The sequence below is a fragment of the Budorcas taxicolor genome, chromosome 2, assembly GCF_023091745.1.
Source record: "Budorcas taxicolor isolate Tak-1 chromosome 2, Takin1.1, whole genome shotgun sequence".
In the NCBI taxonomy this organism is placed as follows: Eukaryota; Metazoa; Chordata; class Mammalia; order Artiodactyla; family Bovidae; genus Budorcas; species Budorcas taxicolor.
In genome coordinates, this window is record NC_068911.1 from 164,223,219 (window position 1) to 164,767,756 (window position 544,538).

Consider the following 544,538-nt stretch of genomic DNA (forward strand, 5'->3'; position numbering starts at 1 on the left):
TATTTTTTTTGGAATTTAAAAAATCTTTGTATTTTTATTTTTACAATGAAAAACTATTAAGTATTTTTTTTTAACTGCTGTATCACACACATGCATAGAAAAAATACACAGAATCAGCATCAGGATTAACAAAAGACAAAGGTCAGTAGGTCAAGACAAGAATGAGAAGACATTAGATTCATGGATCAATAAGAAAAAATAGTCAAATAGGAAAAAAAAATGAGAAAAAGCAATTCACTGAAGATGAAATGCAAATGACAGTGAACATATAAAAAGCTGCCCAACCTAATAATTGGAAAAATGCAAAGTAAAACAAAATAAGATTGTATTTTCAAGCATAGGACTAGCAGAAATTAAAAAGATTTATGATATCCAGAGCTGGCAGTGATAAGTACAAATAAGCACTCTCATACACTGTTGGTGGGAATATAAATTAATAAGCCTATTTTGAAGAGCATTTGGCAGTATCACAAAATTTCAATTTGTAACTTTTAGCCAACTAGCACTCTTTTCCACAGAAATACTTTCACATGAGAACAAACTTATGCACAGGATATTGAAAGCACCATTATTTATGATAGAGAAAATAGAATGCAAATGAAGTATCCTCCAATTCAGTAATATTGAATCAATAATTACACATTTGTACAATAAAATATTATACAGATATTAAAAAAAGTGAAGCTGAATTTCATGGATTGACTTGGAAAGATCTATAAAACATAGTGTTAAGGGAAAAAATTAAAAGCATATTGGGGATATAAATTTTTAAGACTAAATTTAAAGTGAGATGAGAACAGCATCAGACTATAAACAGATTCCAAGTTGGAAATAGTGGTCTGGACAATCTAGCTGCTGCAGTCTGGGAGGCTAAGAACAATTGATATGGTGATGGTGATATATTCTGCTTACTCACAGCCCTCTAAGCCCACCATACTCTGCCTGCACAGGTATGGACTTTATAATGCATCCCACAGGTGATCTGGGCTTGATCAGCTAGTGGTAAAGAACCTGTCTTCCAAGGCAGGTAGACGTAAAAGACGCTGGTTCGATCCCTGGGTTGGGAAGATCCCCTGGAGGAGGGCATGGCAACCCAGTTCAGTATTCTTGCCTGGAGAATCCCATGGACAGAGGAGCCTGGCAGGCTGCAGTCCACAGGGTCTCAAAGAGTCAGACATGACTGAAGTGACTTAGCATGCATACATGCACGCTGAGCTAAGACCTTCCAAAGTCACACTCCCAAGCCAGCAAGCACTCTTTTACTTTGGTTTTTGGAATGTGTTCTTTTTTCTTAAAAAAAGTATTTATTTATCTGGCTGTGCCAGGCCTCAGTTGCATCATGTGGGATCTTCGATCTTCACTGTGGCACGCGGGATCTTTAGTTTTTGCATGCAAACTCTTAGTCGTAGCATGTGGGATCTAATTCCTTGAGCAGGGATCAAACCCAGGTCCCCTGCATTGTGGAGTGTGGAGTCTTAGCCACTGGATTACCAGGGAAGTCCTGGAATATATTCAATTCTACCTTAGATTTTTCTTTAACCTATTTGGTAGTCCTTTCACTATCTTTTAACTTCCTTCTAGGTAAAATTAGCAGGTGAAAGGCATTCAAAATGTGTTGTTGAATGAACTTATTCCATCCTATCTCCTTGAAGTTTTTGTGCTGTTTGGTCAGTACGTTGTTCACACACACACACACGCGCGCGCACACACACACACAGCTTTAGCACCTTGCGTCATCTTTGAGGTTGTAACCCCTTCTTACTGAACCCGAGTTGCTTGGCTATTTGCTCCTTTCACCACTACTGGTGGCAGTGGAATTGGGTGGGGGAAATGACACAGTCTATAGGGCTTGTTCTTGGACTCGGTTATTAGGGTGAGAGTTGGTGATGAGGGAAAGTGAAGTCAACAGTGACTCCTGGGTGTCTGGCTTTGAGACAAGGTGTATGTTGGTAAAGGAGAAACCCAAGTTGGGGATGCTGGTGGTTAGGAATCAGGATTGGCACAGAAACTCTGGGGCAACCAAAACTTAGACTTCATAACAGACACAGTTCCTCCTAGGGCCAAAATGGAATTCTCCTGGAGGCAGCAGATGGCTCACTTCATGTAAGAACCAGGCATGGTAACTCTGATCCTTCACTCATATGTTGGGTCTTGGGGGGCATTCCTCTAAGCCATTAACTGGCATCCATCATCCAGAGACCAGACAGACAAAGAACATCACCTGGAAACTTCCATGCCCATACCACTCTGAAAATACAGAGTTCACTCACAATTCCCTGCAGTTCTCTAAGAATATGCCCTTCATAGCAACGATAAATTTCTACCTCTTGAGGCATCATTGAGATGTCCCAGAAGCCTAGCCAAGTTGAGCCTAATGAATCACCTTGGCCCTTCAATAGAACACAGTTCTTTAGAATAGATGCTATATTCAAGGTTGCCAGGAGAATGTGGGGTGGGCTTTATCTTATAGTTTATGTATTTGGATTTCCTTTTTCTAGGTCACAAGTTGACTCTGTCCCTTCTTTTCACAAAGAAATTAATTGATTTAACTTTCTTTTACTGAGTTGTAACAATTTTCTGGGCTTCCCTGTTGACTCAGATGGTAAAGATTCCACCTGCAACGCAGGAGCCCCGGGTTCAATCCCTGGGTTGAGAAGATCCCCTGGAGAAGGGAATGGTCACTCACTCCAGTATTCTTGCTCGGAGAATTCCATGGAAAGAGGAGTCTAGCAAGCTATAGTTCATATGGTTGAAATTTCCATGGGGTTGATGTTGCTTCTAAGCCCTCTTGGCCGATATGTTGGGTGTTCTAAACTCTTCAGCTACACATTTAGAATTTCATGGTTTCTTTCCATGGATGCCTGGTCACATCCATTGTGGACAGAGTTATCAGTCTCTCAGAGAAGAATAACATTTCTCTCTTGGGCATACGCATGCACACACACACTGTAATATTTGTGATAATGGAAATCGATTGGACTTATGGACTGGGATATATGTTTGTGGGGCAAGCCTCTCATTTCAACTCATTCCAGAGTGTCTTGTGGTTACCCTTAGGCCTAAATGCAGAAGCCCAGGGTGCACTTCATGTAGACGACTTGGGGATATGTCTACCTAGCCCTGCAGCCTTCACCCTGGCTGACACCACACTTTCTGCCTGCAGTCCAATCTCAGTGAGCTATCTCTGTTAAACTTATGTGCAAAAATTGTCCTTCTCTCCTATTCCTGTTTCTAATTACTTTTGGCTTCACTTCCCATTTCTGGCCCTGAAAGCCCAGCTTCTATGTTTTCAATCCTTTATCTTTCTTCTGGATCTTCCCACCTCTGGCTCCACTGGGCTCTGTCCCATCTACTGAGTCTCTGGGCCTCCATCACATTCTGCTTCCTACCCGTTGAGTTTCTTCCACCCTCTACAGTTTGAATAGACAAGTTCTGCCCACAACACACCTTTGCTGAGGGTTTGGAAGGGACTTGTGTGAACATTAAAAATCAGAGGCCCAGGGGTTCTTTTATTCTTTAAACAAACATCGATTGAGGCCTTTGCATGTGGCAGGCACTGTAGATGCAAGGTTAAATAATATTTTCCACCTTCAAGGAGATCGGTTATTAGTGGAAGAATTCTGAAATTTGCAAATACGGTGACAGTGCTTTTAGGTACATTAGGCATTCAGGAACAATTTTATGTTATCCCTTTCCCTTGTTTCAACTAGGAGCATATGGTGGTGGACTCAATCACTACACAGATTCAAGTCATTGTCAACTTTGACAACCCAGTCCTGAATTTTGATTTTTCTATGGTCACCACTGGGCTCTGGATCCACACAGCATTTGACACTGGTGATCACCTCCTTACCGAAATTCTTCTGCTGTCTTTTCAATAGTCTTTCAAACGAACACGCTGCCTGCTCTTTGGGTGTTCTTTTTCCTTTGTTCACACCTGTGATATTGTTTTCTAGGTTCCAGCCTTAACCATACTCTCTTCTCTACACAGTTTCCAGGGCAGGCCCGTACATACCTTTCTTTCAGTGGGTTTCTCAACGGGGAGCCTACTCTCCTCCCTGGATCACTCTTCCCTACCCTTTTAACTTGGCCGAAGTCTCCACCCCTGGCTTTTCCCCACCTGAGTCTGGGTAGGCCCCCCTCGGGCTGGCTCCCCTACCTTTCTTCACTCTGAGCATCTCAGTCTGCAGGATACTGCCCGCCTGCCTGCCCTCCCACCCGCCTGTCTGTTCAGCTGGCAGGAACCACGCCTGGGTGGTCCACCTCTGTATCCCAGGGCCAGCCCTGCACCTAGCTAGCTCTGAGCAGGTGTAACCGAAAGTGGAGTAAGTCAAGGGATGAGTTTTTAAAAAAACTTGTCACAGGAAAGGACCGGCGGGGCTACACCCGGGAGCTAGAAGCTGCGGGCTGGCGGCGTCGGGGGCGAGGATAGCGGGGGGTGGGGGGCTATAGGGGGATGGGGGAATAGGGGAGTGGGCGGTTGTGAGAGGCAGTTCAGCAGGGCACGGTACCGAAGACTGGGGCTGGGCGCGATCAGGAGCAGGGGCGGGAGGTCGCCCGCCAGCCGCTGGCCCGGGAGCAGGGGGCCAGCATCTAGAGCCACTGGCTACAGCTGGCCCCCGGGAGAGCCCTCCGCTAGGGCTCTGCTTCCGCCGCCGCCGCAACAGAACTACCGCGGAGACCACCGCCGCGGCCGCGCGCGCTCACCCTCGCGCTTCGCTTTTGGCCCCTCCCGGCCACCGTTGCTCTTTACAACTCGGCGCCCGTGACCCGGAAGAGCATTCTCCTTAGCAACTGCGGGAAGGCGGCGGCGCTGGCTTCCCGGGAGCCACGGTGAGGCCTCCCAGCCCCCGGCCCCCCTGCGCCCGCGCGCCCACCTTGACCCCTCCTCAAAATCGACCCCGGGGCTGGCCTTCAAGGCCACCGCGACCCTTCGGGGAGGTAGGGGCACCTGCGCCGGCGGCCAGACGCAAGTGCTCTCTGTCTCTGGCATCGATTCCCCGGCCCTGGCGTCGCCCCTGCCCACCCCACGCCCCCCGCTCAGGGCCCACCTGGTCTCCCAGGCCCGGCTCCTCACGCCTGAGCCCCGCCGGCCCTCCCTTGTACCCAGTATGATGCCCCGGGAGGAAAAGCAGAGTTAAACAGCCTGTTGCTTACTGTTTAACTCGGGACCCTTCCCGAGGTTCGGGTTACCTGTGGACGCATTCGGTTGGGTCCTGATAGATGTTTGGGATTGACAGGGGAGGGGCGCCTTAGGATTCCTGACCACCAGCCACTTTGCTGTAATACTTGATGTTTGCCTGTTGCTCTGCGCCTTCCAGAGTGGTATACTTTTATCTGCTTCGTTGATCCTGGAGACTCATCTAGTTCAACATTTCGAACTGGTCCTTTAGCTCGGAATTAGCTTTCTGGTTTTTAGTTTATTTGTGCTGTGCTGAGTCTCGTCGGAGTCTTTGCGACCCTATGGACTGGTAGCCCGCCAGGCTGCCCTGTCCACGGGGATGCTCCAGGCGAGAGTATTGGAGTGGGTTGCCATGCCCTCCTCCAAGGGATCTTCCCAACCCAGAGATGGAACCCAGGCCTCCCGCATTGCAGGCGGAATCTTTTACTGTCTGAGCTACCAGGGAATCCCAAGAATACTGGAGTGGGTAGCCTGTTGCTTCTGCAGGGGAACTTCCTAACCCAGAAATTGAACCGGGGTCTCCTGCATTGCCGGCAAATTCTTTACCAGCTGAGCTACCTGGGAATTTTAGTTTATTTAGTATTCTGTGAGTTAGATTTTGTGTCTTAATAGTTTTCTACAGAAGGAACTCTCCTTGGGACTGAGTAGATTTTGGGAAAAAAGACTCGAGTGACATTTACCACGTTAAAAAAGTAGGGACAGGTGTTGTTAATATCTCTGATTTACATTTGAAAACAGTTTCAACACAATAGTAAAATCCCAGCTGGCCTGTTTCCAACCCCCCGACCCCCTCCCCCCCCACCATCCCCGGCTCCACCCCAGAAATTGACAAAGTAAAATTTATATTAAAATACAAAGGACTGAAAACCTCCCTTAACTGAGTTTGAAGCGGTGCGACTAAGGATGCTCTAAGCCAGCAAGTCCTAATCTTTTTGGCACCAGGGACTGGTTTCCTGAAGGTAATTTTTCTGGGGTTGCATGGATGGCGTGGGTTGATTCAAGTACATTACATTTATTGTGGATTTCATTTCTAGTATTACATTATGATGTATAATGAAATGGGGCTTCCCAGGTGGCACTAGTGGTAAAGAACCCGCCTGCCAATGTAGGAGATGTAAGCTAAGACATGACGGATGGATTCCTGGGTGGGAAAGAACCCCCGGAAGAGTGCATGGCAACCCGCTCCAGTACTCAGGCCTGGAGAATCCCATGAACAGAGAAGCCTGGAGGGCTATAGTCCATAGGGTCACAAAGAGTCGGAAGCGACTTAGCATGAACGCTCATAAAATGGAATAGTTTTACATATAATGGAATAGTCGTACAACTCACCATAGTGCAGAATCAGTGGGAGCTCTGAGCTTGTTTTCCTGCAACTGGATGGTCCCATCCAGGGGTGCTGGGGGACAATGACACCTGAAGTGTGTTGCTTACGGTAGTCTACTCCACAGTCTTGTTTTGGTTCGAGCTCCTGTGAGAATCGAATGTGGCTGCTAATCTGGCAGGAGGTGGAGCTCAGGCTGTAATGGGAGCGATGGGAAGCGGCTATAAATACACAGGAAGCTTCGCTTGCTTTCCGGCGATTCACTTCCTGCTGTGCTGCCCAGCTCCTAACAGGCCACGACCCCTACCATGGGCTTTGGGGACCCCCTGCGCTAAGCCTTATTTGAACGTTATTGGATAACGACATTATAATTAATCCAGTGGTAATGGAGATAAAACTGAGGCATATGAACAATTTTTGGAAATATTATTTGGGACTAAAATGCAGGAGTTTAAATATAAAAATCCATTATTCAAAAGAGTATAATTTCATTTCAGTTAAGTATTTATTAAGTGCTTAGAATGCCCAGTATTTGCTTAGAGACAGAAGGGCCAGGGAAATTTATACAGGCATTTGAGTTGACTTTTTTGTTTTTTTAAAGAATTGAGTAGGGACTTTAGGCTCAGTTGCTTTGGGCGTTCTCCAAGATTGATTTGTGAAGATGCACAAACTCCTAAGGAAACATTCTGTGATATTTTATTATTTTCTTATAGATTTGGTGCCCATTCACTTATTCAACAGGTATTTGAGTGCTTAGTTGGTACTAGGTGCTGAGTTTAGCATTGGAAATGGGGGAATGTGAATGCATACAAGATAGTCGTGATCAGCAGATTCCAGCAGATTAACCACACGAATGTAAAACTGCAACAGTGACAAGTATTTGAGTTAGGGAAATCCTAGAAGTGACATTTGAACTGAGATCTGAAGGATACACAGGAAAGAAAGAATGTTCCAGTCAGAACAAATGCAAGGGTAAAAAGACTCTGTGATGGCAGGGTTCATGGAGATAACTGGGGACTTAAGGTACAGGCCTGTGTATGGATCAGGAAGCATATAGAAGAACCTGGGGGGAGAGGGGGCTGGTGAAGTGGGCCAGAAGGTGCTGGGCCTTGCAAGCAGGTAGAAGAGTTTTTCTTTATTCTTGGTATAAAGAGAAGCTTCCATACAGTTTTTTAAAAATTAAATTAAATTTTAATTTATTTGGTCGTGCCAGGTGTTAGTTGTGGCACGCAGGATCTGTGATCTTTGTTGTGGCATGTGGGATCTAGTTCCCTGACCAGGGATTGAACCTGGGTCCCTGCATTGGGAGCACAGAGTCTTAGCCATTGGACCACCAGGGAAGTCCCTGTACAGTTTTCCTTGGAGCCCTAGACTAGATTGTGGGTGGGGATGACACAATTAGATTGTGTTTGACTAGCCTGCTTTGTATTTTCTACCATCACTTAGTGTTTGTATTGTCTTCTTTTGGTTTTCTCGCTCCTTAAGTTTTATTGTAGTTAAGGAAACCTGCTTGTACCGTTAGCAACGTGCGTCTACTATTTTTTTCCAATTTAGGGAAAAAAGGAATTGTAGAGATTAGGACTGAACACTGAAGTTAGTCAATTTGAAATATTTTTGCATTAGTATGACTGCCAGGGCACTAATTTCTGTGACTCTTTTTTTCTAATTGTAGTTTAAAAAAGTGCATAGTCTAAAATTTACCCTCTTGACCATTTTTAAGTGTACAGTTAACTGTATTTACACTGTTGTGTAACATTGCTCACCCTGTTTCATCTTAAAAAAACCAATCTCGGTACCCATTGAACAATTCCCTATTTCTCCTTCCCGCCAGCTCCTGGCAGTCACCCTTCTACTTTCTGTTATCATGATTTCGACTACTCCAGATACTTCAGAGAAGTGAAATTATACAAGCTGTGTCCCCTGTACCTTCCTTCATATTCCTCCTCTGCACGTGTCCTTCCTTCTCCCATCAGTCAGTTCAAATCCTGCCTGTCCTTTTCCCTCTCGTTATGGCACGTATTCGCCCATGGCAATACCTGAGTTCCCCTGCACAGTTTGATGAAAAAGCCGTCAGAAAAGAAAAAGAACACGTTAAACTTTTTAGCTTGACTGATTTATTTTGAGACAAAGATTTGTGCTTATTTGTGAGTTTTATTACTGCTCAGTGGTTTTGAAAGAATCGTATTTATACCACATTTTATAGTGTTCACCTCACAACGCTTACAGACCAGTTGATTTTAGGTATTGGATTGGAAATGATTTTGAGGTGGCTCAGTATTTTAAGTACAAAAATGGTATAGCAAATGATTTTCTTGTGTGGGGAATATTTGTAAACTTTTGTTTTCAGTTTCCACATTTATCCCAAACTTTGGTTTTCTGTAATGTTGACCAGCCTTAGAGGATCAACCTCATAGGATCCAAGTTGCAGAGTGTCCTTTTATTTTAACCTTCAGAAGTATTTTGTTTTCTCTGGGGAGTTTCTGTAGGAAATGAAGCTCGTTTTCATTCAAATACTGTCAAGCACATGTGCAAACCCCGCTATGGGCCTGGAATGGTTCTGTGACTCCCTCTGCGGTCTGGCCATCTGTGCCATTGTTGGTAATGTGAAGGAAGCACAGGCAGAATTCTTGTTATCTCTGTTAGACTGAGGGCGGTGGGAGCTACACAGGATGCTCCTCTGTGTTGTGTCACAAGAGGTAGAGGATTTGACAAGAGCTTTTCAGAGAGCATTTAATTTGGAACCGTAGCAAGAACTGGATGCCCCAGAGCTGCAATTAGGTGATTAACTCATAGATTTAGTCAAGTGCAATCAACCACTAGTCCAAAAACACCCCCCCCCGTTTTAAAAAATTGTGATAAAATACACAAAATCCAAAATTTGCCATCTTATCCATTTTCCGTGTGCTGTTCAGTGGTATTAAATATATTCATAATGTCTTGCAGTCATCATCATTCATCTCCAGAACTATTCATCCTGTAAAACTGAAACTCTTTACCCATTAAACCATGACTTATATTCTTCCCAGCCTCTGGCAACTATTCATCTACTTTCTGTCTCTGATCTTGAGTACAGTAAGTACCTCATATCAGTGCAGCACACAGTATTTGTCTTTTTGTGCACGTGTTCTCAGGGTTCGGGCTTCCCTAGTGCCTGCAGTGCGGCAGACCCAGGTTCGATCCCTGGGTCAGGAAGATCCCCTGGAGAAGGGCATGGCACTCCAGTATTCTTGCCTGGAGCGTTCCATGGACAGAGGAGCCTGGCAGGCTATGGTCCATACGGTTGCAAAGAGTCGGACACGACTGAAATGACTTGGCATGCACTCACACATGAACCCATGTCTGATTTCAAAGTCCATGATCCTTCCACAACTCTGCATTGTGCATGCTAAGTCGCTTCAGACTCTCTGCGACACTGTGGACCATAGCCCATCAGTCTCCTCTGTCCATGAAATTTTCCAGGCAAGAATACTGGAGTGGGTTGCCATACTCTCCTCCAGGGGATCTTCCCAATCCAGGGATTGAACCCTCATCTCTTAAGTCTCCTGCATTGGCAGGTGGGTTCTTCACCACTTGGAAAAGGGAATGGCAACCCACTTCAATATTCTTGCCTGGAGAATTCCATGGACAGAGGAGACTGGCGGCCTGTAGTCCATGGGGTTGCAAAGAGCTGGACATGACTGAGCAACTAATACTTTTTTTTTTACCACTACCACCACCTGGGAATCCCACCCTGAATCATCCTACTTCTCTGAGTCAGGTGCTGATTTCAGCATGAATGCTAGATGTATCAGCATCAACCTAAGATCGAAAGGAGCCCCAGGGAAAAGGGCAAGTAATGAAGTAGGTGGATACAGTAGGAAGTCACCTGTTCCCTGTGGTTTGAAGAATCCTTCAAATGAAGGACAGTAATTGTTGGCGTATTTAAGGGACTTGAGAGCTTGGGTGCCCAAACCAGGAGGAGGCAGGAAGTTATATAATGCTAACTGAGGAACTTTGCTGTCTCCCATTAGGCTTTGATGAGGAAGAGGTTTCTAGTGATTGTCTAGGTGCTGAGGGATTTGCAGAGAATCTCCAAACATTTCTGTGTAGCTTCATGTCTTTTAGAGAGCGTTTCTCTGCGTGGGAATAGTTGCTGCTTTCTCTCTTTGCCATGGTCTGCTTTAGTCAGTTTTAGAGTGTTGAATATGAAACTGTAGTAGCAGTTGTAGTACCAGGAAGGAGATAACAACACATGGTATTTTTGTTTAATCCAATTTAAGATCCATAATTTACATGGTGGTTATTCTTTTTAGTTATCTTACATTTAAAAAATGAAAATATATTTGCATTGTTCTTGTATCTTTTGCTGCATTAAGACATTTGTTACCATGATTTACTGAATTTTGTCAGTTCAAATCAGTCTTGCTTAGTATTTTGCAAGTAAAGATGCTCTGTGAATTTTATAACTATACATTATTCGGGCTTCCCAGGTAGCTCATACGGTAAAGAATCTGCCTGCAATGCGGGAGACCTGGGTTTGATCCCTGGATTGGGAAGATCCCCTGGAGAAGGGCATGACAACCCACTCCAATATTCTTGCCTGGAGAATTCCATGGACAGAGAAACCTGGTGGGCTATAGTCCATGGGATTTCAAAAGTTCAGACACGACTGAGTGACTAACACATACATTATTAGCAGGAAATACTTCTAATAATTGGACCATGAAGCATTATTAATTATTGGTTAAGACCATGTTTTTACAAAGCTGGTTCACTGAGATATAGTCAACATATATAAACAGTACTTATTAAAAATTTGTAATCTATAAAATTTTGATAGATATATGTACTTATGAGACTGTCATCACAGACAGGATAGTAAACATATCCATCACCCCCAAAACTTTCATTACATCCTTGGCTCCTTGACCCCCATCCAAGACAACTACTGATCATTCTGTAATTATATATTAATCTTGTTTGGTAGAATTTCCTAAAATGTTATATAAATGGAATCATATAGTTGGTGGTTATGCTTCTTTCACTCAGCATGATTATTTTGATATTCATTCTTTAGTATGTCAGTAGTTGATTCCTCTTTAATGCTGAATACAATTCCTTTGAAGGGATATACTGCAGTTTATTGATACATTCACGTATTGTTGGACATATTGGTCATTTCCAATTTTTAGTTGGTAACAAATGAGGTTGTTATGAAAATTTGTGTACCAGTCTTTCTGTATGGATATGTACTTTTATTTCTCTTGGTTAAGCACATAGAAGTAAAACGGCTAGATCATGTGGTAGGAACATACTTTTAAAGAAACTGTCAAAATTTTCTAAAGTGGCTGTACTCATTTGCTTTACCACCAGCAGTGTATAAGAGGTCCAGTTCTTCCACATCCTTGCCAACACTTGGCATGGTCAGTCTTTTCAATTTTCGTCTTTCTTATAGATGTGGAATGGTATCTCATGGTGATTTTAAATTGTATTTCTCTAAGGACTAAGACGTTGTGTGTCTTTTCATGAGCTTATTTCCTTTCCATATAACTTCTTTGGTGAAATGGACAAAAAATGGTTTGTCCATTTTTAATTGAGTGTGTTTTCTTATCACTGATTTTTAGAACTTCTTTATATATTCTGGATGTATATCCTTTTTCAGACACAGGATTTGCAAATGTTTTCTCCAGTTCAGTCCAGTCTCTCAGCTGTGTCTGACTCTGTGAACCAATGGACTGCAGCACGCCAGGCTTCCCTGTCTATCACTAACTCCCGGACCTTACTCACACTCATGTCCATCAAGTCAGTGATGCCATCCAACCATCTCATCCTCTGTTGTCCACTTCTCCTCCTGCCTTTAATCCCTCCCAGCATCAAGGTCTTTTCCAGTGAGTCAGTTCTTCCCATCAAGTGGCCAAAGTATTGGAACTTCAGCTTCAGCATCAGTCCTTCTAATGAATATTCAGGACCGATTTCCTTTAGGATTGACTGGTTTGATCTCCTTGCAGTCCAAGGGACTCTAAAGAGTCTTTTCCAACACCACAGTTCAAAAGCGTCAATTCTGTGGCACTCAGCTTTCTTTATGGTCCAACTCTCACATGCATACATGATTACTGGAAAAACCATAGTTTTGATTAGACAGACTTTTGTTGGCAAACTGAAGTCTCTGCTTTTTAATATGCTGTCTAGGTTGGTCATAGCTTTTCGTCCAAGGAGCAAGCTTCTGTTAATATCATGGCTACAGTCACCATCTGCAGTGATTTTGGAGCCCAAGAAAATAAGTCCATCACTGTTTCCATTGTTTCCCCATCTATTTGCCATGAAGAGATGGGGGCAGATGCCATGATCTTAGTATTTTGAATGTTGAGTTTTAAGCCAGCTTTTTCACTCTTCTCTTTAACTTTTATTAAGAGACTCTTTAATTTCTCTTCACTTTCTGCCATAAGGGTGGTGTCATCTGCATATCTAAGGTTATTGATATTTCTCCTGGCAATCTTGATTCCAGCTTGTGCTTCCACCAGCCCGGCATTTTGCATGATGTACTCTGCATTTAAGTTAAATAAGCAGGGTGACAATATACAGCCTTGACGTACTCCTTTCCCAATTTGGAACCAGTCAGTTGTTTCATGTCTGGTTCTAACTTGCTTCTTGACTTGCATACAGATTTCTCAGGAGGCAGGTAAGGTGGTCTAGTATTCCCATCTCTTGAAGAATTTTCCATAGTTTGTTGTAATCCACAGTCAGAGGCTTTGACATATTTAATAAAGCAGAAGTAGATATTTTTCTGGAACTCTCTTGCTTTTTCGCTGATCCAATGGATATTGGCAATTTGATCTCTACTTCCCTGGCGGCTCAGACGGTAAAGCATCTGTCTACAATGTGAGAGACCTGGGTGTGATCCCTGGGTTGGGAAGATTCCCTGGAGAAGGAAATGGCAACCCACTACAGTACTCTTGCCTTGAAAATCCCATGGATGGAGGAGCTTGGTGTAGGCTACTGTCCATGGGGTCCCAAAGAGTCGGGCACGACTTAGCGACTTCACTTTCTTTCACTTTCCTCTGCCTTTTCTAAATCCAGCTTAAATATCTGGAATTTCACTGTCACATACTGTTGAAGCCTAGTTTGGAGAATTTTGAGCATTACTTTGCTAAACGTGTGAGATGAGTGCAATTGTGCAGTAGTTTGAGCATTCTTTGGCATTGCCTTTCTTTGGGATTGGAATGAAAACTGACCTTTTCCAGTCCTGTGGCCACTGCTGAGTTTTCCAAATTTGCTGGCATATTGAGTGAAACACTTTTACAGCATCATCTTTTAGGATTTGAAATAGCTCAACTGAAATTCCATCACCTTCACTAGCTTTGTTTGTAGTGATGCTTCCTAAGGCCCACTTGACTTCGCATTCTAGGATGTCTGGCTCTAGGTGAGTGATCACACTATTGTGATTATCTGGGTCATGAAGATCTTTTTTGTATAGTTCTTCTGTGTATTCTTTCCACCTCTTCTTAATATCTTCTTCTTCTGTTAGGCCTATATGGTTTCTGTCCTTTATCGTGCCTATGTTTGCATGAAATTTTCTGGACAGGATCTCTAGTCTTTCCCATTCTGTTGTCTTCCTCTATTTCTTTGCGTTGATCACTGAAGAAGGCTTTCTTATCCCTCCTTGCTATTCTTTGGAACTCTGCATTCAAATGGGTATATCTTTCCTTTTCTCCTTTGCCTTTTGCATCTCTTCTTTTCTCAGCTATTTTTAAGACCTCCTCAGACAACCATTTTGCCTTTTTGCATTTCTTTTTCTTGGGGATGGTCTTGATCACTGCCCTGTGCACAGTGTCTTAAACCTGTGTCCCTAGTTCTTCAGGCAGGCACTCTATCAGATCTAATCCCTTGAATCTGTTTGTCACTTCCGAACAGAGTTCATGATGTGAGCCACAATCAGCTCCTGGTCTTATTTTTGCTGACTGTATAGAGCTTCTCCATCTTTGGCTGCAAAGAATGTAATCAATCTGATTTTGGTATTGGCCATCTGGTGATGTCCATGTGTAGAGTCGTCTCTTGTGTCATTGGAAGAGGGTGTTTCCTATGACTAGTGTGTTCTCTTGGCAAAACTGTTAGCTTTTGCCCTGCTTCATTTTGTATTCCAAGGCCAAACTTGTTTGTTAGTCCAGGTATCTCTTGACTTCCTACTTTTGTATTCCAGCCCCCTATGATGAAAGGACATCTTTTTTTGGTGTTAGTTCTAGAATGTCTTGTAGGTCTTCATAGAACCTTTCAGCTTCTTCAGCATCAGTGCTTGGGGCACAGCCTTGGGTTACTGAAATATTGAATGGTTTGCCTTGAAAATGAACAGAGATCATTCTTGCACCCAAGTACTGCATTTCGGACTCTTTGGTTGACTATGAGGGCTACTCCATTTCTTCTAAGGGATTCTTGCCCACAAGAATTTAATTTAATTTAATTCATCTGAATTAAATTCACCCATTCTGGTCCATTTTAGTTCACTGATTCCTAAAATGTTGTTGATGGGCTTCCCTGGTGGCTCAGAGGTTAAAGCGTCTGCCTCCAGCGTGGGAGACCTGGGTTCGATCCCTGGGTCGGGAAGATCCCCTGGAGAAGGAAATGGCAATCCACTCCAGTATTCTTGCCTGGAGAATCCCAGGGACGGAGAAGCCTAGTAGGTTACAGTCCACGGGGTTGCAAAGAGTCGAACACGACTGAGCGACTTCACCTTCGCCTTCACCTTAAAATATTGATGTTCACTCTTGCTATCTCCTGTTTGACCACTTCTAATTTACCTTGATTCATGGACCTAACATTCCAGGTTCCTATGCAATATTGCTCTTTACAGCATCGGACTTTACTTCTATCACCAGTCACATCCACAACTGGGTGTTGTTTCGCTTTGACTCTGTCTCTTCATTCTCTCTGGAGCTATTTCTCCTCTCTTCTCCAGTACCATATTGGGCACCTACTGACCTGGGGAGTTCATCTTTCAGTGTCACATCTCTTTGCCTTTTCATACTGTTCATGGGGTTCTCAAGGCAAGAATACTGAAGTGGTTTGACATTCCTTTCTCCAGTGGACCACGTTTTGTCAGAACTTTCCACCATGTTTTCTCCTGATTTCTTTTTATTCTCTTAAATGATGACTTTTGAAGAGCAGTTCTTAATTTTAATGAAATCCAACTTAACAATTTTTTCTTTTATGGATTCTGCTTTTCTTGCTTAAAAACTTTCTTTGCCTATTTTCACAATAATATGTTTGTAATATGTTCTAGAAGCTTTAGTTTTAGATTTTACTTTTAGACCTATATCCCTGGTGGCTCAGATGGTAAAGAATCTGCCTGCAATGCAGGAGATCTGGGTTTGACCTGGGTCAGGAGTATCCCCTGGAGAAGGGAATGGCAACCCACTCCAGTATTCTTGCCTGAAGAATTCCATGGACAGAGAAACCTGGCGGGCTACAGTCCATGGGTTTGCAAAGAGTCTGACAGGACTGAGTGACTAATACTTTCACTTTACTGTAGACGTGTGATCTACTTTCAGTTAATTTTTATACATAGTGCAAGGTATGGATCAGAGTTCATTTTTAAGTATATGGAATCTGGTTGTTCTAGAACTGTTTGTTGAAAAGACTATATTTTCACTAAATTCCCTTGTACCTAGGTTATACCACAGTTGAAAATTTGTATATGTTTTGGTTCCATTTCTGGACTTTCTTTTGTTTTCATTCATCTGTTGATCTGTGTTGATGCCAGTACTATGCTGATTTGATTACTAGAGCTTTGTAAAATAGACTTGAAGTCAGACAGTGTAAGTCCTTCAGCTTTGCTGTTCTTTCTGCAGACTTTGGCTTTTTGAGGTCCTTTTCATTTCATATTAATTTTACAGTCAGCTTGTCAGCTTTTCATAAAACTCTGCTTGAGAATTTGATTCAGGTTGTATTGTATCTATCAATAATTTGGGGAGAGTTGCCATCTTAATGTAATCTCTGTGGTTGTGGCATACAGGCTCAGTAGTTGCAGTGCATGGGTTTTAGTTGCTCTGCAGCATGTGGGATCTTAGTTCTCAGACCAGGGATTGAACCTGTGTCCCATCCCCTGCATTGCAAGGCAGATTCTTAACCCCTGGACCAGCAAGGAAGTCCCCAACACAGCTTTTTCATGTATGTCAACTGCTGCATGCTTCTGATTCAGAGATGTAGACTTTAAAATTTCCCTTCATTCCTTAGTACAGTCTTGCACATAATTCATCTCTAGGTTTATTGATTGATTAATAACATCTTCTTGCATAGCACTCTTCAGTTCAGTCGCTCAGTTGTGTCAGACTCTTTTAAGACCCTATGGACAGAAGCACACCAGGCTTCCCTGTCCATCACCAACTCCCAGAGCTTGCTCAAACTCATGTCCATCGAGTCAGTGATGCCATCGAACCATCTCATCCTCTGTCGTCCCCTTCTCCTCCTGCCTTTAATCCTTCCCAGCATCAGGGTCTTTTCCAATGAGTCAGTTCTTTGCATCATGTGGCCAAAGTATTGGAATTTCAGCTTTAGCATCAGTCCTTCCAATGAATATTCAGGACTGATTTCCTTTAAGATTGACTGGTTTGATCTCCTTGCAGTTCAGGGGACTCTCAAGAGTCTTCTCCAGCACCACCTTTAGTTCATAGCACCCTTCTGTTCAGTTCAGTTGCTCAGTTGTGTCTGACTCTTTGCAACCCTATGGACTGCAGCATGCCAGGCCTCCCTGTCCATCACAAACGCCAAGAGTTTACTCATACTCATGCCCATTGAGTCAGTGATGCCATCCAACCTTTATTAGTATTTGTGATTGCATTGCTTATTGTATAAGAAGTCTTAAATCTTGTGTTCATAAAATTCCTTCAGAAGAAGTCAGCATACTTTACGCTAATTCATTTATTGATTGTGTCAGCAGTCAGCTTACCATACCCTTAGAGTATCCCACTTTCTCAGGCATCTAGAATCCTGCTTCAACTTAAGGGTCATTGTATAATCTTGTATTGTTCTAATGAAAGGAATGCTCAGATGACAGTGTTGTGGGCAGAGCCCAAGCCTGTTTCTTTGGGACTTTTTTACTTCTGGCTGCTAGTAGGAAGGAGTACATGTGATACTGTCTTTGCACTCACAACTGCCCACCACATGCAGAATTGGTCCTGACACTTCAAGTGCTCAACTGGACTCACTCTGATCTTTATATATCAGAGGAATTGAGAGCTGAGGTTTCATCCAGGATTTCATTATGTTTCAGTTGGTTAAAAAATAATTAATGGAAAAATGTCTTATTGTTCAAGTCACATCATTCTTCTTGCAGGGCTTTTAATTATCTTCAGCAAACCTTTTTACTATTTGGTTCCGACAACTGCCCTTCTTTCTGGAGCCCCCTGAAGTGATCACTGGTGGTTCTCAGTGAGTTTCGTCAAAGAGCACACACATGTCTTTTGCTGTAAACCCTCTCTACCCCTATGAATTCCTTGCTGATGCAACTTCAGAAGAAAAGATGAAAATCAAGGCTTTCTAACTCCCTACCAGGTGACTGGGCTTCCCTGGTGGGCTCAGCGGCAGAGAATCTGCCTGCAGTGCAAGCAGACACTGGTTTGATCCCTGGGTCGGGAAGATCCCCTGGAGAAGAAATGGCAGCCACTCCAGTATTCCTGCCTGGGAAGTCCCATGGACAGAGGAGTCCGCAGGGCTACAGTCCATGGGGTCGCAAAGAGTCAGAGGCAACTGAGTGATTAAAACCGCCACCAACGGGTGTCTAGGAGTTATTTTCTAGATTTGAGTATGAATGGAGCCTCATTGTTTTTGATTTGTATTTTTTAATGACTAATAATGTTGGACATCTTTCATGAACTTCTTGGCTATTAATATATCTTTTCTGAAAGAATGTATATGCACATTCTTTGCCCATTTTTTCTTCCATTTGATTTTTGAGATCAGCTTCTTAGTTTCTGTAAAAAAGTTGTGACTGGAATTCAGTTGTGCTTAGGTTGGGTTTTTTGACTGTATCTGACCTGTGCCCCATGCATTGGAAGCACAGAGTCTTAACTACTGCACCTCCATGGAAGTCTCAATTCCTCAACATTTTGTGATTTTGATTGTTACTTAGAATTGATCTTTTATCCTCTCATATTTTAAAATTAATTATTGTGGGTATATAGGAATTTTATTGATAATTTTTTGTTGTTGAATCTGCCTTTTCTGTCATTCTTGCTGAAATCATTAGTCTTAATAATTTGTGAGTTTATCCTTTGAGATTTTTCAAGATGGGCAGTCATATTATCTATAAATATTGAAAACCTCTTAAATTACTGAACCAACTTGATTTATGAGAAAGCATAATTATTTTTAGTCAACAAATCTAGACTGTTTTTATTATGAGTGAATAGAGTTAAAAAATAAATGTATATATAATGTTTGACAAAAGTAGTTCACGCTCTTATAAGAAAGAAAAAACCAAACATTACTAAAATGTATGCATTAAAGTGAGAATCCTTAGTAATCCTACTTTCTGAAGAGAATGATCATTATGAATGTGCTGTGTCTGAGTGGGAGTTTCCTTTCTTACACTTTGGGAAGCAAAGGCAGTTAAAGAGATGGTTCATTGCTAGACTGCTGGCATTTTTAGGATGGTGTAGGCCAGTGCCATATTTTGTTTGAGAATTTAATCCCCTGCTGTTTTTGGAATGAAAATGTTACAAGAGAGTTGAATTTATATTAAAATAAGATGAAGGAAATTCTTCCTTTTCTTAAAATTCTATGCCATTCTTTCCTTCTCTAATAGGCTCCATTCTCTTCAAGAACTATGAAAATAATTTATTTCCTTCTATCCTTTTTGCTTCTTAACTGAGGATGTTTCTTGTTATCCTGGGAGACCTCGAACATAGCAGGAACGTAGAAGGACTCTGTGTAAGGACCGAGACATGGTCTTGGCTTTTGCCTAGGATGCACCACACAACAGATCCACCTGGAGGAAATGGATTGGGCTGATGGTCGTTTAGCAGCAGCTCGAATTTGAAATGGGGGCTCATGTGAGAGGCCCTGACTAGAAATGGATGGATTAAACGTGATTCTACTCTAGAATGAGCTTCACTGACTGTGAAATTGGAATTCATAGGAGAGAGAAACCTCTTGAAAATGTTCCTGAGGTCTGCAGAAGGATGCACTCTTAGAGTCTCTTAGAGCTGATTGAAGGGATTCTAGCTCCTGGCAAGATGGAGATTCAGAGCTGGAAGAAACCTTAGATCTTCATCTTTATATCTGGCTTAGGCTTGTTCCAAGTACTTGAAGCTTTGGGGAATTGGAAAATAGGTTAGAATCTGCTTTCTAGAATCTTTGGGTTCTCAAGTGAAGTGCGGACTGGATACTGAGGAAGAGCAAATCAGAGAAAAATAAACACAATACTTAATGGGGGAGAACTGGGAATACATTGTTTTGGAGAAGCTTATTAGAGGTACGTAGTCATTATATTCCTGGGGAAAAAAATTAAGTATTAAAAAACAATTGCAAATGTCTTATGTAAACAATTTAAAAGTATATATAAATAGAACAAAATTCTTTTTTACAAAATTTTCTAATTGATTATTCAGTTCAGTTCAGTTGCTCACTCAGGTCCGACTCTTTGTGACCCCATGGAAATTTATTATTAGTGGAATATAATAAAAAGACTGTTGACTTTTATATACAGATCTTACTTATGATGGGATCCTTGTTCAGTCACTAAGTCACATCCGACTCTTTGAGATCCCATGGACTGCAGCACACCAGGCTCCTCTGTCCTCCACTATCTCCTGGAGTTTGCTCAAATTCATGTCCATTGAGTTGGTGATGCTCTAACCATCTGATCCTCTGGCGTCCCCTTCTCCTGCCTTCTGTCTTTCCCAGCATCAGGGTCTTTTCCAATGAGCTGGCTGTTCACATCAGGTGGCCAAAGTATTGGAGTTTCAGCTTCAGTCCTTCCAATGAATATTCAGAGTTGATTTCCTTTAAAATTTAGTGGTCTGATCTCCTTGCAGTCCAGGGGACTCTCAGGAGTCTTTTCCAGCACCGCAATTCAAAAGCATCAGTTCTTTGGCACTCAGCCTCTTTATGGTCCAATCCTCACATCCATACATGACTATTGGAAAAATCATAGCTTTGACTAGATGGACCTTTGTTGGCAAAGTGATGTCTCTGCTTTTTAAATACCCTGTCAAGGTTTGTCATAGCTTTTCCTTCAAGGGGCAAGTGTCTTTTAATTTTATGGCTGCAGTCACTATCTGCAATGCTTTTGGAGCCCAAGAAAATAAACTTTGTCACTGCTTCCACTTTTTACCCTTCTGTTTGCCATGAAGTGATGAGACTAAATGCCCTCATCTTAGTTTTTTGAATGTTCAATTTCAAGCCAACTTTTTAACTCTTCTCTTTCACCCTCATCAAGAGGCTCTTCACTTCTTCACTTTCTGCCATTAGAGTGGTATCATCTGGGATTACTTCTCAAATCAGTGAACCAGCGAACTTGCTTAGTCGTGACCGACCCTTTGCATCCATGGACTGTAGCCTACCAGGCTCCTCCATCCATGGAATTTTCCAGGCAAGAGTACTGGAGTGGGTTGCCATTTCCTTCTCCATTATTACACCTAACCTACCTAACTGGGCTTTCCTTGTGGCTCAGTTGGTAAACAATCCTACTCCAGTTTGGCTCCTGGGTCGGGAAGATGCCCTGGAGAAGGGAAAGGCTACCCACTCAAGTATTCTGGCCTGGAGAATTCCATGGACTGTATAGTCTATGGGGTCGAAAAGACTTTCACTTAACTTCACTTAACCTACCTACCTAACATCATAGCATAGCCTTGCCACCTTAAACGCGTTCAGAACACTTATATTAGCCTTCAGTGGTGCAGAATCATCTAACACAAAGTCTGTTTTATAATAAAATGTTGACTAGCTCATGAAATTTATTGAATGCTGTACTGAAAGTGAAGAACAGAAGGGTTGTCTGGGTCCAGAATGATTGTATATGTATCAGTTGGTCACCCTTGTAAGAGTGTGGATGACTGCTTGCTGCAGCTCATTGCTACTATTCAGCATCACAGTAGATCATCTCCCATATATTACTAGCCTAGGAAAAGACCAAAATTCAAAGTAGAGTTTCTACAGAAACTCTGTGTGTCACTTTCACACTGTTGTAAAGTTGAAAAACCCTCAGTTAGTCAGTTCCAGATAACAACCATCTGTGTTGTATTTGGACACTACTGAACTCATATTGTAATACTTTATCACTTGATTATGTTGGATTTTCTAGGTAGACGACGATTTCATTTATAATTGATCATTTTGTCTCTTTCCTAATATTTGTATTATGCTTTTCGTCATATGCAACGACTAGCTTCTTTAGAACAATGCTGAATAACAGTAGTATAGCTGGCAGCCTTTTCCTGTTCTCAGAATGCCTCTAGTTAGTGCTTTACCGTTATCCGTGAATTATTTTCTGGCTGTTTGTTGTTTTTAACTTTTATCCTTTTTAAACTTTACTTTTAAATTAGGCTCTTTGTTTTGAGATACTTGTGGAGTCACATGCAGTTGTAAGAGAGAATACAGAGAGATCCTGTGTGCATTTCACCCAGTTTCCTCTTGCTGAGCTATAGTATATCACAACTTGGAAACTAATTATCAATACAACTCACCCATCTTATTGCAGTTTTACCAGTTTTACTTGTGTGTGTATTTCATTCTGTCACATCTATAGATTGGTATGATTACCACCACAGTCAAGACAGAGAAGAATCCTTGACTCGAGGGATCTCTTGTCTTGCACTTTCATAGCCGTAGTCATTTCCCTTGCTCTCTGCCTCCCTGAACCCTGGCAGCCACTAAACTCTCTGTCTGTAATTTGTTGTTTCAAGAATGCTTTGTACATGGGACGAGATACGTAGTACATAACCTCTGAGACGGACTTTTTTCACTCAAAGTGGTTCTTTTGTGATTTCTCCAGCTTGTTGCATGTAGCAGTAGTTTGTTCCTTTTTACTGCTGAGCGGTATTCCGTGGCATGGATGTACCGTCACTTATTTAATCATTCATCTGTTGAAGGGCAGCTGGGTTGTGTTCAGTGTTTGGCTGTCATGAATAAAGTTGCTGTAAACATGCATAAGCAGGTTTTTGTGTGAACCTAAGTTTTCAGTTCTCTGGGATAAATGGCCAAGAGTGCATATATCCTTTTTGTGCTTACTCACCGCCCCCCCCCCCCCCCCCCCCCCCCCCCCCCCCCGCCGCCCCGCCGTCTCATCCTCTGCACACAGGCACACACACATATATAAAATAAAAGTTTTCTTGAGATTATTGTGCATGATTGCATACGATTACCTCTAAATACTTCGGTCAGTATTTTCCAAGAGTAGGGATATTTTTTACACACCTAAAGAAAAGTTATCAACTTAGTTCATTTAACACTGATACAACTTTGATCATCAGTTCAGTCTCTCAGTAGTGTCCGACTCTTCGCAACCCCATGGACTGCCGCACGCCAGGCCTCCCTGTCTGTCACCAGCTCCTGGAGTTTACTCATAGGCCCTCTCTTACAAGTTGTCAGCTGGTCCAGTAAAGTCTCTTTCAGCATCTTCCCCCTCGAGGATAGGCTCTGTTGAGGGGTCACACGTGGCATTTGCTTGCCATGTTTCTCTTGTCTCCTTTAATCTCGAACAGTTCTGTAGTCTTTTTTGTCTTTTACGACATGATAGGTTTTGAAGAAGACAGCCTTTTTTCTTTTTAAATATGCTGTTCCTCATCTGGTTTGTCTGGTGTTTCCTCATGGTTAGATTCAAATTGTGCATTATTTTGGTCTGAGTGCTGCCGGGGTTCAGCCCCGGTGGATCCAGGGAATTCGAAGGTGGGGACGGCGTCGGCGTCCTTGGAAAAATACATATTTAATTACAGATATATAGAGAGATTAGAAACGGATAGTGTAGTAGGAAGATTAGTGGAGAAAAAGAGGCTGAATAACTTGGATTACGTGGAATAGCATCCATGCTCCAGATGGGAATTCAGCCAGAAAAACAGGGAGCAAGAAAGAAACGACATGGGGGAATCAGTCTTTCCGGAAACTGATCCGATTTCTTTATTTTTGGGTTTGCTTATATACCTTTTGTTACATATAGGGATGAATACAGAGTCACGCGGGGGTCAGCAGTCCTGACCTTTATCAAAATCAGGTGCTTCACATAAAAAGGTCTTAGGGATTTTATGATCCTTTCTTTCTGATAACCAAAAAACTTATTTTTTCCAAGGGTGTTTTTTCTTAAACCAGGCAACACCCTCCAAATAAAGTTACATTCCTATAGGGTAAGGGTGTAGTGAGTTACAATCAAGAAAGGAATTTGTTTAACCCAAGGTTAACATGATTAATCTTAAAGGTTAATACTTATTTCTCCTATATGCTTAAAGGTTAATACTTACTTCTCCTATATGTTAGTTATATTCGTTATAAGGGCAGGGAATATGGAGATTTAGCAGCAAACATCAGCCCAACAAATGAAAGTCCTTTCACCAATGTTCCCCTTAAGATCTATTAAAGATAGTGATAAAGTTACATTTTTACATAGCAAGGACACAGTGATTTATAACAAAGTACAGTGATCTATTACAAAAGAGAAAATCCATTAACTCAAAAAGTCTAGTATTGCTAACCTTAAAAACTACTATATTTCCTTTTCTATATTCCAAATACGTTGATTAATATATTCCCAGGTGCCTAAGGATATGGAGGCCTGGTGGCAATCATTGACTCAACAATGAGAAAAGCCCTATGCTAATTAAGACTCTCAAAATACTCCAAAACTCTCTGTGCTGTTTATGGTTGAGAGGTAGTAAACAATCATGTGCATAGTGGCAGGAGTATGGATAATCCTGTCACACAAGCTAGTCTGTCAGCAGAGAGGTTTGACCTGAGACATCCTTGTCCCACCCAGAGCAGGGAATTAGCAGCAATTATTGACACAAATGAAAAACCCTTCACCAATATAATTCCTAACCAACCCACTATACTAATAATTTCTAACTCCCCCAAAGAATTTGCCTTTAGTAAGTCTAAAACATCTCATGCCTCTCAGGTTGGGAGGCTGTAAACAATCACATGTGGCCGGACAAACCTACACAGGTGGGCTAGATAACCTTCAGAGGAGTCCGTGAGCTGAAACACTCTTGTTACGCCCAGTAATTTTTATTGCCTTGGAGCTGCACGTTTACTCCTTCTCCGAGAGAAACGGTTATGGGGGAGAGCCCCCTGTAAAGTCAGAGGTGTAGGTGAGAGCATAAAACAGACTCTGGTTTTGGGGTAGATGCTCGGGAACAGGGGGTTTCCTGAGGCTTGATCACGCCTTTGCGTACGCCAAGCCTCCTTCCTCATGACCTTTGCCATGGGCGGAGTTCCTCACACTGGCCCCCGGCAGAGTGCTACAGAAGAGGTGTTGCTTCCTTGGCATAGATCTTATCATATCAGAAGAAAATTTCTATTTAGTCCTAGTTACTAAGAAGTCTTAATTAAGAATGGGAGTTGGGTGCACATCGTTAGAGCTTGGAGTTGAGGCTGTTGGCTGGCCAATGAATTCACAGATGTAGGTCGTGTACTGTGTGAGCGGCAAGAGTGACTGGCCCAGAGAGTGGAGTTTGATAGTAATCCTTGCTCCAACTAGAAAGAAAATGAAATGGATGTTGGACTTGATCAGTGCCTTTTGTCTTTTAGCTTGATGATAGCTTGATTCCATTGCATTAATTTACTGTATAGTGAATATGTTCTTAATGTTAGAATAAACATTCTGTACCATGCATGCATGGAATATAATTTTTAACGTTTAAATGCTGGATAGATTTTTTATTTTATTTTGAGTTTTGCATTTATGTTTGTAACAAAGATTCTTCTGTAATTCTGTATGTGAAAGAGTGTGTGTTCTTTCTTTGTCACATTTGGTATCAAGTTTATTATTTATCCTTAGAGCATAAATCCAAAAGTTTTTTTAAACCCCTCTCTCCCCCCAGCAGTTTAAATGACACTGAAATTACCTGTCTCTGAAACGATCTGAACCCGATGCATTTCGGGGAGGGCTTGTGGGTCTTTGGCAGCATTTTCTAGTTTCTGTTCTGGTTAAAGATCTATATAGGTTTTTACCTCTTCTTGGGCTTCCCTAATGGCTCAGTGGTAAAGAATCCGCCTGCAATGCACTAGACGCAAAAGTTAATGCGGGTTCCATCTCTGGGTTGGGAAGATCCCCTGGAGGAGAAAATGGCAACCCACTCCAGTATTCCTTCCTGGAAAAGTCCATGGACAGAGGAGCCTGGTGGTCTACAGTCCATGGGGTTGGAAAGAATTGGACATGACTGAGCAGAGCCTGCCTGAGAGGACTTCTTCATCTACAGAACTGGTCAATTCTGCTCGGTGCAGCTGCCCTGCCCTTTGCTCTTTTGTGACTATAGTTACAGCCTACTGAAGCTATTTTTGCTTATGTCTTTTTCTATTATATTCTGTGTCTTTTAAGGGCAGACTCTGTCATCTTTGCATATAGTGTTAGCACACTGCTTGGCTCCGTAGATTCTCAGATGCTTGTTGAATGAGTACAAGGTGTATTTAGAGGACTGTGAGAAAATTAGTTGAAACAGAAGGTTCTTACAGGAGTATGCAGGATGTTGAGCCAGGATGGGCCAGCAGAGATGATGGAGCAATTTGAGTGTTTGGCTGAGGAGTTCGGATTTTGTCTTTAGTTACGAGACAGATAGAGAACAGAGGCAAGAGGAGAGAAGGTCGTTTATTATTGTTGTGCTAAAGAGACTGGTTAAAGTTTCATTATAGTATTAAAATTATTTTCAGTTTTTTAAAATCTTTTTGTGTGGATGCTGGTTTATCAAACAAAGATTGCTGCCAAGGTGAAATAAATAGCTTTATATTAATAATGTGTGCTTAGTTGCTCAGTCATATCTGACTCTCTGCAACCTCATAGACTGTAGTCCACCAGGATCCTTTGTCCATAGGGATTCTCCAGGCAAAAATATTGGAGTGGGTTGCCATGCCCTCCTCCAGAGGATCTTCCCAACCCGGGGATCGAACCCAAGTCTCCCACATTGCAGGCAGATTCTTTACTGTCTGAGCCACCAGGGAAGCCCGTGAATGCTGGAGTGGGTAGTCTATCCCTTCTCCAGGGGAACTTTCTGACCCAGGAGTCAAACCAGAGTCTCCTGCATTGTGGGTGGATTCTCTACTAGCTGAGCTACCAGGGAATGCTTATTGAGTGCTTACTGTCTGCCAGTTACTGCTCTGAGAACTTTGCATATATTACCTCATTTAATACTCAAGACAGTTCCACATGCTAGCTTTTATTACTGCCTGTTTTAGATGGTGAAACAGGCACAGAGACATCAAGTGACTTGCCGAAAGCCACAGCTTTTAAGTGGTAGAACAGGATTCAAACCTGGGCTTTTTGGCTTCAGAAGTCTTTTAACCACTAAATTCTACTTTCTTCCATTAGCCTTTTAGCTTATTCTAGTAGTACTCAGCCCTCTGGAATCTGGCATTTTAACCTTAAATTAAGAACCAGGGAACCATTCTCCATGTTAACTGACATAAGCAAGTATTATTTGACTTGTTTTACAATAGATGATCTATTTAGTAATAACTTAAATGTTTCATCTGTTGCTTCAAGTGAGAACTGAAATTGAGCCTATTCTGCATCTGATTAGCATTTAAGTTACTTTTTGAAAGTATTAAATATTTGAAATGAAGTTCTAAATATCTAACAGCTGGTTGTCTTAGCAAGTTAGAAGTGAGTGTTCAGAGGAAACCCCGTTAAGTTGTCTGGCCCTTGTCCTTCAGGCCAGGTAAGAATTATTCCAACATAATGTTCTTCAGTGCTTGGTCTAGTCTTTGTTAATTGTCTCAAAGAAGGAGCTCCACTCTCTCTGAAGGAAGGTAATTTTCTGATCTCCGATCTGTCTGGGAGTTTTTCTTTGTAATTAGTTGTGGAGATCAAAATGTGCTTTGTTCTTTTTAAGGTCACTACCATCTGAAGTAGTACAAAATACATGTGTGTGGGTTTGCCAAGATTACAGTTGCCGTGGGAATCGTAACTTTGGAATTCCTCACATCTGGATTAATGCCGTGTACACAGAGGCTCTGTGTGAATATAAGTTTTCTGTTTTATGTGGATAGGGCAGTAGCAAGGTCTTAATAGTGGAGCTTCCCCTAAGTGACAAGTTGAACTCTCGTAGCTGAAGTTTTAAAGTGACCCCAAGACCCTGAGCTTTGCTGTGGAGCTGTTGTCCAATGTTTTGCTCATCTGCTGGGAAGGCTTATGTCAGTGCTGGGAAACTCAAGCTCTGGAGTGGAAGTGGAGGCCCAGCTGATTTCCTGGTACCTGTAGACTTTAAGTTTGTTTTGTCTCCCTGAGAAGCAAGGGTTCCAGTGCTGCTCTTCTGAGTTCTGTTTTTGAAGCAGTGAGAAGGAAGGCCGCAGGTGTGTCTTTGTTGCATTTCAGTATTGTTGGAATTGTTTCAGTTATTTGTTTTCTTGGATTGTCCTGTTTCTCTGCTATCTACCTGAAGTTCAGTTCAGTTCAGTTCAGCCGCTCAGTCATGTCCGACTCTGCGACCCCATGAATTGCAGCACGCCAGGCCTCCCTGTCCATCACCAACTCCCTGAGTTCACTCAGACTCATGTCCATCGAGTCAGTGATGCCATCCAGCCATCTCATCCTCTGTCGTCCCCTTCTCCTCCTGCCTCCAATCCCTCCCAGCATCAGAGTCTTTTCCAATGAGTCAACTCTTCCCATGAGTGGCCAAAGTACTGGAATTTCAGCTTTAGCATCACTCCTTCCAAAGAAATCCCAGAGCTGATCTCCTTCAGAATGGATTGCTTGGATCTCCAAGGGACTCTCAAGAGTCTTCTCTAATGCCACAGTTCAAAAGCATCAATTCTTGTGCTCAGCCTTCTTCACAGTCCAATTCTCACATCAATACATGACCACAGGAAAAACCATAGCCTTGACTAGACAGACCTTAGTCGGCAAAGTAATGTCTCTGCTTTTGAATACGCTATCTAGGTTGGTCATAACTTTTCTTCCAAGGAGTAAGCGTCTTTTAATTTCATGGCTGCAGTCACCATATGCAGTGATTTTGGAGCCCCCCAAAAATAAAGTCTGACACTGTTTCCACTGTTTCCCCATCTATTTCCCATGAAGTGATGGGACCAGATGCCATGATCTTCATTTTCTGAATGTTGAGCTTTAAGCCAACTTTTTTACTCTCCACTTTCACTTTCATCAAGAGGCTTTTGAGTTCCTCTTCACTTTCTGCCATAAGGGTGGTGTCATCTGCATATCTGAGGTTATTGATATTTCTCCCAGCAATCTTGATTCCAGCTTGTACTTCTTTCAGTCCAGTGTTTCTCATGATATACTCTGCATAGAAGTTAAATAAGTAGGGTGACAGTATACAGCCTTGACGTACTCCTTTTCCTATTTGGAACCAGTCTGTTGTTCCATGTCCAGTTCTAACTGTTGCTTCCTGACCTGCATACAGATTTCTCAAGAGGCAGGTCAGGTGGTCTGGTATTCCCATCTCTCTGAGAATTTTCCACAGTTGATTGTGATCCACACAGTCAAAGGCTTTGGCATAGTCAATAAAGCAGAAATAGATGTTTGTCTGGAACTCTCTTGCTTTTTCCATGATCCAGCGGATGTTGGCAATTTGATCTCTGGTTCCTCTGCCTTTTCTAAAACCAGCTTGAACATCAGGAAGTTCACGATTCACGTATTGCTGAAGCCTGGCTTGGAGAATTTTGAGCATTACTTTACTAGCATGTGAGATGCGTGCAATTGTGCGGTAGTTTGAGCATTCTTTGGCATTGCCTTTCTTAGGGATTGGAATGAAAACTGACCGTTTCCAGTCCTGTGGCCCTGCTGAGTTTTCCAAATTTGCTGGCATATTGAGTGTAGCACTTTCACAGCATCATCTTTCAGGATTTGAAATAGCTCAACTGGAATTCCATCACCTCCACTAGCTTTGTTCGTAGTGATGCTTTCTAAGGCCCACTTGACTTCACATTCCAGGATGTCTGGCTCTAGATGAGTGATCACACCATCGTGATTATCTGGGTCATGAAGATCTTTTTTGTACAGTTCTTCTGTGTATTCTTGCCACCTCTTCTTAATATCTTCTGCTTCTGTTAGGTCCATACCATTTCTGTCCTTTATTGAGCCCATCTTTGCATGACATGTTCCCTTGGTATCTCTAATTTTCTTGAAGAGATCTCTAGTCTTTCCCATTCTGTTGTTTTCTTCTGTTTCTTTGCATTGATCTCTGAAGAAGGCTTTCTTATCTCTTCTTGCTATTCTTTGGAACTCTGCATTCAGATGCTTATATCTTTCCTTTTCTCCTTTGCTTTTCGCCTCTCTTCTTTTCACAGCTATTTATAAGGCCTCCCCAGAGAGCTGTTTTGCTTTTTTGCATTTGTTTTCCATGGGGATGGTCTTGATCCCTGTCTCCTGTAGAATGTCACTAACCTCATTCCATAGTTCATCAGGCACTCTATCTGTCAGGTCTAGGCCCTTAAATCTATTTCTCACTTCCACTGTATAATCATAAGGGATTTGATTTAGGTCATAAGTGAATGGTCTGGCTGTTTTCCCTATTTTCTTCAATTTGAGTCTGAATTTGGTAATAAGGAGTTCATGATCTGAGCCACAGTCAGCTCCTGGTCTTTTTTTTGTTGACTGTATAGAGCTTCTCCATCTTTGGCTGCAAAGAATATAATCAATCTGATTTCGGTGTTGGCCATCTGGTGATGTCCATGTGTAGAGTCTTCTCTTGTGTTGTTGGAGAAGTTATTGATTATTAAGTCCATGGTGATGGTCTCATGAGTGGTAGAGGTTTTTATCTTGGAAACAGAGTTTTGAAAACCCTGCAAACCCTAGAGTCACCATCTTTCAAACATACATTAAATGGTGTGAACATGGAACATAGTTTCTCTACAAAAAGGAGGACTGGCAGCAGTTTGTCTTCGTAAGGCCTCTTTCAGGTCTTCCGGTACTGGGTGCTTACCTGACAGACCAGATCCAAAGTCCGCAGATTGCCTGAGTGTCATAAAGTGCCCTTGTCTTTCTATCTGTGGTCTGCATTTTGTCTTAGTCTTTTTGCTGTTTAGAATTTTAGGTCTGGCATTCTTCCAGGTGCCTTGAATGATATTAGAATTCTTCTCTGTGACTTTGAGGGGACAGTGCAACTGCTTCTGAGTTTGCATGTCTTCTGGAATGTCCTGCGAGATGCCATGGCGACCTTGTGTTGGAGGCAGGAGCACGGTCCTTAGTGAGACCTTATGTTGCTTGGGGCTGAATCTGTAGGTTCAGTTCAGTTCAGTCGCTCAGTTGTGTCTGACTCTTTGTGATCCCATGGTCTGCAGCACATCAGGCTTCCCTGTCCATCACTAACTCGTGGAACTTCCTCAGAGTTATGTCCATCCAGCCGGTGATGCCATCCAACCATGTCTGTAGGTAGAAAGTTCCAGATGTTTGTGGCTGCAGCCCTGAGAGCAGGCATTGGTGTAGCAACACCTTCCTGAGAAGAAAGTCAGATAGAACTGACATTAAAAAAGAGTAAAGAAAAAAAAAAAAGTAAAAGAGAGTAAAGAAGTAATAGAAGCCAGGTTAATGTTAATCTCTTGTTTAAAGTTTAAGAAAAAGTAGTTTTCATGGAATCTCCATTTGAAATAATATGAACCTAGGGATGTCAGAGTTAGACTGTGAAGAAAGCTGAGCACTGGAGAATTGATGCTTTTGAACTGTGGTGTTGGAGAAGACTCTTGAGAGTCCCTTGGACTGCAAAGAGATCCAACCAGTCCATTCTGAAGGAGATCAGCCCTGGGGTTTCTTTGGAAGGACTGATGCTAAAGCTGAAACTCCAGTACTTTGGCCACCTCATGCGAAGAATTGACTCATTGGAAAAGACTGATGCTGGGAGGGATTGAGGGCAGGAGGAGAAGGGGACGACAGAGGATGAGATGGCTGGATGGCATCACGGACTCGATGGACGTGAGTCTGAGTGAACTCAGGGAGTTGGTGATGCACAGGGAGGCCTGGCGTGCTGTGATTCATGGGGGTCACGAAGAGTCGGACATGACTGAGCGACTGAACTGAACTGAACAAAACTGAGGGAAGACTGTTTTAAATTATTGTATATTTTAGTCATTTTGCCCAGTTGATTATAGATTTCTGAAAGTCACATATTTTTCCAAACTGCCGTGGTAAAATTGGACATATGAATAAGCTTTGTAGCTTTTTCCTTTGTCTTATTAATTTTGAGATTAATGTATGTGGCTCGATGATGGCTTTTATTATCATTCACATTTTGCACATAGCTGGTGGATGAGTTATTTTTCAGCTCAATGATTAAATTAGTTGCTTCTGTACCACAGCATGAAATTCGGACTAAACCTGTTAGGATAACCTTGCTCCATAAAATGTGTGCTTTATGTAAGTAAAGGCCTTAAGTGATAATATTAGTTTTTATTGAATTGTTTGCTGAGTAGAATATTTTACCATTTATGACTTGTAATTTAGAGTTTTTAAAAGGGAAGTTAAAAGTCTTCTCACATGCTTCAGCATGATTTAGTATATGTACGTGTGTATGGGGGAGGTGAAGTGCTCTGTGTGTATAGGGGTAGATGAAATAACTTTGAGTATTGGTAATTACATGAGCATACATTCATTACATCTTTCTACTTTGTGATTGTTTTAAAATTTCCAAAATGAAAAATAAAAAAGTCTTCCCCAAAGTAATGAAAATTTTAGGCAGACTTTTTGTTTGATAACAGGGGTTAGGAGTTCATGAAATACATGTCACAATTTTCAGTACCTTCTGAGTAGCTTTTTCAGTGCTGCTAAAGTACTGTCCTGAGTTACTTCAGGCAAGAGAATATTGTTTTATCCTATTATTGCCCGAGTTTACTGATCATGGAGAAGATATTCCAGTGTGACCACTCTCTCATATTATGAAAATAAAACCTTTTTTTTTTTTTAATGAGACACTTTCTTTTGCTATTTGGAACTGAGCATGAATTCTGATACCAGTGGATGCTTGCTTGTGTTGGTTTAGATTCTGATTTCTGTTTTAAAAAAAACGAAGCTTTTCCTGAGTCCCTGCCCCTTTAGATTTCACAAGTTTCTCTATCTGTTCCCTCCCACACAGGATGAGAAGAGATTTTCCCTCGTTTCCTAAAGGTGCTTTTGTTTAGCCTGAGCCTTTTGCTACTTTGGCTAGAATTTGTCTTCAACGTCTGTACATTTATCCCCAAAAGAGAAGATAGAATAAATTTCAGGGATTTGAAAGTACCAACTGGTATGAAAGTCTTTAAAGCATAAGAAGTAATCTTGTTCCAATTTAGAAATTCTGTAGGTGACTTTAATTGTAATAATATAATATGGAAGAGAAATATAAGATTGAATTTATAATATAATTCTGTACAAAGAACACATGAGAAATGAAGCTGTTTGTTGAAAAATGGGGCAACTTCCACCTCATAACATTTTGGAGCCTTATTTGGTAGCAAAGTTTATATTTGAGAAGATCCTGGATGATCTTTTTCAATTTTGGTTTTGTATGCTGCTGCCTCATAGAAAATCTTACACTTATGGTTGTATAATTTATGATCTGAACTCTGGTACTTCAGTGACATTAAGATGATTCTCTCTTTATCCTTAATGTCCTTCCTGCCTTTATTGATGTACTACTGTGTATTATCAAGATGTAAAAATATTAAACTTAAGAATTCAGATAATATTACAATAAGCACTATGGTTCTAGAGTATTATATGAATTTAGAAGAGAATTTCATAAGCAGGGGAAAGGTAGTTCACTTGCTTTAAGAATTTTCTTAAATTCTGGAATATGGGGAAATGTTTTAGTATTTTGAAGCTAACTATTATTATTGCCTTTTAAAATATTAGTTGGGAAACATTACACAGACTTTTCTTTCTTTTTTAGCAGTGTCAAAGTTTATTGCCAGATTGTCTTTTTAATTGCTACTGTGACATTAGGCTATGATCACTTATCATCATGTTATCAACAACATTTATTTAGTGTCTACTTTGTAGGGTACTGTGTAGAAACAGGCATAAGACATGGTTCCTGCTCTACAATAATTTATAGTTGTTGAAGAGTAACAGGACAGCTTTTTTTTTTTTTTTAGATATAGTTGATATACAGTAGTATGTATAGAAAGTTTCAGGAATACAACATAGTGATTCACAATTTTTAAAGGTTATTCATCACTTATACTCATTATAAAATATTGGCTAAGGGCATCTGTTTTAATTACTTCATTCTGGGTGCCCTTTATGTGCCAGCCCTACTAAGCCCTGGGATATAGTGGTAAACCAAATGGACAAGGCCTCACTCTCACAGAGCTTGCATTCTAGATCTGAGAAAAGCTCCAATATTCAACATGTTGAGTAAAAATTTTAAAAATTACCATTCAGCTATGTCAATGACCAGGTCCTAGAAATGAAAAAAGAATACTAGTTAGTTTTTTTCTTTATGGATGATGTCTTTATGGATGATCTAAGACTTAATTTGGAGTTTTTTTATTTTAGAAGTTGTGGGGGTTGGGCCAAGGTTTATTTTTTTGTCTGTTGATGTTCATTTACTCCAGCGCCATTTGCTGAAAAGGCTGTTTTTCCTCCCTTCCCTTGCCTTGCACCTCTGTCAAAAATCAGTTGGCTGTATTTGCGTGGGTCTGTTTCTATGTTCTCTGTTGTTCCATTGGTCTGTGGATCTGTCTCTTATCATACTGTCTTGATTCCTGTAGCTTTAGAGCTTAAAATTGGGCACTTTATTCTCTTTTTCTCCGCTCATTATTTTGGTTATTCTAGTTCCTTTGCATTTCCATATAAACTTGAAAATAAGCTTGTCTATATCTTCAGGAAATCGTGGGATTCTGATAGGAATTGTGTTGAATTTATTTATTTTTTTAAATCTTTTATTAAGGAAAAAACCCTCCCATGTCCCTCCCCATCCCATCCCACTGGGTCATCCCAGTGTACCAGCCCTGAGCACCCTGTCTCATGCATCGAACCTGGACTGGCGACCTGTTTCACATATGAAAATATACATGTTTCAATGCTATTCTCTCAAATCATCCCACCCTCGCCCTCTCCCACAGTGTCCTAAAGACTGTTGAATTTAAAAATCAGTTTGAGGGAGTTTCCTGGTGGTCCAGTGATTGGGACTTGGTGGTTTCGCTTCCATAGGTCTGGGTTCAATTCCTGGTCAGGGAACTAAGATAAGCTTGGCAAAAAAAAAAAAGAAAAAGTCACTTTGGGTAGAATTGACCTCTGTACTTTGTCTTAATCTGTTAGTGTTGATATCTTACAACTTCTGTTAAAATGTGGGAAACTTACCACCATTTAGGCCCCTTTATCTTCCCTACTTTCTAATTAGTTGTCTTAAATATCTTCTTTACATACATTGAGGATCACATCAGACAATATACTTTTGCTTTTAACTAAATTTGGAAAACTCAGCAGTAGCCACAGGACTGGAAAAGGTCAGTTTTCATTCTAATCCCTAAGAAAGGCAATGCCAAAGAATGCTCAAACTACCTCACAATTGCACTCATCTCACATACTAGTAAAGTAATGCTCAAAATTCTCCAAGCCAGGCTTCAGCAATACGTGAATCGTGAACTTCCAGATGTTCAAGCTGGTTTTAGCAAAGGCAGAGGAACCAGAGATCAAATTGCCAACATCCGCTGGATCATGGAAAAAGCAAGAGAGTTCCAGACAAACATCTATTTCTGCTTTATTGACTATGCCAAAGCCTTTGACTGTGTGGATCACAATCAACTGTGGAAAATTCTCAGAGAGATGGGAATACCAGACCACCTGACCTGCCTCTTGAGAAATCTGTATGCAGGTCAGGAAGCAACAGTTCGAACTGGACATGGAACAACAGACTGGTTCCAAATAGGAAAAGGAGTACGTCAAGGCTGTATACTGTCACCCTACTTATTTAACTTCGATGCAGAGTACATAATGAGAAACGTTGGGCTGAAAGAAGTACAAGCTGGAATCAAGATTGCTGGGAGAAATATCAATAACCTCAGATATGCAGATGACACCACCCTTATGGCAGAAAGTGAAGAGCAACTCAAAAGCCTCTTGATGAAAGTGAAAGAGGAGAGTGAAAAAGTTGGCTTAAAGCTCAACATTCAGAAAATGAAGATCATGGCATCTGGTCCCATCACTTCATGGGAAATAGATGGGGAAACAGTGGAAAGAGTGTCAGACTTTTTTTTTCTGGGCTCCAAAATCACTGCAGATAGTGATTGGAGCCATGAAATTAAAAGGCGCTTACTCCTTGGAAGGAAAGTTATGATCAACCTAGATAGCATATTCAAGAGCAGAGACATTACTTTGCCAACAAAGGTCTGTCTAGTCAAGGGTATGGTTTTTCCAGTGGTTATGTATGGATGTGAGAGTTGGACTGTGCAGAAAGCTGAGGGCCAAAGAATTGATGCTTTTGAACTGTGGTGTTAGAGAAGACTCTTGAGAGTCCCTTGGACTGCAAGGAGATCCAACCAGTCCATTCTAAAGGAGATCAGTCCTGGCTGTTCTTTGGAAGGACTGATGCTGAAGCTTAAACTCCAGTACTTTGGCCACCTCATGCGAAGAGTTGACTCATTGGAAATGACTCTGATTCTGGGAGGGATTGGGGGCAGGAGGAGAAGGGGACGACCGAGGATGAGATGGCTGGATGGCATCACTGACTCGATGGACATGAGTTTGGGTGAACTCCTGGAGTTGGTGATGGACAGGGAGGCCTGGCCTGCTGCAGTTCACAGGGTCGCAAAGAGTCGGACACGACTGAGCGACCGAACCGAACATGTTAAACTATCTAATGTTAAAAACTCAAGAGGAAAAGCAGTATAGTTTCATTTACCTATGAAATTAATCACTATTAGTTACTTTTTACTTCTAAAAGTTTTGTTTAATTCTTTTAAAATGTGTCTTTTGTAAGGGTCTTTCAGTTGTTTGTATTTTTTCTTTTATTTCTTTATGCACAGTATAGTTTTAAAATATTATGTACTTGTAATCTTTATGACCCCACATTCCTTTGCACCACATTTTTCTGTTTTTGATTTCCGGTTATGGTGGCGCTCTTCCTCATGTGTTTTCTAAGTACTTTTCAGGCTTTTGACTGTGGGAATATTCTGAAGCGAATAGTTGTGATGATGTTTTTGGTTCAGCCAGCACCCTGGTAGGCTGCAGTCCATGGAATCGCTGAGAGTCGGACACAACTGAGCAACTTCACTTTCACTTTTCACTTTCATGCATTGGAGAAGGACATGGCAACCCACTCCAGTACTCTTGCCTGGAGAATCCCAGGGATGGGGGAGCCTGGTGGGCTGCCGTCTTATGGGGTCGCACAGAGTCGGACGCGACTGAAGCGACTTAGCAGCAGCAGCACCCTGGGACACTACCAGCATGGGGTCACTTTAAGTTAGTGCCTGTGTTTGGGGTTAGCATGGCTACAGTGCATGAATGCAGGCCTATGGTTGTGAATCTTCTGGGGCAACTCTCTTTTGCTCCCATTTGGAGCCCAGGTCGATACAGGCACATCTCTTGATTTTTTTTTTTTTTTATCAGTAGGTGTATTTTTTTTCTGGCCTACTTTTTCACTGATTGGCTGCCCCTCCGTGGTCTTGAGTTTTACGCTGGGGCTGACCTCTGCTCGGCTGTGTTTCATACGGCCAGGGCTTTGTCTCCTTCCCCCTTGTAGCTTTATAGGCCTTTTGGTTCTTGGTTCTGATGCCAGGACATGCTCCCACGATCTCTGTAGTCTCAGTTTCTACATATTCTGGTTTCTACCTCTCATTTGATTTTTAGCTCTAGGGGATTTTCTTTTCTCTCTCGAGAGCTCAGCTGTGCTCTCAAGTTCGTAGTATTTTGTTCAGCGGTTGTAGTAATTTGGTATCAGAAGGTTTTTCAGAGAATATTGACTCCAGTGTGTTACCAGAAATAGACTGCTTCTGACACATCATTTGATAGATCATAGATTGTTGGGATCGGGACCTATTCCTGGTTCTTTTAGAACTGGTTCCCTGGGACAAAGGTTGTCATCTCTCAGGCGGGGCTATGGATGTGACCCTTGCTCTTCGAAGGAAGAACTGTGGGCGTCTGCAGCCGTACTGTCTTGTCTGCCAAGGAGGTAGAGTCTCAAGAAGAGGTGGAATTTTCGTCTGTGTGTCAAGTGTTAACACCAAGGTCAAGTGAGATCAAGTCCGAAAACTGACAGGATTTCACAATCTGGAGATCTTTGCCAGAACATTCTCCAAGGAATGGAGGGGAAGAAGCCTACTGTGTTTTTTTAATCTCTGGGAGGATTTTCCTTAGTCCAGGCAATTCCTGTTTTTCTCAGAGAGAATGACTTCTTGTTTATCAGTATGTGGCTGTTTATTTTATAGTCTCTCATTTGGATGCTCTCTGGGTTCCAAACCTGCCTTAGATAGTTTATTTCTGTTTGTTATAAAAACTGGACTCAGCCATAGAGTGTCAGACCTGTCTAGTGTGTACTTGTTCTGAAAACTTTTCTTTATATCTCTTCAAATGAGATAATCAGGATACAAAACTGACGAGGTAAGAGCTGAGCTGAAATATTAAAGTAAGAGAGAGAAAATATGAGGTATTGCCATTTTTTGCATGAAGTTTCTGTTATGTGGAGTTTTCTAAAATAATTACAAAAAATTTCGAACATACAAAATATAGAAAGTAGTTCATCACCTTCATTTTTTACCAAATTCAAGAGTTTTTTCACTTTTGCCTTATTCATTCATATTTTATATCTCTTTCCTTTAATGAAATATTTTCAAGAAATCTCTGGTGTCATTTATTTTCTATACACATACATATACCTATGCAATATGTAAATTGTCATACAGAGTCACAAAGCCATTGTCACACCTGATACAGACTTGACAATTCTGTGGTGTCATCTACTGTATTGAGAATATTAATGAGGTCCCTTTTTAAAAGTTCTTTGAACATTCTGAGATTGCTTCTCCGTTGTTGTCTTTGCGCTTGTCATTCCCTCTGCCCAGAAGGCCATATGCTGAGACCTTCACATGGATTCTGTGTCATTCAGATCTTTGCTTGGGATTAACTTTTCACTCGAGGCTTTTCTAATTGCTAGGGGTATAGTTGTGTCCTCTTTTCCCATCTCACTTGTTACTACCTCATCATTCTGTTTCACTGCCTTGTTGTCTGTTCACTTGTTTTTTGTCTTCTCCATCCCCTAGATTATCAGTACTATGAGAGGAGAGACCTTGTCAGTCATGCATTTATTGCTCTGTGCTTAGGGCCTGACGAGGTCCCTAGGATATATTAGGTTGGTGCAAACATAATTGGGGTTTCAGACTGTGACTTTTAAATCATTGTAGCTAGGCTCAAAAACATCTTTAATAATTAAAATAAGAACTGTTGTAATCAACACATTTTTGCCAAAAAGAAATAAGTGTGTTCATTCCTGTAGTATAAAAATCTGTGCTTTGGGATTTAACAAACTATTGGAAAGCATTTTCTGTCTCCTGCTGGTTGTGGAAGTGGTTTCCCTGCAAAAAGTTGTCGAGATGCTGGAAGAAGTGGTTGGCAAGAGGTCAGGTGAATATGGCCGACAAGGCAAAACTTCATAGGCCAATTTGCTCAACTTTTGAAGCATTGGTTGTGCGACGTGTGGTTGGGCATTGTTGTGGAGAATTGGGCCCTTCCTGTTGACCAATGCTGCCGGCAGACATTGCAGTTTTTGGTGCATCTCATCACTTTGCTGAGCATACATCTCAGATGTAATGGTTTTGCTGGGATTCAGAAAACTGCAGTGGATCAGACTGGCAGCAGACCACCAAACAGTGGCCATGAACCTTTTTTTGGTGCAAGTTTGGCTTTTGGGAGGTGCTTTGGAACTTCTTCTCGATCCAGCCACTGAGCTGGTCATCACTGGTTGTCGTATAAAATCCACTTTTCATTGCACATCACAATCTGATCGAGAAGTGATTCATTGTTGTTGCATAGAATAAGAGAAGATGACACTTCAAAACAACGATTTTTTTGATTTTTGGTCAGCTCATGAGGTACCCACTTACAGAGCTTTTTCACCTTCCAATTTGTTTCAAATGCTGAATAACTGAAGAAATGGTCAACGTTGAGTTCTTCATCAACTTGTCCTCTAGTTCTAAGAGGAACAGCTTCGATGATCTTCTCAATTGGGTTGTCAACCTCCAGTGGCTGGCCACTGTGCTCCTCATCTTCAAGGCTCTTGTCTCCTGTGCAGGACTTCTTGAACCGACCACCACTGCACTGTAGGTTCATTAGCAGTTCCTGGGCCAAATGTGTTGTTGTTGAGAGTTGTCTCCGCTGCTTTACGACCCATTTTGAACTCAAATAAGAAAATCACTTGAATTTGCTTTTTGTCTAACATTTCCCTGAAAAAGTGAAAGTGAAAGTCATTCAGTTGGGTCCAGCTCTTTGCAACCCCATGGACTATACATCCATGGAATTCTCCAAACCAGAATACTGGAGTGGGTAGCTGTTCTCTTCTCCAGGGGATCTTCCCAACCCAGGGATCAAACCCAGGTCTCCTACATTGCAGGTGGATTCTTTACCAGCTGAGCCACAAGGGAAGCCCTAGTCTAAAATAAATATAAAATAAACATCAAATAATAAATTATTAGCAAAAAAAATCAAGTGAGAAATGCACATGAAAATGATACAGAACAAAATCACATTTATTTAAGGATGTATTTCAGTATCAAATGGCAAAGTTCAACAATGCAAAATCGCAGTTACTTTTGCACCAACCTAATAGTAATAAAGTACATATTTAGCAACAGGTCAGCTATTAAGGAGATTCCAAAATTTTCTTAGTATTTTATAACGATTATCTCTTCCTACAACTGATTCTCATTCCAGAGCTTTTCTTTTCTCAAGAGCTTTAACCAACAGCTGTGTTTGTAAAAAGTGCTGGTTTGTTGTCCCCTTCAGGACATTCAATCTTTTAAATCCTCCAAATATTTTGTAAAATGTGAGTGAGTAAAGTCACTTCTGACCTGTTGAGAGGCAGTGTTTTTATTGACATAACTCTCATTTGAGATCACTTTATTAGAGCCTGCAGCTAATAAATCTCTTGGCCCACGTGAAACAGGATGGAATGATTTTCTAGAACACGTATCCTTTAACTGATTATTTGAGCTTCTTTTATTTAGTATATCATTTGTATGATGTTAGGGAGTGTTTTTCAATTGATATATTGTTAGCTGTTGGCAATGTTCTTTAGCATGATAAAATTATAACTCAATAAACAAATATGGTTTTATAATTAAAAACTTGTATTATTTTTGAAGATGTGTAAGTTTAGACCAACAGAAAAGATGTGAGAATAGTACAAAATATTACTCTCTACCTTTTACCAGATTCCTCAGCATTAATATCTTACCACATTTAGTTTAATAGCCCTTCCCACTTGCCCTTTGTTTGGAGCTATTTGAGAGTAACTTGCAGATAGTCAGAACATAGCCTTTCTCTTTTGTGACCATTATGCAAGGATCAAAATCAGGAAATTAACATTGATATAATGCCATTAGCTAATTTATAGATCTTATTCACACGTCTTCAAGTTTCCCAATCCTGGATCACAAGTTGCAAAGAATTGTCCTGTGTCTTTAGTTTCCTTTAACTTGGGAATTTTTCCTTTAATGAATTTAACATTTTTGAAGATTATAGACCAGTTATTTTGTAGCAGGTCTCTTAGTTTGGGTTTGATTGATGTTTCACAAGTGACATGTTTTTCTTAATGTGTCCTATCAGGAGGCATATGATATTGATTTGTCCCGTTACAAGTGTTTACTTTGATCACTTGGTTAAAAGTGGTCTTTCAGATTTCTCTACCATCAACATATGCTTTTCCTCTTTGTTTTCAATAAGTATCTTTGAGACTATTTTCAGACTATTTAATGTTCTATTATTCCTGAAATTTTCACCCACTAGTTTTAACATCCATTGATGAATATTAATTAATTATGATTATTACCAATGGTAATTTTCCAATTCTATCATTTTTTTCTACATTTACTATTTGGGGTTCTTAGGTAAGGAAAGCTTCCCCCATTTTATTCATTTACGTATTTGTCTTTTTCAGTATGAACTCATGGATTCTCATTTTATTTAATGGGTTATATATAATCTGTTATCATGTAAAATTTTTGATACTTAAAAGTTGTCATAATTTTGGCCAGTAGGAGACTTTTTAACTGCCTCCTGTGAACTTTTGATATGTCCCCCTCATTTTTTGAGTCTTTTCTTTCTTTCTGGAACAACAAGACATTCTCGGCCAGGGCTTGGCAAACTTTTTCTGTAAGTGGCCAGATAGTAAATATTTTTGGCTTAGTGAGCCGTATGGTCTCTGTTGAAACTACTTGACTCCACCCTCACAGCAGGAAAGCAGCCATAGACAGTTTATAAATGAATGAGCATGGCTGTGTTCCAATAAAACTTTATTTACAAAGACAGGTGGCTGATTGGATTTGGCCTGTGGGCTGTAGTTTGCCAACTCCTTTTCTAGGCTAACTTTGTACTTTCCCTTCTGCAGTCTCAGAGTTGGCCCTTTTTCTAAGGAGCCTTGATTCCTTTCAACAGTGAGACATGGACCCCAGATATGCTCATTGCTACTGGAATATCACTGATTCCTGGCCCTCTTAGAAGACAGTTAGGTAATATATAAATATATACATACATACTTGTATTACATTTGTGTGTGTGTATGCAATACAGACATATATATTTGCATATTATTAACCACTGAATTACAGTGATAGCTCCAATTACATTTCTGTACTGTGGGGTTTGTTCTAGCCTTTCTACTTTCTATGTTTCTTTCTTCAACATTGAAACACCTTGCTCTTATTATCTGCAATAGTACCAATAAGTAAACAAATATTTACTTATTTCTTCAAGCCTAGACTATACAGAAAGAGTTGCTAACTCATATCTCTGTGAAAAACTAATCTATGATTAGAATTTAATTCTCATTTACCCTTCTTTTTTGTCTTTAGCATTAGGGTTTAGTTAAATAATATGCTTAAAAGTTACTTGGGTTAGTTTTGTCCCTCCATTCCTTTATTATGTTGTATTTTTTCATTTTAAATATAGTAAGGATCACTTGTTTTTATTTGTACTGCATTTTAGCTATTTCCCCCATTCTTATTTTATTTTATGTTGCCTTTTTTTTGAGTATGTGAAACATGAGTATGATTTCAAAAGTTAGAATATACAAGAAGGCATATGCAGTAAAGTGTTACATCGATTTCTTTTAGTGAGAAAAATTCCAGTTCCTAGTTTTCTCCTTTTTACCCTGTTCTCACCTACCCCCTGTAGTTATCTAGTCTCATTAGTTCTAATTTATTATTTTGTGTGTCTTTTTGCACAAACGAGCATATGTTTGTGTGTAATTTTTGTTTTTCCTTTTTTATATATATATAAAAGGAAGTGTACCGTGCTTATGATCTGTCCTGTAATTAATTCACAGGCTCATAAGCTGATGAAATTAGAACACTTGTGTGTGGTGAAATGAGTGACTTCAGCTGAATCAAGGTACTGCAGGAGTGAGTGGGGACTTCATCTGGTTATGGTCAAGTTGACCCAAGAACAGGAAGCAGACTGGACTCACTCAGACTTTCCGCTTTAGGTTGAAAAGACAGTCATGATTTTGGCAGCAGCGGTCTTCATATCGTTCTCTCTCTCTCGGGACTATTCTAACCTACTCTCGTGCCCTCCAGTCTAGCAGCTGCCCTCTATGCCCAGTGCATTTGTGATCCTGGAGCCTCCTTTCTCTGTCATCTTGGGCTTTGTACTTCTTTTGTGCTGTGTTTCTTCCTCATTGTACCCCATGGCATCCTTTTTCTTAGTTTACTTTGTCATTTTGTGGAGCATATCCTTTTTTTAGCTTCATAAGAAAATAATATGTGAATTTTTTTAGATCTATACTTCTGAATGTCTTTTATTCTACTCCCCCGTATTTGATTTTTAGTTTGACTGCATATAGAATTCTAGGTTAGAAATAATCTTCCTTAAATTTTTTTTTAGTATTTTATTGAGATCTAATTTATGTACATTAAATATTTCTAATACTGAACAGTTTTTTCTGAGGATCCAGTTTTTGCTCTGGTATCCCTTACCTTCAGTCTGAAGAATTTCCTTTGGTGTTTCTTGTACTACAGTTATGCTGGTGATGGATTTCCTTGGTTCCTCTTTATCTGAAAATTGTTTTTATTTTGTGTTCATTCTGAAGAATATTTTTAATGGATGTAGAATTCAGGTTTGATAGTTTTTTCTTTCAGCTCTTTAAAAATGTTGTCCTGTTGTCTTCTGGCTATCATGAAAGAAGATGATGTGTGCTATGTCACTTCAGTTGTGTCCGACTCTGTGCGACCATATGGACTGTAGCCTGCCAGGTTCCTCTGTCCATGGGATTGCCCAGGCAAGAAATACTGGAGTGGGTTGCCATTTCCTTCACTAGGGGATTTTCCCAACCCGGGGATTGAACCCAAGTCTCTTAGGTCTCCTGCATTGGCAGGCGGATTCTTTAGCTGTAGTGTCACCTGGGAAGCCCCTAGGAGATGATAAGAAGATGTTTTAGAAGTGCTGACAGTGTTCCACTGTCTTCTGGATGGCTTGAAAGAAGACAATAAGAAAGGATAAGAGGAAATTCCCTGGTGGTCCAGTGGTTGGGACAACAAGCACTCACTGTTGAGGGCCTGGGTTCAATCCCTGGTCTCAGAAATAGGATCCCACAAACTACGTGTCATGGCCAAAAGAAAAAAAGAAAGAAGATAAGAAATCTGCTGCCATTTGAGTGTATTCCCTTCTGTGTAGTGTACCATTTTCCTTTGGTTGTTTTAGATTTTGTCTGTATCTTTGGCTTTTAGCAGTTTGGTTATGATGAGTCTATATGTAGTTTTCTTTGAAGTTTTCCTTTTGAAGCTTCTTTTCATTGAGCTTCTGAAAGAGATGGGAATACCAGACTACCTGATCTGCCTCTTGAGAAATCTGTATGCAGGTCAGGAAGCAACAGTTCGAACTGGACATGGAACAACAGGCTGGTTCCAAATAGGGAAAGGAGTATGTCAAGGCTGTATATTGTCACCCTGCTTATTAAACTTATATGCAGAGTACATCATGAGAGATGCTGGACTGGGTGAAGCACAAGCTGCAATCAAGATTGCTGGGAGAAATATCAATAACCTCAGATATGCAGATAACACCACCCTTATGGCAGAAAGTGAAGAAGAACGAAAGAGCCTCTTGATGCAAGTGAAAGAGGAGAGTGAAAAAGTTGGCTTAAAGCTCAACATTCAGAAAATGAAGATCATGGCATCTGGTCCCATCACTTCATGGCAAATAGATGGGGAGATAGTGGAAACAGTGTCAGACTTTATTTTTCTGGGCTCCAAAGTCACTGCAGATGGTGACTGCAGCCATGAAATTAAAAGACGCTTACTCCTTGGAAGAAAAGTTATGACCAACCTAGATAGCATACTAAAAAGCAGAGATATTACTTTGCCAACAAAGGTTCGTCTAGTCAAGGCTGTGGTTTTTCCAGTAGTCATATATGGATGTGAGAGTTGGACTATAAAGAAAGCTGAGCACGGAAGAATTGATGCTTTTGAACTGTGGTGTTGGAGAAGACTCTTGAGAGTCCCTTGGACTGCAAGGAGATCCAACCAGTCCATCCTAAAGGAGATCAGTCCTGGGTGTTCATTGGAAGGACTGATGTTGAAGCTGAAACTCCAATACTTTGGCCACCTGATGCGAAGAGCTGACTCATTTGAAAAGACCCTGATGCTGGGAAAGATTGAGGGGAGGAGGAGAAGGGGACGACAGAGGATGAGATGGTTGGATGGTATCACCGACTTGATGGGCATGAGTTTGGGTGGACTCTGGGAGCTGGTGATGGACAGGGAGGCCTGGCGTGCTGTGGTCCATGGGGTTGCAGAGAGTCAGACATGACTGAGTGACTGAACTGAACTGAACTGAGCTTCTTGAATCTATATATTTAGGTCTTTTACACCAAATCTGGGATGTTTTGGTCAACATTTGTTTTACATTTTTGGACTCATTCTCTATCTTTTGAAACTCCAAGTACCTATATGTTTGGTCTTTTGACATTATCCCTTAAGTCCATAAGCCTCTGTTCATCTCTTTGTTCAATTTTTTCCCTCTGTTTTTCAGATTGTATAATATGTATTAGTAAATTTAAGCTCATTGATTTTTAAATTTTTATCTCTGTTTTGCTATTAAGATTATCCCCTGAATTTTTAGTTTCAGCTATTGTGTTTTTCAGTTTTAAAATTTCCATTTTTAAAGTAAATTTTATTTTTCTGTTGAGATTTTCTGTCATTTTATTCATTCGCATGTCTTTTCCTTTACCTCAGAGAGCACAGGATTCATGGCTGGCTTAAAGTCCTTGTCTTTAATTCTAACCTCTGTGTCATTTGGAGATTGGCATGTATTAATCTTTTTCACTTTAGAATAGGTCAGATTTTCTGGACTCCTTATATGCTTTTTGATGTGGTTACCATGGGCTTCATCTATGATGACCTATAACTGTACCTACTTGTTTTAAACTGAATGTCATATTAGTTCAGACACATTCTAAAAGATCTACTGTTTTTACTCCTCTCCCCCATATTTCATGTTTTTAGTGTCTTATTTTACATTTTCATGTTTATCCTTTGCTGTTTATTATAGTTATGCATGCGTGCTAAGTTGCTTCAGTGATATCTAACACTTTGCAACCCTATGGACTGTAGCCCTCCAGGCTCATCTGTCCATGGGATTCTCCAGGCAAGAATACTGGAGTGGGTTGCCATGTCTTCCTCCAGGGGATCTTCCCGACCCAGGGATTGAACCCATGACTCTTACACCTCCTCCATTGGCAGGTGAGTTCTTTACCACTAGCACCATCTGGGAAGCACTATTGTAGTTAATAGTTGCTTTAAAATATTTTTGTCTTTTAATCTTCATAACACTTTATTTAAGTGCTTGATATCAGCTCTTACAATTAGTTTGCCTTTCCTAGTGGGATTTTCTTTTTCCTGTAAATGGTTACTTCTTGTTATAGCCTTTTCTTTTTTACTTAGAAAAGACCCTTTAATATTTATTTTAGGATAGGTTTAGTATTGGTGAACTCTTTTAGTTTTTGATTGTCTTGAAGTTCTTTATCTCTCCTTCAGTTTTAAATGATAATTTTGCTGGTTAGAGTATCCTAGGTTCCAGGTTTTTCCCTTTCAGCACTTTGAATGTATCAGGTCATTCCGTTTTGGCTTGCAAAATTTCTGCAGAAAAATCAGCAGATAGCCTTATAGGGATTCCCTTGTACATGACTCTTTTTCTCTTGCTGCCTTTAGGATTCTCTCTTTATCTTAAGTCTTGCTGTTTTAATTATGACACAGCTTGGTATGAGTCTACTTAGGTTCATCTTGTTTGGGTCATTCTATGCTTTCTGTACCTTCTTCAGGTTGGGAAAGTTTTCAGCTGTAATTTCATCAAGTACGTGTTTGACCCTGTTCTCTCTCTTTTCTCTTTCTGGAACCTCTTTAATGTGAATATTGGTATGCTTGATGTTATTTCAGAGATCTCTTAAATTGTTCTCATTTCTTAAAGGTTTTTTTTCTTTGCTGGTCTTATTGGGTGATTTCCATTATTCTGTCTTCCAGATCACCTATATATTCTTCTGTTTCACTGAGTCTGCTACTCATTCCTTATAGTGTTTTTTTCCTTTCAGTTATTGTATTCTTTATTTCTCACTAGTTCTTTTTTATATTTTCTAGTTCCTTTAAAAAAAGTCACTGTTTTTCTATTCTTTTGCCTAATTCAGCTAATTTTCTTATTTACTAATGCTTTGAATTCTTTATCTGGTAAACTGTTTATTTCTGTTTCATTATTTATTTATTTATTTTTAGGTGTGTTCACTTGCTCTTTTAGTTGAGAACATTTCCTCTGTATTTTTATTTTGCTTAACTTTTTCTGTCTCTATGCATTTAGGTTTAAATGGCTACCTATTGAGATTTTAAAATGTGACAGTGTTCCTGTACGGTCTCTGTTTACTAAGTGCCTTCAGTGGGGGAGCTGGATTTGTTGTTAACAGGAGTCAACACCTTTCTGTGGGGTGTGCTGTCACCTTGGTAGGAGGTAGGGTTGGAGATGGAGGGGCTGGGTGGAGCCAGCTGTAAGGCAGGGCTTTTGCCTCTGCTCAGTGACCATTACTTCCTTATTGGGGGTGGAGTTGGATCTCAAGTTGATGGAGCAGAAGTCCTGGAGGTTCTGATCCAAGTGGCTCTGCTCCCTTTGAGTGTGTATCTCCCCTCTCCCAGCACTGGTTCCCTTGCCCCAGAGGGGGTCATTGCTGGAGCAAGAGGGGCCTGGGTAGACGCTAAACTCATGACAGGGTTTAGGCTGTGGTGAGCTGGCTGCCATCACAGATTGGAACTATCCCCGTGTGCTGCCCATGTAAATGCCAGCGATGGCTGCCTTTGCCATGCTGAGAGACACCACCCTGGTGTCACAGAGTCACCTCTGTGTCACACAGCCAAACTCTCTTCCCACTTGTGGTAGCCCTTGCTCCGGTGTAGAGCTGCAAGGTGAATACCTGTGCCTGTGGTATTCACTTAGCTCAGGCCTGGGCACGTGCCAGTGCAGTTGTGGGAAACTTGGCAGCCACTGGAGCAGTCTTCAGTCTGCCTTCTCCACCCTGCTTAGGATGCAAGCCAGCACTTGTGCACCCCTTGTGAGTGGAATCCAGGTGTCCTGCAGCTTTCCTGTTAGTCCGAATAGCTGTCTAACCAGCCAAGGGACCTTGTCTTCCCTGGCTTGGACCCCAGGACTGGGGCACCCAATACGTGGCTCGAAACATTCACTCCCCAGGGTGAATCTCTGCCTGTGTATTCTCCCTTTTCCTCTGAATCCTCTCCCAGTGGCACAAGTCCTGACCTGATTGCTTCTCTTCCCTTCCTACTCAAATCTGTGTGGATCTTTGTTATAGCCTCAGTTGTACAGGAGTCTTTCTGCCAGTTTCCAGTTAGTTTTCTGTGAGAATTGTTCCTCATGTAGATGTATTTTTGATGTGTTTGTCAGGGGGAGGTGAGTTCATATCTTCCTTATTGCCATCTTGACTGATTCCCTCCCCACTCCCCCCAATTTGGTTTTAAGCTTTTCCAGCTTTGATGCCAAGCATGGGCTCTTCTGACTTATTTTCATCAGGGATTCACATGGTGTGATAAAAAATCTTTAGTAAGGGATTGTTTTGCCAAAAGTTTAACTTTCATTTTAGATTCAAAGGATTTGTTAACAAAAGAAACCATTTGTTGTACAAAAACATTTTCAATTTGTTTAGAAGATTATTGACTTAATTTCAATATACGGGCATTAAAAGAAAAGAAATAGAAGCAATAGAGAGAAGTAATAGTGTGTACATCACCAAATTGGGACAGCAACCTACATCTAGACTTGAACAGTGCTGGGAATTCCCATGTTAACAGCAACCTGGAGTTTCAGTTGGGAAGGGGTCCTAGGAGGTGTGTCCACTCCATGAGCGAGACTTCAGATTGCAGCTTTGAGGGCTGTTGCTTATAATTCCAGGCCACAGACTGGTATCATCATCAGTTTGCACTGCACATAAAAATACAGCTCTGCTTTTCTTTAACTTTTATAAAGCTATTTGTTTCACCTTGTGAGTCAGAAGATTTTGTTAGACCCCAGGGGGTTAGCCAGGCCCCCAGGGGCTTAAGAAATTCCAAGACCCACTCCCTTTCTTATCCTGAACTTGCTCCTTCCTGGACTTGCTGGTAACAGTTGATGTGTTCGCAAGTAGGCACATAGTCCAGGCAAGGTCCAGACAAGCTCAGAAGCTGGTCAGAGGCCTGCTGTCCTACTTCTGAAGTCTGAACAAGACTACCTCTATTTTAGTTTTCCTAACAAAGATGAGACCTGGACGATAGATGCATTAGGGTTTTAAAGAAACAAAACTGCTAGGACATGGATATTGGAGGATATTTATTATGAGGATTGGCTCATGCAGTTATGAAGGCTGAGAAGGCCCATGTTCTGCTCTCTGCAAGCTAGAGACCTAGGAAAGCAGGTGGGGTAATTCAGCCTGAGATGAAGGACTGAGAACCAGTGGGGCTGAGGGCAAGAGAAAACCAGGATCCCAGCTCAAGTAATCAGACTGGAAGGGTCAAATTCTTCCTCTCTGCGTTTTCATTTCACTCAGGCAGTCAACTTATTGTATGATCCCTCCCCCTCGTTAGGGAGGGTGAACTGCTTTACTGAGTCCGCCAATTCGAACGCTAATTTCATCCAGAAACACTTTCACAGATGGACTCGGAAATAATGTTTAGCCAAATTTCTGGGCACCCTAGGATCCAGTGAAGTTGACAGATAAAATTAATCATTACAGTAGGTTAGATTAAAGAGTTGCATTGAAGAACCCTGAAGAGTTTTGCAAATGCTGTGCATTCAATATATTCTGTGTTTTTAGGTGAAACATGGATTTAAAAAAAAGAGATTAGTGGTTGAGAGACCAGTTAAACTGTTTTCATTTTAGGCTTAGGCTACAACCTGAATTCACACAGTGCTAATCAAGTTGAAAAGGAAGGAATCTGTTTAGGATACATTTTGAAGATGGAATAGACAAAATTTGGTAATAGAATATTCTTAATGGAGAAAAAGAAATTAGATGACTACTGTTTGCTGCCTAGAGATGATAATGATGTCATTAATCTGGATGCAGTAGAAGGCTGAAAGTCTGGTTTGAAGACAATAGTAACTTGAATTAGAAACATGTTGCATTCAAAGTGCTTGCCAGTATTCCGCAGGAAGTTGGAAAGTTCAAGAACTGCAGAGAGAGGGGTTGGAGATGTAGATTTAAAACTTTTTAACAGAGAAGTGAGATGAGACTTGATAGAATGTTGCAAATGGTAGAAACTGAAGAGGTACAAGGAAGAAGAGGCCTCAACAAGGAAATCTGAGAACTGCAGAGAGAGTTAGAAGAGCCAAGAGAGTGCTGTGTCCTGGATGTCAGTGGAGAAGAATGTGTAGTTCAAGGGGCTGATCAGTGGCATCTCCGTTCTAGGCAGGGCCTGGAAGAGGACTGAGACTGTACCATTGTTTTAGTGATGAGGATTTTCCTCCCTCAGAATACTGAAAGCCTTATTTCATTTGTAGAGGTGAGGACAGAAGTCATATTCCAAGGGGGATTACAGAGTATGTCATGGGGAAATGGAGCTTATGAGTCTTGACCATATTTTCAAATTTGGCAGAGATGAGAGTGAGAGAAATGGAATGGTAGCTGGTAGCTTGAAGTGTGCAGAATGAGAGCAGGGCCAGTCCCTTAATTCGAATGTATTCTGTTGGGGGGCTACTGTGAGAGAAAAATGAGTATGACAGAGTTCTAGAGTAGATAAAAATTGGGTGAAGAACACACATTAAGGAGGATGGGTTTTAAACCTGTAGGGATATTTCTTCCTCTCATACAGGATGAAATCATAAGACAGCTTTTGTCAGCGAGAATGAAGAGTGAGTCCGTATAGGTGCGAATTGGGAATTGAAGGTATTGACTGTGAATGAGAGAGTTAAGTGTTAGGTTGGTACTTCCACTTGCAGTTACAGCATAGAAAATAATTTGAAACCGATCTTTCTTCTGAGAACTAGAAAAGGTCACTACCACCCTTTTTTCCTCAGCAAAGGAAAAAAACCACTGAAAGGTATTTGAAAGGTCATAAATGAATATCTAGGAGAGAATCAAAGCTTCTGTTTTGGATTGTTCGCCTCCTACAGATGTTTACTAATTTTTTTGGAGGGATCAACTGAAGGACTTAGAAGCTGAGCATCTGAGTAGTGCGTGTGATAGTCCCTTAGGGCCAGAGTGAGAAGGGTTAGAATTTAGGCCCTGCTCACGTGGGAAGTGTCTGTCTACAATGCGGGATACCTGGGTTCAATCCCTGGGTCAGGAAGATCCCCTGGAGAAGGAAATGGCAATCCACTCCAGTACTACTGCCTCGAAAATCCCATGGACAGAGGAGCCTGGTTGGCTCCGCTAAGAGTCGGACATGACTGAGCCACTTCACTTTCATTTTCTTTCACATGGGAATCTGCCTGCAACGCAGGGAGACCCAGGTTCAGTCCCTGAGTTGGGACGATCCCCTGGAGAAGGGAATGGCAACCCACTCCAGTATTCTTGCCTGGAGAATCCCATGGACAGGGGAGCCTGGAAGGCTACAGTCTATGGGGTTGCAAAGAGTCAGACGTGACTGAAGTGACTTAGTACAACAGAAGATTAGATAGAGCTGGAGAGAGAATTAATGAATTGGAGAATTACTGAAATGATTGAGGGAGACATCAAGACGTTGAGAAGGTCAGAAGTGTGTGATTGGAGTCCCAGATAAGGGGTTGAGAGAGAATGGGACAGAAATGATACCGAAGGAGATTTATTTGCTGGAAGCTTTCTATTGGGTTGACTGAAAAGTTCGTTTGGGTTTTCCCATAACTTCAGCCATCCCTGCATAACTGTTGAAACTTACCAAACAGTAGATTCTCAAAACCTTACTAACACCAAGCAGAATAAAAGTAAGTTCATACCTTGGTTTATTGTAGTAAACCAAACTATAGATAACTAAAAAAAAAAATTCAAAAGGCACCAGAGATGAGGAGAAGTAATAGAGTATATTTTCAAAGAACCAACAAGAAGACTAATGGCTAACTTCTCAACAGACACAGTGGAAGCCAGAAGGCAATGGAATGACTGACAATCTAGAATTTTAAAACCTGCAATAATGTCCTATAAAAATAAAGATGAAATACAGATAATTTAGAATTTAGTTTTTCAGTTGCACTAGCCACTCTTCAAAATGCTCGGAAGATATGTGTGGCTAGAGGCTACTATATTGGGCAGCACAAAAAATGAAAATTTCCATCATTTCAGGAAGAATAGCAGACTGCTACTAGTACTAAAAAGATCATGAGGATATTTTAACATCCATCACCACAACCACCCACCCCCCACAGAAAAAAGGAACCTTTAAGTGAAATTGACAAATGCCTAAAAAATGCAAATTAACAAAGAATACTGAAATGAAAATTTCACTTGAAGAACTCAAGAGCAGATTTGAGCTAACGGAAGAAATAATAGGTAGACATAGAAAAACAGATCAATCAAGATTATTCAATCTGAAGAAAAAACAAAAATGAAAAAAAACAATTAACAATTCTAAACAATTAAACAATAACAAAAACCAAAAAATGAAAAAGAAACAATTAACAATTCTAAACAAATAAACAATTAACAATTAAAATTAACAATTTCTAAGAAGAAATTTAAAAATTGAAACTATTTAAATGTTAAATTTTGGGGATGTATTTGTCTGCTTGTAGTATCAGGGGAAACACTGTCTCCATAAAATTAATTGGGGGAATATTTCCCTTATTTTTTAGAAGAATTGGAAAAGGATTGGTATTATTTTTTCTTTCACTGCGAAGGTTCCTAGACTTTTTAAATTGGAAGATTTAAAATCACCAGTTTAATTTCTTTATTTTTTATATGTCTATTTAAAATTTCTGTTTCTTAAGTCAGCTTCAGTAATTTGTGTTTTTCTAGGAATATATGCATTTCACCTAAGCTGTCTCATTGGCATAAATTTGCTCATTGAGTCCCTTATAATTGTTTTCATTTCTATAAAGTTAGTAGACCTGTCCCTTCTTTCATTCCTGTTTTATGGTCACCCTGTGGAGGTGGAACAGACCCCTTCCCAATTAGTAGCGTGCCTGTATTGATTGCACTCCATACATCAAGAGTTTGAGAGAAAATTTACTACTTACCCAGGAGACTCCTGGGCAAAGCAGGTTGGGTATAAGCATGTCTGGCCTGGCTTGAGCCAGGTGGACGGAGTGATTTATGCCTTTATAGTGGTTAGGGAACTGGAGATTCAAAGGTCCATGTGCAGGCTGGGCATTTATGAAATTTGAATTTCCCCCTTGTGCCAAAAAAGGTGAGGATGCAATAGATTTTCTTACCAACCTGTCCAGGATGGGTCAAAGGGGAAGACGGAGATGAGGCTCAAGATGAGTTAGTGGTCATGCATGAAAAAAATGGAGCCTTATTCTTTATTACAAATCCTGAATTTGAGTTAGTTTTTTTTTTCATTTTTGTTTTTTCTTCAGATTGAATAATCTTAATTGATCTGTTTTTCTATGTCTACCTATTATTTCTTCCGTTAGCTCAAATCTGCTCTTGAGTTCTTCAAGTGAAATTTTCATTCCAGTATTCTTTCAACTTGAAATTTACATTTAGTTCTTTTTAAAAAATAATTTGTATCTCTTTATGGATATTTTTATTTGATGAATCATTGTCATCATGCTTTCCTTTAAAGACAGCTTCTTTTAGTTCTTTGAGCATATTTATAATAGCTTCTTTGAAGTCTTTGTTGACTGAATCTAAAAATCTAGACTCAATTAGAGATAATTTTTATTGAAACTATCCCCTGCCCCAGTGTATGGCTCACACTTTCCTATTTTTTTCCTTTTTTGCATATCTTATAATTTTTTGTTGAAATCTGGACATTTTTGATAATATATTCTGCATTCTGATTCCTTTTCCTTCAGAGTTGGAGGTGGTTGCTCTTTTTGTTTAGTGGCTTGCATGGGCTAATTCTGTAGAGTCTGCGTTCTCCTGTAGTATGTAGCCACGCATGTGTCTGTTCAGTTCTTTCTTTCTTGTTTTTTTTAAGCATGACTGTCTGGTAGTTGCCTCTGAGTCTGCATGTCTTAGCAGTCAGTTTATGATTAGTTAGAAGTTATGTTTTAACTCATTGCAACAATGAGGCCCCCATCCTGTATCAGTGGTCCTGGCGAGACTTGGGAAATGTATTCAAAATTGAGGCATTATGTGGCTCTGCCCTGGCTTTTGCTTTGTGTATTTGCAAGGCTCACATTCATCCAGGGATGAGCTCTCTAGGGCCCACTCATTTCCCTCCTGTATGTTTACAGTCTTTCCTGCACACGGGAGGAAAAAGTAGATTCTTAACAAGGAACCCGTTGGTTGTCTTACTGCCTGATTCTCCCTGTTAAATTTCTGGTTAGTTTACTGGTCTGGTACTTGCCCTAACTAGTACTGCAATCTCAGACTAGCTGTGATATTGGCCTTGGCCTTCCCTGTTGTTTTGCACCTTGAGTCACTATTGTTTTTGAAAATGCCCATGGACATGGAATTCTTCTTATTCTGCTCTAAACAAATTTAGTTCCCTGTGGCCGTGGGCTTGCTTGCTGCTTTAGTAGGACTTCCACATCAAGGAACTGGGAGTAGGTGTAGGATGGTGGGAGCTCCAGCCTAAACCACCACACATTCTCCCTGTTGTTACTGAGATTCAGTAGATTTTCTTGAATAAACACTTCTCAATTTGTTGTAGCCTTTGGTTAGCATCTAGACCCTTAAAATGGTTGGTTTTGATGATTTTGTCCATATTTATTGTTAGGGGTATATAATATTTGTCAGACTCTTCATTCAGCCATCCTGGGAGATTCTTCTTCCTGCCTTCTCTTTGTTTCTCTGACTCATTTTTAAACATTTATATTTTATTTAAATCTTAGTTCAGAATATGTTGTGAAGTAGGGATTTATTGGCTATTAAAAAAATAATATTAAGTAGTGTTTTAGCACTACTTAACTATTTTAGTGAAAGTGAAAGTCTCTCAGTTGTGTCTGACTCTTTGTGAGTCACATGGACTATTGTGAGTCACATGGACTATATAGTCCATGGAATTCTCCAGGCCAGAATACTGGAGTGGGTAGCCTTTTCTTCTCCAGGGGATCTTCCCAACCCAGGGATCAAACCCAGGTCTCCCGCATTGCAGGCAGATTCTTTACCAGCTGAGCCACCAGGGAAGCCCAAGAGTACTGGAGTGGGTAACCTATCCCTTCTCCAGCAGATCTTCCTGACCCAGGAATTGAACTGAGGTCTCCTGCATTGCAGGCGGATTCTTTACCAGCTAAGCTACCAGGGAATGCCTTAATTATTTTATGTGTTTCCTAATTATTTGTAATGTTAATTTTCTATTTTTTAAATGTGATACTTATTATAATCTTATCTATTTTTTTTATTCCTTCAATTATATCCTTTTCATGTGTTTTTATGATCTCTCGCTTTCCATTGGCTCCATCTTAGCTTCTGAATAGGCTCAACCTTTTCTTTCTTTAAACCTCTCATGACTTTATCTCCTTGAGTTTCTTTCCTTCACTACCCAGATTCATGAATTTCTCCCGTTCTTGCTACTCATAAGGCTGACTGAGACACAGGGCTAAGGCAGGTGAGATACCTAGGGCACAAACATTTAAGGAGGCACTTACTCTTGGACTCCTGCAAGCATGAAGTTGGCACTTGTGTGACTTTGCCTTTATAAATATTTTGTGCTACATACCTTGCTTGCCTGTCCCTAATCCTGGTCCTGCTACTCATATTTCTCTCTAGTATATATTCATTTTAACCTGTTTTTTGTCCCAGATAGTCTTCATTTATTCAGAATTTCGAGCACTTACTCTGTACTGAACATGGGGTCTCAAGCCATCACTTCTTTCGCCCAGATGCTTTCTTCGTTCTCACTTCCTCGAGTCTAGTGCTTTTGCTTCCTCATGCCTGCTTTCTTGTACCACGCAGCACTCTGGCCCACTACTGCGTGTTCATCCTCATCCCAGCCCAGCTTTTCAGAATGTGTAGCTATTTCCGTGGCAAACACCCTGTCTAGGAGCTGGTGGGCTTGGGCGGTGTAGTGGTGGCACGCATTCTGGTGAAGATTAGAGGGTAGCCTGTGCTTTGAGTGTGCTTGTGCTTTCAGGATAGGAGCATGTGGGTCTTCTCCAGGGGTAATGGGCTTCACAGTCTTCACTGGGAAGGGAAGAGTGCTTGTTTGTCCACCTGCTGCTTAGCGTCTTATATTCTCGGAATCTTTCCGTCTCCTTTCAGTACTTTGAAACCCAAAAGCAGACTTTGACTCTCTGCTCTGCTCAGCTGGCCTGGCTTATTCTTGCCAACAGGGTTTCCTGGTTTTTCCCATTCTTTGCTGACTTGTTTTTCGCATGGTTTCCCTGAATGACCCTGCTTTGCTTGGTGTTCTCACTGCTTGTTCATGAAAACAAAACTCATCTAGTCATTTAAGGAATGATTATTGGGCACCTATTCTATCCTAGATACTATGGGAGCCAGTGGGGTTTACAGTAATGAACCCAACCAAACATTTCATATCTTCCTGAGCTAGAGAGGAAAGTTAGGTGCATATCACACCAACGAGATATTTGCTGTGGAAAAAAAGTTTTACAAAGGCAGCTTGCCTGTGGACTTTTGAGTTGAGATCTCTGTACCTCCGTCTCACTGGACTGGCAGTACCTCCCTTGAATTTTGAACTCTTGCCTGCATCTAGACTTGATATGAAGTACCCCATTTTCAATTCTAGCTCTTGTTTTTGAATTGTCTTTCTTCTGCTTGCAGCTAGCTCCAACCCCTCGCCCCACCCTAAGGCTCCCATTATTTGTTTTCATACCCAGTAGTTGGTGCAAACCCTGAACCTGTCTTCCTTTGAAACCGTGAACCTGTCTTCCTTTGAAAGTTATTTTTCTCATCAGACTATATTGGTTTTTTCCCCACTATATCTTTGCTAGCTTCTTTGTTATGTTTTCTACTTCTTCTCTTTGCATTTCTTAAAAGTTGCCCTAACCCAGATTTTGTCCTAGGCCCTCTTCTGTATCAGCTTACCCATTTTTGGCAGTCTCTTCCATTCTAGAAAACTTTGGCATACTGTCTTTGTGCAAATGGCTGGCTAATTTATCTAAGTGATGGTTCAGTTTTCAAGTTTTTGAGGTAGAAGTGTGTAGTTCCATGTGTAGAGTATAAATAGAGGTATGTATTGCCACGTAGAGGGATGTAATACTTCACGTCGTTTTTATCTCCCAGCCTCCTTACTTGAAATCTCACCCAACTGCCACCTCCTTGCTCTCTTTCAGATATGCCTGGTTGCCGAGTGGTGCCAAGTTGGCCTGTGTAAGGTCATGTTCACAGTCTCTTTGTTTCCGTGTCTGCAGCTGCAGCTCTAGTTCAGGCCTTCCTTTCCTCTTACCAGTCTGTTCTGGTTCTTTCCGAAGGTGCAGCTGCTGCCAGTCTCTCTCGACTCCAGATGACTCTCAGTGCTCTGCCAGGTTAACTTTTCCTGAAACACAACTTTGATCTGTTGTTCTTCTCTTCCGCTCATTCACGCTTCAGAAATTTCCCTACTGCCTTTGAAAATGGGGCTGGTTTTCTAGACCTTCCAACTTGTTTTGTTTTCCTTGCCACTGCCTCCCTTCATATAGGCTGGACTCTGTCCAAATGGAATTAACGTTGCAAGAACCGCCCTGTGTTTTTCTGTTTGCGTGTCTGTATTTCCCTCCCCCCACCCCCGCTTTTGCAGCAGCATGCATTTCTCACATTCTCAGCTCTTCCTTAAAATCTTTCCTGAAGCTCTCTCAGATTTCTGGACCTCAAGGTACTCTTCTTCCATCATACAGACATGTACCCATACTTAAAAAAAGTAAAGTGCTTATTACTCCCCACCTGTATTACTTGTTATTTTGATATGATTTTTAAGTCTCCTTAACTTTTGTATCCCTCCTTGTGCCTAGCATAGTGCCTTGTGGAAACAGTTGTTGGATGAAGGAGTAGGCGAGTACATTTCTGAATAAAGCCAGTGGGACAGTCTGGACTCTGGAAGGTGCCATCCCTCTGCCTTGGTACATGTCTCAGACCATCTGTTTCTCTCCCTTCTTGGAACTTTTCGACTTTATCTCTGACTCTCGTCATGTATCACTGAGTGGTTTGTTACTCTTGGTCTCTGTTGCTTCTTTCCTGAGTTAGCATTAATTTTGACTTAAAGAAGAATGACATCATTTTGGTGAAGGTTGTGTGTGGGAAATTTAGCGGAAATGGAAGCTAGTGTTCAGAATGACATCTTGATCCATTTTATTGGAAAGCAGGCTGCCCACCCGGATTTTGGAAATTTGCAAGTATAGGCTTGAAGCCTGGGCTGGTGGCCAGCAGAGAGTAGACGGAGATGTCGTGATGACATGTTCAGTATCCAGGTGGAAGGCTGGGGTTTGGGGGACTGGCTGCAGGGCCCCACATTCCAGTCTGCTGAGCCAGGCAGCTGCTTGTATTCCTTAGGAGCAGCTGCCTGAGCTTCTGGTCACAGGACTGTTCTGAAGTGATGGCAGGTAAGAGAAGGGAAGTAGATGTCTAACTACATGATGGCAGGTAAGAGAAGGGAAGTAGATGTCTAACTACAATACTGCATTTTTTTTTGAAAGCTAGTGAATCATTGGGGGTTCCACGCATAGTTTTGGACATCTGGTTGTGGCAGTAAGTTAGGTTATGTTGCTGAACTCTGAGAAATTGATTTATTTGATTTCACAGAAGAACATCATTTGTCTAAGGTTAAATTTAGTAAATATGCATCTCTTGAGCCCTAGTTTAGTACTTATTTCATGATAGCCTTTAGATTCTAGATCTGTATATACCATCTTCAAAACCATATTCTCTCCTGCTCTTGTGCATTTCACTAGCTGAACAGAACCTCAGAATTCCTTAATTTTCACCCCGTTGCTCTATTTGTGGAGGTTTTTAGTAGAAGTGACTGGGCCAAGCAAGCAGGCTGTGATACCCATGAGGTTGAACGCTTTGAAAAGCAGCTCAGGACAGATGGTGTGCTTGACTAACTGCCGACCAGAAACTGACGCCGGGATCCGGGGGGGACACTGCATTGCCTGTACCATCCAAGTCCTGAATCTCCTAGGGCACAGAGGAGGCTTCAGGTTAACTGTCCTTCAGTCACCTGTCTCTTTTTGGTTTCAGCTAGTGACACCTGAGCTGCTCAAGGCGGGAAGAATTCAGAGCAGTGGAGGCCCTGCGGGATCTGGAGAGAGGAGGTGACCTTGGAACCAGTAATGAGCCATCCTGACTACCGGCTGAACCTCCGGCCCCTGGGGACCCCCAGAGGTAGCAAACGGAAAATGGAGTTTACTCTAGCAACTGGAAATAAAACTGGAATGCAGGCACAGGGCAGGTCTTAGGACTAAAGAGGGACTATAATCCTTTTGGTGACCTCTTAAATATTCTCCTGTAGGTTATTTACTTTAGAATTGTGTGGTTTCTTATTATCTTAATATATTGTTATAATGAGTACAGCTGTTTAATTTCCTCTAGAAAAGTGATGATCTTTTAGTAATTCATGTTTTTAAAAGTTTGTGTCTATAAACAGCAAAGCATACTGAGCCCATCACTTGTGTTCTGTTCCATGTATATTGTGGTGCTGATTTAAAATTCAGGTCTCATATGTGTACATTTTATTTATGTTTTCCCACCCAGTTTTCCTTTTTATAACTATCTGAAATCATTATCAGGGGATTTTATTCTTTTTTTGGTCTTTAATTTTTTTTTTTAAAAAAGGTAAAATATCCCCAATTTTAAAAATACAGAGATGTTTGAGGAAAAAGTTGATTGCTGCCTCATGTTTCTAGGTGTGTCCTCTTTGCTTGGCCCACATGGTGTTGGTGCTTCGCCAGGTGACAAAAAGTCAAAGAGCAAGACCACACGAGGGAAGAAAAAGAGCATATTTGAAACCTACATGTCCAAGGAGGATGTTTCAGAAGGCCTGAAGAGAGGAACACTTATCCAGGTGCTTAAAATATACTAGAAGGCTCTTCCTTGAATATATGGAATCAGAAGTAGTCAATTATTCATGAAACTATTTTTCTGTGCTGTGTGCATGAAAGAAACGATGCCATTACAGGCTCAGGGCTTTCCACTTCTTGGACCTCCAGAGCAACTAGAGGTGAGAAGTGTCACAAGACCATCACAGAATGGTCTGAGACTTGAGAGGAGGGAGTCATGACTTCCTGTAAGGGTTGTCTGCTGCTGCTGCTGCTAAGTCGCTTCAGTCATGTCCGACTCTGTGAGACCCCAAAGATGGCAGCCCATTAGGCTCCTCTGTCCCTGGGATTCTCCAGGCAAGAACACTGGAGTGGGTTGCTGTTTCCTTCTCCAGTGCATGAAAGTGAAAAGTGAAAGTGAAGTCGCTCAGTCATGCCCGACTCTAGGAGTGCTTTATTGGAAGGGGTATATTAGAGCCAGGCCATGGATTGGTGCAGTTAAGTGAAGAGAAGGAGCTTCTCTTGGGGACCAGTGTGAGCTCCTAAGAGAGAAGTAGGATATAGGGTCTGGCTGTAAGACACATTGTAGGTCAGTTAGCCTGGAGCACGTGGACGCTGACCACAGAGAGTAAGGTCGAAAAGGAAACAGTAAACAGCAGCAGACAGTATTTGTTGAGAGCTTTATAGTTTGCTAGATATTTTTACAAGCTAGTTCAGCAGTTTGGCTCCGCAAAGGTTGGAGTATCCACTGTGAGCCAGGGGCCATTGTATAGGAGCATCCCACATAGGTGCTCCCGAGATGAAGGTGGGTGAGGCTGCCTTTCCGTACGTTGAGCCTGTGGCCCCATTGTGCGGCAGACATTTTTGTGGAGAGATGATTTGAAGATAAAGGGTAAGTGCTCAGATAACAGTGTGACCAGGGTGTATGGGAGAATGTTTGGGGAAACCGGGAAACTGTAGGAGGTGACCCCTGCGGTGAATAGTGAAGGATGACTGTGGTAAATGAGTGATGTGTGTGTGGGAGGGAGATAAGGAGAGGGCGTGGCACTAATGAAGACAGGACCTGTGAAACAGTATGGAGCAGGACAGCTCGGGTCTTTTCAAGTGTGAAATCTGAGGCAGGTAGTCGGTAATGAGATGAACAGGGAGGCAAGGCCACATATCCTTTGAATTAAGTCTGTTTTATGTAATTCTTAGGTTAGTATACAAACATTGCCATGTGTTATTTGGCTCACTTGAAGATGTTGACTGTGTTCCATTTTCTCTCATTCTGAGTGTCTGGCTTCTCTATTTGTATTTGGGGCTGGAGATCCAGCCAATTAACAGATACTCTCATCTTCTTGTCCTTTTTTTTTTTTTAATCACTTTTTGTATTTACCTGTGGGTCCAGTACATATGCTTAATATAGACTTTGAATGAAAAATTATTTTTAACAAATTAGTTGCTCTTTATGATTTCAGAGGTACCATTGGTGGGTTTTTTTTTTTTTAAAGCATCCCTTGGTTTCCTTGATAAGGCCTCTCAGGAAAGTTAAAGCTTTAGCTGGACATTTGTTCATTCATTAATCCGTTTATTTGCTGTTTATTGTTCAGCGCACACACTGCACTCCGTTCCTCTGCAGGTGTCTTGGCCCTCGTCTTGTTCCATGTATGAGGACCTGTTGTGCTTTTCCCAGTCTTATCTCCTGCCCTTCTCTTCCAGGTACGCTCTGCTCCATTCACTCTGATCTTCGAAACGTCCCCAATAAAAACTCTGCTCTTTGATTCCTCTGTGACTCTGTACACGCTGTTCCTGATGCTGGGAATGCTCTCTCCCACTATCTTAAGATAATCATGCTTGACCTTACCTGAATGTTACCTCTTTGTGAAGCTTCACTTAATTCTCCAACCAGAATTGGTCATTATCACTTTTCCTGAAGCCAACCTTTTTGTTTACCCTTTATTCTAAACTTATTATCATTTCTTGGCATTTGAGTTTCCTCAAACAGATTGTTCACTTCCCTATGGTCAGGGTCATGTCTTATTCCCACAGATTGGGCCAATGACTGGCATTTGATCGATGCTTAATACATTTATATCGAATGAATATTTATTTACTGACTGAATAAAGGATCAAGGTACTGTCTTGGAAGAAGAGTGAGTGGACCCTTAGTCGTTATGACATGGAGGAAAAATCGTTTATAAAATCCATAGAGATAGGCTGAGGGAAATATTCTGCAATGGTACTATTTTTGCTCCCTCTTATTAGTTTTTGCTTTTGAAACAACTCTTTGCTAATATTAAAACAAAAAGCTGATCAATATAACAACTCTGGTTCCCAGGAGTTTGTAAGTGATTCCTCCTGGCGTGTGACATCATGGGACTCTGCAGCCAGAGTATCCCCCCCCACAGATGAGAGCAGTTGTTCTCTGCAGATGGGAAAGGAATGGGTTCCAGATATGAGGTCACCTTGTGAAATATACAACACTGTAAATAAGGGTTTCATAGGCAGAGAAACAGTCCATCTGTGCAGGCCCTGATTGGTAAGGTAAGGAGCTAGTCAAGGAAAGATATTTGAATGCTGTGGCATTCAAATCTTAATGCTACATCTTAATTAGATGTAGCATTCGTTAACTTTTGTATGCAGACTTAAGTATATTGTGACGTCCTTTATCTTTTCCCCTTCTAAAGAAAATTTTATTGAAAGAGATATTTTTTAATAGGAGTGGAATAATTATTTTATTTTCAGTGCTTTTGGTGTTTTGTCATGTGTGGCGAAGAGAAGTCCACAGTGACCAAAGAAATCTCTTTCCTGTGTTTGAACTGACTGGCAACAGCACATGGTCATGTACATGCAGTTTTGAAATTTTTTTTGGAGAATGAGCTTTCGTGTTGGAAAACATATGTCCTTTTTCTCTCCATAGGTACAGTATTGGGAAGTTATTATGGGAGGTATTGGGGAAAATGAGAGTCTGGGATAGAGTGGCCTGGAAGGAGTTCAGGTTTGGGGTGATGACCAAGGTGACATGGGTATAAAGATGGTAAAATTGGTTTGTTTCATAGTCCTAGGTGGTTCTTTGGCAAAAGATGGTTCAGGCTGAGCCCCAAGAGCTGCCTTAGGCATGAAATCAAGTTTCTCCTAGGCTAAAATGTTGGTGTAAAGTTGTTATTGGACCCTGAAGGAAATCCTTGCCCAGGAAGACAGGACAGGCTGTCCTGTCTCTAGGACATTTACCATTTATTAAGAGGGAAAATCAGCTAGAGAACATTTAGATATGAGTTAAAGAGAAGAATAGTGGGTTATAGTGGACTGCCCAGTCATTTAGAAGGAACAGATGATATTCATGACATAAATACTGGTGGGGTGGGAGAACTTCAACTCTGCAGACATGAATTAATACGCTTTAACAAGTGTCTCTTGACCACCTGCTAAGTGCCAAGCATATACCAGTGAGCAAGACAGGCATTTCTCTGGGGGAGACAGGCAAAAACAACTGAAGAAATAAAGAGAAAATTACAGTCTGTGTTGTGTGCTTATAAGAAAGCAAGAATGATGAGCGAGAATAACTATGGGGTGCCACTCTACATAGCGAGATTAGGCCTCTTTGAGGAGGTGACTTGAGTTGAGATCTGAAGGGTGAGATTGCACCAGATATTTGGAGAACTAGGAAAAGAACATTATTGGCAGTGAGATAAGTTAGTAGAAGAATGCAAGTGGTGATTGTGAAAACTGATAAACATCTTTTACTACTGTGATTATGTAACTCACTTAATACCATTGCATCATGATTGGTCAACAGAAAAAATAATAGAACTCTATATCACCAAAACTGCCATTTAAGAGAAAAACCTGTAATCATTTTAAAAAATCCAGATGCATATCAGAATTATCTTGGAAGTTTTTGAAAAATACAGATGTGCAGATATTGCTTTCTTTTCACTAGAGCTCCAGATATGTTTCTTATGAGCAGCCATGTTAAAAACAAGTGAACTATATGATGACCTTTTACTTTTATCAGTTTGTTTCACGTTTTCTATTTCATATTCAGTGCTCCTATTTCATTTAGTTTATGTTTTCCAATTTCTCTATCTCTTCATTTTTTTTTTTGATCTTCTTTCTCAAGACTTTATCAGGTTTAATACAAAAGCTTTTGTATAGCATATACATATAAATATGTATACTATATATATTTTAGAAAACTTAATCAGTTTTTGCCTAACCAAAAAAATTATGACATTTCGATTGTTTGACTTAGTATGAATAGAATGCTAGATTTCTAATTAAAACAAAAAGATATGCAACAAGCAACAAAGGGTTACTGTATAGCATAGGGAATGATAGTCAATATCTTGTAATAACCTATAAAGGAAAATAATTTCAAAAATAATATATGTGCATATGTATAACTGAATCACCTTGCTGTGCACTTGAAACATTATAAGTCAACTATACATCATTAAAATATATATATTAAATTAAAAAATGAACCTATACAAGGGAACAGATTGGAAAGTGGAAACAAACCTAATCTTGAGCTGTCATTTTATACCTCACTTGAAGCCACATAACCTTGGATTTTTTAAACACATAAATCAATAAATGCCTCTATTCTATTTTTTTAAAAAGAATGGCAAGTGGAAAAAGGCCTAGTATTTTTGAGGACTTAGAAGAAGCCCTGTTGAATATACTGAGCAAAGGGGATTATGTTGGGAATGAATGGGAGAGTTAGGTAGCTGCCAGTCTGTGTAGGTTCTCTAGGCTGTGTTGGAGGGTTGGATTTTCTTCAAAGAACTGATGGGGAGTCATGGAAGAGTAATAAGCAGGGGAAGGACATGGTCTATCTTATGCTTTTAAAACAGCTCTCTGGCAATTGTGAGATGAATAGAGTAGAAGCTGGGAGACCACGTAAAAGGCTATCACTCTAAACCAAGCAAGAAAATATGGCGATGGCAACATGGGTGGTGGCAGTGAAGTCAGAGAGAAGTGGGTGGACGTGGAGCTAGTGCTGGCATGACCTGCTGACGAGTGAATTGTGGAGGGTGAGGCAAAGGGAGTCATAATGGATGGCTCTGCAGTGTTTGAGCTGAGCTGCTGGATGGATGATGATGCTATTCACCAAAATAGGGCAGACTGAGGTTTGGAACTGGTACTGGTTTTTTGGGAAAAGGAACAGATGGCACAAACGAGTGAAGAGGGGTCTGGTGGTGGCTGTGGCAAATGGAGAGGAAGTCTGCAGTAGTTAAGACCAAGGACTCTAGAACCAGACTGCTTGGGCTTGAATGTGGTGTGCAAGTGGGCACCTCTCAGTTCAGTTCAGTCACTCAGTCATGTCCCACTCTTTGCAACCCCATGAATTGCAGCACACCAGGCTTCCCTGTCCTTCACCAGCTCCCAGAGCTTGCTCAAACTCATGTCTATCAAGTCGGTGATGCCATCCTACCATCTCATCCTTTGTCATCCCCTTCTCCTCCTGCCTTCAATCTTTTCCAGCATCAGGGTCTTTTTCAATGAGTCAGTTCTTAACATCAGGTGGCCAAAGTATTGGAGCTTCAGCATCAGTCCTTCCAATGTATATTCAGAGTTGATTTCCATTGGGATTGACTGGTTTGATCTCCTTGCAGTCCAAGGGACTCTCAAGAGTCTTCTCCAACACCACAGTTCAAAAGCATTAATTCTTCAGCACTCACCTTTCTTTATGGCCCAACTCTCACATCCATACATGACTATAGGAAAAAGCCATAGCTTTGACTAGATGGACCTTTGTTGGCAAAGTAATGTCTCTGCTTTTCAATATGCTGTCTAGGTTGGTCATAGCTTTTCTTTCAAGGAGTAAACACCTTTTAATTTCATGGCTGCAGTGATTTAGGAGCCCTCCCCACCTCCCCGCAAAAATAAAGTCTCTCACTGTTTCAGTTGTTTCCCCATCTATTTGCCATGAAGTGATGGGACCAGATGCCAGGATCTTAGTTTTCTGAGGCACGTCTCAGTGCCTCCATTTTCTCATTTTATAAAAAGAGGGTAATGGTACCTACCTCATAGGGTTGTTTTGAAGGTTAAATTAGTTGATAGACAAAGCCCTTAAAACTGTGTGACATGTAATAAGCCGGTATAAGTGTTATTTGCGATTGTTTTCATTGCTGTAAGAGAAGCATCTCTTATTCAACTCAGGTGGTTGCTGCCATGTGGCTGATTTTTCATGAAAATCTGGAAATACATATTTATGTGTGAAATTCCTCAGTTTTAAGCATTTTCAAACATCCTGTAAGCCAAATAAAACATGTTTGTGATTGCCAAGTTAGACTCATTAGCCCAGCTATATGGTATTTTTCTACAATAATGTTTAGCTGCTTGGGTGTAGGCATGGACACTCAGGCAGGTAGTTGGAGTCAACCAAGAGTGAGGTTTCATTAGTAGTTGACTATAAGAGGAGGAGGACCCTTGGCTCAGGGTTTGCAGGGGTGATAGATAATGACAAGCCATGGCAACTCTGTAGCTGAGGAAGGAAATAAACATGGTGAGGGGAAGAGAGTGAGCTAAGAGGCAGAGTATTAGTAAATCAGGGATCTCACCAGAAGGTTTGAAGATGACAGCACCAAGGAGCTGGAGCAGGAGCCAATGAATGAACTGCTAAGGATTCTGGGGATCTGGAGAGAGACTGGGCAAAAAATGGATACTCTTAAAGTTGCAGTGGGGAAGCCAGGGGGGAGAGTTTTTCTTCTCTGGTCCTTGAGCTGTATGGGATAGGAGAGAAAAGCGGCTCCCTCTGAGAGGACTTGAAGGGAAGTGTTCCATGGTTTCCATGGAGGCGAGGAGGCACCAGAGCCTTAAGCAAAGAGATGGAGGTTGTAGGAGCCACATGTCCCAGGCCTAGGAGAGGGTATAGGGGGAAATGAGGGGTGAGGGTTTGGGGCAGATTAGGCGATGGTTATAAAGAGGTGAAAATGGAAGTCCTAGACTTACATAGGCAGTGAGTAAGACAAGGCATCTGCTAGACATCTCTTTCAGTTACAAGGCCATTTCTTGACATGCTTTGCTGACAGCGTCTTCTGTCAGGCTGTGGGGATGACTGAGGCCCTCTCTGGACTCTGCTAGAGATTCTTCTTTCTTAGTGTGGTCACTCACATGGCATTATGTTCCTGAGGTGCAGTTGGTAAAGTCTGCTGCGGTCAAATTGCAAATGCTTTTCTTGAAACAGGCTTCTCTCCCTCCTTGTACACTTTTATGTATCAGGAAGTTTGGGACAGACAATCAAGAATAGAATCTTGGGACTTCCCTGGTGGTCCAGTGACTAGGATTTCGAGGTCCCAGTGCAGAGGGGCCTGGGTTCGGTCCCTGGTTGGAAACTGGATCCCATATGCCACAACTAAAGATCCTGTGTGCCACAACTAAGACCCAGCACAACCGAATAAACAAACACTTTAAACAAAGAATAGAATCTTTTAGGTCCTTATAATATTTGTTCTTTTAAATAGAGTTGAGATATTTTATAATAACTGTTAATGGAGTATATAACCTTTAAAAATTGTAAATCACTATGTTGTATACCTGTAACTTATACAATGTTGCACATCAACTATATCTCAGTAAAAAAATCACACACACACAAAATCAGGCCAAGATACAGCCCTGAGCAAACCTGTTTCTTTCGCCTGAACCCAGTCATGGCATCTCTGAGTGCTCTATACTTAAAGGAACTTTCAAAGCAGAAGGTATTCTTAGCTCTATGCTTCTTCATGTACTAACCATTCACTGGGAAGAAAAAGAAACTTGGGTCAGAAAATGAATTTTAAAAAATCAATGAGTTTACTTTTATTTATTTGGAGTGTTTATTTCCCCTCACTAGACTGTAAGCTCTGAGGGGAGAGACTCTCTTTCCATTGTGTCCTCATCACCTAGCAAAGTGCCTGGGATACTAGCTGTCAGGAAATAAGGATATATTTGTTGAGTGAGTGGATAAATGTAATAAGCTTTTTCCTCCCTCCCCCAACAAGAAACAGCTGTCCTAAAAGTGAAGTTGTAATGACATTTGTAAGAAGGGACAGGCCTCTGGGGTCTTTCCCTGCCTCACTTCCCAGTCCCGTGTCTCTTACCCTGATATAGCATGGTGGTAGAAAAGTATTTGTTCTGTTAATCACTCTTTTTAAAAATACATATATTAAAAATTTTTTTCATTGATTTATTTTTGGCTGCACTGGATCTTTGCTGCTGTGTGCGGGCTTTCTTTAGTTGTAGTGCGTGGACTTCGCGTGGTTGTGGCTTCAGCACAGACTCTACAGCGCTCAGTCTTCAGTAGTTGCAGCGCAGGCTCAGTAGTTGCAGCTCTTGGGCTCTAGAGCACTGGCTCAGTACTTGCGGCGCGCAGGCTTAGTTGCCCCTGGCATGTGGGATCCTCCCGAACCCGTGCTCCCTGCCTTGGCAGCAGGGACTCCTGGCCACTGGGCCACCAGAGAAGTCCCCTCTTAATCAGTCTTGCCTGCATTTCTCTTCTGACTTATCTTCAAAGTTTGCTCCTCCATCAAGGACCAAATCGGACACCATCTCTGGAGCCTTGCTTAGTATCCCCAACTGAAAGTAAGCTGTCCCCTCACTTGCAGCTTTCTTCATGTTTTACTCTATAAATAAGGACTGAGCTTGGTTCTCATTCTCTCTTCTACATTGTTTGTCTGAGGATCTTGCATGTAATCAGAATTCAGTAAATAGTTATTGAATTAAGGACTGAATGAGGGTTTGTAGTAGTCTATTTGGGATTTAATAGTAGTATAAACTGTTACATGGAAATTTGTAATTTAAACATGGAATACCAGTGAAAGAAAGAATTACTTTCTGCTTTATTTTATGCCCTCACCTATTTTTTAATTGTGTATCTTTGAGTCTTTCAATATTTTAGGGGAGAAATGTTATTTAAAACACTTTTTCAAGACTCCCTTTGAGTCTAACTCTTAGGAAAATAACTGCCTCCATCCATGTGTTCTAGTGGCCTTCCAGTGCAGCTGTAAGTGGGGAGGGTTACAGCTTCCTGCAAGGGCCTAAAATACTGAACTGCTATTGAAGACAGCCCCCACCTGCACCTCTGAGCATAAACAGAAGCAGACCCTGATTTGGTGCTGGAATAACATGAAGTTGAAGGCAGACTGGGTGGCCTGGCTGTTGGAGCCAGGATTCCCATTTACATTAAGAGCTGGTTCTGGACCAATTTGAATTATTGACTCATTCAGCTCTGCAGAGGGGCCCAGAGTAAAAAATATACATCGAGTATCTTGAGACTCACTATTCAACTTAGAAGTCAACCTGTATCATTTTGAAAATTGTCACAGAAACAAGCCGTTGTGGGAAGGTCCTGTAGAATTAAAAAAAGGGCGTTGTATAGTGATGCCTAATCCCCAGGTAACCTTGTTCTTTACACTTGAAGACTAGCGTATAGGGGCACAGAAAACCCCAATAGCTGCCACTTTCCCATTCCACACCAAGCTCTGTTGCTTCTCACCTCTACCTGTTCACTGCAAGGTGCCAGTATGAGCTTTCAGTGTTTGATGGAACTCTGTAGTATAGACATCAATATAAATCATTTTATGCATTTAATGAATAGTTCTCATACATCTAACTTGTTTCCTAGATCGAACTGTTTAATTAATTTTAACTTTTTTATTGAATAATAACATATGTATGGAAAAATCTTAAGCGTATAACTAGTTAAATTTTCACAGATTTTATTTTTTTTTTATTTTAAAGGGTGTTTTGAGAATTAATCCAAAGAAGTTTCATGAAGCCTTCATTCCTTCCCCGGTAAGTTCAATAACTTTATAATAAACCTAATGTCATGTTTAATTTTTTAGATGTGCTATGAAACTGAAATCATATATTCTAACTAAAAAAAACAGAGTAGTGAAACAGAACTGAAGATGGGCAAGGATTTGTTTCAAATTTAAATAAACAAATTTTCCTTGGGTTGACAGCCCCTTCTGCCAGTCTTAAAAATCACACTTCAAATGAAAAGGATGGCATTTGTTACTGGCTGCAAGGCTCAGCTGAACCCTCACAGACAGCCACCACTTCTTAAAGGATTTATGGGTGTTTCCACTGGTTTAAGTTTAATCTTTCTTAAACAAATGTGCTATCTACTTTCAATCTACTGCATGAGCTAATCTTCAGATATGTCCAAAAATAATGTGTAATGCTTTTTTTTTTTTGGTTAGAGTTTCTCACTTCACTTTTCCACAGGTGATAGGACTTGGTACAAGGCTCTTTACTGCTGAGTCTTTATATGCTTTCTTAGTTCATGACTCATTTGAACACACTCTCTCTGATTAAGGGAAGTTCACTCTGACATCTAATTAGCAGCAGGTCTCTGGATAAGGCTTGATTGTGCAAAGCTGGAAGAGCAGTATTCTTAAATTCTTGGCCTGTCTTTTCCAGGATGCCATAAATAGTGTGCCCATAGAAGTAGATTTTTCACAGTGGAAGAGATTATAGGAGGAAACTTTGGCTTCTACTTGAAGAAATGGAATACATATATTTCGGTTACTGCATTTCATTATGAGAAACGATACGTTTAACGAGCATACAAGTTCAGTGGTGTACTCCATAGGTATTATTGTTGTTGTTGTTTTCAGTAACCGAAGACCTATTCCAAAGCTCAGTTTAGGCCTTTTTTCCCTTGCCCGTGTCCAGAAGCTAAGGATTCATGTTTATATCTGAAGTTTAGGTCTTACCACTGGGTTAGATAAGCAGTATCCCATGTCACCTTATGCTCTCATAGTCATCTTCTGTTCCCGTGACAGAACATGGTATGTATGTACTGACCGTGGTACTTAGATGAGAGAATTGAGTGTCAGCTTTGAGTTAGTAGCTTAGCTGTGGGAGCTGTTCCATCATGCAGTGGAAGCAGAGTTACATGGGTGTTAGATTTCAGAGTTTGCTCATAAGGTAAATTCACAGTCAAGAATGATAAAAATTACCCATGAAAACTTCTTAGGAATATGCAGTGTTGGAGATGGATTAACCGTCTTTCAGAAATCTAGCATAACCAGCATTTTCTCTATATTTGAAAGAAGGATTGTTTCTTTATTGGCACACCAGTTGGAGGAGCTCAGTTGTATGAGGGGCCCCAGTGTGTGAAAAATACGGATTTTTTAAGCATGAGAATCACACCTGTGCAGTAAGGAGTTGGCCCTGAGACGTACCTGGTTTCAAATCACCCATCTCCCTGCATACTGACATTTGCTCTCATTGATTTGAATGATAAGTGAAACTACATACAGTATTTTGAAAACTTCACTGCCTGCTTTCTCTCTCTCCTGAGTACACAGTATTGAATTTCTGTAAGTTAGTCCCCCGTGAGGCCGGTTCCTGATGAATGTATGGCCTAGGACCAAAGTACAAGTGGAGGCATGAATACCTTATATTAAATACTTAAAAGTTATACACCAGACAAACTGTTAAGTGAAATATGTTCCTTGTCAAATATACCTCCGTGTTCTTGAACTTGGTTTCAAACGTAGAGTTCTCAGACTACTTGGAGCTCCATGCTGAAAGGTGGCTACACGGAGAGGGTCCACCTTCTGGCCTGCCTCTCTTCCATTCCCAGTCCTGGCTCCGTATCCCCTCTTTGCTGCCTTCCTGCCTCCTCCCCCCATTCAGTGAGAGCCCTTGCCCTCTAGGTGAGCATCTCATCCCACATCTCCAAGCTCTCCCCATACCCCTTAGAGATGCCCACCTGTTAGCCACCTGTGGTGTGTGTTTGGGAAGACAGGCCTGGGGAAGATGCTCATATATGCCCTGGAAGTGGGCTTGGGTCTGATTAAAATTCATCTGGCCTTGAGAACTCCTTACCTGATGAGGAGGGATGCAGTCAGAAGAGGGCCAGGGCAGGGGTTCTCTGAAGTGTGGGCCTACTTAGGGTCCCTTAAGTTAAATTCATGTGATTTAAATTTGCAAGTGATGTGCTGCCACTGTTTAATCTGGTTTGTTAAAGAAAGTTAAGAAGCAAAAGTCATTGATGTTTCAAGAGCTCAAGTTGTTCTACTTGAAATTGTGTTCCTGGCATGCCCTACTTAGAATTTTTTACAAAGTTGTGATATTAAGATTGGCTTATTTCTATACCTCTTTTATTCTCTTATCTGGCTATTGATGGAATAATAAAATTATTATTATTTTCCTCCTTCTCAGAGGGAGGGAAAAAGTGCTGAATGACTCACCTCTAAGTAATTAAGAACCTAGCATAGGGAGCTTAGCTTGGTGCTCTGGGATGACCTGGGGTGGGGGGGTGGGGGTTGGGAAAGAGTGGCCCACGAGGGAGGGGATATATGTATACCTATGGCTGGAGAAGGCAATGGCACCCCACTCCAGTACTGGAAAATCCCATGGACGGAGGAGCCTGGTGGGCTGCAGTCCGTGGGGTCGCTGAGAGTTGGACACGACTGAGCGACTTCACTTTCACTTTTCACTTTCATGCATTGATTGGAGAAGGAAATGGCAACCCACTCCAGTGTTCTTGCCTGGAGAATCCCAGGGACGGCGGAGCCTGGTGGGCTGCCGTCTATGGGGTCGCACAGAGTCAGACACGACTGAAGCGACTTAGCAGCAGTTAGCAGCACGGGTGATTCACTTTGTTGTACAGCAGAAACTAACACAACATTGTAAAGCAGTTATACTTAAAAAAAAAAAAAGCCCAGTTGTAACTGATTGTAGATAGTCTGGTTTTGGACACTGGAACAATCCTGCATTCCAGTTTTGTGGGTTTTCTGGTCAGTTTCAGGTTTTAGAAGCATTATAGAAAGCAGTTGAAGGAAGAGATAATAGAGGCAATGAATTACATGCCTCTGTAAATCCCATCACTGGTCTAGATTTCTGAGTGTGTGTAGCTCATGTCCGTGTCAACTGTGAACTTGTATGAACTGGAAACATGCTCACAGGTAGGCTGGGAGGTGGGCTGTGAGATCAGGGCCTGAATATTACCTGCCCCCTGCTTTACCAGGGAGAATAGAGATAGGAATTGATAGGAGATGTGGCTTCTGCTCTGACAGTAAGAAACAGAAAGTTTGCTTAATTGTAAAATAAAGGGGTAGACTAAATATTGTCTAATGTTCCTCATAACTTTAAAATTCTGAAACTTTTTGAGAAACAAAGTTAGACTAGATTTGATGAAATTTACTCTTGTTGACTCTGAAAACAGCTGAGAACTTACACAGTGTCACTTTCTGTGTTAAAATTGCTACATATGTCAACAGGAACAGTGAATTGACCGTCAGGTATAAAAAAAGTACTTTGTTTTGGGAGAATATGTTTTAGGTTTCTTATAATTTCTACTGATGGAAAGTCGATACTCATTTTCTTATGACAAACTCAAGATACATACAGAAGTCATGTCTATGTGTGCCTGCTGGTGTCCTGTTGTTCTCAGTGAAAGTAAGATACAGAATTAGAATAAAACCATGCGTCTTTTTTGCAAAAGACTAAGATAAACTGATGTTATTGAGATGCTTTTTTATCTTCTTTGCGGATAAGATAAAGAGAAGAAATAGACCAGATGTCAAAACCTGGTTTTTTATTAAAAAAAAGCAAAGTTTCAGCTCAGAACTATATTGCAAAAAGTTCTATACAGCTTTTTTGTGCATCTTATCACCAAGAGGCACTCTTTGTGTATCTGTAGAATTTATGTTTGGCCCAAAGGAAGCTGTTCTATCGATGGAGGATGTTCTGACCATTATGGCATACTTGGGTTGCTTCCCAACTCCAGCCTCCTAAATACTTAGTTAGAATACCCCCAGATCCCTTTGTATTTCCAACAGATTGATCATTAACCACTTCCTCCCCGCCCATTCTTTCTGATGGGTAGAGCAAGTCTTATGGCGTTCAAATAAAGGACTGAACTCTTCGGCTTTAAAAGGTAGTTAGAAGAGGTTGACTCAAACTTTAAATTTTGAGCTGCCTGTGAGTATCTTTAAGAGATTCTGTAATAGATGCAAACTTCTGAATGAATCAAGTGTGAGCTGAGTTGTGATGCAATCTACTCATAGCTCTGGATTGTTTGAGATTCAGCTCAGCTCTTCAAATTGCTGTAGATAAAATAGGTAAGCAACAAGGATTTACTATATAGCACAGGGAATTATTGGAGAAGGAAATGGCAACCCACTCCAGTATTCTTGCCTAGAGAATTCCATGGACAGAGGAGCCTGGCAGGCTACAGTCCATGGGGTCGCAAAGAGTCAGACACAACTGAGTGACTAACATTACGCTACATTACAGGGAATTATTATATAACCAATATCTTATAATAACCTCTAATGGAATATAATCTGAAAAAATTAATCACTATGCTGGATACCTGAAGCTAACACTACAACTCTACTTCAGTTAAAAAACAAACAAACCATGATTTGCTTTCTCTGCTGCCTTCCTGGGGGGTGGGGGTGGGGGGTGGGCAGGGAATATGCCGGCTTCCTTGTAGAGAGCCCAAATCCTGGAGCTGGTCATTTCCCCTGCCGGTGGTTGGTTTACTTAGGGTATTATATGTTGATTTTCTTCTATCTTCTTTCAAACTGTCTGCTTTTTACCTTTCCTTTTGCTTAAAAAAATTCAGTATAGAAGGGGTACCATCTGCTTTATTTTATTCAAAACAGAAAAGGATAACTTACTCCTTTCGCATTTTGGTTATGAAAGCATGCAATCCTAGTTTTTTGCTTTATATATTTTTGTTTTTGACCTGCCTATAGTAGATCTGCTCTTATTTGGTGATTTTTTTTTTAGAATCATGTTAACCTGCTCTTATGTGTTTATCACCAATTCTATTTGTTCTAAAGAGACTGAATTTCCTCTAGGTCTGTTTGTGGCTAAATGGCAATACCAGTGTTCCTGTTAAGTCAATGGGCAGATTGTAGAGTCTACAGTTTGTAAGCCAAGGGAGTTATTTTTGATTCCAAGCCTTGGTAAGCTGACTCTTACATTCCTTTCTCCAACCTAGGATGGTGATCGAGACATTTTTATTGATGGCGTTGTTGCTCGTAATAGAGCCTTGAATGGGGATCTGGTGGTCGTGAAGCTGCTTCCAGAGGAGCAGTGGAAGGTGAGTTAAGTTTTCCTCTTAACACTAGAGACTTCTCAGGGCCTTTTGCATTCCATAGTGCATCAGTGAGACAGCATAAACTGATGCAGTCCCAGACCCCTTAGGCCCTCGTTGCCTCAGAAGCAGGCCACAGAACTCTTGGGACATAGATTCATTGGATGGGCATACACCTAATGATTTGAGTTCTCCTTGTTCCCTCCCCTGTGATCTGTCTTCCCTCTCACATGCTTTGCCTTGATTTCTGGTAATTTTTCAGGTAGAAGAAAAGCTTGCAGGGGATATTCAAACCTGATAACGTGTTATCCAACATGTAATGCTGGGAAAACTGGAAAGACAAAGCCACAGGGATGGTGGCAGTCTTCACACGTTCCTGCTGCCTTTCCTGTAAACCCAGGCAGTGCATGTCTAGTTCTGTGATGTCCAGTTTGGTGGTTGGGCTTCCCTTGGCAGGCAAAAATAGACTGTGTATTTTTATAAAACAGAGATTTGATAGCAGATGAAAATGTTTTTAATATGAGAATATTCTGGGTTTTAGTTTCTGTCTACGTCTGTCAGTTGAAAAGGAAGATTTGCTTTTGTTTTGACTATTGTTTTAAATAAGGATCAGGCACTAGAATAATTCATAGCAGTTTCTTTTTAATTGTATAAAACTGGTAACATATATCTAAATATTAATTTTTCTTCCTAGTATGCTTTATATCACATCATTTATTTTATTTGGCTCAATTTATTGCCACTTGAGATTTTGGTGTCTTCTTCAGGGAGAGGTATTAAAGCAGAGTGATTAATAGAGTGGGCTTTTAGGCGAGGCTACTTGGGTTTGCAGCTCATCTTTGCCACTTGCCTGTATAACCTTGGGTGAGTTATATAACCTCTCTGTGCTTCAAATGCCTCATCTATAGATTGGGAATAATCATAGTACCTACTTCATACCTACTTCCTAGGTTTGTCATAGGATTAAATGTGAATATATGTAAACATCTTAGAATAATTCTTGACCCATGGTAGCAGCTCAAGTTTTTATTATTAATTTTTCCAGAAATGTGGGAAGTACTACCTTTTCTCAGAGCTTTGTTGAGGCATAAATTAAATTCTTTTTTGTTATCTGATAGGGCTATAGTAATTGAGTAAGACCTATGTGTCAGGGATTTGTAGGGTGCATGGACATTAGTAATGATCAAGATGGACATAGTTGTTGCTCTTATAGAGTTTTTAGTCTGGTGGGGATGGCAGCTAGAAAGAGACAGATACTACTCACACTTACATGAATTTAAGGATACTTGATTGACTGAAGTTAAGTGCAGAGGGTGAATTATGCTAGTCCAGATCTACCCCTCCACCCTGCCCCAGCTCTCATCCCTCTGCTGTGATGTGCTTAGTCGCTCAGTTGTGTCCGACGCTTTGCGACCCCCTGGACTGTAGCCCGCCAGGCTCCTCTGTCCATGGGGGTTCTGCAGACGAGGATACTGGAGTGGGTTGCTGTGCCCTTCTCCAGGGGAACTCCCATCCCTAGTTGCTGCCAGTTGTGCAGTCTCCTTCCTTGATTCCTTGAAAGCGCCAGCTAAGGGTTGGCTCCAGGTCCTAGGAATATAGATTGATTTAGGTCATTTCCTCTTTTCTTGAAAGCATCATCTAGCAGTATTGACCAGGTTTGAGATGACAGGAAGAGTACATTACAGTCTGGTCCAACCAGAGGAAGTATTTCTAGAGGTCATTAGAGAGCTCTGTAGGCAGCTTTATAGCAAACAGGCAGCTGTATAGTAAAGGTAAACCAGAGAAGGAACAAGAAAGATGAAGTCTCCCAGCTGTTCCATTCCTGGATGTTTACCTTAGAGGAATAAAGGTATTTGTTCATATAAAGATTTATATATGAAAGTTCATAGCAGCTTTTTTAGTGATAGCCCCAGACAGATTGGAAACCACCCAAATGTCCATAAGCACATCAACCAATTTTGTTATATCCATTCAATGGAATACAACTTAGCTGGTAAAAAAAATAATAATAATATGGTATTGATTGCTGTATGTAATACTTAACATGGGTGAATCTCAAAATAGTTGTGATAGGTGAAAGAAGCTAGACAGTACCTGCTATATGATTCCTTTATATGACTAGAAAATGCAGACTGATTTATAGTGACAAAAGGCAAATCATTGGTTGCCTGAAGTGGGAGCAGGAGAGATGGATTACCTTGGGGCCCCAAAGAGACTTTTGGGGGCTCTAGGCATGTTCATTTTCGTGATGGGATAGTTTCATAATTGTGTATGTTAAGACCAATCCATTTGTGTACTTTCAATATATGTAGTTTATTGAATGACCTGTAAAAAATCCTGAAAATGAAGAAACCAATGAATGAAATAAGATATTTGGATAAATGAGTCTGGAGCTTCAAGACCAGCTTGAAGCTTGAGATGTCCGTTTGGGAATCATCAGCCATATAGTGAATGAGGTCACCTAGAGAGTGTAGCCAGAGAAGGCAGCTGAATACTGCGTTTTGGGGAAAGCCATCATTTAGAGGTCAGCAGGAGGATCTTTAGAGGTCCTGGAGAGAGGACTCTGTTCCTGATAAAGTAGAGTGTGAACCATGATGGTTAAATTCCACCTCTGCCTGGTTTAGAGAAAAGGCTGCTGCATTCTGAGGGTGCAAGGGGCAGAGGTCTAAGTGAAATGCTATCCACACACTCAGGTGCTCATAGTCCATATAACCTGCTTGAATCTGGGGAGGCATTTTTTGATCTACCTTGCTTGATGACTTTTTCAGCCCTCTTGCTGGCAAGAGGAAGCTTCATGGAAGAAGTCAATATACCTTTAGCCCTTAAGCATGGAGGAGGAAGATGTTTAGTGAAATCTGTTCTCAGGATTAAGCATAGGAAGCCAAGTCCGAAGAGGGGCAGAGTCAGGATCTTTTGAAGTCCTTTTAGCTGTCATTTGTAATGTTCCTTCTTTTGTTTTCCACAGTATAAAAATTGCTTTTCAGTTAGCAGTTGCTGTTGTTTAGTTGCTAAACACGTCGACTCTTTTGGGACTCCACGGATTGTAGCCCACCAGGCTCCTCTGTCCATGGGATTCTTCAGGCAAAAATACTGGAGTGGGTTGCCATTTCCTCTCCAGGGGAATCTTCCTGACCCAGGGATCGAACCTGCATCTCCTGCCTTGCAGGCAGACTCTTTACCACTGAGCCACCAGGGAAGCATGTACTTCTTCAAATGCTAGTGCTCCTTGTTTATCCTTTATGTTGTCCACTCTTAATCTCTTTAATAGCAGTCTTGTAATGAGAAATATTGCAGAGACTAGAGTGGACCATGGCATCTTTCAAGTCAAAAGGCTTGAGTCCCTAAATCTTTAGGGACTTTAGGCTGAGTCCCTAAATCTTGGGTGCTAGGTATTGGTTGAGACCCCAGAAATTGTACTAGAGCTTAATTGTAGAAAAGCCTCTGATGATTTTCTTACCAGTGCCTAAGACTTGTGAATCAGCACAGAAAGAGGAACTTTGGAGCTCTCTTGGCCCTGGAGGCTGCCTTCAGAGTTACTGGAAGTTAGGCCAGGCAGCTCATCAAGAATTACGGCAGTCACTGCCCCGTGTGGGAATGCTTTCTAGGCAGATGGGTAGAGGGGAGTCTGGAGAGGAGTGGTATTCATGAAGGAGGTTTTCAGAGCAAAGCTAAGAGTAGCTGTTTGAGAAAGATGAATGAAGACTATCTCATTAGAATTGAGGCCAATCCTATAGGCCAGTTGTCTCTAAGCTGCAAATGATTCAGCCCAGGGATTTTGTTAAAGTGCAGATTCTAATTCAGTAGATCTGAAGTGGTGCCCCAAATTGTGCAAGGCTCCAGTCAACATTGGTGCTACTGGTTCTGGAACCACACTGAGTAACACGGCTATACTATGTGACTCGAGAGGGAAAAAGAAAGAAGAAGTTAGGGAGCTGGGGCTGAACTCTCTGGACCTAGGATCTGAGACTTGATTGGCAGAAAGATAGCTGAGGGAAGAAATGTGAACCTTAACACCTTGTGGCTGGGCCATGACCTCCCCCTGGCACGCTGGATCCTTTATTAATGATATCCTTTTGAGCAGAGATTGGCATGGATACAGATAAAGGTCTAGACTGGCGAGGGGGCCCCTACCCTTGGAGTTGCTGCTTGAAGTAGAGTCGGGGCAATGACAGGGGCTCTGTCAGCCTGGGTATGTGTGTAGGCCCTCTTGGGCTTTCAGAAGATTTGAAGTGTAGAGGATGGCTCAGGGTTCCTTATTTGTTCCATTTCTTTGGAGTTCCTAAGGGTCTTCACAGCTGCTGCTTGACAACTGCTTTTTATATTAAAGTCAGCCCTGTCTGCCTACCACTGTAGGAGACGCAAGAGACGCAGGTTTGACTCCTGGGTTAGGAAGATCCCCTGGAGTAGGAAACGGCAATCTGCTCCAGTATTCTTGCTTGGAAAATTCCAGGGACAGAAGCCTGGCTCCAGTCCTTGGGGTTGCAAAAGGGTCAGACACAGCTGAACGACTGAGCACACACACACTAAGCGCAAGTATTTTACAACTTCCCCTCCTGAAGAGGGGAGCTCTGTTGGCCGTAGCCCACCTGCGACAGTTGTTGGTGACAGGGTCAAACGAGAGAGAAGAGAATATTCAGACTGTCATCAAGAACCCCTGACATGTAGAATATAAACATCTCACAGCATACTGGCCAATTGTATTACAGGTTTGTTAGTACAAAAGCATATTGTTATCAAAGGAATCTGTAGTCAATGGTGTGAGCAAATGCGAATTAATTGGATTATTCATCTTTGCTTCTTTATGCTTGTGTGCAAACCCCTCTTGGGTATGTAAACAACAGTTCTTTTCGCTGTAGTAGTAAATAGTCAATTTATTTCACAGCATGTTTTTTGGCAAAATAGATAGCTGTGAAAGTATCAAGCTGTGGAGCAGTAATAAGAAATAATTTGCTCTTATATAACAATTTTAATTTCAGAATTCCTCTATGCTTTTGGTATGTATCTGCATTTTTTATTACAGAAATCTGATGAAGGATGGTTGAGGCAAATGATAGTTTCTTCACTTTGTCAGCTGGGAAGTTTAGTGACTTGTTTGAGAACTTGGAGTTTTGGGAACCAAAGGTAGACTGTATCTCTCTTGACGTAGCTTATTGCTTGTTGCTTTCCTTATGCTTGCTTTTTTTTTTAAAGTGCAAGTGTGTGTGTCGATTTTTATAGGCTGAGGGTCTGTAGCTTTCCTCAGGTTTTTAAGGTGGATGGTCATATCCCCAAATGGGTAGAACCATTGATCTTGATGATTCTGCCTGGAACAGTGGAGGGTACCTGAAGGCTTCTCACCCTCCACCCATCCTGCCCTGTGCTAGACGCTGGAGGTACATGCTCGAACAGGTCACATGCTTTGCTCTTAAGATGCTCATAGGCTGGTTGGAAAAGGGATGGGAACACCTGTAGTATAGTTTGTACGATGGAGAAATACATGTTGTGGGAGCACTACGCTCTTGAGATAAATGGGGACGATTTCATAGAGGAGGTTTCATTTGGACTATGGTTTGAAAAATGGGAATGGAGAAGGAGAGAGGGTTGGCTTTTTTCTCTGGGGGAGGGGCCGTGGAATGAGAATGACTTGGGCTGAGAATTAATTTGGTCGCAGAGGGCTGTGAAAATTTCCACTTCCAGGGAGGAACACATGAAGTAAGGCTCTGTCTTCCTGCCATGCAGTTGGCTAAGTGCTGCAGCCCCTCAACCAGCGCTCTTAGACACTGGGAAGAGGAGGGAATTCCTAACTGTTATCAAGATTTCCCCCCTCCAGGAAGACTAATGTCCTTAACCCCTCATTTACTGAAGCTCCCAGAATCTTGCTCTTTGCTCTGTAAACTCTTCTGATTGCCATTTATTTGATCCTTGCCTGTTCCATTTCCTTTCCTTTCCCCATCAAGTTCATCTTCCATAATCATAAACAACCTTGCCCTTTTTAAACTCTAATAAATTAATCCTCTTATTTTACTTCTCTTAATAATCTAATACAGTGCATTGCAAATAAGTTTATATAAACTCTGTGGCTGCTGCTGCTTGCTAACGTTTTAGTATTGACTGTGTACCAGAAATGTGTTTAGTGCCTCACACCATTCTTGGGTCTGCCCATTTGTCTATCTCAGTTTTGTAAATGGGAAACCTGAGGTTTAGCTTAAACATCTTACTAATTTAGGTAATGTATAACCAGGGAGTGATGAAGTTGGAATTGAGTCACATCTCTTCAATTCATGATTCCATTGTTTTTTGTTATTCTGTAGATACAAAGGAGAGAGTTATTTGATCTGTAGATATGACGGTGTCATAAAAATCAACATAAATCCAGAAAACAGTAATACATACTTTAGCATAAGGCAATATCCTGAGTTACCATCATGGGTAAAGAATTGACTTTATCATTTGAGATGCCCAAAGGCCTAGTATTATTCTTATACAATAAAGAATTTAGAAACAGTTAATTAGAATTTGAGTGAGTTGAGTGTTTGTATCCTGAAACTAGAGAGATATGATAGCTGCCCAGGGCATTATGGAGGCAGGTGTTAGGAACGTATCTTACCAGACATCTGCCCTACATAGTAGATAAGAAACTGAGCGCGCTCACCCAATTATAAAGTCAAACCAAGAGATACAACCCGCTGGACAAGAATAGAATCAAAGAGGTTACAGACACCGATGCCATTCTGGCTGTTGGCACCAAGTCTCAAATTCATGGGGCATGTGACACAGGTATTCCGAAGGCAGGTAGGCATTTGTCATGTAGGGAGTATGTCCTCCTGGGACTTTGGGACAGGGCTCTAATTCTAAAGATGCGGGGCCATCTTATTACAAGAAGACTCGTAGATGCAGCCACTAGGCTGGGAGTCAAGGATAGTGTATAACCCCTAAGCTAGGACAGTTGGTTAGAGCAATACTGGGGACGAGAGCCAACGCAAAAGGCCTTGAAAACCAGAATTCTGGGTCTTTTTTGACTGTACCAAAGGAGATTTGGGAGCCCAGAACTCAACTGTGGTATCTTGGATCTGGGAGTTGGGTTCAAGCTAAGTCCTCTATATAGGAGGAGCCAGGGTTGTTTAAATATTAACTTCTTTGCTTGATTGGGAACTAGGGTGAGTAGATTAGTTGATGTAGCCATAGTGAGTGGCCCAGAGAAAATCAGAGTAAAGGAGGCTGATAAGAGCATATTACAATTAAATCAGATGAAACTGAAACAGAAGTTGACTGGCTAATGAGTCAGGGGTGGATTTCAAGTGAAATTTCTTCTTATTGGAACTTAGCCTCTTTATTCTTTTGTCTGACTATTTAAAATATAGTAAGATAGACTGGAATAGATTTGGTATATTGATGCCCCCTGGAAAACTATAATGTTACTCATTTATCACCTAGGTATTTGTTGAATACCTGTATTGTACTGAGAAGGTAGAGTGAGAATAAATCAACCAAGCGCTTTGTTCAGTTCAGTTCAGTTCAGTCACTCAGTCGTGTCCGACTCTTTGCGACCCCATGAATCGCATCACACCAGGCCTCCCTGTCCATCACCAACTCCCGAAGTTCACTCAGACTCACGTCCATTGAGTCCGTGATGCCATCCAGCCATCTCATCCTCGGTCGTCCCCTTCTCCTGCCCCCAGTCCCTCCCAGCATCAGAGTCTTTTCCAATGAGTCAACGCTTCGCATGAGGTGGCCACAGGACTGGAGCTTCAGCTTTAGCATCATTCCTTCCAAAGAAATCCCAGGGCTGATCTCCTTCCGAATGGACTGGTTGGATCTCCTTGCAGTCCAAGGGACTCTCAAGAGTCTTCTCCAACACTACAGTTCAAAAGCATCAATTCTTTGGCGCTCAGCCTTCTTCACAGTCCAACTCTCACATCCATACATGACTACTGGAAAAACCATAGCCTTGACTAGACAGACCTTAGTCAGCAAAGTAATGTCTCTGGTTTTGAATATGCTATCTAGGTTGCTCATGACTTTTCTTCCAAGGAGTAAGCGCACTTTGTTAGCCAAGTCTAAATTTCTCTTGGGACAGGATTATTTCATTTAGTTTACAACAGAGCAAAGTTAATACATGAATTAAGAAGGATGGAAAAACAGGGACAATTATTTGATGTTTTCTAACATGTCTTTTGTACAGTTGAAATAAGAAAGAAAACTTATTTTTATTCAGAATGCTCATACTTCAACAAGGAAATAATAGAAGTATAGATGGGTATTTTGGAAAAGATTGGCACAGAAGGAACTTGAGCTTGAAAGAATAAAGGAAGTGCTGATAGGAATAACTACTCTTGTTCTACATTAAACAAACAAAAAAAAAATCAAAGTGCACATTTAATCCCTAATTTTCAATGGCTGTTCCAAATCTTCTTATGGTCACATGAAATTGGTCTAGTACAGTAAATTGTTTCATTTGACAACTAACTTTTCCTTCAAGTGATTGTTTTAAAGTTTTGTCTTCCAAGTTCTTCTTTAAATATGCACCCATCATACTAGATTATATTTAATCCAATCTCTTATATAACCACTATCATTTTGGATTGTTCTCAATTCCAGTGGAATTAGGATTTCTTAGAACTGTTTGGTTTCTTGGCTGGTGTGGCAGGCCCAAAAAAGACTTGGAAGGTACTTCATCTTGAAGGGCAAGATCTCCGGAGCCTCCACCCGTAACAGTATGGTAGGTAAGGTATATCTACTACCATGATCAGATTTTCCCCAAATTGTTATATACACAAACCTATTTTTAACAATCTTCTTCTCTTCTTCTTTATTGCCAGCTTTCGGATCAAATACTTCAGGTTCTTGCCTGCTTTAAACATGCCTTCGCATCTCTATAATTCAAATTGAAATGTCTAAAATAAGAAATGTATCATTGAAGGGTAGAGTCGCTTATTTGTGCTGGGAAACTCCCAATTAATATTTTAGGATTATTTGCTAGAAAACTAATTCACTCCTCCTTAGATCCATAGAGATGGTTTGGTGAATTCACATTCATTGTAAGGAATGAGTTAACATAGATGAAGTACTTAAAGCAATATTGGCACATTATAAATACACAAGAAATGTCAGATATTATTCTTCTTCTTTGAAACGAGGACTGAGGGTTATAGTTTGGCCAAGATCATGTAATGACTCAAGTTTACTATTCCTAGCTCTTGAATTTACCAGTGATAACATTTACTTATAGCAGACATAAAATGCTCCTACAAAGTGTTGACATAAAATGTTAGGATTTCAGTATACATTCCTTTGAGGAAATTGCTGGATAATTGGATGGTAGGCAAGATTATGCAATGACGTGGTTTATTTCTTACTCATGCTCTTTGCCCGTCACTGTCATCTAGGGTTGTGTTTTGCCTGATCATCACTCCAGAGTCCAGGCTGAATGAAACAACTGCCATCAGGAGGAGTCCTCTAAAGTGGCAGAAGGAAACAGAGCCTCGGAGGGGCCATATTTAAAATGCCTTTGTCCTGAAGCAGCTTGTCAGTTCTGTTCGCATCTCATTGGCCAGAATGAGTCACCTGACCCTGCTCAACCACAGGAGGGCCAAAAAGTACAGTTCTCCAAAATGTTTGCAGTTTGGGGTGGCAGGATATATCTGGTGAACTGCACTGATAACTGTCATGCTGGATTAATTAGATTCATTATATGTGGCATTCCTGGCTAACCATCTGAAAAACGTATGCCACTGGTCATTAGGGAAATCAGGCAAAAATTTCTACATCACTTACTATAAATTCATCCCCACTAATGAAAAAAGAATTCAGAAATACCTGAAAATGATCTAGATGGGCTTTAAGATCACCCTTAATTATGTAATTCTTGCCTTGAAGTACAATGTGTAGTACAAAGTAAATTTATTAATCTTTGAGTTAAGCTAATGATATAATTTTTATAATGAACGGCAAGGAAATTTTAAGGCATTTATTTGGTAATATTTATAAACCATAAAGGGCTTCCTGGTGGCTCGGACAGTAAAGAATCTGCCCACAGTATGGGAGACCCTGGTTCAATCCCTGGGTTGGGAAGATCTCCAGGAGAAGGGAATGGCAACCCACTCCAGAATTCTTGCCTGGAGAATTCCGTGGACAGAGGAGCCTGGTGGACTACAGTTCATGGGATCGCAAAGAGTTGGACACGACTGAGTGACTGACACACATACACACACACACACAAAGAATTTATTGTTACTATTAGTAGTATTTTGATATTATTGCTTGCTACTGCTACTGTTAAAAATTTACATTTTTCATTTAAATTTTGTTAAAATTTTCATTTTTAAACAATTTTTCAATAGGCATATATTACTCTACCTTTTATAGAAACTAGTCATGATTTAGGACATAGACATAATTGTTTTATGAATTTAGGCAACTAGGGAGAGGAATGTGGTAGATTTGGAAACACCTACTATTTTAGTATTTTAGAGCTTAAAATGCAAGATAGAGATATAAAGTGGCAGGAGATGAGGCTGGGCTGGTAAACGGCAGGTCAGGAGAGCCACATCATGAAATGTCTACATACTGTGTAAAAGAGTTCTGCTCTTACCCTGTAGGTATTGGGGAGCCATTCAAGGATTTTGAGGAGAAGTGATGTAGTCAGATTTGAATAGTAGAATATCATTTTGGTGGTAGGGTGGAGGATTTAAAGGAAAGGAGTAAAATTGGTGGGAGATTGATAACAAAGCTATTAATATTTAAGAGTCTCAGTGAGAGATGGTAAGAGTCAGTGGCCATGAGGGTTGTAAGGAGATGAATTTAAGCCTATTTAGTAAGATAGAACAGGGCAGTTGGATGTAGTAGGCAAGAGAGAAGGAAGAAGCTAGGATGACTCCTACTTTTCAGGCTTGGGTAATTCAGAGGATGATGGTACCATGTGCCAAGTTAGGAAGGGGAGCAGGGACAGATGATGGGTTTGTTTGGATATGGTGAGTTTGTGAGGCCTGGGGATGTATAGGTATGTAGAGCTAGGAGACAGTTGGATATTAGGATTTGGAGTTCACAGGTGAGACCTTGGCTAGAGGTAGAGATTTGGGTAACCTCAATGACACTTGAATAAATTTCCTGGGGCTGATTTATGGAGAGATACGGCCACTGGGAATGGAGTCTGAGGAACACCAACACTTCATGGCCGTGGAGAGGAAGAAAGATGTCGGAGACTGAGAAATGGTGTCCAGAGAGGAAGGAGGAAAACCAGGAGAGAATGATAGGCTGGGAGCCTAAACAAGGGACATTTGAATGAGGAGAAGTAGTCCACAGTGCCCTGTTGCTGATAGACCCAGTGAGAAATTTTAATGAGAAGTTAGATTTTGCTAATATGGAGCCATCTGTGGCACAGATCAGAGCAGTTTCAGTAGGGAAGAAAAGAAAAGGCAGAAACCAAATCACAAAGAGCAAAGGACAGCACAAAGAAGGCTGAGAAAAGGTAGTAGTTCAAGGAAAGAGACACAGAGATGATGGTTACCTTTGTTTTCATATGAGAAAGAAAAACTTGACTTAAATGTAGTATCTTAAGTCAGATTTCCTAGAGGCAGAGCTTGAGATAGAAAATCTTGCCCACGTTGTCTATTTTTAATGAAAGATTTCTGAAATATACCAAACTACTTAAAATTTAATCAGTCAAATCATGACAGATTAAAAGTTCAGATTTGAGAACAGTGTACAGAGTATGAACTAGATTTAATGCTAAAAGAAGTTGGGACTGGCTGGTAAGAGAATGAACTGATAATGCAGAGCACAGAACCAAGGGTAGGACAGGGACATGCTCTGAAGAAAACCAGATCAGATTTAGAAGCAAATGGCCTGTGAACAGTTGATGTCCCTATGGTAGCTTGGGGGACACAGGCACCTTTTAGGGTAGGAATTGGCAAACTTCTAAAAAAGACAAGATAGTAAAATGTTTGAGGCATTGTGGGCCACATGGTTCTGCTACAACTTCTCAACTCTGCCATTGTAGTGCAAAAGCAGCTATGTTCCAGAAAAACTTCATTTTCAAAGCAGCTGGATGTGGCCGGTCAGCGGTGGTTTGCTGATCCTCGTTCTAGGGGTGCATTAGACTTCATGAAGTACCTTACTCCTGCCCAACTGACCAAGAAACTGTAGGAGCCTTCACAGACTCCTGCTGCTCCTCTTAAATAGCATGACAGCTATGCTGGGAAGAGTTTTCCCGTTTTGACTCCATCTCAGTATTTCAAGCTTTTAGTTCTTGAATCTTTTGATTTTGAATCGGAAAATGTTAGAGTCTCTAGGGAAGAATGGATTTGTGTGTGTCTATATATATATATATATATATATATATGTATATGGCTGAGTCCCTTCACTGTTCATCTGAAACTATCACAATATTGTTAATTGGCTGTACCCCAATAAAAAATAAAAAAGTTTTTTTAAAAAGAAAATGTTAAGAGTCTCTATCTCTGTGAGTTCTTGGAGATTAGCTTGCTTGGATTCTGTGTTTTGTTTTGATTTGTTTTCCTTATAGTTTTCTCTTGAACAATAGATGTGAACATTATAGTGGCAAAATTAACCTTAACTTTGTTTCCTTACTGCTGCTTATTCCAGCTTCATTCAATTTCTCATCCAGTGTCCCTGGGCTCTACCCTTACGCTTCAGGCCTTTTTGCCATTTACTTGAGCAATAGGTAGTATGCATCTGTGCTTGAAGTGATCAGAGAGAAGATAAGCAATTTTCCACTCAGTCCGTGTAAAGTACCAAATGAGGCCTATTTGTGTTGCAGGAAAAATTGTCAGTGGCACGGTTAGAGGAGGCCTGTAGTAGATCAGCTGAAGGTCAGTGCTTGAAGCACTTGACAAAGATCAGTTAAGGGATGAGTATAAGTCTTCAAATGGGAAGTGAGCTCATGGTCAGGAGCCAAAATTTCTAGCAGGTTGGAATATAGAATGAATGGTAGAGATAAATAGTTTAAAATATAGACTGTCAGCATGGGCAGGGTAGGGCTTGTCCACTAATGCAACTCCTCTATTACCTCTTTGCTGCGTACTTACTGTGAGTCAGGCATCACGCTATGCCTTAGAAATGCAATATAGAATGAGATCGGTGCGATCTGGTTCTGCATCTAAACCACAGACCGTGGAAAATGACTTGAATTTTCTCAGTTCTCTCAAAGATGATATACTTAAATAGTGCCATTCTAAATTCAAAGTAGAGAAGGTAACTCATTATATGTAACAGATGCCTCAGTGTATATGGGCTTAATTTTCTTGAGAAACCTGGGTTGAGAAGGTCAGTCTAGTAGAGCAGCATTGAGTGCTGAGGGCAGTATATAGTAAATCCTGGAGTGCAGTGGGCCTGTACAATAGGGGTATTCTGTTAGGCTGCAGAGGGTCTAGGAATGCTTTCTGGGGGACATGAGGTCTGAATGGAAAGTAAGCTTTAACTCCATGAAGAATAAGGAAGAGAGATTGGATGGAGAGGAGAGCCTGCTGCTGCTGCTAAGTCTCTTCAGTCGTGTCCAACCCTGTGTGACCCCATAGACGGCAGCCCACCAGGCTCCCCCGTCCCTGGGATTCTCCAGGCAAGAGTACTGGAGTGGGTTGCCATTTCCTTCTCCAATGCATGAAAGTGAAAAGTGAAAGTGAAGTTGCTCAGTCGTGCCGACTCTTAGCAACCCCATGGACTGCAGCCTACCAGACTCCTCCGTCCACGGGATTTTCCAGGCAAGAGTGGGTTGCCATTGCCTTCTCCGAAAGGAGAGCCTAGCCTGCTCTAAATCCTAAAAGTTGTTTGTTAGCTGGAATGGAGGCTGGGAGGAGGAAAGCAGTGCCTGGAGATAACTCCTTGTCACCCGTGTTGTGGGCTCCTCCCCACTGGCACTTGGCCAAGGCTGGTTGTAGGCTCTAAGACCCTGATCTGTGAGTGTTAAGATGAGCTGGGCACTGTGGCAATTCTTGGTGCATGGTTATTTCTTTTCCTGGAACTGCTGGTAGAATGAGTTTTATAATACACTATGATGGAATTGTCAGCCCATAAACCTTGTAGTCTCAGATACTTTGAGATAAGGTTGGGTTGTCTTTTGACAGTAAAGAGTTTGGTTCTTGGCAGCCTGGGTGCATTGTTTTGGGGCCTTCTGTCTCTCCTCTTCAATATACACTCAGTGTTGGGTGTGGTATTCCTTTCGGGGTGATCTGGATCTTTGCAACTCAGAGTAAGGGATGTGTACCAGGAACATTACAGACTCGCGGGCTCTACCCCAAGACCCTCTTGGGAAAAGATTCCCAAGTGATTTGTGTGAACATTTAATTTTGTGAAGCACTGATGTGGATGATTAAAAAATTAACTCTTCGGTTTTTGTTTTTAAATTACTTTGGCACTATAGAGGAGGGAGGAAGAGATATATGACACTATTATAGGAGAGTCACAAATTCAGTGTAACTTGTTGGGGCTTCAGAAATTTGAAGTAATGTTTGCCATGTTTTAGCAGAATTAGACTTTGGACTTCCCCTTACTCCCTGCTGTTTCCTCAGTTAGCTCTGGCAAATGAAGGATAGAGAGATTATTCTTGTAGCTGTAGTTAGAAAAAGTCTACTAATTAGTTTATTGAAACAAAGATTTCAGTCTATATCTTGAGTTGCTTTTATGCCAGTGAGTTTTCTGTTGCGCCCTTTCTCCCTCATTTTTGGAGTTTAGAGGAGAGGAGGGGACAGTTTTGCCTAAGGAAATTGGTTAAAATTTCTTAGAACAAATGACATTTGAATTTTAGTTTAAAAGGAGAGTTTGCCGAAAGAAAATTCAGGCAAGAAGAGAGTCTTTTAGGCAAAGGAACTATGTGTTTGAATGAATATAAGCATATAATTCCTCCCGGGTCTAATCTGGTAGGAGCAAGCATTGTGTCCTATTTATGTTTATATTCATGGCATCTTGGGAAGAACATGAGCTTTTTGAGTTAGACTGGGACCTGCATTCTAGTGCATATGTGCTCAGCTGTGTCTGACTCTTTGCGACCCCATGGATTGTAGCCTGCCAAGCTCCTCTGTCCGTGGGATTTTCTAGGCAAGAATACTGGAGTGGGTTGCCATTGCTTCCTCCAGGGGAATCGAGCCCTAGTCTCCTTTGTCTCCTGCATTGCAGGCAGATTCTTCACCCCTGAGCCACCCGGGAATACTAGAGTGGGTTGCTATTTCCTCCTCCAGGGAATCTTCTGACCCAGGGATTGAACCCGAGTCTCCTGCGTCTTCTGCATTGGCAGGTGGATCTTTACCACTGTGCCACCTGGGAAGCCCCTGCATTCTAGGCCCTTTGCTTATTGACCCTGAGGTTCGGAGACCTCATTTATAAATATGATTTTTACTTAAGTTTTTTGGTAAGGATTAATGAGCTACGGTTACCTAAAGTAGTGTCTGGGAAGTAAGTGCTTTAAAAAGTTCTTTCATTTCTTTCCCTTGTATCTAGTTTCCCAGTAACAGACGTACAGTAGGTACGGGATAAATACTTGAATGATTTTAGTGTTTCCAAACAACATGAGAAAAATGACTGATTTTGTTTCTTTTGATGTAAAATTTTGTAACTAAAAAGCACAGGGTGAATTCACTAAATTTAGTAGTCTTACAAAGCAAAAATCCGTTTTCTTAAGAATGAAGTTTAATTGTAGGAGAAAACAGCACTGGATCAAGTCAGGTTTGCTGGGTGTTTGAATATGGGAGCTGGATGTGATTTATACCCTCTGAATATCCAAGATGGACTGTGTTGATTGTAAATGTTTTCTAGAATGTTTCTTCACTATGGATGATTTTTTATTTATTTTCATCTTACCGTCCTTTGGTTTGAAGAGTTAAATAAGTATGGTTGTAGAATAAATTGTTCCAGGATAGTCTTTTTCTCCCCAAGGCCCAGATGCTGTAGCTCACCTACTTCTCAGTTAGTATTAGCTCAGACTGGAGTCATCCAGCCCTTTGTTCCAATTACGTTCTTACTCCTTTGAGTGACATGAAAGCCGTTCATGACCTGCCCTCTGCCCTCTTGGGCAGCCTTAAGTGTACCCTTAGACTTTAGACATGGTAGATTGGAGGTCTTTAAATAAGTACCATGCAGCTGCATGCCTGCATTTTCTTTTCACACATATTGTTTGCTTTGCTTGCAGTTCTCTGCCTGTATCTCTCCCTCTCTCCCCAACTCATCTTTCAAGACTGGGTTCACAGGTTTTTGCTGCTGGGAATGTTTCCTTTCCACAGTTGTTACCCAAGGTTGCTGTTTTATTGAATTGAAAAATCTTCAGTTTTTTTAATCCTTATTATGGAGCCTTTGTATTATTTTAGTTCACATTCCAATGGTATTTGATGTTTTCTTTTGGTTTTTATTTATTTTGCTTATTATGAATGATTCCAATTATATGGTGATGTTAAAATTCGCAGCTACCATTTATTGAGTCCTATTCTGTAACAAGCACTCCAATAGGGCCTTTGTAAACATTGTATATTGCAAATATAAATTACTTTGTAAGGTGGGCTGAACTGTAGTATTTATTTTTCATTATTCATGTACTCATTTCTAAACAGGCCAAAGCATATTGATTAAATTCATGAGAGGGCAATGTGTGGCAACAGATGAAAAGTCAGTCCCTAAATCAGAAGATTCTTGAATTTAGGTTTTTGTTCATACTTCCATCTTCAAGGTATTTCTGTTAAGGCTGAAAAAACTTAGAAAATAGGTTGGTATCAGTTTTATTATTAAATTATTTTAAAAGTAGTTTAAAGATGTGTTTTTTTATAATAAGCAGGCAGATACTTATATATGTATTAGTGTCTCCTTTATCATTGGTATGATGATTCATTGAGCAAATATTCTTCTGGGTGTCTGCGGTGCACCAGATAAAGGAATAGATGTGTCATTGAATATAACAGACAATGTGCTGCCCTCATGGAACATGCAGAAAGTTTTTATCATCTAGCAGGCATGAATGGATCCAGGGAAGCTTTTTTTCCAAACCTCTTTTTGTTTCTTTGTTTATGAACCCTAAGGAGATTTAACTGGATTTCCTAACATTTGGAAACTACTTTAACTAATGCAAAAATGAGAAGTGCTTTTTAACTGTTTCCAATTCAAAGGAAAATTCTGTTCTTTCATCAGAAAAATAAGTTCTCTTTAGCTGAGTTCATTTGGGGAAAGAAAAACCAGTACTGGTATTATATAGTTATGGTATGATTTTTGTCTTAGAATTAATAAATGACTTTGCTAAACTCATTCATTTTAGGGTTATTTGGCACATTTTATGAGGTGTAAAACTGATTAAAAATGAATCACCTTTCATTTTATTTTTCTTTCTTCCATTTTGCCTTGCAGCCTTCCACTGATAGCTTTTGTTTCTGAGAAGCTGCATTGGGAAAAGGAATAGCTCCCTCCCTCCTTCCTTGTTCTTTAGGCCATCATCTTGAATCCCTAATGTGAGTTGAGAAACAGAATGTGCACTTATGTCTGTATGCATTTGTTTTGCCCGAAGTTTTACTTTTAAGGATTTGTTAACAAAAGAAACCACTCCTTACATACAAATAAACAGTTTCAATTTTTATAGATTATTTGACTTAATTGCAATATACAGTCATTAAGAGAAAAGAAGTAGAAATAATAGGGAGATGTAAAAGCATATATATCACCAAATTGGGGTGACAACTATATCTAGACTTGAACAGTGCTGGGAAGTCTCATGTTAACAGCAGTCTGGAGTCCCAATTGGGAAAGGGTCCTGGGCAGTGCATCCACCCCACTGGTGAGACTTCACATTACAGTTTTGGGGGCTTCCACTTAGAATCCCAGGCTGCAAACTGATATCATCATCATCAGTTTGTGTGCAGAAATACATCTCTGGTTTTACTTTAACTTTTACAATGCTGTTTGTTTCACCTTGTGAGTCATTAGACTTCTTAGACCCTGGGGGCTTAGCCAGACCTCCAGGGGCTCTAGAAATTCTAAGACCCACTCCTTGTCTCATCTGAAGTACTGTTTGCTTGCGGGTAACAATTGGTGTGCTCACAGGCAGGCACATAATCCAGGCAGTGCTAGGCAGGTCAGAGGCCTGCTCTCCTGTTTCTGAAGCCTGAACAGAAGGAAAGGAGAGAGAGAATGAGACTCAAACGGTATATTAAGGAATAATGGCCAAGAATTTCCCAAAACTTATAAAAGACATCAGGCCCAGATTTGAAAGACTTGAAAAAGCCCAAACAGGATTTAATACAAAGCGAATCATATGTAGGCACACTATAAGAAAACTTACCAAAGCCAAAGGGAAAATTCTTGAAAGGAGATAGGAAAATAAGATACCTTCAAAGGAACAACAGGGGAAATAAACACGGACTTTTCAAATGAAACTGATGAAAACCAGAGGATGATAGGATGGTATCTTTTAAAGTACAGAAAGGACATAATTGTGAACCTAGATATCTGTACTCAGGAAGAGTATTTTTCAAAGTAAAAGAAATATTTTGATGTAATAGATTTCTTGAAATGTCCAACAAAATGTTCAGAAGAAAAATAGAAAATCTGAATAATTTTATATCTAGCAAAAAATTGAATCTTTAATTCATTTTTTTAACAAGGTAAATTCCAGGGTCGAATAGCTTTACTGATGAATGCTTCCAAATATTAAAGGATGAAAAATAGCATCTATCTTAAAAAAATTTTCAGGGGAATAGAAAAATGTTTTATGAGGCCAACATATCCTTGATATTAAAAAATGACAAAGACGGTCCAATGTAAGAAAATTATAGGAAAATCTGTCATTAACAGAGATAGAAATATTAAAACAACAGGAAATTGAATCCATAGGTATATAAAAAGAATAACATATTAGGACCAAGTGGGGTTTATTCCAGGAATGGAAGGTTGGTTTACTATTCAGAACTCAATTAATAGGGGAGGGGATGGTCCAAGAGTACAGAGTTATAGTTTTGCAAGATAAATTTTGGAGATTTGCCCTGTAGCTTAAAATTTGCTAAGAGGGTTGATCTTAAGTATTTTTACCACAAAAATAAAATTAAAGTGAGTGGGAAAAAACTTGGGAGGTGATAGATACATCTATGGTCTTCATAATGGTAGTCATCGTTTCAGTGGATGTAAACTTATCCCCAAACTTACTGACTTAATATGCTAAATATGTAGAGCTTTCTGTACGTCATTCATCATCTCAATAAAGTGGTTAAAAATAGGGGGAGAAACTCAATAAAATTAACCACATTAATAGAAGAAAAGGAAAAATCATATGATTTACCTCAGTTTTTGCAGAAAAATGGTAAAATTCAGTACCCCCCCCCAACCCCTTTTTGGGGGCTATCAGTCAGTTGAGTCGCTCAGTCGTGTCCAACTCTTTGCGACCCCATGAATCACAGCACGCCAGGCCTCCCTGTCCATCACCAAATCCCAGAGTTTACTTAAACTCACGTCCATCGAGTTGGTGATCCCATCCAGCCATCTCATCCTCTGTCGTCTCCTTCTCCTCCTGCCCGCAATCCCTCCCAGCATCAGAGTCTTTTCCAATGAGTCAACTCTTTGCATGACGTGGCCACAGTATTGGAGTTTCAGCTTTAGCGTCAGTCCTTCCAATGCACACCCAGGACTGATCTCCTTTAGGATGGACTGGTTGGATCTCCTTGCAGTCCAAGGGACTCTCAAGGGTCTTCTCCAACACCACAGTTCAAAAGCATCAATTCTTTGGCTCTACTATGGCAAGAAAAATCTTGTGAGATCTTAGTTCTTGAGATCTTGTGGGATCTCAGTTCCCCAGCCAGGGACTGAACCTGGGCCATGGCACTGAAAGCCCAGAATCCTAACCACCAGGGAACTCCCAGTACTCATTTTTTTATAGAAGTTCATAGCAAACTAGTAATAGAAGAAACTCCTTTAATGTGATAAATACTTTTAACCAAAAACCGCTATAAAACATCGTAATTAATAATGAAACTCTGAAAGGTTTCCTTCTGATAGTTGAGGGTATAAAACAAAAATGCTCCTTATCACAACTTCTGTTCCACATTGTACCAGAAGTCATAGTCAAAGCTATAAAGCATAGTGAACAAGGCATAAGGATTGGGAAAGGAAACCAGTGGTTGTTATTTTTTGACTGCTTGATTTTATACATGAAAAAATCCAAAACAGTTAAGGCTGCTACATGCAAAGTCAGCCTGCCAAAATTATTTGTATCCCTGAATACCTATAACAAACCAATAATCATTAAAAAAATGATACCCTTTATATTAGAATATAAAAAGGAATGCCTTAGGGTAGATATAATGAAAGATTTATAAGACTGACTTCAACATGAAAAATGACATGATGTTATCAAGAGAAGTTAAAGATGCCTTAGCTAAACGTTGATGAACTGAAAGGTTTGATGTAGTAAAAATATTCTTTCCAAACTGATGTATAGATTCCATATGATCCCAGCAAGCTCCCTGTATACTCACTCTGTTGAGATTTGTCTTCTTCTTTTTTCTAATAATAAATGTATGTTGAATTTTGTCAAATGCTTTTTTCTCCATCTATTGAGATGGTCAAATGATTTTTTATTTTCATTTTGTTAGTGTAACTTCATTATTTTAAAGGTGAGGAAGCTAGGATATGTTTCCAGTTAGAAGTAATGTGACATGCTTCAAGTTAAGCAAATCTAGGACCTTAGCTCTTGAGGGCTCTACTTCTGTGACTATTTCTTTAATATCACAGACGTTCTGGAATCCAGAAGGTATCAGTGCACGCTGTTTGGTTGCCATGTCATGCTTCAGTTTGGGTCAGGATGGAGGATGCTGAGAGTGGGTAGATTTCTCCGGTTCTAGTTAGAAATATAAGCTGATATTGAAGATTGTAGGGAGGTGCAGCCGAGAAATTCATTTAGCCATAAATGTGTACTATGCCTGTGTTTATGCTATGCCCTGGGATGTCCTTGTCATTGATTTTCATTGTTTTGGGTACTCACTTCCCAGAAATTGCTTCCTGCTGTTCCAGGTTTTTAAGACTCATGCTGGTTTATAGCCTTCCTTTTCCTTGAATCAGGATGAAATTAGATAATACCCTTACTTTTCTTAAGTGTGGAAAACAGGAACTGGACTGTATATAGTTGAATGAGTAGAAAGACAGGGTGAAGTCAGTCACTGCTTACAAAGGATCTTTGGGGTAAAATGCCCACAGATTGAAATACTGCCTAAATGGTTGAAGAAAGCTCTTGAAAATTAATGTAACAGGTGTTGCAGGTAAATGCATGTAAACATGTTTGATCCATAAAACATTTTTATTTGTGCCTGTTTTTAAAAAGATAGCTTTATAACTTAGGGTTTTTTCTTTTTTACATCTCTGATCCTAAGTTCGTAGTACTGTATTTTGGAAAAGCTAGAGATATTAAATAGTGCTTTGAGGGTAAAGCATCTCTCAGTATTTCCATTATAAAATGCAATTTTAAAGGGTTTAGAAGTCAACTATAAAAATTTGTTCTTGGCTGATACTTTGTATACAAAAATCGCTGCCCAGGGTAATTTTCAGAAGAATTTTGCAGTGGCATAAACTGTGAGGTTATATGGCAGTACCAGCTTACATTGAATTCATTTTTTATGCTTCTATCAAAGTGGAGGAAAAATGACAGCTTTTAAAGCGATTCAAATAAAACAATATGAAAATTATATTTCTAGCTCTGTGCCTTTAGAAAGTTTTGGTTAAAAAATGTTATTCTACCAACAGAAGACTCACTATTGGCATAAGTATCCAAATAATAGCACCACCAAACCCAACGTAAGCTACCAATCAAGATGATTTTAGAGTAATTCTTCTAAAACCAGATCTTAACAGCTGATTTTGAAAGTAGCATTTGGGCCATCAGTGACTGTGTAACCCCAAGGAGATCCTTTTGGGCCCCGCTTGTTAAAAAACAGACACAAACCATAGGGCTTCCTTGGTGGCTCAGATGGTAACAGAAGATGCCTGCAATGCAGGAGACACGGTTTTGATCCCTGGGTTGGGAAGATCCCCTGGAGAAGGAAATGGCTACCCACTCCAGCATTCTTCCCTGGAGAATGCTATGGACAGAGGAGCCTGGCAGGCTACCATCATGGAGTGGTAGAGTCGGGCACAACTGAGCAACAAACACCTCACCTCACTGTTGAAAAATGGCTGTTTGTTTGGTACCTGAGCTTACCTGTCTGCAAATTAAGGAAAAAAAGTACTAGTGGGAAAGCAAAAATATGTTTCTTACATGATTGGAGACTTACCCAGTGAAGCTGGAAAGCCTCTTGTTCTTGTGACGTTCTCAAAGCTTTGGACAGGTCTTAGCTTGAAAAGGTCGGCCACAGTGTAGATAAGCTCCTGGCTCTTATGTTATTGTGAATACATGTGCACTTTACAGCCTGTGGCCAGGTTTCCTTTTTGTTTTTTTCCTACTTCTTCTTCAAAGTTGAATCACATAAGCAGATTTCCTCAAGGGATAATTCTATATGTGGTGGCCAGACTGGTTCCAGAGCTCATAATAACTTTCTCTGGTATGTCGACTTGTGAATGTTGGAAATACAGTTCTTGTGCATAGAGCCCATAGGGAACATTAGAGGTCTTGTCAGTTTGAAATGAAACATGACTTTGTGTGAAATATGAATAAAAAATTATATTGGGTTATATATAATTGTTCAGAAATGTAGTCTGCATGGTAGAGAAGGGATTACCTCGTTAGTGAAAGTCTTCCCTACTCTACTGTCTAAAGTAATGATGCTATACCATACTTTGGTCCAAGCAAGATAAAAACAACAACAGGACCAAAAGCAAAACCTTTTAGTTTTTGCTCTGAAAGCAAACAACTTTCTTAAACAAAAATATTTATCAACATTTATTCAAAGATCTTGGGAAGTTTGCTTTAGATTTATAAGGTCCTCTTGTGTACCTGCTGGGGCTTATAGGTCTGGGTGTGCCGAGGTAGAAGAAAGCGTGCCTTGGCTTCATATTGCTTTCCTTACATAGAGTAAAATTTAGCCTTTTTAACATTCAGTTCTATGAATTTTAAAGCATGTGTAGATTTGTGTAACCTCTACCACAGTCAAGATAGAAAACAGTTTCATCCTACCCACAAATTCCCTCTTGTCTCTTTACTCAACACTTCCCCTTACCCCACAGCCCCTGCCAGCCATTAATCTGTTTTGTGTCCCTGTGGATTTGCCTTTTGCAGAATGTCATATAAATGGAATTGTTTTGAGTCTGGCCTTTTCCTATTAGCATAATGCATTTGAGATTCATCCATGTTGTTTAGAGTTGCTGAATAGTATTCCATTGTATTGATGTTCCAGAGTTTGTTTACCCATACACCAGTTGAAGAACATTTGAATTATTTTCAGCTTTTGACCATTAAGAAGAAAACTGCTGTGAATGTTGCTGTATATGTCTCTGTATGAACATATGTTGTTGTTTTTTTTTTTCCCTCTTGGTCAAATGCCTAGAAGTGGAATTGCTGGGTCATATGGTAAGCGTGTTTGCCTTTATAAAAAACCATGCAGCTGTGTTCCAAAGTAGTTGTACCACTTTTCACTCCCATTAAAAATATGTGAGAGGTTCTGTTTTTCCACATCCTCACCAGGATATAGTAGTAGTATTTTAGCTGTTCTCATGGGTGGATAGTGATATTTATTTTTCGTTGTTGTAGTTGTTGATTCTCTTTTGTTTTTGTGTTTTCCTGATGAAAGAATGATACTAAACAATTCGTGGGTGTGCTCACTGGCCATTCGTATAAATTTAGTTTTTTCTGGGATGTCTGTGCAAGTTTTTTATGCATTTTGCAGTTGGTTTGTTTTTGTGTTAATGAACTGTAAGACTTTGTGTCCTATGAATAAAGACTTCTGAGAGGTGTGTATGTGTATATACATTTATTTATTTCAGGTCTTCTGTTACTGTTTTTTTTTTCTTTGTCTAGTTGTTTTATGACTTGATAAATATCTGTGATTGAGGATCTTTTTTATGAGGTACATGTAATTTACAATCATTATAACTTGGTAATGCATTGACTCTTTAAAAATTAAAAAAAATTTATTATCTTTAAGATTTATTTGGCTGTGCCAGGTCTTAGTTGCAGTGCATGCGACCTCTTAGTTGTGGCATGTAGAATCTATGTCCCCGACCTGGGATCAAACGCAGGCCCCCTGCATTGGGAGCGTGGAGTCTTAGCCCCGGACATCGGGGAAGTCCCTGCATTGGCTCTTTCATTAACATGAAATGTAATGCCTTTTTTTCCTTGACTTCCACTCTGTGTGATTATTTAGCTACTTCAGTTTTATAAGAATGTTTTCCCAGGTGGGAAATAATAGAGAACATCTGACATGACATAAGAAAGGTTAATCATGGAGGAGGAGGGGGCAGTGACATAGTAGGGGAGAAGGTCCTACCCAGTGAGCAAGCACTCAAGGGAAGAAAATAGGATTCCAAGCTGGATCACTCTGTCTGTGGTTTGAGGTGGGAGGAAGGAAAGGATGGTTGCAGATACAAGTAGATTTTTTGGAGTTGGCCATACCTTAAATCTATTTTAAAAATCTAGCAGTAAGCACACAGCTTATAGTGTGCCAGTAACCACTAATCAAACGTGGTTTCAGTTTTTATTATCAGTACATGAGTGTGGTAGTTAAGTGTTGGCTGACTTTTCAGATAATTGTGGTTAATCTGTTAGTAGTAAATTGGCTATATGGAACATCTTAGGTTCTGGGATTGTGGTCCTGTTTATATTAATGTCCTGAATATCCCTTGCTCTGAAACTTTTTTTATTGTATACTGCCTGGTGTTTTGAAATGGTGTCTACGAATTGAGCTTATTTTTCAGTGAGGGCCAGCATAGTGAAGTATGTCTCAAGGATGTGAAATTCATTTTGCTACAGATGGTGTGAAGTGAAGGAATCTGAGGGCAGGCACCGCAGCTACGTCTCTGTACATGTAAAAACTTCAAATACAGATAATCTTTATTTGACATGTGCTCTACATCCATGAGAATGTTGTGTAACATTTTTTAGGTTTTTTTCTTTCCTGAATGATGTTAGGTTCTTGCTTTGATTCCATATCAAAAATGATCATGATTCTAAAAGGGAATGATCTTTGGTTCACGGAAACAGTTGAAAATTATTATTACTAGTAGGCTTCTACTGTGAATACAAATGCAAAGAAATTACCTTTAAAAGAACCCCACTTTGATCATTTCTGAGGAGAACTTCAACTTTGTTCTTTACTAGGATTGAAAACTGGCCACAGTCCTCAGACACAGGAGGGTATCAGTCCAGTCTACCTCCTTGCTGCAGGATTGGGCATGTGATTGATTCAGGAATGGACATGTGACCCGAATCAGTCCCAGCATTGTAGTCCTGAGACTTTTGTGCAGAGCACCTGGGCACGAATTTCTCTCTCTCTTTTTTTCCCCCACTCTTGTCTCTAAAAGAATGGGATATATTCTAGAGCTATTGGAGTCCTTCTTGACACATGAAGAGAGAGGCTGCCCTGGTTTTGAAACTGATATTGAGGAAATCTGAAATCTCTCTCTCTCTACCTCTCTTCCCCACCCTCCCCCACTTCCATTCCCCCACTTCCATTCCCCCGCCTCTGCAAATATCAGATGAGCCTCTCAGTCTGATCAGAATGACTCAATTATGTAAGCTAATCAGTTACTTTAAAAAAGCCAATTCAAGTTTTTCTGTCTCTTGCAGCTAAAACAGTCATTATTAATACACTGAGTATATTTTAGAGACTTAAGTCAACATACAATAAAGAGTAAGGTTAAGAGAAAAGAAAGCACTGTGTACAGAGTTACCAGTAAATGTGTGTATTCCGTCACTAAATCTCAATAATTGTCTATTCCTTTCATGAACTCTGCTCTTGGAAGTTCTTCTATCCAGTTCTTCTCTCTCTTAGAAACTCTTCCCTAGGGTTTGCTTTCCCGCTTTTGCTTCTATCTACCTTCTTGCCCGACTGTATTTGTTCCTGAGTTTCAGAACTTGGTGTGATATTCTGCCAAATTCTCTTTCCTACCTGTGTACTCTTTCCCGGCATCAAAATATTTGATACCTTGCTATGGAGAGTATTCTCGGTGGAAATCTGCTGAGTTCTGTGAATTATCCTCATTCTAAGGGGAAGTGTGCCTGCTTCCTACTCTCCTTGGTGACTAGGCACAGAGGTTTGGTTGCATCAGGGTGAGGTTGTGGGTACTTAGTTTCTTGTGGTGGCCATGAAGAAAAGAGGGCATGTATTATGAGACATCCAGAATTCTGTTTCAAGCCCTGTGATCTCTTAGGAACCATGTGCAGAACCCTAAAGCCAGCCTCATCAGACCTCTGCGCTCTGAGAGTGATTCTTCTCCTGAGCCCAGGCCTGCTGCTGTGTAGGCTCCTTGATGAATACAGATCGTTTCTCCAAGAGCCCTTTTTCCTTAAAATATTAAAAAAAAACAAAAGCTGAACAATTTAAAAAGGGAGTTAATAGTTCTCCTAACTGTGCTTACAGAGAAATAGGAAGGAGGAATGGATCCTACTGTTCTGAGTTGTTAGAAACCTGTGTTTGAGTTGGTGTGATCTAAGCCAGGAAGCAGTTTGAAGTCTGAGTGGTGTCTAATGGAATGAATTGATAGATAAGATTAAAATAGTTAAAAAATGTCAGTGGATACTGAGAAGGTAAGGTCTTTGAATGCTAAGTCAAAGAACAGAGAATTAGTTTCTTTAGGGAAGAAAAAACCATGAAAAATTTTGAGTAAGAAGGTAATTTAATCAGATTTTTTTTTTTTTTAATTCTGGAAATCTGTAAGATGGTGGCACTGAGAATACCAGGGAATTTGTGGAAATATAAGAGCTCTCATAAAAAAGACAAGTGAAGGACTTGGCAAAGCAGTATGCTTGGCAGTAGAAAGAGTCAAATTTGGTTGTGAGGTTTTGAGTTTGAAAGGCCTGGAAGAAAATGCTTGTGGTATTAATAAAAAAAAGAGAAGAGGAAGGGGAAATGCTTTGAGGGAAGGACTAGAGTGGCTTTTGATGGTCTGAGTTTAGGTGATAGTAGCGCATTAGGGTGGCATTGTGTTGGAGACATTGTGCTAGGTACTATATTAAGTGCTGGGAATACAACATTGAACACACGGGTGTGAAATAGTCCCTGCTCTCATGGAGCTTGCATTTCACTAGGAAAGACATAATAATGTACATACAATGCCATGTTCAATAATGATAAGGACTGAAGAGGAAAAATAAAATAAGGAAGAGAGATGTGAATTTGGGGGTGGGGTTGAGATTTTAAATAGGGTGACCAAAGAAGGCTTCATAGAGAAAGTGAGGATGAGTAAGCACTGAAGGACGTGAGGGTCCTTGTGAGGATCTTGGGGAATAGTGAATACATACTTAACTTGCTCAAGGAGTAGCAGAGATGCTGAGGAGGGGAGTGGTTGAAGTTGAAGTCCGAAGGATCACCTGGTAGGGGTAGAGCTCGGGTACAGCCTCTGCATCACTCAGGATCTGCCGTTTAGCTCTGAGGGAGTCAGAAAGCCTTGCAGGATGTAGAGCAGAGAATTGACCTGATTTGACCACCTTCCATGGGCTCACTCTGACTGCTGTGTTGGGAGAAGGCGAAAAGAGGACAAGAGTAGGAGCAGCCCCCTTACGAGACTCTTGCCTGTATCCAGGTGAGAGATGATGGACCTGAAACAGGATGGAGGCCGTGGTGGCCACGAAGCTAGGGCTGATAGGATAAGCTGATGGCTGTGATGAGGGTGGGGGCAGAAGAGGAAGGAATTGCTTCATTGATAAGGCTAACAAGAGTTTTGGCCTGAGTAACTGGAAGAAATGGGAATAGTTTTTTCTACTTTTGTTAACTGAATAAAAGGTACTTTTGGATTAACTACTATAGGCAAACAGAATTCCCAATTAACATATATACCTTTAAGAACATCTGTAATATGTCTTTAAATTGATAGGATCCATGGTCCTGTTTTAAAATGAAAGAAGCATATTGGCAAGCCTTGTCAAGAGCTCCCTGTGGAAATATCAATTGCTTTTCTTGGCTCCAAGGTATTTCCTGAACAGTGTATTATACTTTGTCCCAAGTGTGCCATTAAGGGATTTGAAAGTTTGTTAAAACATGTGTGGCAAGTGAGTGCCGTCACTTAGGCCCAGCCAGAGAAGCCAGGAAACAAAAAGGAGCTCCTACGTGGACTTTGTGACATGCATTACCTGTGAATCAGAGGCTCAGGTGGTGGGTTAGGGAGGGCACTATCTCCAGCGCACAAAGCCAGCAGACTCTGTTGTAAACAGCCCTTTCAGTAGAAAGTGCCCGAGGACATCGGCATATATAAATCTTCTCGGAGAAGCTCCATCCTACCAAGTTGATAACAACTCCTTGCCCCCCCGGGAATGTCATAGAATTTATTTGCTTGGAACAGAATTTTCCAGTGCTAATATAGACTTGCTCTTTTATGCGATTTAAAATAGTACTCTTCAGTGATGGCTTTTGTGTTCAGGGAAGGGTATTTCTATATCAGTACACAGGGAGGCTTCATGCGTGGAGCTTGGGTAAGCCATCAAGATGAAATGTTACTTGGCATTTTTCTTTAGGATTCTATTTAAATTGGTTACAGGTACTCTGTCTATTGCTCCCCAGTTTAAAATACATTATATTAATTATAAGAAGATGGGGAAGAAAAAAACTAATATGAGTTTTGAAGTCACAGGTTTCTTGATTCTGGGAAATTTGAGTTGCTCTCTGCAGTTGATCACGTGTACCACTCAGTGCAGACATCACCCACCCCTCTTCTAAAAAACAGAGACATCACTTTGCTGACAAAGGTCTATCTAGTCAAAGATGTGGTTTTTCCAGTAGTCACGTATGGATGTGAGAGTTGGACCATAAAGAAAGCTGAGCACCAAAGAATTGATGCTTTTGAACTGTGGTGTTGGAGAGGACTCTAGAGAGTCCCTTGGACTGCAAGGAGATCCAGCCAGTCCATCCTAAAGGAAATCTGTCCTGAATATTCATTGAAAAGACTGATGCTGAAGCTGAAACTCCAATACTTTTGCCACCTGATGTGAAGAACTGACTCATGGGAAAAGACCCTGATGCTGGAAAAGGTTGAAGGCAGGAGGAAAAGGGGACCACAGAGGATGGTTGGATGGCCTCACTGACTTGATAGACATGAGTTTGAGCAAGCTGTGGGAGTTGGTGATGGACAGGGAAGCCTGGCGTGCTGCAGTCGATGGGGTCACAAAGAGTCAGACACGACTGAGCAACTGAACTGACTGACCCCCCCTTCTAAGGGATGGATTGGTACTTCACACTGCAGGAAGTGGTGCTTGCATCTTGGCTTTCTCTTCATCCAGGCACTCGTGATTTTTCTAGCTAAAACTGTTGTTTTCAAATTGGTGACAGTGTACTTTATGGTTACATTTGGGTTTATATTGAAATTGGAGTTATAATTTAGATATGAAGGTTTAGAATTATTTTAGAAAAATGCATTTATGTAGACATCCTCCGGTTTTATTCATTTGCATGTATACTTATGTTTGTGTCTTGTGATAAGTTTCATCTCTGGTGAAATAGCCAGGTTTCCAAATAGGGCAGTCATGGAGGGCAGTGCGGTATGGTGTAGACAAGCATACTCGCTTTTCCGGAAGGACAACCTGCATTTTCTTGTCTCCCTCTTTTGCATGTGTGCCCTTCCCCAGCTTAGTCCCCTTTTCGTGTTCATCTGTCCAAATCTTGAGGGAGGTGGGGCGTGCAGTGAATAAGCCAGGTTGGGAGTTGAGTGAATCTGTTTTTTGCTTTCCCTCCTCTGTTTCACAAAGGACTGGACCAGTTTACATTCATTTTGCTGTACATTTTGGCTGATATTTGGTGTTACCAGAATATTTAGTTTTTGCCCATCTGTGGGTCTGTAGGGATATCTCATGGTGATTTTAATTTGTATTTCTGTGATGACTTAATGAGGCTGAGCTTCTTTCCATCTTTATTGGCTGTTTGGCAATAAAGATTCACTATTTTGTTAAGTGCCTTTAAGCCTTTTCCCCATTTGTCTATTGGATTGTCTTTCACTGATCTATAGGCGTTCTCTATGTATTCTGGATATGAGCACTACCATGGCTTATCTTTTTAAGTTTCTTTTACATTACTGTAGGATAAAAGGAAGATTTAATGGAGTTGAATTTATTATTATTTTGTTTCATGGCAGTGCTTTTTGGTTATGTTTGAAATGTATTTCCCTATATATTTTCTCAAATATTATTTTCTAAAATTCTGCCAGCCTTTTAGATTAGCATCTTCCTTAGCCATTTTCCAATCACATGGTTGCACAGGGTCTCTGATTTAGCAAGTGTTCTTCTTTTCAAATTAGGGATGCTCCTTAAGGCCTTTTGCCATCCCATTGTTAACACAGGGCTTGTGTTCCCCTTAAATTACAGAAGTCATGCTGTACTCACTGTCCTTTTCCAAAACATGTATCTTTTCTTCTCTGTGTCTCTAGTCTCAAGATTCTGGGCTTAGGCCTATTCCTTTCAGAGGTAAGCTTCTTGTAACCTCCTCTCAATTTCATCCCTGACGGGTTCTCAGGGTCCCAGCCAGGTCCTACTGAAGAGGCCACATTAATGCTCTCCAGCTTCCAGAGACTGCAGCCTGTTGGAAAAAGGGGATCACCTTTTCCTTTCATTACACTGCCATACTACCCTGTCTCCAAAAGGAGACAATAGGGAGATTAGAGATGTATCCATGGTAAAACTAACTGCAGGGTTTATTTCTCGAACATTTCTCTGTGTGTGCATGTGTGTCCTTTTGTGTTTCTACTGCTCACTTTAATTGGCAGAGTTTTGTCATCTCATCCTGCCCCGTTTATGGAATGAGACTGAGAGTGAAAAAGTTTTATGTGACCCAGTGATTTGGTTCCTGCAGAAACCTGTTTCTGTCCTGTCCTCCAGAGACTAGACTAAACCTCCAAGGGGGAAATAGCCCCAGTTGCAGTGTGCACTCTCAGAATAGTAAGTGCAGGCAGCTGCCTTGTTCCCTCAGGTCTGTGGAGGAAACCTGAGGAAGTTTTAAAGTCCTCAGTTAACCAGGTCAATAATGTATCCATTTTCCTAAGGCCTCCCTCCTTTCACCCTGAGCTCAGAGCTTTCCAAAATACCGATCAATCTAAACTAGTAGCCTCCAGCACTAGATATTTCGTATTGTACAAATATAAATTGTATTGTACATCCACACAGAGCATTTACTGTCTACTTGTAGCTGTGCGTTTTTCTGTGGAGGAAGCGTTTATAGCTTTCATGTGATTATCAGAGGGAATGAAAATTATCAGAGGGAATTCTCAGTATGTCATCTCTGTGAAACTTCAAAATTGAGAACCACTGAACTAGACTTTCTAACTTTTTCAAGATCAGTCCCACAGAAGAAGGCCTGTAACTTTACAGATCCAGGAAAAATTGGGCTACTACTTTCTAACACTCGTACTCTTGTGTCTGGAAACTGTTCTGAAAACTCTCTTGCATCCTGATAGTCTTTTATATACCTTTTTTTCAATTTTCTACCCTTTTATCCATCTGTTTATTCCTCAGATATTGAGCACCTAGATTGATTATGCAAGTTGCTATAGAATAATCAGATATATAATTGGCGAACATATAATCTTTAACAGATGAGGAAAATCACATGCATAGATAATACTTGTGCTTGTGCTCAGTCACTAAGTTGTGTCCACTCTGTGTGACCCCAGAGACTGTAGCCTGCCAGGCTCCTCTGTCCATGGGATTTCCCAGGCAAGAATCTTAGAATGGGTTGCCATTTCCTTCTCCAGGGAATCTTCCTGACTCAGGGATTGAACCCTCATCTCCTGCATTGGCAGGCAGATTCTTTATCACTGAGCCACCTGGGAAGTCCATAGATAAAGGGAAGTCCAATAGAGGAGGTATGTAGAAATTGCTTTGGGACTTTAGAAAAGGATACCTGCCTCTGTTCTGGGGCAAGCAGCAAGGCGTGAGGAGGAAGTGAAAGACTATGTGGTGGATTCTAGGGTTATAGAATCCAAATGATTTGGGTCTTTAGAGATGGGTGGATTTTAGATATGTGTAGATGTTAAAGAAACCTGAGCAGTGAAGAATTGATGCTTTTGAACTGTGGTGTTGGAGAAGACTCTTGAGAGTCCCTTGGACAGCAAGGCTATCAAACCAGTCAATCCCAAAGGAAATGAGTCCTGAATATTCATTGAAAGGACTGATGCTGAAGCTGAAGCACCAATACTTTGGCAACCTGATGTGAAGAACTGACTCACTGGGAAAGACCTTGATGCTGGGAAAGATTGAAGGCAGGAGGAGAAGGGGGTGACAGGGAATGAGATGGTTGGATGGCATCACCGACACGATGGACATGAGTTTGAGCAAGCTTGGGGAGTTGGTGATGGACAGGGAAGCCTGGCGTGCTGCTGCAGTTCATGGGGTTGCAAAGAGTCAGACACGACTGAGCGACTGAACTGAAATGAGATGTCAAATGCAGTCATCTCTGGTTCTTTATTCATTCAAATGCGACTTGAGTATATATGTGACCTAGCCTTGGTCACTTTATGGAGTTTATATTTATCAGGGCAGGTGGATTCTGAACAGGTCATTTTCTAATTAATTGCTATTTATTCATTCATTCAACAAATATTTGAGTGGCTACTAAATGTTATACCCAACTCTTAGGATATAGCAGTAAAGAAAATAACCTCTATGCTCATGAAACCCACAGCTTAGTTGAGAGACAGAAAGTAGGTAAGTATATAATAAATTGCCAGGTAGTAATAAGTGCAGTGATGATGTGGGGCTGTTTCAGTTAATGTGATCAAGGGAGGCCTCTCTGAGAGGAGGATATTTGAGCAGAGACTTAAATAGAACGAAGATAGCAATTCCTGTGAATAGCTGGACAGTTTCCTGATAGAGGGAATAGCAAATGTTAAAATCTCATGATGAAGATTTTAATGTTCTAGGAATAGCAAGGAGATCTCTGGGATTGGAGTGTAATTTGTAAAGGAAGAAACTGTAGAAGATGAGAGTGGAAAAATAGGTATGCGCCAGATTGGACAAGACACCATGGCCTGGTGATGGATGGATGTTGGGAAGCTATTGGGAGAATGGCATGGTGTGATTTGTTTTAAAAAGACAGCTCTATCTCCTTTGGTCCAGAATAGAAGTTGGGAGACCGGTTATCATAGTAGTTCCACAAGGATATAAAGGTTGCTTGGATTTGTACAGTGACAGTCAAAACATCACAAAGCTATATTTTCAGGGAAGGGCCAGTGGGCTGTCTTGATGGATTGGATGTGGGTGTGTGAGGGAGACAGTCAAGAGTGATGTCCCAGTTTGGTGCTGTGGGCTGAGAGAGGCAGCGCTGGGAGAGCGGTAGGATCTGGTGGGGACCAAGGGTTCTGCTGTTTGAGCTGCCAGCTGACATTCAGATGAGGTCAAGTAGGCAAATGGATATGAATCTGGAATTCAGGGAATGGTTGAGGCTAGCGTTTTAATTTTTTGGAGTTAATAGCATATAGAGAGGTTTAAAGCCACGAGACTGGATGAAATCATCTCGGGAGTGAGTGTAAATGATCCCCTCCCTAGTGGTGTTTAATGTCTTCCTCTGTTCCTTAATCACGTCAGATTCAAGTTCAATGTAGGGGAAAAATACTTCATAGATAGTGGTATGTACTTCCTAATTATAGTACAAAAGGTAGCAATTTGGTTCTTTCTCTTTTTTATGATATTTGTGTTAATCAGTGGGCTCAGGTATTGCTGTTCTGGTCTATCTGTTATAAAACTCCATCCCCATCAGCATTTAGCAACCATTGATGATCATTTTTGGAATCCATCATATCAATAGGGATAGCAGAAAGGTGTTAATGGATGTCTTTCCTTCCTTCTTAATTAGCTGAAGTTCTCCTGTAAAGAAGCACTTTGCCTCATCAGCTGTTTGGTTAGCCTGAGGTACAGTCTGTACAGGAAAGGTAGGATGAGTGTTTAGAATATCCTAAGGTTGACGAGAGACACCTCTTTCATGATGATTTCTGAGTCCTTTTGATGAGACTCCAGTAGCCTGTAAGTGCTTCCTTGTTTCTCCCATATGACAAGATCTTCCAGGTTCATCTTGCTGATTTCTTTTTCTAGACTTGAATTAGCCATTTCTCTAAGGAGTTGCACAGCCCTCTTAACCGATATATGGTATGGAAGGGTTTTAGAGTGCCTTTTGTATCCTGTGACCTTAAGGTGATCTTTTCCCCCCATAACATTTATTCTAATGTGTACTGTGATAATAAAAATAGAATGAAAATACTTTAAAAATGCAGTGTATTGATTTATATTTTAACTACACAGCTTTGAATGGCTTGATTTATACATTAAACCCTACTACCTTAACAGCATTTTCTGCTTTAGTAACTCGAAATTGAAATTAGTGCCTAAAACACTAATTCTTGAGTATAGCTAACTAAACAATGGAGATTGGGTTGATTTTGAAATGTGCTCTTCAGTTAAGCTTGCTGTACTCTGGTTATTGTTTCCCACTGGGCTCTTCTTCCCATTGACTCTTCCTTGAACTTAGTGCGTATAAGCTAAAGCATAATTCTTCATATGTAGGTAGGCAGAATCATGGTTTTTACAGAATTCTTTTTATAGATTATTCACACACGTATACACCCATACAAAGACTACCTTTCAGTGTGGGATAGTTAAGCCTTCACACTGTATAAAGTCCATATTCTGGTTACCCCTCTAATATTTTCTCCATGGTCTGTAGGAACCAAATCCTTTGTGGAAGCCATTAGCAGCAGAAATAAAAACATAATAGAACGTAATTCAGGTATGACCTAAATCAAATCCCTTATGATTATACAGTGGAAGTGAGAAATAGATTTAAGGGGCTAGATCTGATAGACAGAGTGCCTGATGAACTATGGACAGAGGTTCATGACATTGTATAGGAGACAGGTATCAAGACCATCCCCAAGAAAAAGAAATGCAAAAAGGCAAAATGGCTGTCTGAGGAGGCCTTACAAATACCTGAGAAAAGAAGAGAGGTGTAAAGCAAAGGAGAAAAGGAAAGATATACCCATTTGAATGCAGAGTTCCAAAGAATAGCAAGCAGAGATAAGAAAGCCTTCCTCAGCGATCAGTACAAAGAAATAGAGGAAAAGAACAGAATGGGAAAGACTAGAGGTCTCTTCAAGAAAATCAGAGATACCAAGGGAACATGTCATGCGAAGATGGGCTCGATAAAGGACAGAAATGGTATGGACCTAACAGAAGCAGAAGATATTAAGAAGAGGTGGCAAGAATACACAGAACTGTACAAAAAAGATCTTCATGACCCAGATAATCACGATGGTGTGATCACTCACCTAGAGCCAGACATCCTGGAATGTGAAGTCAAGTGGGCCTTAGGAAGCATCACTACAATCAAAGCTAGTGGAGGTGATGGAATTCCAGTGGAGCTATTTCAAATCCTAAAAGATGACACTGTGAAAGTGCCGCACTCAATATGCCAGCAAATTTGGAAAACTCAGCAGTGGCCACAGGACTGGAAAAGGTCAGTTTTCATTCCAATCCCAAAGAAAGGCAATGCCAAAGAATGCTCAAACTACCACACAATTGCACGCATCTCACATGCTAGTAAAGTAATGCTCAAAATTCTCCAAGCCAGGCTTCAGCAATACGTGAACCATGAACTTCCAGACGTTCAAGCTGGTTTTAGAAAAGGCAGAGGAACCAGAGATCAAATTGCCAACATCCGCTGGATCATGGAAAAAGCAAGAGAGTTCCAGAAAAACATCTATTTCTGCTTTATTGACTATGCCAAAGCCTTTGACTGTGTGGATCACAATCAACTGTGGAAAATTCTCAGAGAGATGGGAATACCAGACCACCTGACCTGCCTCTTGAGAAACCTATATGCAGGTCAGGAAGCAACAGTTCGAACTGGACATGGGAAAACAGACTGGTTCCAAACAGGAAAAGGAGTACGTCAAGGCTGTATACTGTCACCCTGCTTATTTAACTTTTATGCAGAGTACATCATGAGAAACGCTGGACTGGAAGAAACACAAGCTGGAATCAAGATTGCCGGGAGAAATATCAATAACCTCAGATATGCAGATGATACCACCCTTATGGCAGAAAGTGAAGAGGAACTCAAAAGCCTCTTGATGCAAGTGAAAGAGGAGAGTGAAAAAGTTGGCTTAAAGCTCAACATTCAGAAAACGAAGATCATGGCATCTGGTCCTATCACTTCATGGGAAATAGATGGGGAAACAGTGGAAACAGTGTCAGACTTTATTTTTCTGGGCTCCAAAATCACTGCAGATGGTGACTGTAGCCATGAAATTAAAAGATGGTTACTCCTTGGAAGAGAAGTTATGAGCAACCTAGATAGCATATTCAAAAGCAGAGACATTACTTTGCCAACTAAGGTCCGTCTAGTCAAGGCCAGTAGTCATGTATGGATGTGAGAGTTGGACTGTGAAGAAAGCTGAGTGCCGAAGAATTGATGCTTTTGAACTGTGGTGTTGGAGGAGACTCTTGAGAGTCCCTTGGACTGCAAGGAGATCAAACCAGTCAATCCTAATGGAAACTGAGCAACTGAACTGAACTGAACTGAACTAGGTTGGTTATAGCTTTACTTCCAAGGAGCAAGAGTGTTTTGATTTCATGACTGCAGTCATCATCTGCAGTGATTTTGGAGCCCAAGAAAATAAAGTCTGTCACTGTTTCCATTGTTTCCCATTCTATTTGCCATGAAGTGGTTAGACCTCTCAATTATAGACACGTAGGGAAACCGCTAGAAGCTCTCTCACTTCACTCAGGTCTCTGTTCAAATGTCGCTTCATCCAGGAGGCATCCACCTTAACCACCCTGCTGGTAAACCAGCCTCAGTCTCCAGTGTCTGTGTATGCTTTTTCATCAGCACTTATCGCTATTAAGCTTTTTGCTGTTTACAGTGCTGCATCCTTGCCACTTAGAATAGTGCCTGGCACCATGAAAGGTGTTCCATAATGATTTGTGGGATGAGTAAATTGTTTACCGTCTGTCTCCCCAATAGAATTCAGGCCTTATAAGGATGCCTGGTACAAGTTTGGCCTTCTAGCATTTGCTTGAAACAATGAAGTGAATGTAATACCAATAGTATTCAGATTCATTTGTGTGTGTGTGTGTGTGTGTGTGTGTGTGTGTGTGTGTGCTGCTCAGTTGCTTCAGTTGTGTCCGACTCTTTGCGACTCGATGGGCTGCTGCCCGTCAGGCTCCTCTGTCTGTGGGATTCTCTAGGCAAGAATACTGGAGTTGGTTGCTGTGCCCTTCTTCATATATATGTGTGTGTGTATATATATATATATGTAAACATATATGTATGTTTATATATATGATCACATCTTGATTATATGTTTAAACTGCACATAGATTTCTCATCCAGAAATGGATTGTTGGAAGGATGTAGTCTCTAAGTACTAGAACCGACACAGTCTGCTATCTTTTCTGCTAATGTGGATGGGCAGATTTACATATAGGGTCACCTTTTTTTCAGTGGCTAAATAACACTGGTATATGTTAATATCATGCTGATAGAAATCGAAGGGTACTGTCATATGAGTATCCCGTGGCTAACTCATTGAATGGATTAGTAGTGAATTCTTTTCTCTTTGCCTCATTTTTTAAAGTTGAAAAAGTTTGTCATTCTTATTTCTAGTGTAAATGTCTGTTAGTTGTGTGCTTTCTAAGCTGATCTCAGGTCTCAAAATGGAGATTAAGGGCTTATATTTTTTATGAGAACATTTTATAAACTCTTGTTCACATTGAATTTTGTTTCTGTTTCATTTTACATTCTTGTGGTTTCATTTGGGAATGCAGTAACATACTATGTTGAGTTCTTCTATCATTTCTCAACATCCTGGTTGGTCCCATGTGATGAACCCTTGTGAAGCAGGGTGGTACTTCTGGTATTCAGGTCCTTTGTGGGAGAGGGGATGAAAGTATATGTCAGAAAACTGAGAAGTGGATATCACATTAATCTTGGGCATACTGAAGAGCTGGGTTGATCATAAGGCAGTCTGTACATCTGGAAAATAAAGATTCTTTTTCAAACTACATGGTGAGTATCTACTGCTTTCGAATGTGCAGATTTTTCCTTAGGAAAGAATGAAGACAGAAGAATCTGCACTTTCCCTTTTTCTCCTCCAGTGATTTAGCAGAACATTTCCATTTTCTTCAGGTAATTAAACCGGAGAGCAATGACAAGGAAACAGAAGGTGCCTATGAGTCCGATCTCCCCGAGGAGCTCTGTGGAAGCCAGCTTCCGCAACAGTCCCTGAAAGGCTATAATGACAGTCCTGATGTCATTATAGAAGCACAGTTTGATGACAGTGACTCAGAAGATGGACATGGCAACACTCAAAATGCTCTGATTGATGGTGTTAAGACACTCTCAGTTTGTGTTCAGGAAAAAGGTGAGTACAGGACAGCTTTCTGACATTTTTATTTTGGTAGATTGTCTTAAATATTGGAATTCTTTCTGGGCTACAGGATTCATCACACAGTACAATTGGTGTCTTTCCAGTTTCTAACCTGTGGCAGCTTTTAGGAAAGGGGGATCTTTGACAGGCTTCCAGCTGCTGTTTATGAGGCAGGGACAGACTGCTGCTAGTGGTTTGTGTGGTCGGTGGCTGCTGTTGTCACAACAGCTGTTGTCCCAGTGGGCTTTGCATTGTGTTGATAGCTCACCTTGACATTCCTGTGATGAATCCAGTCCCAACCTGTGGTTGATGGGAACAGAATTAAACCAATCATTAAATCCTTCCCCCCAAAAAGCACTTCATTTTACCCTAGAATTTGCTTTAATTTTAACTCAGAACATTTTGTCCTTAGTGATGGGAATGAAAAATGAAAAGTGTTTGAAAGTGAAAATGTTAGTCATTCAGTTGTGTCCGACTCTTGCAACCCCATGGACTATAGCCCGCCAGGTTCCTCTGTCCTTGGAATTCTCCAAGCAAGAATACTGGAGTGGGTAGCCATTCCGTTCTCCAGGGGATCTTCCCAACCTGGGTCTCCTGCATTGCAGGGAGATTCTTTACCATCTGAGCCACCAGGGAAGCCCAGTGGTGGGAATGGATCACTTTACCTGATAAGTAGATGATCCTTACAGAGTGTTTCGATTGCAAACCTTTAAAAAAGCCAGTCTTATTTTCTCTGATCAAAATTTAAACCATGAGTCCCCTGGATGCTGAAAAAGCAATTGCAGACATTTAGGGGAGGAGCTGTGACCAAAGGCTCTACCTGAGTGCACTCTGAGAAACTTAAGGGAAAGAAGCAAAAATTGGAATATTTCAATGAATAGATTTCTAGAAGGTTTTAAGTGCAGGGAATCTGTTTTCTAGCCAGATTGAGTTTTATGTATGTCGTGAAATGGAAAAAACTGACCTGGCTAGGCCAACTAGATTATGAGGTTTTTTTTAATCAGGAAGAAGTTTCTGGCACAGCCCCCATGAAAGGCTGGAAGAAATGCCAGAAGATTACTAAAGGAGGATGTTGAGCAGACACGCTGTGATAGAGACTGGTGAGCACAGTTCTCTGACTGCTGAAGAAAGTTGGAGGTGATTTCAGGAAGTGACTGCATATAAGGGTCACCCTGTGTCTCTACTGCTGATGAGGGAGTGATCTGGGGCAGTGAGCATTTTCTAAAAGCATATGTTGTGTTCTGATGCCAAGTACTGCTCATCCAGAAGGACTTTCCAACTTTGAAATTCTGTCTGAATAGGAGGCCCGTGCTTCCTCACTGCCCCACCAGGTGTGCTGACCTGAGGACACCCAGGTTCTTTCTGTTTTTGTGGCCTGTTTATAGACAACTAGTGGTTTCACTGTTCACGGCCCAGCCAATTTCATTTGGATGTTATTCCTTGAAAATTCATTCTTCTGATGTTTCTTCTTTTTTCTTTTAAAAATAGTTGGATACTGTGACCCTCTTTTGAGAGTACATGTGTATCATAATGGCATCAATACTGTGAGTCATGTCTTTTCTGTGAGAGGACCCTAAATAGTTAAGTCATTTATCAACAGGGTCACCAAGAGAGAGAGATACTTGAAGGACAAAGCCAAGGGGAGTTAGTACTTTGGAACTGATGGGGTAATTATCCCAAAACTACTTTGTGGAATCCTTGCTCAGGTGATTGAAGTTGGCAGACCTCAGTAGCCTCTTTTCCCCCAGGCTCCAAGTTGAAGGGTTAAGATGCCTCAGTTTCTCATTAGTGGTTGGTATCAATACAAGGGCAAGGAAGTATTGATGGATGGAAGTGATGGCAGAATTGGTGCCTGGGGTGGATATTAGTAATCCACTTGGCTCTTTGTTTGGGAAATTCTGATGCTGGACCTACTCTTGATATGTCATCTAGTCCCTCCATCTCTGTAAGTATCATTGAGTGTTTTGCAAGTCCACTGTATGCAGTGTTTTCCTTACTCTTTTTATGGTCTTCCTATCCTACTGTTATTTATATTGCTTCCTTACTGGCCCTGACTGAGGGAACAGCCTTAATCCTTCCCTCAGTATCTGGTACCAATTTCTCTTTCCTGCTAGCCTCTAAATAGAGAGTTGGTGAAACCACATGGCTGTTTCTCATTTCTTGCCCTCTTGATATTTAGGAAAATTGCAATTTGCTCTTTTAAAAATCATGGTGTTTTTAGAATATTTCAACCAGCTTTTCTTCTCTGGATAGTATAAAATCTGGTTACAGTTAGGATGTTAGTACTTTTTGCACCATTTAAGGGTTTGAAATTTGTTATTGAAACAAACCATAACCTTAAGAACATCATAAACTTTTCCTATGACTTCTAGAAAGGTTCTTTGCTTTGTCTTCTAGTTACAGATGGATTATCAATCCTAATCACACTTATGTGCAGAAGAGGGCTTTTTATTTATTTTTGTTTTAATATCTTTTTTTAAAATCTGAAGCAAATGCTGTATATTGCAGTATGCATTGTATATCCCTCTTTGCCCAGGATTCATATCTTTACTGTAATTACCAGTTTCTCTGGTAAGTGAGCAAGTAACCTCAGCTGTCTGCAGCAAGTACTTTGCATTCAGAGAAAAGTTTCTCTGAGCATCTCAGACCTACACAGTAGTTTCTTCTAGAAAGACAGCATGGATCTGGATCACCCTCAACCCCTGAGAGAGAATGGGCCAAAGACCTGGGGCCCTTTTCTAGGTCCAGCCCCACAGCCTCTCAAGGCTAAGCTTTTACCACTTTCTGGGCAGTGGCATTATCAGCACAGGAAATGGCCATCTGGTCGAGACCAGGGGCAATGCAAATAAATATCCTTTGGTATCAAGTATTTGAGTAACAGCCACCTGATTAGCCAGCCACCTGATTAGCCAGCCACCTGATTAGCCAGCTCCTAAGGAGAGGAAAAGTCATGACTGAGTGGTCCCATAGCTCTTTATCATACATCTTTGGGAACTTTAAGAAGAGTGTTGAATCTTGGCAGTGGTGAGTCAATCAGGCTGTGACATACTTTTCCTGTTCTCTACCTTAGTAGGGTCTGTCAGAGATCTTGTTCAGTTTCCTGGTCTGGAAGTAGGCTTCTGCAAGTACCCTGAAGGCTTGGGTTTGAATGTAGAGTTGGTGACATTTTAAATTCTCTCTTTTTGTCTCTGGCCGCCTTTAGCTTTTTCTTGAAGGGAGAATCCACAGGGAATCCTTGTCCCTTTATGGGGTTTGACTCAGTCTGTTACTTCTCCTGCTGAGGCCTGCTCAGGTCAACCTCAGGAATCAGGAAGAGCTACCTCACTCTCTTTTTTTTATGGCTGAGTATATTCCATTGTGTGTGTGTGTACACAATATTTTCTTTATGCATTCATCTGTCGATGGACTTGTCTTCCTATGTCTTGGCTTTTGTAAACAGCGCTGCTGTGAACAATAGAGGTACATGTATCTTTTTGAATCATGGTTTTGTCTGGATATATGATCAGGCTTGGGATTTCTTGATCATATGGCAACTCTGTTTTTAGTTTCTTAAGAAACCTCCATACTGTTTTCCATAGTGACTGCATTAATTTACATTCCCACCAACAGTGTGGGAGGGTTCCCTTTTCTCCACACCTATGAGGCGTCTTCTGTTTTCTTGTTCCTGCCAACCGTTTTCAAGTTTTTATCCTCTAGAGATTAAGTTCTGTAAATTGCCTTTTCATATTGTTTGCCCATTGTTCCATCAGAGTTACTGTTCTATCGTTGATTTGCAGGAATTTCTTGTCTATTCTCCATAATAATCCCTTTTCCATTTTAGGCATTGCAAGCAACTTCTGTTTTTCTGTCCTTTATTCATTCATCTATTAACTTTATGGTGTTTTCATTGAACAAAATTTCTTAATTTTACTGCAGTAAAATTAATCAAATACTTTATAGTTTTTTTAGTTTTTCCCTGTGCTGAGGTCACATATCCCACACAACCTTTATTAACTCCACAGTGTTACCTTTTGCTGAACTTTATGAAGTTAAGTTTTTACTGATTGAGAGTATTATTTGGTTTCTCTCCTTTAAATTTATTTTTGTTGTTGAACCATCCTTGAATTCCTAGGATAAATCCTACTTAATCCTGATATATTTTTATTTTTTAAATATAATACTAGATTTACTTAGGTAATATATAGTGTAGGGTTTTTTGTATTATGTTGAATAGCCCTATCATTTTCTTATCATAGGTTAGCTTCATGAAGTGTCCTGATCAGTTTTTGACTGTTTACTATTTTCCTGGAACAGCTTGTATAAGAGAGGAATTAAGTGTTCCTTAGAATTTGGTAGAACTCATTGTAAAATTATCTGCACCTGCTGTTTTTCAGAAGGTGAGATCGTTGCTCTTTCAGTCTCTTTTATACTGATTGGTCTGTTTAATCTCTCTCTCTATTTTTGGTGCCAATTCTGGCATAATTTAAGGGGAATTTATCCATTTGAATTTATGAGCACATAGATATTCCTAATACTCATTGAAAGTGAAAATTGCTCAGTCCTGTCTGACTTTTCATGACCCCTATGGACTATACAGTCCACAGAATTCTCCAGAGCAGAATCCTGGAGTGGATATCTGTTCCTTTCTCCAGGGGATCTTCCCAACCCAGGGATTGAACCCAGGTCTCCTGCATTGCAGGGGGTTTCTTTATTAGTTAATCCTCCAGGGAAGCCCAAGAATATTGGAATGGGTAGTCTATCCCTTCTCCAGGGAATCTTCCTGACCCAAGAATCAAACCAGGATCTCTTGCATTGCTGGTGGATTCTTTACCAGCTGAGCTACCAGGGAAGCCCGTTAATATTCTTTAATTGTTAAAAAATTTCCTTGTGTCTGTACTTTTGCCTCCCTTTGCATTATATATTTTAATTGTTTGACCCTTTTCTCTTTTTTCTTAACTCTTGCTTGCCAAAGATCCATCTTATTAATTGTGTGGCTAATCCTGTTTGTGATGCCAGTTGTCTTGCTCTTCACACCATGCACACTGTTGCGAGCTAATAGGCTGGAAGGAGACTCAAGGAGCCATAGGAACCGCAGACATGTTTATTCTCTCCTGGCTGGCGTGGCAGCCATAACACAGCCTCTCTCCTGGCTGGCATGGCAGCCGTAGCAGCAGCCACAACATAACCATAACATAATAATAATGAAGCCGTAACGTAACCTCATATAACATAACCATGATGCTGCTCCAGTGTAGCCCTGATGCAGTTCATACTGGCATTCCACACAAAGTAGCCCATGACCAAGCGAGTGCCTTGTGCTGTGCATGTACAGTGCTGTAAGTAATCTCAGCCATTACACAACCATGCAAAGTCATTGTTTACAGAACGTGGGGCGAGAGGGCCTGAGAGTGTGCGGTGAGAGAGCCTGACTGGCGCCATCTTGTTAATTTACCCATGGTTATCTTTTCAAGGAGCATGATTTTTGGTTGTGTTATTCTTCTGTTTATTGTTGATGGGATCTTGTTCTTTGTATCATTGATATTTACCCTTATCATAGTCACTTAATTCCTTATTTGGAAGGGTGTCCTTTTTTGCCCTTTTCCCAACTTCTTTTTTTAAAAATTCTTTTTATTTAATTAATTTATTTGGCTGTACTAGGTCTTAGTTGCAGCATGTGTGATCTAGTTCCCTGACCAGGGATTGAACCTGGCCCTTTGCATTGGGAGCACAAAGTCTTAACCACTGGACCACCAGGGAAGTCCCTTCCCAACTTCCTCAGTTCAATAAGTCTTTGCAGCTTTTCTTGTTTCCTTTGAAATGCTTTTAAAGCTATAAATTTCCCTCTGAATACTACTTTTGCCATATCTAGGATATACCTGGATATATTTTTATATACATACTAACCATATATGTAGTTACAAATAATAATCACTGATATTTATTGAGCATTAGCTATGTTCTAGGACCTAAGTACTTTATAATTAGTGATTATAACAGATTTCTATATATTAATCTTATATCCTGTAACATTACTGAATTCATTTGTCACCTTTGGGTGTGATGTTAGCTCAGAGTTTGTCATAAATGGCCTTTATTATATTGATATATATTCCTTCCCTACCAACTTTGATGAGAATTTTTATCATGAGTGGATAATGAATTTTGTCAACTATTTTTTCTGTGTCTATTAAGATGATTGTGTGATTTTTATCCTGTTTGCTAATGTATCACATTGATTGATTTGCAGATATTGACTCATTCTTGTGTCCCTGGAGTATATCCCACTTGATTATGGTATATGATCCTTTTATATATTGTTGGATTTGGTTTGCTAGTATTTTGTTGAGAATTTTTGCCTCTGTGTTCTTCCCAAATATTGGCTTGTAGGGCTTTTTGGGTCATGTCTTTGGTTTTGGTATTAGGGTAATGGTGGCTTCATGGGGGTACTCTGTCCTCTTCACTTTTTTTTAGACTAGTTCAGGGAGGATATTATATTAGTACTTCTTTGTATGTTTGGTAGAATTCCCTTGTGAAGCCATACAGTCCTGGACTTTTGTTGGCTGGGAATTTTTTTAAATTACAAATGCAGTTTCACTACTAGTAATCAGTGTGTTCAAATTGTTTGTTTCTTCCTGATTTAGTCTTGGCAGTTTGTATGTTTCTAGAAATTTGTCCATTTCTTCTAGGTAATCTGATTTGTTAGTGTATAAGTGTTTGTAGTATTTCCTTATGATTTTTTTTTTGGTATCTCTGTGGTATTGGTTGTTATTGTTCCTCTTTCATTTCTAATTTTGTTTGTTTGAGTTCTCATTTCTTCTTGGTGGTTCTGGTTAAAGGTTATCAATTTTGTTTATTTATTTATTTAAAAAAATAACAGCTCTTGGTTTCATTGATCTTTTCTGTTGGTTTTTCATCTCTATTTTATATCCTCTGTGATCTTTATTATTTCTTTACCACTGCTGACTTTGGGTTTTGTTTGTTCTTCTTTTTAGATGGTGGGTTAGATTGTTTATTTGAGATTTTCTTGTTTCTTGAGGAAGGCCTGTATTACTATAAACTTCCCTCTGAGAACTGATTTTGCTGCATCCAATAGAGTTTGGAAGTTGTTTCCATTTTCATTTGTCTTGAGGTATTTTCTGACTTCCCCGTTGACCCATTGGTTTTTTAGTAACATGTTGTTTAGTCTTTACATGTTTGTTCTTTGCCCATTTTTCTTTCTGTAATTGACTTCTAGTTTCATAGTGTTGTGGTTGGAAAAAGTGCTTAATATAATTTCTATCCTCTTAAATTTGTTGAGACTTGTTTTGTGGTGTAGCATGTGATTTATCCTGGAGAGTGTTCCTTGTGTTCTTGAAAAGAATGTGTATTCTGCTGCAGTTCATTCTCATTTTCTCATGTCTGTAAAGTAAGGATCAGTAAGCTTAACTGGCCCCACAGGCCAAACCCAGTCATGTCCACTCATTTACATATTCTCTACATCCACTTTCAGGCTACAAAAAGAGTTGAGTAGTTGTGACACAGAAGTCTGTCTTTGGGTATCCCACAAAGCTGGAAATACTTACAACTTATTTAAACCTGTAATTCTCAGGTTATTTGGTCTCAGGACACTTCTATGTTCTTAAGAATTACTGAAGACTCCAAGGTGCTCTTGTGTATGTAGGTTATATCTATCAATATTTCTGTATTTAAAATGAAAACTAAGACAGCTTTAAAATATTGCAAAATAAGTGTATTTGCTTCTACAAGCACACAAGTCAACATTTAAGAAAAACTTCAGATTTTAAAATAGTGATTTAAAATTGGGTATTAGTGAGGTTAATGAGATTATAGTAGATAAAACAATAGTCAAAATCCAGAGGCAAAAAATGGAAGTAACATCTAAAATGTGCTTGTTTATACTTTAAATTGATTACCTTAGAAAATTCTAGAAAACACAGGATACATCAGCACACATTCCAGTAGTCATTAGAGCAGGGGGTAGCAAAGGTATTCTGTAAAGGGCCACATTGTAAATATTTCCAGCTTTGTGGGATACCCAGAGATAGACTTCTGTGTCACAACTACTTAACTCTTTTTGTAGCCTGAAAGTGGATGTAGAGAATATGTAAATGACTGGACATGACTGGGTTTGGCCTGTGGGGCCAGTTTAGCTTACTGATCCTTATTTTACAAATATGAGAAAATGAGAGTGAAAGAGACAAATAATGTCTTAGTATTATTATGAAGAGTCTTGACCTTGTGAATCTTTTGGCAGGATCTCAGACCACACTTGTGGAACCACTGGCTTATGCTATTGAAATTGATAGTTGATGCTGAACAAGACTTTAGTGAATGTTTTAATTATATATTGTTAGGAAATGCAGCACTGCTTCAGTTCCTTAGTTTCTTGTGGTTATTGGAATGGCTTTTTGTCCATGTATTGGTACTTAGAATAATTTGGATAAAAAGTTATTGCCTCAATCCTTTTGCTCAATTGTGTGGTCCTTTTTGGGGGACTGTTTGTACCCTGTTTTGACTATAGTGTGATCTGTATATGTCTTGGTTTATCAAACCTGTTCACAGTGTGAATTGCAGAATCTTTACATCCTCTTAAAATGTTTAATAGTTTATAGCATTATTGTACTTTAGAAAAAGCCAATGAGTATTTTGTGTTTTTTAGTATTAATTTGAAAGGAAATTTTTCCAGCAATTTCCTACATATAATCATTGATACAATAAGAAAGCTATTGGTGTTGTTTTGTCTCTTTAAAATAGATACCTTAATGAATGCTCTTATATTTCCAATCATTTTCTCATTGGTGGTTTTGATTTTCTAGGTGTAAAACAATTTTATCTACAAATAATTTTGCCCTTACCATTCTAATTTTATGCTTTTCATTTATTACCTCATTGCGTTGGCCATTACTTTAAGAACTATATTACATAATGGTGGTAAATGCCTTCTTCCGGACTTTAATAGGAATGCTTCCAGTATTAAGCCCTCAAGCACGGTGCTGGTTGTTGGCTTGAGACCTAGTTAACCAAGTGTCCTCTTTCTTTTCTACTTAAAGTTTATATGGGAATGGATATTGAATTGTTATTTTAAGTGCCTGTTGAGCTTCTTTCAAGATTTCATTTTTTCCCCTTTGGCTTGTTTACTTGATGATGTATATAACATTGAATAATTCTTAAATCCCTCATACAACCATGACCCTCATTTGGTCATGGTGTATAGCATGTTTTAACATGTAACTCAGTTCTGTTTGCTAATGTTTATTTTTGATTTTGGGGTTTATAATACAAGATGTGAGTTTCTTCTTACTAGGCAGTCTTTGTTGTGTTTTGGTGTGTGTGTATATATGCTCAGTTGCTCAGTTGTGTCTGACTGTTTGTGACCCTATAGACTGTAGCCAGTGGGATTTCCCAGGCAAGAAGACTGGAATGGGTTGCCATTTCCTCTTCCAGGGAATTTTCTCCACCCAGGGAGCAAACCTGCATCTCCTGCATTGGCAGGCAGATTCTTTACCACTGAGCCACCTTGGAAGCCCTATGTCTTGGTATCAGGCTTTGTTAACTTTGCGGGAAGAACTGGGAGTCTTTCTTTTTCTCACTGCTTTGGAGCAGTTAGAATAGCATTGAGAAGGATAAAGTGTTCCTGGTACTTGAACCATTTAAAGCACTGAAGGTTGAAACGTGGGTTAAGACTTTATCTGGCATCTTTTTCCATGTCTAATGATTGTTTGTTTCTGTAGGGTTTTCCCCTCTTCTTGTGTTAATGTTGATAATTTGTATTTTGCAAGAAAATTATACATTTTAGCACCTATTCTAATATTAATATTTTACAATAGAGTTGTACAAAGTTTTTTTCAATTAATTTCCTCTGCATCTATAATCAAACCTTTCAGTTTGCCAGTAATTTTTTATTACGCTAGGAAGTGATGTGTCTGTTTTTTAGTAGAGATTTATTTCTCCTATTTTTATTTATTGTCAGTAATCTCTACTTTTATCTTTAGACATGTGAAGTCTGAGGGAGTTAAGTGTAGTTGGAAATGTGGGTTGAATTTCACGTCATAATTTGGGCGGGAAATGTAATTTAAAGAATCATTGGCGTCTAGTTAGTTCCTTGAAGAGAACCCCTTGATTCTAAGGGTTACTTTAAGGGACTGTCAGAGTGCAGGCCCTACCTGTTCTCTCCTGCCACCTGAGTTTCCCTCCTTGAAAAAAATAATATTATCAGAGCCTGGTAGGCTGCAGTCCATGGGGTCGCGAAGAGTTGGACATGGCTGAGTGACTTCACTTTCACTTTTCACTTTCATGCATTGGAGAAGGAAATGGCAACCCACTCCAGTATTCTTGCCTAGAGAACCCCAGGGATGGGGGAGCCTGGTGGGCTGCTGTCTATGGGGTCGCACAGAGTCAGACACGACTGAAGTGACTTAGCAGCAGCAGCAGCACACTGCTCCCTGCCCTACAGACTCCATAAGAAACTCTTGTAGGTTTAAAAGTCTTCCGTGTGTGTGATAAGATATATATAGCACAAAATTTGCCTTTCTAATAATTTTAAAGTTTACAGTTCAGTTCTGCTAATTACATTCATGATGTTCAACAGCCATTACTACTATCTAGTACTATGCCCACACTTTTTAAATCATGTTACACAGAAACTCTGTAACAAGTAAACAGTAACTCCCTGTTTAATCCACCCCAGCCTCTGCTAACCACTAATCTACTGCTTCTCTTTAAGTGGTCTATTCTTTTTTTTGTTTTGGTCTATTCTCGATATGGCATATATAAATGGAGTCATACAATATTTCTCCTTTTGTGTCTGGCTTATTTCATTTAGTCTAATGTCTTCAAGATTCATCTATGTTGTCACATGTATGAGAATATCATTTCTTTTCATGACTGAGTAGTATTTCATTATGTTGAATATACATTTTGTTTATCCATTCATGTTAATGGACACTGTTTTCCTTCTACCTTTTGGCTCTTGAATAGTGAATAATGCCGAAATGAGCCTTGGTGTGCAGGTATCTGAGTGAAAGTGAAAAGTGGAAGTGAAAGTCGCTCAGTCGTGTCAGATTGTTTGCAACTGCATAGACTATACAGTCCATGGAATTCTCCAGGCCAGAATACTAAATGTACTGTAAAAATGAGCACTGGTGTGCAAATATCTGAGTACCTGTTTTCAGTTCAGTTGGAATTGTATTCAGGAGTAGAATTGCTGGGTCATATGATGCTAAAGCTGAAACTCCAGTACTTTGGCCACCTTATGCGAAGAGTTGACTCATTGGAAAAGACTCTGATGCTGGGAGGGATTGGGGGCAGGAGGAGAAGGGGACGATAGAGAATGAGATGGCTGGATGGCATTACTAACTCGATGGACATGAGTTTGAGTGAACTCTGGGAGTTGATGATGGACAGGGAGGCCTGGTGTACTGTGATTCATGGGGTCACAAAGAGTCGGACATGACTGGGTGACTGAACTGAACTGATTCTACTACCAGCATATTCTCCTACCAGCATATACTACTACCAGCATATACTACTACTGTATTCAGTATACTATCATATACTACTACCAGCATATTCTACTACCAGCATATACTACTACTGTATTCAGGAGTAGAGTTGCTTGCTGGGTCATATTCTACAACTACCTACATCACATTGCCTACACTACCTGTATCAGCTGTTTGAGAAATGTGGGTATTTTTAAAAGAATTTTAAAATCATGAAATACCTAGTGATTAGAAAGGTTAACAAAGGTAGAAAACCATGAGGAATGTTGAAATAATAACAGTTGCATTTGTTCCTTATTGAAATATACCTAGAGCTTGTCCAGTTCTTTCTCTGGCCTGTTGTTTTCACCTTCTCCTCTTTCCATTTTTTATCGAGTCACTCCTACCTATTTTCTGTTTGATGTTTCACTGGACCTGGGAAATTGGAGCTTCAGAACATTTTTCTAACATTACAAGTAGTTTATTTTATAGAATGTACTCTGCTCCAATCCATTCCTTACAGCACCTAGGAATAGGCATGCTTGTCAGCCTTTTTGCTAGCACTTAAACACTGAATTATTGGGATAGAAATTTAAATAAAAGGAAGTAGTCTGTATTGAGTGCAGTTCATGCTGTTACTGAGAAACAGAAGTTCCCGGGCCTCTAGCAGTCAGTTTCTATGTGTGCCTGCCCTTCTCCCAAGTAGAGGTGGATGAAGACTTGAAGGTCTCTGGAGCCACCCCCTGCCCCCTAGTTCTTTAAACATCTTTTGTGGTATTACATTCCTAATTCTCTTGCTTGACTTTTAGCTTTATACTTGCCTACTTGGATTAGTTAATAATCTACTTTTGGGGTGCTTACAGATCAACATCTTTGTGTGATGGTATCATTTTCTTCCTTTTTCCAGTCATCCTTGGAATCTTTCTTCCAAGTATGTCTACTTAAACCCCTCTCTGGTACTTTTCAGGTTAGGCAAGTCCATGCTAGTGACAAGAATCATATCTGTTTACAGTTACATTAGACATCATAAAATTTTGGACCTACTTGAGTCCTGGAAGATCAAGGACTCTCCTTGACGTGTGTTAGTCTACCCCAGGGGCTTCCCGTGGAGCACTGTTTCATGACAGTAAATGAAAATAGTTCATTTACTTTAAGTAAGATGGCAAGGTCAACTTATTTTACTTTTGATACAAATGATACCAGCCCACCATGGTAATATAGACTTTTCCTGCTGATCAGAGGCTCTAATGAACAGTTGTATCCTTTTGATTAAGAAGTAGGATAACATTAATTTTTGATGCATGTAAGTTACTAAAAACACTTCAAAGTGTGAGATCTGAGGCAAAAGTTAATTAAAAATGTATTGTACAAAATTCTGCTTTGATTAAAAGGTTAGTAACAACTGATCTAGTTCACCCCTTTTGTTTTACAGACGAGGAAACTGAGACTCAGAGAAGTTACTTGGCATGTCCAGTGTCCCACAGGAAGTTAGTGAGTTCATTAAAGAAAAACACCTTATACCTCTAATTACAACAGATAATTTCTCCAAATGGGTTACATTTTTTGAAGAGCAAATCATGCCAGATCAGTTTAATTTCTTTCTACAAGAATTTGTTGAGCATTGTTCATTGCCCACCTAGAGTCTATTTCCCTCTTTCCCTTTTGCCTATATACCCAGATTTTCATCTGGACATCTGCCCTTTCCCCGAATTCCTTGGACTTTGAGCTAAGTTGACCCCAGCTGCTGAGTTTTGGTTGCCTGATACCAGTTGGTTAAGTTGCTTGGTCACCTTGTGCCAATAGGACTTTCTGTACAGTTCAGTACTGTCTCTAGCCACTTAGTCACGTGTGGCTGTTGAGCACTTGAGATATGTGACTGAGAAACTGAATTTTTAATTATATTACTTTTACTTTATTAATAAATAGCTCAATGTGGTTTGTGACTACTGCATTGGGCACATTGTGGTGTCATACCATTTCCTCTTCTCGTAGGCACATGACCTAAGCTGTCTAATCAGGGTGACTCCTGTTTAGAATTCTGGGATGTAAATAGTGTCCTGATGGATGTGAACACGAAACACATATCCCTGATTGGTACTGGAAGCTCTCCTATGACTTGCCAAGTGTCGTGGAGAGAAGAGTGAAGAAGTAGAAAAAACTCTGGGCCCCTACAACCATCACTGGAATGAGCCTTGGATCAACTGACTTGAGGCCTGCCTTCCTTCTGAACTTGTAATTTCATTAGCCAGTGAATCACCTTTGAGATATAAGCCAGTTTATGTGGAATATTCTGTCATCTCAACTAAGCATTCAGACAGATACAGAGGGAACGACCAGGCAGGCATCCTGCCACTTCCTCGGTAAAGAAAGGTGAATGAAGAGTAAAATCCAGATGCTTGTCCTTGAGGTAAAATTATTCCATGAGAGGAGATAAAGAAACAGACATGTGTTCTGGATCTTGACGGCCCTCTTCCCCTGCCATGGGAACTGCCTTTACTAAAGTGGTCAATGTGCTCTGCCCTGTCCCCAGGACTTATTTGGATACTGAGTGGACATCTGACCTAAGTCATATCAATACATTGGCTGGCCAGGGACCCATGAGATTTTTTTCTCCACAGCTTGAGGACTCTAGGGAATAGCACAGGATGCATGGGGTGGAGGGTGAGGGGCAGTCTGGAGAGGAGGATAGAGAAACAGGCTGTGGTGAACTTCCGTCCAGTTATCTGTGTTTGCTAAGAGATCTGGGTAATGGGAAGTCACCCAGCATTGTTAAGGAAAGGAGACTGATTGTAAGGAAGAGGGGAGAGATTGGGGCACGGCAGTGGGACCAGTTAAGATGTTTGAAGACCTGGCTGATAGCAAAGGCAGCTGGCATGCAAGGGAAGGGATAGGGAGGCAAGACATTTTGGAACCAGAATTGACCGAGTTCGTTAGTAGATCTGATATGGGACATAAGGCAGAGGAACACTCAAGAATGAGACTAACTTGATATCTAATTAGGCAACTGCACAGGTGTTGACATCTTAAATGAGAAAAATAAGACCAGGTTTGAGATGGACGATGAATCTAGATTCTGATTACGTGTTGAATTTGAGTTGAATGGGGGACATTCACGTTGTGACATTCAGTGAGTGATTGAAAATAGAAATATAGACCCAGAGGAGGACTGATGCGAGTTCTAAATCTGAATATTGTTAGTTAAAGCTATGGGAAATAGGAGAGATTATTGGGTAGATGGTCCACAGTTGGAGTTACCTGAAGTAGTCATTATCCTATAAACCAAGGCCTGAGCTGGTAGATATGGAAAACTCAGGGTCAAGGGTGGTGGTTGGTACGTAACTCTGATAAAGATTTTGAGAGCCTTGCACGGGGCCTAACAGAAAAGTGTATAGAAATAAGTGATGACTATTTTCTAGAAATGAAGGAATGTCTCTCTTACCTTAATGAATATCAAATGATTAAAGATTATTTTTTTAAAAAAGACTGATTCTCACAATTATTTAAAGTAACTTTTATTCCTATCCACTCCAGTTTTCTTGGGCTTCCCTTGTAGTTTAGCTGGCAAAGAGTCTGCCTGCCATGCAGGAGACCTGGATTCGATCCCTGGATTGGGAAGATGCCCTGGAGAAGGGAAAGGCTACTCACTCCAGTATTCTGGCCTGGAGAATTCCATGGACTGTATAGTCCCTGGGGTCACAGAGTCAGACAGGACTGAGCAACTTTCAAATTATTCAGGAAGGGCCTTTTTTTTTTTTTTTTTTTTTTTGCATTTAACCATTATTTTGAAAGAGTGGCTTGAAAGAGACAAGTTTAGTTTTGTACTTATTGAACTGGGAAAGTGAGAATCATTACAGGTGGGGATGGTTAATGTCTTCATCCCCACTTAGCTCGACCTGGGATTCTGAGCAGTTTTGTCTGTGAAGTTAGTTTTCAGGTCCTCAGACTCCAAGAAGGGAAGGCCCCATCAAGACACCCTTCCTCGTCCACCCCTCTCGTCAGCATATGCCAACTTAATTCAGTCAAATAGTGAAGCCTTTTTGTAGCTTAGTGTTTGACCTGCGTTCATAAGGTTTCATATGCCTTTTTGCTTTGATGGAGACCCTTTCATTGCCACTCTGCAGATTTATGACTCATCTCTCTGACATCAGTTTCCCCTTTCAGTTCGGTTCAGTTGCCCAGTCGTGTCCAACTATTTGTGACCCCATGGACTGCAGCACGCCAGGCTTCCCTGTCCATCACCAGCTCCCAGAGTTTACTCAAACTCATGTCCATCGTGTCGGTGATGCCATCCAACCATCTCATCCTCCACTGTCCCCTTCTCCTCCCACCTTCAGTCTTTCCCAGCATCAGGGTCTTTTCCAAGGAGTCAGTTCTTCTCATCAGGTGGCCAAAGTACTGGAGTTTCAGCATCAGCATCAGTCCTTCCAATGAATATTTAGGACTGATTTCCTTTAGGATTGACTGGTTTGATCTCCTTGCAGTCCAGGAGACTCTCAAGAGTCTTCTCCAACACCACAGTTCAAAAGCATCAGTTCTTTGGCACTCAGCCTTCTTTATAGTCCAGCTCTCATATCCATACATGACTACTGGAAAAACCATAGCTTTGACTGGACAGACCTTTGTTGGCAAAGTAATGTCCCTGCTATTTAATATGCTGTCTAGGTTGGTTTTCAGATACTGCTTTAAAAAAAAACCCTCAAAAATGAAAGAGTCACCTCTATCAGTTTTAAGTGGAACCAGCCTCCCACCCCTGCACACCTTTCACTAGGCCCCTGAGTCAAGCTCAGCGGCCTTAGTGAAGTCTCTCAGCTCCGCCCCCAGTTAGTTGACCCCTGTCTGGCCAGTCCCCTCCACTCTGACTCATTTGCTTGAGCCAGAGGCAGCAGTCGAGTATGAACTTGATAGGCTCGACTTGGGAGCTGATGTTCATTTCTACCCTCCTCATTTCAAGGCTCTCTTAATATCTGCTTCTGCAGACTGAACTACTATATTCTCAATTCTGCAATTCACCTAGGTTTCCCTGTACCTACTATTGCAGGTATAAGTGCTCCTTGAGCCCGCTCTGGAGCATTGGGGCCAGGATCCAAACCTGTCTGGCCAGTCCTGTTTGCATCTCCACCAGGGAAGGAGGAGCCAACAAAATGTGGCAGTGCTGTTAGTAGGAAACAAAAAAGTATTGAACAAAAGCTTTCGTCAGTCATTCTTGCCTCTTAGTGCTTTTCCTTATTTGTTAAAAAAAAATTTCCTTATATGTTAAAATTTCCTTATTTGTTAAAAAAAAAAAAAAGCACTTGAGATGCCTGCCTTGACTTCTTCACAGGTTCTTACATAAGTCAAATGAGGTAATGGAAGGGAAAATACCTTGAAAGGGATAAAGCGTAACATTGAGTTGTGGGCCTTTTCCAAATCTTTTTTTTTTTTTTTTTTTTGAAGCCTGTTGCCTCTTAAAGCAACAAGTGTCAAATGAGTTTTCCTGTAGAGGTTCTCATGCCACATGATGTCAGTGATGAGCTCTAACGGCTCTTTACGGCTGTCCTTGTCCACCAGGGGCCTCCTGCCTGTCTCTCCAGCTTATGTTCTTGCTCCTGCCCACTCAGACCTCACCTCCAACCAAACTGGACCTTGTATTGTCCCTGAACACCCACTTCCCTCTTCCATCTTGGTGTCTGCATGCCTCCTCTTTTCTGCCATGCTGCTGCTGCTAAGTCGCTTCAGTCGTGTCCGACTCTGTGCCACCCCATAGACGGCAGCCTACCAGTCTCCTCATCCCTGGGATTCTCCAGGCAAGAACACTGGAGTGGGTTGCCATTTCTTCTCCAATGCATGAAAGTGAAAAGTGAAAGTGAAGTCGCTCAGTCATGTCGAGCGACTTTGTCAAGCAAAGTCAAATCAGTCATTCATTAGCCATGAATGCTGCCTAATTTCCCAACTCTTCCTCTGAAAATTCCTCTAACCTTCTAATTTCAACTGTCATTTGAAGTGTATATTAACTATCACTGTGTAACAAATTTGCCACAAGCTTAGTGGCTTAATAGAACATGTTTACTATCTCACATCTTCCTGTCCCACTGACTTATCCCACTGTAGGTCAGTGGAACATAGAAAGAAATATGTACTTGGCTTCTGCGTCTGGCTCCTGACCGGCTTCCCTGGTGGCTCAGCTGGTAAACAATCCACCTGCAATGAGGGAGACTGTGTTCGATCCCTGGGGTTGGGAAGATCTCCTGGAGAAGGGAACAGCTACCCACTCCATTATTCTGGCCTGGAGAATTCCATGGACTGTATAGTCCATGGGGTCGCAAAGAGTCGGACATGACTGAGCGACTTTCACTCCTGGTTCCTGACGCAGAGCTCCTAAAGACCTTGGAATTTCCTGAGTGATAGGGGTGCTTGTTCTCATATTTGGTCTTTGACCCTGGTTCCTTGACACAGAGTTCCTAAAACCCTTGTAGTTTCCCAAGTAATGGTGGTAATAGGAACATCTTAACAGAGCTCCTACATCTCTTGGAATTTCCCAAGTGGTAGGAGCATTTACTGTTCTATGTGACAAGTCTTGGTAGACTCCTGGATAGCTTCAGAATGGGGTTGTTCATGAAATGATTCTAACCGTTTCACACAATGGTTAGAAGCTTGACATTTTCAGCCCTACTGCCATCCTTCAGGGAGCAGAGAGCAACTGAAGGTTGAGTTAATAATTGTTGATGCCTACGTGGTGAAGCCTCCATAAAAAGTCCTGAACTGTGGGGTTTGGAGAGCTTATGGCTTGGTGAATACATTCACGTCCTGGAAGGGTGGTGCACCGCTCGACTCCATGGGGACAGAAGCTGCCGTGCTTGGGGTCCTTCTAGGCCTCTCTGGCTGTATCCTTTATACTAAGCAAGTCAATGTAAGTTAAGTGCTGCCCTGGGTTCTGTGATGACTCATCAGTCATAATGACGACGGATTATCAGGCGTAAGTGTGGGGCCATGGGAACCCCTCCATTTGTGGCCAGCTCAGAGTGTAGGGTATCTGGAGACCCACAGCTTGTGTTTGGTGTCTAAAGTGGGCAGGGGCAGTTTAGTGGGACTGAGCCCTTCACCTGTGATGCCTGTGCTAATCCCAGACAGTTTGTGTCAGGACTGAATTAAAGTGTAGAACGAGCAGGCAGTGTCCGCAGAGGACTGGAGACTTGCTTGGTGTGGAAACCCATACAGTTGGAATCCTAAGTATTGTGAGTGGAGGAAACAAGGTTCCCCTTTGGTCAGGAATCTGGACATGGCCCAGCGGAGTCCTGCTTCAGGGTTTCTCACAAGGTTGCAGTCAAGATGTTGGTCATCTGAAGGCTCTACTGGGGAAGGGTCTTCTTCCAAGTTTATGTGGTTGTTGGCTGGCCTCAGTTCCTGGTGGGCTTTTGGACTGAGCACCTGTTTCCTTGCCAGCTGCTGCCATGGGTCTCTCTGAATGGCAGCGGGCTTCATCAGATCCAGCAAGGGACAGAGTCTGTTATTAAGTGGAAGTTACAGCCTGTTGGAACCTAACCGTGAAAGTGACACCATGCTGTCTTGGCCATGTTCTGTTGGTTAGAAGCAAGTCATCGTCCTGCCTCTCTCAGAGGGAGGAGGGAGTTGTGTCATAGTGTGAAGAGCAGGAGGTGTGAGGGTCCCTGGGGGCCCTCTAAGTCCACAAGAGGTTTTCCCCATGAGCCTCTACTTACTTCTTCCAACTAAATGTGTGATCTTTCCTTTCTGTGACTTCTTTTTTTCTCTATGTGACTCTTCTTCATAGCTACTTTTTTGTTTTTTTCAGTTCACTTTCCATGACTGATATTATTGGGGTTGAATATTTTCTTTGTTTCCCTCATATAACTGTTTTTGCTCACCTTTCATCTACTGCTAACCTCCAGAACAAAGTCTTGTACTCAGGAAATGTTCTGCAAAAGATTATCCTTTCTTCCTTTGAAACTGAAGAAGGACCAAACTGGTTGCTCTCCTGTCTAACACCTGAATCCTTTTTCTCCGTAGCAGCCACACAGGATCCATTATCAAACCTTCAGATTTGCCAATTAGGCATCAGCGGCAGTGACTCATCCGCATCTGTATAACCTGGCAGCAGTGACCTGCCTGATTTGCATTTAGAGCTATTCTTGTTACCTTATTAAGGAGAAGCAATTTTCCATTAAAGAAGCTTCAAACATTAGCTACTTTTGAGTGGTGCATTGTTCCGTTTGCTGGGGGCTTGTTGGCTCTCAGCAATGACGTAACCTCTAAGAATTTTTTTCGTCGTTAAACTGTTTTCTTTTGCCTGGTAATGATTATTTTGGAGCCCTGCCATTTTTAGGTATTTAATAATAACAACTGAATTGATAAAGGGGGCTGGTTCTTTAGAAGCAGCATTTAATTCTTCCCTTTTGCCCAAGCAGTGAGCTGCATCTTATTATCCCTGTTGGAAATGTTCAAGAGGATGAAATGTCACATGTGCTTTAAGGGACTTAGAACATGATATACATACATATATATATATATATATAAATGTTTGCTGTATGTGGGGTCTGGGCTCAAAACACAGCAAAACTCATTTTCTTTAGCTTCCCATGCTTTGAGGCCAGTCTCTACCCTCTACAATAGCACAGCACCTTTTTCAGTTTTTGAAGTTTTGATGGATAGCTCATCTTTAGAAGGCAGGTAAAGAAACATTAGTCAGACACTGTTATTTCAGGTACTGAAAAGTAACAGGTCAAGTTTGGTCCCTTTAAGAAAAACTCGGATGGAAGTCAGCTTAAACTTGGAGGAGTCATTCATCTGTGGGAAAAATGCAGAATTAGTAAGTCAAAGCCAGCTATAGATGGGAGCACATAAGTATGTGTGCCTACATTTTGGGTCTTTGGGGAGCCATGAAGCTCAAAACCAATTAAAGCTTTAGTAGAGAGAAATTTAAAAGTGGTTTCTCCTAAGGCAAGGGAAAGATTTGGAGCAGAGCGTGCTCAAAGAAAAGCGATGTTGATGATGTAATTAATACAGTTAACAGCTGGAAATGGGAATTGGTGCAAAGCCCCATTTGAGAGGACCCTGTGAAGAACTCAAGTTTGGGCCCCCAAAGTCACTGTATCCAGGGCACAGCTTCAGCTCAGGAACCTGAGCGTATCTGCGTGGTCAGCCTGGTGAGAAGGGTGACCAGGTCCTGCCACAGTGAGTCCCCCCGTTCTTCATCTCTCATCAGTCTATTAATTAGAACAAGGAAGGGAACTGGTTGCCGAAGGAATTTTGTTTTTTTCCTTTTAATGCTGGAGTGTTAGTATTCTTTTCATTCATTTTTTCATCTTGTTACTCTTATGTAAAATCCTTCTTTTCCAGTCTATACACATCTGTCTACTTTCAGACAGTGTTATCATCTGGTTGATAATTCCATCCTCTGCCCCAAGATGTAGAACTGGATCTCCAGCTTGAGTGGAGGAGATAGTCACACTTATATTGCATAGTCACCCAAACTCAGGATGGGCCCAGTAGCTGATCGACTTCTCCTGGTATCTTATTCAGGCACATCCCTCTAAAAGCATGTTTTCTTTTTCATTCTCCCTCCCACTGTTGTTGTTGTTCAGTCACGCAATCGTGTCTGACTCTTTGCGACCCCATGGACTGCAGCAACTAATCACTTCCATTAATGCTGTTCAAATCTTGAAGGTTCTTAGGCATCATGGGGAGAGGGTGAAATTTAGGACTGAATCCTGCCCTTGTCATTTCCTAGCCGGTATCCACAAGCAAGCGTGTTATTTAATTTTTGTGATCCTCAGTTCCTAAACGATCTTTTAGAGCCTCTTCTTTAAAATTGGCATGATAAACATGCCTACCTCATTGGATTATTGGAGAATATTATGTGGGAGGGCATATAAGTCCCCTAACCCAGTGCCAGACGTGTGCCACAGGTGCTCAGTAACTAGTTACCGTCACTGTTTTGAATTCATGGAGCACAGTGCCCGGCATGTTCAGGGCGGCTGTTTGAGGATGCCATTCGTTTGTAATCCTCCCCTGGGGTTGTGGAACCTAGCTCTGAACGTATTAGGTATCCTCTGCCTCCCCTAGCACTTTTCAGCAGATGAACTGGCTTCTGTGTTTCAAAAAGCAAGAGCTATTGCCCACCTGCTTCCCCTCTGGAACCCCCTCAACTTTCCAGTGCCAGACAGCAACTGGCTTGTGTCCAGGCTCATCCCCCACCTGATTTATTTTGATGCAGGGAAGGCGGCCTCTCTCTGTCCTGCTGCCTGAGGTTAGTCCTTCCCTCTGGTTCTGGATCCTATCCCTTCCTGCCCAGGGTCCCCTCCTTTTCTTCATGGTGCCCTCTTCAACCACACCTTCCTTACTGATTCTTTCCTATCAGCAATTAACTGTGTTGAGGCTTCTCTTATCTTAAAAGCATAAAAGGAACCTTGTTGTGATTTCCTTCTCCCCCACAGCTTCCACCCTGTGCTGCGCCCACCTTCACAGCCAGCCTTCCGGAGCCTGGTGCACGCACACCCTCGACCCCTCAGTTCCCACGCCCCGTGCTCTGCTTCACTCCATTTCCTCCTGTGACCTTGTCACCACGTACACCCTGCCGACCACACTTTCCTTATTGAGAGGCTTGCTTTCTTTGGCTCCTCTGACTTCACATTTGCCTGATCGTTCTCCTACCTTTTCTGATCATGCCCTACATGCAGACTCTTCTACTGGTGCTTTCTTAATGCTGTTCCTGCTGCTGTTCCTAGAGCCACTGTGCTCTAGACTCTCTTCCCTTCTGATTCTGAACCATTTCCAAGGGAACTGGTCTGTTTGTTCATCTGTCCTATGTACACGTGTAATATGCTCTTTTTTCTCTCCCACCCAGACCTATCTCTTAAGCATCAGATCTCATAGCCATCACCTCAAACTCACCTGCACTTAGGTCCCTGCCTGGTTGCCTGAAGACTCTTCCTCTAGCTGGTCATCGCACAGTGGTTTAGAGCAGTGGTTCCGCACTTTAGTGGCCATCAGAGTCCCCTGGGAGGTGTGTTCAGTGGCTCGGCCCCATCCCTGGAGAGTCTGAGTCAGTAGGTCTGGGGTGGGGATCTGAGAATTTGTCTTTCTAAGAGTTCTCAGGTAATGCTGATGTTCCTGGTCGGGAAACTATACTTTGAGAACATCTATTACAAGGAAATGAGGCAATCTTTTCCCATTCCTTGTTGTTGTTGTTTAGTTGCTGAGTCATATCTGACTCTTTTGCGACCCCATGGACTGTAGCCCACCAGGCTTCTCTATCCATGGGATTTCCCAGGCAAGAATACTGGAGTGGGTTGCCATTTTCTCCTCTAGGGGATGTTCCCGACCCAGGGATTGAACACACGTCTCTTGCATCGGCAGGTGGATTCTTTACCATTGAGCCATAAGGAAGCCCATTCCCATTCCTTACTCTACCCCATGTAATCTCCCCAGCCTCCAGTTCCCCACTAGCATCTGAATAATCTGGTAAGTTGTGCCTTTTAAATACCTCTCTATTTGGAATCCTCCATTCCTTTTGCCACTAGTCTGATTTATTGAAGTCACCTGCTACCTGGCCTTTCTGCCTCCAGCTTCACTTCTAAATCTGTTCCCCATACAGCCACTGGTTAAACCATGAGCTGATTAAACCATGTCATGTTAGTCCTCTGTATGCTTCCTTCCCTAGCTCTCCATTGCCTTTGGGATAAATCCAAACTTCATGACGTTGACCTAGCCTCTGCCTACCGACGTAGCACCGTTTCTTCTCCTTCCTTACTTTGCACGGAATGCACCTAGCGTACAGAAAAGCGCAGGCAATTTAGATACATATTGTATAGCAGTTAGTGCTTGCTGTGCTCTGGCCACTGTATATATGTTAATTTCATTTACTATTATTCCCACTAACTCTATAAGATGGGTTATATTTTACAGATGAGGAAATGTGACCCATTTTGTAGTGTTGCCATTGTCCTGCATACCAGTCCCTGTCCAGTCAGTTGAGTTCAGGGTAACAGGGTTGGATTTACTCAGAACTTACTACCAAGAGCTAATGATAATGACTATGACAACAGCAACATTAATAGTGATATCTAACAATTTTTGTTAATGTACTTTCTGCCAGGACACTACATGTAAACATAACTCAGGTGTACTGTTCCTGATTTCCAAAGGAGGAAGTTGAAAGAGGAAGTAACTTGTTCAAAGTTACAAGTTCAAGATCACAGGACCTAGGTTTGATTTTAGGTCTTGGGACTCCAAAGCTCATGCTTTTAACCACTCTTGTCATTTCTGTGAGTGGAAGCAGGAAGTTATTTAGAGAGCTGTTTATCATTTGGCACCTTCTAAAATTTAAAATCCAGAGGTATCTTTCAGTGAATTATACAGTTTTTGGCAACCCTCCTATCTCCTCATTGGAACCTACCCACATTCACCTTCTTTCTTCTAGATCTTGTCATCCTGTGATGAGAAGACTTTAGACTTGGAGTCATACTGGGTTCTGACGCTACCTCTACTAACCATCTCCTTGGATGAACCCTGGGATAAGTTATTTTACTCTGTGAACTGCTGATTGCTCTAAAAACCAGAATAGTAATGCTTCCCTCATGGGGTTGCTGAGAATCAGTGTGACAATACCTGGCTCTTCTCTCCATCCCTTGTGCTTCTGCTTAATGTACCCCTGGGCACTGTCACAGTACCTTCCCTGCTCTCATAAGAAACTTCCTTGCTGCATTTCCTGCACAGGTTACTGGTGTCCCTCTCCTGTTCTCACTCCTGTCACTGCTCTCTAGGTTCTACGCTGCCACCTGAAAAATATTTCTAAGATACAAACCTTAGTGACTTTCTGTTGATAGTAATGGTTGACGGTTACTCAGTCATGCAACCCTCGTACTGAAACAACAAAAAACACTTAGATAAAATACAAAACCAAAACCAAACCAAACCCAGCCTTCTTCCTAAAGCAATAGAGAGCTCATAGGCATTACCATCGGAGAAGGCGATGGCACCCCACTCCAGTACTCTTGCCTGGACAATCCCATGGACGAAGGAGCCTGCTAGGCTGCAGTCCATGGGGTCGCTAGGAGTTGGGCACGACTGAGCGACTTCACTTTCATTTTTCACTTTTACGCATTGGAGAAGGAAATGGCAACCAACTCCAGTGTTCTTGCCTGGAGAATCCCAGGGATGGGGGAGCCTGGTGGGCTGCCGTCTATGGGGTCGCACAGAGTTGGACACGACTGAAGTGACTTAGCAGCAGCAGCAGGCATTACCATGTTAAAATTGTAATGGAGAACCCACGCAAGAGTGCAGATTTGCCCAGCAGCTGTAGGAGACAGAAATAAAGCCTAGATTTCTCAAAAGAAACTGGGACCCCTAAGGACTACACTATCAGACTGAGGGTAGACCTGAAACATACCAGCTATCGTGTGGAATTGCAGCCCAGGTTCAAGCTGACTGGATCAACCAAGGAATCGAGTCTTGAATCGGTTTATGGGTTGGTTGTGCCTCGGGATATCTGGCAAAATCTAGTGGAAACTCTTTCAAAAGGAAGGTTTCTTCAGCCTAGGCCTCAAATTATTCAGTAACCAGCTCATAAATATAACCAGGTACCCAAGGAAACCATACTCAAGGGCAAGAATCATCAGCAACCACAGACAACAGAAACAGCCCTTCATAGACGTCATCAGATATTGGAATCATTGCCATCTATAAAAGCTACTGTTTAAGGAAATAAAAGATAAGCTTGAATATGTCTGCAAAGAATAGGAAACCGAAATGTGACGTAGCAAATTTAAAAAGGAGCCAAATAAAACTTCTAGAAGTAAACATAACTAATGAAATTTAAAACTCAGTGGATGAGGAAAGGTATATTAATAAAAGTTTTGAGAGAAGAACTCAATGGATAAATTTAACAGAAGACTGAATAAAGCTGAAGAGAAAAATTAACAAACTGGAAGACAGTAGGAAGAAGTTATCCAGAGTAAAGCACGGAGAAAACAAATAGGAAATGCAGAGGGAGAGGGTTGGAGACATAGAGGATAGAGTGAGGTCTAAATAAGAGACCTAGAAAGGAGATGAGAGAGAAAATGAGCCAAGGTGAAATTTAAAGGTAATGATGACGATTTCCCACAACAGTTGAGCTACCAAACTTCAGATTTATGACCAATGATTATATGTAGAATTTAAAAAAATTCAAACTTAGATACATCAAGATGAAGTTACAGAAAACCAAAGGGAAAATCTCAAAAGCAGCTAGAGAAAAAGACAGATTATCTTCAAAGGAGCAATAGGCTGACCTTTGACTCCTCATCAAATATAGTTCTGATAACGTTATTCTCAAATCTTTGAATCTCTTTCCATCCCTACAGGTAAAACACATGCTGTTCAGTGTGAAGCCTTTTGTAGTCTGGTCCCTGCAACATGTTTAGACATAGAGAACCTTTGTTCTTCTCATTTTAGTTTTGATTGTGTATCTTTACACTTGGTTTTGTCCCTTTCTGGAATGCTCTGCATGCCCATACATCTAGCCAGCTCCTACTTAGCCCTCCCGTTTCAGCTCAGGGCTTCACCGTTAAACTCTCTAGCCCCCTTCTTACTGTAGGCACCACCTCTGTGCACTTTCAGTAGTGTTTTCATTTTGCTTCCCCTTGTGGCTCAGCTGGCAAAGAATCTGCCTGCAGTGTGGGAGACCAGGGTTCAGTCCCTGGGTTGGGAAGATCCCCTGGAGAAGGGAAAGGCTACACACTCCAGTATGAGGTCGCAAAGAGTTGGACACTGAGCAACTTATACTTTCACTTTCCCGCACATGAGTTTTCTGAGGACAGAACCAGGGTCATTTGTAGTGCCTGACACCCCACAGGTACCCAGAAACTTCACTGAGTTGATGCTTCAGGAAACATTTCATACTCAATGGCATACCATACTTGCTTTGAGTATGGTATGGCCTTGAGCATTTCAGGGAGTCCCATGGCCACTTAGTTCAGTTCAGTTCAGTCGCTCAGTCGTGTCCGACTCTTTGCGACCCCATGAATCACAGCACGCCAGGCCTCCCTGTCCATCTCCATCTCCCGGAGTTCACTCAGACTCATGTCCATCGAGTCTGTGATGCCATCTAGCCATCTCATCCTCAGTCATCCCCTTCTGCTCCTGCCCCCAATCCCTCCAAGCATCAGAGTCTTTTCCAATGAGTCAACTCTTCTCATGAGGTGGCCAAAGTACTGAAGCTTCAGCTTCAGCATCATAACTTCCAAAGAAATCCCAGGGTTGATCTCCTTCAGAATGGACTGGTTGGATCTCTTTGCAGTCCAAGGGACTCTCAAGAGTCTTCTCCAACACCACATTTCAAAAGAATCAATTCTTCGGCGCTCACCCTTCTTCACAGTCCAACTCTCACATCCATACATGACCACAGGAAAATCCATAGCCTTGACTAGACGGACCTTAGTCGGCAAGGTAATGTCTCTGCTTTTGAATATACTATCTAGGTTGGTCATAACTTTACTTCCAAGGAATATGCGTCTTTTAATTTCATGGCTACAGTCACCATCTGCAGTGATTTTGGAGCCCCCAAAAATAAAGTCTGACACTGTTTCTACTGTTTCCCCATCTATTTCCCATGAAGTGATGGGACCGGATGCCATGATCTTCGTTTTCTGAATGTTGAGCTTTAAGCCAACTTTTTCACTCTCTTTCACTTGCATCAAGAGGCTTTTGAGTTCCTCTTCACTTTCTGCCATAAGGGTGGTGTCATCTGCGTATCTGAGGTTATTGATATTTCACCTGGCAATCTTGATTCCAGCTTGTGTTTCTTCCAGCCTAGTGTTTCTCATGATGTACTCTGCATAGAAGTTAAATAAGCAGGGTGACAATATACAGCCTTGACGTACTCCTTTTCCTATTTGGAACCAGTCTGTTGTTCCATGTCCAGTTCTAACTGTTGCTTCCTGACCTGCATACAGATTTCTCAAGAGGCAGGTCAGGTGGTCTGGTATTCCCATCTCTTTCAGAATTTTCCACAGCTCATTGTGATCCACACAGTCAAAGGCTTTGGCATAGTCAATAAAGCAGAAATAGATGTTTTTCTGGAGCTCTCTTGCTTTTTCCATGATCCAGCGGATGTTGGCAGTTTGATCTCTGGTTCCTCTGCCTTTTCTAAATCCAGCTTGAACATCAGGGAGTTCACGGTTCACGTAGTGCTGAAGCCTGGCTTGGAGAATTTTGAGCATTACTTTACTAGCATGTGAGATGAGTGCAATGGTGTGGCAGTTTGAGCATTCTTTGGCATTGCCTTTCTTTGGGATTGGAATGAAAACTGACCTTTTCCAGTCCTGTGGCCACTGCTGAGTTTTCCAAATTTGCTGGCATATTGAATGCAGCACTTTCACAATATCATCTTTCAGGATTTGAAATAGCTCAACTGGAATTCCATCACCTCTACTAGCTTTGTTCATAGTGATGCTTTCTAAGGCCCACTTGATTTCACATTCCAAGATGTCTGGCTCTAGATTAATGATCACATCATCATGATTATCTGGGTCGTGAAGATCTTTTTTTGTACAGTTCTTCTCTGTATTCTTACCACCTCTTCTTAATATCTTCTGCTTCTGTTAGGTCCATACCATTTCTGTCCTTTATTGAGCCCATCTTTGCATGAAATGTTCCCTTGGTATCCCTAATTTTCTTAAAGAGATCTCTAGTCTTTCCCATTCTGTTGTTTTCCTCTATTTCTTTGCACTGATCGCTGAGGAAGGCTTTCTTATCTCTTCTTGCTATTCTTTGGAACTCTGCATTCAGATGCTTATATCTTTCCTTTTCTCCTTTGGTTTTCACCTCTATTCTTTTCACAGCTATCTGTAAGGCCTCCCCAGACAGCCATTTTGCTTTTTTGCATTTCTTTTCCAGGGGGATGGTCTTGATCTGACAGAATGTGGTCCACTAGAGAAGGGAATGGCAAGCCACTTCAGTATTCTTGCCTTGAGAACCCCATGAACAGTATGAAAATTGATAGGATACCAAAAGAGGAATTCCCCAGGTCATTAGGTGCCCAATATGCTACTGGAGATCAGTGGAGAAATAACTCCAGAAGGAATGAAGGGATGGAGCCAAAGCAAAAACAATACCCAGTTATGGATGTCACTGGTGATAGAAGCACGATCCGATGCTGTAAAGAGCAATATTGCATAGGAACCTGGAATGTCAGGTCCATGAATCAAGGCAAATTGGAAGTGGTCAAACTAGAGATGGCAAGAATGAATGTCGACATTCTAGGAATCAGCGAACTAAAATGGACTGGAATGGGTGAATTTAACTCAGATGACCATTATATCTACTACTGCGGGTAGGAATCCCTCAGAAGAAATGGAGTAGCCATCATGGTCAACAAAAGAGCCCGAAATACAGTACTTGGATGCAATCTCAAAAACAACAGAATGATCTCTGTTCGTCTCTAAGGCAAACCATTCAATATCACGGTAATCCAAGTCTATGCCCCAACCAGTAACACTGAAGAAACTGAAGTTGAACTGTCTTATGAAGACCTACAAGACCTTTTAGAACTAACGCCCAAAAAAGATGTCCTTTTCATTATAGGGGACTGGAATGCAAAAGTAGGAAGTTAAGAAACACCTGGAGTAACAGGCAAATTTGGCCTTGGAATGCGGAATGAAGCAGGGCAAAGACTAATAGAGTTTTGCCAAGAAAATGCACTGGTCATAGCAAACACCCTCTTCCAACAACACAAGAGAAGACTCTACACATGGACATCACCAGATGGTCTACACTGAAATCAGATTGATTATATTCTTTGCAGCCAAAGATGGAGAAGCTCTATACAGTCAAGAAAAACAAGACCAGGAGCTGACTGTGGCTCAGATCATGAACTCCTTATTACCAAATTCAGACTTAAATTGAAGAAAGTAGGGAAAACCGGTAGACCATTCAGGTATGACCTCAATCAAATCCCTTATGATTATACAGTGGAAGTGAGAAATAGATCTAAGGGCCTAGATCTGATAGATAGAGTGCCTGATGAACTATGGAATGAGGTTCGTGACATTGTACAGGAGACAGGGATCAAGACCATCCCCATGGAAAAGAAATGGCCACTTAAGCAATGTGTTTTTTAAAAAACATGGAACCACGGGGTTTGATTTTTTAATTTATTTCATTTTGTTTTTGATTGTGCTGAGTCTTTGTTGCTGCACGTGGGCTTTCTTTAGTTGTGGCTGCCGGTGGCTACTCTGTTGAGGCGCACAGGCTGCTCATTGCAGCGGCTTCTCTTTCTGCAGAACACAGACTCTAGGGCACTCGGGCTTCAGTAGTTGCAGTAGTGATGGCTCTTAGGCTCTAGAGCGTGAGCTCAGTAGTTCCGGTGCATAGGCTTAGGTGCTCTGAGGCATGTGGAATCTTCCCAGACCTGGGATTAAACCCATGTCTTCTGCACTGGGAGGCAGATTCTTATCCACTGTACCACCAGGGAAGTCCTTAAGCAATATCTTGATAGGTTTTCATGGCACTTTCCCTGATGCTCTGACTCTTGCTTATGTGGAGAATAGGCTGCCAACAGCACCAGGATCTGCCTGTCGTCATCACCTGCTCTGCCCCTTCATTACTCCCATTCCCCTGATGAACCTGCAATAACAACATCCGCTCTACCTATTGTGTGAAGTTATGTTGTGGCTCAAACGAGGTGATGTGATGTATGGGAATACACTGTGAACATTCTCTGGCACCAGGCGATTTCAATAGCTTTACTTCAGAGTGAGAGGCTTGCTCAGGCTGGCAAACTTACAGCACAGAAAGTGAGGATAACATGAATGTTACCTGGCCCTGTGAGGACCTGTGTTGTCATTCCTGCATTTCACTGGGGCCTATAAAATAAGTTCTCATTGGCTCATTTTGAGAGATCTGAGGGGAATTATTTTCATGTACCAATTTATATGAATGTTTTCATTGAATTCTTGGTGGAAATTGTAAATTTCTATGACCATTCAGAGATGGAAAAGCTTAGATTTGTCAGAGTTTGTCACTCTTTGCATTGGAAAGGTTGAAACACCTTTTTTGCCCAATTCCTTGCTTTTTTCTTCACATTGCTTTCACTTAGCATCACAGTCTGAGGTGAAGTCGCTCAGTCGTGTCCGACTCTTTGCGACCCCGTGGACTGTAGCCTACCAGGCTCCTCCGTCCATGGGATTCTCCAGGCAAGAATACTGGAGTGGGTTGCCATTTCCTTCTCCAGGGGATCTTCCCGACCCAGGGATTGAACCCAGGTCTCCTGCATTGGAGGCAGACGCTTTAACCTCTGAGCCACCAGGGAAGCCCAGCATCACAGTCTAATCATCTGAAAAGCCGAGGAGATTGCAAGTGTTCAGAATCTTCAGCCTTGTTAATCCATTGCTTATGTATGAGAAGGCCAAATCAGAATCATTTTTAAGTAAGTGGCAATGCCAGCTCCAGCAGACCATGGTGTTTTACTTTTTGAATGTTTAAAATGGAAGTTTCAGATAATCAGTATAAAGAGATTAGGATTTCACTGGATTTTTCCTCTTACAGTATTTCTTGGAGAACATCGTGAGCAGTTGCTGTACTTGTAGTGTGTCTAGTTTTTAGAAAGTTCTCTTGTTTAGATGAAGAGTATTGGTGGTCACTAGTTTCTAGACATTTTTAACTAGAAGGGGCCACAGAATGCATGGGGCCAGCTCTCCCTTCAATATGGCAAAACTGAAGACTGTGGGCCACACAGCCTTTTCCTTTGTTGAGGACTGCCAGCAACTCTGCCCTATTCTAGTAATTCATCAAGGAGCTTTATTGTTCTGTCAAAGCATTCTTCCTGATATTCAATCAAAGGTCTTTTAAAGTAAGCCCCTTTTCTTGTACTAGGTCATTCATAGTGATGCACACACTTAGCAACATCCTTCTCAGAAATCTCTCTCAGATTTTGCCTCTGTTCACTCCCACTGCCACCATCTTAATTTAGATTCTGATTGTGTCTTGCCTAGCCTGTAAACCCAGCTTTCAAAGATCTCTTTAACTGTTGTTTCTCTGCTCCAGAATACTACCGAATTCAGAGCTATAAAATGTATGTGTCCCTGGCCTTTATAATGCTTGGTAAGATAGTATCTAAACTTACCAGTTTCACTGTAAGGACCTGTGTGTTCGGTTCAGTTCGGTTCAGTTCAGTTCAGTTGCTCAGTCGTGTCTGACTCTTTGCAACCCCATGGACTGCAGCACGCCAGGTTTCCCTGTCCATCACCAACTCCTGGAGCTTGCTCAAACTCATGTCCATGTGTGTTAGGAAGTATGTTCTGCTGAGAGTGGCATTAAATCCTAAAATATCACTGAGTTAAATAAGAAGATTTATTTCTAGCTCACGGAAAAGAAGAACAGAGGTAGACAGGTCAAGTCTTGTAGGATAGCTCCATAGTCTTCAACTGTGTTGTGCTTCTCTGCACAGTAGAATGCACCTTTGACCTGTAGCCTCTAGGACCAAGATGAGTGCACGAGGGCCAGCTCTCACATCCAGATTCCAGCCAGCAAGAAGGAGGAAAGGAGAAAAGGCTGTGCCTCCATCCTTTAAATCACAACTTTAATCTTCATCTTCCTTTACCATGTCAGGCTCTTTCACAGCTCTGGGCCACTGTACCAGGGCTGGCCTTTACCTGGAATGCCCTTCAACTTTCTTTGTTCAAAAGATCTGTATATCCTTCAAGTCCCAACTCACTTCCTCAGTGAATTGTTCTTTCTTCCTTAACAGTGACAGTACATTACTCCAAACTTGAGCATGTGTCAGTGGTTGAGCTTCATGAACTTACCAGCTGAAGTGACTTGGGTTTGAATTTCTTCTCTGTGGCTTGTGCTGTGAAATATAAATATGGTTCAGTTCAGTTCAGTCACTCAGCCGTGTCTGACTCTTTGCAACCCCATCGACTGCAGCACCCCAGGCCTCCCTGTCCGTTACCAACTCCCGGAGTTTACCCAAACTCATATCCATTGAGTTGGTGATGCCATCTAACCATCTCATCCTTTGTCATCCCCTTCTCCTCCCACCTTCAATCTTTCCAGGATCAGGGTCTTTTCAAATAAGTCAGTTCTTTCCATCATGTGGCCAAAGTATTGGCGTTTCAGCTTCAACATCAGTCCTTCCAATGAACATTCAGGACTGATCTCCTTTAGGATGGTCTGGTTGGACCTCCTTGCTGTCCAAGGGACTCTCAAGAGTCTTCTCCAATACCACAGTTCAAAAGCATCAGTTATTCAGCAGTCAGCTTTCTTTATAGTCCAACTCTCACATCCATACATGACTGCTGGAAAAACCATAGTCTTGGCTAGATGGACCTTTGTCAGCAATGTAATGTCTCTGCTTTTTAATATGCTGTCTAGGTTGGTCATAACTTTCCTTCCAAGGAGTGAGCGTCTTTTAATTTCATGGCTGTATCACCATCTTCAGTGATTTTGGAGCCCCCCAAAATAAAGTCTGCCACTGTTTCCCCATCTATTGCCCTAAAGCAATGGGACCGGATGCCATGATCTAGTTTTCCGAATGTTGAGCTTTAAGCCAACTTTTTCACTCTCCTCTTTCACTTTCATCAAGAGGCTCTTTAGTTATTCACTTTCTGCCATAAAGGTGGTATCATCTGCATATCTGAGGTTATTGATGTTCTTGGCATATAAATAATACTTTGAGCCAGGGTCCAGATCTCTTCTTGAGTTCCAGAACTTCATGTTGAACTGCTTACTCAATATCATCACTTGTAGGTCTCACTGGTGGCTTCTCAAATGGAACCTCCTCTGAAATACTGATTGAACTCCTGATTTTCACCTCCTCTAGTCTTCCCTGTGCCAGCAATTCCTCCATCAACCTAGCTGAAGATATCAGAAAGCTGAAGTAATCCTTCATTTCTTACATGTAATAATCCTCACCCTCTCATATTTAACTACCACCAAAGTCTATTAGTTCAGCTCCAAAATATGTCTTAAATCGATCATTTTAGTTCCATCTCCAGTCCCGGCCTTATAGCACTATCCTCTCGTGTCTGGACTTGGCAGTAGCTCTTCACTGGCCTCCCTACATCCACCCTCTTAGGTTGGCCCAATCTCAAGTCACGCAGTAACTTTCTTGAAAAAAATCCTTAGCTAGCTTCCTAATGTATGCAGGTTTAAACTTAGGATCCTTAACTTCTGCAGGGCCCCATCTGACTTGACTCCTGTCTACCTTTCATTTCCATTTCTTGCCACGCCTTTTCTTGCTCACGTGCTCCAGCCTATTGGTCTTTCCATTCCTTGACCGTGCCTAGGACTTCACACCTCCACCCCTTCCCAAGTACCATTCCCCACCCAGGGTCTTTTGTCCCCTTCCTCACTCCTACACACACCTCCTCATGTCTCAACTCAAATGTCACTTGCACACAGGGCCTTTCTGTGACTTCTTAATCTAAATCCTATGTTCTCTGTTGTTTCTCCTTGTGAGTGTTCATTCTTAGCATTTATCACAGTTTATAACTTCATATTGATCGAGTGCGTATTTATTGAATATCACTCCAGTGTTAAACTGTGTGTTCCCTAAGAGCTGGGATCATCTTTCTTTTATTCACACTGAATCCTCAATGCCCAATGCTAATAAATACACATGGAATAAGTATAATAAACAAATGGTCTTGTGATTAAACAATGCAGTAGGTTCTCTCATTAAATTGACAGCTTTGCTATTTGATATGCCAAGATGTAGGTTTGTTGGAAACTTATTGAGGTGACTCACTTTTCTAACCTGGCAGTGTGTTTCTTCACATTTATTGAACATATTTTTGGTGCTCACCTGTAAGGCTACAGGCTTCAGTTTAACTTATAATATTGGAATGCATCTTTGTCTGCACAAGCCTTATTTCTGCCAGGATATCCATATGCAGCATGCAGGGCTTCCCTGTCCTTCCTTATCTCCTGGAGCTTGCTCACACTCATGTCTGCTTAGTCAGTGATGCCATCCAACCATCTTAGCCTCTGTTGTCCCCTTCTCCTCCTGCCCTCAGTCTTTCCTAGCATCAAGGTCTTTTCCAGTGAATCAGCTCTTTGCATCAGGTGGCCAAAGTATTGGAGCTTCAGCTTCAGTATCAGTCCTTCCAGTGAATATTCAGGGTTGATATTCTTTACAATTGACTGGTTTGATCTCTTTGCTGTCCAAGGGACTCTCAAGAGTCTTCTCCAGCAATCCTTATGAACATAGACCCTGAAAAGGTCATCTCTGAAAATCATGATTGGCCACTTCCTCTTTTTTTTTTTAATGCAACCTGGCATAACCATTAGAACAGAAGAGTTGCTTATGGTTGGAATGGAATCTGAAGCAATAGTCATTTTAAGATGGAGCCATCGGTGACCATCACAGAAAGCTGCCTGCCCAGGATTTTGGGCTATCTTGGAAACCCCCTCACTACCTTTTCTTGATTGCCAGGTCTTGATATCAGACATCTAGGTAGAGTATACTTGTTCGTGGTAATTCCAGCCTCCTAATATTTCCTGAATTTACCTTGTTCTGCAGAACACATTGACAAGATATGTTACGGGATAGGTCAACAATTTGTATAGGTTTTTTTTTTTTCTCCCTAAGAGTGTCAATCTTCCCTGGTAGCTCATTCAGTAAAGAATCTGCCTGCAGTGCAGGAGACCTGGGTTCGATCCCTGGGTTGGGATCCCCTGGAGAAGGAAATGGTAACCCACTCCAGTATTCTTGCCTGGAAAATCCCATGGAGGGGAGGAGCCTCGTGGGCTATAGTCCATGGGGTTGCAAACAGTTGAATAAGACTTAGCAACTAAACTACCAAGAGTATAAAAAAGGTTGTTCTGGAAGCATATGATGCATTTGGAATCCTGATAAAAGATGAACTTAGATGATGACCCTCTTTTACTGATAAACATGATGATTGACAATGGGAAAGTTTTCATTTGTTTTTCTTTTCAGAAAACAGTAAGAATTCTGCTTTCAATGGGCACTAGGTAGGTAGATTTTAGCATAGATGGAAAAGCATACAGTTGATGGTTCTTAAGCCCCAGTAGGTCAGATAATGTCAGTGTTTCCAGAGTACGCCCAGAGTAAAACTGGCTTTCAGCTGAGCCTTTGCTAAGAGGCCAGTCCTGAAAAGGATTTATTTATTTATTTTGGCCATGATAATGTCTAAATGATGATAAGTACAAGTCTCTCTTAGCTAGCTGGAGTGGGTCCCACATGAATTGGTTGTGACTCCTAGCATCTAGAAACTCCAGGATAGTTGGATAAGAATATTTTGTGGGGGAAATCTAATGTAACACATGAAAATATAAAATATTAAATGTTCAGAAGTGTGTAATTTGCTGCTTTTTTTTCATGAGTGGTTTTAATACTTCTGGTCCAGAGCCTAACTCCCTCTTTACTGGAGAGATGTGGTTTCAGTTTTTTGGGTGAATGTGCATTTTATAAGTTTTTAAGAAAGGAAATTAAACATTAAAAGGCTTTAAGTACTTTACTCTTTATATAATGTCACTAAGAAAAGCCAGGAAAATCAGGGTTGGGTTTTTGATTTGTTTATTTAATAAATATAATCTATTTTCCACCATTTTGTTTGTTATGGCTGGTACCAAAGTACTTTTAAAAGTTAACATTTATTTTGATTTTATTTCAGCAGCTGTACATATAAGTTAACATGTCTCTCTTCTTCCTTGTGGGTGGGGACAGTGTATAGCATTTAGTTTCTTTGGCATTTTGACACAGGTGATTTAGTTTAATTCAACATATCTCCACTTATATGATGCCTAATATATAAATAATATCAAACATATAAAATGTGGCCTGCTGAGTGTGAGCATTAATACAAGTTGGTGACGTAATTGACCTTAGCCAAGTCACCTAACCACTGTGGGCCCGGGTTTCCTTTTCTGTAAAATGAGTAGTTTGGGGTAAATGGTATCCAAGAATCCTTGCGGCTCTGAGTTTAGAAACACCATGAGTCTGTATGCCTCATACTCTGCATCTACCTGATGTCTCCTCTTCTTCTGTTCTCTTGTCTTAAATTAGGCAAAGAGGACGCTGGTGCACCAGTGATAAAAGATGAGAACACCTTCACATCACAGGACTCCAGAGTGTTACCAGAGAAGTCGCTGCAGAGATCAGCAAAGGTCTTTGCCTGTTTCTTTCACTTGTCTCGCTTGTAGCTTCTTCCTCTTGCAGGCCTTGCGTACAATTCAGTTAGGACTGTAGTTGCTCAGTTCATCAGAAAAGTCAATGGAAGCAGGGAATCATAAAAAGTGAATCTTTTAAATATATATATATATATATATAAACTTTAAACATGTACCTATATATTCACTTGCCTGTCTTTGCCTGAAGGGCCAAGGCCCTTTCTTGGTGTATGGAGGTATTTATTGAGGTTCTGTGTTATCTTTCTGCATAAACTGCACTATAATTTCTGGTTTGTTTTATTTAAAGCAGAGTGAGAATTTAGGCACTGGTGAAGCAATATGAGTGTAGATGCCTAGATTTTTACAGTTTTTGGCTCCAATGGCTTTTATTGTTGTCATGCTGCTGCTGCTGCTGCTGCTAAGTCGCTTCGGTCATGTCCGACTCTGTGCGACCCCAGAGACGGCAGCCCACCAGGCTCCCCTGTCCCTGGGATTCTCCAGGCAAGAACACTGGAGTGGGCTGCCATTTCCTTCTCCAATGCATGAAAGTGAAAAGTGAAAGTGAAGTCGCTGACCATATCTAATTCAAAAGTAAGTTTTTAATAAAGTATTTTTTAGTTCCTCCAAAGCATTTAATTTAGTTATCATAGTAACAAACCAATTTGTTTGTATTTTTTTTCCATAATTCAACTTTATTTTTTAATGATATATGCAGGTGACATACTCAGATATGGGATCAGATGCAGCTGATCCTCGCTATGGGGATAGCTCCGGGTGGAAGAAGTGGTACCAAGGGTGAAGTGTGTGAGAGCACGTGGTCTCCCCTCTTTTGGCACGTGTACCCTGGGAGTGCAGTGTTGACACTCAGTCTAGCAAGTTGGTTAGGAGAGTGTCTCCTGCATACCGACATGGGGAATTTCTAAATTATATTACATATATATTATTGCCCACCCCCCACCCAGCCAAGTACCCATTCAGTTACCTAGATCTTTATTTTAAGAAGCATTTTGAATACTAACCATATACTAGGCAACATGATAGGTGTGAAAGATTATAATGAATGGAAAGACCATGGGCTGGATCTGGCTCACAAATTTGTGCCTTAAAAAAAAAAAAACACTTCAGTTTTTTAATTTTTTGGCCATACCATGCAGCTTGTAGGACCTTAGTTCCCCAACCCTGGACTGAACCTGGGTCCTCGGCAATGTAGTGGTAGTGGAATCCTAACCACTGGACCACCAGGGAATTCTCATAAATTTTTGTTTGACCTATACAATATTTAAAAATTTTGACTTAGTAGCTTTCATTAAAAAAAAAAAATGGCGTGGTTTGAGTTAAAAAAGAAAATCAGGCTTCTGGCTTCTCTCGACAAAACAAAACATCTGGGAACGCTGGGCCGCATTCTTAAATGACTTTGACTTTGGTCAGAACTGAGTAGAGGCAACCTCTGTAGATGGAATTTGTGTTCTGCAATTTGCTGCTGCCCCCCAATGGTGTTCCCTCTGTTTTTTTTTTTTTTTTGGGTATAGTTTCTTAGTTTGATCTAAAATTACCAGGCAAACAGTACTCATATGCAAAACTGACACTGTGGTAAAGTCATTTAGTCACAGAGCATCACTGAGAAGTATTTCAGTAGGACTTAGAAAAACTCTTGGACCCAGCGAGGTGACCAGGTAACGTTCTGCCTTCTCCCAACTGTTGTCTAATACTGTAGATAAACAACATTAACCATATATGTATCCTTGGTATTTTCAGGTGGTTTACATCTTGGAGAAAAAGCACTCACGTGCAGCGACTGGCTTCCTCAAACTCTTGGCTGATAAGAACAGTGAACTGTTTAGGAAATATGCCTTGTTTTCTCCCTCGGACCACCGGGTGCCTAGAATATATGTGCCTCTCAAGGACTGTCCGCAGGACTTTGTGACCCGGCCCAAAGACTATGCCAACACACTGTTCATCTGCCGCATTATGGACTGGAAGGAGGACAGCAACTTTGCCCTAGGGTAGGTGACCTTTGGCGAGAAAAACTACCGAAATCAGACACAATTTGGTTTAGGTAACATTTAGATAAACATTTTTGTGTGTATTTTAATTATTATTTCTTCATTAAAACATGGGTCCTAGGCATATTTTGCTCCTAGTTCCTCAGAAATGGCCCTTAGCTACCACCTCAGCTGGTCACCTGTAGGTTCCTTGAATTGCCAGGCATTCACCCTTTTTGTTTGTTTCTGTTTTTTGGCATAAAACGTAAGTACATTCTAAGCCTCAACTTACTTCCTGTTATGCTATGAATCCTGTTTGTACTTGGGAATTTGCAAAGAATTCATTGCATCCAACAGTCACTGTAAGAAATGCCGCGGGAAGAAGGAACCACCCCTATCGACCGTTGAACAGGGCCTTTTATTGGGTGGTCGCTGTCGGGCAGAACTCCCGGGGGCGGGTAAGCAGGGGAGCGAGGGGGGTCTGTGAAGCAAAGGGAGTCTGTGGGGTAAAGGGAGTCTGTGGAGTCTCCGAGGTGTGAGGGGTGGGGAAGGGGTTTTATAGCCCCGGCTGGGGCTCCCATATAAGGAAGAAAATGCGGGCTCAGCGGTGATTGGTGTTCAAGGGCTCCGTGTCAGCTCCTGATTGGACGGCGAGGGCTTCGTGTCGGCTCCTGATTGGTCGGCTTGGTTGCCGGCCCGTCTCCGGGGTGTGTCCTGACATGCCCGGGCATGCCTCAGTATGCCTGACCTTTCCCTGACCTTTTGTCCTGACCTCGCCCTGACCCTTCATCCTGACCTCGCCCTGACCTTTCAGTCACATCCCTCCTTTCAGACACTAGTGTTAAAATATGTGAAATTGGAGGCATATTCATGGGACCTCAGTTTCCCAGGCTTAAAAACTAAGAATGTAAAGATATGTTTGAATGATGTGCTTTTTTGGTATTGATCCTTCAGAGGTTTCCTGGAGGAAGAAATGGCAACGCACTCCAGTATTCTTGCCTGGAGAATCCCATGGATCCAGGAGCCTGCTGGGCTACAGTCCATGCGGTCGCAAAAAGTCAGACACGACTGAGCAACTAACACTTCAGAGGTTTCACTTAATAGCATTCAATGTTAAATCTCCCTGCCAAAAGCAGGGGAAGGGTGCCATATTTTTAGGGAATCTTTCAGAAACCAATCTCACTTAAGTATAGATTCTATAGCCACAGAGCATCATCACTAGCCACTTCATTATCATCTGAAGAAGCTGCTGGACCCAGCTGTTAGAGCAAATGCGCCTGTTCCCTTCTTACAATTGATGTTCATTTTGAAAGAGAAGCAGTATTAAGTTTTAGCTATATCTGTAGCCCTTTATTATGGGTGGCATCTGGTTTATGCTTCACAGGAAATGCAAATGAAGGCATAAAAGCTGGAAGAGTTTGCTCTGATGCTACTCTCAGCCTGATTTGGTGCCTTGCTGTTGGCTAGCTAACTTGTACAGTACGGACCCTCCTGGGAACGTTCCTTGGTTATGAGTGTCAACACAATGGATGGCCACCAAGTGCAGCCTTGATGAAGTTTATTCTCTGCTTAGCCTTTTATGGTTAGTGAAGAAAAGCAGGTCATATCTGTGTGTCCTAATAATGCAATTTAAAATATACTATCCTGGGACATCCCTGGTGGTCTGGTGGCTAAGACCCTACACTTCCAATGCAGGGAGCCCGGGTTTGCTCCCTGATTAGGGAGCTAGATCCCACATGCTACAACTAAAAGTTGGCATGCCACAGCTAAAATTTCCACATACAGCAACTAAGACCTCCTGGTGCAGCCAAATAAATAAATGAATATATTTTTAAAAATATATACTATCCTGGGCCACTTTCTCAGTGATTTGAACATCACCGCTATTGATATGTTCTCAGAGACACTCAGGAGCACTTGCACTTTCTTTTCTGTTCTCAAGTGATGCGATTGCAGTGTCATAATTTTGAAGCCTAACTCATTATCCAAAAGTGACGTCAACCCTTTGAGCCCTAAATAGCCCTTCTCAGCAGCTTGCCAGTTTCTCACCATCCACTCAAAAGGGTCGATAATGGCTGTGCCACCTGGCCCTGGTGGTTGTGCCCGCCACTGTTTGCTTGGCAGTGAAAAGGGAACATTTCACATCAAGGCAGGAAATCCAGCCTTGTCTTTATCTGCCTTTCTGTCATAGCCCATTGTGTATACTTGATTGGGCTACTTCCTTAGTTTTTGAGCTGTAAGGGTGTAGTCAGGGTATAGTCAGGAAATCTTCACAGACTGAGTTTCTTATTGTTCAAATGGCCCTTCAGGTGCTATTACTTCATCAAATGATGAAGCCTTACTTCATCAAAAACTCTTTTCTTGTGGGTAAAGTACAACAGTAATCAAAAAAGGAGTTGAGTCTTTGAAGCAGCAAGGACATTTGCTGAATCCAGAAAACTAGTATTTTAAAATAATAACAATATGTTATATATAAAAAATTAAAGATTCTCCTATTTAGATGGAAAGGTGTGCTTTTTCTCTACCTTCTTACTATAAAGACATTAAAAATTGTCTTTTATGGAAGTAAGCCTGTTAAAAAGTCCTTGTGGAAAAGAGAAAATTTATCTTTGGAAGTAAAGTGCGGCAAGTTTCCACGATGCAGTTCCCCGCTGACGTCTGTCTCACGGCGGGTGCGGACCACAGCTGTTGCCCGTTGGTGGTCGCCTTGCCATTTTGTTCTGGCTATCAGTTACTGATCTTCAGGAGCTGAGGTCACCATTTCCCAGCCAGGCGTGCTGTGCTATGACTGCCTGGGTTTCCTTTCTTATCCTTGCTAGGTTTTGACCAGGAGTGTGGAGGTAGTGCTTGCTACAGGTATGAATGTGTGTGGTTTGCTTCCATAGAAATCACGCCTCAAAACCAAGTTTAACCAAAATGCCTTCCTTTTGAATTTGTTCTCTTCCCCAACACTCTATCCTTGAGAATTATTGAACCTCTGTCTATGCAGTTGCCATGGATCATCCAAGTCCAAAGCCATTTACTTCATCTATAGTTAAATTCAGTTCACAAGACAGGTGTTAATCGTATGTGTAAGTCGCTGCTATATTATGTGAGAAATAAAAAGGTAAATAAGCCCTGGTTTCTTTAGAGAAATTATAGCCTAATGCAGAAGGACTTTACATAAATGTCGTAGGGTTAATTGTTTTCTAGGAAATAGACTGCTGCTTGTACTAATTGAAGTGAAAGTGGCGGTTGGTGTAAGGAATTGGTGGTTTGCCTAAAGCCCAGGGCAGTGAGTACAGCACGTCTCATGGGGAATTCAGAACTAACAAGGTAGCAAAGGAAACAGAGCTTCTGTCTCAACCACCCTGACCAGTCCAGCCACCACACAGCATCTTTTCTTTACCCCGTTCTGCACATGAGCTGTATTTTTCTGCTCTTTTCCACACAGTAGCCATTTCCCTTCTCAATAACACACATGGCCCCCAAATGGTACTGCCAGTCCCCTGCAGGTCACACACTGAAGTCTAGAGCACAGAATTTCTATAGAAAATCTTTATTGGTCTATTGAGACAGTTATTTGCTCAACAATTTTAAACAGAGCTGGGGGGTCCAAGGTCCCACGATCCACTGCCTGATTATCAGGGACCATGGGACTCAACTCTCTCGCGTGGAATGTGAACAAAGCAGATGGATTGAATGGCCTGTCTTTTTAGCCCTATGTATAATACAAGGCAGAATGCTATGTGTTCTTCTAGGAATAAAATACTTCTCTGAAAATGTAGAGAAGGTGGATGAAGGGGGAAGTCTAGAGTTGTTTCTTGGAGAGTGGAAGCCTCTTTGCTAAAGAATCATTCTGACTGGGAGTCCAGAGTAGGTGGTAAGGGCCATGGCTGGAAGCAAGCCAGATGTCACACTGAGATAAAGTGAAGGAGCTGTACAGAGGGAGTCAGAAGGAATGAAAAGAGTCAGGGGAGAGGAAGAAGCAAATTTTCTCAGACATGGTGACCAGCTGGAAATGGGGCATGAAGGAGAAGGACAGAATCTTGAATGAACTCTCAGGCTTCTGATTGGGTGACTGGATTGATAATGACAATGGCATTTAATCACGATTCACCAGGAGCATCTTTATCTCTTGCTGTTCCCTTCGCTTGTGCCTCATTGCTTGCCATTTCATTGCTAACTCTGTTCATAGCTCCAAACTTCTGCACACAGCACTTCCTTTGTCAGCAGTGGCTTTCTCCTCTCTGTAGTGTTTAGTGAAATACTCAACTTTTAAACTTAAGTCAGTTATCTCCTCAGAGAGTGTTCCCTGACTGAGTCTTCTGTCATGGTACTCCCATCATTTCTAATAATATCAGTCTTACAGCTCTTGTCTGTATTACAGTTGCTTGTGTAAGTTACTTACTTAGCCATGAGCTTCTTTAGGACAAGGATACTCAGTGAATGTTTACTGGCTGGTCAGATAGGTAGATGAAAATGATTTGGTGACCCCAGGGTCTTTAGCCATGTTGACTAGTAAGATATTGTACCATAAATCAAACTAGAAAACATGAGTGGTTTAGAACAGAAGGTGATGAGAACCAAGGTTCTTTGGCTTCAAAATCAACACTTGATAACAACATCCAGTCAGTATATAAACTCAGGGGGAGAACCCCATGTTTGGAATTTTTAACAAAAAGGTTAAGTAGAATGTGCACATTAATAGAATATATAATTTCAGTGGCTTTGGAAGGGGCCTTCAGGAGGCTGTCAGTCTTGGTGCCTCTGTCAGCATAAGCATTGCTTCCCTGGCACTCCCAGTAGCACCAAAGTGCCAGTTAAGACGAAAGAAAGAAAGAAAGAGAGTGAAGTTGCTCAGTCGTATCTGACTCTTTGCGACCTCATGGACTGCAGCCTGCCAGACTCCTCCGTCCATGGGATTTTCCAGGCAAGAATCCTGGAGTGGGTTGCCATTTCCTTCTCCAGGGGATCTTCCTGACCCAGGATTGGACCCGGGTCTCCCACACTGCAGGCAGACTCTTTACCATCCGCACCACCAGGGTAGCCCATTCAAGGGGAGCCCAAAGAGTATTACAGTACTAGAGACTTCTGGTTGTTAAAAAGTTATTTTTTATTTTGTTCTTGGAATAGTCATGAGAGATTTCAGTTGAGCCCTATTCACCTGTGTGTATGTATATATATCATATACCACACTTTCATGAATCTTAATCCTGTAATGCTATCAAAAGCCTAAAGGTAATCTGTTCTTGAGGAACTCTCACTGGCTTTTAGGCATCACTGCTTTTTGCTATGTATCACAACATACTTAGTACTTTTTATATTTAATACTAGAACTCTTGTCCAAGATACTTAAAAAGCCACATTTGCTTCCTTGCTGGAATGATTTGTAATTATATAATCAGACTTAGAGTTTTAAGAGCTTCCCAACTCTCATGAAGGGATAACTAGAAAGTTTGGGATGGACATGTACACACTGCTATACTGAAAATGGATAACCAATGAGGACCTACTGTATAGCACATGGAACTCTGCTCAGTGTTATGTGTCAGCCTGGATGGGAGGGGAGTTTGGGGGAGGATGGATACTTGTATATATGTGTGTATGGCTGAGTCCCTTCACTGTCAACCAAAACCATCATAACGTTGTTTGTTAATTGGCTATACCCCAATACAAAGTAAAAAGTTTAATTAAAAAAAAAAGAGCTTCCCAATTCTCTTAAATCATTTTTTCCTTTAGAAACTCTTACAGTTGAATTCATGCCTGTATTTTCTCAGATCTTTGTGAAATCTGTTCTCCTAAAGTCTAGAGTTTACAGTCCAAGCCTTTCCTCCCAGGATGTCATGAGCATGGAGATACCAAGATCACTTTCTCCTAGATTGGTCATAGTTTCTTCTTCTGGAATATTTAAAGATAAATCTTAAAGAAAATGGAAAAGTTTTACAGCAACTACTGTGAAAAACATAATAGTGTTTCTTGGCAACATTGAAGACTGACTAAAGATCTATGGCATGAATTGACACAAAGCAAACTGACGTATTTTATTTCACTAATACCATAAACTAGCAAAGTTTGGCAGCTTTGAGGGCTGAGAAGGAGGAAGATGAATAGGTCAGTGCGCGTGCCGCATGGGTGAAAAGCTTGGTGTTGAAGATGGGATTGTCCAGGCTTAACGTCATGGCACCACACATTTTAAGAGAGGGAATGGACAATAACTTGCATGGGAGAGGACTGGGTGAGATGGAAGGAGGGGAAGGGGAGTTCTGATTGATGGCGCCTGTGGTGAGGAGGGAAGTGGTTGATGGGGAAGGGAACCGTTCTGGTATCTTCTTCAACTCTTGCCTTTGTACCCTTAACATTTCAGTAATCAGACCATCAGATACATTTGTTGACTGACAGAAGCAAATACTTTTACTCTTCTATTCAGGTTTGATAGATGCAACATTTCTTATGCGGTAGATATGAATTTAAGAGGTGGACATTACATTAACGTGTATTTAGGAAGATGAAACAATAACTAGGTTGGTAGAAAAAAACAGGATACATTGGTTTGTTTCACGGAAGCATAGCCTATAAGATTAGTAAATTGAAAAATATCTCCATCTAGTCCTTCCCCCTGTGCAGGGTATTTCACCTTTTCAAGAGGATGTTCGTTGTCTGAAGACTCTCCTGAGGAAGAGGCTGTGTTACGTAATCCTGAAAACTTGTATTACCAAACTCAGACTTTGTAAGACCTTTTCAGGAGGAGTGACTCTATCTTGGCTGGTGGAAATGAAACAAATTAGGCTGAGGAGGGGGCTCTTTCTGTGTGACTGTTGGGCTCTACCTCGTGGCTTCTGAGGACTCACTTTGGAAAAAGCTATGTGTGCAACACTGAGAGAGCATCTTGGTCCGAACAGAGCAAAAGTGAAAGAAGTGGAAGAGAGTAGTCCTGATGTAGGCTTTGCTTCCGAGTCGTTCCCTCCTTGCACCACATGCAATCATTAACACTTCTTCCATGGTTGTCAGCTTCATCCACAATCTTCTTGAAAATATTAAAAGTATTAGAGAACCTTAGCTACTATCAGCCTTCTCCTTTACCCCTTAAATGCTTTCAGCCTCCTCTTTGCTCCCTTCACATTGACGTTAAACTCTTTACTGTCAATCTTCTGGGCCTTCCCTAAAATCAAACGTTGTTGAGCCTTGCTTCTCTTCCGCATTTTATCATCACTAATCTGCCCAAGCTTTTTCTAAAATCCCCAGTTCCTTACTTACTGACTTTTGCTGCATCATAATACTGAGCCAGAAAAGGGGAAATGATGTGTTCTTTTCTCTTGATTTTAGAAAATAATACCTAAAATGATACAGCTCAAGTCTTTGCCACACTCTGTTTTCACTGTGTCTCGTTACTGAAGTTCCGAGCCCTAAATGCGGCGGTGTTTATTGTTTTCCACTTGCAGGTTCTCAGGGATCGGATACCATTGTGTCTGTTTGCATAGAGTTTCCAGCGTGGGCCAGTATACATGAAGGCGTGAGGGCAATAATGATAGTGACGATCACTGTAAGAGGGTAGGGCTGCCTTTCTGTGTGTAGCTGAGTTTTCAGGCTAAAACTTGATGAGCGGTTGTGATGGAAAAGGAGGATGAATGGCTTGCAACACCAGTGTTGACTGTTGCTTTTCCAGTTTTCTTTAAGGCCCAGGGGCCAATTTGTAGGACTTTCTTGTCTTAATTTCTCCTGCCTGTAGCTGGTCTTTTCCCTCAGTAAGGTTTTAATGGCACATTACCCAGAACAGTGAACCCTAAAAATGCTGATTTATATAGAATGTTTACATGTACACATAGCTCCCAAATGTAAGGAGCTAGAAATGTTTCAGCTCTGTCCTGATTAATTTTAGAGTAGGACCCAGTTGTCATGTCATGGATTGTGAATGGGAAGAGTATGTGTGGAAGAACTCTGGTGAATGAGAAAAATTGAGGTGGTTATCATTTAAATTATTCTAACTAGGAAAGCTTTCTCATATCTATTTGTTATTGCAGTAGCAAAATTTTTAGAAAATTTTTATTTTTTCCAGTATATATATGCTATAAACTTAATATTATTTAAAATATATACAATAGAAAGTGAGATATTTCCAGAATTTCATCCCCTGAAATAATCACTATTAAGGGTTTGGTATATATTTGTCTAAAATATTATTTTTAAAATAGTTATTAACATCAATTGCAAAATATGTTTCACAGTTAAAAGAATACATGTAACATTTATGTGATTTTTGAGTTCTGGTATTTAAACCAACCCTTGAACTCACCACCCAGATTAAGGAATCTGTCACAATAGTGTTAAAACTCCCTGTGTGTTCCTCTCTATCCTAACCCCTAATGTTATCCCAAGAGGTAACCATTGTCTCAGACATATGCTTTTCCTTATAATTTGCTCATATTTATGTCCCTGAAAGTGTTAGTTTTGCTTGTTTCTGAACCTTATAAAAAATACAAATACAAGGCTATACATATTCTTCTTTGACTTGCCTTTTTTTCTTTTAACATTATGTTTCCAACATGCATTCATATATTTCATTCATTTTAATTCATAAAATTTCTATTTGCAGAAATATAATTTATTTATCTAGCAGTAAAGAGTAGGACTTGACTTAGCAACTGAACAGATGACAACAAATTACTAATGAGATTGAGCATCTTTTCATATATTTATAGTCATTATGTTTCCTCTCTTAGAGACTATCTCTGTGTCTTTACTCATATTTTGTCCATAGTTAATTTTTTGTTTAGATAATTTAGATTTATAGAAATTGCAAAAATGGTAGAATGTTCTTATATTCTTTACCTAGCTTTTCCTTATGTGAACATCTTATCATAGAATATTTGTCAAAACTAAGAAATTAACCCTGGTACAATACTATTACATAAAGTATAGAATTTATTCAGATCTTATCAGTTTTTCTACTAAGCCCCTTTTTCTGTTCGAGATTCTGGTCCAGGATTCTACTTTGCAGTTGTCATGTCATTGCAGTTTTTCCAATTTGTGACCATTTCTCAGCCTTGTCTTCTGTTTTGACAATTTTGAAGAGTACTGGTCAGGAGTTTTGTAGAGTGTTTCTCAGTTTGTGTTTGTCTAATGTTTTCTCATGGTTGGATTGAGCTTAAGCATCATGGAGAAGGATACCACAAAATGAAGTGCAGCATATCAGTGGGTACATGATATCAGTATGTATACTGGTGATGTTAACCTTGATCACTTGACTAAGGAGCTATCTGCCAGAATCCCTAACTTTATTATTTTCCCTTATAAATATACTATTTAATATACTTGGGGTGATATTTTTGAGACTTTATAGTTCTCTTTTCTTAAAATTTTACCCACTCATGTTAGCATCTTTTTAAATTTGGCCTGTTTGTCATTTGATTTTCTGGAGTTAAAAAAAATACCTAGAAAGTAACCTTTTAGCAGCTAATAATATGGAAAATACCTTTTCCTTGGTTTTTGAATTGTCTGTTCATGTTGTTAATGTTGACTTCTGAAAAGCAGGCACTTAAATTGCATTTTTTAGCTTTTTGGTGCTCGTGTATAAAGTTATAATTAATTTTTTAAGTTATAATTAATTTTTGTGTGTTAATCCTTTATCCAGCCTCATTGCTAAATCCCCTTATTAATTTTAATACTTTGGATATAGTTTCCTTTGGATTTTTTCTGTAGGTAATCGTATCATTGGTAAACAGATTTTTTTCTTTCATTCAAATCCCTAAAATATTTCTTTTTCAAGTCTTCTTGAACTGGCAACTCATAATTAAAGAGGTGATATTTTTCACATCAGTAAGTAATGTCAGGTCAATTTTGAGTGAAAGAAATAGTAGCAGGCATTTTTTTTCTTGTTCTTAATTCTTTGATATGTTAATATTAGTAACTTTGCTAATGTGGCAGCTGGTTATTAAAGGACTCAGGTGTTTACTTAGGTCCACGTCATTGGGTTTTATTTGTTTGTATTTTACCATCTTCAGTTTTCTTTTCCTTTGGAGTTTCATGCAGGAATAGAGTACATTTTTCCCAGGCTCAAGAGCATTACTTTGTTTATTCATTCAACCATCTTTTACTGGGCTCTTAAGATGAACAAAGTCTCAGTGTAAGATACAGAAACAAAGAAATGTGTATTCCCTCTAGGATGATTCTCCTCATCTATTAATAAATAAGACATGTACCTAAAACATTGTTAGACAGCTGGAAAGAGGCATGTTCCAGGAAGGAAATAGAACCAAAGGAGAGTAATAGTTCTGAGGAGCGAGAGCTGCTCTGGGGGAGGAATGGCTCCATGGCCTGCTGCTGTTTTCTGAGGTGAATGAGCTTGTTTTGTTCTGTGGGCCTAGTTCAACATGGAAGTCATAAAGGAAGTGCCTTTAAGATAGAGATACATTGCTTAAGGAAGGAGCTGTATAGTCCTTTTATGCTCTAGAACCAGCAGTACCATGTCAGCATGTCATGGATTTGTTATTCAGTTGCTCAGTTGTGTCCAACTCTTTGTGACCCCATGGACTGCAGCACACCAGGCCTCCCTGTCCATCACCAACTCCCGGAGTTTACTCAAACTCATGTCCATTGAGTCGGGGGTGCCATCCAACCATCTCATCCTGTGTTGTCCCCTTTTCCTCCCACCTTCAATCTTTCCCAGCATCAGGGTCTCTTCTAAGCAGTCAATTCTTTGCATCAGGTGGCCAGAGTATTCTAGGTTCAGGTTCAGCATCAGTTCTTCCAGTGAATATTCAGAATTGATTTCCTTTAGGATTGATGGGTTTGATCTCTTTGTAGTCCAAGGGACTTGCAAGAATGTTCTCCAACACCACAGTTCAAAAGCAGTGCTCAACCTTCTTTATAGTCCAGCTCTCACATCCATACATGACTACTGTAAAAAATCATAGCTTTGAGTATATGAACCTTTGTTGGCAAAGTAATGTCTCTGCTTTTTAATATGCTGTCTAGGTTGGTCATAGCTTTACTTCGAAGGAGCAAGTGTCTTAATTTCATGGCTGCAGTCACCATCTGCAGTGATTTTGAAGCCCAAGAAAATAAATGTCTCTCAGTTTCCATTGTTTCCCCATCTATTTGCCATGAAGTGATGGAACCGGATGCCATAATCTTTGTTTTTTGAATGTTGAGTTTTAAATCAACTTTTTAACTCTCCTCTTTCACTTCCATCAAGAGGCTTCTCTTCACTTTCTGCCATAAGGGTGGTGTCATCTGCATATCTGAGGTTATTGATACTTCTCCTGGCAGTCTTTATTCCAGCTTGTGCTTCCTCCAGCCCGGCATTTCACATGATGTACTCTGCATAGAAGTTGAATAAGCAAGGTAACAATATACAGCCTTGATGTGCTCCTTTCCCAATTTGGAACCAGTCAGTTGTTTCATGTCTGGTATTAACTGTTGCTTCTTGACCTGCATACAGGTTTCTCAGGAGGAGGTAAGGTGGTCTGGTATTCCCATCTCTTTCAGAATTTTCCACAGTTTGTTGTGGTCCACAGAGTCAAAGGCTTTGGCACAGTCAATAAAGCAGAAATAGATGTTTTTCTGGAATTCTCTTGCTTTTTTGATGATCCAACAGATGTTGGCAATTTGATCTCTCCTTTTCTAAATACAGCTTGAACATCTGGAAGTTCTCGGTTCACGTACTCTTGAAGCCCAGCACAGAGAATTTCGAGCATTACTTTGCTAGCATGTGAAATGAGTGCAATTGTGCAGTAATTTGAACATTCTTTGGCATTGCCCTTTTCTGGGATTGGAATGAAAACTGACCTTTTCCAGTCCTGTGGCCACTGCTGAGTTTTCCAAATTTGCTGGCATATTAAGTGTAGCACTTTAACAGCATCATCTGTTAGGATTAGAAATAGCTGAGTTGGAATTCCGTTACCTCCACTAGCTTTGTTCATAGTGATGCTTCCTAAGGCCCACTTGACTTTGCATTCCAGGATGTCTGGTTCTAGGTGTGTGATCACACCATCGTGGTTATTTGGGTCATTAAGATCTTTTCTGTACAGTTTGTGTATTCTTGCCACCTCTTCTTAATATCTTCTGCTTCTATTAGGTTCATACTGTTTCTGTCCTTTATTGTGCCCATCTGTGTATGAAATGTTCCCTTGGTATCTCTAATTTTCTTGAAGAGATCTCTAGTCTTTCCCTTTCTTTTGTTTTCCTCTATTTCTTTCCATGTTCGCTTTGGAAGACTTTATTTCTCCATACTATTGTTTGGAACTCTGCATTCTTATGGGTATATCTTTTCTTTTCTTCCTTGCCTTTTACTTCTCTTCTTTTCTTAGCCCTTTATAAGGCCTCCTGAGGCAACCATTTTGCCTTTTTGCATTTCTTTTTCTTGGGAATGGTTTGATCACCCCCTCCTGTACAGTGTCACGAACCTCAATCCATAGTTCTTCAGACACTCTATCAGATCTAATCCCTTGACTCTGTTTGTCACTTCCACTGTATAATTGTAAGGGATTTGATTTAGGTCATACTTGAGTTGCCTATTGGTTTTCTCTACTTTCTCCAATTTAAACCTGTGTTTTGCACTAAGGCGTTCATGATCTAAGCCACAGTCAGCTCCTGGTCTTGTTTTTGCTGACTGTTTAGAGCTTCTCCCTCTTTGGCTGCAAAGAATGTAATCAGTCTGATTTTGGTATTGACCATCTGGTGATATCCATTTGTAGAGTCATCTCTCTGTGTTGTTGGAAGAGAGTGTTTGCTATGACCAGTGAGTTCTCTTGGCAAAACTCTGTTAGCCTTTGCCCTGCTTCATTTGGTACTCTAAGGCCAAATTTGCCTGTTACTCCAGGTATCTAGGAAATGGCAACCCACTCCAGTGTTCTTGCCTGGAGAATCCCAGGGACGGGGGAGCCTGGTGGGCTGCCGTCCATGGGGTCACACAGAGTCGGACACGACTGAAGCGACTTAGCAGCAGCAGCAGCCAGGCATCTCTTTACTTGAACAACAACAATAAAGTTGGTTTTTAAGAGAATGGGCCAGACATTTTGATGCAACATTGAGTCATATTGTCCTAAAGCAACTGTTTCCATCTTTGCAGACAGTGAATGAAAGACAGAAGTTACTTAGAACGTTGTAATATTTGAGCTATAACAGATGAAAGTTACTTTCAGTATTCATATAAAATAAAATTTACAACCAAAATAAAAATATAAAACAGATCCTTCTGTTAGAGGAAAATATACAGTGTATAAATCGATTCTCTACTAGATTCTGCTTTTGTTTAGATCCTAAGACATGATGGATTTTAGAGTGGAAGCAGAATTTATAAGTAGGCAGCATGTGATTCTTTCTGGGGCATCTAAGTTCTGAATGCATCTAAGTTTAATCCTGACCTGTTAGATTTTTATCTCCTGCAAGCTGTTCAGTCTATGCTGCTGTCACATACATCTCAAGTGAATATCTATAATAAATTATTTAAATATGGCACTTGAGAAATGTTTTCTGGAACTTAATAAAAATAAATATTAATTACTACTAATAGAAACTTGGAGTCATTGATCACAGTTGGAGGCCCTAATCAAAATATAATTCAAAATATAATTTCATGTTTATGAGCCATGTTCCAATTTCAGTGAACAATTTAAGATTCTTTGGACTTAGAGCCTGGTGAAAAAAAATCGCCAGAACACAAAGCAAGAATAAAATTAAATGAGATGAAAGACAAAGTGTTTTTTTCTTTAAATGTCAGCAGAGGGCTGATGATTGCAGTGACTTGTTCTGACACATACTAGATCCATCATCACCTGCCTACTTTGGTCCTTTCCTTTCACCTTCTCACCCCAGTGGAAGTGGTTCCAGCACTCAGCACTAGTCTTTTTTAATTTTATTAATGTTACATTTATTAATATGATACAGTAACATTATATATTTTTATTTTTTAAAACTTAATTTGACAACCAGGTGTCTAATTATTTTGTATTAAACAGCTTCTTACCAAGAATGGCACAACGTATACTTTCTAGTATTTTTTATGCAACTTTGCTTTGTTTTTGCAATGGTTTCTTTAGCAGATTTTCACCCGATTCGTAGCCACAGTCATAATTGTGCTTATATACTTATCTATAAAGATAGAGCATAGGAAAATACTCTGAGAGCAGAATAAGTACAAAACAAGGAACTATGTTGAAATACATAGAAATAACATACGTGTGCATGATACAGATGGAAAAGTCAGTGAGGATGACTCGGCAGACATTTATAAAACATTTGTTTTCGTCCGAACATAAGGCTCAGTGCAGAACTGTGAGCGCTAGTCTTCTTTTGGAAAATTTCTCCGTCTCTCAGGAGGCTGTTGTTCTCACTTAGTAGTCTTTCAGAAAGGGTTTGTGAGAATTATATTCCCTGAGTTCTTGCCTGTAAAAAAAAACCCAAAAACTTCATCTTTAAGTCCACAAACTTCAATGATAATTTTCTGTATTAGTTTTTCCTGAGACATAGTATACCATGTCCGTAAAATTTCTTTGATTTCAGGGAAATAGTCTTAATGATATTTTTGAAAACGCATTCTGTTTCATATATGTAGTTCCTTCCTTCAGGAATATGAATCATGCCAAAGTTTGTTCTCCTTCACCTGCCTTTCATATCTGTTTTCCCTATAATCTTTTCACACTGTTTGTATATACTTTCTAATTTCATTTTTCCCCACTTCTTCCAGACTTTTCTCTGTGAGTCTTATTTTTTTCAAATAGTGTCAGTTCTTCATTAATTTTATTTTTCCTTTCTACTTATTTCCTATTTCCTAGACATAGTTAGAGAACTAGAAATCACACTAGTTTTTATTTCCTTTTGTGAAATTTATTTCTTATGCACTTGGATCTTTACTTTGAGCTGTTCTTTAGTGGTGATATTTTCATAAAATTTTTGAGTTCTTGCTAGCATCTTTGGTCAAATGAGTAATTTATGTGTCTGCATGCATGTAAACTATGTTTTATTCTTCTCCTATTTCTCTTGCCTGTTTCTTCCTTTTTACATGAAGTATTTTTTTTAATAGAACACCTGGAATGGCTCCTCTTCCTGCCTCCCACTCCATCTTTAAATAATGAGTTCTTAGATTTTAGTGTTATATTTTTAAAGTTGGACATTACAAAATGCCTTCTGTTCGGGCATTTAAGCCCTCCATTACAAGCATAAGATAATCAGTTTTGACCACTGCAACCTCACCAAGTAGGAATAGGATGGCCACTGTGTTTTAAGGCGGCCTCACAAAAACTAAGACTCTTACGACGTATCAGAATGTGTTTTTTTTCATATTCTCTAATAAATGCTAAAAGATCTGCTTTGTTGTTTATGCTTCTCCCAGAAACTGTGTATGCTGTTGGATTATATGTATGGTTAATTATTTTACATAGTTTTTAATACTATGGGGAGAATCATGTGAAATTGTGTTTTCTAGGCAAAACATGGTCAAATATATTGGTAATTTCATGCGTCTCAATATATGATTATCTTCTTTACATCATTACTTGCTACCCTTGAATCCTTATTTCTGAATCATCTCTCAGCTGACTTGAATTGCAAATAGTTTTTTTAGAAAATATTTTTTCGCTGTGTCTGGTCTTAGTTGAGGCAGAAATTCTTGACTACAAAATATTGAATGATATAACATAATAAGCTTGAACAGAATTTGATAAATCTATGGATTATGATGCTTACATAGCCAGGGTGGGTAGAACAAATGAAGACATCAAGCCAAATCCAGAATTAGTGTTTCTTTTAATGGAGAAAGATTATTGCCCTCTCCATCAGAGGAGAGCTCAGCGAACTTCATCTGCCTTCACCAGGTTGGTGGGTCCTCCTGCCATGGTTCTGTATTAGAGGCTCAGAGTTGGACACAACTGAGCGACTTCACTTTCGCTTTTCACTTTTCATGCATTGGAGAAGGAAATGGCAACCCACTCCAGTGTTCTTGCCTGGAGAATCCCAGGGACGGGGGAGCCTGGTGGGCTGCCGTTTCTGGGGTCGCACAGAGTTGGACATGACTGAAGCGACTTAGCAGCAAGTGTGGTGGCCTGGTTGGCATTGGTGAGAGGAAGCTCATGTGTGGAGCTCATTTCCTGCTACCAGGTACTTTGTTCTGATGCCAGTTGAGCAAACAGTGCAGTGCCTGGGGAAGGGGGTTGGTTGACATTTTCAAGGTAGATCATCTTGCCCCCACAGTGAGAATCTTATGCTGAGCATTCTCATGGAACACAAATAGCTATGCTCTAGGCCCATTTCTCCATGTCTGTCCCTCAGATGTCTTTGTCACCAGTCCTCCAATCTTTCTTCTTTCAGGTCCCTATCCATCTGGCTAAACTTGTAGCCACTGCCCATCAGGCCATCTTTCCTCAGCCAAAGTAGACCATGGATGTATTGCTTCAAGTTCTACCTGCAGGGAGGAAGTTTCTGCTCCACTGTCTTTTCAGAGACCATCCCTTAGAATGGATATACTACCAGAGTCCACTTATGATTCGTGACAATGAAAGGTCAGTTGGAACTAGGCATCCAAGGTATTCAGACCTTTCTGCATCTTCCTGTATCTTGTATTTCCTAATCTTGTATTTCATATATATATATATGAAATATATATCATATAACATATATCTATATATACATATATAGATAAATATATATGGTTTGGTTCTCTTGAGGCTTACTGTTTCTGATGTATTCCTACTTTTCATGTAAGAGACTTAGTGAGACTCTGAATTTAATGATGGTAGTGATTTATCACCCTTGATTTTTGTTTATTTGCTGTCTTAGCCTGGAAGCTGCAATAGACTCAGAAAACTTTTTTGATATACGTAGGAAGTCACTGAGTTTCCATCTTAGCCTGAAATTAAGACTTTAGAGGTTGAGCACATAATTCTTTTGTTTCTATCCTCTTTTCAGGTTTTCCACATCTCTCACTGTTTCTGTGAGCTTTTGGTATCTTTCCAAAAAATTTCTTTTCAAACCAGAGTTAGTTTCTCATGCTTACACCAAGAACCAGACAAACATGTTCGTATTAGGAAATGGATGTAGAGAACAGACCCTTAGGAACTTTGAGAATAATTAATTCTTTAAGTGGGTTGGACGTAACTCATGTCCCACTTGATTTTCAAAATACTAATCAGTCTCCAAAATGTCCTTTAAACTTAAAAGGCATTAACAACAGGTTTCCAGATCCTCAACAGGAACTTCATTCTAGTGAATGAGGATAATACACAGATAATAATGTTGTCATTTTGAAAATTAGTGAGACCTGAGTTTTTAACTATCTGGATCCTTGGTTGCAAAATAGGAGAAAACAACTGTGGTTGAAAAAGGAATTTATTAGAGGGATATTGAAGGGTTCATAGTAACAGTGAGTCTTGAACGTCCTGAGAAAGTTATGGGAAGGAACAAAGGCCAACCTGGAAAGCCAAGAACAAGGTCTAGCCATTGTCTTTTATCAGGATTAGTTTGGCCATGATGGCAGTGGTTCTTACCACTGGCAAGACAGCATTGCTACTGGGCACTGCTACCAGCACTGCTTTCACTGGCAGCCCTGTAGCCACCATGAATGAATCCTAAGCACCCCTTTGTCTTTGTGTCACTGTCTTCCCATTCAAAGCCTTGAGCTGAAGCAGAGTCTTAAGTAGGAGGCTGCTCATTTCTGTAATGGGAATTATACTCCTTTGGCCCACTTACTCGCAGTGTGGAAGTCTTTCTAATTTGCATTCGTTTCTTCATTTTCTTGCTTTATGGTTCTCACTGGGACTTTTGATACCATGTTTGTTTCTATTGGTGAACAGTACTAACTGAACCAAAGAGAGTGAACTTGTTTTCTTCCTGATCTTGAGGAAAGCATTTAGACTTTCACTGTTAAATTGAGGATGTTCCTGTTCATTACTCATTTGCTGAGTGTTTTGATCATGAATAGACATTGAATTTTGTCAAAAATTTTTTTTATTCTGTTGAGATGATTGTGTTTTTTCATTGTTTACTAGCTGAGTAATTAAATAGATTAGATTTTTGAATGTCAGACAGATCTTGAATTATTTGGCCCTTTTATATATTGCTGAACTCTGTTTGGTAATATTTCATAAGAATTTTAAGTCTGTTTTTCATGAGGGATATTGATCTCGTGAATCTTTTGTCTCATTTTGGTATCAGAGTAATTCTGGCTTCATAAAACTAGTTAGGAAGTGTTCCGTCCTATTCTATATTCTGAAAGAGTTTGTGTGAAATGAGTATTAATTCTTTTGTAAAGACTTGGTAGCATTATCCAGTGAAACCATTTGGGCCTGCATTTTGTCTTTGTGGAAACATTTTAAACTATGAATTTGGTTTCTTTAGTAGATGAAGGGATATATAGTGTTGGTATCTTCTTGACTAGTCTTAGGCAGTGTGTGTCTTTCATGGAATTTATCCATTTCATCCAAGTTATTTGATTTATTGGCCTAAAGTCATTTATAGTTCCCTTATTATTATTTTAATGCTCAAAAGATCTATAATAATGGTCCCTCTCTCATTCCTGACATTGGTAACTTATTCCTTATTTTTCTTGATCAGTCTCACCAGAAACTTACCTATTTTATTTTCTCATCAAAGAATCAGCTTTTGATTTTATTGGTTTTCTTTATTGTTTATTAATTTTCTAGTCATTGATTTTTATTTCTTTATTATTTCCTTCCTTCTGCTTACCTGGGATCTAATTTGCTTTTCTTTTTTCAGTCTTTTAAGATAGAAGTTTAGTTCACTGACACATTTCTTTTGTGTGTGTGTGTGTGATAAAGTTTTATTAAAGTTTAAAGGAGATAGAGAAAGCTTCTGACATACGCATCAGAAGGGGGCAGAAAGAGTGCCCGCTTGTTAGTGTTAGCAATGAAGTTATATACTCTCCAGTAAATCCATAGAATGTCTGGAGGTTGTAAAGACCTCACCAGACCTACTCCCATAATTTACATTTTAAGAGAATAGAATTAGCCAGAAGGTTTAATCCAGAGACTGTCCTCAGGCAGAATACATTGTTGTTATATAATCCTTGTTTTGTAATATGAGCATTTAAAGCTGTAGAATTTCCTCAAAGCACTGCTTTAGCTGCATCTCACAAATATTGATATATTGTATTTCATTCAGTTCAAAATATTTTCTAATTCTCTATTTATTTCTTCCTTAACCCATGGGTTGTTTAATTTTTGTATATTTGTGAATCTACCAGATAGCCTTCTTTCATTTTTTTCCCATGTATTTTTGCTGTCTTTGGCTTTTTGATGTGATTTGTGGAAATCACCACCTACCTTTGAGAAGAAGGCACTGGTCTGAGCCACCATTGTATGTGAAATGCCCGCAGGCTGCCTCAAGCCTGTGCTGGTGGGCAGGTGTATGTATCAGCAGTGGGCTGCTCTCTCTTGGCTGGCATATGAGAAGTGGGGCCAACCGTTTTACCACCACTGCCATGTTCCAGTATTGAGGCCGAAAATGTGTTAAAAGTCTGCATATAAGGCAACCACATCCCCAGTCCTCCTATACCACTGTGTACCTGTGAACTCTAGTAGCCAGGCATCTACCCTTATATAAGGAAATGGAATCTTCTTCAAAGAAGTCAAATGGTCCCAGAGAAGGCCCTAACGCCAAAGTTAAACTCCTTGCAGGAATTACTGAAGTTAGATTCCTAGGTCACCCTGGTAGATGAATAGACCTGTGCAGTGGAGGAGGTAGCCAACTCTGGTCTCCTCAACACTCTCAACGAAGGCAGCTGATTTAAGACTCATGTTGTATTTCCTATTGACTATCAGCATTCACCACTTAACTTTAGACTTGGCTGTATGTGGCATGCCAGTATTTACCAGAATGGAAAGTTATCAGTTTTGGTGTATGTGTAGATGACCCACAGATAAAGAGTAAGATCAGCCCTCTAAAAGATGGAACTGTCCTGTGACAGGACTGTCCTGTTCAATAGAGTCTTATTTTTAATGGAACAGGACACTAAAATGTGAATGATCATTTGCTGGGTGACTGGATTAAAGATAATTTCAGTTTTCTTCTTGTTGTATTTCTATCTTTTCTATTAACAACTTCTCTAAAGTGAATATATATAGCTTTTGTGTTCAGACAAAACGTCTTAAACCATTAAGGCAAAAATTAGTAGAATTGTGAAATAAACGAAAACATCAGATCTGACCTAGTGAGCATGACATAAGGTGTAGTCAGTGTGAAACTAGTGATTTAACCGCAAACTGGGTTGATCAGAATTGTCTCTAAAGGTGTTTGCAAGAGAAGTAATTGACAAAAGCTTTCACTTCTCCACGAAGAACAACTGCAGGAGTCACACAGACGATTGTCTGGCCCTTCTCCGTGGGTCAGCATTCCTGAGGAAAGGTAACAGTACACTGTAATCACAGCGTTAACAAGACAAGAGTATCCTAAGCTCTTCAGCTTGGCCCCCTGTTCATCCACTGGTGATGGTGTTCCTGCTGGGGCAGGGACAGGAGAGTCTGAAAGACAACCTTAACTTAAGAGAGGAGACAGGTTGCCCGCGTTCCATTGCTAACACAGTCTTTCCTGTCCGTCCTGTACACAGGCAGCTGGCGAAGAGTCTTGGGCAGGCTGGTGAAATCGAGCCTGAAACAGAAGGGATACTTACAGAATATGGTGTGGATTTCTCTGATTTCTCTTCAGAAGTTTTAGAATGCCTCCCTCAAGGCCTGCCTTGGACAGTTCCACCAGAGGAACTCAGCAGGAGAAGAGATTTAAGGTAAATATCTGAAACCCTTTAAAGAACGACATGTTTTCTACCTTTCTGTCTTCTGACTTAACTTTCTGAGGAGCTGGCCTCAGGTGTTGCCATCTTTCCACCAACACTCAAGTTCCATACAACTGAACTCTAGTGCTCATGTACCAGAAGTTGGCCAGTGATGCCTTGTGAGCTAAACCTAGCCTATTGCCTGTTTACTCACAGCCTTGAGCTAAGAAGGCTTCCTAGGTGGCTCAGTGGTAAACAATCCACCTGCCAATGCAGGAGACACCAGAGAGGTGGGATCCAACCCTGGGTCGGAAAGATCCCCTGGAGAAGGAAATGGCCACCTACTCCAGTATTCTTGCCTGGGAAATCCCATGGACAGAGGAGCCTGGTAAGCTACAGCCCATGGAGCTGCAAAGAGTCAGACGTGACTGAGCACACTTGCATGCACTTGTGAGCTAAGAATGGTTTTTATATTTTTTCATGGTTGAAAAAAATTGAAACAATAATTTTTTATGAAAATTATATAAAATTCAAATTTCAGCATTCATGAAGTTGTCCTGAAACTTAGCCATGCTTATTTGATTAGATATTGCCTTTGGCTGTTTTTTTGCAATACAATAGCAGCGTTGAATAGTTGCAACAGAGGCCATATGGCCTGCAAAGCCTAAGATATTTGCTGTCTAGCCCTTTATTGAAAATGTGTGCTGACTCTTCTTCTAGACCATTCTAACTTCAATGGGTACCTTGCCACCTTCTTTCCTCATTGCTAAGCCCCATAGGTCTGGTCCAATAAAGCCAGTGTTATCTTGTTAGAAGTGCCCTCCTTTATATGGGCCTCTTCAGGCACAGAACAAAGGATTCAAGACTTCTGTGCTTGGAGCTTCACTTTAAAGCTTTACTTTTAGGTCTGGAATTTGTTGGAAAGTACTTTTGTGGTATTTTTTTAAACAACATCTTCTTTGAAGATGTTTCTTCATTGTGGGATGTTAGTTCTTTTCTGATATTTCTCTTCAGAATTTGGTTTCAGTGCTGGCATTCATTTTAGATGCCACATGGAGATATTCAGAACCAAGAAACTTTTCATACAACCCACTGAGGCCGTGGAAGGTTTTTTGCTAAGGTCATCCCATGTCAGAGTCTTTTCCACCACCACACTTGCTCACTTCATGTAGCTGAAGTTATGATACCTTAAGCTTGTGGTGCCCATTACTCCACCTAGTTTGAGAATCCTCCTTTCCAGCTCCCTCTTGCTTTTGTATCTTTTAGGAATTTACTTCTTTTTTTTTTTTTCCTTTTCTTGCCAAGGGTAGGCAAGGAAAAGGAGTTGATGGTTCCCTTTCCTACTTGTTAGTGGCTCAGATGGAACACACATTATATTTGAAGTCAGCTTTCAGCAGTAACCATTGTTCATAGAACTGCTTCTGGTCAGCTATCTTGTCAAGGATTTTGGGATCCTGAGGCCATAATCTTATTATTCTCTCTGAACCTTCATATTCTCATATATAAACGGAGGGACTTATTTTCTGAGATCTTTTCCTAAATCTAGGAATCTATTAAAAAATTAATAAGAAAAAGATAGAATGGATGACTGAATTTTCTTGTTTGAAGTGTAAGTTAGTAGAGCTAATCCTCTGTAGCTATCGACATTTTAAATGTACCTACCCTTTCAATTCATGCTATTCAAGGAAGTATATTAGGGTACATGTACATGAATGTTTGTTGCTACCTTATTGTAAAAGTGACACTGCTGATGTCCACTAGTAAAGGAATGGTTACATAACCTATGTCATATCAATAAGCTAGCATTCTCTGCCACTGTAAAAAAGAAGCTAGACCCATGTGGACTTTCCTAAAAGAATGGCCATCATATATTGCAAAGTGAAAGAAGCAAGTTTCAGAACAGTAAGAATATGAGCCTAGTTTTTAATAGTCAAATTATATAAAAACTATGTAAATGTATATGTATAATATACATGTATACATAAAAGTATATATATATTAAAAAAAAAGTCCTGGAAGGAAACACATCAATCTGCCGACAGTGATTATTGTACATGGACTCAGTGAAGTGGTAGGAGGTATGGAGGCAGTATTTTACTTTTCATTTTATATATTGCTCCATTATTCAGGTTATTTAAACAAGTAACCTTTATAACTTTTTAAAATTATGAATGTAAATATCAGAAGAGAGAGGTGCTCAGTCTTTCCAAGCCTGACTCCTAGTGTGCAGGTAAATGACAAGTCATGCCAATAGTCCCCGCAGCTAGTATTGCTAATTCCCCTCTCATGGCCCCACATTATCTTTTCCTTTGCCTTCTTGTTACCTTCTGAGTTAGACCACAGACTAGGAGGTCTTGCTCTGCAGAAGGCTTCTGTTAAAATATACCTATGTGTCCTGCAAAAGGATCCAAAGATTCAGGGAGCCTGTGGAATGCTCTCTGCCATTAGCATAGTGACAGGGTTTCTTTTTTTTTCACTTTCGTAAATATCATTTTTGCCTATCACTATCTTTTTTAAATTTTTTATTTATTTATTTTAATTGGAGGATAATTACTTAACAGTAATGTGATGGTTTTTGCCATACATCAACATGAATTGTTACAGGTATACATGTGTCCCCCCACCTCTGAACCCCCCTCCCACCTCCCTTCCCACCCTATCCCTGTGGATTGTCCCAGAACACCAGTTTTGGGTGCCCTGCTTCATGCATTGAACTTGCAGTGGTCATCTGTTTTACATATGGTAATATACATGTTTCAATACTATTCTCTGAAATCATCCCACCCTTGCCTTCTCCCACCGAGTCCAGAAGTTTGTTCTTTATGTCAGTAACAGGGTTTTTTTAAAAAAGAAAACACTTAACTTCCAGGAGGTTTTTACCTGTCCATAAATTATCCTCTAGAATTATTTTTCTAAAATTCAAATCTTATTCTTTTGCTTTTACTCCTTTGGCTTAAAATCTTTCACCTGCTTGTGATGCCTAAAGTGGTAACCTCTAAACTTTGTTGGACATGCATTTCCTGTAACTTCTGTGCCTGTATTCTAAAATTACAAGTGTATGTACTACTTCACTAATTTATTATGTTATTAACATACATAAAAGTGGAAAAATAAGAGTGAAACAAATTTTAATGTATTTTATTTTACTTTAAAATGGTAGAGAAAGATGTTCATATTATCATTAATCTTTTGGTGAAAGCAATGTGATTGAATATTTTATTTTTTTATTTTGCTTGAGCAACTTGCAATATGGAAATACAAAGGTCTGAGTGTAAGTTTTTTGTATTTTGATACTTAGTTTTGGTTTTAATGGTTATCATAACTGAAAAAGATGCATCATATCTTAGGAAGAAATGAGCTGAACTCACTAAATCATGATACTCATTTTTCAATCCTATTCACTGATCATATTCAGATTCATTTTGAAATCCATCTAATAGACTTCCACCTTTCATGATGTCAGTCCTTTCTTGTGGGCAAAGTGAAAGGTGCTACATTTTTAGAGTTTTTAAAAATGGTTTCATTATCTTCAGTTATTTTGCAGTTGGCATCTTTAAAAACTAGTTATAAAATTACATGAGAAAATTTAAGTGTACAGATATGAGCAATTTGGTAGCTTATAAGATTAGGTCATTTTAGGTCCCCAAATTGTGTAATAATGAAACATTTCAAAACATCCATTTTTAGAATTTTATATTAAAAACTTGAGTTTCTTGTTTTATTTTGCTTTCAAAAAGCAGTAACTTTTAAAAATCATTGTTAAAAGATCACATTTACTTGAAGGGACAGATTAAGTGTATTTTTTTTTTCCAAGTTATCTGCTAGGGAACATATGATTGACAGTCATTGTTTTGAAATCATAATGTGGCTGATGATGAATTCATGTTAGGAGCAGAAGAAAATGTCAACTTTGCTATTTTCATGGTATTAGTGCTATTACTATTATTAGTTTAATATTATCTTCAATCTGGATCTTTGCAATAGTCTTTTTTTAGCCACGTACCTATTTTGTAAGGATTAACTTTGCTAAAACCATAAATCCATGGTACTGGGCATGTGTAATTACCCACTGTTCATAGTTGGCTGAAAATAAAAGAACCAGCAAACATGCCAGTATCATTGCCTTTTGTGTTTTGGAACACCTGAGGGTCACCTCATTTACCACCTGATCCACACATCTTGTGAGTATGCCAGGGTTCATGTGTTTATGTAGCCACAGTAAATAATTTCTTATTTTTTTTACAATAAAAAATAGAGAAGTACTTAGTATGCTGAAGCGTTTGGATCTGATTACCTTTTCCTCTCTTTGATTGGTCTTGTAATAAATTTATTTCATTTTTCTATCAACAAATATTTATTGAACACCATCCATGGGCAGTAGAAATTCAACATGAGTAAAAGTAGATAATGGTTTCTGTTCTTGTGGAACTCTGTCTTGGAGCAATAGTCAAATATGGAATTATAATGGAAGAGAGATACTTGGTACAAGAATTTATAGTACTGTTATTTCTTCTGCTCAGAGGTTCAGTGCCCTCAAAGAGGTTTTGCCAATATTTTTCTAGGAAAGTCAAAAGAACTAGGAATGAATCCTAATATACCCTAAGAAACATGCTATGAATAAATAATACATATTCTGTAAACTCCTAAATCAAACTTTTTTCCTTTTCCTCTCTTCTCTCTATGGCAGTTTAGTCGCTATACTGTGTTTGACTCTCGCGACTCCATGGACTGTAGCCCACCAGGCTCCTCTGTCCATGGGATTCTCCAGGCAAGAGTACTGGAGTGGTTTGCCATTTCTTTCTCCAGGGTATCTTGCCGACCCAGGAATCAAACCCGGGTCTCCTGCATTGCACTCAGACTCTTTACCAACTGAGCTATGAGGGAAGCCTCTTGTGTTTATATATATTATATATATATAATATATGTGTACATATAATATATACCAAGTATACTAAATCAGTCACCGGAAATGCAAAGGCAAGTAAGGCCCAGCCCTTGTTCTTCATGACTTTACTGTTTGCAAGAAGGCAGATTTATACTCAGATAAATTACAGCAGAGAATGGCAAGCCCAGCAATATCCGTATGAACAAATTGCCAATGTCATTGGTGCTAGAGCTGAGATCTGAGAAATGAGCAGGCATTTCTAGAACTAGAGTGACTAAGTAGTCTTCAGTTTAGTGGCAGGCTGTGGCTGCAGAAAGGGTGGGGTGTTCCCTTAAGCCTCCCAGATCTACTGTAACAGGGCTCACAACTCCTATGGTTTTGATGGCTTCTTGACCCCCTCTGCTGGGCCGCCCTGCTGTGGAGCCTGTGATGTTGCCCTGGCTCTAGCTACGTAAGGACTTCTACATACCCGTTTAGGTTTGGTATTTGAACAATTGTATTTGGAACAGGAAAGTTCCATCAATCTTTAAACCTCATAATCCAATTATGTCAGTAAAATTCCAGTTTTTTAGTCCAGTGGAATTGGGGTAATATTTTGCAAACTGAAGTTGAGAGAAATAGTGTTTATTTTGAAAAGAAAAATGGTTGGTTAGCAATTTTCAAGAAGGAAGGCTGGTGTGAACTCCTAGGAGGAATCTGGCCCTTCTGATGGGGAGCACCATTTTTCTGGACCTTGGGCTTCAGTCTCTGGAGAATTGGTGCTTGCATGGCCTAACCTGCAGCTCTCCTTAGCAGGGCATTTGAGGTTAAAAAAAAAAAAAGCAACACCAATACTGCAAGCCTTTGGGGATCAGGAGGAGAATATATCCAAGGAAACTGCTTAAAGGGGGTTGCACCAGAAGCCCAAGAAACCCCAAGGTTATTTCTGAGACTGGCTCCAATTATTTCCAATTTCATTCATATTGTTTTGCTTCCTTTGTTGCTAAACTGAAACCAAAGCTTAAAAGCTTAATTAAAGTAGAAAGTGAAAACCTAAATTATTGGAGGGGGAAAATACCATGCTAAACTGATTTTTATACTTCAGTAGTATTGTAGAAGTTTGGATCATGTCACTTTTCAGTAAAACCATGAGCTTCCTTGAAGTGGAGGTGATTTCTATAGTTTTTCACAGCAGAACTTGTGGATATCTATTTCTTTACTATTCTTTCAATAAAAAGGAAGCCCAGTGACCTCCACTAGACCATTACAAATGCAAAACTTGGCACTTAAAATTGCTTGCTCTAAATTTTCCAATTGCTTTCCCCTTTTTTTTTTCCATTTAATGTCGTTCTGCCAACTAGTGATTTTATTATTATAAACAGGACATTGTATTCACTTTTAAGAAGAAATATGAAGCTGGAGGTAAAATTACAAACTGCACCTTCTCAGCTGCCAAAATAGAAAACAATGAGCTAAAAATACTGAGCACAGAAAGGGTGTTGTGGTGAGAAATATTGAAATATCTTCAGGATGGAACTGTTCCAGATAGACAGAAATTTTCTCTCACTCCAGGTAAAACCAACCTTGAAATAGCAACTTGAAAGGAGACATATAATACTAACCTCTTTCAGGTCAAGCCTCTTGTGGGAAAGCTTTCAAACATAACTAACATTAAATGACTAATGATCTTGCTGTTTATCAGGAAGTCCAGTCTGATTAAATTGCCATTTAGAAAAGGTCCCTCTGGTGAGGGAGTGTGGCAGCATAGAAAGAGCACTGGAAGTCAGGGACTAGCTGGGTGACCTTGGGAAAATCAGTTACATTTGGGGAAACAGTGAGCACAGATGAAACTGAAGTTTCATCTTTGGTAAAACGGATTATTTGACCAAGTTAGGTTTTCCAAAGGTGTTGGTAGGCTGCAAGTTCTTTGGGATTTTAATATGTGCTATGGAGAAAAAAGATTCTGTGACCATCCTGTTTTGGGAAACATTGGGTTAATACATTTCTTACAGTATTTTTTTGTGTGGATCATCTCGTGAAACTGGTGTTCCTTAGTATACACTATGAAATTGCTAAACTAAATATCTCACAACGTAAGAGGTCTAATGCTGTGTGACTGTGTTTGGGATGTCCTTTCTGAATGATTCAGAGCAAACTTCTTGGATTTGAAAGAAAGTGGTATTCCACTGGTGATTATCTGCCACATTTATCTGAAAAATATTGACTGTGCTTCACTGTGGGCAACAGAAGGAATTCAAGAACTGTGCTTTAAAGCACTCTCAGCTCTTCCATTGCCAAGAGAACCCCTTCTTCTCTTGCCTGGTGGGAAGCAAAGTTTAACTGTGTTAGCTGCTTAGTTGTCTCCTACTGTTGCAACCCCGTGGACTGTAGCCTGCCAGGCTCCTCTGTCCAGGGAATTGCCCAGGTGAGAATACCGGAGTGGATTGCCTTTTCCTTCTCCAGGGCATCTTCCTGACCCAGGGGATTGAACCTGGGTCTCCTGCATTGCAGGTAGACCCTTTACCGTCTAAACCACCAGGAAGCCTGCAGGAAGCTGTCATTGTCATTTGAAACAGCAATGCTATTCCCTTCATATAAATCCTAACTCACTGTTTATGAAAATACATGAAACTCATAGATAGGAACAAAGATGAATGGGTCTGAAAGTAGATCCACAAGTAGGTATTCTTAACTACAAGTACTTCAGTAGTTTGTTAACATAAAATTTATATTGATAAGTAGCACTAAATCTCAAAGGAAATAAATAGCCAAAGATTCGTAGATTTTATCTGAACAGGTAGAACAATGCCTGTTGACAGAGAAGACAGTATTTGAACTTATACTCAGAAATAATTTTGTACCATTTTGCAAATATGAATGCATAGGAAAGATGATTAATTTCTATACATTCTAAATACATAAAATTTGTTTGGAAGTTATACTGTAATGATTTAAAAAAACTTATTTTTATGTGGGTGGCTGAGGATTTAGAGTAAACTAGTAGGATTTAGGGATAATTAAATGTCAGAGTGGCAAAGTCTCTGAAATGTTTTTTATATTGAGATATTCAAATACCATAAAATTCATCTTTTTAATGTACAATTCGACAATTTCTTGGACATTCTTAAAATTATGCAACCATCACCACTAATTTCAGAACACTTTCACCCCTTGCAAAAGAAATCCTAGACTTACTGGCAGTTGGTTCCTGTTGTCTCTCCACCCTAACTCCTAGCAACTGTTAATCTACATTCTGTCTCTATGAATTTCCCTATTCTGGACATTTCATATAAGTAGATTCATGAAATAAGTGGCCTTTGTATCTGGCTTCTTTTACTTGGCATAATGTTTTCAAGGTTCACCCGTCCTGTAGCATGTGTCAATATTTCAACCCTTTTTATGGATGAATAGTATTCCACTGTATAGATATACCAAATTTTGCTTACCCATTTGTTGATGGACATTTAGGGTGTTTCTAGTTTTTTTGGGGGGGTGTTTCTAGTTTTTAATGGTTATAAATAATGCTGCTGTGAATATTTGTGTACAGATTTTTGTGTGGACCTATGTTTTCAATTCTTTTGAGTGTATACCTAGGAGAGGAATTGCTGGTTCATGTCGTCGCTTTATATTTAACCTTTTGAGTAACTCAAACTTTTTTCCAAAGTGACTGCACAGCTTTACATTCCTACTAGCAGTCTGTGAGTGTCCTAATAGCTCCAAGTTTTCACCAACACTTGTTATCTGTATTTGCAATTATAGCGATTCATACAGGTATGGAATAGTAGCTCTTTGACAGTATCTTGCTGATAACATTCACTGGGTGGATTGATTCTATTATCATTATAAACTGTCCTTTTTGTCTCTAGTAACAGTTTTTATCCTGAAATCTATTTTGCTATTAGTTTAGGTAGTCCGCTCTTTTTGATTATTGTTTGCATGTGTATCTATATCAAAAAGGTATAGCTATATCTCTTCCATTTTAAAAGATATAAGTGAGAAATAGATTTAAGGGACTAGATCTGATAGACAGAGTGCCCAATGAACTGTGGACAGAGGTTCATAACATTGTACAAGAGACAGGAATCAAGAAGATCCCCAAGAAAAAGAAATGCAAAAAAAGCAAAATGGCTGTCTGAGGAAGCCTTACAAATAGCTGTGAAAAGAGAAGCCAAAAGCAAAGGAGAAAGAGAAAGATATACTCATTTGAATGCAGAGTTCCAAAGAATAGCAAGGAGAGATAAAAAAGCCTTCCTCAGCAATCAATGCAAAGAAATAGAGGAAAACAATAGAATGGGAAAGATTAGAGATCTCCTCAAGAAAATCAGAGATACCAGGGGAACATTTCATGCAAAAATGGGCTCAGTAAAGGACAGAAATGGTATGGACCTAACAGAAGCAGAAGATATTAAGAAGAGGTGGCAAGAATACACAGAAGAACTGTACAAAAAAGATCTTCACAAACCAGATAATCACGAAGGTGTGATCACTCACACTCACCTAGAGCCAGACATCCTGGAATGTGAAGTCAAGTGGGCCTTAGAAAGCGTCACTACGAACAAAGCTAGTGGAGGTGATGGAATTCCAGTTGAGCTATTTCAAATCCTAAAAGATGATGCTGTGAAAGTGCTGCAGTCAATATGCCAGCAAATTTGGAAAACTCAGCAATGGCCACAGAACTGGAAAAGGTCAGTTTTCATTCCAATCCCAAAGAAAGGCAATGCCAAAGAATGCTCAAACTACCGCACAATCGCACTCATCTCACATGCTAGTAAAGTAATGCTCAAAATTCTCCAAGTCAGGCTTCAGCAATACATGAATTGTGAAGTTCCAGATGTTCAAGCTGGTTTTAGAAAAGGCAGAGGAACCAGAGATCAAATTGCCAACATTCGTTGGATCATTGACAAATGAGAAAGAAAGTTCCAAAGAAACATCTATTTCTGCTTTATTGACTATGCCAGAGCCTTTGACTGTGTGGATCACAATAAACTGTGGAAAATTCTGAAGGAGATGGGAATACCAGACCACCTGACCTGCCTTTTGAGAAACCTGTATGCAGGCCAGGAAACAACAGTTAGAACTGGACCTGAACAACAGACTGGTTCCAAATAGGAAAAGGAGTACGTCAAGGCTGTATATTGTCACCCTGCTTACTTATATGCAGAGTACATCATGAGAAACGCTGGGCTGGAAGAAACACAAGCTGGAATCAACACTGCTGGGAGAGAAATCAATAACCTCAGATATGCAGATGACACCACTCTTATGGCAGAAAGTGAAGAGGAACTAATGAGCCTCTTGATGAAAGTGAAAGAGGAGAGTGAGAAAGTTGGTTTAAAGCTCAACATTCAGAAAACTAGGATCATGGCATCCGGTCCCATCACTTCATGGCAAGTAGATGGGCAAACAGTGGAAACAGTGGCTGACTTTATTTTTTTGGGCTCCAAAATCACTGCAGATGGTGATTGCAGCCATGAAATTAAAAGATGCTTACTCCTTGGAAGGAAAGTTATGACCAACGTAGACAGCATAGTAAAAAGCAGAGACGTTGCTTTGTCAACAAAGATCTGTCTAGTCAAGGCTATGGTTTTTCCAGTGGTCATGTATGGATGTGAGAGTTGGACTATAAAGAAAGCTGAGCGCTGAAGAATTGATGCTTTGAACTGTGGTGTTGGAGAAGACTCTTGAGAGTCCCTTGGATTGCAAGGAGATCCAACCAGTCCATCCTAAAGGAGATCAGTCCTGGGTGTTCATTGGAAGGACTGATGTTGAAGCTGAAACGCCAATACTTTGGCCACCTGATGCGAAGAGTTGACTCATTTGAAAAGACCCTGATGCTGGGAAAGATTGAGGGGAGGAGGAGAAGGGGACGACAGAGGATGAGATGGTTGGATGGCATCACTGACTCAATGGACATGGGTTTGGGTAGACTCTGGGAGTTGGTGATGGACAGGGAGGCCTGGCATATTGTGGTTCATGGGTTCGCAAAGAGTCGGACACGACTGAGTGACTGAACTGAACTAATGTGTGAACTCTGAAAATCACCTCCCTATCTCCCTAAGGTTTGTTATTGTTACTGTTTTATTGCCCTTTGTGACTTCACTGAACTAATTCTAATTGTGTAGAGTCTGTATTCTTTGTTGTGTGAAGTCACTAAAATTTTTGCTTTGCTAGCTTAATGGTCAGCTAATGAATGAACGGAGATTTTGTTAAATGCTTTGAACCAATAGTCTCCTAGCCTTTGCTGAGAGCCTCTGTGCATGTATTGATAGGGTCATACCTCCAATGTTCAGATGTACACTTTACAGCTCTGCCTTAGTCTTCACTTCCTGCTGTGCAGAGCTTCAAGGTCAACCAGAGGTGAGAGCTTAAGTCCTTTTCTGGTGTCTCTTGGCATGTACACAGCCTTATGCATGTGTGCAGCTGTCTCAACCCCTAGGAATATGTCAAGTCTTTGCAAAGACCCCTGGGGAGTCCTTTAACTTTTTTGGTTAGCTTTATTTTCCAGCTGTTGCTGCTATCTCAGAAATCTGTGATGTTAAATAATTGCTGTTGACTGTTTTTAGCAAGCACCTCTGAGGCTATCAGGCTTTTTGCATAGGAGTTAAGATATAAGTCAGGTCAAAGTAAAATGAATGGGGTTTTTCAGGGAGCTGCCAGACAACTCCCATAATGACAAGAATGGAGATTTTGGTGAACTTCTGAACCTGTTCTGTTCCCTCCAGTGGCTGCTAGGCTATTGGTTTTCACCAGAATTAGAAAGCTGTTGGTTTTCAAGGCTACCTCAGAGCTGGGGAGAGGGCCATGGGAATAAGGCAAGTAAAAACCATACAGAGCTCACTGTTCTAATTGAAATTCATCTATTTCTCTTGAATAAATGTACATCAGATTTTTGTAGGCCTCTGGTTAATTTCTGGAATTATGAAAAAGTTCATTTTAACCATTTGACCAGTTACTAAAGCTTGTGTGGAGAGGCCCATACTCTGCCAGCCCCAGTGCTCTCATTCTCAAGTCTCTTCACTCCTTATGCCAGGGATGGGGTGAAAAGGAGGCAACTTCCAGCACAAGGTGTTGAGAAAGACGCAAACCCACACTGAAGATAACAGAGAGGAGAGAAAGAATTTGAAAATGAGGGCCATGAGAAGTAGCAGATTGTATGGGCAAATCATTCTTAACATTTAGAAATGCTGGACAGCTTGACATCTATATCAGTGGAGTGAAATTAACAATTTTATTGATAATAGGAAAAGAGGGGGATAAATTTCTTAGCTTTCTATGCAGTATCTTGTTCTATACTTAACCCTTCATCTTTACCCAAACATTTTACTCCGTGGTAGTTCTGTATCTTACCCTTGCCCTGTACTGCATGAATCTTTTGACATCTCACTCTGAAAGTATTAGTCATGCCCCGTTCTTCTTTCCCTTGACCATTTGTTCATACCTATGTTATAACACTTGCCATACTGTATTTCTAATTTACCTGTGTACAGCTCTCTCTTTCTGATGGAGAGCAGTGTCCTCAAGAACAAGGACTAGATGTTACTTGCCTTTCTGTTTCTAGAAACTAATTGGTATATAATAAACCATATATGTATATATATGTATAAGATAAGGGAGAAAAAGACAAAAAGAGTTTTATATAGAAGTTTCCAGAATGTGTTAATGTATTCAGAACTGAACTGAATGTGTTTTTAAGCAAGAGTAGGAATCATTCCTATTTCTTTTTGATATTCCTAGGCAAAAATATAGATAAAACACAGTCCAGTACCTTTAAAAAAGAAGTTGTTAAAATGTTTTCCTATCTGATTTTAACACTAAAGAGTAAAGTGTTAAAATTACTGTAATAAAATAAGGCACAACTTCTATTTCTGACAAAGATGGAGTAAACGCATTCTTCCTGGCTCTTTGTGTTAACAGCTATAAACATGGGGCATAACACAACAAACACGTATAGGAAGATTCTGAAAGGAGGGGAAGAGAAGGTGGATTGCCTAGGGGGTCTCAGGACTCGAGGGCCAGCATGCCAGTGATCCCCTGGTTTTCTTATTGTCTCCTACATATCCTAAATAGGGTACTGTGGAGATTGCCAACCTGGAATGGCCAAAAAGCACAGGAAAAGCCATCTCCAAGAGAAACCTTTCTGTTCTAGCCAAAAGACAAAGAAAAGGGTGGTCTAAAACAGAAAAGCTTTTTAGCAGTGCTCACCATACTCCAACCAAATGCCAGTGGAAAAGACACACACACACACACACCGTGGTTTCTGTGGGCCTGGGCACAGTGTTAACAGTCTACACCCCGCCCCATCGTATCTCATGAAATCATGCCGCAGTGCTCCAATTGCTGCCTCCCTCCGCCCCACTTGGTGATGTCTGTGGAGCCATGCAGGGACTTTATTCTGCCTGCCGCATTGCAGGTGACGCTGATTCCTGCTTAGGGAGATGTCTGCGGATCTGAGTGGGGGCCTAATCTTCCCTCCCCTGCCCAGGAGAAGTGGTTGGCAGTGCTCTAATTCCCCTGCCAGAGTGGTGTCAGTGAAACTAAGCATGAAGCTGTTCCTCCTTCCCCTCCTAAGTGGAAGCAGTCATGCTCCAATTCCCTAACTGTGATAGTGTCACTGGGGCCAAGCAGGGAGGTCACCTGTTCCCATCCAGTGGAAGCAGACTATTCTGTTTCCCCCGCATGGGTAGAACTGACAGAACTGAGAGTGGAGCTGACCTGTCTGCTGTCCAGTAAAAGGAAGCATTTTCCCACTGTCCCCTGAGAGCGCTATCAGCAGCTTCCAGTGATGAGATGAGCCTCCATTCCTGCCTGGCAGCAAAGAGACTATTGGTCAGGGCCGCTCACCGTAACATCCTTGCCTGGTGTCAGTGGAGCTCAGGGCAAGCTGAGCCTCTGCCTTCTGCCAGCATAAACAACGTGGTGAGAGAGGGATATTTAGCACTTACCTGCTACCCTCTCCTTGTGTCAACAGGGATTTGAGCTTCTGCCCCCAAATTATAGTGACAAAGTAGTGTACACCAGACTTTAGCTTTTCCTATTCCTGATGGGAGTGGGGCTTAGTGGGGAACTAGGCTTATACCCAGCTAATAATGGTTGATAACTTCCCAAATTTGGCCAAAGACAAGCCTGTAGACTCAGTAAACTTTGCATGCCCTGTAAGGAAAAGCACATTCCTCCGTGTGTCTTCTGCTCTCGGTACTTGCATGTAGCGTTGCTTTGCTTCTGACACCAGATGTGTGTAAGAGCAAATCTTCGTCACCTTTGGTCAGACAAAGGAAAAGTGATCACAGGAAAAAACAGATTACCTAGGATAGTGTGGTCAAAAATACAGATAACAGGTGTTAATGAGGGTGCAGAGAAATTGAAATCCTCACGGATTGCTGGTGTGAATGCAAAATGATGTAGCCACTTTGGAAAACTGTTTGGTAGTTCCTCAAAGGGTTAAACATAGAGGTAATAAGCTATCAATTTGACTGTTAAAGAATTAGAAACATATCCACCCAAAAACTTAAATGTGGATGGATGTTCATAACAGCATCTCCTTAATAGCCAAAAGATGGAAACAACCTAAATGCCTGTCAGCTGTAAATGGGTTAACACTATGTGGTGCATTCATTCATTGGAATATTTTTTGGCCGCAAGAAGAAATGAAGTACAGATACATGCTGCAACATGGAGGAAACCTGAAGACGTAACGCCAAGCTAAAGGAACCAGACATAAAAGGTCGCATGGTGTACTACAGATAAGAAAGTCACATAGTGTGGCTAGGGGCTGCAGGGAAGGGGAGGTGTGGAGTAAGTGCTAATGGGCATGGAGCTTCTGTTTTGGGTGATGAAAATATTATGAGGGTAGGTAAGGGAAATGATTATGTAACTCTGAAGTGTCCATGTGATTTCTTTCCAATTAGCAGTAATTATGCCTTGAATAAACCTCACTGGTTGCAGTACTACAGCTGGACAAAGCTTGAATTGTATATTTTAAAGAGTGAATTTTATGGGGTGTGAATTATATCTCAATAAAATTATTATTAAGGGCTTCCCTGGTGGCTCAGTGGTAAAGAATCTGCCTGCCAATGCAGGAGACATGGGTTCAATCCCTGGTCTGGGAGGACCCCACGTGCCACGGAGCAGCTAAACCTGTGTACCTCAACTATTGAGCATGTGCTCTAGAACCCAGGAACCACAACTACTGAACCCTCTTACTGCAACTGCTGAAACCTATGTTCTAGAGCTCATGTTCACAGCAATGAGAAGCCTGCATGCCACAACTCGAGAAAAGTTTGGGCAGCAATGAAGACCCAGCACAGCCAAAAAAATATAAATAAATAAAAACTTTAAAACCCGTTGTTAAAAATCAATACATGTAATCTATCATGTCAACAGAATAAACAAAAATGTGAAATTGTAAGATCTCATCAATATTACAGAAAAGGCATTTAGAAAAAATTCAACACACATCCATACCAAAAGCTCTCAGCAAACTAGACAAAGAAAAGAACATTCTTAGCTTGATTAAAAATCATCTACAAAAAACCTATGGGCGATAGGCACATTGATATACGAAACAGAATAGAAAGCTCAGGGTTAGTTCCACACAAATATGCCCAATTAATTTTTGACAGAGGATCAGAAGCAATTCAGTGGAGGAAAGATAGCCTTCCAGCAAATGATGTTTGTTGGAGGAACTGAGCATATATATACAAGTGAATGATCCTTGACCTAAACCTCATGCTTTAGGCAAAAATTAACTGAAAATGGACTTCATTATAAACTATAAAACTCACAGATAAGTGTATAGAATACTTGTATGATAGAAGGTTAGTAAAGGGATGGCTTCTACTTTGCTACTTCCCTGGTGGCTCAGTGGTAAAAGAATCCACCTGCCAATGCAGGAGACACGGGTTTGATCCCTGGTGCAGGAAGATCCCCTGGAGAAGGAGATGGCAACCCACTTCTGTACTCTTCTCTGGGAAATCTCATGGACAGAGGAGCCTGGCAGGTTTCAGTACTTGGGGTTGCAAAGAATCAGACACAACTGAACACGTATGCTTGCACACTGAGTTCTTAGACTTGACACAAAAAGCACAGTCCATGTCAGGAATGATTGATAAATTGGTTCTCAATGACATTCAGAGTTTTTGTTTTTCTGTGAAAGACTCTGTTAAGAAGATGAAAAGGCAAGCTAGACTGGGAGAAAATATTTGCAAACTGCATATCCAACAAAGGAATAGTATCTACGATATGTAGAGAACCCTTAAAACTCAACAGTATAAAAGCAATCCAGTTAGAAAATTGGCAGAAGACACATGCTGCTTATGGCAAATGCATAAACAAAAACATGTTTAAGAACTTCCCTGACTTTGGTCCAGTGGCTAAGACTCCACGCTGCCAATGCAGGGTGCCTGAGTTCAATCCCTGGGCAGGGAACTAGATTCCACGTGCCACAACTGAGAGTTTGCATGCTGCAACTAAAGATCTCCCTACTGCAGTGAAGATCAAAGAAGCTGAGTGCTCCAGCTATGACCTGGTGCAGCCAAATGAATAAATAAATAATAAATATTTTTAAAGTTGAATATCATTAGCCACTACTGCTGCTGCTAAGTCGCTTCAGTCGTGTCCAACTCTGTGCGACCCCATAGATGGCAGCCCACCAGGCTCCTCCGTCCCTGGGATTCTCCAGGCAAGAACACTGGAGTGGGTTGCCATTTCCTTCTCCAATGCAGGAAAGTGAAAAGTGAAAGTGAAGTCTCTCAGTTGTGTCCGACCCTTAGCAACCCCATGGACTGCAGCCTACCAGGCTCCTCCATCCATGGGATTTCCAGGCAAGAGTACTGGAGTGGGGTGCCATTGCCTTCTCCGTCATTAGCCACTAGAAAATGCAAATTAAGTCTACAATGAAAATATCAGTACTTACCTATCAGAATGGCTAAAGTAAAAGCAAAAACCAAAGTCTGTGAGAAGTTCCAAGCAGAGAAAGTGATTCATTCCCACACTGCTAGTAGAAATGTAAAATGGCACAGCCACTCTGGAAAAACTTCTCGCAATTTCTCAAAAAGCTAAAATGCAACCACCATATAGCCTGGTAATTGCATTCCTAGGCATTTATCCCAGAAAAATGAAAACTTACGGTTCACACAAAAACTTATGCACAGGTTTTCATAGCATCTTTAGTTGTAGCATCCCCAGACTGGAAACAACCCAGATTTCCTTCCGTGGGTGAATGGTTAGACGAGCTGTGGTACATCCACATCATGGAATGGTTCAGCAACAGAAAGGAATGGACTGTTGATATACACAACAATTGCATGAATCTTCAGGAAATAAGCTGAGTTTAAAAAAAAAAAAAAGCCAGTTTGCAAGGTTTACAGCTGTGTGATTCTATTGATGTCACTTTTTAGGAAAGACACATTTTGAAAATGGAGAATAGGTTTGTAGTTGTCAGGGACTGAGGCGTGCAGACAGGTGGGAGTTGGGTATGATTATTATTAACAGACAACTTGAAGCATCCTTGAGATAAGATAGCATTCTTTATCTTTACTGAGGTGGTGTTTACATGAACCTCCGCGTATGATGAAATTGTTGAGGACTTCGTGAATACAGGTACCAATGGGTTATCTAAATAAGATCAGTGCACTGTCTCAACGTCAACATCCTGGTTTTGGTATTGTACTATAATTTTATAAGATTTACCATTGGAAGTCACATAAAAGAAAGATGTGTGTCCAACTCTTTGCAACCCCATGGACTGTGGCCTGCCAGGCTCCTCTGTCCACGTAATTTTCCTCTACAGGCAAGAATACTGGAGCCAGTTGCCATTTCCTCATCCAGGAGATCTTCCCGACCCAGGCATCGAACCCACATCTCTTGCATCTCTTGCACTGGCAGGCGGATTCTTTAACACTGAGCCACCTCAGAAGCCCCAATAGGAAGACAGCATCTCTCTATTATTTCTTACATTGTGTATTAATCAATGATTATGTTAAAATAAAAGTTTAAAATTTTTTAAAGGGGCACCAGATGAACACAAATGAGAAAATAAATTTTGCATGAGGAAACTTTAAAGCCAGATAATCTTTGAACTTGATCATGAGGGATGAATAGAATTTCCACAGGCTTTTGTCTTATTATTATTTAAAAAGGAAGAGGAAAAGGTAATTAACACTGTCACTGACATCCTCTGAGAAGACCTTTCAGTAGGAGAATATGTCTGTATGTCAGTAACCTTAGGCGTAGGTTAAGTTCACGGAAATCTGAGGGTGTGAGTTAGAGGGCAAGAACAAAAAGTTTGGATGGAGGAAAATGAGTAAAATTTGGGTATTAAGTGTCTAGGATAATCAATAGGAGATGTCCAAGAGGCAGAAAGAAAAACCTGGCACTCATGAAAGGAGTCTGGGCTGCAGATACCTACTCAGGTACGTGAAATAGTAGTTAAAGCCACAAAGTGAATGAATATACCTAGTAAGCCTATAATCAGAAAAGGGAAAGAGGACCAGTGATGGACTGTGAAGAGCTCCAACATTTAAAGGGTGGAAGCTTCTTTCACTCATTATTAGAGAAATGCAAATCAAGACCACAATGAGGTACCACTTCATACCAGTCAGAATGGCTGCGATCCAAAAGTCTGCAAGCAATAAATGCTGGAGAGGGTGTGTAGAAAAGGGAACCCTCTTACACTATTGGTGGGAATGCAAACTAGTACAGCCACTATGGAGAACAGTGTGGAGATTACTTTAAAAATTGCAAATAGAACTACCTTATGACCCAGCAATCCCACTGCTGGGCATACACACCAGGGAAACCAGAATAGAAAGAGACACATGTATCCCAGTGTTCATCGCAGCACTGTTCATAATAGCCAGGACATGGAAACAACCTAGATGTCCATCAGCAGATGAATGGATAAGAAAGCTGTGGTACATATACACATTGGAGTATTAGCCACTAAAAAGAATACATTTGAATCAGTTCTAATGAGATGGATGAAACTGGAGCCAATTATACAGAGTGAAGTAAGCCAGAAAGAAAAACACCAATACAGTATACTAACACATATATATGGAATTTAGAAAGATGGTAATGATGACCCTGTATGCGAGACAGCAGAAGAGACACAGATGTGTAGAGCGGACTTTTAGACTCAGAGGGAGAGGGAGAGGGTGGGATGATTTGGGAGAATGGCATTGAAACATGTATACTATCATGTAAGAAACAAATCGCCAGTCTATGTCCGATGCAGGATACAGGATGCTTGGGGCTGGTGCACGCGGATGATCCAGAGAGATGATATGGGGTGGGAGGTGGGAGGGGGGTTCATGTTTGGGAACTCATGTACACCCGTGGTGGATTCATGTCAGTGTATGGCAAAACCAATACAGTATTGTAAAATAAAGTAAAAAAATAAAAAATAAAAATAAAAAAGGAAAAGGTGAGGAGCAGGCTACAGAAAGGAGGATGTTAGAAGAGTTAAAGAGAAGGCACAGGGGGTGGCAAGAGTGAGCTGCCCTGGGCTCTGGGACAGAAGTCATTACATTCATCTGTCAAGCCCTTTTCTTTGTCTTTGGACTATCTCATGAGTTGTTTCAGTGGTATCACCAGAGCCGAAAGAGTGGAAGGGACATGAAAAAATGGGACGCTAAATACACACATGCTTTTCAAAGAGCTTTGCCACGCCAGAGGCTGTGATGGGGAGCCTGACAGAAGCAGGATCCTGAAGATGTTTGTGAGAATGAGGAGGGTTTGAGCCTGCTGGCAGGCAGCGGGTAAGGAGCCATACACATTTTTGGACTCCTCTTCGGAAATTGCCTTCAGAGCCTAAGGCGCATTTTCAACAATGGCAAATCTTCATCTTTTGAGAGTGCATTTGAATTTTGGAAACAGCCAAGTCAGTTTGGAGCCAAGAGTGGTAAATCAGGTGGGTGATCAGGCTGGATAATACGACTTCAAAAAAAAAAAAAAGTATAATTATTAAGTAGTAAAACTGATTTTCTTGTGAAGCTTGTGAATTGGCCTAGAAAGTAGTTCTTACAGAACTCCAAAAACCTCTTGAGCAGTTGTGGCATGATGTGAGCAAGGGAGTGAAGTCTCTGTAGGTTTCAGAGGAAGACACTGATGTGCATAGAGGTCCTGTTACATGTGTGATAGTTTTGTTGCATGTATTTACTCATAATTGTTACATATATTCACTCAGAGTGTGCAAATGTAAAGTTGCCCTGTATTCTTTTTGCCTGAGAGGTGACCTAGTGGAATTATACCAAAGTTTGTATGTGGGAGAATCCAGAGTTTCAAATTGTGATTGTTTAAACAGTTCTCCTGTGGTCTTACAGATGTAATTAGAATTCCTAGGATAGGAGTGTTCCCACAAGCATAATAATGCTTTAAATGTGTGTTCAATTATCCTTTTCTATAGCCATATTTAATCGTTTCTTTTTGAAATAGAGTTACTTTGAAAATATTAAATCACTCGCATGATCTTGACTGTTGGTCAGACCTGACGCGGCGCTGGGCGCGTAGGAGGTGCTCATTGGGTGTCCCTTTCCTGTTGTCTCTGCCTTGGGGCTTGATGCACACCAAAGACACAAGAGAAAGACCCGTTTCCTAGTAATAGATCATCTCTGTTAAGTTCTGCCAGAAATATCCAGGATAAGGAAAATTAACACATGGGAAAGTTTGAAGTTTTCATTTAGCCTTGTTGTTAATGTGGCAAATATACGTATGTGCTAAGTCGCTTCAGTCGTGCCACCCCATGGACTGTAGCCCTCCAGGCTCCTCTGTCCATGGACTTCTCCAGGCAAGAATACTGGAGTGGGTTGCCATTCCCTTCTCCAGGGGATCTTCCCAAACCAGGGATCGAACCTGGCTCTCCTGAATTGCAGGCAGATTCTTTACCATCTAAGCCACTGGAGAAGCCCAAACACACATATACCAAAATATAATTTATTGACTGTATCCTTTGTGCTTTTTGATAGGTATAATTATTTTATACTTAAGCATTACCCTGTTTAATCATTAAAACAACCCTGTGAAAATATTGGATTGGCCAAAACGTTAGTTTGGGATGGTACAGAAAAACCCAAATGAACTTTTTATCCAATAATCACCCCTATTCGACACATGAAGAAACTGTGGCTCAGATGAGTGTAGTCACTTGCCCAAGGTCACATGGCTGAGAGGGGCAAAGCTTGGACTTGAATTCAATTCTGCAGTCTAGGAACCTCTTACCACCATCTCCGTATGTCTCCACATTAAAACTCATACCCTTGATAAAACATTTTTAAAAAAATTGAGGAAAACATCAAATCAAAACAAACAAACACCACATGCTTCCCCTCCCCATATTGAGAAAGGAGAAGTTAGAGCCTCCTTCAGATCTCTACTGGCCAAAAAAAATGTCATAGCATTTTACTTTGTGTAACTCTAATTACAGAAGCAATCCTAAAAATTAATTTGTTTTTGAAATAGAAACTTGAGGGACTTCCCGGGTGGTCCAGCAGTTAAGACTCTGGGCTTCCACTGCAGGGGGCACGGGTTGGATCCCTGGTTGGAACTAGATCTCTATGCTATACAGTGCGGCACGCCCCTCCTCCCACAAGAGTAACTCAGCTGATACCCTGCCATGCCCTCCCTCTGCTTCCCAGCACCTGGTGCTCCCAGGAGTGGGCAGCGTGGAAGCATCAGCTGTAACCTGTCATGGCTTGCTAACGAGAAAGCCTTGGGGAAAGCCACACAGAGTTAGCCATTCTAGGAAACTTTCCACAGCTGTTGCATTAATTAAGACTTTTGGTCCCAAATAACAGAAACCACTGGAGCTCACTTCAGCAGAAAGGGGAATTTGTTTAAAGGATCCTGTGGTGACTCCCAGAATTCAAGGGCAGGGAACCAGGGACTGCAGTGAGGCAGGAAATCCAGAAAGGCTTCTTGCTTCACCTCCGCCCCTCATGCCCTCTACACCCTGGCTTCCCCTAACTCACACCAGCCTCTCTTGCTTCCTGCCCCTCAGGGGGATGGCTGCTGCTAAGAGCTACCGCAGCCACCCAGAGGGAGCCTTGTTTCTCTCTTCCTCTTACCCCCTCACATACCTTCCTCTTTCTCTCACTCTCCCTGTCCTGATTCCAAATTCAAGGGTGAGAATTAAGTTTTGTCCTGCTTTGGGTTACATGTTGGTTTGGGAGAGGGAGTGTCAAGCCAGTTAACAAGCAGTCCACCACAGCTCTCGTTTCCTCCTCCCTTTATGCTGTGGTGCCACTGGTTACTTTTCTATCCCAGGAGTTTGAACATGTTAATGGCCCTGATAGCACGGGAGTGAAATACTAGAATGTAGGTTTCAGAGACAAATTTGGCTAGCGTTATCCCTCTGCCGCTTACTAGGTATGTGTTCTTGGGCAAGTTACTTAAATTCTCTGAGCCTTTCTTTCTGTACAAGTTAAAAGGAATGTGCAGTTACTATATTTCTTATGAGGTCGTGGCAGGGATTAAATATAATAACGCGTATAATGCTTAGCCCAGGTCTAGCATACATTATGCTTGATAAAATACTGCCCCTTCCTTCTTTCTGGTGAGCATTAAGATGCATTGCCTTGGACTTGGCAAAGGACTTGGGTTCTAAACCTAGAAAAATGTCTAGGATTGTATCTTCAGGCCAGAGCTAGAGGTCCCTAGGTATCACCTGAAGTGGATTCCACTCTCACAGATAGATGGTACTTCCAGTCAAGGGGGTATTAGCTTTACCAGAGCTCCAGCCTTTTTTCCTGTGGTTAGAGCTGAAGGAGCCCAATTAAAGATTCAATTCAGTAAATATTGATTATCTTTACTATTTGCAAGACCCTGAACTCTAGGTTCTAGATCCAACCAGTAAATCCTAAAGGAACTCAGTCCTGAATATTCATTGGAAGGACTGATGCTGAAGCTGAAACTCCAATACTTTGGCCACCTGATACGAAGAACTGACTCCTTAGAAAAGACCCTGATGCTGGGAAAGATTGAAGGCAGGAGGAGAAGGGGACGACAGAGGATGAGATGGTTGGATGGCATGCCCGACTCAATGGACACAAGTTTGAGTAAACTCCAGGAGTTGGTGATGGACAGGGAGGCCTGGTGTGCTGCAGTCCATGGGGTCACAAAAGAGTCAGACACGACTGAGTGACTGAACTGAACTCTAGGTATTGTTAGAACTGAAAAGTACGTAATAGAAAGAGAGAGTCCTTTCTACCAGAGATAATAAAATCTAGAAAAAGAAATGATGGATCTACACAAGTCATTAATTCAGGATGCTTGGTAGAACTGGCTTACTAAGGCACTATGTTAATGAAGATAGGTCATCTTAAGTAAGGGGGGAAAAATAGTTTAAAGCCAGATCATAGAGGATATGTAATGCCAAGCTGAGGACTGTAATGTCAGGATTGCTGGAAGCCAGTGGAGATTTTTGAGAAAGCATACATTATGAGAAAGGAGTGTAATCTAATGGTGTGTTTTAGGAACTTCATCCTGGTAGTCAAATGCTAAAGGATCTGAAAGGCAGGAAAGCAAGAGAGGAAGGAGACTGGAGTTCAGCTGGGGAGCTGTTTCAGTAGGATGTGAGGGTGGGATTATGAATCCGTGGTCAGTTCAAAATGTCATAAAGACTAAAAGATGGGGATTGGGCTGAGATAGAGGAATTATGCTGGATAACTTGAACCCTGAAAGTGCAGGAAGAAGTGTAGGCTGTGGATGAGGTCATTGGGGATCACTTCAGGGCTCCTCCTGTCTTGAAGTTGGAGTGGGAATGGAGAAGGGAACATTACATGGTTCACTGCACCCTGTGGCTGAGGGAGTACCTACTGTAACTCGAGGTGCTGTATTAGAGCTTGATTTGCCTGGAGAATTTGTGGGTGTTGTTGTTGTTTTGGGGGAAAGGAAATCTAGATAAATTTCAGTGCCTTATTTGGAAACTCTATGGAGCAAATGGTATTTTGAACACATTTTCATCCAAAATCTAAGTATTCTATGTTAAAATCAGCCCGAAAGTTATTACCAGGCTGCTTTTTTTTTTTTTTTAACTATGGAATCAGTTCTGTGAACAATGAAAGAGAATTTTGACCTAAAAGTAATATTTAAAAGACAAGACTAGAGTTTGCTTTCCCCATTACTCATTTCTGTTAAAAATTACAAAATCCTACTTACGTTGGCCAAAGTGATTTTTAAAAAGAGTCCCTGATCATCATGAAATACAGCTGAAATTTTTGACATTTTAGTTTGCTATATTCATGTTATTATTATTTTCTACAGTAAATTTAATTAAAATGCTTATGTGTTTTCTTAAATCTCTCACTTTTCCTGAACTGAGACTCTAGTAAATGTTCTCTGTACTTTGCAGAACTGATCGAGGTCTAATAAGGCTCATTCGTGGTGCTCTTATTCATGCTTATAATAAAATCAGTCATTTAGGGGAATACATTTTCCAGGCAGTTCCCCTGCCTCCCAGGGGAAGTATTTCTAGGCCTCCCAGTGACCATGAGATTAAAAGGCTTGACAGGGAAGTCCTAGAATTCTTGAAGAACTAGGCCTTTGAAAGATTCATTGTTGTGGACTCTCCCTTTGAAAGAGACCACTTTATCTTGCTCCTAAACATCTATAGGACAGACATAGCGCTTTCTGAAAAGAAATTCTGGGTGATGCGGAAGAGCCGACTATGTAGGTAATCCAGTATGGGTAGTGTGTAATTTGAAGAATGATAGTTCCATTTTTATGGTTGCCATAACAATCATACAGTTGTGCAGAAAATGTGTATAGCTTTTATAGAAGGGAGCTGGCACCATTGTAATGATTCTTCTCATATCAGAACAACTGTTTTCAGATCTGAAAAATAGGGGTGGCTTAACCCTTCCCCAGTTAGCTCAGCATGCTCCCTGAGAAGGCTCTTTGGAGCTCCAGTGCTGTGGAAATGTATTCACCACTTACATTTGCATTTTAGCCTGATAAATGGATTGAGAATTAAGGATGATGATCCTTTCAACAGCAGGTTCTGAATTCCTGGCTTGGGAATTCAAAGGATGACTGTTCCTCAAATAGAAATCTAGGAGAGATGTCTAGACATAGTTAATTCCTTGACTTTGTGACTATTCTTAATTCTGTCCACTAGAATTTAAATCTGTCCAATACTGGCCTTTACCATTGTGCTTAAGTTGCTAATAAAGTCATATTAAAATTTGGTTTACATTTTCTGTTTTATTTAAATATATTAACTATGGCTTTTCTGGAAATTGCAAAGCCAAATTAAAAAGAGTAGTATTTTAAAGTGGTATACTCTATGTTCCTCTTTGGCTACTTTTTCCTGCTTTTGGATACTTAGAACTTGACTTTCTCTGGCATACTAAAGGGTATTCATTTTGAATAATAACTTGATGTCAGAACTCTGTATATGGATTTTAAGGCTGAGGGTAAAAAGTTGTCACATTTAGATTTGGTACCTAAAAGTGAAGTCATTGTCAATTTAATCAACCATAGAGAAACATTTCTCAAAGAAATTTGGGGTAATTATTGGTTCCACCAAAATGCTTCTGGGCTGTTTAAATCTTTTTTTTTTTTTTTTTGGGCTGTTTAAATCTTAAGTTAAACTATGGAACTAAGGGGGACTAGAAGAGATTTCAGCTTCCATTTGAAATCAAACTTCTTGGTCTAATTAACTTCTTTTAACACCTTCTCTTTTGAATTCTTCTTCCAGTAAGTTAAAGTTCTGTAGTTCTGTGATGTTAGCAAGTTACTTTATCTCTCTGAGCCTCAGTTTCCCATCCATAAAAGGAGAGTGAAAAGTCACCTCTCACGAGATGATTTCTAGGTGATGTAGGGGGAGGAAAAAGCATTTTTAATGAGAGCGAGATTTCCTGTGTCTTGAGCTAATTCTTCTTCCAGTAAGTTAAAGTTCTGCAGTTCTGTGATGTTAGCAAGTTACTTTATCTCTCTGAGCCTGTTTCCCATCCATAAAAGGAGAGTGAAAAGTCACCTCTCACGAGATGATTTCTAGGTGATGCAGGGGGAGGAAAAAGCATTTTTAATGAGAGCGAGATTTCTTGTGTCTTGAGCTGAAGACCTCAGATACATATTACACATAGGAGAACTTTTCATGCCTAAACTCTTAATCTTATATTTAGGGGTTTAGATATTTGATCCCCCTATGAGAGCATTTCCTTTAAGCTTACTGTTACTTCATTTTGTCTGATTTTAAAACTTATTTTGTATCAATCACTGTTCTTCCACTCTGTTTTAAAGTAACCCCAATGTGATATTTTAAATCTGGGTTATAAGGAAGTTCTACTACCAGAGGTCAAAGAAGAGAGTGAGATGTTCAATGAGCATTTCTGGTAGAAAGACTTTCTGGTAGAAAGACTTTCTGGACCCAGTGGAACTGGGCTGTTCTCATTGCTCCCTTAGCTGTGCAGAGCTGCGTTCTGAACACCCGCAAGCCTGGGTTTTAGACTTGGACAGGAAGTGAAAGAGCGAAGAGGACAAGGCATTCCTGATCTACACATCAACTGTTTTGGTTGAATTGTGCCCAGTAGGTCAGGGCTTTCAGATAAACTAATTGGTGGCTTCCAGGCCTTTGCATTAGCTCTTTCTTTTGCCCAAGTCTTTCTTGCAGAAAAAGTCTGTGGCTTACTCCTCACCTCCTTCAAGTCATCTTCAAATGTTACCATCTCTTTTGAAGCCTGTGCTGACTATCCTATTTATAATTGTTATCAGTACTTCCAGCCCTCCTTATTCTGTTCTAATGTTCTTTTTTTTTTTTTTAACCTCCATCACACTTAATTACAATACTGTTTTATTTTCTGCCGTCCCCTCTCCCACTAGAATGTAAATGGGTAAGATTCTTTACCCTGATGTTGGGAAAGATTGAAGGCAGGAGGAGAAGGGGATGACAGAGGATGAGATGGTTAGATGGCATCACCGACTCAATGGACATGAGTTTGGGTAAACTCCGGGAGCTGGTGATGGACAGGGAGGCCTGGTGTGCTGCTGTTCATGGGGTCGCAAAGAGTTGGAAACAACTGAGCGACTGGACTGAACTGAACACTTAATTACAATACTGTTTATTTTCTGCAGCCCCCTCCCCCACTAGAATGTAAATGGGTAAGTTTCTTTGTTCTCAAATGTGTCCCAGACACCTAGAGTAGTAAATGCCCATAAACAGTGAATGGAGGAATTCTGGCCTTCTTTCTGTTAACCTCTGATAGCTTCACATTGACATTCTACTGGTTCCTACAACTTCAATTTGTTCTTGACAGAAAATAAGTGAAAATTTATGAGAAGAGCTGCAACTATACATAGGTGTCAACCATTTAGTACAAGAAAGTTGGACACAACTTAGCGACTGAACAATAACAAAAGCAAAATATCTAAAGCTGACATAAGACAATAATAAATGGTCCTGATGTTTATCAAATGTATGGCATCACCACACAGAAAAAATTAACTTTTGGGCATTGTGCTTTTGACCTCTTTCCTGCCTATATTCTAAGGATAAAACTCCAAAGAAATCTTAACAGATACTTTGTTTCTGGCAGATATTGGGATTGTAATTCTGAAACTGTTTTGAATATGGAAGCTATGGGGAGCTGAGGTTCTCAGCGGGAGAATAAAAATGTAAATATGGAATGGGAGAAGATGAGGAAGAACTCTGTAGTACTAGAGTACAGTCAGGTATAAATATGACTGAAATAGTATACTAGGTTTTACCATATACTAGGTTTTACCATATACTAGGTTTTACCTGGTATACTAGGTTTGTACCAGTTTTAGGTCATAAGTAGTCAAATATCAGCAATTTCACATGACTTAACTCAGTATTTTCTAATTCTGCTCTTTAAAAGGGCCAAGTAATAATGAGCGTAGCAATCTCTAGGAGCCTATCTTGGTTTCTAAATACCGTTCATTCTCCACTGAAAGAAATTTGGGCTCCTTAGGGACATGCTGATTATTAGTCCAGGGCAGGAAATGTATAAGGTGAGCCTGAAATATTTACTGTGCCAAAAAGCATAGAGGTGCTGGAAGACTTAAGGAGACACAGCACAAGCACGTAGAGATCACTGGAAGGGCTTCCACCCGCCTGCTGCTGCTGCTGCTGCTAAGTCGCTTCAGTCGTGTCCAACTCTGTGCGACCCCACAGAAAGCAGCCCACCAGGCTCCCCCATCTCTGGGATTCTCCAGGCAAGAACACTGGAGTGGGTTGCCATTTCCTTCTCCAGTGCATAAAGTGAAAAGTCAGTGAGAAGTCGCTCAGTCGTGTCCGACTCTCAGCGACCTCATGGACCGCAGTCTACCAGGCTCCTCCGTCCATGGGATTTTCCAGGCAAGAGTACTGGAGTGGGGTGCCATTGCCTTCTCCACCAGCCTAGTTTGGGACAATTTGAGTATTAGAAAGAATAGTAATGGTAATGGATTATACTTCATATCATTTTTTTAAAGTAAGTGTACCTATAATAATCCTCAAAGAGAAACCAGCAACAAACCAAAAAGTAGGGAGCAGAGCAGGAAAAGCTCTTGACAGAAGAGTGTCTGCTAATAATACAGAAGGTTAAAGTACCATTTTATAGCTTGCAAAGCTATGATTGATTCAGGCAGAATTCATCAGTGGAAGCTAAAATCACTGGCTAAAAGGTTATTTGAACCTTTCTCTAATTGTTGTTTTTGTTGTTTAGTTTCTAAGTCATGTCTGACTCTTTTGCGACCCCATGGACTCTCACCTACCAGGCTCCTCTGTCCGTGGAATTCTCCAGGCAAGAATACTGGAATGGGTTACCATTCCCTTCTCCACGGGATCTTACCCACACAGGGATTGAACCCACGTCTCCTGCATTGGTAGGTGGCTTCTTTATCACTGAGCCACCAGGGAAGCCATGAAAAGTTGTTTCCGAACATGATATTCACATGATCTAAAAATTTTATCCCACAGATTAGTTATTAATTAATAAAGAGTAAAAGGGAGCCAGAACGATCTGGTCTTAGCGCCTTAGCAGATCAAACCTGGCACCCTGACAGCTTGTACCTTCTGAAGAAATGTAGTACAAAGCATGCCGTCACCTGTGAAGGGTTCGTGGCAGACGTTCCCCCTGAATCTAGTCAAGACTTAAAACCTAACTTTCTATTTCTTGGAAATTTAGAGATTAGTTTTGCCACATTTTATTTATTTCTGTCCTTTCCTCTCTTCCTCCTTCCATAAGGAAACAAGCTGATAAATCTAGAACATGAGACATTCTACGAAACAACTGGCCTGGACTCTTAAAAAAAAAAAAAGGCAGTGTTATATTTATAGAAAAAAAAAAAGAGGGATTCATATACACTAAACAAACTAAAGAGACATGACTACCAAACACTATGTAAACCTTGATTAGAGCCCAAGTCAGGAGGAATACAAAAAGCTAAAGAGCCTCTGTGAGAGAACTGAAGACATTTAAATATGATCTGTAGATTATATATAGGGAAGTACATTTCATCTTAACTGTGATAGTAGTATTGTGGTTCTGCAGAAGAATGCCTTTATTCTTAGAAGACACGTGCAGAAGGATAAAGGGGTAAAGTTTCCTGATCTCTACTACATAATTTAAAATAGTTCAAATGTTTAAGAAAAGCTAAGCATATGAAAAGAGGGACAGAGGGAAGAGAAAGATAAAAGAAATATGTCAAAGTGTTGACATTGGATAAGTCTTAATGAGAGGTATATGGATGTTAATTTTACTATTCTTTAAACTTTCCTGAAAGTTTCACATTTTTCAAAGTGAAAATTGAGAAGAAAGTTAATTTTAACATCTTCTCTAAGGTTTTAACATCTTTAAGGTTTTAAAATTTTGTTTTCTTTATTGTTAATTGGCAGAAAATTGCTTTACAATATTGTGTAGGTTTCTGCCATACATCAACATGAATCCATAGATTCTCTAAGGTTAAACCATGGCTTTCCTGGCCTGTGCTGTGACCTCTGGCTCCCAGGGTACCAGGCTAGCCGCATCTGCTCCAGGGTGTTGGGTTTTTGAAGTATAAAAGAAGCATAGAATGGCGAGAGGTTCAGTGAATGGGTGAGTAAACAAATATAACAATGGAGACCATTTTGGTCATTTCTGACCCAGTTCTTGTCATATCACAATCCTTTGGAAAGTAACCTAACAACTACATTCATGTGGTCCGGGATTTTGCTAAAGCTGGAGGTAGACCTTCTGTGGACCTTAGATTAAAACCCTCTGAGTGGGTGAACAGATGCTCAGAGCACTGCACCCTTTCTTTATGTTCACTGTATGGCCTCACGGACTTCCCTAGTGGCTCAGACAGTAAAGAATCTGCCTGCAATGCAGGAGACCCGGGTTCGATTCCTGGGTCGGGAAGATCCCCTGGCAAAGAGAATAGACCCAGTCCAGTATTCATGCCTGGAAAATTCCATGGACAGAGGAGTCTGGCAGGCTACAGTTCATGGGATCACAATGAGTCAGACATGATTGAGCGACTAACTCTTAACAGGATGGCCTCGTATGTGTCATTTCATCACTTGGGGGGAGTGGAGGGACAGATGGACCAAGATCTCTTTCTGCTTTAAATAGTCCTTAGTCTTTTTCTGTTCTGAAAAATCTGTGATTTGTGTCCGGCTTTTTAGCATCTGTTGTGGTAGTAGTCGTAAGTGAAAGAGTATTAACATATCCGCAGCTGCCATCAGAAAAAAATAAAAGGTCCAGCCCCGCTGTACTTAGAGGGGCTGATTTAGGTTTGAATGGTGCTCCCAGCTCCTTTTGCTTTTGACAGAAGTTGGCCTGTCCTGGAGGAAAATCAGTGTAAAGTAGAAGCTCGGATGGATTCAGCATCTGACTTGACTGGTTCGTCCTAGCACTCATCTGACTGGACTCTGTACGTGATGCTCTATAGAGATGCATTATCATAGTGGAGTGCTTCAGTTCCTTAGTTATTTTTCCTGCTCCAATTCACATAAAATTTTCTGGTTTCTATATAAACTGTGTTGTTATTTTTCAGTCACTGAGTTGTGTCCAACTTTGTGACCCCAGGGAGTGCAACATACCAGGCTTCCCTGTCCATCACCAGCTCTTGGAGTTTGCTCAAACTCATGTCCATTGAATCAGTGATGCCATCTAACCATCTTATCCTCTTTTGTCCCCTTCTCTTCCTACTTTCAATCTTTCCCAGCATCAGGGTCTTTTCCAATGAGTCATCTGTTGGCATCAGGTGGCCAAAGTGTTGGAGCTTCAGTTTCAGCATTAGTCCTTGACATGAATATTCAGAGTTGATTTCCTTTAGAATAGACTGGTTTGATCTCCTTGCTGTCCCATCTAATCTAAGAAGGTGAGTAAAAATCGTAGTCTTTATCCCTTTAAGTTTATTTCTGAAATATTTTTCATCCCTTTCCATCCATTCACCATCATTGACCCAGATCTTTCTCACCAGAATTGCTTGCTAGCAAGGAGACAAACCCAGAGTCACGGACAGAGGAGGGCCTCTATAAATTTTGTTAGTCTGGAAATGGTCCCTGAACCGCAGTTTGTAAAACACTGTTTTATGAGAAAAGAAGATGGGATGAAGACAGAAAAGGACACCCTTGGAAACAATAACAACTGTGGTGTGACCACAGGGTTGGATGCCAGGAGGTCATGAGTTCTAATCCTAAATGTATTTCCCAAGACACAGTGGCAAAACTGAATGGAAAAGTGCTCAAGGGAGCCCTTTTGGTCATTTTTTTTCATTCACTTATCCATCAGCTATTCATTACATGTGTGCCTTCAGTGTGTTGGAAGAGATCTACAGGTCGGTCAGTGTCAGAGCCAGACCTTGAGGAGCTCCCAGTCTTGTCACAGTGCTGAGGCATGCGTCCATAAGTAACCCCCAGCATGCCGGGTGTAGTGGTCAGTGCTGTTGGATCGGGCCCAGTTGCAGGTTTGGGCAGGGCAGCTGTGGGGAGGTGACTTCTACTCTATGGAGCCACAGAGATTCCCTGGATAAAAAAAGCAGAGCATTGCAGCCAGGCCTTTAAAAGCTAGGTAGGTCTTAGGCATTGGAGACTGGTGGGATAAATGTCCTAATGTTAGGAACTTCACCACTAGTGTGTGAGGGACCAGAAGGTGTACAGAAAAGGTTGGCACATAAGGTGCGCTTTGGGAATATGCAGTCTGATTAGAAATACACGAGTGGGGGCCGTGTCATGAAAGGCTTTGAATTCTAAGCTGCATTTCTCTTTTCCTCAGTAAGGAATTGATGAAGGTTTTTGACCAGACTCATGCTCTAAGATGATTAATCTGGCAGCAACCATGACCTTGGGGAGAACAATTTCTGTGATGTGGTAGGGGCCACGGCCCAGATCCAGGGAGGTAAATGGTGACAACGTGGTGAGTAAGTGTTGCCGTGGAGACTGGACAGCTGCTTCCAGCTGCAAGGAGGCAGAGCGATGGGTGCCCTGAGGAGGAATAGGACTTAAGGTCAGAGGAAGAGCATGTGAGTGACAGAGGAGCAGAGGTTCTTTCCATGCTTCTGCTGTTTCCTGGGATCCTTGGCCAGGTCCTAAGAGATTGCAGAAGGCTTCTAGTTATTCTTCATGTGTTCTTTTCCAGGACGAATGGCCTTGAGCAAAACAGTCTTCGAGGTTTTCTGTCACTTTAAAAAGTTTGACTAAGCCCTTGAGTCACGTGCCTTCAGAAGCTGGTTACATAACCCGGCTCCGGATTGGGTTTCTGCAGCCTCATGCACTGGAGCCCTGGTTCTCTCCCTCCCCCACCTGGCACTTGATTTTCTGTGGGTCAGGGTTAGTTTCTTTCTAACCATTGTTGCGGAACTCTTTAAATATTTGGTCTCACAGGTTCTAAAAACTGGCAGGCCAGGCTGCTCCCTGCAGGTTGTGAGACCAGAGGCTTCCAGAAGAGGAGCCAGTACAATCCCAAGCATGTTAACCGAGTGTAACAGCTGCGCGGAGCACCGCCTCTGCAGGGCCGGGCTCCCAGGGCTGAGGCCAGCAGCTCCCAGCCACTGTGGCCCGCAACCAGGAAGAGCCCTCCTGCACCACATCATGGCCGAGTCGTAATTGTGGCGATGACAACAGATTAAATCGCTGGCTCTCAGCACTGAGGACTGGGGTTTGTCAGGGTCACTCACTGTTCCCTCGCTTCTCCCAATTTTCCATAGTGAGAGAGCAAGCTTGGAGTCCACTGCTAGAGTGCAAATGCTGGCCGGGAGCTCTCCGAGTTTTACTTTCTCTAGAAGTTAGTTCTCTTAGTAGCCTAGACTGCCTGTCTCTTTTCTTCCAGCACCCCTTCAAGATTCCGAATGTTGTAACCCCTCAATATATGTGCATATGTTTTTATACGCTGTTTTTTAATAATGATTTAAGACTACTTGCAGATACACATATAATGCAGTGAATAACTTTTATATCAGGTTTCAGGGCAAACGGAATGTATGAATAGGAGAATAGGCACCCCCAGGATAAAGATTAGCTCATAAAGTTCAAATTATAAATAAGATTCTCTCGAAACAGATCACATGTTTTTTTCTGAGTTTCCTAGCAGCCAAAGCAAAGAAGGAAACTTAAAAAGGATAAAATTCACACGTGTGTGTGAGGTACAGGCAGACCATCAGCTCAGGAAAAGAAGAGGGAGTCTTTGCACTGCATAAGCTTGTTGCGTAAGTGCCCGTGAAAGGGGCACTGAATGAGCAAGAGCAAGGCCCTCACCGGCTTCCCTGCAGTGAATAGCGCAGCCATTCGGTTGACTTCTTGCGGTGTCCCATGGGGTAGGCTTGGTGGTGAGGCCCTGTATGACAAGATTCCACTGTGATGGGTGTCTCACAGGTGCATTTATCACCCTTCAAATCTGGGAGAGTCTCTGCCACAAAAAAAGTACCAAGATCAAATGACTCTGGCAAGCATTATGCAATTCCAGCATGTTGAAGGCTCTGAGAAGTTCTCCAATTAAAAAATTGGCTCAGCATTTACCAAACTGATTTAATTATATGACCTTTAAAAAAAATTTAAAACACTTACTTTGGAAACACTGAAGGAAATGGCAACCCATTTCAGTATTCTTGCCTGGGAAATCCCATGGACAGAGAAGCCTGGTGGGATACAGTCCATCGAACAGTCCACGTGTCCACAAAGAGTTGTATACAACTGAGTGACTAACACTTTGACTTGATCTGAAACAAAGATCAGCACACTTTCTGCTAAGGGTCAGACAGACATTTTAGTAAACAGCCCCTGCCAAAAGTACCCACCTCAACTCTGCCATCGTATTCTAAAAGCTTGATGATGTTTTGATAAAGCTTTGTTTCTGTATGCTGAAATTTGAATTTCATACAATTTTCACATGTCATGAAATAACGTTTTTCTTCTTATTTCTTTTTCAATCATTTAAAAAGACAAAAACCATTCTTAGCTTGCAGGCTGTTCAGAAACAGGTGGCAGGCCCAGTTTGGTCTGAGAGCTGTAGTTGGCCAAACCCTGATCAAGATACTGTTTGGATGGTACGTCTTCCAGCAGTCCTTCCTAAATACCATTCCTCAGAGTTGTTTTCATTCAGACTTTTATCCTTCTAGTTTAACAGCGGATTTTCTTGAAAAAGTGTAATGGAGCATTAGTTTGAGTGCTTATGGGCTAGTCTTAAGATTTTTCTTAAAGGTTGTGTGGGCCCTCTCAGACATATACAAACTAATAATTGAAGCCTTGAAGTTTTATTCTGCCACATATGGCCGAATCAGTTTGAGGCTGGAAATGCTTTAGTGAGCCTTATCTTTTTTTTCATAGAAATAAAATTCTCAAAGCACCTAGAGACATTTGATTTTAAGAAAACTTAACTTCCTGGTTAAATCTCTGAGTAAACCAGTAAACTGTGGCCCTCGTCAAGCTAACAGAATATTCTTTTTGATTTTTACTAGAGGAACATTCTTTTAGTTTCTTATGCTGCCCTTACGGTGATTGTAGGTGGGTCAAAACTTTCCCACCACCAAGTTGGACGTTTCAGTTTCAATTAAAAAAGTATTTATTGAGTACTTAGGATTTACAGTGCAGTTTGCTGACTTTTATGGAGGATACTAAAAGGAACAAGAAACAGACAGCTTTACCTTATGAATCAAGTTCAAGAGCCTCACCAATTTAGAGCCCATTGCCATGGTATCAGGATTAATTTCACCTCGTTGTCTCTTCCCGTAAGGTTACACTCATTACTTCCTGTCAGGATGCATTCATTACTTCCCATCAGGTGGCATGCATTACTTCCCATCAGGATACACTCATTACCTCTGGAGGAGAGTCCAGTGGGAGTGGGGAGTGCTGACTCAAATAGCCTGACTGTGGGGAAGGGAGGGTGGTTTCTGCCAAACACCCCAACCTCCAGTCCAGTGCCTGAGTAGATGGGGCGGGCGGTATGGGGAACTAAGGACTGCCCTAATCTTAGATATTTACATGGTAGGAATGGCTGGGTTAGGTGGGGCATGTTACTTGGGAAATTCTAAAGCAAAATGAGACTATCCAAGGGCTTCACAGATTTGGAATGAGATGTGCACAGGGATACTGTGGTGATAAATAGACATGGGGTGTACTTAAGTGTATGAGCTTGGGGGAAGTATACAGTTATTTTCAAGGAAAAAGACAATTGTTATTAGGGCCATTTCCAAGTAGAATTGCATCACGGCCAACTAAATGGGCCCAAAGCTTTTCACAGAACCTACTCTTGGGGCTCATCCCTGTGTCATGAGTCAGGCCATTTATTCTTAGGCACATCCTGCTTTTGCAAGGCTGGAGAAGGCTCAGTAAATCTTGCTCATATAATCCTTGAAGGACAGGTTCCCATCAGCCATCGAGAAAGAGGGAGGCAAAGAAAGGACGGACCGTCAGAGAGTTAATTTACTGAAGGGACTTGCCCCTCTTCAGATGGACTTCTTGGGAAGCCTCACTCCCAGAGGCTGCCTCACCTCCACGTGCCCGCACCTGTTTCTCAGGATCAAGGAGAAAGAGGGGCCAGGCCACAGAGAGGAGGAGAAGGGCCCTCAGAGTCAGTACAGAGCCTTGTTAACCTCCCTAGTTCACAGTTTACTAAAGATCCCCTTCTCAGAGAGACAAGAGAGAAGTCCCTCCCCACTTTGCCTACTATTTATACATTTGCAAAATAACTGTTTTCTTTAAAGCTGCACTCCGGTGGGGTCAAGTTTCAGTTATTTGTGGCCTTGCTAATTATGTCTTCAATCTTTCCTAGGAAAGACTGTATCTTCACCATTGACCCGTCAACTGCCCGAGACCTCGATGACGCCCTCTCCTGCAAGCCCCTTGCTGATGGTAGGATGGGGTTTCTGTGCACGCTGGGTGGTAGGCCAGGGCAGACAGTGTAATGTGCAGGACTAAGTTTGCTCTGTCCCTGAACTTGCCCCCTGCCTCTGAGCCTCCACAAGTATATGACCTCAAGACTCCTCCCGAGCCGACTTTGGTGAGAGGTGGGAATAAGAAATGTCCTCTTAAGGGATCCTCCTCAGGCCTCAGAAGGGGCAGCAGGGAGGGCGGAAGAACTGATTTCAGGCCTGGCCCTGCAGGAAGTGCCAGAGTGGGCATGGCATGTAGAGAAGAAGAAGCCCCTGAGCCCTGCCTGGGAGAAGCACGGAGTTCTTCACCTGAGCTGAACGACACACAGCGGTGATTCCAGGCTCAGCAGGGTAGCAGGACAGCCCCTCTGAGGAAGCCCCTCAGGGCCAGTGCCGCTCAGCAAGGGTCTTCAACCTGCCCAACAGGCTGTGGAAGGCAGTCATCAGTGGCCCTTGGAACCTTCTTTGGGGACAGAGATAGTCAGGAAAAAGTAGGATTTGAAAACTACAGTAGCGGGAAGGGAAAGTGTGTGAGGTGTGAGAAGAGTAACCCTGCTATCTGCTTCTTCACGCCCCCAACCCCAACCACCACCATGTGCTGCTCCAGCTTCTCAAGCTGCTTCCTGCCCTGCTCTGGGGTGGGCAAGAGGGTGTCTGGTGACTGCTGTGGCATGAGTCATTCTCTGGTATGGCTTTCGCCAGCCTGCCCCTGATGGTATCCACCTCTGGGGCTTAAATATGCTGCAGAGTGTTGGTGGCCCAGCGACCTGGTCTTTGCAAATCCTGCAGAGATGTTCACATATTCCATTAATATCTAGAACTCCACGGGTTCAGTGTGTTGTGTCTTCTCCATAATAGTCAGGGAGGCTCTCAGTAGATGGAAAGCTGAGAGACAGAAAATACTACTGCCCAGAAATGCTCTCACCTTCTTCTAGTAAGAGTTCTCCTTGAGATGCTGGGCCATGTTGCTTGGTGTTTTCAACCACAGAAAACTGAAAGGACGAGAAGGGATAAAGGGAGAGGAAAGGTCTCATGGGAATTTCAGACGAATTACATATTTTTACAGCCCAAAGTTAGAGCAGTCTACTTAAAAAAGCAAGTAGCACATTGGTTTCTTATATCTGAGCAATCTTTGCTACCTGCAAAGGCTTGGGCCTTCTCACACTCATGTCCACTCCTCTGAGCTCCAGCTGAAAAGCGTTCCCCGGCAGAAAGCCCAGTGACACTGGACCTCACTTCCTGTATTTCCTTTCTCTCCAGGTTCATAGCCCTGCTCTGTTTGTAGCCAAATGCTTGGAAACTGTTGTTTCATTTACTTTGGCCACTTCTGTAGTAGTTAATGGCGGGACGGTGGGCCTGATCGCCATCTCCCCTGTCTCAGCTGGCCCGCATGGTATTCCCCTTGGGGGACACCAGGGAGCAGGCACATGTCCTGCCCCGCCTCAGTCCACACACTATGTGTCGTGTCTAGGGCACCAGGTTACCAGCAGAGGCTTCATGTAGGAAAATGGCAAATGTGTAGAAATTTCCAACGTATTCCAAAGAATATGCCTCATCAGACAATTGAAAACTGATTGTTTTCAAACTGCTATTCAGGGAAAGCAGTCCCAGTGAGGGAAGTCATTTAGCAGTGCAAGGTAGAGGAAAAGGACAGGATTAATAGCTGAGAAACATTGTGATCGTTTAGAGAGACAGATCGAAGCGCCTGGACTGGAGAGGAGAGAAGTCTTAGTTGCTCAGTCGTGTCCGACTCTCTGCGACCCCATGGACTGTAGCCCTTCAGACTCCTCTGTCCATGGAATTCTCCAGGCAAGAATACTGGAGTGGGTAGCCATTCCCTTCTCTGGGTATCTTCCTGACCCAGGGATCGAACCTGGGTCTCCTGCGTTGCAGGCAGATTCTTTACCATCTGAGCCACCAGGGAAGCCTGGACTGGGGATGCTGGCATTATTATTAATGGGGGTGGGGAGGACAGCTGTGGAAAAAGCCGTAATGACAGAAGATCAATGGGGGTGGATGTTGGAGTAGAGGGAGGGGAATCCAAGATGGGGCAAAAGTGCCAACCTGGATGATGAGGACGTGGAATCTGTGTGGTGGAAACTGGGAAATGAGGACAAGCTGGTTTCAGAGAGAGCATGTCTATATGGAATTGCTGCCTGATGACATGTGTTTGGGTTTCCCTGGTAGCTCAGATGGTATATGTAAGCTGCTGCAGATGCTTTGCAGAGGAGGTAGGGGAGAGGTGGGCTAAATGTGTGCGGTTCATCTTGTCATATCCAGGGAGCTGGAGATGAGTAGATAATGCAGCAGAACTCAGAGGGTGATTTTCTTAGGATGATGGGACCGTAAGTGATTTTTCCCTTTTCCCTAGTTTCCAGATTTTCATAATGTGGTAATAATAGCTTTATAATGAAAAAATTTTGTAATAAAAAAATTATGAGGTGCCAGAAATTACAGGCTGCCCAGTAGCCACCATCCCAGGTGATGAGATACCTTCCATCTGCTTCACTACTCCTGCATGCCAGAGGAGTAAGGAACGCCTGGTCATTTGGCAGAGCAACAGTACAGGGACATGGAAAGGAGTCAGGGAAGAGTCTGAAAAGACCTGAGTTGGGCAGTCAAGCATTTTTTTGGTGGCACTTCTACAGTTGGCCTTTGTGACAGCAGTTTCTGCCAAGGCCATTTATCCAGGGGGATGAAAAGTGAAAGTCAATTCCAGTTTGGACTGGAGAGAGGTTGGCTAAGTTCAGGTTCCGTTAGTTAACAGTTCGTGTCAGTTCTTGCTTAGAGGAAAAACTGTTTAATGTTTCAGAAAGCAAGTGATGTTTTCTGGGCGTATGTTCATCATCTGCAACCGTTTTTATGTAAAGAAAACGTAAAGGCTAAATTTGCCTTTGGTCCTGTTGAAATTGTCTGAATGACTCTTCTGTGAAAATGAAACACACAGACTGAAGTAACTTATTTAGTCCTTACCCTCCCTTTCTGTAGAGTTCAGAGGCCCCCCCAGGACTTGTTACGAGTATCTCTCCCATAGGTATGAGATTTAGGCATTACAGTCTACGATGAATCCTGCAGAAATGCTATGACACCTGCTCCCCAGTAGGCTGTGGTCAGGTTGGGAAGCTGAGGAGGGGGTGCCCTCTCCCTTTGGAGGGATATTGGCCTTGGGAGAGATTCTGCTAGTCATTTCGCCTGGTAGTTCCCCGCTTCTTACAGCCTGTGAACACACTCAAGGGCCCCATGAACACACTCGAGGCCCCCAGGAACACACTCGAGGGCATCATTCCCACAAGCATTACCAGCCTGCCAGCTTTAACATGGAGTCTTTCAGCTTAGCTCAAGAAAGTATTTAAAAGTGCAAACGAGAAAGACTGGTGTCATAATGAAAACCCAGCACCTAAAACCAGTAAATCCCATGCTGCAGTGTTTGATGGCTGTAGCAGATCACTCACCGCACACCCCACATTTGACCTCACCAGTCAAGTGTGGGAACGTCACAGTTGTCACACTACCCTCTGCTTTTCAGATTACTTCTCCAGTGTCTGCTTATTGAATATCCAGATTGCACTTTTAACTCTCTACCTGACAGGCAGCCCGTTCGGCCTTAAGATTGTGTGACTATTGGGAAATCCTCCCCGGTAATGATCTGAAATACTCCTTCTTCCTGTGACTTTCCACTTGTTGGTCTCATGTGTGGCCCTTGGGGTCCTAGAGAATAAATCTTGTCTCTCATGTGACAGCCCTCAGATACTATATAACAGCTGTCCTGTATGTCGAACCACAGCTTCTCAGCTGAGCATCCAGTATATTTTTCTATGTCCTGTAGCTTATGAAATTTGAGCCCATTTCCCATGTCACAGAGTTACTTCTGCCTCTGCGAGTTCTGAGGTAGGTGGCTGCCTGTATTCGGACTTCTCCATGTCTGCCAGAGCACGGTGACTGTTCCAGCCAATTCCAGCCACCCATTTTAAACCTGCCTTATTGCTTTGCTCTAGTCTCTGAGAGAGGAAGTCATCAGCCAGACAAGTCAGGACTTTTATTCAACTTTTATTCAGGCTCCCAACAGATCCTACAGGAAATTGCTGTTCTCTGCTTCTCTGGCATCTCTTTGCTTCTCTAGTGTTTTATTCTGCAGTGAGTGCTCTGCCATTGAACACGGCAGGAGCAGCCTTGCCAGACCTTAGAGCTGAAGGACTGGGGAAGGAGTCGGGGGTTGGGACTGACTGCTAACAGGTTTGGGGTTTCTTTGGGGGGTGATGAAAATGTTCTGAAATGACTAGTTATACAACTCTGTGAATATACTAAAAACCATTGGCGGAAAATGAGTGAGTAAATGAATAAGAATAAATACATAAATCCCTTCATCCTTGAGGCTTTCTGGAAATGGGAATTCACACCTTGACGATCACTGAACAGAAGTCTTGATGGAATGAACACCTGGCTGGATTCCCAGAGTCGCATCCCTCTGGCCTGTCTCTCCTCCTCGCTGCTTTCATCCCTGAACCATGAAAATCCTGCCCAAGGAGCGAGCACACACCTTAGGTACTCAGCCACCTGCGCCTCTTCTCCACCCCCTCAGAGGGCAGCCGTCTGACTCACAGAAAGGAGGAACTGTCCAGCTGACCGGGTGTGAGAAAGTGCTCCCGGAGTGGCCGGCGTCCTGCCTGAGGGACCCCAGGAGAGCACTATGCCTACGCTGCTGTAGGGGGCACCAGTCTCCCTGCTGCTTTGTCTCTGTGATCTGGCTTTTGCTTTCCCTTCCCTGAGGAGGGAGGACTCGGGAGCTCTGTTCCTGGGAGCCCTTCTCACTCAGGGAATAGGAACAAGACACTAGGAGAGAGAATTCCATAGAAGTCTTACCTGTGTGGTTACATGTGTCACTTGCTGAGAGTTCTTGTCATGACTCGTCACCTTTGGAGGCAGTGAGGAAGTAGGAGCTGGAAAGACTCTGCCCCTGCTGTGTGCCAAGCTTAGGCCAGAGAACCTGAGCCATAGAAGGGGGCGGGGGGTCGTAATTTTAATGAGTGGAGAGTGGTCCTGAAGGCTCTGGGTCTGCTGCTGGAAAGGGAGGGCATGGGGGTCCTGAAGGTATGCGCACGGGGTTCTGGCGAATCCTAGCAGCCAGACTGGACCCTGTTCCTGGGTTCAGTCCTGCGTCTAGAAAGATCTCAACCCCACCAGTCGCTCTCCATGCCCCCTTCACATTTCCCTTTACTCTGGCTTCTTCCTTTCACAAACTTAAATCTCCATCCTGTAAAACCTTCCTCAGCCCCCTACAGCCTCAGGAGCAGTCGTCTTCCCTTGCCCATCAAAGACCCGTCTGTACTTGCTGCAGTCACTCTCCTGTCTCCCACTTTTTTCTTATTCCCTTTGCTACGTGGCTCCAGAAAGTTCAGTGGCACAGGTTGTGCCTGATTTCAGTTCAGCAAACGTGTGCGTTGTTTCACTTTTCACCTACTCTTCTTTGGGCTCTGGCGGCTCTAGTTGCTCTTGGTCATTGGACTCTTTTTCTCTGGTTGTCCTCTTTAACTCTTCTCTATCTTCCCCCTTCTCTGTCTGCCTCATGGGAGTCTGTGGGACTTCCACTCCAGTCCCCTTCCTTCCTTGTGCCTCAGCCTTTGCGCCCTGTTCCCTCTGCTTGATTGCTCTTTCCCTGGAGAGCCGCGTGGCTGATTCAAGATCTGACAGGTGGCTGTCTTCAGAAAGACCTTCCCTAGCCATCTTGCCTCTAATTTCTCCACGCCCCCAGCCCCTCTCCAACATCCTTGCTGTACTTTTTTCCTTACCACTCATCACCCAGTGACATGCTGTTGACTGTCTTCTTTCTTATCTACCTTCCCACCATCCATCCACCCCCTTGCAGTGTGAGACTCAGAGGAGGAGCTCAGTGAGTCTCTGTACCTATGCTGATGTTCATAGCCTCCCAAGAGGGGAGGGGGTTCTCAGGTAGAGGGAAGATTGTGTGCAGAGCCCCAGGTGACAGATACATGGTGATTTGGAGGGAAACACACAGAACCAGGACTCTGGACCGTGAGGTTCAAGTAGGGTGGTGGTTGTAGATGAAGCAGGGAGACTGAATTCTTTCATAGGTCCTGCTAGAAAGTTTAGATTTTATGGAGAAGACAGCATTTAAGTTGGAGAGCAACATCGTCCATCCATTCAAGAAATGAGAAATATGATTTGAGGAGCAAGGGCTCCTCTTTCTGCTGGATCTACAACAGAGGAAAAGCCCCGACAAGCTCCCTGTCCTTCCCAGTTCAATGTCAAGTAACTGTCAACCAGGAAGTATGGGAATGGCCCATGGTTGAGATGCGAGAGTGGCATGGGGGACAGATAGTAGTATTTAAACCTAGATTTGAAGAATTAACGGAGTGAGCCACACGAAAGAGTGGGTAGAAAGAACGTTTCAAGCAAAGGGAACAGAGCATGTGGAGGCCCTGAAGTACAAAGACTTTGGTACGCAAAGGAACCGGAGGTCAGTGTGGCTGAACTGTGGCGGGGTGGGAGGAGCTCTGAGGGCTTGCCGGAAGTCAGCCTGGCTGAACTGTGGCGGGGTGGGAGGAGCCTCTCAGGGCTTGCGGGCTCTCTTCCTGAGTGAGAGTTTTATCCCGAGTGTAATGGTAAGCAGAGAGCTTTAAGCAGGAGAGATTCGGGATCCAGCCTGCAGGTTGGAGAGCTCGCTGTGGCAGCAGTGAGGAGTCGGGATGGAGCATGGGGTTAAGATAGTCTAGGTGGGAGCTGCCAGTTGCCCCAACCAAGGCAGAGGCTGTGGAGCCAGAAGTGTGGGAGGCACTAGCCAAGGGGGACATTGGGGCAGCTGCAGGAGCCTCTTAAGTGCTCTCTCGTTATGACCCTTTTCTTCCCACTCATGGAAACCAAGGCAGTCCTTACAAAATGAAGATCTGATCAGGTCGTTCCCCTACCCCACCCCCTCTAAGACTTCTCATCCTGCTGAGGATAAAAACCCAAGTCCTCACTGGGACCTACTGCTCTCTCTCTCTAACCGCCTCTCCTCCAAGTCCTCACTGGGACCTGCTGCTGTCTCTGTCTCTAACCACCCCTCCACCCTTCTTTCCTGCAGTCACTTTCTCACCCAAACTCCTCCAGCTATCATGGCCTTGGTGCTGTCCTTCAGATGGGCCAGGGTGCTCCTGCCTCAGCACTTCTGTACTTCCTGTTCCCTCTGTCTGGATCCCCCTTCTCCCAGATCGCTCACTACTCTAAATTCTGCTCAAATGTCATCTGAAGGAAACCCTTCCTGACCACCCTGTCACTACATTCTTCTCTCCCCACCCATTTGTTGATTTTCCTTAAGGTACTTTTGTGGGTCTGTCCCCCTGGAAGTGAGCTTTAGGAGAGAAAGGACTGTCCTATTGTTCACTGTTGAACCCTCAGTGCCCTGTGTACTGTGTGTTACATAGTTGACATGCATGGCAATGTTTGTAGAATAATCAAGTTAGTAAGCTTTTGATATTATAAGTAGGAGAAGAATCTAGAATGTCATCTAAGCTTCTGACTTGGGCAGTAGCTGGAACATAATAGAGGAAAACAATAGAATGGGAAAGACTAGAGATCTCTTCAAGAAAATTAGAGATACCAAGGGAACATTTCATACAAAGATAGACTTAATAAAGTACAGAAATGGTAGGAACCTAACAGAAGCAAAAGATATTAAGAAGAGGTGGCAAGAATACACAGAATAAGTACAAAAAAGTACAAAAAAGAACTTCATGATCCAGATAATCACGAAGGTGTGATCACTCACCTAGAGCCAGACATCCTGGAATGTGAAGTCAAGTGGACCTTAAGAAGCATCATTACAAACAAAGCTAGTGAAGGTGACGGAATCAGAGTTGAGCTATTTCAAATCCTGAAAGATGATCCTGTGAAAGTACTGTACTCAATATGCCAGCAAATTTGGAAAACTCAGCAGTGGCCACAGGACTGGAAAAGGTCAGTTTTCATCCCAATCCCAAAGAAAGGCAATGCCAAAGAATGCTCAAACTACTGCACAATTGCACTCATCTCACACACTAGTAAAGTAATGCTCAAAATTCTCCAAGCCAGGCTTCAGCAATACGTGAACCATGAACTTCCAGATGTTCAAGCTGGTTTTAGAAAAGGCAGAGGAGCCAGAGATCAAATTGCCAACATCTGCTGGATCATCGACAAAGCAAGAGAGTTCCAGAATAACATCTACTTTTGCTTTATTGACTATGCGAGAGCCTTTGACTGTGTGGATCACAATAAACTGTGGAAAATTCTGAAAGAGATGGGAATACCAGACCACCTGACCTGCCTCTTGAAAAACCTGTATGCAGGTCAGGAAGCAACAGTTAGAACTGGACATGGAACAACAGACTGGTTCCAAACAGGAAAAGGAGTATGTCAAGGCTGTATGTTGTCACCCTGCTTATTTCACTTATATGCAGAGTGCATCATGAGAAACGCTGGACTGGAAGAAGCACAAGCTGGAATCAGGATTGCTGCGAGAAATATCAATAACCTCAGATATGCAGATGACACCACCCTTATGGCAGAAAGTGAAGAGGAACTGAAAAGCCTCTTGATGAAAGTGAAAGAGGAGAGTGAAAAAGTTGGCTTAAAGCTCAACATTCAGAAAAAGAAGATCATGGCATCTGGTCCCATCACTTCATAGCAAATAGATGAGGAAACAGTGGAAACAGTGGTTGACTTTATTTTTCTGAGCTCCAAATCACTGCAGATAATTATTGCAGCCATGAAATTAAAAGACGCTTACTCCTTGGAAGGAAAGTTATGACCAAACTAGACAGCATACTGGAAAGCAGAGACATTGCTTTGTCCACAAAGGTCTGTCTAGTCAAGGCTATGGTTTTTCCAGTGGTCATGTATGAATGTGAGAGTTGGACTATAAAGAAAGCTGAGCACAGAAGAATTGATGCTTTTGAACTGTGATGTTGGAGAAGACTCTTGAGAGTCCCTTGGACTGCAAGGAGATCCAACCAGTCCACCCTAAGGAAGATCAGTCCTGGGTGTTCACTGGAAGGACTGATGTTGAAGCTGAAACGCCAATACTTTGGCCACCTCATGCGAGGGGCTGACTCATTTGAAAAGACCCTGATGCTGGGAAAGATTGAGGGGAGGAGGAGAAGGGGACGACAGAGGATGAGATGGTTGGATGGCATCACTGACTCAATGGACATGGGTTTGGGTGGTCTCCGGGAGTTGGTGATGGACGGGGAGGCCTGCATGCTGCGGGTTCATGGGGTCACAAAGAGTCGGACATAACTGAGTGACTGAACTGAACTGAATGCTGTTCAACAAGAAATACTGAGAAGAGCCAACTTTGGAGGGGAGCATGGTGTGTTTGGACAAGCCCATGTTGGGTTTCCAGTCCAGGGGTCATCCAGGTAGAAATACCAAGGGGACAAATGAAAGGAGTCACTTGTCCAAGGCTGGAGATGGAGATTTGGGGTCATCAGTGCATGGGTCTGGGAGAGATGACCCAGGACGGGTCACAGGCGGAGAGAAGGACCCTAGCTGGACTCCTGGGAAGATAAGGAAAATTAACCAAGAGTGAGGCCAGGGAGACTGGAGGCAAAGGAGAGGCAGCTGGCTGAGCAGGCTAAATGGCGAAAAGTCAGAAAGCCTGAAGAAAGTCAGGTAGAAGAGAACTGGAGAGTCTGGGCTTGGCAACCAGGTCATTGACGACCTTGATGAGACTAATGTCAGGGCCTTTGAGGAGGGGAGGCCAGACTGCGGGTGGCAGAGAAGGGAGTGGAAAACAGGAGTGGAGATGGTAATGGAGGGTGAACAGCTCTCCCCTTGAGACAGAAGCAGGATATAGGGAGTGGGACCCCTGCTGAGTGTTTACAAAGGATAATACTTCAGTCATGAGAGGAAGTGACTGGCCTGTTGAGGGCAGAAGGGGTGGGGGCTCTGGGGGGAGCAGGGGACAGTGGGAGTGCTGGATGGGAGCTGACCAGGAGCCCATTGCACCTAGCTACCCTGGACTGAGCTGGAATACTGCCAAGCTTTGCTGATTTCCTCTAGCCTCTTAGATGTGGGAGCAAAAGTTGCAGTGATCCAAATTTGGGGGGTTGCTGCGAGGGAGGACATGGTGGGCACCAGGACAAGGGCACTGGGATCTTGATTCCCCTTAAATCTGTTTCTTCTCCGTCCCCTGCTTTTATAAAGACATCATCACCTACTACCTAGTCAACCAGAGCTTGTTTTCAAAAGGGAATCCTGAAATCACAGTTAATTCCTTTTCCTCTCAACACTGTTGTCATGGCCTTGTCGTAATCTCCCCCTCCTCCTTGTCCGTCCTGCACTTGGCTACCCAGCTAGTGTTCCTTTATGTACGCGCAAATACCAGCTCATGTCACTTTTCTGCTTGAAAACCTCCTCGTACCTACAGCACAGTCCACGTTTTTTGGCAGAGCCTTGCTACCAAAGCCCTTTACTTTAAGATTAGCACCCAGCCTCCTTTCTCTCCTTCCCCACCTCCCCACTGCTCCCAACACACACACTAATGGGATCTGGCCACTCCTCGCTTTGCATGTGCACTGCACTCTACCCTGCGCCCTGGACCCCGCTCGCCCTCTGCCCTCGCCTTAGAACGCCTGGCCTCCCTGGATACTGCTGTGTCAGAATTTCGTTCAAGAGGGTGATGAAACCTGTGTGGAGCTTTCCTTTCCTCCTGGCAGAATGAACTGTTCCTAGTCTATCAGCAGGTTGCCTTCATGTGCCTAATGCAGTAGACATCATGGCTTGTGGATGTGGATTCTTCTTTTTGCTTGTTTCCTAAAAGCAGGGCATTCCTCGGACATCTCTGTGTCCTCAGGATCATGTGTGGTACCCTGCGTTTGAAAACTGCTTGATCTAGTCAGCCTAAGCATCTCGTTACAGACTTTTCGTGTTTCTCTCCCCTTTTTCTGTTTCTGGCCTTGCCCTTTTTATTTCCACCTTGCTTCAGCCCTTAAGTTTGTGGGTTGCCTGTATACTTAAAAGCTGACATATAAACTTATACCGCATGTCCTCCTGGGATATCTGCTTCTTTATAATTAGGTGTTCCTTTCCCATATCACAATCAAGGTTTTGAGTCCATCTCATCATGTCTCAGTGATCGTGTAAGATCACTGAATTGCATCCATGATCATGACATTTGTCCCTGCAGCTCTAGGAGTTGGCATATCTGAGACTCACTTCTTCCCCAGTATTTTCTTGCGTGAGTCTGTTGTATAGCCTGTACTGTTTTTCTCATTTCATACCTACAGGCTTCCATAGTAACTTGTTTATTGCTTTTATTTGTCATTTAATCCATCTCCTTGTTGTTTGATCCTTGCCATTTCCAAATTCGAGGGCTCCCCTGGTGGCTCAGACAGTAAGGAGACTGCCTGTGGTGCAGGAGACCAGGGTTTGATCCCTGGGTCGGGACGATCCCCTGGAGAAAGAAATGGTGACCCAAAATTCACTGAGTGCTAATTTTCTGATAAAATTTACCTACTGAATGAACCTTGTCATGATAGTGAAAAGCAACAATAACAAAAACTGGTTTATGATACAAAAGCCAGAACGTTTTTCCTTTAATTATTAAGGCAAACAGGCTTGCTAGTTACAAAAGGGCTTTTAAACAGCCAAGCACATCTGCAGTGACAATATGATCATCTGTTAGGTTGGAGAAATGGGAAGCTGGTATTACAAAAAAACAAGTTTTCCATTCGTAACAGATCTTAATTAATGGCATGTTGCAGTTCAGTTCATTCGCTCAGTTGTGTCCGACTCTTCGTGACCCCATGAATCACAGCACGCCAGGCCTCCCAGTCCATCAGTTCACTCAAACTCATGTCCAACGAGTCGGTGATGCCATCCAGCCATCTCATCCTCTGTCGTCCCCTTCTCCTCCTGCCTCCAATCCCTCCCAGCATCAGGGTCTTTTCCAATGAGTCAACTCTTCGCGTGAGGTGGCCAAACTATTGGAGTTTCAGCTTCAACATCAGTCCTTCCAATGAACACCCAGGACTGATCTCCTTTAGGATGGACTGGTTGGATCTCCTTGCAGTCCAAGGGACTCTCAAGAGTCTTCTCCAACACCACAGTTCAAAAGCATCAATTCTTCTGTGCTCAGCTTTCTTTATAGTCCAACTCTCACATCCATACATGACCACTGGAAAAACCATAGCCTTGACTAGACTACCTTTGTTGGCAAAGTAATATCTCTGCTTTTCAATATGCTGTCTAGGTTGGCCATAACTTTCCTTCCAAGGAGTAAGTGTTTTTTAATTTCATAGCTGGAATCACCATCTGCAGTGATTGTGGAACCCCAAAAAAATAAAGTCTGACACTGTTTCTACTGTTTCCCCATCTATTTCCCATGAAGTGATGGGACCAGATGCCATGATCTTAGTTTTCTGAATATTGAGCTTCTGAATGTTGAGCTTTAAGCCAACTTTTTCACTCTCCTCTTTCACTTTCATCAAGAGGCTTTTTAGTTCCTCTTCACTTTCTGCCATAAGGGTGGTGTCATCTGCATATCTGAGGTTCTTGATTTTCTCAAGTGGAAGTGAGAAATAGATTTAAGGGACTAGATCTGATAGAGTGCCTGATGAACTCTGGACGGAAGTTCGTGACATTGTACAGGAGATGGGAATCAAGTCCATCCCCATGGAAAAGAAATGCAAAAAAGCAAAATGGCTGTCTGAGGAGGCCTTACAAATATGTGTGAAAAGAAGAGAAGCGAACAGCAAAGGAGAAAAGGAAAGATATAAGCATCTGAATGCAGAGTTCCAAAGGAGAGCAAGGAGAGATAAGAAAGCCTTCTTCAGCAATCAGTGCAAAGAAATAGAGGTAAGCAACAGAATGGGAAAGACTAGAGACCTCGTCAAGAAAATTAGAGATACCAAGGGAATATTTCATGCAAAGATGGGCTTGATAAAGACAGAAATGGTATGGACCTAACAGAAGCAGAAGATATTAAGAAGAGGTGGCAAGAATACACAGAACTGTACAAAAAAGATCTTCACGACCCAGATAATCACGATGGGGTGATCACTCACCTAGAGCCAGACATCCTGGAATGTGAAGTCAAATGGGCCTTAGAAACCATCACTACGAACAAAGCTAATGGTATGTTTCAGTTCAGTTCAGTTCAGTTCAGTCGCTCAGTCATGTCCGACTCTTTGTGACCCCATGAATCGCAGCACTCCAGGCCTCCCTGTCCATCACCAACTCCTGGAGTTCACTGAGACTCACGTCCATCGAGTCAGTGATGCCATCCAGATATCTCATCCTCTGTCGTCCCCTTCTCCTCCTGCCCCCAATCCCTCCCAGAATCAGAGTCTTTTCCAATGAGTCAACTCTTTGCATGAGGTGGCCAGAGTACTGGAGTTTCAGCTTTAGCATCAGTCTTTCCAAAGAAATCCCAGGGCTGATCTCCAGAATGGACTGGTTGGATCTCCTTGCAGTCCAAGGGACTCTCAAGAGTCTTCTCCAACACCACAGTTCAAAACCATCAATTCTTCAGCACTCAGCTTTCTTCACAGTCCAACTCTCACATCCATACATGACCACTGGAAAAACCGTAGCCTTGACTAGGCGGATCTTTGTTGGAAAAGTAACGTCTCTGCTTTTGAATATGCTGTCTAGGTTGGTCATAACTTTTCTTCCGTGGAGTAAGTGCCTTTTAATTTCATGGCTGCAGTCACCATCTGCAGTGATTTTGGAGCCCCCCAAAATAAAGTCTGACACTGTTTCCACTGTTTCCCCATCTATTTCCCATGAAGTAATGGGACCAGATGCCATGATCTTCAGTTTCTGAATGTTGAGCTTTAAGCCAACTTTTTCACTCGCTTCTTTCACTTTCATCAAGAGGCTTTTGAGTTCTTCTTCACTTTCTGCCATAAGGGTGGTGTCATCTGCATATCTAAGGTTATTGACATTTCTTCAGACAATCTTGATTCCAGCTTGTGCTTCTTCCAGCCCAGTATTTCTCATGATATACTCTGCATATAAGTGAAATAAGCAGGGTGACAGTATACAACCTTGACATACTCCTTTTCCTATTTGGAACCAGTCTGTCGTTCCATGTCCAGTTCGAACTGTTGCTTCCTGACCTGCGTACAGATTTCTCAAGAGGCAGGTCAGGTGGTCTGGTATTCCCATCTCTTTCAGAATTTTCCACAGTTTATTGTGATCCACACAGTCAAAGGCTCTCGCATAGTCAATAAAGCAGAAATAGATGTTTTTCTGGAACTCTCTTGCTTTTTTCATGATCCAGCGGATGTTGGCAATTTGATTTCTGGACCTCTACCTTTTCTAAAACCAGCTTGATCATCTGGAAGTTCATGGTTCACGTATAGCTGAAGCCTGGCTTGGTGAATTTTGAGCATTAGTTTACTAGCGTGTGAGATGAGTGCAATTGTGCAGTAGTTTGAGCATTCTTTGGCATTGCCTTTCTTTGGGATTGGAATGAAAACTGACCTTTTCCAGTCCTGTGGCCACTGCTGAGTTTTCCAAATTTGCTGGCATATTGAGTGCAGCACTTTCAGAGCATCATCTTTCAAGATTTGAAATAGCTCAACTGGAATTCCATCACCTCCACTAGGTTTGTTCATAATGATGCTTTCTAAGGCCCACTTGACTTCACATTCCAGGATGTCTGGCTCTAGGTGAGTGATCACACCATCGTGATTATCTGGGTTGTGAAGATCTTTTTTGTACAGATCTTCTGTGTATTCTTGCCACCTCTTCTTAATATCTTCTGCTTTTGTTTAGGTCCATACCATTTCTGTCCTTTATTGAGCCCATCTTTGCATGAAATATTCCCTTGGCATCTCTAATTTTCTTGAAGAGATCTCTAGTCTTCTAGTCTTTCCCATTCTGTTGTTTTCCTCTATTTCTTTGCACTGATCGCTGAGGAAGGCTTTCTTATCTCTTCTTGCTATTCTTTGGAACTCTGCATTCAGATGCTTATATCTTTCCTTTTCTCCTTTGCTTTCACTTCTCTTCTTTTCACAGGTATTTGTAAGGCCTCAGGGAAAAAAAAAAAAAAAACAAACCCCGGAGCTTACTCAAACTCATATCCATCGAGTTGGTGATGCCATCTAACCATCTCATTCAGTCTCTCCCAGCCTCAGGGTCTTTTCCAGTGAGTCAGTTCTTTGCATTAGGTGGCCAACATATTGGAGTTTCAGCTTTAGTATCAGTCCCTCCAATGAATATTCAGGACTGATTTCCTTTAGGATTGACTGGTTGGATCTCTAGAAAAACTAAAGTTTTTTTTGCAGTAATATTCCATTACATATGTGAATGTTTGTACACACACACACACCATATGTTCTTTATTCATCTGTCCTCTTGATGAAAGTGAAAGAGAAGATGGAAAGGTTGGCTTAAAGCTCAACATTCAGAAAACTAAGACCATGGCATCCCATCCCATTACTTCATGGCAAATAGATGGGGAAACAGTGGAAACAGTTGCTGAGTTTTTTTTCTGGGCTCCAAAATCTCTGCAGATGGTGATTGCAGCAATGAAATTAAAAGACACTTACTCCTTGGAAGGAAAGTTATGAACAAACTAGACAGCATAGTGAAAAGCAGAGACATTACTTTGTCAACAAAGATAGTCTAATCAAGGCTATGGTTTTTCCAGTGGTCATGTATGGATGTGAGAGTTGAACTATAAAGAAGGCTGAGCACAGAAAAATTGATGTTTTTGAACTGTGATGTTGGAGAAGACTCTTGAGAGTCCCTTGGACTTCAAGGAGATCAACCAGTCCACCCTAAGGGAGATCAGTCCTGGGTGTTCACTGGAAGGACTGATGTTGAAGCTGAAACTCCAATACTTTGGCCACCTCATGTGAGAGGCTGACTCATTTGAAAAGACCCTGATGCTGGGAAAGATTGAGGGGAGGAGGAGAAGGGGACGACAGAGGATGAGATGGTTGGATGGCATCACTGACTCAATGGACATGGGTTTGGGTAAACTCCAGGATTTGGTGATGGACAGGGAGGCCTGGTATGCTGCGATTCTTAGGGTCGCAACGAGTAGGACATGACTGAATGACTGAACTGAACTGATGGCTTGGCTATTGTAAATAGTGCTACAGTGAATACTGGGATGTATATATCTTTTTAAATTATAGTTTAAGACTGGAAATCAGCTTTAAATGGTTATCTTAAAATTTCCTCTAGCCTGGATATTTGTAAAACATAAGATAAAATTTGCTACTTTAATTTGCATAAGGTTGAAACAGAATGTATGCTAGTGATTTTAATCTGTATTTAGAGTCACAGTCTCTCCTCTGAGAAAAGTACACAAATGTATATATACACTACATTTTTCGTAGGACTTACATTTCCAGTGGACTTCCCTGGTGTCTCAGACGGTAAAGATCCCACCTGCAATACATTAGACCCAGGTTCAGTTGTTAGACTATATCACGTATGGGTCAGGAAGATTCCCCTGGAGAACGGAATGGCTGCACTCTGCAGTATTCTTGCCTGGAGAATCCCAGGGATAGAGGCTCCCGTCCATGGGAGTCACAAAGAGTTGGACATGATTGAGTGACTAACACTTTCACTTTACATTTCCAGCAATTTGATAGAATGGATAGCCTGAAAAGCTCTTCTTCAATAAAACTCTATCAGATGATGCATCTTTTAGAAACGTATGTCTAAGGTGGCAATAAAGGGCTTTCTAGCCCTTAGAAGCCAAGAGTGAAACAGGAGCAGATAACTGAAGAAAGAGGTATGTGCCATCACAGCTAGTAGTATCGTCTAATATCTAGTGACCTAGAAAGTTTGCTCCAGACCTGAATTAATACTCCATGCATGGTCCATAAAATTCCAAGCCAAGCGTCTGGTTTAAAATGGCACCAAATGGACGGTTTTTCTAGAAATCAGTCAGAATCATAAGCATGTCTTTCCAGAAGAATTAACTCTTAGCCAGAGCCTTAAAGATTTGCCAGAGATAAAGTTCTAGTGAAACTGAATGTACAGAAAAGTTATGAAACATGGAATGATGCAGCTAAAGCAATACTTAGAGGAGATTTTATAGCTTTAAGTGCTTATAATAAGAAAGGAGAACGTGTAAAAATTTAAGCCTATAAAGGTTAGCCTCACAAAGGTTCGGAGATCGCAAAAGGTAGAAGATGACTTGCCGCAGGAACAAAACTGTTGATACAAGTACTGAACCAAAATATGAGAATTATCTATTATAACTGTAACAGTAGACATTCCCTCTACTCCCCAAAGAAACACAGCAAATAACTCAGCTCTACTGTTCCTTTCATGCATGTCGTTGTGAAAGGCAGGATTCATTTACTTGATTAATAGAAGTTCCTGTTTCTCCTTTGGCCCTGCCAAAATGGAAAGCTTAAAAAGTAGAAACAAAATATCAAACATTGCTATTAGATCTCATTTTCAATTTTATAGTATTTGAGTTACTATTAATTGTCAAATTAATGTCTCTCCGAAAAGTCATTATTGTTTGAAAAAAATTTGCCATGTTATTGTTAACTTTCTAACAGACTTGGAAGCATATAAATGTAATGATTTTAAGTATTCAGTTTCTGTGTTATTTTATATTTTATATCATATAATATTTATAGTGTTAATGTTCCATAAATGTTTCAAGTATCTTTTAAATAATAATACAAATACAGTAAATAACTTGCAAAGTAGTAGAGAGTGCAGGAAATATAAAAAGCACATATTAAAGTACAAAAAAATTAATAAGCACATCAAATTTAACAGCAGTTAAAAAGCAAAGATTGTTAGACTGGGTAAATCTAGCTATATGCTGTTTATAACTACATGCTTAAAACATGAAGATGAAAAGATTAAATGTAAAAAGATGAGGAAAGCTTTACCAATAAGGTACTAAGCGAAAGAAAGCTAGTATATTTTTTTATAATGTCTGACAAATAGCTCTTAAGATAGAAAACATTACTAAGTGTAAGGAGAGTATCTAAATGATAATTAGAAGGATCCGTTCATCAGAAAAGATAGTGTCTAAACAGTGTGTCAGGCCTTCTCTAGCCTTTTGGAATTTGACTTCATCTCTGACAAGGTACCTTAGTTTAAGCCCTTAGATTCAGCCCCTCATATTCTTTTAGCCCATTGGTCATGTATGCCTCTCTCTGTTTCATTCACTTCAACAAGCTGAACCCTGAAGCACCATGTTTCTAAGGGGTGTCCTTCCTAACTACTGATTACTATATTGTAAGAGGCAACTCACACTTAATTAGGAAAATTTAATTTATTAGCCATTGGAAATATATACCACATGTGGCTTAAAAATAAGATTTATGGGAATTCCCTGGTGGTCCAGTGGTTAGGACTCAGCAACACTTAATCAAAAACAGTGTTCTAAACCCATTCCTTGTTTTCTAGAAGAGAACCCCTGATAACTCTAACACAGATTTTGGGAAAGAAAAATTGCACTTCAAGGCCATTTTCTACTTGGATCCATTTCTGGGTTTTGTCCCTGACATCTTTATGATGCCCAGCACTTCAAACACTATTCCTCCTACACTCCTCTTCTATGTGAAATAATTTCTAATCCTGGTTTTGAAACCCTGATTGTTGCTCTTACAGTCACTTATGTCAGAGGTCATTCTGACCTCAGGCAAATACCAGGCAACCCAAGTACTTGATCACAGACAAATCCTATTTTCATAGTATGGCTCTTGATAATGAACCTGGGACGAGAAATGGAAAATTTCTGTAGAACCATCAGCTCGTAAGAAAGTGCATGTCTTCTCCATTCATCTAGGGCATTGGTGAGTGAACAATTTTAACTGTCCATGTTGAATGGTCATTTTTTTAATTGAATTGTACCTTGACTCAAAAAATCCAAGTAACTGAATAGTCATGCGAAGCCTCTGGCATGGAAGTGGGCTTCTGGGATGCTTGCCAATGAGTTCCTGTTTTGAGGACACAGAATCGAAGTGGAAAGATTAAGTGGAGAGGCAGCTCCACCCCTCTAAGTCGTATTCCTGTGTTCCATTCAAATCTTGCTCGCCTGATTCCTGTGGGGTCTGGGCTTTGGAAATTCTCTTTTTTCATGGATGTCTCAGTGCACCTTGTTAAACCAAATTTGGACTGTGGCCTGTTCATCTGCTTCCAGCTCTGCTGATTGGTTCCAGTTTCCTTGCTCATTAAAGCCAAGATAATCTGGCACCCACCACTCAGGCATCCTCAAGGACCTGGCACCAGGGTAAACCTGGAGGCCAGCTAAGAAATCTCCGTGATCCAGCACATTTGACTGCCTGATGAGAGGCAGTTGTGGTCCCAAAAAGAGCACTGAAATAGGAGCAGAGCTGGGTTCTTGTCTCCTTGTAGCCTCTACTACATCACATAAGTTGGGGCATGTCTGCAATCCCTCTGGAAGTCTTTTTCCCCAACTATATATGTGTTTGGACTGGACAGTTTCTCAAGTGTCCTGCAGTTCCAAAATACTGAGTATATGAAAAGCTAAAGGAGCAAAACTCCATTTGTGCCTGTTGTTGCAAAAACACAACCTAGCTTTAAAGGTTTTAGCAATAAATGCCTAGAGTTGCATAGGTTACTGATGCTTTTTCACAAAGGTAGATAGTGTGGCCACAAAATAAGAGCACAGTTCATATTCTAGAGGTGAGAATTAACCTCTCTAGGCCTGTAAAACTGGGATAATAATGCCCAATTGGAAATTGCCTGGAAGATTAAATGAGAAAATCCTTGGTACTTAGAACTGTGCCAGACAAAAAGTAAGTGCTCACTGAAAACTGTCATTAGTATAACAATGGAAAGTTTAAAATTGGTGCAGAATTTTAGTAATCTTGTGCTGAAATAATAAATACTCAATTGCTGTTCAGAAGTCAAGGTGAGAACAGAATAGAGAATCCAGACACAGACCCACGTGTATATGATCACCTGGTTTGCAGCAAAGGTGCAGCATATTGAGGAAAGGATGGGTCCATCACTACCTGGATCAGTTGACTGTCCATATGGAAAAAAAAGAACTTGGACTCCGACTTCGTGCCATACATAGAAATCAGTTTCATGTGGCTCATAGCGTGAAAGGTAAAACATTAATGCTTCTGGAAGTGTCAGCTCTTCTCTAGAATATTACATAGAAAAATAACCTCATGACCTTAGCAAAGATTTATGTGAGATACAAAAAGCATTAACTTCAAAGAAAAAGAGTGGTAAATTAGATTTCATTAAATTTAAGAACTGTTCATCAAAAGACATCATTAAGATAATGAGAAGGCAAGTCACAGAGGAGAAAATGTTTGTTTTACATATATTTGTGTGTGTGTATATATATATGTTTGTGCGTGTATATCGAGCGAAGGATTCTTATTGAGAATATGTAGAGTTAGACACTTTATAAAAGAAGATAGCCAATGGCCAAAAACATATGAAAAAATGCTTAATATCATTAGTCCACAGGGGAAATGGAGATTAAAACCACAATAAGATATACTATGTTACTACAAGAATAGTTGACAAATTTTAGAGCTGACAACACCAAATATAATGGGAATATGGATGGATCCATGGATCTAATGGATACATTAGAACTCTCATACACTGAAAAAGCTGACTTAAAGCTCAGCATTCAAAAAACTAAGATCATGACATCTGGTCCCATCACTTAGTGGCAAATAGAAGGGGGGAAAAGTGGAAACGGTGGCCAATTTTATTTTCTTGGGCTCAAAATCACTGCAGATGGTAACTGTGGCCATGAAATTAAAAGACACTTGCTCCTTGAAAGGAAAGCTATGACAGACCTAGACAGTCAATTAAAAAGCAAAGATGTTACTTTGCTGACAAAGGTCCATATAGTCAAAGCTATGGTTTTTCCAGTAGTCACGTACAGAACTGAGAGATGGACCATAAAGAAAGCTGAGCATCGAAGAATTGATGCTTTTGAATTGTGGTGCTAGAGAAGACTCTTAAGAGTCCCTTGGACTGCAAGGATATCAAAGCAGTCAATCCTAAAGGAAATCAACCCTGAATATTCATTAGAAGGACTTATGCTGCAGCCCCAATACTTTGGCCACCTGATGCAGAGTGGACTTATTTGAAAAGACCCAACTCATTGGAAAAGACCCTGATGCTGGGAAAGATTGGAGGCAAAAGGGGAAGAGGACAGCAGAAGATGAGATGGTTAGATGGCATCACTGACTCAATGGACATGAATTTGAGCAAATCCCAGGAGATAGTGAAGGACAGAGGAGCCTGGTGTGCTGCAGTCCATGGGGTTGCAGAAAGTTGGATACAACTTAGTGACTAAACAACAACAATAATGAGTAGGGAAAAAGTTAGGTACAACTACTTTGAAAAACTGTTGTAGAATATGTAATAGATCTGGATAGATTTATTCTCCATGACCCAGCAGTTTCATTCTTAGATGAATACCTACAGGGAGAGTACATGTGTAGAAGAATGCTGATAGCAACATTATTTATAATAGCAAAAACTAAAAACAACTTAAGTCTCTATCAACAATAAAATGGATAAATTGTACTATAGAATACTGCACAGCAATGACACAGAGTAAATTCAGACACAACATGGATAGATCTCAAAAGCACATTGAGAAGAAGCCAAATACACAGATACACACAGAATACATAGTGTACAAATCCATTTATATAAAGTGCAAAGACAGGCAGAAATGACCTATGGTTATAGATTATAAAGATCAGAAAAGCAGTTATCTTTGGTGTGTTTGGAGACTGAGGAAGGCCAAGAGAAGCTTCTGGAGTTCTGGTTACATTCTATTTTTTGAACTAGGGGGAGGTTCAGTTCAGTTCAGTTCGGTCACTTAGTTGTGTCCAACTCTTTGCGACCCCATGAACCACAGCACGCCAGGCCTCCCTGTCCATCACCAACTCCCGGAGACCACCCAAACCCATGTCCATTGAGTCAGTGATGCCATCCAACCATCTCATTCTCTGTCGTCCCCTTCTCCTCCTCCCCTCAACCTTTCCCAGCATCAGGGTCTTTTCAAATGAGTCAGCCCCTCGCATGAGGTGGCCGAAGTATTGGAGTTTCAGCTTCAACATCAGTCCTTCCAGTGAACACCCAGGACTGATCTCCCTTAGGGTGGGTGGACTGGTTGGATCTCCTTGCAGTCCAGGGGACTCTCAAGAGTCTTCTCCAACACCACAGTTCAAAAGCATCAATTCTTCCGTGCTCAGCTTTCTTTATAGTCCAACTCTCACATCCATACATGACTACTGGAAAAACTATAGCCTTGACTAGACGGACCTTTGTAGGCAAAGTAATGTCTCTGCTTTTGAATATGCTATCTAGGTTGGTCATAACTTTCCTTCCAAGGAGTAAGAGTCTTTTAATTTCATTGCTGCAGTCACCATCTGCAGAGATTTTGGAGCCCAGAAAAATAAAGTCAGCCACTGCTTCCACTGTTTCCCCATCTATTTGCCATGAAGTGATGAGACCAGATGCCATGATCTTCGTTTTCTGAATGTTGAGCTTCAATCCAACTTTTTCACTCTCCTCCTTTACTTTCATCAAGAGGCTCTTTCGTTCTTCTTCACTTTCTGCCATAAGGGTGGTGTCATCTGCATATCTGAGGTTATTGATATTTCTCCTGGCAATCTTGATTCCAGCCCTTGCTTCCTCCAACCCAGCATTTCTCGTGATGTACTCTGCATATAAGTTAAATAAGCAGGGTGACAATATACAGCCTTGACATACTCTAGGGGGAGGGGTGAATACCTAATTGTGTCTCTTTTATAAAAATTCACTGAGATGTGTACTTAAGGTGTGTATTCTTTATGTATTTTATGCCTCAATAAAAGTTTATTTTAAAGAGTAAAGGAGTGCCCCCAAAGTGGAAACAGCCCGAATGTCTAGGAACCAGTGAATAGTTAAATAAATGTGGTGTAGCCACATGACAGAATATTATTCAGCCATGGAAAGAAATGAAGTACTGATGCAGGCTACAACATGAATGAGCCTGGAAACCATTATGCTAGATGAAAGACAATCACAAAAGGCTGTGCACATACCGAAAGACTCCAGTTAAGTGAGATGTCCAGAAGAGACACATCTCCACAGACAGAAAGTCAATTAGTGGTTGCCTGTGGTTAGGATGGTTGGGAAGAAGCAGAGAATGACTGAAAACAGATACGGAGTTTCTTTTGGGGTTGTTGAAATGTTCTAAAATCAATTATGGTAATGGTTGCACAACTCTGAATATACTAAAAACCATTGAATTGAACACTTTGAGGGAATTGTATGTGAATGAAATCTCAAGCTGCTTTGAAAGCAAAAGCCAAGGGATACCAATAGCTGTGGAATGATTAAACCCCTTAGGAAAAGGCTGTCCCGTGTAGACCTGTGGCATGATGGTTAAGAACACTGATTCTAGAGTCCAGCATTGCTGTAATCCTAGCTCTGATGTTTGCTGCATGGCATTGGGCAAATCATCACACCTCTCTGAACCTGAATATTTTCATCTGTAAAATATGAATATTAATAGCATCTATTCCATAAAACTTTTATGAAGATGATTCATTTAACTGAGAATTATTTGAGTATTTTCTGTTTGCCAGGTCTAATCAGTGATAACTGTTGTTATAGTTGGCCAGGAGGTTTTGGATCTGAAGAGTCTTTACTCCATTTTAGTGATGGGGGTGACAAGTAAATGTGAGAGTGTGTCCTGAGGCCAGGACACATTTGCCCTGTTGTTCCACACCAACATCTTTTGCAAAATTAAAAGAAATGTTCATTTTAGTGACCCTAAGTTATTAATGTTGAATTATATTCTGCTATTCAGAAAAGGAAGTATATAATACATTTAATAGAGGTTCCTTCCAGAAATACTAAAGCTATAAACAATTGATTATTAAAAGTTTGTCATTCAGTTATCTAGAAGATTTAGCAATTTGGAATATTTTATACAAAAACTGAGTTATAACCACAATTGACATATCCCACCAGGCTCCTCGGTCCATGAAATTTTCCAGGCAGGAATAATGGAGTGGTGGGGTGCCATTTCTTACTCCAGAGAATCTTCCCGACCCAGGGGCTGAACCTATATCTCTTGCATCTCCTGCATTGACAGGTGGATTCTTTACCACTAATACCATCTGCTGCTGTTGCTGCTGCTAAGTTGCTTCAGTCGTGTCTGACTGTGTGATCCCATAGACAGCAGCCCACCAAACTCCCCCATCCCTGGGATTCTCCAGGCAAGAATACTGGAGTTGGTTGCCATTTCCTTCTCCAATGCATGAAAGTGAAAGTGAAGTCGCTCCATCATGTCTGACTCCTAGTGACCCCATGGACTGCAGCCTACTAGGCTTCTCCATCCATGGGATTTTCCAGGCAAGAGTACTGGAGTAGGGTGCCATTGCCTTCTCCGAGTACCACCTGCTGCTGCTGCTGCTGCTGCTGCTAAGTTGCTTCAGTCGTGTCCGACTCTGTGCAACCCCGTAGACAGCAGCCCATCAGGCTACCCCGTCCCTGGGATTCTGCAGGCAAGAATACTGGAGTGGGTTGCCATTTCCTTCTCCAATGCATGAAAGTGAAAAGGGAAAGTGAAGTCGCTCAGTCGTGTCCGACTCTTAGCGGTACCACCTGAGAAGCCCACAATTGATACATGGCTAATTCGAAAATAGAAACTGACTATTGATTACAGGAGTGCATGACAGGGTTTTTGTTTCAGTGAATATGTATTGTTCCCCAAAAGGAGTCACATGCAGTCATGTTGAAAGTGATACTCTCTTTTACTTAGTCGTCTTAAAAATGTATGTTCTGTGAAGTCAATGTATAATCCCTTTTAAACGTTGCATTGAGAGTTGAGAAAGCCCATAGGAGTTGAGAAAGAAGGAATTACAAGTTAGGCAAATACCTGACACTAAGGGGTGAATCCCATAAAGTACAGGTTAAGAGCTTAGTTTTAGGAGTCTGACCTGCCTGGGCCCAGTGTCCTTATCCTTATCTAAAGAAATCTGTCTCATGGCATTGGGAGCATCAACTGAATTAATACAAATGAAGTGCTCTAACAAGCAGGCAATTGACACACTGTTATTATGGGGGAACCAGTATGGTGGATTCATATTGTCAATGTGCATAAATTACAGATACAATTTTTGGTTAACTTTTGTGAAGCTTTGGGCAATTAGAAAACAGTTTCTCCTTAATGCAAAGAGATTAATTCCATAAAACTGAGTAATTAGATCTCAAAGGAGCTGATTGGATATGGTGAAAAAAAATCATGAACCCCAAAATAGTTCTCCAGAATGAGAGAAAAGCCATGAAAGGCTTTTGTCACCAGGATATGTTAAAAAGATTTTACAAGCTTTTTATACCTCAGAATTTAAGGTGACTATGAAAGGTGCTTTGGGCTTCCCTCATAGCTCAGTCAGTAAAGAATCTGCCTGCAATGGAGGAAGTTCAGTTCAGTTCAGTCACTCAGTCGTGTCCGACTCTTTGCGACCCCATGAATCGCAGCACACCAGGCCTCCCTGTCCATCACCCACTCCCGGAGTTCACTCAGATTCATGTCCATTTAGTCAGTGATGCCATCCAGCCATCTCATCCTCTGTTGTCCCCTTCTCCTCCTGCCCCCAATCCCTCCCAGCATCAAAGTCTTTTCCAATGAGTCAACTCTTCACATGAGGTGGCCAAAGTACTGGAGTTTCAGCTTTAGCATCATTCCTTCCAAAGAAACCCCAGGGCTGATCTCCTTCAGAATGGACTGGTCCAAGGGACTCTCAAGAGTCTTCTCCAACACCACAGCTCAAAAGCATCAGTTCTTCGGTGCTCAGCCTTCTTCACAGTCCAACTCTCACATCCATACATGACCACAGGAAAAACCATAGCCTTGACTAGACGGACCTTAGTCGGCAAAGTAATGTCTCTGCTTTTGAATATGCTATCTAGGTTGGTCATAACTTTTCTTCCAAGGAGTAAGTGAGGTCGCTCAGTCATGTCCGACTCTTTGTGACCCCATGGACTGTAACGTACCAAGCTCCTCTGTCCATTGGATTTTCCAGGCAATAGTACTGGAGTGGATTGTCATTTCCTTCTCCAGGGGATCTGCCTGACCCAGGGATCGAACCCGGGTCTCCGGCATTGTAGACAGACGCTTTACCATCTGAGCCACCAGGGAAGTCAAGGAGTAAGCGTCTTTTAATTTCATGGCTGCAGTCACCATCTGCAGTGATTTTGGAGCCCCCCAAAATAAAGTCTGACACTGTTTCCACTGTTCCCCATCTATTTGCCATGAAGTGATGGGACCAGATGCCATGATCTTCATTTTCTGAATGTTGAGCTTTAAGCCAACTTTTTCACTCTCCTCTTTCACTTGCATCAAGAGGCTTTTGAGTTCCTCTTCACTTTCTGCCATAAGGGTGGTGTCATCTGCATATCTGAGGTTATTGATATTTCTTCTGGCAGTCTTGATTCCAGCTTGTGTTTCTTCCAGTCCAGCGTTTCTCATGATGTACTCTGCATATAAGTGAAATAAGCAGGGTGACAATATACAGCCTTGATGTACTCCTTTTCCTATTTGGAACCAGTCTGTTGTTCCATGTCCAGTTCTAACTGTTGCTTCCTGACCTGCATACCGAAGGGATAGGCTACCCACTCCAGTATTCTTGGGCTTCCCTGTGGCTCAGCTGGTAAAGAATCTGCCTGCAATGCAGGAGACCTGGGTTCAATCCCTGGGTTGGAAAGATCCCCTGGAGAAGGGAAAGGCTACCCATTCCAGTATTCTGGCCTGGAGAATTCCATGGACTATATAGTCTGTGGGGTCCCAAAGAGTTGGACACGACTGAACAACTTTCACTTTCATGAAAGGTGCTTTACTTTTAACTGAAAGGATGGTTGAAATTGAAGTAAGCAGTTGTCTTCTTAAAAATTTGTTTGTTTGGCTGAGCTGGGTCTTAGTTGCAGCACACAGGATCTTTGGTCTTCTAGTTACAGCATGCAGGATCTTAGTTGTGGTTAGTTCACAGGGCTCTATTTCCCCCACGAGGGATTGAACCCGGGCCCCCTACATTGGGAGTGTGGAGCCTTAATCATTGAAACACCAGGGAAATCCCTGGATAAGGCAGTTGATAACAGTTAACATTTTGTAAATAGTCATTTAAATACACATGGATGTTTATATTTTAAACTTCTTGAAGAGTGTTCATCTCTTTAAATTTGTATTTTGAGACACTAGTGATTATGTTTTGTTAATAGCAAGGCTTTTTAAAATAGATAAATCCATAAGTGAGTGCGTAAACATGCTGAAATTTGGTTTTCAGGCTTGTATCTTTGAAAAACCAGCCTGCTGGACTCCTGCAAGCCTCGTTACGCTTTTGCGGGCAAGAGAAATAGGCTCCTCAAGCGAGCCATATACACCAAACCTCCAGAGTGGTGGCAGAAGCCTGGGAAGTCACCTTTCAGGCATGGGAATGGTTGTTTCCTGTTCCACAGGGGTGGGGTAGGCCTAACTCCTGCTGCTTCATTTACTGAGCACACCTTCTGAGAGCTTGCCTGCAGAGTGCGGAGGTCCACTCTCCTCCAGGACAGGTGGCTCGAGAGCTGCCACTGGCTCTTCCTGCCTCCTACCTGGGTGGCCAGTGGTGCTTTTCTCTTGCCGTGTGGTGAGGAGTCAGGAATAGGGGGTGGCTGCTGAGGAGCGACCCAGCATTTTGTTAGTGTGTATTAAAAAAAAAAAAAACACACAACAAACTGTAAAATAAGTAACCCACTTACATAAAAATTAGAATTTATGTATTAGCAGAAAGAGAAGTCGGGGTCCTGCCCCTCAGAGAAAACGACTCTTACCATCTTGATATATTTCTTTCCAGACATTTTTAAGCTAGTTTACATTGTTTTTACTTTAGACTTTTCATCTTTATTCCCTTTCCAGCCTTTGGAAGCTGAAAACATGAAAAATGTGTATGATGTAGGAAGGAACAGTCCCTGTATCCTCAGGCTGCAGAGGTCGTCACTGCGGGCTTTTTTAATTCTGTTCCTCATAAGCGGTAACCCTCTCCTGCCTCTGTTGGCTGGCCTTCCTTTGAAAACTTGTAGCTAGTTTTACTTAACTGGATTTTTCCTTTTTAAACATTTTTTTATTTCCTTGGCTTCAACCTCTACAGTTTTTTTTTTTTAATTTTGGATAGAAAATGTTGAACATGCACAAAAGCAGACAGAATAGTATAATGAAACCCCTTGTTCCCCTCTCCCAGCCCTGGCAACCCTGAAACCATGGCCAGTCCACCCCACTCCCAGCCCACCCACCCCACCCCCACTCCCAGCCCACCCACCCCACCCCCACTCCCAGCCCACCCACCCCACCCCCACTCCCAGCCCTCCCACCCCACCCCCACTCCCAGCCCTCCCACCCCACCCCCACTCTCAGCCCTCCCACCCCACCCCCACTCTCAGCCCTCCCACCCCACCCCCACTCTCAGCCTTCCCACCCCACCCCCACTCTCAGCCCTTACATGGATCTTCGAACCTTATAACCGCCTTTGAGGGTGCTTCTTGGCCCTTCTGAGCTCACTCTCTTCTGGCAGTGAGGAAGGACGAAGTGCCTGCCCTCCTGCACTCCAAACTTCTCGTGAGCCTGTGCTCTCTGTCCCAGGTCTGACCTGGGCTCTCCCCGCTCCTGAAACGCCTGGAAGTTCCCAGACGTTGGGTGTGGCAGCCTCCCATGTTCAACTCCTCATTCTCTTCCCTGTTAATGAAGGAGGTCATCGCTCAAATAATTTGGAAGGGGAAAAGTGGAATTTACTACCTGGGTGTTCCTCTTCCATGCTGTTCGTATAAATTTAAAACTTAGATTCCTGAGAATTAGATTGAACATGACAAAAATTGCTGTGTGGGCAGTTTAGTGAGCACTTGCAGATTGATAGAGCCCTTTGTAATAATGAAGGAAAAAGGTTCTGTAGGCTGCTTGGTTCCAGAAGGTGAGCTCACCAGTTATGGTGTTTGCAGCTAATGCTTCTCATTAACCCTTTGCTCGATGGCCAAAAGAAAATAGAAGAAAGACAGTCCCAGACTCCTCAAATCCTAGCCTTCAGGAGAACCTAAGAAATCATCTTGTATAACCCCCTTCTTATGCATGGGGACCTTACATTGCATTTAGATTTACTTATCCTAGAATTTTTTATGTTGCCTCCTTTTAAGCTTATGAAATATTCTCAAACCATCACCACGTCATGGCCATGGACTTCTGCCATGGCTTGCTGTACCAGTGGTCAACTTTTGCATTTGATTACATAACCAAATACCACACAGAACTGGAAGACGTCAGACTTTGACTTGCCCCTCTTACCTGGCAGCCCAATCATGTTTCCACCAGAGTCAGAGGGAATTTTCTTAGCCTAACTAGAAGATGGAGTTGGTTGTGTGACTACACGGTGATCCAAGCCCAGTTGTCCCTAGCAAAGGGAGTTGGTCTCTAAAATTTAGTGGGACCGAACTAAGGTGTTAAGTTTGGCTTCCCTCGTGGCTTTCCTGGTGGCTCAGATGGTAAAGCATCTGCCTGCAGTGCAGGAGACCCAGGTTTCGATCCCTGAGTTGGGAAGATCCCCTGGAGAAGGCAATGGCACCCCACTCCAGTACTCTTGCCTGGAAAATTCCATGGACAGAGGAGCCTGGTGGGCTACAGTCCATGGGGTTGCAAAGAGTTGGACATGACTGAGCGACTTCACTAAGGTCAGGGCCTGCATTCCGATTGGGTTGCTGCCCTACAGGAGGCCCCTCCCAGCTGGGGATGTCTGGATGGCAGAAAGTCCCTTTCTCTCCATCCTCTCGATTGGCTTACCATTTCTGAGCTTCCAGAACACTGTTGGTTTTTTTTTTTTTTTTCACTCTCTTAAGACATGTTTTTGGGAAAACCAACCACAAGGTCAAGAGAGTGACCCTAGCCAGAGCAGCGTGTTCCCGTCACGTGGACTGGATGGAAACCAGTCTGCGGGGCAGGAAGCCCAACACCTGCTGCATCTGTCAGTGTGTCTAGTGGGCTGTGCTCCTTTTCATCTACCTCTGTTTATCACACGTGTGACGTCACCGAAGGATTGCTCAACTTTGTTTGCCTGTTGGTGTTGTTCCTGAGAGATCGTGTTCTCCTTCAGGCCCGCTGTTTTCAGTGCATCAGTAGAACATGGTACGAGGACGAAGGCACCGACAACATGAGGAAGTGGACGTGGCATATTCAATGCATGCACTTCTCTGCTTAAAACTCCCTGGTGGGTTCCAAGTACACGCGAAATATAAACACTTCCTCCTGGCCCATCAGGGCATCTCTCACTGGGCCTCCTCTCTAGCCTCCTGGCTTCCAGTTCCCTCCCTTCCTGTCTTCTTTCTGTTTCTGAGATGCACCCAGCCACCCGCCGCTGCCCACACCCCCAGACCTTTGCTCTGGTTAGTTTCCTCCCTTGGGTGCTCTCCACTCTGTCAATACATGACTTCCTTTTATATACACAAATCTCAGTCTGTTTCCTCAGAGACACCTTTCCAAACCAAATCTGAGGTAGATCCCAGGCCCCCTCACTGTGTTTTATTTTCTTCCAAGTTGTTTTTGCTATGGTAAGCAATCTTAGCATTTAATTTGTTTGCTTATTGTCTTTCTCTCCCCTTCGAGAGTGTAAGCTCCACAAGAGAAGGAACCTCGTCAGTCTTGTTTACTTGTATGTCTCCAGCACCTAGGAGAAAAACATACCTGTCATAGAGTAGGAGCCTAATAAGTATGTGTTAGTGGCTAATTGAATGAATGAAGGTGGTTATTAGGAGCACGTTTGGGAGGAGGGTGTTGAGGATTCTGAAGTGACTTGATGCCAAGCCTTGTGGCTGTTTCACCGAGAAAAGACCTAGGGGCTGCAGACTCGGGGGTAAACATTCCGAGCTGCTGCTGCCCCCCACGGAGAGCCCCCCTCCCCGCCACCCCCGCTAGAAGAGTTGGGCCACTTCACTCATTATTGAAGGCAGAGTGCTGTCCCTGGAGGAGATGTGGCAGCCCCGTCGGGGGTGGAACTGGGCCATCAGGTGGGGGCGCTCAGCAGGTGTTTTGGCTCTGAGGGGAGATTTGTTCACATTGGCATTGCTGTCTGAGGGTGGAGTGGGTTGCACTAGCAAGTAGTGGTTTCTCAGGCACGTTGGATGTGCAAGCGAAAGGTTGGACACATTCAGGGAAGAACCCGGTGTGGGGAGGATTCTGCACAGTTAGACCTGGCAGGGTTTACAATCCCTTTCCACCCAGAGTGGCAGCGAATCTGCCCTGTGTTTTTATTTTCTTGCGTATGTGCTCAATCATGTCTGACTCTTTTTGCAGCCCCATGGACTGTAGCCCACTGGGCTTCTCTTGTGGGGTTCTCCCAGCAAGAATACTAGAGTGACTTGCCATTTCCTTCTCCGTGTCTCTTCCCAACCTTCTCTTCCTGACCCACGGATCAAACCCACATCTCTTGCGTCTTCTGAAATGGCAGACAGAGTCTTTACCACTAGCACCACTTCATGTGCCAGCCATGCACTCTGTCTTTTCCTTGCTCTTTGTGCTGATTACAGAGGATGGGGGAGATAGCTATGTCAGGACCTCCTTCCAGTGGGGGTGGGGGCTGCAGGGAGGGTGTAAGATGCTGTAGGAGACACCAAATTTGGGAGGGAGGGCGGTAACCTGGTTTAGGTCATTGGGAAAGCCTGCCAGAGGGAGTGGGTTTTACACAGGGGTCTGCAGGACTGGCGGGGGTCATCAGAAAGAGAAACAGGAGAACGCCCTGCAAGGGAGGTGATGGGTTTGAACGGTTTAAGAAGTTTGGTGACAGTTTCTGGTACTCAAGGGCTTAGGGCCAGGAAAGTTGAACGTGCTCAGGGCAGACCCACATGATAACAAATTTTGTCATGATTACTGACACAGTGACAGAGCACAGCATACAGAGAGAGGAGTGGAAGAAACAAGCCAAAGGGCAAGAACGCTGGCAGGAGCCAGGCTAGTAAGACCTTAGAAGCCAGGACTGGGCTGCATGCTTAGGGCTGTGGGGGCCTGCAAGGTTTCTGCAGGGGGTAAAGGTGAACGCCGGTGACCCGCGTCTGGAAGGCCCTGCTCTCACTCCTGGTAAAGGGACGCTTGGTACTTTCCCTTCTGTAACAGGCTTGCCCCTTTCAGGTGCTTAGGACAGTCACTCTGCCACTGCTAAGATGACTGCAGACCAGAAGTGTGGAAAGGAGTGGTTCGATCTCAGGGACTTGTAATTGAATAGGACTGGAGTTGACGGCTTAGAGGCTTTTCTGCAGTCAGTCCCTGTGACAAGAGGCTAAAGAGATGGCCGTGGGAGCAGGGATGTGGCTGCAAACAGCGCCGGGAAAAGTCCCTGACAGGACTGCTGAATCCAGAGCCAAGAATGTGGCTTCTGCTCAATGAGAAGAGACAGGGAGGGACTTCCAGCTGTGACCCACTGAGATGGAAATGTGGGATGTGTTGGCTTGTTCTGGAGTTACCCTGACAGCAGTTGCTAGTGGGGGCGGTCATAAAAGGGAGCAGAGGCTCTGGATCTGCCCCAGTTTTGAATCCAGTGTGCGTTACTAGCCAGGTAACCTTAGACAAGTGACCTGGAACCTCTCTGAGCCTCAGATGACTCATCTGTGAAACATGGTTTATATGGCTATTGTCAAAGCTACATGAAAGTGTGTGGAGCCCCTGGCACAAAATAGATATTAAGTAAATGGTCACTACTGCTATCCTTACCATTTTTACGATCTTTATTGTCAATGTTACGTTCATGTAGTTGTTCTAAATGACAAAACACTTTCACATGTTCTCAGTGAAGTAGAAACAGACTTCAGCTCAACTTGCTCCCACAGAATGAGGTTTTGCAACCTTCCTCTCTCATAGCCCTGGTCACACCAGACCATCACCATGTTAGTGTGTCTGCCCACCCCATTAGACTGTGGGTGCCTTAAGCAGACGGATTCTCTTACAGATGCCCAGTGCTAGAATAATCTCATGGCCCCATTTCCGTGCATCCTGGGTCTGTGTAAGGAAGCCCTTGCTCATGACCAGAGCCCCTCAGAAATAGAGCAAGTGGCTTCAAGACGTGATCTCCCCACCCGGGAGGGTTTGTCGTGGGCTGCCTGACAGGGATGCGGCTGGGATGCGGCTGAACTGACTGGGAGGCCAGCTTACAAGAGAAGGCCCTTAAGCCCCTGCCTTGTATTCCATCAGCATTTTCATCGGGTGGAGCGGCTCTGGTGTTCACTCCAGTTCATCCAAAGGGGCAATCGTGGAAGTCTGGGAGCCCTGTGCACAGTGAGCCACACGTGGCTGGCCTTGGGAACTCTCCCTTCCTCTGCTTCTGCAGCTCTTCAGAACTCTCAGGACTCACCTTGGCCCCAGCAGATGAACGTTTTTAATGTAAAAAAAAAAAAAAAAATTAAGGAATACTTTTATATGGAAGACAGTACTTTTTGAAACATCGAATTGGTCCTAGATGTTTTGGCAGCATGTACTACATAACCTTTTGGATTTGTATTTTCTCTTTCATAGAATAAAAACTCAAGAGTTCTGCAAGTTCACATTATGTAAATATATGTAATAAAATATTTACTTAGGGTTTCCATAAAAAAGGGTCCAAAGGAAAGAATAAGAGAGCTCCTCTTTGCTGGTTTTAGAGGCTCTTCTGGGAAACCCGAGAGAAATTTAAGCCTGTCAAATCTGTTTTGATTGGCCCCCTGCATGTTTTATCTCCTGTAATGAGCTCTTTGTCAGTTTGTCAATTTTGACTAAGGACAGAAAGTTCATGTGTAGTAACAGCACACAGACTGAATTTAAAATTACGGTTTATATCATGATGTAATAATCCTCTCTCTTTTCCTTTAGTCAATATTTACCTGGTAGGCCAGTATATTACAACTCTGACTTCAAAAGAAGACACTTTATTTTACCTTCTCCCAGTGTTGGTTTTAGATACTGGTGATACGGAAATTGGGAGTTGAGCCGTCTGAGACGCTTGGCCACGTTCTCTCCGGGCTGAGTTCCTCGATCTTTGCAGGCAGGTCTCTCTGCTCCTGGTGACCCAACAACACAGCTGCGAAGCTCACACAGGGAAGCGGCTGAACTTTGAGCCACACTGGTTTTCCTCAGCCTTCCAGACAGCCCCTTCCTCTGTGAGAAATAGTCCTGTTCTGTGATCCCATAGCGGCCAATATTTCTTAGATGGATTTGGGTTTCCCCTAAAGTATTAATGTGACAAGACTGGGTGGAAAAACCTGATGCTGCCCTGTAGGAGGGTGGGCCCTGAGTGTGAGACAGATGAGAGTGGGGAATCTTAAATTCTATTTTTTCTCTGAACCTCTTATTTTAACCACCCCAAGTTTAAACACTTTTCCATTTTAAAAAATTAAGGGAATAATCCTCCCCCAGTGAAGAAGAAATAAGGGAACAGTAAATAGCTACAACAACAAGGAGATCAAACCCTTCAATCCTAAAGGAAATCAACCTGAATATTCATTGGAAGGATCGATGCTGAAGCTCAAGCTCAAGCTCCAATACTTTGGCCACCTGATGCAAAGAACTGACTCATTGGAAAAGACCCTGATGCTGGGAAGGATTGAGGGCAGGAGGAGAAGGGGACGACAGAGGATGAGATGGTTGGATGGCATCACCAACTCAAAGGACATGAGTTTGAGCAAGCTCCGGGAGTTGGTGATGGACAGGGAAGCCTGGCGTGTTGCAGTCCATGGGGTCACAAAGAGTTGGGCATGACTAAGCGACTGAACTGAACTGGAATAGCTACACAGTTGGCAGCTAAAATGTGAGATACCTTAAGACTAATTATCCAGGTAAAGCAGAAGAAAAAGTGGTGACATGTTAGTGAGTGCCTCTGAGTCAGCTTGGCTATCAGGCATGGTTATTTTAGTGAGTCATAACCAAAAGGAAATTGATCGACAAGTGAACTTCCAAGTCTATAGGTAGGCTGGTTTCATGTTCAGCTGTGCCCTCAAGTCCAAACAAGGCCATCGTGTGTCTCCCTGTGATTCTCAGCCCTGTTGTTTTCTCTGTTAGCATAATTATGGAGCAAAGGTGTTTCCTTGACAGCTCCAGACTTACTGTCCAGAGTCTGGGGAGAGAGACCCTCTTTTCTGAAGTCCATATCAACCCCTGAAAACAGGCTCAGATGTAAAGAATAGACTTATGGACATGGAGAGAGGGGATGAGAGGGTGAGATGTATGGAAAGAGTAACATGGAAACTTACATTACCATATGTAACATAGATAGCCAACAGGAATTTGCTGTATGGCTCAGGAAACTCAAACAGGGGCTCTGTATCAACCTAGACCGGTGGGATGGGGAGGGAGATGGGAGGGGGTTTCAAAAGGGAGGGGTTAGGGGCTTCCCTGATGGCTCAGAGGTTAAAGCATCTGCCCACAATGCGGGAGACCTGGGTTCAATCCCTGGGTCGGGAAGATCCCCTGGAGAAGGAAATGGCAACCCACTCCAGTATTCTTGCTTGGAGAATCCCATGGACGGAGAATCCCATGGAGGAGCCTGGTGGGTTATAGTTCATGGCGTCACAAAGAGTCGGACACGACTGAGCGACTTAACTAATACATATACCTATGGCTGAGGTTCGACAGAAAACAGCAGAATTCTGTAAAGCAATTATCTGTCAATAAAAAATAAATTAATTAAAAAAAAAAAAACAGGCTCAGAGTAAATCTACTTGGATCACATGCCTATGCCTAGACCAGTCGCTATGAACCGGAATGGGGTATAGTAGAATTCCGTCAAGCACATATTTAAATGGTAAGCAGTTCCCTTGTGCTTGTATCATCAGTGCCCATGCGGCTGACTGTCTCCAAGCCTAGGGCTATTTCACAGGTGTGCTCTTTTCCATATTCTGTCCATTCTGTGTATTTTCACGTGTACACGTTGGTGTGTATGAGTATAATCACATACAGTATATCCGATAGATGATGTAGAGGATGTTCAAGAGTAAATCCTAAATGTATACCCTAACTAGCCCCCAAGCCCACTTTGATGCAATTCCCACCAGGCTGAGTCCTCGGATCAGGTCTCTGGTAGAACTGATAGAGCAGGTGGGACCTGCTGAAGAAAACTGCCAGGAAGGGAACAGGCAATTCTAAAAGGGAAAGAAAGTAGGTCTTTTACCAGAACAGGAAAGACAACAGGCAAATACACTAATTGTTGATTCATTCACTCAGGAAGTACTTATTGAGTGTCTACCATGTCAGGGACTTCCCTGGTAGCTCAGATGGTAAAAGCGTCTGCCTACAATGCGGGAGACCCAGGTTTGATCCCTGGGTCGGGAAGATCCCCTGGAGAAGGAAATGACAACCCACTCCAGTACTCTTGTCTGGAAAATTCATGGACGAAGGAGCATGGTAGGCTATAGTTCATGGAGTAGCAAAGAGTCGGACACGACTGATTGACTTCACTTTCACTTTCACCAGGTCAGGCGTTCTTCTAGGCACTGGGCCTCCAGCAGTGGACATGACACTGAAGGCACTGCCTCCCTGGAGCCTTCACTGTAGGGGCAGACAGTGAGCACAGGAGCCAGTAAAGACGCACTGTGGTGTCTGGGAGTGATGATAGCTCTGAAAAGACCACGATAAGCATCTTCAGCTATGGGTTAGGTACTGTAGCAGTGCAGGTGGGGGAAACAGGTCAGAGCATCTTGTCTTATTCAGGGATTCTGTCTCCATCGACCCTTACATGGTGAGAAGGATTTGGGAGGGCAAATCCTGTTGCAATTATTATCCCAAGTGTAAGAAAAAGCATGAGCCAAGCAAGCATCCAAATGGGATGAGGTAAGATACATCCTGGGAATGGGAAGAGGTTTCTGACGACGTCTGCATAGAGAGTGCGTGGAAGATGAGCTATAAGGCTGGCAAGGTGGATTGAGGCGAGCCCGTGCAAGGGCATGAGTAAGGGGCTCGACATCACTGGACCTGTGGTTCTAACGGGTGTTAGCAGCAGTGTGGAGGGTTGGGGTGGGGGGAAGGGTGAAGTCAAGTAGGAAGGCCAGCCCTGGGGCTGAGTGAAGGCTGGCATAGACCGAAGAGGCTTCAGGGACTAATTCCTTCTGGTGAGCTGAGGATTCATTCATCATCCAAAATGAGTCTTCTTCCGCAAGTGTACTGATGTTTACTCAAAGACAAAGAAAACTTTAGCAGTGGTGAACATCTTGTAAAAATGGTTAGTGTTGTCTATTCAGGGTAAAAAAATCTCATATTTTGGACTACAGTGAGGAAAGTAACCCTAGTGTACACCCCAGAGGGTCGGTGGAGAGCCTGAAGGCGGCCGCCTGGGCTCCATGTCCCCTGACCTTGGAGAGCGACCTGCCTTCTCGGGGTAGATTCCCAGGAGGGGTCACCCTGGCCTTCAGTTCCAGGCTGATCGACCTTCTTGTGCATTTACAGGCAACTTTGAAGTGGGCGTGCACATTGCTGATGTCAGTTACTTTGTTCCTGAGGGATCCAGTCTGGATAAAGTGGCTGCTGAGAGAGCTACGAGTGTCTACTTGGTTCAGAAGGTAAAAATCTAGTTTCTTGGGTTGAAAAACATGCTTCCATTATGTTCTCTTCCTTTGTTTGTTTGTCCTTTAAAAAAAATCATGAGGAACAGCTCTTGTGTGTGCTGCTCACTCTGGACATGCCCCACTCCTGGGGTCCCAGGAGCCTGAGCCCATGCTCCTATCATGAGTGGGCCACGGCCAGAGGACTTAGCCTAGGATGTCTAGTATTTACCAAGTTCCTCTCGCATGCCCAACCTGTCCACCCCAATCACTGACCCCCTCAGAAGGGGAAGGACAGGATTAACTCAGGTGGACCACAGACCTAAAGGGAAGGACTCGCGTCATCCTGGCAATGTGAAGGGTGGCAGTGGATCTTTTTAAGAGGCGGTACTCTAGTGGGTTGTTTTTGACTTGGTAGAGACCTTAAAACTGTCACTGATGACTTCATGTCAGTTTTCCTGTATGGCCCTGTGGCACCACCATGCCCACTGCCTCCCCATCACATCATTTCCCAGAATGTGCCATCTGCCAAGGGTGTGTGTTTTCACATACAAAGACAGAGGAGCCACATTCCAAACACGTGATTGGCATGGGGCCCAAGGCCTGTAAGTTCGCCCCGCTATGAGAGTATACATTCTTTCAAGTCTAAAACCAAGGCTCTGTACAAATAGAGGCATCAGCTGTGTCAGAGATTTCTCAGCCTCTCTCTCTTGTGTCTGGAGCCCACTTTGGCCAGGGTCACTGCAGCTTCAACATGGCTGTCATCTGAGGTTGTCACCTTGGATAATGGTGATATTATATACCCCATCATTCCTCAGCTCCAGGACCTTCTAGAGCTGTGCTCTGAAGTCTGAGCACCTCACCCGTACCTGGCAGCATGTGTGACATGTGGAAGATAGACTTCCAGACATATCCCTGCCAGGTTCCAATAAGCCATATCAATTGGCCTGTGAGTGCCCCAGCCATCTGCTAGCAGTAAGAATCTCTGCTGGGCAGAAGGGTTGTTGCATAGTTGAATCCTCATTCATTTCCCCAACCCAGTCCTGTACAGTCCAGCACTCCACCCACCCTTACACACATGGTCTTGGATAACTTATACCAGCAGTCTCCATGCCAACCCCAAGAGGGGTACATTCTAGAATCCCTGGACTCTGGTTTCAGCAACGTGCCTGTGTTGTGCCCACAAAGGTGCTGACAGTTCTAGAACAGGAGTCCTCAGGGACAATCCAAAAGTTCCTAGGATGTCTAGTATTTACCAGGTTCCTCTCACATGTCCACCTTGTCCACCCTAGTCACTGACTCCCTCAGAAGGGAAAGGACAAAAATTAACTCCAATGGACCACAGACCTAAATATGAAATATGAAACTATAAAACTCCTACAAGATAACACTGGAGAAGATTTAGATGCCCTCAGTTTGGCAATGACCTTTTTGATGCAATACCAAAGGCACACCTCTGAAAGAAAAAATTGATAAGCTGGGCTTAATTAAAATTAAAAATCTCTGCTCAGCAAAAGATACTCAAGAAAATTGGACATCTGGTTTATTCAGGTGTTCAGCTTTGCCTGCCATTTATACTAGGTGCTCAGAACCTCCATGTAGGTGTTTTCTGCTGTTCCAGATATGAGAATACTGAAAGAGATGGGGATGGAGTTGATTACTGAGCTGTGAAATTCTGGGTCAGATGCTGCATAATCATTCAGACCCAGTTATAATTAACAGTGTGTTATCAGTGACAGGTAACCTCTAGGCATAGTGGTATTAAAAGACCCAGAACCTTCAGTCACCCCTCAGTGGGAATGGAAAGCTGTATCCTCATCTGAATAGGAGGTGTTCTACCCCAAGGACTTAGCTTATATCCAAGCATCCATGCCCCTGTCTGGCCTCTGTGGCCTGTTCAAACCTAAATGTGGTGTTTGAGGACTTCTGTTTGACCCCCATCCCACATGATGTCTATGACACCTGTGCCCAAGCCGAAGGCAGGTATAGGTGGCTTAAGGGAATGCAGCCCAAATGTGCTACCCACACAAATCACTGAACTTCAGCATGTGAGGCTTGCCGCCTGACCTCCCCTCCATGGCTGTGAAACCTGAGCCATCACCATTGCATTTCTATCCATGTGAATGAACAAGGCTGGCCCTCAATGTGGGTGTGTTTTTGGAGGGTCTGCTCAACATTTTTCAGGTTCATATTCCACTCAGTGTTCACTCACAACCAAATAAGACCTATCAACTGGGACCAGAAGAAGTATTTATTGTTATTGTTACACCCATTTCTACTGATGACATTCCTTGTCCACAGTTTGTCATGCCTTTATTTAATATCCTCATTCCTTGTAGCCTCAATTTCTGAGCTTCCCCAATATAGGGTAGCCCACTAGTACCTAAGGAGCCATGGGTTACTTAGGAGGATATTGCAGTTCTGGTAGGCTGACCTGGAGTGAGAAATATATCATCAAGCCTGGGTCTCATAAGGCATCCATTCAGAGTTATGGACTGAATGTTTGTTTCCCCCTCAAACTGTATATTGAAATCAATTCCAATTCCAAAGAAAGGCAATGCAAAAGAATGCTCAAACTACCACACAATTGCACTCCTCTCAGATGCTAGTAAAGTAATGCTCAAAATTCTCCAAGCCAGGCTTCAGCAATACGTGAACCGTGAACTACCTGATGTTCAAGCTGGTTTTAGAAAAGGCAGAGGAACCAGAGATCAAATTGCCAACATCCGCTAGATCATGGAAAAAGCAAGAGAGTTCCAGAAAAACATCTATTTCTGCTTTATTGACTATGCCAAAGCCTTTGACTGTGTGGATCACAATAAGCTGTGGAAAATTCTGAAAGAGATGGGAATACCAGACCACTTGACCTGCCTCTTGAGAAATCTGTATGCAGATCAGGAAGCAACAGTTAGAACTGGACACGGAACAACAGACTGGTTCCAAATAGGAAAAGGAGTACGTCAAGGCTGTATATTGTCACCCTGCTTATTTAACTTCTATGCAGAGTACATCATGAGAAACGCTGGACTGGAAGAAACACAAGCTGGAATCAAGATTGCTGGGAGAAATATCAGTAACCTCAGATATGCGGATGATACCACCCTTATGGCAGAAAGTGAAGAGGAACTCAAAAGCCTCTTGATGCAAGTGAAAGAGGAGAGTGAAAAAGTTGGCTTAAAGCTCAACATTCAGAAAACTAAGATAATGGCATCTGGTCCCATCACTTCATGGGAAATAGATGGGGAAACAGTGGAAACAGTGTCAGACTTTATTTTTTTGGGCTCCAAAATCACTGCAGATGGTGACTGCCGCCATGAAATTAAAAGACACTTACTCCTTGGAAGAAAAGTTATGACCAACCTAGATAGTATATTCAAAAGCAGACACATTACTTTGCCGACTAAGGTCCGTCTAGTCAAGGCTATGGTTTTTCCTGTGGTCATGTATGGATGTGAGAGTTGGACTGTGAAGAAGGCTGAGCACCGAAGAATTGATGCTTTTGAACCGTGGTGTTGGAGAAGACTCTTGAGAGTCCCTTGGACTGCAAGGAGATCCAACCAGTCCATTCTGAAGGAAATCAACCCTGGGATTTCTTTGAAAAGACTGATGCTAAAGCTGAAGCTCCAGTACTTTGGCCACCTCATGAGAAGAGTTGACTCATTGGAAAAGACTCTGATGGTGGGAGGGATTGGGGGCAGGAGGAGAAGGGGACGACCGAGGATGAGATGGCTGGATGGCATCACTGACTCGATGGACGTGAGTCTGAGTGAACTCCGGGAGATGGTGATGGACAGGGAGGCCTGGCGTGCTGCAATTCATGGGGTCGCAAAGATTCGGACCCAACTGAGCGACTGAACTGAACTGAATCCCTAATGTGATGATCTTAGGATGTGGGCCTTTGGGAGGTGATTAGGTCTTTAGGGTGGAGTCCTCTTGAATGAGATTAGTGCCCTTAGAAAGAGAGCCTTGAGAAGGAAATGGCAATCCACTCCAGTATTCTTGCCTGGAGAATCCTGTGGACGGAGGAGCCTGGTGGGCTGCTGTCCACGGGGTCACACAGAGTCAGACAGGACTGAAGCAACTTAGCATGCATGCATGCACTGGAGAAGGAAATGGCATCTCACTCCAGTATTCTTGCATGGAGAATCCCAAGGATGGAGGAGCCTGGCGGGCTGCCATCTATGTGGTTGCACAGAGTCGGACACGACTGAAGCGACTTAGCAGCAGCAGCAACAGAAAGAAAGCCCAGAGAGCTTTCTCATCACCATAAGAGGATCCTGCAGGAAGGTGTCATGCCTGAACCAGGAAACGGGCCCTCACTAGACATTGAATCTGCCATCACCTTGATCCTAGGTGTCCCAGCCCCCAGAACAGTGAGAAATTAGTGTGTGTTGTTTAAGCCACCTGGTCTGTGATATTTTTATTATAGCAATCTGAATGTGATAAGATAGGCAGAATCTTTTAAAGTTGAATGTATAAATATACTTTGTGGCCTGACAGTTTTACTTCTAGGTACATACTTAACAGAAATGTGTGCACATGTTAGAAGGAAAACGTATGAGAATATTTGTTGCAACACTGTTAAAGCAGCCAAAAAACTAGAAACTATTCAATACCATCAGCTGTGGTATAGGCACTCAGTGGGATGCTGTACAACAGTGAACGACAGCTCCACACACAGACATAATGGGGAAAGAAGCCAGACACAGGAGAGCACACTGTGTGAGCCCATGTACATAACGTTCAAAAACGAGCAAAGCAAGAAGTCAGGATAGTGATGGTGCTCGGTGGCTTCAGTCGTGTCCAACTCTCTGTGACCTTATGGACCGCAGCCTGCCAGGTTCATCCGTCCACAGGGCTCTCCAGGCAAGAGTACTGGAGTGGGTTGCCATGCCCTTCTCCACAAGATAGCGATTACCTTGAGGAAAGGGGCCCATCTGGTGGGGGCTTCTTACGATTCTTGGTCTGGGCCCACGAGTGTTCAGTTTGTGAAAATGCTTCAAGCTCTTCCTTATGAATGGTGCATGGGGTGTGTGTGTGTTGAAATCTTTTTTCTTCTGAAGCTTGCTGGGGTGACTTTCAGCATTCCACTCTGGCTCTTTTTAGTGTATGCAAGCAGCCTACTCAGGCAAAGGAACTGACCTCAAAATCCAAGACCCCCACTCAGACTTGGCCCTCCTGAGAACACAGCTCTGATGTTTGTACCTTGACGACACTTAACATAACCTCAGGTTGGAGACATCCCATCTACGCCTCCTCCCCAGAAATGCAGTTGACTCAATCCAACCTTTGTCTGGCCCAGAGCCTTACTTAGGGAAGTGAGATGAGACTTTAAAACCCCTTTTATCTGCAAAACCTATAAATTGTGATGGAAAGAGAAATAGAGGTAGCAGTCAGACTCCATGAGGTGAATAAATGTGAAACATTCTTCCCCTATAGATTCAAATGTTTAAGAAATTTCGACCCAACTAGAGGTTCTTATTCCAAGCAGATGGCTTTCTCTTATCTAGCAGCCGTACTCTCCTTTTTATAGCCAGGAATTATATTTTGAATTCAGAAAATGAAAATGGAGTTAAGTAACTAATCAGCCTGTTCCCTTTGCTCTTCTCTTTCCTTTGGTTTTGTGACTGTCACTGTTCTAGCATTTCTCTCTGGGACTGCAGAGTTGGGGCTTTTTGGCCCTGAAAGGCCAGGAGCTGAATGGAAGGAGGGCTCCTGCTGCCGGGCCCTGCCCCCGAGCTTGGCATTCGTGAGTGGTGCCGGCCCGCAGCCTTGGGCGGCAGCAGCTGTGCGTTCTGATTCCTTTGAACCACTGCTCTGACCTTTCTTCCTACTCATTTGTGTTTCTTAAAGGACCGTGTCCAGGAACTTTTCTGCTGTTTTCACTTGACTTTGCCTATAAAAGTCTGCTTCAAAGCTGCTGCTCTCCCCACCCCCAACCCAGGTTCCCTCTGTCTCATTTGGCAAAATCGTTTCTCTCTCTTTCGAGTTCATCAGACAGGGGCAGAGTGTGTGTTGGGGGGTGGGGGAAGGAATGCCAGTTGATTTCTCATCTGTAGGGAAGGTGGCATCAGTCTCTTTTCATTCCGTGTTACTCACCTATAGGTAACTGACGTCAGCATTATAGTCTAAGCTTGATTTGGGAAATTCTCCCATAGATTAGGACAGTATACAGTGAAACAGATCTTGGGTCCAGATACCGTGTTACTGTCCAGATTAGCACCATGTGCGTGCTTTCTAAGTCGCTTCAGTCATGTCTGACTCTTTGCGACCCTATGGCCCTGTAGCCTGCCAGGCTCCATGGGGAGTCCATGGGGATTCTCCAGGCAAGAATACTGAAATGGGTTGCCATGCCCTCCTTTAGGGGATATTCTCGACCCGGGGATCAAACCCGCGTCTCTTACGTCTCCTGCATTGGCAGGTGGGTTCTTTACCACTGGCGCCACCTGGGAAGCCCCAAATATCACCATACTATCTTATACATGAAATTCTTTTTGTTGGGATTTTACTCATACTAATACATATTTAGTTACTCCTTAACATAAGGGTACCCTTAGAAGGAAAGATAAATTTGTATATTGGATTTAAATCCTGTGAAAAAGCACTCTTTTTGACAAAAGATAGATATCTGTTAGGACAGGGGACAACTGTCTACCTTAGCTTAGTCTTGTCCTGCTCAGAAGGATGTGACATCTAGCTACTTAATATCCCCAAGCTATCTTCTCTGAGAGGGAAATACAAGGCAATAATAGAATTTAAGGTAATGTTTAAAAAATAAGTGAAGAAGTTTTTAAAATAAAACCTAAACAGTTGAAACCTAAACCTAAATTTTCTGCCTGTTGGCTCAAGCACTTGTGTTATTTTAGGTGTGAAACAGCTCAAATGAAAGTTCTCCCATAAATCTCTATGATATTTTATTGGTACTGCTTTATAATAGAGATCAAAGATGGAGATTGGAAGCCCGTTTTAATATGGAGTCCAAAGAGTTTTAAGATGTTCCTTTATGACCCCAGCAGGTTGTCAGAGTGTTGATGTTTTGTTAATGTCAAACTGTGGAGCAAAGAGTTGATCAAATTCAGAATTCATGGAAGTGTTGATATGAAAAAGAAAACTCTTTAAGCAGAGATGTTGGCTGGCAGATGAATTATCTCTTCGCTGTAAGTCATTTCAGCCTGTGAGTGGGGAGCTAGCTACCTTATCGTTAAATCCTTGAAGTCCTCAGAGAACAGGAGGAAAAACTCACCAAGTTCTCAGGCTCTGATAGCCAGTGGGCACTGCTGGTGGGAGGGAGGTTTGGGAGCGGGCAGAGGCCTGGGGCAAAAGGGGCAGAAGAAGCCCCTGCAGCCTGCCTCTACCCCCTGGTGCTGGAGAACCCCCAGCAGGTCTGGCCCCTGCAAGCTGTTGTGATCCCGGTATCGCGGCTAGTCCCTCCTGTTCCTTTTTTCCTGGATGATTGATTCTTCCCCCTCTGTGGCCCTTTCCGCTGGTCACAGGGCTGTCCTGGCTAACCCGTTGCTGAACTTGGCCAGCCTGCCCGCTGTGGCTTTAGCAGATGTTTCTGCTCTGTGAGGCTAACAGAAGATTTTATAGTCTTGATGGTACCCCCACCCAGCTGCCTTGGGCAGTTTACCTAAATGATCCATTTCTCTCCACTCTCCTAAGCCCTGGTCCACAATGCTTAGAAAGTCAGTGTGGGATCTTCAGTGTCCTTTTTTCCCCTAACCGGCTTTTAAGATCTGCCCTGACCCAGCTTTGATTCTGGCCCTGAAACAGGCGTAAGAAGACTTAGCAGCCTTTAAGCCCCTTTCATTTTCTGTGGCCTGAAGTGTCACCAGTTAGCATTTGTTGAGTACTGGCTGTGTACCAGGTCTGAAAAGACAAGAGAGAGGCTGATCTTGCCCTGGGGTAGTCAGGGGAGGTAGGCAGGGAACAATGACATTACCCTGTACTACCTGTGGGTGCAGAAGTGCTCCGTGGAGAGGAAGCATCAGAGGAGAGAGAAACTGTCTCTCCCTGGGTTGGTGGTGGGAGAGGAACTTTTTCAAGAGCCAGGAAGTCTTCATCAATTGATTTTTGAGCAGTGTTTCAAATTGTGAGTAGAAAATTCCTTGGTAGACAAAAGTGGTTGGAGAGAGCATCTCAATTAGAGGTTAGAGAAAGCATGGAACATCCAAGGAACAGTATATAGTTTGGAATTGCTGGGGTATGAACTGCAGGGGGAGCCAAGAGATGAAGTTTCAAAGGCAGACCAGGGAGCTTGGGTTTCATCTTGAGGTCGAGCAAGGAAGTGACATCATTTCCTTTGACTAAGATAGAAAATCACCTTAGCCACTGTGTGGTTGAGGAACAGTGAGACCAGAGCAGAAAGGTACTTATCAGTACGAGGGCCCCTCCCCTCAGTCATGGCCCCTTGAGGCTTTGAGTAACCACCCCAAAACAGAGAGAGATCTTTGCTCACAGAATCATAGGCGAGTTGAGCACTGTGGTGGTATCCAACTGGACCCCAGAGAATAGAGCAGTAGATGTCTTCAGCCTGGTGGTTGAGGAACATCCAGAACAAGGAGCATTCACATCCGCCCCCAGACTCATCTCCTCCCAGTCTAGCAATCACATCCCACAGCAGAGCATGGCCAGGTACGTGGGAGAGGTTAGCATCCCATCAGCTCTGCCGTCTCTTTGGAGACAGGTTCTGTGGGCCCTCTGCCGGCTTCCTCTTGAGAGCTCCGGCCACTGAACATGGAGGGTGCAGTCTCGTACTGAAGACCTCTTGGCCTTCATGATGATGTTTGGGCCTTTGCTCATTAGAGGGACGAGCAGAAAAATAAAATTTCTGAATTCAGCTCATCAGCCATTGTGGGAGATAAAGACAATGTGTCCCAATATAAATAGGATCCCAGATTATCACTGGGTGGAATTTAGTAAGAAGATTCGAAAGTCTGGAAAATGATACGGAAACCTTACCCAGAGTAATTTCAACTCTCGAACTCTGCTGCTTGTTTAGGAGACTTAGGATATGTTCCAAGACAGACAAAGGTTGCACACTCGAACAGCAGAAGGAGGAGAGGAAAGACTCCTTAGAGAGATTTCAAATGCAAAGCTTGCGGGACCCGGAGCTGATTGGGTGGAGGAGGTGGGGGGGGGGGGGGGGGCTGGGGTGGGGGGGGGGAGGAGGACCCACCCCTCACGGCTATTTTCTCCATCCTGCTCAGCCAGGACCTGCGCAAGACTGTCAGAGGACTTGTGGATCTGTAGAGCTGGGACAGGGAAAGTGAGAGCGTTTGAGAACTTAGAAGGAACTCTCCATGTGGGCCGCACTGAGTAATGAAGCTGAAAAAGACACTGTGGAAAACTCTCCAGGGATGAGGGATGCCTATGCATTCGCAAGATGCTGGTGACGGTCAGCGGTTCCTCACCTGCTCGAGAGCTCACTTCTCTTTCCCAGTTAGACATTGTGTGCTGTACCCAGCACCCTACCCCAGGGTCTCTCCAGGACCGCGGCAGGTCTCAAGTTCTGAAATAACAGAACTGGTACATGTGGAAGCCACTTTTCAGAGCGGCTCTCTGTCTCAGCCTCCCTCCCACAAGGGTCCCTGATGTGCTGTGCACTTGACACACGGCACGGGGCAGTTCCAGCGACACCAGCAGAGAACAGGCCCAGTTTATGAGAGGCCCTGACATGCCAAACCGTGGATGTAATCGTAACATCTTCATTCCTTTCCTTTTGGGAAATAACTGTCTACTTACAAAACTATATGGATATAAAGATTGTTTTCTCAGAAGTCCATCTGAATCCTGCCTTAAGAGCTAATGAAAGCTTATTGAAAGGAATGCCCTTTAAAAATTAGGAATAATTATACTACCCCGAAAGTTTTAATGTTTAGCTTGTTTTCCTCCCTGGTGGCTCAGAGGTTAAAGCGTCTGCCTCTAACACAGGAGACCTGGGTTCGATCCCTTGGTTGGGAAGATCCCCTGGAGAAGGAAATGGCAACCCACTCCAGTATTCTTGCCTGGAGAATCCCATGGACGAAGGAGCCTGGTGGGCTATAGTCCATGGGGTTGCAGAGTCAGACACGACTGAGCGACTTGACTTAAGACATAAGATATCAAGCAGTGTTTATAACCTTGGGCAGCTGCTGAGTGTACCAATAGTTTTTAAGCGAAAATAGCCAAAATAGTTTAATGACAATAACAATAATAATAATGTGTGCTCAGTTGTGTTCAACCCTTTGCATCTCCAGGGACAATAGCCTACCAGGCCCCTCTGTCCATGCGGTTTTCCAGGCAAGAATGCTGGATTGGGTTGCCATTTCCTTCTCCAGGCGATCTTCCTGACCCAGGGATCCAACCCTGGCCATCTATGTTGGCAAGTGGATTCTTTACTACTAGCGCCAACTGGGAAGCAGGCTTATCCTACACTTAAAATACTAGCTGCCTATCAACTTGTTAAGTATAGATGTTTAAGTGGAAGTTTACTGTGTATTTCATAAAATGTTTCATGTGATAATGATAAACAGTTAATGTAGAAAAAAATAGGTGATTTGTTTTCTGGGCAAAAGTCAGTCATTCATTTGTAAACCGAAAGTGCCTGCTGTGTGTCAAAGCGCTGGACAGAGAGACAGAAACAGTCCTCATTCCTGAAGATTGCATGGTCTAGTGGAGAGGAGAGTCACATAAAGGAGCAATGAGGCTGAGAGCAAGAGCCATAGATGCGTCATGAGAGCTCAGGGGGATACAGTGAGTGACAGTTTAGAGCCACCTCAAGTCCTTTTGGAAAGAACAGGAGCAGGTAGGAGGGAGGTATAAAACACAGGGCCTGGTCCCCTGGGGAAATCTGGATAACTGTTTCAGAGATGCTGATGAGCTGAATCTTAAAGGATGTACAAAAGTTGGCCAGATGCGAAACTCTCAGAAAGGTGCTCCAGAAAGAGGGAACCACAGGTGCACGAGTGGAGCAGCAACCAGGCCTGGGTGGCTCTGGTTACTGGAGGGGGCCCAAGGCAAAGACTGACAAAGAAGGAAGGTCCCCTTAGAGGACTGAAGGACCTGGCAGACCGTGGGGTGGCCAGTGAGCTGACTTCAAGCATCTCCAGTGTTGGTTTACTAATGACAGAGCCAAGACTCAGAGAATTACACTAGGTTTCCCAAATTACACAGGGTAAGACCCTTATGTCTGTCTTTTTTGTTTTTTTAGTGGTAAAGGCCTTTTTGCAAATCAAATCTTAACCCCAATCTCCAATATGTAAAAATAGATCAGGTTGTATTTCATTAACATAAACTTCTTCCACATTTAAATGTATAACAACCTCACACCAGTCACAATGACTGTCAAAGATTTATAACAGTTATGAGATCAAGTAATGAAAACCGGTGACCTTCTTTTTATAAACTCTTCTGTTTTTCTAATAAATTTAAATTTACAGAAAAGTTGCAAAGATAGTACAGAGAGCTCCCATATACCACACACTCAGCTCCCCCCACCCTTTGCTAACATCTTACATTACCATGGTACATTTGTCATAACTGAAAAGTTGACATTGGAACATTACTATTAACTAAATCCATACTTTATTTGGATTTCCCCAGTCTTTCCACCAATTATCTTTCTGTTCCAGGGTTCAGTCCAGGGTACCACGTTGCATTTAGTTGCAATGACTTTCTTTTCACAAACACTAAAACACAAAGTCAGGAAATATGTTACATTCTCAGATGTTCAGCTGTATGATTGAAAAAAGATACTGCCTTGAACCCTTAGAAGAAATGCTGCTGCTGCTGCTAAGTCGCTTCAATCGTGTCCAACTCTGTGCAACCCCATAGACGGCAGACCACCAGGCTCCGACGCCCCTGGGATTCTCCAGGCAAGAACGCTGGAGTGGGTTGCCATTCCCTTCTCCAATGCATGAAAGTGAAAAGTGAAAGTGAACCTGCTCAGTCGTGTCTGACTCTTCGCGACCTCATGGATTGCAGCCCACCAGGCTCCTCCATCCATGGGATTTTCCAGGCAAGAGTACTGGAGTGGGTTCCCATTGCCTTCTCCAAGAAGAAATACTAACTATATGTAAAAAAAAAAAAAAAGGTACTAAGCTTGGACTGCAAGCTTGCAGGGCAAGGAGCTTGCTACTGAAATGCTGTGCTGTGCTTAGTCACTCAGTCGTGTCTGACTCTTTTCGATCCCATGAAGCCAGGGTTCTGTGTCCATGGAATTCTCCAAGTAAGAATACTGGAGTGGGTTGCCATGCACTCCTCTAAGGGATCTTCTCTACCGAGGAATTGAACCCAGGTTTCTCACATTGCAGGCAGATTCTTTGACATCTGAGCCACCAGGGAAGCCCAAGAATACTGGAGTGGGTAGCCTGTCCCTTCTCCAGGGACTCTTCCCAAGCCAGGAATTGGAACCGGGGTCTCCTGCATTGCAGGTGGATTGTTTACCAGCTGAGCTACCAGTCTGGTAATGCAGTGCAGAGAAGAACCCAATAATGCACACTCAACAAACTCAGTTTACTCGGTTTTACTCAGCTTGGGCCGCCATACAGTATACCATAGACTGGGCATTTTTTTCCACAGTGCTGAAGGCTGGCAGTCCTAGAAGAAGGTGCTGGCCAGTTCGGTTCCTAGTGGAGACTCTCTTCCTGGCTTGTGTAGGGCTGTGTGGGTCTTCACAAGGCTTTCTTTCTGTGTGTGTGCAGGGCAGGGAGCCACGAATGACTTCTCTACTTATCAGATCAGGGCCCCACCCTTATGACCTCATTTAACCTTTATTACACCTAAAGACCCCACCTTTGGGAGGTGACTGTATTGGGTACAGTCACATTGAGGGTTAGGGCTTCAATGTAGGAATTAGGGGGTAGAGGAGACATGGTTCAGTCCATAGCCTAGTCCAAAGGCTGAAATTATTTGAAATCTTTACAATTTAATCCTGAGACAATATGGTATTAAAATTTTCTCCATTTTTATAGTACCTTTATGCAGGTTAATATGTGTTATTTTGCAAAACACTCAATGCATGCAAGAAAATATTAATTATTTAGATCACTTTTGAATACTCATTAAATAAGCTAACAAAGAAAATACAGTGTCATCTGAACAGATGGTTCAAAAACAATAGCAAGAAAATTTTTTCAGAAGTAGGTGCCTTATAAAAAGCTGTTGGGCCTCCCTGGTGGCTCAGTGGTAAAGAGCCTGCCTGCCAGTGCAGTAGACAGGTTCAGTCCCTGATTCAGGAAGATCCCACATGCTGTGGAGCAACTAGGCCCATCTGTCACAACTATTCAGTCTGTGCACTAGAGCCTGTGTTCTGCAACAAAAGAAGCCACGGCGATGAGAAGCCCACTCACCACAGCTGGAGAAAGCCCACACAGCAACGAAGTCTGTGTCCCAAGATTAAATAAACAAATAAAATTAATTTAAAAAAAAAAGCTGTTGCCAGAAGTCTTCCAGTGGTCATTAGGTTTTTATATACAAAAGCTGTAGCATCCTTCAGGATAATGCTGAGTAATGCCATTGTTATTAACATTTTTTGTTACTGGTGTGGGCTTTTCCATATCAAAGGTTACTGTAACGTACTGAAACAGAATAAATGTCCAACACTCTTCACACAGAGTAAGATACCACTGGGGTTTGTTTTGCTTTTGCTGAGGAAGGATCTTGACTAGCTGACTTGACCTCAGCTAGTGCACAGTTGCTGCTCCGTTGCAGCGTTCCCTTGCCTGACACCGCACATCCAGGAGGCCTGCAGTAAGTGTGTTGGGTAAACATCTGTCAATATGGCCATTTTTAGTTTGGGAGGTGGATGGGAGTCAATGATGATGTCATTAATCAAAACTATGGGAGAAAGAAAAGATTTAAAGGCAGGAGGGAGACAGTCAGAAGTATCCTCAGGATATCCAGGAAGAGCCACTCATTTTGTCTTTGGAATTTTAGAGAAAACAAATAACATTCCAGGATGGCTCTAAGTCATCATTTGAAAGTACGTAAGAGGATTTCTTTCTTCCTTTTTTTTTTAATTAAAGAGGGTATACCATTGAACTGAGGTAGTTATATCCAAAAGTACAAGTCATTCTTGAGTCTTGAGCTTCAATTTTAGTATATAGTAAATGTAGTTATTTTTTTATTGCTATCATGTATTTTTCCCTGTATTACCAGTTCTCAGCTTTCCGGTTCACATTCCCATGTAACATTAAAGCCTCACAGAAAAGTATCAGATAATGTGGTCTTTCTGCCGAATTTTCAGGGAAAAGAGCTTCCACCATGTTCATCTCACCCTGGAAGCTCAGGCTATTTACCGGAAGGGACCCGCCTCTCTGGGCTGCTTCTCTGCTGGCAGGTAACTGCTGCAGATCGGGCAAAGCCGCTCATGGCCTGTTCCCTGTCCGCAGGTTGTTCCCATGCTTCCCAGGCTGCTGTGTGAAGAGCTGTGTAGCCTCAATCCCATGACCGACAAGCTGACCTTCTCTGTGATCTGGACGCTAACTCCGAAGGGCAAGGTAAGGACTTAACACACATGTCCCTTCCGTTTGTGACTCCCTCATAAGCACTCACTGTGTTCCTGGCATTGGTCTGGAGCCCCTTGGTGGGAGGATGAGGGCAGCGTAAGAGCCTCCCCAGCAAGGAGGACATGGGAGAAAAGCTGTCAGTCTGCTTAGAAGGCTGAGCCTCAGTGGCATTCAGTGTGTCATGTGAAGGAAGAAGCTGTGTAAGCAGAGTCCCATGGGGGAGGCCTCGTGCAGCAGAGGGTGTCCCTGAAGGGGACAGTGGGCCGGCCCTGGCTGCAGTTAGGGGAGCAGATGGGGTGAAGGGGGTCATTTGGGGAAAGGGTGGCAAGTTTGGGTAGGTGAGGTGGACTCAAATGCCTGCAAATGCCAGGCCCCATGAATGATGGCTGTTAGGGTTCCTCTGAAGAGTCATGAGAAAGGAGACATTTTAGATTAGTGCTGGGACTTTAAGAATCCACCTGCCAGTGCAGGGTACATAGGCTCAGCCCCTCGTCCGGAAGACTGCTCATGCTGCAGAGCAGCTGAGCCTGTGTGTGCCCGAGAGCCTGTGCTGCACAACAAGAGAAGCCACTGCAATGAGAAGCCTGCACACCGCAGCTAGAGACAGCCCGAGTGTAGTGACGAAAACCTAACACAGCCAAAAATAATTAAATAAGTCTTTTTTTAAAAAAGAAAGACGAGTGCTGCATCATGGTGCTGTTTGAAGAGGAGCAAAATTTGCATGAGGTCGTGCTGTAATCAAGGCCCAAGGCGATGAAACCATGGACTGAGAGCAGAGGGGAGCAGGATGTCAGCAGCCATTCCCTAAATATAGGGAGTAAATGAGACAGATAAATGAAAGATGACTCCAGAAGAAACTAGTCCCCTCTCCCACAACAGAAGCAACTCTGAACTTCTGAAAATAGGGTAATGATTGCGGAAGCTATGGTCCCAGCTCAGTGCAGTGCTGCACAATTACTAAAGCTCTTATGGAGACCGTGTAAGAACATGGGAACTGTTTATGCTGTAATATTAAATAGAAGTTAAAAAAAAGATATTTAATTATAAAGAGGTTCCAAATAAAGATGGAGGATCAAATGCCTACATTTACTTTCATTCCCTCCCAAAACCTCACTAAAACAACAGTGAAGAGATTTTTTTAAAGACATAAACCCACAAGGACAAAGAGAATGGGAGAGGAGACAACAGCAACAAAAATTTGGAAGCCGGGAAGCAGATGGATGAGTGGTAACTGACTTAGCAGTCCCGGGAAAGCCAAGTCCTGAGCCAACAATAGCGAAAGCCAAGAAACAACCCAGTTTACGCAGAAGAACCCTGAAGAAGTTCAGAAATTGACAGCAGCAGCTATCTCTGGGAAGCAGGGGAGAGGTGGGTGAAGAGGAGACCAACTGTATTAGTTGAAGGTTTACTTTAAAAGATTGTCGCTTCCATAACCTAGTGGAAGATCAGAAATTTGTCCCCGAGACAGGATGAAGGAAAGGATGCTGAACTGGGGGTCACCAAACACAGCTGTGGTCATGACCCACTGGGGGAGGCTGAGTGAACGCAGGCACACCAAACGTTAAGAGGCCCATCTTTTCTTCCCCGCCAACCTCAGAATTCTAGTAGCCAAGCCTATACCCTTGACTCAGAAGATAGGAAAATCTTTCTCTGAGGAATCTGAGTGGTGAAGATTTAAAGATAAAAACCTCAAGGATTTCCCAACCAGCAGCTCAGCTGTATTTCCCTACAGTAAAGCTGGCGGACAATAAGCTCCACCCACTCAGGCAGAGCTTTTTAGGATTTCACTAAAAAATCAGCCTTTTTGCATTTCACTTTCCTGTATAGAGACAAGAGGAAAGCCTCTAACGTGGAACAGGAAAACCAAAGTAAACAAGTGGGGCACAACTGGAACAAAACAAGCTACGTACAGAATGGAGGGGGAAATGGCTACCGCTCTAGTATTCTTGCCTGGGAATCCCATGGACAGAGGAGCTTGGCAGACTACAGTCCATAGGGCTGCAGAAGAGTCAGACTTGACTGAATAACTAAGCAACACATAAGGAGGAGAAACTTTTTTGTATCCTTAGAGAGTCCCTTTCTAAAAGAAAGTATCTATACTACAAGATCTAGGTACTTTGAAAAAGAAACATTCAGAAAGTGGTGGGGGGGGAAGGAGCTCTTTTTAAAAAATTCCATTAACAGCATGAAATTAAAAACATGATAGAAGAAATGAAGTCTCAGGGTTCAGATTGGAAGATAAAGTTGAAAAATTGTCCCAGAATAAGACGGAAAAGTAGAGCACCAGTCCAAGATATCCAACATCTATTCAGTGACCATTCCAGAAACAGGGAACAGAGAAAGAAGAAATCATCAACAAGATCATTCAGAGAGAGGCCCCATCACTGTAGGATGTGACCCTCCAGGCCAAAAGAGTGCACTGCCCGGCACAGTAAGGGGAACACTGTCTCCAAGCCACATTGTCATAAAATTTCAGAGCACTGAGGACAAAGAAAAGATCCTATAGGCTGCTAAGAAGAAGAATTAAAAAAAAAAAAGAGGCTCATACAGTAGATCAGAACTCAGAAAAAATGTAAGACTTTCTTATTAGAACCCTAGAAGTTAAATGACAGTGAAGCTAAGTTCTCTAATTTCTGGAAGACTATGACCTCCCCGCTAAAATGCTGTGCCTAGCTAAGCCATCGGTATAATGTGAGAGTAGGAGAGGACATTTTGAGACTTGCAAGGTCTCAAACAAAAGATGTGCATCTTACATACCCTTTCTCAGGAAGCCTTCACCAAAAAGAAAGAGTAAATCAGGAAGGAGGGAGACATGGGACTCGGGAAACTAATAAACCCATACAATAAAGAAGTGAAAGACTTACCTAGATCATAAGTCACCAGACTTCCTGGTCGGGGACCAGTTAGTAAACCTGGTTTTGGTTTTAGACACCATGTAGTCTGTTACAGTTACTCATGAAAGAAGAATATATAAATAATGTGAGCAGGCTGTGACCCACTAAAACTTCCCTTAAAAACAAGTGACTGAATTTGGCCCACAGACCATAATTTGTTGACCCCTGACCTAGATGATGGTGAAGAAAATTCCCAGGGTACCAGCTCTATGTAGATGCAGAAAACAGGGGATCAGATTGGAGCAGGTCAGAAGGTGACCATCTGCAAGTCAGGAAGAAAGCTGGCACCAGAAACTGAATTGGCTGCCATCTCAGCCTCCAGAACTATGAGAAAGAAATTGTTCAAGCTCCCCAGTCTATGGTATTTTGTTACAGCAGCCTCAGCAGACCAACGCCACATCAACTTGACTTTTATACTGGGTTACATTAAAATCTATCCATCTGTTTTATACTTTGAATGGATCTTTTATTCATGCATGATTTTTTATCCAATAGTCATGTATAGATGTGAGAGTTGGACCATAAAGAAGGTTGAGCACCAAAGAATTGATGCTTTCGAACTATGGGTTGGAGAAGACTCTTGAGAGTCCCTTGGACTGCAAGGAGATCAAACCAGTCAATCTAAAAGGAAATCAGTCCTGAATATTCATTGGAAGGACTGATGCTGAAGCTAAAGGTTTAATACTTTGGCCACCTGATGGGAAGAACTGACTCATTGGAAAAGACCCTCATGCTGGGAAAGATTGAGGGCAAGAGGAGAGGAGAGCAACAGAGGATGAGAGGGTTAGAAGGCATCACTGGCTCAATGGACATGAGTTTGTGCAAACTCAGCCATGAAGGACAGGGAAGCCTGGTGTGCTGCAGTCCATGGAGTTGCAGAGTCAGACACGACTAAGTGACTGAACTGGCTGTTGTTTTCAGACAACTACTACTACTACTACTACTAAGTCGCTTCAGTCGTGTCCGACTGTGCGACCCCATAGACCTAGGCAGCCCACCAGGCTCCCCCGTCCCTGGGATTCTCCAGGCAAGAACACTGGAGTGGGTTGCCATTTCCTTCTCTCTTTTCAGACTAGTAGTCTGATTTTTTAAATGTTGACACATTTCATTATATTAAAAAGTCACATTTATTAGTGTCACTACAGATCCTAGACAAGTCTTTAAGTACTGGAAAACATGTATCATATACATGGGTATGATACAGGGTTTCCAAAATTCTAATTTTTATGATGGCTTGAATTTTATCATTAGCAATGAATAACGTTTGTTGTTTTTCTTGATGTGCCAGATGACCATAGTGTGTACTCTTCCTCCAAGTAAAAAATGGTGTTCTGTAAAAAAAGATGGTCATTTCACCTCACTACTCAAAGTATGTAAATGCTTTTCCCCAAGACAGCCGTCATACTTGGCCATGCTGCTAAGTGGAAAAGACAAGTACACAAGAGTTGAGCCACAGTAAAAGCAATGAAAGCACTAAGTTCCTTACTGCTTCATCAGGAACATGCTGAAGTGAAGTAGGTTTTTTTATTTCCTGTGAGTGTGAGCCAGTGACGAGACCCTGGCCTCTGGCAGCACTTGTTGCTATTGTGTGATTCGTGCCAAGGCATCAACAGTTTTCCCCACCAGTGCTTCTGTGCCATCAATATAAATGGAACATACACAGAAAAGGCCACATGATGCCTTAGTAGTAATACTATTATGAAAATAGTTTTGACCTCATGGATCCCTGAATGGAGTCCACAGACCGTACTTCGAGAACCACTGTTTTAAACAATTGATGGAAAGCTTGAAGTGGATTAATGTACAGAGCAGATAGAAAAACCAACCAAATTGAAACAGAATAGTTACTAATTTCAGTAAAAATAAAAAGCTGTATAGGAAAGAATAGTAACCCTGAGTATTTACATAGTTATAATAGTTAATTCTCATAGTGATGATATAATTTTACTGGGAGAACGAGGGCCTGGGAATGCTTATGTGTGTTTGGTTGGGGGAAGGCAGCATGTGTGGTAGGAAGAGTTAATTTGCCCCTTTTATAGTAGAAAAGTTTGTGAATGATGCCTAAAACTGAAAAATCAAGAAGAAGTAATCCGGTAGATTGTATAGAACTGTGAAAGTAAATACCAAAATAATCTACTGAGAGATGACAGTGGTTACCCCTGGGAAGGGGCAGAGGACTGCTGTTCTTCTTAACAAGCCTTTAAAACCACTTCATTGTTTGAACTGTGGCCACTTTAATTTTTTTATTTTTATTTTGAAAAATTTCAAATATACATGAAAGTGCAGAAAATAGCACAATAAATCCACCATCCCTATCTCCTAGATTTAACAACTGTCAACATTTATTTTCTTTGCTAAAGCATTTTATTTTTTTAATATAAATTTATTTATTTTAATTGGAGGTTAATTACTTTACAATATTGTATGGTTTTGCCATACATCAACATGAATCCACCACAGGTGTACACGTGTTCACCATCCTGAAGCCCCCTCCCTCCTCCCTCCCCATACCATCCCTCTGGGTCATCCCAGTGCACCAGTCTCAAGCATCCAGTATCATGCATCGAACCTGGACTGGCGATTCGTTTCATATATGATATTATACATGTTTCAGTGTCCTTCTCCCAAATCATCCCACCGTCGCCCTCTCCCACAGAGTCCAAGACTGTTCTATACATCTGTGTCTCTTTTGCTGTCTTGTATACAGGGTTATCGTTACCATCTTTCTAAATTCCATATATATGTGTTAGTATACTGTACTGGTGTTTTTCTTTCTGATTTACTTCACTCTGTATAATAGGCTCCAGTTTCATCCACCTCATTAGAACTGATTCAAATGTATTCTTTTTAATGGCTGAGTAATACTCCATTGTGTATATGTACCACAGCTTTCTTATCCATTCATCTGCTGATGGACATCTAGGTTGCTTCCATGTCCTGGCTATTATAAACAGTGCCGCGATGAACATTGGGGTACACGTGTCTCTTTCGATTCTGGTTTCCTCAGTGTGTATGCCCAGCAATGGGATTGCTGAGTCATAAAGCAGTTCTATTTCCAGTTTTTTAAGGAAATGGCAACCCACTCCAGTACCTTTGCCCGGAAAATCCCATCAACGGAGGAGCCCAGTAGGCTGCAGTCCATGGGGTTGCAAAGAGTCGGACACGACTGAGCGATTTCACTTTCACTTTTCAAGAAATCTCCACACTGTTCTCCATAGTGTCTGTACTAGTTTGCATTCCCACCAACAGTGTAAGAGGGTGCTCTTTTCTCCATACCCTCTCCAGCATTTATTGCTTGTAGACTTTTGGATCGCAGCCATTCTAACTGGCGTGAAATGGTACCTCATTGTGGTTTTGATTTGGATTTCTCTGATAATGAGTGATGTTGAGCATCTTTTCATGTGTTTGTTAACCATCTGTATGTCTTCAACCTGTCTACTTCAGGCTCTACTACAAAGCCACAGTCATCAAGACAGTATGGTACTGGCACAAAGAGAGAAATAAAGATCAATGGAACAAAATAGAAAGCCCAGAGATAAATCCACTCACCTATGGACACCTTATCTTTGACAAAGGAGGCAAGAATATACAAGACAATCTCTTTAACAGGTGGTGCTGGGAAAACTGGTCAACCACTTGTAAAAGAGTGAAACTAGAACACTTTCTAACACCACACACAAAAATAAACTCAAAATGGATTAAAGATCTAAAAGTAAGACCAGAAACTATAAAACTCCTAGAGGAGAACATAGGCAAAACACTCTCCGACATACATCACAGCAGGATCCTCTGTGACCCACCTCCCAGAATATTGGAAATAAAAGCAATATACAAATGGGACCTAATTAAACTTAAAAGCTTCTGCACAACAAAGGAAACTATAAGCAAGGTGAAAAGTTAGCCTTCAGAATGGGAGAAAATAATAGCAAATGAAGCAACTGACAAACAACTAATCTCAAAAATATACAAGCAACTCCTGCAGCTCAATTCCAGGAAAATAAACGACCCAATCAAAAAATGGGCCAAAGAACTAAATAGACATTTCTCCAAAGAAGGCATACAGATGCTAAAGCATTTTAAAGCAAACCATAGACATCACATCATTTCACGCATACATATTTTCACATGTGGCTCTAAAAAATTAGGACATTTCCTTATATAACCACAATGTCATTGGCACACCTAACAGTTAATATTCGTGCCTCAGTGTCATTTAAAACCCAGTTCATAATTGCATTTCCCAGATTGTCTCCAATTGAGAGACAATCCCCTCCAATCCACAGGAGAATCAAAACAAGTTACCTACATAACATTTGGGTTTTGTGACTTTGAATATCTGATAATAAGTTCCTTTTTAAGAGTTAAGAAGCAAACACTATCTGAAATACGAAGAAAGAAATGTGAAGACAGTAGGCCAGCAATCATATTTCTGTGGAAGTGGGAACTTGTATGGGGGAAAAAAATGAATGGAAAAAGACCAGAAGGAAATGAAATAGAATGCCAGTAGTGGTTGTATTTGGGTAGCAAGGTTATGAGTAATTTTTTCTACTTTTTTGTATTTTCTAGTGTTTTTTGAAAACATGTATTGCTTCCATATTTTTATAAATGTTTATTTTTGCAAAAGTTTAACTAAACAGAAAAATAAAAGCCTAAAAGTTAGAAGAAAACTAACTTGAGTCAACAGAAAAGAACTTTGAATCTAAACTAAGCCTGCCAGGGTCAGACCCGAGAAATAAAAAGCCTCCTGATCTAATGAGCTTCTAAAATATGAGGGTCATTAAAAAAGCACTCGGAAGAGGCAGACCCTGAAAACTTGGTTGTAGGTTTTCTGTCGGAGGCAGTGTCTGGTGACCAAGCCTTCTGGCACGGGGGGCTGGAGAGCAGGTGCAGAGGAGGCACAGGGTTCAGGAAGGGATGCTGGGCCTCTGGCAAACCCAGCCACAGAGGAAGTGTGAGGCTTTGGACTTGGGACAGTGGTGGAGTGAGACTCACTGACCATACTCCTTAGGCTGTAGTCAAACATCCTACCCAGAACAAGAGGCCACACGGTGGGTTGACCTGGTCAGTTAGTCCTGGGGTGTAGTGACAATAAGTCTTCCTGCTCACAGTCAAGATACATGAGAGTTCAGATCCCAGACTCGTGTCCAGGAGCTAGTACTTGTTGAAGACACTGGCAAAGGAGAGCCTGAGTTGGTGGGGTTGTTGTTGTTCAGTTGCACAGTCATATCCAGCTCTTTGTGACCCCATGGACTGCAGCATGCCAGGCTTCCCTGTCCTTCACCATCTCCCAGAGCTTGCCCAAACTCATGAGTTGTTACGGAGGGGTGGGAAAACAGATGGGGTGGTTCAGGGGGCCAGAGAGAACTTCCCAGGTGGTGCTAGTGGTAAAGAACCTGCTTGCCAGTGCAGGAGACGTGAGAGACATGGAGTCAGTCCCTGAGTTGGGAAAATCCCCTAGAGGGGGGCATGGCAACCCACTCCAGTATTCTTGCCTGGAGAATCCCATGGACAGAGGAGCCTGGTGGGCTGTGGTCCACAGGGCCTCAGAGTCAGACATGACTGAAGCGGCTTAGTACAGGGGGTGAGAGAAGCGGTAAGGAGGAAAGCGGCACGCATCAAGAGCCCAGTAAGCCTGAGACTTGGTTAGTACACAGTGGTGGCTTCTCATAGTGCACGGGCTTGGACTTCCAAGGAGCTAGGGCAGGGCCAGCAGCCTCAGGCATGGCTGCCAGTCTCCCCTGGAGCTGAAGTGGAGAAAGGTTTTGTTTTTTTCCTTTATCTACTGGAATGCCTTACTTTGTAGAGCTATAGAAAGCCTATTCCAACTGTTTTTAAACACCCAGTAGATTTTTTAAGTATCTACTAGGAAACCTTGGTGTCATATATGTTAATACTTTCCTTAAGCCAGTGTTCAGGTTTTTAGAATGGAAATCTCTGAAAGATCTGGTTTTTGGCATGTTTCTCACATATTGGTGGTAAGAGTGTTGTCCTGTGATGTAGATAGCTCTGATTCTGTTTTCCTAAGAGAAACATACCCAGCTGAACCTTGTGCTTTGGAAGTCCAGCTCTGGACCCATGAAATCCTCTCCGACCATGTCAGTGCAGTCTCATATCTGGTTACCTCCAGCACGTCTGTCTCACTGGGCACCAAGCTCCTGCAAAACAGAGACCATGTCCACAGGCCCTGGCTCATCAGAGGCATCTCAATTTGAAGTCACCTTTGGGAAATAAACACCAATGTTACACTTTAAAGAAGGTCACTGACAATGAATCTAACTTGACACCTAAGTCCTAAAGCCTTGGAACCCTAAAATCTCAGGTCAGAGGTCAGAATAATAAAGGAAGAGTCTCTCAGTTACAGTAGCAATTCACAGCCTGTGTCTCTCGCAGCGTACCTGGCCTGTGCTGTCTGGCTCAGTCAGAATGCAAGCGTGTACCTCTTGCCCAGAGGTAAGAGGGGCCCAGTTCAGCCCCAGTCCATGGCACACCTCTTTCAGCCACTTCCGTAGCTCCCAGCCCCAGTCATTGTTGACTCTGGTCATCTTCTGACCCCTCACCTCCAGGCCAGCAGTGAGTCACCTCAGCTTTGTCTCCAGCACCTCCAGATTCTGTCCTCTTCCTCACCACTGTCAGCGCTGACCACTGCCGCCAAGCTGCCCCTCCCCACCTGGACTCCAGGGGCCTCCCAACTGTCCCCCGAGCTTCGGCTCCTGCCCCACTTCATCTTCTCCCTACACAGCGGTCTGAGGGAGTCTTCTAAATCAGAAATCAGGTCTCATCTCTCTGTCCTTTTTAATGACCCTCCAGTCTCTCATTCGGAATAAAATCTAAGAAACCTTTAAAGTGGGATTTTTTTTTTCCTGTTCTTTTTTTTCCTCTGTCTTCTCTGCTAGAAATGCGTGGATTCTAGAGAGTTCTTGGGACTTGAGTCTTTCCTCGTTCCCGGACCATCTTTACTCACGTGAGAAGAGTGGCTTTTAGGGTGTGGCCAAGCTCTCAGCTGTGTGGCAGCTCCCCAGGCCACCTTCCGGGACCTGACCTCAGCGGGGGTCAGCCCTTCTCAGCCGCCACCTTAGAACACCCTGCAGGTCGCTGGCCACTCCTCGTGGTTCTGGGGAGGTGTTTCCAGTCCCCACCTAACACCTCTTTCTGAACGGCAGACATTGTAGGGGAACTGTGGGATGTGCCAGTCCAGGCTGCCTTTTTTCAGCTGGACCTTCAGTGCTGCTTAGAGGGATCCTTTTATTTGTTGCTTATGTATTTGTTTCAAGCCTTTATTCTTGGACATCCTGGCAGTGCAGTGGTTAAGACGGCGCTCCCAGCTTAGGGGCACGGGTTCTATCACTGGTTGGGGAGGATCTCACTTGCTGTGTATGGTGGCAAAAAAAAAAAAAACAAAAAACGAATAACTTTGCAGTCAATAATAAAGGTAAATAAGTGTGAAATGGTATTAAAAAAAAAACTTTATTCTCGGTTCTGGCTTCCAACTTTGCTTCCACTCCTCTCTACTTCGAGATCACCCATTCCCCCAGATGATTTTCAGTTTTCCTTCTGGGAAACCAGAGAGACCAGCCAGCTGGGTCTGCTGAAGTTCCTCCCTTCAGAGTCATCCTTCCCGTCTCGTGATGCAGAAAAAAACACACTCCTGCTCCAACCAGAGGGTAAGCCCTCCATCCTCCAGATCTGAAATGGCATCAGCATCCCTCAGAGCCTCAGTCTGTAGCCCACCTCACCCCTGCCACACCCTAGCAGTTCTCAGTGGTAGCAGCTCTGCCTTTGCCAAGCGTCTCCCATCAGTCCTTCCTTTCCTGTTGCCGCAGTCACTGTCCCTGCCCAGGTCCTCACCATCCTCCTTGGTTGGCAGAGACTGTTCATGGCCTCTTCATTCCATTTCCTCAGTGGTGTTAGGTGACTTTTAGAAGCTGAATCTGGTCCCGCTACACTACTACTTAATATCCTCTTACAGTGGGACAGTGGGTTATGATTATCCACAAAAGTCCGTAATCTCCAGAGCATGACCAGTGAAGACCTCCACCAACCCCTTCTCGCATTGCGTGGCCATCCTTCAGCCCCTCAGCCTCTGCTGACTGGTTCATTTGGCCTCATACAGAATCGTTCCACTACTGAGACTTTGCATGTGCTTTTTCCACTTCCCAGAGTGTCCTTCCCCTCATCCCTGCTAACACGAATCCTACTTACCTATGAGACTCAGCTAAAATGCCACTTCTTCCATGAAAGTGTTAATTATTCCTTCATTCATTCATTTAGTAAATACTCATTGAAGATTTGCTGTGTAGAGACACTATACAAGGTGTTGAAGATATAAGAATTAAATATGCACCAAAATAGAAACAGTAGTTAATTCCCAATGGTGGATTCATAGGAGATTTTTTTTTTCCTTCTCCTTTTCCCACTTATATATATATTTTAAAGTTTTCTGCAGTGAATTGATATTGTCATTGTAGTAAAAGTAAGATTTTGAGGGGTTTTTTTCCTGTTGTTTTTTTTTTAAGTGGTGGGGGAGAGATATTGGAGTATGTTTATAGGCTGCATAGGGAGGCGAATCAGAGACATTGCTGATGAGGAGAAAAGGAACAAAGCTTTGGAACCAAGTCATGAAGGAAAGGGCTTCCCTGGTGGCTTCCTACAGTGCAGGATCAATCCCTGGGTTGAGAAGATCCCCTGGAGAAGGAAATAGCAACTCACTCCAGTATTCTTGCCTGGAGAATTCCATAGACAGAGGTGCCTGATGAAGGAAGTGGGAATTTCAGGACCTAAACTCCAGTGGGGGTAGATTAGCTCCCACTAGGAGGATGAGGACCACAGACTTCCCTAGCACAGAGAAGGTGGAGCGTGGGGTCCCTGCTGAAATTTGGAAAGGAGGCAGGTTGGCCTTTCTGAGAATGTGCTTAGATGGGAAGACCCCCACCCTCCCTGTCAGAACCCATTTTCCCATCTTGCTGCCCCTACAGCACCTGTCAGTGCCATTTGTATACAGATCTATCATCCGACTGGACCTTAACATCATTCTTAATTTTTTTTAATCTCTTTTCCTCATACACAGCACAGGGTCAAAAGCCCAAAAATGCTTAAAAATTACTTCATAAAGTGAATTGCATATCCATTTTCCGGGGCTTCCCTGGTGGCTCAGTGGTAAAGAATTCACCTGCCAAGCAGGAGACATGACTTTGAACCCTGGAGGTCCCCTGAAGGAGAAAACGGCAACCCAGTCCAGTATTCTTGTCTGGTAAATTCAGTGGATAGAGGAGCCTGGCGGGCTACAGTCTGTGGGGTCACAAAAAGTCAGACAGTCGTTAGCGACTAAAACAACAACATACCCATTTATAGTTCTGTTTAGCCTGCTTTATTAGAATGGTGTTTCCTTGGTAAGGATGTTTATCGCAGCAGCCTTGTCAGCACCCTGAGCTGTGTCCTGGGGTTGAGGAGGGTCTGACACAGCTGCCCGAGTGTCTTCCCCCCACTGCCTTCCCTGCTCACCCTGCTGCTAACACACCAGCTGCCACCCATGGAAATGCTGCTGCTGCTGCTGCTAAGTTGCTTCAGTCGTGTCCAACTCTGTGCGACCCCAAAGACGGCAGCCGACCAGGCTCCCCCATCCCTGGGATTCTCCAGGCAAGAACACGAGTGGGTTGCCATTACCTTCTCCATGGAAATGCTATAGAACTTGAAAAATAAAACTAGGATCCCCCCGGGTCATCTTGTGTCTGCAGCAAGCCCACAGAGCCAAGCACAAGCACAGGACTGTGTGACTGGGGGCTGCAGGTCATGGTAAAGAAACAGTGCCGGGTTTTATGCCTCCTCCTAGGACACTTCAGTGGAAATCTTGCCCAATCAACTCCCAGTGAGAGACCATAGGTCCCAAGGCTGATTCTGAAAATAATAGAAAAGTTCCCAGAATATTCGTTTTTAGTCCTTAGCAGAACAGGGCAAAGTCACTTTATTTCAGACCTATAGAGATAGCCTGGGACCAGAGGAGCCTTTGGAAGAACTCTGTTGTGTCCTTTGTGTCCTGGTTTGCTAACGAAGATACCAGGCAATTAGAGGCTGAGCTAAGGTCACTTCAAGGTAACAGCAGACCTGAGCACAGATTTTGCTGTGAATCCTTGAGTTTAAAGTAAAAATTCAAAATAAAATATTTTCAAGAATTAACGAAACAAGACATGTATCATTTATAGGATTGTTGTCGCTGTTGTTTAGTCACTAAGTCATGTCTGACTCTTTTGCAAACAAAAAAATTTTTTCTAATCAGCCTTTCCTGCATTTAGAGGTTACTAATCATGAAGTTGATTTAAATTTAAGGACTTGGGCTCTGAGGTTAATAAACAACGTGTTGCTGTGCTGCATGCCTTTAAAGGACGGATGGACCTCGTTGTTGGAGAGATGACTTCCTTTGGTCTTTTTGGAAGGCTGGAACTGAATTAACCTCACTGGCTTTAGAAATCTGTGATTCTGTTTTCCCTGGGTCTTTCTGAACCCAATCCTTAGAAGCTTCCTCCATGGCTCTCCTGTGCTTTGCTCCCTCTCCCCCACCTGCAGCTTCCTTCCCACAGCCCTCAGGCCTCCCAACCAGTCCACCACCTCCAAAGATTCCTCCTGCCCGCCCCCCACCGGCCTCGCAACTGTCTGCAGTAAAGGGAACACTTTTCAAAGACTTCCCTGGCTTCCCTGGTGTTTCAGATGGTAAAGAATCTGCCTGCAGTACTGGAAACCCGGGTTCAATCTCTAAGTTGGGAAGATGCCCTGGAGAAGGGAACGGCAACCCACTCCATTATTCTTGCCTGGAGAATTCCGTGGACTGTATAGTCCATGGGGTCGCAAAGAGTTGGACATGACTGAGCGACTTTCACTTTGACTTTCAGGATATCTCTTGGGCATGTGGATTGTTTCAAGCTGAAAACAATCAGGACCCAAAAGACTCAGGAAGAAACTCTGACTTTACCTTCACTGTCTAAAGAATGTAGAGGACCTGCTTCTAAAAGGGAGAGAGCTATCATCACAGATAACTCTAGGATGGACTAGGTATGGTAGACAGGAGGAACCTTTCAAAATCTGTTTTTTTTTTAAATTCCTGTGTGTGTCCCATTGTCTCTGCCTGGTCCACACATTGTAAACATTTGTTTACCAAGCATTTGCTTTTCCACCTTCATGTGAATTTCCTTCCTCCCCTTCTAAGTCCTGAATCACTAGCCCAACAGTCTCTTTTGTTATTAGCTGAAGATGGTATTTAAAGTGAAGCTTTCAGCCATTTTAGTGAGTTACTCAGCTTTCCTGAGTCTCTCCCATGTTTTGTTTGATTTTCTCCTGTTAATCTGTCTCATGACAATTTAATTCTTAGACCAGAAAAACCTGGAAGGGTAGAAAAAAATTTCTTCCTTCCCAACAATAGGAGTAGGCCTGGTTATAGTCTGAGGGACAACAGACTAGGCTGGTGGCAAGTGACCTCAAACTGTAGAAGAGAACACAGTTGACTCCATACAAATTAATCTTCCAGAAAATTCTTGTACATACACTGCCTTATAAACTAAAACTAGCAAACACATGGCCCTCTGGTACCCATGCTCCCTCCTCAGCTTCCGAAAACTGGGTTTACCTCTTGATGGGTGTTGAGCCAAAAGACACCACCAATCCAAAGAGTGGGAGAAGGAAGGATTTATTAATTGCAGCAAGTAGGAATAACATGGGGGATCTTTCCCAAAGCAGTGTCTCCCCAGACAGCAAAATTGGGGAAGTTTTAAGCTAGGATGCATGCAGACTCCTAAAGGGGCTTCAGCCAAGGAGGGCTCAGCATAGAATTGGGGCAGAAGTTGGCAGAGTCCACATGATAGTTGATTGAAGTCACAGGCATCAGGAAAGGGCAACATCATCATTCATAGTTAATCTGGTAATTGAGCATTGTTAAGGGTGGTTAAATTTTGCAAAACAGCTTCAGGCTAATCTTTACCATTGGAACAGAATTAGGAGTCTTTACAACTGATATATCATCTCCAATCTGGTTAAGTTAGCTCCCTGGCCTGGTAATAGCTGTTTGTTTTTACCTTCTTTCATTCCCTTAAAATCAACTACTGAGACCCATTCTTCTGTAAGAGCAAGCATTGTGGCCAGGCTCAGATCATCGAATGGCTTAGGCCTAAAGTGGTTTCTCTTATTTAAGAAAGTCATGTCTGTTTCACTACCTCCACGGACCCCTCCCTAATCTACTTACACAGTACCCCCCACATTGAGATATTTCACTCTTCTTTCTTGAGGGGCACAGAGCCAAAAGTCATTCTTTTGTAACTACTTCTTGCTGAGAATGGGCATTGCCGTTTCCCTAGTTAGAGGAGTGAAGCTCTCTCTGCTAGAGCTAGAGAAGTTTGGGGCTCCACAGAGTAGTGGCTGAATGTGCATAGCATTATTCTAGCAGGTGTAGGTGAGGCACAGCAGGAGAGGCAGTTAATAGCAACTTTGCAGCTTCACTGGCAGAGTCTTGAGCCAAGAGCCCCCGACCCAAACCATTTTCTCTAAACTGGGAAGAGGATCCTTCAGAGGAGATTTAATTTTTTTTCATATACATCATGAGGTGAGTCATATTAGAAACTCATCAGGTATAAAACCCAGCATTCAGTATGTCTTATAAGTTCCTCCTTGAACAGCTGTTAATATATCAAGGACCACGCAGTTCTAGAGGATGACTTTTTGTATCATAGAAACTTCTGAGTTCATCGTTCTTACTGAATAAATTTCACAAAGCCCTGTGTGTGAATGATGATGTCCTCTAGTTTTTTATTTTTTAATGCATTTTTTTTCCTTAATAGCCAAAGCAGATATACATTCAATAGGCCACTAAACAGGCCACTTCGGTCACTATAAACTTTAAGGTAAATCATGTATTAGCTGGAATGGCTTCCCAATACCTAACTGAGTTTGTGAAAATTTATTTTATCATTTTTCCTTTTGATTGCAAATCTCTTGGTAGGTCAGATTTGTCCCTTAATGCAAGGGTGATTGCTGCCTGGCATCCGTCATGTTCCCTGGTGCCACGCTTCCTTTTTGTTTATAAGTAGTGGCCTACTCATCAGATACAGTGAACAAGCTCAGAGGTGTGTTAATAGGGAAACATTTTATAAGCTATATGTTGTATCAGTTATACTGAATTGTCACACAGACATCATACATGTGCTTTTAGCAGTAGACTTAAAGCAAGCAATGATATTTGTTGTTATATGTCACACAGTAGTTATACTCTGTGAAGCTTCACTGGATAATTTCCTTTAGTTTTGTTGCATGTGCGCTAGTTAAGAGTACTTGATAAGGCTGCTGGGAATCTAGAATCTTCCATTTTTAGAGGAATCAGGTAGAGACAAAAGATTAATGTCTCAGTCCTACCCTCAAGTTATAATTTACCAAGTTGGTGTAGGTTATAATTAGATTAAGGGGAAAGGTATCCTTATATCTGGAAAACAGATGAAAAACCAACGATATTTCTTTGGGAAAGATCCCCAGTGATCTCCTTACTTGCCACAAGTAATAACTCCTTCCTTCTCCCGCTCTTTGGCTTGGTTGCATCTTCTGGTTCAACATCCACCCAGAGGCAAACCCAGCTTTTGGGTAACAGGCCCAGCCGGGCCACAGCACGAGAGGACACAGCTAGGTCTAAATAGGAGTGTGTGGCTGACAGTGTCTCCATCTTGTCACTTACTCTTTGATCTTACCATGGTCTTCTCTGTTCTTCTTTAAGAAGGGACCTGTGCCTCACTTTGTCACCACTGGCCTGGCCAGGAGTGGGCCCAGCAGAGGAGACCCCCTTGCTTGCTCCTCGCGAGCCACCCCCCTCACTACCTCTGCCCTCTGCAGTCACCAGCACCTCTGCATCATAGACATACTGCCGTCGGCTTCTCCTCACTGTCTTCGAGCACTGCCTCTTTCTGCCCAGTTTCTTTTTGGATACATTACTCTTGGCATCTTTGACTTTTTTCACCCCTGGGCCCTCCCTACTCTAGGGGGGTTGCCTTGTGTTCACAGTAAGAAGAGGCAGAAATCCGTGCACCCTCCTACCCCTGATCATCTCAGCAGCCTGGTTTTGTTCCAATCAGGAAACTGTTTCTTTCTTCCTATTACATTTTGTTTTTATTGAATTATAGTTGATTTACAATGTTGTGTTATTTTCTGGTGTATAGCAAAGTGGTTAGCTATATATATATATATATGAATATATGTATTCTTTTTCATCATAGGTTATTACAAAATATTGAATATAGTTCCCTGTGCTATACAGTAGGACCTTGTTATTTATCTGTTTTATATACAGTACTGTGTATCTGCTAATCCTGAACTCCCATCCCTCCCCTGCTTTCCCCTTTGGTAACCAGATTTGTTTTCTGTGTCTGTGAGTCTGTTTTGTAAAGAAGTTCATTTTTCTGATATATTTTTTGAACCAAATAGTTTATATACAGAAGCCCAAAGCTGTAGTGGAAGTGATTTTATGTCTAATTACTTAAAATTACAAATTAACCCCATTAGCAGTGTTTTGAACCAAATATCTCTTAATGAGACACTGACTTTTTTAGAAGCTTAAAATTTTAAATACATTTGAATGGAAATTAATAGTTTTCAAATGATATGTTTTCCCCATGACTTTGTATCTATTAAATAGAAAGTCAATATTTTATTTTCTTTACTTCACTGTCTGTCTCTTTTGTGACCTTCAGCAAGCTATAATAAAAAATAACACTTGATTTTGAGTCTTAGGTCTTTAGCACAGATCTGATCCTGGCCTCCACTTAGGAGTTAGCATGACTTTTCACAAATCCCCAACCTCTTCTCTCAATGTAAAATGGGCCAAATAACATACTCCCAGGTGTGTTGGACTTCCTAGGTGGTAAAGAACCTGCCTCCAATGCAAGAGATATAAGAAATGCAGGTTAGATGCCTGAGTCAGCAAGATCCCCTGGAGGAGGGCATGGCAACCCACTCCAGTATTCTTGGCTGGAGAATCCCATGGACAGAGGAGCCTGGTGGGCTACAGTCCATGGGGTCAGAGAGTCCAGCCCTAAGTGAAGGGATTTAGCATGCACACACATCCAGGTGTGTTAGAAAGATTTGAGAGGGTCGGAGGTGTGATAGCTCTGCCACCAAGCAGAGCCAGGTGGTCCCCGGTGTCAAGCCACTTCCTGTCCTACCTGGTACCAGAAAGTAGATCTTGAGGTAGGCAATATTTTCTCCTTTCTAACTAGGTTTTTTTTTTCCCCCAGCCGGATACCTTCAGTGGATATTGGCATGCTGTTTAATCCAACATCCTAAATAGCAGTGTCCTAGAGTGTACGCAGGAAGCTTGCCGCCTGCAGAAAGAGAGTGACCCAAATCCTGTGATGAAATGAATGGCAGAGGAAGGCCATGATTCTTCTCTGAAGGGTTCTGTTTACGAAGCTCCTCGTGGCTTTTTTGCTTTTTCCATGAAAAACTCTTTGTCTTTTTGTCTTCTGCCACTGGCCCTGGTTACAAACCGGGCGTTGATGTGAATTCAGTTTCCAAATTGGAAATTAATGAGGTGTCCCATCCAGAGAGGCCTTCCTCCCGTTCTGTAAGGCGTGCTGGCCCCAGGAACCAACACCCCCGCCCAGTCAGGTCCCTGCTTTCCTGTTGACCTTCAGTGGGTGAGGGGGCTGTGGGCATCCTTGCCACTTCATCACAATGTGGTTTCTTGGCCTGAGAGTTTTTTTAGTCCGTGTGTCAGGTGTGACTTCCAGAATCAATGGGTTGTTTTTAAGCTGCCTGGCCATCTCTGGGCCAGGAAGTTCTTATTGGCTCTTTAGAGCTCCTACTTCAGCCCTTCGTATGTTCAAAAAGAAGGTGCAGACTTTCTGGAATGGAGGCATTAAGGGAGGGGAGGCCCAAGTAAGGTGACAGAGTTGTGGGAAGCTTCTCATCAGTGCTGAGTCCCAGGTTTGCTGGTGTTTGAGTTGTCATTGACAGATGAGGAGACAAACCGAAGGGGCAGTGGGTCCAGTGAGGAAGAAGAGGCAGCTCAGACTGAGCAGTGCCACCCTTGTGAGTGGCTAGCAAGTTTTGATCAGGAGTGGGGGACCTCAGGTTTTGCCAAGTTACAGTGAATATGTTTTAAGAACTCCGCAGGATTCAAAATGGCCCCTGGTCAGGGACCAGCACTACAGAAGAGGGTTTAGAGGGAGCCACTGAGCTGTTTAGACCCAGGATATGTGGATGTCGGGGTGGCAGAGTATCTAGGAACCTCGTGGAACTTACTGCAAAAGTTTGTCCATAAATACTTCAAGGGAGAGGGCCTGGAGCTGTCACTAGCTTTTTAAAGTAGTTCTTGACTCACCAGTTTACATGAAAATGGATGCCCAGTCAGGGTGATCCAAGTCTCCCCACCCTCTGTGCAGTGGTGACCCCTGGTACATATGTAGGGCTTTCCTGTGTCTTCTAGGAAAAGGGGACAAAAACCCCAAGAGGCCAGATACCCTCTGACCCGGATGTCTGAGGGAGTGTGTGAAAAAAGAGCAGTGGCACTGAATGAAAAGGGACATTGCCCCAAGCTAAAGACAGACTGTCCAGCAAAATGTTGACACACGGAAGGAGGAGGATTGACTGACTGGGTTTGGAATGAGTCGTAGAAAAGGAAACAAGCTGAGTCTCCAGGGGAAATCTTTGCGACCACAAGAATGAAGAGGTCGTGGCCCCGTCATCCTAGAGGAGGCTGGAGCAGCTCCACGGGTGGGAAGCTTCAGGAAAGATGGCTATGACGGAGGGACAAGCATGGGCTGACCTTGAAAGGGGCTCTTTTGGGGACCTGCACACACTGCTTCCCCCAGGACTGCTGGACAGTTTCTCTAATTGCCCCTACAATTTCTTCTGCATTCAGTGCATGCGCGCGTGTGCGCGCACACACACACACACACATACACACAGTCCCTGGAATTGCCTCTACAATTTCTCCTGCGTTCAGCGCATACACATACACATCTCCTGAGAGCCAAAGTCAGGACCCGCTTGCCACAGCAGAAGAGTCATCAGCGCGTGCACACACACACACACACACACACACACACACACACACACACACACACATCTGAGAACCAAAGTCGGGACCCGCTTGCCATAGCAGAAGAGTCATCAGCATAATATTTTGAGTTGCTTGTATTTTGAGATGAGAGTAGTTTTTAAAATAATTCAGAAAGTATATTTTGAGGGTTTTTTTTTTAAGAACTTTAAAGTCTGATATTCCAGACCAAGACTCTTCATAATAAGGCTCTTTGCACTAAACCAATGAAAAACATGAGTGGTTTCTATTTTTCACTTCCCCGTGCTTAATGGCTGCCATTATAAAGAGTAGTGGTTCTTCCTTCAAAGGTAAGGAGAGGGTGTCCAGAGGGGTCTCTAGCTCTTCAGGTAGAAGCTGTGTGCCCTCGAATTTTCATGGTATGGACAGCTGTGGGCTGGGCCCTCCCTGTTCCCCACTGGGGAACACCTAGTAACCCTTCAGACAGGTGTTTTCAAGAAGCCTTGTCTCTGGAGTTGCGACCGAAATGGTTTAGCTGGTAAAGGGGGAAGGGGTGGGGGGTGCTCAGATTTAAAAAAAAAAAAAAAAAGCCGGTGCTCGTCCCTCCTCGTTTCCTCAGTCTCTGTAGAATGTGTACAGATGAATGGTTGCGTGAAAGAAAAAACTGAAGGAAAAAAAAAATTCTCCCTCTCAATCCGTCCATCTCTGCAGATCCTCGCTGAATGGTTTGGCCGGACCATCATCCGCTCCTGCACCAAACTGAGCTACGAGCACGCGCAGAGCATGATTGAAAGCCCGACCAGGAGAATCCCGGAGAGGGAGCTGCCTGCCATCTCCCCCGAGCACACGTGTGACGAGGTGCACCGGGCTGTCTTGAACCTCCACGGAATCGCGAAGGAGTTACGCAGACAGCGGTTTGCGGACGGCGCACTGCGTCTGGATCAGGTCAGTCGCTTCCTCTTTTCAACGCCGCCCACAGACCTGACTTCCGCCAAAGCCCAGTGTGTGCGAGAATTAGCATGGCAGCCCTGGGGCTTGTCCCTCTGTCCTTTCCTCAGTCTCTGCCCTCAAACAGTGGCGTCTGAGGCAGGCGGGAACCGCCTCCCTCGCGACTCCGCAGACACCCGGGGCCTCATGACATGAGCCCGCTGGTCCTGTGGCAGAAGCCTCTTCCCTCAGCTCAACTCTGGCATTCCCTGGAGTCTGCCCACCCTCCTAGTTATTTCTCTTTCCACAATCCCTTCCTGAATGAACCCCTGTATTCTTATTTTAACTTCTTCGTGTCCAACTCTCTGTGACCCCATGGGCTGTAGCCCACCAGGCTCCTCTGTCCATGGATAAGAATACTGGAAGTGGGTAGCCAGTCTCTTCACCAGGGGGTCTTCCCAGCCCAGGGATTGAACCAGGGTCTTCTGCGTCTCCTGTCTTGGAGATGGATTCTTAACCTCTGAGCCACCAGCGAAGCTTATTTCTTATTTGAGCTATCAGTTAGATGCTGAGGACACCAACATTAATTTCTCCATCCCTGCCCGCCTTCCCCAGGCCCTACATCTGCCACTTGAAACTCCTCACCTGGCGCTCGCTGTCCCTTCCGCCTGACACAGTGACCAGCACCCCAGTGAGCTGCACACGTGGACTGTGTTCCCTTCCCTCGGCTCCCTCCAGGGGAGCTGTGTGTTTCAATGCCTTCTTTACCCCCATCCTGGCTATGCCGGTTGTACATGTTATAATTACTCACTGTAACGGAATATTAGGTACACTGATCAAGTAAGAACATTTTAAAAAGCTGCCGTTCCTGTGAAAACTAAGTTAAATTGTTTGCAAACACTTGATGAAGATGAATCTTCAGAAATTGTGCTGTTTGGGTGTGATGACTATAAAAAGGAGGGGGGGAAATCATAAAATTCAGGAGGAACTTTGTACTCAGATTGCATTATAGATATCTAAGCTCTCTCTTTTAATGAAACAAAAATGATAAATTATAGGCAATGAAGTATACATAGTTTATCAGAAAAAAGTATGTAAAAATCTAATTAGCATACTCTTTTGTAAAAGTGAGGGTGAAGGGAAGTGAAGTCGCTCAGTTGTGTCCAACTCTTTGCGACCCCATGGGCTGTAGCCTACCAGGCTCCTCTGTCCATGGGATTTTCCAGGCAAGAGTACTGGAGTGGGTTGCCATTTCCTTCTCCAGAGGCTCTTCCTGACCCAGGGATCAAACCCAGGTCTCCCGCATTGTAGGCAGATGCTTTACCGTCTGAACCACCAGGGAAATCCTAAAAGTGAGTGTATATGCATTTATATAAATTTGTTGTTATTGTTCAGTCACTTAGTCATGTCCGACTCTTTGTGATCCCATGGACTGCTGCACACCAGGCTTCCCTGTCCATCTCCATCTCCCGGAGCTTGCTCAAATTCATGTCCATTGAGTCAGTGATGCCATCCAACCATCTCATCCTCCATCGTCCCCTTCTCCTCCTGCTTTCAATCTTCCCCAGCATTAGGGCTTTTTCCAATGAACTGGCTATTTGAATCAGGTGGCCAGAGTATTGAAGCTTCAGTTTCAGCATCAGTCCTTCCAGTGAACATCCAGGATTGATTTCCTTTAGGATTGACTGGTTTGATCTCCTTTCTGTCCAAGGGACTCTCAAGCATATTCTCCAGCACCACAGTTCAAAAGCATTATATAAATTAAGTTAAACAAATGTTTAGTTATGTATGATTCCCCTTTTCATCCAGCTTCTGGAAAAGCTAACCCACCATCACATCAAGCACATCAAATGAGAGAGTTCCATTACACCATTTTAGAGACCCTTCCCCATCAGATCGTTATAAAATTGGATTGAATTAAATATGTTAAATACTCTAAATACTGTAAAAGACCATCAGTGATCTCAACTTGCATTAGGAGGTGTCAATGTAGAAGAATGATCACAGTTTCAGATTGTTACTGATCTGTTGGCATGTTTTAGAGTGAGAATTTTATTGCTGAAAATAACTATTTTTTTCAATTATTTTTATTGGAGAATAGTTGATTTACAGTGTTGTGTTAGATTCTGCTGTTCAGCAAAGTGAATCAATTATACATGCACATATATCCACTCTTTTAGATTCTGTTCTCATATTGTCATTACAGAGTATTGAGTAGAATTTCCTGTGCTATACAGTAGGTCCTTATTAGTTATCTATTTTATATATAATAGTGTGTATATGTCAATCCCAGTGAAAATAATTTGAGATACTTGTATTCCATCAGCCCTCTCAACTTGTAGATTAGAAGCTGAAGTCCTCAAGGGTTAATTGAGTTTCTTATATGCACGCAATCCAGATAGCCAACTCTTCATTCACTTCTCTTCCATTTACACCATGCTGACTTGAGAAAGAGAGGTTTCCCTTCCAAGAGAGAATGAAACCCTGAAGTCCTAATTAGGTTCCAGTTAATTAAGGTTTGAAAATAATGGAATTGCACCCTTGCGGCTGATTCCTTGGTTCCAGCTCAGTGGGTAAAGAACCCACCTGCCAGTGCAGGAGAGGCAGGTTCAATCCCTGGGTCGGGAAGATCCCCTGGAGGGAGAAATGGCAACCCACTCCAGTATTCTTGCTGGGACAATCCCATGGTCAGAGGAGTCTGGTGGGCTACAGTCCATAAGGTTGCAAAGAGTAGGATGCAGCTAGACTTACGGCACACCAGAAAACAAGTTTGTGGACTACAGCTCTGGAAGAAGGGGCACGTTGGTCTCCTGCAGCAGGTTCCTGGCAAGATCATTGATAAATCAACCAGACAGCCCGTCCAGCAGTCCCTGCGTTTGTTCCCCTTTGCCTGCTGCCTGCATCTGCCCTCACAAAAATCCATTTTTCCCAGTGCCTTTGGCACAGCCTGCTGTTTGGAGTTGCTCTCTCATGCTTTGTGTGCCCCAGTTCACTGTGTCCACATTTTTGGTGGCAGGTCTTAAAAAAAATACGTCCTTCTGCCCTCCTGTAAGAGGAGACAACATCTGTGCTGCATGCCCTTGAATGCAGAAGAAATCTGCTAAGCCAGAAATTTCCCCTTTCCAAGACGTGAGTTTACCCTGATGATAATGAGTGAGGTGGAGGACACCAGCATGGGGCCTGTTTGTTGAGTCGAGGGGAGACTGGTTCGGCGGTCACAGTAACTACCAAACAGAGCAACTTGATCACCGGGTGACTGCAGGCAGCAGCTTATTCCAGAGCTGCCTGGCCCACATCTGAGATAATGTATTCCCCGAGCTACAGGCCACCTGGGCTGGCTCTTGTCCCCTGGGACCATCTGCCTGCAGTCCTGTGCACTTACCCAGTGTACGCTCAAGTGTTAGCAAGTTCTGTGTGAACTGTGGTGTGAAACACACCGGGAAGCACTGCCTTTGGGTCGGGTTGCTGAGAGGTCCTAGCTCAGGGAAGTGACATACCTTTGTTTCTCTGCCCCAAAGGTCAGGTCAGGTGCTGAGCGCGTTCTACTTGCTTTTTGGTTGGTTGAGTTGAAAACTATCCCCTTTTCTGCTGCCATGTAAAATCTAGAATTTAACACAGATACTTGTATTTATTTATGACAAGTGCTCAGTTGCTAAGTCGTGTCCGACTCTTTGTGACCCATACGCTGGAGCCCGCCAGGCTCCTCTGTTTGTGGAGCTTTCCAGGCAAGAATACGGGAATGGATAGCCATTTCCTTCTCCAGGGGATCTTCCTGACGCAGGGATCAAACTCGCATCTCCTCCATTAGCAGGCAGATTCTTTACCACTGAGCCACCAGGGAACACACACCACTCTCGTTTCTTAAAAAGTGTGCAGTCTTGGTGGCCTGCTCCCTCCTAGGGGTGAAAGTGACCCTGCCTGACTCCAATGTGATAGGATGACAAGGCCTCAACTCCTTTTGGAGTTGTGGCCTGAGCCATTTCCTTCAGAAAGATCGGCAAGGGAGGATGGTGGGGTGCCAAATAGCACCCCTAAACAAAGACATCTTAGGGAGTACTGACTGTTTTCAGGAAACTACAGCTTTCTGGTGCTTTTCCTCCAGCCTGCCCATCCTCAGTCAGGTGAGAGTACTTAGAGGCCACCCTGTGTGAGGGTTTCTAGAGAAGCAAGCATGACTGCGGGAGGGAGACAGCACCGCGTCTGGAGTCCCTGAAGGCGGGCAGGGCATGTGAACAGCTCCTGCTGAGCCGCTGACTTTCTGGGTTTAGAGAAAGTTGTAGTGAAGAAAGTTTGGTGTTTCCATCTTCTTAACTTTGGAGGCAAATTCCTCCAAACTAATAGAACCTTTAGTAAATTCTCAGCTGCATCTTATATGGATCCCACACAGCTCAGTTTTGAAGCCCAAACTTAAAGCAGTTTTTTTGAGTGGACCTGACTATAAAGATCAACTTGGTGGGAACAGTTTTTAAATGCCTTGGGACCCAGGCTGCCATAGAAGGTATCATGGATGACCTTGACCCTGCCCAGCCTTTAAGGCAGGCTCTGCAGACTTCCAGTAGGGAACCAGTTTAGGGAAAGAGCAAGTTAGCCAAGATGGCATGGTCAGACTCTCTTGCCTCACAGCCTCTTGCTCTTGCCCCAAGTTTTGTAAATAATGGTTACGTCACAGCTGAGATCGCTTATAGCACTGCACGTGTGTGTCACGAGGTACTCGCTTGGCCACTGGCTACTTCTGTTCTGTAAGCATATATAAGCTCCACCTGGAAAGCCCTTGTGATTAGGTTAGGTTATGTTCTGGCTGCTGCATCAGCCAGGAGAAAATAAACGTGTCTGCAGTTCCTACAGCTCCTTAAGTCTTCTTCCAGCCTCTTAGCTCATGCCTTGCCTACCTTGGGTTCAGCAAACAGCGCACCCAGTGAGATACAGCACGGCAACCAGATAAAAACTCTTGTTGTCTTTCAGTCACTCAGTCGTGTCCGACTCTGCAGCCCCACGGACTGGCAGCACACCAGGCTTCCCTTTCTGCACTCTCTCCTGAAGTTTCCTCAAGTTCATGTCTATTGAGTCATTGATGCTATCTAACCATCTCATCCTCTGTCACCCCCTTCTCCTCCTGCCCTCAATCTTTCCCAGCATCAGGATCTTTTTCAATGAATTGGCTTTTCACATCAGGTGGCCAAAGTATTGGAGCTTCAGCATCGGTCCTGATTTAGGCTCTGTGGGCCATCTGGTCTCTGTCTCAGCTACTCAGCCCTGCTGCCATGGTGTGAAAACAGCCAGGGACAAACAGACAGATGAGCACAGCTGTGTTCCAATACAGCTAGAAGAACACTAAGAACTTTGGATTTCATATAATTTTCATGTCAAAAAATCGTATTCTTCCTTTGATTATTTCTGAATCGTTTAAAAATGTAAAAACCATTCCTATCTCATGAGCCATGCAGAAAGTAAGTGGTAGGCCAGAGTTGACCTGTGGTCCATCATATGCTGAGCCCTGCCTAAATGAGATGCAGTTCTCTCCTTACTCAGCTTTCAGCAGCACGTCAGCACTGCACTGGGAAACTGGGCTGGGTCCTAAAGAGCGCTTGTGCGCAGTTACCTCTCGGGATGGTTTCATGCAATTAACCAAATTATTCCTTTGATTAGCACCATGCTTGGCAGGTCCAGTTGGGGGCCTAAAGGAATGGATCTGTTTAGCCCCAGTCCCCTTACTCTGTTTTCAGTCGGGTAGCTTTCATTAGCCTGAAGCAGAAAGAGCAGTGGTTCTTAATTTCCCACCTCTGCAAGCTCGGCAGCCTCTTCACAGTCAGATCTCATCCCACCCACCCCGCCTTCCTGAGCCCACGTGCAGAGACGCTGGCTCCGCTGTCTGGTAGGGTGTGCTGAAGTCATAACTGTCAGAGCGAAGCGCGACTCTGAGGAAGCTCAGTGGCGTTTCTTCCCCAACCCTACCCCTGCTGCTCTATGCAGCAGTGTATTTTGTTGAATTATGCATTTAAAACTATTGTTAAGCATGTTTCTGTTCCTTCTCTGTAATGTTGTTCGTAAGAAATGAGCATTCCAGCTCTGTTGTTTAATTTTTGTACAGTATGATAATTGGTGCCAGATAACGAGGATGGAAAATTCAAAGACGCCTGCCCCTTGGAAGGAAATCTATGACAAACCTAGACAGTATGTTAAAAAGCAGAGACATCACATTGCCAACAAAGGTCCATCTAGTCAAAGCTATGGTTTTTCCAGTGGTCATGTACGGGTGTGAGAGTTGGACCATAGAGAAGGCTGAGCGCCAAAGAATTGATGCTTTTGAACTGTGGTGCTGAAGAAGACTCTTGAGAGTCTCTTGGACAACAAGGAGATCAAACCAGTCAGCCCTAAAGGAAATCAGCCCTGAGTATTCACTGGAAGAACTGATGCGGAAGCTTCGATACTTTGGCCACCTGATGCAAAGAGCCCATTTATTGGAAAATACCCTGATGCTGGGAAAGATTGAAGACAGAAGGAGAAGGAGGCAGCAGAGGATGAGATGGTTAGAAGCATCACTGACTCAATGGAAATGAATAAAAGCCAGCTGCGGGAGATAGTGGAGGCTAGGGGAACCTGCCGTGCTGTAGCCCATGGGATCGTGAAGAGTCACGCACGACGTAGCAGCTGAGCAACAACAAGGAGGATGGACATAACCATCCTGTCTGGCTCTTCCTGTCTTGTCCCTTATGTCCTCACTTACACACAAGAGACAGCTGTTGATCTGGCGGCTGGATGTGTTGGGAGACTTGGTCTGTATTTTCTTAGTCACAGGGTCCTCTATTCAGCCTGTCTTCAGAAAATGTTTACTAAGTACAGAAAGCAGGTATGTGGTAGGTGCTGTAACAGTCCCCGTTCTCAGGTTTACCATGCAGTGCAGGAACCAGCAGACCGCACAGTAAATGCATGGTGCAGAGCTGTCCCAGGGTGCGTGAGACCGCACGGGGGAGGGCGGGCCCCATCTCGGGATCAGGGACGACGTGCAGGGATGGTGCGCATTACAAGGCTTTAAAAAGCTTGAGGGACTAGCCAGGCTCTGAACACAAGGGGGGTGCGTTTCAGGCAAACTGCTATTGCAGGCATGGAAGAGGTGGGAGATGGCACCTTTGGACAGCTTCCGATTGTTCCAGATTGTGGAGTGTGATGAGAGAGGACAGCTAGGGGAGAGGGCAGGGGCCAGGCTCGAATTCTGCAGAAGCGGGCATGGGAGCCATGGGACCATTTCAGACACAGAACGGACATGAACGGAATTGTGTTTTAGTAAGAGCTTACTGGCTGCCTCATGGAGAGTAGACTGAAAGAGAAGAAATAAAAAAAAAAGAAAGCTTATGTTTCAGGAGAGAGATGATGAGGGCCAAACCTGAGACTGAGCATGTGGGGAGGTAGAAAATTACAGATCGAGAGAGGAAGGAAGATTGGCAAGCCTTGACAAATTGGCAAGCCTTGTCCTAATTAGATGTGGAAGGAAGGGGCGCGGGTGCTGAGGGAGGAGAGGTATTTTGTTTCGTTTTTTGGCTCTGCTGCATCTTCTTTGCTATGCAGGCTCTTCTCTAGTTGCGGCGAGAGCCGGGGCTTCTTTTCTATCAGAGCACAGGCTCTAGGGCATGTGGGCTCAGCAGTTGTGTGGCGCACAGGCTCAGTAGTTGAGGTGCACAGGCTTAGCTGCCCTGAGGCACGTGGAATCTTCCCAGACCAGGGATTGAACCTGTGTCTCCTGCACTGGCAGGCAGATTCTTTACTACTGAGCCACCAGGGAAGTCCAAGGGAGGAGAGTTGAATTAGGGACTCAGGCTTCAGGTTCGGGCACGTGCATTGATGCAGTACTACGACTGACAAGGAAGTACCTTAGATTAGGAGAGCTGAGAAGTACCTAAGTACCTTCGGAGAGGAGAGTTGAGTTTGAGGGGCCACCTGGAGACAGAACAGGTCGAGATGTGGAATAAGCATGTGGGCATAGAGGTCTGGAGGTCGGTCGGCCGGGCTCACCTAGCGGTAGCCATTTGGGAGCCATGTCATCTCTGCCACCATAAGAATCGCTACCCTTCTCTTTCGGGTAGTGATAAACAGCACAGGAGGCTTCTACTAGAAGTTCAGCGTTCTGGTTGAACGTGGACAAGCTGTGGAGATCGTTCTAGAACCAGGGAGGCTTGAAGAGTATTTATCACTCTGTCAGATTTCCCCCTTTTTTCCATTTACGAGCTTCATGATAATCGTATAAGCAGGATTTTCATTTCCATGTGTGCATCTCATTTATAAGTAAATCCACAGCCCAGGGTCTGTGCTCTCTTGAGAGGCTCCGGGAGTGAGGCTGGGGAGGGAATAGCCTCGGGTGCCAGCTCTCGGGGGGCGTGGGGCACAGGACTTCCCAGTCAGAGGGTGTTGAAGTCCTTTCTTTGAGGGAGAGAGTGACTTAGTGATCACACTTTAATTTCATGTGGAATCAGGCAAAACAGTCCACATTTATGCATCCCAAGGCATGGACGAGACTTGAAAACTTGACCTGGTTGTATATAAACAACATTAATTACACCCACTTGTGTGAGCTGATCACTGTTTGTGTCTTGTTAGCATACACATAAAAACTAACGCATATCATTAAGTGTTGGAGTAGGTCTGCTGAGCAGCTTGTTATTATAACCCTAAACTTTCATGTGCTCACCCTCCCTTTAGGCATGTCACATAGTCATTTACTCATAATTTTCAAAAATTAGAAGGAATGCAGGGAGTAGTATTCTGGAAGTTGTTAAAAATACAGACTCAGACATGATTTCCAGCCCTCACTGGACAGATGTTTCTTGGGCTCCTAGTGTTACAACCACCGCTTCTAGTCCTACAAAGGAGCCTGAGGGCTGTGGAAGACAAACTTTCTTCTACCCTAGAGGTGCTTAGTGAATTTGTGAAGAGCTGAATTTGTGAAGAGCTCTGCACTTACAAGAAACTTCAGCAAGAAAAGCAAGGGCATAGTAAATTAACTTCCCTGGTAGCTCAGTTGGTAAAGAATCTGCCTGCAATGCAGGAGAACCCAGTTCGATTCCTGGGTTGGGAAGATCCGCTGGAGAGGGGATAGGCTACCCACTCCAATATTCTTGGGTTTCCCTGGTGGTTGAGCTGGTAAAGGATCTGCCCGCAATGCGGGATAACCTGGTTCGATTCCTGGGTTGGGGAGGAACTAAAAGACCCTGGGCTGTGGATTTACTTTCCCAGTGAAGGGAATGGCTACCCAATCCAGTATTCTGGCCTAGAGAATTCCATGGACTGTATCATCCATGGGGTCACAAAGAGTTGGACACGACTAAGCAACTTTCACTTGCTATGTGCTTATGAGAAACTTCAGTCAGATGAAAGCAAGGGCATAGTAAGCTGACACAGGGCTAAAGGAATACCCAGCCTGATGGTTCTTAGGTAGATGGAGTTAGTGAAAGCAGGCTGCTTGGGAAGGGCAGTCCAGAATCACAAGGTGATCAGAGTGAAAGGCATGCTTGGTGAAGAAGAGCTGAGGGCCAGCCAGTGCCCACTCCATTGAGATTCAAGGGATGTGTTCCATCACACTCCTCCCCCATCTGAGTTCTGAACCCACTGAGAAATAGACACACAAGTCAGACTGAGATCAAAATCTCCCATCTATTACTGGTGAAGTTTGGATTAGAGAAAGGCAGCCTGAGCCAGTTCAGGCATTTCGAACAGCTCAGAAGTTAATGCTGTAAAAGGAAACTCTGATGGGGCAACTCGAGGGAGGAGGGGTGTATGCTCTGCAGACAGGGCGCTGGGCACCAAGTGCTGGGATGGCCTTCGCGGCTCGGCGCCCTCCAGTGAACACTGGTAAGTAGCTGATGCTTCAGCTCTTGGTCAGAATAGCCAGGATGCATCCTCAGCAAAGGCTGAAGACTGGTATTTATATAACTTCAGAAAGTGAACGTGGCTCCCACTCGACCTCTGGAAGCTTGCCCTCTGGCTCTTTCTGCTTGCCTGTTATCCAGGCTCATCTCTTACAGAAGGGAGGACCTCCACCCCTATAGACCTGTCTTAAGTTTTCAGGCAGCTGAAGACTGAAACTCTAAATCCTGCTGCAGAGAAGCTTGCCTTGGCCAGCCCCTCCTGCCTTCCCGCTTAGGGCTCCCAGAGCATCTTATTTACACCCAACACCTGTCTGGATCACGTTTTCACATTGCTTTCACGTTTTCACATTTTCCATTCGCTTCCCTGTCTCCTTCTCTGAAACTATGAGTTCCCTCGGGCTAAGGACAGCATCTGTTCATCTTTATGTCTCTAGCCGCTGCCCAGTGCTTGTTTTTAAGGGTGTTTCAAGGTCTGTAAGCATCTCTCTACACACTGGTCTTTTTGAAAACAAAAACAAAAACAAAAAAAAGGATGGTAGTTGTGATCTGGGAGAGGGACTAGCTCTGGAAGAGAGGTGTGCTTATGTAAGAGAAGCAAACACACGTTATGAATCAGAGGCTTCCTCCTCTTTTGAATAAAAGGCTTGGGTGTTTGACTGCTTGCCAGGGCATACAGGGTTTAGGACAGGGTGTAATGAGGCCTTTCTCATGGAGGAGCTGCCTGGACAGGTGTGAGGAGCCGGGAAGCTTTAGCACCCCAGGGGGTTGGCAGTGCTTCTAAGGCTTCCTGAGCACTTCTGTGTGCACCTCTGCATCCTCAGCCTTCTGTGCCCTCGGGGAGCCTGGCAGAGCAGCTCTCAGGGGAAGGCACAGAGGCCCCCAGTGTGCCAGCCTGGAGATGGAGATGCTCAGGCTTGTCCGCAACCTGATTTGCCAGCCTAGAAAGGTGGGCCAGGCACCCATTCCCTCCCGCCCGCACCTGCCTCTTGAAAAGCATCCTTCCCGGGTGAGCTAATACCAGCTGTCATCCCCCACCTCGCTGGTGAGATGGAAATGATTCTTACCCTACGGTGGGATCCCCAGCCTAACGCTTCCTCTGTGAATTCTGATAAGAGCCTGGTTTCGCTTTTAATGGAAATGATTTCCACAAGACAGGGGTTGTGTTAGTTGCTGCTGGACTTTCTGAGAAGAGAAGATAACTCACATCACAGCTGGGGTTGAGAGTGTGCCCGGATGATTCAAACCTAAGTCCCTAGCATCTCCAGGGGGCAGTGAAGTGAGATAGTGGGCTCTCACCCCAACCAGATGATACATGAGAAGCTTCTGGGGGTCGAGCAGGGCGGTGGCTGATTCTCTCTGAGACACGAGCCTTGCAGGTTAGTGGCCTTGACAGACGGAACGGATTTGGCTCTCCCAGGACCCTGGCTTTTGGGTAATTGTGCTCGCAGTGAGGAAGCTCTTGGACTCTCCCCTTCTATTCACAGGACACGATGCACATCCTCCTCCTGCCCCCATGTCAAATCCCACGTCACTCGAACGTGAGCCAAACAGCTCCGTAAGAGGCATGGAATCCTTTGACGTTAGTAAAACCTGCACTGGAGAAAGGGAACCCTTGCAGCTGATCCTTAGATTTCAACCATGACCGCTTCTTGGGGCAGGCCCAGTTGATTTCGATTTCCGTGGTTCTGCGAGCTGGGGGCTCCGCTGCTGCTGTTCGGTCAGCCATCTGTGCTGAACCCCGCTGCCAGACCCCGCTCCCCCAAATGCCACGTTCACCTGTCACTCAGGAACCTGCTGTCTCCTCCAGCAGATTTCACGGGTAGTGAGATTTTTGTTAATATTCTGGGATGAGAAATAGGATTTGGGGGTTACATTTTGCCAGACAAGAGCGTTTTCTTTAAAAGCCAGCTACCATCTACCACCTCCACGATTTTATAAATGAAACAGTTTAGCACCAGTACAAAGGAAGACTTCATTTCACAGCTCAGGGCGGTCTCTTCCATTGACCTGGTTGGGCTTCATGGAAAACCTTCCTCTCGTATTGTAGATTTCAGACCAGGCTTTGAGAGCTGCTGGAGAGTTCCATCAGATCCACACGCGCCCTGGCTTTGGAGGCCCTCAGCAGTCAATTCCCCATTTCCCACCCAGCTGTCTCCCTTACTCACTCATCCTCCCCTGCCTTCGCATAGCCTAGGCCTCTACTCACTTCCCCCAGCTCCCCTGCACCCCACTTCCTCCAGAAGCCCGCTTCAGAGAGGCCGCCTCCTCCTCCATCCATGTCTCTTGGCCTCCTTCCTCATCTCCCCTCTCGGTGCCTGATACAGTGTCATTCATTCATGTCACCCTGTCGTCTTGTCTCTTTATTCCCTTCCCCTCCCTCGCCGTAGAAGGCAGATACCTTGCTGACACTTCTCGCTCACCCATAAATCTGCGGCGTTGGTACAGGAGAGGCAGGCCGCAAGGTGTTCCTAGCACTTGAAGTGTCCCTGTGGTCAGTGCACCCGTGGTCAATGGTGCTCCAGGATATGGTGCCCGTTTTACAGTCTAGAACTTGAAAATATAATCCTGTTTGTTATTCCTCAGGAAATTCCCACGTTTTTCAAGAATGGCATTATTATAACCCGGTTGGTGCATTCTGTAACTGCTTCTGTTCCTGTTTTAAATGGCACATGACTGACGTCTTTAACCAAAGAGAACTTAAGAGCTTTAAAAGTATTTTATTACTTTAGATCATCCCTTTTGCCTTCTGTTTTTAATTTCTCACATTAAAACATATCTACCAGATGGAGAGTACTGTGCTAGATTCTGGGACCAAGAGATTAGAATGTGGCCCCAGCTCTCAGAGTAGCTTAACGTTTCATGGAGGGAACAGAGACATGGACAGAACAAGCAGGCGCACAGGGCAGGTTGGTTTGGGTGAGTGTGAAAGTGGCTGCCATGGTATTTTACCTGAGGACTTTAGCTATGATTTGAAGGGACCACTGTAAGACAAGGTCATTCTGTTTTTAAGAGTTTTCTCCAGTACAAAATAAAAACTAGCAGTTTGCTGTAAGAAAATGCTAGAAATGCTGAAAGTAAATTAGAAATGATTTAATTGCCCCCTGGAGTTGTGACACCCACCCCACGTGTAATAGCTATGCTACGAGGATGTTGTTAGATTAAATAACTTGTGGTCGTAAAACACTTAGAATGGCCCCTGACACATAACAGCAAATGGATGTTAGCCGTGTGCCGGGATGCTGAGAAAGGACATGAAGCGAAGGTGCAGGGGCGAGGAAGGGTGGGCTCCCACTGCTTGGTGTGAGTGGTCCGGTTAGGTTAGGTGTGTGAAGGAAACACTGCAGTTGGAGGTGAGACTAGGGGTATCCTGAAGCACTCAAGAGCCAGTACTGATGCTGGAATCACAGGGAGAGCTGGCAAGATCTGTGAGCAAGGAAGGAGGGAAAGTCACACGTCACCCCCCACCTCCCATCACTCAAATGTTCCCTTGGTACAGACATACCACCGTTTACATAACCCTTCCTAATGCTGTTACTGTTAGTGTTATTATAAATAACACTCCAATTAATATTCTTATGCATTGTTAATCACAGTTGTTTCGGATTATTTCCTTGGGAATATATGCTTAGAATGACCAGATTAAAGAGGAATAGCTATTTTTCTGTGATACTTTCTCTTTTTATTAACTTTTGTGATTGTATTATAAAAGTAACACATTTGTGTTATGAAAATTTTAAATTAGCAAGTGCCAAAACAAAAGCAAAAAACAAGTAAACCCCAAATAGCCTTCACCTGCTAATAACATGTTTCTAGGTATCCGACAGCGTGCACTTTTTTTTTTGACACAAGCCGTAGGATGATTTTCCAGAGAGGTTAGACTAATTTAGATCTTTCCCCGGCAGGAAACAATAGCACATTGTCCCTGCCTCTCACCAAAGTGAGAGTTTGTGGGTTTTATTTAATCTTTGTTAATATGGTGGCTTGGAAATGGTATTTTATTATCATTTTGGCTTGCCTTTGTGTTAACTGCTTGTGGGTTCAATCCACTCTTGAGTCTTTCTATGAAAGGAAGAAGCTTCTTTCTACTATCACTACTCTCCTAAACCCTAGACACACAAGCCACAATTTTAGCCAGAATTACTCTTTTTCCCCAAGTAAGGTAATAATTTATATACAGTAAAATTTACTCTTTTTAGTATATAGTTCTGCAAGCAAAATCACTGCAGACAGTGACTGCAGCCATGAAATTAAAAGACACTCCTTGGAAGAAAAGCTGTGACAAACCTAGATAGTGTATTGAAAAGCAGAGACATCACTTTGCCAACAAAGGTCTGTATAGTCAAAGCTATGGTTTTTCCAGTAGTCATGTATGGGTGTGAGAGTTGGACCATAAAGAAGGATGCTTTTGAACTGTGGTGCTGGAGAAGCTCTTGAGGGTCTTTTGGACAACAGGAAGGTCAAACCAGTCCATCCTGAAGGAAATCAACCCTGAATATTCATTGGAAGGACTGATGCTGAAGCTCCAATACTTTGGCCACTTGATGCGAAGAACTGACTCATTGGAAAAGACCCTGATGCTGGGAAAGATTGAAGGCAAGAGGAGAAGGAGGTGACAGAGGATGAGATGGTTGGATGGCATCACCGACTCAATGAACATGAGTTTGAGCAAGCTCAGGGAGATAGTGAAGGACAGGGAGCCTGGCATGCTGCAGTTCATGGGGTTGCAAAGAGTCAGTCATGACTTAGCAACTGAACAACAAGCTACACACACCACAACCAAGACACAGAACAGTTTCCTCACCCCAGAAAATGCATGCACACCCCTTTGTATTCAGCCCCTTCCCCTACCCTGGCAACCACTCCTCTATTTTCTTTCCCTGTACTTTTACCTTTTCCAGAATGTCACGTAAGTAGAATCAGAACGTGGGTAGCTTTTAAGTCAAGCTTCTTTGACTTAGCATCACAGCCTTGAGGTTCACCCCTGTGTTTTGTGTGTATCAGTGTTCGTTCCTTTTAATTGCAGAGTAGTATGCCATGGTATTGGAGAAGGCGATGGCACCCTACTCCAGTACTCTTGCCTGGAAAATCCCATGGATGGAGGAGCCTGGTGGGCTGCAGTCCATGGGGTCGCGAAGAGTCGGACACGACTGAGCGACTTCCCTTTCACTTTTCACTTTCATGCATTGGAGAAGGAAATGGCAACCCACTCCAGTGTTCTTGCCTGGAGAATCCCAGGGACAGGGGAGCCTGGTGGGCTGCCGTCTATGGGGTCACACAGAGTCGGACACGACTGAAGTGACTTAGCAGCAGCAGCAGCATGCCATGGTATAGATGTTCCACGGTTTGTCCATTTATCAGTTGAAGGATATTTGGGTTGTTTCCAGTTTGGGGCCATTATAAATAATACTGCCATAAACATTTGCCCATAGGTTTTTCTGTGATGGTTAAGTTTTCATTTCACTTGGGTAAATACCTTGAAAGTGGGACTTGCTGGGTCATGTGGTAAGTGTATATGTAACTTTATAAAAAATTGCCAGTGACGTGGCATGCAGCAGGCGGAGAGGACGTGCGTGCTCTTTCTCGACTCCATCTTTGTGGTAGCGGTGGTGGTGTCTGCGATCTAATCGCCAGCACGCAGCTCTTAGTCCACGCCTAGGAGCTACACACTCTCGAGGTGACTGGCCAGGAGATGGTCGCCCAGATCAAGGCTCCTGTAGCCTCGTCGGAGGGTGTCTCTTCAGAAGATCAAGTCCTGCTCCTGGCAGGCATGCCCCTAGAGGATGAGGCTACTCTGGGGGCTAGTGTGGGGTGGAGGCTCTGAGTACCCTGGAAGTAACTGATTGCATGCTTGGAGGTGAAGTCCATGGTTCCCTGGCCCATGCTGGGAAAGTGAGAGATCAGACTCCCAGGGTGGCCAAGCAAGAGAAAAAGAAGACAGGCCGGGCCAAGAGGCGTGTGCAGTACAACCTGTGCTTTGTCAATGTTGTGCCTGCGTTTGGCAAGAAGAAGGGCCCTAGTGCTAACTCCTAAGTCCTCTGTAATCTTGACTTTCTCTAATAAGGCCACTTAACCCAAGGAAAAAAAAAAATTGCCGGAGTGGCAATTCTGTTTTCTGGAGTGGCTGTACCACTCACCAGCAAAGTATGATAGTTCCGGTTTCTTTGCCTGCTTTTCAGCCCTTGATATTAGCCAGTTTTTTGTTTGTTTGTATGTCTTAGCCCTGCTAGTAGGTGTGTAGTGGTGTTCCATTGTGGCTTTAATTTGCACTTCCCTAGTGACAAAAGACCTGGAGCTTTTTGATGTGCATATTTTCTTTTTTTGGTGATGTGTCTCTTTGTATCTTTTGCCCACTTAACTGAATTGTTTGGTTTCTTATTACTGAGTTTTAAGAGTTCTTTTTATATTATGGCTATAAATCCTCCATCAGATTTGCGAGATCTTTTCTCCCTGACTTTGTCTTGTCTTCTCATTCTCTTGTTTCTTTATTCCATCTCGCTTAATCGTTTTAGACTCTTTTGGAGAGCAGAAGTCTTAAATTTTGATAAAGTCTAACTTACTGAATTTTTAATGGATTGTGTTTTGGTGTCACATCTAGGAAATCTTTGCCTGACCCCAGGTCACAAAGATTTATTCCTATGTTGAAGTTTTATAGTTTTAAGATTTACATTTAGGTTCCTCACTTATTTCCTAGCCCCAGAAGTTTCTTTTAGAAAACATTTCCATTAAAGAGACAGACACCCCTGGGCAGATTTGGGATGGATTCAGTCCTGGCAGCCTACCCAGGAAAGGTGCCCTCCAGGAACCATCTGGAAAGGAGATGTGGGCTTCAGAAACTGCCCAGGAGTGGCTGTTAAGCAGATAGGAGTTTTCTCTGGCTTAAGACTGGGCATAATAGTGAAGATTGCAGCTTATAAAGGAGAGTTAGGGTACTAAGAGAAAAACCTCCAAACTTTCTGGATAAATCCTCTGACGGCTGCCCAGAGTCCGGATGGTGAATGGTGCCAAGCACAGGACTTTGTCGATTACATGCAAACACCCATGTCAGTGACTCACCCGATCATGCTTTAATCTCATAACTGAGAGAGAGGCTTTTAAAAATTACTGTCAACAAGGCAGCTCGCTGGTTATGACTGCCATTGAAGTTGGGCTTTCCTCAGAACAGCTGGGGTGTAATGTGGTGGGAAGAAAGCCTGATGTGAGAGAGAGGCCAAGGACTGCTTGCCTGGGAAGGAAGGATGTGCAGCTCACGTTTGACAGAAATCTGTGAGCTGAATGACTTCAGCCAAGCTGAGTAGAGGCCTGTCATCTTTCATCCATGGGAAAATACACTGCAGCAAAAGAATTCAGAAAACAGCACTGATTGTCAGTTTTGTGTCAGTCACTGCAGGGCAGGTAAGAAACAGTAGTCCAGAGCACACGCCAACCAGTAAAGTTGATGGGAACCAGGAGAGGATTCCTGTCCCAGTAAAGGAGAACACATAAGAGTAGGCCGGCCATGGCTTCCCCAAGGGTCTTCCAGGCCGAGCAGTGCTGGGGTTGGAGTGTTCTGGCAGGTGCAGGCCATTGGCCCAGCTGGGTCGTAGGAAGCACTCACAGAGACAGTGGGAGATGCTATTAGAAGCATGTGTGCATGCTAAGTCATTTCAGTCGTGCCCAACTCTTTGCAACCCTATGGACTATAGCCTGCCGGGCTCCCCTGTCCACTGGATTCTCCAGGCAAGAATACTGGAGTGGGTTGCCATACCCTTCTCCAGGGGATCTTCCAGACCCATTGATCGAACCTGTCTCTCATATCTCCTGATTGGAAGGCAGGTTCTTTACCACTTGTGCCACCTGGGAAGCCCCACTGGAAGTGTGAAAAGTGAAAGCGAAAGTCACTCAGTCGTGTACAGCTCTTGGCGGCCCCATGGACTATATAGTCCATGGAATTCTCCAGGCCAAAATACTGGAGAGGGTAGCCTTTCCCATCTCCAGGGGATCTTCCCAACACAGAGATCAAACCCAGGTCTTCCGCGTTGCAGGTGAATTCTTTACCAGCTGAGTCACAAGGGAAGCCCATTGGAAATGTAACCAGGGTCAGTCTCACAGGACCTTGTTTGTTCTACCCTGGTATACAAGTTCCTTCTTGAATTCAACTTGGTACCATTGAAGTATTTATCATATGGGCATGATAGAACAGGGCTTTCTTTTCAGAACTCTCTGGAAGCTCTGTGGAGAATGAATTAGAAAGGGCCAGTTAGATGGCTGCAGTGGTCATCTGAGGGAGACCCCATAACCTGCAGTCATACAGCCAACAGGAAGCCACAGGTGAGGAAGACCCTGAGGAGGTAGAATCAGAACCCAAGAAAGGGAGGGGCGCCTGGATGGATGTTCCTGGGTCTCTAGGCAGCGGCCTGGATGTGGCACCACCCGGGAGAGTCCACCCACCATTGAGGGACCAAGAAAAGGACTGAGGACCCTCTGAGCTTGAGGTACACAATGGCCATCCCATTAAAAGACACCTGCATGGCAGCCGGCCTCGGAAGCCTGGTACGTCTCCGCCACCCCACTCCAGGGGAACTGTGCCTGTTCCTGGAAGCATTAGAAATACACGTGCCTGCTCAAGTGCAGTGAGCAGGACAGGAAACATGCTATAAAGCTAGCGAGGCGGTGCGGACGCACAGAACATTGAGGAGCAACACGTGGCACAGCGCGGAAGCCTCTGTCCCTGACCACGAGCCAGGGTGCTGGACAGGGCTTCCCCAGGGCACGGAGCTGGGGCAGGGCAGCCATCCTCGGGACTCAGCCTGCCACCGCCACCAACCCCTTACCTTCTCTCTCTTCCCAGCCCAGCTCTTCTCATCTTTTTTTTTTTTTTTGAAGTGAATTCACTCTCAGTCCTTTTGAAACCCAACATGTCAGTGATAGATGAGGCAGTATTCTTCAACTTCAAAGGAGAAGAAGTGAGTGAGTGAATGCGGTCCAGGGGAGTTGAAAAGTCCAAGGGAACAAGAGACGCATGGGTGACCCCGCCGTCAGGAGGAGCGCCCTCAACCCCACCCCTGCTGGTGCCCTGCGGAGGCCCAGACAATGCCACTTTCAATAAATCATGAAGGATCCTGAATACCCGTTTTTGTCTGTTTTCAATGAACCCTGGGCATGTTGCTTAAGATATGACCAGCCATTTGTGCTGGGTTCCCAGCTACTCAAAGACTCGAAGTCAAGTGCTCTCTCGACTAAATAATGGAGTCTTTGCATATGAGATTTTGGGGGAGCTTTTTTTTTTTCAGATTTCCATAGCTAGTCACAGTAAAGGTGACCTTGTGGGTAGTGTGGGCCATTGTGACCCTTCACACATCCATCCTTTGAGTGATGCTGAGCTTTGTGGGGTATCCATGCAGCACCTAATTCAATCATGCGTTTGACCCCTGCCTCTCTTTGGCACTGTCCTCCTCCCTGTGCTGCTGGGTTGGGGGGAGGCTCTGCACAAACCCTGGCTGTCCTCGGGAGGCATTCTGTGCTAAACAGAGAGCTCTTGGCCATCTTTCCCACTTTGGGAATTCTAGGCCCCCTGGTGACTCTGGCCTGGGGAGCGGGTGCTTGTTCTCAGGAGGGTTTGCTCATGAAGATGCCTGCTGGAAGAGCCTTTTAAGAGTCCCCGGGTAGCTTCCACACTGGAGTCTTGGAAAGCAATGAGAAAAATAACCTGGGGTCATTTAAGGGCTGGCTGGTCATTTCCTTAATCATCTGTGACTGTTAAGAGCCTGACTTTCTGTAAAGAAGCACAGAGGCTTCCTTGACTTGTTATTAATAATAACAAACAGCTAGAATTTATTGACCACCTGCCATTTGCCAAGTGCTTTCAGATGTTACCTCATTTAATCCTTAAATCTTATGCCCATTTTTACAGATGAGGAAACTGAGATTTTCAGGTAACTTGTCAAAAGTCACATAGCTGGAAACAGCAGAACTGTGATAGAAACATTCCTTATTCAGCTTAATTTTTATCATCATCTCTTGTTTTATATTCTTTTATGAACCTAAACAATGGATCAAGGGCTTCCCAGGGGGTGCTAGTGGTAAAGAACCCGTCTGCTGGTGCAAGAGATGTAACAGATTCAGGTTCGATCCCTGGGTCAGGAAGATCCCCTGGAGGAGGGCATGGCAACCCACTCCAGTATTCTTGCTTAGAGAATCCCATGGGCCAAGGAGCCTGGCAGGCTATGGTCCATGGGGTTGAAAAGAATCTGACACGACTGAAGCGACTTAGCACATACATAGCACATGAACCTAAACAATGGGTCAAGTCCTACTTATAGGATAACTTTGAAAGGTTATCTTAAAATACCATGTGATCTCATTTATACAACATTCTTAAAATGAAGGAATGATAGAATTGGAGAACAGAGTTGTGGTTGCCAGGAGTTTGGGGATGGTGGGGGACAGGGAGGTGGTCTAAGGAAGATCTCAGTGGTGAAGGAAGAGTTGTATATCCAAGTTTCAGTGAGAGTTACACGAATCTACACATGTGACTAAGTGACGTAGAACTAGACACGCATATCATGCCAGTGTGTTGCGTGGGTTTGATACTGTGTTAGAGTCATAGAAGATGTCACCTTTGGTGGAAGCTGGGTGGGGGGCCTCTCTGTTCTGTTTTGGCTACTTTTGTAAATTTGTAGTCATCTCGAAAAGTGTGTAGTTGAATTCACCTGAGTGGGACCCCAGCCTTGCACCTGGGAAGGGGCCAGGTCTCAGCTCAGAAGGCAGTCCACATCAGAAAGCTGCAAGTGGCCTAGGAAAGGAACCCACACTAAGAAGAAGGCCCGGGATTCAGCCTCCATCCAAGCCTCTGTCATTTCATGGGAAAGGACTGAGCTGAGAGTCAGGGCTCCTGGGCTCAAGGCCCGGGGCTGCAATTCTGTGACTTGGGGCAGGCCTCCCAGTGTCTGTGAGCCTGCATGTCCCCAGCCATAAAGTAGGGGTGGTCACAGCGCTCACCCTCTGAGGTTGTTAAGAGATCCACTAAGAGGACACATTAATGTGCACACGTTTAGCACAGAAGGATTTACTGTGCGTATTCATCTTGTTACCATCGTCAGCGTGATTTTATCTGTTCCCAGGTGTACCCTCTACTTCTTAGTCAGACCAGTCTTGTATGTATTCACAGTGAACGTTCTCTCATTTCTCTAGTTTGGATCACTTATTATTCCAACAGTTATTTCTTGAGTGCCTACTTTGTCGAAGACTCTTGGGGACACAGTGATGGACGTGACCTGTGTGGTCTGTGCCCAGACAGAGCCGAAGTCCTGTTTTCCCCCATTCCCTGCAGTCTCCCACTCAAAGCAGGGTGTCCTGCAGACTCACAAGGCCTTGTCTCTTCCATGCAGCCATGCTAGCAGCCCTTCTCCAAGCTCCAACCGCGCTAGAGTCAGTGTGACTGGCTCATCTCTGCCAGCCTGGACTGTCCTCTCCCCCTGTGCCTCCCGGGGTGCCTAGCCTGGTACTGAGCAGAACAGGGAGCATCTTTAGCAAGTAGTTGCCCAAAGAACTGTAAAGTTCATGGCTAGAGGCGCCCAGGGCAGTCTCTCTTCTGAGGCTTTCACTTTACAGATGACGTGAGGGACAGCCCATGGTCTACATAATGGAGACTGGCTCTCTGGGTCCCCAACACATTTCTTCAGTAGGATATTAATAGATCCTGTATTAATCTTAGTTTTTGTTGTCGCTCTTTTTTTTCATTCCTGCTATTCAGTGTTTTGACTAGCTGGCTGGCACTTCTTTTAGCCTTTTGCAAACCTGGAAGCCCTTGGCTGCGGTTTTGCTCTTCTTTCTAACTGTGTGACTGAGCCGTGTCAATCAGAGGGCAAGTGCATTGAACTGGAGAGGCAGAGCCAGCCCACGTGGCTCTCTCTCCCGTGCCTTCAGTTGAGTGGGCTTACCTGGCACCCCCAGTCTGCCGGCAGGCCCCGGCCTCTGGCAGGCCCACCCAGGCATCTCCCTTCTGTGGCCCAGCTTCTCCACCTGAAGCTGGGTGGGTGGTCTGCACAGTTTCTCACTAAGGCAACTGGCCTTCAGTTTCAGTTGTTCTTTGGTCAGACCTTTGCCAGTGAGCCCTGCAAGACTGATGCTCTGAACCCCAGTTACTGTCCTCTGTCTCTTGGAATCTAGGAGAGAGAAGTACGTGGTTGGAGCCCCAGCATCCAGCTTAGTGCCCTCTTCACAGATGAAGGACTAGCAGGTGTGGCCCCCGGGACTGCCCAGACTGCAGTTAGGTGGGTTTGGGGTCCCTTTCTGGCTCTGCCAAGTGGGTTGATAAAGCAACCAACCTTGGGTAGGCAAGCTACTTAACGTCTCTGCACCTCGGTTTCCTTGCCTGAAATGGCAGTAACAGAACCTGTACATGTGGTGTGCTCGGTGCTGTGTCTGGTTGAGTGTTGGAGCCTCTTATTTCTGCTGCTAATGGCACGGCCCTACAGCCCCTCAGAGTTCTTTTTTCTTTTAAGGTTCGTGGGGATCAAAAGCAGAAATCGATGGGGCTGTCTCTGTTGCAGCTGACAATCTAGTTGGACGGTGTGAGAGTTAAACAAATATACAGCTGGAGACATGTTTCAACTGGAGAATAAATGGGAAGAATCCGACCACGATAGAAGCAGTTTTCCCACATCCGGACTGTCAGAAGCCAGCCTCCGCCGTGCTCTAGCAGGTCGTCGCGGCCTCTTCCCTTCCCAGGCAGGGATTAACAGACAAGTTGTTGCTGGTGCAGAGGTGCAGGGCAGCTCCACCTTGAGACACATCTGCCAACCTGGCGAGGCCTTGGGAGCTTTTCTGTTGAGGCACAAGCCTCACGTTGGGGCACCATGGCCTCCCTGCCTGCTGCCGCAGTGGGGAGCAGCCCATCTGGAACACGGTCCAGTAGGGCTGCCTGTGACGGACGACCCCGCAGCAGCACGGCCCCCCAGCCACCGCAAGAGCTGGCAGGGCTCCTGAAGCCAACGGGGAGGCCATGAAGCGTGTGTCCTCTTGCAGAGTACCCCCTGCTGCGTGTCCTGCACACAGAGAAGGGTCTTCCCAAATACCACTCCAGTTAAGAAACTGAACCCTCTTATTGTGGAAATGCCTCTTATTGTGGTATTAGAGAGATCACGTCTGGGTCTCCCCCAGTCAGTTGTTCCAGTGTGCTGTCCTCTAAATTTGATCTCAACTCATTATAAGGAATAACTCTAAGGCTTATTACATCAGGAACATTTATTTTGCCATAGCCAGGTACTGTTCTAATGTGCTTTCTCTCATGTGATTTCCACACAACCCTGTGAAGTAGGTACCATTATTGTCCCCATTTTACAGAGGAGGAAACTGAGGTGCAGAGAGGTAAGGTAACTTGCCTGGGGTCGAGTTGGTCGTAGGAAGTAAAGCCAGGATTCGAAATCAGCTTCTGAAGTGTCTGTACTCTTTCTTCTCTGCAGCGTTGCTTGTTGTTTAAAGGGACCCCCCCGCCACTCACAGGTGAAATGAACTCCTTTCTTATATAAGGCCTGTGTCCCAGGCAGGAGGGTCACTGCTAAAGGTGACCTTTTAAGAGTGCTGGAAAGAAAACCTGTCTGGTGCTCTGGACAGTTATCCTAGAGGATCCCCAAGGTCCCTGCAGTCTCGGGGGGGGGGGGGGCACCTCTGACAGCCCCCTAAGTTCCAGCTCAGAGCCCCTTGAGAGATTACACAAACGTTGGAGGGAAAACACATTTCTGCCCAATGAAACTGTTTCTTTAAGATTATTGTGGAACTTATTCTTTTTAACATTGAACATTACGTCTGGTTTCTTAAACGATTTTCAACTCTGCAAGATTATCCAAAGATTCTCTATTACCAAAGCTGATTTTTCAGTTAGCAAGGCAAACAGAAAGTCTGCTCTGTTGGATCCGAGCCCTTTCTAATATCCTCCCCTAACCTCCTTAGATGTTTTTGATCTTTGTATATCATCCTAGCTATAAGCTGCTTTCTGTATTTTCTTTAAAGATCACAGTGCTCATCTGTTCTCTGGTTTTTGCCATAGTTAGAATGGTACCTATTTGAGTGGTATATTGTTCAAAAAGAAAAGGCTGTTTAAGACACTAATCATTATTTTGGACGAGAATAGAAAGCTCCCGTAACCCCAGGAATGGTTCCCCTAGGTGTCCCTTTCAGGCTGTTGTGAGCAATCGAGTAAGTGTTGTCCGATCAATAGGCATTTTGTGACTGGATGGCTGTGGACAGTGATGGTTTTGCCAGGAGGCGCTGCTAAGCCACTGCTGTAGGTGAAGGCAGGAGCAGGACAGTGGGGCAGATTGGCAGTCCTCAGACCAGAATGTTGTCCTGGAATACGTTGTCCAGACACTTGGCCTCATCTGGGTGGAAGGAAACACAGCGGTGTGGAATCAAGTCATGAACTTTGACGGTTGCTCTTGGCCACATAAGACAGCAGGATGCAAGGGGATTCTTCTTTGCCGCCTCTTTATGAAACATCTAAAGATGTGAGCACTGGGCCTCGTAAAATCTTCAGAGCTTCTCTTCTGACAGATTTAGCAGGGACTTATTACCATGGCTTTCTTCCAGTTAACCTAGAAAGTATCTTACATTCATCCATAAAACAAACCATGAGGATGACTGTAAAGGAACTCAGCCCCATTTTACAGGTGGGAAGGCTAAGGCCTTCAGAACCCCACACCAGCCCGGAGTCCAGGGAGCAACAGAGGCAAGGCCAGGGCTGCTGGCTTCCAGCGTGGGGTTATATAACTGCAACTCTCAAGTCCCTGGAAACTGAGGCCAATTCCCTGGAAGATCATTCTGTTCTCTTCTGTTTTTTCAAGAATAGAGCCAGCTTGATCACTGGCTCTGAGGCTCGTGTCCCGTTTTCTTTCTTCCACAAACTGAGTGCCTACCATCAGGATCCTTGTTCAGTCAAGTTGTATTCGAACTTGCCCAGATCTCCTATTTTGACGTGTGTTTGGCTTTTATTTTATTTATGTGTACTCTTAACTGTTTCCAAAACGGATTTGAGGAGACTTACAACAAAGGGAACACACAGTAAAATGAACACAGTAGAAAGAAAAATGGAAAATCAGAAGCAAGGAGAGGAGGCAGGAGTGACAGGACATCTAGAAGAGTGAGCATAATTCCTGTGATCGGGCATCATATTTCCTGGTTCCAGTATCAGAAATGCAGAGGTAGCTTCCTGCTTTGCGGAGAAGAGAGAGATTTCATAAGGTTATTTCTTAGAACAAATCTCATTAAAAGTCAAGGGACCCTTTTCCTGGCACTACAAGCAGTTCTTCACATGAGGCTTGATCTCGGGGCCTTATGTGTTATAGTGGACAGATTTTACATGTTTGGCCAATGAAGAAAGGAGGTGTGATAAGGTTATTCACAAAAACACTCAGATGAAAGTTGGATAAAACACAGCTTGAAGAAGGGAGATAAGCTAGTGAGCAAGCTCATGTCGTCTACAGATGTCACTTCCCTGCAGCCTAACCTGACTCAAGGACAGAGTTGAGTCCACTTCCCTGAGTGAGCAGGTAGCCTGTCACTTAGGCTGCTTAGGAAGCAGAAGTAATAGGACATATAGAATGTGACATAGTTCCTGTGACCGGGCGTCATATTTCCTGGTTTTAGTATCAGAAATGCAGAGGTAGAAACTAGGTAGCAAGGATGCTGAAGCGGGGCCCCTGCTGAGGGGATATTCTCCACAGTTTGGGGTCAGCCACAGGCTTTAGAAAGCAAGTGACTAGGCCGCAGAACGGATGACATTCTAAATGCCAAGGGACCCAGACAGTCTCTCTCCAAAATGCACAGCCAGCTCCATGCACATGGAGGGGCCACGTGCAGCCCGCCACCATCCACAGGGGCACTCCTCTGTGGAAGCAGCTTCAGGCAGCTCCCATCCCAAAGAGTGGTTGGCTTGAGCCCTAGAGCTGGGCAGAGATAGTTCTGATCTGGTCATGTCCCAACACAAGTCACCCTCTTTGGCCATGAAGACCCTCAGGATCAGCTCCTGCTGTGGGGGTGTTGAGCACCTTTGTGACACCATCCCCACCTCTGACTGCGTGTGACAGCTGTAGACTTGCTCCTCATGCTTTGTGTTCCTTGTCATCATATTTCTCAGGGATTTGAGGAGCCTAAGAGGAGGCCCCAGTGACCAGGGAAGGGCCTGGTCAGGAAGGCTGGGGCAGAGGAGTGCCTTTTGTGCCAGCCCAGGTGCTGGGGAGGGCAGTGAGCACTTCTGTGCTGGTCTCATCCAGTGAGAAAGACAGAGGTGCCGTGGGGCCACGCCCGGCAGAGCTCCAGTGGCCTCGCCATGCTGGTGAGCCATGAGGTAACCCTCGCATGGTGGACAGGACTGGCTTGCTGACTGAGGCAAACCCAGCGTGAACCAACCAGGCTGTGTCTCCCGAATAAGAGCACCCTTCCCCATGGGCTTCCCTTGTAGGTCAGTCTATAAAGAATCGGCCTGCAGTGCAGTAGACCTGGATTCGATCCCTGGGTCAGGAAGATCCCCTGGAGAAGGAAATGGCAACCCACTCCAGTATCCTTGCCTGGAAAATCTCATGGACAGAGGAGCCTGGTGGGCTGCAGTCCATGGGGTTGCAAAGAGTTGGGCATGACTGAGCGACTAACACTTACTCACTCCCCATGGGTTGACCATAGCTGTGGAGACAGGTGGCTTTTCTGAGCAAGTAAAAATACCTTAGCCCTGAAGAATCTTTGACTTGTCATTCTCTTAAATGAATATTTATTGGAGTATAAGTGCTTTACAATGTTGTGTCAGTTTCTGCCATACAGCAAAAGTGAGTCAGGTATATGTTTACATATATCCCCTCTGTTTTGGATTTCCTTCCCATTTAGGTCAACACAGAGCACTGGGTAGAGTGTGCTGTGCTGTGCAGTAGGTTCACATTAGTTATCTATTTTATACACAGGAGTGTGTATATGTGGCCTGGTAAAGAGTTCACCTACCAATGCAGGAGACCCAAGAGATGCAGGTTCAACCCCTAGGTTGGGAAGATCCCCTGGAGAAGAAAATGGGGAACCAGTATATTCTCCAGGCAAGAATACTCACTCCAGTATTCTTGCCTGGAGAATCCCATGGACAAAGGAGCCTGGCGAGGTACAGTCCAGGGGGTCACAAAGAGTTGGACACGACTGACTGACCACACACGCATGGTGTGTATATGTCAATCCCAATCTCCCAATTCATCCCACCACCCCTTCCCCCCTTGGTGTTCATATGATTATTCTCTACATCTTTGTCTCCATTTCTGCCTTGCAAATAAGATCATCTATACCCTTTGGGCTTCCCTGGTGGTTCAGATGGTAAAGAATTGCAGGAGACCCAGGTTCATTCCCTAGGTCAGGGGGAAGATCCCTTGGAAAAGGGAATGACTACCCATCTGAGTATTATTTCTTGGAGAATTCCATGGACAGAGGAGCCTGGTGGGCTGTAGTCCATGGGGTCGCAAAGAGTCAGACACGACTGAGCAGCTTTCACTCACATACCCTTTTTCCAGATTGCACATACACACATTAATATACAATATTTATTTTTCTCTTTCTGACTTCACTCTGTGACTTGACCTGTCATTTTGAACCTTAATGAGGATAGAACAAGCCTCTGGAACAAGGTGCGATGGAGTCAGGAGAAGTAGCCTTAAGTGAAAACACAGCTGTGGGGTTTATAGACGCCACTGCAGGGAGGCGTCATCCAGTGGGATCGGCCAGCCTCGCTATAGACTTTCCAACACTAATGAATTGGGAACTCCATGCTGAACAGGATTTAGTTTGATGGGTCGCTGTGCCAGCAGATGGATGTATTTTTCTTGAAAGACCAAGGTGCCAGAAACCTCCGTGATTACGTTACTGGAGCAAGGTTCTTTTTTGTGGTTTGTGCCGTTGAGCGTCAGGACTGCAGGATTCTCTTGCTCTTTCTCACTCTTATTTTTTCCAGGTCAGAACCAGAGCTTGGGGTGGGGAGGAAAATCCTGCTGAATGAGCAAGTTCTTTCTTAAAAAGCTCTCTCCAAGTCCAAAAAGACTTCAGTGGACTTAGGAGAAAGAAACTTAATACATTGCCATAGAATCACTGTGAACCAAGTGAAAGCCAAGTCCACAGCATCTTTGTCTTATAAAAGAAAGCAGAGAGGAGATGGAAAAAAAGGAAATAATGCTGAGGAAATCCAAACCAAACAATGAAAACTAAAGAAGAAAAACTAACGATCACCTCAGAGAGAATGTGAAGATTTCCTTCTAATAAGATTTTCTCAGTTTACAAAACCGAGGCTCAGGTAGAAGTAACTTTTCTATTCTTTTTTAAGTGTGCCATAAATAGCATACCTGAGATGTTTGAACTGTGATGGGATTTGCCACTTTGGGCTTCAGGAAGAGTTGGACACCCTGCAGGACCCTTGGACTGTGAGGGAAAAGTCGGCTATGGAGAGGCTGGAGGTGTCCCAGCCTGGTCCCTGACCTGCGTTTGAACCTTGGTCCTAATAGCTAGCAGATTGAAGCAAGCTCACAGGCCTCCTGCAGAAACCATGTTGGTTTGAACCAGAGCAGTCCTGGCCCCAGATCCAGCACTCTGCTTTCACCAGCTACCTCTCTTGTTACACCCCTGTGAGAGGAACTCAGAGAGGGGTCATGGGGCTCGCCCTTATTCCGTCACCGAGCAGCCTGCAGAGAGGGAAACCACTCTCTTCTGCATGGCCTGCAGGTGCCGTCCAGACCATGGCCAGAAGGAGAGCTGGGTGCCCATCAGAGGCCACCTTGGTTCTGAACAAGACAGGCCATTCCTAAACTTCTTAATGCATCTCTTACCCTTCTTAGATCAGGCCAGCATTTTCAAAAGCACTGGAGTCTCTGAGATATTACGTAGCTGTTTGCAGTTTAGTACCACATGGCCTGTGTGTCTGTTCCCCAGGAGTGTGGCTGTTTGGGAATGCCAGCTGTGCACCTGAGCGGACTAAAGACCAATTTGCTCATTAGCCCAGGGGAACATCTCACAAGCCACCCTCAGCCATCTTTGTTGTCCAGTCCCATTCCTCTCTTCCAGTTATTCTCATGAATGTAATCCGGCCCGTTGGCATCCCTGGGCTGATGTACAAAGAAAGGTCTCTTTCCTTTCATGAATACATTAAATGACTCCATGGACCCCTCTGCTGCTTGGCCTGCGGCATTCGTTCTTCCCCTGAGATTCACCCGAAGGCCCTTCCTCAAGCGGTGTCTGAGAGCCCTGAGGAAGCCTGCCTCAGTCCTAAGTCAGTCAGTCTCAATGCTCACCTATTGCGCCAGCTAAGAAGATGGCCCTGTAGTCTCACTTGCCAAGACTCAAGGAGGCTGAAGGAGGACCTTTGTAGGCCCAACAACTCCAACAGGGCCTGCACCCCACATTCCCACAGTCTGTGGAGGAGGCCTCCAGCCTCTTCCGCTCACCCCAGCTCCTTCAGATCACTCACAGTGCCGGTTTCCCCAGGGCCCACCCTGAAGTAGGCAGGCAAGGTCAGAAGGGGTCCCAACAGGAGTCTCTGCCCTCCTCTGGGGTCTAGCCTAAGCCCCTGGACGCCATAGGCTCTTCTCTTCCTGCTAGAGAGACTGGCTTGTCTTTTGTCCAGAAGAAAACCTTACCTCTAAGCAGACCCATTTAAAGCCTCCCTCCTCTGCTGGTGGAAGTCGACAGAGCAGCCTTGTCACTGCCTATCGTGGTTCCTTTGCTGCCTTCCCTCCGTATGCAGTACAGGAATGTCGTGCAGTTGGAAACTGTCCTCCCAGGGAGAAGGTTGACTCATAGCGGGCTCTTCTGCTTGACATGGCACTGCTTCTGGAAAGGGAAGGCCGGACCTCATGACGTCTCAGAGCAGCTGTCATCCTGGCAGGCCAGCGGCCCAAGCCGAGCCACTTGGTGGACGGGCCCTGATTAGAGCCAGCACTGGCACAGAAGGTGGCCTCTAGGCCTGCCTGTTTCTTCACCACGCTTGGCTCATGAGGCATCTTCCATAAGTACTGTGGAGCGATGGACTGAGCTCCTCTTCAGAGACACTGTGAGATGGGAGCCCCTGGGCACCGAAAGGACTTGAGCCGCTGCTGGCAGTCTGGAGATACAGTGACCAAAGGCGGCCAGACATGCACAGGCTCTCTTTACAGAAGTGAGGACTTACAAACTCCATAAAGTGGGGTGACTTCAGGAGCCTGCAGGGGGCGTGATTCTGTGTCTGTAAATGAAATGACCAGAGCAGTTTGTGGCTGACAGGTAAACAAGATGCTCTGAACCTCTGCTCTGCAGTTCAGCTCAACACCAGGCTTTGGGCACCTGCTGTGGACAGAGCTAGGGCACCGAGTGCCTGGGGTACCTGGTGAAGCTCCCACTCCTGATCCCTTGGACGCCCTGGGGAAGAACAGCCATGCCTCCAGTCCCTGGAGGAGGGAACTGGAAGATCCACTCTTACAGAGAGAATCTTGAAGGATGCGTGAGATCTTGCTGGGACGGACCAGAAGGACTCCCCCGGAAGCACACGGAAGGGCCTGGAGGTCTGACGTGCCTGGCACTGTCCAGGCTTGCAGTGAGCAGTGCGGTGTGGAAGGAGAGCATGGAGCCTTGTGGCAGGAGAAGGCCGGGGCGCTCTTCCCATCGGGCCGACTCGAGCTTCTCCTCCAAGACTTCATCCTCGCCCCCAAGGCCCTCCCCGGTGGGCTCACCCGCCTCAGCACCTGCCACCTTACCCGACCCTCGGTCACAGTCCACATTCAATTATGCGGCAGCCAACCCACAGAAGGACTGGACTGTGTTTCATTCATTTCTATACTTCTGATGTATAGACAGCAGGAGAAGCCATCAAAGGTCCTTACAGAGGGCCGTGTCATCAGGCTTGTGTTTAGAAGGATGACTCAGCTGCGTTATGGAGAGTGGATTAGAGCAAGCGGAGCCAAGGAAGTGGAGTGTGTCGGTGTCCTCGAGAGAAATAATGAGTGGTTACAAAGAGCAGCCGAGGCCCGGGAGGCTGGCAGGGAGCAGGCTCGGCGCTTGTCAAGGTCCTGGCTCTGCTCTTCTCAGGTCTTTTGAGTCTGCTTCCTTCCTGAGCTGGCTTCCTCCTCGGGCTGGTAGCAAGCGAGTTGCAACAGTTCTGGCCCTCGTGCTCAGAAGCACCCAGCAAACATTGGCCTCCACTGGATCACATGTCCGTTCCTGAACCCATTCCTAGGGCCAGGAAATGCCATGCACTGACTGGCTTAGGTTCCTGATCAGTTACTGGAATGTATGTGAGGTCACCTTAGAACTGCCAGGTCCAGGCCTGGAGACTGGATCTGCTTCCCTCTGAATCCCCTGGCCTGGGGCAGGAGGGTATAGCTGAATGAAGCTAGAGTCTCATGAGGAAGGAGAAGGTGACTGCTGGACATGCTCTTACATCTGCAGAGGGACCAGTTGGACTGATTCATTCATGTAGAACTGTTCACACAGTAGGTGCCTACACACACCCGCACAACCTGAACACCTCCAGGACACGCCTTCTGAATTGGTTTATCTGGGAAACAGTCATCATCCTGAATTGATATGCGACCTCTCACGGAGGACCCCACCCCCACCCCAACCTTGGACTCTCCATTTCTTGACCTTTCTTTCAATCTTGTGATTGACTGTTCCATCTCCAAGATCATATACAACCTACTCTCTGACCACAGCCCCCAGTCCTTCCCACTCCCTCATCCAGTTCAGTACAGTTCATTTCAGTCATGTCCAACTCTTTGTGACCCCATGGACTGCAGCACACCAGACTTCCCTATCCATCACCAGCTCCTAGAGTTTACTCATAACTCATGTCCATTGAGTCGATGATCCATCCAACCATTTCATCCTCTGTTGTCCCCTTCTCGTCCTGCCTTCAATCATCCCCAGCATCAGGGTCTTTTCTAATGAGCCAGCTCTTCGCATCAGGTGGCCAAAGTATTGGAGTTTCAGCTTCAGCATCAGTCCTTTCAATGAATATTCAGGACTGATTTCCTTTAGGATGGACTGGTTGGATCTCCTTGCAGTCCAAGGGACTCTCAAGAGTCTACTCCAACACCACAGTTCAAAAGCATTAATTGTTTGGTGCTCAGCTTTCTTTATAGTCCAACTCTCACATCCATACATGACTACTAGAAAAACCATAGCCATGACTAGACGGACCTTCATTAGCAAAGTAATGTCTCTGCTTTTTGATATGCTGTCTAGGTTGGTCATAACTTTTCTTCCAATGAGTAAGCGTATTTATTTCATGGCTGCAATCACCATCTGCAGTGATTTTGGAGCCCAAAAAAATAAAGTCTGACACTGTTTCCACTGTTTCTCCATCTATTTGCCATGAAGTGATGGGACCAGATGCCATGATATTTGTTTTCTAAATGTTGAGCTTTAAGCCAGCTTTTTCACTCTCCTCTTTCATTTTCATCAAGAGGCTCTTTAGTTCTTCATTTCCTGCCATAAGGGTGGTGTCATCTGCATATCTGAGGTTATTGAGATTTCTCCCAGCAATCATGATTCCAGCTTGTGCTTCATCCAGCCCAGTGTTTCTCATGATGTACTCTGCATAGAAGTTAAATAAGCAGGGTGACAGTATACAGCCTTGACGTACTCCTTTTCCTATTGGAACCAGTCTGTATTCCATGTCCAGTTCTAACTGTTGCTTCCTGACCTGCATACAGGTTTCTCAAGAGGCAGGTCAGGCGGTCTGGTATTCCCATCTCTTTCAGAATTTTCCACAGTTCATTGTGATCCACACAGTCAAAGGCTTTGGCATAGTCAATAAAGCAGAAATAGATGTTTTTCTGGAACTCTTTTGTTTTTCGATGATCCAGCGGATGCTGGCAATTTGATCTCTGGTTCCTCTGCCTTTCCTAAAACCAGCTTGAACATCTGGAAGTTAACAGTTCACGTATTGTTGAAGCCGGGCTTGGAGAATTTTGAGCATTACTTTGCTAGCATGTGAGATGAGTGCAGTTGTGCAGTAGTTTGAGCATTCTTTAGCAATGCTTTTCTTTGGGATTGGAATGAAAACTGACCTTTTCCAGTCCTGTGGCCACTGCTGAGTTTTCCAAATTTGCTGGCATATTGAGTGCAGCACTTTCACAGCATCATCTTTTAGAATTCGAAATAGCTCAACTGGAATTCCATCACCTCCACTGGCTTTATTTGAAGTGATGCTTCCTAAGGACCACTTGACTTCTCATTCCAGGATGTCTGGCTTTAGGTGAGTGAGCACACATCGTGATTATCTGGGTCGTGAAGATCTTTTTTGTACAGTTCTTCTGTGTATTCTTGCCATCTCTTCTTAATATCTTCTGCTTCTGTTAGGTCCATACCATTTCTGTCCTTTATGTTGCCCAGCTTTGCATGAAATGTTCCCTTGGTATCTCTAACTTTCTTGAAGAGATCTCTAGTCTTTCCCATTCTATTGTCTTCCTCTATTTCTTTGCATTGATCACTGAGAAAGGCTTTTTAATCTCTGCTTCCTATTCTTTGGAATTCTGCATTCAAATGGGTTTATCTTTCCTTTTCACCTTTGCTTTTGGCTTCTCTTCTTTTCTCAGCTACTTGTAAGGCTTCCTCAGACAGCCATGTTGCTTTTTTGCATTTCTTTTTCTTGGGGATGGTCTTGCTCCTGGTCTCTTGTACAATGTCATGAACCTCTATCCATCAGGCATTCTGTCTATCAGATCTAGTCCCTTAAATCTATTTCTCACTTCCACTGTATAATCACAAGGGATTTGATTTAGGTCATACCTGAATGGTCTAGTGGTTTTCCCTACTTACTTCAATTTAAGTCTGAATTTGACATTAAGGAGTTCATGATCTGAGCCACAGTCAGCTCCTGGTCTTGTTTTTGCTGACTGTATAGAGCTTCTCCATCTTTGGCTGCAAAGAATATAATCAGTCTGATTTTGGTGTTGACCATCTGGTGATGTCCATGTGTAGAGTCTTCTCTTGTGTTGTTGGAAGAGGGTGTTTGCTATGACCAGTGCGTTCTCTTGGGAAAATTCTATTAGCCTTTGCCCTGCTTCATTTTGTATTCCACGGCCAAACTTGCCTGTTACTCCAGGTATCTCTTGACTTCCTACTTCTGCATTCCAGTCCCCTATAATAAAAAGGACATGTTTTTTTGGTGTTAGTTCTAGAAGATTTTGTTGGTCATCATACAACCATTCAGCTTCAGCTTCTTCAGCATTAGTGGTTGGGTCATAGACTTGGATTCAGAGAAGGGAATGGCAACCCACTCCAGTACTCTTGCCTGGAAAATCCCATGGACAGAGGAGCCTGGCAGGCTGCAGTCCATGGAGTCGCGAAGAGTCGGGCACGACTGAGTGACTTCACTTTCACTTTTCACTTTCATGCATTGGAGAAGGAAATGGCAACCCACTCCAGTATTCTTGCCTGGAGAATCCCAGGGACGGAGGAGCCTGGTGGGCTGCCATCTATGGGGTCGCACAGAGTCGGACACGACTGAAGCAACTTAGCAGCAGCAGCAGCATAGACTTGGATTAAGAATTAAGTTTTCCAATTTTCCTGTTACTAAGGACAACAGATTTTATTTCATCATGTTTCTCATAAAGACTTTGGAAAATGCAAAGAAAGTTAAGACATCACTGTTGCAGTCTTGAGAGTCTCTTGGACAGCAAGGAGATCAAACCAGTCGATCCTAAAGGAGATCAACCCTGAATATGCATTGGAAGGACTGATGCTGAAGCTGAAGCTCTGATACTTTAGCCACCTGATGAGAAGAGCCGACTTATTGGAAAAGATCCTGATGTTGGGAAAGATAGAAGGTAGGGAGAGAAGGGTATGACAGAGTTCAAGATGATTGGAGGGCATCACGAACTCAGTGGACATGAGCTTGAGCAAGCTCCTGGCAATGGTGAAGGACAGGGAAGCCTGGCATGCTGCAGTCCTGTGGGTTGCAAAGAGTTGGACATGAATGAGCAACTGAATAATGACAACAACAATTGCTGTTGCCATTTTGACATTGTTCCTTCCAGTCTTCTATGCCATCTGTGGAATTTTTTTTTAAATGTACTTTTTTGGGGGTATGTGATCAAATATGATTATATTCTTTGCAGCCAAAGATGGAGAAGCTCTATATAGTCAGAAAAAACAAGACCGGGAGCTGACTGTGGCTCAGATCATGAACTCCTTATTGCCAAATTCAGACTTAAATTGAAGAAAGTAGGGAAAACCGCTAGACCATTCAGGTATGACCTAAATCAAATCCCTTATGATTATACAGTGGAAGTGAGAAATAGATTTAAGGGACTAGATCTGATAGATAGAGTGCCTGATAAACTATGGAAAGAGGTTCGTGACATTGTACAGGAGACAGGGATCAAGACCATCCCCTTGGAAAAGAAATGCAAAAAAGCAAAATGGCTGTCTGAGGAGGCCTTACAAGTAGCTGTGAAAAGGAGAGAAACAAAAAGCAAAGGAGAAAAGGAAAGATATAACCATCTGAATGCAGAGTTCCAAAGAATAGCAAGGAGAGATAAGAAAGCCTTCCTCAGCAATCAATGCAAAGAAATAGAGGAAAACAACAGAATGGGAAAGACTAGAGATCTCTTCAAGAAAATTAGAGATACCAAGGGAACATTTCATGCAAAGATAGTCTCGATAAAGGACAGAAATGGTCTGGACCTTACAGAAGCAGAAGATATTAAGAAGAGGTGGCAAGAATACACAGAAGAACTGTACAAAAAAGATCTTCACGACCCAGATAATCACGATGGTGTGATCACTCACCTAGAGCCAGACATCCTGGAATGCAAAGTCAAGTAGACCTTAGAAAGCATCACTATGAACAAAGCTAGTGGAGGTGATGGAATTCCAGTGGAGCTATTTCAAATCCTGAAAGATGATGCTGTGAAAGTGCTGCACTCAATATGCCAGCAAATTTGGAAAACTCAGCAGTGGCCACAGGACTGGAAAAGTCAGTTTTCATTCCAATCCCAAAGAAAGGCAATGCCAAAGAATGCTCAAACTACTGCACAATCGCACTCATCTCACACACTAGTAAAGTAATGCTCAAAATTCTCTAAGCCAGGCTTCAGCAATACGTGAACCGTGAACTCCCTGATGTTCAAGCTGGTTTTAGAAAAGGCAGAGGAACCAGAGATCAAATTGCCAACATCCACTGGATCGTGGAAAAAGCAAGAGAATTCCAGAAAAACATCTATTTCTGCTTTATTGACTATGCCAAAGCCTTTGACTGTGTGGATCACAATGAACTGTGGAAAATTCTGAAAGAGATGGGAATACCAGACCGCCTGACCTGCCTCTTGAGAAACCTGTATGCAGGTCAGGAAGCAACAGTTAGAACTGGACCTGAACAACAGACTGGTTCCAAATAGGAAAAGGAGTACATCAAGGCTGTATACTGTCACTCTGCTTATTTAACTTAAATGCAGAGTGCATCATGAGAAACGTTGGGCTGGAAGAAGCACAAGCTGGAATCATGATTGCTGGGAGAAATATCAATAACCTCAGATATGCAGATGATACCACCCTTATGGCAGAAAGTGAAGAGGAACTCAAAAGCCTCTTGATGAAAGTGAAAGAGGAGAGTGAAAAAGTTGGCTTAAAGCTCAACATTCAGAAAATGAAGATCATGGCATCTGGTCCCATCACTTCATGGCAAATAGATGGAGAAACAGTGGAAACAATGTCAGACTTTTTTTTGGTGGCGGGGGGGGGGGGGGGCTCCAAAAGTCACTGCAGATGATGACTGCAGCCATCAAATTAAAAGGCGCTTACTCCTTGGAAGGAAAGTTATGACCAACCTAGATAGTGTATTGAGAAGCAGAGGCATTATTTTGCCAACAAAGGTCCGTCGACTCAAGGCTATAGTTTTTCCAGTGGTCATGTATGGATGTGAGAGTTGGACTAGGAGGAAAGCTGAGTGCCAAAGAATTGATGCTTTTGAACTGTGTTGTTGGAAAAGACTCTTGAGAGTCCCTTGGACTGCAAGGAGATCCAACCAGTCCGTTCTAAAGGAGATCAGTCCTGGGTGTTCATTGGAGGAACTCATGTTGAAGCTGAAACTCCGATACTTTTGCCATGTCATTCGAAGAGTTGACTCATTGGAAAAGACCCTGATTCTGGGAGGGATTGGGGGCAGGAGGAGAAGGGGACGACAGAGGATGAGATGGCTGGATGGTATCACCAACTCAATGGACGTGAGTTTGAGTGAACTCTGGGAGTTGGTGATGGACAGGGAGACCTGGCGTGCTGCAATTCATGGGGTCACAAAGAGTCGGACACTACTGAGCAACTGAACTGAACTGAACTGATCAAATATGCATCTTGCTTCTTTTCATCTAACCCGAATATTTCCCCAGGTTAATAAAAATTCTTTATAAACCATTTAACAGCCGTATGCTATTCTGCACCTGACTCTAGTATGGTTTATTTAACTGTTCTGCTATTTCTGGTTTTTCTGAGTCTTTCCAATAAATAATACTGAAGTAAATAGTTTTTTAAAAAAGAAAACTCTTTCCTCTACATTTATGATACTTTTCCAAGCCATTAATTTGTAACTTGAATCACTGAATCGAAGGCTTTGAAAATTTCTAAGCAGTAGAGTCTTTGAAATGGACTAAGTGTATAGAGACCTGAATTTAGCTACAAAAAGGAAAGTAAAGAAAAAAGGGGGGATTGTAATTAACAGATATTTGTAAATAACTGCTTTCTGTTTTACTGAAAGAGGGCTGGGAAGATCCAAGCGGTGCTCTGTGGGGAAAACATGCCTTTGACTTGAAGTTCCTGGCTCCATGCTGGTGAAGCAGGGCTTGTTTCTGCTTTTTTATTTTCATCTGGGTCAGTGAGAGGACAGGCCTTTCCTACAAGCTCATGTCCCTCTAAGGAAGAGGAAAGGCATCCAGAATCTAATGATGCACATCAGTAGTTGTGTCAGCAGCTTTCAGTTAAAAAAAAAAAAAAAAAGCTATAATAATATATCCTCCTAATGTGCAGTTAATTTTAGTTAAAAATTTCCCTGGTGATTTTTTAAAATTTAATTGAACTATTTTGGCCACACTGTGTGGCTTGCAGGATCTTAGATTGAACCCCAGACCATCACAGTAAAATCACCAAGTCCTAACCACTGGACCTCTAGCAAATTCCCTCCCTAGTGATGTTTAAACCCAGGAAATTTGTAAATCTGGTAACTATCTCTGCATTTGGAAATAAATGTTAGCACTGCCCTAGCTGTCCAGGCCCCAGCAGGACAGACACACCTCACAGAGCTCTGGCTTCTCAGCCACACCTGAACACTCCTCTTAGAATCCGGAAAGAAACCAAGACATCATCACCAGAATCCTTGTTCCTGATCTTCCCTAATCAGGAAAAAGCTAAGGAACGCCTCCAAGTCAACATGGCCAAAATCAGACGTTGGACTGTCTGCCCGTCCCTGCGTTCAGTCCTCCAGCTCAGCAGTGGAACCACCACCTGCCTGGTTGTTAACATCAAAAACCTGAACCATCCCCGACTTCCTGTTTTCTGTCCTCACATTCCCCAGCACCGAATCCATCGGCATATTCTGTCCTTTCTGTTGCGGAACCTTTACTCAAGATCTCACATTGTCCATTTCTGTCCATCTCGCCCACCTGCCCTCAGGTCCCAGCCCCATCACCACTCACCTGCACTGCTCAGTTGCCTGCCACAGGGGCTCCTACTTCTGCCCTCCCCACTGCGGTCTTTTCTCTAATAGACAAAAGGTCTTTTCTGTAATAGACAAAAGGATCCTGCTAAAACATAACTTTGGTCATGGTCATCTACCCCTTTCTTAAAACTTGTCAGAGGCTTCCCTTTGCTAGTAAGGTAAAGGTCAGAAATTCCAACATGGCTGAGAAGGCCCTGCGTACCCTGCCCTGGCCTTCCTTTCCAGCATCATTGCCCAATATACACCCCCCGCCCCCAATCCATCCTTCAGCTCCTGCTAGTCTTGCACCCAGGGCTCTGCCAAGGAGGGCCCTCTTCTCTCCCCTCCATCCTTCCCACTGTCTAGGTAACCCCGTCTTCCCACTTTCCCAGTCTAGGTCAGGTTATTTACCCGTGTAGAAACACAGGAGGTTTTTTTTTCCCTTCTTCAGAGAACCTATTTAAAGTTTCACATATATATATATATATATATATATATATATATATATATATAAATGTTTTTTCCATTCATCAGCACGATTATGTGATGGATGTCTGTCTCCTCTACTAAACCACAGGATCCTCTCTGCTACTGTTCTCTGCTCTTTCCCCATGAGCTCACTCAGGGTCTGGCACCAAATAGGGGCCTTAATAAAAGTTGGTTGCTCGCCGAATGGAGAACTTGAGTCCTGGTGACAGTTCTCCTTGACACCCGTGTCCCTGTAAGGTGTGGGCTCTTCCCAGGGCGGGCAGGCCAGGTTCTCAACACCATGTCCTCTTGAGGGAAAGTGATTTTGCTTGTTTTCTTGTTTTTTCATTTCAGCTGTCAGAATGAACAGAGCACAGTGCCTAAAACGTACCCGTTTTTCTCTTCTCTCCTTATGCAGCTAAAGCTGGCTTTCACCCTGGACCACGAGACTGGGTTGCCTCAAGGATGTCATGTCTATGAGTACCGAGACAGCAACAAGTAAGCCACTCTGTGGGAAAGCGTGTTGCCTGACCCTGTCCTGTGGAGGTAGCACCCCTGGGCTTCCGTGTACGCGGCCTCCCTGACTAAGAGATCCTCAGGGAGGCAATCACACTTTTTGTGACTGTATTAGAAAAGAGCTGGCACAAAAGTATTTCTCCTATAAAATCTCTTTTGCCCTTCTGTATAGGGTGTGAAAATACTTGTGTCAGAACAGATGTAATGTATTAGAAGTATTGGGTTGGCCGAAAGATTAGTGCAGGGCTTACGGGAAAACCCGGACGAGGTTTTTAGCCAACCCAATATATTCCAAAGCGAACCTTCCTTTCCAGGCTGCAGCTCTTCTTGACCCCCCCACCCCTACTTCATCTCCAATCATGGGCTTGCTTATTGGGCTCACTGTGTGACTTTTGCTGTAGTTCAGTCTGACTGTACTGTTTATAGGAGTTTGTTGTGATAATCCACCTGCCTTGTGAATTTGTTTTCCATTTTTTAAAATAATTTTTATTGGAATATAGTTGATTTACAATGTTGCATTAGTTTCTGCTGTCCAACAAAGTGAATCAGTTTTCCATATACATGCATCTGCTGTTTTTTTATTTTCTTTTCCCACATAGGTCATGGCAGAGTAATGAGCAGAGTTCCCTGTGCTATGCAGCAGGTTCTTGTCAGTTATCTATGTTACATATAGTAGTATGGATATGTCAGTCCCAGTCTCCCAATGTGTCCCTCCTCCTTACCTTGGGAATTTCAGAGATGGGCCATTCGTGGGTACCTACAGAGGTTTAAGTTGGTGACCTTGTTCAAAGATGGCTCCTGGCATAGTTTTGCACACTTCTTTTCTTCATCCCAGGCTGCCTCCTTGACTGTGTGTGTTTGTCTGTGGGACAGTGAAAGTGGTGATGAGTGAGGTGAGGGGTGTGCTCTGAAGAAGATGATGAGCGTGATGAATGGTGAAGGCAGCTACCATTGAGCACCTACTGTGTGTATCACAGGCGAAGGATCAGTCAGTTCAGTTCTGTCACTCAGTCATGTCTGACTCTTTGCGACCCTGTAAATCACAGCACGTCAGGCCTCCCTGTCCATCACCAACTCCCAGAGTTTACTCAAACTCATGTCCATTAAGGTGGTGATGCCATCTAACCATCTCCTCCTGTCATTCCCTTCACCTCCTGCTCTCACTCTTTCCCAGCAGCAGGGTCTTTTCCAGTGAGTCAGCTCTTCACATCAGGTGGCCAAAGTAGTGGAGTTTCAGCTTCAACATCAGTCCTTCCAGTGAACACCCAGGACTGATCTCCTTTAGGATGGACTGGTTGGATCTCCTTGCAGTCCAAGGGACTCTCAAGAGTCTTCTCCAACACCACAGTTCAAAAGCATCAGTTCTTCAATGCTCAGCTTTCTTTATAGTCCAACTCTCACATCCATACATGACTGCTGGAAAAACCATAGCTTTGAATAAATGGACTAGTCAAGGGATAGTACGGTAATTAAGTGTTATCCCACTTAATTCTCATGATAACCTGAAGAATTTTCTTCTATTACTATTGTATTTGCAGAAACTGAGGTCTAGGGAATGTAAGTAACTTGTTTAAGGTCACTTGCCACAGCTGAGTGAGGCAGAGTCAACATTATCACATTAACTCTGGGGAAAAAATAGATGAAAGAAAACTGATGTCCCAAGGTGCTACTCAGTGATGACAAGAATAGTCCCAACCTGGACGTGAGGACTAATTGTTTTAAGTACCCAAGCTGGTTAGTTTTACCCAGTGGAAGGATCAAATAGGCACATGCCAATGGAATCTTCTAGAAGAAAACTTGATCTTCCTTAAGAACTCTTGCTCTGTTATTGGTGGCAGATGGGTTACTGAGTGCCTTCAAGACCAAATCTCCATTCAGATTACTTTCAAAGTGTTACTCGTCTTTGTAATTTATCCTTAGTACTTTGTAATCTTTGTAATCTATCCTAAGCTATTATGTACCCGCAATTCCTACCAAATCAGTCATTCAGGAAAGTTGACCAAGCATCCTTTAACACCATCATTCTTCTTGGATGGCTCTGTTTCTGGAAAACAGTTGCAGGATTTCTAGGCTGTTGTGTCAGAAGGCAGCCCTTCATATGACAAACTGTGGCCCCGGAAACACAATGGTGTCAGCTTCATGGCCTGACTCTCTGCTCCTTGAAAATAAGGTTGGCAGAGTTTCTGTTCAGTGGGAGAAGGGCAGTAGCTTGAAGTCCGTGTCTGAGCGGTTCAGAGGTCTGGTGACAACAACTCACATTGTCATTGAAGCTGATCAGAGAGAAGAGCCAGCTTTGTTTCTTGGCCTAATCCCCAGTTCTGATAACTATCATGTTATCAGACAAAGCAATGTAGGAGAGAATGTAGGAGTTGTGAGTACTGAAAAGCTTTGACTGAAGACCTGTAAGAGAAAGCCTTTGTGCAGGAAACTGGGGAGGAACCATGATCCCGGGAAGTGTGATAGATGCCCTGGGGCCCCCCTCTGTGGTTTTCTCTTGCTCCTCTTAGAGGCAGCCTTGGGGTTCATTCTCAACCTGTGGACAAGTTTTCTACCCTCCCTGAGCCTCAAGTTTTTTCATCTCTTAAGAGCAATGGGATTAATGATACTTTTCTGATATGATTGTCATGGGGATTCAATGGGGTGACATCATCGCCCGCCTAGCACATAGAATGCTTGCAGTAAGTGTTGATGGCCTCTCCTTCCCAAACAGAAAAATCATCTCATGACTTCCCTTCTGTTTTCCCAGTGAGCTACGGCTACAGCTTGCAGAGTACTGATGGGGGCAGAGGCTGGTGCACACGCCTCTTGCAGGCCTCAGCCGTGAGCACTCTGTCCGAAGGCAGACTAGACTCCTCTCCCCGCTGTGACCTTGAAGTCAAGCGTGGAGAACCCCCTGAGTTTGGCTGAGACATTCCTCTCTCTCCCCTGGCTCTGCCCTGTCTGTGTTTCTCTGTTCACTTTCAGGGACAATTCCTCGACTGCCTGAATCTCAACAGTGGTGTTTAGGAAGTGAGATTCCAGCCCAGCCCCTAAGGGACTCATTTTGTCTCAACCAAAAAAATGAAGGCAATAGCATCAGAGAAATAAGGTTCTACATATAAAAGAAATTAGTGAATATTGTTGTTGTTTTAGTCGATCAGTCTCATCTGACTCTTTTTGTGACCCCATGGGCTGTAGCCTACCCGTCTCCTCTGTCCATGGGATTTCCTCGGCAAGAATAGTGGAGTGGGTAGCCATTCCCTCCTCTGAGGGATCTTACCCACCCAAGGATCAAATTCAGGTCTCCTGCATTGCAGGCAGATTCTTTACTGCTAAGCCACCAGAGAAGCCCCAGCTGAATATTAGTTGGGTACAATTAATTATTGAAACTCCTACTTTTATCTGGGTATTCCCTGAAATATAATTTGTAATCATTTTAGTACTTATCACTGCCAAGTGCAATCCGTCAGCAAAGAAGTTTTTCTGAGTAAGTACTGAGGCTCTCACGTTCTCCCCAGTGGTCTTTCCCATCAGATGGAATAGCTTTGAAAATAGGCACTCTGCTTTTCTGCTCCCTGGACTCTTGTATCCACATCCTTTCCTAGAACATCCTAGTAACCCCGATCCATGACTCCACGTCATGCCATTCTCCTTCTCCATGAAGAAGTTCCTTTCGGCCTCTGGGCTTCAAGGAAAACAGACCCTCAGACTTGTCCAATCTCTAGTAGGACCTCAACTCTGGAGGGCACAGTTCTCAGGTAAATGTTCTTTTTTTTTTTCTTTTTTTTTAAGTTTTCCTTTTCAATATTAGTTATATTTGGCCACACCAGGTCTTGGTTGTGGCATGTGGGATCTTCAGTGGTGGCAATGTGGGATCTAGTTCCCTGACCAGGGATTGAACCTTCATTGGGAGCATGGAGTCTTAGCCACTGGACCACCAGGGAAGTCCCCAGAAAAACATTCTTAAAGCTCGGAGATCATTAGGGGAAAGAAGCTGCCCTCTTGTGCCTCAGGTTAGATTAGTAAAGCCTTCTGCTCCAATTATTCTGCCAGCCTCCCAAGGCTGTTCAAATCTGCATCTAAGGGGTGTGAGGCCTCTGTCTCCCCACCGCCCTTCACAGCCCATACACCTGTAGACCACCTTCTTTTTCTCTGTTGCAGAAACTTCACCTTCCTTTTGTATGAAATCCGGTGAAGCCAGAGCTGATTCAGTCATGTTCCTCAAACTGGGTTTTGGAGATCTCTTCCTAGAGCAAGGAACAGGCCTCAAAGGATGAACAAGTGATTCATAAGAATTCAGTTCAGGGTTAGGGTTAGGGTAACATTTAGTAAGCCCCTACTCCAGGCAGTATGTGTGTATGTGAGGCGCTACGGAAAGAAAGATAAATCAAGCCTGGCCCATGATTTCAAAGTGGTTGTTGTTTAGTCGCTAAGTCATTTCCAACACTTTGGCAACCCTATGGACTGCAGCCTGTCAGGTTCCTCTGTCCGTAGGATTTCCCAGGCAAGAGTACTGGAGTGGGTTGGCATTTCCTTCTCCACGGGATCTTCTGACCCAGGGATTGAACCCACGTCCGTCACGTCACCTGCACTGGCAGGCGCCACCTGGGAAGTCCACTGCCCTCCTGATAGCTGTTTATGGTCTGCTCTTTGATACTCCACTCTGATTTGAGTGTTTCGTTTTTATTTTTAATTTTTAGGTGTTATATTTGGAGCTTTTAAAAAATCAGCCTATTTTTTTTTCCTGTTCTTTTTGCGTGTCCTAGTTTTTCACTATTTCTATTCCTTTCATCTCTTCTAGTTATTTTGATTATACTTATTTTATAACCCTTTTCTGATTGTTCACGTATTTCTACTTCTAAGAGTATCTGTTCTCCCAAACGTGGTCTCTGAGGGTTTGGCTTTAGGTGGTTCATTTCCTCACGTGGTTTGTTCTGTTTTTTCAGGTCATCTTAAGTGGGGATTGTGTTCTCTGTGAGAGTCCCATATGTTCCTGGGTTGTGCATGTGTCCTTTCGCTGCTTTGGCGTTTATTCTGCCAGGACCCCGAGAGTTCCATAGGTCTTGCCAGTTTGATGTTAACCTCTTAGTTTAGGATTCCCAGAAGTTGGGTGGTGTGCATTCAGCCTCCACACCTACAGGCAGTCCAGGCTTGCTTAGGATCCCCATCTCAGAAAGGAGCACCTCCCCTCTGCTCCACCTACAGATAGATGTTCCTCTGGGCTGCTCATGAGGGCTTCCTGATCCCTGTTCGAAGACCAGCAGCCCTTCCTGGGTCCTGGCTTTCTGCGGGCCTCTCAGTTCCAGCTTCCAGCAGATGGTCTCCCTCCTGTGGGCATTAAAACCTTCGCTCCTGTAACTGTATCAGGGTATCATACTCCCAGCTCCCCTTTGCTCTGGTAAAGATTACCGCTTTGACTTAGTTTCCTCTTCATTTCAAGTAACTGGCTGTTTTCCCTTCTTTCTTCCATGCTCAGTCATACACTTCGGTCAGTTCGGTCGCTCAGTTGTGTCCAACTCTTTGAGATCCCATGGACTGCAGCACGCCAGGCCTCCCTGTCCATCACCAAGTCCCAGAGCTTGTTCAGACTCATGTCCATTGAGTTGGTGATGCCATCCAGCCATCTCATCCTCTTTCATCCCCTTCTCCCCCAGTCATACACTTAGATGATTCTTTTGCAGTATCTTGTCCATCTTTTCCATGTGTTTGTGTTGGGAAAGAGGCCTACCTCAGTTCAGTCTACTGTCTTGTCAGAAACCAGAAGTTGAAATAAACCTTGTAAACTGTGACCCATTCAACAAGCATACAGAGAGTTTCTGCGGGACACCAGTACAGAATTAGTCACTGAGGCTGGAGAGCTGAATGAACACTCATGTGACCCTCAGGGGCTCAGGGGCTAGTGGGAGGGACTGGGTGCCATCAGCTCTGTGATGGGATGCCTACCCGCTCCAGCAAACCCATCTTCCAGCCCTGCCTGACACCTTGAGCCTGCCATGTGCACGGTGTCTCTGGGTGACAGGGCCACGCCCTGCTTCTAGAACACCAACCTTTCCCACCACCCCTTACACCCATCTGGGTAACTTCTACTTCTCCTTCCACCCTCAGCGAAGTGTCACTTCTTTGGGGAAGCCGTTCCAACCCCTGACAGCCATTACGAACGGCTGAATCACGAGTGCCATCTGAGTGGTCCTGTGCCCCTCCTGCCTGGCTCTGCTCCGGCACTCAGTGCGCTCCAGATGCTGGTTGGCTTGTCTGCTGCCTCCTCCTGGGCTGAGTCCTTTTAAGGTCAAGGCCTTGATTGGTTCGTTTCAGCACCCCTAGTGCCTAGCCCAGGACCTGGCACATAGTGCTTGACGAAGGGGTTGGGGGACCTAACTGAATCCTTTTAGAGGAGGAACCTGGCTCTTGAGAAGTCAAATCTCTTTCCAGCCTTTGTCTTTTCTTTCTTTCCTTTTTTTTTTTTTTTTTTTTTGTGGGATTATCATGAGGATTACATTATGTCTGACGTCAGGGAAAACTGTCTCCTTGGATAGTTTATGAATTCTGAAGAACTAACACATAGAAGAAACAGGCTGCAAAAACTTCACTTGACTCTAAATATAGAGTAATTATAGTTACTTACATTACTCCGTACCATTTTTTGCCTGATAGGAGGGCATAGTAATCATTATAAAGAGCATTAAATATGCCAAGCATACTTGGAGAAGCTGAGCTGAATTGCAAGGCTGCACTTCACTCATGACCTCTAGAGTTTCTGATCCATGCAGCCTGACTATGGTAGAGGCGACCACCTCCTGAATGCCCACAGCACACCTGCCCTGGGCTAGGGGCTTTGACCCCAAACCATCCAAGACAGATCTTAATTTTTATAACTTTACAGATTTTTTAAAAAGTCAACGAGATTATATTATTTTCACAGTTTTAGCAGATTAAATAAAACAAAGCTGAGAGAGGGGTTAACCTGCCCTGGGTCACACCATGGTCAAGAGCAGAGCCTGGATTTCACTCTAGTTCTAGCAGATTCCAGAGCTCATTGTGCCCTGTTCCTGTGAAGGAGAGGGGTGGGGAAAGGAGGCCAGGTGAGCAGAGTGTAGCCCACAGTGCCATCCTCAGGGGCCAGCCTGCTCGGGACCTCTGCCCTGCCCAGTCACCTGGGAACACAGATCCAGAGGGCCAAGACCCTGTGTCTGGACGGGGCTTCTGGTGACAGCCACCGCTCACCCCTAGCCCTTTTAATTCGCTTCTTCCTCTGCTCGGGACTTGTCCTCATCCCTCACCTAAATAAACAGATGGAATATTTCCCAGCAGTCCTGACAACTTCAGACGAACACAAACCCTTCCCAGCATTTCCAGGGCTTTGGAAATGACACTCTGTGTGTGCACCTCGGACCAGATGCCAGTTCCTCGGGCTAAGGAGCGATGTAACGGGGTGAGGGGGCGGGGGAGCCTGCAGACCTCCCACTGACACTGCCTGGTTAGAATGAAGAATGCCTTTCTTGTTCCTGGTGAAGCCCTTGGTGAGGAGAAAGGGGAGCTGGAAACCAAAGGTGGGGGGTGTGAGGAGAGGTCTGGGGGGAGTTGGAGGCAACTGAGCCAGAGAAAGGTGCCAGCAGTGAGCTCACAGGGCAAGCCTGCAGCTGCGGCGTGCGTGTTGGAGTCAGCCACTTGCAGGTGTGTGCTCACCGCCTCCATCGCAGCCTGGAGTGTCGGCCTGTGGTGTGTGCAGGCCCGACTCCTGCCTCAGCCTCTGGAGTAAAGATGGTGATGGGCGAGGGCTGTGCTTCTCTGCTGTCACACCGCGCAGAGAGATTGGGGTAGGGGTGGGGGGCTCCTTTCCCTCCACCACCCCACTCCGGGCAAGAATGATATCCTGGGTACCCAGATTCAGTGTTTTGTTGGACCTCAGTCTTCTCTATATGAAGGAAAGGAGGTATGAACACTCCCACCTAAGAGAAAAGGAAGCCAGGTCCCCAAGAGGTGCCCCGCCCCAGGTCAAGCTGTAAACTGGAGGAGAGCCAGCCAGCAGGCTTCTCTCCCTGGGAATCTGCCTCAGCCACGTGATACACGGCAGGGTGGGGCCTGAACAGCTGCACAGACTGGGGCCTGGGGCAGGGAGGGCAGCCAGGCCTGGGTCAGCGAGGCCACCTCCCGCGTGGCTTATGTTACGTCTGGGTTACTGTCACCTGCTCTCCTACCAAGGCAGTGCAGCCCACAAGTGGCAGGGCAGGGCACCTCTTGCTCAGCTGTGTTGAGTCAGCATCCTTTTGCTACCTCCTGGGAGAGTGGGGGAGGGCTGGAGCCTGAAGCCATGCTGTGAAGCACTGAATCCTTCATTGGAGATTTCCTGGGGCAGCTGGGCCAGGGCGTTCAGCCCCTAATGGATACCCCCAGCCCCTCGGCTCCTGCTCGCATTCTAAAGGGCAGAAGCAACTAGCGTGAGGAAGCATGGAAGCCAGCGGCAGTGGGGACATTGCACTGGACAGCAGCTGGGCGCAGACACAGCCTGTACACTGGCCCATGTCTCAGCACGTAGTGTGGCTTAATACCCGCTCCACTATTTTCTTCCCTGGTCCACACACTGGAAAATAGACTCTTACATAAACTCATTTTTGAACTTTGACATGCACAGAGAAAAGTGCACAAGCCATGGGCATCTGGTTCATAGAGTATTAGAAAACAAACACACCACGCAGCTATCGCCCAGATCAAGAACTAGAGCATTTTCTGCATGCCCCTCTGTCCTCCAGAGAGGAATCCACCACCGTACCTTCGAACACTGTAGACTCGTTTTGCCGGTTTTGGACTTTGTTGCTCCATTTCTCAGTCGTGTCCGACTCTGCTTACCCCATGGACTGCAGCACACCAGGCCTGCTTGTCCTTCACTATCTCTCGGAGTTTGCTCAGATTCGTATCCACTGAGTTGCCGATGCCATCCACCCATATGAATGGAATCCTTTGGCGTCTTCTCTTCTGCGTCTTCCTTTTTTCAGCTTTGTGTTTGTGAGAATTCATCTTTGTTGCTGCATATGTTTGTTGCTAGTTCATTCATTTTCATTGCTGTAAGACTTCCTTTGTATAAATACATTGTAATTGATCCAATCTGCATTAATTCAGTCAGCATTTGGGTTGCTTCCAATTTGGTCCCAATTTTTATAAATAATTATGTTTATACATGTCTTTTGATGCACACATTTCTTTTGAGCAGATACCTGGGAGTGAAACTGCTAACTCAAAGAAAATATCCACTTTAGTGGATATTGCCAAACAATTTTCCCAAGTGGCTGTACCAGTGTAACACTCCCACAGCAGCATATGAGATTTCATATATGTATTGGAGCTCCTTTTCAAATTTTGTGCCCATTATTCTTCTGGGTTTTCCATTTTCCTTGTTGACTTATCCTTCTCTCTATTCTGGGTAGAAGTCCTTTGTTAGTTATCCGTGTTGCTAATATCTTCTTCCACTCGGTAGCTTGCCTTTTCGCTCTCGTTGGTGCTGTTTAAATGAACAGAACTTCTTTATTTCAGTGTAGTTCAGTGTATCAGTTTTTTTCTTTATGGTTAATTCTTCTTATATCCCTTTTAAGAAAACTATAAAAATCATGAAAACATGTTTGTGTTGGAATTCTCTAAGAAAATCCATAGGACATATATATTTATATTTGCACTTATATTTGTAGTATGTAAAAGAAGATTTGTTATGAGGGATTGGCTCATGTGATTATGTAGCCTGAGAAGTCCCATGACCTGCTGTCTGTAAGCTGGAGATCCAGAAAGGCTGGTGGTAGAATTTAGTGGAGTCTGATGGGAAATAGATGGGGAAACAGTGGAAACAGTGTCTGACTTTATTTTTTTGGCCTCCAAAATCACTGCAGATGGTGATTGCAGCCATGAAATTAAAAGACGCTTACTCCTCAGAAGAAAAGTTATGACCAACCTAGATAGCATATTAAAAAGCAGAGACATTACTTTGCCAACAAAGGTCCGTCTAGTCAAGGCTATGGTTTTTCCAGCGGTCATGTATGGATGTGAGAGTTGGACTGTGAAGAAAGCTGAGCGCTGCAGAATTGATGCTTTTGAACTGTGGTGTTGGAGAAGACTCTTCAGAGTCCCTTGGACTGCAAGGAGATCCAACCAGTCCATCCTAAAGGAGATCAGTCCTGGGTGTGCATTGGAAGGACTGATGCTGAAGCTGAAACTCCAGTACTTTGGCCACCTCATGTGAAAAGCTGACTCACTGGAAAAGACTCTGCTGCTGGGAGGGATTGAGGGCAGGAGGAGAAGGGGACAACAGAGGATGAGATGGCTGAATGGCATCACCAACTCGATGGACATGAGTTTGAGTGAACTCTGGGAGTTGGTGATGGACAGGGAGGCCTGGCGTGCTGTGATTCATGGGGTCGCAAAGAGTCGGACACGACTGAGTGACTGAACTGAACTGAAGTGAACTGAAGGCCTGAGAACCAGGAATGTCAGTGGTAAACCACAGTCTGCAGACAGGAGAAGATGAGATGAGATGGCGAGCAGTGAGAGGAACAAACTCACTTTGCACACTTTTGTTCTATTCAGGCCTCCCACACTGGGGAGGGCAATCCACTTTATCCAGTTCTGCTCACAGACAACCAGAAACACACCCTCACAGACACACTTGGAATAATGTTTCACCTGGGCTCTCTGTGGTCTGTCTGGTTGACACATGAAAGTAACCATCAAAATGTTCTTTTATTATCTTCTAGAAGCTCTGTTGTTTTACCTTTTCTATTTTAGACCCATAATCTATTCATAGTTGAATTTTGAGTATGTAACAGCAAGTTTCTTTTTTTTCCATATGGACATCTAATCAACCCAGCAGCATTCCCACTGCTCTCCAGGGTCACCTTCATCAAAATGGAGGGTCTCTATCCACACGGGTCTCTGTCTGCACTCTGTTCTGTTCCACTGATCTACAGGTCTCTTCCTGTGCCAGTACCACACTGTCTTAATCACTGTACCTTTGTTAAAAGTCTCGATATTCAGCAGAGTTAGACTTTCCACCTTGCTCCTCGGTTAAGAGCACCTAGGCTATTCTTGGCCTTTCTGTTGCCATGTAAATTATAGAATCAGATTGTCAGTTGCCACACATATGCACACGACTTGCTGAGATTTATTTTGAGATTGCTTTAGATCTATAAATCAATCTGAAAAAAAAAAATGAACCCTTTTACGTTTCTCTTCTTCTCCATGGTATATCCCACTCTTCAGTTCAGTTCAGTTCAGTCGCTCAGTCATGTCCTACTCCCCGCGACCCCATGAATCGCAGCACGCCAGGCCTCCCTGTCCATCACCAACTCCCAGAGTTCACTCAAACCCACGTCCATCGAGTCGGTGATGCCATCCAGCCATCTCATCCTCTGTCATCCCCTTCTCCTCCTGCCCCCAATCCCTCCCAGCATCAAAGTCTTTTCCAATGAGTCAACTCTTTGCAGGAGATGGCCAAAGTACTGGCGTTTCAGCTTTAGCGTCATTCCTTCCAAAGAACACCCAGGACTGATCTCCTTTAGGATGGACTGGTTGGATCTCCTTTCAGTCCAAGGGACTCTCAAGAGTCTTCTCCAACACCACAGTTCAAAACCATCAATTCTTCGGCGCTCAGCTCTCTTCACAGTCCAACTCTCACATCCACACATGACCACAGGAAAAACCACAGCCTTGACTAGATGGACCTTTGTTGGCAAAGTAATGCCTCTGCTTTTTAATATGCTCTCTAGGTTGGTCATAACTTTCCTTCCAAGGAGTAAACGTCTTTTAATTTCATGGCTGCAGTCACCATCTGCAGTGATTTTGGAGCCCCCCAAAATAAAGTCTGACACTGTTTCCACTGTTTCCCCATCTATTTCCCATGAAGTGATGGGACCAGATGCCATGATCTTCATTTTCTGAATGTTGAGGTTTAAGCCAACTTTCTCACTCTCCTCTTTCACTTTCATCAAGAGGCTTTTTAGTTCCTTTTCACTTTCTCCCATAAGGATGGTGTCATCTGCATATCTGAGGTTATTAGGTCTTCTTTAATTTTCCTCAATAATGTTTTATAAACTTTGATACAGTAGTCTTCTTGATTATCTCTCATTAGCTTTATTCCTAGGTATTTAATATTTGTGATACTATTTAAAATGGTATTTATAAATGTCCTTTTCTTTTTGTTGCTAAGGTATGAAAAGACAGTTCATTTTTATTGACCCTGTATCCAGTGACCTTTCCAAATTTGTTTATTCAGACCGTTCATTTATAGATTCTTTCTGGTTTTCTCTGCACCCAGTCTTTTTCCTTTCCAGTATCAGACCATCTGTCTCTTTTTCTTGCTTTATGGTGCTCAATTCAGTTCAGTTAAGTCGCTCAGTCGTGTCCGACTCTTTGCGACCCCATGAATTGCAGCACGCCAGGCCTCCCTGTCCATCACCAACTCCCAGAGTTCACTCAAACCCACGTCCATCGAGTAGGTGATGCCATCCAGCCATCTCATCCTCTGTTGTCCCCTTCTCCTCCTGCCCCCAATCCCTGTCAGCATCGGGGTCTTTTCCAGTGAGTCAGCTCTTTGTGTGACGTGGCCAAAGTGCTGTACATGTTTAATAGATGTGATGATAGCAGGTGTCCGTGTCTTGTTCCTAATCTCAGAGAGAAGAGTTTTTATCACAGACTCACTTTTAAATTATGAAGACTTACGCGAAAATTCCCTTTGGTATACATTTGATTTTACTTTTCCCCAAGATGACCTTTCAGTTCAAGGCTACTTTTAAGTTTGAAATGTGGCGGTGACAGTTTGTATGCTGCTGCTGTTGTTCAGTTGCTAAGTCTTGTCCAACTCTTTGGAACCTCATGGACTGCAGCACACCAGGCTTCCTGGTCTTCCACTATCTCCCAGGGTTTGCTCAAGTTCATGTCCATTGAGTTGGTGATGCTATCTAACCATCTCATCCTCTGTATGCTAGGAGGTAGGCAAACGGGATTTATCACAAGACTGTGACCCCTTATTTTAACCTTGTGAGACACATTCTGCCCTGTCTGTTGTACAGAAGGATCACATGGCTGATAGAGCTGAGCAGGGATTCTAACAGGTGGTGCTGGACCCAAAGCCCAGGCTCTTCTTCCTACCCTGGGACTTCCAGGTAGAATATTGAATGTGTAGCCCTCAAGTTCACAAAATAACTGCTTGTCCTAGATCTCCAAGAGAAGAGTTGTTAGACTCCCTCACAGGCCATCTTTTCCTTTTCCCTCCCCCACGTCTCCTCCACCCTTGTCGGTTGCACATCCCACTTTCTCTCATTTCTCGTATCATGGACGCAAACTGGGGCAGCCACAGTGTCATGCTGAAAGGAGCCCTCTCTGCCTGCCTGTGCCCCTGAAGGGCCACACCTGCAGCCGTCCTCAGCCAGCTGGCTGAGCCACCCACCACACCAGGTACAAAGCCTTCCCTGGCCTCTGCTGCCATGTGACCTTTTGTCTGGTGGCAAGGAGATGTGGGCGGTGAGGACTGAGGGCTTTCCTTCAGGTCAGGCTACTTGGGTTGCTGGTAGAACTTTGGATCTTTAAGCCACCAGCTGTCCCAGTTTGAGGATTAGGGCCTGTGCAGACGCACAGAGTCTTTCTTTGCTGAGAAGTGGGAAGAGGAAGGAAGAGTGCAAGGAGACTAGAGACTCAAACCGAAACAGGCCCTGGGGCTGTCAGGGGCTCCCAGGGCCCAGCCTGGCTGGGAATGTCCCTTCCTGCAGCCCAAATAACTACCCAAGGATGACCCAAGACAGAGAATTCTAGGCCACCAGGAACTCTTGAAACTAAGTACTTTGAAACTCTCAAAGATCTTATAAGAGAGAGTTCCCTTGGTTGACTTTACACAGGGCTACATTAAGCAAACAGCTTTTTTTCCCTTGTTAAATTTCCTTTGTACAACGTCCCTGTTCCCCTTCCACCTCTTTCTGTGACAGGCTGCACTTCTGTCCATTCTAGGAGCCTCTCGGGGCTGCAACCATCCAGTGTGACTTGAAGCTCTTCAATTGTTTTCTTCCAGATGCTTTTTGAACATATGGTGACATGACTGAAATCAGCATTTTTGTTTTCTCTGTACCTCTCTCCATCTGCCATATACCTTTTTCCAAAATTTCTGGCATAATCTATGTCTCTTCTGCCTCTCGGGGTGTTTGTCCATCCACAGATTCCCATTCCAGAGGAAAGACTGCTCTTTGGCTCCCCGCAAGGCTAACCTTTCTAAGTTGATGGCTCAGCCAGTTAGTTTTTAAACCCAAGGAGGCCTGCCCCTTTCCAAGACTTAAAGGAGTTCTAGAAGCTGATGGTATTCAGGCCCGTCCCCTGCTTGACGAGCAGGCCCACTCTGCTCTGGCACGTGCTGCCAGTGTGCTGCACCAACCTCTAGGGCACCTTCAGGTACTTAAGTAGCAAATGCCCCTGCGGTAAACACCCCCTCTCAGGGAACTGGAAGCCGGAGCCCAGGCCCAGGCCACAGGGCCTGCAGTACTCTGAGGGAGGTTAGCCCAGACAAGAAATGGGCCATAGGACTGTGTGCTGGCTCTGAGCCTGGAGGAAGGTGCCCGTGGCTGTCACCTCCTGCAGCTGCCTGGCAGGTAACCAGAACGTGCTTGGCTCTCTCCGCTTTTGGCTGCGCTTTCTGTGGGGAAGTGATTCTGATCTGACTTCACTGCCATTCCCCACCTCTCCCCCTGGGCCACTGTGGCTTTTTCTTGGTGGCTGGGCAGGAAGCCTCCAGAGCCTGAGGGAGTTGCTGTGCTTGATGACAGAGGCCATCAATGGATGTAAATCACTGAGATATAAATCACTGAATTTATTGGAAAGGAATTGAACACAGTTTACTCTCCCCTCTGGGCTTCCCTGATAGCTCAGTAGGTGAAGAATCCACCTGCAATACAGGAGGCCCCGGTTCGATCCCTGAGTTGGGAAGATCCCCTGGAGAAGGGAAAGGCTACCCACTGCAGTATTCTAGCCTGGAGAATTCCATGGACTCTATAGTCCATGGGGTTGCAAAGAGTTGGACACGACTGAGCGACTTTTACTTTCACTCTCCCCTCTGAGCACACTTCTCCAGTGGTAGGCACCCAGGTGGACAAGGGCCTCACAGAGTGACCAGACCAAGTGCCCAGCCTGTGCCCACTGAGTTAGGCAAAAAGCACATGGCCAACTTATGCAGCTGCTCTGAAAACCCAACCCAGCAAAGCCTAGCTGAGATGCAGGACACACAGCACTCTGATGACCACAAGCTGCCCGGGCCAGCCCCATGTGACCCCGTGACCCAGGGACATGCTGGGGACTGCAGGCTCCAGGTCGGCATGGCAGAGGGCGTTTCCTGAGGTTGAGGACCTCCCTGTCATCACCCTGGACCTGACAGGCTGTGGGGAGTGCTCAGAAGCAGAGCCCACAAAGGCAGCGGCACTGCTCTCCAGGCCCCAGGGGCCCGGCTCTCCCCCTGGCTTCCTCACGCCACGCTTCTCACTGGGTGTCTCACTCAGTGGTGGGCCAGCCTCGATCCTTCTCTGGACACCTTCATATTTGAACTCCCTGGAACCTTCCAGAAGGAATTGCTCTCATTTTAATTTATAGATCTGTTGTTTGCTTTAGCACTGTCAGTTGGACATCATGTATCCCTTTTACTAATTTAGGATTCTTCACACTGTGTATATTGTGATACCAAAGCACTTTTCTTGGGCTCTGCTGTGCCACGAGGCTTTGCCTCTACGCTAAATACCCCCATGGGTCCTTGTGATTTCATTTGACTTTATCGAGACTCTGCCCCAGCTGCTTTTGTGTCCACCTTGACAGTCCCAGCCGCTTATCACTTCCCCACCACTGTCCAGATGAAACCAGTAATACCCTCTCAGCCTGGTTGTAAGCATGAGGCCCGGTGGGGGAATGGTTAGCTGGGAAGCCAGGTCTAGTAGTCATAATTGTTGATGGAGAAGAGGAAAGGGTCTGAGTGAGGAACCAAGGAGGGACTTGCTTGTGAGTCACACCTGACGCCTGGCTCCAGCACCTGTATTGGCCACTACAGGCTTTGTTAGCTGTTTCTTGCTTCTGCCCCGTGTGTCAGATACTCAGAATTGCGTATGTGGTTGAATTTTAGGTCAGTGAGTTGGTGTTATACTTTTTAAATCAACTGGAATTAAATCACTTAATGCATTTGTCATGTTGAGAGATTCTTCCTTAGTTCTGACAGCCCTCCAGTTTCAACCCAGTCTGTTTCTTCTCGTTAGTCTTCAGTGCAAATGGTCACCATCTTGTTGTGTCATAAATATTCTAGGAAACCATCAGTGTTCTGTTCTTGAAGCTGAAGGAACCCTTTACTCCTTTAGGCTTTTTTCCTGTTGTATTTTCCAACTGTTAGATTCATCAAGCCTAACTTGTACGTTTCTGTGTAATCATTTGCCTCAGAAACACCAGCACTTTGCTGTGTGCCCCGTGAGGCAGGCTGCACCTGAGGCTTCGTGGCCCTTGGCCTTCTTGTAACAGAGTGGAGGCGGGTTTGAGGGTAGAGTGTGGAGGAATGAGTGTGAAACCACCTTCCTAAGATCCTCTGAGGGATCTGTTGCCCAAAGTGCTGGGAACACTGCTGTGGAAACTCAGTAAATAAAAGGCAAAGCAAAGAGCCAGTTCATGACTAAGAAAATTCTCACAGGGGCATGGGAGGTGGGTGTAGGAGAGTGAGTATGTGTCCATCTCCTGACTCCCTGGGCCCAAGGGTGAGGACAGTCTCTCTGTCCCAGCCCCCTGCACAACTCCTGGAGCCCACAGGTGCCCAGCAAGTGCTGAATGCTTGTTTCCAGGGAGCAAGCTGCATTTGTTCTTTGCCCCTTCATGTTTTGTGTTTCTGCATTCTTCAGTATTCTAACGACACCAGACTCTTGTCACCTTAAGGTTTTCATACTAGTAAATAACATGCCAGACCCTGAGATAAGACCTTTACCATCACCCCATGGTGTGGGAAGTGGAGGTGAGGAAAGTTAGCTGTCAGGCTACGCAGGCCATGTGTGGTGGACCCCCCACCTTCCCTCTTGACTTTAACAAGCAAGAGTACTAGGAAGTTGCTGCTGCCCTCTATGCTTTGTTCCAAAGCGAAGCTGCCCATCCATGGGAGAAGCCTGCCTTCCTGCATGTCCTTCCCATCCAGGCCAGACCAGGTCCTCACAGAGGGCTGAGGTCAGCGCTGGTCAGAGCCCCGAAAAGACTGAACTCATGCCAAGAGACCACAGGATTCTTCAAGAAGCTGTTTTACATCCAGAATCGTGTTACATGCCAGATGGATCATTTCCCACTGCCAGACTTAGAAAGTGACCCCTGGAAATTCCTCAACAAGGGGAAAAGGAGGTCTGCCCATGTGCCTTGTGGGCAGAGCATTGCTGGGTGTTTCCTGGATCAGATCAAGACACCTTTCCTTTGCCTAGCAAACTGTCGGACCCCTGCTAGTGTCAGCTACCGTGCGTCCCCAAAGCACACCGCCCACTGAGGCAGACACACGTGGAAGACAACATTCACAGGTGGTGACAAAGGCTGTGGTGGAGGTGAGCGCCCAGGCTCTGTGTGAGGTCAGCAGTGGACACTTCCCTGAGCTGTGTGCTGCCTATAAGGATGTTGTGGTGAAGTCAGCAGCCAAGCCTTTGTGTTGCTGCAAAATCACCAGTGGGCAGTGATTCTGCAACACTCAAATGTGACATTGGAGGAACCAAACTTGAGTTTCCCGTAGATTTGCCGGGAAGTGGACTGGCATAGACACCACTGGGCAGGGAGCGTGGTCCCTCTCCACAGTGGCTATGGAAGGTCGGCCACAGCCAGGGGACCACGCAGGACCCTGCAGGGCACTGGGCAACTGTGGGCGCAGCTGGGCTGAGGCCAGAGAGCCCTGGGTGCTGTGGCCTCTGCCTCCAGGAACAGTTCTCACCCTGAGGGAGGCCCAGATGGAATGGGCTGGTCCTCCCAGTCCTGATGGCTGCCCAGGCCTGGCCTGAGCCACCTGTGAGAAGCTCCCAGAGGGCATTGCAGACGCAGAAATCTGGTCAGCTTCCCAGGTACCCAGAGGCCTCTTTTAGAGCATCTCTAGGTCCTGGAAAAACAGGACTCTGTCTGCATCCTGGTCTGTCCTAAAAGATAGAATTGGCCTGCAGAGTGGTAGTTCGAGAAAGCAGAACCATGGGCTCTAGGCTGGCTTTGACATCCACTGGCCTAGACCCCATTAATCCAGCTCACCTGGAGGAATGAAAGGCCTAATCCAGGTTGTTTAGGCCTTAGCTCTAAGATAGAGTTGAGGGTAGCCCCTGGAAAGGACTGGAGTCTTCATACAGCCTGTATCTGAGAGCTTCCCTCAGCCCAGAGGGAAGGGTAGGGTAGAGTGGGGGTGAAAAGCAGCAGACTCCTTGCTCACCAGCCCCACCAGTGCACCAGTGTACACAGCCCGTGTGTGTGTGTGTGTCTGTGTGTGTCTCTAGGTGGGGATATGATGGTGTTGGGGAAGCCCAGAGACCCTGGATGGGAACAAATCCACTTAACCACTCTGAACTCAGTTCATGAAACCATGGGTCAATATTTGAAGAGCCACATAATTAATAAGAGCTCTGCCAGACTCAACACACCGCATCCCAGTGGGAGATAAGACAAGTGTTAGTTCAACAGAAACAGCCCAAGAGGAGAGATTTTTTTTTGTAATCTGTTAGGTTTCATACTTAGAGTGAGGTGGTCTGCTCTGGACAAGCGTGTTCATCTATCAGGTGACCAGCAAATGAGCCCCAGCCACACTGACACCCTGTGTTGGATCTAAGTGATGACTCTCTACAGGCAAGGAAGAATTGCATTAAAGCAGATTCAGCAGGTCCCATCAGGCCAGCAGAATCTGACATAGCTTCTGTTTTGTTCCCGTGCCTGCCTTCCAGCAGAGAAAAGCTGAGGGAAGCTACAGGAACCTCACTCCTAGGCCCTTTTCCTGAGGGGGTTGCTGCTTCCACTCCCTGCCCCCAGAAGCAGGCCTCCTTCCCTCTTTTCCCTGGAGCACCAAGCAGATCCTGTCTCAGAGGTACTTGGTTCGTTCCCCAGACAGGCATTTGACTTTGTGGTTCTTGGTCTAAGCCAAGTTGAACAGCGCCTATGTGTGCCCCCTTGGCCCCGAGACACAGAGATGGGCAAGGCCTGGTCCCTAGACAGGAAAAGTGGCCTCAGAAGAGACAGTATCAATCAAGTGATGAGTTCTGGGGCTAGAATCAGCTGAGAGGACCATGGACTGAGAACGGTGATGCCTGAACTGAGCCTTGAAAACTCAACCATGATGCGTGGAGGTGGGCTAGGGCATGGTAGGCAAAGGGAGCAGCCTGGAAACCCCAGGGTGGGGCCCTAAGAAGTGTGAGTGTGCATCACCCAAGAGGAAGCCCAAAGAGAGTGCTGGTTTCCTCCTGGCTGCTGGGGGAGCTGGGCTGAGGCCAGCTGCAGGTCAGTGAGAAGTGCAGGGGTCAAGGGAGCTGCAGCCTTTGAAGCTAGACGCCAGCCTGCCCTCAGCTCAGCCCCTGTGAGGGCCCTTTACACAGTCAGGGGTGGGGCAGTTCTAACAATATGGAACTCCCCAGGGGAAACAAAAAAGTACCTGAATTCTTTGCCCAGCTCAGAGTTCAGTGAGGAAACACCCTCTTGGGGCATACTTAGAAAGGCTTGTGCGAGGCTTGTCAAGGTGTCTCAGAGGCTCCCAGGGCTGGCTTCCAGACCAGACTGTCTAAGGGTCGAGATGGCCACAGCCCCATGGACAACTCTCCCTGGCATTCTGACCTGCTGGGCCAGCATGTTTCCGCAAGTGGAACAGGAGTTCAGTTCAGTTCAGTTGCTCATTCGTGTCCGACTCTTTGTGACCCCATGAATTGCAGCACGCCAGGTCTCCCTGTCCATCACCAGCTCCCGGAGTTCACTCAAACTCACATCCATCGAGTAGGTGATGCCATCCAGCCATCTCATCCTCTGTTGTCCCCTTCTCCTCCTGCCCCCAATCCCTCCCAGCCATCAGGGTCTTTTCCAATGAATCAACTCTTCACATGAGGTGGCCAAAGTACAGGAGTTCAGTTCAGTTCAGTTCAGTTGCTCAGTCATGTCCGACTCTTTGTGACCCCATGAATTGCAGCACGCCAGGCCTCCCTGTCCATCACCAACTCCCGGAGTTCACTCAGACTCATGTCCATCGAGTCAGTGATGCCATCCAGCCATCTCATCCTCGGTCGTCCCCTTCTTCTCCTGCCCCCAATCCCTCCCAGCATCAAAGTCTTTTCCGATGAGTCAACTCTTCGCATGAGGTGGCCAAAGTACTGGAGTTTCAGCTTCAGCATCAGTCCTTCCAAAGAAATCCCAGGGTTGATCTCCTTCAGAATGGACTGGTTGGATCTCCTTGCAGTCCAAGGGACTCTCAAGAGTCTTCTCCAACACCACAGTTCAAAAGCATCAATTCTTCAGTGCTCAGCCTTCTTCACAGTCCAACTCTCACATCCATACATGACCACAGGAAAAACCATAGCCTTGACTAGATGGACCTTAGTCGGCAAAGTAATGTCTCTGCTTTTGAATATGCTATCTAGGTTGGTCATAACTTTCCTTCCAAGGAGTAAGCGTCTTTTAATTTCATGGCTGCGATCACCATCTGTACAGGAATAGTGTTTGCCAAAAAGAGGACCACAGATGAAAGAGGCAGAAGCTTCGAGTCTTTAGCCAGTGATAGGAGAACTAGAGCAATGGAAGCAAATTTTCTCAGCACCATGTTCATCCCAGAGGCAGCACCAGGAGGCCGGAGCCCCAAAGGCAGATGACGGGAAGCGTTCCTATGGGGAGGTGTGGCGTCGGGGGAGTCCTGTTCCTGTCCTGGCCCGCTGAGCAGGAGACAGGCAGAGGTAAAGCATGGGCTAAAGATAAGACCTCCAAGGTTACAGAAATGTCTCAGCCTGGCCGAGCCCCGAGGCAGGCTTGCCTGTTTGCTGGCGCGGCATGGCCGGCCTCCGACATGGGGGCCGGGAGCCTCAGGGAAACGTTCTGGCTCTCTGCGGTTACCGGGGAGCTGGCAAGCCAGGTGGGGATGAGTGGCCATGACTCCACAGCCGCTGCAACCCTTGCTGAAGGCCAGAGGTGCCCTTGACAGGAAGGAGAGACGGCAGTGGTAGTGACGCAGCATACCACCCCAGGTGCCTGACCCCTTGGGGGCCTCTGTGGCCTCAGGGCAGGCCCTGTGCTCACCCCGCGCTGCCAGCAGAGCCCTGGGTTGGGCGCTACTCAGGAAACCCTGCTGCCCAATCCTTAGAAAGCTTAAGGCAGCAACATGGGACCACCTGAGGAAAAGCAGTGGGCGGGGCACCACTGCTTTGGGAGTGGCGGTCACGTGACCTCTCGGAGCCTCCCTTGCTGATGTGAAGGGTCTAAGACTCCCTGTGAAACTCGAAAGGGCCAGCAGTGGAAATGCCCAGAGGCATCTCTGCTCACCCCTGCAAGACTCAGGCCAGGCCCCCACCCCACAGCGGGGTGGACAGTGGCTGTACCTCCAGCCTGTGCCCTCTTCTGTGAAATGGAGATCTCAGAATCCCTTCTCTCTCCCTGTCCCTCAACTGTAACGAGGGTCATGTGGCTCTCACACGTACAGATAACGTACGTTCAGTTCAGTTCAGTTGCTCAGTCCTGTCCTACTCTTTGCGACCCCATGGACTGTAGCATGCCAGGCCTCCCTGTCTGTCACCAACTCCTGGAGCTTGCTCAAACTCATGTCCATTGAGTCAGTGATGCCATCCAACCATCTCATCCTCTGTTGTCCCCTTCTCCGCCTGCCTTCAGTCTTTCCCAGCATCTGGGTCTTTTCTAATGAGCCAGCTTTTCGCATCAGGTGGCCAAAGTATTGGAGCTTCAGCTTCAACATTAGTCCTTCCAATGAATATTCAGGGTTGATTTCCTTTAGGATTGACTGGTTTGATCTCCTTGCAGTCCAAGGGACTCTCAAGAGTCTTCAACACCATAGTTCAAAAGCATCAATTCTTTGGTGCTCAGCCTTCTTTATGGTCCAACTCTCACATCCATATATGACTACTGGAAAAACCATAGCTTTGACTAGATGACCTTTGTCAGTAAAGTGATGTCTCTGCTTTTTGACATACTGTATAGGTTTGTCATAGCTTTTCTTCCAAGGAGCAAGCATCTTTTAATTTCAAGGCTGCAGTGATTTTGGAGCCTAAGAAAATAGTCTGTCGCTATTTCCATTGCTTTCCCATCTATTTGCCATGAAGTGATGAGACCAGATGCCATGATCTTAGTTTTTTGTATGTTGAATGAACCACTAGACCATTCAGGTATGACCTAAATCAAATCCCTTACGATTATACAGTGGAAGTGACAGATAGATTCAAGGGCTTAGGTCTGATAAGAGTACCTGAGGAACTATGGGTGGAGGTTTGTAACACTGTACAGGAGGTGGTGATCCAACATTGTGAAGCACCATAGAAATGTAAGGGATTGGTCTTGCATAGGCAAGGCAAAAAACTGCAGATAAAAAACTTAGTGAATGCCTACTGTGTGCCCAACACTGTTCCAGGCCCTGGGACTCGAGGCAAATGGAGCTGGCTGAGCTGGCCAGAATGAGGCCAGAGTGGGACAGGTGTGAATGGCAGGAAGGGGGCCTGGCCAGTAAAGGTGTAGGTGAGGGGAGACCTGGGGGAGCAGAAGCCAGCACAGGGCCACAGGGTGAGAAAGTAGGATTTGTGTCAGCTAGGAGCTGAGGGGCAGCATCAAGGAGGCATCTGACAACACAGTTCTTGGTTGCTCTCTGGGCCAGACTGAGCAGAGGCTGTGGAGCATGGAGACCCTCGCTGGGCCCACAGCCCTGCCCCTGCCCCAGCATTGAAGACTCGTAGCCCTGGCTCCACAGGTCTGCCTTGGGTTCAGGGTGAGAAAGAAGCACTGATGTTTTCCCAAAAGATTTGACAAGAAACGCTGTCTTCAAAGAAGCTGATCCCACCCACCTGCTTGGCTAAAACTGTAGTTCACTCTTGGGCCTTGTTCCCAAACAAAGCCAAAAAGGGCATGTCAGGGTTATGAGGAACCTCACAGGGGCCTTTGCAGGGACCGGAACCCCGGCCCATCCTGCCCAGGCAGTCTCCCTGGGTGGTTTTATACAAGACCTGCCTGCCAGTGTGCGTCCCTCCTGCACCTTCCACCTGTCTGTCTCTTCCCAGTGGCTTCAGCACTGGTACCCACGGGAGGTCACTGTGTCAGGGCTCAGGCCCCACCCTGCTGCTGCAGCTGGGCAAAGCAGCAGCCTGTGGGGAGCTCACTGCACCCTCTACCGCCCGCCGGCACTGCAAGCCCTGATCGCCTGTGTGCCCTGGGCAGCTGCACCACCCCACCCCACCCCACCCCCCCACACACAGGAATGCTGGTCACCCGACAGAAATCCACAATCCCACAGGGCTTGGTGGCAGTGGAGCTGATGTTCTGGGACCGGGTGGGAGGAGAAGGTGGAAACTCAGGTTCCTTCTTTATGTCAGAGGAGCCACTACTTTCCAAAAGCCTCGAATTCACAATCTGCCGTTCCAGAAAATCCTTTTCACCTGGACAAGTCCCTTTCCTCCCAGTTGCATCAGGTAGGCCTGGCAGCCCCTCTCATCAAGTTGGGGCTGAGGACAGTCTTCAGAGTCAAAAAGGCTAGTGTCCTGACCACAGTCCTGCCACACCCTGGCTCTATAATCTACATGGTAAAAAAAAAAAAAACACCACTTTGCCGACAAAGGTCCATATAGTCAAAGCTGTGATTTTTCTAGTAGTCACGTACAGACATGAGAGTTGGACCATAAAGAAGACTGAGCGCTGAAGAACTGATGCTTTCGAATTGCAGTGCTGGAAAAGACTCTTGAGAGTCCCTTGGACAGCAAGGAGATCAAACCAGTCACTGCTGAAGGAAATCAACTCTGACGATTCATTAGAAGGACTGATGCTTAAGCTGTAATACTTGAGCCACCTGATGTGAAGAGCCGGTTCATTGGAAAAGACCCTGATGCTGGGAAAGATTGAAGATAGGAGGAGAAGGGGATGACAGAGGATGAGATGGTTGGATGGTATCGTCAACACAATGAACATGGGTTTGAGCAAACTCTGGGAGATGGTGAAGGACAGAGAAGCCTGGCGTGCTGCAGTCCATGGGGTCACAAAGAGTTGGACATGACTTAGGGATGATACAGCAACAGTCCGCATGGTCACCACGCTTGACCTTTCAGACACTCGGTTTCCCTCTGTGCATACTGGGGCTGACACCCCCCTTCCCGAGCAAGGTTTTGTGAGCATCTGATGAAATCATGTGTCCAGCCTAAGCCCAGCAGTTGTTCTTATTTCCTTGCAGCCTTTAGTGGTCATGTGGCTGGGGTGGTGGCCCTGCCCAAGGGGAGCTGACTGTCTGGGAAGTGAGCACAGCACGCTCTTAACTTGCAAAAGCAAAGGAGCTTGAGTTCCCAGGGACATGAGTCCTGTCCTCTCTCATCTAGCTGCCTTTTATAGTGTGTGTGTGAGAAAGACAGACCTATATGTTCCAGAACACCCCATCTCTCATGTATTTCTGTACCAAAAGCCTAATTTCTGAATCATAGTTGAGCCCTCCCAGGGTCAGTGATGACCCAGTTGGCTCCCACTGTGCTTGTCCAAATTCTGTCCATTATCCAAGGCTGCCCAAGCAGCCCCCTCTGTTGGGCTGGGGCATTAAAGGGGCCCCAGCCAGGGGGTCCAAGCCGGGCAGATAAGCCATTGCAGGGGCACCTCAGTGGCCCCCAGAGGTGGCGGAGCTTCTGTGTGGCTTGGCCCTTTCTCCTCTGATCAGCGGCTCTGATTCTAGTTGGATAGCCGCTGCAAGTGGAGGAAGACGTGTGTCATCAAAAGGCAGAGCGAGCAAGCCCTAATTACTAGCTCTTCGAGGCAGCACAGCACAAACTGCCTCCTGGTCCTGCTTTGGGGCAGTTTTTGGCCTCTAGTGCAGCCCAGGGCACTGGCTTGCCGGTGCCTCCCAGAGCTGAGCCCTGAGCCTGGAGAAGGGAACGAGGCTTCTCTAGCTTCTTTGCGCTGACAAAGGGCTTTCTGCCTGTCAGCCCAGCTCCAGGCAAGTCCCGTCCCCACTCCCTACCGCAGCCACTGGGCCTCCCTTTTGGCAGGACCCGACGCTAGAGGCTCAAGGGCCCTGCTGAACTCCCAGCCTCTGGAGACTTCTCTCGGAGCTAGAAAAAACAAGCAGCTGAAACGTGCCTCCTTGCTGCAGCTGGGCCCCGCCCGCCGAACCTATAGGAAGGCCCTGGAGGGGATCCAGCCTCCCCCGAAGAGGAAACCTGGCTCCGGCCTCACCCGCAGGGCCTGTTATGTCTGGCTCCAGAGGCCTTCTCCTCTGGGGTTTTCCATGCCTGTGAACCCGGCCCCATTCATTTCCCTGTGGTTTCATGGGAATGTCCAAAACGCTCAGCAGGTTGCAGCGAGCCCAAGGAGGAGAAGGGTCAGCGAGAGGCCCGGGCCGCCGAAGCACCCTCTACTCAGAGGCCTGCAGCGGGGATAGAGGCCAGCTGTGGGTGGGCACCCACCTGTCAATCAGCTGAGTTTTCCTCTGGTGCAATCCGCCCCCAGCCACCCACCCACCACCCAGGCGACTCTGCCTGTGGCTCCCTCTCTCCAGGCCTCCCCTTTCCAGCTCTCCAGGGTATGAGTCCCCCAACTGCCACCCTCCCATCTCGTCCCTAGCAGCTCCCACTGTTGTGTTATTTAGCCACTGACTCTCCACCTCACCTGGGCCAGGCCCTTGCGTTTTCCACCTCACTGTACTCGGTTAGGGGCCGCAGGGAGAGCCCCTGGACCCCCTCCAGGGCTGCTCAACTTCAGAGAAGGGGCCATGCTCTGGCGCACAACTCTTGCGAGAGGCCCAGCGGCTGCCTCCACGGCCCACGCGAAGCCCAGGGGCTCCCGGCCCCGCAGAGAGGATGTGCCCAAGTGGAGAAAATGTATAGTCTTCAGAAGAAACGAATTGAAAACTGCCTGGGAGCAATTCTTATCCAATTTCCAAGTTAGCAGTTTTCACCAAGAGCTAATTGAAACTGCTCTCTGTAAGTGGCCTGATTTCCATCTGCATGAGGCTCCCGCGGAGTGTCTGCAACAAGGGCCCTGGCGGCTCAGGGTAGCAGCAAAGAAGAGCCTGTGCTTGAGTTGTTCTTGAGCTTTGAAAATGGATGCACTTTCTGGTTTGGGCAGCGGCCACGCCACTGTGCCCTGGCTGCCCGGCTCCCCAGTCATTTCCAAAGCCGCTTTCTGAGTGTTCTGGGTAGGGAAGGGGTGGGCTGAGTTCCTCACCTGGTTAGCCTGGTAAAAATGTATCTGGAAACGGAACATCCTGGGAGGCCCAGCCACTCTCGCCAGGCAGGGTTCCTCGGATGGGTGCAGAGGAGTGCGGGGGCCAGGGGCCAGGGGCCAGGGGCCAGGGCCCTGCCTACTGGTCGGCACAGTGCCCAGGCTGAGACCCCACTGCCAGTGCCAGCCTCGGCCATCGTCTCTGGGAGTTCTGTGGGAGCACAGAGTAGCCCACCCAGTGTGCCCAGCCCCGCTCTGACCTCATCTGGACTGCGGCTGCCTCTTCCACGGTGCAAAAGACAGCAATCCCCACCCCAGGTCAGCCCATGGAGGGTGCCCTGTCCATTGTCCCTTTTCAGGGGGCACCCCACTTCAGTATTCTTGCCTGGAGAATCCCATTGACAGAGGAGCCTGGTGGGCTGCAGTCCATGGGGTCACAAACAGTCGGACATGTCTGAGTGACTGTCACTTCACTCTGTTGACCCAGATGGGTATGGATCCTACTCTTCTCTCCTGCACCCAGTGGCCTTGAAACAACAATTTTAGGGACAGTGCCTTGGGTGAAGCTCCAAGGTTATCCAGTGCTCCTCACGCAGGGTCTCCCCCCGGGTCGTCCCATCTTTTGGAAGCTTAAAACAACAATTGGAAAATATTATACAAGCCCTTCACAGCATCTCTGCAAACTCTTGCCTGTCTCACCCACACACGTGCTGAGAGGAGTCCACACGTGACCTCCCTCGCCCTTCGGTCTTTGGTTTTCTGAGCCTACATCCCTAGCCCCACGGCCATGGCTTCAGGCTGCTCCTTGCCAAGTCCAGGGCTCTCTCGCTCTCTCTTGCCTCTTCCTCCCCAGCATAAGGTCTGCACAGCAGACACCTGCCCACCTGCACCTTGCTCCCTGCTCTCACGCCCCTCGGACCTCCTCGTCCCCCTCTGCGCCCCCGCCCCCTCCGCCCTCTGTGCCCATGACCAGCTCACTCCCTCACCTGTGTGCAGCTCTGAACACAGGCCTGCCCTGTCCTCCTCTGTCTCTGCTGCTGCCTGCAAGCCTCAGCCCCTCCGCTTCTGCCTGACTGCCCCGGGCCCCTGCTCCCTGAGCCCCAGGGCCACGTGATCTCTTCTCTGACTGTCCTCATCCAGCATCTCCCCCAGTTCCCCCGTGCACCCCCATCCTGGAGTCCGGCTCCCCAGGGCCCACCCTCACCTCTTAGCCCCTCCTCCCTTGATGCCTTATTTTCCAGACACGCCTGATGCTTTCTTCGCTCTCCTCCATAGTTGACTCTTTCATCCTGTTTGTGTAAAGTGTTTCCCGCCTCTTGGCCATTGCTTGAGATTGATCTTAGATTTGTGAGCGTATCCCACCCCGACCCTTGCGAGGTTGGGGGCTTCTGGAGGGCAGGCTGAGGCTTCCTGAGCAGTGCCCGGGACACAGCAGAGGCAGCAGGGCCTCCAGGTCACACAGGTGGAGGTGAATCCCAGCTACTGGTTATGGAGCTGTGGGACCTGGGCCTGATCACCTCTTGTTTTTGCACCTTAAGCTTCCCCACACATCAGAAAGGGGTGAGAGGACTGAGAGTACAGAAAGGGGTGAAAGGCTGCAGGAGGATTTGATGGGTCTGTGGCCTGTCCACTGTCACAGGTGCTTAACGGATGTCTCTTCCCTTTCTCCTTGCACTGACCCACGGCAGCAGCTCCAAAAAAGTTTTGGAGGGTGAGGCAGTGAACAAATTAATGGCTGTAGATGGGAGACACCTTACTCTGGTTGGTTGAAATGACAAGGCCACCAGCTTCCTCTAAATAGGGATTGGTGCTCTGTAGACTTGGAAGATGGGGAAACAGCAGGGGAGGGCTGTAGGGGAATGATGTCAGTAGAGCTTTTTTCTTTGTTGTTGTTCAGTTGCTGTCATGTCTGGCTTTTTGCAACCCATGGATTACAGCACACCAGGCTCCTCTGTCCTCCACTGTCTCCTGGAGTTTGCTCAAATTCATGTCTGTTGAGTCTGTAATGCTATCTAACCATCTCATCCTGTGTTGACCCCTTCTCCTTTTGTCTTCACTCTTTCCCAGCATCAGGGTCTTTCCAGTGAGTTGGCTCTTTGCATCAGGTGGCCAAAGTATTGGGGCTTCAGCTTCAGTATCAGTCCTTCCTTTGAATATTCATGGGGTTTTTTTCCTTTAGGATTAACTGGTTTGATCTTGCAGTCCAAGAAGACTCTCACGAGTCTTCTCTAGCACCACAGTTCAAAAACATCAATTCTTCAGTGTTCAGCCTTCTTTATGGTCCAACTCTCACATCCATATATGACTGCTGGAAAAGCCGTAGCTTTGACTATACAAATCTTTGTCAGCAAAGTGTTGTCTCTGCTTTTTAATAGGCTATCTAGGTTTGCCATAGCTTTCCTTCTAAGGAGCAAGCGTCCTTTAATTTCATGGCTGCAGTCACCATCCATGGTCATGATTTTGGAGCCCAAGAAAATAAAATCTGTCACTGTTTCCACTTTTTCCCTTTTTCTTTGCCATGAAGTGATGGGACTGGATGCCATGATCTTAGTTTTTTAATGCTGAGTTAGGGGATCAGAAATATATGTGTGAGGGCTGTGTACCCATGAAGAAAGAGGGCATTGTGGCAGGGACATGGCCCTCTGACTCCTGACTGTGCCCCTTCCTGGGAATCCTTCATCATGAACAGGTTTATTGAGCATCCACACTGTGCTGGGACTCACACTGGGCTCAGGGTAGGCGGCACGGGGTAGAAAGGGGAGACAGCCTGTGATCAAAGGGGTGATGACAGTGCGGGCTGAGTGCTGTGACGGGACAGGTCTGGGTGCCCTGGAAGCCTGCAGCCGCCAGGTGGGCATCTCTTGCTGCCTCTCCAGAGGAGGGGACATCAGAGAAAAAGAGATTTGAGGAGAAAGGTCTCAGATTCCAGGCTCAGGGAACAGCAGTGCAAAGGGACAGAAGCAAGAAAGAGGCCGAGAATGAGCTGGAGTGTGAGGGGTGGGGGGCAATGAGAGGGGAGAGGTGATGCTGGCACCAGACAAGGGGAAACCTCGTTTTACCAAGAGGTGGAACTGTCCCAGGACAGTGGTCACCACTGAAGGGCTTCATGTGGGAGAGGGGGGTGACCAGATTTGCCTTCGAGAAGGAAAGCATCTCTCTGGATGTGAAGACAGAAACAGCTGGGAGTGGCCAGAAGTAGGGAGGCTGGTTGCTAAGAGATGAAGGCTGTGGACCGAGGCTCTGGCATCAGGGTGGGAAGCCTCTAGGAGCTTGCTCTGTTCAGTCTGCATCCTCGGTTTGGGGCACCCAGGCCAGTCACTGCTGTAGTATGCATGCTGATAGTGTAATATTTAAGACCAGGTTGTTGCATGCCCGTTGCTTCAGGTAAGTAAGGTGAGATTCAGAGAGGTTAAGAAATGTTTCTGAAATCACACTGCTTGTGAGTGGCAGAGCTGGGACTCAAGACAAGCTCCTGAGCTGATACCACTAACTTTTCCCCTTCTCCTGTTGCCTTGGGCTGTCCACATGCAGGATATCCTATAATTTTTAAAAAAAAATCACGTAAAATTAGACCTTAGTATTTCATACATGTTTATACCTTTTCGTTAAGTAACATACCTTGGCAAACGTTATGCTAGACAAGGGGTCGTTGCTGCGTGAGGCGGGCGTGTCCTTGTGTGTAGGTTGCTTGTGGTCTTTCCCTGCCATCTGCTGTAGCGGGTGATTGTGACACCTCTAGGCTTGCTCACCTCCTCCCTGGGATGAGAAGCCTTCCCCTCCGGCACCCAGAAGCCCAAACACAGGTGGGTGGGGTGCTGTGGACTGAGTGCTGCTGAGCTTGCATCCTGGCATGGCCCCAGTGAGCCATCCATGTGTCTGTCACAGCAGAGCCTGCCCTGGCTCTCCAGGTCATGGGGCCCCTGGTGGCAATGGGCTCCAGATAGATGCTCAGCTGATGCCAGGCCTGGTGCCCAGCTCTGACCATGTGGCGTGCTGTCTGGAAGATGTTCCCAGCTGGTGGCCTTTCCTGAGCCCTATTTAGGGCAGTTGTCAGGCAGAAGCTGAGATCCAGCATACACACACACACCGCCTTCCCTGCAGAGGGTAGTGATGATCTCACACCTGTGTCAGGCTGGGGCAGGGGTGGGATTACCATCAGAGCATGGACCCCGACCAGGGAGCGTGCCCAGCTCCATCCCCACTTGGGTATCAGACCCCAGTATGTGCAGTTTGCTCTCAGAGGACATCCTAACCACCCAGGGCATCTTGCAGCCCCATCTGAGCTCTGGCTGCGGGCCTGGGCCTGCAGCTCTGCCCCTCAAAGGCAGGGTCAAGGGTGACAGGTCAGCGGTGGGAGCTGCTTCTAACCAGCCTGTTCCTGCCCGAGCAAAGCGCTCAGCCCAGAGCTGGCCTTGGACAAGGAAACACACACTGACTGGGAGCCCAGAGACCCCTGGGCCTCTGTTCGCAGGGCTGCAGTTTACAAAGCAAGGCTCTCTCCTGCCCAGAAGTTCCTGGGTTCTAAGCGGCTCCTGCCACGTCCTGGGTCCTGTGGGAGGAAGATGCTGGCCGCCCCCTGCAGGTCTGTCCAGGAACTGACCCGCGAGGGGCCCCGGGGAGCCCTGAGAGGGGCCCCTTCGCTGGCCCAGATGAGAGCCCCCAGGACTGGCCAGCCCCCTCTCCTTCCGGGTGCCCAGCCCCGTTGCTGACTGTGAATCTGAACTCACTAGAATCTGACTGCTGACCGCTGGCCTTCCCCTTGGCCTCCTGCTCCCCGAGTGCACAGGGGACCCCCACCATCTGTGCTATGCCCTTCGCTCTCCCCCCTACCCCTGCCAGGGCTCCCCTTGGCCTCCTGCTCCCCGAGTGCACAGGGGACCCCCACCATCTGTGCTATGCCCTTCGCTCTCCCCCCGACCCCTGCCAGGGCTCCCCTTGGCCTCCTGCTCCCTGAGTGCACAGGGGACCCCCACCATCTGTGCTATGCCCTTCGCTCTCCCCCCCACCCCTGCCAGGGCTCCCCTTGGCCTCCTGCTCCCCGAGTGCACAGGGGACCCCCACCATCTGTGCTGCACCCTCCAGCTCCCCCTAGGGCTCTGCCGGCTCGGGCTCCAGGCCCCCCGCTCTACTTTCTCACGTCCACACACTTGCATTTCCTCTCTCCCCTCCCTCCCACCTGCAGGGATGAGGACAGGTTGTAGGGACGTGGCCCCTGAAGCTGTTCTAGACACTAGGGGTCTGTGTCCCGTCCCTCCCAGGGGACATTGATGTTTTTCTGGCAGGAATGCTCTACCTCTCTGAACCATGTTGGAACGAGTTCCACAGGCTGCCCCTTAACCCCTGGCCCCCGTCCTGAGAGAAGCACGGAGATACCCAGGGGTGGGAGCCCCCAGAGGCACCAAGGGTCTCGTCCAAGGTCAGCCCCTGTGACCAAGGCGTCCCCAGACTCTCTTCTCAAGGGAAACAGCAGCGCACTTGTCTTTCTCTTACCACCCCAGCTGACGCATGGGACAGTACCAGGGCCCAGGGCAGACAAGTAGTGGGGTGACTGGAGAAGCGGGGCCTAAGGGCTGTTGTCGCTGCTGGGGCTCCGGGCTTCACCTCCAACTTCCTGTCCTTTCCCTTTGGGGTCTCCTCCTTAAGGTGGGGCGGGGGGAGGGGCCCTGCAGGAAATAGGGGCACGAGCACAGCTCCTGACTGAGGGGTCCACGCACATTCAGTTCCTTTGACCCGAGGCCGTGTGGGTGGGGGCTCAGGCTGGAGCCCCCAGCCCTGCCCTGCTGCGTGCTGGTCCTGGGCTGAGCTCACACAGTCCTGTCATGGGGCCATGCTGTCCCCTGCTGGCCACGCTGTGAAATGCAGCCTAGGTCAGCCCCAAGGTGCAGGCTGGAGACACCGGGCTCCCAGGAGCAGGCCGGGTGCCCACCCCACCACCACCCCCAGCCACAGCGAAACTTGGACTGCATGGGGAGACATGTCTGGATCCGCCTGACACACAGCCGTGTGTGCTGAGTGGGCAATGAGTGGATGAATGAACTGTGTCTGAAACGTTTAGGTGATAATGCTCCGTAGGTCTGACCAACAGCAGTGTGGGGAGAAAAGTGTTAGTGACTCAGTGGTGTCTGACTCTGCGGCCCCATAGACTGTAGCCCGCCAGGCTCCTCTGTCCATGGGATTCTCTAGGCAAAAATACTGGAGTGGGTTGCCATGCCCTTCTCCAGGGGATCTTCCAGACCCAGGGATCGAACCCGGGTCTCCTGCACTGCGGGCAGATTCTTTACCATATCAGCCACCGGAAAGCAGAGAGGACTTGAGACTCCTCCTCAGGTGACTGATCTAAATATGGAAACCAATGCACGGTGTCAACTGGCGCTAGACCTAGACGGGCTCAGTCGGGTCCGACTCTGCGCCTCCACAGACTATACAGCCCATGGGACTCTCCAGGCCAGAATACTGGAGTGGGTTGCCATGCCCTTCTCCAGGGGATCTTCCCAACCCAGGTCTCCCACATTGCAGGCAGATTCTTTACCAGCTGAGCCACAAGGGAAGCCCCCTAGACAGGCTGACCCTCAACAAAGTGGCTAGTCGCACAGTAAGTGCCCAGGAGTGATGGAGGTGGCCTTCATAGAAGCATGGAGAGGTCAAAGAGGGCGTCAGATGGCAGGGATGGAAATCACAGGACCCCACGAGGAGACCCCAGGCTGGCCATTTAGCATGGAAGGTAGAAAGAGGGAAGCACCTCTCGTGGGGTTTTTTTTTTTTTTTTTTTTTTTTTCGGTTTTTTTGGCTTGGCCTTGGTGTCCCAACAGCGGGGTCTTAGTTCCCCAATGACCAGTGCTTGAGCCACGCCCTCGGCAGTGGAAGCATGGTCCTAGCCACAGGACCTCCAGGGAATTGCCAGCACCTCCCGTGTCTTTGATGCTGATGTCACACCACGCACATTTTCCTCCTGTTGTTTCACAACCATTTTGTGAAATAAGTGCTATTGTTATCCCTGAAGAAAATGGATCCGACGCGGTCAGTGCCTTGTTCGGGGTTCTACAGCAAGGACATGCTGGAGCGAGGATGCAGGTCTCACCTCTCGAGATTTGGTGTTCAGGTTCCCGCGTGTGAACTCAAGGGTTTTCAGCAGGAAATGATGTGCTCAGGACAGATGATAGGGAGGTCGGATGGCCGCTTGAAAGACTATTGCTGCAACTCAGTGGGGAAAGGAGAAGCTCCTTGTTCCACACACAGGCCTCCTAGATGGCAGAAGGGCCTCTGAGACCAGACCTGTGGCCTCCTTTGCCCAACCTCTGTCCTACGGTGGGCGGTGGGCTGAGGGCGGCCCAGCAGGGTACCCAGAGAGGAGGAGCTGGCAGTGCAGGCATGAGTGGGCCTCCTCCCAAGGTCCAGGCCTGGCGCCAGTGGTGTCTGGCCTGGGCCATCCCACCACCCTTCCTCAGGGGGAGGGCTTTGTTGAGGGGCGGACATGCTGTTGGGGGCAGCTTGTTAGACCAGAGCCAGTCCTCAGCGGGGAGGCCCATCAGGAAGGCAGGGCTCTGCCTGCTCACACTCTCATCCCCCCTCACCGGCTGTGACTTAAGAGCTTAAAGAGGGGATGGGGCTCACCTCAAGCACTGCCTGCACCTCCAGGAAGTGGACATGTATCCCTCAACTGCTGCCCAGCCTCCCGGGGCTCCTCCCTGACCTCTCCCGCCCCCATGGGAGCAGCACAGGCTTGACATGCAGCCCAGTGTGGGCTGCACTGAGGAGGATCTCCCCTAGGCTAGGAAAGGGCCCGAGAGTCTCCCCTGCGGTGGTGGGGGTTAGGGGGGCCAGGCTTTCCCATACAGTATGTTTGGGCTTCCCAGGTGGCACCGTGGTAAAGAATCTGCCTGTCAATGCAGGAGACATAAGAGACATGGGTTCGATCCCTGGGTTGGGAAGATCCCCTGGAGAAGGGCATGGCAACCCACTCCCGTATTCTTGCCTGGAGAATCCCACAAACACAAGAGGCTGGTGGGCTACAGTCCATAGTGTCGCAAAGAGTCAGACACACGTGAAGCAACTTAGCACGCAGGCACACACACACTACATTTGCCTTGTCCCCAAATGCCTGAGTTTCCTCTGCCATCTGTGACTCTCCTGTTCATCCTCAGAAACCCTCATCTTTCCAGGGAGGAAAAGGAGCCAAGTGCTCCTGGGAACAGGGAGCCCTGGGTCCGCACACCTGCCTCTGCACGGCCCCGCAGAGCCCCCTGGGTTCTCCTGGCCTGCTCAGGCACAGGAGATGCTCCCAGTGTTCTGGGAGACTTCATCATTCATCAGCGATCTTTACTAAACACCTTCTCTGGGTTGGGTGAGGTCCCAAGCACTGGGGCTGCAGCCAGGAATAAGACAGGCACCCTCCTCAGACCCCCATCTGGTGGGAGACGCAGCGCATGAGCTGACCCACCAGCAGAGAGGAGTACAGACTGGTTAGTGCAGTGAGGGGCATGAGCAGAGGGATGAGGGAGAAAGCAGCTGGCAGGAGACAAGCTGGGATGTGTGCTCCATGATGACCTAGAGAGATGAGGTTAGGGCGGGGGGAGGGAGGCTCACGAGGGAGGGGGCTTATATGTATACTCACAGCTGGTTCACGTTATTGTACAGCAGAAACCAACACCACTATTGTAAAGCAATTATTCTCCAATTAAAAATAAATTTATAAAAATATAGTGGATGCCAGGAGGGCATCTTTAAGCCAAAACAAGGATTCAAGAGAGCCAGCCAACCAAGAAGTGAGAAACAGTGACCACCCCCCCACGTTCCCACCCCACCCCCCACTGCAGGCTCGTGGAGGAGTTCATGCTTTTGGCCAACATGGCCGTGGCCCACAAGATCCACCGCGCCTTCCCCGAGCAAGCCCTGCTGCGGCGGCACCCACCACCCCAGACCAAGATGCTCAATGACCTGGTGGAATTCTGTGACCAGATGGGGCTGCTCATGGACTTCAGCTCTGCAGGGGCCCTCAATGTGAGTGCCGGGAACATGGGGGCTGGGGAGGCCCTGCTGGGGAAAGCAGGAGGCAAGCCAGGAAGCCAGGGTTTGGCAGCCAATTGCATCCCACCAGGGTCCTTGCCCTTTAGCCCTGTCTCCCCCGCAAGGGAGACAGGAGGCCCTGGGGACAAGGCCTTCATCTTGCAGGGCCTGGTGGGGAGCCCAGGAGACTGAGGGGGTGCCCTCAGGCCTAGCTATGGGCAGGGGTCCTGTGGGCAGGGATGGGCTGAGCTCAGGCTTTCTCAGGGCACTAGGGTTGGCGGAAACCAGAGGCTGTTTTTCATGGGGGGCTGTCAGATACTCCCCACCAGAACTGAGTGTCATGTGACTCAGGAACCCATGGCCTCGGCCCTGATTCCACAGCAGGGGGACCAGCCGCATCTGCTCTGGGCCTGGGGTTCCTGAGGTCAGACAGGAAGCCAGTCTGTCCAGGCCAGCCAGCCAGATGTGGAAAGACTTCCCTCGAGCCAGGACTCTCGAGGCAGGCCCGGCCTAGGACACAGGCTAGGGGCTGCTGGCCATCCCCCATCCTGCCACCAAACACCTGCAGGCCACCTGTGGCCATCTGAGCAGGGCTGGGACCCTCGGCTGGTCTTTCCTCCCAGAGCCAGGTCTCAGGTGATCAGCGGGGGACAGGGCCCCCGAGCCTCTCTCCCCAGGCCTGACTGCATTTCACGTGGTTCTTCTAGAAAAGTCTGACCGAAATGTTTGGAGATGACAAGTACTCCCTGGCCCGGAAGGAGGTGCTCACCAACATGTGCTCCCGGCCCATGCAGGTAAGGCAGGGCCAGTCCTCCGTCCACCCCACCTTCCACCCCCCGCCAGCCGCCCCCCGGGAGCACACAGGACCTCTCCAGGCTCGGAGAACCTGAGGGGAGGTGTGGGGAGAGGGGCGATGTGGGGAGGATGCCCCCTGGGAAGCATGCAGAACAGGTGGCCCCTGGGCTCCCTGCCACCTCCGGCTCCGACTTGCTGGCCTGTCCTGCTCAAGGGCCCCTTGTCTGGGGCTCAGTTAGAGGAGCCAGTTGAGCCTCACTTCTCCCCCTGCACAGCCCCTGGGGCTCTGTTTCCTGACAGCAGGAGGAGAGCCACCCCAGGCACCCCCCGACCAAGACTCCAGGGCCTGGTCCCCACAGATCAGACCAGCCTGGGCTCAAATGCGGACTGGTCAGCAACTCATGGGCAGATGGGGACCTGGAGCAGGAAAGTGCATTGGTCTCCCCAAGTCCTCCGCCGCCACTGTGGCTTGGGGGCCCCAGGCAGAGAAGTCTCCTTGGCCCAGATGATCATGAGAGGAGGAATCAGGTGTGGGGCTCTGTCTGCAGCTGGAAGACAGGCTGGCCACCCAGGAGGTAGACAGTGGGCTGGCTTCTGGCCACCAGTTTCGGCCTTCGACGGCTGAGCTTGGGGGCCCTGGGGGGCCGAGCATTTTGGGAAGGACCCCTACCCACCGGCCCCCAGTGCCCTATCTGGTCAGCAAGAGCTGCCAGTGTGAACAGGAGCAGTGGTGGGCCCAGTGCAGCCTAGGGGTGCTGTCCAGAGGCTCCGTCACTGGGCAGATCCAGTCTGTCCACAAGAACCTCAGCAGCTCACAGTTGAGTTCTGAGGCCTCTGGCTCTGCCAGGAATGGGTCCATCAGGTCCATTTGGGTCTGGCTGCCATAACCCTGCCCCCACTCACAAATGTCTGCCCCACACCAGCCACCATAAAACACCCCCCCACCACCAATGGAGAGGGAGGGCATGCATCTCTGGCCACTGGGCTTGACACCACAAACAAGGCCAGTGGGGACCCTATTTCCTCCACCAGCCTCTGGAAGTCACCCACCCCCAAGGTGAACCCAGCCCTGAAGCTCCAAGGGAAGGGGTCCCGTCCTCAGTCACCCAGAGCCTGACAAAGACCAGACTTACCCTGGCCTCGCCTGCAGTGACCTCAGAGACCAGCCTTAGCCTGGGATCTGATCTCAGGGAGGGACCAGAGAGACCAGGGTGCCTGGTCCCCTGCCTCTGCCCCATTTCTGGGTCCCCATCCATTCCACTCTTCCCAGAGACACCCCCACTGCCCAAGAAGGGGCCGGGGCCCTCCACCCTCCTCACCCAGCTCATCTGGGGACCTGGGCCCCTGCTGAGGACAAAGGCCAAACGTGGCTTCCGAGGGAGGCGGCTCCCATCTCCCTCGTCGACTCACCCCAGACGTAACCAGGGCCCAGGGGGGACCAGAAGGGAAGCGGAGCCGGGCAGCAGAGCAGGTCAGCTCCAGCTGCGTCCTGGCTGCCAGGGCCTTCGATCACAGAGTAAGTGGAGCTGGCTGTGCTTTTGGCCCAACACACGGGAGGGTGTGAGGGTGTGAGAGAGTGTGAGGGTGTGAGTGAGGCAAGGGCGGGAGCGAGTGAACACATGTGGGTGTGACTGAGGCCCTGGCCAAGCAGCTTGGTCACTGGCTCCCAGGCATCATGGCGTCTCCAGGGACGGTGGCCCAGGCTCTCAGCACAGCTGCCCCGTGGGAGCCGGGCTGTTTGCTGCTCCCCTAGCGACACTCAGCACTCGGGTCAGGGAGGCTGGCCGACCCCTGCCTCCCTTGGCTAATGAAAGGTCAAGCCTTGGGGGCACAGGGGTGCCAGGGCGCAGGCATGGCCATCAGCAGGTTAGGAGTCAGGGCCAGAGGGCCGGAGGTTGGTCAGTCATGACCCAAGGCAGGGCCAGGGCCAGAGAGGACAAGCCAGGGACCTGTTTTGCTCTGGGTGGGGGCGTCCTGGACCTTCTCTCCTATCTCGCACTCTGGCCAGATGGGGCCATCAGGCTTGTGTCCTGATCAAGGACACTTCTGGCCCCTGGCCCGGCATGGCCATGGTTTCCTGCGTAGCCACCCCCAGCCCCATCCTAGGGAGGGGCAACCAGAACTGCTCCTTCCTCCTGGGTCCTGGCAGTAACAGCCCCTAAAACCCAGCAGTGAGTTCTTGTGCACGAGGATGGGACTCCTCTCCGAAGTCCTCTGACTTCAGCCCGTGGTCCCCCTGCCCTTCCCCCCACCTCCCCGAGGGCTGGCATGGCTGCTCCCCCAGGACTCTGAGAGAGGAGGCCTTTCAACATCTTAAGGGTTCCTAGCAAGAAGCACCAGAGAAGGCAATGACAACCCACTCCAGTACTCTTGCCTGGAAAATCTCATGGACGGAGGAGCCTGGTAGGCTGCAGTCCATGGGGGCGCTAAGAGTCGGACACGACTGAGCGACTTTACTTTCACTTTTCACTTTCATGCATTGGAGAAGGAAATGGCAACCCACTCCAGTGTTCTTGCCTGGAGGATGTGGGCTACCATCTATGGGGTCACACAAAGTCCAACACGACTGAAGTGACTTAGCAGCAGCAAGAAGCACACGTCCTTCCCCCACCACCCCCCACCCCAGTGACTCCACTTCCAATCCCCAACAGAGGGGTCTGGGTAAGCCCTGCACTGGGCCTCAGCAGGAGACGGGTGAGGGCCCCCATGACTCCAGTCAGCCCATGGCAGCCCCAAGGATAACCACCACCACCTCACCCCCACCACCCCCAACCACCCCCCACCCCCCGCCATCCCCACCCCCCATCTCTCATGGAACAGTCCCTGGTCTCCGCAGGCCTCCCCAGCTTTGTTCAGCTGCCCACAGCCTGGCAGGTGGGCCCATGCCCCCAGTGCCCCGCCTGGTGAGTCTCCCAGGCTCGCAGAGTACACCGGACCCCAACCTGGTCTGGCCCGGCCCTGAGGTACACCCTCATTCCTCCCCCTACCCCCCAGATGGCCGTGTACTTCTGCTCAGGAGCTCTTCGGGACCCAGCCCAGTTCCGCCACTACGCCCTCAACGTGCCGCTCTACACACACTTCACCTCCCCGATCCGCCGTTTCGCGGATGTCCTGGTTCACCGCCTTCTGGCCAGTGCGCTGGGTAAGGGGGCAGCCCGGGGGGGGCGGAGCCAACCACGCCCAGAGTGGGTGCCTGGCAGCTAGAGGCCACACTGCCATCGCTGGGGAGGCCTCACTGGGTGGGGTGGGCACCCTGAGCCACTGGGCAGCCTGTGCCCAGAACCTCTCCCTGTGAGCACATGCTCGGGGCCCCAGGGCCCTGACTGTGGCCACACCCCTTTCTTGGCCCTCCCGAGCCCAGCACAGGCAGGCCTCACTCCGCCTGGGCCAGTGGCACCATGCTGCTGCACCCCGCACCTTGACTGGCGCACACAGGGCGCCCGCCGGTGAACCCTTGACCATGCTCTGCCCAGGCTACCGGGAGCTTCCAGATGTGGAGCCTGACACCTTGCAAAAGCAGGCCGACCACTGCAATGACCGCCGCATGGCGTCCAAGCGCGTGCAGGAGCTCAGCACCGGCCTCTTCTTTGCCATTCTGGTCAGGGTGAGGCCACCAGCCATCCCCGCCCCTTTCCCTCCCTGCACCCCACCACCCTGCCCGGCGCCTACACAAGGAGTCCCCCTGGGAGTCCAGCCCTTCAGCAGCTGGGGTGGGCCCTGGGGAAATGCCCCATTCCTTGGCCAGCCCTGGCTGGAGCCCTACCCCCGCAGGAGAGTGGCCCCCTGGAGTCGGAAGCCATGGTGATGGGCGTCCTGAACCAAGCCTTCGACGTGCTGGTGCTGCGCTATGGGGTGCAGAAGCGCGTCTACTGTAACGTGAGTGCTGGGCTTCTGGGGAGTCGGGATGCTCTGGGCTAATTCAGGATGCTCTGTTCCCCAGGGAGGAGTTGGGATGCTCTGGGCTGATTCAGGATCCTCTGGGCCCCAGGGGAGTCCGGATGCTCTGGGCTAATTCAGGATGCTCTGGGCCCCAGGGAGGAGTCGGGATGCTCTGGGCTAATTCAGGATGCTCTGGGCCCCAGGGGAGTAGGGATGCTCTGGCCCCAGGGGGGTCGGGATGCTCTGGGCTGATTCAGGATGCTCTGGGCCCCAGGGGTGTCGGGATGCTCTGGGCTGATTCAGGATGCTCTGGGCCCCAGGGGGGTCAGGATGCTCTGGGCTGATTCATGATGCTCTGGGCCCCAGGGGGGTCAGGATGCTCTGGGCTGATTCAGGATGCTCTGGGCCCCAGGGGGTTCAGGATGCTCTGGGCTGACTCAGGATGCTCTGGGCCCCAGGGGAGTAGGGATGGGCGGGCAGAGGGAGCACCAAGCTGTGTCCACTCAGCACACTCCCTTCCCACCTGCCTGTCCCTGTTCCCGCTGCGGATCTACTTTGTTTTCCCAGCATCTGCTGCGGTCTTGGCCCAGGGACAGCCCTTGTTAGACTCACGAGCAGGCAAGATGGGAACCTAGGCCAAGAGCCCCCATCCCTGTCCACATGGGGTGGTGACACCGCACCCCTCACTCACCTGTGGCAGCACCAAGTCCACCGAATGGGCCTGCTGAGACACCCAGCTGTCCTGCCTGGGGCCAGGGGTCCAGGTCAAAGGTTGGCCTTGGGCCTCTTTCCCAAGGACTCGAGCAGCCAGAGACCAGGTCAGTCCCAAACCAGTGTAGGTGGCAGGGAAGGCAGGTTGAGGAGAAATTTTTTTTTTAAGGAACATGGGAAAAGGAAAGATCAGAGAGAATGGCCCGAGGCCATGCTGGAAGCTGTGTCTCCTGAAAAGAAAGAAGAGGCCAGCCTTTGTCTCTGTCCCGCCCTGGAGGCACTCTGTTTGAGTTTCTTGCTGAGGGTAGTTGGTGCCACTTGAGGAACCTGTTCTAGCTGACCTCTGACCCCGGCTGTGATTTCCTGACACCCAAAGCACTCTGGGGAGTGCAGAGCCCAGCATGGAGTGTGAAATAAACACAGTGTGAATAAAATGGACTAAAGCAGGGGAGACGATATGGAGTCCAGCAGGAATCAAGTCGGGCTTCTGTTGGGAATTCCCCTGGCTGTCCAGTGGTTAGGGCTCTGCACTTTCATTGCTGAAGGCAAGGGTTCGATCCCCAGTCAGGGAACGAAGGTCCCACAAGCTGCACGATGCAGCCAGGAAAACTGCTGGACTCTTGTCCTGAAGTTCATTGACACAGTGGGATTCAGGTCTCAGTCATCTCTGCTCACAGCCCAGCCCCTCCTCTGTCTGTGCTAACAGACCCAGGCCGGGAGGGGTGGCGGCCCTCCAGCCCCAGGTGCCCGGTCCACCTCCACCTATGTGGACAGTCCCTGATGAGACAGACAGGGCCGCCACCTGCCCCAGTAACACACCGAGCCCCCAGCCCCTCCCCGCGCCCATCCCTCGGCGAAGGTGGCCTGTCTCGGTGGCCTCCCCAAAGCGGGCAAGAGGCGAGAGGCGAGGATTGGAGAGGTCCTCCCCCATCAAAGGTCAAGCAGCCCAGAGCCAGGCAGCAGGGCGGGGAGCTCCATCATGGGTCAGTCAGAGGTCGGCCAAGGCGGGGACTGCTTCCAAGCACTGGGGGAAGGGGGGACCTTGCAGGCTCAGAGGTTAAGAGGCGGTGCCTAGAGCCTGAGTCCCATGGCACAGGCATGTGCATCGCCCACACCGCCCCACATACAGATGCTGCCCCTGCGGTCCCACCATTTCCAGAAGGTGGGCAAGAAGCCGGAGCTCACGCTCGTCTGGGAGCCCGAGGACTTGGAACAGGAGCCAGTGAAGCAGGTGAGGCGAGGGTGGGGCCGCCTTCCCAGATCCGCACTGCGTCCCCGTCCGCCCAGCTCTTTGACAAGCCGCCTCCTGCCTCATGGGGTGTCCTCTTCAGGGCTCCCTTCCTAGGTCCCCCTGACCCCACCCTGCACTCAGCTTCCCCCCAACCCTGGGTGGGAACTCAGGTTCCCCCCCTCCCCACCCTGTGGGCCCGGCCTCCTGGGATCACCACTCTGGGGAGAGGCCGGGCCTCTGCCTGCCCCTCTAAAGCAGGGGTCCTCAGCTTTGGGGTCCTTTTGAGACTCTGATGAACACTGTGTAGACCTCCTACCCAGGAGGACAGATTTCACCTACAGTTGGCCTCACAGGCCAGACCCAGACGGTGAAGTTTTCTGCCTGGTGCTGAGCGGCCTCCACCAGGCATTGCACACAGCAGCATCAGGCTCCTTCCCTTCTTACCAGGACCCCACGGCCTCCTCGGTCCTTGAACAAGCACGGCTTACTGACGGGTCCGCGGAGGCCGAGACAGGCAGAGCCAAGGCCGCCGGGGCCCAGCTGGGTGCACTTGCAGAGCCGGGCTTTGCCTGAAACCCCAGCCCCTGCTGTGCCCCTGGCCGGGCCCTCCCCAGTCACCCTGCCGGGCCCTCCTCACCCTCAGGTCATCACCATCTTCAACCTGGTGGAGGTGGTGCTGCAGGCAGAGGCCACCGCCCTCAAGTACAGCGCTGTCCTGAAGAGACCGGGCACCGAGGGCCTCCTAGACCCGCAGGACCAGCTGGGGTGTGGTGACCACAAGGAGGAGCAAGACTGAAGCCACCAGCCTGGCCGCACCCCTCTCCCCCCTGCCCCTCAGCCCCCGCTGGTTTTTAGGAATAGGACCTTTTGACACCAACGGGGATTTTTTTTTTTTTAATTTGGTTTTTAACAACTCAGGGTTTTGTTTTTATTTTTTTCATCCTGTTCTATTTCTGCAGTGCAGTTTTTAAGCTGGAGGGGGTAGAGGGTGGGGCTGGCTGGACGGAAGGCTGAGGCCTGGCCGGTGCTCAGCTGCCCAGAGCTAGACCCGGTCCTCCCAGAGGCCAGCCCCTCTTCTGCCCGTTACCCACTGCCCGCCCCTGCACAGGAAACCAGGGGTTTTCAGCAAATCAGTGTCGTGGAATAAAATCAAGTGTGAAGTGCTGTCTGGTGTGTGGGGCAGCTGGGTGCCCCTTAGACCCGTGGGGCCTGGCCCGGCTCCACCCCTCACAGCTCAGCCAGGGCGGCTGCCCTCAGGAATCTCCCATCAGGTCCAGGATGATTCATGGAGCTGGCCATGTGACAGATGGATGCCAGGGCCTCAGTCTGGCTGATTAGAAATGGAATTAGAATGCCATACAGCAAGCACATCCATCACCCTGAGCAGATGGCTGTGTCCATCCCCACCCCCCACTTCCTCTCGGCCTGCTGGCCCTCCTTGGCCTCAGGAGGGGGGCCAGGGTCCTGTGACACCCCTGCTGCCAAGGCCAGAGCTCTGGAAGGGAAATAGGTGAGGTCTGGTGGTTTGGTGATGGGTGAAGGGGTTTCTATAGCCTGGGCAGCCTGACTGAGAGCCCGAGGGCAAGACATCTCCACCTGCCCCCCTCACCTCCACACCCTGCCCCGGGGGATCAGCCTCCTCTCCTCCAGCTGTCCCCAAAGGCCACCCACAGAGCCTGGGACCCGAGGGCAGAGGAGAGCCTCCTCAGAGGGACACCCTCAGGGCAGAGCTGGGTCAGCATGCTGGGTGGACCCAGGGCAGTGAGGCCCCAGGCCGAACACCCTTCCTCACGGCCCCAAAGCCCCGGATCCTGGTGAAGCGTAGCCAGCTTGGTCAGCAGGGAAGGTGTTTGCTGCCTGGACTTGCCAGGGAAGCAGAGGCTGGCCTCGCCCCGATGGGCCCAGGGCCGAGAGACCTGTAGCAGCCCCAGCACCTCCTCCCATTTACAGAAGGGGAGCCGCCCCCAGAAAGGGGGCAGGTCTCCAGCCAGGCCCAGCGTTTGGCACCTGCGCGCTCCACACCCCCAGCCTGAGGGCCCAGAGCAAATGGCCCAGTGCTCTTCCCGCCTGACTGCAGCCGTGTCCTTCATCCACATCTGCTTAGACGGCAGGTGTCATGGACACCATCCGAGTGCCATACGCTGGGGCACACATCCACCAGTCCAACGAGAGACCGTTGTGGCCCCTCGCTTGGGGTTAGGGGACTGTGGATAAAGGCGGTGATGAGACACAAAGCTTGTCAAAGAGACTTCCCTGGTGGTACAGTGGATAGGTACAGATTCCTGGTCCAGGAAGATTGCACACGCCACAGAGCAGCTAGGCCCGCCAGCCACAACTCCTGAGCCCACGTGCTGCAGCTCCTGAAGCCTGTGCACTCTGGGGACGGTGCTCCCAACACAGACTAGCCCTGCTCCCAGCAACTAGAGAGAGCCCACGCAGCAATGAAGACCCAAGACAGCCAAAAAAAAAAAAAACGTCAAAAAGGAAGCCTGTCACACCTTCAGCTGCCCCAGAGCACCTGCGCGTCTCCCCAGGGACCGACCTCAGGGCACTGTGGGCAGGGATGTGTAGATGCAAAGAATGTCACCACAGGACAAGGTTCCAGTGAGGCTCAGGCTGAGGTGAGTGTTCCCAGCCGGGAAGGGGTGGCGCTCAGAAAAGGAAAGTGCTGGCCCCTGGCCCGCATGTGTGAAGGCGCTGAGACTCCAAGCTTTCTGACATGAGCCGTGAAGGGCAGAGGTCACCAGGGTCAGAGGGCACCCAGAGGACGGGCAAGGAGACACTGGTGAGGTAGGAACAGGTAGGTCCCCACGGGCCACCTATACCAGCCCGAGAGCTTGACTCTGCTAAAGGCTGTCAGAGCCAGGGGAGGATCTCATCGGGGCCGTGACGTGATGTGACCTTTGTCCTTCACTTGTTTGTCAACAACCGTGAGAGCCTCCCTGTGCCCGTGTCCTCGGGGAGCGTGGGGTCGGGAGGGGAAGTCGAGTTTCTAGAGTGGCAGGTGGTGAGTGTGGTGTGGACGGCGGAGGAGGAAAACCAGTGCTGAGGAGGGGGCACGTGCGGCTGAGATGCCCAGGAGCTGCCCGTGGCCACTTGGGGGCACCCCTTAAGGCCAGAGTGGGCTTGGTCAGTGAAGGGAGCCTCTGGGGCTGTCTCCCCAGTGGACTCATCTCTTTGTGGGACCTGCTCCCCAGCTTCTAGCCCATTCCACCTTCTCAGGTTCCTAGGAGCCACCATTCTGTACCATGACGTCTCTGATAGGACTCCAATGGAGTAGACACCTGGCCAATTCTGGGGGTCTCTCCTAACTAGAATTGGGGGAAGGGGTCAGTCTCTCCCCAGGATGGTAGGCTGCAAGATACAGAAGCCTGGGTTTCCAGAAAGTCACTGCGAAAGAAGCAGTGGACACCAAGAGGAAGGGAAGCGGCTCAGAGAAGGGAGACCGAGAGCCACGCAGGCACCGGGTTTCCTCCCCAGGAGACCTGGAGGACCACCACGTGGGGGGTTTCTCTGCCTTCTGGTGGTTCACCCACCACCAGGAGCCTTCCCGTCAGTTCCCTTCCCCCAAAGCTGCTTCACATTGGGTTTTTTTCTTTGCAATCAAAATAGGAATCTCCTTAAAGCCTCAGGATGTTAGCAAAGGAAACCTGGCTCCCCTCCCCCAGTTCAGTTAGTTCAGTTCAGTCGGTCAGTTGTGTCAGACTCTCCGACCCCATGGGCTGCAGCACGCCAGGCCTCCCTGTCCATCACCAACTCCTGGAGCTTCCTCAAACTCATGTCCATCGAGTCGGTGATGCCATCCAACCATCTCATCCTCTGTCGTCCCCGTCTCCCACTTTCAATGTTTCCCTGCATCAGGGTCTTTTCAAATGAGTCAGTTCTTCACATCAGGTGGCCAAAGTATTGGAACTTCAGCTTCAGCATCATTCCTTCCAATGGATATTCAGGACTGATTTCCTTTAGGATGGACTGGTTTGATCTTGCAGTCCAAAGGACTCAAGAGTCTTCTCCAGTGCCACAGTTCAAAAGCATCAATTCTTCAGCACTCAACTTTCTTTATACCAGCGAACAGCAAAGCCAGTCTACTGACATTGCTTGTGGGGAAGCAAAATTTTTTGCAGGTGCCAAGCAAGGAGGAAGGGCAACTCATACTCAAAAGACCCAGACTCCATGATGGCTTTCAGGGGAGGGTTTTAAAGGCAACATCAGGGGTGAGGGTCTGAGGTGCGAGATCCACTCATGGACCTTCTTCTGTTTGGCTGGTGGTCCAGGTGCTGTTTGGGGAATCTTGGTCATCAACCTCCCGGTTCCAGGCAGTCTGGGGTCTGACTGCTTGCAGTCAGCATGTGGTCACCATCCTCCACCTGGGCAGGGGCAGGCAGCAGGTGGGCTTCATTCCTGCAGAACAGCTCAGAGATTTGTGTCGGGTTGTTAGGTTATAACCTTGAGGAGGAACTAGGTCTTCTGTGACTCTGTTGTTTAAGCTCGTCTTACTTTTCTGTTTTTAAAATTTTATTTATTTGGCTGCACCAAGTCTTAGTTGTGGCATGAGGGAAAATCAGTTGAGGCATGTGGGATCTACTTCCCTGACTAGGGATCGAACTCCAGCCCTCTGCATTCAGAGTGTGGTGTCTTAACCACTGGACCACCAGGGAAGCCCCTAAGCACTTCCTTGCTTGACTGCTTCCTCTGGTTCCACATTCCCTTGCCTGTCTAGTTAGTAACTGCTTGAGTCTGTTCTTTGGAATTCAAGGAAGGCCTAGGAGACTTTCCTCCTACAAACAAGAAGTGGGGGCACAGTGGGGCTTTTGTACCCAGAAAGACTTCACGGAGCCCAGCTCAGTTTCAGTTCCCCGTTTCCTTTGATCCTCTTCAATCCTGAGGGGAACAGGGACAGAACGAGAAAAGGAATAAAGGACTGGGGTGGGGAGATTCATCATAAACACGGCCAAGGAACTCGGTTTTAGGGGGCCTCGGTTTCCGGAAGCTGCCTGTTCTGACCCCATGTCCAGTCCAGCCACCCTGGCTAATGGGTCCCAGAGTAAACCCAAGCTACTCCCTTCAAGTCCCACCCAAGTCACAGATTTGTGACGAATTAACTGTTGTTCTTCCTCAAGGCTGTTTTGGTTTGTGACACAACCATCAACTGCAGAATATCAATAAATGTAGTTTCACATTGAAAAATGGGGATTCCCTGGTGGCTTGGTGGTCAAGAGTCAGCCTGCCAATGCAGGAGACGCCAGTTTGATCCCTGGTCCAGGAAGATCCCACAAACCATGGAACAACTAAGTCCGTGCACGCGAACCACTGAGCCTGTGCTATAGAGAACGGAAGCCAAAACTGCTGAAGCCCACTCCCCCTAGGACCCTCCTCCGCAACAAGAGCAGCCACTGTGATGAAAAGCCCACGCATGTCAACGAGAGAGCTGCCTCTGCTTGTCACGACTAGAGAAGAAGCTGGCAACAACAAAGACCCAGCACAGCCAAGAATAAATAAATTTTTAAATTGAAAGATGAAAAATATATAATTTAGAAACAGTGGTAAATATCAAAATTAAAACCCAACGGAGGGGAAAATGGTTGCCTCGGAGATGGGAAAAGGCAGTAGGGGAGACAGGAACCTGCTGCTTTGCTTTATTGTAACAAACCTTGTGGAGCTTTGTGATATGTCAAACTACATTAATGTATAACTTGGATAAAAATTAAAGCTAAAACTCAATTTTTTTCCCCTTCTTTGGGTTTCTTTTTCCTTAGCAGAAATGGGCCTACAGTGGGTTTAAAAGATTTCTTGTACACTCAGCAAGGGGTGTATTAAACAGTCCATTATCCCAGTAGCCAAGATAAAATTCTCGCTGACAGGAGGGCTGGTATTGCCACTTGGCTAAAATGCTGCCTAAGGTCTTTCTTTTAAAGATTCAGGTAACAGTCTGGGTGGTGATGAGGCCCGGTTGCCTCACTGGAGCCCCTAGGTGCCTTGTTTATTCTGTGTCTGCGCCCAGGCCAGGGCGGTCCCTCAGGTGAGGCTGCCGGCCCAGGGGTGGCGGCTCCACAGAAGAGCTGTGCCTTGGGGGGCCCTGGCTGGAGGAGTTGGTGGCCCAGAGTCATGGACTTCAGGGTTAAATGGAGTGGGGGGCGGGTGGGCATGGAAGCAGATTGAATGGAAGGAGGAAGGTGCCTCCCACTACAACTCCTACCACCCTGCCACCCCCGGAAGGGAGCCTGCCTCTGCCAACTGCCTGGCCGAGCCTCCCTTCCGCCTAGGCCTCAGCTGCACCCCAGCCAGTGGCAGGTTGAGCCTGAGCTCAGTGCTGAGATGGGGCTCCACGGTCATCGAGAGTCCTCCCCAGGAACTTCCCTGGTGGTCTCGTGGCTGACTCCATGCTCCCAATGGAGGGGCCTGGGTTCAATCCCTGGTCAAGGAACTAGATCCCATGTGCTGCACGTGGCAGCTAAAGATCCTGCATGCCACATCTAACACCTGGCACAGCCGAATAAAAAAAAGAATCCTCCCTAGGAATTGGGGAGTGGGGCTGTCCTGGTCTGTCCTGCCTTGGTGGTGGGGTGGTCCCCTTTCCTCACCCACTCCAGGCACCTGAGCCAAGTTCCTCTGTGGAAGAGAAATGCCTGGATGTTTCTCCCTGTTTAGGAGGAATGAGCCAGAGGGAAACTGTTTACACAGACCTTGATTAGGAATTGTAAAACATTTGTTTTCTGGCAATGAGCCGCTTCATTTAACATTTGGCCACTTGTGTGTGGCTTTCTATGGGCTTCCCAGGTGGTACAGTGGTAAAGAATCCTGCCAATGCAGGAGATGCAAGAGATGGGTTCAGTCCCTGGGTCAGGAAGATCCCCCGGAGAAGGGGATGGCAACCCACTTCGGTATTCTTGCCTGGGAAATCCCATGGACAGAGGAGCCTGGCGGGCTACAATCCATGAGGTCTCAGAGTCAGATGCAACTGTGCACGCACACACTTGGCTTTCAGACACTCAGCTTACCTTCAGAATATCAAGTCCTGCCTTCAGGTTAGGGTTTCGCCCCTTCCCCACCTCCAGAACTGCCTCTGCACCAGGCCCACGCTAACAGCCCTGTGACACAGGTACTGTTATTTTTCCCATTTGGCAGATAAAGGCATTAAGACTTGAAGAGGTTAACTGACAAAGAATATCGGTAGTAATTGGTGGATGTTGAATGAGCTCAGGCCCAAAATCTACTGATTTCTTTCAAATCAATATTTCTCAAAGCTATAGCTATTCATATATCACTTTTGGGGGACCACACTACATGGCTTGTGGGATCTTTGTTCACCAACCAGGAATCAAACCTGAGCCCTAGCAGTGAAAGGGCCAAGTCCTAACCTCTGGACCACTAGGGAATTCCTCACTTAACACCTTAATGAGTGTTTGCCATGGCCACAAGCTGCTTGTAGTATTCCTAATTTAATTTTTAATCAAATTGTTTGTTTTTTAATTGAAGTATTGTTGATTTGGGCTTCCCTGGTGTTTCAGATGGTAAAGAATCCACCTGCAATGCAGGAGACCTGGTGATCCCTGGGTTGGAAAGATCCCCTCGAGAGGGGAATGGCTACCCACTCCAGTATTCTTGCCTGGAGAATTTCATGGACAGAGGAGCCGGGTGGGCTATAGTCCATGGAGTCGCAAAGAGTCAGTGCTGTGTTTCATGTATAAAAGCCATTCAGTTATTTATATGTATATATCATTTTACATAACTATATATTCTTTTCAGATTTGTTTCTGTTATAGGTTATTATAAGGTTGACTATAATTCCCTGTGCTATACAGTAAGCCCTTGTTGTTTATCTTTTATATATAGCAGTGTGTATATATTAACCCTAACCTAATTTATCCCTCCCCCTCACTTTCCCCTTTGGTAACCAAAAGTTTACAATCTATGTCTGTAGTCTGTTTCTCTTAAATAAGTTCATTTGTAGCTTTTTTTTTAGTTTCCACGTATCAGTTCAGTTCAGTCGCTCAGTCATGTCCGACTCTTTGCGACCCTATGAATCGCAGCACGCCAGGCCTCCCTGTCCATCACCAAATCCCGGAGTTTACTCAAACTCATGTCCATCGAGTTGGTGATGCCATCCAGCCATCTCATCCTCAGTCATCCCCTTCTTCTCCTGTCCCCAATCCCTCCCAGCATCAAAGTCTTTTCCAATGAGTCAACTCTTCGCATGAGGTGGTCAAAGTATTGGAGTTTCAGCTATAGCATCAGTCCTTCCAAAGAACACCCAGGTCTGACCTCCTTCAGAATGGACTGGTTAGATCTCCTTGCAGTCCAAGGGACTCTCAAGAGTCTTCTCCAACACCACACTTCAAAAGCATCAATTCTTTGGTGCTCAGCTTTCTTAACAGTCCAACTCTCACATCCATACATGACCACAGGAAAAACCATAGCCTTGACTAGACGGACCTTTGTTGGCAAAGTAATGTCTCTGCTCTTGAATATGCTGTCTAGGTTGGTCATAACTTTCCTTCAAAGGAGTGAGTGTCTTTCAATTTCATGGCTGCAATCACCATCTGCAGTGATTTTGGAGCCCAAAAAAATAAAGTCTGACACTGTTTCCACTGTTTGCTCATCTATTTGCCATGAAGTAATGGAACCAGATGCCATGATCTTCGTTTTCTGAATGTTGAGCTTTAAGCCAACTTTTTCACTCTCCTCTTTCACTTTCATCAAGAGGCTTTTGAGTTCCTCTTCACTTTCTGCCGTAAGGGTGGTGTCATCTGCATATCTGAGGTTATTGATATTTCTCCTGGCAATCTTGATTCCAGCTTGTGCTTCATCCAGACCAGCATTTCTCAAGATGTACTCTGCATAGAAGTTAAATAAGCAGGGTGACAATATACAGCCTTGACGTACCCCTTTTCTTATTTGGAACCAGTCTGTTGTTCCATGTCCAGTTCTAACTGTTGCTTCCTGACCTGCATACAGGTTTCTCAAGAGGCAGGTCAGGTGGTCTGGTATTCCCATCTCTGAGAATTTTCCACAGTTCATTGTGATCCACACAGTCAAAGGCTTTGGCATAGTCAATAAAGCAGAAATAGATGTTTTTCTGGAACTCTCGTGCTTTTTTGATGATCCAGTGGATGTTGGCAATTTTATCTCTGGGTCCTCTGCCTTTTCTAAAACCAGCTTGAACATCTGGAAGTTCATGGTTCACGTATTGCTGAAGCCTAGCTTGGAGAATTTTGAGCATTACTTTACTAGCATGTGAGATGAGTACAATTATGCGGTAGTTTGAGCATTCTTTGGCATTGCCTTTCTTTGGGATTGGAATGAAAACTGACCTTTTCAAGACAAGCGGCTCATGGTGGAGAGGTCTGACAGAATGTGGTCCACTGGAGAAGGGAATGGCAAACTACTTCAGTATTCTTGCCTTGAGACCCCCATGAATAGTTTGAAAAGGCAAAATGATAGGATACCAAAAGACGAATTCCCCAGGTAGGTAGGTGCCCAATATACTACTGGGGATCAGTGGAGAAATAACTCCACAAAGAATGAAGGGATGGAGCCAAAGCAAAAACAATACTCAGTTGTGGATGTGACTGCTGATAGAGGCAATGCTGTACAGAGCAATACTGCATAGAAACCTGGAATGTTAGGTCCATGAATCAAGGCAAACTGGAAGTGGTCAAACAGGAGATGGCAAGGGTGAATGTCAACATTCTAGGAATCAGCGAACTAAAATGGACTGGAATGGGTGAATTTAACTCAGATGACCATTATATCTACTACTGTGGGCAGGAATCCCTCAGAAGAAATGGAGGAGCCATCATGGTCAACAAAAGAGTCCGAAATGCAGTACTTGGATGCAATCTCAAAAACGACAGAATGATCTCTGTTCGTCTCCAAGGCAAACCATTCAATATCACAGTAATCCAAGTCTGTGCCCCAACCAGTAAGGCTGAAGAAGCTGAAGTTGAACGGTTCTATGAAGACCTACAAGACCTTTTAGAACTAACACCCAAAAAAGATGTCCTTTCATTATAGAGGACTGGAATGCAAAAGTAGGAAGTCAGGAAACACCTGGGGTAACAGGCAAATTTGGCCTTGGAATATGGAATGAAGCAGGGCAAAGGCTAATAGAGTTTTGCCAAGAGAACGCACTGGTCATAGCAAACACCCTCTTCCAACAACACAAGAGAAGACTCTACACATGGACATCACCAGATGGTCAACACCGAAATCAGAATGATTATATCCTTTGCTGCCAAAGATGGAGAAGCTCTATAGAGTCAGCCAAAACAAGGCTGGGAGCTGACTGTGGCTCAGATCATGAACTCCTTATTGCCAAATTCAGACTTAAATTGAAGAAAGTAGGGAAAACCGCTAGACCATTCAGGTATGACCTAAATCAAATCCCTTATGATTATACAGTGGAAGTGAGAAATAGATTTAGGGGACTAGATCTGATAGATAGAGTGCCTGATGAACTATGGACGGAGGTTCATGACATTGTACAGGAGAACAGGTATCAAGACCATCCCCATGGAAAAGAAATGCAAAAAAGCAAAATGGCTGTCTGGGGAGGCCTTACAGATAGCTGTGAAAAGAGGAGAAGCGAAAAGCAAAGGAGGAAAGCAAAGATATAAGCATCTGAATGCAGAGTTCCAAAGAATAGCAAGAAGAGATAAGAAAGCCTTCCCCAGCAATCAATGCAAAGAAACAGAGGAAAAGAACAGAATGGGAAAGACTAGAGATCTCTTCAAGAAAATCAGAGATACCAAGGGAACATTTCAGGCAAAGATGGGCTCGATAAAGGACAGAAATGGTATGGACCTAACAGAAGCAGAAGTTATTAAGAAGAGGTGGCAAGAATACATGGAAGAACTGTACAAAAAAGATCTTCACGACCCAGATAATTACGATGGTGTGATCACTCACCTAGAGCCAGACATCCTGGAATGTGAAGTCAAGTGGGCCTTAGAAAGCATCACTATGAACAAAGCTAGTGGAGGTGATGGAATTCCAGTTGAGCTATTTCAAATCCTGAAGGATGATGCTGTGAAAGTGCTGCACTCAATATGCCAGCAAATTTGGAAAACTCAGCCATGGCCACAGGTTTCCACATATAAGTGATATCATTTGATATTTTTCTTCTCTGTCTGACTTACTTGAACTGATTATGATAATCTCCAGGTCCATCCATGTTGCTGCAAATGGCATTTTTGTTCTTTTTATGGCTGAGTAACATTCCACTGTACATGTATACCACATTTTCTTTATCCTTTCATCTGTTGATGGACATTTAAGTTGCTTATGTTGCTATGAACATTGGGATGCATATATCTTTTCAAATTAGAATTTTCTCTAGATATATGCCCAGGAATGGGATTGCTGGATCACATGGTAAACTTAGTATTTTTCTTTAAATGAGCTCAGTTTTTCCTTGAATGTTTACAAGAGAAAATTTATAACTATGGGAAATGGAAGACTACCATCTCTATAAGGAAGGCAACTATATATATCAAACAGACAGAAAAGCAATACCAAACTCTGTGCCTGCCTGGCCTCTCTGTCTAAAGCAGGCTTTATCCTTGTTCAAAGGAATATGGCAACATTAGGTACATTTGGTCATGATAGGATTAACTGAGATTCTCTCCTTGACATCAGAGGGGTTGGGAGAGAATAGAAGAGACAGTGATGTTCTCATTTTTGAACTTCAGTGCTCTTCCGTGTCTTGTCTGGATGCCAGGTAAAACACACCCCATTCCACCTAAAATAATCTAGAATACCACACTGTAGAAATATGTGTATCCCACATTTTGGAAAATTCTGGTTGAAGTGAAAATGAGAAACACCACAGGAACAGATACACCTAATCTTTGTCAAATTTCAAAGTCCTTCCTCCCTTTCTTCGATATATGAAATGTTCAGAATAGTGCATAAAACATAATGATATAGCTTAAAGCAGAATAATAGAATTAAACACTGAAATAACCACCAACCAAACCAAGAAATAGATAAAACAGCCAAACCTGCCAACCACACCCCATACCCTTCCTTTACCACCAAAGGGAACCACTGATTTTTTTGAAAATAATTTTCTCATCATAGTTGTATCTGCAGTTATGGTTTAGTTTTGATTTGTCAACTTAAAGGAAAAAAATAACATAGGAGTTATGAGTTTTAGTTTGATTCAAGGACATTATTGAGGACTATAGCCTGGGAAACACCTCTCAGATTGTCCTGAGGAACTGCTCTGACGAGCTGGGGAAGGAGTCAATATATACGTGAGAAATTCTCGCCTATGAAAAAAATGGCAAGCATACATCTTTGTAAAAGTTTACTGCTTATCAGGAAGAACAGATATCTCAAGCTAATCATTTTAGTTGCTTTTCTATGTATGGCTCATTGGAATTATTCCTGAGGTGTGCATCTTAACAGTCTCAAAGAGCTAGCAGTGAGTGGGGGCTTGGAGTGAGATGTTAGTTCTCTTGAACCTGGGTAGCCTGAATGAAAACCGGTAATCCTAGTTGCTAACCCACCAGGGGCTACAGGCTAGAAACAAAATTCCCCTGGCTCATACCCTTTGCGTAGTTTTGATCCCTGGGTTTGGAAGATTGCCTGGAGGAGGAAATGGCAACCTACTCCAGTATGCTTGCCTGGAAAATCTGATGAACTGAGGAGCCTGGCGCTCTACAGTCCGTGGCGCCTCATAGAGTCGGACACAACTAAGCAAATGAGAACATACCCTCGTTGAAAATTGCATTTCTCAAGGATGTAAAAACTGTAAAAACAGGTATAAAATTTATCATTAGAGACACACTAAAAGTGGGGAGAGCACTCAGAGAAATTGCTTAGTTAAGACAGAGGCAAGGCCGAGACGCACACCTGGAAAGAAAGGTGCAGACATCCCCCTAGGGAGGAGGAACGCAGTAAAGAGGTGGTTAAGTCATTTAAAGAGGGCAGTTCTTCTGGGTCTTTGTTTCAGTTCAGTTCAGTCCAGTCACTCAGTCGTGTCCGACATGAACCGCAACACACCAGGCCTCCCTGTCCATCACCATCTCCTGGAGTTCACTCAGACTCACGTCTATCGAGTCCGTGATGCCATCCAGCCATCTCATCCTCCGTCGTCCCCTTCTCCTCCTGCCCCCAATCCTTCCCAGCATCAGAGTCTTTTCCAATGAGTCAACTCTTTGCATCAGATCTAGGCCCTTAGATCTATTTCTCACTTCCACTGTATAATCATAAGAGATTTGATTTAGGTCATTTCTTAATGGTCTAGCGGTTTTCCCTATTTTCTTCATTTTGAGTCTGAATTTGGTAATAAGGAGGTCATGATCTGAGCCACAGTCAGCTCCCGGTCTTGTTTTTGCTGACTGTATAGAGTTTCTCCATCTTTGGCTGCAAAGAACATAATCAATCTGATTTCGGTGTTGACCATCTGGTGATGTCCATGTGTAGAGTCTTCTCTTCTGTTGGAAGAGGGTGTTTGCTATGACCAGTGCATTTTCTTGGCAAAACTCTATTAGTCTTTGCCCTGCTTCATTCCGCATTCCAAGGCCAAATTTGCCTGTTACTCCAGGTGTTTCCTGACTTCCTACTTTTGCATTCCAGTCCCCTATAATGAAAAGGACATCTTTTGTGGGTGTTAGTTCTAAAAGGTCTTGTAGGTCTTCATAAAACCGTTCAACTTCAGCTTCTTCAGCATTACTGGTTGGGGCACAGACTTGGATTACTGTGATATTGAATGGTTTGCCTTGGAGACGAACAGAGATCATTCTGTCGTTTTTGAGATTGCATCCAAGTACTGCATTTCAGGCTCTCTTGTTGACCATGATGGCTCCTCCATTTCTTCTGAGGGATTCCTGCCCACAGTAGTAGATATAATGGTCATCTGAGTTAAATTCACCCATTCCAGTCCATTTTAGTTCACTGATTCCTAGAATGTCGATGTTCACCCTTGCCATCTCTTGTTTGACCACTTCCAATTAGCCTTGATTCACGGACCTGACATTCCAGCTTCCTATGCAATATTGCTCTTTACAGCATCGGATCTTGCTTCTATCAGCAGTCACATCCACAACTGAGTATTGTTTTTGCTTTGGCTCCATCCCTTCATTCTTTCTGGAGTTATTTCTCCACTGATCTCCAGTAGCATGTTGGGCACCTAATGACCTGGGGAGTTCCTCTTTCGGTATCCTATGATTTTGCCTTTTCATACTGTTCATGGGATTCTCAAGGCAAGAATACTGAAGTGGCTTGCCATTCCCTTCTCTAGTGGACCACATTCTGTCAGGTCTTTGTTTACCTTTGGCAAATTATCTGGTTTCTTTTCCCACACCTGACCTGCCCTAGGACCCTCCCCAATATGTGTGTGCAAAATTTTTCCAAAATGGACTCCAGCCCAGAGGCCTATGGGGGGCTTTGGCATCACCTATTCTGGAGTGGTACCCCTCCTTTTTGACCCCCAAGAAGCCTCTCTGCACATGTGCAATGTCTCCCTTACCCCCAGGATGGAAAATATATGGATCTTTTACTCAAACAAGGGTTTAGCCCCTCTCCATTCCTGCCACGACTGTTATCTTACAATGTCCTCAGAAGACAAAGCCTGACTATTTACTCTGTTTCTGTTGTTATTTCTGTTTCAAAGTGCAAACAGAAGGCTGACAGTAAATGCCTAACCTGAAGCCCACCTAATCTCTTGTCTCTGGAAATGTAAATGGGAGACTCGTTGTAAGTATCTGGTCTGAAGCCCATGTTTTTGCTGCCCAAAGAAATGTAATCAAGAGGACAGTTGTAAATGGAGCCCAGAGTCCATATATCTCCTGCCTTACTAACTGTCCGAAAGCAAAACAAACAAACAAACAAACAAACACCAGTGAAGGGCTTCCCTGATGGCTTAGAGGGTAAAGAATCTGCCCATGATGCAGAAGACCCGGCTTTGATCCCTGGGTCAGGAAGATCCCCTGCAGAATGGAATGGCTAGGAAGTAACTGAATAGGGACCCATTTATCCAAAATATAAAATCCCTCACTCTGTTTTTTCCATCATGAATTCCCCTGAGGACACACCGTTGTTAGATGTCTGCAGTAGATTTCGGTTTAAACCTCTGTATAACTGGATAGTGAGTTCTCTCTGTTCCTTTGCTGCTGTTGTCGTTACAGTCTCTCCCATTTGTGGTCGTAAGTTCAACCAAAGTTTGGGAGGCAGCATCTCCTGGCAAATTTGTCCCATGGCGCTAGGAACTCTTATTCCTAGGTCAAATGAGGATTCCATTGATAGGTCATTTGTGTGCCTTGTCTGGATTAGGTCATGTTAACAGCCTAAAACTTCTCTGGGTCACTTGTCTTACTAGTCTCTAATGATCCAGGAAGTGTTCCTCCACTGTTACTCCTTCCTATATGTAGAGTTGTTGCTGCTTAGTTGCTAAGTCGTGTCAGACTTTTTTGCAATCCCATGGACTGTAGCCCCCAGGCTCCTCTGTCCATGGGATTTCCCAGACAAAAATACTGGAGTGGGTTGCCATTCCTTCTCCAGAGGATCTTCCCAACCCAGGGATGGAACTCCTGTCTCCTGCATTGGCAAGCAGCTTCTTTACCACTGAGCCAGCAGAGTTGTACCACTACAATTAATTTTATGGAGAGCTACATATGTGATCGATTGCCTCAGGACGTTTAATCATCATTAATTTGGTCAGAAAACTGGTTACCTATCAGGTAACCTAAGAAACAACAATCTTATAAAACAGACAGGATATAAATAATATAGCTAGCTAGTACATTAAAAAGGCCATAGAACAGCGGTGAGAGAAAGAAGAAGGAAGGATTTATTACTTGTGGCCAGTAGGGAGAACACAAAGATATTCCCCAAAGCAGCTTCTTCCCAAAAAGCAAAATGGGGAATTTTTATGCTAAGGGTACATGCTTATTCATGGAAGGGGCTTGGGCAATGGACAGAGTTCAAGATGTAGCTGATTGAAATAATGAGGGTCCACAAAGGCCGTCATACGTGCCTTAGATTCCAACTGATCTGATGATTGAGCACCTTAGGAGGATGATTTAAATTCTTCAAAAACTGCTCAAGATAGTGCTTCAGGCTAATTTTTACCATTGAAATAGGATTGGGAGTCTTTATCAGTTCAGTTCAGTTGCTCAGTCGTGTCCTACTCTTTGCGACCCCATGGACTGCAGCATGCCAGGCTTCTTTGTACAAGCCATGGAGTCTTTATACCTGATTTCTTACATTTACAATTGTTACTTCTCTTGTCTGATAAGTTTGCCCTTCTCCTGAGATCATTACTACCAAGACCTGTGCAAGGGAAAGCACTGTGTCCAGGCTTACATGACGAAATGGCTTTGGGCCAAGACAGATCTCTCATGTCAGAGAAGAGATATAAGTCTCTCTGGTTCTCTTGCTCCAAGGACCCCTACCCAATCTGGGTATACCATCCACAGGTAGAGACATATCGATAACATACGTACGACAAGTAAGCAGAAGCAGAGATCTCATAATTTCAAAACTTACTCATGTATCAGGTATTACCATTTAAGACTAATTTATAAATGGACTTTCCAGGTGGCACAGTGGTAAAGAATCCACCTGCCAATGCAGGAGATGCAGGAGACTCAGATTCAGTCCCTGGGTCAAAAAGATCCCCTGGAGACAGGAATGGCAACCCACTCCGGTATTCTTGCCTGGGAAATATCCCATGGACAGAGGAGCCTAGTGGGCTACAGTCCATGAGGTTTCAAAAGAGTCAGACACAACTGGGCAATTAAGGACAAACACACACAACAAACCAACAGAACCAAAATCTCATATGTGTGCCTGGTGGCTCAGTTGTGACCAGCTCTTCTGCAACCCCGTGGACTGTAGCCCACCAGGCTCCTCTGTGCCATAGGATTTCCCAGGCAAATTTACTGGAATGGGTAGCCATTCTTTTTTCCAGGGGATCTTCCTGACTCAGGGATCAAACCCAAGTCTCTGGCATTGCAGGCAGATTCTTCACCATCTGAGCTACCAGGTATAGTATATTGTTAGTATAAAAATATATAAATATAAATATATAATATAAAACTAGTTTATAAACACCAGTTCAAATAAGTTTATCTTCTCAAATGGCTAAGGCTTTTACTAGGTGAAGAAAGCACTTTTAAGATTTGTATTCACCTAGACAAATCCTCCCCAAACATTTCTTTTCCATGGGGATGGTCTTGATCCCTGACTCCTGTACAATGTCATGAACCTCTGTCCATAGTTCATCAGGCACTCTATCTATCAGATCTAGTCCCTTAAATCTATTTCTCACTTCCACTGTATAATCATAAGGGATTTGATTTAGGTCATACCTGAATGGTCTAGTGGTTTTCCCTACTTTCTTCAGTTTAAGTCTGAATTTGGCAATAAGGAGTTCATGATCTGAGCCACAGTCAGCTCCTGGTCTTGTTTTTGCTGACTGCATAGAGCTTCTCCATCTTTGACTGCAAAGAACATAATCAGTCTGATTTTGGTGTTGACCATCTGGTGATGTCCATGTGTAGAGTCTTCTCTTGTGTTGTTGGAAGAGGGTGTTTGCTATGACCAGTGCGTTCTCTTGGCAAAACTCTATTAGTCTTTGCCCTGCTTCATTCCGTATTCCAAGGCCAAATTTGCCTGTTACTCCAGGTGTTTCTTGACTTCCTACTTTTGCATTGCAGTCCCCTATAATGAAAAGAACATCTTTTGTGGGTGTTAGTTCTAAAAGGTCTTGTAGGTCTTCATAGAACCATTCAACTTCAGCTTCTTCAACATTACTGGTTGGGGCATAGACTTAGATTACTGTGATATTGAATAGTTTGCCCTGGAAACGAACAGAGATCATTCTGTCGTTTTTGAGATTGCATCCAAGTACTGCATTTCGGACTCTCTTGTTGACCATGATGGCTCCTCCATTTCTTCTGAGGGATTCCTGCCCACAGTAGTAGATATAATGGTCATCTGAGTTAAATTCACCCATTCCAGTCCATTTTAGTTCGCTAATTCCTAGAATGTTGACGTTCACTCTTGCCATCTCTTGTTTGACCACTTCCAGTTTGCCTTGATTCATGGACCTGACATTCTAGGTTCTTATGCAGTATTGCTCTTTACAGCATCGGACCTTGCTTCTATCACCAGTCACATCCACAACTGGATATTGTTTTTGCTTTGGCTCCATCCCTTCATTCTTTCTGGAGTTTTTCCACTGATCAGTTTTTCCACTGATCCCCAGTAGCATATTGGGCACCTACCAACCTGCAGAGGCCTTACAAATAGCTGTGAAAAGAAGAGAAGCGAAAAGCAAAGGAGAAAAGCGAAGATATAAGCATCTGAATGCAGAGTTCCAAAGAATAGCAAGAAGAGATAAGAAAGCCTTCCTCAGCAATCAATGCAAAGAAATAGAGGGAAAGCAATAGAATGGGAAAGACTAGCGATCTCTTCAAGAAAATCAGAGATACCAAGGGAACATTTCAGGCAAAGATGGGCTCGATAAAGGACAGAAATGGTATGGACCTAACAGAAGCAGAAGTTATTAAGAAGAGGTGGCAAGAATACATGGAAGAACTGTACAAAAAAGATCTTCACGACCCAGATAATTACGATGGTGTGATCACTCATCTAGAGCCAGACATCCTGGAATGTGAAGTCAAGTGGGCCTTAGAAAGCATCACTATGAACAAAGCTAGTGGAGGTGATGGAATTCCAGTTGAGCTATTTCAAATCCTGAAGGATGATGCTGTGAAAGTGCTGCACTCAATATGCCAGCAAATTTGGAAAACTCAGCAGTGGCCACAGGACTGGAAAAGGTCAGTTTTCATTCCAATCCCAAAGAAAGGCAATGCCAAAGAATGCTCAAACGACTGCACAATCGCATCATCTAACACACTAGTAAAGTAATGCTCAAAATTCTCCAAGCCAGGCTTCAGCAATACGTGAACTGTGAACTCCCTGATGTTCAAGCTGGTTTTAGGAAGGCAGAGGAACCAGAGATCAAATTGCCAGCATCCACTGGATCATGGGAAAAGGAAAAGAGTTCCAGAAAAACATCTATTTCTGCTTTATTGACTATGCCAAAGCCTTTGACTGTGTGGATCACAATAAGCTGTGGAAAATTCTGAAAGAGATGGAAATACCAGATCACCTGACCTGTCTCTTGAGAAACCTGTATGCAGGCCAGGAAGCAACAGTTAGAACTGGACATGGAAAAACAGACTGGTTCCAAATAGGAAAAGGGGTACGTCAAGACTGTATATTGTCACCCTGCTTATTTAACTTCTATGCAGAGTACATCTTGAGAAATGCTGGTCTGAAAGAAGCACAAGCTGGAATCAAGATTGCCAGGAGAAATCTCAATAACCTCAGATATGCAGATGGCACCACCCTTATGGCAGAAAGTGAAGAGGAACTGAAAAGCCTCTTGATGAAAGTGAAAGAGGAGAGTGAAAAAGTTGGCTTAAAGCTCAACATTCAGAAAATGAAGATCATGGCATCTGGTCCCATCACTTCATGGCAAATAGATGGGGAAACAGTGGAAACAGTGTCAGACTTTATTTTTTTGGGCTCCAAAATCACTGCAGATGGTGATTGCAGCCATGAAATTGAAAGGTGCTTACTCCTTGAAAGGAAAGTTATGACCAACCTAGATAGTATATTCAAAAGCAGAAACATTACTTTGCCAACAAACGTCCATCTAGTCAAGGCTATGGTTTTTCCAGTAGTCATGTATGGATGTGAGAGTTGGACTGTGAAGAAAGCTGAGTGCCGAAGAATTGATGCTTTTGAACTGTGGTGTTGGAGAAGACTCTTGAGAGTCCCTTGGACTGCAAGGAGATCCAACCAGTCCATTCTGAAGGAGATCAGCCCTGGGATTTCTTTGGAAGGAATGACGCTAAAGCTGAAACTCCAGTACTTTGACCACCTCATGCAAAGAGTTGACTCATTGGATAAGACTCAGATGCTGGGAGGGATTGGGGGCAGGAGGAGAAGGGGACGACAGAGGATGAGATGGCTGGATGGCATCACAGACTCGATGGTCGTGGGTTTGGGTGAACTCCGGGATTTGGTGATGGACAGGGAGGCCTGGCGTGCTGCGATTCATGGGGTCGCAAAGAGTCGGACACGACTGAGTGACTGAACTGAACTGAACTGACAAATCCTTAAGGAGGCTGTAAATTAGATTTTGGATGATGGAGTAGTTTGAATTTTAAAAGGCCTCTTTTCCTTTTTCCCCCTTTGGTTTCAAGTTCTACCTGATAGAGTTAACTGGGCTCAGTTTTATGCCATTATGGACTGTATTTCCATTTCTGATTTCTAGAGGTGTGCAAGACAAGGATGGTTGCTTTTGATTCCCAAAGGAGCTGGCCTGCCACCAAAATGATGTCAAAAGATTGATTTGCCCAACTACATTATCTTTGATTTTCTACTTTATATTACTTAGAGTATTTCCAACTGAAATGGAAATAAAAAGATTTCTCTATTCTAGAACTTTAGGATTCAAACTAGCATGCCTTCAAGAGTTTGCACAGGGTGTTCAACAAAGGCCATTATTTCTGATCGGGGGTTCTGCTCAAACTCAGACCAATTCACCCTAGGAGGGAAAAAAGTCTCCATCATTGCTTTTATTAGTCCCTGGCTTTTACCAAATACTGAATGGGCTCAGGCAACCCTATTGATTTCCTTTAGCATTTTTAACTAACATTTTTGAGAGACAGATTTATATGGGCTGTCTTACACGCCAGGCAGGGGAAGTTTTCCCAGTGAGATATAGGTCCATCCCCACAATACAATCCAGAAAAGAAGAAGTAACCATCTTATATAAAGCTCACTCAAATACACCAATTTTATGTAAACTTGCATCTCTCAAACAAGTCCCCTCCACTAACCCCAGTTTAGAAAAATGTAGAAGGCTGGAAGAAAAAAGTTACACTTCAGATATCTGACTAGCAATGACTTAGGGCAACAGTTAGACCAGTTAATCAAGTTCAAGATTGACAAGAGGCCCTGGATCCCTTGGCTCCACCACTCACTGAGGGACCCCAAAGCCTTTTATATAAGAATGGATAAAATGGTGGAATGGGGGGATAAGAAAGGTTTCTGGGACTCCCTGCATGATGGAGACTTGTTAAGAGGGTCCTGATGGAGGCTAAGGGTAGGGGTATAAGAGTTGATGGAACTGAGATGTGCCCTACTGTTTGCCTTCTTTTGATTGGCATCTTTCATTCTAGATTGTTGGTGAAAATCTGTTGCCTGCAACAAATGTCTCTTTATTCCCATTGCTGTGCAGTGTTCCATGTATCACAGTGGGACAATTTTTTTTTTCCTTTTTCCTGCTGATGAAAGTTGAGCTGTTTCCAACATTTGGTGTGTGTTAGTCGCTCAGTCGTGCCCTACTCTTTGCAACCCAATGGACTGTGGCCCACCAGGCTCCTCTGTCCATGGGGATTCTCCAGGCAAGAATACTGGAGTAGGTTGCCATGCCCTCCTCCAGGGGATCTTCCTGAGCCAGGGATCAAACCCAGGTCTCCCGCATTTGCCATGTGAGCCACCAAGGAAACCGTTTCAAGTTTTTTGCTGCTTATTAAATGGTGCTGCTGTAAATGGGTTGGCCACACGTGCCACAGAGTCTAGAGAACATTTTACCCAGAGTAGAAGCTCTCCATCCTGGGATGAGTGTGTCCTGATGTCACAGAGAAGGCTTGTGTCTGCAGCGAGTACAACTCCCATCTCCCCCTTTCTCTCCAAGGCTCACAGGGTGGGGTTTTTGCTCTTGCCCACCTGGAGGTCTGTAAGAGCACCGTGTGGTTGATGCTTCCTCACTTGAATGCCTTCCCACTGTCTCCCTGGGTGAAGAAGCTCTCCAGTGATGGGTGGACAGGCAGCTCAGGTGAAAGGGAAAGTGATTGGCAGAGAAAGGACAGTGGCAGAAGAGGGAGCGGGGGAGGAGCTGTCCAGGGGCACTAGCAGGAGGGAGCCAGCTAGGAGGGCAGGGACCAAGCAGAGGGCAGATTCTGAGGGCCAAGGTACCTGCCTCTCCCACCTTTCTCAGCCATGACTCTCCACCTGCCTCTGCCCAAGCGCCCCCTCCTCCAGCACCACCCCTCCAGCAGCACCTTGCAGGCAGACCTCATCCGTGGATGAGGATGGTGGAGGGCCCAGCATCTCCCCACCTCTATGCCCTCTTCTAGCCCCTGAAGTACCAATCTTGTGACCTTGTCTTGGGAATTATTCATACATCCAGGTCCCACAGGAAGCCACTCGACTTCCTGCTCCTCTCCCATGAGGGCCGGACATTGTAAGCAGGGTAGGTCCCTGGGCTCCAGCCCATAAGCTGTCCACACTCTTCCTATTGCCCAGCCGAGGGGACCTCGATCCTTCCCCAGGACAGTGTTTGGGAGCATGAATGGGTCACCACGCCCGGACACTCCTAGACAGGAGGCCCCACCCTGGGTGGGTCTGTGGGGGCCCCTCTGGGCCTCGAGGATGTTTTCCATGTGGTCACTACTCAGGAGACTTTAACTGGAATCAAGTGTCTCCTTCAAAGAGCAAGTAGCTGCCCAGCTTCTGATTTCGGTCCCTGAGGCCCTCTCTGAGGAGGGCCCCTCTCCACCGGCTCCCTGAGAGCCTCACCTCAGCCCCCTCCCCTGATCTGTGCCCAAGACTAGTATCATGAGCCCCCTCCACTAACAGCTGCTTCTGGGGCCTTCCTTTCAGCTTTGCCACCTCCCTCTGACCCCAAGTGCCACCACTGGTGCTGACTCTTCTGCAGGTAGAGCCCCAGTGTGGGGGCGACTGCAATCCCTGGGGTCCCCGGGTGAACTCCAGTGTGCACTGCCCAGCTCTGCTGAGTCCAGACATTTCCCCCCGGTGAGACCTCGGGTGCCCCCCAGGCCGTGCTGTCTCTGGGTCCTTCCACAGCCCCCAGGACTGGCCCTTCCCAAGGCCGGTCTCCGATCTGCCCTTCAGGACATGCAGAGCCTGATCCTAAAGCTCACGGACCAGAGCTGCCAGCGCCTTCACCTTCACTATGACCTCGGAGACTCTGAGCAGCTGACCTCCACAAGAATCCCCAGGAGCCCGTGACCCAACGGGGCGGCAGCACCCTACTTGCTCTCACCTGAGCCGTCCTTCCTGAACCATCCATCACTCCGGAGCCATGAGGCCACAAACTGCTGTGCGGCTGTGATCTTCTTCTGACCAACTTTCCTGACGGCCCTTCCTCAGGGGGACTGGGAGGAGGGGTGGGGGTGGGTGGCCTGGCCTCCTCTCCTGGCCTCAGAACTGCAAGGACTGGCCTGGCTGGAGGTGAAGATACTTCATCAGAAATCCTAGGACGGCCGGGCATGCATGGCCACCCTTGTCTAGGCTAGGATGCGAGGACGTCCCCCAGCCCAGTGCTCACTCAGCGTCCGCCAACCTCCCAGTCAACCCCCCGGGGGCTCTTCAGGAGGCTCAGCAATGCCCCAATCCCATGTGGCCCCCCAGAAAATGAGGACAAAATTAAACTTGTGTTTGGTTCCTGCATCCGAGCTCCAGTGGAGACATTCATACCATTTCTATGAGGCTGGTGGAGGTGGAAATGAAAGGTGGAGAGGAGGGTCCAGGGAGCCACTTGCCCTAGAAAGGGAGCCTCCATTTCTGCAAACTTCTGGAGTGTGGGGGCTGGGGGTGGGGTATTCATGATCAAAGCCTTCCTGTTCCCAGCTGCTGCCCTGCTCTCCCGAGTGACAGGACTGTCACTATGTCTCAGGGGACATCCTGAGATTGAGTGGGCAGGACGCAAGCAGAAGACATCCCCCCAGGGATCCCCTGATGCCTCTGTGGGCTCTGCACTGCCCGCATGCCGGGGGCTGAGACACAGCCCAGAGAGCCCAGGGTGGTAAATGGGGACAACGGTAGAAGGTGCTGGGCTCCAGATGAGACCCCACAGGACTAGGCCTTCTTCCCAGAGAACAGAGAGACTGGGACAACCGTCCCCCACAGAGCGGGCTCCATGGAGCTGGCCATCCCCTGGCCCCAGGCATCCATAACCCTGGAGTGCAGGACGGGAGGTGTTATCTCTTACTGCAGAACAGAAGCCATGCTGTCTGCTGTCTGACCATCACGGGCCCCAGGGGAGGGAGTGGAACAGCTTTTCATCTCACTCAAGTGATTCAGGCCCAGAAGTGGGGAGCCAGGTGCCCTGGTGGGAACTTGGACAAACATCCTTTGTTTACCACAAGGGACACCTGGTTTGTATTAGGTCTTCAGTCCTGCTCAGGAACAGGAGAAAATTCACAAGAAACCAAGAGAGATCACAGTGCCTGATCATTTAATGTTGTCATAAGAACATTAAAGAAAACTTTATGCTCCACACCAGGCTAAAATTAAAAACTGTGACAAAACTAAATAGTGATGTGGATGCAGAGAAACGGTATCCTCCATAAGCTGCTGGTGGGGATGCAAAGTGGTGCGGCCACTCTGCTGAACTACACATGCAGCAACCCTATGACCCTATGACCCAGCAGCTCCACTCCTGGGCATATATCCCGGAGAAATGAAAAGAAATATTCACACAGAAACGAGTCCGAGAAGATTCCTGGCTGCTTTATTTAAAACAGTCAAGCCTGGAATCAGCCCAAAGGTCCTTGCACACGTGAATGCTTAAACACGCCAGGGCGGGGGGTGGGGGCAGTGGTCCACTCACCCCGAGACTCTTCTCAGCAACACAAAGGAATCCTGGCCCTAGTGAATCTCCAAGGGATTAGTCTGAGTGAAAAGAGGCCACTCCCACAAGACTACCTGATTCCATTCATGTAGCTTACTTAGAAACACAGGAATGGGTTAGGGAAAGAGGGCAGGGTGGTTATAAAGGGGCCCTGGGGGTTGGAGCTGTTCAGACTCCTGACTATGGTGTGTTTACATGAACCCACACATGTGATAAATGGTACAGAACCCACACACATGCAAGTGAGTGCAGGTAAAATGGCAGACTCTGAACAGAAATGTGAAAATCTGTGAGTTATACCATCGGAGAAGATTGGAAAAATCATACAAGGGATATCTGTATTACTTCTTACAATCACATGTGAATCTATAGTCATTTCATGTCAAAATTTTTAATTTAACAAAGGGACTGGGAATTCACTGAAGATGAGTCTTACAGTAACAAAAATTTAAATTATGGCCTGATGGAAAGAACCAATCAGCTAATTAAGCACCTGCCCAAGAGTTAGTCCCTTCTGACCTTTAGCCAAGAATTTTCCAAGCACAAGACTATGTGGGGGACAGAGGCAGCTGTGGGGTGGGGGGCAGAAGCAGGAAGCAGCCCCCAGCGGGCAGGTCCTCTGGAAGCTGGAGGGTAAGCTGGGCCAGTGTGGTGAGCGGGTGGGACAGCAGGTCAAGGAGGAGGAACCTGGAAGCTCTGCCTGAGGGGAGGGCACCTGGGCAGGGCGCTGGGCAGGAAGATGCTAGTGGCCAATGCAGTGTGCCTTGGGGGTAAGGGGGCCCGAGTTGGGAGGGGGCTACCCAGGTCCACTGGGGTGGGTGAGGCAGGAGGGAAGGGGTTTCTTTCTTTTGAAAAAAAAAAAAAAAAAAGTCTTAATTGTGGTAAAATAAAACACAACATAAAAGTTACCAACTCGGGACTTGCCCAGTTGCCCAGCATTTAAGACTCCCCCCTCCCACTGCAGGGAGGACAGTTTCCATTCCTGGTCAGGGAACTAAGATGCAGAATGCCCATGGTGCAGCCGAAAAAGAAAAAGAAAAACAAAAAGTTACAATCTTTACCATTTTTAAGGCCCAGTTCAGTAGTGCTAAGTATTCACACTAGGTTGGCCACAGATCTCCAGAACTTTGTCATCTTATACAACTGAAAGTCTGTATCTGTTAGGTGATCCCTGGGTTGGGAAGATCCCCTGGAGAAGGAAATGGCAGCCCACTCCAGTACTCTTGCCTGGAGAATCCCATGGACGGAGGAGCCTGGTGGGCTATAGTCCATGAGGTCGCAAAGAGTCAAATACTGAGCGACTTCACTTTCACTTCTAGAAGCTTCCCTAGTGGCTCAGAGGGTAAAGCATCTGCCTTCAATGAAGGTAGACCTGGGTTCGATCCCTGGGTCAGGAAGATCCTCTGGAGAAGGAAATGGCAACCCACTCCAGTACCTTTGCCCGGAAAATCCCATCAACAGAGGAGCCCAGTAGGCTACAATCCATGGGGTCGCAAAGAGTCGGACACGACTGAGCGATTTCACTTCACTTTCACTTCACTTTTAGTCTCCCACCTCCCAGCTCCTGGCAGCCACCATCCAACTTTCTATTTCTATGCATTGACTACTAATGATACCTAAGGAAGTAGAATCACACAGTATTTGTCTTTTTGTTAGTGTTGTTCCCCCCCACCCACCCACCACCACTGCGCATCATGTCGAGGTTCTGAAAAGTTGTTACTGAGCTGTGAAAGATGCCGGGATTCTTGGCCTCCAGAGGAGAATTCAATCTAGGGCCAGTGACGAGGCTTGATCGCTCAGAGCTTTTGTGTGATAAAGTTTTATTAAAGTATAAAAGGGATAGACAAAGCTTCTGACATAGACATCAGATGGGAGCAGGAAGAGTGCCCCACTGTAGCCTTTAGCAGGATGTTTCATGCCTACCCAGAGAAGGCAATGGCACCCCACTCCAGTACTCTTGCCCGGAAAATCCCATGGGTGGAGGAGCCTGGTAGGCTGCAGTCCATGGGGTCTCGAAGAGTCAGGCACGACTGAGCGACTTCACTTTAACTTTTCACTTTCGTGCATTGGAGAAAGAAATGGCAACCCACTCCAGTGTTCTTGCCTGGAGAATCCCAGGGACAGGGGAGCCTGGTGGGCTGCCGTCTATGGGGTCGCACAGAGTTGGACACGACTGAAGCGACTTAGTAGTAGTAGTAGTAGTAGTAGTAGTAGTAGTAGTACGTGCCTACCAGCAAGCTGTTAATTAGAGAAAGGAAATATCTCAAAACTGGCACCAGGCCCCTCACCCACAACATGCATTTTGAGATAACATTGGCACAAGGTGAGCCATCCCAGGCCGTAAAACGATTGACATGAATCTTGAAGGAAGGCAGGTTTCCAAGTAAATATATAGTTTCATTAACATAGATTAGGAGAACAATGTATAAGCAAAACATATTTTACTCCAAACTAGTAAAACATCTTGGTTTGTTGAGCCCTTATTGGTTCTGAGTCTTAAGCAGAACTGACTTGAAGAAAGACAAAGTCTAGGGTAAATACATAGTTCATTAACATAGCTTAAGAAAAACATTTCCATAAGAAAAACACATTGTTTAGCTCAAGTTTTGAGAAAAGTTAAGTTCAGGTGGAACCAGGTGTTGTCATGGCAACACAGAATTATAAGAGAAACCTACTTTTAATTTCGATGCTTTTGAACTGTGGTGTTGGAGAAGACTCTTGAGAATCCCTTGGACTGCAAGGAGATCCAACCAGTCCATTCTGAAGGAGATCAGCCCTGGAATTTCTTTGGAAGGAATGATGCTAAAGCTGAAACTCCAGTACTTTGGCCACCTCATGCGAAGAGTTGGCTCATTGGAAAAGACTCTGATGCTGGGAGGGATTGAGGGCAGGAGGAGAAGGGGACGACAGAGGATGAGATGGCTGGATGGCATCACTGACTCAGTAGATGTGAGTCTGAGTGAACTCCGGGAGTTGGTGATGGACAGGAAGGCCTGGCGTGCTGCAATTCATGGGGTCCCAAAGAGTCGGAAATGACTGAGTGACTGAACTGAACTGACTGACTTTTAATTTTGTATAGAGGAAGGGAAAAATCTGACACTTACAGTTTGTTTCCTCCTGCCACTTGAGAGAGAGAGAAAAAAACATCTGACACACTTGCAGCCTATTTCCCCTGTTTAGAGACCCCTAGCCTTAAGAAATGCAAAAAAGCAAAATGGCTGTCTGTGGAAGCCTTACAAATAGCTGTGAAAAGAAGAGACACCAAAAGCAAAGGAGAAAAGGAAAGATATAAGCATCTGAATGCAGAGTTCCAAAGAATAGCAAGGAGAGATAAGAAAGACTTCCTCAGCGATCAATGCAAAGAAATAGAGGGAAACAATAGAATGGGAAAGACTAGAGATCTCTTCAAGAAAATTAGAAAAATCAAGGGAACATTTCATGCAAAGATGGGCTTGATAAAGGACAGAAATGGTATGGACCTAACAGAAGCAGAAGATATTAAGAAGAGGTGGCAAGAATACACAGAACTGTACAAAAAGGATCTTCACAACCAAGATAATCACGATGGTGTGATCACTCATCTAGAACCAGACATCCTGGAATGTGAAGTCAAGTGGGCCTTAGAAAGCATCACTACGAACAAAGCTAGTGGAGGTGATGGAATTCCAGTGGAGCTATTTCAAATCCTGAAAGATGATGCTGTGAAAGTGCTGCAGTCAATATGCCAGCAAATTTGGAAAACTCAGCAGCAGCCACAGGACTGGAATAGGTCAGTTTTCATTCCAATCCCAAAGAAAGGCAATGCCAAAGAATGCTCAAACTACCACACAACTGCACTCATCTCACATACTAGTAAAGTAATGCTCAAAATTCTCCAAGCTAGGCTTCAGCAATACGTGAACCGTGAACTTCCAGATGTTCAAGCTGTTTTAGAAAGGCAGAGGAACCAGAGATCAAATTGCCAACATCTGCTGGATCATCGACAAAGCAAGAGAGTTCCAGAAAAACATCTATTTCTGCTTTATTGACTATGCCAAAGCCTTTGACTGTGTGGATCACAATGAACTGTGGAAAATTCTTCAAGAGATGGGAATACCAGACCACCTAACCTGCCTCTTGAGAAACCTGTATGCAGGTCAGGAAGCGACAGTTAGAACTGGACATGGAACAACAGACTGGTTCCAAATAGGAAAAGGAGTACATCAAGGCTGTATATTGTCACCCTGCTTATTTAACTTACATGCAAAGTACTCATGAGAAATGCTGGACTGGAAGAAACACAAGCTGGAATCAAGATTGCCGGGGGAAATCTCAATAACCTCAGTTATGCAGATGACACCACCCTTATGGCAGAAAGTGAACTAAAATCCTCTTGATGAAAGTGAAAGAGGAGAGTGAAAAAGTTGGCTTAAAGCTCAACATTCAGAAAATGAAGATCATGGCATCCGGTCCCATCACTCCATGGGAAATAGATGGGGAAACAGTGGAAACAGTGTCAGACTTTATTTTTTTGGGCTCCAAAATCACTGCAGATGGTGACTGCAGCCATGAAATGAAAAGACGCTTACTCCTTGGAAGAAAAGTTATGACCAACCTAGATAGCATATTCAAAAGCAGAGACATTACTTGGCGGACTAAGGTCCATCTAGTCAAGGCTATGGTTTTTCCTGTGGTCATGTATGGATGTGAGAGTTGGACTGTGAAGAAGGCTGAGCGCCAAAGAACTGATGCTTTTGAACTGTGGTGTTGGAGAAGACTCTTGAGAGTCCCTTGGACTGCAAGGAGATCCAACCAGTCCATTGTGAAGGAGATCGGCCCTGGGATTTCTTTGGAAGGAATGATGCTAAAGCTGAAACTCCAGTACTTTGGCCACCTCATGCGAAGGGTTGACTGATTGGAAAAGACTTTGATGCTGGGAGGGATTGGGGGCAGAAGAAGGGGACAACCGAGGATGAGATGGCTGGATGGCATCACTGCCTCTATGGACGTGAGTCTGAGTGAACTCCGGGAGTTGGTGATGGACAGGGAGGCCTGGCGTGCTGCAATTCAAGGGGTCGCAAAGAGTTGGACATGACTGAGCGACTGAACTAAACTGAACTGAACTGAGCCTTCTTGCCCTTTACCCTCTCAGTTCATTCATGTTGTAGTGGGTGTCAGACTTTCCTTCCTCTTTAAGGCAGCATAGTATTCCACTGTATAGCTCTATCATGCTTTGTTTATCCATCCATCTGCCAGTGGACTGTTGAATTACTTGCAAGTCTTGACTATTGTGAATAATGCTACTACAAATGTTGGTGTGCAAAAACTTCTTCTAGACCCTGCTTTCCACTCTCTGACGCTATTTTGGCTGAGCCACACAGCTTGCAGGATCTGTTTCCTGACAAGGTAGCGAAGCTGAGCCCCCTGCATGGAGTCCTAACCACTGGACCACCAGAGAATTCTTTCTGCCTTCAAAGTTTTGGGGATACACGCCCAGAAGTGAGATTGCTGGATTGGAGAAATATCTTTTTAACCCAACCTAGGGTTGCTGAAACCTCTTAATTCCTATCACAAGCTATTCCTGTGAGTGCGGGTGGCCTGAGGAGAGAACAGATTCACCTCTGCCTTCCATCTACCTGTCTAGGGGAGCAGAGGTCTACGTCATGTACAAGGCACTGGGCCCGCATTCCTGGCCTTTCACAAGAAACACACACACACACAGAGTGCCGACCGAGCCCAGCCCTCAGTAACTGAAGACACAGACAAGGCCCTCACTCTGCTGTCATCTCAATTCTCCACAGAAGAAGTTGGGCCCAGGCTCCCAGGTGCCCCCGCTAGCCCAGTGCCTGCCCCACCTGCCCAGGCCAAGCCTGGTGAGGAGCTGCGTGGTGGGCAGGGCTCCCAGGCCACCCTCTCTGTCTCTGTCCCTCAGGGCATCAGGAAACCAAACCCAGGCCCTGGCCCAGTCTGTATGCTTCCAACCCCACCTCCCTGAGCACTCAGAACCAAACCTGAACACATAAGGTGAATAAAGCAGAGATGATTTTCTCACAGCACTTGGTGGGCGAGGATTAGAAATAGCCCCTGTCAGGACCATGCAAATATTCCTCAGGCGAAAGACATCTGCACCCGAATCCCACCCCACTCTGAGCAGATGGCCGGGGACCATCCTGTGAGGGAGGGACCTGACTCAGATGCTTGGCCACATCTACCAATTCTGATGTTGACAGGGCCTAAAGTCACAGGGCAGGTGAGGGGCAGGGTGTGGCCCCCTCAGGCACTGGGAGGGACATAGAGACTTTACAGCAGGAATTTAAGCTCGGCAGCCAGTGCTGCAGCCAGTCCCTGGTGCCCCAGCCTTGCCCGAGATCCGGCCTCCCCAGGTCCCATCCTGACTCTCCACCATCACACAGCCATGCAGGGGGCCTGCGTGCTGCTGCTGCTGGGCCTGCAGCTACAGCTCTCCCTCAGCCTCGTCCCAGGTAACCAGGCAGCTCCCGGCGACCCCTACTCACAGGGGCAGCTCCAGGCTGACCTGACCTCCACTCTCCCCTTGGGCAGTCGAGGAGGAAGACCCCGCCTTCTGGAACCGCCAGGCCGCCCAGGCCCTTGATGTGGCTAAGAAGCTGCAGCCCATCCAGACAGCCGCCAAGAATGTCATCCTCTTCTTGGGGGACGGTGAGTGCGCTAGGCTGGTCCACCCCCTGTCCCTCCACAACCCTGGAGCCCTGGGCTGCCGGCTGACCCAGGCTGGCCCCAGGGACTCAGACCTGACACAGTGTGTACCTTCAGGGATGGGGGTTTCCACGGTGACAGCCGCTCGGATCCTAAAGGGGCAGATGGCTGGCAAGCCGGGACCTGAGACACCCCTGGCCATGGACCAGTTCCCATACCTGGCTCTGTCCAAGGTAAGGGCTGAGTGGCCTCAGGGTGGTCTATTCCAGAGAGGTGGGTGTGGGCCTAGGGAGCAGGGTAGGAGGGAAAGCCCTAGGAGGGTTGGGGGCTGAGGTAGGGACTGAGGGCTGTGAGCATGGGCCCAGGGCCTGGGTCAGGAGCTGGGTGTCTACCCCAGCAGAGCTGAAGGCATTTATGCCCCCAGACATACAATGTGGACAGACAAGTGCCAGACAGTGCAGGCACGGCCACCGCCTACCTGTGTGGGGTCAAGGGCAACTACAGAACCATTGGTGTAAGTGCAGCCGCCCGCTACAACCAGTGCAACACGACACGTGGGAATGAGGTCACATCTGTGATGAACCGGGCCAAGAAAGCAGGTGGGCTTGGGCGTCAGCTTCCTGGCAGGGACAGGCTCAGAGACCTCGGTGGCCCACCGTGATCTCTGTCACCCTCAGGGAAGTCAGTGGGAGTGGTGACCACCACCAGGGTGCAGCACGCCTCCCCAGCCGGGGCCTACGCGCACACGGTGAACCGAAACTGGTACTCAGACGCCGACCTGCCTGCCGATGCCCAGACGAATGGCTGCCAGGACATCGCCAAACAGCTGGTCTACAACATGGACATTGATGTGTGACATGAGGGGCTAAGGGCGGGGCTGCACAGAGGGGGTGGGACAGACACCTGTCACAGACCCAGGAAACTCACAGCCCTGGGGACTGACAGGGTCTCCATGTGTGGAGGGGGAGGAGGTGGGGACAGACCATCCCACAGACCTGGTTGGGGAGGTAGGGGCTGTGTGAGAGGAGTAAAGGGCCAGCCAGGCCCCTAACCCACCTGCCCTAATCTCTGGCTCCAGGTGATCCTGGGTGGAGGCCGAAAGTACATGTTTCCTGAGGGGAGCCCAGACCCTGAATATCCACACGATGCCAATCAGACCGGAGTCCGGAAGGACAAGCGGAATCTGGTGCAGGAGTGGCAGGCCAAGCACCAGGTGACGGGGGCTCATGGGTGCAGGGGGTACAGCGGGGCCGGGCCTGGGGTGTCAGGCTATGGCCTGAGGCCTGGTTCTGCCCTCCCAGGGAGCCCAGTATGTGTGGAACCGCACAGCGCTCCTTCAGGCAGCCAGTGACTCCAGTGTAACACACCTCATGGGTAACGACTCCACCCACAACCACTGCCCTCCCCACGATGGGTGCCACGGGCCCCGTGTCCCTAGCTTGCAGGTCTCCGCTGGTCCCCTTTCCCACAGGCCTCTTTGAGCCGGTTGACATGGCCTATGAGACCCAGCGAGACCACACCGAGGACCCGTCCCTGGAGGAGATGACGGAGGTGGCCCTACGAGTGCTGAGCAGGAACCCCCGGGGCTTCTTCCTCTTTGTGGAGGGTGAGTGGCAGCCCTTTGGGGACAGGGGAGTGATGAGGGCCATCAGGGCGGGTTTGGTATCTTATATGTGACTTACCTGCAGGAGGCCGCATTGACCACGGTCACCATGAAGGCAAAGCTTATATGGCGCTGACCGAGGCGGTCATGTTTGACAATGCCATTGCCAAGGCTAACGAGCTCACTAGCGAACTGGACACGCTGATCCTTGTCACTGCAGACCACTCCCATGTCTTCACTTTTGGTGGCTACCCCCTTCGTGGGACCTCCATTTTCGGTAAGCCCAGGCAAAGTGGCAGGTCCTTGTCCCTAAGTTACGAGGCTCAAACTGCTCTGAGCCAGTTCCCTCCTCTGCAGAGTGGAGTAGTAACAGCAACTGCCCTGCATCCCTCTGGTGAGGATTAAGCCAGTGAACAGACAAGACCTGCCTGGGCTCAGCACACAGAAGGCACCGCAAAGGCTGGGGTCAGTGTGATCACCAGGTCCCCTCTTCGTTGCAGGGTTGGCCGATGGCAAAGCCAGAGATAGCAAGTCCTTTACCTCCCTCCTCTATAGCAATGGCCCTGGGTACCAGATGAACAGGGACTCACGACCTGATGTGGATGAAACCAAGTGCAGTGAGTGGGCCCTTGGGTGCAGGGGAAGAGGAATGGGAGGATCCTGGCTGGGAAATCAGAGGAGGGGGAGGCCGCCTCCCTGCTGGCTCTGAACTCCCATTCTCTGCCAGGGGACCCCTCATACCGGCAGCAGGCGGCCGTGCCCCTGGCTAGCGAGACCCACGGGGGTGAGGACGTGGCAGTGTTCGCACGCGGCCCACAGGCGCACCTGGTGCACGGCGTGCAGGAGGAGGCCTTCGTGGCGCACGTCACGGCCTTTGCAGGCTGCGTGGAGCCCTACACCGACTGCAATCTGCCGGACCCTGCTCACCCCACCAATACTGCATGCCAGGCCACCTGCCCACCTTCCCTGGCACTGCTGGCCGGGGCCCTGCTGCTGCTGCTGGCCCCTGCCCTGCACTGACCCCCACCAGCCCGGGCCTAGGGAACTCCTGCTCCCCTGCCAGAAGCTTCAGTGGACTCGAACCTCCCTGGGGGCTGAGGCCCTGACTTTCCTGTGAGAGCCACAGTCCTCAGTGCCCTCGGCCTCGGTGTCCCCAGATTTTGTGGGAGCCACCCCAGACCCCAGGAAAGGCAGGGGCTCAGACCACCCAGTCTCTTCTCCCCACCCAACAGCCCTGCCTGGGGACCACACTGGCACCAGAGGCGTCCCCCACAGGGTATCAGGACCTACCAGACCCCCACCGGGGGCTTCCGGGAGGCGTGGCTTCTGGTTGCCTGACTGCCGGGAGGCGTGGCTCCCGGGGAGCTGTGGCTTGCGGTCCTCCTGGAACCCGCCCTGTGGGCACCTCGCCGGCCAAGGAGGCGTCTGGGGCGTCTGGGGCCAGGAGCACCGGGGGGCCCCTCGACACAGAGTCCTCAACGGTCCCTCCTAGGAACCCAGCGGTACCATTACAGAGAGGAGACGGCGACACAGAGGAGAGGAGACGGCGACACAGAGGAGAGGAGACGGCGACACAGAGGAGAGGAGACTTGTCCCGGGTCTCCTTGGAAGCTGGGGGAATCCCAGGAGCACTGGGGGAGCTGGGGGTGGGGACACAGGCCCCGCCCTCCTGGGTGGGAGGAAGCAGCCCCCAAATAAACTGTTGTAAGTGTGTTACAGAGGGGATACATGTGGGAAGAGAAGCCCTTAGGTGGGGGCACAGGGTGTGTGTCTGTGTGAGGGGGGTCAGGGTCACATCAGGGAGGGGTTGATGAAAGGCTCACATTGAGCAAAGACCAAAGGCGGTGAGGGCGGGAGCCCCGATGGGGCATCGGCAGGGCCAGGTGAGGCCAGCATCGGACCGAGGTGGGGGGAGCCGGGAGGGTGAAGAAGGTCAAAGCTGAGGGAATGGGAGGATGGGGAAGGAACTGGTATTTCCTCCAGAATGTGGGAGGGGAATGGAAGGCTGTGAGCAGAGACATAACAGGACCGGAAGACTCTAGAAAATATCCTGCTGGCTACTGAGCGGAGAAGACTCTATTCTGTTTACTTGCTGTTGTGGGGGTGGGGCAGAGGTAGGAGCTGGGAAACCCGCATTTCTGACCTCTCTCTGAAAACATTCCAGAGCTCCTGGTCCTATATAATTACACTGAGCATGTAATTACCCCTAAAGGAACATTTCAAAGAATTTTATACAAGTGAACAGAGCCCTTTTTTTAGATAAATTTTACAAAATTACAGATTTCTTTGTACTTTTAAAGGTGTCAAATGGTATTTTGCTCTCATTGGAAATGTTAACGTGATTGAGTATGCTTCCTTATTTACTAAAATTTTGATTTAAAACTATAAACATCAATTTGAAGGCCAGGCTCTCAGTGCAGTTTATTTAGCTCTGGGTTTTATTAGCTGTCACGGATCTATGGAGCTGAATAGAACAGGGCATCAGTAGCTAGATTTACTATATCGATGGACTCATTTTTTAAAAATTGTGGTACAGTTGCTTTACAATGTTGTGTTAGTTTCTGCTGTACAACAAAGTGAATCAGCTATAAAAGTGTTACTAGCTCAGTCGTGTCCAACTCTTTGCGACCCCATGGGCTGTAGCCTGCCAGTCTCCTCTGTCCGTGAAATTCTCCAGGCAAGAATAACCATGGTGGGTAGCCGTTCCCTTCTCCAGGGGATCTTTCCGACCCAGGGATGGAACTCTAGTCTCCTGCATTGCAGGCAGATTCTTCACCATCTGAGCCACCTGGGAAGCCCTTATGAGTATATATATCCCTTCCCTCTTGGATCGCCCTCCCAACCCCCATCCCCATCCCACCCACTGAGGTCACCACAGAGTGTGAGTTGAGCTCCCAGCACTGTACACCAAGTTCCCACTAGCTGCTTTACTGGTGACCACCCACTAAAGTCCCAATCTCCCAAGCACCACCCACCAATTGTGCAAAGGCATTTTGATACAAGGCAGCTTGCCTGGTTCTGCCTTCCCTGTTGTCAGTCAGCTGGTCCAACAAACCAAAGGGAAGGGGTTGCTTGTTTATGTTTCATAGTGTGTTAGTCGCTCATTCATGTCCGACTCTTTACGACCCCATGGACTGTAGCCCCACCAGGCTCCTCTGTCCATGGGATTCTCCAGGGCAAGAATACAGGAGTGGGTTGCCATTCCCTTCTCCAGAGGATCTTCCTGACCCAGGGATGGAATCCAAATCTCCTGCATTGCTGGCAGATTCTTTACCGTCTGCTGCTGCTGTTAAGTCACTTCAGTCGTGTCCAACTCTGTGCGACCCCACGGATGGCAGCCCACCAGGCTCCCCCGTCCCTGGGATTCTCCATGCAAGAACACTGGAGTGGGTTGCCATTTCCTTCTCCAATGCATGAAAGTGAAAAGTGAAAGTGAAGTCGCGCAGTCATGTCCGACCCTCAGGGACCCCATGGACTGCAGCCCACCAGCCTCCTCCATCCATGGGATTTTTCCAGGCAAGAGTACTGGAGTGGGGTGCCATTGCCTTACCATCTGAGCTACAGGTAAATCCCCCGGGTTCAAAGCCCAAGGGAGCTCTGCATTTTCAAACCATGAGTTTTATAAACAGATTATTCTGGAATACATGGTGATCTTTGCACAACTTTGATTATCCTGAAAATCACTGAATTGTACACATGAAAGGGTGAATTTTGTGGTATATAAATTATACCTAAATGTTAAAAAGTTTCTGTTTCCAAGTTTTTTCTAAATTGTGTAGGCATGAGGGATTTTATCAGCCAAACACAGTGCTGGCCACAAGATCAAGGACAGATTCTCCAGCATCAGTTTTAATGTCTTGACCTTGAAGGGGCAGATGCAGGGGAAGTGTGCTTACTTTATTCCGAGATTTTTATTTTATTGGGTGCTCGAAATGGACAGCACTTGTCACCTCAAGAAATCTCAGCATGTGGGTTTTCAAGAAAGAAAGGGAGTCAGGAAGAAAGAGGGCAGGAGGACTCATACCAGGTCCCTTCAATACCTTGCCAATAACATGGCTCAAAATGTGGGGCTGATCTGGAACATTCTCATGGCCACCCCCAATCTCATTACCAAGTATCTATCATAAAGCTTCTCCTTTGCTCGGACAATCTTGGTTTTACAAAGTCAACAACACTTACGGCTCCTACAGCTTTTTATGTATCCTCAAGTTGTCTGGATCTTCCCTGCAGTGGCTGACTGTGGATGGACCAGTGAGTGAGCTGGGCAAGTTTTGCTGCCTCTGCTTCTCTTATCATCCAGAATCCTTTAACGTCACATCCTGTGAAGCAGCTATTCCATCAGGGGTGCGCTGACAGTGTTCTCCCCACATGACATTGCTTTCATTAAATAAATAAGAAATTAAATGTTAGAAACGTATTTTCCCTGCTAGATCTTTCCTCTAGTGGTTCACTCACGAAAAAATAGTGGATTTTATCATTTAAATATACATTATTATGTATTTCATCCAGCAAGTACCTTACACTGAGGTGTGTAGAAACATCTCTACTTTCAGCCAACTGACTATGTGGCAAACCCCCCACACTGAATAATCTGCTCTAAGACTTTTGCTTCGATCTACAGCAGTGTTTTCTCTACATCTTCCAAAGACATTTGTGGATGAAGAAATGCCTTTTGGTTTTGTGACAGATCATTTTCTGTTCATTGTTTCTGCCATTTTTACTGCAGCAGAAAGAATAAATGTCTGCCTGGTGGTAGGTGTTTTATGTCTTATGGTATTATGGAAGAAACTTTAAAAGAGCCTTCCAAATATTTATCATTGCTTAGGGAAATGTCATAAAGTACTAGATGGAGTTATGTATCACTTTAAACTTCACTGGGAAAAAACAATGGGGGGCTGTCTTCATGTTCTGAAAGCTTAGTTGCTAACCAAGAGGGTTTCTTGCAGTTCTTGTTGTTCAGTCACTCAGTCGTGTCTGACTCTTTGTGACCCAATGGACTGCAGCACACTAGGCCTCCTATCCCTCACTATATCCTGGAGTTTGCTCAGACACATGTCCATTGAGTCAATGATGCCATCCAACCAACTCATCCTCTATCGCCCCCTTCTCCTCCTGCTCTCAATCTTTCCTGCATCAGGGTTTTTTCCAGTGAGTTGGCTGTTCACATAAGTGGCCAAAGTATTGGAGCTTTAGCTTCAGCATCAGTCCTTCTACTGAATACTCAGGGCTGATTTACTTTAGGATTGACTGGTTTGATCTCCTTGCAGTCCAAGGGACTCTCAAGAGTTTTCTTCAGCAGCATAGTTCAAAAGCACCAATTCTTTGGTACTCAACCTTCTTTATGGTCCAGCTCTCACATCTGTACATGACCACTGGAAAAACCATAGCTTTGACTAGATGGATCATTGTTGGTAAAGTGATATCTCTGCTTTTTAAGAGGCTGTCTAGGTTTGTCATAGCTTTTCTTCCAAGGAGCAAGCATATTTTAATTTCATGTCTGGAGTCACCATCTGCAGTGATTTTGGAGCTCAGGAAAAGAAAATCTGCCACTGTTTCCATTTTTTTCCCATCTGTTTGCTATGAAGTAATGGAACCAGATGACATGGTGTTAGTTTCTGAATGTTGAGCTTTAAGCCAACTTTTTCACTCTCCTCTTTCACTTTCATCAAGAGGCTCTTTAGTTCTTCTTCACTTTCTGCCATTAGAGTACTATCATCTGCACATATGAAGTTATTGATATTTCTCCTTGTAATCTTGATGAATGCAAAAGTAGGAAGTCAAGAAACACCTGGAGTAACAGGCAAATTTGGCCTTGGAGTACAGAATGAAGCAGGGCAAAGGCTAATAGAGTTTTGCCAAGATAATGCACTGGTCATAGCAAACACCCTCTTCCAACAACACAAGAGAAGACTCTACACATGGACATCACCAGATGGTCAATACCAAAATCAGATGAATTATATTCTTTGCAACCAAGATGGAGAAGCTCTATACAATCAATAAAAAACAAGACTGGGAGCTGACAGTAGCTCAGATCATGAATTCTTTATTGCAGAATTCAGACTTAAACTGAAGAAAGTAGGGGAAACCACTAGACAATTCAGGTATGACCTAAATCAAATCCTTTATGATTATACAGTGGAAGTGAGAAATAATTCATGGGATTAGATCTGATAGACAGAGTGCCTGAAGAACTATGGATAGAGGTTTGTGACATTGTACAGGAGGCAGTGATCAAGACCATCCCCAAGAAAAAGAAATGCAAAAAGGCAAAATGGTTGTCTGAGGAGGGCTTACAAATAGATGAGAAAAGAAGAGAAGCTAAAGGCAAAGGAGAAAAGGAAAGATATACCCATTTGAATGCAGAGTTCCAAAGAATAGCAAGAAGAGATAAGAAAGCCTTCCTCAGTGATCAATACAAAGAAAGAGAGGGGGGAAATAGAATGGGAAAGACTACAGATCTCTTCAGAAAATTAGAGATAACAAGGGAACATTTCATGCAAAGATGGGCACAATAAAGGACAGAAATGGTATGGACCTAATAGAAGCAGAAGCTATTAAAAGAGGTGGCAAGAATACACAGAAGAATTATACAAAAAAGATCTTCACGACCCAGATAATCACGATGGTGTGATCACTCACCTAGAGCCAGGCATCTTGGAATATGAAGTCAAGTGGGCCTTAGGAAGCATTACTACAAACAAAACCAGTGGAGGTGATGGAATTCCAGTTGAGCTATTTCAAATCCTAAAAGATGATTCTGTGAAAGTGCCACAGTCAATGTGCCAGCAAATTTGGAAAACTCAGCAGTGGCCACAGAACTGGCAAAGGTCAATTTTCATTCCAATCCCAAAGAAAGGCAATGCCAAAGAATGCTCAAACTACCGCACAATTGCACTCATCTCACATGCTAGTAAAGTAATGCTCAAAATTCTCCAAGCCAGGCTTCAACAGTATGTGAACCATGAACTCCCAGATGTTCAGGCTGGATTTAGAAAAGGCAGAGGAACCAGAGATCAAATTGTCAACATCTGTTGGATTATCGACAAAGCAAGAGAGTTCCAGAAAAACATCTACTTTTGTTTTATTGACTATGCCAAAGCCTTTTGACTGTGTGGATCACAAGAAACTGTGGAAAATTCTTCAAGAGATGGGAATACCGGACCACCTCACCTGCCTCCTGAGAAACCTATACAGATTTTTTATTACAGAAATCTATGCAGGTCAGCAAGCAACAGTTAGAACCAGACATGGAACAAACAGACTGGTTCCAATTTAGGAAAGGAGTTCCACAGTTTGTTGTGATCCACACAGTCAAAGACTTTGGCATAGTCAATAAAGCAGAAGTAGATGTTTTTCTGGAACTCTCTTGCTTTTTCAATCATCCAATGGATGAGATGGTTGGATGGCCTCACCGACTCGATGGACATGGGTTTGGATAGACTCTGGGAGTTGCTGATGGACAAGGAGGCCTGGCGTGCTGTGGTTCATGGGGTCGCAAAGAGTCAGACACGACTGAGCAACTGAACTGAACTGAACTGAATGGATGTTGGCAATTTGATCTCTGCTTCCTCTGCCTTATCTAAATCCAGCTTGTACATCTGGAAATACTGTTAGGGCTTGAAGGATTTCGAACATTACCTTGCTAGCATGTGAGTTGAGTGCAATTGTGCGGTAGTTTGAACATTCTTTGGCATTGCCCTTCTTTGAGATTGGAATGAAAACTGATCTTTTCCAGTTCTGTGGCCACTGCTGAGTTTTCCAAATTTGCCGGCATATTGACTGTAGCACTTTCACAGCATTATCTTTTAGGATTTGAAATAGCTCAACTGGAATTCCATCACCTTCATCAGCTTCATTTGTAGTAATGCTTCCTAAGGCCCACTTGACTTCACATTCCAGGATATCTGGCAGTCAGTGAGTGATCACACCGTCGTGGTCATCTGGGTCATTAAGACCTTCTTTGTACATGCTGTTACTTTTTAGAAAATATTTATTGTTTTCAGCTGCGCAGGGTCTTCGTGCTTTGTGGGGGCTCGCTCTGGTTGTGTTGCGCAGGGAATGCCCTCTAGTGGCGCTGCACCAGCTTCTCATTGCATTGGCTTCTCTTGCTCTGGAGCAGAGGCTCTAGGCATGTGGGCCTCAGTGATCACAAGTCATGGGCTCCTGAGGCAGGCCCAGTAGTTGTGGCTCACGGGCTTAGTTGCTCCGCAGCATATGGAATCTTCCAGGACCAGGGATGAAACCAGTGTCCCCTGCATTGACAGGGGAAGTCTTACCCATTGCATCACCAGGGAAACCCAGTTTTGTGTTGTTATTGATGAAGACCTCCAGGCACCCAGAGCAAGCTTCACCAATGACAGTGGAGGTGGGGGTGCTTCAAACAGTTTGGTTTTGTTTAATGTTTTATGTTTGGGGCTGACTTCCTGTCAGCTCTATACCACGGGTGATGAGTATGCGTCAGGAGGGAGGAAGTGGCTGCCACTTCTGTGGCTGTTCACCTGGTCTGGATTACAGGTATTAGATGTGTTGCAGTTTCTTTACAGGAATTTTTCATAAGCCACTTGATTGTTTGGGAAGATTCATTTGTTTAAAACTACAATAGATCATATAGTCTATAAACTTTCCTAGCTCAACACACTCAACCCTACTCTGTCCCAATCTACCAGAAGTGAGCAAACAGGGAGGAGACTCTGTGTCACCCCCTGCCTGTAGCATCCGTATTCTCTTCCCCAGGACAGCTGAGAACCATGCTGGAGGGTGGATGCCCGGTTGAGACCGTTGTTGATGAAAAACTAATCAGTGATGATCTAAAGAGACACAGAATTTTATTTGACCCATGAGGATTATAACTTGGGAGAGAATCTTAAAAAAATCCAAAGGACTGTCCGTACACATTTGTGAGATAAAGGATCACACATTAAAATGGCACAGTCACATATTACACAAAGTTCATCCAAGATACAGGGTTCAGATAAGCACATACAAACTGAACAACAGGTCCCAGGACTCCTTATGGGATTTGGACAGAAAGGTAACATTAAAGGAGTTACATTGCTGTGTCCGAAAAGGTAACAAGAAACCCTGATCTTCAGGATAGAGCAGGTGACCGAAGTTTCCAGAAGTACAGAGTCCTAACTACTGATAGCTTATGCTGAACAGTGTCAGATTTGTGATCTCTGAAGAAGATTTTGCTTCAGGACCAGGGACCAGGCTTGATCACTCAAGAGCTTTCAGATAGCAGAGTTTTATTACAGGAACAGAGAAAGCTTCTGACATAGATATCAGAAGGGAGATCGAAAGTGCCCCCCTAGCTAGTCTTACCAAGGCTATATACTTTTACAACATACATCTTAACAAGATTAGAGCTAGCAATAGGGAGGTCTTAACCAGATACACTCCCACAATATAAGTCTTGAGATAACAAGATTACTCAGAAGGTTCTTGTTAGGGAGAAACATGTCCTGGAGCAAGATACCTTGTTATATTGACTAAGACAAAGCAATGTAGAAAAAAAATCTTTGTCCTTTTCTCCTTGAGAGCCCCAGACCCCTTTCTTCTTCTCAAGGGCTCTGGGCCCCTTTCTCCTCTTTGGGGACCCTGAACTTTTTATCAACCTACCTAGGAATGGACTCTCTCACTACTAGACTGCCAGGGAAGTCCTAAAGTAGAGAATTTTATATCACCCAAGTGAAGATTATAACCCAGTAGGAAGTCTTTCAGAAAGCTCCAAGGAATGCTCCTACACATTTTTGAAATAAAGGGACCATACATTAAAAGGAGACAGTCATATTTTATACAAAATTCACCCAAAAATAGAGAGTCCAGACAAGCACATACAAAGTGAGCAACAGGTCCCAGGACTTCTTATGTGATTGGGAAAGAAATGGAACATTGAAGGAGTTACATTGCTGGTGTCAGAAAAAATAAAAAGCAACACTGATGTTCATGAGAGAGCAGGCACAGAGCAAGCGCTCACAGCTTCGAGAAGGTCAGCTTTATGTATAATGCAGGTGAAGGCTGAAGGTTGGGGAGGGCCCACTACAGTAGGGAGTGCATTATGCTTAGATTGTCTTGAAGAGTGAAAGTGAAAGTCACTCAATCCTGTTGGACTCTTTGTGACCCCATGGACTATACAGTCCACGGAATTCTCCAGGCCAGAATACTGGAGTGGGCAGCCATTCCCTTCTCCAGGGGATCTTCTCAACTCAGGGATCAAACCCAGGTCTCCCGCATTGCAGGCAGATTCCTTACCAGCTGAGCCACAAGGGAAGCCCAAGAATACTGGAGTGGGTAGCTTATCCCTTCTCCAGAGGATCTTCCTGACCCAGGAATTGAACTGGGGTCTCCTGCACTGCAGGTGGATTCTTTACCAGCTGAGCTATAGATTGTCTTGTCCTTCACTAAATACAAATTTTATTCCATCACGACAAAGGCTCCAGCATGGAGATAGACATTAAATAGGACCAGGGCTGACTGCCAGGGTTGTTGTAGCGAGGCTGGAATGAGATAAAGCCTGGGAGAACCAGGCACAAAGTAGGCACACTGGGAGGCCTGATGTCTCTTCAGCCAACCCACTGAGATCCAAATGGGAGACCTGGAGCCCTTGGGTCCCAGACAAGACTCAGGCCAAACAGCTCCCCATGACTACAGGTGCATCACTCCCTGAAGAGTTCAGACTGGGCTCTAGGGGGCGCACCAGGTTCAGTCCCAGCCAGACCTGTAGCACAGCCCATCCCTGGCTCCTGGACTCTCTCCTTTCTCCCACCCCTGGTCCCTGCACCAAGCCCAGAGGGGCTCTGGTGACCACACAGGATGCTTCCTGATGGGTAGTCACCGGTGCTGCCTGGAAACCTCGGGAGACGTCAGATGAGATGACCTTTGTCAAGACCTTGAGGCTGATACTCCCATCTAAGGCTGTGACACCCCTGCTTCCAGACATAGGTCTCCCCACTTGCTCAGCATCCTCAGACTGGCTGTTGTCCCTTCCAGGATGCCTTCCTCCCCCCTGTCTCCGGTAAGGGTGGGGTTGAGGGCCCAGAGACCTGCAGGAAGCTGAGTCATATTCTTAGTCGCACCCTCTGATCTAAAGTGACCCAGGGCCTGCTTCCTCCAGGTGAACAGAGCTTCAGGGTTGCTCCTGCACACACGCCAGGCCACAGCTCAGAGTCCCCTTGACATGACCTCGCCACTAGGGATGCCCAGTCTATGCCAATGTGCCAGGCATAGTGCCCAGGAGCCAGCTGTGTGTCTCTGGAGAGGCCCCTCAATAAAACTATGAACCATGCGGCATAGGGCCACCCAAGACAGCCGAGTCACGGAGAAGAGTTCTGACAAAATGTGGTCCACTGGAGAAGAGAATGGCAAACCACTTCAGTATTCTTGCCTTGAGAACCCCATGAACAGTATGAAAAGGCAAAAAGATAGGACAGTGAAAGATGAACTCCCCAGGTCGGTAGGCGCCCAATATGCTACTGGAGATCAGTGGAGAAATAACTCCAGAAAGAATGAAGAGACGGAGCCAAAGCAAAAACAATACCCAGTTGTGGATGTGACTGGTGATGGAAATAAAGTCCAATGCTGTAAAGAACAATATCGTATAGGAACCTGGAATGTTAGGTCCATGGATCAAGGTAAATTAGAAATGGTCAAACAGTAGATGGCAAGTGAACACTGACATTTTAGGAATCAGTGAACCGAAATGGACCAGAATGGGCGAATTTGTTTCAGATGACCATTATATCTACTACTGTGGGCAGGAATCCCTAGAAGAAATGGAGCAGCCATCACAGTCAATGAAAGAGTCCAAAATGCAGTACTTGGATGCAGTCTCAAAAATGACAGAATAATCTCTGTTCGTTTCCACGGAAAACCATTCAATATCACAGTAATCCAAGTCTATCCCCCAGTGAGTAACGCTAAAGAAGCTGAAGTTGAATGGTTCTATGAAGACCTATAAGACCTTCTAGAACTAACACCCAAAAAAAGATGTCCTTTTCATCATAGGGGACTGGAAGGCAAAAGTAGAAAATCAAGAGATAACCTGAGGTAACAGGCAAATTTGGCCTTGGAATACAAAATGAAGCAAGGCAAAGGTTTACAGAGTTTTGCCAAGAGAACTCACTGGTCATAGCAAACACCTCTTCAAACGACACAAGAGATGACTCTACACATGGACATCACCAGATGGTCAACAGCGAAACCAGATTGATTATATTCTTTGCAGCCAAAGATGGAAAAGCTCTATGCAGTCAGCAAAAACAAGACTGGGAGCTGACTGTGGCTCAGATCATGAACTGCTTATTGCCAAATTCAGACTTAAATTGAAGAAAGTAGGGAAAACCACTAGACCATTCAGATATGACCTAAATCAAATCTCTTGCAATTATACAGTGGAAGTGACAAATAAATTCAAGGGATTAGATCTGACAGACAAAGTACCTGAAGAAATGTGGACGAAGCCTGGTGACACTATATAGGAAGCAATGATCAAGGTCATTCCCAAGAAAAAGAAATCCAAGGCAAAATGGTGGTCTGAGGAGGCCTTACAAATAGCTGAGAAAAGAAGAGAAGCAAAAGGCAAAGGAGAAAAGGAAAGATATACCCATTTGAATGCAGAGTTCCAAAGAATAGCAAGGAGAGATAAGAAAGCCTTTCTCAGTGATCAATGCGAAGAAATAGAGGGAAACAATAGAATGGGAAAGACTAGATATCTTGTCAAGAAAAGTGGAGACACCAAGTGAACATTTCATGCAAAGATGGGCAGAAACAGTATGGATGTAACAGAACCAGATGATATTAAGAAGAGGTGGTAAGAATACACAGAAGAACTATACAAAAAAGATCTTCATGACCCAGATAACCACGATGATCACTCACCTAGAGCCAGACATCCTGGAATGTGAAGTCTAGTGGGCCTTAGGAAGCATCACTACAAATAAAGCTAGTGGAGTGATAGAATTCCAGTCAAACTCTCAAATCCTAAAAGATGATGCTATGAAGTTGCTGCACTCAATATGCCAACAAATTTGGAAAGCTCATCATTGGCCACAGAACTGGCAATGGTCAGTTTTCATTCCAATCCCAAAGAAAGGCAATGCCAAAGAATGCTCAAACTACCACACAACTGCACTCATCTCACATGCTAGCAAAGTCATGCTCAAAATTCTCCAAGCCAGGCTTCAACAGTACATGAACCAAGAACTTCCAGATGTTCAAGCTGGTTTTAGAAAAGGCAGAGGAACCAGAGATCAAATTGCCAACATCCACTGGATCATCAAAAAAGCAAGAGAGTTCCAGAAAAACATCTACTTCTGCTTTATTGACTATGCCAAAGCCTTTGACTGTATGGATCACAAGAAATTGTGGAAAATTCTTCAAGAGATGGGAATACCAGACCACCTGACCTGCCTCCTGAGAAATCTGTATGCAAGTCAGCAAGCAACAGTTAGAACCGGACATGGAACAACAGACTGGTTCCAAATTGGGAAAGGAGTACATCAAGTCTGTATATTGTCACTCTGCTTAGTTAACTTACATGCAGAGTACATCATGAGAAATGCTGGTCTGGATGAAGCACAAGCTGGAATCAAGATAGCCAGGAGAAATATCAATAACCTCAGATATGCAGATAACCACCCTTATGGCAGAAAGCAAAGAGGAACTAAAGACCCTCTTGATGAAGGTGAAAGAGGAAAGTGAAAAAGCTGGCTTAAAACTCATCATTCAAAAACGAAGATCATGGTATCTGGTCCCATCACTTCATGGCAAATAGATGGGGAAACAGTGGAAACAGTGAGAGACTTTATTTTGGGGGCTTCAAAATCACCGCAGATGGTGACTGCAGCCATGAAATTAAAAGACTCTTGCTCCTTGGAAGAAAAGCTATGAGCAACCTAGACAGCATATTAAAAAGTAGAGACATTACTTTGCCAACAAAGGTCCATCTAATCAAAGCTATGGTTTTTCCAGTAGTCATGTACGGATGTGCGAGTTGGACTATAAAGAAAGGTGAGTGCTGAAGAATTGATGCTTTTGAACAGTGGTGTTGGAGAAGACTCTTGAGAGTCCCTTGAACTGCCAGATCAAACCAGTCAATCTTAACGGAAATGAGCCCTGAATATTCATTGGAACGACTGATGCTGAAGCTGAAACTCCAATACTTTGGCCACCTGATGCAAAGAACTGACTCATTTGAAAAGACCCTGATGCTGGAAAGATTGAAGGGAGGAAGAGAAGGGTATGACAGAGGGTGACATGGTTGGATGGCATCACCAATTCAAAGGACATGAGTTTGAGCAAGCTCCGGGAGTTGGTGATGGACAGGCCTGGTGTGCTGCAGTCCACGGGGTCAGAAAGAGTCGGACATGACTGAGCAACTGAACTGAACTGGAGTGGTCCTTCAGGGAGGAAACGGCCACCCTCCCATCCAGATGCTGAAGCCACCGTCCACCTCAGCAGGGAGCGCCCGGCTCTATGCTGGTTCTGGTCCTTTCTCTGCTCACCAGATGCCCCAGTTCCTGGCCATCAGCAGCAAGGCACCCCCTCCGCCCCCACCCCAGCCTGGGCTCCTCGAGCAACAAGAAAGTCGTCGCCTTCAGACCTCTGAGAGCAGTGACTGCCATGGTTTGGTCCCGTGGGAATCTAGGAGGGTCTTTTATTATTATTTATGCAAAGTAGACAAAGAGAGATGCGTTTTTGCAGCACCGGGGGACCACGGCTTGGGGATCTGAGCTGCCTGCTGCCCAGTGAATTGGCCTGAGCGGCAGCCAGAGGCTCTCAGGTCCGGGCCCAGCTGAGGTCCGGGGGGGCCAGGCGCCATGTCCTTTTCCTCTGACCTGGTGAGTTCATGCTGGCCCACAGCCCAGCTGCAGGGCTGCTCAGAGGGCTGGACCTGAGGGATGGGCGGTGTGTCCCCATAGCCCCTGCAGTGGGTGCCCCCCACCCTGTGCAGGAGGCAGGGAGCATGGGGAGGAGGGAGGCATCCACGGGCCTGGCTGGGCCGGGCCCTCGTTGAGGACAGCGTGCCACAGGGCAGAGAGGGACTGAAGGACACCCCCATACTAGTGTGGGGGGACACGGTCAGTGGAACCTGAGGGTTGGTGCCTCAAGGGTGGCCTGTAACCGAGTGAGGGCTGAGAACTCCACCAGGGCCAACAAAGAGGCCCCAGATGAGCCACAAGCCGTGTCCCGTGAACACAGAAGTTGGTGTTAGGTCTGCAGGGTTAGGAGCCTGGGGTCCCCTTGAATATATGAGGCAGGGACCCCACCAGGACACCAGGGCTGAAGACCAGTTCCCAAGAGGGCTCTGCAAGATGGGTCAGGACAGAACAGGGCACAACTAGCTTTCCCCAAAGGTGAAGGGGACTTGGAATGTGGGACCCCAGCCCCTGGTGGTCTTGGACACGAGGACAGTGGCTCTGTGGCTGCTGCAGGGACCAGTCACCCTGACCAGTCCACGCTGCCAGAGTCCTGCTCAGCTGCATGCTGTCCAAATTCAGGGTCTCCTCCAGGAAAGGGAGCCTGCAGAGCAAGGACTTCTAAGGGGAGGATGGGCTGAGATTGATACTGTTCTGAAACCTTCAATAATCCCATGAAGGAATTTTAAATAGCACTTGTTCAGAGGCCTGCATTTTTCTGTTTACAGTCTTGGACCTATCTGGTTCTAATCAGTTTGTGTGGTCCCCTCAGGCTATGTCATTCTGTTCCAAGTTCTCCCCTGCCCCCTTCCTTCCTGTTTCAAGACCAGCTAGGCAGAACATAAAAAGATTACTGATAATTAAAGAAAATCAGACATCTCATCTTAATGAAACTTGTGAAGTGATGGTTTATAGGCTGCAATATCTTTTGTTTACTGATTTGACATGGAAGGATTTTTTTCATTGACATGGACCAGCAATTGCTTGGGGCAACAGTAAAGCTGGTTAGTCAAGTGCAAGACTGATAAAAGGGCCTGGGTCCCTTGGATCAACCCTTCATCAGAGAGCTCTAAAGCCTTTTATATAAAATGGCCAAGTGGGTGGGGGGAGGTGATAAAAATAAAGATTTCTGGGACTCCTTGCAAGATGGAGACTTGTTAAGGGGGTTCTAATGGAGGCTTCCCTGGTGGCTCAGTGGTAAAGAATTCGCTTGCCAAGTAGAAGCGGGTTTGATCCCTGGGTGAGGAAGATCCCTTGGAGGAGGAAATGGCAACCCACTGCATTATTCTGGCCTGGAGAATTCTATGAACAGAGGAGTCTGGTGGGCTACAGTCCATGGGGTTGCAAAGAGCCGGACATTACTGAGTGAATAACACTTTCTAAATGTATTGCAATATACCTCCTGGGGCACGTGTGCCATGGATTTTCCAGGACATTTACCCAGAGTAGAACTGAAACAGGAGAAAAGAGGGCAGGGCAAAAACTTGAAAAGAATGACATCGCCCAAGGACATGACACAGGCTGATTAGAAGCAAACAGGTCCAAGATGAGTTCACTTACAGGAGGGCTTGAGCCTCAGTATACAATCACTGTAACATGTGCACACACACACAAGCTACGTGACACACCCGCAGGCACCTTGACAGCTCTACGGCCAACCATCAAAGACGAAAAAGTGGGGTGGCTGTTGGCTCAAATCCTGGAAATCCTGCCCTTTCTCCTGAAGTAGATAAAATAAACTTCCGCCCTCATTGGCCTATGAAATTACCCAGCCCATAAAACTCAACACAACATATTTCAGGTCCATGCTCACCTTCTGAGATGATCAACACTCTGTCTGGAAGGCATGTTTCTCGCTACATGAATCTGCTACTAACCTATCACTTGGTCTTTCACTGAATTACTTCTGCCATAAGATATCAAGAACCTGAATTCATGAAGGATCCTGCTTTCAAATATTTAGGATTGTTGTTGCTGTTGTTCAGTCCCTAAGTTGTGTCCAAATATTTGTGAACTCATGGAATGCAGCACACCTGGCTTCCAGGTCCTTCACTATCTCTCAGAGTTTGCTCAAACTCATATCCATTGAGTTAGCTCAGTCACTCAGTTGTACCCAACTCGTTGTGACTCCATGGACTGCAGCACACCAGGCTTCCCTGTCCATCACCAACACCCAGACCTTGCTCAAACTCATGTCCATCAAGTCAGCGATGCCATCCAACCATCTCATCCTCTGTCATCCCCTTCTCCTGACTTCAGTCTTTCCCAGCATCAGGGTCTTTTCAAATGAGTCAGTTCTTTGCACCAGGTGGCCAAATATTGGAGTTTTAGCTTCAACATCAGTCCTTCCAATGAATATTCAGAACTGATTTCCTCTAGGATTGATCTTCCTTGAGCTCCTTGCAGTCCAAGGGACTCTCAAGAGTCTTCTCCAACACAACAGTTCAAAAGCATCAATTCTTTAACACTCACCTTTCTTTGTAGTCCAACTCTCACATCCATACATGACTACTGGAAAAACCATAGTTTGATTAGATGGACCTTGTTGAAAAAGTAATGTCTCTGCTTTTTAATATGCTGTCTAGGTTGCTCATAGCTTTTCTTCCAAGCAGCAAGCATCTTTTCATTCCATGGCTGTAGTCACCATCTGCAGTGATTTTGGAGCCCCCCAAAATAAAGTCTCTCACTGTTTCCATTGCTTCCCCACCTATTTGCCATGATGGGACCAGAGGCCATGATCTTAGTTTTCTGAATGTTGAATTTTAAGCCAACTTTGTCACTCTCCTCTTTCACTTTCATCAAGAGGCTCTTTAGTTCTTCCTCACTTTCTGCCATAAGGGTGGTGTCATCTGCATATCTGAGGTTATTGATATTTCTCCCAGCAATCTTGATTCCAGCTTGTGCTTCATCCAACCCAGTGTTTCTCATGATGTATTCTGCATGTAAGTTAAATAAGCAGGGTGACAATATACAGACTTGATGTACTCCTTTCCTAAATTGGAACCAGTCTGTTGTTCCATGTCCAGTTCGAACTGTTGCTTGCTGACCTGCATACAGATTTCTCAGGAGGCAGGTCAGGTGGTCTGGTATTCCCATCTCTTTCAGAATTTTCCACAGTTTCTTGTGATCCATACAGTCAAAAGGCTTTGGCATAGCCAATAAAGCAGAAGTAGATGTTTTTCTGGAATTCTCTTGCTTTTTTGATGATCCAGTGGATGTTGGCAATTTGATCTCTGGTTCCTCTGCCTTTTCTAAAACCAGCTTGAACATCTGGAAGTTCACAATTCATGTACTGTTGAAGCCTGGCTTGGAGAATTTTGAGCATGACTTTGCTAGCGTGTGAGATGAGTGCAGTTGTGCGGTAGTTAGAACATGCTTTTGCAATGCCTTTCTTTGGGATTAGAATGAAAACTGACCTTTTCCATTCCCATGGCCACTGCTGAGTTTTCCAAATTTGCTGGCATATTGACTGCAGCACTTTCACAGCATTGTCTTTTAGGACTTGAAATAGCTCAGCTGGAATTCCATCATTTCCACTAGCTCTATTCATAGTGATGCTTTCTTTCTTTTTTTTTTTTTTTTCATAGTGATGCTTTCTAAGGCCCACTTGACTTCGCATTCCAGGATGTCTAGCTCTAGGTGAGTGATCACACCATCATGGTTATTTGGGTCATGAAGATCTTTTTTGTATAGTTCTTCTGTGTATTCTTGCCACCTCTTCTTAATATCTTCTGCTTCTGTTAGGTCAATAATTAAGTTAGTAATGGCACCCAACCATCTCATCCTCTGTTACACCCTTCCTCCTCTCCTCAATCTTTCCCAGCATCAGGGTGTCTTCCAATGAATTGGCTCTTCACAAGAGGCAGCCAAAGCATTGGAGCTTCAGATTCAGCATCAGTCAGTCCAGTGAATATTCAGGGTTGATTTCTTTTAGAATTGACTGGTTTGATCTCCTTGCAGTCCAAGAGACTTTCAAGAGTCTTCTTCAGCACCACAGTTAGAAAGCATCCGTTCTTTGATGTTCAGCTTTCTTTATGGTCCAATTCTCACATTCATACACGACTACTGGAAAAACCATAGCTTTGACCTGATGGACCTTTGTGGGCAAAGTGATGTCTCTGCTTTTTAATATGCTATCTAGGTTAGTCACAGCATTTCTTCCAAGGAGCTAGCATTATTTAATTTTGTGGGTGCAGTCACCATCTACAGTGATTTAAGAGCCCAAGAAAATAAAATCTGTCACTGTTTCCACTTTTTCCTCACCTATTTGCCAAGAAGTGATGGGACCGGATGCCATGATCTTAGTTTTTTGAAGGTTGAGTTTTAAGCTAAGTTTTTCAGTCTCCTCTTTCACATTCATCAAGAGGCTCTTTAATTCCTCTTCACTGTCCGCCATTAGGGTGGTATCATCTTCAAATCTGGGGTTGTTGATATTTCCCCCAGCAATCGATTCCAGCTTGTGAGTCATCCAGTCTGGCATTAGGCATGATATACTCTGCATAGAAGTTAAATAGGCAGTGTGACAATATACAGCCTTGATGTACTCCTTTCCCAATTTAGAATCAGTCCAGTGTTCCATGTCCGGTTCTAACTGTTGCTTCTTGTCCTGCATATAGGTTTCACGGGAAACAGGTAAGGTGGCCTGGTATTACCACACTTTAAAAATTTTCCACAATGTGTTGTGATCCACAGAGTCAAAGGCTTTAGCATAGTCAATGAAACAAAAGTAAGACATTTTTCTGGAATTCCCTTGTTTGTCTATGACCCAAGAGATGTTGGCAATTTAATCACTGGTTCCTCTGCCTTTTCTTAATCCAGCTTGTATTTCTGTAAGTTCTTGGTTCCCCCCTACTAGCCCTTTATAGAGACCTTACACATACACACACAAATAGCCCAGTGCCCACCCGACCTGCCCAGGCCAAGCCTGGTGAGGAGCTGAGCAGGGGCGGGGCAGCCTGGCCACTCCAATGTCTCCCTGTCGCCGGGCCTCAGGGCAACAGGAAAGCAAACACAGGCCTGGCCCAGTGGCCAGCGTCCAACCCCACCTCCCTCTGTACTCAGAACCAAACCAGGCTAAAGCTGACTTTCAAAAAATACGGAACATATGACCAGAAGAAAAGATGGTTCTCCCACAGGACTTGGTGAGCAGAGGGATGGGAGGAGCTCCTGAGAGGACCTGGAAAATGTTCCTCAGGCCAAAGACAACTGCACCCTAATCCCCACCCCACCCTGAGGAGACCACCTATGAGGGAGGGACCTGCCTCCTCAGGACCCCGGCTGGCTCAGCCACACCCACCATGTCCCTCTAGCAACAGGGCTCAAAGCCATACGGCAGGTGAGGGGCAGGGTGTGGCCACCTGGGGCACTAGGAGGGACACGGAGACTTTTATAGCAGGGAATTAAGCCCAGGCAGCTAGTACTGCAGCCAGTCCCTGGTACTCCAGCCTTGTCTAAGACCCAGCCTCCCCAGGTCCCATCCTGACGCTCCGCCATCACACAGTCATGCAGCGGGCCTGTGTGCTGCTGCTGCTGGGCCTGCGGCTACAGCTCTCCCTCAGTCTCGTCCCAGGTAACCAGGCAGCTCCCGGGGAACCCTACTCACAGGGGCGACCCAGGCTGACCCGACCTCCACTCTCCCCTTGAGCAGTCAAGGAGGAGGACCCTGCCTTCTGGAACCGCCAGGCTGCCCAGGCCCTCGATGTGGCTAAGAAGCTGCAGCCCATCCAGACAGCCGCCAAGAATGTCATCCTCTTCTTGGGCGATGGTGAGTGCACTAGGCCAGTCCACCCCCTGTCCCCCCACAACCCTGGAGCCCTGGGCTGCTGGCTGACCCAGGCTGGCCCCAGGGACTCAGAACTGACACAGTGTACCTTCAGGGATGGGGGTTTCCACGGTGACAGCCACTCGGATCCTAAAGGGGCAGATGGCTGGCAAGCCGGGACCTGAGACACCCCTGGCCATGGACAAGTTCCCCTACATGGCTCTGTCCAAGGTAAGGGCCAAGTGGCCTACTATGGTCTACACCAGAGGGGTGGGTGTGGGCCTAGGGAACAGTGTACGAGGGAAAGCCCCTGGAGGGTTGGGGGCTGAGATAGGGGCCAGGGGCTGGAGGATGGACTCAGGGCCTGGGTCAGGAGCTGGATGTCTACCCCAGCAAAGCTGAAGGCATCTCTGCCCCCAGACATACAACGTGGACAGAGATGTGCCTGACAGCGCAGGCACAACCACCGCCTACCTGTGTGGGGTCAAGACCCGTATGAAGGTCATCGGTGTAAGTGCAGCTGCCCAATTCAACCAGTGCAACACGACGTATGGGAACCAGGTCACGTCTGTGATAAACCGGGCCAAGAAAGCAGGTGGGCTCGGGCATCAGCTTCCTGGCAGGGACGGGTTCAGAGACCTCGGTGGCCCACCGTGACCTCTGCCACCCTCAGGGAAGTCAGTGGGAGTGGTGACCACCACCACAGTGCAGCACGCCTCCCCAGCCGGGGCCTACGCGCACACGGTGAACCGAAACTGGTATTCGGATGCTCAGATGCCTGCCCAGGCCAAGAGGGAGGGCTGCCAGGACATTGCCACACAGCTGGTCTACAACATGGACATTGACGTGAGTTGTGACATGAAAGGCAAGAGGCAGGGCTGGGCAGAAGGGATGGGACACACAGCTGACAGTCCTAGGTGACCCACAGCCCTGGGGCCTTGGGAGGTCTCTGTTTGCAGGCAGCATTGTTGGCAGAGGTTGGGGTGGGGTGGGAGTGGGGCACCATGTAAGAATTAGAAGTAGGGACAGGCCTTTCTCACAGACCTGGTGGGTGAAGAGTCTGGGGGCTCTGTGTAAGAGGAGCAAAGGGCCAGCCAGGACACAAACCCACCTGCCCTAATCTCTGGCCCCAGGTGATCCTGGGTGGAGGCCGAATATACATGTTTCCTGAGGGGACCCCAGACCCTGAATATCCATACAATATAAGACAGAATGGAGTCCGGAAGGACAAGCGGAACCTGGTACAGGAGTGGCAGGCCAAGCACCAGGTGATGGGGGCTCACAGGTGCGGGGGTACACCGGGGCTGGGCCTGGGGTGTCTGGCTATGGACTGAGGCCTGGTTCTGCCCTCCCAGGGAGCCCAGTATGTGTGGAACCGCACAGCGCTCCTTCAGGCGGCCAATGACTCCAGTGTAACAAAACTCATGGGTAAATCCACCCACCCACCCCCACTGTCCTCCCCAGGAAGGGTGCCACGGGCCCCCCACCCCCATCCCCAGCTTGCAGGTCACCACTCGTCCCATTTCTCACAGGCCTCTTTGAGCCGGGAGACATGGCCTATGACATCCACCGAGACCACATCAAGGACCCATCCCTGGAGGAGATGACGGAGGCAGCCGTGCGTGTGCTGAGCAGAAACCCTCGGGGCTTCTTCCTCTTCGTGGAGGGTGAGTGGCAGCTCCTCGGGGATCAGAGGGGAAAGGGGTGGCACTCAGGGTGGCTTTTGCATCACCCACCTTCCACATGACCTTCTTGCAGGAGGCCGCATTGACCACGGTCACCATGAAAGCATAGCTTATCGGGCACTGACCGAGGCGGTCGTGTTCGACAACGCCATTGCCAAGGCTAGCCAGCTCACCAGTGAAGCAGACACACTGACCCTCGTCACCGCCGACCACTCCCATGTCTTCACTTTCGGCGGCTACCCACTTCGTGGGACCTCCATTTTTGGTAAGCCAGGGATAGTGGCAAGTTCTTGTCCTAGGTTATGTTGCACAGAGTGCTCTTGAGTCAGCTCCCTCATTGGCAACGTGGAGTAAGATTAATAATAGCAGCTGCCCTGCCTGGCTCTGGTAAGGATTAAGCCAGTGAACAAACGAGAGGAGCCTGAGCTCAGCACGCAGGAGGCACCCCAAAGGATCGGGTCAGTGTGATCACGGGGTCCCCTCTACCCTGCAGGGCTGGCTGATGGCAAGGCCGGAGATGGCAAGTCCTACACCTCCCTCCTCTATGGCAACGGCCCGGGGTACCGGCTGGACATGGGCTCACGACCCGATGTGAATGAAAAGCAGAGCAGTGAGTGCAGTGGGTGGGCCCTGGGGAGCAGGGTGGGGGGCGGATGGGAGGAGGCGAAGACCCCACTCGAATTCCTGGGAAGGGGAGGCGACTTCCCTTCCTTCCCTGAATCCCCTCCCTCCTCTCAGTGGACCCTGAGTACCAGCAGCAAGCCGCAGTGCCCCTAGGGGGCGAAACCCACGGTGGTGAGGACGTGGCAGTGTTTGCACGAGGCCCGTGGGCACACCTGATGCATGGCGTGCAGGAGCAGACCTTCGTGGCGCATGTCATGGCCTTTGCTGCCTGCGTGGAGCCCTACACCACCGACTGCAACCCTCAGCCCCCCAGCGGTCCCTCGGACGCTGCCCACCAGGCTGCCTGCCCATCCTCACTGGCACTGCTGGCCGGGGCCCTACTGCTGCTGCTGGTGCCCACCCTGCACTGACCCCCACCCACCCGGGCCTCAGGGCCTCCTCCCCGCCCCCAACCTTGATGGACCCAAACAACCCTGGAAGCTGAAACCCTGACTTTCCTGTGAGAGCCACAGTCCTCAGTGCCCCCACCTCGGTAGCCTCAGATTTTATTGGAGCTGCCCTAGACCCCAGGAAAGGCAGGAGCTCAGACCACCCAGTCTCTTCTCCCCACCCAACAGCCCTGCTTGAGGACCAGGCTGGCACCACAGGTGTTCTCCAGGGAACCAGGACCTACCAAGACCCCCACTGGGGGCTTCCAGGAGGCATAGCTTCGGGTTGCCTGACTTCCGGGAGGCGTGGCTCGAGGAGGCGTGGTTTCTGAGAGGGCGTGGCTCCCGGGGAGCTGTGGCTTCCCCTCCTCCTGGAACCCACCCTGTGGGTACCTCGCCGGGCATGGAGACGTCTGGGGCGAGGAGCGCCGGGGGACCTTGGACACACAGTCCTCACCGGCCTCTCCTAGGAGACAGGGACACAGAAGAGGACACTTGTCCCAGGTCCCTCAGCTGCTGTGAGGGTGGCCCCAGTGCCCCTTCCAGGCTGGGGGATCCCAGGAGAAGCGGGGAAGCTGGGGGTGGGGACCCAGGCCTCGCATGCCTGGGAGGGAGGAAGCAGCCCTCAAATAAACTGTTTCAAGTGTGATATGGGAGTATATGTGTGGGAAGAGAAGCCCTTAGCAGGTGGGGGCACAGGCAAAGGGTGTCTGTGTAGGGGAAGGGTGGTTTGGGGCGGGGGTGTGATTCACATCAGGAGGTCAGGGAGGGGCTGATGAGGGGCTGACATTGAGCAAAGGCCAAAGGGGGTGAGGGTGGGCAGAGCAATGCTGACGGTTGTGAGGGAGCGTGAGGCCAGCAGCGGTACCAAGTTGGGGCTTTCCCCTCCCAGAAGCCAGGCTTTCACCTTCTCTGAAAACAGAAGGACATTCCTGAGCCCCAGTGCTCACCCCTCCTGCCTCCCTGCCTGACACCCAGGTGGTCATCTGGGGGCTCGTCACCTCCTTGGTCCTGTGAGGTCCACTAGATGCAGCCCTCAAGAGATAGAGACCAATATAAACTTGTGTTTGCTTCTTGCTTCCCAGCTCCTTGAGGGTGTGGGCAGAGAGGTAGGGGGACATTCATACCACTCCCTACAGGGCTCAGTTCAGTTCATTCAGTCAGTCATGTCCGACTCTTTGCAACCCCATGGGCTGCAGCATACCAGACTTCCCTGTCCATCACCAACTCATCACCATCACCAACTCAGCTTGCTCAAACTCATGTCCATTGAGTCAGTGATGCCATCCAGCCATCTCATCCTCTGTAGTCCCCTTCTCCTCCCACCTTCAGTCCTTCCCAGCATCAGGGTCGGAGGCAAAAACAGGAAGTGGGGAGGAGGTCCAGGGAACTCTTCTTCCTAGAAAGGGACCCTCCACTTATGCGAAGTTCTGGACTTGGGAGCAGGGGTGGTTGTAGTGATTTAGTCGGTAAGTCGTGTCCAGCTCTTGCAACCCTATGCCCACCAGATTCCTCTGTCCCTGGAATTTTCCAGGCAAGAATACTGGAGTGGATTTCCCACAGGATCTTTAACCCAGGGATCAAACCCAGGTCTCCTGCATTACAAGCGGATTCTTCACTGACTGAACCACTAGGGAAGCTCCCCCCACCAGTTGGAGAGCCTTTCTGTTCCCAGCTACTGTCCTGCTCCCCCTCAGGATAGAATTCTCACTGGATCCCGCAGGGGACATCCTGAGAATGGGTGGTGGGGTGCAAGCAGAAGACATCTCCCCATGGGTCAGCTGGGCTTCCCTCGTAGCTCAATCGATAAAGCATCCGCCTGCAATGCAGGAGACCCACGTTCGATCCCTGGGTTGGGAAGATCCCCTGGAGAAGGAAATGGCAACCCACTCCAGTATTCTTGCCTGGAGAATCCCATGGACAGGGAAGCCTGGCAGGCTACAGTCCCTGGAGTTGCAGAGAGCCAGACACAACTAAACCACCACCATCACCTATCAGCTGGTGCTGAGGTGGCCTTAACAGTGCCCAGCCAGTGGCAATGTCTATGTCAATGTGAAAACTTTGTCTCACCTCTTGTTGAGTGTGGAGCCAATAGACACCACCAACCCAAACATGTGAGAAGTAAGGTTTTATTATGATTAGCCAAAACTAAGAACCCTGGATCTCTCCCAGAGCAGTGTCTCCTTGAACAGAAAGACTGGGGGAATTTTGTTTTAATCTTTGAAAATAAATATTTATTTTTAATTGATGATTGGTTTACAATATTGGTTTGCTTTCTGTCCTACATGAACATCCCTCCTTCTTGAATCTCCCTCCCAACTCCTACCCATTCCTCACCCCTCTAGGTTATTACAGAGCCCCAGTTTGAGTCCCCTGAGTCATACAGCAAATTCCCACTTAAGTCAAAGGGAGTTTTAGGCATATTCATGAGGGGCTTGAGCAGAGGAGAATTCAGCATAGGATTGGAGCAAGTTCTATAGTTAGTGGCTCAGTCGTGTCCAGCTCTTTGTGACCCATGGACGGTAGCCATCAGGCTCCTCTGTCCAGGAATTCTCCAGGCAGGATTGGTGGAGTTGGTTGTCATTTCCTTTGCAGGGGATCTTTCTGATTCAGGAATTGAACCTAGGTCTTCTGCATTGCATGCAGATTCTTTACTGTCTGAGCCACCAGGGACGCTTCATTGAAATCAAGAGGGTCAAAACCATCATTCCATCCTCCACCTGGTAGGGGCCTTCAGCAATTCTCCAAGATTTATTTGCGTAAATCCCTTAAAGAGGGATTAGAGCTCGGCTTTATCTGCACTACTGTTTGACTGCATTTTTTCCTGCATTCCTTTGTCCTCTTAAGATAAGTAATTCCTGAGACCTTTTCAAGGTCTAGCACTGAGCTCAGGCTGAGACTGAAAATAACTTAGGTTAAACTGGCTTCTCTTATGTCTTAAGCCCTTGGACAGCAAGGAGCAAGGTTTGATACCAGCCAATTCTAAAGGAAATCAATCCTGAATATTCATTGGAAGGACTGATGTTGAAGCTGAAGCTCCAATACTTGGGCAAACCTATTTCCAAGTGCCGACTCATTGGAAAAGACCCTGATTCTGGGAAAGATTGAGGGCAGGACAAGAAGGGGGTGACAGAGGATGAGATGGCTGGGTAGCATCACTGACTCAATGGACATAAGTTTGAGCAAACTCTGGAGATGGTGAAGGACAGGAAAGCCTGGCATGCTGCAGTCCATGGGGCTGCAAAGAGTCGGATGTGACTGAAAAACAATAAATGCCAAGAAAACCATTCCTAGTCTCTTTCTCTGGGGACTCCCTAACTTATCAGCTTACACCTACACAGGGCATCATGACAGAAGGGGCTAAGACAGGGCCCAGAGAGCCCAGGGTGGTAAATGGGGACACTGGTGGAGGGTGCTGGGCTCCAGATGAGTCCCCACAGGGCTAGGCCTTCTTCCCAGAGAACAGAGAGACCAAGACAACCGTCCCGCACAGAACTGGCTCCATGGAGCTGGCCATCCCCTGGCCCCAGGCATCTAAAACCCTGGAGTGCAGGACCGGAGGTGTTATCTCTTACTGCAGAGTAGAAGCCACGCTGCCTGCTGCCTGGTCACCCCTGGGCCCCAGGGGAGGGAGCATGACAGCCTCTCATTTCACTCAGGTGATCAGGTCCCAGGGGAATGGCGGGGGGGGGGGGGGGGGGGGTGGCCGCGGGGGGGCTTGGTGCTCTGGTGGGAACTTGGACAAACATTTTTATTTGCTGCAATGACATGTGGTTTGTATTTGGTCTCAGGCCCTGCCCAGGCCCAGGACAAAATTCACAAGAAATCAAGCAGGAGCACAGCTGATGATCACTTAATGTCATCCTAAGAAGAACATTCAAAGACACTTTAGGAATTTCCCCAGTGATCCCAGTTGTTAAGAATACCTCTGCCTATGCTGGGAACCTGGGATCGGTTATCTGGTCCAAGAAGTTCCCGCATGTTGCAGGGCAACTAAGGCTTTGTGCCACAATTACTGAGCCAGTGCTCTAGAGCCTGCTCGTCAAAACTACTGAGCCCACAAGCTCCAGAGCCTGTGCTCTGCAACAAGAGAAGTCACCACGAGGAGAAGCCCTCACATCACAGCTCAGAGTAGCCCGTGCTCAGCAACAGTCAGTACAATGGGAATAAATACAGTTTTTAAAAAAAAGCAACTTTATACTCCACTCCTATCAGAAGGGCTAAAATTTAAATTTTTTAAAAGAATTAAATTAAAAATTATTTTTAAATTTTTTTAATTAAAAAAAAGAAAAAGCATCAACACCAAATAATGGTATGAATGGAGAGAAGCCGAATCCCTCATACATTGCTGATGGGAATGCAAAATGGTGTGGACACTGCAAAATGGTATGGCAGTTTTCTTTCTTTCTTTTTTTTTTTTTTTTTTTTGGAGCGGTGATTGGGATCAGGAGGAGATATTGTAAAACAAAAATCAAAAACAAAAACTAAACATGCAACAACCACGAAAGTGAAATGAAAGTGCTCAGTCGTATGGACTATAGAGTACATGGAAGTCTCTAGGCCAGAATACTAGACTGGGTAGCCATTCCCTTCTCCAGGGGATCTTCCAAACCCAGGGATTAAACCACATTGCAGGCAGATTCTTTACCAGCTGAGCCACAAGGGAAGCCCAAGAAGACCGCAGTGGGTAGCTTGTCCCTTCTCCAGAGGATCTTCCCGATCCAGGAATCAAACCGGGGTCTTCTGCACTGCAGGCGGATTCTTTACCAACTTAGCTATGAGGGAAGCCATTGCACTCCTGGGGGCTTACCCAGAGAAACTGAATGCAATGAAATGCTCACACAGAAACCCATTCGTGAAGATGTGTGGCTGTTTCCCTTTTTCTCTTTGGGCCTCGCTGTACAACTTGCAGGATCTTAGTTCCCTGACCAAGAATCGAACCAAGACCCACAGCAGGGGTAGTGCCCCTTCCTAACCCCAGGACCACCAGGGAATTCCCACAGCAGCTTTATTGATAACAGCCAAACTTGGAATCGGCCCAGAGGTCCTTCCACATGTGAGCAGTTAAGCACGGCCTAGGCTCCACTCCATCCCAGACACAAGGAGTCAACTCCTGAGCCCTCCTCCAGGGAATGCCCGGGGAATTAGGGTGAGTAGGGGAAAAGCCATTCCCAAAGACTGGGTGACTCCATTCCTGTAACTTACTTGAATTGACAGGGTTTCGGGTTTTTGGTTTTTGTTTGTTTTGGTTGCACCATGCAGCATGCAGGGTCTTAGTTCCCAGGCCAGGTATGGAGAACCCACTGCCAGCAGTGGAAGTGTGGAGTCTTAACCAGTGGACCAAGGGGAGTCTCTAAAATGACAACATTTTACAAACACAGGAAGCTATTAGGGACAGAGGGCAGGGATCATACAGGGGTCCTAGGGGTTGGAGCTGTTCAGTGTCCTGACTATGGTGTGATTACATGAACCCACATGTGTGACAGATGGTACAGAACCCACACACACGCAAGTGAGTGCAGGTAAAACGGCCGACTCTGAACAGAAATGTGAAAATCCGAGTTATACCGTCAGAGAAGATTGGAGAAAGCATGCAAGGCATGTCTGTATTATTTCTTAAAACCACGTGTGTATCTACTGTCATTTCATGTCAAAAATTCAAATTTAACCAAGGGACTGGGAATTCACTGGACCGATGACAAATCTTGCAGTAATAAAAATTTAACCTATGGACTGATCAAAAGAATCAATCAATTAATTAAGGGCCTGCCCAGGAGTTAGTCCCTCCTGACCTTTAGCCAAGAATTTTCTGAGCACGGGACTATGCAGGGGACAGAGGCAGCTGTGGGGCAGCTGGCAAAGGCAGCAAGGATGCCCCCCACCCCCAGCAGGCAGGCCCTCTAAAGCAGGGGTCTCCAACCTTTTCAGCACCAGGGACCAGTTTCCTGGAAGATAAACTTCCCACCAACTAGAAAGAAGGGGGATGGTTTCGGGGTGATTCAAGTCCATTGCATTTTATTGTGCACTTTATTTCCAATCAAATTCCGCCGCTGATCTAACAGGAGGTGCCAGTCCTCAGTCTGGAAGGGTTGGGGACCCTTGCTCTAGAGGGTAAGGAGAGGATACCCTGGGTCAGCGTGCTGAGTGAGTGAACAGCAGCTCAAGGCTAGAAGAGCCCAGAGGCTCTGCCTGAGGGGAGGGCACGCTGCGGAGGGGGCTACCAAGGTCCACTGGGGTGGGAGGGACTGGGAGGAAAGGCTTTTTGTTGCTGTGTTGTTGTTGGACATGTACATACTGCTGTTTAGCAGTTAGTTATGTATTTTTGGCTGTGCTGGGTCTTCCTTGTTGCATGGGGTCTTTCTCTAGTTGCAATGCAGAGGCTTCTCATTGCGGTGACTTCTCTCCTTGCAGAACACACGCTCTAGAAGCACAGCTTCAGCAGTTGCAGCACTTGGGCTCTGTGGCTGCAACTCATTGTCTTTCCTGCTTGCAAGCTTCTGTAGCTGCAGCTCAGGGGCTCATGAGTTGTGGCTCCCAGTGACTACAGTGTTTGGCCTTCAGTGGTTGTGGCACACAGCCTAAGTAGTTGCAGCTCCCAGGCTCTAGAGTACCAGCTCAGTAGCTTCAGCACCCAAGATTAGTTGCTCCACGCCAAGTGGAATCAACTCACCAGGGGTCGAACCCATATCCCCTGCACTGACAAGCAAATTCTTATCCCCTGGGCCACCAGGGAAGTCTGAAAATTTTCTTAATTCTGATAAAAAGCACAACATAGAAATGACCATCGTGGGACTTCCCTGCAGTCTAGGGGTTAAATTCCACTGCAGATGGCAATGGCCCCCCACTCCAGTACCCGTGCCTGGAAAATCCCATGGACGGAGGAGCCTGGTAGGCTGCAGTCCATGGGGTCATGAAGACTTGGACACTTACTGAGCGACTTCCCTTTCACTTTTCACTTTCATGCATTGGAGAAGGAAATGGGAACCCACTCCAGTGTTCTTGCCTGGAGAATCCCAGGGACGGGGGAGCTTAGTGGGCTGCCATCTATGGGGTGGCACAGAGTCAGATAGGACTGAAGTGACTTAGCAGCAGCAGTGGCAGCAGATGGCATAGATTCCACCCATGTTTGGGGAACTAAGATTCAGAATGCTCTGTTGTGTGTTTAAAAAAAAAAAAAAAAGGAAAGAAAATTTAAAAGGGAAAAAAAGTTACCATCTTCACCATTTTTATACCCAGACCATTAATGTTCTGCAGAAGAATTGATGTGTTTGAATTGTGGTGTTGGGAAGGACTCTTGGGAGTCCCTTGGACTGCAAGGAGATCCAACCAGTCCATTCTGAAGGAGATCGGCCCTGGGATTTCTTTGGAAGGAATGATGCTAAAGCTGAAACTCCAGTACTTTGGCCACCTTATGTGAAGAGTTGACTCATTGGAAAAGACTCTGATGCTGTGAGGGTTTGGGGACAGGAGGAGAAGGGGACGATAGAGGATGAGATGGCTGGATGGCATCCCTGACTTTATGGACGTGAGTCTGAGTGAACTCCAGGAGTTGGTGATGGACAGGGAGGCCTGGCGTGCTGCGATTCATGGGGTCGCAACGAGCCGGACTTGACTGAGCCACTGAACTGAACTGAACTGATTCACATAGTTGGCCACAGATCTACAGAACTTTGTCATCTTGTAAAACTGAAAGCCTGTATCTTGAACAAGTCCCCAGTCTCCCTCCTCCCAACTCCTGGTGCAACAGTCCAACTTTCTGATTCTAATCATCTGACTACTTGTGATCCCTAGAGAAGTAGAACCACACAGTGTTTGCCTTGTTCTGACTTTCTTCACTGAGCATCATGTCCGCAAGATTCATCCATGTGGTAGCAGGTGTGAGACTTACCTTCCTTTTTAAGGCAGCATAGTATTCCACTGCATAGCTACATCACAATTTGTTTATCCATTCGTCTGCTGTGGATGCTGGACTTGCTTGCACCTCTTGCTACCCTGAATAAGGCTGCTACAAATGTGGGTGTGCAAATTCCTCTTCCAGATCTTGATTTCAATTCTTGGGGATACACACCCAGAAGAGAGATTGCTGGATGGGAGGACTGCTTTTGAACCCAACCTGGGGTTACTGAAAGCTTTTAGCTCCTACGCTATTCCTGTGAGAGTGTGTGGCCTGTGGAGAGAACAGACTCACCCCTGGCTTCCATCTACCTGTCCAAGGGAGCAGAGGTCAAAGTCACGTATGGGGCACTGGGCCCACACCTGTCAGCCCTTTACAAGCACCTTATACACAAACAGTGGTGCAGAGCCAGCACTTCAGTAACTGAAGACACAGACAAGGCCCCCAATCTGCTGTCACCTCGAGTCCCATCCTTCTCCACAGCAGAAGCTGGGCCCAGGCTCCCAGGCGCCCCAGCTAGCCAAGTGCCCACACCTCCTGCCCAAGTCACGTCTGGTGAGGAGCTGAGCAGGGGCCAGGGTAGACAGGCCACCCCATGGATCTCTGCCTCAGGGCACCAGGGAATTAACCCAGGCCCCTGGCCCAGGCTGATTGCCTCCAGCCCACCTCCCTCAGCACTGGGAACCTAACCAGGCCAAGGCTGAACCTCAGAAAACACTGAACACATGAAGGAAGGACAGACGGATCTCCCACAGGACTTGGTCAGCAGAGGGCTGGGAGGGAGCTCAGTCAGGACCCTGAATGTGTTCATCAGGCCTAAGACATCTGCACCCTAATCCCCACCCCACCCTGAGGAGACAAGACAGCTGGGGACCATCATGTGAGGGAGGGACCTGCCTCCTTAGGACCCTGGCTGGCTCAGCCACACCCATGACCTCCCCCTGGCAACGGGGCTCAAAGTCATAGGGCAGGTGAGGGGCAGGGTGTGGCCACCCCGGGCACTGGGAGGGACATGGAGGCTTTTACAACAGGCAACCATAACCTCCCCAGATTTAAGCCCAGGCAGCTAGTACTGACCTGGTACCTGGTGTCCCAGCCTTGCCTGAGACCCGGCCTCCCCAAGTCCCATCCTGACCCTCTGCCATCACACGACCATGCAGGGGGGCTGCGTGCTGCTGCTGCTGGGCCTGCGGCTACAGCTCTCCCTCAGCCTCATCCCAGGTAACCAGGTGGCTCCTGGAGCCCTACTCAGAGGGGGCGGCCCCAGGCTGACCTGACCTCCACTCTCCCCTTGGGCAGTCGAGGAGGAAGACCCCGCCTTCTGGAACCGCCAGGCTGCCCAGGCCCTTGATGTGGCTAAGAAGCTGCAGCCCATCCAGACAGCCGCCAAGAATGTCATCCTCTTCTTGGGCGATGGTGAGTGCACTAGGCCAGTCCACGCCCTGTCCCCCCACAACCCTGGAGCCCTGGACTGCCAGCTGACCCAGGCTGGCCCCAGGGACTCAGATCTGATACAGTGTGTACCTTCAGGGATGGGGGTTTCCACGGTGACAGCCACTCGGATCCTAAAGCGGCAGATGGCTGGCAAGCTGGGACCTGAGACACCCCTGGCCATGGACCAGTTCCCATACCTGGCTCTGTCCAAGGTAAGGGCCAAGAGGCCTCAGCGTGGTCTACACCAGAGGGGTAGGTGTGGGCCTAGGGAGCAGAGTAGGGGGGAAAGCTCCAGGAGGGTTGAGGGCTGTGAGGATGGGCCCAGGGCCTGGGTCAGGAGCTGGATGTCTACCCCAACAGAGCTGAAGGCATTTCTGCCCCCAGACATACAATGTGGACAGAGATGTACCAGACAGTGCAGGCACTGCCACCGCCTACCTGTGTGGGGTCAAGACCCGTATGAAGGTCATCGGTGTAAGTGCAGCCGCCCGCTACAACCAGTGCAACATGACACGTGGGAATGAGGTCACATCTGTGATGAACCGGGCCAAGAAAGCAGGTGGGCTTGGGCGTCAGCTTCCTGGCAGGGACAGGTTCAGAGACCTCGGTGGCCCACCGTGACCTCTGCCACCCTCAGGGAAGTCAGTGGGAGTGGTGACCACCTCCAGGGTGCAGCACGCCTCCCCAGCCGGGGCCTAAGCGCACACGGTGAACCGAAACTGGTATTCGGATGCTCAGATGCCTGCCCAGGCCAAGAGGGAGGGCTGCCAGGACATTGCCACACAGCTGGTCTACAACATGGACATTGACGTGAGTTGTGACATGAAGGGCTAAGGGCGGGGCTGGGAATAGATGGTGGAACACATGTCCCAGTCCCAGGCAACCCACAGTCTGGGGTCTTGCAGAGTCTCTGTGGGTTTGCCAGAATGGGGGGAGGTAACCATGTAGGAGGTACAGGTGGGGACAGGCCATCCCACAGAGCTGGTGGACAGTCAGTGGCTGTGTAAAGGTAGAGCCAAGGGCCAGCCCCAAACCCGCCTGCCCTAACCTCTGGCCCCAGGTGATCCTGGGTGGAGGCTGAAAGTACATGTGTCCTGAGGGAACCCCAGACCCTGAATACCCACAATATGGCAGACAGAACGGAGTCCGGAAGGACAAGCAGAATCTGGTGCAGGAGTGGCAAGCCAAGCACCAGGTGATGGGGGCTCATGGGTGCAGGGGGTACAGCGGGGCCAGGTCTGGGGTGTCAGGCTATGGGCTGAGGCCTGGTTCTGCCCCTCCCAGGGAGCCCAGTATGTGTGGAACCGCACAGCGCTCCTTCAGGCGGCCAGTGACTCCAGTGTAACACACCTCATGGGTAACCCCACCACCCCCACTGTCCTCCCCAGGAAGGGTGCCACGGGCCCCCCACCCCATCCCCAGCTTGCAGGTCACCACTCGTCCCATTTCCACAGGCCTCTTTGAGCCAGAAGACATGGTCTATGACATCTTCCAAGACCACACCACGGACCCATCCCTGGAGGAGATGACGGAGGCGGCCCTGCTAGTGTTGAGCAGAAACCCTCGGGGCTTCTTTCTCTTCGTGGAGGGTGAGTGGCAGCTCCTTACAGATCAAGGGGAAAGGGGCAGCACTCAGGGTGGGTTTGGCATCACCCATCTTTCACGACCTTCTTGCAGGAGGCAGCATTGACCACGGTCACCATGAAAGCATAGCTTATCGGGCACTGACCAAGGCGGTCCTGTTCGACAACGCCATCGCCAAGGCTAGCCAGCTCACCAGTGAAGCAGACACACTGACCCTCGTAACCGCCGACCACTCCCATGTCTTCACTTTCGGTGGCTACCCACTTCGCGGGACCTCCATTTTCGGTAATCCCACGGAGAGTAGCAGGTTCTTGCCCCTAAATTACCTGGCACAGTGTGCTCTGAGCCAGTCCCCTTATCTGCCAGGTTGAGGAATATTAATACCAATTGCTCTTCTGAGCTCTGGTGAGGATTAAGTCAGTGAGCAGGCAAGAAGTGCTTGGGCTCAGCAACAGAGGCGGCGCCCCAAAGACTGGAGTCAGTGTAATCACGGGGTCCCCTCCACCCTGCAGGGCTGGCTGATGGCAAGGCCAAAGACAGTGGATCCTACACCTCCCTCCTTTATGGAAATGGCCCTGGATTCCGACTGTACTGGGGCTCACGACCTGATGTGGATGAAACCGAGAGCAGTGAGTGCACTGGGTGGGCCCTGGGGGTGCAGGGGATGGCAGGAGGGGAGAACTCAGGCCTGGAACTCAGGCGAGGTCATGGCCACCTCCTTCCCACGCTGAATCCCCTCCCTCCTGCCAGTGGACCCCAACTACAAGCAACAAGCTGCAGTGCCCCTAGGGAGCGAAACCCACGGTGGTGAGGACGTGGCAGTGTTTGCACGAGGCCCGTGGGCACACCTGATGCACGGCGTGCAGGAGCAGACCTTCGTGGCGCGTGTCATGGCCTTTGCTGCCTGCGTGGAGCCCTACACCACCGACTGCAACCCAAAGCCCCCCAGCGGTCCCTTGGACGCTGCCCACCAGGCTGCCTGCCCATCCTCACTGGCACTGCTGGCCGGGGCCCTGCTGCAACTGCTGGTGCCTGCCCTGCACTGACCCCCGCACCGGCCCAGGCCTAGGGAACTCCTGATCCCCTGCTTGGAATCTTCAGTGGACCTGAACCACCTGGAAGCTGAGGTTTGACCTTCCTGTAATATCCACAGTCCTCAGTGCCCCCATCTTGGTGGCCTCACATTTTGTGCAGATCCGCCCCAGACCCCAGGAAAGACCAGGGTTCAGACCATCCAGTATTTTCTCCTGACCTAAGAGCCCTGCTTGAGGACCAGGATGGCACCAGTGGTGTCCCCCAAGGGGCCAGGACCTACCAGACCCGAGGTGGGGGCTTCTGGGAGGCGCGGCTTTTGGTTGCATGGCTTCCAGGGAGCTGTTGGTTCTGGGGAGCTGTGGCTCCCTGTCCTCCTAGAACCCAATCTGTGGGCACCTGGCCGGCCAAGGAGGCGTCTGGGGCCAGGACAGTTTTGGGGCCCTCGACACAGAGTCCTCAGCGGCCCCTCCTAGGAACCCAGCGGTACCATTACAGATAGTAGACAGCGACACAGAAAAGAAGACACTTGTCCCAGGCCCCTCAGCTTCTGTGAGGGTGGCCCCGGCGCCCCTTCCAGGCTGGGGGATCCCAGGAGAAGCGGGGAAGCTGGGGGTGGGGTCACAGGCCCCATCCTCCTGGGAGGGAGGAAGCAGCCCTCAAATAAACTATTCTAAGTGTGATACAGGAGTGATACATGTGGAAAGAAAAGCCCTTAGATGGGGGCACAGAGTGTGTGTCTGTGTGTGGGTGTGTGTGGGTGTGATTCACATCAGGAGGTCAGAGAGGGGCTGATGAAGGGCTGACACTGAGCAAAGATCAAAGGTGGTGAGGGCAGGAGCAATGCAGAAGGACATCGGTGCAGGGGCCCCGAGAGAGTCAGCAGGGCCAGGTGAGGCCAGCAGCTGGACCAATTTGTGGTTTTCTCCTCCCCACAAAGCCAGGCTTTCACCGTCTCTGAAAACAGAAGGACATACCCCAGCCCCAGTGCTCACCCTTTCTACCTCCCTGCTTGATGCCCATGTGGTCATCTGGTGGCTTGTCACCTCCTTGGTCTCATGAGGTTGACGAGATGTGGCCCTCAAGAGAAAGGCCTTCCCTGGTGGCTCAGCTGGTAAAGAATCCTCCTGCAATGCGGGAATCCTGGGTTTGATCCCTGGGTTGGGAAGATCCCCTGGAGAAGGGAAAGGCTACGGACTCCAGTATTCTGGCCTGGAGAATTCCATGGACTGTATAGTCCCTGGGGTTGCAAAGAGTCAGACACGACTGAGTGAATTTCACTACTTTCAGTATAAGCCTGTGTTTGCTTCTTGCATGCCAGTTCCTGTGGGGACATTCATACCACTCCTACAGGGCTGGTGGGAGACAGAAATGAGAGGTGGAGATGAGGGCCCAAGAAGCACTTGCCCTAGAAAGACAGCCTCCATTTCTGCAAAGTTTGGGGAAGGAATGGGTTGGTTCTAGATCTTCAAAGCCTTTCTGTTCCCAGCTGCTGCCCTGCTCTCATCTGAGTGGCAGGACTGTCACTACATCTCCAGGGGACATCCTGAGATTGGGAGGGCAGGAGGCAGGCAGAAGGCATTCCCTCCCCACCCTCATGGATCCCCTGGTGCTGCAAGGAGCTCAGCATTGTCCCCAGCTGACAGTGCCTACATTGGTGCTGAGACAGGGCCCAAAGAGCCCAGGGTGGCAAATGGGGAAAATGGTGGAGGGTGCTGAGCTCCGGATGAGACCCCATAGGACAAGGCCTTCTTCCAGAGAACAGAGAGACTGGAACAACCATCCCACACAGAGCAGGCTCCATGGAGCTGGCCTGGCCTCCCAGGCATCCATAACCCCGGAGTACAAGACCGGAGGTGTTATCTCTTACTGCAGAGCAGAAGCCATGCTGCCTGCTGCCTGGTCATCCCTGGGCTCCAGGGGAGGGAGTGTAACAGGCTCTCATCTCACTCAGGTGACTCAGGCCCAGAGCAGGAAGCCAGGTGCCCTGGTGGGAACTTGGACAAACACCCTTTGTTTACTGCAAGTGACACATGGTTTGTATTTGGTCTTCAGTTCCGCTCAGGCACAGGAGAAAATTCCTAAGAAACTGAGAGCGATCGTAGCTCCTGATCATTTAATGTCATTATAAGAAGAATATTCAGAGAAACTTTAGGGACTTCCCTGGTGGTCCAGTGGCTAAGAATCCTTCTGCCAAGGCAGGGAACCCAGATTTAATCTCTCATCCAGAAAGTTCCCACATGCTGCAGGGCAACCAAGTCCTAATCCCACAACGACTGAGCCAGCTCTTGAGAGCCTGCACTCTGCAACAGAGGGAAGTCACCACAGTGAGAAGCCATCCCACTGCAACTAGAAAGGAGTCCCTGATCACCGCAAGCACAGAAAGTCCATGCTCAGCAACAAAGACCCAGGGCAGCCAGAGTAAATACTCCATACCTATCAGAATGACTAAAATTAAAAACAGTGGCAACACCAAGTGGTGTGAATGCAGAAAAACTGACTTCCTCATACGCTGCAAGTAAGAATGCAAAGTTGTGCAGCCACTCTACAAAACAGTTTGGCAGTTTCCCACCACCCCCCCCCCCCAACCCCGGGGGAGGTGTTGGGGGGAGGTGAGATCCTAAAAAAAAAAAACAAATAGCTACACACACAGCAACCATATGACCTAGCAATTGCACTCTTGAGTATATACGCCAAAAAATGCAATGAAATGGAATGCTCATACAGAAACCTGTAAGTGAAGATTTGTGCTGTTTTTCTTTTTTCTCTCTCCTTTGGCATTCTTGCACAATTTGCAAGATGTTAGTTCCATGACCAGGAAATTGAACCCAGGCCCACAATAGCAAAAATATTCATTCCTAACCCCAGGACCTCCAGGGAATTCCCACAGCAGCTTTATTTACAACAGCCAAACCTGGAATGCGCCCAGAGGTCCTTCCACATGTAAATGGTTAAACAAGGCCTAGGGTCCACTCAACCCCATATACAAGGTGTCAACTACTGAGCCTTGTTCCACTAAATCCCCAAAGAATTAGGCTGAGACTTAGGAATTAGGAAAAAAAAGACCATCCCCAAAGATTGGGTGGTTCCATTCCTGTAACTTATTTGAAATGACAGGGTTTAATTAATTTATTTTTTTTGGTTGCACCATGTAGCATGCAGGATCTTACTTAGTTCAAAGGCCAGGTATGGAACATCCACCGCCGGCAGCGGAAGTGTGGAGTCTTAACCAGTGGACCAAGAGGGAGTCCCTAAAATGACACTAGGAACACAGGAAGCTGTTAGGGACAGAGGGCAGGGTGGTTAGAAAGGGCCCTGGGGGTTGGAGCTGTTCAGTGTCCTGATTGTGGTGCGTTTACATGAACCCGCACATGTGACAGATGGTACAGAATCCACACACACGCAAGTGAGTGCAGGTAAAACAGCCGACTCTGAACAGAAATGTGAAAATCTGTGAGTCATACCGTCAGAGAAGATTGGAGAAAGCATGCAAAGGATGTCTGTATTACTTCTTAAAACCATGTGTGAATCTACAGTCATTTCATGTCAAAATACACTGGACTGAAGACGAATCTTGGAGTAACAAAAATTTAACCTAATTGATCAAAAGAATTAATTAATTAAATCAATTAATTAAGGGCCTGCCCAGGAGTTAGTTCCTCCTGACCTTTAGCCAAGAATTTTCTGAGCACTGGACTATGCAGGGGACAGGGGCAGTTGTGGGATGGGGGACAGAGGCAGCAAGGATGCCCCCCACCCCTAGCAGGCAGGTCCTCTAAAGCAGGGGTCTCCAACCTTTTCAGCACCAGGGACCAGTTTCCTGAAAGATAAACTTTTCACAAACTAGAAAGAAGGGGGATGGTTTCGGGATGATTCAAGTGCATTACATTTTATTGTGCTCTTTATTTCTAATCAAATTCCACCACTGACCTAATGGGAGGTACCAGTCCTCAGTCTGGAAGGGTTGGGGACCCCTGTGCTAGAGGGCAAGTAGAGGATACCCTGGATCAGCGTGCTGAGTGAGTGAACAGCAGGTCAAGGGAGGAGGAGCCCAGAGGCTCTGCCTGAGGGGAGGGCACGCTGGGGAGGGGGCTACCAAGATCCACTGGGGTGGGCAGAGCTTGCAAGAAGGAATTTTTTTCTTTGGAAAAGAAATGTTTTTTTGACATGTACACATCGCTATATTTATTTGCCTGCATGCTAAGTCCCTTTAGTGGTGTCCAACTCTTTGCAACGCTATGGACCACAGCCCGCCCCCCCTCCCCAGGCTCCTCTTTCCCTGGGATCTCCAGGCAAGAATACAGGAGGGGGTTGCTATTTCCTCCTCCAGGGGATCTTCCCTATCCAAGGATCGAACTCATGTCTCTTAGGTCTCCTGCATTGGCAAGCAGGGTCTTTACCACTAGCACCACCTGGGAATTCCGTATTTATATATATATTACAGGCTGTGCTGGGTCTTCCTTGCTGCACACAGGCTTTCTCTAGTTGCAGGGAGTGGGGCCTACTCTCTAGTTGCGGTGCACAAGCTTCTCACTGCAGTGACTTCTTGCAGATCACAGGCTCTAGTGGCGCAAGCTCCATAGTTGTGACTTTCTGGCTTTAGGGCGGGAAAGCTTCAGTAATTGCATCACTGGGGTGAATTATCTGGGGCTCCGAGGCTCTACAGGGGCAAGCCTCAGTAATTGTGGAGCACAGCCTAAGTAGTTGTGGCTCACAGGCACTAGAGCACAGGCTTAGCAGCTGTCTCGCCCAGGTTTAGTTGCTCCAGGGCACGTGGAATCTTCCTGGACCATGGATCGAACCCAGGCACTGGCAGGCGGGTGGATATTATCCACTGTGCCACCAGGCAAGTCCAAAAAAATTTTCTGATTTTAAAAAAAATGTAAATTTTACCATCTTGGGACTTAACCTGTGGTCCAGGGGTTAAGATTCCCCACTTCACCACTTGGGGCAGGTTCCATCCTTTCTGGAGAAACTAAGATCCTGAATGTCTGGCTATGCAGGAAAAAAATGAAAGCTTAAAAAGGGAGAAAAAAGTTACCTTCTTCACCATTCTTATGACCCAGTTCAGTAGTGCTGTCTATTCATATAGTTGGCCACAGATCTCCAGAACTTTTTCATCTTGAAAACTGAAAGTCTGTATCTGTTAAACAAGTCCCCAGTCCCCTCCTCCCAGTTCCAGGAGGCCACCATCCAACTTTCTCTTTCTATGCATTTGACTACTAGAGCTACCTAGTGAAGTAGAATCACATAGCATTTGTCTTTTTTGTGAGTGTTTTTTTTCACTGAGCATCATGTCTACAAGGTTCATGCATGGTGCAGAAAGTGTCAGACTTTCCTTCTTTTCTAAGGTTGCATCATATTCCATTTATAGCTATATCACATTTTGTTTATCCATTTGTCTGCTGTGGATGGTTGAGGATGCCTGCACCTCTTGGTTACTGTGAATAATGCTGCTACAAACATGGGTGTGCAAATACCTCTTCCAGATCCTGCTTTCAATTCTTGAGGATACACAGCCAGAATTGGGATTGCTAGATGGGAGGAATGCTTTTGAACCTAACCTGGGGTTACTGAAACCTCTTAGCTCCTTATGATGAGCTACACTTGTGAGTGTGTGAACAACCTGTGGAGAGAATAGACTCACCCCTGCCTTCCATCTATCTGTCTAAAGAAGAGGAGATCAATGTCATGTACTGAGCACTGGACCCACCCCTGCCGGCCCTTTACAGGCACCTTACACACTAACAGGGAGAAATATCAGCAGCCTCAGATATGCATATTATACCACCCTTAAGCCAGAAAGCAAAGAGGAACTAAACAGCCTCTTGATGAAAGTGAAAGAGGAGAGTGAAAAAGCTGGCTTAAAACTCAACATTCAAAAAACTAAGATCATGGCATGTGGTCCCATTGTGAAGTTGCTCAGTCGTGTCCAACTCTTTGTGACCCCATGGACTGTAGCCTGCCAGGCTCCTCCATTCACGGGATTTTCCAGGCAAGAATACTGGAGTGGGGTGCCGTTTCCTTCTGGTCCCATTACTTCATGGCAAATAGATGGGGAAACAACGGAAACAGTGACAGACTTTAGATGGTGACTGCAGTCATGAAATTAAAAGATACTTACTCCTTGGAAGAAAAGCTATGACTAACCTAAACACCATATTAAAGGCAGAGGTATTACTTTACTGACAAAGGTCTGTCCAATCAAAGCTATGGTTTTTCCAGTAGTCATGTATGGATGTGAGAGTTGGACCATAAAGAAAGCTGAGTACCGAAGAATTGATCCTTTTGAGCTGTGGTATTGGAGAAGACTCATGAGAGTCCCTTGGACCGCAAGGAGATCAAACCAGTCAATCCTGAAGGAAATCAGTCCTGCATATTCATTGGAAGGACTGATGGCTGAAGCCAAAGCTCCAATACTTTGCCACCTGATGCAAAGAACTGACTCACTGAAAAAGACCCTGATGCTGGGAAAGATTGCAGGCAGGAGGAGAAGGGGATGACAGAGGATGAGATGGTTGGATGGCATCACTGACTTGATGGACATGAGTTTGAGCCAACTCAGGGAGTCGGTGATGGCCAGCATGCTGCAGTCCATGGGGTGGCAAAGAGTCGGACACGACTGAGCAGCTGAACTGACTGATTGACTACACACAAACATCAGTGCTCACCAGTCTGGCCTTTGGTAATTGAGACAAAGACAAGGCCCCCGCTCTGCTGTCACCTCCAGGCCCATCCTTCTCCATGGCAGAGGGGCCCCATCTAGCCCAGTGCCCACTCCAGCCCAGATCAAGCCTGCTGAGTAGAGTGTCTCTCTGTCTCAGGAAACCAAACCCAGGGCCCCAAGCCCAGACTCTGTGCTTCCAAGTACACCTCCCTCAGCACCCAGTTCCAACACTGAGTCTCAGAAAACATACATGAGAAGGAGAGACGGTTCTCCCACAGGACTTGGTGAGCAGAAGGATGGGAGGAGCCTCAGTCAAGACCTTGAAAGTGTTCCTCAGGTCTAAGATATCTGCACCCTAATCCCCACCCCATCTTGAAGAGACAGCTGGGGACCATCCTGTGAGGGAGGGACCTGAATCCTCAGGCTCAGCCACACCCACCACATCCCTCTGGCAACAGGGCTCAAAGTCATAGGGCAGGTAAGGGGCAGGGTGTGGTTACCTGGGGCACTGGGAGGGACATGGAGACTTTTATAGAAGGGATTTAAGCCTGGGCAGCCAGTGCTGTAGCTTGTAACCTGGTGTCCCAGCCTTGCCTGAGACCCAGGCTCCCCAGTTCCCATCCTGACCCTCCGCCATCGCACAGCCATGCAGGGGGCCTGCGTGCTGCTGCTGCTGGGCCTGCGGCTACAGCTCTCCCTCAGCCTCATCCCAGGTAACCAGGCGGCTCCTGGAGCCCTACTCAGAGGGGGTAGGCCCAGGCTGACCTGACTTCCACTCTCCCCTTGGGCAGTCGAGGAGGAAGACCCCGCCTTCTGGAACCGCCAGGCTGCCCAGGCCCTTGATGTGGCTAAGAAGCTGCAGCCCATCCAGACAGCCGCCAAGAATGTCATCCTCTTCTTGGGGGACGGTGAGTGCGCTAGGCTGGTCCACCCCCCGTCCCCCCACAACCCTGGAGCCCTGGGCTGCCGGCTGACCCAGGCTGGCCCCAGGGACTTAGACCTGACACAGTGTGTACCTTCAGGGATGGGGGTTTCCACGGTGACAGCCGCTCGGATCCTAAAGGGGCAGATGGCTGGCAAGCCGGGACCTGAGACACCCCTGGCCATGGACCAGTTCCCATACCTGGCTCTGTCCAAGGTAAGGGCCGAGTGGCCTCAGGGTGGTCTACACCAGAGGGGTGGGTGTGGGCCTAGGAAGCAGAGTAGGAGGGAAAGCTCCAGGAGGGTTGGGGGCTGTGAGGATGGGCCCAGGGCCTGGGTCAGGAGCTGGGTGTCTACCCCAGCAGAGCTGAAGGCATCTCTGCCCCCAGACATACAACGTGGACAGAGATGTGCCCGATAGCGCAGGCACGTCCACCGCCTACCTGTGTGGGGTCAAGACCAACATGAGGACCATTGGTGTAAGTGCAGCCGCCCGCTTTGACCAGTGCAACACGACACGTGGGAATGAGGTCACATCTGTGATGAACCGGGCCAAGAAAGCAGGTGGGCTTGGGAGTCAGTTTCTTGGGCAGGGAAGGGCTCAGAGACCTCGGTGGCCCACCATGACCTCTGCCACCCTCAGGGAAGTCAGTGGGAGTGGTGACCACCACCAGGGTGCAGGATGCCTCCCCAGCCGGGGCCTACGCGCACACTGTGAATCGAGACTGGTTCTCTGACGCCGACCTGCCTGCCGATGCCCAGACGTATGGCTGCCGGGACATCGCCACTCAGCTCGTCTACAACATGGACATTGATGTGTGACATGATGGGCACAGGGCGAGGCTGGGCAGAGGGGGTGGGATACACTCTCAATACAGTTCCAGGCAACCCACAGTCCTGGGGTCTCACAGTTAACTGGTGGGGACAAACCATCCCACAGACCTGATTGAGAAGGCAGGGACTGTGTGAAGGGGGGTGAGTAAAAGGCCAGCCAGGACCCAAACCCACCTGCCCTAATCTCTGGCTCCAGGTGATCCTGGGTGGAGGCCGAAAGTACATGTTTCCTGAGGGGACCCCAGACCCTGAATACCCAGATGAGAATGGAGTCCGGAAGGACAAGCGGAACCTGGTGCAGGAGTGGCAGGCCAAGCACCAGGTGATGGGGGCTCATGGGTGCAGGGGTACAACAGGGCTGGGTCTAGGGTGTCGGGCCATGGGCTGAGGCCTGGTTCTGCCCCTCCCAGGGAGCCCAGTATGTGTGGAACCGCACGGCGCTCCTTCAGGCAGCCAGTGACTCCAGTGTAACACACCTCATGGGTAACGACCCCACCCACCCTCACTGTCCTCCCCAGGATGGGTGCCATGGGCCTCCCATCCCCAGCTTGAGGGTCACCATTGGTCCTGTTTCCAATAGGCCTCTTTCAGCCAGGAGAAATGGCCTATGACATCTTCCGAGACCACACCACGGACCCATCCCTGGAGGAGATGACGGAGGCAGCCGTGCGTGTGCTGAGCAGAAACCCTCGGGGCTTCTTCCTCTTCGTGGAGGGTGAGTGGCAGCTCCGTGCGGATCAGAGGGGAAAGGGGTGGCACTCAGGGTGGGTCTGGCATCACTCACCTTCCACACGACCTTCTTGCAGGAGGCCGCATTGACCATGGACATCATGCCAACATAGCTTATCAGGCGCTGAATGAGACAATCATGTTCGACAACGCCATCGCCAAGGCTAGCCAGCTCACCAGTGAAGCAGACACACTGACCCTCGTCACCGCCGACCACTCCCATGTCTTCACTTTCGGTGGCTACCCACTTCGTGGGACCTCCATTTTCGGTAATCCCACGGAGAGTGGCAGGTCCTTGCCCCTAAGTTACCTGGCACAAAGTGTTCTGAACCAGTTCTGCCAATTGGAGTAAAAATAGTAACTGCCCTACTTCACTCTGGTAAGGATTAAACCAGTGAACAAACGAGAGGTGCCTGAGCTCAGCACGCAGGAGGCACCCCAAAGGATCGGGTCAGTGTGATCACCGGGTCCCCTCTTCCCTGCAGGGCTGGCTGATGGCAAGGCCGGAGATGGCAAGTCCTATACCTCCCTCCTCTATGGCAACGGCCCGGGGTACCGGCTGTACATGGGCTCACGACCCGATGTGAATGAAAAGCAGAGCAGTGAGTGCAGTGGGTGGGCCCTGGGGAGCAGGGTGGGGGGCGGATGGGAGGAGGGGAAGACACCACTCCAGAACTCCTGGGAGGGGAGGCCACCTCTCTTCCTTCCCTGAATCCCCTCCCTCCTCTCAGTGGACCCCGAGTACCAGCAGCAAGCCGCAGTGCCCCTAGGGAGCGAAACCCACGGTGGTGAGGACGTGGCAGTGTTTGCACGAGGCCCGTGGGCACACCTGATGCACGGCGTGCAGGAGCAGACCTTCGTGGCGCATGTCATGGCCTTTGCTGCCTGCGTGGAGCCCTACACCACCGACTGCAACCCTCAGCCCCCCAGCGGTCCCTCGGACGCTGCCCACCAGGCTGCCTGCCCATCCTCACTGGCACTGCTGGCCGGGGCCCTACTGCTGCTGCTGGTGCCCACCCTGCACTGACCCCCACCCACCCGGGCCTCAGGGCCTCCTCCCTGGCCCCAACCTTGATGTACCGGAAACATCCCGGAGGTTGAGGTCCTGACTTTCCTGAGAGCCACAGTCCTCAGTGCCCCAGACCTCGGTGGTCTCGGCTCTTTTGAGGAGCTGCCCCATATTCGAGGATATTCCAGGCAGGGCCGCAGACCACCCAGTCTCTTCTCCCCACCCAACAGCCCTGCCTGAGGACCACGCTAGCACCAGAGGCGTCCCCCACAGTGGACCAGGGCCTATCAGACCCCCACTGGGGGCTTCCGGGAGGCGTGGCTTCTGGTTGCCTGCCTTCCGGGAGGCGTGGCTCCCGGGAAGTTGGCTTCCGTCCTCCTGGAACGTCTCGCTGGCCAAAGAGACGTCTGGGGCCAGGAGTGCCGGGCAGCCCTCTACAGTCTTCAGCAGCCCCTTCTAGGAACCCAGCGGTATCTTTACAGCGACATAGAGGAGAGGAGACTTGTCCCAGTCTCTCAGCTGCTGTGAGGATGGCCCCGGTGCCCCTGGAAGATCCCAGGAACAGCGGGAGAGCTGGGGGTGGGGACACAGGCCCCGCATGCCTGGGAGGGAGGAAGCAGCCCTCAAATAAACTGTTTCAAGTGTGATATGAGAGTATATGTGTGGGAAGAGAAGCCCTTAGCAGGTGGGGGCACAGTGTGTGTGCGTTGGGGGGGGGGGGTGTCGGGGCAGGGGTGTGATTCACATCAGGAGGTCAGGGAGGGGCTGATGAGGGGCTGACATTGAGCAAAGGCCAAAGGGGTGAGGGTGGAAGCTACGCAGGACAGAGCAATACTGCTGGTTCTGAGGGAGCGTGAGGCCAGCAGCGGTACCAAGTTGGGGCTTTCCCCTCCCAGAAGCCAGGCTTTCACCTTCTCTGAAAACAGAAGGACATTCCTGAGCCCCAGTGCTCACCCCTCCTGCCTCCCTGCCTGACACCCAGGTGGTCATCTGGGGGCTCGTCACCTCCTTGGTCCTGTGAGGTCCACTAGATGCAGCCCTCAAGAGATAGAGACCAATATAAACTTGTGTTTGCTTCTTGCTTCCCAGCTCCTTGAGGGTGTGGGCAGAGAGGTAGGGGGACATTCATACCACTCCCTACAGGGCTCAGTTCAGTTCATTCAGTCAGTCATGTCCGACTCTTTGCAACCCCATGGGCTGCAGCATACCAGACTTCCCTGTCCATCACCAACTCATCACCATCACCAACTCAGCTTGCTCAAACTCATGTCCATTGAGTCAGTGATGCCATCCAGCCATCTCATCCTCTGTAGTCCCCTTCTCCTCCCACCTTCAGTCCTTCCCAGCATCAGGGTCGGAGGCAAAAACAGGAAGTGGGGAGGAGGTCCAGGGAACTCTTCTTCCTAGAAAGGGACCCTCCACTTATGCGAAGTTCTGGACTTGGGAGCAGGGGTGGTTGTAGTGATTTAGTCGGTAAGTCGTGTCCAGCTCTTGCAACCCTATGCCCACCAGATTCCTCTGTCCCTGGAATTTCCCAGGCAAGAATACTGGAGTGGATTTCCCACAGGATCTTTAACCCAGGGATCAAACCCAGGTCTCCTGCATTACAAGCGGATTCTTCACTGACTGAACCACTAGGGAAGCTCCCCCCACCAGTTGGAGAGCCTTTCTGTTCCCAGCTACTGTCCTGCTCCCCCTCAGGATAGAATTCCCACTGGGTCCCACATGGGACATCCTGAGACGGGCGGTGGGGTGCAAGCAGAAGACACCTCCCTGTGGGTCAGCTGGGCTTCCCTCATAGCTCAATCGGTAAAGCATCCGCCCGCAATGCAGGAGACCCACGTTCGATCCCTGTGTTGGGAAGATCCCCTGGAGAAGGAAATGGCAACCCACTCCAGTATTCTTGCCTGAAGAATCCCATGGACAGGGAAGCCTGGCAGGCTACAGTCCCTGGAGTTGCAGAGAGCCAGACACAACTAAACCACCACCATCACCTATCAGCTGGTGCTGAGGTGGCCTTAACAGTGCCCAGCCAGTGGCAATGCCTATGTCAATGTGAAAACTTTGTCTCACCTCTTGTTGAGTGTGGAGCCAATAGACACCACCAACCCAAACATGTGAGAAGTAAGGTTTTATTATGATTAGCCGAAACTAAGAACCCTGGATCTCTCCCAGAGCAGTGTCTCCTTGAACAGAAAGACTGGGGGAATTTTGTTTTAATCTTTGAAAATAAATATTTATTTTTAATTGATGATTGGTTTACAATATTGGTTTGCTTTCTGTCCTACATGAACATCCCTCCTTCTTGAATCTCCCTCCCAACTCCTACCCATTCCCACCCCTCTAGGTTATTACAGAGCCCCAGTTTGAGTCCCCTGAGTCATACAGCAAATTCCCACTTAAGTCAAAGGGAGTTTTAGGCATATTCATGAGGGGCTTGAGCAGAGGACAATTCAGCATAGGATTGGAGCAAGTTCTATAGTTAGTGGCTCAGTCGTGTCCAGCTCTTTGTGACCCATGGATGGTAGCCATCAGGCTCCTCTGTCCAGGAATTCTCCAGGCAGGAATGGTGGAGTGGGTCGTCATTTCCTTCTGCAGGGGATCTTCCTGACTCAGGGATTGAACCCAGGTCTCCCGCATTGCATGCAGATTCTTTACTGTCTGAGCCACCAGGGAAGCGTCATTGAAATCAAGAGGGTCAAAACCATCATTCCATCCTCCACCTGGTAGGGGCCTCGAGTGAAGTCGCTCAGTCATGTCCAACTCTTTTTGACCCCATGGACTGTAGCCAACCAGGCTCCTCTGTCCATGGGATTTTCCAGGCAGTAGTACTGGAGTGGATTGCCATTTCCTTCTCCAGAGGATCTTCCTGACCCAGGGATCGAACCCGGGTCTCCCGCATTGTAGACAGATGCTTTACTGTCTGAGCCACCAGGAAAGTCAGCAATTCTCTAAGATTTATTTGTGTAAATCCCTTAAGGAGGGGGCTTCCCTCATGGTCACCCCCAATCTCATTACCAAGTATCTATCATAAAGCTTCTCCTTGACTCAGACAATTTTGGTTTTAGAAAGTTAACACCACCAAATGCTTCCCTCATAGCTCAGTTGGTAAAGAATACGCCTGCAATGCAGGAGACCCTTGTTCCATTCCTGGGTCGGGAAGACCCGCTAAAGCAGAATACACTACTCACTTCAGTATTCTTGGGCTTCCCTGGTAGCTCAGCTGGTAAAGAATCTGCCTGCGATGTAGCAGGCCTGGGTTTGATTCCTGGGTTGGGAAGCTCCCTTGAAGAAGGGAAAGGCTACGCACTCCAGTATTCTGGCCTGGAGAATTCCGTGGATGGTCTTTGGAAAAACCAAAAGGCATTTCTTTATCAACGATTACTGTTGGAAGATGTAGAAAAAACACTGCCACATGGGGCCACAAAGACTCGGACATGACTGAGCAAATTTCACTTTCACCACTGATGGCTCTTACAGCATTTTATGTGCTCTGAAGGCTTCTGGATCTTCCCTGCAATGGTTGGCCATGGATGGACCAATGAATGAGCTGTGCAGATTCTGCCACCTCTGCAGCTTTTTATCATCCGGAATCCTTTAACATTACATCCTGTGGAGTAGCCATTCCATCAGTAGGTGCACTTACAGTGTTCTCCCCAAATGACACTGTTTTTGTTAAACAAACGATGAACTGCTGAAAACATATATTCCCTGCTATATCTTACCTCTAGTGGCTCAGTCACAGAAAAGAGGAAAAGAAAATCTGGTCTGCGTATTTATTTCATTATTGGAACAGAATCCAGCAAATACCTTAAGCTGAGATGTGTAGAAACATCTGTGCTTTCAGCCAACTGTTCCTCCCACACTGGGTAATTTGCTCTGACACTTTTTTTTTTTTTCAATCTACAGCAGTGTTTTTTCTACATCTTCCAACAGTAATCATTGATGAAGAGATGCCTTTTGGTTTTTCGAAAGACCATTTTCTGTTCACTGTTTCTGCCATTTTTACTGCAGCAGAAAGAGTAAATGTTTGCCTGGTCTTATGTGCTTTCTGTCTTATGCTATTATGTAAGAAACTTTAAAAGAGCCTTCCAAATATTCATCATTGCTTAGGGAAATATCAAAAATACTAGTGGAACATCACTTTATTCTTTTTTTTTATTTTAGCACATCACTTTAAACATCACTGGGAAAGAACTCTCTGTGTCTGTCTTCATGTTGGGATAGCTTAGTTTTTGAATGTCTTTCTAAACAGGAGGGTTTCTTGCTGTTATTGAGAATACCTCAAATTGTGCAGAGCAAACTTTCCCCAAGCAGCAGGCTCAGAGAGGTACTGGGGTTGGGAGGGGCTCACAAACACCAGGGGAAGGGCACAGGCCTAGGTCCAAAGGCTGGAGGCCACGCGGAGTCGCCAACAGCGAGTGGGCCTGGGGCCTGGCCTCCCTGTGCCACTCAGGGTTGGAGGGAGGGAGAAGGCTCCGAGCGGCCACCAGCCACTGTAGGCACCGTCCGTCCATTACTGTCTCCTGTCCTCGCACACAAGTGCCCGCCGCAGGCTAGGTAGACCCCCCTGTGCCAGGCACCGGGCCTGGCACATAGTAGGCCGTCAGTGTTTCTCTCCTCTTCATTGCTTGCCCCCGACCTGCTACAGACAAGGCCAGATGCGGGGAGGGGGGAAGCGGAGGCCGGGAAAAGGAGGTGTGGTCAGTGCGGCGTCTATGCGGGCCGTGAAGCCGCCTTCAGCTTTCCGCACTGGAACCAGACGCTCAAGAAGGAGCCTCGAGAACCAAACTTTGTCCTCGCGGATGTCCGCAGAGCCATCCCCGGCCCCGTCCTCTCTATTCAATGGTCAGAACCCTCACCAGCCCTTTTGCCAAGCCCCCGCGCCGGCGCGCCGTCCCGCCCAGGATCAGGGAGAAAGCCCCGACGGCCGTAAAGGACCCGGGACCGGTTCCGTCCCGCGTCCTCGCCCCCCGGCCCCTCCCGGCTTCAACAGGTTCTCCCCGGAACCCAAACTTGGACGAAGTTTCATCCCCGGCGCAGAGCGAGCTGGCCCGGTGCGCCCCGAGCCCTTGGTGCACAGCCTCCCGCGTCGCGCCGGGCAGCCCGCGGAGCCCGAGCCCCGAGCCCGCGAGTCGCCGCCGCCGCCGGAGCCGGAGCCGCGAGGACGCAGACAAAGCCTGGAGGCTCGGCGCGTTGGCGGAGGTGGCTGACGGTGGCCGCGGCGGCGGCGGGCTCGGGTGCCACTTACCCGGCAGGTGCGCGCTCGGGCGGCGCGGAAACAGCGCAGATGGAGCCCGAGCCGGAGCCGGAGCCCGGGCGGAGCCGGAGCCGGAGCCCGGGCGGAGCGGGGCGACGACGAGGGACGCCCACCGTCCTCCGCCGCCCCCGCACCGCCTCCTTCTTCCTGCCTGCATCCCGGCGGCAGCTCGAGGTCGGGGGTGCGGAACACGCTCCCCAGGGTCTGGCACCGGCTCTGGCCTCAGGGATTCCGGATTCGGCCGCATCCGGAAAGGAGTGAGGGACATCTGGTACCCCAGGTTAGGAGTCTCCGCAGACCCACCTGATGCCTCTACTCAGGATGCCGAGCAAGGCCTCAAACCGAAAATAAAGAAGCCAGTGGGCCAGTCCAGCCCACAGGACTGGAGCGCCGTCCAGGGAGGACTTGCAGAAAGGCTGTGGGGGTGCGCTGAAATAGTGCCCATACCGCCTGGCACAGCGCCTGGACCAGAGCGGACTTTAAGAAGGGGCTTTATGGGTCCTTCCCTTTAGCTCCTGCTCTTGCTATTAGCCCTCCCCGCCCCGCCCCCCGACCCACGGGCGCCTAGAGGGTTGGCAGTGGTGGGGGAAGGGCCCCAGATACTGCTACAAGAAGAGGCCATCTCACCCTTGGCTGGCCCTGGTACCAACTGCTCTGGAAGTCCCTGATGGGAAGGGGACAGTGCGCAGGGGGTGTACAATGACTAGAGGCTGATGAAAGAGCCCATCTTTCAGGAGTTGTGGGGGATGGCTGGAAGGTGGGGACTATGAATTGATCCACCCACTTCCTTCTTCAGGTCCAATTTGCTCACCACTGTACCCACAGGGATACAGGAACTTGTGTCTTCTTGGATGAATGGTACGGTTTCTATACCCCTGCTTTCTCTGCCTTACCCTACCATCCTCTCTGCTTCCAGCATTCTTAGGAGGGCACCCCACAAAGCACCTGCTCTCCCCTGCCGGCCGGATGGTTCCAGCTTGCAGGGCTGGCCTAAACAACCTGAGAGGGATGTCCCTGGTGGCCCAGTGATCAAGAATCCACCTTACAATGCAAGGGACAAAGATTCAATCCCTGGTCAAGGAACTAACATCCCACATGACACAAAGAAACTAAACCCCCGGCCGCTGTGGCTCAGCCTGGGCGTTGTGGAGCCCATGAGCCACGACTGAGACCCAGTGCAGCCACATACACACATACACAAGAATATACCAAAAAAAACCAGGAAACAAAAACCAAAGAAATAACCTCAGAGACAGCCCAAGACTGCTATGGAGCCCCATCTGATAAAAAACCACAGCGAGGCAGGAGCTAAAGTCCCTAACACCCTGTACCCTCCTTGGGGCTACTCATCAGCCTCACTACTGGCCACTGGCCATGGGTGGCCACCTCTGTCTCCATCCTGCCAGACCTTTGTCTGTCCACGTGTCCATCTCTGCTCTACCACTTTGGATATTTGCTGCCTCCATCTCTGGGCATCTCAGGGTCTTCCTTTGACCTGTGAGTTCTTCTTTCAACAAATTAATTCTGCCTAGGGAAGGTGGAGTTGTGTAGAATGTTGTGATTCCATAAAGGAGGACAGAAGGGCAGTGTCTCTTTGTGGTTTTAATCTGCATTTTTCCCTCAACATTTTGTCTCCAGGAGGATAATTTCCCAGCCTTTTCAGGCCCTGATTGGTATCATTTCTCCAGCAATGACCGCTTTTATTTTCCCTGAAATGAATGCCGTGAAATTTCCAAGAAATATAAAAATGGATATTGTCTCAGGGAGCCGACTCTCTTCTGATAGAAAGGCACAAAGGCAAACATGCTTCCCCAGGGACTCTGCCGCTCCAGCCACTGGGGGGTGGGGGACCCAGGCCCTCAGCTCCTCCTCCATCCCCCCTCCCTCACAGGTCAGCCATAGGACCTCCCTCATGGCCAGCCCTCATGCACACGCTCAGCTGCCATTGATCCTTTCATCCGCCTCCCGACTGCCCCGGCCGAGCCGCCCTGTCTTCCTGGCTCTGTCTCCCCTCTGTACAGCACCTCACCCCCACCCCCACCCCCAGCCCAGAGGCTCCCCCAGGCCTGAGCACAGCTTCCAGGGCCCATGGGGCCTGAGTGGGGGCTGGGCCCAGGACCCTTCAGTCCTAGACCCCCCTGCACCACCCACCAACAAAGAGGGACCAGCCCTGCCTCCCAGGCACTTCTGTCCTCCTCAGAAAGCAGAGCTGAGTGGAGGTGAGTGGAGGGCGGTAGGTATCTGGCCTCGGGCTCCCTCACTCAGGCTCCCAGTGTCCAGTGTCCCCTCTCATCAAAATGACTCCCTGACTGAGAAGCAGGAGGATGAGAGGACATAGCCAAGCCCAGGGGAGGCAGCTGGATGCCCGGTTTGGGGGTGGGTGGGCAGCAGGGGAGCTGGTTAGAGAGGGAAAGGGAGCAGCGCTAGGGGCAGAGGTAGGGGGACCCTCTGCCTCTCCCCTTCCCAGATGGCAGCCACCCCCCTCCCCCGGCCAGTGCTGGGCAGGACATCCCCAGGTCTGGATGCTAGGGGAGGGGTGCAACCCCTTGTGTGCCCACAATGAGGACTCAGGTCTGTTCAGCTTCCACCAAGTCAAGTGCTAAGTGCTTGACTTCACAGGAGGGCTGCTGACCTGAAGCCAGCCTGGCCCCATCTGGAGCCTATGGTGATTAGAAAGATATATAAGTACATTCTTATTTTATATAGACAGCATATTAAAAAGCAGAGACATCACTTTGCCAGCAAAGGTCCACTTCGTCAAAGCTATGGTTTTTCCGGTTGTCATGTATGGATGTGTGAGTTGGACCATAGGGAAGGCTGATCACTGAAGAATTGATGCTTTTGAACTGTGGTGTTGGAGAAGACTCTTGAAAGCCTCTTGGACAGCAAGGAGATCCAATCAGTCCATCCTAAAGGAAATCAGTCCTGAATATTCATTGGAAGGATTGATGCTGAAGCTCCAATACTTGGGCCACCTGATGCGAAGAACTGACTCATTGGAAAAGACCCTGATGCTGGGAAAGATTGAAGGCAGGAGGAGAAGGGGATGACAGAGGATGAGAGGGTTGGATGGCATCACTGACTCAATGGACATGAGTCTGAGCAAGCTCTGGGAGATGGTGAAAGACAGGGAAGCCTGGTGTGCTGCAGTCCATGGGGTCACAAAGAGTCCAAGATATGACTGACGACTGAACAACAGCAACAACAGCAAAGTGGGACACCACAAGCTGTGTGATTTAGTGCCCTGTACCCACAGGCAAACACATCTTCCACATAAACTAGGCCCACCATCCTTGGGCTGTAAGGGGTGGAGGGGAGGCAGACCCTTGGCAGCCAGGGTTCCTGCTTGTGTATCTGCCTGGGGCTGGGACACACAGCCCCAGTGGGACACTGGTTATCTCACCCACACCCATTTGGTCTCCAAATTCTGGCCTTATGTGGTGTCCTTCCTCTTACCCTAAGCACGGCCCACCCTGTCCACCCTCTCTGCTCTAGCTCTGCTCCATCCCCTGGGGGCTGCGCCCAGGTGGTGGCCCAGCCTTGCAACTCTGCCCTCTGGCTTCAGGTCCCACCTGTAGCTTCTGGCTCAGGAGGTGCCCTGCATTCCAAACCCAGCTCATCTTTACCTTTTCTCCTCTTCCTCTTTCTTTCTTGTTGTTGTTCAGTAGCTAACTCCCAAAGAGTCTCTTTGGGACCTCATGGACTGTAGCCTGCCAGGCTCCTCTGTCCACGGAATTTCCCAGGCAAGAATACTGGAGTGGGTTGCCATTTTCTTCTCCAGGGGATCTTCTTCACCCAAGGATCGAACCCTGTGTTTGATCTGTGTTCTCTACTCTTGAGAGTCCCTTGGACTGCAAGGAGATCAAACTAGTCAATCTTAAAGGAAATCAACCCTGCATACTCATTGGAAGGACTGATGCTACAGTCAAAGCTCCAATTCTTTGGCCACTTGATGCAAAGAACTGACTCATTGGAAAAGACCCTGATCCTGGGAAAGATTGAAGGTAGGAGGAGAAGGGGACGACAGAGGATGAGATGACTGGATGTCATCACCAACTCAATGGATATGAATTTGAGTAAACTCCAGGGGATAGTGGAGGACAGAGAAGCCTGGTGTGCTGCAGTCCATGAGGTCACAAAGAGTTGGATACAATTGAGCGCCTGAACAACAGCAGGATGCCAGGGGCCCCAGCCCCAGGCAGACACACAAGCAGGAACCCTGGCTGCCAAGGGTCTGCCTCCCCTCCACCCCTTCCAGCCCGAGGCAGGTGCTCTGTTGGTACCAGCAGTGGGCACACACCCACAGGTCCCAAGTAGCAGGCACACCTGGAGCCTCCCTCAGCCTGGCACCAAGCTCCCTCCTAGTGGGATGTCCCAGGGCCTTCTGCCCGAACTGCCAAAGTGGGTTCTTGGTTTTCTACTACCAGGTAAAAAATCACCACAAATGTAGCAACTTAAAACAGCACAAGTTTATTGTTCCTATTTCTGCAGGTCAGAAGTCCAGGCACAACATGGCTGGATTCTCTGCTCAGGGCCTCAGAGGGCTGAAATCCGGGTCCACTGGGGCCAAGCACTCCTCTGGGGCTCCTCTCCCAGCTCATGGGTTGTGGCTGAATTCTGTTCCTTCAGCTGAACAATCAAAGCGCCTCTCCTTTGCTAGTTATCAACCAGGGGCTGCTCAACTTCTAGAGGCCACTGTGTCCCCTGTGTTGAGGCCCCACCCCAACTCCAAAGTCAGCATTAGAATTCCCCCACGTGGAATTCTTGTCATACTTGGGATCTGACTTCCTTCATCCTCAGCCCAGAGAAGCTGTTTTTAAAGACCCTTGTAATTAAGACTGATAATCTATTTTAACATCAACTGCTTTGGAATTTTACTCACCCTCAGGTCTTTTTCCTTTAACTTGTTTGCCTCTGATCCTCAGATCTTTAGGAAACTTTAAACAGCAATCAGAAACAGTACAGAGGCTCTTCTCAACTTCTCTTCAAGCTGACTCTTGCCTCTCTCACCAACTAATGTATTTTTGTTTGTTTGGGTTTTGTTTTGGGTTTTTTATTAGATAATATTATATAAAATGAGGCTTATATTCACTTTATTTTCATGTTTTTCTTTTAAATAAACCATTACTAGGGTGAAAGTGAAGTGAAAGTCAATCAGTCGTGTCCGACTATTGTGATCTCTTTACAATACATGGAATTCTCCAGGCCAGAATACTGGAGTGATAGCCTATCCTTTCTCCAGCAGATCTTCCTGACCCAGCAATTGAACCAAAGTCTCCTGCATTGCAGGGAGATTCTTTATCAACTGAGCTATTTGGGAAGGCCGTATTATTAGGGTAATAATTATTGGAGAAGGCAATGGCACCTCACTCCAGTACTCTTTTGCCTGGAAAATCCCATGGATGGAAGAGCCTGGCAGGCTTCAGTCCATGGGGTCGCTAAGAGTCGGACACGACTGAGCGACTTCACTTTCACTTTTCACTTTAGTGCATTGGAGAAGGAAATGGTAACCCACTCCAGTGTTCTTGCCTGGAGAATCCCAGGGACGGCAGAGCCTGGTGGGCTGCTGTCTATGGGGTTGCACAGAGTCGGACACGACTGAAGCGACTTAGCAGCAGCAGCAACATTACTATTAAGAGGAGAGTGAAAAAGTTGGCTTAAAGCTCAACATTCAGAAAACTAAGATCATGGCATCCGGTCCCATCACTTCTTGGCAAATAGATGGGGAAAGAGTGGAAATAGTGGCTGACTTTATTTGGGGAGGCTCCAAAATCACTGCAGATGGTGCCTGCAGCCATGAAATTAAAAGATGCTTATTCCTTGGAAGAAAAGTTATGACCAACCTAGACAGCATATTAAAAAGCAGAGACATTACTTTGCCTACAAAGGTCCATCTAGTCAAGGCTATGGTTTTTACAGTAGTCATGTATGGATATGAGAGTTGGACTATAAAGAAAGCTGAGTGCCGAAGAATTGATGCTTTTGAATTGTGGTGTTGGAGAAGATTCTTGAGAGTCCCTTGGACTGCAAGGAGATCCAACCAGTCCATCCTAAAGGAAATCAGTCCATGGGATTTCCTAGGCAAGAACACTGGAGTGGGTTGCTATTTCCTTCTCCAGGGGATCTTCCCAACCAGGGATTCAACCTGTGTCTCCTGCTTGGCGGGTGGATTATTTTACCACTAAGCCAACAGGGAAGCCCCTTATAAAACTTTATAGACGTTAAAAAAAAAGAGTCCCAAAAAGTCTTATTTCAAAAATTATAAACCAAAAATCAAAGTATTGACATTGGAAGAAAACTTAATAAGCCTCTTAGATAGAATCTATAATTCATATGATAAAACATCATGGAAACGACCAGTAAATGTGCTGAGAGGAGTCCACATGTGACCTTTCTCGCCTTTCAGTCTTTGGTTTTCTGAGCCTACGTCCACAGCCCCACGGCCATGGCCGCAGGCTGCTCCTTGCCAAGTCCAGGGCTCTCTCGCTCTCTCTTGCCTCTTCCTCCCCAGCATAAGGTCTGCACAGCGGACACCTGCCCACCTGCACCTTGCTCCCCGCTCTCACGCCCCTTGGACCTCCTCGTCCCCCTCTGCGCCCCCGTCCCCTCCGCCCTCTGTGCCTGTGACCAGCTCACTCTCGGGGCCTCACCTGCGTGCAGCTCTGAACACTGGCCTGTCCTGTCCTCTGTCTCTGTTGCTGCCTGCAAGCCTCAGCCCCTCCGCTTCCGCCTGACTGCCCCGGGCCTCTGCTCCCTGAGCCCCAGGGCCACGTGATCTCCTCCCTGACTGTCCTCATCCAGCGTCTCCCCCAGCTTCCCCGCGCACCCCCATCCTGGAGTCCGGCTCCCCAGGCCCCGCCCTCACCTCTTAGCCCTCCTCCCTTGATCCCTTATTTTCCAGACACGCCTGATGCTTTCTTCGCTCTCCTCCATAGTTGACTCTTTCATCCTGTTTGTGTAAAGTGTTTCCCGCCCCTTGGCCATTGCTTGGGATTCATCTTAGGTCTGTGGGTGTATCTCCACCCTCACGCCTCCACAAGGCTGGGGGTTCCTGGCGGCAGCAGTGCCTGGGACATGGTGAAGGCAGTTGAGACTTGGGGTCCAACAGTCAGGCGGTGAATCCCAGCTGCTGGTTATGGAGCCAAGGGACCTGGGCCTGATCATCTTTCCTTTTTGCACCTTAAGCTTCCCCATGCATCAGAAAGGGGTGAGAGCACCTCCCAGGCTGCAGGAAGATTTGATGGGTCTGTGGCCTGTCCACTGTCACAGGTGCTTAATGGATATCTCTTCTTTTTCGCCCTGCACCAACCCATGGCAGCAGCTCCAAAGAAGTTTTGGAGGGTGAGGCAGTAAACAAACAAATGGCTGTAGATGGGAGATACCTTACTCTGGTTGGTTGAAATGACAAGGTCACCAGCTTCCTCTAAGTAGGGATTGGTGCTCTGTAGACTTGGAAGATGGGGAAACAGCAGGGGAGGGCTGTAGGGGAATGATGTCAATAGAGCTCTTTTCTTTGGCAGAGCTTTATTTTTTCAGTAACCTCTAGCAGCAGGTGTTAGTGGATCAGAAGTATAAGCGTGAGGGCTGTGTGCTCACACAGAAAGAGGGCATTGTGGCAGGAACATGGCCCTCTGACTCCTGACTGTGCCCCTTCCTGGGAATCCTTCATCATGCACAGGTTTATTGAGCATCCACACTGTGCTGGGACTCACACTGGGCTCAGGGTAGGCGGCATGGGGTAGAGAGGGTGACAGTGCGGGCTGAGTGCTGTGATGGGACAGGTCTGGGTGCCCCGCAAGCATGCAGCCGCCAGGTGGGCATCTCTTGCTGCCTCCACAGAGGAGGGGACATTAGAGAAAAAGAGATTCGAGGAGAAAGGTCTCAGATTCCAGGCTCAGGGAACAGCAGTGCAAAGGGACAGAAGCAAGAAAGAGGCCCGAGAATGAGCTGGAGTGTGAGGGGTGGGGGGCAATGAGAGGGGAGAGGTGGCCTTGACACCTGACAAAGGGTGGCCTAGAAAGCCTCGTTTTACCAAAAGGTGGAACTGTCCGGAGGACAGTAATTGCCACTGAAGGGCTTCAGGCAGGAAAGAGGCATGACCAGATTAACCTTTGAGAAGAAAATCATCTCTCTGAGGTGACAGAAACAGCTGGGAAGGGCCTGTAGTAAGAAGGCTTGTTGCTAAGAGATGAAGGCCTGGACCCAAGTGATGGCGTTGGGGTGGGAAGCCTTGGGATCTTGCTGTGTTCAGCCTGCATCCTAGGCTTGGGACACCCAGGCGTCACCCTCAATATGCATAAGGCCCTGGTTCTTGTCTATTGCGTGTCCATTGTCTCAGGTAAATAAGTTGAGATTCAGAGAGGTTAAGAAATTTATCTAAAATCAAACAGCCAGCGAGGGGCAGAGTCAGCCCTCAAGGCAAGCTGCTGAGCTGGTACCACTAACCTCTCCCCTTCTCCCTTTGCCCCAGGCTGTCTACATGCAGCAAGAAAGGAAGTGGGTCGGGTGAAAAGCACACACTCCTCACTGTAGGACACTCCCACCCACCCACCCAGCCAGAGGCCTTCTATGGCCAGTGAAAATCTGAAAGTGAAGTGGCTCAGTCGTGTCTGACTCTTTGCAACCCCATGGACTGTAGCCTATCAGGCTTCTCCATCCATGGGATTTTCCAGGCAAGAATACTGGAGATCTTCTCCAGGAGATCTTCCCAACCCAGGGATTGTGAACCCGGGTCTCCCACATTGTAGGCAGACGCTTTACCGTCTGAGCCACCAGGGAAGTAGTTTCTTATTGTGTCTATGGCCAGGGACACACCCAATTCTTTTCTGGACAAGGATGTGCAGCCTTTCTTTGAAGCAGGAGACATTTTAGCCCATTCCGCATTTAGCCACCAGAGCTTCATATGTGGCTCAGATGGTAAAGAATGCCTGCAATGCAGGAGACCTGGGTTCAGTCTCTGGGTTGGGAAGATTCCCTGGAGAAGTGAATGGCAACCTACTCCAGTATTCTTACTTGGAGAATCCCACAGACAGAGGAGCCTGGCAGAGTCCATGGAGTCACAAAGAGTTGGAATGACTGAGCGACTAATATTTTCACTTTCATTTGGCCACTGTCTGACCCCTGCCAGGCACAGTGGCCTTTCCCAAATGTAACACAGGACTTCTCTTGTGGGCTAGTAGTTAAGAATCTGCCGGCTGACACTCGGCACACAGGTTTGACCCCTGGTCCGGGAAGGTCCCACATGCCTCGGGGCAGCTAAACCTGTGTGCCACAGTTACTAAGCCTGTACTCTAGAGCCCACGAGCTGCAACTACTGAAGCCCATGAACTCTGAAGCCTGCGCTGTGCAACAGAAGAAACCACTGCAGAGAGAAGCCCGCACACCATGACTAGAGAGTAGCCCCTGCTTGCTGCAACAAGAGACAAGCCCTCACACAGCAATGAAGACCCAGCGCAGCCAAAAATAAATAAATAACAATTTTTTTTAAAAAAAGATGTGATACAGCGAATGCTGCATCCCTGTAGCTCCTTCTCAGCAACTCCTGATGCACGTTAACAGCTTAAAGGCAAAGGGTCCTACGATTTAAAAAAAAAAGTCACATAAAATCCTAGCATTTCATACATGTTTGTATTGACGTTTTCAAATGCAGAGATGGAGAAGACTCTTGAGAGTCCCTTGGACAGCAAAGAGATCAAACCAGTCAATCCTAAAAGAAATCAACCCTGAATATTCATTGGAAGGACTGATGCTGAAACTGAAACTCCAATATGTTAGCCACCTGATGGAAATAACCGACTTACTGGAAAAGACCCTGATGCTGGGAAAGATTGAAGGCAAGAGAAGGGGGCGACAGAGGATGAGATGGTTGGATGGCAACACCGACTCCACGGACATGAGTTTGAGTACACTCCAAGAGATAGTAAAGGACAGGGAAGCCTGGTGCACTTCAGTCCAGGGGGTTGCAAAGAGTTCGACACAACTTATCGACTTGTTTTTATTGAACAATAAAAACAAATACCTTTTTCATTAAGTAACATTATCCAGCTTTCTAGACAAGGGGTCGTTGCTGCGTGAGGCGGGCATGTCCTTGTGTGTAGGTTGCTTGTGGTCTTTCCCTGCCATCTGCTGTAGCGGGTGATTGTGACACCTCTAGGCTTGCTCACCTCCTCCCTGGGATGAGAAGCCTTCCCCTCCGGCCCAGAGCACAGGTGGGTGGGGTGCTACGGACTGAGTGCTGCTGAGCTTGCGTCCTGGCATGGCCCCGGTGAGCTGTCCATGTGTTTGTCATAGCAGAGCCCTCCCCGGCCCTCTAGGTCACAGGGCCCCTGTGGAAATGGGCTGCAGATAGATGCTCAGCTGATGCCAGGTCTGAGACCAACCCCAGCTCTGAGCACGTGGCCTGCTGTCTGAAAGGTGCTGTTGGCTGGTGGCCTTCCCTGAGCCTTATTTAGAGCAGTTGTTCCAGGTGGCTCAGAGAGTAAAGAACCCACCTGCAATGTGGGAGATTCAGGCTCAATCCCTGTGTCAGGAAGATCCCCTGGAGAAGGAAATGGCAACTCACTGCAGTATTTTTGCCTAGAGAATCCCATGGACAGAGGAGCCTGGCGGGTTACAATCCATGGGGTCACAAAGAGTCGGATACAACTAAGTGACTACCATACACACAGAGGAGATCCAGCGACCTACCCCTCTCCGCCCCTGCCTTCCCTGCAGAGGGGAGTGATCTCACACCTGTGTCAGGCTGGGGCAGGGGTGGGATTACCATCAGGGCAGGGGCCCCGACCGGGGAGCGTGCCCGGCTCCATCCCCACTTGGGTATCAGACCCCAGTATGTGCAGTTTGCTCTCAGAGGACGTCCTAACCACCCAGGGCATCTTGCAGCCCCATCTGAGCTCTGGCTGCTGGCCTGGGCCTGCAGCTCTGCCCCTCAAAGGCAGGGTCAAGGGTGACAGGTCAGCAGTGGGAGCTGCTTCTAACCAGCCTGTTCCTGCCCAAGCAAAGCGCTCAGCCCAGAGCTGGCCTTGGACAAGGAAACACACACTGACTGGGAACCCAGAGACCCCTGGGCCTCGGTTCGCAGGGCTGCAGTTTACAAAGCAAGGCTCTCTCCTGCCCAGAAGTTCCTGGGTTCTAAGCGGCTCCTGCCACGTCCTGGGTCCTGTGGGAGGAAGATGCTGGCCGCCCCCTGCAGGTCTGTCCAGGAACTGACCCGCGAGGGGCCCCGGGGAGCCCTGAGAGGGGCCCCTTTGCTGGCCCAGATGAGAGCTCCCAGGACTGGCCAGCCCCCTCTCCTTCCGGGTGCCCAGCCCCGTTGCTGACTGTGAATCTGAACTCACTAGAATCTGACTGCTGACCGCTGGCCTTCCCCTTGGCCTCCTGCTCCCCGAGTGCACAGGGGACCCCCACCATCTGTGCTATGCCCTTCGCTCTCCCCCCCACCCCTGCCAGGGCTCCACTGGCTCGGGCTCCTTGGGCCCCACTCTAGTTTCTCAGGCCTGCACGCTTGCATTTCCTCTCTCCCCCTCCTTCCCACCCCTCGGGGATAAGGAAGGCTTAATGACAGGGAGGGAAAGTTATGACAAACCTAGACAGCGCATTAAAAAGCAGAAACACCACTTTACCAACAAAGGTCAATCTAGTCAAAGCTATGGTTTTTCCAGTAGTCATGAATGGATGTGAGAGTTGGACTACAATTACAGAAAGCTGAGCACCAAAGAATTTATGCTTTTGAACTGTGGTGTTGGAGAAGACTCTTGTGAGTTCCTTGAGCTGCAAGGAGATCAAACCAGTCAATCCAAAAGGAAATCAGCCCTGAATATTCATTGGAAGGATTGATACTGAAGCTGAAATTCCAATACTTTAGCCACCTGATGTGAAGAGCTGACTCCTTGGAAAAGACCCTGATGCTGGGAAAGATTGAAGGCGGGAGGAGAAGGGGATGAGATGGCTGAATGGCATCACCGACTCGATGAACATGAGTCTGAGCAGGCTCCGGGAGATGGTGATGGACAGGGAAGACGGGGTGCTGCAGTCCATGGATTGCAAAGAGTTGGACAGGACTTAGCAACAGAACAACAGCAACAACAAACGACAGGTTGTGGGGACGTGGCCCCTGAAGCTGTCCTAGACACTAGGGGTCTGTGTCCCGTCCCTCCCAGGGGTCATTGATGTTTTTCTGGGAGGAATGCTCTCTCTGAACCATGTTGGAACGAGTTCCACAGGCTGCCCCTTAACCCCTAGCCCCCGTCCTGAGGGAGGCACGGAGACATCCAGGGGTGGGAGCCCCCAGAGGCACCAAGGGTCTTGTCCAAGGTCAGCCCCCATGACCAAGGCGTCCCCAGACTCTCTTCTCAAGGTAAACAGCAGCGCACTTGTCTTTCTCTTACCACCCCAGCTGACGCATGGGACAGTACCAGGGCCCAGGGCAGACAAGTAGTGGGGTGACTGGAGAAGCGGGGCCTAAGGGCTGTTGTCACTGCTGGGGCTCCGGGCTTCACCCCCAACCTCCTGTCCCTTCCCTTTGGGGTCTCCTCCTTAAGGTGGGGCGGGGGGAGGGGCCCTTCAGGAAATAGGGGCACGAGCACAGCTCCTGACTGGGGGGTCCACGCACATTCAGTTCCTTTGACCAGAGGCCGTGTGGGTGGGGGCTCAGGCTGGAGCCCCCAGCCCTGCCCTGCTGCGTGCTGGTCCTGGGCTGAGCTCACACAGCCCTGTCATGGGGCCATGCTGTCCCCTGCTGGCCGCGCTGTGAAATGCAGCCCAGGTCAGCCCCAAGGTGCAGGCTGGAGACGCCGGGCTCCCAGGAGCAGGCCGGGTGCCCACCCCACCACCACCCCCAGCCACAGCGAAACTTGGACTGCATGGGGAGACATGTCTGGATCTGCCTGGCATACAACCGTGTGCCCCCATCCCCACTGCCAGTTTCTGGAAGCCACCCTGTCCTGGAGCTCCAAGGTAAGGGGTCCCCTCCTCAGTCACACAGTTCAGTTCAGTTGCTCAGTTGTGTCCAACTCTCTGTGACCCCATGGACTGCAGCGTGCCAGGCCTCCCTGTCCGTCTCTAATTCCCAGAGTTTGCTCAAACTCATGTCCATTGAGTCGGTGATGCCATCCAACCATCTCGTCCTCTGTTGTCCCCTTCTCCTCCCACCTTCAGTCTTTCCCAGCATCAGGGTCTTTTCCAATGAGGCAGTTCTTCGCATCAGGTGGCCAAAGTACTGGAGTTTCAGCTTCAGCATCAGTCCTTCCAATGAATATCCAGGACTGATTTGCTTTAGGATGAACTGGTTGGATCTCCGTGCAGTCTAAGGGATTCTCAGTCACCCAGAGCCTGACAAAGACCAGACTCACCCTGGCCTCGCCTGCAGTGACCTCAGAGTCCAGCCTCTGCCTGGGATCTGATCTCAGGGATCTGCTCTCAGAGAGACCAGGGTGCCTGGTCCCCTGCCTCTGCCCCATTTCTGGGTCCCCATCCATCCCACCCTTCCCAGAGACACTCCCACTGCCCAAGAAGGGGGCCGGGGCCCTCCACCCTCCTCACCCAGCTCATCTGGGGACCTGAGCCACTGCTGAGGACAAAGGCCAAACGTGACTCCCAGGGGAGGCGGCTGCCACCTCCCTCATCGACTCACCCCAGACGTAACTAGGGCCCAGGGGGGACCAGAAGGGAAGCGGAGCCGGGCAGCAGAGCAGGTCAGCTCCAGCTGCGTCCTGGCTTCCAGGGCCTTCGATCACAGAGTAAATAGAGCTGACTGTGCGTTTGGCCCAACACACAGGAGGGTGTGAGGGTGTGAGAGTGTGTGAGGGTGTGAGTGTGAGGCAAGAGCAGGAGCGAGTGAACACACGTGGGTGTGACTGAGGCCCTGGCCAAGCAGCTTGGTCACTGGCTCCCAGGCATCATGGCGTCTCCAGGGACGGTGGCCCAGGCTCTCAGCACAGCTGCCCCGTGGGAGCCGGGCTGTTTGCTGCTCCCCTAGCGACACTCAGCGTCTCCCCCTGAGCCTAAGTCCCAACTCCCGCCCTACAGGAGGCCCTTCTGACCTCAGCACTCAGGGTCTCGGTGTCAGGACAGGTCATCAGGGACAAGAAGGGCCAATGGGAGGCTGGCTGACCACTGCCTGCAGCGAGCCGGGGCTACTCTCTAGTTGCAGTGGGCAGGCTTCTTATTGAGGTGGCTTCTTTCATTGCTGTAGCATACTCAGGTGCAGTAGTTGTTTACTGACTTTGTTGCCCCACTGCATGTGGAGTCTTCCAAGACCAGGGATCAGACCCATGCCCGCTGCACTGGCAGGCATTTTCTCATCCATTATATCACTAGGGGAGTCCCAGTGGGGATTTTTAATTTGTTTTTTTTTTTAAGGCCTTTATATTTTTATTTACTTATTTATTTGGCCATGGCTCATGGCATGTGGGTTCTTAGTTCCCTGACTGGGGATCAACCCTTTGCCCTCTGCAGTAGAAGGGCAGAGTGCTAACCACTGGGCCATCAGGGAATTCTCTAATTTTGTTTTTAACAACTCAGGGTTTTGTTTTTATTTTTTCATCCTGTTCTATTTCTGCAGCACAGTTTTTAAGGTGGAGGATGGCAGAGGGTGGGGCTGGCCGGAGAGAAGGCTGAGGCCTGGCCGGTACTCAGCCGCCCAGAGCTAGACCCAGTCCTCCCAGAGGCCAGCCCCACTTCTGCCCAATTACCACTGCCCGCCCCTAACCAGGAAACCAGGGGTTTTCAGCAAATCAGTGTCGTGGAATAAAATCAAGTTTGAAGTGCTATCTGGTGTTTGGGGCAGCTGGGTGCCCCTTAGACCCAGGATGTGGGGCCTGGCCCAGTTCCACCCTTCACAGCTCAGCCAGGGCGGCTGCCCTCAGGAATCTCCCATTAGGTCCAGGAAGATTCACGGAGCTGCCTGCACGGCAGACGGACGCCAGGGCCTCAGTCTGGCTGATTAGAAATGGAATTAGAATGCCAGATGGCAAGCTCACCCATTACTCTGTGCAGGTGGCTGTGTCCATCCCCACCCCCACTTCCTCTCGGCCTGCTGGCCCCCCACGGCCTCAAGAGGGGGGACCAGGTTCCTGTGATACCCCCACTCCCAAGGCTGGAGCTCTGGGTGACCCTATCCACCTCCTTTAGTGGGATCCAGCACCCCAGCACCTCCAGTCCCCATCTGTACCCTGACAGCAGATGGGGATCCTGGGGTCCGAGCGAGGCTGGGCCTGCCCAAGGAGAGGGACCTCCAGACTGGCCTTCCTGACTAGAGGGGAAAATGGGCTCCAGGTGGCCCTGGCCTGGCCCAGCTGACTGCTTGGCACCTGCCCGGGCACCCAGTGATCCTTGGGGACCCAGGGACAAAGGTGGGAGGCACCCCATGGGGCTGTCTCTGCAGCTGGTTTGACCTAAACCTGTGCTTCTTGCTTCCTCACCAAACTCGAGAACCCCAGGTTGGCTTCCCCAGGAGTTGTCAGAAGCTAGAGTGAAAACCATGTTGCCCAAGGCCCCGGCACCACCACGCTGTGTCCTGGGATGTGGGGATTGGCAAGTCACTTGATCTGGTTTCAGTGAGTTTTCTTCAAAGAAAACTCAATATGGCACCTTGCAGGAGGGCCTCGCTGTGACTGGAGTCATGACTGGGCCTGGCTGCCTTGGTCTCAGCCACCGGCTGCCATGGTTCAGGTCCACCCAGCACTGGGCCGGGTGCTGAAGGGGACAAAGACCCACCACTGTCCCTGCTCTCAGTCCCCATCTCTCCTCCTCCAAGGCCCGGCTGGCCCTCAGTCTGTCCGTCCTGCCACCCCCACGTCTTCCCAGAAGCCCCCGTTCCCTCTCTGCTCCTACCCCAGAGCCTTCTAGGCCTAGTGTCTGGAAGGGAAATAAGTGAGGTCTGGTGGTTTGGTGATGGGTAAAGGGGTTTCTGCAGCCTGGGCAGCCTGACTGAGAGCCCGAGGGTGAGACATCTCCACCTGCCCCCCACACCCCGCCCCGGGGGGATCAGCCTCCTCTCCTCCAGCTGTCCACAAGGGCCACCCGCAGAGCCTGGGACCCGAGGGCAGAGGAGAGCCTCCTCAGAGGGACACCCTCAGGGCAGAGCTGGGTCAGCATGCTGGGTGGACCCAGGGCAGCATGGCCCCAGGCCGGACACCCTTCCTCACGGCCCCAGAGCCCCGGATCCCGGTAAAGCGTAGCCAGCTTGGTCAGCAGAGAAGGTGTTTGCTGCCTGGACTTGCCAGGGAGGCAGAAGCTGGCCTCGCCCTGATGGGCCCAGAACCGAGGGACCTGTAGCAGCCCCAGCACCTCCTCCCATTTACAGAAGGGGAGCCGCCCCCAGAAAGGGGGCAGGTCTCCAGCCAGGCCCAAAGTTTGGCACCTGCCCGCCCCACACCCCCGGCCTGAGGGCCCAGAGCAAATGGCCCAGTGCTCTTCCCGCCTGACTGCGGCCGCGTCCTTCATCCACATCTGCTCAGAAGGCAGGTGTCGTGGACACCATCCGAGTGCCATGCGCTGGGGATACACCCACAGGCTCAGTGAGAGAGACAGCCACTGTGGCCCCTCTCTTGGGGTTAGGGGACTGTGGATAAAGGGGGTGATGAGACACAAAGCTTGTAAAAAAGGAAGCCTCGGTCATTCCTTCAGCTGTCCCTGAGCACCTACACGCCTCCTCAAGGAGTCACCTGGATTCACCACAGGCAGGGATGCATAGATGCAAATGATGTCACCGCAGGACAAGGTTCTAGCAAAGTTCAGAGTGTGTGTTCCCAGCTGGAAAGGGGTGGCGCTCAGAAGCAGAAAGCGGTGGCCCCCGGCCCGCGTGGGTGAAGGAACTGAGGCTCTGAGGTTCCTGACGTGAGCCGTGATGGGCAGAGGTCACCAGGGTCAGAGGGTACCCAGAGGATGGGCGAGGAGACGCTGGTGAGGTAGGAACAGATAGGTCCCCACGGGCCACCTATATCAGCCTGAGAGCTTGACTCTGTGTTAAAGGCCGTCAGAGCCAGGGGAGGATCTCATCGGGGCCGTGATGTGATGTGACCTTTGTCCTTCACTTGTTTGTCAACAACCGTGAGAGCCTCCCTGTGCTCATGTCCTTGGGGACCGTGGGGTCAGGAGGGGAAGTCGAGTTTCTAGAGTGGCAGGTGGTAAGTGCGTTGTGGACGGCGGAGGAGGAAAACCAGTGCTGAGGAGGGGGCACGTGCGGCTGAGATGCCCAGGAAACACCCGTGGCCACTTGGGGGCACCCCTTAAGGCCAGAGTGGGCTTGGTCAGTGAAGGGGGCCAAAGGGCAGAGTGCTGGGGTGGAAACAGCTAGAAAGAGAGCCTAGGGGCAGAGGGCAGGCTCACCTTGGAGATGATGGGAGAGGGCTTTCTTTGCAGAGTTTGAGCAAAAGAGAGGCACAAGCCAGCATCCAGGATAGACCTAGGGGCTCAGTGGAGAGGCAGGGTCAGGGGCCAGGCCAGGTGGAGAGGAGTCAGCAGTGGAGCTGATGAGAAGCGGGCAAGTTGGGGACCAGAGTGAAGAGGAAGTGACAGGATTGCTACAGGGGCAGGTGTGGAAATGACCAGAGGGGTCTGAGTGCAGGGAGAGGCGGAATGGAAAGCCTGGGATGGTGAGTTCAGTAGGGGAGGGAAGTGGGAGTAGCCAGAGGGCTGGATGTCTGAGGTCAGAAAGGTAAGAGCCCAGAAAGAGGAGGGTCCTTGGAACCGAGTCCCCCTGAAACTGTTTCCCTGCCAAGTTTATGATGAACTCTTTGTCTAGTCTTTCTCCCTTTTTTGTTCTGTCCCTGTTCCCCTCAGGAACGAGGAGGATCAAAGAAAAGGGAAATTGAGGCTGAGCAGGACCCTGTGAGGCCTTTCCAGGTGCAAAAGCCCTGCCGTGTCCCCCATTTCTTGTTTCTAGAAAAAGACTTTCATCTCCTAGGCCTTCCCTGAGTTCTGAAGAACAGACTCAAGTGTTACTAATTAGGGAAGTGAAGGAAGGGGAAACAGGGAAGCAGTCAAGCTAGAAATGTAAGAAATGCTTAAACAACAGAGTCACAGGACACCTCGCTCCTTCTCAAGTTTATCCAGAACAATCTGACACAAATCTCTGAGCTGTCCTGCAGAAATGAAAACACCCACCCATCCACCCACCCAGGTGGAAGATGGTGACATCACGCCAACCACAAGCAGTTAGACCCCAGACTGGTTGGAACCTGAAGTTTGATGACCAAGATTCATAAAACAGCCCCCAGACCACCAATCAATGAGAAGAAGGTTCACAGGCTGATCACACACCTCCAACCCTCACCCCTATTGTTGACTTTAAAACCTTCACCTGAAAGCCATCAGGGAGTCTGGGTCTTTCGAGCATGAGTTGCCCATCTTCCTTGCCAGGCAACTGCATAAACGCTGTACTTCCCTTCCCCACAACCAATGTCAGTAAGTAGACTGGCTTTGCTGCTCACCGGGGGAGGGGAGCCAAGTTCCCTTTGGTAACATCCTGAGGATTCAGGAAGATTCTTACCTAAGTTGCAAAGGAAAGAAACCCAATGTGAAGCAGCTTCGGGGGAAGGGAACTGACGGGAAGGCTCCTGGTGGTGGGTGAACCACCAGAAGGCAGAGAAGCCCCCCACGTGGCAGTCCTCCAGGTCTCCCAGGGCAGAAACCCAGTGCCTCTGTGGCTCTCAGTCTCCCTTCTCTGAGCCACTTCCCTTCCTCCTGGTGTTTGCTGCTTCCTTCACAGTGACATTCTGGAAACCCAGGCATCTGTATCTTTCAGCTTACCACCCTGGGGAAAGAGTGACTGCTCTCCCAATTCTAGTTACAAGAGACCCCCAGAGAAAATAGGCCAGGTGCCCACCCCCAGTCCCATCAGAGATGTCCTGGTACAGAATGGTGGTTCCTGGGGACCCGAACAGGTGGGAGGGATGGGTTAGAAGCTGGGGAGCAGGTCTCACAAAGAGATGAATCTACTGGGGAGACAGCCCCAGATGCCCACTGCAGTTGCTAGTACCACAGAGCTGTGATGGGCCAGGGGGCAGGAGGCTGGAAGCCAGGTCAGAGGGGCTGCAATAATCCAGATGAGATGCAGGCCTAAGAGATGGAGCAAGTCCAGGACCTTGCAAGGCCAGATGCTGAAGTCACAGACATGGATGGACCACCAACAGAGGAGGCAGGGAGGGGGAGCCCTGGGGAAGTGGTGGGGAAAGGACAGGGCAGAGGATGGGTCTGAGCAATGGCCAGAGGTTGGGTTCCTGGGCACATTTCAGTTCAGTTCAGTCGCTCAGTCTGTCCAACTCTGCGACCCCATGAATCGCAGCACGCCAGGCCACCCTGTCCATCACCATCTCCCAGAGTTCACTCAGACTCACGTCCATCGAGTCTGTGATGCCATCCAGCCATCTCATCCTCTGTCGTCCCCTTCTCCTCCTGCCCCCAATCCCTCCCAGCATCAGAGTCTTCTCCAATGAGTCAACTCTTTGCATGAGGTGGCCAAAGTATTGGAGTTTCAGCTTTAGCGTCATTCCTTCCAAAGAAATCCCAGGGCTGATCTCCTTCAGAATGGACTGGTTGGATCTCCTTGCAGTCCAAGGGACTCTCAAGAGTCTTCTCCAACACCATAGTTCAAACGCATCAATTCTTCAGCGCTCAGCCTTCTTCACAGTCCAACTCTCACATCCATACATGACTACTGGAAAAACCATAGCCTTGACTAGACGGACCTTAGTTGGCAAAGTAATGTCTCTGCTTTTGAATATGCTGTCTAGGTTGGTCATAACTTTTCTTCCAAGGAGTAAGCATCTTTTAATTTCATGGCTGCAGTCACCATCTGCAGTGATTTTGGAGCCCCCCAAAATAAAGTCTGACACTGTTTCCACTGTTTACCCATCTATTTGCCATGAAGTGATGGGACTGGATGCCATGATCTTCGTTTGCTGAATGTTGAGCTTTAAGCCAACTTTTTCACTCTCCTCTTTCACTTTCATCAAGAGGCTTTTCAGTTCCTCTTCACTTTCTGCCATTAGGGTGGTGTCATCTGCATATCTGAGGTTATTGATATTTCACCTGGCAATCTTGATTCCAGCTTGTGCTTCATCCAGCCCAGTGTTTCTCATGATGTACTCTGCATAGAAGTTAAATAAGCAGGGTGACAATATACAGTCTTGACGTACTCCTTTTCCTATTTGGAACCAGTCTGTTGTTCCATGTCCAGTTCTGTTGCTTCCTGACCTGCATACAGGTTTCTCAAGAGGCAGGTCTGGTGGTCTGGTATTCCCATCTCTTTCCGAATTTTCCAGTTTATTGTGATCCACAGAGTCAAAGGCTTTGGCATAGTCAATAATATGCAATGGAATATTATTCAGTCACGAGAAAGAAAGAGATCCTGCATTTTCAACATGAGAATGAGCCTGGAGGGCATTGTGCTAAGTTAGTCAAGCTAGTCACAGAAAATCAAACACTGCATCTTCTCACTAATATATGGAAGCTAAAAGGTCAAACTCAAATGCAGAGAGAACAGTGGTTTCCAAAGGTGGGTCAAAGGAGAAAAATGCAGAGATGTTGGTGAAAAGTTGCAAAGTTTCAGTTATAAGGTAAGTTCTGGGGATCTAACGTATGGCGTGGTGATTCTAGTTATAACATCGTGCTGTATACTTCAACTTTGCTAACAGGGTAAATCTTAAGTGTTCTCACCACAAAAAGAAACAACAGTGGTACCTATGAGGTGGTTGATATGTTAATTAGGTTGATCATGGTACTTATTTCATGAAGAATGTATATATCGAAACAACAAGTTGGACCTAGAGGGGAAGGATGGGGGGTGTGGGAGAGAAGCTCAAGAAGGAGGGATATATGTATACATATAGCTAATTCACTCAGTGATACAGCAGAAACACATCACTGTAAAGCAATTATACTCCAATTTTATTTTATTTTTATTTTTTATTTTTTTAATTTTAAAATCTTTAATTCTTACATGTGTTCCCAAACATGAACCCCCCTTCCACCTCCCTCCCCATAACATCTCTGTGGGTCATCCCCATGCACCTGCCCCAAGCATGCTGTATCCTGCATCAGACATAGACTGGCGATTCAATTCTTACATGATAGTATACATGATAGAATGCCATTCTCCCAAATCGTCCCACCCTCTCCCTCTCCCTCTGAGTCCAAAAGTCCATTATACACAGCTGTGTCTTTTTTCCTGTCTTGCATACAGGGTCGTCATTGCCATCTTTCTAAATTCCATATATATGTGTTAGTATACTGCATTGGTGTTTTTCTTTCTGGCTTACTTCACTCTGTATAATCGGCTCCAGTTTCATCCATCTCATCAGAACTGATTCAAATGAATTCCTTTTAACGGCTGAGTAATACTCCATTGTGTATATGTACCACAGCTTTCTTATCCATTCATCTGCTGATGGACATCTAGGTTGTTTCCATGTCCTGGCTATTATAAACAGTGCTGCGATGAACATTGGGGTACGTGTGTCTCTTTCAATTCTGGTTTCCTTGGTGTGTATGCCCAGCAGTGGGATTGCTGGGTCATAAGGGAATTCTATTTGCAATTTTTTAAGGAATCTCCACACTGTTCTCCATAGTGGCTGTACTAGTTTGCATTCCCACCAACAGTGTAGGAGGGTTCCCTTTTCTCCACACCCTCTCCAGCATTTATTGCTTGCAGATTTTTGGATTGCAGCCATTCTGACTGGTGTGAAGTGGTACCTCATTGTGGTTTTGATTTGCATTTCTCTGATAATGAGTGATGTTGAGCATCTTTTCATGTGTTTGTAAGCCCTCCGTATGTCTTCTTTGGAGAAATGTCTATTTAGTTCTTTGGCCCATTTTTTGATTGGGTCGTTTATTTTTCTGGAATTGAGCTGCATAAGTTGCTTGTATATTTTTGAGATTAGTTGTCAGTTGCTTCATTTGCTATTATTTTCTCCCATTCAGAAGGCTGTCTTTTCACCTTGCTGATATTTTCCTTTGTTGTGCAGAAGCTTTTAATTTTAATTAGATCCCATTTGTTTATTTTTGCTTTTATTTCCAGAATTCTGAGAGGTGGATCATAGAGGATCCTGCTGTGATTTATGTCTGAGAGTGTTTTGCCTATGTTCTCCTCTAGGAGTTTATAGTTTCTGGTCTTACATTTAGATCTTTAATCCATTTTGAGTTTATTTTTGTGTGCGGTGTTAGAAAGTGATCTAGTTTCATTCTTTTACAAGTGGTTGACCAGTTTTCCCAGCACCACTTGTTAAAGAGATTGTCTTTACTCCATTGTATATTTTTGCCTCCTTTGTCAAAGATAAGGTGCCCATATGTGTGTGGATTTATCTCTGGGCTTTCTATTTTGTTCCATTGATCTATATGTCTGTCTTTGTGCCAGTACCATACTGTTTTGATGACTGTGGCTTTGTAGTAGAGCCTGAAGTCAGGCAAGTTGATTCCTCCAGTTCCATTCTTCTTTCTCAAGATTGCTTTGGCAATTCGAGGTTTTTTGTATTTCCATACAAATCTTGAAATTATTTGTTCTAGTTCTGTGAAAAATATGGCTGGTAGCTCGATAGGGATTGCATTGAATTTGTAAATTGCTTTGGGTAGTATACTCATTTTCACTATATTGATTCTTCCGATCCATAAACATGGTATATTTCTCCATCTATTAGTGTCCTCTTTGATTTCTTTCATCAGTGTTTTATAGTTGTCTATATATAGGTCTTTAGTTTCTTTGGGTAGATATATTCCTAAGTATTTTATTCTTTTCGTTGCAATGGTGAATGGAATTGTTAAAAATGTGGAACGCTTCACGAATTTGCGTGTCATCCTTGCGCAGGGGCCATGCTAATCTTCTCTGTATCGTTCCAATTTTAGTATATGTGCTGCCGAAGCGAGCACTATACTCCAATTTTAAAAAAAGAAAACTTTTAAAAATATATAAATATTTTCTAAGACAAAAAAAACCCCAAGTTGTATACCTTAAATATATATAATGCCTATGTGTCAATTATTATAAGTGCCAATATTTTGGCCATCTGGTGCAAAGAGCTGACTCGTTGGAAAAGACCCTGATGCTAGGAAAGATTGAAGGTAACAGGAGAAGGGGATGGCAGAGGATGAGATGGTTAGATAGCATCACCAAATCAATGAATGTGAATTAGAGCAAACTCCGGGAGACAGTGAAGGACAGGGGAGCTTGGCGTGCTGCAGTCCATGGGGTCGCAAAGAGTCAGACACAGCTTAGCAATTGAACAACAGCAACAGCAAATATGTCAATTATATGTCAATGAAGATGCTAAACAAATTAATTGATTACGTAGATATGGAGGGTACGTCCTGCCCTTTGAATCTGGACGGGCTAGGCAGAAATGTGGCACAAGGGACACTCTGGCAGCGACTTTCTGCCTCTTGGAGTCCACGCCATGTTGTGAAGAAGCTCAAGCAGCTCTGGGAGAAGCCCATGTGGATGGAGAGGGGCCAGTTTGTCAGCCATATGACTGAGCCACCTTGAGAGTAGGTCTCCTAACTCCTATCCAGGCCCCCTGGCTAAAGAGTCTCAGAATAAGCACAAGGCATTCCCTTCAAACCCTGCCCAAATAGCAAATTTGGGATCAAATAAACTATCATTGCTTCTTAAGACTGTTTTAGGTTGGTTCATTACACAACCATAACCCGCAGAATACCAATAGAGTATATCCATAAATGTAGTTTAAAACTTCAAAAATGAAGAAGTATGTGATTTAGAAACAATGGTAAATATCCACATAAAATCCAAAAGAAAGTGAGATGGTTGCCTCAGAGAGCAGTGAGGGAGACAGGAAACTGGTTTTGTTTTATTGCTACAAACCTTACAGATCTATCTGATACTTTAAATCACATTAATGTATAACATGGATAAAAATTAAAGCTAAAACTAAAAAAAAAAAAAAATTCCTTTTTTTTGTTTCTTTTTCCTTAGCAGGAATGAATATGCAATGGGTTTAAAAGGTTTCTTGTACACTCAGCAAGGGGTGTATTAAGCAGTCCATTATTCCAGTAACCAAGATAAAATTCTCGCTGACAGGAGAGCTGGTATTGCCACTTGGCTAAAATGCTGCCTAAGGTCTTTCTTTTAAAGATTCAGGTAACAGTCTGGATGGTGACGAGGCCTGGTTGCCTCACTGGAGCCCCTAGTGCCTTGTTTATTCTGTGTCTGCGCCCAGGCCAGGGCGGTCCCTCAGGTGAGGCTGCCGGCCCAGGGGTGGTGGCTCCACAGAAGAGCTGTGCCTCGGGGGGCCCTGGCTGGAGGAGTTGGTGGCTCAGAGTCATGGACTTCAGGGTTAAATGGAGTTGGGGGCAAGTGGGCGTGGAAGCAGATTGAATGGAAGGAGGAAGGTGCCTTCTACAACAAAGAAGGTTCTGGACATGGAGGAGGGTGCTTTCATCACTTGCCCATGACTGAGTTAGTGTGGCAGGATCATCTCTTTGAACCTTGTCTTTTTAGGGGTTTCTATGATTTGAGGGTCTTTGTTGTTTAATATGTAGAAACCCATCTTGGTTGGGGGGGAATACATTTAAATACTTTAAAGAAGTTATTGTACTTAACCGGATTCATGAGTTGCATCACTTCTTTAACATTCTTAAACTGTACTTCCTCACTTCTGGAGAGCCGTCAGCCAAACACTGAAAAAGCAACAGACACCGAAGTGCAAAATGAAACATGAAACAAAACCTCTCCTTTAGCATAAATTTACCTTAATAGATTTTCAAACTAACCAAGCTTCTATTGGAATAAAATTGTCCTCATCCTTACGGTGCAAAATCAGAGTGAAATTGGTTTTGGTTCTGAGTTACAAGAGGCTCTTGACTTTCTTAGGCTTTTATTTCCACATATTATATATATCCATGTCCAAACCACTTTGCAGCACCAGAGCTGTCTTTCGTATGGAATAGCCCCCATGCTTACCCAGTGCCCTCTTACCTCCCAGGCGGACACCCAGGAAGCTCAGCAACATCCCACAAGGCCCCCCCAGGAAAAGAGAACAAAATTAAACTTGTGTTCACTTCCTGTATCCCAGCTGCAGTGGGAACAGTCATACCACTTCTACGGGGTTGGTGGGAGGCTGAAAGATGAGGTGAGGAGGAGGGTTCAGGGAGCACTTGCCCTAGAAAGGGAGCCTCCATTTCTCCAAATTTCTGGAGTATGGGGACTGGGGGTGGGGTATCAATGATCAAAGCCTTCCTGTTCCCAGCTGTTGCCCTGCTCTCATCTGAGTGACAGGACTGTCACTACGTCTCAGGGGACATCCTGAGATTGGGTGGGCAGGACACAAGCAGACGATATCCCCCCCCCGGGATCCCCAGGTGCCTCTGTGGGCTCCGCATTGCCCCCTGCTGGTAGTGCCTGCAGTGGGCAGCATGCCGGGGGCTGAGACACAGCCCAGAGAGCCCAGGGTGGTAAATGGGGACAACGGTAGAAGGTGCTGGGCTCCAGATGAGACCCCACAGGACTAGGCCTTCTTCCCAGAGAACAGAGAGACTGAGACAACTGTCCCCCACAGAGCAGGCTCCAAGGAGCTGGCTATCCCCTGGCCCCAGGCATCTATAACCACGGAGTGCAGGACCGGAGGTGTTATCTCTTACTGCAGAACATAAGCCATGCTGCCTGCTGCCTGGTCATCCCTGGGCCCCAGGGGAGGGAGCATGACAGCCTCTCATCTCACTCAGGTGACTCGGGCCCAGAAGTGGGGAGCCAGGTGCCCTGGTGGGAACTTGGACAAACATTTTTATTTGCTGCAATGACATGTAGTTTGTGTCTGGTCTCAGGCCCTGCCCAGGCCCAGGACAAAATTCACAAGAAATCAAGCAGGAGCACAGCTGATGATCACATAATGTCATTCTAAGAAGAACATTCAAAGAGACTGTGCACTCCATACCTGTCATTGTGACTAAAATTAAAAACAGTGACAATACCTGATGGTGGTGTGGATGCAGAGAAATGGTATCCCTCATGTGCTGCTGATGGAATCCAAAGTTATGTGGCCACTCTGCTAACAGTTGGGCAGTTCCTCTGTTTTCTTTTTTTTTTTTTTTCCTGGGGGGCAGGGGGTTGTTGATGGTAGAAATTTCTTAATAGACAAAAACAAAACAAAACAAAAACCAAACTACATGTGCACAACCATATGACCTAGCAATTCCACTCTTGGGCATACATCCCAAAGAAATGGAAGGAAATGAAATGGTCACAGACAAACCTGTCCTTGAAGACTGGTGGCAGCTTGAGTTAAAACAGGCAAAACTGGATCAGCCTTGAGGTCCTTGCACACGAGAATGGTTAAACATGCCCTAAAATCCACTCACCCCCAGACACTGCCCAGTGGCACAAAGGAGCCAGCTAGGATCCTTGCTCTGGTGGAGAGAGAATAGGAGAAAACATACAAGCATACTGTATTATTTCTTGCAGCTGCATGTGAATCTACACTTAGATCAAACATCCAAATTAAAAAAAAAAAAATAGGGACTGGGAACTCAAGACTAATGGGGGAATAACAAACCTTTAACCTACTGGTCAAAAGAATCAATCAATTAATTAAGGACCTGCCCAGGAATTAGTCTCTCCTGATCTTTAGCCAAGAATTTTCTGAGCACAGGATTATGTGGGGGACAGAGGCAGCTGTGGGGTGGGGGGCAGAAGCAGAAAGGAGCCCCCAGCAGGCAGGTCCTTTGGAAGCTGGAGGGTAACCTGGGTCAGTGTGGTGAGCAGGTGGGACAGCAGGTCAAGGAGGAGGAACCTGGAAGCTCTGCCTGAGGGGAGGGCACCTGGGCAGGGGGCTGGGCAGGAAGATGCTGGTGGCCACTGCAGTGTGGCTCCGGGGTGAGGGGGCCAGAGTTGGGAGGGGGCTACCCAGGTCCGCTGGGGTGGGTGAGGGAGGGAAGAAGGGTTTTTTTCCTTTGAAAACAATTTCTTAATTGTGATTTTAAAAAAGCACAACATAGAAGTTGCCATCTTAACAATTCTTAAGACACAGTTCAGTGGTGCTAAGTCTATTCACATGGTTGGTCCCAGACCTCCAGAACTTGGTCATTTTGTAAAACTAAAAGTCTGTATCCATTAAACAACTCCCCAGTTTCCCTTTCCTCCCAGCTACTGGCAGCCGCCATCCAACTTTTCATTTCTAATCATTTGACTGCTTGAGATGCCTTTGTTGTTCAGTTGCTCAGTCCTGTCTGACTCTTTGTGACCTCATGGACTGTAGCACACCAGGCTTCCCTGTCATTCACTTTCTCCTGGAGCTTGCTCAAACTAATGTCCACTGAGTCGGTGATGCCATCCAGCCATCTCATCCTCTGTTGCCCCCTCCTCCTCCCACCTTCAATCATTCCCAGCATCAGGGTCTAGAAAAGACCCTGAGTCAGCTCTTCAGACTAGGTGGCCAAAGTGTTGGAGTTTCAGCTTCAACATCCATCCTTCCAATGAATATTCAGGGTTTATTTCCTTTAGGATTGACTGGTTTGACCTCCTTGTAGTCCAAGGGACTCTCAAGAGTCTTCTCCAACACCACAGTTCAGAAGTATCAATTCTTCAGTGCCCAGCCTTCTTTATGGTCTAACTCTCACATCTGTATGTGACTATGGGAAAAACCATAGCTTTGACTATATGGACCTTTGTCAACAAAGTAATGTCTCTACTTTTTAATATACTGTTTAGGTTTCTCTTGGCTTTTCTTTCAAAGAGCTTACTTGGGATGCCTAATGAAGTAAAACCACATAGTATTTGTCTTTTTGTGACTGATGTACTTCGTTGAAACTTGAGCAAAGACCAAAGGTGGTGAGGGCGGGAGCAACGCAGAAGGACATCGGTGCAGGGGCCCGAGGGAGTCAGCAGGGCCAGGTGAGGCCAGCGGCTGGACCAAGTTGGGGCTTTCCCCTCCCCCGAAGCCAGGCTTTCACCTTCCCTGAAAACAGAGAGACAGTCCCCAGCCCCAATACTTGCCCTTTCTACCTCCCTGCCTGATGCCCAGGCAGTTACCTCCCTGGTCCCATGAGTTCCACTAGATGTGGCCCTCAAGAAAAAGGGCTTCCCTGTTGGTTCAGCTGGTAAAGAATCCTCCTGCAATGTAGGAGACCTGGATTGGATCCCTGGGTTTGGAGGATCCCCTGGAGAAGGGAATGGCTACCCACTACAGTATACTTGCCTGGATAATCCCCATGGACAGAGGAGCCTGGCAGGCTACAGACCATAAGGTGGAAAAGAGTCAGACATGACTGGGCAACCAAGCACAATATTACATTGTAGAGTTATACCATGCTTTGTTCATCCATTTGTCTGCATGGATGGTTGAGTGGCTTGCGCCTCTTGGCTACTGTGAGTAATGCTACTAAACTGTGAGTGTGCAAATACCTCTTCCAGATCATGATTTCAATTCTTGGGGAAACACACCCAGAAGTGGGATTGTTGGATGGGAGAATGCTTTTGAACCCAACCTGGGGTTACCGAAACCTTTTAGCACCTTATCAGAAGCTGTTCCTGTGAGTGTGTGTGGCCTGTGGAGAGAACAGACTCACCTCTGCCTTCCATTTACCTGTCCAATGAAGCAGAGGTCAACTTCAGTTAATGGGGCACTGGGCCCACGCCTATCGACCCGTTTCAGGCACCTTACACACACACACACACAGCACTGCAGACCCAGCACTTCAGTAACTGAAGACACAGACAAGGCCCCCAATCTGCTGTCACCTCCAGCCCTGTCCTCCACAGCAGAAGCTGGGCCCAGGCTCCCAGGGGCCCCCACTAGCCCAGTGCCCACACCTCCTGCCCAGGTCAAGTCTGGTGAGGAGCTGAGCAGGGGGCAGGGCAGACAGGCCTCCCCATGGATCTCTGCCTCAGGGCATCAGGGAACTAACCCAGACCCCTGGGCCAGGCTATGTCCCTCAGCACTGGGAACCAAACCAGGCCGAGTCTCAGAAAACACTGAACACATGAAGGAAGGAGAGATGGTTCTCCATAGGACTTGGTGAGCAGAGGGCTGGGAGGAGCCTCAGTCAGGACCTTGAAAATGTTCCTCAGGCCTAAGACATCTGCACCCTAATCCCCACCCCACCCTGAGGAGACAGCTGGGGACCATCCTGTGAGGGAGGGACCTGAATCCTCAGGACCCCTACTGGCTCAGCCACACCCACGACCTCCCCCTGGCAACAGGGCTCAAAGTCATAGGGCAGGTGAGGGGCAGGGTGTGGCCACCCAGGAAACTGGGAGGGACACGGAGACTTTAAAAGCAGGGATTTCAGCCTGGACAGCTAGTACTGACCTGGTACCTGGTGTCTCAGCCTTGCCCAAGACCCAGGGAAAGCCTTGCCCTCCCCAGGTCCTATCCTGACCCTCTGCCATCACACAGCCATGCAGGGGGCCTGCATGCTGCTGCTGCTGGGCCTGCAGCTACAACTCTCCTTTGGCATCATCCCAGGTAATCAGGCGGCTCCTGGTGCCCCGTACTCACAGGGGTTGGCCCCAGGCTGACCTGACCAACACTCTCCCCTTGGGCAGTCGAGGAGGAAGACCCTGCCTTCTGGAACCGCCAGGCAGCCCAGGCTCTCGATGTGGCTAAGAAGCTGCAGCCCATCCAGACAGCTGCCAAGAATGTCATCCTCTTCTTGGGGGATGGTGAGTGCATGAGGCCAGTCCACCCTGTCCCTGACAGGCCTGGAACACTGTGATGCCGGCTGACCCAGGGCTGGCCTTGGGAACTCGGACCCCTGAGACACTGAGTACCCTTCAGGGATGGGAGTGCCTACGGTGACAGCCACTCGGATTCTAAAGGGGCAGATGAATGGCAAGCTGGGACCTGAGACACGCCTGGCCATGACCAGTTCCCATATGTGGCTCTGTCCAAGGTGAGGTCAACTGTCCAAGGTAAGGTCTACACTAGAGGGGTGGGTAGGGCCTAAGGAGCAGGGTATGAGAGAAAGGCCCAGGAGGGTCTGGGGCTGAGATAGGGGCCGGGGCTGTAAAGATGGGTCCAGGGGCTGGGGCAGGAGCTGGGTGTCCTACCCCAGCAGAGGTGAAGCCATCTATGCTCCCAGACATACAACGTGGACAGACAGGTGCCAGACAGCGCAGGCACAGCCACCGCCTACCTGTGTGGGGTCAAGGGCAACTATAAGACCATTGGTGTAAGTGCAGCCGCCCGCTACAACCAGTGCAACACGACAAGTGGGAATGAGGTCACATCTGTGATGAACCGGGCCAAGAAAGCAGGTGGGCTTGAGAGTCAGTATCCCGGGCAGGACGGGTTCACGAGACCTCAGTGGCCCACCATGACCTCTGCCACCCTCAGGCAAGTCAGTGGAGTGGTGACCACCTCCAGGGTGCAGCACGCCTCCCCAGCCGGGGCCTACGCGCACACGGTGAACCGAAACTGGGTACTCAGACGCCGACCTGCCTGCCGATGCCCAGACATATGGCTGCCAGGACATCGCCACTCAGCTGGTCTACAACATGGACATTGATGTGCGACACGATGAGCTCGGGGCGGGGCTGGGCAGAGGGCGGTGGGACACTCTCAACACAGTCCCAGGCAGCCCACAGCCTTGGGAGTCTTGAAGGATCTCCACGGGTTTGTGGGGGTGAGGAGGGGGCACCCTGTAGGAGTTACAGGTGGGGACAGGCCTTTTCCCACAGACCTGGTTGGGGAGGTAGGGGCTGTGTGAGAGGAGAAAAGGGCCAGCCAGGCCCCTAACGCCACCTGCCCTAATCTCTGGCTCCAGGTGATCCTGGGTGGAGGCCGAATGTACATGTTTCCTGAGGGCACCCCAGACCCTGAATACCCATATGATGTTAATCAGACCGGAGTCCGGAAGGACAAGCGGAATCTGGTGCAGGAGTGGCAGGCCAAGCACCAGGTGATGGGGGCTCATGGTGCAGGGGTACAGCGGGCCAGGCCTGGGGTGTCGGCTATGGGCTGAGGCCTGGTTCTGCCCTCCCAGGGAGCCCAGTATGTGTGGCACCGCACAGCGCTCCTTCAGGCAGCCAGTGACTCCCAGTGTAACACACCTCATGGGTAACGACTCCACCCACAACCACTGTCCTCCGTGGGATGGGTGCCACGGGCCACCCCCATCCTCAGCTTGAGTGAGGGTCACCACTGCTCTCCTTTCCCACAGGCCTCTTTGAGCCGGCAGACATGAAGTATAATGTTCAGCAAGACCACACCAAAGACCCGACCCTGGAGGAGATGACGGAGGCGGCCTTGCAAGTGCTGAGCAGGAACCCCCAGGGCTTCTACCTCTTTGTGGAGGGTGAGTGGCAGCCCCTTGGGAACAGAGGCGTGATGAGGGCCATCAGGGCAGGTTTGGTATCTTATATGTGACCTTCTTGCAGGAGGCCGCATTGACCACGGTCACCATGAAGGCAAAGCTTATATGGCGCTGACTGATACAGTCATGTTTGACAATGCCATCGCCAAGGCTAACGAGCTCACTAGCGAACTGGACACGCTGATCCTTGTCACTGCAGACCATTCCCATGTCTTCTCTTTTGGTGGCTACACACTGCGTGGGACCTCCATTTTCGGTAAGCCCAGGTAGAGTGGCAGGTCCTTGCCCCTAAGTTACGAGGCACAGAGTGCTCTGAGCCAGTTCCCTCCTCTGTCAAGTGGGGTAGTAACAGCAACTGCCCTGCATCACTCTGGTGAGGATTAAGTCACTGAACAGACAAGACCTGCCTGGGCTCTGCACACAGGAGGCACCACAAAGGCTGGGGTCAGTGTGATCACGGGGTCCCCTCTTCCCTGAAGGTCTGGCCCCCAGCAAGGCCTTAGACAGCAAGTCCTACACCTCCATCCTCTACGGCAATGGCCCTGGCTACGCACTTGGCGGGGGCTCGAGGCCTGATGTTAATGACAGCACAAGCGGTAAGTGTAGTGGGTGGGGCACTGGGAGGTGGGGACCCTGGCCACCTAGGGAACTCTAGGGAGGGGAAGGCTGCCTCCCTTGTCACATTAACTCCCCACCTTCTGGCCAGAGGACCCCTCGTACCGGCAGCAGGCGGCTGTGCCCCTGGCTAGCGAGACCCACGGGGGCGAAGACGTGGCAGTGTTCGCACGCGGCCCTCAGGCGCACCTGGTGCACGGCGTGCAGGAGGAGACCTTCCTGGCGCACGTCATGGCCTTTGCGGGCTGCGTGGAGCCCTACACCGACTGCAATCTGCCGGACCCCGCCGGCGTCTCTGACGCCGCGCACCTGGCAGCCAGCCTGCCTTCACTGGCTCTGTTGGCCGGGGCGATGCTGCTGCTGCTGGCTCCCACCTTGTACTAACCCCCACCAGTTCCAGGTCTCGGGACTTCCCGCTATCCTGCCCAAAATCTCCCAGCGCAGGCCCTACCAGAGCTACCACCTTGGAGTCCCCACCCCGAAGTCCTATCCTAGCGGCCACTCCCGGAGACCCGACCCGGTTCCCCTACCAGAGCTTCACCTCCCAGCGGTGAAGGATTCACCTTCCAGCATTGAAGGAGCCTCAGCTCACAGCCCTTCATGGCCCGGCCCAGCCTGGAGGCTGAGGCCCTGATTTCCCTGTGACACCCGTAGACCTACTGTCCGACCCCAACTTCAGTGGCTTGGGATTTTGTGTTCTGCCACCTCGAGCCCCAGTAAGGGGGCTCGGACCATGCAGACTCCCCCCACTGCCCACAGCCCCACCTGAGGACCAGGCTGGCATGGTCCCAGGGGTTCCAGGCACGGCTGGAACCCACACCTTGCCTTTGTGGTGACCCTGGGACTCTGGGGTTTCCGGGAGGCGTGGCAACTGAGGAGGCGTGGTACCCGAGGAGGCGTGGCTCCTGGGGAGCTGTGGCTTCCGGTCCTCCATGAACCCACCTTGTGGGCACCTCGCCGGCCATGGAGACGTCTGGGGTCAGGAGCCCCGGGGGACCCTGGACAGAGCTCTCAGCAGCCCCTCCTAGGAACCCAGGGTACCATTACAGAGAGGAGACAGTGACACAGAGGAGAGGACACTTGTCCCAGGTCCTTCAGCTGCTATGAAGGTAGCCCTGGTGCCCCTTCCATGCTGGGAGATCCCAGGAACAGCGTGGGAACTGGGGGTAGGGACACAGGCCCCGTCCTCCTGGGAGGGAGGAAGCAGCCCTCAAATAAACTATTCTAAGTGTGATACAGGAGTGATACGTGTGGGAAGAAAAGCCCTTAGGTGGGGGCACAGAGTATGTGTCTGTGTGTGGGGGGAGGGGAGGGAGTGGGTGATTCACATCAATAAGTCAGAGAGAGGCTGAGGAGGCTGACACTGAGCAAAGACCAAAGGTGGTGAGGGCGGGAGCAACGCAGAAGGACATCGGTGCAGGGGCCCGAGGGAGTCAGCAGGGCCAGGTGAGGCCAGCGGCTGGACCAAGTTGGGGCTTTCCCCTCCCCCGAAGCCAGGCTTTCACCTTCCCTGAAAACAGAGAGACAGTCCCCAGCCCCAATACTTGCCCTTTCTACCTCCCTGCCTGATGCCCAGGCAGTTACCTCCCTGGTCCCATGAGTTCCACTAGATGTGGCCCTCAAGAAAAAGGGCTTCCCTGTTGGTTCAGCTGGTAAAGAATCCTCCTGCAATGTAGGAGACCTGGATTGGATCCCTGGGTTTGGAGGATCCCCTGGAGAAGGGAATGGCTACCCACTACAGTATACTTGCCTGGATAATCCCCATGGACAGAGGAGCCTGGCAGGCTACAGACCATAAGGTGGAAAAGAGTCAGACATGACTGGGCAACCAAGCACAATATTACATTGTAGAGTTATACCATGCTTTGTTCATCCATTTGTCTGCATGGATGGTTGAGTGGCTTGCGCCTCTTGGCTACTGTGAGTAATGCTACTAAACTGTGAGTGTGCAAATACCTCTTCCAGATCATGATTTCAATTCTTGGGGAAACACACCCAGAAGTGGGATTGTTGGATGGGAGAATGCTTTTGAACCCAACCTGGGGTTACCGAAACCTTTTAGCACCTTATCAGAAGCTGTTCCTGTGAGTGTGTGTGGCCTGTGGAGAGAACAGACTCACCTCTGCCTTCCATTTACCTGTCCAATGAAGCAGAGGTCAACTTCAGTTAATGGGGCACTGGGCCCACGCCTATCGACCCGTTTCAGGCACCTTACACACACACACACACAGCACTGCAGACCCAGCACTTCAGTAACTGAAGACACAGACAAGGCCCCCAATCTGCTGTCACCTCCAGCCCTGTCCTCCACAGCAGAAGCTGGGCCCAGGCTCCCAGGGGCCCCCACTAGCCCAGTGCCCACACCTCCTGCCCAGGTCAAGTCTGGTGAGGAGCTGAGCAGGGGGCAGGGCAGACAGGCCTCCCCATGGATCTCTGCCTCAGGGCATCAGGGAACTAACCCAGACCCCTGGGCCAGGCTATGTCCCTCAGCACTGGGAACCAAACCAGGCCGAGTCTCAGAAAACACTGAACACATGAAGGAAGGAGAGATGGTTCTCCATAGGACTTGGTGAGCAGAGGGCTGGGAGGAGCCTCAGTCAGGACCTTGAAAATGTTCCTCAGGCCTAAGACATCTGCACCCTAATCCCCACCCCACCCTGAGGAGACAGCTGGGGACCATCCTGTGAGGGAGGGACCTGAATCCTCAGGACCCCTACTGGCTCAGCCACACCCACGACCTCCCCCTGGCAACAGGGCTCAAAGTCATAGGGCAGGTGAGGGGCAGGGTGTGGCCACCCAGGAAACTGGGAGGGACACGGAGACTTTAAAAGCAGGGATTTCAGCCTGGACAGCTAGTACTGACCTGGTACCTGGTGTCTCAGCCTTGCCCAAGACCCAGGGAAAGCCTTGCCCTCCCCAGGTCCTATCCTGACCCTCTGCCATCACACAGCCATGCAGGGGGCCTGCATGCTGCTGCTGCTGGGCCTGCAGCTACAACTCTCCTTTGGCATCATCCCAGGTAATCAGGCGGCTCCTGGTGCCCCGTACTCACAGGGGTTGGCCCCAGGCTGACCTGACCAACACTCTCCCCTTGGGCAGTCGAGGAGGAAGACCCTGCCTTCTGGAACCGCCAGGCAGCCCAGGCTCTCGATGTGGCTAAGAAGCTGCAGCCCATCCAGACAGCTGCCAAGAATGTCATCCTCTTCTTGGGGGATGGTGAGTGCATGAGGCCAGTCCACCCCCTGTCCCCTGACAGGCCTGGAACACTGTGATGCCGGCTGACCCAGGCTGGCCTTGGGAACTCGGACCTGAGACACTGAGTACCTTCAGGGATGGGAGTGCCTACGGTGACAGCCACTCGGATTCTAAAGGGGCAGATGAATGGCAAGCTGGGACCTGAGACACCCCTGGCCATGGACCAGTTCCCATATGTGGCTCTGTCCAAGGTGAGGTCAACTGTCCAAGGTAAGGTCTACACTAGAGGGGTGGGTAGGGCCTAAGGAGCAGGGTATGAGAGGAAGGCCCAGGAGGGTCTGGGGCTGAGATAGGGGCCGGGGCTGTAAAGATGGGTCCAGGGGCTGGGGCAGGAGCTGGGTGTCTACCCCAGCAGAGGTGAAGCCATCTATGCTCCCAGACATACAACGTGGACAGACAGGTGCCAGACAGCGCAGGCACAGCCACCGCCTACCTGTGTGGGGTCAAGGGCAACTATAAGACCATTGGTGTAAGTGCAGCCGCCCGCTACAACCAGTGCAACACGACAAGTGGGAATGAGGTCACGTCTGTGATGAACCGGGCCAAGAAAGCAGGTGGGCTTGAGAGTCAGTATCCCGGGCAGGGACGGGTTCAGAGACCTCAGTGGCCCACCATGACCTCTGCCACCCTCAGGCAAGTCAGTGGGAGTGGTGACCACCTCCAGGGTGCAGCACGCCTCCCCAGCCGGGGCCTACGCGCACACGGTGAACCGAAACTGGTACTCAGACGCCGACCTGCCTGCCGATGCCCAGACATATGGCTGCCAGGACATCGCCACTCAGCTGGTCTACAACATGGACATTGATGTGCGACACGATGAGCTCGGGGCGGGGCTGGGCAGAGGGGGTGGGACACTCTCAACACAGTCCCAGGCAGCCCACAGCCTTGGAGTCTTGAAGGATCTCCACGGGTTTGTGGGGGTGAGGAGGGGCACCCTGTAGGAGTTACAGGTGGGGACAGGCCTTTCCCACAGACCTGGTTGGGGAGGTAGGGGCTGTGTGAGAGGAGAAAAGGGCCAGCCAGGCCCCTAACCCACCTGCCCTAATCTCTGGCTCCAGGTGATCCTGGGTGGAGGCCGAATGTACATGTTTCCTGAGGGCACCCCAGACCCTGAATACCCATATGATGTTAATCAGACCGGAGTCCGGAAGGACAAGCGGAATCTGGTGCAGGAGTGGCAGGCCAAGCACCAGGTGATGGGGGCTCATGGGTGCAGGGGGTACAGCGGGGCCAGGCCTGGGGTGTCGGGCTATGGGCTGAGGCCTGGTTCTGCCCTCCCAGGGAGCCCAGTATGTGTGGAACCGCACAGCGCTCCTTCAGGCAGCCAGTGACTCCAGTGTAACACACCTCATGGGTAACGACTCCACCCACAACCACTGTCCTCCGTGGGATGGGTGCCACGGGCCACCCCCATCCTCAGCTTGAGTGAGGGTCACCACTGCTCTCCTTTCCCACAGGCCTCTTTGAGCCGGCAGACATGAAGTATAATGTTCAGCAAGACCACACCAAAGACCCGACCCTGGAGGAGATGACGGAGGCGGCCTTGCAAGTGCTGAGCAGGAACCCCCAGGGCTTCTACCTCTTTGTGGAGGGTGAGTGGCAGCCCCTTGGGAACAGAGGCGTGATGAGGGCCATCAGGGCAGGTTTGGTATCTTATATGTGACCTTCTTGCAGGAGGCCGCATTGACCACGGTCACCATGAAGGCAAAGCTTATATGGCGCTGACTGATACAGTCATGTTTGACAATGCCATCGCCAAGGCTAACGAGCTCACTAGCGAACTGGACACGCTGATCCTTGTCACTGCAGACCATTCCCATGTCTTCTCTTTTGGTGGCTACACACTGCGTGGGACCTCCATTTTCGGTAAGCCCAGGTAGAGTGGCAGGTCCTTGCCCCTAAGTTACGAGGCACAGAGTGCTCTGAGCCAGTTCCCTCCTCTGTCAAGTGGGGTAGTAACAGCAACTGCCCTGCATCACTCTGGTGAGGATTAAGTCACTGAACAGACAAGACCTGCCTGGGCTCTGCACACAGGAGGCACCACAAAGGCTGGGGTCAGTGTGATCACGGGGTCCCCTCTTCCCTGAAGGTCTGGCCCCCAGCAAGGCCTTAGACAGCAAGTCCTACACCTCCATCCTCTACGGCAATGGCCCTGGCTACGCACTTGGCGGGGGCTCGAGGCCTGATGTTAATGACAGCACAAGCGGTAAGTGTAGTGGGTGGGGCACTGGGAGGTGGGGACCCTGGCCACCTAGGGAACTCTAGGGAGGGGAAGGCTGCCTCCCTTGTCACATTAACTCCCCACCTTCTGGCCAGAGGACCCCTCGTACCGGCAGCAGGCGGCTGTGCCCCTGGCTAGCGAGACCCACGGGGGCGAAGACGTGGCAGTGTTCGCACGCGGCCCTCAGGCGCACCTGGTGCACGGCGTGCAGGAGGAGACCTTCCTGGCGCACGTCATGGCCTTTGCGGGCTGCGTGGAGCCCTACACCGACTGCAATCTGCCGGACCCCGCCGGCGTCTCTGACGCCGCGCACCTGGCAGCCAGCCTGCCTTCACTGGCTCTGTTGGCCGGGGCGATGCTGCTGCTGCTGGCTCCCACCTTGTACTAACCCCCACCAGTTCCAGGTCTCGGGACTTCCCGCTATCCTGCCCAAAATCTCCCAGCGCAGGCCCTACCAGAGCTACCACCTTGGAGTCCCCACCCCGAAGTCCTATCCTAGCGGCCACTCCCGGAGACCCGACCCGGTTCCCCTACCAGAGCTTCACCTCCCAGCGGTGAAGGATTCACCTTCCAGCATTGAAGGAGCCTCAGCTCACAGCCCTTCATGGCCCGGCCCAGCCTGGAGGCTGAGGCCCTGATTTCCCTGTGACACCCGTAGACCTACTGTCCGACCCCAACTTCAGTGGCTTGGGATTTTGTGTTCTGCCACCTCGAGCCCCAGTAAGGGGGCTCGGACCATGCAGACTCCCCCCACTGCCCACAGCCCCACCTGAGGACCAGGCTGGCATGGTCCCAGGGGTTCCAGGCACGGCTGGAACCCACACCTTGCCTTTGTGGTGACCCTGGGACTCTGGGGTTTCCGGGAGGCGTGGCAACTGAGGAGGCGTGGTACCCGAGGAGGCGTGGCTCCTGGGGAGCTGTGGCTTCCGGTCCTCCATGAACCCACCTTGTGGGCACCTCGCCGGCCATGGAGACGTCTGGGGTCAGGAGCCCCGGGGGACCCTGGACAGAGCTCTCAGCAGCCCCTCCTAGGAACCCAGGGTACCATTACAGAGAGGAGACAGTGACACAGAGGAGAGGACACTTGTCCCAGGTCCTTCAGCTGCTATGAAGGTAGCCCTGGTGCCCCTTCCATGCTGGGAGATCCCAGGAACAGCGTGGGAACTGGGGGTAGGGACACAGGCCCCGTCCTCCTGGGAGGGAGGAAGCAGCCCTCAAATAAACTATTCTAAGTGTGATACAGGAGTGATACGTGTGGGAAGAAAAGCCCTTAGGTGGGGGCACAGAGTATGTGTCTGTGTGTGGGGGGAGGGGAGGGAGTGGGTGATTCACATCAATAAGTCAGAGAGAGGCTGAGGAGGCTGACACTGAGCAAAGACCAAAGGTGGTGAGGGCGGGAGCAACGCAGAAGGACATCGGTGCAGGGGCCCGAGGGAGTCAGCAGGGCCAGGTGAGGCCAGCGGCTGGACCAAGTTGGGGCTTTCCCCTCCCCCGAAGCCAGGCTTTCACCTTCCCTGAAAACAGAGAGACAGTCCCCAGCCCCAATACTTGCCCTTTCTACCTCCCTGCCTGATGCCCAGGCAGTTACCTCCCTGGTCCCATGAGTTCCACTAGATGTGGCCCTCAAGAAAAAGGGCTTCCCTGTTGGTTCAGCTGGTAAAGAATCCTCCTGCAATGTAGGAGACCTGGATTGGATCCCTGGGTTTGGAGGATCCCCTGGAGAAGGGAATGGCTACCCACTACAGTATACTTGCCTGGATAATCCCCATGGACAGAGGAGCCTGGCAGGCTACAGACCATAAGGTGGAAAAGAGTCAGACATGACTGGGCAACCAAGCACAATATTACATTGTAGAGTTATACCATGCTTTGTTCATCCATTTGTCTGCATGGATGGTTGAGTGGCTTGCGCCTCTTGGCTACTGTGAGTAATGCTACTAAACTGTGAGTGTGCAAATACCTCTTCCAGATCATGATTTCAATTCTTGGGGAAACACACCCAGAAGTGGGATTGTTGGATGGGAGAATGCTTTTGAACCCAACCTGGGGTTACCGAAACCTTTTAGCACCTTATCAGAAGCTGTTCCTGTGAGTGTGTGTGGCCTGTGGAGAGAACAGACTCACCTCTGCCTTCCATTTACCTGTCCAATGAAGCAGAGGTCAACTTCAGTTAATGGGGCACTGGGCCCACGCCTATCGACCCGTTTCAGGCACCTTACACACACACACACACAGCACTGCAGACCCAGCACTTCAGTAACTGAAGACACAGACAAGGCCCCCAATCTGCTGTCACCTCCAGCCCTGTCCTCCACAGCAGAAGCTGGGCCCAGGCTCCCAGGGGCCCCCACTAGCCCAGTGCCCACACCTCCTGCCCAGGTCAAGTCTGGTGAGGAGCTGAGCAGGGGGCAGGGCAGACAGGCCTCCCCATGGATCTCTGCCTCAGGGCATCAGGGAACTAACCCAGACCCCTGGGCCAGGCTATGTCCCTCAGCACTGGGAACCAAACCAGGCCGAGTCTCAGAAAACACTGAACACATGAAGGAAGGAGAGATGGTTCTCCATAGGACTTGGTGAGCAGAGGGCTGGGAGGAGCCTCAGTCAGGACCTTGAAAATGTTCCTCAGGCCTAAGACATCTGCACCCTAATCCCCACCCCACCCTGAGGAGACAGCTGGGGACCATCCTGTGAGGGAGGGACCTGAATCCTCAGGACCCCTACTGGCTCAGCCACACCCACGACCTCCCCCTGGCAACAGGGCTCAAAGTCATAGGGCAGGTGAGGGGCAGGGTGTGGCCACCCAGGAAACTGGGAGGGACACGGAGACTTTAAAAGCAGGGATTTCAGCCTGGACAGCTAGTACTGACCTGGTACCTGGTGTCTCAGCCTTGCCCAAGACCCAGGGAAAGCCTTGCCCTCCCCAGGTCCTATCCTGACCCTCTGCCATCACACAGCCATGCAGGGGGCCTGCATGCTGCTGCTGCTGGGCCTGCAGCTACAACTCTCCTTTGGCATCATCCCAGGTAATCAGGCGGCTCCTGGTGCCCCGTACTCACAGGGGTTGGCCCCAGGCTGACCTGACCAACACTCTCCCCTTGGGCAGTCGAGGAGGAAGACCCTGCCTTCTGGAACCGCCAGGCAGCCCAGGCTCTCGATGTGGCTAAGAAGCTGCAGCCCATCCAGACAGCTGCCAAGAATGTCATCCTCTTCTTGGGGGATGGTGAGTGCATGAGGCCAGTCCACCCCCTGTCCCCTGACAGGCCTGGAACACTGTGATGCCGGCTGACCCAGGCTGGCCTTGGGAACTCGGACCTGAGACACTGAGTACCTTCAGGGATGGGAGTGCCTACGGTGACAGCCACTCGGATTCTAAAGGGGCAGATGAATGGCAAGCTGGGACCTGAGACACCCCTGGCCATGGACCAGTTCCCATATGTGGCTCTGTCCAAGGTGAGGTCAACTGTCCAAGGTAAGGTCTACACTAGAGGGGTGGGTAGGGCCTAAGGAGCAGGGTATGAGAGAAAGGCCCAGGAGGGTCTGGGGCTGAGATAGGGGCCGGGGCTGTAAAGATGGGTCCAGGGGCTGGGGCAGGAGCTGGGTGTCTACCCCAGCAGAGGTGAAGCCATCTATGCTCCCAGACATACAACGTGGACAGACAGGTGCCAGACAGCGCAGGCACAGCCACCGCCTACCTGTGTGGGGTCAAGGGCAACTATAAGACCATTGGTGTAAGTGCAGCCGCCCGCTACAACCAGTGCAACACGACAAGTGGGAATGAGGTCACATCTGTGATGAACCGGGCCAAGAAAGCAGGTGGGCTTGAGAGTCAGTATCCCGGGCAGGGACGGGTTCAGAGACCTCAGTGGCCCACCATGACCTCTGCCACCCTCAGGCAAGTCAGTGGGAGTGGTGACCACCTCCAGGGTGCAGCACGCCTCCCCAGCCGGGGCCTACGCGCACACGGTGAACCGAAACTGGTACTCAGACGCCGACCTGCCTGCCGATGCCCAGACATATGGCTGCCAGGACATCGCCACTCAGCTGGTCTACAACATGGACATTGATGTGCGACACGATGAGCTCGGGGCGGGGCTGGGCAGAGGGGGTGGGACACTCTCAACACAGTCCCAGGCAGCCCACAGCCTTGGAGTCTTGAAGGATCTCCACGGGTTTGTGGGGGTGAGGAGGGGCACCCTGTAGGAGTTACAGGTGGGGACAGGCCTTTCCCACAGACCTGGTTGGGGAGGTAGGGGCTGTGTGAGAGGAGAAAAGGGCCAGCCAGGCCCCTAACCCACCTGCCCTAATCTCTGGCTCCAGGTGATCCTGGGTGGAGGCCGAATGTACATGTTTCCTGAGGGCACCCCAGACCCTGAATACCCATATGATGTTAATCAGACCGGAGTCCGGAAGGACAAGCGGAATCTGGTGCAGGAGTGGCAGGCCAAGCACCAGGTGATGGGGGCTCATGGGTGCAGGGGGTACAGCGGGGCCAGGCCTGGGGTGTCGGGCTATGGGCTGAGGCCTGGTTCTGCCCTCCCAGGGAGCCCAGTATGTGTGGAACCGCACAGCGCTCCTTCAGGCAGCCAGTGACTCCAGTGTAACACACCTCATGGGTAACGACTCCACCCACAACCACTGTCCTCCGTGGGATGGGTGCCACGGGCCACCCCCATCCTCAGCTTGAGTGAGGGTCACCACTGCTCTCCTTTCCCACAGGCCTCTTTGAGCCGGCAGACATGAAGTATAATGTTCAGCAAGACCACACCAAAGACCCGACCCTGGAGGAGATGACGGAGGCGGCCTTGCAAGTGCTGAGCAGGAACCCCCAGGGCTTCTACCTCTTTGTGGAGGGTGAGTGGCAGCCCCTTGGGAACAGAGGCGTGATGAGGGCCATCAGGGCAGGTTTGGTATCTTATATGTGACCTTCTTGCAGGAGGCCGCATTGACCACGGTCACCATGAAGGCAAAGCTTATATGGCGCTGACTGATACAGTCATGTTTGACAATGCCATCGCCAAGGCTAACGAGCTCACTAGCGAACTGGACACGCTGATCCTTGTCACTGCAGACCATTCCCATGTCTTCTCTTTTGGTGGCTACACACTGCGTGGGACCTCCATTTTCGGTAAGCCCAGGTAGAGTGGCAGGTCCTTGCCCCTAAGTTACGAGGCACAGAGTGCTCTGAGCCAGTTCCCTCCTCTGTCAAGTGGGGTAGTAACAGCAACTGCCCTGCATCACTCTGGTGAGGATTAAGTCACTGAACAGACAAGACCTGCCTGGGCTCTGCACACAGGAGGCACCACAAAGGCTGGGGTCAGTGTGATCACGGGGTCCCCTCTTCCCTGAAGGTCTGGCCCCCAGCAAGGCCTTAGACAGCAAGTCCTACACCTCCATCCTCTACGGCAATGGCCCTGGCTACGCACTTGGCGGGGGCTCGAGGCCTGATGTTAATGACAGCACAAGCGGTAAGTGTAGTGGGTGGGGCACTGGGAGGTGGGGACCCTGGCCACCTAGGGAACTCTAGGGAGGGGAAGGCTGCCTCCCTTGTCACATTAACTCCCCACCTTCTGGCCAGAGGACCCCTCGTACCGGCAGCAGGCGGCTGTGCCCCTGGCTAGCGAGACCCACGGGGGCGAAGACGTGGCAGTGTTCGCACGCGGCCCTCAGGCGCACCTGGTGCACGGCGTGCAGGAGGAGACCTTCCTGGCGCACGTCATGGCCTTTGCGGGCTGCGTGGAGCCCTACACCGACTGCAATCTGCCGGACCCCGCCGGCGTCTCTGACGCCGCGCACCTGGCAGCCAGCCTGCCTTCACTGGCTCTGTTGGCCGGGGCGATGCTGCTGCTGCTGGCTCCCACCTTGTACTAACCCCCACCAGTTCCAGGTCTCGGGACTTCCCGCTATCCTGCCCAAAATCTCCCAGCGCAGGCCCTACCAGAGCTACCACCTTGGAGTCCCCACCCCGAAGTCCTATCCTAGCGGCCACTCCCGGAGACCCGACCCGGTTCCCCTACCAGAGCTTCACCTCCCAGCGGTGAAGGATTCACCTTCCAGCATTGAAGGAGCCTCAGCTCACAGCCCTTCATGGCCCGGCCCAGCCTGGAGGCTGAGGCCCTGATTTCCCTGTGACACCCGTAGACCTACTGTCCGACCCCAACTTCAGTGGCTTGGGATTTTGTGTTCTGCCACCTCGAGCCCCAGTAAGGGGGCTCGGACCATGCAGACTCCCCCCACTGCCCACAGCCCCACCTGAGGACCAGGCTGGCATGGTCCCAGGGGTTCCAGGCACGGCTGGAACCCACACCTTGCCTTTGTGGTGACCCTGGGACTCTGGGGTTTCCGGGAGGCGTGGCAACTGAGGAGGCGTGGTACCCGAGGAGGCGTGGCTCCTGGGGAGCTGTGGCTTCCGGTCCTCCATGAACCCACCTTGTGGGCACCTCGCCGGCCATGGAGACGTCTGGGGTCAGGAGCCCCGGGGGACCCTGGACAGAGCTCTCAGCAGCCCCTCCTAGGAACCCAGGGTACCATTACAGAGAGGAGACAGTGACACAGAGGAGAGGACACTTGTCCCAGGTCCTTCAGCTGCTATGAAGGTAGCCCTGGTGCCCCTTCCATGCTGGGAGATCCCAGGAACAGCGTGGGAACTGGGGGTAGGGACACAGGCCCCGTCCTCCTGGGAGGGAGGAAGCAGCCCTCAAATAAACTATTCTAAGTGTGATACAGGAGTGATACGTGTGGGAAGAAAAGCCCTTAGGTGGGGGCACAGAGTATGTGTCTGTGTGTGGGGGGAGGGGAGGGAGTGGGTGATTCACATCAATAAGTCAGAGAGAGGCTGAGGAGGCTGACACTGAGCAAAGACCAAAGGTGGTGAGGGCGGGAGCAACGCAGAAGGACATCGGTGCAGGGGCCCGAGGGAGTCAGCAGGGCCAGGTGAGGCCAGCGGCTGGACCAAGTTGGGGCTTTCCCCTCCCCCGAAGCCAGGCTTTCACCTTCCCTGAAAACAGAGAGACAGTCCCCAGCCCCAATACTTGCCCTTTCTACCTCCCTGCCTGATGCCCAGGCAGTTACCTCCCTGGTCCCATGAGTTCCACTAGATGTGGCCCTCAAGAAAAAGGGCTTCCCTGTTGGTTCAGCTGGTAAAGAATCCTCCTGCAATGTAGGAGACCTGGATTGGATCCCTGGGTTTGGAGGATCCCCTGGAGAAGGGAATGGCTACCCACTACAGTATACTTGCCTGGATAATCCCCATGGACAGAGGAGCCTGGCAGGCTACAGACCATAAGGTGGAAAAGAGTCAGACATGACTGGGCAACCAAGCACAATATTACATTGTAGAGTTATACCATGCTTTGTTCATCCATTTGTCTGCATGGATGGTTGAGTGGCTTGCGCCTCTTGGCTACTGTGAGTAATGCTACTAAACTGTGAGTGTGCAAATACCTCTTCCAGATCATGATTTCAATTCTTGGGGAAACACACCCAGAAGTGGGATTGTTGGATGGGAGAATGCTTTTGAACCCAACCTGGGGTTACCGAAACCTTTTAGCACCTTATCAGAAGCTGTTCCTGTGAGTGTGTGTGGCCTGTGGAGAGAACAGACTCACCTCTGCCTTCCATTTACCTGTCCAATGAAGCAGAGGTCAACTTCAGTTAATGGGGCACTGGGCCCACGCCTATCGACCCGTTTCAGGCACCTTACACACACACACACACAGCACTGCAGACCCAGCACTTCAGTAACTGAAGACACAGACAAGGCCCCCAATCTGCTGTCACCTCCAGCCCTGTCCTCCACAGCAGAAGCTGGGCCCAGGCTCCCAGGGGCCCCCACTAGCCCAGTGCCCACACCTCCTGCCCAGGTCAAGTCTGGTGAGGAGCTGAGCAGGGGGCAGGGCAGACAGGCCTCCCCATGGATCTCTGCCTCAGGGCATCAGGGAACTAACCCAGACCCCTGGGCCAGGCTATGTCCCTCAGCACTGGGAACCAAACCAGGCCGAGTCTCAGAAAACACTGAACACATGAAGGAAGGAGAGATGGTTCTCCATAGGACTTGGTGAGCAGAGGGCTGGGAGGAGCCTCAGTCAGGACCTTGAAAATGTTCCTCAGGCCTAAGACATCTGCACCCTAATCCCCACCCCACCCTGAGGAGACAGCTGGGGACCATCCTGTGAGGGAGGGACCTGAATCCTCAGGACCCCTACTGGCTCAGCCACACCCACGACCTCCCCCTGGCAACAGGGCTCAAAGTCATAGGGCAGGTGAGGGGCAGGGTGTGGCCACCCAGGAAACTGGGAGGGACACGGAGACTTTAATAGGGACAAAGTCTACCTAGATTTAAGCCTGGGCAGCCAGTGTTGCAGCCGGTCCCTGGTGCCCCAGCGTTACCTGAGACCCGGCCTCCCCAGGATCCATCCTGACCCTCTGCCATCACACAGCCATGCAGGGGGCCTGCATGCTGCTGCTGCTGGGCCTGCAGCTACAACTCTCCTTTGGCATCATCCCAGGTAATCAGGCGGCTCCTGGTGCCCCGTACTCACAGAGGTTGGCCCCAGGCTGACCTGACCAACACTCTCCCCTTGGGCAGTCGAGGAGGAAGACCCTGCCTTCTGGAACCGCCAGGCAGCCCAGGCCCTCGATGTGGCTAAGAAGCTGCAGCCCATCCAGACAGCCGCCAAGAATGTCATCCTCTTCTTGGGGGATGGTGAGTGCGCTAGGCCAGTCCACTCCCTGTCCCCCCACAACACTGGAGCCCTGGGCTGCCGGCTGACCCAGGCTGGCCCCAGGGACTCAGACCTGACACAGTGTGTACCTTCAGGGATGGGGGTTTCCACGGTGACAGCCGCTCGGATCCTAAAGGGGCAGATGGCTGGCAAGCCAGGACCTGAGACACCCCTGGCCATGGACCAGTTCCCATACCTGGCTCTGTCCAAGGTAAGAGCCGAGTGGCCTCAGGGTGGTCTACTCCAGAGGGGTTGATGTGGGCCTAGGGAGAGTGAAGGAGAGAAAGCCCCAAGAACGTTGGGGGCTGAGATGGGGGCCAGGGACTGGATGATGGGCCCAGGGCCTGGGTCAGGAGCTGGGTGTCTATCCCAGCAGAGCTAAAGGCGTCTCTGCCCCCAGACATACAACGTGGACAGACAGGTGCCAGACAGCGCAGGCACAGCCACCGCCTACCTGTGTGGGGTCAAGGGCAACTACAGAACCATTGGTGTAAGTGCAGCCGCCCGCTACAACCAGTGCAACACGACACGTGGGAATGAGGTCACATCTGTGATGAACCGGGCCAAGAAAGCAGGTGGGCTTGGGCGTCAGCTTCCTGGGCAGGGACGGGTTCAGAGACCTCGGTGGCCCACTGTGACCTCTGCCACCCTCAGGCAAGTCAGTGGGAGTGGTGACCACCACCAGGGTGCAGCACGCCTCCCCAGCCGGGGCCTACGCGCACACGGTGAACCGAAACTGGTACTCAGATGCCGACCTGCCTGCTGATGCCCAGAGGAATGGCTGCCAGGACATCGCCAAACAGCTGGTCTACAACATGGACATTGACGTGCGACACGATGAGCTCGGGGCAGGGCTGGGCAGAGGGGGTGGGACACTCTCAAAACAGTCCCAGGCAAACTCCAGCCCTGTGGTCTTTCGGGGTCTCCATGGGTGTGTGTGTGCATGTGTGCTGGGGCGGCACCAGGTACGGGGTGGGGACAGACCTTTCCCACAGACCTGGTTGGGGAGATAGGGGCTGTGTGAGAGGAGAAAAGGGCCAGTCAGGCCCCTAACCCACCTGCCCTAATCTCTGGCTCCAGGTGATCCTGGGTGGAGGCCGAATGTACATGTTTCCTGAGGGCACCCCAGACCCTGAATACCCATATGATGTTAATCAGACCGGAGTCCGGAAGGACAAGCGGAATCTGGTGCAGGAGTGGCAGGCCAAGCACCAGGTGATGGGGGCTCATGGGTGCAGGGGGTACAGCGGGGCCAGGCCTGGGGTGTCGGGCTATGGGCTGAGGCCTGGTTCTGCCCTCCCAGGGAGCCCAGTATGTGTGGAACCGCACAGCGCTCCTTCAGGCAGCCAGTGACTCCAGTGTAACACACCTCATGGGTAACGACTCCACCCACAACCACTGTCCTCCGTGGGATGGGTGCCACGGGCCACCCCCATCCTCAGCTTGAGTGAGGGTCACCACTGCTCTCCTTTCCCACAGGCCTCTTTGAGCCGGCAGACATGAAGTATAATGTTCAGCAAGACCACACCAAAGACCCGACCCTGGAGGAGATGACGGAGGCGGCCTTGCAAGTGCTGAGCAGGAACCCCCAGGGCTTCTACCTCTTTGTGGAGGGTGAGTGGCAGCCCCTTGGGAACAGAGGCGTGATGAGGGCCATCAGGGCAGGTTTGGTATCTTATATGTGACCTTCTTGCAGGAGGCCGCATTGACCACGGTCACCATGAAGGCAAAGCTTATATGGCGCTGACTGATACAGTCATGTTTGACAATGCCATCGCCAAGGCTAACGAGCTCACTAGCGAACTGGACACGCTGATCCTTGTCACTGCAGACCATTCCCATGTCTTCTCTTTTGGTGGCTACACACTGCGTGGGACCTCCATTTTCGGTAAGCCCAGATAGAGTGGCAGGTCCTTGCCCCTAAGTTACGAGGCACAGAGTGCTCTGAGCCAGTTCCCTCCTCTGTCAAGTGGGGTAGTAACAGCAACTGCCCTGCATCACTCTGGTGAGGATTAAGTCACTGAACAGACAAGACCTGCCTGGGCTCTGCACACAGGAGGCACCACAAAGGCTGGGGTCAGTGTGATCACGGGGTCCCCTCTTCCCTGAAGGTCTGGCCCCCAGCAAGGCCTTAGACAGCAAGTCCTACACCTCCATCCTCTACGGCAATGGCCCTGGCTACGCACTTGGCGGGGGCTCGAGGCCTGATGTTAATGACAGCACAAGCGGTAAGTGTAGTGGGTGGGGCACTGGGAGGTGGGGACCCTGGCCACCTAGGGAACTCTAGGGAGGGGAAGGCTGCCTCCCTTGTCACATTAACTCCCCACCTTCTGGCCAGAGGACCCCTCGTACCGGCAGCAGGCGGCTGTGCCCCTGGCTAGCGAGACCCACGGGGGCGAAGACGTGGCAGTGTTCGCACGCGGCCCTCAGGCGCACCTGGTGCACGGCGTGCAGGAGGAGACCTTCCTGGCGCACGTCATGGCCTTTGCGGGCTGCGTGGAGCCCTACACCGACTGCAATCTGCCAGACCCCACCGGCGTCTCTGACGCCGCGCACCTGGCAGCCAGCCTGCCTTCACTGGCTCTGTTGGCCGGGGTGATGCTGCTGCTGCTGGCTCCCACCTTGTACTAACCCCCACCAGTTCCAGGTCTCGGGACTTCCCGCTATCCTGCCCAAAATCCCAGAGCAGGCCCTACCAGAGCTACCACCTTGGAGTCCCCACCCCGAAGTCCTATCCTAGCGGCCACTCCCGGAGACCCGACCCGGTTCCCCTACCAGAGCTTCACCTCCCAGCGGTGAAGGATTCACCTTCCAGCATTGAAGGAGCCTCAGCTCACAGCCCTTCATGGCCCAGCCCAGCCTGGAGGCTGAGGCCCTGATTTCCCTGTGACACCCGTAGACCTACTGTCCGACCCCAACTTCAGTGGCTTGGGATTTTGTGTTCTGCCATCTCGAGCCCCAGTAAGGGGGCTCGGACCATGCAGACTCCCCCCACTGCCCACAGCCCCACCTGAGGACCAGGCTGGCACTGTCCCCAGGGTCCCAGGCCCGGCTGGAACCCACACCTTGCCTTTAGGCGACCTTGGGACTCTGGGGTTTGGGGAGGTGTGGCTTTCCGGGAGGCGTGGTTTCCGATGGGCGTGGTTTCTTGGAGGCGTGGCTCTGTCCTGGAACCCACCCTGTGGTCAGCCGGGGCCCAAGGAGACGTCTCAGGCCAGGAGCTCCGGGGTACCCTGGACAGAGTCCTCAGCGGCCCCTCCTAGGAACCCAGTGGTACCATTACAGAGAGGAGACAGCGACACAGAGGAGACTTGTCCCAGGTCCCTTAGCTGCTGTGAGGGGGGCCCTGGTGCCCTTTCCAGACTGGAGCATCCCAGTAGCAGCAGGGGAGCTGGGGACACAGGCCCCGCCCTCCTGGGAGGGGGGAAGAAGCCCTCAAATAAACTGTTCTAAGTATGATACAGGGGTGATACATGTGTGAAGAGAAGCCCTTAGCTCGTCGGGGCACAGAGTGTGTGTCTGGGTGAGAGGGGTGGTGATTCACATCAGGAGGTCAGCGAGGGGCTGATGAAGGGCTGACATTGAGCAAAGACCAAAGGCAACACAGAAGGACAGTGACGCAGGACTGGGTGTGGTCAGCAGGGGGACCTAGTTGGGGGAGCCGGGCGGGTCAAGAGAGTCAAAGCTGAGGGAATAGGAGGATGGGGGAGCAGCTGGAATTTCATCCAGAGTGTGGGAGGGGGGTGGAAGGCTGTGAGCAGGGACAGAATAGGACCGAAAGACTCTAGAAAATATCCTGCTGACCTCTGATAAGAGAAGACTATTCTGTTTCTTTTTCTGTTGTGGGGGTGTAGGAGGGAGCTGGGAAACCAGAGAGGAAGTACAGACTCCTAACATTTCTGACCTCTGTCTGAAAATATTCAGGAGCACCCACTCCGATATAATTTCAGGAGCACCCACTCCGATATAAAAGCACTGAGTATGTGAAAGTGAAAGTGTTAGTCACTCACATGTGTCTTCCTGGTTTGCGACCCCATGGGCTGTAGCCTGCCAGGCTCCTCTGTCCATGGGATTCTCCAGTCAAGAAAACTGGAGTGGGTTGCCATTTCCTGCTCCTGGGAATCTTCCCTACCCATGGTTTGAACCCGGGTGTCTTGCATTGCAGGCAGATTCTTTACTGTCTGAGTCATGTAACCTACCCCACAGACACATTCCGAAGAATTTTATAGGATTGAAGACAGCCATATTTTCCAATACATTTTACAAAACTACAAATTTCTTTGTACTTTTACAAAGCTGCAGGGAAAGCATTTTGCTCTCACTAGAAATGTTAATATGACTGAATGTGCTTCCGTATTTACTCAAATTTTGATTTCGCACTGTAAAATATCAACCTGAAGGCCAGGCTCTCAGGACAGTTTGCTTCAACTCTGGTTTTTAGTGACTGTCACAAACTATGGAGCTGAATGGAAGGAGGGTTTTACTAAATTATTGGACTGGTTTTTACACTCCACCCACCAACTGTGCAAAGGCATTTTGTTACAATGCAGCTTGTGTGGGTCAACCTTCTCTGTTGTCAGTTAGCTGGTCCAAAAAACCAAAGGGAAAGAGCTACCTGTTTATGTTTCATAAATGGGTTCAAATCCCAAGGGAACTCTTCATTTTCAAACTACAGATTTTACAAACAGATTATTCTGGAATTTGTGGTGATGGTCACACAACTTTGAATATTTAAAAAAAAAAACTGCAGAATAGTATACTTGAAAAAGGTGAGTTTTATGCTACATAAATGCAACCTAACTTACAAAAACAGTTCTGTTTCCAAGCTTTTAAGAAGTGTGTAGGTCCAAGTGTTGGCACAAAATCATGTCCATGGACATATTTTCAAGAATCAGTTCTAAAATCTTTACCATGAAGGGGCAGATGCAGAGAAAGTATGCTTATTTTTTTCAAGCTTTTTTTTTTTTTTTTTTTTTTTTAGTGCTTAAGACTGATAGTTGCTGATAAAATAAATTTTTACATGTCAGGTGTGAGGAACTCATTCTGTCTTACATGAGTTCACTTGATTTTTGGCCTATCAAACATACTTTGTACATCTAATTTAATTCTTAAGAAAAGGGAACATTGAGTAGGCATAAAGAATGTCCAAGTTAAAAAAAATTAAAAATTCCTCCCTTTCTGGGACACCAATCCTGGTCCAATCCTCAGACTCCCTCCCCAGCTGCCAAGGCCATACTGACTCTCTTTATGTGCTGATCTGATTTTTTTTTTTTTAAAACCTTGAAGGATTGTATCCATGACTTATTTTATTTCTTTGTTCTGACAATATGTAAAACCATGCTGAAATCCATGCCTCTCCAGAGCAGTTTCTTCCAGTTTCCTCCAAATAGCAGGCTGTCTTCCAGGTTATAGTCTTCAGTTTGGCTCAAATAAAACTCTTTACAATTCCTATTAGCATTATGGATTGTTTGTAGATTATTTTCGTCAACATGTGTGTCACCTAGAGAAATATCAGCACGTTGACTTTTAAGAAGGAAGGGGAGTCAGGAAGAAAGAGGGCAGAAGGACTCATGCCAGCCCCCTTCAATACCTTGACATAAAGACGGCTCATTCTGTGGGGTTAATCTGGAACGTTCTCAAGGTCACATTCAATCCCATTACCAAGACTATCATGAAGCTTCTCCCTTACTCGGACAATCTTGGTTTTAGAAAGTGAACACCGTGGATGGCTCCTATTGCATTTTATGTGCTCTCGAGGCTTCTAGTTCTTTCCTGCAATGGTTTGACCAGAGATGGCCTTAGCAGGTTCTGCTGCCTCTGCAGCTTTTATCATCCAGAATCGTTTTTGTTTTTTTTCTTTAAATCCTTCCCAACTCTTTTCTCCGCCATCCTATGTGTGGTTGAATTTGTAACTCACCACATCTTCTCACAAGACTTTCAGTCTCAAGAGATTCCTGGTCAAGACACAAAAGCAGAGTCATCCCATTCTCAATGGATTCAAATGAAAACTGGCAGTAAAATCAGGTACACCTCCAAGAGAAGACATTGGAGGAGAACCAAGCTGGGTCTACAAGAAGCCTCACACAGGTAGTGCACACATTTATATTGAGTTAAGGCCTGACTCATTTGAGAAGACCCTGATGCTGGGAAAGATTGAGAGCAGGAGGAGAGGGGACGACAGAGAATGAGATGGTTGGATGGCGTCACTGACTCAATGGACATGGGTTCGGGTGGACTCTGGGAGTTAGTGATGGACAGGGAGGCCTGGTGTGCTGCAGTTCATGGAGTCGCAAAGAGTCGGACACGACTGAGCAACTGAACTGAACTGAAGGTCACCTACACATCAACCAACCAAATCACAATAGTGAGACCATCACTGCTATCTGAACAGCTCATGGGAGAGACAGAATGCTTGGCTCCTGATGTTTGCTCTTTCCTCACTAGCATTCTATGTGGCTCAGGAATAAATAAGTGAAAGCTTTGTTGGAAAAAAAATCCTTCCCACTAGCTGTTCCATCAATGGATGCACTTGCACTGTTTTCCCCACATGACATTGTTTTATATTAAACAAAGTATGTTGGAAACACATCTTCCCTGCCACATCTTTCCTTTAGTGGATCACACACACACACAACGTGGTTTGTGTATTTCATTATAGGAACAGAATCCAGCAAATACCTTAAGCTGAGATGTGTAGAAACATCTGTACTTTCAGCCAACTGACTGTATAGCAAACCTCCCACACTGGGTAATTTGCTCTAGCACTTCTTCTTCAATCTACAGCAATGTTTTCTCTACATCTTCCAAAGGTATTTGCTGACAAAGAAATGCCTTTCGGTTTTTCGACAGATCATTTTCTGTTCATTGTTTCTGCCATTTTTACTGCAGCAGAAAGAATAAATGTTTGCCTGGTGGTAGGTGTTTTTTGTCTTGTGCTATTACGCAAGAAACCTTAAAAGAGCCTTCCGAATATTTATCATTGCTTAGGGAAATATCAAAAAGTACTAGGTAGAACTGCGCATCACTTTAAACATCACGGGGAGAAAACTGTTGGGGGGGGGGGGCGGTGTCGTCATGTCCTGAAAGCTAAGGTTTTAAATGCCTTGCAAACCAGACAGGTTCATGCTGTTATTGAGACTATCTCAAGGTGCTCCCAGAGCAAATCAATGATGATGAAGCTGGGGTGCTTCAAACAGTTTGGTTTTGTTTAATGTTTTATGTTTGAGGCTGACTTCCCGTCAGCTCTGTACCGTGGGTGATGAGCATGTGTCAGGAGGGACGAAGTAGCAACCACTTAACCTGGTATGGATTACAGGTATTATTTGCAGGCTCTTTACAAGAAATTTTTGTAAGCCCACTTGATTGCTTGGGAGGAATCATTTGTTTAAAACTACAATAGATCATGTAATCTATAGATCTACTTAGCTAGACACACTCAACTTACTCAGTCTCAATCCACCAGAAGTGAGCAAACGAGGAAGGAACACTGCATCAGCCCCCTGCCTGCAGTGCCCATTCTCTTCCCAGGATACTTGACAGCCATGCTGGACGGTGGGTGCCTGGGCAAATCCATGGCAGATAGAGAAGAGGTAGAGAACTTTTTTTTGACTGCACAGCATGTGGGATCTTAGTTCCCCAACCAGGAATCAAACCTGTGCCCCGCGTAGTGGAAATGCAGAGTCCTAACCACTGGCCTGCCAGGGAAGTCCCCAAGTTGAAAATTTTATTTGAGCCAAGTGGAGATTATAGCCAAGTAGGAGGTCTTCCTGAAAACTCCAAGGACTGCTCCCACACATTTTTTAAATAAAGGATCATACATTAAGAGGAGACAGCCATATTTTACATAAAGTTCACCTAAAAATACAGAGTCCAGACAAGCACATATAGAGTGAGCAACAGGTCCCAGAACCCCTTATGGGATTGGGAAAGAAATGTAACGTACTAAGGAGTTACGCTGCCTGTGTCAGAAAAAATAAAAAACAACACTGATCTTCATGATAGAGCAGGCACTCGCAGCTTCAAGAAGGTCGGCTTCATGTATAATGCAGGTGCAGGCTGCACGCTAGGGAGGGCCCACTATGGGCAGGGAGTGCGTTATGCTTAGATTGCCTTGTCCTGCCCCAGACATAAATTTTACTCCATCAGGATGAAGGTTCCAGGATGGAGTGAAAGTGAAAGTTGCTCAGTCATGTCTGACTCTCTGCAACCCCATGGACTATACAGTCCATGGAATGCTCCAGGCCAGAATACTGGAGTGGGTAGCTTTTCCCTCCTCCAGGGGTTCTTCCATACCCAGGGATCAAACCCAGGTCTCCTGCATTGCAGGCGGACTCTTTACCAGCTGAACCACCAGGGAAACCAGGGCTGATGGCCCAGGTTTGTGGCAAGGCTGGAATGAGATAAAGCCTGGGAGAGCTGGACACACATTAGGCACTCTGTAAGGACTGATGTCCCTCAACCAGTTGAGATCTGAATGGGAGACCAGTCATCTTTGGGCCTCAGACAAAACTCTCTCTTTGAAAAAAAAAAAATTATTTGGCTGTTTTGGGTTGGCTCTTACAGTATGGGCTCAATAGTTGCAGGATGTGGGCTTAGTTGCTCCTTAGCAGCAAATGGGATCTTAGTTCCCCAACTACAGATCAAACCTACATCCCTTGCACTGCAAAGTTATTCTTAACCACTGGACCACAAGAGAAGTCCTCCAGACAGGACTCTTAGGACCAACAATTCCCGACGACTAGAGGTGCATCACTCCCTGCAGAGTTCAGGCTGGGCTCTAGGGGGCGCGCAGGTTCAGTCCCAGCCAAACCTGTAGCACAGCCCATCCCTGATTTCTGGAGTCCCTCCTTCCCCCCACCCCACCCCCACCCCTGGTCCCTGAACCAAGCCCAGCGGGGCTCTCATGATCACACAGGATGCTTCCTGATGGGTAGGCATAGGTGCTGCCTGGAAACCTCGGGAGACCTCAGACGAGATGACCTTCATCCTGACCTTGCAGCCGATGCTCCCATCTGAGGCTGTGACCTCTCCTGCTTCCAGACACAGGTCTCCCCACTTGCTCAGCATCTGCATGACCAGCATGCCTCCCCCATCCCTGTCTCCGGTAGGGGTGGGGTTGGGGGTCCAGAGACCTGCAGGAAGCTGAGTCATATTCTTAGTCGCACCCTCTGATCTAAAGTGACCCAGGGCCTGCTTCCTCCAGGTGAACAGAGCTTCAGGATCGCTCCTGCATACATGCCAGGCCACAGCCCAGAATCCCTCGCCACCAGGGATGCCCAACTTGTGCCAACGTGCCTGGCATGGTGCCCGGGAGCCAGTTGTGTGTCTCTGGAGCCACCCCTCAGGGACGAAACAGCTGCCCCACCATCCAGATATCCAGATGTTGAGGCCACCATCCACCTCAGTAGGGAGCATCCAGCTCTTTCCCCCTTTTATGTCCCCAGTAAGAAGTGCTTTTACTAGTCATAAACACACAATGGAACTCTATTTGTAAGAATTAAAGACACGTCACTCATTTACTGGTGAGATAATTAGAAAAGCTCACCAGATGCCCCAGTTCCTGGTCATCAGCAGCAGGGCACCCCCTCCGCCCCCACCCCACCCAGGGCTCCTTGAGCGACAAGGAAGTCGTCACCTTCACATCTCTGTCAGTGGTGACCGCCGTGGTCTGGTCCCATGGGAATCTAGGAGGGTTTTTTATTATTATTTACACAAAGTAGACCAGGAGAGACGAGGCTTTGCAGCGCTACGGGACTGTAGCTTGGGGATCTGAGCTGCCTGCTGCCCGGTGAATTGGCCTGAGCAGCAGCCAGAGGCTCACAGGTCCGGGCCCAGCTGAGGTCCGGCGGGGGGCAGGCGCCATGTCCTTTTCCTCTGACCTGGTGAGCTCATGCTGGCCCGCAGCCCAGCTGCAGGGCTGCTCAGAGGGCTGGACCCGAGGGATGGGCGGTGTGTCCCCGCAGCCCCTGCTGTGGGCGCCCCCCATCCTGTGCAGGAGGCAGGGAGCGTGGGGAGGAGGGAGGCATCCACGGGCCTGGCTGGGCCAGGCCCTCATTGAGGACAGCGGGCCACAGGGCAGAGAGGGACTGAAGGACACCCCCATACTAGTGTGGGGGGACATGGTCAGTGGAACCTGAGGGTTGGTGCCTCAAGGGTGGCCTGTAACCGAGTAAGGGCTGAGAACCCCACCAGGGCCAACAAAGAGGCCCCAGATGAGCCACAAGCCATGTCCTGTGAACACAGAAGTTGGTGTTAGGTCTGCAGGGTTAGGAGCCTGGGGTCCCCTTGACCACACAGGGCTAAGATCCACCAGGGGTGGAGGCCTGATCCCATGATAGCTCTGCAGGATGGGACAGGGTGCAACTAGCTTTCCCCAAAGGCGAGGGGGCCTCAGGACGTGGTATCCCCGCCCGCAGTGGTTTTCTAGGTGAGGACATCCTCCCTGCCCAGCCTCAGGGTGAAGTCCACGCTACCAGAGTCCTGCTCAGCCACATGCCACATGCTGTCCAAATGCGGGGTCTCCTTCAGGAAAATGGAGCCTGCAGAGCAAGGACTTCTAGGGGGAGGATGGGCTGAGAGTCATACTGTTCTGAAACCTTCAATAATCCCATGAAGGAATTATAAATAACGTGCTCGGAGGCCTGCATTTTTCTGTAAAATGTTCCCAAGAACCGCCTCATGTGGTTACATGCTGTGCAGTGACAGGTACCCTGGAGGCTGCCTGGCTCCAAAGCGGAAAATGTCTCCGTTATCCAGGAGCCCTCTGGGACCCCCGCAGGCTGGCGCCAAGACTGAGGTGTCTTGTGACCCCTCGCAAGTCAGCAGGGGAAACGCCATTGACTCTTTGTGACCCCATGGACTGTAGCCTGCCAGGTTCCTCCGTTCATGGGATTTTTCAGGCAAGAATACTGGAGTGGATTGCCATTTCCTTCTCCAGGAGATCTTCCTGACCCAGGGATTGAACCCAGGTCTCCCGCATTATAGGCAGACTCTTTACTGTCTGAGCCACCAGGAAAGTCCAAGGAATGGGAGACGGCACAATTCACTCCCTTCTACAGTCTCTCCTCAGACGTGGGGTTGGGGGCTGGAGGATACAACTGCCAGGGTCCTGCTCAGCAATTTCCCCTCTAGATTCAAGTCCAAGCTCCTACACAGGTGGACAGGGGAGGCAGAGGAGGAGGCTGGACTCTGGGGCTCTGTGCTCTGCCCTGTTCTGTCCTGTCCTGTGGCAGGGTGGCCCAGGGGTGGCCTCGGGAGCCCAGCACTCAGCCCCTGGACAGGCCTGGAGCTGGCAGGGGGACCGGGAAATGGCTCTTTTTATTGTACCAAGGGAAAGTGCGTTCCTCAAGCCAGTTTAGGGGAGGGGTGAGATGCCCTGAGGGCTTCCCAGGTGGCACTAGTGGTAAAGAACCCATCTGCCAATGCAAGAGACATAGAGACACGAGTTCGATCCCTAGGTCAGAAAGAGCCCTGGAGGCGGGCACGGCAACCCACTCCAGTATTCATGCTTGGAGAATCCCATGGACAGAGGAGCCTGGTGAGCTATGGTCCACAGGGTCGCAAAGAGTCGGACACAACTGAAGTGACCTAGCACGCACGCACGCAAGGTGCCCTGAAGGTGAGAGAAGGAGGCAGTAAAAGGGGCCCTCCAGCAACCAGCCCTTTCATGAGGTCTCTGACTCCACCTGCTCCCTGGGGAGGGAAGGATTCAGGGTACTGCCCAACGTGGGGTTACAGAGGTGGGGATGTGAGGAGGAACTCAACCCCCTGAGAACCCTGCAGAGGTATTTGCTCATGGAGGACACTGGGATTCCTAGAAAGTCTGGAACGGGCTCTAGCCATTTAAAAATATTGCTTCTAGGGCTCCTCATGGGCTGGGGAGCTTGGGGTCCCTGGGGTGCTGGACATCTGGGTCTGCATACAAGCAACCACACAGGTGGCAGAAACTTGAATGTGGGCTCCACTGAACTTGTTGGAAAGGTCTGTGGGGCAGGGCTGCTCGGGGACACCTCAATGGCCCTGAGGACTCAGCTTGGGGCTCTCACTGCTAGGGCTGCAACTGTGCAGTCTTGGGGTGGTGGAGGGACCCACATCTGGGCAGCACAGGTGGGCCCACCCCTCACCCACAGCCCCGCATCCACCGGTGATGCCCCTGGGCCTGGAGAGGGTGAGACACTGGCCAAGGTCAGGCAGGAGTGACCCCCGGGGCTCAAGGCTGGGCCTCAAAGCTGCGGAGAGCAGAACCGTGAGACCCAACACACGAAGGCACACAGGTGGGCGCCTGGAAGCTTCAGCGCAGTTGTAAACCATCCCCCGGCTCCTTTATTTCCCTGCTTTTACATGCTTAGTCGCAGATTGCTTTCTGTCATCCCAATGAGCTCTGCTCAGAGGATCCCTGCTGTGGGCCAAGCCGTCTTCCTCCTCGGGAGGGATGGAGCCAGCCTTGCGACAAGCTGCCCCGCGGCGACTTCTAGAACTGCTGCACAACCAGAAGGACTTTGAGCCCCTCAGCCAACACAAGGGAAACTAAGGTCGAATGGGCGGCTGTGCTGAGCTGGCTTAGCATCATGGCCAGTGGGTCCTCAGCTGGACTGCAGGCACAGGGCCTAGTGGACAGTGAAGTGGCTGTCTCTATGCTGTGTGCTCGGTTTCCTAACAGAACTCATCGAGGGGAGATGCTGAGGGTGGGATGGACATCCGGAGCTCGAGAGGACCCAGCAACCAAGACGCGTCCATCAGCCGACACAAGCAGCGTGACCCTGGGCAGGCATGTGATTCCCCTCAGTTTCCCTGTCCGTAAAAGGGGCTGCCTCTGTCCTCCATCCACTTCACTGGGTTGCAATGAGGATGCTCTCAGGATCTGTCTGGAAAGGCAGTCTGGGAACCAGTGGGTGACACCCACGTCACCACTGTGCCCTGCAGGGCCACCCTGTAGCTCTGAGGTCCTTGGCTGTCTAAGTTTCATGGTCCCTAAGGGCTAGGGTGGGGGTGCGAGGGTGGGCGTCCCAATGCAGGAGATGTAAGAGCCATGGGTTCAATCCCTGGGTCAAGAAGAGCCCCTGAAGAAGGCATGGCAACCCACTCCAGTATTCTTGCCTGGAGAATTCCATGGACAGAGGAGCCTGGCGGGCTACAATCCATGGGGTCGCAGAGTAGGACATGACTGAAGCAACTTAGGACAAGGGCAGGGATGCTATCCTCGGGATGCCCTTGGCTTGTGATCCCTCTGACCTCTGGTCTCCCTCCGTCCTCCCGGAAAGGTGCAAGGAGCCTGCAGCCCCAGGTAGCAGTGACGTCATCGCTGTGAGCCCAGCAGGAATCCATCAGGTTGAGGGGGTCTCCAGTGGCTTCGTGGCCTGTTGTCCACAACCCTGCCAGGAGGGTGGGTGGTCCCCCCCGGGACACAACAGGGCATGAGGGCCCTGGCCAGCAGCTGAGACCCTCAGGCTTCCCAGCGTCCAGCTTGGGACCAGCCTGGAGGCCAGGAACCCCGTATCCTATGCCAGGGGCCCACTTTCCCCTACAAGCCCAACCCCACTGGCCCCCTCAGCTGGGTACAGACAGGAAGCGGAGGAACTTGGCCCCAAGAGTACCTGGGCTTCACGGCACTTCCTGTTGGAGTCCCACCCCACTGGCCCCCCTAGCCCCAAAGGCCTCCCCTGTGCCAACTGGGAGACAGGATCGGTCTTGGATGGAGCTGGGCCACTCAGGGAGCCGGAGGCATGGCAAAAGGGGGTGCCTGAGAATCTAGTTTCAAACCAGGATCCCAGGCCAGAGGGAGGGGGTGAGGCATGGGACCAGGAGGTGGGGGGCAGGTCGAGAGAGGGAGCTAGACAGTCTCTGCCTTCACTCCCCAAAGGACATGATATGCACATGCTCAGCCCAGGGGGAAAGAGGCTTCCAGAGGAAACCAAGGAAGATCCATAAACACAGCACCTCTAAGGAGCTCTGAATATGAGGGCCCCCTCACCACTACCACCACCCCCACCACCCCGACAGGCAGCTCCCAGCAGGGCTCTGTGCTCTGGACTGATGCCTGCAGCCTCTGTGTGTGCAGAGCCCTGCCCCTCGGGAACTCAGCTACTCTCCCTTCTATGGGGTCCCCTCTTCACTCCTGCCTCTTCTCTGTGGACTCCCCTGCACCCTCCACTGTGGCGGGTGTGCCTTCCGTCTTCCCCTCCCCAAGGCTGGGGTATCCAAGGATCAGATAACAGAGACTTTCTGAGAGCCTATCAAGGCTGAGAGGTGGACGGATATTCTCTGAGCATAAAGACAGGAGATGGACTGGCAAGAGGTTCACCTCTGCAGTGGGAGACAGGTTAGGCACGCACACCAGGCAGGGCCCCAGGAGGGGCTGCCCTCTCTAGGCCACCCCTGATGTAACAGAAACAGGCCCGGAGGAGGAAGGGCGGCCAGCCTCATCATTGCAGACCCCTGGGACCCCTCAGGGGGGCTCCTCCCTCCCCTAGCCCTCCTGTCCAAGACAGAGCAGCACATCTCCTCCCCTCCCGCCACAGCCACACCTAGGCCTCCCCCCACCCCATCCCCCATCCCCCACCACTCCCTTCCTTCTCCCTTCCCAGGAGCTCCTGCCCCAGGCTGGAGGGGACGCCCTCAGGTCACGGGTCATGTCCTCTTTCTCCAAGAAGATGAGCCAAAGCCTGGCCTGGGCTCCATGACTGGCTGGGGACACTGCAGAAACTCCTGCAGGGGTGAGTGGGGCACCACTCTGGACACCCAGGAGAAGTCAGGCCCCAGAGTCATGCTGGGGTGAAGGTCACTGGGCACGGTGTTCTGGCCCTCATAAGGCTAGTCCAGGGACCTCGGCAAGACTTTGAGGTGGGGGGGCAGACTGGGTGAAAGTGTAAAAGTGAAAGTGAAAGTTGCTCAGTTGTGTCCAACTCTCTGTGACCCCATGGACTATACAGTCCGAGGAACTCTCCAGGCCAGAATCATGGAGTGGGCAGCCCTTCCCTTCTCCAGTGGGTCTTCCCAACCCAGGGATCAAACCCAGGTATCCCACATTGCAGGCGGATTCTTTACCAACTGAGCTATCAGGGAAGACCCACAGTGGATGGTTGGTGGGAAAGACAAGAGCTGGGGAGGTGGGACAGAGTCGGCCCAGCTGAGGCCACCAGGAGGGGACAAGAAGGTCTTCTTTAGGTCCCATTCCGTTAAGGTAAGGAGTTCATCCAACCCCACCTGCTCCGGGGGCCCGTGAGGAGGCCAAGGCGACAGTAGAGCAGCTTTATTGACCAGACTCAGCAGCAAGAACACAGTGAAGGTGGGGGCCCTGGACAGTGCAAACTGGTGGAGGCTCTGGCTCCCAAGAGCCCAGTCTGGGGACCTTAGAGTCTCTGCCCCACGCCCTCCTGGAGCCCAGCCTCAGCCCTGCTCTGGGTCTCTCCTGGAGTGGGAGACAGCGGGGCGGTGTGGAGTCTCAAAAGGGCTGGGGAGGCAAGGACAACGTGGCGGGGGGGTGGCACCCGAGTGGACCAGAGCCGGGTCCATGCCTGCCCCGGCAGCTGGCGGAGGCGGTTCGTGCAGGGAGGGAGGGGTGCACAGGTGGGCGGCCAGGCTCACCACACAGAGCACTTGTGGGCAGGGTTCATGGGCGAGTCCTTGGGGCAATGGAAGGCCCGGCCAAACTCCTCGAACTGGGACACACTGCCCAGCACCCTAGGGAGAGACCCACAGAGTGTAGGTCCCAGGGGCCACCAGACCCCAGCTGTCCCTTCCCACCCCACCGCGCCACCCTTCGCACCCCTCCCCCGCGCCTCCCGCCCCACCGACACAAGGAGGGATGAGGCCCAGGCAGCCGGGGGCGGGGTGGGGGGTGGCGGACCTGTAGTGCTCAGGTGCGTGCTTGTCGGTCAGCACCTGCAGGTATATGGACTGCGACCGCCGCTTGATGCACCAGTTCTGGGGCCAGATGGGGGAGTGGAGGGGAGCAGGAAAGAAGTGAGGCCAGGAGTCCACGGACCAGCCTGTGCAATCACTCCTTCTACACACTAGGTCCTCATCCCCCATCACAGCCCAGGGCGGGTGGGCATTGCCTCTGAGGAGTGGCCCATGGGAGACAGGCTGGAAGCTGACCCCAACCCCACCAGCCCCCACCCGGCCCACCTGGGCAAAGGCGATGAAGAAGAGCTGGTTGTGCGTATACTTGAGCCGGTGCAGCGGGTGCTCAGGGCCGTGCTCGCGCACCCACTTCTGATACGCCTGGGGGCGCAGAGCATGGAGCTGGGGTGCCCATGTGGGGCCACCTGGCACCCTCCACCCAGCCAGCCGGTCACCCACCCCAGGTCCACACACCGCCCACCAGGCTGAGCCCTCGGGTCCCTAACTTCTTCCCTCTCCAGAAGGCTAAGCCCAGGCAGGGGCCACCTCCTCCAGGCAGCCCTCTTTGCTTTCCCAGAAGTTGATGGACTTAGGAGGCCCTCTGCCCAGCACAGCACCTTCCCCTCCAAGACCAACAGGACAGGGTCATGGGGGAGGGGTGTTGAGGTCTCTAGTCCAGTCCTCAGGGTCCCCTAGCCCTCCCCGCAGGGGTGGAGGGCATGGCGGGGGGGGCTCACATAGTAGGCAAGCTTGAGGCCGCCCATGTCTGCAATGTTCTCTCCAAGCGTGTGCTTCCCATTCACCTGGCGAGAAGCAAAGAGGCTGGAGGCTGCCCAGGCCTTCTGGCCTCCTTCAGGTCTGGCCTCCCTGGGCCCTGTCCTCGCCCCACCTTCCCTTTCCCAGAAATTCTGGGTAGGGCTCCACCACCTTGTGCCCCATGTGCATGTGCATCTGTGTGAACTCATGCACGCACCCAAGTCAATGTAAACCTGGACCCTGGCGAGTGTGTAGGGACCGGGGTCCCGGGTTTGTGCAGGGCCAGGAGTGTGCCAAAGGGTGTGCACACGCCTAGTCTGCGCTGGCCAGGCCCGCCTGAGGGACCCCAGGGACATCGAAGCGGGGGCCTCACCCGCTGGTTGTAGACGGTGAAGTTGTCGTAGAGGTGGACAATGCACTCGGCCTTGCGCAGGAAGCGGCTGTAGGAGGCCTCAGTCCACCAGTGCAGCAGGTTGCCTGAGCGGTCATAGTGGCCTCCTGTGGGCAGCAGGCGGGGTGGGCTGAGGCTCCCTGTTCATTCACCCACCAGCAGGCAGGCACGGGGCAGCTGCGGGGCCTCAATTAGTCCTCACCACCCTGCCTCCCCCACCCCCCGCCATTGCCTGTCCCCCACCCCCTCAGGCCGCCTGCAGGCCTCACCCCAGTCATCGTAGCCATGGGTCAGTTCGTGCCCAATGATGGTGCCGATGCCCCCGTAGTTCAGAGACCTGGGCCGGGGCAGCAGCGTCAGGCCCCAGCCTCGCCCGCCCTCTGAGAGCCCCACTGGGCTGCTGCCCTGGCGGCCTCAGGAGGCCCCGGCCAGGCCATGAGGCAGCCCAGGAGGGCCAGTGTTCCACTGCCCCAGGACTCTCATGCCTCCAGCTTCCTTGTGGGGTATGTGAAAGGGGCCAGTGATACCTGCAAGCTCTTTTAGGAAATAACATCTAACAGATTTCGGCAGTCAAGGGGGTGGGTGGAAACAGGGGTGGAGGGAAACTCAGGCACCCCATATGGGATCTAGCCTTTTTCCTAGATCTTTTTTCTTTAATCTTTTTCCTAGATTGCTTCACTTTTGAAATGCCCAGAGAAGCCTCAATCCAGGTAAAAAGGGACTCCGGACATTTAAAAGAATGAAAAAAAAACAAAAAAAAAAAACCCCTACACTTCTTTTCTAAATAACCAATGAAATGGGATTATGGGGACCCAGGGTTGCAACTGTCACGACTCCTGTGCCCAGCCTGAGCCTCGGGCAGTCTGAGCAGTTCCCTGCCCACCCTGCAGACAAGGCCATGGCCGGGACTCTGGCTCACACCAGGCCCCATACTCACTGCGGAAAGTCAGGGTCGTACAGTGTTGGCTGCAGGATTCCAGCAGGGAACACTGCCGAGAGGGCGTGGTCAGCAGGAGACCCGCCCCACCTCCAGGCCCTGCCCACCCCCACCACAAACCCCACCCCCACCCCGGCCCGACACGCCCCCTTACCCATCTGGTTCTTGTTGGGCAGATAGTAGGCATTGAGTGCCTGTGGGGGAAGCAGCCACCTGTGGAGGGAGGCTGGGGTCAGCTGGGGGAACCCCCACTCCATCCCCTACACCCTCTGCCTCCTAGCCTCCTCCTCCTTAAAGGATGGCCTGATGTCCCAGCCTACTGCTATGTCCTGGGCCTCTCCCAGGCGGACCCCACACCCTATGCAGGCCTGGTGCCCCCTCCCCATGCCAGCATGTCTGTGAGGCAGTATGCCCTCCTCCAGGCATTGATAAGAAACACTGTCCCCATGGCACACCATGGCACCCCTGACCCCTGCTCCAGGCCAGGTACCCACGTGGACTTGTCCACCTCCTGACGGATCTTCTTGACTGAGAGCTGGATGCTGAAGCGGATGCTGTTCAAGATATTCTTGAAGTAGGTCTTCTCATGGACCTCAAACTGCACAGGGGATGGGCAGCACTCAGCGGCAGGCCAGGGGGCAGGGCCAGACCAGCACCCGGCAGGTCCCATGCCCTCCCAGTGTCCATCAGCTGAGGGCTCTGGCTCCTTCCCTGCAGTGGTGGTTGGTCTCTATGGGGGTCTTGGCCATAGGCCTGGAGAAGCGTGGCTGGTTGGGTCAGGGGCAGTGGGCAGGCCTACCTCATACTCCTTGTCCACAGCCTCCGGTTTCAGCAGGAAGTCCGGGTAGCCCACCATCACCATCATGTACTGAAGCTGCAAGTGAGAGGGTCAGGGGTGGGCTGGGGCCTCAGGAGATAACTCCCTAACCCCCCAAGGGAGAAAGCTCCAGGGCCAGTGTAGGAGTGGGGCTCAAGGACGCAGGAGAGGAGGCTGGGTGATGCCAACTCCATAGAGGCATCTTTGTCTCTTTTGTTACCCCAGCACTTGGCACAGAGTAGGCACTCAGTGCGTGTCTATGGGACTAACATATGGGACCGGGATCCCATTTCACCTTGGCCCGTGCGGCCGCCTTGGTTTCAGCATCCATCCAGTCTAGCTCCTCCAGGCGCTGGCCCAAGATATACTTGATGTCTTCTACCAGCTGCTGTACCTGCAGGGTTAGGGGTCAAGGGTCAAGGATCAAGGGATCAATCCAGGAGGCCATAGCTCTGGGTCCCCAGCACCTGGAGCAAGGGGTACCCCCCTAATCAATCAGCACCACTTCCAAAGCCCAGGACTTGGTGCTCAGCACCAAGGGGATACCTTGGCGGTAAGAGATTCAGGCCCTGGACCCTGAAAGGAAACTTGGTTTGGAAGGGGCTAACTGCCTCAGCAAAGATCACGTACATTCCTAGGGCCATCCCACTGAGCATGGCAGAGCAGGCCGGACAGGAGCTTGGTGGGGAGAGCGTCCTGCGGCTGACAAATCAGGTAGGCTTCCTGGGGGAGGAGGCCCAGTGAGGAGCACCCTGGAGGCTCAGAGAGGGCTCAGCCCTCCCTGAGCCCGGTGCCCCTCGCTGCAGGGGGGATGTGCGGGGCTCCCCGTGCTCCTCATGCTTGGACCACAGTCATGCAAAAACTTCATCCCCGGCTCAGCACCCACTCCCCCACTCCCCAAGGCCAGGCAGCCTGACCTTGGCCTTGCTGGCAGCCGAGAAGTGCTCATGTACAAACAGGGCACCGAGTGCCATGCCAAAGTGACGGTTGGCCTGGCCCAGGCAGACACGGGCCAGCTCCTGTGGCTTGTCGCTGCCCTCCATCTCCCGGGCCAGCTCATGCAGTGCCTCTCGGAACGGCGGGGACAGGTGCTCACTCAGGACCACCACCACACGCCACACCAGGTAGTTATGCAGGATCCTAAGGGCCAGGTGAAGCAACAGGGTGTCCCGACAGGCGCCCCACCCCCACCCCTCAGCCCAGGGCAGGACCAAGCACCTGCACAGGACTGAGGGTCATTGCAGGTCCTCCCAGCCCCAGTCAGAGAGAAGGGCTGGGCCCACACACAGCAGATACGCCTCGGGCCAGCGAAAAAGCGCTGGGTGCTCCTGGAGCACGGGCCAGCACCATTTTCCACTTGCCATGTGGTGGGAGAGTGAGCGCTTGGGGTGACTGCCTATCTCAGAGCTGGCCTCGAGGGGCCTCTGCTCCTTCCTGAGATGGGGCAGAGGCCAGGGAGGTTTTCCTCCTGGTGGCCCTGGGGGAGCAGAGTAACTGCCACTGTGTCCCCTTTTAACTTCAGGCTCACTCGAGTCTTGCCATCCCCACATGTGAAAACAGCCCGGGAAACTCCCGGCCCTGCCCAAGGTCCCACACAGTACTGGGGACAGCCAGGTCTGAACCTAGGGATTGGGACTCCTTTTCCAGTGCTCCGTTCCTGCCTCCCCAGTGTGGATACTGGACTGAAATGGAGGCAGGGATTCGAAGCTCTCCAAGCAGATAGCTCTGGGATGGGGGGGAGGGTCCCGGGGGAGGGGGACAGGTGGGCAACTGGCAGCCCTACCTGCGGGGGGTGGAGCGGATGAGCTGCGACACCTGCTGCATGTAGTCCGTGGCCAGCAGCACCACCTCCTCGTCCTCTGAGAAGTCCTCCTGGAAGATCTGGTCCAGCAGCCACTTCCACCGCAGCTGGGGGGCCACGGATGGGGACAGTGGGACCAGGTGTGGCAAGGACCACAGAAGAGACAGAGGGCCAGGGAGAGGCGACCACAGGTCACAGGAGTCCATGGCAGTGGAAGCCCTCGGGGAGGGGACGGCCCGGGGGTCCCAAGATCAGCACTTCCCCACCACCCCGCAGGGCTGGGTGGCACTCACGTGGGGGGTGATCTTCTGCAGTTGCCCTAGGGTCACCTTGTTGTACACAGAGCTAACGTCTCGCCGGAGGTCATCATACTCGGACACTGTGATCTGGGGATGAAGGGCAGGGTTGACCCAGCCCCGCCCGAGGCTTCCCGCCCCCATCACGAAGCCGGCGCCTGCTCACGTTGGCCAGCCGCTGCTCCAGCTGCAGGATCTCCTGGGCCTTCTGCTCCACTGCCTCAGCACCCAGGAGGCTGAGCAGGCGCTCCATGAACACTCGGTATGCTGCTAGGATCTGCACCAGGAAGGGGCAGGGCAAGAATGCAGGCAGTGCTAGGCCCCAGTCCATGCCTCCCTGAGCCCCAGGGCTTCCCCAGAACCCCATCCCATGCTCCCACACCTTTTCACTCTCCTCGTCCTGAGCTAAGTACAAGGTCCTTTCTGGCAGGGTGAGCCCGTCCTGGTCAATCTGGGGAGAGATGGGGGTCAGACATCAACACTGCGGGTTCCTGCAAACAGACTGAATCCCCTTCCAAAAGGCAAGCGGAGGACTTGCCAGGCATCCACTGTCACAAACCCCCGGAGCATAAAGACGACAGCCCCTGCCTCAATCCAGAGCAGCTGGCCCCAGCCTCCAGGACTGACTGGCCTAGACTGGGGACTGAATGCGTATGGCTCCCCGGCCCCCACCCTCCCTACCCCCTGACCCAGGTCCTTCCAACCGTCCTTGTCTTTCCTCTTGAAATCCTTTCCATTCCCCACCCTTGAGGGGCACTCGCGCGCGCACTGACAGCTGACCCCTGCCCGCCCGCCCCACCCCCGCCCCAGGCATTCCAGCCAGTCCCAGCCCGACAGGCCTGTCACCACAGCCCATCAGCACACCCCTCCCAGAGCTCTCACCGCCTGCCAGAGGGCTGGGAAATTGCGGCTCCCGCGGCTCCGCTAAACACCGCAATTACTCGAGGGAAATTACTTGAGCCCTCCTCCCGCGCTCTGCCGGTGTGCGCTCCCCTCCATTCCCCTAACCTCCCTCTTCCGCACCGGTCTCCCGGGCGCACAGGGCGCGCGGGGCAGGCGTGCCAGGCCGAGGCACTCCTAGTTCCTAGCCGCCTGTGGGGGTGCCCGTGGCGGGGGGTTGGGGGGATGGCTCACTCACGCGGATGACGTAGCGCGAGGAGTTCCTGTCATCCAGGCTGACGGTGAGCGAGAAGAGCGCGGCGGCGCTGTACACGCCCTGCGCCTTGTACAGCAGCCGGTTGAGGTCCCAGCGAGCCGCCGCCCCCGGGCGCTCCGCCGCGCCGCCCAGGTCCCAGCCCCCGCAGTCCTCGATGACCTCGAGCATGGGCCGCGGGCCGAGCCGTTCGATTTCCCTCATGTCCAGGCAAGAGCGGAAGAAAGCGCGCACCTTGCGCTGGGCCGCGCCCCCCGGCCCGCCCCCGGGCCTCGCCAGCAAGCGCCGCAGGCGCTCCTCGTTCTGCTCGCCGATGGCCGCGATGGTGCCGTAGGTGAGCTTGTCGTCCGGGATGGCGTGGCGCCGCAGCCAGCCGCCGCACGCGAAGGAGTAGAAGTCCTGGCACGGGTCTATGCTGGCGTCCAGGTTGGCAGCCAAGAAACGCGCGGCGCGCGCGAAGGCCTTCCGCTCCGGGCAGCCCTCGGAGCAGGCGGCGCCCCCCGCCGCCCCCGGACCCAGGTACTTGAGAGCCAGCATGGCGGCCAGGATGGCACAAAGGCCCGCGGCGAACACCAGCCCCGACAGCAGGCACACCTCGCGCCGGTTCCAGCGCGGCAGCCCGGCTCGGGCCCCGGTGGCGCTGCGCCCCGCACCCAGCGGGAAGCCGGGGGGCAGCGACGTTCCCCGTGCGCCTCCCCCACCGCACCGGCTCACATACTTCACCTCCTGGAACTCGTCGTAATGTGCTGTCATCGAATAAGGGGCCTCCATAGCTCCGCTGCCGCCGCCGCGCAGCCCTGGGCGGTCTCTGCTACAGCAGGCTGCACCGGGCCGCCAGGCTCCCAGCCGGCCTCTGCATGGCCGCCGGGCCGCAGCTGCAGGAAAGGTAGACAGGCTCAGAAAGGCACTGGGGCCCGACGGGACCCACGAGCCCGAAGAGGAAGAGCACAGGCCTAGGTTCAAAGGCTGGAGGCCACCCGGAGTCGCCAACAGCGAGTGGGCCTGGGGCCTGGCCTCCCTGCGCCACTCGGGGTTGGAGGGAGGGAGAAGGCTCCGAGCGGCCACCAGCCACTGTAGGCACCGTCCGTCCATTACCGTCCCCTGTCCCCGCACACACGTGCCCGCCGCAGGCTGGGGAGACCCCTGTAATAAAGCGCTGGGCACCGGGCCTGGCACATAGTAGGCCGTCAGTGAAAGGCTGTTTCTCTTCTCTTCATTGCTTGCCCCCGACCTGCTACAGACAAGGCCAGATGCGGGGAGGGGGGAAGCGGAGGCCGGGAAAAGGAGGTGTGGTCAGTGCGGCGTCTATGCGGGCCCTGAAGCCACCTTCAGCTTTCCGCACTGGAACCAGACGCTCAAGAAGGAGCCTCGAGAACCAAACTTTGTCCTCGCGGATGTCCGCAGAGCCATCCCCGGCCCCGTCCTCTCTATTCAATGGTCAGAACCCTCACCAGCCCTTTTGCCAAGCCCCCGCGCCGGCGCGCCGTCCCGCCCAGGATCAGGGAGAAAGCCCCGACGGCCGTAAAGGACCCGGGACCGGTTCCGTCCCGCGTCCTCGCCCCCCGGCCCCTCCCGGCTTCAACAGGTTCTCCCCGGAACCCAAACTTGGACGAAGTTTCATCCCCGGCGCAGAGCGAGCTGGCCCGGTGCGCCCCGAGCCCTTGGTGCACAGCCTCCCGCGTCGCGCCGGGCAGCCCGCGGAGCCCGAGCCCCGAGCCCGCGAGTCGCCGCCGCCGCCGGAGCCGGAGCCGCGAGGACGCAGACAAAGCCTGGAGGCTCGGCGCGTTGGCGGAGGTGGCTGACGGTGGCCGCGGCGGCGGCGGGCTCGGGTGCCACTTACCCGGCAGGTGCGCGCTCGGGCGGCGCTGAAACAGCGCAGATGGAGCCCGAGCCGGAGCCGGAGCCCGGGCGGAGCGGGGCGGGCGGCCGCTCTCTCTGTGCGCCCGCCGCCTCCTCTGCTGCCGCGCCGCGCTGCGCCGCCCGCCGGCCCCGAGAGAGGGGGCGCGCCGGCGGCTCCACCCTCCTCCGCTTGCCCCCCGCACCCCCTCCTTCTTCCTGCCTGCATCCCGGCTACCTGTCAGCTCGGTGGCAGCTCGGGGGCGGGGAAGGCGGCTGCGGGAACAAGCTCCTGAGGGTCTGGCACTGATTCTGGGCTCGGGAATTCTAGTCCCGAGAGGAAGGAGGGTCCCAGGTCCCCTCCGATTCGATGCCCCCCCTCCCCCGCCCCGCAGGGATGCCTGCCAGCCCGTCTGAAAGATGCTCAAGCTAAAGCTGATGAGACGATGAGCCAGCCCAGACCAGTCCACAGGACTGGAGCACCGTCCAGGGAGGACTCACGGATAGGCTGTGGGGCACGCTGAAATAGTGCTGGTACCGCCTGGACCAGAGCGCTTTCAATCAGGGGTTTCCCAGTCCTCTCCTATAGCTCCTGTCCATGTCCAGGCCCACCCCCCAGCTCTCTCCACCCACCCACCCACCTCCTCCGCAACCCCGCCGCAGGCGCCTGGGTGTTGGTTGGCAGTGATGGGGGAAGGGCTCTGGATACTGTTACAAGAAGGGGCCTCAGGGCCAGACTCAGCACCTTCCGCAAACCTTGGCTGGCCGTGGTATCCGCTGGAAGCGCCTGGACCAGGGGGGAGAAAACGACTGGAAAGTAATGAAGGAACCCACCCTGCAGTAGCCAGCGCAGGGACCCTGCGGGCTCTGCCTCAAACAGGCCCTTGGACCTCAGTTCAGTTCAGTCGCTCAGTTGTGTCCGACTCTTTGCGACCCCATGAATCGCAGCACGCCAGGCCTCCCTGTCCATCACCATCTCCCCGAGTTCACTCAGACTCAGGACCCTGGTATTTGGATAGGTGGGAGACAGGTCAGCATGGGGGACTATGAATTTATCCACCCACTTCTGGTTCCATTTGCGTTTGTTGTTTGTAGGTTTTTGGCTGTGCTGCATGGCATATAGGATCTTAGTTCCTGGAGACTGTACCTGTCTCCTGCACAGTGGGAGCATGGAATCTTAACCACTGGACCAGGAGGGAAGTCCCTCAACTTGCTTTTATAATGTGGGACCTCCCTGCCACGACTCCCAGCCCCTGGACACGGCCTGCGGCTGCCAGACCTCACTCCACACTGTGCCGGCAGGGCCTGGTCCATGCAGGACACACGGAACTCAGGGCTTGCTTCTTGCATGAATGATACCATTTCCCGAGTCTCTGCTTTCTCTGCCCTGAGCTCTCCACCCACTCTGCTTCCACGGTCCCTAGCAGGGCACCCCACAAAGCACCAGTGCTGCCAGGCCTGAGGGTTCCAGCTTGCAGGACTCACCTAAACGGAGTTAGAGACTGCCTGAGACTGCCATGGGGCCCTATCTAATAAAAACCACAGTGAGGTGGGGACTAAAGGACCCACTGTCCAGTCCCCTCCCTGGGGCTGCTCATCAGCCAGGCCCTAAGGGACCACCTTTGCCTGCACCCTGCCTGTCCCTTGTCTGTCCCTGTGTCCACCTCTGCGCTACCTCTCTGGATACTCTCTGCCTCCATCTCTGGCCATCTCACAGTCCTCCTTTGACCCATGAGTTAGTTCTTCCTGGATTCAGTTAATTCCACCTAGGGAAGGTGGAGTTATGTAAAATGTGGTGATTCCTTACAGGGGGAGGGGAGGGCAGGACCATGGTAAAGTGTCTCTTTGTGCTTTTAATCTGCATTTTTCCCTCAACATTTTGTCTCCAGGAGGATAATTTTCCAGCCTTTTCAGGCCCTGATTGGTATCATTTCTCCAGCAATGACAGCTTTTATTTTCCCTGAAATGAATGCCGTGAAATTTCCAAGAAATATAAAAATGGATATTGTCTCAGGGAGCTGACTCTCTTCCGACAGAAAGGCACAAAGGCAAACATGCTTCCCCAGGGACTCTGCCGCTCCAGCCACTGGGGGGTGGGGGACCCAGGCCCTCAGCTCCTCCTCCATCCCCCCTCCCTCACAGGTCAGCCATAGGACCTCCCTCATGGCCAGCCCTCATGCACACGCTCACCTGCCATTGATCCTTTCATCCGCCTCCCGACTGCCCTGGCCCAGCCGCCCTGTCTTCCTGGCTCTGTCTCCCCTCTGTACAGCACCTCACCCCCACCCCCACCCCCAGCCCAGAGGCTCCCCCAGGCCTGAGCACAGCTTCCAGGGCCCATGGGGCCTGAGTGGGGGCTGGGCCCAGGACCCTTCAGTCCTAGACCCCCCTGCACCACCCACCAACAAAGAGGGACCAGCCCTGCCTCCCAGGCACTTCTGTCCTCCTCAGAAAGCAGAGCTGAGTGGAGGTGAGTGGAGGGCGGTAGGTATCTGGCCTCGGGCTCCCTCACTCAGGCTCCCAGTGTCCAGTGTCCCCTCTCATCAAAATGACTCCCTGACTGAGAAGCAGGAGGATGAGAGGACATAGCCAAGCCCAGGGGAGGCAGCTGGATGCCCGGTTTGGGGGTGGGTGGGCAGCAGGGGAGCTGGTTAGAGAGGGAAAGGGAGCAGCGCTAGGGGCAGAGGTAGGGGGACCCTCTGCCTCTCCCCTTCCCAGATGGCAGCCCCCCCCCTCCCCCGGCCAGTGCTGGGCAGGACATCCCCAGGTCTGGATGCTAGGGGAGGGGTGCAACCCCTTGTGTGCCCACACTGAGGACTCAGGTCTGTTCAGCTTCCACCAAGTCAGGTGCTAAGTGCTTGACTTCACAGGAGGGCTGCTGACCTGAAGCCAGCCTGGCACCACCTGGAGCCTATGGTGATCAGACCCATTTCTATACCCATCTGGCTTGTATGTATGGGGACAGCCTGTGCCTCTATTTTTGCCCGCTGCTCAAACCTGAACCCCGCAGCCCTGCCTCTGCTCTGGGAGATGCCCCCTGACTCCACCCAACGCCACCAGTCCACTTGCCCCACCAAGAGTGCTGCAGGATCTGTCTCGCCCTGGAAAACATCTCCCCCAACCAGCTTCCTGTCCTCCCAGCCTCCCAGGGCTCATCCCATCTATTATTCACAGCACAGAATGGATTTTTAATTTGAGAAATGAAATGACTCTCCCAAGTGGCCCGGGTGGCAGGGAGGGGGCGGGGAAAGGACGGAGCTGCTGGGCGGCCATCACTGTGTTGGCTCAGACTCCTGTTGGAAAGCTGGGTGCCCGCAGCAGCCCTTGGTGGACCCCAAGGGACCCTGTACCCCACCACCCAGCCTGTGCCTTCATTCTTCCTTCTCTGTTGCTAGCACCTGTCAGTCCTGCCTGAGCTCCCAGTGAGGTCCGCTCCTGATCAGGCAAGGGGCTAGGGAACTTGTTCTCCATTTGCTTTCAGATTCCTGGGCCTAGAGGGATGGCCCTGGGGCTACCTGTTCTGGTCCCTCTCCTCTCCAAACTTCCTGGCCCTCACTGAGCTGGGCTCCAGCGTCTCCCCAATGCTGACCTCCAGCTGAGCTCCTCCGCTAGGTTCCAACATGCTGCTATGCCCACCCCAACCTGGACAGTTGTTCCAGTTTCCCCACTGGCCTCCAGCTCCCAGTGCCTCTCCTCACCCCCAGGATAGAACTCACACCTGAGTGGCCCCAGGGCAGTGACCTCTCCTCATCCTTCTCTCCTCTTCTCTCTCTGTCTCCCTACCTGCTGCCTGTCTTCCCCCAGTGAGTAGGAGGAAGTAGGTCACTCTGATCTACTGTCATTTCCCAGACCTCTGTTGGGAGACTCTCACTCACCTCAGAGCCTTAGCACTTGCTGTTCCGGCTGCTGGAACAGCCCTCTCCCAGCACCTCTTCCATTGGCCAGTTGCCACTCATCCTTCTCGGGATGCCGGCTTCTCTTCTCTGGTCCTGTGCCACCTCCGTGGCTGGGGGCTTGCCCTCCCTGGGCACCCACCACACCACCTGCATCTTAGCCAGTTGTGCAGCCCAGAGTCCGGAACAGATGACATGTTTGATAGTCATGGAAAGTTCTCACACAGCTGTGGTCAGCACATAGAACAGCCTATGTGAAGCGTCTACCAGGGCCAGCCTCACACTGGGGGCAGCGCCCTCACCTACAAACCTGCCCAGACTTTCAGCCTTCACACACATCTCTGCTTGATTCTGGGGCCCATCGGATGACAGAGGGGGCATTCCTCTCCTCTCCTGTCCTTCCTGTGGTAGGCTCTCATCCCCATTGGGCAGATTCTTCTCTGGCGTTACCTGCCAACCTCTAGAACAGCTTTTTATCTCATATAAGAAAAACATACGAATTTCTTTTTTTTTCAGCTGTGCCGTGCGGTGTGTGGGATCTTTGTTCCCTGACCAGGGATTGAACTCGTGCCCCTCTGCAGTGAAAGCATCCAGTCTTAACTACTGGATCACCAGGAATGTCCCCAATACATTCTTGCTTTCAAAGACTTAAACTATGAAGCATATTGGGATCTTCCCTGGCAGCTCAGCTGGTAAAGAATCCACCTGCAATGCAGGAAACCCCAGTTCAATTCCTGGGTCGAGAAGATCCGCTGGAGAAGGGATAGGTTACTCACTCCAATATACTTGGGCTTCCCTGGTGGCTCAGATGATAAAGAATTCACCTACGATGCAGGAGACCTGGGTTCGATCCCTGGCTTGGGAAGATCCCCTGGAGAAAGGAATGGCAACTCCCTCCAGTATTCTTGCCTGGAGAATCCCTTGGACAGAGGAGCCTGGCAGGCTAAAGTCCACGGGGTTGCAAAGAGTCCAACATAACTTAGCTACTAAATACAAACAACTTGGGACTCATTAAGAGAAAAATCTCCTGTAGTCCTCACTCGCTGTGTAACAACATTGCCACCCTCTGCTCGAGTGCCTCGTCCCCAGCCCTCCTGTCCTCCTCTAGGTCCATTTCAAGCTTCCCAGACACCATTAGTCCCCAGGGTCAAGCAGGTCTCCGTCCGAGTGAGGTTGCCTGAGTGCCTCTCCTTGCAAGACAGAGGTGACCCTCATGGCCACCATGGAGCCTGGTGCAAGGCCTGAGCTGAGTAGACCAGGCAGCTGCTCAGATCTGGACCAGCCCCACCCCCCCACCCCCCGCCCCACACAGCTGTGGTGGAGCCCCCACAGTAACATGTGTGGGGCAGCTCCTGTGCACATGCTCTGTCCAAGCTCTGACAGTTAGGCCCCTTGTTTGATGGACAGGCCACAACAGGTGGCTCAGCTCCTGCTGCCAGATACAAGGCCCCAGAGGCAGGGGGTAAGGAACAGGGAGGTGGACCCTGGAGCCCGGGACACGTCTTCCTGGCAGGGTCACTGCAACCCGTTGCCTGTGCCGGCCAGGAAGGGGGCTCGGGCTGCCCTAAGCCCAGAGAAGCCAGCATGCCCTGAAGGGCCCGTTCCTTGTCTCATGGGGTCACCGGGCTCAGGTCCCCTCCCCCAGCACTCTCTCATCTTTTCAAGTGACTGGAGCTGAAGGGGATCTTTAGCTAATTAAAGCCAAGGCCACTAACTGTCCCTTGTAGGAGAGAAAGCAGGGCTGCAGAGGGGAGGGGGCAGCAGGACTCAGAGGGGCTCCAGGGGGCTGGGCTGGGCCCAAGGCCTGACGTGGGTAGGGCCCCCCTCTAAGCTGTGTCTTTTGGAGGGAGTTGTCCTTAATGAGGAGCTTTGGGACAGAGAGTAAGACTCCAGAATCAGAGCTCCTATCCAACACCTATGTTCACCATGAATATCCATGCCCACCTCTGCCTAAGGCCTTCCCAGCCCAGGGTGTAGGGTGATGCATGGCCAGGGGCTCCCTGAGACATCGTCTGGATGCAGTGATAGGTCAGACTTGACGATGGGCAGCTGGATGCCAGGGGCCCCAGCCCCAGACAGACACACAAGCAGGAACCTTGGCTGCCAAGGGTCTGACTCCCCTCCACCCCTTACAGCCCGAGGCAGGTGCTCTGTCCCCACAAAGGTACCAGCAGTGGGCGCACACCCACAGGTCCCAAGTAGCAGCCACACCTGGAGCCTCCCTCAGCCTGGCACCAAGCTCCCTTCTAGCGGGGTGGCCCAGGGCCTTCTGCCTGAACTGCTAATGTGGGTTCTTGGTTTTCTATTACCAGATAACAAATCACCACTAACGCAGCAACATGAAACAGCACAAGTTTATTGTCCTCGTTTCTGCAGGTTAGAAGTCCAGGCGCAGCCTGGCTGGATTCTCTACTCAGGGCCTCAGAAGGCCGAAGTCCAGGTCTGCTAGGGCTGGGATCTCCTCTGGGGCCCCAGCTCCTCTCCCAGCTCATGGGTTGTGGCTGAATTCTGTTCCTTCAGCTGGAGAATCAAAGTGCCCCTCCTTTGCTGGTTATCAACCAGGGGCTGCTCTCAGTGATATCCCATGCCTTGTGGCCCCTCCAACTCCAAAGTCATCGGTGGAAAAGTCTCCCCAGCACTGAATTCTTCTCCTGCTTTGAATCTGTCTTCCTCTCAGACACCAGCCCAAGAAACTGCTGTAATTAGGTCTGATGATCTCCGTATCTTAAGGTCAACTGATTTGGAATCTTAATTACATCTGCAACATCCCTTCATAATAGTACCTGGATTTATGTTTGGTTGAAAAGCAGGGAGAAGTACGTGTGTACGTCAGGGTTCAGGGATCTTGAGGGGCCTCTTAGAATTGTGCCTATCATAGGAGATACGAGCGAAAGAGCCAAGTTTGTGTAAGAATATGAGAGGCTGAATCCCAGGCCACGTCCTGGGCTTAAGTGCCAAGTTATCTCCTTTAATCTTCAGAATTCTCGGAGTAAGTGCTATGTGTATCACCAGAGAAATGGCAGCCCACTCCAGTAATCTTGCCTGGGAAAGCCCATGGACAGAGGAGCCTGCTGGGCTACAGTTCCTAGGGTCACAAAGAGTCAGACACGATTCAGTGACTGTGCACACACATTCTGTAGAGGCGGCAGCTGAGGCCCTGAGAGATGAAGTGACGGTCACAAAGTCACGCGGCTGGTGAGTGGCCAGGTTGGAATACTAGGTTAACACAAAGCCCTTACTGTGGTTCTGGGGGAAGTTGTGTAACCTCTCTGGGCCTTTGTGAAAGAAGAGAAATGAAGTCCATTTTCCATGGAGAAGTAGGCCAGAACTCAGGGCCCACATAGCCAGGGGTGGGTGGGCTCGGGCCTGCTCTATCCTCATCCCTGTGGCGTGAAAGTGTGAGTCATTCAGTGGTGTCCGACTCTTTGCAACCCCATGGACTGTAGCCCGCCAGGCTCCTCTGCCCATGAGATTCTCTAGGCAAGAATACTGGAGTGGGTTGCCAGTCCCTTCTCCAGGGGATCTTCTCAACCTAGGGATTGAACCTGGGTCTCCCACATTGCAGGCAGATTCTTTACCATCTGAGCCAGGGGTCTCTGAATAGCACCTGTGGCTCCCAGTGAAGTGGGGTGGGACTGGGGCCCCTGAGGTCAGCAGTTCAGCTGCAGCCATTCTGGCTTCTGCCATCCAGTGATGTGTGTTCCTCGGCACTGAGACTGGGGGGCTGATGGTTACCGAGGACCTGACACAGCCGCAGGAACCCCAGGATTAAAGGCCACTGTGCACAAGCAGGCGGGGCCCCTCAGAGAACCGAATAGAGGCTTTCAGACCTTTGTGCAGGAATGAGCGCTGTGTTTGGGTAGGGTGGGGGTGGGGGGAGCTGGTCTTTTCCCATCTCTAGGCTCTGGCTTTCCCGTCGCAGCTGGGCAGGCTGCCGCTCTGGAGGAAGAGGGGACCACGGAGGCAACAGTGGCCGCCTGCTCCCCCTCCCCATGAGAAAGACTGTCAGTCAGCCCCATCGCAGGCCCCCACACCATCAGCCTCCTCCCACCTCCCGCCCCCCGCCCCCACCCCCATGCTTGAGCAGCCTCCCTCCGTAATGGGGCTTAATCATAACATGCATTAGCTAGGGCCTGCTGCCTGCAATTACCGCTTCAATCAGCCACCCACCACCGGCCGCCCCCAGACTCAGGCCACCTGTGGGAACACCCCGCCCTGCTCTCCCTGGCCCCCTCCCCAAATGCGGCAAAGGTGCCCCAGGCTCTGCCGATGGACGATGGACGGAGAAGTGACCCCGGCAGCGGAGGCCAGGGGGATGGGGGCGGCCAGCGGACAGAGGACAGAGAGCTACAGCTTAGGGTCACAGGCAATTATTTTAAAAGCCTGTTGGAAGCAGCGCTGCTTTCCCAGAGCAGCAGGCTCATCCTGAGGGTTGCACTGCCCCAGGTTGCTGACACGCTTGCATGCACACACGGGTGTTCACACGTGCTAGACACACATGCACACGGGTGTGTACCAGGGCACACGCAGTGGATGCATGTCCCTGGGGGGACCCACAAGGACCCCAGAGATGTGGGTGGGTGCTGGCTGCCTCCAAGGTATGGAGACACCCCTGCCCTGCCCTCAACACAAACCACCTCCTGCCCTTTGCCAAGCACACCCCAGCCCTGGGGTTCGGGGGTCTGGGCTGAAATGGAGGGCATCCTGTTTCATCCAGCCCCAGAGCTTGGGTGGGGGCTGGAGAAAAAGATGGGAAAGCGGACCTGGCAGGGGGAGGGAGTGGGGGAGGGGACTGCTGTTGTGCTGTGATTCTCTCTAATTGCTGTTTTGCTGAGAGGTAATTAAAATCCCTTTTTATTTCACACGTCAGAGCCCTCACCAGCCTGTGGAGAGGGCACAGGGGGAGGCTGGGAGGTGGGGGCAAACGAGGGCTGGCCGCCTGGCACAGGAAGGCAACGGGAGGTAGGGTGGCCAGGAAGGGAACAGGGAGGTAGGGCGTCTGAGCCCAGATTGCCAACCCAGCCCGACTGCCAGAAGGCCCAGTGGCTGGAGACTCCCCCACCCCCGCCGCCCGGCCCCAGGCCCAGCCCATGAGTACCCAGGGTCCGGCCCTGGCCAGGATCTGTGCAGCCCAGCAGAGCCAACAAAAGCCACATCTCCCGAGTGCTTCCTAGATGCCAGGCATTTTGCTGAGCTCCTAACTCACAGGATTATTACAAAAATAACTCTTATCAAGTAGATACCATATTAGCCCATATGTCAGGACAGTGACAAGGCTGAGACTCAGAGATTAAGAATCTGCAAAGACCCCCTGGCTCATCAGTGGTGGAAAAGGACTGGAAGTGGTCTGATACCAAACTCAGAAGCACTATGTCAACCTGACCCTCCAAGCCATGTAACTGTCTGCTCCTACAGAGCCTGCCAGAGTTCCACTGCCCTACCCCTACCCTCCTCAGAGCTCAGAGGGAAGGGCTGTAACCTTGGGCTTTAGCCTTGTCCAAGGCCCATGCACAATGCCATGCCTGCCACTCTGGACACCATGGTCACCTGCTGACAAGATCCTTGGAGCAGGAGGACCAGGGCTTGCCTGCCCATAGGGACCGGCGGACATTCCCCAGAGGCCTAGGCCAAGAGGCTGTGGTCAGATCAGAGCCCAAACTGATGCCCAGTCAGTGCCAGACTGGAAAGAAGCAAAGCCCCTCCCTTCTCCCCCCCTGGCTGGGGGAGGTGGGCTAATAACATCTGGGCCACACTGAGTGGGGCAGGTGGAAGGGCACTGATCAGCACCTGTTTCATACTCCCTTTCTCTCCGCCTGTTCTCTCCTTCTTGTGAGCCAGAAATTGCATCACCCTATCCTTTTCATCATCCCCCTCTCTGCCACCATCAGCACCTCTATTACCATCGATAATCAGCAGCAGCAGCATCACCATTACCTTCTCTATCATCATCACTATTTCCTCCAAATTCACCATCTTCACTTCCACTAAATTCATCATCACTGAGATCATCACCATCACAACTATGAGCATCATCACCATCTTCTCTATTGCCACCATAATTTTTGCCAAGTTCACCATCAGTATCTCCACCCACCCTCATTGCCATCACCACCATAATCATGACAATTATGACCATCATCACCATCACTTTCTCAATTATCATCATCAATCCCATCAAAATCACCACCACCACCATTGCTATCAGTGACTGCCATCACTGTACCAGGAACTGTTCTAATAATGGTTCTTGTTGTTCAGTTGCTAAGTCATGTCAGACTCTTTGCAACCCCATGGACTGCAGCATGCCAGACTTCCCTGTCCTTCACTATCTCCCAGGGTTTGCTCAAACTCATGTCCATTAAGTCACTGATGCCATCCAACCATCTCATCCTCTGCTGTCCCTTTCTCCTCTTGCTCTCAGTCCTTCCCAGCATCAGGGTCTTTTCCAGTGAGTCGGCTCTTCACATCAGGTGGCCAAAGTATTAGAGCTTCAGCTTCAGCACCAGTCCTTCCACTGAATATTCAGTGTTGACTTCCTTTAGGATTGACTGGTTTGATCTCCTCGCAGTCCAATAATGTGGACACTTTATCATATTGAATCCTCATAATACCCAAGAAGTAGGTGCCAGTATTATTCCTCCACTTCACATTAGAGAAGCCAGGGCTTATAAGGAAGGAGCTTCCCAAAGTCACAAAGCTAGCAAGTAGCAGAGGAAAAGCTTGAACTAAAAACTGGCCAATAATAAAGCCAAAGTCATAACCAATATACATCACTACCTCTTAGTCGAGGAGCCTATGGAATCAAGCCAGAGGACAAGGGGAAAAGCCTGTGGGGAGAGAGCCACCTGGTCTACCCAGGAGTTAGCAATCAGAGGCCTGCCCTCCTCCTGGCCCAGCATTCCGAGGACCCAGCAGCCACCAGCCATCCCATCGCTCTGCTGGGCCTTGGCAGTCCTGCCCACGCCTCCCTGTGGCTGACCTTTGCCAGGGCTGGAGGGAGGAAAATGGTCTAAGTCGTACAACTTGAGAAGCTGGATTCTAATCTTGTCTCCAGCCAGACAGGGGCTTGAGTGCTCCATCTCCCTCAGCATCCCCTCATGTTCTGGACCACAACTCTGGGAGCTCATTTATCTCTCCCACATGGTGGCCAAGTCGGGGGTGAACAGTTGGACCTGGAGCGTGCAAAGTATGTGGGGGGCAGGGCACACAGCAGCTCAGCAGCACCTTTGGTGATATCTCAGGACACAAGACTAGATGGTAGCCAGGAGAAAAGGCTGCTCCCAAGCCTCCTAGGATTTCTCTGTTCGGCCCAGAAAATGGACCTCGCTGTATTGGGCATTCGGGAGGCCAAGAAGACAGTCAGATCCTCAGGGGACAGCTGGTACCTGCTGCCTTGCCTGAGTTCTGATGGCAGTGGGAAGGCTGGGGGCTGCAGAAGAAGGAACCATTTGCAGTCAATTCAGCCTCTCAAGGGCAGGCATGGTGACACAGAGCTTGGGGACACTAGCATTTGTGTGTCAGCAGATCAAGAGAGGATGGGAATAGCAGAGGTGGTCGAGTAGCACCGAGGTTGCCAGGGTCTCCCCGGGGCCTGCAGGTGTGAGGGAGCTGCAAGCATCAGCCAGGCCGGGCACAGGGAAGGGTCTTACACATCATGTGTCCCAGGACCACAGTGCTGGCACTCGGAGGTACTTAATATTTATAGAATGAAAGAGTGAATGAAAACAATTTCAGGATTAAAGCTGTCCTTGAATAGGACACGACACCCGGTGAGGTAGCTTTCCATTGCTGGAGCAAAAGGATTAAACATCTCAGGCTCTGGAGTCAGATGAATATGGATTAATCACCATTTCCTAGCTGTGGACACATCACTTGGCCTCTTTAAGCCTCCGTTTCCTCATCCAAACACGGGGACAATAATATCTGAGATCATGCCCAGGTGGGCAGTCCTCCCTGGAGCATCTCCAGCAGGGAAGGCTGGAGCCCTCAGTCTCCCTCCAGCAGCCTCCTCTGGGCACTCAGGACTCCTCCCACACCCCATTTGTCTCCACTGAGGAGCAGCTGGGCGTGGCTGATCTTCACAAGGTGAACTCTTGGTCTGTCACCTGCCCCAGTGCAGTTAGAAACCCTACCATGGGCAGGGCCAGGAAGCAGGGCAGAAACTTCAGGAGCCAGGCTCCTGGGGTATTTGGGGGTCACCGGGACACCTGGGAGGCCGGCAGTCCCAGACCAGGGTGTAAGTCCTCTCCCTGACACACACAGAGCTACCTTACTTGAGAACTTCTTGTCTCTGAGCCTCAGTTTCTTCATCTGCAACATGGGAATAATTACAGAGTCAAAGTCTCAAGGTTGTTGCTGGGCTTATATGAAGTGATGCTATGAAAGCCCCCAGCAGACTGTCTGGCATAGAGTGGGGCCCCAGCCACACACACACACACACACACACACACACACACACACACTCTCACACACTGGCAGCTGCCCATTCCCTGGGCCTTGCTGGATTGCTGGGGAGACCTGGAGCCCCACCTTATCCCCCGCTCCCCGCACCCCCGCCCCCCGCACATCTGTGGCAGGGATGCACACCGCTCTCCCCTTCTGTCCGTGTTCTCTGCCGGCTAATGGGCCAATTTTTTAGCATTACAGAGATTTAGCCAATTTGGCTGCCCTGACAAAAAGACGCAGAGAAGAGTTGCCTGGGGGCGGGGTGGGGTGTGGAAGCAAGGGTGAGAGAGGAGGCCGAGGAGAAGGGCTTCAGGCCCCTCTAAGTCCAGGCATGGGGGAAGTGAAGTCGGTGGGGAGATTACAGAGATAATTAGCCCCACTTATGCACCCCCTCCCTGTGCACGGGCCCTATGCTGAGCACTTTGCATATATTTTCTCTTCTAATCCTCCAATAACCCTGTGAGGCCAGTTCTATTATTTGCTCCATCCTCCCCGGTGTGGGACTCCGGCACAGAAGGCTCAGAGCTGGCCCAAGGTCACAGAGCCAGGAAGTGAAGGAGCTGAGGCTGAAAGCCAGGTCTTTTAAACATTCCTGAGCTCAGTTTCTAACTAAAGGCTGAGAATCAGGCCAGGGCTCCCTCCACCCATCCACACACCCCCGCCTAGCCAACCCCCTCCCCCCACATGCACGCACCTGCGCTCACGCGCGCGCGCACACACACACAATCTCCAAGAGCCTCAGCCCTCCAGGGTGCTGGGGATCCCTGTCAGGACATGGGTCTCCACGTCCCTGTCTTCCTGGCTGCGGGTGCCTCTGCTAGAAGTCCCCAAACCTAGCATCTCTACAAGAAGAGTCCTGGGCACAATTGCCAGGCACGAGCTGGGGTCCCAGCCCAGAGGTGGCTCGCCCCTCCTGCCCAGGCTCTGGGCTGGGCCCCCCATGCCAGCTGTGGCTTCCTGAGCACGTCCTGAGGTCGGTGCCAGGCTGGGAGTGGGCATCAGCTGTGCTCTCTACCACACTCTCTGGGCCCTTCCGGGAGCCAGGAGGCACATCTGCCAGGGAAGATGGGAGAGGAGGGAAGGAGGAGGGAGGGAGCAGAGAGGAGGGGACTGCCTCTGGGTTGGGGGAGGGGGGCTGCGGGGCTCCCTGCATTAAGCGATCAGAGAGCACAATATTTCATTGCCGGCAATCGCAGCCAAGACATCAACTACTTGGGGAGAGCAGCCTTAAAAGCCTTTTGATTTTATTTCTTCCACTTCATTTTTTTTCCCCTTTCCTTGCTGGTGTCCTTGACAAGGCCTCCCTTCCTGCTCTGCAACCCCTTCCTCAATGCTCCCCTCCCACAAGGGGCAGGGGGCTGCAGGTCTGAGGGGGCCTGCAGGACCCCGAAGTCTGACCTAGAGCAGTGCATGTGTGCACAGCTGTGGATGTGTAGGTGGGAGACTGCTGTGGTCCCCTGGGTCCCTTTCTGTGCACCGGGGCACCACTGTATACATGTCTGGAAGCCTGCGCCTGTGGGCATACACCTGTGTCAGAGTGGGCCCTGTGTGCACCCGCATGTGCATGCCTGGGTGTGTAGGCACACGCGCTGGCCTCACTCTGCACCCACTCACCGGAAAACTCCACCAAGGTAAGAGACTCGGGAGCAAGGCTGGGGAGGGAGGCAAATTCAGAGCGCAAAGAGGAGGAAGGAGGGAAGGAGAGGAGGGACAGGTCGCACCCTTAGGTGTCAGCCTAGTTGGACCAAATCGTAGACCCAGTGGAGACCTCGGAGGGCATCCCTCCCTGGGGCGGGGGGAGCGGGGCGCAGCGCCCGGAGACACAGGTGTGCACTCGCACACACAGGCGGACACACGCAAGCACACACTCACTGCAGAGACCCAGGCGGGCCGGCTCGCTGTGGGACTCCAGGCGGGCGCCCATGACGTCACCGCCGAGCCGTGACGTCACCCCCGCCCGCGGGGAGCTCCATCTCCTCTCTTGGCAGGCGACGCGGAATTGCACATCTGTCTTGTCGGGAATTAGTTAATTGAATCAAGCGGCCCGAGCTGCAGTAGCGACCTCGGCCTTGGCCCGAGAAGGGGGCTGGGCGGGCGCATGACGGGTGCTCAGCCGCGTGGGTTGGGTTGGGAGATGCGCACCCAAACAGGGGCCGGGAGTCCGAGCTCTCTCGCGAATATTGATCCTTGTCCCGCTTGGCCTCCCCGTCCCCTCCCAATCCATAGACGGCACAGACCGAGGGTCAAGCGCCCGCCGGGGGAGCTGACGGGCTGGCCAGAGTCCAGACCTCTGCGGATTCCATCCAGGGTCTCTCGAGCAGCCGGCTCCAACCTGCCCCTTGAGCTTGCCCGCTTCCCTTCCACTCTCGCCTCCGCCCACCGGTGCCGAGAAACGCGGCTAATTCCCAGTCCCCAGGGCGGGGGCCTCCCGCCCCTCCCCCGTGCCCCCGTGCCCCTCCCTCCGCCCCCCAGCTTCCCCCGGACACCTCGGGATGAGGAGCCGGCCTCCAGACAATTTGTCCCAACTGCTGGAGCGCCCGGGAGCTTCCGTTGTCCCATCTCTTGACCTTGTCCCTTACCTCTGGGCGCTCCCGGCCCTGTCCTGGAACCCCTTCCCTCCCTCTCTCCTTGCACCTCCATCCTTAGGTGACCCCTCCCTCACCCACTCTTTCCTTCTTAGCTCATAGGAGGCAGCCCCAGAAGTACGGAAAGACTTAGGAAGCGAGGTTCCAGTCTCAGGTCTCCCCTCAGCTTCCAGAGCTTGCCATGTAATTTAACCTCTCTGAGTCCTAGTTTCCACATTTGACACCGGAATGAATTTTTGAAAAGCTGGTCTTATTGGGTAAAATTAAATAGCATATGTACAGGGCTTAGAACTTATCCAATTCTTATAGCCTATAAGGTAAGGTGAAGTCACTCAGTTGTGTCTGACTCTTTGTGACCCCACGGACTGTAGCCTACCAGGCTCTTCCATCCATGGGATTTTCCAGGCAAGAGTACTGGAGTGAGTTGCCATTTCCTTCTCCAGAGGATCTTCCCGACCCAGGAATCGAACCCAGGTCTCCCACATTGTAGGGAGATGCTTTACCATCTGAGCCACCAGGGAAGTCTTATAGCCTATGCCTTGTAGTTTTAAGAAGGAGGCAGACCTATTGTCGAGATGTGGTTCCTCTAGAGGGGTCCCTGGGTAACTGATGAGAGAAAGCATCGGATTTTGGACTGTGGTGGTCTGAAGGGTCAGGGAGTCTGAGGGGGGCTTCCAGGTAGGGTTCTTCATGTGGGGAGACCTACCCATTCCAGATTCCCACCTGGAACCCAGGCTCCACCTTCCTCTGCTCCTACCAGACCCAGCAGTACCCCACTGGCCCTCTCTCATTCATTCCACACCTTTGCCTAGCTTCACAGTTTCCCAGATGATCAACTTAATTGTAAATGCTTCATCCTTGAACAATATCCCATTTCACAAATGAGGAAGCAGAGGTTGAGAGAGGGTAAGTGACTTGCCAAAGACCTCACAACTATGACCTGGCATAGCTGGGATTTGAACTCAACTTCTTTGGCCTCAAATGACAGCCACTCTCCACTGCTCTGCCTCCCACTCTGAGGACCACTCAGTTGCTAGGAGACAGCAAGCCAGTGGTTACTATGGAAACCAGGCTGATGTGGAAAGTGGAAAGAGTTTGTGTCCAGGCGGCAGCAAGAAGGCTCCAGGTGGGCTCTGCAGCCCCTCCTCTGCCCCTCCCATGGAGGCACCTCTCAGCTTTCAGCTTTGGGACTTGGGTTCCAGGCAGCAGATGCCCAGTGACAAGGCCAGAGAGAGGGGCAAGGAAGATGGGTTACTCTGAACTCTGCCCCTGCAAACCGAGAGCTCTGGTGGAGGAGGTGGCTCCAGAGATGGGGCTGAGGGGCAGACAGCCCAAGCCAGGAAGCCTCACACTACTGCTTTCCCCAAATCAGCTGAGTGCAGAGACAAGCCTGGCCTTGGGACACAAGATAAAGGGAGGGCAGGACCAGGGTGGGGTACAGAGCCATACCAGAGGGCTCCAGATCTAGGCAAACACCTCAGTTTTCTCATCTGTAAGAGGGGAATGACACTAATCCATCTCCACAGATACTGTTTTGCCTTTATTTCAGCTGAAATTATTGTTATTATAACCATGATTTTTACATAATACTTATTCTACTCATGACAATGTCAGATTAGATATCCCCTCTTGAATCATTACAGTATTAAGAGATTTTTAAAAATATATGTAAGTATCTATTCTTTTGCAGATTATTTTCCCACTTAGGTTATTACAGAATACTGAGCAGCACTCCCTGTACTATATAGTAGATCCTTGTTGGTTGCCACAGATATTGTGCTGAGAAAATTAACAAAAATGTAAAGCACCGTAACTAACACATAGACTTCACTAGCTGTGTGACCTGGCGCAAGTCACTGAGCCTCTCTGAGCCTTTGCCAATGAAGATACTAATGGTGCCTGCCTCATAGGGTTGTTACAAGGCCTGAATGAGTGAATACAGACAAGTAAAAGGCTTCGAACAGGCCTGGCAGGCTTTAAGGACGACATATGTAGCGTTGGTTTTTCTGTTCTCATAGTAAATGTTCAATAGCTCCCGGGGGTCCTGGTCACTCCGGACCTAGCTCCTTTTCTCTCTTGCTCTCTCAGTAGAAAATCTCCCACCACCTCTCAACCCCCTGCAAGGTGAGGAGGGCCAGAACCGAGAAACAGGACTGCCTTGAGGCCTCAGACCTCCCCCTCCTCAAAGTTCAAGGGACCTGGAGCCTAAGAGGCCGGGGCAGGAGGGAGCGAGGAGGCGGCGGCACTGGCAGCTAAATTTGTTCATCCGGCCTGTCAGTGCCTTAATCTGATCCCCGAGGAACAACGCAGAGGCTTCAATCTGGATGACAAACGAGGAGGGGAGAGGCCTGCCCTGCCTGGACTCCGGGTGAGTAATGGCTTTGCATTAAGATATTAAGCCTGGACGACAAGAAATGTGCTCCTGCTCCCACTCCGCCCCCAGCAAGGCCGGGAAGAGAGCTGGGGAGAGAAGGAGGCTTCCTGAAGACCAAGCTCTGGGAAGGTGGGGGAGCCTGAGGGTGGAGGGGTTGAGAGAGGAGGGCTTGGGATGCCTTGGAGGGGGGTGTGGGATGGCAGAGAGAGAGACAGACAGGCCACAGAGATACCCAGAAATACAGATACAGCCAGGAGAGAAGAAATGGGGCTGGGGGTGGGGGGGATGGAGACTTGTGGGAGTGGGGTGTGCAAAGAGGCAAGATGCCTGTACTCTGTACAGGGCAAGGATGCCTTAGCCAGGGCCGCAGCCCAGGAGGGCAGGCCAGACACCAGGCTGGAGGCCTGGCTTCAGGGCTGGCCTTGGTCTTCGATGTCCCTCTATTTGATCCAGAGCCTCCAGAGTCCAGAATAGGACTTAGAGACAAGGTGGTTCAGAGGGAGCAAGAAGGACAGAGACAGACCTCAGGGTGGCCTGCCCCTCTCCCATGACCTCAGAGGTGCTGGCCAGGAGAGCAGATCTGGCCTGCCTGGGTCCAAGTCCTAGCTTCATCCTTTCTGTGGCATGACCCCAGCAGGTTGTGTGACCTCGCTGTGCTTCTGTCAGACCCCATCTGTAAAGTAGGGTGCTTATAGCCCCTTCAGCGTGAAGCTTCTGTGAGGGTTCCCCGAGCCAGTTCCTGCAGGATGCCTAGAACGGGGTCTGGCGCATCCTAATGGTTCAGCGAACTTCACAAATTGTCATTAATTGTCATATTTCCCCCAGGCCCCGGCCATGACCGTGTCAGCTAGACGACATCTGGAGCAGGTCCCCACACCCTGTGTTACTCCTCAGTGGGCTTCATGCCTAGACCTGGAAATCCTGACTCTGGTAAAGCCATCGACCTCTCTGTGCCTCAGTTTCCTCATCTGCAGTATGGGCAGATCTTTAGGCTCAGTGGAACCAAAACGTGTAAGCACTTAATAAAGCCCAGAGTGGCCTGGTTCAGATGCTCTGCTCAGAGGACCAGCACAACATGGTATGCGTGTGTGTGTGTGCAGGTGTACGTGCATGCATGCACACACACACTAGTTGGGAAGCAGGGAAGGCCTGGGAGCCTCCCGGAGGGGAGATGCTTAGGCATGATGATGGGGTGAGGAGGAGCCCCAAATCCCAGGCCCAGGGCCCCATGTCCCAGGGAGTGGGGGTCAGGAGCCCAGCTATCTCCGCGTTCTGCGCCCCACTCCTTCCAGCACCACCTTCTCCTGCAGCGCTGCCCTCTGGTCCCACTCAGCCTCATCTGTGCCGGCTGGTCCTACACTTTGCTCACTCGGGATTTTACACTTGGGCAAGTCTGCCCAGGTCTGGGGCTTAAGCAGATAAAGGAGGATGCAGAGAACAGAGAGCAGCTGTCTTCAGGAAAAGGGGAAGAGGAGAGGTAGGGTGGAAATACCTGGCAAGGGCAGAAGACGCTGAAGGCTCACTCCCTGAACCCCAGAAGAACACTAGGCAGGCAGCTGTGCCCTTCTGCCGGGGAGGCCAGAGGGAGGGGATTTGGGGGTATGGGGGTCGTTGTAGGGGGCGGTGCTTCTGAAACTGGCTTCCACGCAGGCGGGGGTCCCTGGGGGAGCCCCCGTCACTGAGGTCTTGCTTCAATCGCCCAAGATCTCCCCTGAGTCTCCCCAGTTCGAATCCCTTGTCCTCCAGCTGTGAGACCAGTGAGTTTAGTTAGCCTCCACCCCTCCCTGGGGTGCAGGGGCGCTGGAACTTGGTCCAGGGCTTGCTGGTTCTTCAAGGCCTGCGTCTCTCACGGAGGGCCACCAGGAGGCGCCCCACGCCTGCTCGGCCTCCCCGTGGGCCCCCCAATCCTCCCGGCTGGTCGGTCTGGGGGCGGGGCGTCCTCGGGGTCGGGTGCAGAAGGTCTGAGGTTCAGCCCCGGCTCTAGCCCGTGGCCCGCGGACCCGCGCATGCTTTCTCTCTTGAACCCACATCGGGTGACAGGCGTCTCATCCAACGCTCTCTGCGCGATCCTGCTCCCTCTGCGACCGCGGGCATCCGAGGTCCAGGCTTCGGTCACCCCCCGGCCCCACCCGCGAAGTCCTCGGTCATCCTGTGAGCACAGTCCCCCAGCTCCTATCCCTCTCTGAAGGTTAGATGGATTAACTGCTCGCAAAGCTGGTTTGTTTGGCCAGAGTTTATTATTCTCCGGTCACTCCAGCTTGAAGGCGGGCCTAAAGTCAGTAAGTTTATCCAGGGACCAACATCGGCCCCAGGTGCTTCTGGTTCCTTCAGTCCTGCCCCACAGATTCCACCAGGGAGCCCTCCATCCTCCAGGAAGAAACAAAGTCTCTTAAACATTATTTTTAACAATTGCTTTTTAGTAGATAACATCTACACGGGATTGATTCAAAAATTAGAGCAACGCAAAGTAAAAAGCCTTCCGGCAATCCTGTCTCCAAGCCCCTGGTTCCAACCCACACACACCTGCCAGGTAGCACTTTTATTAATTTCTTATGACGTCTTCAGCACGAAGTTAAAATCTATGCTCTTATTCCCCCATCCACCCATTCTTATACAAAAGGAAGCATATTACGTACACTTTGTCTTCACTAAATCTATCTTGACATTCTTTCCATAACAATAGATCCCTTGTTCATTTTCCCAGCTGTGTAATATTCCATTGTGTGGCTTCATGCATGCTCAGTCATGTCCAGCTCTTTGGGACCCCATGGTCTGTAGCCCACCAGGCTCCTCTATCCATGCGATTTTCCTGGCAAGAATACTAGAGTGGGTTGCCAAGCCCTCCTCCAGGGCATCTTCCCAACCCAGGGATTGAACCCAGGTCTTTTGCATTGTAGACAGATCCTTTACTGTCTGGGCCACCAGGGAAGCCCTGTGTGGCTATACACAGCCCTGTGTGGCTATATCCAGTCCTTTCTTGATGAGTACCTAGGTGGTTGCTCCTTTTTGACTCTTACTAACAACATTGCAGTGAATATCCTTATACCTCCGTCATTTCTTAAGTGTGTTTTTGTATGGATAGGTGGGATAAAATGCCCTGAGAGAGAGTACTAGTCACACAGTGACAGCATGTGTCATTTGGGTAGGTACTTGAGCAGGTATTGCTAGTTGCCCTGCATGGGGCTTGGACTGTTTGCCCTCCCCAGGCAATGACCAGACTTTCTCCACAGTCTGACCAACAGAATGCACCGCTGAACTTTTGCATTTTTGCCACACATTCGCTTGTGTTCAGTGTCCCAGGGAAGCCTGTCTTTACCTGCAGACTGTCACTTCCCTGCCCGTGTCCCCCAGCACACAGGTCTTCTCCTTCACAGCACCTTGCGCATTTGAAATTATATATACTGTACCGTTATTATTTCATCAACATTTGCCTGCCACCAGCCTAAAAGCCCTACGTGTGCAGGGACTTTACCGCAGTCCCCAGAACAACAGAGGCACATCAGAGATGCTGACTACACCCTCATCGACTGGTACTTTTCCCTGTGTGGCCCACATCCATGCATAGATGGGCTCAGCTGCAACTCTCAACCCCCTTATGTGGGAGGCATGGGTACTAGCTCCATTGAGCAGATGAGGAGACTGAGGCTCAGAGAGGAGGTCAAGGACTCAAGGACTCACCACTGGCCTTGTCTCTGTTCCTGAGACCTTGGTTTTACTTCCCTACTCTGGCCCATGGGAGCCCGCCCCCCCCCGCCCCCCACCAGCCGCTGTCACCAGGAACAGTCAGGCCCAGGTCTGGGGGGCTCCAAACTCAGGACTGGCTCCCTCTGCCCTGCCTGCAATGGTGGAGAGTCAAGCCAGGGGCTTGTCAGAGCCCCCGGGGTCTTGTTGGTTTGCAGCCTCAGATCCCCTGTTTGGTGGCAGTGCCAGGGCCACGGTGACCTGGTGGCTTGTGCAGTCACCAGAGCCCATTCCCAAAGGCCCCAGGGCTGTGCTGGCTTTGTGCCCGACTGTCACTCTGCTCCCCAGCGGCTCTTTGTGGCGGCTGCCTGCCTCCCTGCCTCCCATTAATCATGTGTGCAGGATTTATTTTCTCCAGCAATTTATTTCACCAAATGCAATCTGGGTGTGCCCACAGGTGGGCAGGATGCTCTGCTGCTGCCAGAGTCATGGAACCCGGCTTTATTGTCAGACTGACAGGCATGACTCACCAGCACCCCCGCGGCAGATGCACCAGAGCCCTAGGGTGGGACGCTAGGTACTCCAGGGACCAGCCCCACCCCCACGTCACTGCAACCTTAGCATCCCAAGCAGCCTGGAAATTCCAGCTTACTCCCCTGTTTTTTTTGTTTTTGTTTTTTTTTTTTATTAAACTGGGGCTTTGCAGCCCCTGCCAAGGCCCGCTGGCTAAGGGGGTATGGGAAAGGATTAGGCCCCAGTGTCCTCACCCTGAAACAGCCTTTCAGAGGCTTTTGCTGAAGACCCAGGTGGTGGCTCATTTCAGTCTCCTGATCTGAGGAAGGAAGGGATCCTTCTTCCCCAACTGCCCCACCCCCCAGCCCCAGCATTGCTGGATAACCTGGCCCTGATTCCCAGGTTCTGATGGTCACAGAGGGAAATAGCTCATGCCAACCCTGCCACCCCTTGCCACGCACACACGTGTCTTCCCTCCTGAGGGGTGCTTTCATCACCCTTGCCCCCCCTAATCTGTCAGAGGGTGCAGCAGGCCAGGACTGAGTAGCAGGCGTAGCTCTGAGGCCAGGACAGGATGCAGGGGCTGCCTGGCTGTGATTTCAGGTCCTGAGTTAGTGCCCCTGCTTATTTGTCCACTTACAGCCCTTGGACACAGGAAGGAAAGGACTGGACAGCAGTGGGCAGGGGCCAACCACCTGGCCCTGGCCCTCACCAAGCCCTATGCATCCCACCCAGGCCCCCGCCTCTGCAGCGTCTCCAGGCCCCCAGGTCCCAGCCCTGGAGGCCTGCTTCCTCCCTTGGTATCTCCCAGTCTCAGCCTGGGGCCCCTGCCCTCAGCCTGCCCTCCACCCCCACCCCAACCTGGCTGCTGCTAATGCTGCAGATAATTCCTGCTGTCGCAAAGCCATTACGGTGCAAATGGGCTGCATTTCAGTGTGTGTGTGTGTGTGTGTGTGTGTGCGTGCACGTGTACAGGGGAGGGGGCTTGGCAGGCAAGGCGCCTTGCTTATGCCTCGCTCACTGCTGTTCCCTGCCAACCTCTTGTCCCCCGCCCCGGCTGCCAGCCTCCACTGGACCTTGCGTGATGGGGCCTGGCGCTCTGGCCAGGGGGCTGACATGCCCGACTGGAGGGTCCTGGTGTCCCTGTCCTCCCCCTTCTCCTCCATGAGTGGCAGCTGGACTCAGAGAGTAGCTGAACCACCCCCCAACTCAGCCTTTGAGACCTCCAGGGCCCTGGGGGGACAGAACCAACCTAGGGGTACCAGATTTATGCTGGGAGGACTTCAGTGGCATTTGAGGCCTTGGCTTCCAGTCTCCCATCTCACCCCAGCCCTTCCAGGCCCCTGGTCTCCCACCCTTTGCTTCATCTGCCTCCCGTAGACCCCCACCCTTACCCCCAAGAGCCATCACAGTCATTCCACCTTGCCTCCTCCTGCCTCAGCACAGCCACGTCTCCCCCAGGGGGAGGCAAACCCTCTATCCTTTCAAGAAGAACCTTTGACCTTTGTGTCAGGAGCTTTCAGTGAACCTTGACAGCAGCCGGGAGGTCCTCGTGGGCTTAGGAGGGAGGGCAGGGCAGTGGTCAAGGGAGTGGCCTTCAGCAGCAGGTGGGATTGCTTTTCCTCTCTGCTTCTCCAGTTTCTGGTGATCTGATATTGGCCACATCACTCAATATCTCTGCGTATCAGTGGCCTTATCTGCAAATTGGGTCTAATAACACTTGGCTTAAATAATTATTGTTAAAGGTCTAATAGATTGTATTACATAGAACCACGAGAAATTGCTTATGCTCCAGCTGTTTCCATGTCAATATTTACTGGGCAAGATACTGCACTAAGTCAACTTCGTGTCATTGATAAGGTATCTACTCGATGTTTTGCACTTTGCTTTTATACTCTTAATGCTTTGCATGTGTACAAATGCTTAAAGAGTTCACGCTAACTGAGAAAGCACAAAGAAGAGGTAAAAAGCAAAACAAAATAAAAATAAATCTCCCTGTCAGAGATAGCCATAATCAGTGAATAATAACCATTTCCAGAAATCTCTTTTTGGACTGATACAGGTAGACATTTAGAGCGTTAAATGCACAGAAATACTGCTATGAGAAGGGATCTGACTATTTCAAATATAACTTTTAAAATTTTAGTTTATTTTCATAAAAGAAAATAAATGAATAAATGGAAGGAAATTGAAAGAAACCACAAAACTCTAGTAAAAGTCTCTTCATCAGAGAGACAATGCATTCTACAAAGATCATCTCATATTAACAAAAAGATAGGAAAGCCATAAGAATAAAAAGTATTGATTAGGGAGACTCTTTCATGTAGGAGTGGGGAGAAATGTGAATATTATAGTAGAAATTGAAGGCATTAAATTAGCAAATTTCAAAGTAACAGCTGACGGCAAGACTGAGAAAAGAAAAAGAAAACTTACGGAGAGAGATCACAAGCAAGGAAGACGAAAGACAAGGAAGAAAATGAGAGGAAACGGGCACAACTGTGGCCTGGTTTGCACAGGGTTGAAAAATGGTATGCAAAATTGCGCACACATTCAACTTGAAAGAGTTTTGCCTACACGTGTTCTCCTTTCCTGAAGGTTTCTATCGTGTTTAAATGATGAGAAAGATGTAGTTTCTGGCATGTAGTAAATATTGACATTTTAAAATAAAGCTGCTGTACTGCTTACAATAGCCAGGACATGGGGGCAGCATAAATGTTCATCCACAGAGGAATGGATAAAGATGTGGTCCATATACACAATGGAACATACACTCAGTCATTAAGAGGAATGAATAATACCATTTGCAGCAGCATGGATGGGCCTCCAGACGGTCTTACTGAGTGAAGTATGTCACACAGAGAAGGAGAATATCATACGCCTTCCCTTATATGTGGAATCTAAAAAGAATCGATACCAGTGAACTTAGAAAACAGAAACAGACTCACAGACTTAGAGAACGAATTTATGGTAGCCAGGGGGAAGGGTAGGGGCAAGGAATAATTAGGGAGTTTGGAATGGACATGTACTATCTGCTGTATTTAAAATGGATAACCAACAAGGACCAACTGTTCAGCACGTGGAACTCTGCTCAATGGTATGTGGCACCCTGGACAAGAGGGGAGTTTAGGGAAGAAAGGATATCTGTGTATGTATGGCTGAGTCCCTTTGCTGTCCACCTGAAACTATCGCAGCGTGGTTAATCAGCAATGCGCTTGTTCTAAGTCGCCTTAGTTGTGTCTGACTCTTTGCAACCCCACAGAGTGTAGCCCACCAGGCTCCTCTGTCCATGGGGATTCTCCAGGCAAGAATACTGGAGTAGGCTGCCACACCCTCCTCCAGGGGATTTTCGTAACCCAGGGATAGAACCTGTGTCTCTTCTGTTTCCTGCATTGGCAGGTGGGTTCTTTACCACTAGCACCATCTGGGAAACTATAAAATAAAATTTTTTAAACAACAAACTAAAAAATCTGCTGTAGCTCTTTTGAATTTATCAGACCACTTTGATGGACTTCATATGGTTCAACCTAAGGGGTGAACTGCCCAGCCCATAGTGGTACCCACCCGGGCAGACACTGTTAGTAGGACATGACCTCATGTTCTACAAACTCATCTGGACTTGAGTTTTTGTATTTTGCTTATGTTTTCCTGGTATTTTTAGCAAAATTCCCCTGAACTCTCCAACATTTCTCACTAAATGAAGACAAAAAAGTTGGAGTCTGTGGTTACAGTGGAAAAGCATTGTGACCCTCCTCGTGTCCCCGCAGGATACCAGTGATGAGGGTAGGGTGCTGACCCTGCTGCAGAAGGCCAGAATGAGCCTGGGGGAGGGGAGTGGGTGAGGATGACCCTGTTCTCTTCCCAACTGTTTTAGAAGGAAAGGGTTGAGGGGAGGAGGATGTACACAAAAGGTTGGGTTCTGAATTGGGGGCGTGAAGGGCATGGTCTGCGTGCTTCCATGCCTGTGACCCCTGCTGAACATACCCGGTCAGAAGCCAGGGGTCTCACCAACCACAGAGAGTCCTTCGTGCAGGTCCAGAACGTGTCCATTCTTTAACACCCATGGAGCCTGCCCCCAACTCCAAGCAGCTCTCTTGCCTCTCCTTTTAAAGTCAAGTTCAGCCTAGGAGTTCCTTGGTGGCCTTGCTGTTGTTATTGTTCAGTTGCTCAGTCGTGTCCGACTCTTCGAGACCCCATGGACTGCAGCACCACCAGGCTTCCCTGTCCTTCACCATCTCCTGGAGCTTGCTCAAACCCATGTCCATTGAGTCGGTGACGCCATCCAACCATCTCATCCTCTGTCATCCCCTTCTCCTCCTGCCTTCAATCTTTCCCAGCATCAGGGTCTTTTCCAATGAGTCAGTTCTTCCCATCAAGTGGCTAAAGTATTGGAGCTTCAGCTTCAGCATCAGTCCTTCCAATGAATATTCAGGGTTGATTTCCTTTAGGGTTGAGCAGGTTAATCTCCTTGTAGTCTGAGAGACTCTCAAGAGTGGCCTAAGATACCAGGCTTTCATTGCCATGGCCCACGTTCAGTCCCTGGTCTGGAAACTGAGATCTTGCAAGCCTTGCAGTGTGGCCAAAGGAAAAAAAAGAGTAGTCAAGTACAGCCCAAAGGGTGGGAAAAATCAGAGCAACAACTAAAGCTGACAAGCTGAAGGAGACAGGCCACGCCTGGGGAAGGGCCCTCGGAGCAAGGGGAACCCACAGTACTCAGACACATTCTGTGCATCAGGCCACACAGGACCTGGGGAGCCACTCCCCCAACCCCACACTGCTGCCCCAGGTCCCTTTCTCTTCCATTCTTGAGGCGCCAGCATCTCCCTTGGTGTCTTCCAGGATCCGGCCCTTGCTATTCTCATCATGTTCGTGCCAGGAGACAGCATCTTATGGATTCCCAGCGTGTACAGTGGAGAAGGCGATGGCACCCCACTCCAGTACTCTTGCCTGGAAAATCCCATGGACAGAGGAGCCTGGTGGGCTGCAGTCCACGGGGTCGCAAAGAGTTGGACACGACTGAGCGACTTCCCTTTCACTTTTCACTTTCATGCATTGGAGAAGGAATTGGCAACCCACTCGAGGGTTCTTGCCTGGAGAATCCCAGGGATGGGGGAGCCTGGTGGGCTGCCGTCTATGGGGTTACACAGAGTCGGACACGACTGAAGTGACTTAGCAGCAGCAGCAGCGTGTACAGAGCGCTGATCTAGAGCAATGATGACAATCCCTGCTAGCCCTTGGCTGGAAGCCCAGTGGGGGTCCTTCACACCTCCCAGCAAGATGGGTGATATTATCCCATTTCCCAGACTGGCTGAGAAACAGCAAGTGTATGGTTCCCTGGGCTGCCATCACAAATGGTCACAAACTGGGCAGAAATTTATTCTCTCACAGTTCTGGAGGCTAGAGGCCAAGAGAATCACGGAGCTGGCAGGGTCATGCTCTTTCAAAGGCTATTTAGGAGGCTCTGTCCAATGACTCTCTCTTATTTCCCATGTGGCCAGAAGTCCTCGGCTTGTGGCCACCCCAGCGTCTGCCTCCATTGTCACACCAGCTTCTCCCTGTGTATCTGTTCTCTTTTGCAGGGACACAGGGGCTTCCCCATTGGCTCAGCAGTAAAGACTCTGCCTGCAGTGCAGGAGACGCAGGAGATCCAGGTTGGATCCCTGGGTTGGGAAGATCCCCTGGAGGAGGGCATGACAACCCACTCCAGTAGTCTTGCCTGGAGAATCCCATGGATTGATAGGATCCTGGCGGGTGACAGTCCTTGGAGTCGCAAAGAGTGAAGCAACTGAGCGCAGTGGATGAAGGGCCCACCCTTCTCCAGTATGACCTTCTCAAGTTTTTTTACGTCTGCAAAAACTCTGTTTCCAAATCAGGTCACATTCTGAGGTTCTGGGGGTTAGGATGTCAACACATCTTCTGGGGAACGCAATCCAACCCTCAACAGGAAGTGACTCACCCCAAATCACCCAGAGGTACAGTCAGAGCCCCCAGGCCTGAGCTCTGAATCACGGCCGGAGCAGCCTGTCATCTGAACAACCTGAGTCCCCC

The 544,538-nt window shown here is 47.0% G+C and overlaps 8 protein-coding genes, 3 non-coding genes and 2 pseudogenes across 13 annotated transcripts; 9 read left to right on the top strand and 4 right to left on the bottom strand.

The window, feature by feature from the left end:
* Positions 1 to 4,799: 4,799 nt before the first annotated feature.
* Positions 4,800 to 365,045, top strand: DIS3L2 (DIS3 like 3'-5' exoribonuclease 2). 3 transcript variants are annotated; one of them, XM_052655148.1, is made up of 21 exons: positions 4,800 to 4,833; positions 59,471 to 59,614; positions 60,136 to 60,293; positions 69,976 to 70,029; positions 75,206 to 75,307; positions 113,494 to 113,728; positions 150,194 to 150,294; positions 152,053 to 152,300; positions 172,816 to 172,989; positions 209,032 to 209,111; positions 246,519 to 246,631; positions 260,986 to 261,093; positions 281,725 to 281,958; positions 321,335 to 321,414; positions 356,577 to 356,760; positions 357,474 to 357,560; positions 360,556 to 360,703; positions 361,035 to 361,165; positions 361,333 to 361,437; positions 363,281 to 363,382; positions 364,026 to 365,045. In XM_052655148.1, the coding sequence occupies exons 2-21, from the start codon at positions 59,563 to 59,565 to the stop codon at positions 364,176 to 364,178; spliced, it is 2,649 nt and encodes an 882-aa protein (XP_052511108.1). In that variant the 5' UTR covers positions 4,800 to 4,833; positions 59,471 to 59,562; the 3' UTR covers positions 364,179 to 365,045. The 3 variants fall into 3 exon arrangements, with proteins under 3 accessions (XP_052511108.1, XP_052511116.1, XP_052511125.1); XM_052655156.1 differs by lacking the exon at positions 4,800 to 4,833 and adding an exon at positions 6,084 to 6,141; XM_052655165.1 differs by lacking the exon at positions 4,800 to 4,833 and adding an exon at positions 57,738 to 57,783.
* Positions 7,772 to 7,843, bottom strand: TRNAG-CCC (transfer RNA glycine (anticodon CCC)). The gene has a single exon. It is a non-coding gene; the product is annotated as a tRNA-Gly (tRNA).
* TRNAG-CCC (transfer RNA glycine (anticodon CCC)) lies at positions 119,399 to 119,470 on the bottom strand. Its single transcript has one exon. It is a non-coding gene; the product is annotated as a tRNA-Gly (tRNA).
* Positions 365,046 to 394,464: 29,419 nt separating the features above from the next.
* On the top strand, positions 394,465 to 397,347 carry LOC128067352 (intestinal-type alkaline phosphatase-like). The gene is made up of 11 exons (XM_052660357.1): positions 394,465 to 394,531; positions 394,611 to 394,727; positions 394,842 to 394,957; positions 395,149 to 395,323; positions 395,402 to 395,574; positions 395,803 to 395,937; positions 396,026 to 396,098; positions 396,196 to 396,330; positions 396,413 to 396,604; positions 396,828 to 396,944; positions 397,055 to 397,347. The coding sequence occupies exons 1-11, from the start codon at positions 394,465 to 394,467 to the stop codon at positions 397,345 to 397,347; spliced, it is 1,593 nt and encodes a 530-aa protein (XP_052516317.1).
* Positions 397,348 to 416,747: 19,400 nt separating this feature from the next.
* On the top strand, positions 416,748 to 419,725 carry LOC128067289 (intestinal-type alkaline phosphatase-like). Its single transcript, XM_052660251.1, has 11 exons — positions 416,748 to 416,814; positions 416,893 to 417,009; positions 417,122 to 417,237; positions 417,427 to 417,601; positions 417,680 to 417,852; positions 418,140 to 418,274; positions 418,362 to 418,434; positions 418,539 to 418,673; positions 418,765 to 418,956; positions 419,185 to 419,301; positions 419,430 to 419,725. Exons 1-11 carry the CDS (start codon positions 416,748 to 416,750, stop codon positions 419,723 to 419,725), a joined length of 1,596 nt encoding a protein of 531 aa, XP_052516211.1.
* A 9,066-nt stretch (positions 419,726 to 428,791) lies between these two features.
* Positions 428,792 to 431,701, top strand: LOC128067296 (intestinal-type alkaline phosphatase-like; annotated as a pseudogene).
* Positions 431,702 to 439,000: 7,299 nt separating this feature from the next.
* Positions 439,001 to 441,865, top strand: LOC128067159 (intestinal-type alkaline phosphatase-like). The gene is made up of 11 exons (XM_052660192.1): positions 439,001 to 439,067; positions 439,146 to 439,262; positions 439,377 to 439,492; positions 439,665 to 439,839; positions 439,919 to 440,091; positions 440,306 to 440,431; positions 440,520 to 440,592; positions 440,690 to 440,824; positions 440,916 to 441,107; positions 441,324 to 441,440; positions 441,570 to 441,865. The coding sequence occupies exons 1-11, from the start codon at positions 439,001 to 439,003 to the stop codon at positions 441,863 to 441,865; spliced, it is 1,587 nt and encodes a 528-aa protein (XP_052516152.1).
* A 27,998-nt stretch (positions 441,866 to 469,863) lies between these two features.
* On the bottom strand, positions 469,864 to 469,970 carry LOC128044104 (U6 spliceosomal RNA). The gene has a single exon (XR_008199072.1). It is a non-coding gene; the product is annotated as a U6 spliceosomal RNA (small nuclear RNA).
* A 6,478-nt stretch (positions 469,971 to 476,448) lies between these two features.
* Positions 476,449 to 479,363, top strand: LOC128067883 (intestinal-type alkaline phosphatase-like; annotated as a pseudogene).
* Positions 479,364 to 481,931: 2,568 nt separating this feature from the next.
* LOC128067280 (intestinal-type alkaline phosphatase) lies at positions 481,932 to 484,843 on the top strand. The gene is made up of 11 exons (XM_052660242.1): positions 481,932 to 481,998; positions 482,079 to 482,195; positions 482,310 to 482,425; positions 482,614 to 482,788; positions 482,868 to 483,040; positions 483,293 to 483,427; positions 483,516 to 483,588; positions 483,692 to 483,826; positions 483,909 to 484,100; positions 484,324 to 484,440; positions 484,551 to 484,843. Exons 1-11 carry the CDS (start codon positions 481,932 to 481,934, stop codon positions 484,841 to 484,843), a joined length of 1,593 nt encoding a protein of 530 aa, XP_052516202.1.
* A 2,568-nt stretch (positions 484,844 to 487,411) lies between these two features.
* On the top strand, positions 487,412 to 490,323 carry LOC128063489 (intestinal-type alkaline phosphatase). The gene is made up of 11 exons (XM_052656261.1): positions 487,412 to 487,478; positions 487,559 to 487,675; positions 487,790 to 487,905; positions 488,094 to 488,268; positions 488,348 to 488,520; positions 488,773 to 488,907; positions 488,996 to 489,068; positions 489,172 to 489,306; positions 489,389 to 489,580; positions 489,804 to 489,920; positions 490,031 to 490,323. Exons 1-11 carry the CDS (start codon positions 487,412 to 487,414, stop codon positions 490,321 to 490,323), a joined length of 1,593 nt encoding a protein of 530 aa, XP_052512221.1.
* Positions 490,324 to 492,892: 2,569 nt separating this feature from the next.
* Positions 492,893 to 495,806, top strand: LOC128063498 (intestinal-type alkaline phosphatase-like). The gene is made up of 11 exons (XM_052656272.1): positions 492,893 to 492,959; positions 493,040 to 493,156; positions 493,271 to 493,386; positions 493,576 to 493,750; positions 493,830 to 494,002; positions 494,256 to 494,390; positions 494,479 to 494,551; positions 494,655 to 494,789; positions 494,872 to 495,063; positions 495,287 to 495,403; positions 495,514 to 495,806. Exons 1-11 carry the CDS (start codon positions 492,893 to 492,895, stop codon positions 495,804 to 495,806), a joined length of 1,593 nt encoding a protein of 530 aa, XP_052512232.1.
* Positions 495,807 to 508,753: 12,947 nt separating this feature from the next.
* Positions 508,754 to 515,952, bottom strand: ECEL1 (endothelin converting enzyme like 1). The gene is made up of 18 exons (XM_052635482.1): positions 515,152 to 515,952; positions 514,396 to 514,464; positions 514,180 to 514,290; positions 514,011 to 514,103; positions 513,700 to 513,824; positions 512,834 to 513,056; positions 512,547 to 512,639; positions 512,212 to 512,310; positions 511,899 to 511,973; positions 511,594 to 511,697; positions 511,254 to 511,312; positions 511,100 to 511,151; positions 510,432 to 510,499; positions 510,145 to 510,269; positions 509,753 to 509,818; positions 509,301 to 509,396; positions 509,020 to 509,096; positions 508,754 to 508,853 (listed from the first exon to the last, which is right to left on the bottom strand). The coding sequence occupies exons 1-18, from the start codon at positions 515,935 to 515,937 to the stop codon at positions 508,754 to 508,756; spliced, it is 2,421 nt and encodes an 806-aa protein (XP_052491442.1). The 5' UTR covers positions 515,938 to 515,952.
* Between the last annotated feature and the right edge of the window lie 28,586 nt (positions 515,953 to 544,538).

Bases quoted from the DNA above. Each gene is read 5' to 3' on its own strand.
- DIS3L2 (XM_052655148.1), top strand. From the start codon at position 59,563: ATGAGCCATCCTGACTACCGGCTGAACCTCCGGCCCCTGGGGACCCCC. The intron at 70,030-75,205 runs GTAAGTTCAATA...TCTCCAACCTAG, and splicing joins AAGCCTTCATTCCTTCCCCG to GATGGTGATCGAGACATTTT. The intron at 363,383-364,025 runs GTGAGGCGAGGG...CCTCACCCTCAG, and splicing joins AACAGGAGCCAGTGAAGCAG to GTCATCACCATCTTCAACCT.
- LOC128067352 (XM_052660357.1), top strand. From the start codon at position 394,465: ATGCAGGGGGCCTGCGTGCTGCTGCTGCTGGGCCTGCAGCTACAGCTC. The intron at 394,728-394,841 runs GTGAGTGCGCTA...GTGTACCTTCAG, and splicing joins CATCCTCTTCTTGGGGGACG to GGATGGGGGTTTCCACGGTG. The intron at 396,099-396,195 runs GTAACGACTCCA...CCTTTCCCACAG, and splicing joins CAGTGTAACACACCTCATGG to GCCTCTTTGAGCCGGTTGAC.
- LOC128067289 (XM_052660251.1), top strand. From the start codon at position 416,748: ATGCAGCGGGCCTGTGTGCTGCTGCTGCTGGGCCTGCGGCTACAGCTC. The intron at 418,435-418,538 runs GTAAATCCACCC...CATTTCTCACAG, and splicing joins CAGTGTAACAAAACTCATGG to GCCTCTTTGAGCCGGGAGAC. The intron at 418,674-418,764 runs GTGAGTGGCAGC...ACCTTCTTGCAG, and splicing joins CTTCTTCCTCTTCGTGGAGG to GAGGCCGCATTGACCACGGT.
- LOC128067159 (XM_052660192.1), top strand. From the start codon at position 439,001: ATGCAGGGGGCCTGCGTGCTGCTGCTGCTGGGCCTGCGGCTACAGCTC. The intron at 439,068-439,145 runs GTAACCAGGCGG...CCCCTTGGGCAG, and splicing joins CTCCCTCAGCCTCATCCCAG to TCGAGGAGGAAGACCCCGCC. The intron at 441,108-441,323 runs GTAATCCCACGG...TCTTCCCTGCAG, and splicing joins TCGTGGGACCTCCATTTTCG to GGCTGGCTGATGGCAAGGCC.
- LOC128067280 (XM_052660242.1), top strand. From the start codon at position 481,932: ATGCAGGGGGCCTGCATGCTGCTGCTGCTGGGCCTGCAGCTACAACTC. The intron at 482,196-482,309 runs GTGAGTGCATGA...GAGTACCTTCAG, and splicing joins CATCCTCTTCTTGGGGGATG to GGATGGGAGTGCCTACGGTG. The intron at 483,589-483,691 runs GTAACGACTCCA...CCTTTCCCACAG, and splicing joins CAGTGTAACACACCTCATGG to GCCTCTTTGAGCCGGCAGAC.
- LOC128063489 (XM_052656261.1), top strand. From the start codon at position 487,412: ATGCAGGGGGCCTGCATGCTGCTGCTGCTGGGCCTGCAGCTACAACTC. The intron at 489,307-489,388 runs GTGAGTGGCAGC...ACCTTCTTGCAG, and splicing joins CTTCTACCTCTTTGTGGAGG to GAGGCCGCATTGACCACGGT. The intron at 489,581-489,803 runs GTAAGCCCAGGT...TCTTCCCTGAAG, and splicing joins GCGTGGGACCTCCATTTTCG to GTCTGGCCCCCAGCAAGGCC.
- LOC128063498 (XM_052656272.1), top strand. From the start codon at position 492,893: ATGCAGGGGGCCTGCATGCTGCTGCTGCTGGGCCTGCAGCTACAACTC. The intron at 493,387-493,575 runs GTAAGAGCCGAG...CTCTGCCCCCAG, and splicing joins CATACCTGGCTCTGTCCAAG to ACATACAACGTGGACAGACA. The intron at 494,003-494,255 runs GTGCGACACGAT...CTCTGGCTCCAG, and splicing joins TCTACAACATGGACATTGAC to GTGATCCTGGGTGGAGGCCG.
- ECEL1 (XM_052635482.1), bottom strand. From the start codon at position 515,937: ATGGAGGCCCCTTATTCGATGACAGCACATTACGACGAGTTCCAGGAG. The intron at 511,152-511,253 runs GTAAGGGGGCGT...CCCTCTCGGCAG, and splicing joins GCCCAACAAGAACCAGATGG to TGTTCCCTGCTGGAATCCTG. The intron at 509,097-509,300 runs GTGGGCCGGGTG...ATCTGGCCCCAG, and splicing joins TCTTCATCGCCTTTGCCCAG to AACTGGTGCATCAAGCGGCG.